We start from the raw sequence: 527,030 nt of genomic DNA on the forward strand, positions 1-527,030 counted from the left end.
TGGCAAAGTACGGCAAAGTAGTGGGAAAGTACGGCAAACTAGTAGCAAAGTACAGCAAAGTAGTGGCAAAGTAGTACAAAGTAGTGGCAAAGTACGGTAAAGTAGTGGCTAAATACATCAAAGTAGTGGCAAAGTACGGCAAAGTAGTGCAAAGTACTGCAATGTAGTGGCAAAGTACTGCAAAGTAGTGGCAAAGTACGGCAAAGTAGTGGCAATGTACATCAAAGTAGTGGCTAAATGCGGCAAATTAGTGGCAAAGTACGGCAAAGTAGTGGCAAAATACGGAAAAGTAGTGGCAAAGTATTGCAAAATAGTGACTAAATACATCAAAGCCCTAGGCTTCGGTTATTTTTTTTTTTTATTTTTTTTTTATTTATTTTTTTTTTTTATTTTTTTTTTATTTATTTTTTTTTTTTGGCCACACACAGTGTATTTGTGTTCTAACCCACTCCAGCACCCACAGGCAACTTTTAGACCGGAATGTACGTCCCGGGAGGCCCCGGGAGGCCGCGGGAGGCCCCGGGCTGTGTTTAGTGGGTCCGGCGTGGGGTTTTTAATTTCGCAGTAAGTCCATAAAAACGAAATTAAAACAATGCGAAAATGTTCTGTTTCAAATGCGCTGTTGTCACAGTAAACAGTGTTAAATTATTCTTTAAATGCTCAGTTTACTTTCCAAAAATAACTAATTTCTTGATTTTAAAAAAAAATCATGCCGTTTTTCCCACCAAAATCAAAGCCAAAATATCGCAAACATCGGCAAATCACTTCCGCATTGCGTTCATACATTATTTAAATGAGCTATGGTAATTTGATCACGTTGGCATCATCCAGCATTTTGATTGGTTAATTAACGACTTGACCTATCAGGTCAAAAAACGCGTTCCAGGTCAAGTCCTAGACAGGAAGCATGGCAGATATCGAATCGCGCCGAGCGTGTACATGCGACCAGAATCATTCGCTTACGATGAAATTAAGTTGAATTTTACTTGCATTTTATTTTTTGTACGTTATTATAACTACTACTGAGTAATAATCGTAACCGTGGAATGCAGCATGACCGGATTTTGCTACCGTGATCATTGACTACTAAGCGTTGAATTTGTGTTTGTTTTATTTTTCTGTTGATTGTACGGCAAACTGTGAATGTTTTCTAAAGAATGATAATTTTTGTATAACTTTCTAAACTGTCTGAAAATGGGTCATTTACTCAGTATTTAAAATAAAGGCTACAGTGACTAAGCGTCAGACTGTAATGTAAAATATTGTCAATAATCTATCACCAGAATGGAGCAAAAACAATGGCTTGTAACACAGTTACCGGTACTAGAACTTGAAGTGCTTGAAATAAGCGCCATTTGAAACAAAGTTGCTCAAATTTAACCACAAATAAGCGCCACCATGACATGAAAGTGTAACAAAGTGGCGCCTAACTGAAGACAAATACGGTATAAAAAGTACAATTACAAAAATACTGGTATGCATATTGTGTTCCTGAAAAAAGCACAGAACCCTCAATTCAAATTCATTGTTTATTTTGGGTCAGAAAAATGTTCAATTTGTGATAAAGAAATACAAAATAAAATATTGTCAATGCAGTCTTCTGTGAGATATGTTATTCATAGGATTTGAGTATTGGACCTGTAATACAAAAAAGAATTTGTTTCAAATGTTTTTCGCTTGCAATTATTTTTTCTAGTTTTTCTATATTTCACACTCACTCATCAAAAATCAGTGAAAATAAAGTATTTTACAGTCGAAAAAAACAACTACCATTTACTTTATATACACTATTAGATGCGTATTCCCAATGGAAGTGCATATACACCCACCAAACATCGCATAGGCTGTACATGTATATTAAATTATTTTTTTTTACAATAGAAAGAATTCTGTATTATTTATAAGCACATTCATTACTAATTGAGCAAAATATGCTAAAACAGTAAAATTTGAAGGCACATGTGTGTATTTTTTTAAATACTACATGAATTGGCTTTCACAAATTGAATAAAAAAAATAATATGAAACAATGGTACTTTAAATGTAAAATTAGCTTTTAATTATAACACCCCAAAAATAGAAGTTGTTAAAGAAATCAAATTGGTTCAACAGAGTAAATATTAGGATATTATATTGAAATTTACTAATGTTATGGGTGAATTTCCCCCAGAAAAAGCCATGCACTGGGTGACTATTTAGCATAATTATATATTCAAATCCCCCCCCTTCCCCCATCACCACCACATACACACACAAATAACTACTTTGAAACCACAAAAGTTGAATTATGAAAAATGATTAGCAATCATGATATATTTGTAATTACAAATGGTTATGTACATCGTGATCCCCATCAATATCACAACTGTCTTTAAACTTGAAGGATAAATGGTATACTTTTAGGTCAACAGTCAACAATTTAGCTCCATGAGTCAAGTCAGCTTTATTAAGGAAGCCTTCCTACTCAACAAGACTGTAAAAAGTAAGTGGTACACTGAACTTAACTCAGACAGTACTGAAATCTACAAATACAACACTATCAGATATTGACAATAATGAGCTACAATCGTCACAAATGTCTAGGATATATGATAAAATAAAAAATGTATTTATAAAGCATTGGATTAACTCAATTAATGATGATAACAGACAAAACACTAATACAAAAAACAAACTGAGGACTTACAAAAAATTTAAAACAAACTTCATTTTGGAAAACTACTTAATTAAGCTAAAAAATAAAGAATTGAAAAGTACCCTAACTAAATTCAGACTGAGCAATCACAGTTTAGAAATTGAAAAAGGAAGACACAACAGAATCAAAAGTAGCGACAGAACCTGCAAATTGTGTAATAAAAAAGATATTGAAGATGAACATCACTTCCTCATAATATGCCCAGTATATAGAGAGGGTCATTTTATACAATGAAGCTGAAAATATTAGTCCTGACATTACTAATCTCACACCTAAAAATAAATTCATAAAAATAATGTCAAATAATAACTTAACAATTCCTCCGGCACAATATCTGAAACACAGCTTTGTTATTAGACAGCAGCACCTACTTAGTCATTGACTTTTTTTTCAGCTTATAGTTTTTTGTTGGTGCTTCATTTTACTTTATTATATATTTCCTTTACAAACTTCAATTTAGTCTGTTTCTGGTTGTCTTTAAACTATTAGCCATTGTAATTTGATTAATTTTTATCTGTAATTGTTTTGTTGTTGTTGTAACCTTTAACCTCCTTCAGTAGGTTGTTATGAGTTAATAAATTATTATGGAAACCGCTTGTTAATTAATTCAGTGTTACCGGTACTAATCCTTAAATATACAGTAACAGAACCTGTTTGTGTTTTCTGAAGTAAAAAACACAATAAAAACACCAAGATATATCATAATTATGTTACTCATATGTTCTCTATAAGTTTATGGTTTTCTTGGTCCAACAATTGGGTAAAATGACATCAGTTTTTCAATATTACCAGGTCATTGTGAGAGCTTGATCCACAGTCCCTAGCACAAACAATGTGTGACTTGTAGTGCATGATGGGTAAACCACTCAGTAAATTATCTCCCAATAATTTAAAAGTTATACAATTTCCCATAACGCTTTAATTATGTTATTCTTCTAATCTGCCAATCACGAATTAAAATAGAGCTGATCCCAAGAATATTAAAATCATGGTTATTTGTTTGTTCTAAAATTACTCAAATCTTTTTATGAAGTTTTAACAATTCAATAAAAACTACAGACTTTCGGTTTCGTGTGAAAAAAATATAGACATTTGGAAAGTTGAAAGGAAAATTTAAACTAAACATGGATATTTTAAATTTTTTACATCACTATTTGTTAATATTTTTTCAAAATGTGCTGGCAAATCTTTTAACAGTCTATAGAAATAATGTATACCAATCAGGAAATACAGCAATATTCGTTAGATAAACCCACTAACACATATATGCATTGATGTATGCACCAACAAACTTAACACACATGCATATAAAAGAATTTCATTGTTTTATCAAACGAATATTCTGATGTTTTATCAAACGATACTGTACAAGAACAGTGATTCAGTTCATCATAAATCACAGTCTAATGTATCTGTTAATATAGAATATCAAACAAAAACACTGAAAAATACATGTTCTATTTCACATTGCATCTTTAAAGTTTTCAGCTAAAAGAATACAATATAAGATGTAAGAAAAACATGCAATAAAAAATACAATAAAAAACATGCAGTACAATTCTCAACTGATTGTAATGAGTTTGACTAAAGTTCAATTTAAAAAAAACGTTGACATTTTATGATAGTATGTCATATTTTAACATTTTTAACTTACTCTACATATGCAAATATGTAGCAATATGCAGTCCTATATAGGACTGGCAGTTTTTAAAAAGTCCTATAGGAATTGTATAGTCCAATAGGACTGATGATCTCACACACCAGTCCTATAGGACTGGCAGTTTAAAGTCCTATAGGAATTGTATAGTCCTATAGGACTTATAAATACTATTTGATTTCTATAGTAGTCCTAAAAGAATACTATTGGATTGCTTTAGTATTCCTATAGGAATACTTTTGGATTTCTTTAGTAGTCCTATAAGAATACTGTTGGATTTTGATAGTAGTCCTATAGGAATACTTTTGGATTGCTTTAGTATTCCAATATGAATAATATTGGATTCCTTTAGTAGTCATATAAGAATACTATTGGATATCTTTAGTAGTCATATAAAAATACTGTTGGATTTCTTTAGTAGTCATATAAGAATACTATAGGATTGCTTTAGTATTCATATAAGAATACTATTGGATTCTTTTATTAGTCCTATGAGAACATAATTGTTTTTTTGGCATTCCTATATAATTTGCATTTCATAATATTATAGAATTTATTTCATTAATATATAATTCATAGCATCAAATAGAGTTATTCAGTGTGCCATTACAGTACATTTTTTTCTTGGAAGTTTTTGTAAATACAAAAAAATACCAAGCTAAATTTCTTTGGAATGATATGGGCAATATTATTATTATGTATTCATGCGAAAAATAATGTAATACATGTATATGATGAATACTATAGGTTTAAACCATCCTTCACAACTTCTAAAGGACAGTCCTATAGGATAGCAGAATGTGTTTTTATAGAACAGTCCTATGACCGGACTGTCCTATAAGACAACTAAAGGAATACTATAGGTCTAATAGAAATCCTATAGGACATTTCCGTAAGGGAAAGAGGGCGCCCTTTTTTGTGAACCAGAATGCGCTCATTGATGTGACATGATTGATTGTTGTGGTGGAAAGTGAGGCTCAGATTGACACGCCCTGTTTGCTTTTGTTATTATGACTTTCACTCAAATGCACTTTGACCTATCACCGCACAATGATGCTTGGTACAACATTCTAGTATTAGTTTTAAATAAACGATTGCCGTCTTGTCAAGAAAGCGTTTCTTACCAATTCTACGCTATGGTCAATTATATTGTACATAGTGCAGTATTGGTGCACGGCAAATGTGATATCCCAGAGTTCAATGCGTTTTGTACCATCCAATATACACTTTATCTCCGCACGAGGGCGCAATTTCAAATTGAAAGAAAAACTAGCATACACGCTATTACCATTCTATGACCTCAATTGACCCACCAGCCTCATTCCCAACTTGATACTGGAATTCTCATTTTTTTGATGTATTTAAAGTTTTTTACCCGGATCGTTTAACCATTTCAATAAATAGTTATAGACTATAATTGATTATGCGAAATTACTGCATTTTTGGTGGTTTTTGGCCTACTCCTCTCACTGTTATGTTAGAATTACCGCGAGAGTGCCTCCTATGGATTGTCAACATGGCGGCTCACAAAGTTACGTTCGGTAAGTCCTTTTTTTTACGTTTTACACAAGAAAAAAGCAATTTTTAGAAAATAACGTTCGATTTCTTCAATTGTTGGCGCCTTTTTTGTTGCAAAAATTCTGGTCGTGAAAATGAAAAACGTAATTTTGTTGGGGATTTCGAGAGCTTTACAACGATATGTAGATCGACCATATACACGTTATGTCCCTCATAGGAGTAGTGAATAAAGTGTCATAATGTATTTTGTCATTAATTTGCATACCATATATTCACTATTGAGATAATATATACACTTTTGAGATACTATGGGTATAGGGATAAAATGAACATTTTCCATGTATCTGTTTTTGATACCAATGCATTTCATTCGTTTCTCTCAATATTATTTTCTGACATATTATTCATAATAAATTATGTAATATTAAAGTGAGAATATACTAAATATAGTTAATAACAAATGATTTTCAAAAAAAATGTGCCACGCCCCCTCCACTTGCCCCATTTCTCCAGTAAACGTGACACACATTGATGTGTTTGAAGTTGAAGAATTAATACCTAGAAAATAGTGTCATTACAAATTTGACAATTTAGGCTGACTTTAGAATAGTTTTACCAAGTGTAAATAATAATTTATTATTATGACAGATTTTTTATATTAAATATTGAGATTAGTTTAATAACAAATGATTTTCAAAGAAAATGTGCCAGGCCCCCTCCACATGCCCCATTTTTTACAGTCAAAGACTTCATAGAAAATAGTGTCATTACAAATTTGACAATTTAGGCTGACTTTGGAATAGTTTTACCAAGTGTAAATAATAATTTATTATTATGACAGATTTTTGATATTAAATATTGAGATTAGTAATGCATCTTGTGTTTTGTTTCAGATCTTTTGTGCTGAACTTACCATGGACAGTTTGCATGTGACGAGTGATACCTGGCTTGATTTTATATACAACATGGAGATGTGATGCACATAGTGTGCATTTGTATTCCTTGTGTGTGCCAAATAAAATTTCAAAATGTGATTCAGCAGAATCCAACAAATTCACTTCAATGTGTTCAGTGTATTTAATTTCAAATGCTAGTGAAGCTGCTTCAAGTTTCTTATCAAGTTTGTTAAGATCATCCTTTTTAGTAACTTGAAGTAACTTTGCTGAATGATTTGCTTCATTAATTTCAACCTTGGTATCAAATTGGTCGACCAGTTTTGTTTCATATTGCTTCACATCATGTTTTTGATCTTCAGATAACTTTGCAAACTTTTGTATAAATTCCAGTTGTTGGTCGATCTTTTGAGCCTCGTTGAAGAGCTTGTCAATTAGTTTACCCACGTTTCTCAATTTAGCATGAAGGTGATCCATAGTGTATTCATTTATGGGGTCATACTTTATAAGAGGATGATTACTCTGACCATTACTTTTTCCTTCTGCCCATGAATTCATATCCGCAAGAGTGATAGACATATCCCATTCATGATTTGGATTGTGACATTTATGAACTGTAGCCAAACATAAATTGCAGAAAAAAATGGTATTCTTTCCCTGCAAGACCAAACTTTTATACTTTTCATCTCGTTCCAGTTTTCTACAGTATTTCATCCCCTTTATACCATGTTGGGCAAATTTTTCAGTGCATGCCAGAACAGGAAGAATATCAACTTCTATCAGTGCATCACTCTCTGGGGCATTTATAATGGCAAATGGAATGCGGCTTGCATCAGAAGACTGGATTTGGATTTCTCCATACTTCATTACCATTATATTTTATCAGACGTATAGCACCACTGATGGCAAATACTTTGAAATTTTGGGACACTCCCTTGAAATCTTGGAAAGTGTGGCCACCCTCACCTACAACTATTTCTAACTTCTGTCTCTCATTTTCATCATCAAGGTCATAATCCAATTTCTTTTCAGTCAATATGTTGAGGACACTTCTCCAAACCAGGCCTTCAATATCATGAACAAACCAGCCCTTTTTATCTTGAGAGGCAGTTTCTGACACCATAGTGTGGAACCGTTTCAAATTATTTGAGAATTCTTGAAACATTTTCTTGTGTTCTCAGAGATTTCTCTAAACCATCATTGTCAGATTCAGATAGACCGCCCCCTAGATGGATAAATATGTGTTCTGCTTCAGAATCATTCCATAATTTCTGGGAAGATGGTGCTGCTAATAAAGCCAATTTAACAGAAGGAGGCAGAATATCTGATGTAATGGCTTCCTTGAAAAATGATACAGATAATACTGATTTGGCAAATGTTTTATCTTTATTTAATCGTAATTGCCAAAGGGCACTCTCATCAAATCCAGACAACTTTTCACCTACTGCCTGGTGCTGATTTAAGATTTTACTGATGTAGGCTCGACTCCCAGTGGCTTTCTTAGAAATTGCTGATCTTTTCGTGCTAAATAGAACTGCAAGAGAGACTTCCAAATATTTCTTTGAATCATCCCATTCGTGACCCTTTAAATTTTCCAGCAAATTTCTCACCACTTGTCTTACTTGAGATGGCCCTTTTTGAATGATCAAATCGGAAAGTTGCCCTATTTCATTAGCAACGAGCGATCTCGCCTTCATCAGCTTAAATCTGTGAAAAGCACGGCTGGCAATAGAGCTTGCCGTTATTCCCATAACGAACAAATCATTCGACGCGATAGCATAAAATCGCCTACAAACCATTCGAAGTGAGCACATCGTTTTAACTTTCTCGAACTGTGAACTATAGTCATCACTGTCATTAAAAAAGCAACAAAACCCGAATATTCGAGTCAAAATCTCGGAAGAAAGATCAGAAAGCGAACGACCTTGTGTGCCGACGGACAACATCGGCGATCGAGTGAGCAGTTGAAGCCAATTTCCCACGTAATTTTGCGGCTAAACTTGCCTGCTTGACTCTTTTGGATACTCTTAGCATGATTGTGTAGGAATACGTCCAGAAAATGTGATATTGGTACAATAAATCGCACGATAAGCACATGGAAGTCTAACCCGGAAACAACTCAAGCGCTAAAAACGATTTTTGCGCAGAACGATGCCAGAATTTCAGTTCTGCGCATAGCAATATGCGTTGGTACAGAACGTGTTGAATTCTGGGTAAAACCTCGTACCGTGCGATGGCGATTCCGTTCACCCCGACCAGTCGTATCATGGGATGGTGTCTTCATAGCTGCGGTTCCGTAGCTCTTTGGTGCGACCTACAATTGAATTTCGCCCTAACAATTTCATTTGGACGTCTTTTTTTTAATTTTGTTGTTGTACGTCGAACATAGAGCTACGGGATCTATCACCGTTTAAAAACAGAAATCTGGCATGCGTAAATTAAATCGCGTTTGCTTTCGATTACGATGGTGTGACATACCTTTATTGTGAATTGATAGCTGGATGAATAACATACAAACTTTTGTTTGCAATTTGTGTTTATAAATAAGCAATAATTTGTGATATTTTACAATTACCGCGGAAACCAAGCAAATTACGAGAAAACGACAGCCATTGACATCCCACACTCCCTAGCGCAGAATAAATGTAATCTCGTTTGGCGGTCATGTGATACAGTGGTGTAAGAATAAAACTCATTCTTCCCGTTATTCTAATTGTTCCAACAAAGCAATCACATACAGTATTTATAATTGTATGATTTTTGTTTAATAATAGAAACTAGTTGCATAAACGCAATTTATCTACTGATTTCGGTCACGTGGTACAAAATTATAGGTCTCGCGTAATTTGCTATAGGTCTCGCGTAACTCTGTAGTCCAAAATGGCGTCTTTCGTCTTGTTATTTTTCTGCGACTCGGTGTACGGTAAATAAAGTCATTTTTTTATGACCACCGTCATCATTTCACAGCGCAAATAGGTTCTGGTCATTGTTTGAAAGTAAATAAACATAGTGAGTACTTTCGAAGGTCTTAAAATGTGATTTTCGCGACGACCAAATTTGGCATGTGGATTTTAACCTGTATTCAGTCGCACAAGGCCCCATAGCCCTATGGGCCGGCCAAAGTCAGTCACGTAAATAATGCGGTCGGCAACAAAGGGCTATGATTCCACAGCTAGTGTCTTCAATGCAACGCAATTCGGAGCTATCTGTCCACAGCCACATAACACGATACTATCCGCACCTCTTACACACAGACTTCGATGAAGACTGTTTAACTCTAAACATTTATGTGCCAGCCGACGTGGCTGATCGATCACTTGCTGTTATGTTGTGGATACCTCCCGGTCATACTTCCATGACGTATGACGGCAATGTTTTATCAGCCACCCAAACGGTTATAGTCATCACAACCAATTATCGGTTAGGGGCCCTTGGTTTCCTCAGTACAATGGACCGGTATGCATTGGGTAATTACGGACTTCTGGATCAACAACTCGCAATTCGCTGGGTGAAAGACAACATCGCTAATTTCGGCGGCGACCCTTCGAAAATAACGATATTTGGTGGAGGAGTTAGTGTCGGTTTTCACATGTTATCACCGACAAACAAGGGGTTATTCCAGCGGGGTATATCAGAAAGCGGCGTGCCAACGTCTTCACAATTGGCGGGTAAGCCGGCAACATGGGCTCGAAAACTTGGGAAAAATCTGAATTGCTCGGATGTAAGTGATCATGGCCGTCTTCTTACGTGTTTACGTTCCTCATCGTGGCAGGATATAGTAAATAACAACCCCGCCCAAAACACACTTACTACCTTGGAAGGACAGTTTGCTCCAGTCGTAGACGGCGAGTTCATAACAGACACGCCGGAAAATATGATATACAAATCTAACTTTAGTAACTATGATTATTTATTGGGCTTTAATAGTCATGAAGGAGCCATGCTTTATAATCTGTTCGGTCAGACCTTGTACCCGGAAATATTAAATTCACCAGGTTTGAGCAGCACGCAGTTTAACCAGTTACTTGAAGATGATATTCAAGGTTCCTACGATGATGAGTTAGATTTGGTTGCTGACGCTTGTATTTATAAGTATACTGACTGGCAAAATACTTTTAGTGAATTCGACAGACTGACTAATTTCATGAACTTCAAAGAAGACAAACTATTAATTGCCCCTACTATAGATACGGCAAGAAAACACGAGCGAGCGCCCGGAACTGGAAGGTTGTATCTCTACCAGTTTTCATATCGAAGTTCAGTAACCACAAGCCCACCGTGGATAGAAGGCGCCATCCACGGCGACGAGATCAGCTACGTATTCGGTGTTCCCAAACTGACACCATCAACCTATAGCAGTGCAGAGCAGGCGTTGAGTGATGATATGATGACATATTGGGGCAACTTTGCAAAGAATGGGTAAGTATTCTACATAATTAAATTCCCTTTTTATGGGAATGATAAACAACTTGTCCAACATCAGTGTTTTAAACTTGAACATTACGTTATTTTCCCCATTGTTGAATCGTGCATTTAAATGAGTTACGGTTACTCGTCAAAAAACTGCCCGTATCCTTTTAAATTACAGCGAGCTCATTTGAACCAGACTCACTTGATAAGACACAATGGGCAAATGTAACAGTCTAACATCGCCGAGTCGTTAATTAGCCGCAGTTCCATGACCCTCTATAGTATCATTTCAGAAGGCTCACAGAGTTGGCTCATCGCGTCAAGATACTTACATGTTGTTTTTTTCGCAGAAACCCCAATTTCGGCGATGCCACTGATGTCACATGGCCTGAGTTCACCAATGAGGAAGAATTATACATTGATCTTGGTATTGACGTCACAGTAAAAGATCACGTGAGGGCTAACGATGTTGCTTTCTGGGTAGAATATATTCCTAATTTACTTTCAAAAACTTGTCAACCGTTGCCAAGTAACTGTATAAACGTTGTGGGGTCTGATCTTGGTTTGTCCTTAACTCTTAAAGGGACATCAACTCTCATCCAGTCACTTGTAATAGTTGTCTTTTTCTTGATTATCGTCATAGCAATGATGATGGCTGTCCTGTGTGGCTATGTACAGAAAGTGAAGTCGGCGAGAGTACAATGTCTTAAATTGAACGCAGTTACCAAGAAACTAGAAAATATTTGCGACTCACTTGACAGAAACAATGACAATTCTGATAACATGACCAAACTATAGCATGTTAGAAATAAATACATAGTTTGATGTTTAGAAAAGTTTGAACCAATTAAGAAGTTATAAATATGAAATGATTTTTTATTATATTTTGGGTTGGTTTATTCAGTGCATTTACATTTTGAGGTGTGTTCGAAATATTTTTTTATATATATCGATGCCACCTTCTGTACCATAATTTGTATCACCTATAAATATATATATGAATATTAGTAACTTTGTGTTGTTTGATTCTCTCAGTGTTTTGCATGTCTCTTTCTGTAGTTCAGACCTATTCATATACTTCTGGATTCATTTTGTTGCAATGCAGTAGCAACAAGTGATGTCCATTACCCATAATAACAGTGAGACGTCAACCTGTATGTCACAAATATGTGAATTAACAACAAACACAATGCTGTACATATTAAATAATGATATGAACATATGTAAATTCTATGGTTGGAAATAATGAATCATCAGTTCTGTACAATAGTATATAGGTAGTAGAATTCAGTGATGATTGGCATCTAGCCCTTGTTTCCATGTATCTGCATGGTTGCAAGGAATGCACGCAAAAATAAGTCTACCAAAAGAATATATGTTTTAAGTATGTGAAATTGCTATTTCACAGGATGCAAAAAATATGTAAAGAGAAAAAAAAGCCTTAGCACAAGAATTGTACGAATAATTTAAATAAGATAAATTCGTTCGAAAAAACTAGCGTTGTGTAAAGTGGTGGGTATGTTACATCAAGGCTGGATACGTAGAATGAAAATGTCTGAAAATTAGCCTAGGAAGCTGACTAACTTGTCTCGCACCCTTTCTAAGACGTGTGGCAACCAGAATAAAGTGCTCTAATAAAGGCCATTAAAATTGCACAAAATGACAGAAAAAATGCATGAGAAAGTTGTCTTTGAGAGTTTAAAAGCTGTAAGGAGCTACACAAATGTAAGAGGTCGGCTTGGGAAGACTAAAATAATAAAAATGTAACCTGTGTATGCGAAAATGTTGTCTTGTAGAAAGTAGGCAAAGGCAATATTTAAAATGCCGGAAAAGTAGATTGTAAATGCATAACTATTGACTTGGACGAAATAGAGTCTATATGTACAAGTCAATTCAATGCAAGACGCAAGTCTAGTTTGTCATTGCAATTTGAGTGAGTAAGAGAAAACCCTAGTCCAAGGGGAGTTGGGAACATTAGCGAATGAAGTTGTAAACTTTTCCTTCGACGGTAAAACATTTGTTTTGAGTGAAAGTAGTTTACTTTAGAGATATACTAAAATCAAAGAAAGCTTAGAAAGAACTCCCGTGTGCTGAGAGTATTGAAGACACATTAAAAATTAATTCAAAATTACTAGTACATGAGATATTGATGGAAAAGCTGAAAACTAATTATGTAAATTAGGTAACTAATATGAACAGAACAGAACAAAAAAATTATGAATTATTATGCTAATTAGAGAATTAATATGAACAAATTTTAACCCAAAATTAATCAGGCCTGTCTATTGTCCTAGAGCATTTATGTACCAAATTTTATTCAAATGTGATGATCAGTAATTGAGATATCAGTGTTAATTAATTATGTTAATTAGGTGATTAATAAGCATAAATATTCTCTTTAAAAGTTTCCTTAAAATCCAATTTGTGGTTCTTTATATATCAGTGGAACATTATGCAAATTAGGTAATTAATATCCAATTAAAACTAATCAGATGTCTGCATAATCCTAGAAGATCTATGTAGCAAGTCTCATTGAAATATGATGATTACTACTTGATATACCAAAAGCTGAAAATTTATTAATTATGCAAATTAGGTAATTAATATGTACTCATATTACCCTAAAAACTATCAGGTCTGTGCAGTGTCCTATGACATCTATGTACCAAATTTCATTGAAATGTGATGATTACTACTTGAAATATCAAAAGCTGAAAATTAGTTAATTATGCAAATTAGATAATTAATATATACTGATATTACCCTAAAAACTATGAGGTTTGTGCAGTGTCCTATGACATCTATGTACCAAGTTTTATTGAAATGTGATGATTAGTACTTGAGATATCAGTGGAAAAGCAGAAAATTGATTAATCATTATGCAAATTAGGTAATTAACATTGCACAGATTTTTACCCAAAACTAATCAAATCTGCGCATTAGTTTGGAGCATCTGTGTGCCAAGTTTCACCAAAATCCAATGAGTGGTTCTTTAGATATCAGTGGAACAGCTAAAAATCAGCTAATTATCATGCAAATTAGGTAATTAATATGCATGGATAAATACCAAAACCTAATCAAATCTGCGCATTGGCCCAGAGCATCTATGCACCAAGTTTCATCAAAAACTGATGTATGGTTCTTGAGATATCAGTGGAACAGATGGACACACACACACACATACAGACACACTAACTGCAAAGACTCCCTTTTTGTGCTTCGCACACGGGAGTCAATAAATTGTAGCCATGATGTTTCGCGCAGTTTGTGTTTGTGTGGAACGGAGAAATTACTTTAAAGGCCAATAAATGAATGAAAAGTTGACCATGCATGGGAAAATGTTATTATAGAAGGTTTAAAAGTTGTGTGAAAAGAAAAGGTGGTCCCAGCGTCATAAAAAATGTCTGAGAAAATTAAAAGATTTGAGTTGTGAAGAAGCATTACAATTAATGTAAAGCACGTCAAGGGATTGTATATTGGGACATTATACCTAATGAAAAACTACTACATGAAGCCTACACTCATTTACATACCAATATATAGTAAATTGGGATGATTTCATTCTTTAAAAGCTGGTATCAAAACTACAAGCTATAGCCCACACTCATTCATATACCGAGGAATAGTGAATAATAATAGTATCAATCATAGAACACATTGTATGAAAGCTACATATTGCTTGTTGGCTGAAATGAACGCTCCAGGTTTTCTGTACAGCATTTTGGATAGCGATCTGTGATTGATATCAATCAAGGAAAATATAAAATGGTCAAAAGAGTCCAAGTGCTTCCATATACTATTGTTAATATTGTTAAGTGCTTCCATTCTCATAACATATACATGTGTACCATGGCACACTCCCTCTATAGACGTTTATAGAGGGACGGTAGCTATGGTCAATATAAGCAGGGGGGATTGTTCGCTGGTTCCCGGCGTCCTTTGCGAATGGCAGGTAGGACGCAGGTAACTAGTAATCGCCATATTGTTCCATTTGGGCCGGTTTTCCGGCCGGAAGGAACGCGACTGGGTGACGTAATTTGAAAACATTCCAAGTTGCGTTTTGCGTAAACGTGTCTGTAATGCTACAATAAAGCCATGCTCATACATACTGCCTGCTTAGATTTACAGATTTGATATGTTCTGTGCTAATTTATAACAAAAGAAACAATTCTTTTTATTCGCCCAACTTTCGAAAGCAAAAGGAAACCCCTGAACGGCCACGAGCGTAAGCGCTGACGTCAGGTAACTAAGGGAAATGGAACAAGCAACGAGAAAGTGACGTACCAATCAGAATGCCGGAACCGTTGCTAGTTACCGGCCTCTTGTGGCTTGGTACGCCATTTGGCTGGTTCCCGCCTCAAGTGTCATGGCGTACCAAGCCACAAGAGGCCGGTAACTAGTAATGAATCCGGCATTCTGATTGGTCCGTCACTTTCTCGTTGCTTGTTCTATTTCCCTTGGTTACCTGACGGCAGCGCTTACGCTCGTGGCCGTTCAGGGGTTTCCTTTTACTTTCGAAAGTTGGGTGAATAAAAAACTGTTTCTTTTGTTATAAATTTTCACAGAAACAGCGAGGAATGTCAGAAACATCTCAAATGTGTAATTCTAAGCAGGCAGTATGTTTGAGCATGGCTTTATTGTAGTATTATAGACATGTTTACGCAGAACGGAACTTGGAATGTTTTCAAATTACGTCACTCAGTCACGTGCCTTCCGGCCGGAAAACCGGCCCAAATGGAACAATATGGCGATTACTAGTTACCTGCGTCCTACCTACCATTCGCAAAGGACGCCGGGAACCAGCGAAGGTACGCCATGACACTTGAGGCGGGAACCAGCCAAGGGGGATTGGCACGAGAGGGCGTTATTCGATCTGAATGGAACGTTTCGACGTCAGTCGTCCGTAGCCATCGCCAAAGCAACAACGTCCCGTTTACGAACAGATGAAATAATTTCAGCAATTTCTTTACAGAATAATCCTCAACAAAATTTAGAAACATTTCATAGACAACTACAGGCTCCAAAATTATTGTCTATTGCAAAACAATTCAACCGACAACCAGTTTGACGCCACAGTTTCTTGCTGGAGCCAGAGTTCTACGTGTGATTTTATTGCGTTCAAAACTGTTCCATTTCAAACTGCGCATGCACACACACTGTGGTTTCTCGAAATGCATACTAATTAGGTAACTTGTCACAGATAAAAGTCACCGAAAACATTTTGAGCAATTTTGAGCAATAGTACTAGAGTGAAATTTAAACGTGCCTCTGCATTCTCCATGAATTTCGTAACTTGCTATGATCATGGTAAAGAGAAAACCTATGCTTACTTTCAACAGTTAGCTGGAGTCTGATCGAAAACGTGTCTCAAAAAATACCTTTACATCATTTTTCCCGATTATTTTTTCAGCTCGTAACGATAGAATCAGTCAATTTAGAACTAACATGTATGCTATCAGAAAGCATTTTGGCACAATATTACTGAAGTTTTTCATTGCTCATGAATATTAATTGATGCAAATGAGACAATTCTTTCAACCAATCGTGTCATACAACTCCCCCCCCCCTGGATATAAGCAAATATTCAATTCTCATAACATATACTATGTTCAATATTAGCAAGTATTCAATTCTCATAACATATACTATGTTCAATCAGAGGTACATTACTTGGGGTTTGTAACTACGGTGACATGATACCAAGATCCCGTCACAATCTCGCTCTCGCATAAGCGTTCCAACTCAGAAAAAATGCGAATGCGCATGCCCGAGGTAACTAGGATACTGAGATGTCCAGGTGGATCAAAATAGCTGCCCACGATATGACGGATTACGAGAACTATATTTTCTGTACATTTTCGATGTATTACATTTTTCACTATGATGGTGACAAGAAAAGTTTATTTTTTTCATTACAAACCTTGAACATTGATATGCGTCATGTCAGAAGGTCGTAGCCTCAGTCTCGCTATCTACGAGAAGAGACTTGAATGGGATCTTGACATGATGTCACCATACAGTACTATGCGAGTTGCAAACCCCAAGTAATGTACCTCTGGTTCAATATAAGCAAGTATTCAATTCTAATAACATATACTATGGTCAATATAAGCAAGTATTCAATTCTCATAACATATACTATGGTCAATATAAGCAAGTATTCAATTCTCATAACATATACTATGGTCAATATAAGCAAGTATTCAATTCTCATAACATATACTATGGTCAATATAAGCAAGTATTCAATTCTCATAACATATACTATGGTCAATATAAGCAAGTATTCAATTCTCATAACATATACTATGGTCAATATAAGCAAGTATTCAATTCTCATAACATATACTATGGTCAATATAAGCAAGTATTCAATTCTCATAACATATACTATGGTCAATATAAGCAAGTATTCAATTCTCATAACATATACTACGGTCAATATAAGCAAGTATTCAATTCTCATAACATATACTATGGTCAATATAAGCAAGTATTCAATTCTCATAACATATACTATGGTCAATATAAGCAAGTATTCAATTCTAATAACATATACTATGGTCAATATAAGCAAGTATTCAATTCTCATAACATATACTATGGTCAATATAAGCAAGTATTCAATTCTCATAACATATACTATGGTCAATATAAGCAAGTATTCAATTCTCATAACATATACTATGGTCAATATAAGCAAGTATTCAATTCTCATAACATATACTATGGTCAATATAAGCAAGTATTCAATTCTCATAACATATACTATGGTCAATATAAGCAAGTATTCAATTCTCATAACATATACTATGGTCAATATAAGCAAGTATTCAATTCTCATAACATATACTACGGTCAATATAAGCAAGTATTCAATTCTCATAACATATACTACGGTCAATATAAGCAAGTATTCAATTCTCATAACATATACTATGGTCAATATAAGCAAGTATTCAATTCTCATAACATATACTATGGTCAATATAAGCAAGTATTTAATTCTCATAACATATACTATGTTCAATATAAGCAAGTATTCAATTCTCATAACATATACTATGGCCAATATAAGCAAGTATTCAATTCTCATAACATATACTATGGTCAATATAAGCAAGTATTCAATTCTCATAACATATACTATAGTCAATATAAGCAAGTATTCAATTCTCATAACATATACTATGGTCAATATAAGCAAGTATTCAATTCTCATAACATATACTATGGTCAATATAAGCAAGTATTCAATTCTCATAACATATACTATGGTCAATATAAGCAAGTATTCAATTCTCATAACATATACTATGGTCAATATAAGCAAGTATTCAATTCTCATAACATATACTATGGTCAATATAAGCAAGTATTCAATTCTCATAACATATACTATGGTCAATATAAGCAAGTATTCAATTCTCATAACATATACTATGGTCAATATAAGCAAGTATTCAATTCTCATAACATATACTATGTTCAATATAAGCAAGTTAACAGCTACATTTATTTATTGACATAAAAGCAAATGTTTATATAAAATTCCGAGGGCTCTATGAACATAAAGAACATGTACAAGTAGGATTGCTGTTCTATGTCTACATGCATGACTTTATTAACATAGCGCCAAAGTGACAAATGATATATATTCTGTGAAAGCAGAATTCAAGTCATTACTGCATTAGAATTGATAGTGAAAATATAAACAGTATGTAAACACAAGTCTTGACTTCACCCATACCAATGATGCTCACTAATTACATACATTATATACACAACCTTTTATTGTGAAAGAATAGTGACATCACTTACACAGAAACACAAAAAATTATGACATCATTCACAGAGAAACACAAAGAATGATGACATCACTTACTGATTTTACTCAGATGGCCATGAAATGTGAAGAAACTGGAATAAGACCTGCATGGAATTCAAATACATTCTGTGCAGAAAAGTATTTCATGAATTGTTATAATTTATAATTCAATATTTATGTGACCACGACTAGTAATGTGATTGGGCGATGTCTGAGAAAAACTGTAAAACGTCATTGATTGTGAATTCCAATACAATGTTTGCACCGGGATAACAGCGAGCTATCATGCTTTCAAAATACTTATACTGACAAATAAATTCATCTTGCATTGAATGCCATACAACCTGGAAAATATGAGATAGTGAGAAGAGTTAATCTTATGTTAATGCTCTCATAACATAATATTGCACAGCGTCTATGTTAGTAAGTTTCATATGACTGACATTTATCAGTTATATAAGTTTAGAAATAACGACATATGAATCACATAAATACCTGTAATAAGTTCTCCTCTTCACACAAATTCTTTTCAACTTTTTTGTACAAACTATCAATTCCTTTCTTTACCTAATGGGTGACAAGATGCAAATGCAATCATCATTTGCTATATACAGATTTGAAATGCTAATAATTAATTGATTCCATGTACAACATCTGATAAATTTAGTTGTTTTAATCAAGATAAACCTTAATCTGCTCAAAATGCTTTGCTTAACGCTCTACAGAATGCCTGTGCTATTTATATAAGTAGATGGAATGTTAACATATTTAGTGCTATTCAGAATATGGAAACATCATCACTAAATACAGGTTATAAGACAATCTCTGAATAACACAATATATGCATTCATATAACACAAGTATATACCAATTCTCGGTATGTGTGTGTTAAGCTGTCAGTTCAAAGACCTTGGTAATTGCAAATTCACAGAAGTAGATTATTAGTGACTGTGAGTTAGCAGATAATAGATGAATGCGAGTTCACATGACCAAATAATGCCAATATACTGCCTCCCTAAGATTGCAGCTTTATCGAGATCTCGCGTACTGAATACTGCCACATTTATATTCTTCCAAAATAACATAAATCTTTCTCTGCAGTGCATTCATCATATCCATAAACACTCTACGGTTTGAGTCATATACATCTGCTTACGTTCCACCAGCATTGCCACAAATAAGGTAAATGCCGCATAACATACCTCTTTGGCGGTGTATTCCTTGATAACTTTTCTTAATTCTTGTTTACTAAATGCTAACTGGTATCCGACTTCCTCTTCTTTAACACCCTGTGCGACACGAGCCTCGATGCCTTCAAAAAAATTCTAAAGACAATAACATAGCATATCAAGTTTACAAAGAAAACTTGTTCTACTACAAAATAAGTTTTCAAAATAAGTATAATGCATCCAGAATTTGAATAGTGTTCCTCTGTAATTCTGCCAATGGCGCTCCACAACGACCTTTAACCTTTTCACCACCAGTTCCATCTTTTCATCACAAATTCACAAAAGAGTCCTGTTTATAGTCTGCACTTCCCTTCAGAAGATTGGGACAAATACAACCAAATTTTTTTAGCAAAAACTGAAAATTATCCATTGACAAATTTTGTCTGTTGGCTTCAAAATTAGGGTTCATTTTCTAGTAATATTTAAGGATATAAGAAAAAAGTGCAGACAAATTTGGGCTGGTGGTATAAAGGTCAACTCTTCTTCACCACGCTATCATTTGATATGCTGCATAACATACATAATAATGAGGTATACATACTGCCTGGTGGTGAAAAGGTAATACCGTAAAATCTCTCAAATAGGCACAATTTTAAAATCTAAATCAGGTTTTCCAGTCATTGATGCCTATTCAAAAGTACAACGTTTATTGGGGGTTGTGTGAATGGGTAAACTGCATTTCGACAATGAGCTGTTATCACCGAAAAAAGTGTTAAATTTGTTTTTCAATGCTCAGTTTATCTTTTGAAGCAACTAATTTCTTGATTTAACAAGCAGCCTATCGGCTGAGATAGCTACGCTGTTAGCAATGCACATTTCAATTAAAAAACTGAAGGCATCATTAGAAAATGAACAATATGAATAGTATCAAAGCAATCGGACTTACAGTTTTTAACAAGAAGTCGAAAATATCACTTTTTACCAAAAATTACAAAAATATTCACCAAAATAAATTAATTAGAGAATTGAAGATATCATCACAAAATGGACAAATCTGAGAGAGGTCCACATGTAGTACCTATATATGTAATATCAAAGCAATCGGACTTGCAGTTTTTAACAAGAAGTCGAAAATATCACTTTTTACCAAAAATATTCACCAAAATTAGAGAACTGAAGATATCATCACAAAATGAGCAAATCTGAGAAAGGTCTACATGTAGTATCTATATATGTAATATCAAAGCAATTGAACTATTGGTTTTTAACAAGAAGTCGAAAATATCACTTTTTACCAAAAATTACAAAAATATTCACCAAAATTAGAGAATTGAAGATATCATCACAAAATGAACAAATCTGAGAGAGGTCCACATGTAGTACCTATATATGTAATATCAAAGCAATCGGACTTGCGGTTTTTAACAAGAAGTCGAAAATATCACTTTTTACCAAAAATTACAAAAATATTCACCAAAATTAGAGAATTGAAGATATCATCACGAAATGAACAAATCTGAGAGAGGTTCACATGTAGTACCTATATATGTAGTATCAAAGCAATTGCACTTGCGGTTTTTAACAAGAAGTCGAAAATATCACTTTTTACCAAAAATGACCAAAATATTCACCAAAATTAGAGAATTAAAGATATCATTACAAAATGAACAAATCTGAGAGAGGTCCACATGTAGTACCTATATATGTAATATCAAAGCAATTGCACTTGCGGTTTTTAACAAGAAGTCGAAAATATCACTTTTTACCAAAAATTACAAAAATATTCACCAAAATTAGAGAATTGAAGATATCAACATGAAATGAACAAACCTAAGAGAAGTCTACCCAAGGTACATATACACCAAGTATCAAAGCATTCAGGCTTGTAGTTTTCAAGAAGAAGTCGAAAAAGTAAAACATTGACACGGACGAAGACGACGACGGACAATCACTCATATGATAAGCTCCGCTCGACAAAGTCGACAGCGGAGCTAAAAAAATATCATGCCATTTTCCCATTGAAATTAAAGCCAAAAGATTGCACTACAACATGTTGTGTTCATCATGAAGTCGCTGAACTGTCATTAACATATTTAAATGAGCTATGGTAACCCATCGGCACTATCCAGCATTTTGATTGGTTAATTAGTGACTTGACCTATCAGGTCAAAGAACACTGTTTCAGGTCACTCATATGCATGGCAAACATGGCGAATCGCATTGAGCGTTTACATGTGACCAAAATCATTCACTTATGGGGTAACAAAATTGAATTCTACATGCACTTCATAACAATTCAACGACTTTATTATTTTGTACATCATTAATTATCATCATTACTGAGTAATTTCAACAACTGTGAAATGCAGATGACAAGATTGCTACCGTACCATGATCTACTAAGCAATGCATTTGTGTTTGTTTTTATTTGAAACTTCTTTTAGAATATACTTTTCGTTACTAACAAAAGTAAAAAAATAAATGCATATTACATTAAAAATAGTATTATTTTGTTATCATGGAACAGATGGTTTGATTGAATGTAATTTTTCAACATTTAGTGATGCCTATTCTAGAACCAAATTAAGCCTTAATTCACTCTTCCCTGACGCCTAAATTTAAGAGATTATACAGTAAACAAGCCATGCATGGCACAGTCCCCGTTAGTTATCAAATTTAAGATATATAGTTTTGTTTATAGTAATATAGCTGGAATATAACCATGTCAGAAATATGATTTTTTAAGATTAAAATGATTAACATTTGTATCTGATCGTCAAACAAGTACTTGTCCATATTGAGAGATATTGCTCTGGAACAGCATTCAAAATCAATCATTTTGAATACATGTATATATATAACATGATGTATAACGAATATATAAAATTTGAACATAATCGGTCAAAGCATTTAAGAGACATGGCTCGAGAAGCCCAGTCATTAAAACAAAATGGCTGTCAGTCAGCCATTTTGAATCCAATCTGAAAAATAAAATGACGTGCATCAGGAACCAGTAATGTCTAATGTATGTACCAAGTTTGACTGAAATCCATCCATAAATGCCAGAAATGCTTGATATTTGATGATTTTTTAGCACAAAAATGACCACCATTCGGCCATTTTGAATATGATCGTCGAACCGATATATCTGTTTATCTATGACATGATGTATAATGAATATTTAAAATTTGAACATAATCAGTCAAAACAAGTCAGAGATATGGCACGAGAACCACATTCATTAAAACAAAATGGCCGCCAGCCGGCGATTTTGAATCTTATCTGAAAAACAAAATTATTTCCATGAAGGGCCCATAATTTCTAATGTATATACAAAGTTTGAACAAAATCTATCTGTAAACAGCAGAGAAATGCTTGGTTTTTAGGATTTTTCAGCACAAAAATGGACGCCATTCGGCCATCTTAAATCAGATCGTACAATGTAAAACAAAATGTTGTGCATCAAGGTCCTATAATGTCCAACGTATATACAAGGTTTGAACAAAATCCATCTGTAAACAGCTGGGAAATGCTTGATTTTTAACATTTTTTAGCACAAAAATGGCCGCCATTCGACCATCTGGAATCAGATCGTAAAACAAAATGATGTGCATCAAGGTCCTATAATGTCTAATGTATATACCAAGTTTGAACAAAATCCATCTGTAAACAGCTGGGAAATGCTTGATTTTGATGATTTTTAGCACAAAAATGGCCGCCATTCGGCCATCTTGAATCAGATCGTGAAACAAATTGACGTGCATATGTATATGTATAATATCATGTGTGATGTATGTGTGAAGTTTTATTGTAATTGGTACAGGCTTTTCTAAGATATAGGTCCGGATGCACGCACAGACACACGGAGGTCAAAACATAAGTCCCCGTTTTCGGACTGCGTCCGAACGAGGACTAATAAAGGCAGAGCACTGATACACTATGAAGGGTGATGTATCCTTGAGTATGGATGTTTGTTTACTTACACTTAGTTTCTCCAGTGGTTTACCAAGAAATGCAGTCACATATGCCTGTAAATGGTCTTGATATTTTTGCTTGGCTTCTCTCTTTTCATTTTCCAGGTGTGTAATTTTCAGTCTAGACAAAGTGGCTTTTTAAATAAACATATTACTGAGATGTGATATTAGAAGCAGAAAAATTAGTTCACACACCAGAAATGAAGTGAACATTGTGGTAGCCATATCGAGCAATGCACAAAAGACAAAACATGTTAACCCACAATAAGGTAGTTTGCTTCTGGCTGTTGAGAACATGTCATATTAATTTCACCAAATAATATAAATAGTTCACAAAAATAATGTACACTGCAAATATCAAAGGAATAGGGTTGGTAATTCTCAAGAAGTAGTTGAAGTTACCTACATACCAACAATAAAAAAAATTGAGCTGGCAGTTTTTAAGAAGGAGTTGAAAATAAAATTTTTTACAAAGACCACAAAAATAATCACCAAAAATAAAAAATTGAAGTTATCATGAGGAAATGAATCAATCTGACAGAGGTCCACACAAGGTATCTATATACTAAGTATCAAAGCAATTGAGCTGAGAGTTTTCATGAAGACAAAAGTGCAATTTGTTGGCATATGTTAGACCGTCGGACAACATACATTCACCTATATAAACATATATACTGACCAATCTATTTCTTTCCATTATAATGGTAATTTCAATAAAAAGCCATTATTTGAAACAATAATGGCTTTTTATGCTGACTGTTCATTTTTCCAGAACTTTCTAGAATACATTACAAACTCCTAGGCTGAATTGATATTAATCAGACTGACACATACTGAATATGGCATCATTAAAACTGCAATGTCAAAGACAGAAAATTTAATTTTTAAAGCAAATACTTACCAAACATGTGATGGAAATTTTCTGTAAGAAAATAAAGATATTACAGGTATTGAAAGCACTGCAGTCTGTAAAATATACTGAATGGACTATAATGTATTACATACATGTACTATATATATATATATATATATATGCATTCTATATACTTACCAAACATAACTACATCTCTAGGTGTTTTTTGGTGTTCTATTGCAACCCTTTCTATGGTGTCATTCACAGCTTTTATCAGTTTACTGTAAGCTTTGTCCAAGTCTGCTCTTCTCTCTGAGCCTTTGAAAATGGTCTCAGCCTGATCAGCAAATTCCTAAAAAAAAGAAGAGGAATATGCATGTACATTATTTAAAGAGCAGTAGTCATCACGCTGTGCATGTGAAACATTTTAGTTTATTTTCCCACAATCCAATGCGCTTTTCTAAGGAAATCACAAGTATCCTGCTTTCACCTATAACAGATATCATAAATGAATCACTTCGCACTGGAAGTGTTCCTGAGAAAATGAAATGTGCGCTGATTAAACCTCTGCTCAAGAAAGCATCGTTGGATTCAAACATGCTGAAAAATTATCGACCGATTTCTAATTTGTCTTTCATATCTAAAGTCCTTGAACGTGTCGTTGCATCCAGAGTGAAACAACATTTAGAGAATTATTCATTGTATGAAGAGTTTCAATCAGCGTATCGGACCGCACATAGCACTGAAACGGCTCTTTTGCGGGTCGCCAACGATGTACTATGCAGTATTGATAATTCTAAGAATTCAGTTGCTCTCGTACTTTTGGATCTTTCAGCCGCTTTTGATACTGTGAATCACAGGATTCTCATCGATAGGTTGAGATCAAATTTTGGTTTAAATGGTCTCATCATCAAATGGTTTGAGTCGTATTTGAGTAACCGCATTCAAAAAGTGAAAATTGGAAATGTATTTTCTGATATGACGTCTATATTAGTAACCGGTGTTCCACAGGGCTCCGTCTTAGGGCCATTATTGTTCTCAATGTACATGCGTCCATTGGGCGAGTTATTGCGACGTCACGGCGTAAAATATCATTTTTACGCCGATGACACACAGATTTATTTATCGGTTTCTGAAGATGATCAAATTCGCGCCCGGGTGATACTTCAGACATGTATTCAAGATGTTAGCGATTGGATGTCTTGTAATTTCCTACTTTTGAATGTGTCGAAAACTGAATTTGTGTGCATGTCGTCTCGGAGATTCTCACAAGACTCGTGTCCTTTGTCTAGTATCGCAATTGGTGAAGAATTGGTTAGTGCTTCGTCAAGTGCTAGAAACTTAGGTGTCTTGTTTGATTCGCAGCTATCTATGGAAACACACATTTCTACTATTTGTAGATCTGGATATTCCCATCTAAGAAATATTAATCGTATTCGTAAATCATTATCCCAATCTGATACTGAAAAGTTGGTACATGCTTTCACATCTTCTCGCTTAGACAGCTGTAATTCATTATTGTCTGGTCTCCATGTAACTAAGATAAAACCTCTTATTCGTGTACAAAATGCAGCAGCCCGCCTTGTCACTCGTGCTCGAAAATATGACCACATTACAGACATTTTTATTAAACTTCATTGGTTACCAGTTGTACAAAGAATCAATTTCAAATTACTTTTACTAGTGTATAAATCTTTGTATGGTTTTGCCCCAAATTATCTATGTGAATTAATCGAATTTTATGTACCGAGTCGTAGTTTAAGATCTGAATCGAAGTTTCTTATTAAAACTCGTCAGATGTGTAGTAAAAAGTCCAAGGTGTTATACAAAGACCGTGCTTTTGAAAATTTAGGTCCTAAACTTTTTAATGAATTACCTCAGTCTGTTCGTTCTAGTCCTTCAGTAGACATTTTTAAATCCAGACTGAAAACGCACTTATTTAAATGTGCTTTTAATATTTGACTGATTGTTTATTGTATCAGCGCCTTTGATCTTCATATGTTGGAATTGTTGCGCTTAATTAAATAGAGTTATTATTATTATTATTATTATGAGTTCTGCCTTGGACATCACTTGCACTAATTACCATTGATACCTTTTAATCACCAAAACATATCTAATTAAAGCTTGGTAAACTCTCATTTGTATTCGTTGATCTGCGCAACTGTCAAAATCGCCATCTTTGTGTACCGTTAAAGTCCTAATATAAACGGCATATGTAATAGTAACTGCACCCCCCATTCCGGCTTTGGGGTTAAAGAGTTCTTAACAAAAATTGAAAACTTGAAAAGTATCTATTACTAACCGCACCCCCAATTCAACAAGACCATGACTGACTTCATTGTTTCAACCAGCTGTTCTAAAACGACATTGTTCCTAATCCTATTCATTTGTTTTGACGACGTGCCTAAAATATTCACACATATTTATTGTTCAGCGGTGATAAGATGTCAGACACGCAATGAAACTGCTTTTGTTCTGGCGGTAACCTCCGTCAATACTCCTTCTGAATACGTCTGTATGTGTTTTGTCAGTTTTCGACAATGAGCTGCTATCACCAGAAAAGTGTTAAATTCTTCTCCAATGCTAAGTTTATCTTTCGAAAACAAATAATTTCTTGATTTAAAAAAAAATCATGCTGTTTTCTCATGGAAATCAAAGCGAAAAGATTTCAATATATTATCGGTAAATCTCTTCCGTGTTGCATTGATCATGAAGTCGCTGAACTGTCATTAACATATTTAAATGATCTATGGTAATTCAGAGACGTGGGCACCATCCAGCATTTTGATTGGTTAATTAGCGACTTGACCTATTCGGTCAATAAACACGTCTCATTCGCCTATTCAAGAGATTGTATGGTGTTTTGATTTGTTTTGTGCATGTGTTGTGGCAAAACATGACCACGCCCATTTATTGATTGCATTATGTACATAATAGAAACCGCACCTCGAACTTGAGCCTTTGACCCCAATTTTTAATTTGATACATTGCAATATAAACCGTGGTTTATATTAGGACTTTAACGTATATGAACCCATATCTCATACATGCGTGGCGCGACGACTACTGCCCTTCAAGCTAGCAACAATATTTAAATATGTTAAAAAGTTGATCTGTGATTTAGACATTCTATTAAAATTACTAAGGATGCTAATATAACAACATATATATCATCTGAAAGTTTAGCTATATGCATACACGGTAGTATGATTTATTTATTAACACACAACATCCCCCCCCCCTGGGGGGGGGTAAAAAGGGTTACAAATCATATATTAGTAATAGAAAAATAACTACATAAAAAGTAAAGAAACAAAAAGCATAAAGAAAAAAAATGATAAAAATTTGTATGTGTTACTGGCTTAGTTTATGTAAGTGCTGCTGTCTTGTATTAAAACAGTTTTTTAAATATTGTGCTAATGATAATGATATGAATTTATTTTCATTACTAAATTTGTCAAAATTTGGTATACATTTATCAGCTACAATGTAACGTTTTAATCTTATTTCATTGTAATGAGGACAATTTTTGACAACATGTTGTTCATCTTCAACATGGTCATTGTCGCACATATTGCAGATTGTATGTCGGCCTGTTTCAATTTTCAGACAGTGGTTGCCAAGTCTAAATTTTGGATTTGCGAAGTTCACCGTTTTTCATAATTGTTAAGTAGTTTTTTTGTTCTATTTTGGTTTTAAAAAGTTTGTAGGTTCTTAGTTTATTTTTAGAATTTGATTTTTTCCTATTGTCATTATTTATTTCATTTTTCCACTCAGTTGTAAACTTTTCTTTTAATTTCTCATCAATTGTTTTTAATATATGTCGTATATATGTACATGTATATATGATGTGTATATATATATATGTCATACTAATGTTTGCCTGAAAGATTACTTGACTGCAAATTTTGATACTGTGGTTTTTAGATCTCACAAATTGACAGACATATGTATGTGTTATGCTGTGTTTCTTTACAGATTTAGAACCTGAACAGTCCAGGCAGTTATGTCAGATTGAGTGATTGACAGAACACATCCCATAAACGTCTGGTTTAAGACAATACAAAATTCCTGCTTACAACTCTTCAAGGAGAATTTTGGATTATAACACGAACTAAACCCTACTTTAAGCCAATAAACTTTCCTTTGCGTTTAGTGCTCAGCACCTTTGTTAAGTACAACAACAAATACTATCTCTGGTGTCTAGAGAAGGAAACAGCCAATACGCCTTTATGAGGAAAACCATGAAAACTTATTGGTTCATTTAGTATGTTCTTACACGTAAAAAAGTTCACTATCAAAGTGCTGAGCAGAAATTTTCATATTCAAAAATTTGCAAAATTAAGCATCAAATATTCAAATGCTCAGTAGTGAAGTTACTATCAGTTCAATTACAATATATTTTTACATCTTCAAAATTTTATTAAAAATTATGCAGTACCATCAGATCTGTATTTTTATTTCCCATTTCCAATCATTAGAAAATTACACTCACCTCAAACTTGGATACAAATGTGATAATACCACATTTACTTTTCTTAGAAACTTTAAATTCTTCGATCACTCTAATTTGATTTTGCTACAAAACACAATAAATATTCAGTTGTAGAGGTTAAAAATACGACATACAATATACATGCACCAGGTTGTATGCAAATAACTTTCCACGTCAGAGAGATAGAGGGCGCATTTGGTTTGACATACAAGTATATCAATGAATGGTTTTATTTATTTCAAAGGCAACCATCACGTGTTGTAACTCTAAGTTTAAAACTAAATAGCATGGAGAATATATGCACTGTCAATGCAATCTTACACAACCAATCTGCTGCCTATATCAATATTAACCGTGTTTTACTAATAACCCATCCTTTATATACAGTAAGCACAGAATGTGCTTAGAAATAAACACACACAAAATAATTAAAATTTAACATTTTCACCACCAGTTTCCCTTTTTCATTACAAATTCACAAAATAGTCCTGTATATAGTCAGCACTTTCCTTCATAATATTGGGACATAAATAACCAAATTTTTTGAGTAAAAACCAAAAAATTGATTCAAATTTTGTCTGTTGGTCTCAAAACTAGGGTTCATTTCCAAAAATATTGAATAATACAATAATACAAATATTGAATGTCACAGTCCCCGTTATTTTATTATAAAGTAGTACAAGGAACATCTGCAAACAGGTGAATGAATATGTACTCTATGTGGGTACAACTCATCATAAAGTGATTTCCCATAATCTAGTTTTGTACTGACAACTAAAAACTTCCACTGACCCATGTTCCGAATCTCAGAGTACACAAGTGCAACAAAACTATTTGTCATACATGTATACTTGCTCAAGAAACTGCATTCATAAATCTGAGTGAACCTTGATGTACATGACTTCTTTGTTAATTCAGGTCTTAGTATAATAATAATCTTTATTGCATAATCATATCCTTATTTGGATATTGACTCAGAAAAAGTAAATTGCAATAAAGATGAAAAACTGATGAAGTACAAAATGGAAGCGCTAACATTTTTTTTTTATCTTGGGGCAGCTGGTTGGTTTTTGAAATGATTTTCTCTGGCACTGAAACAGTTATAGATGTAGCTTGCTAGTTTTGTTAATTTTTGGCTGTTGTTGCTTGTTAGCATTGTAATCAATTTATTGGTATTTGTGTTGTTACAATGTATTGAATTTATTTCCTTCAACATTTCAGTTCTCTCATTTTCATACAGCTTCATGCACTCAAGTAAGAAATGCATTTCGTCTTCAATCTCATTTTGGTTGCAAGCAGTGCACTTTCTACCACTGCAAGGAATTTGTTAGTATCGTCCTTTCTCTATTTCTAAATTATGGGCACTAATTCTCAATTTTGTCAATGCTGCTCTATGTTTACATTTGTTACTATTGTATTACTGGGTTTGTTTCAACATCACCACTGGGCATCAGAATCATTCTCATGTTGTCAAATACAATTTGAAGTCTTTTTAGTGCAGTGATATTATTGAATTTCAATCATTATTAATGGGTATAAAATACTGTAAACCATTTAATTTTCACTGCTAGATATATTCAGGATTTTATGGAATTTGTGTACAACATATTTCAATAAAGTCCCTGACACTTCATGTTGTAGGAACCCAGAAAAAAATGCCTTGCGAAATGGCACAGCAACACTGTAAAAAAAAAAAAAAGGTAGTTTAAAATGAGTATAGTCAAAGATATTTTTGAAAGAACACATGTGGGTTCATAAGACATTATGTATACCAATCTGAGTAGTTCTAGAGATTAGTATCACAAGATTTTACTCTCTGTCATTCAATATCAGCACTATGTATATAACGCTGTGTTGATCAGGTGAATTGATGGACAATGCAATCACAGTAGTTTTGTATTCTTCTAGCATTTCGACCATGAAAAAATAGGCCAGTGGCCTGTTGCTCAACGGCGATTGTACAAAAAATTAGTACTGTATATGCCACAACTTTTCGCTTAAATTTGTACTTTTAAATGAAATATCGCCAAACAACCACACAAAGTTGTCAATGGAATAATAAACACATGTATGCCTAACACCAAAGCATTAAAAATAGTGGTTAGTTGAAATTCCATTTCAACCAAAAATGACAAAAATATTTGCCAAAATTAGAGAATTAAAGATATGGCCATGGGATGAACAAATCTAGTAGATGTCAACACAAGGTACATACACACCAAAGTATCAAAGTATTCAGGCTACCTGTTTTGAAGAAGAAGTCGAAAATAGAATTTTTGACCAAAAATGACCATTTTAAAATATTCGCCAAAATTAGGAAATTGAAAATTTCCTTACCAAATTAACAAAACTGATAGAGGACAACCCAAGGCACATGTACTATCAATATCAGGACTGTAGACCACTTAGTGTCATAGTAGTGTAAGCTACACACACAGTAACAGTAGGATACAAGTAATATATATCGGGCTGTGAGCTAAATGCGGTCGTGGGGACTCGGGTTCGATAACAATATACCCAGCTCAGTGTTGCATGTAAAGTTAGAATGTTGTATTAAAACATAACAAACAGAAACACAATCTTAATGAATGCTACATGGATACAGTAATACACAGTAATGTGTCATGTAACATAGTTATTTCTCAATAAAAGTCTCAATAAAAAGTAGAAAATACAATTACAAGTTCTGTAATGTGCTATCAAAATGTATTACAAGATACTACTCATTACGTGGTTACTATAATGACTAACAGAAATATCTATGCACAGTACTGTATAGTGCCACTAACTGCTACAACCATATAGGCCAACACATCAGTACAGAGTACTGAAGAGAATGTATGGCATATGCAGTAATCCTAACTTTAATACTCAATACAAATGGCTACCACATACACAATACAGTATTTACTAAGTAGAAACACTAAGTGCTGATAGATACTATGTAATAGGTACTAAGGCTGCGAATGCCCGAGTATTCACTAGATACATAGAAGTATATGCTAAGGCTGCGAATGCCTGAGTATTCACTAGATACATAGAAGTATATGCTAAGGCTGCGAATGCCTGAGTATTCACTAGATACATAGAAGTATATGCTAGTAACAACAGAGATTAGCACTCTGATATTAAATACAGGTACTTGGTAAAATAAAAGGAAAATACTTTAAAGTTACTATAATTGAAAAGATTACTTATCTAGTCTTACAGTAACAAAGGCGTACTAAATACAACAGTATACATTAGCTTAACTGTAAAATACTAAGACTATCATAATGCAACTTTTGTGCTCAAATAATACACAACCAATGCAGTCATCTACAATGCCGTAACAATAAGGAAGTACAAATAATTCCTACACGATTACTGAAATAGTAATAGTTATGTATTCAATAATAAAATAACGCTTGAGTTCAACTACTGAATACTAAAGACATCCAAAATACAAAATGTTTTAAACATGCAAAGCAGGCTGAAGTTCCAAATTATGCATGTAACACTACAAGTATCAACAATAACAATAGGATACCTCAGAAATAGTTTGGTTTAAGTGAATACCAAAATGACACAATTTAAGGTATTCAGTAATATCACTCACCAGAATGGTAGTCACAATATGTATGTATGTATGTATAGTAAAATACACAATCCAGGTAAAGTACTCTGGACTAAATAAATGTATACGACACAAAATAATTATCGGTAAGGAAATATCATGCAAAATGCAAACTACACACTGGCTTGATAAGGTTACGCAATGCCAGTGCAGGCGAATTACACTAAATGCAGACTTTATAATAATAAGAAAATAATAAGTTTGATCACAATGTAGATTCGGGAAATGCACAACAGTGTCACAGTCAATTTATGCACTTTCTACTTAATGCTGAATGTCACACGAATCAAAGTTTGGTAGATATCTGAGACGGTAAACAAGTCAGTCCGACTGGATGTCGACAACAGAAAGTCACGTGATACCAATGGCGGGACTTTCCACAATGAAGAACAGTCTTTACTTTAGTTGAAATCTCGACAGGACAACATAATTGGTTGAGTTGATCTACTGGAAACAGTTAATACTGGCGTACAGAACTCAAAATGTCAACAATTGTACTCACAGGAACCTGGATACTTGGTTCAACCACGGTTTCGTTCAACACAATGGCAACAGCAGACTGCAACCTCTGCGGTCGATCAACACAACCACAAATTTTGGAAAAGACTTCTGCCAATCACTAAATTCCACGTAAACACGATTTCGTCTGTCCCAAGAGTTCCACAACATCCATAACCACTATAGTCAGTCTTTGGAAGGAATTCAGTCGATTTAACAGGAGAATCTACCTGCCCACACAGATGGAAACAATTCGAACATGACACACTAAACCGCCAGCTGACCGACACAGGGACGCACAGACTTATTCATAAAGAAAGTTATTCCAACACCATACTATAGATGGAGCTCTCACTATAGACTGCCACAGTAGAGTTTTGGGGGGCTAATTTGCATAATTTTTGACAGATCTACTTCTCATGAACAAATTACCATCTACACTCATCAAGGTTTTTGAGAAGAAGCTGTGCACAGACAGATAGATAGATAGATAGACGGACGACAGACACAGGACAGAAACCCATCCCATAGGCTCATTGAGCAAAAAATAATTGTTTTTGGGAGTGGCGGAATTATTAGAGGAAAAATAGAATTAGTTTTTTTTTTTGAGTGGCCGAATTTTAGGAGTATAAATTTTAGTAACTGATTGAAAAAGAACAAAGACAATAAGCTAGATTGATAAACCTTCAGCTTGCACTCCTGAAATTTCAGATCATTGGTACAATTGAAAATAATTGATGAAATAGTTTCTGATCAACAGTAGAAAGGTAGAAACTTGAGGCGAAAATAATGAAAAATAAACGGCTGTTACAGCCCGACCTGATTTCAGTTTGGTAAAATAGGGTAACTCGCATAAGATGGAACTGTAGCTCCATGGTTTCGCGTTAACACCACGACGAACGAAATAACCGACAGCGAAACAAATTGAGCTACAGAACTGCAGCTAACTTATGAATAGGTGTCAATGACTACGGTAAAATATAAATTAGACTATTCTAGGCGTCAGGAGTGAATGAAATATCCAAAATATTAAAAAAATAACTAAAAAACAATGGATGTACATGTTGAATCGCACAAGATCTGCAAAATCTTCATTTAATACAACTAACAGTTTAATGCTCACAACATAAAAAATACGAATATAATCATAGGCAACCTGCTATTATATAATGAATAAATTGATCGACACAGGGACATTCTTTTCCCCTGAGTTGTGGATATTTCGTAAATCGTGACACAAGCAAAAGACCGGAAAACAATTTACTTGAAAACTATGTCCCCATGAATTAATCGTTCGTGTACAATAATTTGACAGGGTATACAATTTACAAACTAGTTTCGTAGATTGGAGACAATTGTTTGCTTTTTTGGCTTTGCACAAGAATATAAAGCTGGCAATCATCATAATATTCAAGGCCGTACGTCACAGAATGTACACCAATCGTACCCCAATACATTCAATTTTACTGAAACGGGGGAACTTACCTTTGCAAACACGTCTCTTATGCCGCCTTCTTGAAGTTCTTGAAATCAAATAAGGTTACTTGTTCTTCTAGTAACTAGTGAATCAGACCACTGAGCCGAACAGAATACATGTATAAACAGTACTATAATAAATTACACGCAATGGAGAATTCACGTGCCTGCCGTAATAACAGCAGCGTTACTCACATATCTAATCTACTGTAAAATACTTTAATTCAGCTGGAATTATCATTCGCTGAAAAAGACTTTTTTGTATTGAATTTATTTTCATTGATTTTTGACAAGTTGAATGTAAAATATAGAAAAAAGGGTATATTCTCTGGATTTGATTTTATCTGAAACATTCCTTCAGCGAAAATAGCGAAGAAAAGTTGCAAGCAAAAATAAAGTATTTTATAGTAATTAATTTATTCTGAGCATGCACAGTCGTTCTGTCAATGTTGCTGGGAGAGGTAATTTTTGATGAAAATCGTGAAAAAGACCCACTTGGGACATTTGACAAAACCTGAATTATAAAGTCCCCTTTTCAGGCTGCGCCTGAAGGGGGACTAATAAGAAAAAAGTGCAGAAATATTAGGGCAAGTCTGGTGGTGTAAAGGTTAATGTCTCCACCATGCTATTATTTGTTATGCTGTATAACATACATAATAAAGAGGTATAAATACAATACAAAAGTGATAATAACTTACAATGTATTTATCAAATAATCTTTTGACTTGTACCAATGAGTTAGCAAGTACAACACTCAGAAAGAGGCTGGTTTCCTTATCACGTACAATCATAACTTCGTGTCCAATACGTACTAGCATATACATGGAATAACTGAAAGAAAGAATAAAATAAGCTGCCTTCAATCTACAGGGTGAATACACTGGACTTTATTCAATATTTCATAGATATGAATCATAATTCAAATTAAATATGCGATACTTACAAATTATCAATTTTATCTGCATATGCTATGAATGTTTGAAGTTCTCCTTCTAGATTTTGAAACATTTCACCCATCATACGCCTGGCAAGAAAACAAAAGAACATCCATATCAGGCGACATTTCACCCATCATACGCCTGGCAGAAAACAAAAGAGCATCTATATTTTGAAACATTTCACCCATCATACACCTGGCAAGAAAACAAAAGAGCAGCAAGAGAAAGACTTTTGGTTTCCCTAACAGAATGTTACAATGTATTAAAAATTTTGTAGTGTGGGTTTGATTTCTTGTTATTTCAAAACATCTGCTACAGTACATGTATGTGGCAGATTGCAAGAAATTCCTAGAAACAAAACAGCAATGATTTATTTAGTAATGTATATTGATGTCACAATCAAAAAATGTAATAATCTCACCTGACTTCATCATTGGCTTTTTTGCTGAAAGAAGAAAAACAAGCCATGCATGGCACAGTTATCGAATTATAGTTTTGTTTATAGTAATATAGCTGGAATATAACCATGTCAGGAATAGGATTATGATGATTGTTTAACATTAAAATGATTGACATTTGTATCTGATTGGCAAACGAGTACTTGTCCACATTGAGAGATATTGCTCTGGTACAGCATTAATTAAAACACAATCAAGCCATTTTGAATACATGTACATGAGTATATATCTATAAACATAATGTATAATAAATATATATAATTTGAACATAATCAGTCAAAGCATGTCAGAGATGCATAAAGGTCCTATAATGTCCAATGTATATACAAGGTTTGAACAAATCCATCTGTAAACAGCCAGGAAATGCTTGATTTTGATGATTTTTTAGCACAAAAATGGCCACCATTTGGCCATTTTTAATAGGATCGTCAAACTAATATATCTGTATATCTATGATATGATCTATAATGAATATTTTGAATTTGAACATAATCAGTCAAAGCAAATCAGAGATATAGCACTAGAACCACATTCATTAAAACAAAATGACCGCCAGTCAACCACTTTGAATCTTATATGAAAAACAAAATGATGTGCATCAAGGTCCTATAATGTCCAATGTATATACCAAGTTTGAACAAAATCCATCTGTAAACAGTCGAGAAATGCTTAATTTTGATGATTTTCAGTTAAAAAATGGCTGCTATTCGGCCATATTGAATCAGATCGTGAAACAAAATGATGTGCATATGTATAATATCATGTATGATGTATGTGTGAAGTTAGATTATGATTGGTCCAGGCATTTCTAAGATACAGGTCCGGATGCACAGAGGTCAAAACACAAGTCCCTGTTTTCAGACTGCGTTCGAACGGGGACTAAGAACATTTATTATCAGCCGTGATTTTGTCTACATCTGATTCCACAAGCTATGTTCTCTATTAGCTATATATATATATATATACAAATGTATATATATATATATATATATATATATATATACATACGTGGACAGAGAAATTAAGACACGACTACATGAGTAAAGTTCACTCTACAGTACTGTTTCGTAAGGTACATGGAGTACCTCACTCATCAGGAGTTAAGACTTTATATAAAGTCTTAACTCCTGATGAGTGAGGTACTCCATGTACCTTACGAAACAGTACTGTAGAGTGAACTTTACTCATGTAGTCGTGTCTTAATTTCTCTGTCCACGTATGTAAATCTGCTCTACAAACTCATCGTTTAGTATCGAGCACTCTCACCTGGAATAATCGACTACCTTCCTATATATATATATATATGTGTAAAATGTTCAGTGAAGATGGTCTCATAGAAATGAAATACTGTGTATGAATATAGTATAACACAACAATAGTGTAAAGAGAAATTAATACAATTGATAACTTACTCTGCCACAGGACTATTTTTAGGTTTACTTAGCCGGATGCCATCAGTAAATTCTGTTGGGTTTTCAGGTTCCTATAGGAAAATAATGACAGCAACACATATAAATATTATATAACATTACAGTATAAGAATAGTTACAGTCAGTCATATCTTAATTATTCAGTTTACATCAAATTTGTTATGGGTTACATGTATGTGCACTTCTGTTTGAGATGTACTTCTAACAAAGCAAATACTAAAGGTGAAACATCCATTCACAAGAAATTTACAATAAAATTCCATGATTTTTTCACATTCTGCCACTGATGGAATTTCAAACAGTACATCATCCATCAGATAGAGAAGTGAGCATGTCAAGTCTAATAATTGAGACATAAAATACATCTCTGAAATTTACAAAATGATAACTGATCAATTATTTACCAGCATTTGGTTATAATACAGCATGGAGATAATTCAGCTTACCGTTGGTGAATCATTAGAACCATCAATACCAAGATGAAACACTTTGACGATGAATTCATATTCTGCTTGTACTACTGGTTCTATTTCTGCCAATAACTTCTGAAATATCTGAAATTATACACAGTCCAATTGATGTCAGTGGGTCAGTAAGTGAGGTCAAACATTTATGAAGTCCTAGACCCCAAAACTGAGGGAATGTCACATTATGAGTCTTCAGACCCACATATACTGAAGGAAGGTCACATTTTGAGTCTCCAAGCCCACATATACTGAGGGAATGTCACATTTTGAGTCTTCAGGCCTACATATACATTTTGTACTGAGAGAATGTCACATTTTAAGTCTTCAGGCCCACATATACTGAGGGAATGTAATATTTTGAGTCTCCAGGCCCACATATACTGAGGGAATGTCACATTTTGAGTCTGCAAGCCCACATATACTGAGGGAATGTCACATTTTGAGTCTTCAGGCTGCCATATACTGAGGGAATGTCACATTTTGAGTCTTCAGGCTCCCATATACTGAGGGAACGTCACATTTTGAGTCTCCAAGCCCACATACACTGAGGGAATGTCACATTTTGAGTCTTCAGGCCCACATATACTGAGGGAATGTCACATTTTGAGTCTTCAAGCCCACATATACTGAAGGAATGTCACATTTTGAGTCTTCAAGCCCACATATACTGAAGGAATGTCACATTTTGAGTCTCCAAGCCAACATATACTGAGGGAATGTCCCACTTTGAGTTATTGGGCTCACATATATTGAGGGAATGTCACATTTTGAGTCTTCAGGCCCACATATACTGAGGGAATGTCACATTTTGAGTTTTCAGGCCCACATACATGTATACTGAGGGAATGTCACATTTTGAGTCTTCAGGCCCACATATACTGAGGGAATGTCACATTTTGAGTTTTCAGGCCCACATACATGTATACTGAGGGAATGTCACACTTTGAGTCTTCAGGCCCACATATACTGAGGGAATGTCACATCTTGAGTCTTCAGGCCCACATATACTGAGGGAATGTCACATTTTGAGTCTTCAGGCCCACATATACTGAGGGAATGTCACATTTTGAGTCTCCAAGCCCACATATACTGAGGGAATGTCACATTTTGAGTCTTCAGGCCCACACATACTGAGAGAATGTCACATTATGAGTCTTCAGGCACACATATACTGAGGGAATGTCACATTTTGAGTCTTCAGGCCCACATATACTGAGGGAATGTCACATTTTGAGTCTTCAGGCTCACATATACTGAGGGAATGTCACATTTTGAGCCTTCAGGCCCACATATACTGAGGGAATGTCATATTTTGAGTCTCCAGGCCCACATATAGTGAGGCAATGTCACATTTTGAGTCACCAAGCCCACATATACTGAGGCAATGTCACATTTTGAGTCTCCAAACCCACATATACTCAGGGAATGTCACATTTTGAGTCTTCGGGCCCACATATACTGAGGGAATGTCACATTTTGAGTCTTCAAGCCCACATATACTGAGGGATGTAATATTTTGAGTCTCCAGGCCCACATACATGTATAGTGAGGGAATGTCACATTTTGAGTCTCTCAGCCCACATATACTGAGGGAATGTCACATTTTGAGTTATAGGCTCACATATACTGAGGGAATGTCACATTTTGAGTCACCAAGCCCACATATACTGAGGGAATGTCACATTTTGAGTCTTCAGGCCCACATATACTGAAGGAATGTCACATTTTGAGTCTTCAGGCCCACATATACCGAGGGAATGTCACATCTTGAGTCTCCAAGCCCACATATACTGAGGGAATGTCATATTTTGAGTTTCCAGGCCCACATATACAGAGGGAATGTCACAATTTGAGTCTTCAGGCCCACATATACTGAGGGAATGTCACACTTTGAGTCTCCAGGCCCACATATAGTGAGGCAATGTCACATTTTGAGTCACCAAGCCCACATATACTGAGGCAATGTCACATTTTGAGTCTCCAAACCCACATATACTCAGGGAATGTCACATTTTGAGTCTTCGGGCCCACATATACTGAGGGAATGTCACATTTTGAGTCTTCAAGCCCACATATACTGAGGGATGTAATATTTTGAGTCTCCAGGCCCACATACATGTATAGTGAGGGAATGTCACATTTTGAGTCTCTCAGCCCACATATACTGAGGGAATGTCACATTTTGAGTTATAGGCTCACATATACTGAGGGAATGTCACATTTTGAGTCACCAAGCCCACATATACTGAGGGAATGTCACATTTTGAGTCTTCAGGCCCACATATACTGAAGGAATGTCACATTTTGAGTCTTCAGGCCCACATATACCGAGGGAATGTCACATCTTGAGTCTCCAAGCCCACATATACTGAGGGAATGTCATATTTTGAGTTTCCAGGCCCACATATACAGAGGGAATGTCACAATTTGAGTCTTCAGGCCCACATATACTGAGGGAATGTCACACTTTGAGTCTTCAGGCCCCGATATATACTGAGGGAATGTCACATTTTGAGTTTCCAAGCCCACATATACTGAGGGAATGTCACATTTTAAGTCTTCAGGCCCACATATACTGAGGGATTGTCACATTTTGAGTCTCCACAATCCCACATATACTGAGGGAATGTCACATTTTGAGTCTTCAGACCCACATATATTGAGGGAATGTCACATTTTGAGTCTCTAAGTCCACATATACTGAGGGAATGTCACATTTTGAATTTTCAGGCCCACATATACTGAGGGAATGTCACATTTTGAGTCTTCAGGCCCACATATACTGAGGGAATGTCACATTTTGAGTCTTCAGGCCCACATACATTCATACTGAAGGAATATGTCACATCTTGAGTCTCCAAGCCCACATATACTGAGGGAATGTCACATTTAGAGTCTTCAGGCTCGCATATACTGAGGGAATGTCACATTTTGAGTCTTCAGGCTCCCATATACTGAGGGAATGCCACATTTTGAGTCTTCAGGCTCCCATATACTGAGGGAATGCCAAATTTTGAGTCTTCAGGCTCCCATATACTGAGGGAATGCCACATTTTGAGTCTTCAGGCTCACATATACTGAGGGAATGTCACATGTTGAATTTTCATGCCAACATATACTGAGGGAATGTGGCATATTTAAGTCTTTCAGTATGAGCTTCCCATAATAATAATAATAATAATATTTTATTAGCCTTTGGAGCGGCAAACAAAGAGAAGAATACAACCAAATCATACATATTTGAAAAAGGAAAGAAGAAAAATCACATTAAATTCAAACTTTCTTTTCTATACTTATACAATTGAGTAATAAATACTCTAACTTCCTTGGATACAATATTCCCCAAATTATTGTTGACTTTCCACAATATGTCGCTAAAAAGTACATTAAACTTAAAATTAATTCCTCCAGAAAGAAAGTTATTAATAAGTGTTGGGTCTACTTCAAGGTTTTGAACTTTGTACATGAAATCTCCATAAAATTTGTGTCTTAAATGATAAGTTGCTTTGCATAAAAATAGAAAATGATAAATATCTTCTTTGTCGTCATTACATAGCTTGCACATTCCATTCCCTTTATATTTGTCCCATGTTATTTTATTACCCTCTAAATCCAGTGAGTTAGATCTGACTTTAAAATACAGTGATATGCCATGATGATCAAGGGGATCATTTATATAGTTTTCTTTTTCCTTATTTCTTTTAACCCAACTGTAATGTTCCAGTGATTTCATATTAGATATTTGATCTGCAAACGTTTTTACTTCATTTTGTTCACTTATTTTATAAAAGCTTTTGAGCCAGTTTATATTGTTAGGTATGTTTAACCCATAGACATGGTCTAATTCGTTAGTTTCAAGTACTTTGTGCACATATGTTGGCCAATTCCAAGTAAGCTTACGGTTGTTTACATATGACTTGTGCAATTCTGTGAAAACAATTTTGGTCCATCTGGTGTTATTCATTTCTTGTAATCTGTTCAAATATTTAATTCGAAAAGTATCAAGGGTGTAGCTCAAATCAGCCCATCCTAAATCCCCTAATACAGCAGAGCAAGCAACATTTCTGTTGACTTTAAAAAGGAATTTGCCAAACTGATATTGCAGACTTTTTAACTTTTTCCTATCATCGTTATTTTCTAAAAACCATACACCACATCCATAGCTAATAGATGGTAAAATTATACTCTTCCACAATACATCACCATACTCAAACCTATTGTAACTATTGTGTTGATTGATGATGGCTTTACAATATGCTATTAATTTCATCCCCTTCTTGTAAATTTCAGTAAATTGTGCATGGTCCTTTATAGTTTTAGAAATAACTATTCCCAAGTATTTATATGTGTTAGTCTCTTCTAGTAACAGATTTCCTAATTTCCAGAGTGTGCCTTTTCTATGCAATTTTTTGCCAAAATACATTACTTGGGATTTGTTGCTGTTGTAACTTAATTTCCAATTGTCTGCAAATTTTGCTGCTATGTCTAACATATTTTGTAATTCATCTGCATTATTTGCGATGAGGACAACATCATCTGCCCAAAATAGTCCAGGAATTATCTTTTTACCTATTTCTACCCCTAATTTTGAATCCTGCAGCATTTTTGCAAATTCATTTATGTCAATTGAAAATAGTAAAGGACTTAACACACATCCTTGTTTGACCCCTTCTGTAGTTTCAAAATAATCCGTTTCTATGTCGTTAAAGTTAACTTTGTTAAAAACATTTTCATACATATCATTAATTATATTCCACAATGTTCCTCTAATTCCTGCATTCCACAGTGAAACCCGAAGTCCATCTCTCCAAACTCGATCAAAAGCTTTAGAAAAATCTAGGAAAGCAACATATGTAGAATTGTTTTGAGATTTTCGCTGAGACACAATACCTTTGAGTGTAAAGATATTGTCTTCACAGCGTCTGTCCTTTCTAAATCCACCCTGAATCTCACCTAATATGTTATTATCTTCCACAAATTGTTTTAATTTAGTTTCAATTATTTTAGCATAAACTTTTGATACTGTTGAGTTCAGAGTAATGCCTCTATAATTATTTAGATCTTTTTATCACCTTTTTTATGGATTGGTTTTACAACTCCTTGTTTCCATTCGTCTGGGATTTTCTTATTATTCAAACATGATTGAAATAGAATTGTCAAAGACTGAACAAGCGATTCACCACCATTCATGATAAATTCATTGACTATGTCATCCGGGCCACACGCTTTTCCAGATTTGCAAAATTTTATCGCATTTCTGACATCATCTTGGTTTATTGTAATTGTGTGAATTTGTCTGATATTATTATTATCATCATTATTGCTGTTTATTTCATTTCTCCTAATTAATTTCAATTTCTCTAATATTTCCTTATGGAAATCTTTTTCATTTTCTTCTTCATGTAATGCTTTATTCATTTGTCCTATAGTATTCCAGTAATGTTTTAGATTACTTTTTATCACTTCTTGGTTTGTTGTTATACGTTTACTATTACTTAGAATGTCATAAATACATGTTTGATTGGTAGTATTTTTTGGCCCCTTTAGATCTTGCCAAAACAGTTTTGAATTCCTACCACCATTCTTAGCTATATTTACACTCCGTTTAACTTTGAATTCCATCATTTTAGTATTTATCAAATTGTGTGCTTTTCTTTTATAGTCAATGTAGGTGGACCAAAGTTGGTCTCCATCAGAGACATTTTTAACACCTACAGATGATTTTGCCCAGTGTCTGTACTTTCTACAGGCATCCCTTCTCTCATTAATGGCATCTTTAATTTCCTTGTCCCACCACCCTTTACCCCCATTCCCCACAACTTTTTTACCCACATATTTGTGTGCATCTTCAAGTAACCTAGTTTTCCATTCCCTCCACAGTTCATTAGTGTCCTCCCCCATTTCCTTATCCCCCCACTTCTTGAAAGAATTCAAAAGTTCTTGTTGATATGGTTCCCAATCATGAGCATAATTCAGTTTCCATTTTTCTTTTTTCCTGTTGATCATTAAATCTCCTGAACCCATGTCTAGATGTAAAATCATAACATTGTGGTCACTCCCTAAGTGATAGGTTGAGTTATCATCTATTATGAATTTTAGTGAAATATCTTTTATGCTTTCAGAAATCAAAAAGTAATCAATAATAGAATGTTGATTATTCTTAAACCAGGTAAATTTCCCTTCTGCACACTGTAGTGTATTAGCTAAAATTAAGCCAGAATCATCACAGAAGTCAATTAATTTACTACCATTGTAATTCCTAGTTACATCACCATTTGGAATAATATTTCCTATTCTACCATTATAATCCCCCATCAACATAATATTATCATTGCCTTGATTTTCAAGGGTCAAAACATCTACTAATAATTGATGATATAGTTCATCAACCATGTTCTTATTTTTACCTTCAACTGGGAAATACACTATACAAATACATACACATTCACTTGTTCCCTTGAACCTTACTTTAACCCATAACCTTTCCCATTCATCAGTATGTGAGTTAAGACATTCCTCATCTTGAATAATAACAGAATTATGGATTAGCAAGCCAATACCCCCTCCCTTAGCAGAACGAGTCTTATGTACAAAGTTATAGTCTGGAATTTGCAATACATCATCCTTTTTCAAAAAGGATTCACAAATCCCAAAAATCAAGAAATTCTCATTGTGCAATAGACTGGACACTTCATGTTTCTTTGATTTGAGACCCCTAATATTATTATACCCAATTTTGGTAATGGTATTTTTGTTTCTTATAGGTTGTTTAAAATTTGTGGTAATATTTTTTTGAGGTTTAGTATTCTTATGTGCATTCAATTGTTTTCCTGACCCATATACCGGTAAATGTTTTCTGACAATATGTACAGTGTTCATTGTTTCACTAGTAGTGGTTAATATACATGACTTAGCTTCATTCATTTCCACAGTCTGTTTATGAAATGAACAGTCGGCGCTATCTTCTTGGCCAAAACATCAATCTCCTCTTCTTGGGCAGAACTTCTTCTTGTGTCCTTCATCCCCACAGGAGTTGCATCTTATCCTCATACCATGTCTACACACTCGTTCAACATGGCCATTTTCTCCACAGTTGTAACAGCCAAGGGGTCTTGTGAAGTTAGCTGCAATTTGTTTCTTGAAGATTGGCAGATGTTCAGCAAAATTACGAAGTAGATTAGCTGTACCTCTGAAATTAAGGTGAACTTTGTCATAATATAGTGACCTATTTATCGATCCATTATCCAGTTTGAGAAATCGATCATGGTTGATAAACACTGCATTTGTCTTCTCGGCAATCCTTTGGAACTTGAGATTCATAGATCTAACTTCTGAATTGAATCTATCATTTCTTGGGCAAATTCCAGATATGTATACATTAATGTTAGGTGCTATGTCCTTTACTTGTTTAACAGCTTCTGTGTATTCTTCAGCTACAGCAAACTCATCAATTCGGTTCTTTATGTCATTTGTACCCACATGTAAGATTATATCTTCAGAATCCTTGATGATATGCCTGTGATTGTTAATTTCTTCTCTGATATTAGGAATCATCGCACCACTGTGAGACAGTACAAATGTATTTTTTAGACGTTCAGAGTCAATGTCCCGTAGAATAGAATCTCCTATAATGGCAACTTTCCTGGTAGATGATTTCTTTGGAGTTCTCTTGGATATGTTGGAATCCGGATGTTTTCCATTATTAGTAGGGTGCATGTGTGATTTTCTTATCTCTGGCTGTGATGGATGTGTCCGATGTACAAACGATGATACTTGTGATGGATTATTCCATGCATGCGGCATTTGTTTAGCTGTAGTAGATGATGGGTGCTTTCGTGCATTAGGTACATGTTGCTGTGGTGTAGATGGCACTTGCTGTGATGTAGGACTCGATGTCCCAGTAAGATGATGTGATGGAGATGGGGATAGTGGTTGTGGTTTTGATTGACCTGTGTGCACCTGATAATGATGGTGTTGTTCTGGCTCTTCTACTGGAAGTAAATTGTAAATATTTCTGGTCTGAAATGATGATGTATACACTTGATGTTCTTGTGCATACTTTTCTTCATTAATGGCTGGATTCTTGTGTTGTTTACTGTTGGAGTTTTCAATATTAACTTTCAAATTGCCCACTGACTTCTTGATGTCCTCCTGATTCTTCTTGATATCTGCCATAGCAATGTTCATTGACCCTAATTTGCCTTCTAAAGAGCCAAGTTTCACTGCAAGGTCAGCGACACATTTAATCACAGAACCTATATCTTGGTTTTGCTTTGACATCATTTCTTCCATCTTGGATGCATGATTAGCCAGAGAGGATTGGTGTGCAATGCCTATGGCCTGAAGATCACTTTTTCTACTTGTACATATAAAGTGGTTAGGTCGAAGTATTTGGGGCATTGAGGGTCTTCTACTAGCATTTACCCATGAAAATTGTCTCTCTATCCTGACCAAGCATGGCAGACGCTTCTTTGTTTCAATTTGTTTCAATTCAAATTTGATCCAGGTTGCCTGTAAATACATTCCATGTGTGAGGGACGTCTCGTAAACATGCGGACTTATCACTCAACATGCACTTTATTTCTTTATTATATACTATGTATTATGGAATTGTGTGCTAGTTAACACTTGGGTTGTGGCAAATTTAACACCTCTCCGAGGTGTGACTACTTTTGAAACCTGCCATTGTCTTCATTTAAACGGCAGCGCGTGACACAAGAATTCTGTGACCCTTCGGTGAACATGCACCCGTTACTAACTACAATTTTACGACACAAACACTCAAGTTTCAGTATAAAATATTTTATTGGCATAAGGGACGCTCACCGTGTCCCACCTAAGCTGCACTACACTAGAAAAAACAGCGAACATAACAATAGGCGATACACACTGCATGGTGACACGGTGAGCACCCAGACATGAAACATAACAATAGGCGATACACACTGCATGGTGACACCGTGAGCACCCAGACATGAAACATAACAATAGGCGATACACACTGCATGGTGACACGGTGAGCACCCAGACATGAAACATAACAATAGGCGATACACACTGCCTGGTGACACGGTGAGCACCCAGACATGAAACATAACAATAGGCGATACACACTGCATGGTGACACCGTGAGCACCCAGACATGAAACATAACACTAGGCGATACACACTGCATGGTGACACGGTGAGCACCCAGACATGAAACATAACACTAGGCGATACACACTGCATGGTGACACGGTGAGCACCCAGACATGAAACATAACAATAGGCGATACACACTGCCTAGTGACACGGTGAGCACCCAGACATGAAACATAACACTAGGCGATACACACTGCCTGGTGACACGGTGAGCACCCAGACATGAAACATAACAATAGGCGATACACACTGCCTGGTGACACGGTGAGCACCCAGACATGAAACATAACAATAGGCGATACACACTGCATGGTGACACCGTGAGCACCCAGACATGAAACATAACACTAGGCGATACACACTGCATGGTGACACGGTGAGCACCCAGACATGAAACATAACAATAGGCGATACACACTGCATGGTGACACGGTGAGCACCCAGACATGAAACATAACACTAGGCGATACACACTGCATGGTGACACGGTGAGCACCCAGACATGAAACATAACACTAGGCGATACACACTGCATGGTGACACGGTGAGCACCCAGACATGAAAACAGTAGAATAAACACAAAGAGAAATAAATATTTAACTGAAATAAAAGCATGTAAAACGACATTGTTCAAAAAACTATACTAGCCCTCAAATGATATTGTTAGAATTAGTAAATGTAGGTAGAAGCAGTGTGACTGCAACTACAGGTAGAAACAGCATGACTGCAACTACAAGGTAGAAAAACAGCGTGACTGTAGCTCTACAAGAACAAGGATTAGTAGGTAGAGGTAGCTCTACAGGTAGAAACAGCGTGACTGCAACTACAAAGAAATCAGTTAGCTATGAGGTAGAAACAGCGAGCACTGTAACTACAATGATATGAACAATGAGATATGAACCAGTATTGAGGATTACAATGTTTATCTTGGGGGGGAAAATTGCCCACCTAAAAGCAAAGCCCCCAAACGATGCAGTTGACCAACTGCAGAGAGACCCCCCAAGATGAAATAGTAATGTAGAACGCAAATAAAAGAAAGCACTTAAATATACCTGAACATACTACAGGTAATCTAATAAATAAACATGCACATGTAAAAACATAAATAAAACTACACTACTCAAAGTAAACTCCTCCCCTCCACTAAAAGTACATTACTAAATGTTACACTACTCCATATCCAAAACTAAATTGTTTCTAACAATCATGGACTAGTTGATTGGGCATCACTTAATGATTCACCTGAGACACGAATGTACCTAGTATAGCAGTCTGAGGTCCAACGCCCAAGTGTTTTAATCATGTGATCAGGAATGCCCACTTTGGCTGCCGTTGATGCTGCACCGATACGAAATGAGTGCCCTGTATACAGAGAAGCATCCAACCCGATTAAGCTTAATAGCTGACGTAAATACTGCAAGAAAACTGTTCGCGTCAAAGAGCGATTACCAGGTAAAATAAACAAAGGACCACTTGGCTTAACATTAGGTGAAATTTCGTAACGCTGTGTTAAGTAACTCCGCAAGGCCGAAACTGGGCACAAGTGATCATTAGAGTACAGAGTAATGATGGTGCCTTTATGGTAATGATCTGTCTTAGACGCTTTAAGTCTAAGGAAGACACAAACGTTGCCACTAAACGTAACGTCGTCAACACATAAATTCAGTCTCGAATCGAAAAAAGAATTAGAAACAGTAAATTCCCCGCAACGTAAGAAGCCGAAAAAAGCTGACAAAATAACAGCTTCTAAAAGGCAGTCTGTGTAAGGTGTGAATACTCCTATTCTTAGTGTTTCCACACAACTTGCTGCAATATCTGCTGTAAAAGGTAATCTTATCCTGCCTACAGGACGTTGTTCACGTTTAATTGCCTTTAGCAATAAGTTTAACCTCAAAAGTTCACCACCTTTACATTTCCAGGGATTCGGTACATCAGACTCAATATAAGCAAACCGAACTCCAGCAATATACAATAGTATAGTAGACGCACTTAAGTGTAAACGTCTGAAACAATGCGTTACAAAAAGCAAAAGCACATTCTCAGAAATCGTAGGAAGACAAGTCACTGAGCATTGAACATTATGCATCAAATTAAATCTGATAAAATGTGATAAACCAGTCTTATAAACTTGTCTAGTCTTCTCCGTCACTGAGGAATTCCACAATTGTTTAACTTCCTGACCTAAACATGGATCACTTCTGAGTATGGTGGACAAAGTGTTTTCTGCAGCTGAGCTGTAGGAGCCAGGCAGCGGAACTTCTGTAATTGCGAACGGGAAAGTGAATCAGCAATGTCATTTCGAACTCCGGGTAGGTGTTGTGCAGTGATAACAAAATTATTTTCCATAGCTGTCAAAGTGAGACGACGCATAAGTTTATTGATATCATGGCACTGTGAAGTTGCCTTTCCCTTCTTAATAATATACACCGTAGCCTGGTTATCACAGTTAAACCTAATGCGCCTCTGTGACCAATAGCTACCCCATAACAAGGCAGCTATGACAATGAGATATAATTCTAAGAATGCCATGGAAAATGCATCAACTTTCAAACCGATCATCTCTGCTGGCCACAACTCGCTGAACCAGCGCCCCTGGAAGAATCCTCCGTAACCCACTGTGGATGCAGCATCTGTATAAATTTGCAAATCAGATGCATTGACCAGCTCAGCATCAAGAAACATATGTATACCATTCCAATTCTGCAGAAATACTTTCCACATAGTCAATTCCATGCGGCAATCTTTGTTTAAAGTCACATGATGATGAAGTTTACGCACAGATGATGCCAGCTGCAGCATATAGGATATAAATGACCGCCCCGGCGGAACTACTCTAGCTGCAAAGTTTAAATGCCCTAGCAATGATAATAACTCACGCTTGGTCACTGTAGTTCTTGTTGTCAGTGATGCTATAATATTAGTTATTCTGCCCATCTTAATGCCTGGTAGAAAGGCAACCATATCTGCAGAATTTAACATTATCCCTAAATACTCTAGCTCAAGTAAAGGACCCACTGTTTTGTGAGGTGCTAGGGGAATATTCAAAGACGAAGAGTCATGATAGCCATAGTACGCATGGCATCCTCCTCAAGAGCGTCAATTGTTAAAAAATCATCAAGTAAGTGGATGATAAAATTTACGTTATACTTATGTTTAGCAATCCAGCATATTGCCTGCGAAAGCCGGTCAAAAATCTTTGGACTTGATCTGCTGCCAAACACAAGCCTGACGAAAAAGTAGTACTTCCCCTCCCACTTAACACCATGTAAGTGCCAAATGGAGGGATGCAAAGGAATCTGCTTGAAAGCATCCGTAATATCGTATTTTGACATATAGGCATGTGTACCTAAAAGTTGTAGTTGTGCTATGGCATCGTCTACTCTAATATATGACAGAGAATAAAGCTCCTTGTCAATCAACTCATTTAAACTCGGCACCCCTGACAGATCATGTGGGGCTGATAGATCCACAATTAGCCTTTTCTTCTTAGAGTACTTGCCTTCTGCTATTCCCAGTGGACTAACTCTATAAATAGGAAATGGCGGAGTGTCATATGGGCCTATTAGGTAGCACTTATCTAATTCTACTTGCAACAGTCTAGATACAGTGGACTAACTCTATAAATAGGAAATGGCGGAGTGTCATATGGGCCTATTAGGTAGCACTTATCTAATTCTACTTGCAACAGTCTAGATACAGTGGACTAACTCTATAAATAGGAAATGGCGGAGTGTCATATGGGCCTATTAGGTAGCACTTATCTAATTCTACTTGCAACAGTCTAGATACAGTGGACTAACTCTATAAATAGGAAATGGCGGAGTGTCATATGGGCCTATTAGGTAGCACTTATCTAATTCTACTTGCAACAGTCTAGATACAGTATGTGGATATCCTTCTGGGCAGAAAGATTATTCCGGCACTCATAACTAGCAGAAGGAGCATCCTCAATTCCAGTCAAAAAACCATGTCGAAGGCCTGTACATAAGTGTGAAACAAAATCCCTATCCGGATGTAAACGAAGATCATGTTCCAATTTATCCACCTTAATTGGTGCTCTAGCTGTTGTGGGTAGTCATTGCTTAGATTGTTGGGGCTTGCTTGTGGGTTGTGCTTTTGAACATTTACTTGCTGAATGGTTTTCCCTGCATGAACTACACACATGCAATAGAGGACACTGAGAACGGAAGCAACCCCTCTCAAAGTTGTAATTATTGCAAATTTCTCGTCCCCCTTGAAACAAACGAAGTCTACCTCTGACATCCATAGAGCCACAAGCTGAAAAATCTTGATTGTCACGCACAGAGTGTTTACGTGGACAAAAATGTTGCGAATGCAATGAACTTTGGCAAAGTGAACATGCCGCTGCTTTACGCCCAGCTGTAAGCCTCATAAAAATATCTGTATCTCGGACTGACCAATCAATCTTAATATTCTGCTGCTGCCACCATGTAGCTGCTCTGGTGGCAAACTCCACATGGTAATCATAAAAAAGACCACCTCCAAAACTGTTGACCATGGAAATGATATCTGTAGTGTAGAGTTCTAACTCCTCCCGTCTCCCAGGGTAAGCTTCACACATTACAGCTTTGTATTTCCCAAAGGCCATGAGAAACTCACTAAGTGTCAAAGACTTGTTCAAACGTGGGTCCGGGTTCCCTTTAATCTTAATTTCATTTCCCATCGAGTCAGTAATCAATCTGTTCTCTGAAAGTTCATGAGCAGGTATCAATAAGGCAGCGAGATTAACATAATTACCTTCGATTATTTTCTTCTTGAGTGTTGTTGAAATGGACACTATTTTAGGCAGATCGTTCGAAGAAACACCAAACTTATTCTTTTCAATTGAATGACTACTAGTTGACCCGATGTTGGTCGGAGATGTCTCTCTTACTAGGCTCATTGACAAATTTGCAAGACCAGTGCCGTTGTTGTTGCCAAGGCTGGTGGAAGCCGCCATATTGGTTTCTTGGAGCTGACGTATAGCATCGACTGACTCACGCAAACCTTGCAAATTTTGACGTAATTCAGTTATATCGCGGCGAACCTCGTCATCCGGAACGGTCACTTGTCGATCCCCAGACAAAGCCTGTGAAAGAACCTGGTCAGAAGAGTCTATGAATGAAGGAATGTCCGCCATCACTCGCTGAGGCGGTGTACGACTTGAAGATATGACGTCATCGGTATTGTTAACAGCATTGCATTGAATCGGTTCAACAACGCGGTCCTTATTTAACTCAAATGTCCGTAAAAGTGCTTTCCTGGACGTGTTTGGGGGCAACCGAATGCCCAAGCACGCAATCTTCTCCCTCAAATCAGCGGCAGACCAATTTGAAGGATTGGAGAGATCGAGACCTTGACTTCTAAGTTGCCGAGTTGTAGCAGGCAAGCGTCTTGAACTTGCGTCAGCTGATGTGGACGGAGTTGGATCTACATCGTTAAGTAGCGGAACCTCCGTTGCGCGGCGTTTCCGACCCCGGCGACGTATAGTGTTGCTCTCCATGGTGTTCGAAATAGTCGTGCGGAGTAAATTCAAGTAAATTTAAACTCTGAGATAATCAAAACACTGGAGTAAAAAACTGAACTGTTCAAGATGGCTACAAACTAAAGACTGCGTCACACGAAGTCACGTGATAAACATGCGAGATTCATGTCATAAACACTGTTTAATGCATACACAATAAACATGTATATAATTCTATGATTCTTTAATCGCTGACCACGGGTTCATACTAATTTTACCAAAAGAAAAAACAATTTTCACATGTTATGCGGAGTGTGCTGGCTGGTCATGGCCGTTTATTAAATTATTAATAATAATAATAACTTTATTACACTACTATGCCATCAGAGGGCGCAGTATGGTAAATAAAATACAAATCATAAGAAAAAATACAGTAGCTAGACTATAAGATAAAATTAAAAGTAAAAGATGTTAAAAGCTTAATAGGAAAAACAAATTAAGGATAGTTACAGGATTCTCCCAATGTAGAGGTGATAGCTATCATATACCTGATTTCTGTTTTGCCTTATTTAGAAACTTTGCCAGGGGTGTGAAGCACGTCATTATTTTAATGAAATTATCTGTTTTATTTAGTTTATTTTTAATTCCTATTTCCTGAAACAGCTCCCCTCTTTCTTTATTGAGAAATTCACAATCTAGGATAAAATGTTGTTCGTCCTCAACTGAATTTGTATTACATTTTTTACAAAATCGCTCATCCGCAGGAATTTTTGGTCGTTGTTGTCTGCCTCTTTCAATTTCTAAATTATGATCACTAAGCCTAAATTTACTCACAATTCTCCGAAGGCTGAAGTTTGTTATTTCGGTCAGGTAAGTTTCTATTTTCAAAAACGATTTAAACAATTTATATGTTCTCATTTTATTGCCATGTTTACCATTTTTACTGTGAGGAGAATTTAAGCTTTCTTTCCATAATTTTTCATAATCTTTTGTGAGTTTTATTTTAACAACATTTGAGATTTGATCAATGTTATTTACTTTATGGTTTAATTTTATTGTTTCAAAGTCATTGTGGCCCATTATATTTTCAATATGTTTTATCCAACTAGAATTATTCTTAACTGCTTCATCGAGAGCACATTTAAGTATATGGTTATCAGGTAGGGTATTTAGCCTGAACCAATATTTAGTTGCCAATGTTGACGCCTTAATTCTTATTGGCGTTCTGCCAAGTTCTCCTTTAATACCGATTACTGATGTAGTTTTACTTACACCAAGTATGAAACGATAAAATTGATTACAGGTGTGTTCAAGATCATTGTCATCTTTTAATAAATCACATGCCCAGATTTCTGCCCCGTACATTAAAATTGGTGAGATTAGTTGGTCAAATAACTTTAAACACAGTGAAGGGGACACCATTTTGTGATTTAATATGGTTTGTCGTATAAAGAATAAAGCTTTCATTGCTTTGTTTTTTAACATTAATAAATTTGATTTAAATTTTCCATTTGGTGTGAATATAGTGCCTAAATAACAGAATTCACCCACTGCTGTAATATTTTGGTATTGTGATTTCATGTTTCCTGTGCAATTTCGTGAAGAGCAAACATCGATTCTATGCAAACGACTGAACAAACTTTTTTGATACAGCATCATGCCAATCTTAACCAACCATGTACACATCATTTCATAACCATGCTAAATATTTGATTTTACTGTGATAAAACACAATTGAACGTACGTTGTTATATTATAAGCAAACGTTACAAGCCTTTGTATTACCCCTCGCATAGGGCTTTTTTGCTACTAGCAAACGATACATTTTACCACTCGCATATGCCGTTTTTACCACTAGCATATGGCATATTTTGCTACTTGCGACTCGCAACTTGGTACTCGCATACGGCACTAGTTCTAGGTCGTACATACCTCAGTCATAGCCTCGTTGGAATCAAGAAATTGTTATGCATTGACGCAACCCGAATCCATTTCTTTATTCTGATTTTGTCACCTAATATATACCATCTCAATGTCATAGTTTTCATATCGATAGAATGGGCTTAGCAAGTAAATGTTTCCAATGCAGAATTTCTTAAATCTTGATTAATAACGCTTTGCTTCAAGGCTCCTTACATAATATGTCTATTTTAAACAACTCACATAATTTACGAAAATGTCACAAATGTCATGGACCATATTATCTATGAGCGGGATAGCTGACAAATAGGATGGATGCTACAACTGTGGCAACGTTCTGAAAAATATACTAGATTGTACCTTTTTTTAAAGATATGCCAGCACTTTCACTCGTGCTTGATAAATGTTAGTATTATTATCACTAATTCTCTAATAAATCACAGAGAATAGAACCGTGCAATGCCGCGCCTTCATAGAGGATGCTGATTTAACCAATAGGCCAGAAATGCTGAAATGCCGCTGTCTACAAAGATAAAAATGGTAAAAACGATCCAGGATTGGTACAAATCGCTGTAATTTCGGTCATTCTTTGAGTTACAAAATGCTGCCAATCCGTGGACGGGATCGCATATACCATAGTGGTGAAACCTTCATGCACGGACTTGGGTTGCCTGAAGTTACGGGAATGACATGGTATGATGTAATACTGTTTTGATGGTTTTAGCATAGACGGGCTCGATTCTATGGTTATAGATACAACTCTACCATGTTACTAATAATTCGGACAACTAATTTATTTAAATTTATTAGTGATCTATTGGCCCAAGTTTTATACCATGAGTGATATAATATTAGACCGCAGTTCTCTATACACTGCGAAACAACACAGGCCATCAGTGTTCTGGATTGTGACAAGATTGTCACCGCCAAAAAGAGGGTGCGGTAGCAGTATGGTGATGCATAGCGATATTTGAAGCTGCCATTACAGCTTCCTGTGTGGTATAACAATCTATAACCACGTCCAGATCAGCTCATACGATGTCATACCTCATTCAGGCATGTATTTTACGACTCGTATTTTGTGTGTACATTAAACTTTCAAACAGAAAAATAACCCTGTCAGTGACTAAAAGCGTGTTACAGAAGTTTGTGAAAAACGTTAGGTTTGTGCGATACCCGTTATGTGCAATCTCAGACCACTACTACAATATCCGATTAGTAGCAATATCGGATACCAAACATTTTATTGAAATAAAAACAGCGTTTTTTCAGAATGAAACTTGTGTGCCAAGTTGTATAGTAATACGTTGTTTATGTTCTAACCACTCACTGATATCCCGATGCTGTGACACGTTACTATGAGTAAGCAAGAACAAGAATATCTCCCTTCTGTTTTTCCGTGCCGACCAATTATGTAAAATCAAAAGATTGGCAAGTATTTCGTTCATGATTAAACCTTGTAATATTTGAATTGCCTGCAAAAATAATGAAACAATCTCAAAATATATTTCATTGGAAACTTAGAGCACACAACGCTGGGATGGACTAAAGTTACGTAACTTAATAAAGTCCCTGAACTATGCTATCAGTGATTATTTGTTCAGTGCCCAACCCAACGCAACTTTTTCACACCTATGGTGGGGATTAACAGATAAACGCACCCCAAAATTGTGGGGTAAGTACCGAGTAGTATATCGTCGACGTAGTTATATTGGTTATATGGTGTGATGACAATGTCAGTGTTGATATACCGTAGTGCACCACATCTATTTATAAATATATGCTACACAGTTGTGGTATAGTGTAGGTATCATCAATAAATATTGACACTACAGTATGATATTAAAGACCAGTAGATATCTAACAAAATCCATTGTCATTGGTCAATGTTAAACCTCTATTTCAATAAAAATTACAAGTTAAAATATACAAATTAAAATCTTACCTTATCAAACTTCTGTCTCTCATTGAGATCAGGATCAGATCCTCGTACGTCTGTTAAAGATGATGATCGACTACTACTTTTACCGATTTCACCGGATGAACCGCTGTTCAATAACTTTTCTTTGGAATCTTTGTAATGTCCTAATCGCTTATCTTTACCATGCAATCTTAAGCGTGCACTCTCAAAAAATTCACGGATTTCTCGGTCGTATAATTTACTCAAAGAAGTAGTATAAACCTGTAAAAGAAACCGATATAAGTAAAGCATGCTATGTGAAATACATTGCCATGGGTCCCACGTCAAACACAAACACTGCCTTTTAATATGAAAGTTAACAGAGAACAAAGAACCAAATAAGACATATAGAAAATCTAGGTTCTATAAAGTCTATTATAACAATACATTCTGTTATTACTTTTATGTTGAGCACTGAACTGAAATATGCTCCAGAGACAACAGTGTTCAACATGTACGGGCTTCGTGTATTAATTATTTTGAAGGACAATGGTCGTCTCACCTCATTGTGTTAGACATGTGTCCCATACAAATTATACGTGGTCATGTGTAAAAATACATAGCTTAATTACATGAAATGTGAGTGCCAACCACTATCGTTTAATTAATTATACCTCTGTCAATGTGGGTCAGGAAAAGGTTATTATCATTGAAACTTGAATGACCATTCAATAATGGGATAAATATGATGGAAGTTGATTATTTTGCATATAGATGACCCTTCACAGATTTCAAAATAATTAAGGCCACACTGGCACTATTTACACGGTAGTTTGGCAGATGAACTCTAATGATAATACCATTGTCTGGTGAATAATCAGCTACCCATAGAAATTGAATCAGATGCTTGTACTTTAGATTCAGTTGACTATGGACTTATAAACCCTGGTCCATGGTTACAGCAGCAGGCTTTAAAATAAGCTATATGACATGTTATGAATTGGCTGAATAAATGAATTGGCAACTCATAAAGTTAGCTAAGGGGTAATGACAGAACCCCACACCCTCCTCATGGCTTTCGTTGCATATGGAAGTTATTTCCATGAGTGATGCGATGTATCCTGCGGCCATACGTGAAAGTACAGCAGAATACACTGCATCTCGAAAGCCAGGGTGTGGGATTTTGTTATTATTACATATGTTCCATATTTGATTATTTCATATTAAAGAAAGAACGTGCAACAAACCGGGATGGAATTTAGGTCGGGAACCCCATTGCCAATTAATATGTTTCAAGATAATGTTACGCCCTAGCAACGAATGTCAGTGTAGAATGCGTCACAGTGTCACTGTCTGTGTGAAAATAAAATAATCAAACGCCTAATATAAATAACTCGTGGATTTTTAGTTGGGGACACGACAGAACCAGAACTTGAACTATGATACACAGTTTAAGTTAAAGTTCAACCACAGAATCGTGCATTGGCAAACATGCCGTGCAACTGCGATACTCCACTGACGGGATGACTTTCGTCGAAAGCGGCCCTCGTTGAGCATGCACGCTGCAACTTTGTTTGTGATGTTGCTTGCTGGTCGTGCATTGATAAGCCTTGATTACCTTGGCATTGGTAATCTTTATTTGGAACTGAGTAATGCTGCAACGTCATCGTAGAAACCTCCTGGTATCTTGATGTTGATGGTTGTGGCTCCATAGTAATCGCTGATTTTACTGCGGGTGGATCGTCCGAGAGCCCTTCAAGGTTTATAAAACTCAGTTTCCAGGTGGTCAACATACATTAAGTTATCCCAATCATAGTATTCCATGTAATACATCTAATATGCCAAAAATGGTGATGAACGATTGGAACGGATAAAATGTGTTTACAAAATAAAAATAGTTTGGTAGCCGATAGAAATACCATGTTCATTTGCATATCGATCGTGAAAATACCAAAAACATTATTGCATGGGTGATATGCAAATTAGTTTTAGTCAAAGTAAGCGACTGCCTAAAAGTATACCATTACTGTTGTTCAAATTTCTTTTCCCTCGGCAAGTGTATTCATGTACCAGAAGGGAAAAATATTGTACTTCTAAATATCGTTTATTTTTGCTATGTTTCAAAAAAAGGTACTCCTAAAGGAACTACTTTGTTTGCTCTCAGGCCTCATTTGCACATGGTGTGTGGAAATACCGATTTTGATTTCAGGGACGAATCAAAATAAACTGCAGTACATATGTAATAATTTTGCAGTATTACACTGGGTATTTCATTCTACCATATTAGGAGACATGAATTCCAAATGTAGAATGATTACGCTCATAAACGTCCTCTAATAATAAAAAAAAACATGGCTGCCCTCAGGGTTTGACCAGACACCACACTAAGACGTTTGCTAAATATATTCTAAATGTTTTGGATTTCGGCAGTTTCATGATGTATTCCTGGGGGGGGGGGGGGGGGAGTTACTGCAAGGATACTACAAAGTATGCACTCAGACAGTACGCAGTCACATCAACGCTGCAAAACAGTCGATACTCCCACTGTACTGTCTTTGTGCATACCTTGCAGTATCCTTGTAATAACCTCATATTATTATATGATGTTTTGCTGAATATAATTAACTACATCTTGAATTGACTAAAATTGAAAAATTTGGTAGCTAAATTAGCTAGACTAACATTCTAGCAAATGTTACCTGTAGATGGATTGCATTCATGTCCTATATCTCATAAACATTTGGACATTATTTAAATATCAATAGAGAATCTTTATATTGTTCCAATATATACCTTGTATTCAATTCTGAAGTGATTTGATTTTCTCACAACTTGTAGGAGCAACTTTATAGCATAGTACTATGAAATGTTTTATGTATACATATTACAGTTGTGTCACAGGAGCTCAGAGGCACAAGAATTAATGGTTGCTAGGAGATGAAAGCGTGGTAACACATAAGGGGGAATCAACACGAGGACCAAATTGGAGATGTGGTTAAGGGGTCAACTGCTCTTAGGACATTCCATACCGCCCATTAATTTTTAATGATCAAGCTAATCAATAATTGGCATAATTATCCAATGTTTCACTAAACAACAAGTAAGTAAGTATACAAGTATGTCATTCTGTCATACTGTCTTTTAAGTTTTATAATTTGATTTGAGATAAAAATATTTTGATCACATCAAGGATTCATAGACAGTAAGATCATAAATACTTGAAACATTGTGTCATTGATATTTTTACAATTAATTGTCAATACATATATTATTGAAACACTAGTAGCTTCGCAGTGAGTGACTTTCGCGGTAAGTGGGTTTCGTATCTGGTGGGTTTTGCGGGCAGAAGGGCTTTGTCCCAGTAACTGGTCCTTTCATCCTTGTTGAGAAATTAAGTTTTGTGTTTCTTCAACAACTGGTGCTATTCTGAGAATATCATCCTGGAAGGAGTTCCAAAATACTGCTTTGATAATGCCTCTAGTTTTAAAGACCAATTAACATTATCATTGTGATTTTATTGGTGTTGCAAAGGATAGTTAAATATTGTTTATTGAAATTAATAATCCCCATAACAGTTTTCCAATATAGATAAATTGTACTACGTAACAAAATGTATCTCCTACAAATTTGGGATAAAACACCTCAGACATAGCTCATTCTACTCAGCTTGAGTGTGGGCACAAAGTTACTATTTGAATTTTTTTTCATTACCGAGAAATTTGACCCCCCAAAGTTGGGGTAACTGTTCACCAGGAATGGCTTTTTAACTCTTCTGTGATTTTTTTGGCTGGGTCAACAGCGGAGATAAAAAACTTATTTTTGAATAGCTTTGCACCAAATGTATCTCCTCCTATAAATTTGGGATAAAACACCCCTAACATAGCTCATTCTACTCAGCTTGAGTGTGGGCACAAAGTTACTATTTGAATTTTTGATATCTTTTTTCATTACCGAGAAATTTGACCCCAAAGTTCACTGTTCACCAAGAATTGCTTTTTAACTCTTCTGTGATTTTTTTGGCTTGGCTGATTTTGTTCATACTTGACAGGCAGGTCGTACCGCCACTAATTGAAATACTTTCGCCCCAAATTTATTACCTCTTACCAGCCTTGTAATAGCAGTGTTTAAATGATCATGCTTTTTATTTTGGCTACGTTGCCTGCACATCGGTAAGAGATCACCGGCACCGACATTGTTACACTGTTTCAACGTAATCCCAACGCAACTTTGAACTTGGAATGAACTGTAAATGCTGCCTTCAATCTAGAAAATACTATTGCAAAACGGTTGGAAATAATTGATTTAACAGCAGAATACGTCCTCGCAATGAAACAAGTCATTGAAAATGACACAGTCCCCGTTAAGTTCTCTTTGTGCTCGTCATATTAAAGCGGAGGGGTTGTCGCGAGCGTGTCCTTGAAACTTGAGTTCCAAGTGGCGTATAGGTACAACAGATTGTTTATTTACATCAAAACACGTGCTTCGTGTCATAGTAATATGGCCAAAATAAAAACAGCCGTTATTCTTATCTTTGATCTGATTATGAAACACACTGATATGTATGATGTATGTGCCAAATACGAATGAAAATGGTACATAAATTGTGGAAATATAGTAGTAAGGCCAAAAAGTCAATCGGCCATCCTTGACCAGATTTTGAAACAAATTGTCATGGATTTGCATCCTAACATGTATAAAGTACATGTATGTGCCAAATTTGAATGAAAACTGACAGAGCACGTCCAAGATACCGCATAAAAAAACAAAAACAAAATGCCTGCCAGTCGACCATCTTTGATCCATCATGGACATGTATCCTAACATGTATAATCTATGTACCAAGTTTGAATGAAAACTGACAAAGCATGTCCAAAATACAACATTTTCAAAAAACAAGATGGCTGCCAGTCGGCCATTTTGAATCGAATCGCTAAACCACTGCATGTGCATATGTCCCACATAAAGTACTAGGCACATGCAAAGAATGAACGGAATCGGTCCAAGGGACTCTGAGATATGACTCCGGACGGACGCACGAACGCACGGACACACGGACGGACGGACGGACGGACGGAGACCGAATTATAAGTCCCCATTTTCGGACTTCGTCCGAACGGGGACTAATAAAGTGACTTCTAAAGACTGAGTGTTTTTTTGGCGAACTTTGTATTTTTATTTATTTATTTATTTATTAACACACAACATCACCCGGAGGGGATGAAAAGGGTTACAAATCAAATATTAGTAAAAGAAAAATAACTACATAAAAAGTAAGGGAACAAAAAAGCATTAAAAAAAAAGAAAGATAAATTTGTATACAAGGAATGTGTTACTGGCTTAGTTTATGTAGGTGCTGCTGTCTTGTATTAAAACAGTTTTTTAAATATTGCGCTAAAGGAATTGACATTTTCTCATTACTTAGTAATGATATGAATTTATTTTCATTACTAAATTTGTCAAAATTTGGTATACATTTATTAGCTACAATGTAAAGTTTTGATCTTATTTCATTGTAATGAGGACAATTTATGACAAAATGTTGTTCATCTTCAACATGGTCATTGTCGCACATATTGCAGATTGTATGCCGGCCTGTTTCTATTTTCAGACAGTGGTTGCCAAGTCTAAATTTTGTTAAGGATTTGCGAAGTTCATTGTTTTTCATAATTGTTAAGTAGTTTTCTTGTTCAATTTTGGTTTTAAAAAGTTTGTAGGTTCTTAGTTTATTTTTAGAATTTGATTTTTTCCTATTGTCATTATTTATTTCATTTTTCCACTCAGTTGTAAACTCTTCTTTTAATTTCTCATCAATTGTTTTTAGTTTTGAAAATGAGATAATATTTGTTTCATTTAAAAGATAAGAATGGTTTATATTTTTTAATATCAAATCAAGTCTTTTAAACCATTTACTTTTAATAATTTTATTGACATAGTATGCTTCTTGAAGTAGAGTATTTGTGGAATTTGCAATACGATTGACATATTTTATCATTTGTTTCTTAATAAAAAAGTCAAGAGGTAATTTTCCCAATTCACTATATATTGCCATGATTGGTGTATTTTTTGAGATACCAAGAATGTACCGATAGTACGTAAGCTGAACATCCTCTACAATTGATTTTGTAGAACTTTCTTCTCCCCAAATGTCACTCCCATACACAATAACTGGTCTGATAAGTTTATCAAATAGTGACAGTAGTATGGACACGTCCAGATTACCAGATCCAATTTTGGTCTTTAATGAGAATAAGGCTTTTATTCCTTTTCTTTTCAGGTTTTCATGGCATCTTTAAATTTACCATTTGGGCTCATAGTTAAGCCAAGATAATTGAAATCTTTAACTATATTGATTTCTTTTCCTTCATAAAAGAATATTTCCTTGTTAAGGAGTCTGATTTTTGTTTTATCTGTGTTGACGGACAACTGCCATTTTGATGTGTAGGCTGATAATTTATCCAAACAGTTTTGTAATCCCTTTTTGGATTTTGAAAGAATCACAATATCATCTGCATAGAGAAGGCAATTAATGGGTGTGTTGTGTAGCAGTGTAGGGTCACAATGATCATTATGAAAATATCAGGCAGGTCATTAATAAATAAATTAAACAGACTTAGGCTAAGGTTGCATCCTTGTTTTACTCCGATATTTGAACAAAATGATTCTGTTAAACCATTTCTTGTTTTTACCTTATATTTCACATCACCATACATATCTTTTATAATTTTATACATATTACCGTTTACACCATTTTTCAACAATTTATAAAAAAGACCTTCATGCCAAACACTATCAAAGGCTTTTTTGAGGTCTACAAAGCAGGCATAAATTTTATTTGATGTTTTCGATTTATTTTTATCATTTGCTTGATGGATGATCTCCTTGTCCTGATGGAGGTATTTATTAATAATAGTTTTCAGGATAAACAGATTGTCTGTTGTCCGACAGTCTTTCCTGAATCCAAATTGTTTATTCGAGAGGATATTATTTTTTTCTAGATATGAAACTAGTATTGTGTTTAAAATACTATTAAATAATTTACCTAAACAACTTGAAATTGCTATTCCCCTGTAATTAGAAGGGTTCAATTTTGACCCAGATTTGTGCAAGGGTACGATAAGACTAGTATTCCAAGAATCAGGGAATTTGCCAGACATGAACACTATGTTAAAAAGTTTCTGTAGTGCATCTGACAGGTAATAACCACCACATTTAAAAACCTCATTACTGATTTTGTCTTCTGCTGATGACTTATTATTTTTTAATTGGCTAATTGCTTTTTTAATTTCATTTTTTTGAAGTAGGACCATTTAAAGATTCTGTATTGACTGCGTCCACATTTTTCTCTAAAGTTTCTAGATGTGTTTTCATATTAGAGTGAACAGTGTTGTTTTTATTTAACACTTTTTTAAAGTAAATTAACCAGTCCTCAGGTGAAATAGGTTCATTATCTGAATGTGTTATACTGTCATTGTTTAAATCATTCAGTATTTTCCAAAATTTAGATGTACATGTATCACTTTTTGACTTTTCAAGCTCATTCAGTTTTAACTGTTTTAGGGCATGTTTCTTTTTCCTGATTACATTTTTGAATTGCTTTTTTGTTTTGAAGTATCTACCACGAATAATCGGGTCTAGTGTGTGTTTCTGTAGTAATTTTGAAATATTTTTTAATTCTACGCGAAGCAACCAGCAATCATTATCAAACCATTTTTTTCTTTTTTAGTATTGTTTTGTTTTTCTTTTTAAAACCCTTTGGAGTGATTTTTTTAACATTTTGGTCTGTAAGAGATAATATTATTTTTTCAAAATCTGAAGTAGCTGTTTCATTGTTATGTTGTTTTAGGAGAAATTCCGTAATTTCATTTTTTTCACTGTAATGCAGAGAGGTCAAGAATTTATTTTTGTATCCACATCCCAGATATATTTTGCAGGTAATGGATCCAATTTATTTTTGTTATTATTTTTTTTCAGGGCATTATAGATGATTCGGTTTATGGCTAAAGACAAAGAGATAGGGCAGTGATCCGAAATATTAGATAGCTCGTGAACTTTGAAGTATTGTACAGAGTTATAAAAATGTTTTGAAATAATCCCAAAGTCAATAGCGCTGCAACCATTCGGTGTGTAACATGTATATTTGCCAACAGAGTTTACAATTGTGCGACCATTGAGTATGATTAAATTACACTCCATGCACATATCAGTTGTGTTCACGTTACACGAAGTACGGGCTAAGATTTAAGCTGATTTAGGCTTATCTAGCATATTTGCATTTCGGCTAGACCCAATTGCGTCCATGCACAGGGAGGGCCAGTCGTTAGCACGGGCTAAGGGGTGCCATTAGTCGGTGACTTTTGGTAAGCCGCTATTTACGAACAAAAAATGGATGACACACGCGAGGTTCTATTTCTGCTGCTGGCATGTTTCGTTCTAATTTTGAAGTGACGTGCACAGGAACGCGAGAGAAGACGGACCCAACTTATTTGGATGCACAGAAACAGTATACAACGGGCGTAACAGAATATAGAGTTTTATTAATGCATGTCGTAGACATCGAACCAAATTTATCTTGTCTACAATTGGAGCTGCTGTACGCTCTAACACAGCGACCCGATCTGTGTGGAAGTGAGCGCGGAGTAATGACTGGTGGAATAGAGTCGTTATACGAACATGGGACAATTTTCACACCCAAAGGTCGCCGCAGAGGCCGCTTAGCCCTGGGCTAAGCGTTCGCGCATACTTCGTTAGCTCGTGCTAAGGGTCTAGACCGCGTCTTAAATTCGGATCAGATTTAACCCGTACTTAGCATTCCTTAGCCCGTGCTAAGCGTTCACGCACGTTTTCTTAGCACGGGCTAAGGAATTTGACCTCTTAGCCCGTGCTAAGGAGCTGTGCATGAACGCAATTATTGATTAATTTTCTGCCAAATTTATTTACACTAGATTTAGAGTTTATATCCATATTTTTCCTTGTTTTAAAATGATCATTAATGTAGTCGTTTGGCATTGGTAAATGTTTATTATTATTGTCATTGATTAGATCATCAGTTTTGCCAATATTGGAATTAAAATCTCCCATTAAAATTACATCACCTTTGGACAAAAAATTAGTGATGTCCTTTTCCAGCAGCTGAAAAATATCATTATCAATCTTTTTATAAATGGGGGAATTTTCAGGCTATATACAAGTCATTGTTTTTGTTCAATAGTTTTTGTCAATTTACACCAAATAACTTCATTATTACTGCTATTTACTTCAGTAACATACTGTTTGTATTTGCTTTTGTACAAGACCGCAACACCTCCTCTATGAACTTTTGAGCCATTTTTACTAGTTAAATTTCTATCTTTTCTAATTAATTCAAAAGCATCTAAACTACATGTACTAAGTAAATTCTTACTACTAATACTGCTATTCAGCCACATTTCCTGTAGACAAATAAGGTCTAAGGATGATGTAAGGTTATAAAATTCATTATTGGATAGCTTGTTGTAAAGCCCATTAATATTCCAACTGCCAGGCTTGAAAGAAGATATTTGCATGCCATTGGCAGAGTTTCTCTTTTTTGCAACCATGACCGACAGCAGAATATTAATTAAACAGGAAAAAACAAAATACAATGGAAATAGAAATAGTAAAAAAACAAGCAGCCTGTCGGCTGAGATAGCTCCGCTGTTAGCAATGCACATGGCAATTAAAGAACAGAAGATATCATTAGAAAATGAACAAATCTGAGAGAGGTCCACATGTAGTACCTATATGTATAATATATCAAAGCAATTGGACTTGCGGTTTTCAACAAGAAGTCGAAAATATCACTTTTTACCAAAAATTACAAAAATATTCACCAAAATTAGAGAATTAAAGATATCATTACAAAATAAACAAATCTGAGAGAGGTCCACATGTAGTACCTTTATATGTAATATCAAAGCAATTGGACATGCGGTTTTCAACAAGAAGTCGAAAATATCACTTTTTACCAAAAATGACAAAAATATTCACCAAAATTATAGAATTAAAGATATCATTACAAAATGAACAAATCTCAGAGAGGTCCACATGTAGTACCTATATATAATATCAAAGCAATTGGACTTGCGGTTTTTAACAAGAAGTTGAAAATATCACTTTTTACTAAAAATGACAAAAATATTCACCAAAATTAGAGAATTGAAGATATCATCATGAAATGAACAAATCTGAGAGAGGTCTACCCAAGGTACATATACACCAAGTATCAAAGCATTCAGGCTTGTAGTTTTCAAGAAGAAGTCGAAAAAGTAAAATATTGACACGGACGACGACGGACAATCACTCATATGATAAGCTCCGCTCGACAAAGTCGACAGCGGAGCTAAAAAAGAGTAAAACTAAATGTACTACGATAAACAAATATGGTAACAAACTGTATTGGTAACTTTGGTAAGCAATTAAAGAAGTCATTAATATGACTATCCATACAATAAGCTTATAGGTTTATTTAACTCACAATCTTTTTTTTTGAATTATTTATCATTAGCTGTGAGTGGAATGGTAATAATTATAATGCATGTTTAAGATTTTGAATTGTATAATATGTAGGCCACAAATCAATTATAAGTGGTCTGACATTAAAAAGGACAGACTAGAGAATACCTGACCTTAATCCATGGAAAGATGTCGAATGCACTGTACTTCAAAATGAGTTAATAAGGTTCATGAAATTCATAAATTTATTGAACATATCTGGCATTTCTTCCTCTGCAAAGGTTCTTTTAGTCTTGAAGTCATTTCTTGAGTACTTTCTTGAACCAGAAGACTGAGGGCGTTCTCTACAATGATCTTTCGTGACGCGTCGTTCGTTATCGAAGAATACTTGAAAACTCCGCTTTCTGTGGTGTTTATTCTTGTTATACTCATTGTAGGTACCGGTGTAAGATTGATTAAAGTTGCGGTTTTGCAAATTATTTCTCTTACGTAAATCCTGCTTGATATCCTTGATGAGCCTTGCGACACCACTGTTGTTTATAAGTAAGCCATCATTGTTGTAACAATCACATGATGAGGAAAGACCGTCATGATTTACAACTATAACATTCTGCTTCTCTGTTTCTATATTACGCAATAAACAATTAAACTTTGCTATTTTATCATTTAGCTCAGTATTATTATGGCGATATAGAATTTCAGAAAAAACAACTTGAGCGTTTGGCATGTTCGTCTTCGTGGTATCGATCAAATCACATACTTCATTGTAGCAGTAATTCGGTGAAAAGCCATTCTTCAAATCATTTGTTACAAGATGGAATACTACAACATCAACTGTAGTTGAACGAATTCCTTTCATTTGAAAGCAAGCTTCTTCTAATGTAGGAATTTTTAGGTGCTCTACTTTGGTACGGGGAAACATTCGACTGGCGGAAATGCGATGTGTGATTGAAATGCGATGTGTGATTGAATCCGCAACCAAGAGTTTGTTTGTTTCTGTGTTATATTTGCGTAAAACACGTTCTCCGGTGTCAACGTGTACTGATGAAGGGATATCGGGTGCTGGTTGTTCTGAAAGCGTCTCGTTAGTAGTGCGTTTGTATTGAACTCTGGTGTCGGCGGGCACCGATGTAGGGATAGTGGGTGCTGGTTGTGTTGAATGCGTCTCGTTGGTAGAATCTTTGTCGTCATGTGGCGTCATGCAAACAGTTTTATCACTAGTGAGATCAGATGTTCCATTACTAGAAAAGCTTTGTAGATTATTATCTGGTTGACTATTCTTCTGCACATCAGTGGCCTCGCCTGATTTGTCGAGTAAAGAAGCGTATTTCTGGTTTAATTCATGCAGTTGATTATTAATTGCTTGTATTTCCCGGTTGTATTTCTTCTTGCTTTTCCAATTGTATACGGTGCCCGGTGCCTACCGTGGCAACAGCCGAAAACATGTTGCTTGTTTTTTTTAGCGGAGCCGATCGCCAACCAACTTACCGGCTTGTTTTAGTATATGCTAGTAACAACTTGTCAATAATTATGGGATGATTTGTAGGCATAAGATTGTTTTGTGAACTCCGTTCATTAATGGAATACTGTGCGATGACGCTTTTATCTAACTGATTCAGACTCCTATATTGACTATATGTCCCGGGCTGTTTACTAGTACCAACCTACTTACTTGTCAGTGTCTAACTGTTATATACAGCCAAGAACACGTCAGAATAGTGAAAAAAAAAGTCAACTAATGTCAGTTGCCAATGCCATGAAAGTCGGCCACAGAACCAAAACAATCTGTCAGCCTTTGCTGCCCACAGCATCAATATGATTTCAAAGTTTATACTGCATAGAAATGAACACTAAATGCAACTATCCCGGTCAGCAATCAAATCATCAATCTTAGTGGTCCGTAAGTGCATGTTGTCAAGTTCGAGAGTGTGTTTTAACGTACAGTGACGTGAACATTATTGCTACAATTTTGGGTTTGAACATGTTCTATATTCACCCAAAACAACAACGAACCTGAAACAAAAGTAACCGTCTTATCTCTCTTGCATTTCCGATCGACAGAAAGTCGGGGCCAATCTACGATGATTGTTTGTTATCATCAATTCACAAAGGTCAAAAAACGTTTTTAAACGTGAATTTAACGACGAACGTTTTTGAAACGAATCAATGTTCTGGTTATCTCTGGTGCGGCTGTAGTCTTTGGAACAAACTTGAGGGACAGTAAAATGCAATTTATGGTATGCGACTTGTTTGATTACCTAACGTTTTTAGGTTCATGTGCTGTAAGTTACAGAGCACATACCTAAGCGGCCGCCCCTCAGCAAATAATGAAGCAAAGGCATTTTTGATGTCAAAATCGTGAAACTCTCCCTTTTTACACAAACTGGGAAGTTTGAATTACAGGACGACAAAGCTTAGATATCCAAGAACCAACACATACAGAAAATTATATTCTCAAAAGTGAATATTCGTGGTGTATTTTAAGTCTAACCGGGACATAAGTGAGAATTTGTTAGTACTTTACATATCCAAATATATTTTAGTATAAGGTAGTAATCAGAGTAACTAAGTTGAAATAAAATAAAACTTTTACTATTCAGTGTTATGGAATTATCTGTGTGGATGTTTACTCAGCGAAACGAGTATTCTATACAACATCTGTTTACTATTCATAACACTATGTATGGAATCAGTGTGTGTGAATCAGATACCAACAGTTAACTCTTAAAATAATATATAACTATTTACATATACATGTACAGTATTGTTAAATAATAAACACTGTTTCTCTGACTTCATCCCATTAAAGGCAGACACAGTCAATAAATGGTAATGGGTCTTACGATAAACAGATAAATACTAATACTGCTATCATTAAAAGATTAACATGGTACAATGTATTGATTGAAAACACTTCAAATTTAATCCCTATTTTGTGATATCTACCTTGAAGAAACAGAGTACAATGGGGCATATTGTCCCACTTGACTGTCAGCCTTCCTATACAATAGGGTATTGTTAGTCCCCCTTGACTAGCTGGCCACTCTATCTTAAATCACTAAAGGTTAAAAAGAAGGACTTTTCATTTATCTTTTTTGACTTTATAACTGTCAATTTCAAAGTGGGTAATTGTTGTATCGTGGGAAATCTATGATGATAAGATAGGTATCTCACAGTGATTCACCTCTACCACAAATTTATTTGTATCAATCAAGTATAAATAAACAAATAAACATTGCAGTGATGGCAATTATAAACAAAATGTCAGCAAAACAAATTGAAAGTCTCATTTATTAGTTATCATTCATTTATTTTTTGTGTGAGAAACACTCATTTGTTTTGTATTTATTATAATGTTAATTTGTTTCTTTTGCCAGTGCCATGAATGTTCTTTTTTTTTACTCCTTGTGTGCGAAGCATACAATAGAGTCTTAGCAGTAAGTGTGTCTTTATTTGTGTATGTCTGTTTGTTCCACTGATGTCTCAAGAACCACATGTTGGTTTTTGATGAAACTTGATGCATAGATGTTCTGAGCTAATGCACAGATTTGATTATATTTTGGTTTAAACCATGTAGTATAATATAGTATAGTATATTTTATTTGACTCAAATTAATGAATTGGAAATACATTAACCATGGTCAATAATCATACACAAAAAAAACACAATAACAAGAAAGACAGATATAAAAAAGAAAAGAAAGAAAATGTTAAAACAGAAAACACTAACAACTATTAGGTATTACATTGTTAAATTATGTTGATAAACTTTCCTTGACTATTGGCAATGAAACTGTCTTTTATTCCCATAATATGCACAAACATATCTTCTTTTTAAAATATTATCATTGTACAAACATGTATAATATGATAAAGTATTCCAAAAGTAGCTACATGTCTTTACAATTTCATCCAGTTTGCAGTCAAAAAGAGCATGCATCACCAACAGACTGATCAGAACACAGTGTGCAAAATCTTTGCTCTGAAGGTATTTTTTGGTATCTTAATTTTTCAATTGGTAATTTATGTGCTGAAATTCTAAATTTGGTTACACTTACTCTGTGATTTAAATTATTAATTTTATTCAGATATGGTTCAAATTCATATTATGATTTGTATTTATTGTAAATACGTAGTTTATTATGTTCCATTTTGGATAGAGTTGGCAACCACATTTTTTCATAGTAAATTCTTTTAGGATTGTTTCTAAAATGTTAGCATTATGATCCGTTTCATTTAATCAAGTTATTTCAAGTAGTTTGCTAACAAAGTTTGCCCATGAATTACTATTGATTGTACACTCTGACTGATAAGCACAGTGCACTATATTACTGCATTCTTTATTTTTTAAAACTTGTACATTTGGGTACAAATTTCAGTAATTAGGGGATAACTACCAAGCTCTGCTCTAACAGCAATATTACTTGCCCTTTTGTGAACACCAAATAGTTGTTTGCAGAATTTGATGTGGATTGATTAAATTTTTGAGCTATCACTAAATAATTTCTGAATAAATAATTCAGGGGTGATACGAGGCTCAACATTAAAAGCTGCCCAAATGTCCGAGCCGTATAGTAGAAAAGGTATAACAGAACTACGAAATAATTTAATTGCATTAATTGGTGAGGCAATAATGTTGTTTAATAGCAGAGTTTGTTTTAGGACCCCTAGTGCTCGCTGTGCTTTCTTTATAAGGTTATTAACAGTGACTGTAAAATTGCCACTATTCTGAAAGGTGATCCCTAAGTATGTATATGAAGATACTACTTCAATTTGTTCATCACCTAGAAAAAAGATATCATTAATTTTTCTCCCCCTTTTGCTGAAAATAATAACTTTGATTTTTTTTGGTGCTGACAGTCAATTTCCACTTTTTGCAGTAGAACCTGAATTTGACAGTATGACAATGTCATCCGCAAAGAGTAGACAGTTACATGTAAATGACATGTCATGCAGCCTGACAGGTTCAGTTTGTACTAGACTTTCAGATAGGTCATTGATATAGATATTAAACAACAGGAGACTTAGATTGCACCCTTGTTTAACACCACTAGAAGACATGAAAGGTTTACAATAACCTTGGTTAGTCTTGATGGCGTATTTAGTATTACTATACATTGATTTTATCAAGTGCATTATTTTTCCTGTCACTCCTGCATTAGCCAATTTAAAAAGAAGTCCTTCTCTCCAAACACTATCAAAGGCTTTGCGTAAATCCACAAAGCAAGCATATAGATAATGTTTGCCCACTTTATTTGTATATTTGTTAATTAACGATTTCAGAATATAGACATTGTCTGTAGTTCAATATTTTTTCTAAAACCGAATTGAGTATCTTGAAAGAAATTGTTTTTGTCAAGAAAATGCTGTATTCTGATATGAATAATTGTATTAAAGATTTTTGAGGTGGCGCTAGAAAGCGCAATTCCTCTGTAGTTATTTACATCCCAAATATGGCCTGATTTATGAATTGGTACTAAATAACTTGTACTTCAGTGTACAGGAAACATATACTTGATAAAATATGGTTGAAAAGTTTGCTTATACAAGCTAATAATAGTGGACTATAGCATTTGAACATCTCATTGAGAATTGAATCTGGGCCTGATGATGTATTCACTTTTGTTTTCTTGATAGCCTTGATTATTTTAGCGATAATAATTTCTTTGTCTAGATCCGGATTACTTGTAGCATTACGATCCATGTTATCAACAAAATTAGTTTCCTCAGAATCCAACACTGAATTGGAATCTGTTTTACTAATGTTATATAATTTTGAAAAATAATTAGTCCATTCTGTTGATGCAATGGATGGAGGATGTTTACTAGTATCCAAATCATTGTACTCTTTAATTTGTTTGATGATATCCCAGAATTCTGATGGATTTTTTGTTTCCAAATTCATTAAGTCATGCAGTAATTTTTCTTTAAACTTATTTTTCTTCAATTTGACTAATTTTTTGTATCGCTTATTGATACTCATCCTTTGCATTCTCAAGTTTTGATCAAAAGGAAACTTGTCAACAAGTCTGGAAATATCTTTTAGGCATTTTCGGACATACGCTAAATCATTATCAAACCATTTTTATTTATTTTTTCTTTTGTTTTTTCTACTAAATTTTCTTGATTTAATTGTAGTGAATTTTAAAACTTTGTCAGCTGTGAAATGCATAATATCATTAAAGTCTGATATCGCTTTTTCACTCTCTTCTAAATTAAAATGGTTATCAAGTAAAGTATTAATTTTGTCTACTGAATCCTTAGAGTTTAGCTGAGTTTCAAAGTTTTCCTTTGAGGAGTTATTCCAATTATATTTTTTGTATGGAGTCAATGAGATGTCAATGCTGTGTTCATTAACATAGTTGGTATTTATAGCTAAAGATAGTGAACAGTGATCAGATATATGACTTAATTCATTGATTTTTAAGTAGTTGATCTTTGGCAAAAATGATTTTTGAACCACACAGCAATCAACTTGGCTGACACCATTATATCGGAAGCAAGTTATTTTTCCCATTAGATCACCTACAATACAACCATTAGCAATTATCATATCAGTAGTCAGGCATAAATCACACAAATACTGCCCATATTTGTTATTCATTGTATCCATAGATTGTCTGTTATTGTCAGATATATTACAGCCATTCTGAGAATTATTCGGACAGTCAGTTAGCAATATATGTTGGAACTTTGCAAAACACTTGGGTCTTTTCCAATCTAGACTTGATGGCGCCATTGTATTGGCACGCCCACAATTGGAATCATTCCATTATCTTGCAAGATGCGGGTAAAACGCTGTTTTCAAAACGACACGTGTTGGTTACCATATATTAACAGGTTATATGTTGTATATGCATTCAAAGTGTTATTTTAAATTGTTATAACCATCTAAGTCCACCTGACATAGCGTAATTTACAAAACAACTCCTGAGTGTTGAGTAACCCCAGTATTAATGAACTCGTCGTTGGCGGAAAGGCTCAAAGTAAAGTTTCTTAGCGGGACACGCTGCAGTTTCGCAACAGTTTTGGGCCAAACTAAAAGTTGTTTTTACATTACGGGTGCATTATGTATCAAATTCAGATTTTATACCGAGGTGGGAGAGTACGTCAGGGATACAGACGGAAAACTCTATTATAACGGTTTGATGGATTTTGTCAAATCGAAAGTGCCTTCCTTGAATGAATCACTTTTTCAACTGCAGTTTGAAAATGACGGGTATAACGACCGTTATTATGTCTAGTCCATTTTTGTAACAGGTACAACTGACTAAAATGAGCGAGGGGTTGACATTTTTTGACAGATTTAAGCAACACCCAACTTGTGATTTTCAAAATTACTGAAAATAATTACAATATAATTATAAAAAATAAAGAATGGTTGCTGTGGACGCACACTAGATAATACTTAAAATTCACCCAGCCGACAACCCCTATGAAATAGTAATCCCAAACCACGCGCCCATCACTCAAGTGGCGCCGAGAAGTCTAGATTGGGCAAAGACCAAATAGTCCAGTCATTAAACAATTTGTAATCATGAAGATTCAACAAAATTGTTGGAAAAGGTTTCTTGGCGGTTTTCAGCTCTTCAGTACCTCTACTTTAAAGAAAAAAATAGTTTACCAAAATCGGACTTGGGGAACTACCTGAAAATAGGTCAATTCCAAAATGGCCACTGTTAAGAAAATAAAAGTTGAAAATAGGTCATAAATATTAAACAAGCTGAGATAAAAACTTCATATCTATATATCCTATTCATATCAGATTGACAAGACAAACACAATAATATGTATTTTCAATTTTAAATTTACTAGCAATGTCAAAATGGACACCAAAAGTACCAAAATATACGTAAAATCCAAGATGGCCGCCATAAGAAATAACAAAGCTGAAAATATGTCATAAATATGGAACCAACTAAGATAAAAACGTGCATGATGTGCCTATTCATATTAGCTTGGCAAAATAATCACAATAGTATATATTTTTCAGTATTAAATTTACTAAAAATTTCAAAATGTCATTAAAAGTAGCTAAAGATAGATAAAATCCAAGATGGCGACTGTGAAAAAATAACAAAGCTGAAAATGTGTCACATACATGGACCCAAGATAAAAACATAATTATTGGATCTTCCTAAACAGCTTGGCAAAATAAATGCAACAGAATGTATTTTTCAGGTTTAGATTTATTACAAATTTCAGAATCTGCAAAAAACTACTCAAAAAACAACTCTATTGTACTGAATATATTCAAAACCCAGGTACAGTCAAATATATAATGATAACATTACTCAATATTCAAGATGACTCAATACATACACTTTAGTTGTTAGATAGCATTTAATATGACAGACATTGAAATTTTGAGAAATTTAACTAATATTTTCACATTAACTTGGGTGTCATTAATCTATAGGGTTACTAGAATTGGTGTTGGTCTGTTGCTTCATGTTATCCCTTTACATTGCCCACATGCCAAGTTACATGGAAGTCCATTTTTCTTAGAAGAACAAATGTGTTTTTGTCACACTTCCCAATGCAGTTGCATTTAATGATCTTAATAAGTAGTGATTCTGGTGCAGCCACTTGATCCTGTATGGCTTCAAGATAGACTCATGCTGGGTCTTACAGATTACCCAGCCCCATTTTGTTGCCTCCAAGTTGTTACCTACCCACGCCTCCACTTGAATGTAGACTCGATGGCTGTGAAATCTGGTGGCATCTGATGTGGTGGAAGTCATTCTGGCAGGAGATAACTTGCACTGGAAGCCATTTTCTCGATGAATTTGGATGCTCATTCAAAATTCATATCTGAACCATGTTTACAACCATAAATGTTTGCAAGAACCTCCTTACCAGCTACCTCAATATCAACATGAGTTGTATTGAAAGAAGGACCACTGCTGTAGCCATCGAATATGATCATAGCATCCTGGTAATGGGTGCATACACATTTCACACATAGTTGGCAGAGATTGGTATATGATGTTGACTTGGGCCAGGGCAGCTGCTGTAATAGTGCACCTCCATCTATGACATAAGTCAGACGGATGGGCAACTCAGTGATGACACATCCTGGTACCTTCTTGATTAGCCAATTCAGTAAATCAGCTTTATCTGCAAGTCGCATGAACAATTTCTTGTCAAATAAAGATGTGGGATAAGCACAGTTGGATGGAGTTCAATAGTGCCAATGCCAGCAACAACGAGGCGCTGGCATAGCTGTTGAGGACCAATCTGGATCTTTTCAACACCAACTGACACATACACCGAGGATGCTAAAGTATTCACTTGTTGTATTTTAGAGAATTTGTACTTTGAAACTGACTGTCCCACCATTGATTCCAGAATCGTAGCACCAACAGTTTCAGCAGAGTCAACATTTACCGACCCATCTGCTATGATTCCTGATGACAAACTCAAGAGCTCCTTAATATACTTGGAAAATGGCTTTCTCTCTTGAAAATAATCATCAATAACGGACTGCAGATCTTTGGCATCACGCTTGATCTTTGTTGGTACAAGATCTTTGTGTACCCCTGTACTGGTGTTTGATAGATATGTCACCTCCTGCATGGTATTGTGCACTTCACAACATGTGGGCATTGATAAAAAAACAGATAAGACTTGTTGATTCCTGAAAACCACGCCCTCTAGTCAGCCCGCCAACAGATTTTATACTACCCATTAGAACTTGCTCAATGTACAGATCACTAAATATTCCTACCCAATAACTGTCACTGCGCCGAAGTACAAACAGCCCTTCTACAAATTTTATATATACAGCAGGGTGTGTTTCTTCCAACTTATCCATTTTCTCTAGGTAAAGCATAAGTGACTTTGTATAATTATTGTGACCTGATGCTGCTAGATATGGAAGCATTTCATGTAGTGTCTGAAGATAAAGTTTCCAATTGCCAGTACGAGCTGATCGAATAAGTGATCGTAGGATGCCCACCAGGTGCATATACATAATCCACAGCTTTGCTGTGCGGTAAGGTGCCATGGATGTGGTCCACTCCTTTATGGATGACTGTAGCTGAGAAATGATATCTGATGTGAGGGCATCTTTCAGACTAATATTCCCCTTATTGAATTTGGACACCAACTCACTAGCACTCCCCAGAAGGACACAGGTCTCTGCATTTGATACTGAAAATAAAAGAATATGCATTGGATACCTTGTTCCCATAGTGACTCAGTAGTTCCCTTTTTAAGTGTGCTGTAGTGTAGAGTTCATCATCAGTTAGTCCACTCTTCACTTCCATAACAGAATGCAAATTATCCAGTGTAGTAGTTTCATTGTTATTCTTTTCTAAGTATTCAAAGGCACTCTCAAAGGCAACCATCTTAGACATACTCTTTGGTCGTCCAAGTTAGCATATGCTGCAGGTATACTCTTTCCTGCCTGAAACAGCTATTAAATCGTTGAAAAATATTTTCTAAAATACAATGTAATATGACTAAGTGAGCGACAGATGCAAACACAACGGATTCATATGCATGCAGTGGAACGTAGCTGCGCGCGTAGCTGCATTAACGTAATTTGCATATGAATATCACGCGTTAATCTACTGTCAAAGAGAGAGAAAAAATATTGTCGGACTATATATAATTATCATGTTAAGCTGATATGAATAGGCAGATCATACATGTTTTTATCTTAGATGGTTTTATAGTTTTGACATATTTTCATCTTCGTCCTGTTTTATGGTAGCCATCTTGGATTTGACCTACTTTATGAGATTATTTTGAAATAGTTAGTAAATTTAATTTGTTCAGCTGATATAAAGAGGTATATCATACATCTTTTTATCTCGGGTCCATTTGTATGACATATTTACATCCTTTTTTTTCTGTATGGCGGCCATCTTGGATTTGACCTAGTTCCCCCAAGTCCAATTTTGGTAAACTTTTTTTTTCCTTCAAAGTAGGGGTAATGAAGAGCTGAAATTCATTGAGAAACTTTTTCCAACAATTTTGTTGAACCTTTGCTATTTAATGCCTGGACTAAAAGTGTTTTGCAAAGTTGCAAGTCATTTTGCTAACTGACTGTCCGAATAATTCTCAGAACGGCTGAAATATCATCAAGTGTATCATTTAAATTAACTGTCCTAGAGTTTAAGTCTCCCAGTATACAGACATTTCCATGGTTTGAATAATGCAGTGATTCCTCCGCTATAATGTTAAAAATTTCTTCACCAGTAAGGTCACGAGAATTATAGTAGGATGATCCTATTGGTGGAATGTATGTACTGTTTATGTACAAGTCATTTTCCAAACCAAAGAAATGCTTATCAAGTTTTAACCATAGTGACTCTTTATACTTACTGATGAATTTGTTTATCCCTTTTCAAAATTTTGATTTATAAAATATAATCATACCCCCAGAGGCTTTTCGTGCATTTTTATGTTTCTTTCTATCTACTCTAAAATATAAGTAACCATTGGGCACACTAACACTGTCAGTATAATCTAGCCAAGTTTCTAATAAACAAACTATGTCATGCTTACTAACAAAAGTTTTTTAATAGACTATCATTAATACAGGTTTTCAGCCCATGAATGTTCCACAAGGCTATTTTTAGCTGTTCTTTGTGTCTGTTAAGTACTATAACCCCATGAAGGATTAGAGTAAGGTGAGGAAGGAATGGCTCTGTTAAATAGATGTACTGGCATCCATGGCAGTGGTCTTTCCATTATTGGCTGCATGTTGTATTGATACCAGTTAGGCATTGGCTGCGGCATATTGAATGCTGGTGGTAAATCAGATTTGTTGATATTGTTGCTGTTGACATCATTACTATTATTATTTTCATTTATTAAGTTATTATTATTGTTAATTAGCGGCTACTGAAGCATAATTGATTTGTGGTGATGTACTGTTGTAGTTTACATTATTTGAATTATCAAAGCTCTTTGTCTTTTGACTTCTTTGTCGTGTAGAGTGGCGATAAGGCTGGTGTGTTATTTTCTTTTGTAGTTACATGTACTTGTATTTTCTTTCATACCACGTCCACTTCTAATCTGGTTGTTTAGAACTTTAATGAAGTTGGATGTCAGGATTTTTGGTCCTATATCATTTAAGTGAATACTATCCTGATAGTATTTTTGGCACTGCACAGCTTTCTTTTATGTGTAGTAATTACTAATTTGCATGATATTTAGTTATTTAGCTGTTCCATGACTGTTCCTGGAACAATGCACAGATTTGTGAATATTAATTTTCCAATTATAATATTCATAATGTTTCGGCTTTTCCATCGATATTTTAAGTTCTAATCACATTTCAATAAAACTTGGTATATAGATATTATTAAGTACTTATCATATTATTTCAATGAATCTTGGTACAAAAATGCAACGATCTAATTATTTTTGGGTTTATATAAATTCATAATGATTACATAATTTTCTTATTAATTTACTTTTCTGCCTTCCACCTATTTTTTTCAATAATTAATCACATTATAATGAAACTTGGTACATATTATTCTTTAACAATAAACAGACCTAATTAGTGTTGGGTTGAAATCAATGAATGATAAATGCTTAATTTGCATAATAATTGCCCATTTAAAAAAAAAAAAAAGCCATGCATGGCACAGTCCCCGTTAGTTATCAAATTTAAGATATATGCATGTAGTTTTATTTATAGTAATATAGCTGGAATATAACCATGTCAGGAATATGATTATGATGATTGTTTAACATTACAATGATTGACATTTGTATCTGATCGTCAAACAAGTAATTGTCCATATTGGGAGATATTGCTCTGGAACAGCATTAATTAAAATAAAATCAGGAATTTTGAATACATGTATATATCTATAACATGATGTATAACGAATATATAAAATTTGAACATAATCAGTCAAAGCATGTCAGAGATATGGCTCTAGAAGCCCGATCATTAAAATAAAATGCCCACCCGTCAGCCATTTTGAATCTGATCTGAAAAATAAAATGATGTGCAACAGGAACCCATAATGTCTAATGTATGTACTAAGTTTGAACGAAATCCATCCATAAATGTCAGAAATGCTTGATATTTGATGATTTTTTAGCACAAAAATGGCCACCATTCGGCCATTTTGAATAGGATCATCAAACCAATATATCTGTATATCTATGACATGATATATAATGAATATTTAAAATTTGAACATAATCAGTCAAAGCAAGTCAGAGATATGGGTCTAGAAGCCCATTCATTAAAACAAAATGGCCGCCAATCAGCCATTTTGAATCCGATGCGAAAAATAAAATTGTTTGCATCAAGGTCCCATGATGTCTAATGTATATACTAAGTTTGAACAAGTTTGAAATGCTTGATTTTGATGATTTTTTAGCACAAAAATGGCTGCCATTTGGCCATCTTAAATCAGATAATGGAACAAATTGATGTGCATATGTATATATCATGTATGATGTATGTGTGAAGTTTGATTATGATTCGTCCAGGCATTTCTAAGATACAGGTCCGGACGCAAGCACGCACAGACGGACGAAAACACGGACGCACAAGGATCAAAACATAACCTTGGTATTAAAGTTCCTGGGAACAAGAACAATGTATTAGTTTAGGATTGAAATTTGAGGATATTTATTGCCCTATCTACACAGTGTGCATAATAATCGTATCATTTAAATTTGGTTCATAGATGCTCTGATGTGATCAGTTTAATAATGAAAAACATGAATATTGATTATTTAATTATTATTAGGTAACTTCTTATCCCCCAAAAAATTTATTTTAATTTAACTTATGGCAGAGACGCTCTGGAATAAACAGACTGAACACCATGTATGTAAAATCAAACTATTGTGAACGTAACAAATGTGAATCACATTTGTTACGTTCACATGACAGCATTTTAATGGAGCCCTACGGCTCGAGCCAGCAAAAATGACTGTGTATACGCCTTTGGCTCAAGCCAATTTCGGCTCTAACAAACCTTGGGGTTGAACTCCGATAGGGCTGAGCCCCGACATGGCCCCGATCATGTACATGTGTATATGCCCAACTATATCAGAGCCCAAATCACACCTCAATCGTCTTCTTCAAGTAATCTCTCATTTCAATTAGGGCAGAGACAACATCGTTTGTAATTTCACGCAATTTCCGGCTTGATGAAGAGGTACGTATGCACCCTAATATCTATTTGACAGAGTAAAGAAATACTGCAATAGATTGATAGCTCAACGGGAAACAGAAAAATGGCATACGAAAGTATGTGACAAAAAATCACGAAAGAACGACTGAACAGATCCACCGGAAATTAAAACTTTTTAAAGACACCAAAGATAAAAATCATAGAAGTGATCACGATACGGTGACGTACGTGTTCTTAGTAATTTAGATATCACAACAGTTGGACAATTACAAAATGGTAATTTTGCATGACAATAACTTGAGCGAATAGGCTGTACACATTTTTGCTGCTGTGTTTCCTGTTTATTCGTGATACTAGTACCTAAATCATAACACCAGTACAGAGGTATGTATGGGGTCTAAAAACTAACTCTGCGGCGCGATTGGGCGACTCGCCGAATGTTGATTATTGCACTCTGCGACAGGATCGCAGTGTCACTCTGCGAAGAGCACAATTTCCATTAGTTGGTTGGTCGAAAAGCGCGAATCTCAATGGTCGATCGATGTAAGAGTACACCGCATGCCTTATAGAAATGTTCAGTTTTAAATGGTTATTTCTAATTTCGCCGACTGCTCACGAACTACGGTAAACAAGTATTTACCAACGACATGCCGCACGGTTCGGTAAACAGCAATTATTACATATGTACTGCAGTTTATTTTGATTCGTTTCTGAAATCAAAATCGGTATTTCCACACCTCATATGCAAATGGTCTAAGAGCAAACAAAGTAGTCCCTTCAGGAGTACCATTTTTCGAAACATATCAGAAATGAACAATATTTAAGAAATACTAAATTTTTCTCTTTGGGTACAAGAATATACTTGCCGAGTGAAATGAAATTTGAACAACAGTAATAGCACTCTTTGGCAGTCACTTATTTTGACAGAAACTAATTTGCATATCACCTACACTGTATGCAGAGGTATGTACAGTACCCTCTAGAAGGCATTTGAGACCAGTTTTGAGACTCTCCCACAGAGAAAGATGCCATTTGAGACCGTGTTTGAGACCGATTTAAAGACTCTTGAATACCACATAGACCGTGTTTGAGACCAGCTTTAGTGACCATCAATTCGTGCAGTCTGATTGGACAACTCTCTGACATTCGAAATTGTATTCTACAATTCTTTTCACCATGAATTTAGGAACAAAAAAAATTGATGACAGATTTGTTAGCGTACGAGAAAATTAAGACGCTAAAAAAGAGAAAAGAAAACGTGACAACAACATAAATACCTCATTTTGAGAATAGTTTGACGACATACAAGACTGTTTTATGATGTAGTGTATCCTGAAACATGAAGCTCAGAATATTTAGTAACTGTGTTGTTTATGGCAGTTGACGTAATCGTTAACAAACCCGATATCATCCAGAAAAACAGGCGCAAAATTCACCCAATTAGCCAGTTAACGGATAGTAACAATGATATGTGGCCATCCATGACGATCATATTTGAGTTGCAAGTGTTTCTTTATTTGTCAATGTTAGGTTGGGGTGAGTCATGGAGCTAAAAAAAAAAGATTTTTAGTTCCATGGGTGAGTGGGAATATGTCATAGTTTAGAGAAAAGTTCCGCGATTTGCATTCCTTAGTACTAAGTATCAACAGAGGTGCGTGATACGACAGCTACCATTGTCTGGCAGTGCCCAAAAAAGTCAGCGTCCTGGTAACCAGGAAGATGGCTGTTCATTTCCCTTTAGCTCTATCTAGTTCTTGGTGCCACTGAGCAATGAACGTCGAACGTTGAATGTTGGGTCGCACAAGTTTCTGTTTAGCGAGTTAACATGTTTTTCCCGATGATAACTACACTTCTGTGATTATTTCAACGCTGATATGCCCATTCTCATTTTAACGAAACATATTACTACTGGTTTATATTTTGTGTCCATCTCAAATTTTATTTTATATACAGGTTAGGTCGAAGTGCTCTGGCTCGTACTTCTATTTACCCCTAAACCTCAGACAACTAAAACACAGCCCTTCTATCCCGGTCAAGCAACGCCAGACATTTTTTTTTTCAATCCGGGTTGCGGTTAAACAACTTGTCACACAACATGTACTTCATTTCTTCACATATGCTATCAATTCGTGTTTATGGTTTATCTTGGAAATGTGTGCTAATTAACTCTGTGTCCGAACTACAACAGTAACAACCATCGTAGTTTTCATGTCCATTGTGGCAAATTTAACACCTCTGCAAGGTGGGACTATTTTTTTACCCTTCCATTCTTTTCACAGGCGTGACGACATATTTTTACTGACGTAATATAAAATATTTACCATGGCTGTCTGAAATTATAACAGGAAATTATTCACACGTGCAGGAGTTAACAATGTGTGAATGTTAGTGAACAAGAGACAGACTCCACCATTAAAAAATTAAGCAAACAATTGTCATCAAACTGTTATTGGCGAATACACAATTTACGACCCATGGGCTGGGCGGAGCTTAGTATTCTAATTTGACTGATTATTCAATGACAGCAACTGTCAATCGTTCATTAAATGTAGATAGTCCTAATCTTTTGTTTATGTGTATAGTTACTGATTTGAGCAGTGTAAAGTGAAATAAACAATTAATTTCTGGTGAAGAGGCAGCTTGCTGGAATCTGAATTCAAGTAGGGTATACTAGTACGCACAGTTCATTCTAAAGTGACACGGTCTATGCTGCAATATTCAATAAATATATTCACAGACATAAATTACGTTGCGTAGAGTAAATCTCTTGTATCTGAGCGATCACTTTTTACCCCAGACAACTAAGTGAACTGTATATTCAAATAATATTTATGTTGATTGTCCTTACATCATCTCAGACCCAGGTGAAATGAAACGCATTCGTTCTCGGATTTGACCTACATGTATTATCATAGTTCAGCTGCTGTATTTTTTTATGATTTGTATTTTATTTTATTTACCATACTGCGACATCTGATGGCATAGTAGTGTAAATAAAGTTATTACTATTAATATTATCTTCCATAACCTCACAAGCAAGAGCATCTTGGATCGATCACCGGGTCGTAATATTTATTTATCGAATTGGAAATGGTTAGTTTCGCATCACATACATGTATTCAAGTGTTCGTGCCCATGCCAGTGATCAAGTTTTTTTTTTGTTTTTATTATTTTGGCTAGGCTGCACAATGCCGAAAGAACATCAGCAGCGACATTGTTTACATTTATACTGGAACTTACTACAAAGTATCATCTACATGTAGGTTTCCACGCAATTTTGAATTTAGGTGAGGGTTCTCCGCCTATTCACATAGGCCGCCTATTCACATAGTTCATACCCACCATAGACTCCGGTCAGTCAAAATGACTATTTTGAACTGTAGGCATTAATCAGCGATTCTGCCGGTGACGGAGAGATAGAATCTAGGTCAGGGGAAGCCCCATGACATCAAGATTGTTTTACCCCTTACGTCACAACCCACGTGAACGAGGCCACATGGCAACGTCCATCATGTCCATCAACGTCCATCACTCTTGTTCCTTTCTCTCCGCCTCAAGGACTTAGACCAACGCGACGGAAAGAGTGGGGAGGTTGGGGAGGGGAGTCTATGGTGGGTATGAACTATGTGAATAGGCGGGTTCGGAGAACCCTCGCCTAAATTCACTACGTTCAATTACCCACCATAGACTCCGGTCAGTCAAAATTTCTATTTTGAACTGTAGGCAGAGTCAGACACCGATAGGTGGCGGGTTTTTCCGAGCAAACAGAAAAAAAACTATGATGAAAGTCTTTTCCCAGTCCGAGATGAAAACAAACTAAAAAAACCTAAGTTAAGACCCAAGAAGGGTGGTGTCTTACCTTGTCTGTGCTGTCCCCGAAGCAAGAAACCAATGGTGCTGTGGTGACAGGGTTCGGTGCACCCGAGAAAGCTAGACCCAAGCCGAATTCGGGGGTGATAAGCTAGAAGTAGGACCAAAACAGTTCGCATGAGGGTGTAGGTCGAAAGAAGCGAAACCTGGGAGCTTCCAGGGAGTGCTAGTGGTACAGACAATTTGCCCTCAAGAATGCCGAGACTGACTTATCGCCTATGTGCGGGGGCCTCTGCGGTCGTACGGGCTGGGTCAGTAAACAAAGCCTAACCCGTTACGACGGGGCCAAACCTGAAGAGACCCTGCTAAATAGATTGGGTGTCTCTCAGGTAGTAGTTGATGAAGACGTTCTGCATTCTCCAGAACCTGCCCTCAGAATGTGTTCGAGGTGGGCGCCTGACGCTAGCGCTAGTGAGTTAGCAATCGCACGGACCTCATGCGCTCGTACTTGGTGTCTTTGCAAGTGTTGTGTTGAGGAGGATAGTGTATTATAGACCTCCAGTACAGTCGCAGTAATCCACCTAGAGATGGAAGTCGGGGAAGCCGGCTTATCCTGTTTGCCAGGGCTGTAACACAAAAACATGTGTTTGGTTCCCCGTCTGGAAAACCTGGTACGGTTCTCGTAGCAACTCAGCGCTCGGACCGGGCAGAGAAGCAATTCCTCCTGATCCTCCGGGCCGACAATATTTGACAGCCGGGGGATGACGATCGGTTGAGGATCGTGTCCTGGGATTTGGTTCTTGGCGAGAAACCCGATTCATGTCTTTAGAACAACTTGATCGTCCATGAAGGCAGCCTCTGATTATGGAAAGCAGTAACAGTCTCCTAATAATGGGACAATTGGCTAAACTTGACCCCAAAGAGTTTTCTATGGCAGGGGACAAGGCTGACCTGTAGCTAACGATCGCTGCGTAGGACAGACCCACTTCGTCAAACAAGTGGACAAAGAAGTCTGCTACCTGGCCGATAGAGGGATGGCATGGATCAATCTCCCTTCCACTACACCAACCAGTGTATGCTCGCCACTTCGAGTCATAGGCAGCATTGGTGGAATCCCTGTTCGCCCTGGCCAGGACGTTGGCAGCCCGCTTAGATAGACCTTTCGTCTGCGCGAGTCTACTGAGAGCCTCCATGTGTGTAAGTGGTACACTGCTGGGCTTGTTGGTAGTGTGCCGTCCGGTTGGGACAGCAAGTCCGGTATGTCCGGCAGTACAATCGGTGTTTCGACTATTATTTCCAGCACGAGCGGAAACCAGGCCTTGGTCGGCTAATTGGGCGACACCAGAGTTAATATGCAGGTGGGCTCTTGTCGAAGTTTCTCCAGTACCCGGTGAATTAGCAGGAAGGGAGGAAAGGCGTACGCATCCATGTGGGACCAGGGGATCGATAAGGCATCCACGGCCCATGCTCCTGGTGTCGGCAGGAGTGTTACGTACGTCGGGAGCTTGGCGTTCCAGTGTGCGGCGAACAGGTCTATCTTTGGACCGTTCCACAGCCGAAACAGCCTGGAGGCTGCCCACTGGGGTATCAGCCACTCCGTGTTCTGAAGACGAAGTCGCCCTGAAAGGGCGTCGCCAGACTGTTCCTCACCCCTGGAAGGTGGTGTGCGGTTAGCTCCACATTGTATTCCAGGCACCATAGGAGAATTTGCTCTGCTAGGGCCGACAACGATGGGGAACGTGTCCCCCCCCTCCTTGTTGATGTAGGAGACCACCGCTGTGTTGTCTGTGTGGAGCAGGACTCTGTGGTCTCGAACTTCGGGTCGAAAATGTGAAAGTGCTAAGTGCACTTTCAGCTCGAGCCAGTTGATATGGTGGTCCCGAACCCATTGCGGGAGCCATATTCCTTGGGCTTGTTTGTCCAATAGGTGCGCTCCCCACCCTTGGAGGGAGGTGTCTGTTACCAGAGTCATGGTCGTGACGAGTGGGTCCAAGGGGACCCCCTGTCTGAGGTTTGTCAGTGACGACCACCAGGACAGGGTTTCCTTTAGTTGGTCCGGGATCAATACCTGTCTGTTTAGTTCCCGTAGGTGAGCTTGGTATTCCAATAACAAGCGCTGGACCGGGCGGCTGCATAGTGCGGCCTGGGGAACTACCCTTCGAACGGAGGTCATCATTCCGATGAGCCGCATGAGTTCTTAGAGAGACGCTGACTAGGCGTTCTGCTAGGTTGCTTAGCGCTAGGCAACGCGCTTGAGATGGGCGAACCAGGCCTACTTCGGTGTCGAACTCCATGCCCAGAAACACCAACTGTTGAGTCGGGTCGGGATGGGACTTCTTGTGATTTACTAAAAAGCCCAACTGGTGAAGTAAATCCTGTGTAAGCCTTACATGTCTGGCTAATAACCCCTTGCCTGGGTTGTGTATCAACCAGTCGTCTAGGTACGGATTGATGTGTACCGACATTTGGTGGAGCAGCAGCACTACCTGATTCATCACTCTAGTGAATATGTAGGGCGCTGTGGATAACCCGAAAGGGAGCACCCGAAATTTGAATACTTGGCCCAGATGAGCGAATCGAAGGAGAGGGCAACTCGCTAGGTGCATCGGTATGTGCAGGTAAGCGTCGCATAAGTCTAAAGAGGCTAGCCAGTCGAGCCGGTGGATGGAGAGTAGGACACTGGATGGTGTCTCCATGCGGAACCGATCGAGAAGCACATACTGGTTTAGTCTGCTTAGGTCCAGAACCGGACGCCAGCTGCCTGTAGATTTTGGTACTACGAATACATTTGAGTAGAAGCCAGGACTTAGTGCCGGCTGAACTATTCTGTGTATGGCGCCCTTTCTTAGCAAACTGTCTACTTCCTGTCTGATTGCTTCCGCTATGCGGGAGTCCCCTGGCAGTGCCTCCAACGGAGAGGACACTGACAGGGGCGGAGGAGATGTCAGTGGTATTCTGTAACCGCGTGTGACCACCTGGAGCGTCCAGGGATCAGTTACCCGCTGCCTCCAAGCCGGAATGCACCGGCGCAATCTGTGTGCGACAGGGATCTGTGGCCATGGGTTCGGCGGTTGCAAGAGGGGGGGTTCTCCTCTACCGTGAGGTGAGCCTCCCCGTAGATCACTGGGGTTACTAAGCTGTAGCCTGATCTCTTGCCGAACGCAGGCCCATCTGAGGTCTCAGAGTCCTGGGCGCGCACAAGAAATTGATGGGTCGCAACTCCGCTCTCAGGGCATGTTGGATAGTCTCAGAATGGGTCGATGAGAATGACCATGGAACGCGGCCATGCCCCGTCACCCAGTTGGCAAAACAGAAGTTTGTGGTACCGGGGTCCGGGGAAGGAGCCTTGGGGTCCAGTCGGGGACTTCTGGTTTCGTCCCACGAATTGGGGTTCGAATCCGAGATTGCCCCAATGGGGTAGCGTTTAGTCCAGCGAAAGGAGTTATGCAAAAGTTTACCCCAGCCCGGGGCTTTCGGCATTACCTCCCCTGCGGCTGACCAACGACTGCCCCTCAACACCGTCTGCGCGCCGTCCGCCAAGCTCAGCGCTCGGCTGGACCAGGGGAGACGTGCGGATGGGGTTGATCTGGATACCGGCGCCTGTGATCCTATCAGCGTAGAAGCGACCATAAGTGGCTGCTTTAGGATCGAGGGTGGGGGAATATACATAGCATCACCTGGACTGATAATATTCCGCATCACCCCAACGGCGTGGCATCATTACGCAATGTGGACCACTGTATCCGACGCGAGTGAACTGCCACCTCTCAGCCTAAATATGTGGACGAGAGCGTGTTCAAGAGTGTGTCTCATGACAGGGTCGGTTGCGTCTGGGAACGCCTGTGGGTCGGCGAGAAGGGAGTCGAAACCCACAGTGGAGGGTAAATTAACCCGTCCGGTACCGCGCGGTGAACCCTGGCTGGTTGAAAGGGGGGGCTACATTGTATGTCCTGACCCGAATGCCCTGCCTCGAAAACAGAGTCCTGGCTACCAGCGTCCCCGTTGGTGTTACGTGTCTGAGGTTCCCGAGGAGACCTGCTGCCACTAGCCTGAGCCTCGGCCTCCCCTGAATGAGCCGGGGGGGGGGGGGGGGATGGGTTGTTGAACACACGGCTGGGAATGAGGGGTTCCCCGGAAGAGACATGCTTAGAATGCGAACGGTGCTTTCTGTGTTTCTTCCTACTTGCCGGCTGAGAGGCCGCAGTAGAGACAGCTCGCTCCGCCTGCAGGTGATCTACTCTGCCTGCCTGGGACGCAATTTGCCCTGACAGACCTTCGACCAATGCCCTCATTTCAGCGGCAAAACTGGCGCCGTGCGAGGATGGGTCCACAACGGGACCCAGCGCGGGCCCCATGGTAGGAAAGACCTCCAGGGGCACAGCCTCGCTGTTGCCGGTAAAGTTGGGAAACCCACTGTCTGAAAAAACAGACTGTGTAGATGCCCTCCGATCAGCGGGGGGAGACCGAAAAAAATTGACACACCCACTATCGGGCCCTTTGCTTGGTATCCCGATATGAGAACCGGTAGCCGAGCACGAGGACTTGTCATTCATGTCAACGCACAACTCACTCATACCCATGCCGGTAGCATTTGCCGCACGACCTTTTCGCGAACGAGCGACGCGGTCAGTCTCAGCTATTTTGACATGCTTATCCTACCAGCTAGAATGTTGGATGCCGCGGCTGCGGCGATGACCCACGCTAGAAACCCGGACAGGAAAAAGCAACAGAGCCAGGCAGAGCCGCTCAGAATCATTCCCCAACGAGGCGGAGCGAATTGAAGAGTGATGGACGGCTACCTATGGCGTTGCCATGTGCCCTCGGTCACGTGGGTTCGTGACGTAAGGGGTAAAAGAATCTTGAGGTCATGGGTCTTCCCCTGACCTAGATTCTATCTCTCCGTCACCGGCAGAATCGCTGATTAATGCCTACAGTTCAAAATAGTCATTTTGACTGACCGGAGTCTATGGTGGGTAGTTGAACGTAGTGAATTTGATTGATAGGTTGTTCACAGACATCAGGCAGAGAAATACGAATTGTGAAACTGCTCAAGATTTCTTTCGCAAACCTGTGGAGGTTATCGTCTATTTTTTGACAAACTAAAAAGAATTCCAAACTATGCCGGTCTAGTCAAACGCAAATGTGCATTTTCATCGAATATATCAATTTGGCCTGAAACGCAGTCACGGCAAAACTTGGACGAGCAATATCATGAGAAAATGTACTCTGTCCTTACCCATTTTGCAAACAAAATTGTATGTGAAGTCATATTGTGGTGCTTCGAGGGTCACTATAAAAATAATCATCCTCGCTACGAGCCGGAAATAATGAGATAAAACATTACCAACCAGCACAGTGCAGCGAATCTCTTTTGCTTATTTATTCAGAATTATGTATATCATAACTACAGGCAAAATTGTTTGGAATGGCTTCTGAATGCTGTTTATCATTGATTTCAACCGCCGGCTGTGTTTTCAGACAGACACTTTATATTCTGTCTGGTTTTGACAACCTCATGCCCCACGTTGCAAAGAAGTTCGTCTGTGTTTTCTTTCCTGTAATTTATTTCATTGTATTGTCTAACATAAACAACACACTATTGGCGTTTACTTTGATCACCTCATATGCAAAGTACGCATTTCAAAAACAATGTGGGTGGAGCTTACAGTGCCGGCAAATTCGAAACTCAACGCTTTTGAAACCCAGTAACAAATTTAACACATTACATTTTACTTTTATACTTAATATTATAATATCTTTTCTTTCTTTATTATTTCAATATTATTATTATTCTTGGTTATACTTTTATTGCTACTGTACTGATAGAAATACTGTATTTCTAAAGATTCAATAAATATTATTATTATTATTATTATTATTATTATTAATTTATTTATTAACACATAATCACTCTTCGGTGGGAATGGTTACAGATAATAGTAAAAGTATACAGTATTAATACATTAAAAGCAAGGAATAAAAATAAACTAGAGTTTAGTATACTAGTAGTACTCCATAACTGGACAGTACAGGCATTTTGCACTGAATTTAGTACCCAAACAGTAGTACCCTGACTTTTTTGGGCACCGCCAGCCAATGGTAGCTGTGGTTTCACACACCTCTGTTGATACTTAGTACTAAGGAACGCAAATCACGGAACTTTTTTCTGAACTATGACGTACTCCCACTCACCCATGGAGCTAAAAATCTTTTTTTTCAGCTCCATGACTCGCCCCAACCTAACATTGACAAATAAAGAAACACTTGCAACTCAAATTCGATCGTTATGGATGGCTACAGATCATTGTTACTATCTGTCCTCTACCTCCCAAGTCTAACTTGTTATGGTGCTTCTGGGTGCCTGCAGGCTGACACTCTTTCTGCACCAAGTACAAGTTGCTATGTTTACCAAGAACCTATTGTGTTTTCTACCAAGTTCAAATCAGTATGCAAAGGTCATCTGCCCCTCCCTAAGAGGTGACTCAATATCTCGACTAATTTTACCAGGGAGTCCAGAAAGTAAACATACTTAGCATACTTTTGCAGTGTACAGCATTATTAGCCTATTGCGACTGAAGGATATGCACAGCTTTTTGTTGCTCCTACCGGTACTAGAGATTTTTCCAGACTGTGCAGACTGAGTATATTGTACTTGGACCATGGGCAAACATAGTAAGTACTACTTGAGTTGTCTGCACTACAAATAAGTTGAACTTGGGTTGTCTGCACTACAAATAAGTTGAACTTGGGTTGTCTGCACTACAAATAAGTTGAACTTGGGTTGTCTGCACTACAAATAAGTTGAACTTGGGTTGTCTGCACTACAAATAAGTTGAACTTGAGTTGTCTTCAGTACAAATAAGTTGAACTTGAGTTGTCTTCAGTACAAATAAGTTGAACTTGAGTTGTCTTCAGTACAAATAAGTTGAACTTGAGTTGTCTTCAGTACAAATAAGTTGAACTTGAGTTGTCTTCAGTACAAATAAGTTGAACTTGGGTTGTCTCCACTACAAATAAGTTGAACTTGAACGATTGTATTACACTTGATTTGTCTACACTACAAATACATTCAACATGGATGTTCAAAAAAACTGATTGAGTTTGACTTGGGTGATTCTATACTACAAGTAAATTGAATGTAGACAATCAAGTAAGTTAGCAAGTTGCACTTGGGCTTGTGCAAATAGAAATGAAGCACCCTTTGTTTTCATGAAAGGAGGCAGTTGAGCTTGGTTGTTTGCTTTGCAAATAAACAATCATATTATATAACTTGAGTGACCATGAAAGCTAACTACATGTACTAGGCTATTCATAATTTACATATGAATGCTGTATATGACTTGCCTCCACAACATTTCCTGTAAATCAGATTATCATACTACATTTGATAAAATCAATGAGTAAATGAATTGATTTCATACTTTGGAATTATGGGCTAATAGTCTTCATTTGTTACTGTCATTGCAGTGCATGGTCCTACAGATTGTTACTCTTGCATGAAACATAGCTTCATTGAATACAACTGAACAAGAACATGATCTCATTACAGAATCGTCTAAGAATAGATCTGGCAAAGTGAGAGTGAAGAAGCATCATTTGCCAACTGAATCGAAGGAGAGGGTACAAAATGATCAGGTAAGAGATAACCAAGTTTTTCCTATGGACACTACTAGTGATACCTATGTCCCCAGTCATGTAGGTTCTCATTCTCGTAAGCGCAGACATCGCTCAAGATCATAAGATCAGCTATGCAGACAGTGATAGTGATACATGTGATCCCCATTCTGCCCAAACCACTAAACGCCGAAAACGGCCAAGACATCATAAAAAGAGACAGAGTACTAGTAACGTGACTGGTGAAAGGGACATAGAGATTGAGGATAACCAGGGTGGTAATGGAATTGAGAACCTAGTTGGTGATCACAATAAGGACCAGGGTGATGGCAATGATGAGCAGGGTGATGGCAATAAAAATCAGCATGGTGATGGCAATAAGGATCATGGTGATGGCAATGAAGATCAGGGTGGTGGCAATGAAAACCAGGATATTGATGGCAATGAGGAACAGGATGATGGCAATGAAAACCAGGATGGTGATGGCAATGATCAGAGTGATGGCAATGAAGATCAGGATGATGGCAATGAAGATCAAGATGGTGATGGCAATGAAGATAAGGATGATGGCAATGAAAACCAGGATGGTGATGGCAATGAAGATCAGGATGGTGATGGCAATGAAGATCAGGATGGTGATGGCAATGAAGATCAGGATGGTGATGGCAATGAAGATCAGGGTGATGGCAATGAAGATCAAGGTGATGGCAATGAAGATCAGGATGATGGCAATGAAAACAGGATGGTGTTGGCAATGAAAACCAGGATGGTGTTGGCAATGAAAACCAGGATGGTGATGGCAATGAAAATGAGGTTGGTGATGGCAATGATCAGGGTGATGGCAATGACGATCAGGATGATGGAAATGATGATGGCAGAGAGAATCAGGGTGATGATGAAAGTGACCTTTATAGTAGTGATGATGATGGTGAAAAAGGGGTAGTACCTCCTGATCTTGACAGTGGCATGGCCAGGTGAAGACATGGACTCTGATGATGATGACAGGAACAGCACACGTCATCGCATTCATGCTCACACACAAATAGAAACAACCTGGCCAAGTGACTCAGAGTATATTGAACCTACATGTATTTCTAATGATGAAGATGATGACAATGTTGCTGATAGTGATGGTTGGACTCTGACACTCCGAAGACATGTTGTTGAAGAGTTCACAGGTGAACATCCTGGTCCCAATGTGAACAAAGCAGACATACCTACACCAATAAGTGCTTTTGAAAAAATATTTCCTAAATCGCTTGTGACAAAACTCAGAAGAGAGACTAATGCTTATGCAAAATATATAACAAGCAGCCTCTCGGCTGAGATAGCTCCGCTGTTAGCAATGCACATTTCAATTAAAGAACAGAAGATATCATTAGAAAATGAACAATATGCATAGTATCAATGCAATGGGACTTGCTGTTTTCAACAAGAATTCAAAAATATAATTTTTAACCATAAATGATTGTGGTTTTTAACAAGAAGAAAATATCACTTTTTACCAAAAATGACAAAAATATTCATCAAAATTAGAGAATTGAAGATATCATCATGAAATGAACAAATCTGAGAGAGGTCTACCCAAGGTACATATACACCAAGTATCAAAGCATTCAGGCTTGTAGTTTTCAAGAAGAATTCGAAAAAGTAAAACATTGACACGGACACCGGACGACGACGGACAATCACTCATATGATAAGCTCCACTCGACAAAGTCGACAGCGGAGCTAAAAAGAAACAAAGGAGCGGACAAGCACTGGGCTAAGATCAAAGATGATGATGAGATGGCAGCATTTCTAGGCATCATGATAATTATGGGAGTTGATCCAAAAGGGGAACTGAATGACTATTGGTCAACAAATACTGCTTTAAGAAATGAAAAAATTGCAGGTGTAATAAGCCGTAATAGGTTTCAAAAAATATTGCAATATTTTCATGCCAATGATGCAAGAAATGATCCAGCTACACATGTAATATAAGTAATCCTGCTGAGAGAGCTACAGAGAGAAGACATAGACCAATGTATAAAGTTGCACCAATACTGAAAACTATAATACATCAATCACAACAGATGTATAATCTTCATTGTGAGGTGGCAATAGACGAAGCCATCATTGGGTATAAAGGGAGATATAATGGAATTCCAACTGTGTTCATTCAAGGAAAACCCAGAGCCAATAGGTTCAAAGTATATGTTTTGGCAGATAGTCATTCAAATTACGTGGCTAATCTCAAATTTATGACTAGTACTGGAAGTCACGAAGAGGATATGCGAAACGTTTCCAAAACTGCGAGAATTTAATCCAGCCATTCACTGGATTACATCATGTTCTCTACACAGACAGTTATTATACCAACATTGAGATGGCCAGTAGGCTCCTGGACTATCACCATACCTATGTTGTTGGAAGTATGCGCCAAGATAGAAGGGGATTCCCAAATGCCCTTCGCACAAATCCCAGAAGAAACCCAGCAAGTCAAGTCACCCACAACCCATCGAAAGTCTGTCTACAGCCTTCCAGCTCCTGATATTGTAGGTGATTACAATAAATACATGGGTGGAGTGGATCGTGCTAATCAAATACGATCTTATTTCACTTCCCAACGCCAGGCCCACAAATGGTGGAAGTATGTCTTCTTCTACTTATTAGATACTGCCATTTGCAACAGCTACATTATCTACAAAGAAAACGCATAAAGCATTCCAAGTAGAAGTTGGTTGTGCTATGATTGGTGGCTTTTGCTCAAGAAAACAGAGAGTGACAACTGCTGAACCAGTTCTCAATACATACCAAAATCACCACCTGGTTAAAGGAGAGGGCAGAGGTGCTAGTTGTAGAATGTGCATTAAGATAGGAAGGAAAACTCAGAAGAGCCACTACGTGTACAGCGTCTACAAATGCAATGAATGTGGAATTGCTTTGTGTCGTGATTGCTTCCTTCCATATCACCATGAAATAACATGTAATGCAGGCAAAGGGCAGAAGGTGACACAAACAGAAGCAACTGATCAAGCAGAAGCAAGGTGGCTGTGGGAACACAGAAGAGATGCAGGACAACAAAGCAGAAGAACCCTTGCAATTGCAAGAGGTGGGTCAAGAGGAAGACAAAGAAGTGAACAAAGAGGTGGACAAAGAGGAAGAGGAAATCGTGGAAAATAAAGACTAGTCGTTATACATGTATAGTGTGGGCCGGTTTATGTAGTGGTATAGAATAGTATAAGTATATAACTGTTCAATGTATAGATGTTCATGTAAGTGACATATATATTGTATTTCACAGGATTAGTACAAAGAAGACAAAAGATTTATAATAAGCTTTGTTGTCAACTGAAGTTCTTCTTTGCACTCCAGGTAATCATACTTTCCATAGTCTGATTGCTGGAAATAATGTGGAGCCAAGTATAATTTAGTTGTAGTCAATAGACCCCCAAGTTCAATTTAGTTGTAGTTACTGTCAGCCAAGTGTAATTTATTTGTAGTTATCAGAACCCTAACTTGAATTTATTTGTAGTGACCAAATCCCAAGTTGAATTTATCTGTAGTGACCAACTCTCAAGTTGAATTTATTTGTAGTGACCAATACCCAAGTTCAATTTATTTGTATTGACCAACACCCAAGTTCAATTTATTTGTATTGACCAACACCCAAGTTCAATTTATTTGTAGTGACCAACACCCAAGTTCAATTTATTTGTAGTGACCAACACCCAAGTTCAATTTATTTGTAGTGACCAACACCCAAGTTCAATTTATTTGTAGTGACCAACACCCAAGTTCAATTCATTTGTAGTGACCAACACCCAAGTTCAATTTATTTGTAGTGACCAACACCAAAGTTCAATTTATTTGTAGTGACCAACACCCAAGTTCAATTTATTTGTAGTGACCAACACCCAAGTTCAATTCATTTGTAGTGACCAACACCCAAGTTCAATTTATTTGTAGTGACCAACACCCAAGTTCAATTTATTTGTAGTGACCAACACCCAAGTTCAATTTATTTGTAGTGACCAACTCTCAAGTTCAATTTATTTGTAGTGACCAACACCCAAGTTCAATTTATATGTAGTGACCAACACCCAAGTTCAATTTATTTGTAGTGACCAACACCCAAGTTCAATTTATTTGTAGTGACCAACACCCAAGTTCAATTCATTTGTAGTGACCAACACCCAAGTTCAACTTACTATGCACATATATGTATCACGTTACACCAGATTTGATCTTTGCAACTGATTAACTTAGACTTGGTACATATTGGGTATTGCCTTGTGGGAGAAAGAGGATACTGGCTAATTGGGTGAATTTTGCGCCTGTTTTTCTGGATGATAACGGGTTTGTTAACGATTATGTCAACTGCCATAAACAACACAGTTACTAAATATTCCGAGCTTCATGTTTCAGAATACACTACATCATAAAACAATCTTGTATGTCTTCAAACTATTCTTTAAATGAGGTATTTATGTTGTTGTTACGTTTTCTTTTCTCGTTTTCAGCGTCTTAATTTTCTCGTACGCTAACAAATCTGTCAACAATTTCTCCGTTCCTAAATTCATGGTGAAAAGAGTAGAATACAATTTCGAATGTCAGAGGGTTGTCCAATCAGACTGCACGAATTGACTGGTCTCAGACACGGTCTCATTTCCAGTCTGCGTGGCAACCGAGAGTCTCTAAAGCTGGTCTCAAACATGGTCTCATTCCCGGTCTATATGGCATTTGAGAGTCATTAAATCGGTCTCAAAACTGGTCTAAAATGCCTTCTAGAGGGTACCGTACATACCTCTACAGTCTGAGTTCACATACATGGTGTATTTCAATGGAATATACTTATCCAAAAGTTTTGAATGAAATAACCAATTAGATGTGTACATTTCTTGGAGCAATGTGTAAATGGCAGAAATTGATTGAATGCATGAACATTCTGCATTATAACTACTGGTTGTGAAGGTTCAGTACTTACCTTGAATAACTGAGTATAGCTGACATTCTTAGCTTTTTTCAACCATAACATTAAATCAGTGTAAGGTAATAAATCCCGATGACTAGAGTAATGTTTTGGTAGTGTCAATTCTGAGGAGTGTCTCCCTAAGGTTTCACCAAGTTCATTACCCTAAAAAAGAAATGGATAAAATGTTTATGTTTGCTGTCTGATATGGTGCTATAAATGTACAAAGTAGTAAAACTATAGTCATATAGTCTTGAAGCGATGGTCAAAATGGCTCACTGATTCTATTTATCAGTATTTCTATTTAACAATTTTTTCCGACCAAACCAATACTTGAGCAGGAACTAATGTCAGTGTATGAAATGAAGATCAGATAGAACAAGCCATGCATGGCACAGTCCCCGTTAGTTATAAAATTTAAGATATATAGTTTTGTTTATAGTAATATAGCTATGTCAGGAATATGATTTTTTAACATTAAAATGATTGACATTTGTATCTGATCGTCAAACAAGTACTTGACCATATTGAGAGATATTGCTCTGGAACAGCATTCAAAATCAGCCATTTTGAATACATGTATATATATAACATGATGTATAATGAATATATAAAATTTAAATATCATAAGTGAAAGCATTTAAGAGATATGGCTTTAGAAGCCCAATCATTAAAACAAAATGGCTGCCAGTCAGCCATTTTGAATCCAATCTGAAAAATAAAATGACGAGCATCAGAAACCCGTAATGTCTAATGTATGTACCAAGTTTGAAAGAAAATCCACCCATAAATGCTTGATATTTGATTTTTTAGCACAAAAATGACCAACATTTGGAATAGAATCGTCAAACCAATATATCTGTTTATCTATGACATGATGTATAATGAATAATTAAAATTTGAAAATATTGTCAGTCAAAACAAGTCAGAGATATGGGTCTAGAAGCCCATTCATTAAAACAAAATGACCACCAGACAGCCATTTTGAATCCGATCTGAAAAATAAATGATGTGCATCAGGGAACCTGTAATGTCTAATATATGTAACAAGTTTGAATGAAATCCATCCATAAATGCCAGAAATGCTTGATTGTTTAGCACAAACAAGTCATTGTCAATGACACGTCCCCGTTCCGTTCATATTTGAGTGACATATACATTCAAAGCAGATCATGACCGAAATGCACCTGCATATGTACAACACATTGTACTAAATCTGAACAAAATCCATCCATGCATGACTGAGATCTGGTTCCGGAATTGTGAAAATACGTGATTTTAATGCATTTTCGGTCTTAAAATGGCCATCATTCAGCTATTGTTAAGCGGATCATGAAACAAATGCACATATCTATTTGTGACATGATGCACCATGTGTGTGTGAAGTTTGAACTTGATCAATCCAGACATGTCTTGGATACGGATCCAGAACTGAATTCTTTAAGAAAATGGCCGCCAGTCGGCCATTTCGAAATTGATCTGGAAAAAAAATGACGTGCATCAAGGTCCTATTATGTTTAATGTAAGTACCAAATTTGAACGAAATCCGTCCATGCATAACTGAGATCCGGGTTCGGAATGGTGAAAATGTGCGATTTCAATGCATTTTCGGCCTTAAAGCGGCCGCCATTTGGCTATCGTTAATGGAATCATGAAACAAATGCACATACATATTTGTGACATGATGTACCTTGTGTGTGTGAAGTTTGAACTTGATCAATCCAGACATGTCTCGGATACGGATCCAGAACTGAATTCTTTAAAACAAAATGGCCGCCAGTCGGCCATTTCGAACTTGATCTGAAAAAAAAAATGACGTGCATCAAGGTCCTATTATGTTTAATGTATGTACCAAATTTGAATGAAATCCGTCCATGCATAACTGAGATCTGGGTCCGGAATGGTGAAAATGTGCGATTTCAATGCATTTTCGGCCTTAAAGCGGCCGCCATTTGGCTATCGTTAATGGGATCATGAAACAAATGCACATACATATTTGTGACATGATGTACCTTGTGTGTGTGAAGTTTGAACTTGATCAATCCAGACATGTCTCGGATACGGATCCAGAACTGAATTCTTTAAAACAAAATGGCCGCCAGTCGGCCATTTCAAACTTGATCCGAAAAAAAAAACGACGTGCATCAAGGTCCTATTATGTTTAATGTATGTACCAAATTTGAACGAAATCCGTCCATGCATAACTGAGATCCGGGTCCAGAATGGTGAAAATGTGCGATTTTGATGCATTTTCGGCCTTAAAATGGCCGCTATTCGGCTATCGTTAATCGGATTATGAAAAAAATGCATGTGCATATGTCCCATATAATGTGTGATGTATGAGTGAAGTTTGAACATAATCGGTCCATGCATGTTCGAAATACAGGTGATCACGGACGGACGCATGGACGGACGCATGGACGCACACAGGGCAAAACATAAGTCCCCGTTTTCGGACTCCGTCCGAACGGGGACTAAAAAGGCCACCATTTGGCCATTTTGAATAGGATCATCAAACCAATATATCTGTCTATCTATGACATTATGTATAATAAATATTTAAAATTTGAACATAATCAGTGAAAGCAAGTCAGAGATATGGCACGAGAACCACATTCATTAATACAAAATGGCCGCCAGTCGGCCATTTTGAATCTTATCTGAAAAACAAAATAATTTGCATCAAGGTCCTATAATGTCTAATGTATATACCAAGTTTGAACAAAATCCATCTGTAAACAACCGAGAAATGCTTGATTTTGATGACTTTTAGCACAAAAATGGCCACCATTCGGCCATCTTGAATCAGATCGTGAAACAAATTGACGTGCATATGTATAATATCATGTATGATGTATGTGTGAAGTTTGATTGTGATTGGTCCAGGCATTTCTAAGATACAGGTCCGGACGCACGCACAGACGCACGCACAGACACACGGAGGTCAAAACAGAAGTCCCCGTTTTCGGACTGCGTTCGAACGGGGACTAATAAGCAAGTAGATTCTATTCTGAATACTGCCTGAAAATAAACAAATAATCCAACTTCAATTTTGTTTATGTTTAACCTTCTAATCTCGGAACACATCTATTTGAATACAAATTATCTAAAGTTATCAGAAGCCAATGTGGTTGTTGTCACACCAATAAATGTGCAACATTTATTGATAAATAAATTGACTTTTCCAACCCATAAATTCCACTCGTAGAGATTCAGGAGGAACATAATAAGAGAAAGCTTATCTTCAATCTCTGTACATCTGTTAGTGCAACACTATAAATTTAGTGTGCAATATCAAATTGGATATCTGCACATTATCCCTTATCAATAAAATCAAATTCCTATGTGAGAATACTGCAAAGTACTCATGACAGGTAGTATGGGAATACATCAACCTCGGTCATGCGTCAGTCATACTGCCTTTGTGCATACTTTGCAGTATTCTCAGTATAACATCACAGTACCCTCACATATCAATAGTCTTTATATTACCTGCTGTATAAACAAACTATTAAGATGTTTGGATAACCTTGTAGCAAATGATTTTGTCAAATTGGAAAATAAGTTTAGCTGATCTGTAACTGCAGACATCTTGGTAAATGCTATAAAAAATATAAAAAATAACAGCAAGTCAGTTATTTTTACAATGTTCCACTGACCATGAGAAAGAAAAGAAGCAAATACTCAATAAATGAGATCAGAATATGAACAAATTTTGTTACACATCAAAGCAATGATCCCAGCTAAGTACCAGCTTTCATTCTGTGTACGAATAGACCTTAGGTACATTTGACCACTGAGATTATGAAACATGTGAAACCAGATTTTTTTCTGAAAGGCAGCGTGACTAAATAAATCTTGGAAATATAGTAGTAAGACCAAAAAGTCAGATGGCTGTCTATCGGCCATCCTTGATCCGATTTTGAAACAAATTGTCATGGACATGTATCCTAACATGTATAAAGTATGTGCCAAATTTGAATGAAAACTGACAAAGCACGTCCAAAATACATCATTTTTAAAAAACAAGATGGCTGCAAGTCGGCCATTTTGAATCGAATCGCTAAACCACTGCATGTGCATATGTCCGACATAAAGTACTAGGCACATGCAAAGAATGAAAGAAATTGGTCCAAAAGATTCTGAAATATGACTTCGCACGGATGCACACACAGACTGACAGACAGACAGACGCACGCACGCACGCATGCACGGATGGATGGACGCACACACAGACAGTCGGAGAACATGTATCCTAACATGTATAATCTATGTATCAAATTTGAATGAAAACTGACAAAGCATGTCCAAAATATGACATTTTTAAAAAGCAAGATGGCTGCGAGTCGGCCATTTTGAATTGAATCACTAAACTACTGCATGTGCATATGTCCCACATAAAGTACTAGGCACATGCAAAGAATAATAAATAAAATCGGTCCAACGGATTCTGAAATATGACTCCGGACGGACGCACGGACACACGGACGGAGACAGAATTATAAGTTATACTAATAAACATAAAAGCCAACAAAAAGTGTCAAAATTGGTTTCAGTTTATCAAAGTTTTCGCAACAACGCTTCATGGAATGGCAATTTCAACTAGTTAGTAAGATAAGATCCAAAGTATTGTAAATGTATTAATTATTCACTGGGTTTTAATTTCACTATTTTCGCTGATAAGAAAACTCTGCTAGTTAAATCTACATGAACATGTAAAATAACAATAAAATTGTTTTCCTGGAAAAATTTGTGAAATTAAAACACGGTGAATATGTTAAAAACATCAAAATAGTAAAATTAAATGTCAGTGAAAATAAGTGCTTTTACAGTAAAAATTAAAACCTGCCTATTTTTAAATCTGGTACTCACCAGGATGTAGCTTGACATTGCGTTTGTCTAATAACACATGTGCAGCTGCAGTACAATCCAGTATACCATTAGGGCTACTGAGATTACCATCTAATAATGACTTGACGTGTTGATGAGATAAATCTAATTGACTGATCAATGTATTTAATTCATCAAGAAGTTTATGTCTGTTTCTATTCTGTATTTGAATAACGCTGTCTTTTTGCTGCATTAACTCCATATGTGTTTTCACTCCCTGTAAGTATAAACAAATCTAACTTACAGTATTATTGTTATTTTAAAAATAAAACCAGCAGCCTCTCCGCTGAGATACATATAGTATCAAAGCAAACAGACTTGCTGTTTTCAACAAGAAGTTGAAAATATCACATTTACCAAAAATATTCATCAAAATTAGAAATTTGAAGATACATGTATCATCATGAAATGAACAAATCTGAGAGAGGCCTATCTGAGGTACCTACATGTACAAGAATTTGAAAAGATCACTTTTTACCAAAAATGACAAAAATATTCATCAAAATTAGAGAATTGAAGATATCACAAGGAAATGAATAAATCTGAGCAAGTTCTACCTATAGTACCTATATGTATATCAAAGCAATCCGGTTTTCAACAAGAAGTCAATAATATAACTTTTTACCAAAAATGACAAAAATAATCATAAAAATTAGAGAATTGAAAATATCATCACGAAATGAACAAATCTGAGAAAGGTCTACCTAATTCGGGTGAAAACTTTACATATGTGAGTGAAGCACATCACACGATGTCATGGCTAGATGACTGCATTGCTTCTAATACTGCATATTGTGCAATAATTGATATTAACATTATGTATGACTATGTTGCATCAGATCATATGCCTATGACCATTGCCTTCCAGTGCAGTAGCATGAAATCATGCGACTTAATAATTGGGAATTGTAAAGAGCGATCAATACGTCTTGACTGGTCTAACATGACAACCAAACAAATGAACTATTACGTTCACAACACGGATATTGGCCTGCATAACATTGTTATACCAGTGGATGCCTTGGGTTGTAGGCATGTTAACTGTCAAAATACTGTCCATAAAAGAAATATTCATGATTATTACAAGAATATTGTCAACTCTCTTAAAAAAGCGATGGACTTAACTTTTGTGCGCAATAAGGCTTCTGCATCTTACAAACCTGTCCCCGGATGGAATGACATTGTTAAGGATGTGTATAGTTTTTGGTTGTGGCGTCTTGCTGGCAAACCAAAGGAGGGCACTGTTTATGACACGATGAGGTCAGCGAGGGCCAAATTCAAGCGTACACTGCGCAACTGCAAATCTGCACATTCTCGTATGATTGCAGACAAACTAACCACTCACCTTTTAAATAAAGATAAACGCTCGTTCTGGAAAGAAGTCACGAAATCATACGCCACTTTCATTCCATCTTTTGTTGGGAATGTGTCATAAGGTGTGACGGACATTACAAAAATAAAACTGGAGATATTACCAGCACAGACAATTATCGTCCTATTGCAATAATATTTGTTTTGTCAAAAGTTTTTGAACATATATTACTCAAGAGGTGTGATAAGTTTTTTGAAACTACAGACAACCAGTTTGTTTTTAAAAGAAATATTCCACAGATCTTTGTATTCTGCTCTTAAAAGAAACCATTCGCTATGGTATCAGTGTATTTATGTGTTTTCTTGACACGTCAAAGGCTTTCGACAGAGTTAACCATTGGATGTTATTTAACAAGTGTATTGAACGTAATGTTCCAGTGTATATCATTCGTGTTCTTGTAAATTGGTATTGCAACCAGTTGTACTGCGTTAGATGGGGAAGTACCATCTCACAATTTTTTAATGTTTCCAATGGAGTTCGACAGGGAGGAGTAATATCTCCAGCACTGTTTAGTATTTATATGAATAATCTCAGTGCAACACGCAATAACATGCCGTGCAGCTGTCTTGTTGGCGATAAAGTTATTTGAGCTATGCAGATGATATGTGTGTAATTGCGCCCTCTATTAAAGGTTTGTGCAAAATGTTGCATATTTGTGAGTTATACGCTGAAGAGTATGACATTACCTACAACTCAAATAAGTCTATGCATTTTTATGATCTAAATTGCATGAACATTTGCCCACCATTGTATTTATATACATGTAATAATAATGTTGACTTTTTTGATCAGTTTAACTATCTAGAACATAAAATAACTCATGACCTGAAAGACGATGCGGATATTGATTGTCAGAAACGTTTATTCTGTGTGCGGGCAAACATCATGCTACGTAAATTTAAGAACTGCAACGAAGTCAAACTTTTGCTATTTAAAGCATTCTGTTCCAGCTTGTATTGCTGCCAGTTATGGTGTATGTATAGAAAATCTACTGTTAATGCCCTTCAGGTCAGTTATAATAATGCTTTCAGTAAACTGTTTGGTGACTGTAGTGCAAGCACTATGTTCGTTGAAAATCGTACAAACACATTTACTGGTTTATATAGAAAGCTAATTTATGCTTTTATGGATTGACTTATGAACATCAAGCAATACGCTTGTGTGTGCCTTGCTCAATAGTGATGTGAAATGGAAGTCTACCTTAGTGCAGCATTGGACAAAGGTAGTCTACTGAGTTTACCTACTATAGTTTTCAAACCTGTATGGTTTGTCATTTTATCTGATTACATATTTTTTGTATATTTTTCTTTATATATGGACTATGTCTGAAATAAAACCATAATAATAATAATAAGGCAGCATAATGCTGATATTGTCAATAATGGATATATAAAGTAACATTTGGCATCAACAAAATGCAAGCTTTGCAAGATATCCAGATCAGAACCAACTTGACAATAACCAAAACCTACCAGACATTTTTATGGATGCTTTTGTGAAAATATCACAAGATTTTCTTTTTTGGCCTCTAAGATTTTGTAGCCAACTATCCCTTTTAAATCCATCCACAGAAATCTTAAGTTTTGTTTTTTACTCACGCTGATGTTCTCTCGATTTCAGTATCTCCTACTTGTGTTATTTATTTTCAGTTAGGCCAGCCGAAAATAGAGATTCAAATTAAGGCCAACTCTGGAACCCCCATCCAGGCATGACTTATTTAGACTGGTCTAAATATTTAGTTTGCTGATGGGAAACAACTTTTAGTTGTTGTGCGGTCAACTCAATCAAAATCTGACAAAAATATCTTGTGAATTCAGTTCAAGGTGGTTAGGTAACAATGGATACCTCTAACATCTCATCATAGCTCTGTAATCGTTGTTCTAGTCTATCAACTTCCAGCAGTGAATCATCAAGTGACTTCATCAGTTTTATAACTTGGTCTTCTGATCCCATTATTGAGTGGATATTAGCCTGACATAATAAAGATCAAAGAAAGCTTAGAAAAAACTCCTGTGTGCTGAGAGTATTAGAGACACAGTAAAAATTAATTCAAAATTACTTGTACTTGGGATATTGATGGAAAAGCTGAAAACTAATTATGCAAATCAGAAAATTAAAATGAACAGAGTGTAAAACTAATAAGGTCTGCACAATGTAACAGACCATCTATGTACCAAGTTTCATTGAAATGTGATCAGAACCCAAGAATTATGAATTATTATGCTAATTAGGGTATTTATATGAACACATTTTAACCCAAAACTGATCATATTTGTACATTGTCCTAGAGCATCTATGTACAAAGTTTCATTGAAATGTGATGATCAGTACTTGAGATATCAGTGTGAAAATTAAAAATGTATTAATTATGCAAATTAGGTAATTAATATGCACAATTATTTACCCCAAAACTAATCAGATCTCTGCATAGTCCCAGAGGATCTATGTACCAATTTTCATTAAAATGTGTTGATTAGCACTTGAGATACAATGTATACGTGAAAATCCGAAATTAATTAATTATGCAAATTAGGTAATTAATATGTACTGATATCACCCTAAAAACTACGAGGTCTGTGCAGTGTGCCATGATATCTAGGTACCAAGTTTCATTGAAATGTGATGATTAGTAGTTGAGATTTCAGTGGAAAAGCCGAAAATTTACTTATCATTATGCAAATTAGGTAATTAATATGCACAGATTTTCACCCAAAACTAATCAAAATCTGGCATTAGTTCAGAGCATCTATGAATGAGTGGTATCAGTGGAACAGTCCTATTACAGCTAACAATTAGCTAAGTATCATGCAAATTAGGTAATTAATATGTACAGATTTGTACTAAAAACTAATCAAATCTGCACATAAGTTCAGAGCATCTATGTACAAAGTTTCATAAAAATTCAATGTGTGGTTCTTTAGATATCAGTGGAACAGTCATGGAACAGCTAAATATGAGCTAATTATCATGCAAATTAGGTAATTAACATGCATGGATTTCTACCAAAACCTAATCAAATTTGCGCATTGGCCCAGAGCATCTATGCACCAAGTTTCATCAAAAACCAATGTATGGTTCTTGAGATATCAGCGGAACAGACGGACACACATACACACATACAGACAGGGTAACTGCAAAGACCATTGAGTACTTCGCACACGGGAGTCAAAAATTAAATTTTAGAATAATTATTAAAATAATATATCATTTGATAACTCATACATACAACACTGCATTATTTTTTGTCAGTTAAATGGAGGTATGTGGGTGGTCAGTACAAAATTTTAAAGAAAGTATGATAGTTATATTGGTTGAAAGGTTCACCAAAATGTGTCATGTTGTAAATGAAACTCAGCTTCAGTTCACAAATTAAAATTATAATACACTGTAAAATAGAATAACAAGAACACATTAGTTAAATTCATGCCACCAATATTGAGTAATATGAGCAATATTTCTTTTGGTATGCATGTCAGAAATGTGTCATGTGTTGATCATGTGACTGTTGAATCACATGTCTGTATACTTACACCATCCAGCATAGAGAGATCCTTTGATAGCTGCTCTGTGAAAGCCTCAGCATTACTAACAGCAAACTCACACTGTGACATCATCTTTTCAAGATCAGTTTCCTCTCTAGCAGACAAAGCTTGATAATCTTCCTCTTCAGCCCCATCTTCATCCTTTATTTTGGATTGTTCATCAATGGGGATGGTTTCTAGAAATGGATAAAAAATGTGAGTCATATGTGAGGTATCTACACAGATGCAATGTACAAATTCAATGCAAATCTAGTGTGATTTAATCATTTATCCACACTGATGCAATGTACCAATTCAATGCAAATCTTATGTGTGGTTTAATCATTTATCCACACTGATGCAATGTACCAATTCAATGCAAATCTTATGTGTGGTTTAATCATTTATCTACACTGATGCAATGTGCAAATTCAATGAAATCTTATGTGTGATTTGATCATTTATCTACACGGATGCAATGTGCAAATTCAATGAAATCTTATGTGTGATTTGATCATTTATCTACACTGATGCAATATGCAAATACAATGAAAATCTTATGTGTGCTTTGATCATTTACCTACACTGATGCAATGTACCAATTCAATGAAATCTTATGTGTGATTTGATCATTTATCCACACTGATGCAATGTACCAATTCAATGAAATCTTATATGTGGTTTGATCATTTATCTACACCTGTGCAATGTACTAATTCAATGCAAATTGTATTTGTGGTGTGATCATTTATCTACATATTCAATATAAATCTTAACATTTGACAACACTGATTTACACAAAAACTGAAAACTATTTTTTTTAATAAATATTAATGACTTTTATAAGTCAGTGCAGCATTTTTTATATGTTGAATTCAATAGCTGTAATCAGTGCTAGGACATGTATATACTATATATTGAAATAGAAATGCATAAATAGAGAGATAATGACTCATACATATATTACATATCAGTGCACTCATACATAAATTACACATGTTGACATGTATATTATAAATAACTTGATAGTATGATTGATAAATTAATACATGATTGCACCCATGCATGATGAGTTGCGCAGTCTTCAGTATATGGTGATGTTGGATGCATGTATAAAGAATGATGTCTTGCAATATCCTCCAATGTATGAGTAATATTCAACAATGTTTTTGCGGAGAGCATCACAGGTATCACCTCTGGTGGAATGTGAAATTATTCATTACAGACAGCACTATACAATAAATACCAGTAAATTTATGTGAACAACAATGTGAGATGATATTTTCCTGCTTATCACCCTTAAGAAAAACACTGTTCAGTAATATTACAGAAAGAAGGTAAGAAACCACATAGCACAGACTTAACTAAGTAGTATGGTTAGTCAGCTAGTGAAAATGAATCAACATTCTATGGACATAGATGATGAACAAAAATAATGTTATAACAATCAGTAAAACTCCTGATGTGACATGCCCACAATGCCCCCATTTCCTCATTTCCTTGCCATCACAAATATTTTAAAATCTACAGGAAACATCTCTATATATTGATGAAAAAAATGTATCTATGAATATATTAAAATATTAATGATGTAAGTTCTACATTATTGTCTAGCATGATGCAAAGTGAAATAAGATGAGAATAAACATTACAACAAACAAACAAACTCTAACCTATGAACTCTCCGTATCCTGAGAAATGTAAAGAGAATATTAGGTAGTTAAATGCAGAGTTTCACAAAATTATTTATTTTAGCATGATTAATATTAAATATTATTTATACAGCATTAAAAGTTTTAACAGAGGATAAGTGCCCTCTACTTTCATGGAGCCCCCTCTAGTGGTGAGACTTAGGCAGACGGTTCTCCGAACCCGCCTATTCACTACGTTCAATTACCCACCATAGACTCCAGTCAGTCAAAATGACTATTTTGAACTGTAGGAATTAATCAGCGATTCTGCTAATGACGGAGAGATAGAATCTAGGTCAGGGTAAGCCCCATGACTCCAAGATTCTTTTCCCTTACGTCACGAACCACGTGACCAAGGCCATATGGCGGCGCCATTACGGCTGGATAATCACTCTGGTTCTTTTCTCTCCGCATCGAGGACTTAGACCAACGCTACGGAAAGAGTGGGGTGGTTGGGGAGGGGGGACCCGGAGTCTATGGTGGGTATGAACTATGTGAAATAAATTCACTACGTTCAATTACCCACCATAGACTCTAATCAGTCAAAATGACTATTTTGAACTGTAGGCAGAGTCAGACGCCTATAGGTGGCGGGCTTTCCGAGCAAGCAGAAAATGATGAAGTCTTTTCCCAGTCCGGGATGATACACTTACAACAATCACTCAACACCTTAGTTAAGACCCAGAAAGGGTGGTGTCTTACCTTGCCTGTGCTGTCTCGGGAGCAAGAAACCAAATGGCTTCTGCGGTGACAGGGTTCGGTGTGCCTGAGAAAGCTAGCCCAAAACCCAATTCCAGGGGTAGTATGCTTTCAAAATGAAGAACAAAACAGTGCATGAGGACACAGGTCGAAAAGCGAATCCTGGGAGCTTCCAGGAAGTGCTGATGGTATAGAAATCTGTCTGCAAAAAAAAGCTGAGACTGACTTATTGCCTATGCGCAGGGACCCTTGTGGTCGTTTGGGCTGGGTCAGTAATCAAAGTCTGACTCACTACGACGAGACCCAACTCGAAGAGACCCTGCTTAATAGATTGGGTGTCTCTTAGGTAGTAGTTGATAAAGATATTCTGTGTTCTCCAGAAGCCTGCCCTCAGAATGTGTTCGAGGGGACGCTAGTGAGTTAGCAATTGCACAGACCTCATGCCTTCATACTTGCTGGGTCTGCAAGCTTTGCATAACCCAAAAGGGAGCACCCGATATTCAAATACTTGGGCTGGGTGGGAGAATCGAAGGAGATGGCAACTCGCTGGGTGCATCGGTATGTGCAGGTACGCACCTCTTAAGTCAAAAGAGGCTAGCAAGTCGAACGGGTGGATGTAGAAACCGATCGAGAAGCACATACTGATTTACCCGGAAAGGACCCCATAGGGTGCACAGCCTCGCTGTTGCCGGTAAAGTCGGGTAACACACCACCTGCAAAAACAGACTGTGAGAATGTGCTCCGATCAGCGGGGGGAAAGACCGAAAAACGTTGGTACCTCCGTCGTCGGGCCTCTTGCTTGGCGTCTCTGTACAAGTACCGGTAGCCGAGTGCGAGGACTTCCCACTCATGCCAACACACAACTCACTCTTATCAGTTATACTAGACGTACGACCTTTATGTGAGCGAGCGATGCAGTCAGTCTCAGCGTTTTTTTTTGCAGTGCTGGAAAGTATCCCAGGCTCCAGAACTCCAATGATTGCATATGCCCTCCGAGCAAAAACCCAAACCCTGCACGCAACTGACACACAAGTATCATTTAGCATGTGGGTTCAAATCTGGTATGTTCTGTGCACAACCGCTACAAACCCGCCTCATAAGGGACAAAACCGGCGGCGAGCCTCTGGCGCTGTCAGTGCATCTATCCATTTCTAAATACATTGGTAAATAAAATGACGACATGCATGAGGGAAGCGAAATACAGTTGTAAAAGGTGTCGCCACGAAACCAAAAAGTGGTTATGTGGCGGCACCGGGTTTTATTCCTTTGTTGTGAAAAAATACTACACACAAAGGGACAAGAAAAACATATCCTACCAGCTAGAATGTGTGATGCCGCGGCAGCGGCAATAACCCAAGCTATAAACCTGGACAGGAAAAAGCGATCCAGGCAGAGCCGCCAAACTTCATCCCCTTCGATGCGGAGAAGAATGATTATCCAGCCGTAATGGCACCACCATATGGCCTTGGTCACATGGTTCGTAACGCAAGGGAAAAGAATCTTGGGGTCATGAGGCTTCCCCTGACCTAGATTCTACATGTATCTCTCCGTCATTGGCAGAATCGCTGATTAATGCCTACAGTTCAAAATAGTCATTTTGACTGACTGGAGTCTATAGTGGGTAATTGAATGTAGTGAATTGTTCTCCACTGAAGATGATAGAAGTAAATGTTTTGTATGTAACAGCTCTGACAAGACAAATTCAAGGAAAGTAAAGAAAGGATAAAGAACACAGTTTGTGCAAACCTAACAAACACACAGTCTTTCAGTATTAAATCTGCACAGAAAATAATACCTAATTGTAAACATACCTTCCAACAACTGAGTATTCACATTCACAAAGTTGGGTATTTTCCTAGTTAAATATCGTTTACTCAGCTAAAATGAAATAAAGTGTGGTAAAAACTTGTTAGGCTGCATAGCATTATAATTACATGAGAAAATGTAATCTTATATATGAAGAAAGTACCACATGTGTGATTCAAATCGCCTACCTGCACGCCTCAGTGGGGCTTCCACACAGCCACCGAGAATCCCTAAAAAAGATTGCTGAGGAAACTGAGCTGATTTCACACTGAGAACATGCAACAAAGCCAATTGAATGCACACAGCAAACCGGATGGTGCATAAAGATTGGTTGCAATCTGAATGTTGAAAAATGAAAAATCATTGTACAAAGGACACCAACAAACATAGGTCAAATGATAATTTAATGTTTCATGCTATGCATAAACAGGGGCTTAACTTTGCCAAAATTTGTTTGCACTTTTTTCTTGTATTCTTCAATATTTCTGGAAATGAACCCTAATTTTGGAACCAACAGGCAAAATTTGATTCAATTTACAGTTTTTAATCACAAAATTTGGCTATTTTGGTCTCAATCTTCTGAAGGAAAGAGGGAACTGGTGGTGAAAAGTTTAAAAGCAGCAACACTCAATCTTCAATTAGTCACAGCATACATACAGTAAAGTCCAGCCTAACCCAGGCATGGTCATCAATAATTTTATTTTTTGTGTGTATGGTAGTTTTGAAAGCAGGATGAGTGAGCTTTAATTTAAGCTTGCTGAAAATTAAGTTATACATGAACTAATATTGTAACTATTCCGAACCCATTTAAAAGTCGGTCATAGTCTTGCTGTGTAGACTTGATTCAGACGACATACAACATATATACATATGGAGGTATGTAAATGTGTCGAAATGGACATAGTGTGAGTGGTTAGTGCTAGTAGCACTAATCCGAAAAACTACTAGATCTAGTGCTAAAATGGCACTAGATCTAGTGCAAAAACGGCACTAGATCTAGTGCTAAAATGTACATAGTGCGAGTGGCATTGATATTGCGTTGTCAACGACGTCAAGACATCCCGTAATTCTCTAAAAATAAATTAATATTTATGTAAAATTGTTGTATCTTTCATTCATTGGAAATGTGCTACAGTGGGAATATTGAGAATGTCATTGTCCACGTTTGTCGTAATACTAATAGACCTTTGGAACAACGCGATCGGCCGGGAAACTAGCTGAAACAGTGAAACTGCAGGTCGAACTGCGCAATTTTTACAAATTGTGAATAGATATACTGTTTGAAATGGTATTGTGGGGGAAGTCCCGGGTCCCTGTAAAGCTCAGTGGATTGTGTGTGTACTGCGATTTTCACGCAATCCTGTTGTTACATTGTATCATGGAGGAACTAACGGAATATGATGTAACCTCGCCGATTTTTTAATTTTTTAACGTGATCATATTATATATGTCTAGACACTTTCTCTGCAATAATTTTTTTTAGAAGCCCTTAGGATTTTTTGTTGTAGACTCTCGAAATCTTGTTCTTGTTACAGTTGCTAATAATTAAAACATGTGAAGTAACAAGTTCGTCTGTTGAATTTCCGGTTGTGAAATACGTATTTTAACCCTCACAGCTAAACAAACCCAGTGTATGGTCGCGTTAAAAAAATGAGACCAAGAAATCGTCCAGGGCGATTTTTCGGCAGTTTTTAAATTTATTTTTTTAAATATTTTGTCGTAATTTATCGGACATTTCAATCGTTCCTGACGCCTAAATCAGTATATTTAAGTTTTTATTCAAGAGTGTGTTTATTTTGACGAGCGTAAGCTCCGTTTGGACAAAGAGCTGTTATCACTGTAAACAATGTTAAATTATTCTTCTTATGCTAAGTTCATCTTTGAAAACAACTATTTTTTTATTTAAAAAAAAATCATGCCATTTTCCCATCAAAATCCAAGCCAAAAGAGCGTACTACAACATCGTCAAATCTCTTCCGCGTTGCGTTCAATAACATTAACATATTTAAATGAGCTATGGTGATTTGAACGCGTTGGCATCATCCAGCATTTTGATTGGTTAATTAGCGATTTGACCTACTAGTATTAGCTCAACTCATGCAGCCGAAGCGCATGGCGGATACCCTACCGCATCAAGCGTTTATATGCGATCGGAATCATTTGCTTACGATGAAACTAAGTTGAATTTTATTTGAATTTCATAAAAATTAATGAATTTATTTTTTTGTGCGTTATTATAATCACTACTGACTAATAATCAACGTTTGTGAAATGTAGCATGTCCGGATTGAGCATCTGTGATCGCTTGCCGGGATCGCTTAATGCAGTTGTGTTCGTTTTTATTAGAAACGTCGTTTAAAATATACTTTTGTTACCAATAAAATAAAAACAAATATATTTGAAAAATGACACTGGGCGACACTTTAATGACATTTCAGGTGGTCTACTTTTTAATTCAGCAAGAATTATTAATTATTGTTAATTCTGCAATAGTTTCTTTCGTCTTGGGTGGCCCAACTGACGGCAAGAAAGTCTGTGTAGTTGGATACAATGAAAATGTCCCCCAAAAATATTTGATAATAATTTTTTGAAATTTTGAACCCCAAATAAGCGCCCATCAGCCGTGAAATCCCCAGGGCAATTTTTCGGATGGGCGAATTTACGGCAGAATCCGGTATTATATAAAGAAAGTATTATTATAGACATCTCGCGCATATTGCCAATGTTTTATACTGTTTGCAGTTTGCATATGAAAGTGGTTGTTGACGCCCATCCTATTATTCGACGTCGTTGACAATGCGATAACAATGCCACTCGCACTGTGCACATTTTAGCACTAGATCTAGTGCCATTTTAGCGCTAGATCTAGTGCCATTTTAGCACTAGATCTAGTACTTTTTCGGATTAGTGCTACTAGCACTAACCACTCGCACTACGCCCATTTGGACACATTTACATACATGACATATGATAATATGTGAAGATATTTTGCTTATTACACATAGCAAAGCCTGCACTGCACATGATAGCAATCACTCATTATGTAAGGCATTATGCATACCTTCCACAGACTTGTTATAAACGCATTCTTTTCTGCTTCGTTACTGGCAATCCACTTGAATATCTTTTCAAACTGTAAATCAAACTCTGCTACATCCTGAAAGACGTATATCATTCAATACAGTCATGTGATCTTTAATTTGAATTGAGCTTTAATTTAGAAAAAATACCCAAATGCAATGGTGTCGATCTGCTCATCATTCCTTGCACCCCATTAGCTCAATGGGCGTACCATTTTTTTTGGGGGGGGGGGGTGTATGAAACAAACACACAATTCTGTTCTCTACACTATATTTCACAAAGTACAGTTTATGTTGGATTCTTATTAAAAAGAAATGACTAAGATTTTTTTCACTTATTAATACTTTGTGGCGAGAACAAAAAGAAAAGCTAAATTTCAGGGGATTTTCAATTAACAGAAACACACATTTCAGAAAGCAATGAATGTTTTTACATAAAAAATATTCATAAATTTTTAGGAATTTCAAATGACAGTTGAGAACTGCTTGAACAATCACAATTCCTCAGCACATAAATACTGCAACCCACATAGAATTTTATAATAGTCAGTGTGAACTTTGACCAATTACGAATACATCCATGCTGCCAGAAAATGAAGGTTTCACATTTTAAATATTCTGTGCCTAATTGTAGTGATGAAACTAAAATACATATTTGCAAATGATTAATTTAAAGCACTTTTTAAAAATGTCTTCATTTTTTAATTTAAAAAATTATAAAAAAGGGATGTTTCTATAAATGTCAATAATTAAGAGGTATTAACTTCATTATAGTATCCACAAGAAATATATACCAGGATCCCCCCAAGTTGCTGATCTTTAACTAGATATACAAATGAAGTCAGTCACATAAACATGACATGTTTTAATTGCCATCTTCATCATCTATTTGCTAATTTAAAAATTGTACTTCTCTACCACAAGAAATAGACAGCAGAACCATTGTAGTTGTTGTTATGGTCACCCCATTTTTGTGGTTCAGAGATCACGATATTCACTCTTCGCATCTAAAATTGATAAGAGCAATTTTTACCTTTGTAGTATCTTTCCCGTCTACAACTTTCAAATCTGATAATAACCAAGATTCTCTTTTTTTGTAAGTATCTTTTTCAGATTTTTTTACTTTGTACAGAGAGACTTGTGCTGGCTGGTCAGTAGTAACTAGAAACAAATCATATCATATCATATCATATCATACATTAAATCATAACAAATATATTATATATTAGATCACATTGTAAATCATAATCATATCTTATTGATTATTAGAGTTTATTTTAGTAATACCCATCAACTTTTTTGCGTGGAGCAAGCAAATAGGCAAATTTGTATTTGGAGTGCCTTTGTGCAAAGTTGTGTTGTGCACCTGTCCAGGTGATGGTTTATTGATATTATAATCCATTATAATCTAGAATACCAAAAGTACTTTTTTGGAATAAAAACAATACAAACCATGGAACTGGATATTTTAGATTTTTTAGACATTAACATTTTAAACCCACTTCATTGTACAAACATGGAAAAAGTGTCGCAGTTGTACCGCTCATTTGTGTATTATGACTAGACGTTGATAAACTGTCATTGTTTCAAAATGTGACTTTCCATTTTCACCTAAAACTATATGAATATTATGTCTGCAAAACCAAACTCATTTCTTGTTACTGCTTTTTAGTATCCAAATTTTCTATTCATATTTGGGGCCGTAATAAGAATGCGCTCACCATTGAATGTACAAGTTGGTATTGGTCATAAACATTTTCAAATCTGAAAATTTAGTATCCAAATTTTCTATTCATATTTGAGGCCGTAATAAGAATGCGCTCACCATTGAATGTACAGTTGGTATTGGTCCAATCTGATTAAAATCTGATGTAGTGTACGGGCTTTAATTATTTTGGCTATAAACTTATTTTAATTTTATTTTTTATCACTTTTGTTATTAATGCCCTTTTATTTTATTATTTTACTTTGATTTTGATTTTGTGATTTTTTTTTTAATTCCGCCCTACCTACATCTGAGCCGATGCCTATGTAACGAGATTTCAACGAGACCCACTATCGACGATTTTAGTCAACGAATCACATACCTCCTTCTATAGCGCACATGATGACGTCACCGGGCGGAGTCGGGTGGCAAACACACTCAAATAAAATGGCGGATTATACCGACGTTAGCAACGGAGAATAACACTGCTTTTCGGTAAGTTTATCATTGTCAAATGCAACGAAAGTCATTTTTATGTTAATATTGTGGTTCGAATGGTTCGACTTTAGATCGTTATTTTGCATAGTTATTCTGGGAGTGACGATTTTGTTTCCGCCGTTTCGACCAAACACCAGTGTCTTTTTCCAGTCACCTGCCCTGGTGACGGGTGATGTTTTGTTGAAATTGTATCATCATTTTGTACATTATACAATAACTCTTTATTAAAGTAATTGAGCTGATTTGGACTGGAATAAAATATTGTTTTATTGGAACACATCGCAATTGATCAGGAAATATTTTTTTGCTCCAATTTTCTGCGTTGATGCCGTGGGCCGGTGACCGTTATACAATGTAAAATCAGTTTGCATTGTTTACTATAGCTGTTTACAGTGTTCTAATCATTACGATTTACTTATTTTTTTGCTTCCATTCTAGATAATTATGCTCAGTGATGTAAAATTGAAGCGATGACTGAATGAACGAACCTTGGTTGGCGAAGATGTATCTGGAAGTGTACACATTTGTTGGAAGTGAAAAAAATATTCAATGTAATGACAAAAATTGTAAAATGCTGTGGAATTTCTTTTGCAAATAAAAATATACTAGCAATTTTCTATTAATGGTTTATTCAAGTGGGCAAAATATAATGTACAGAAAGATTGCCCGTAGAGTATCGCTACACTGAAAAGTAAGCAACCGACAGTCTGTATAAAGGGGGGCTGTGATTGGCTGTTACTTATGCGAGATTTGAACGGGACTTACATAGGCGTCGGATCAGATGTAGGGCAGAATTAAAAAAAAATCACAAAATCAAAATCAAAGTAAAATAATAAAATAAAAGGGCATTAATAACAAAAGTAATCAAAGAAAGCTTAGAAAGAACTCCCATGTGCTGAGAGTATTGGAGACACATTAAATATAATTCGAAATTACTTAGCTGAAAACTAATTATGCAAATCAGAAAATTAATATGACCAGATTTGAGTGTAAAACTAATGAGGTCTGCGCAAACAGAAAATCTATGTCTCCAAGTTTAATTGAAATGTGATTAGAACCAAAAAATTATGAATTATTATGCTTATTAGGGAATTAATATGAACAGATTTTTACCCAAAACTAATTAGGTTTGTACATTGTCCTAGAGCATCTTTATACTAAGTTTCATTGAAATGGAATAATTAGTACCGTGAAAACTCCAAAATTTCGACCCCTCTAAAAATTCGAACGCCTATTTATTTGCCGGTTTCTGTGTTTTATTTACCTACAAATTTTCGACTCCACTAAAAATTGCCGACTCATTCTTATTCGAAAATTGCGACCAGTTTTAGTTTTCCCCCAAACGAAAAAAAAAAAAACGATGTGAGCGTTCAAACGGGACCTTCCTCGAAGGCATGAATCCGGGTTTCTGATTGACTGAGAGATTTTTATTTTATTGGTAACGAAAATATATTCTAAATAAACGAAGTTTCAAATAAAAACGAACACAAAAATCTCGGCATGCTGCGTTTCTGAATTGTTGATTATTACTGTACTCAGTAGTGATTATAATAATGTACACAAAATAAATTTGTTGAATGGTTATGAAATAGAAATAAAAGTCAACTTAGTTTCATCGTAAGCGAATGATTCCGGTCTCGTATAAACGTTTGATGCTGTAGGATATCCGCCATGTTCTCTTAGGTCAAATAGGTCAAATCGCTAATTAACCAATCAAAAAGCTGGATGATGCCAACGTGTTCAAATTACCATAGCTTATTTAAATATGTTAATGTTATTGAACGCAATGCGGAAGAAATCAGTGGAACAGTCATAGAACAGCTAAAAATTAGCTAATTATCATGCAAATTAGGTAATTAACGAGCATGGATTTTTACCAAAACCTAATCAAATCTGCGCATTGGCCCAGAGCATCTATGCACCAAGTTTCATCAAAAACCGATGTATGGTTCTTGAGATAGCAGTGGAACAGTCGGACACACATACACACACACACACACACACACACACACACACATACACACATACACACATACACACATACACACATACACACATACACACACACATACAGACACACTAACTGCAAAGACTCCCATTTTGTGCTTCGCACATGGGAGTCAATAAAAAATAAAATTAAAATAAGTTTATAGAAATTGGTGTTGTAGTACGATATTTTGGCTTGGATTTTGATGCGAAAACGGCATGATTTTTTTTAAATAAAAAAATTAGTTGTTTTTAAAAAATAAACTGGTCATCTGAAGAATAATTTAACATTGTTCACAGTGATAACAGCTCATTCTCGAAAGGAAGCTTACCCGCTCACGCTAGTCACGATAAAAATCATACACGTGTACTCTTGAATAGACAAACGTCAATGACTACAGTAAAACTTAGACTCTATTTTAGCCGGCAGGATTGATTGAAATGTCCGAAAAATGATGCCAAAATACACCTTAAAAGTCCCATTTTATTTTCTTAAATCCCATTTTATTTTTTAATCCAAGGGCGAATTTACGGCAGAATTTGGTCCCTCAAATAAGGGACACGTGAGCTTTGATTCTAACCGGATACATTGCACTGGGTCGGGGAGATAGTTTGCTAAACTTCCATGCATCTTTTGTCCAATGGGTACCTGTACTTCGAACATTCGCAAGTTTTTCTAGGTAGTGCGAGACAGCTTTGTCTTTTGACCTATTAGTTTTGTGCTGACCTCTTCTCCGCGTCTTGATGTTTTGTTTTGCTTGTCATAATACTCACTGATTGATGACTTTGTTTAGATTTTGAGTTACAACTCGGCCACGACCTTTGCTTTTACCGTGAAACATGAAGAAGTTTACGTCAATTGACGGACATTGCATTTTTTAAAAACTAATGAAGCACACTGTCTATCATCCCCATTTTTTCATTTGCTGATTTCTATTCTGAAAAATTCGACCGTCCGAAAATGCACCTTAATTTTGACTATAAAAACACGTCACATATCGAACACCAATTATTTAAAACCGGTCAAAATTTTGGAGTTTTTACGGTACTTTAGATATCAGTGTGAAAGCTTAAAATTGGTTAATTATGCAAATTAGGTAATTAATATGTACAGATTTTAACCCACAATTATTCAGGTCTGTCTATTGTCCTACAGCATCCATGTACATTCATTGATATGTGATGTATAGTACCTGAGATATCAGTGTGAAAGTTGGTTAATTATGCAAATTAGGTGATTAATATGCACAAATATTTACCGGAAACTAATTGGGTCTGCATAATTCTAGATTCATTGAAATGTGATGATTAGTACTTTAGATATCAGTAGAAAAGCTGAAAATTAATTATGCAAATTAGGTAATTAATATGCACAATTATTTACCCTAAAACTAATCAGGTCTCTGCATAGTCCTAAAGGATCTATGTACCAAGTTTCATTGAAATGCGATGATTAGTACTTGAGATACCTGTGGAAAAGCTGAAAATTAACTAATTATGCAAATTAGGTGATTAATATGCACAAATATTTATCGAAAACAATCAATCTCTGCATAGTCCTTAAGTATGTAAGTACCAAGTTTCATTGAAATGTAATGCTAACTACTTATATCAAATGCTGAAAATTAATTAATTATGCAAATTAGGTAATTAATATGTACTGATATTACCTTAAAAACTATCAGGTCTGTGCAGTGTCGTATGACATCTATGTACCAAGTTTCATTGAAATGTGATGATTAGTACTTGAGATATCAGTGGAAAAACCGAAAATTGACTAATCATTATGCAAATTAGGTAATTAGTATCCACGGATTATTACCAAAAACTAATCAAAACCTAGCATTAGTTCAGAGCATCTATGTACCAAGTTTCATCAAAATCCAATGAGTGGTTGTTTAGATATCAGTGGAACAGTCATGGAACCACTAAAAAATAGCTAATTATCATGCAAATTAGGTAATTAATATGCACGGATTTTTACCAAAAATTAATCAAATCTGCGCATATGTTCAGAGCATCTATGTACCAAGTTTCATCAAAATCCAATGAGTGGTTCTTTAGATATCAGTGGAACAGTCATAGAACAGCTAAAAATTAGCTAATTATCATGCAAATTAGGTAATTAACGAGCATGGATTTTTACCAAAACCTAATCAAATCTGCGCATTGGCCCAGAGCATCTATGCGCCAAGTTTCATCAAAAACCGATGTATGGTTCTTGAGATAGCAGTGGAACAGTCGGACACACATACACACACACACACACACACACATACACACATACACACATACACACATACACACATACACACACATACAGACACACTAACTGCAAAGACTCCCATTTTGTGCTTCGCACATGGGAGTCAATAAAAAATAAAATTAAAATAAGTTTATAGCCACAATAATTAAAGCCCGTACACTACATCAGATTTTAATCAGATTGGTATTGGTCATAAACATTTTCAAGATATGTTGGTATAATACAAAGCTAAAATGAAGTAAAATGGTATCAGTTGTATTCTCTGCAATTCCTCTTGGTCAGAATGTCGTAGAAAACTACATTGTTGATGAGGGGAACCATGATACTGAATTTCTGAAAAGGCAATGGTTGTCGGGATGCATCCTGTTTTCTATGGGTTCCGTGCAACGTATAGAACATGCATAAAAGGCATTGTTTGTTTCAGGAAAATTTGAACACATGCTGCATGGTAACCACCACTCTTTACGATGCAACTTTGTTGATTTAAGAAGACTGATTAGAGTGTTTATGAAATGATTCAGTAACAAATTTGGAAAGCAGTAAATTGATCTCATATGAATTAACACATCTTCTATTTTACTGGGACAATCACTGTCTGGGTTAATACAGATTTAAAGTTATAAGCAAATATTCCAAATGGTATGCAGTATGGTAGTTTGCAATTTTCAACTTCAACAACTATCTGTTTTCTGTTTGACTACATATTCTCAGTTAATCGTGGATCTCACAAAATACACAGCTGTGAATCAGTCATAAGCAATTGAATAAACATAATAAATAAAAGTTAAGGCCACTTATATATCATGTTATTGCTTTTGTCAGCTTTTGCTAAGCTTAGATTATACAGCATTAGTTTTTAGGTGAATTAAAATATTATTGTTCTGTACACATGTATAAATTAATGTTAAGATGTCACATGAAAAATTATAATTATGCACATTATACTATATAAAATATCCAAACTTGCATACGCTGTCAGCTCATTATTGATGCTGTATGAATACTGTAAAACACCCTGAAAAAGCTACATTTCATTTTAGCAAATCTGGCTCAATGTATGAACTAACAGAATCTTAGTTTAGATAATGTGGCAACAATCTCACTGTCAGAATATATTTTATTCTTATATTAAAGATTTTAAAGTTTGGTCCAGTATTACTAGCTGAGGTGAAAATCAGCAAAACCTTGAAAATTACATAAAAACACAAAACAAAGGTCAACCATGGACTCTAGAGAAAGGGTCTATAGATTAGCAATGTTTAAATAAAAGAGATGTAAAATGTAGAACTAGAAAGCATAACAAATAAATACGACAGAAGTATTTGTAATTACTAGTATTTACGATTCAATACACACAAGAAAATGAAACATGTTGAGCTATCAATGTGAGCAATGACCCATCACATAAACACACATGGCCTATTCCTTATTTCAAAAACCACCTTAGGGGATTATAACTTTAAAATAATATCATACAATACAATAAAAATGAACAAATATTTACCACATGCAAATGAGTGTTAGTGTGAGTGATTCGGTTGAATTGTATGTGCCATATTACTGTCAATTACGTAATGTTGATGCCTTGACAAATGTGTGAAAATTTAATCTATTTAATACCTGCTGCACATAGGAAACTGTTTTTCTTCTTTTTGCCAGCTTTAGTGACATGAACAACACTGATTAGACGTTCTTCATTGGGTAGAAAAACCTCTCGCTGTAACGTATGCCGAATGGCAGTCATGGTTCAAAGGTGAATTATTGTTAAAACCTGCGGGGGAAACAGAAATGGCTGATAAAACAACTATTACCGGTATAACAACATGGAGTAGACATCTGGAACATGGTAGGGGTTCATTCATCTGTTCAGATCAAAACATTACACGTCTTGAAATCACTTCGAATACAGTAAAATTGTTATTGTACAGACTATTCTTACTATATTGTAATTAAGAGTCGATGGTAAATACATGTCCGCATTTTAGTAGTGAAATCATGTAATTGTATAAAGTCGATTTATTCAAATGACACTTACAATAACAGTACAAGGGTTGAAGTTATTAACTTTAATAGCCTTTATTATGTAAGTGTAATACAGGTAGGTTGTCTAAGTTTGGGTTTATCATCATACTAGTTTAATGTGAAGCAGGTCATTTTATCTAATTTAGCTAATTTAAGATGTCACTAATTCTCACAATAAGAGTGACGGCTGTTTAGCTAAATTACGATTTTGGTCTGAGTTAAATCATAGACAGTATAGTAGGTAACTATATCTACTATCCTACTATACTGTCTATGGTTAAATTTGCTAAAATAGAATGTAGCTATTTCAATGTGTATAATAACAATTGATACACATGCGTATTAGTGTTTATTGATTTTTCATTAAATTTTTATTTCACAATTAATCATAATCCATTTTGCTCTACAGTATAGAGTATCTATCAAACAACAATATTACAAAAATATATGTTTTCATAATACTCTCAGCGCAACAAAGGCATTTCCTTCATGAATCATCTGTATAAATATTTAGAGTTTTCTATTGGCAAACATTTTCAAATATTGTTGATTTTCACTATGCTCATTAATTGGATTCAACTGCCATTCATTATCATTGAATAATAATAATATAATTTTGAGTATTTCTTGATATTGTTGCTGTGTGGAGTGAGATTTGTTATTACTATGACAACACAAAATGATATGTAAACTACTGCATATTGTAACAAATTCTAAGATTTGATGATTTTAGGACCGTCACAGCGATGACATTGCTTGGAATTTGCTGTGTCTCCTTAAAGCAATCTCAGTAAGATAAACATATGGTACAGTTAGAAATACGTCCTAGTCACTGATACAGGGGTCAGAAATAGAAAATGACGACCTTTTCACCACTATATACTGTTATTACGTAATTGTCTGAATTTTAAAAACCGTACATTATAAGAAGATATGACATACATGTAAGATCACTCTATTCTATCGATCACATAATCACAATTATAAAATAATTTGAAAAGTAGTTTTGGCAAAAAATAAATTCGACATTTTATTAATAGAACAACTAGTGGGCGGGGCAAGACATAATCATCATGATCACGATGTCGATAAATGAAACATTTGTGATTTATAACGTTACGGCGTTAGCCGAAGACACACAAATATCATATTGCCTTACGGTACTTGATTGTATCAGCTCATCTCCTCAAGAACTGAAGCTACTAACCCAGGTGAATCCATTCAGAACGGTGGCGATATAACAGTCCGTCTATTCGCTTTTCATTATAAATCTGTCAATTTACGTCCATTGTAGAGGAGAAAATAAACAACAACAACCGAACCAAACCCGGAAATCACGCACATTATCGCGAGACTTTGCCACCCACCTGTTAGCGACTCATGAATATTTGCCATCATTTGCATACGTAATGTGTTGCCATAGTCAGCATAGCGTACTTTTCATAAAGATATTTCAAACCAGAGTTCGTTGTTTTTGACATTCGTGTTGCTTTCCACTGTCACTTAGAAGATTACCATGGCCACGGGTCATATCTTACCAGGGTATAAAGACCCTGTGAGTCGATTTCGTTCTAAATCCGCAGATCCAACAATGACGGGTTACCGATACCGTAATGTGTTTCACAGTGGTATAGCCAGGAATTTAGATCCTCATATTTTAGAAGAAATAAAAGACGATGCTTATAGGACTTGGAATGAAGAATTGAAAGACTGGTCGAGAAAGCCAAGTATACGACCAACAACGTACTCACACACGTTTTATAAAAAGACCTTGGATGAACCAACACAGTCTCGACCCACAGAAGTTACCAGACGTAATAAACCCCATCCACCACTGTAAGTATTAAACGCTTCTGTGCAGTATACATAAAGTGAATATACATACCCGCCAATGTGACAATTTCTTAAAGTTTAAACATTTACATTTTGTCTTAGTTTCTCTCAGTATGCTGTCATCACTAAACTGTGTGTAAACAATCTTTATGAATGTTGTATTTTCCAGATTATCAAATTATTATCTTCATCTTTCTATGAAAAAAATTTAATAATTATTATGTAAAAACAACACCAAAGTGGTATATCATTTCTAAAAAATATTAAAATTATCCATTTTCGTTTCGCCAAATGTTTTATGAATGACAACAAACTACAATTGTAGTTTTCACTTCTTATTTTTATGACTGTATTGTTACCTTACAGCTACTTGTGAAAAAAGATATGAATGGAATTAAAATTTGACAGCCATTACTTAAAAGGTTGCAGACTTGCATGCATTTCTTAAAGTTTACTTAAAACAACCATAGCGTCTGTACTTCTATGAAACAACAACTAGTGACAGAATAAAATATTTAAACTATGAAAGATTGTCTATCACTATGGTAACCAGCATTCAAGAGTAAGATTAAGATTCTGATGTTTTCCACTGCATAGGATTTAGTTACTTAGTTTGAGTAATTATTCACTAGACGTTGTCAGGTGAATTGACCATGAACAATACAATGTACTACAGTGCAATAGAGCTGCTTTTTTACTAGTACATGATTATATTACATGCACTTACTTTAAATAAAATCGTGAAAACTTCTGAAGTAATGACCAAAATTTCTTAGTGATAGTATTATTAACTAATTACTTTATTCAAGTACTTTTACATAATGAGAAGTGGAATGTTGTCGGAGAATATGATTTGTCTTTTGACATAAAAATCACTGGAAATTAAAGCATAAATAAAAAAAATGATTTTTTTGGGCACATGACATCCACAAATTCTTAGTTTTTGTAAAATAAATTTTACCAGGCTGTTGTACATGTATATGTTCCAACGTTACAGTTGTCCGATTGTCCAGCTTCTTGATTCATGGTAAATCCAGAATACTGGTTTGATAATGTTGTCATAGTGATATTTATCATATTAATTATTTTACCAAGTGTCGCTCAATGCCAGGTAACAGTGTTTGTTAGGTGTTTACATGTTGTGTACAAAACAGTTCTAAACCAAGTGTTATTTCATCCCAGAGTCAAATATCAATTGTATACAGTCTAGATTCAAGTTCAGCTTTCATGCGCGACTAGATTTGGTTTGTTAAAAAAAAACTGTCAAAAACAAGCTTGGCTTGACTGTTAGGTATATGAGTTGTGTAGCCAATCAGATACAAGTATGTTTTGAAGCCACTGAAAAGCTATGGTAGAAAAGCTATGCAAATTAGTTTTCTTTTAGTTTTGAGCTCAATTGTTTATTTTATTCATGATGATGTTCCTGTGTAAGCTTATTCCAGAAATGTACAATTATTATTCTCTGCAGAGTTTTTTTTTTTTCAAAATTTTCTCTCTGTAATTTAATTTGAAGCTTCTCCAGCTTTTATATTGATGATATTGATGCATTTTCCATGGCATGTGAACAAGGCTAGTGTCTTTGACATTTCTTGAATGTGGCTTACCTGTTGTGATTTATAGCGAGTACTTGTCAATGGGCAACAATTGGTGTACAGTAAACTATAAATAATTACATTGTTACTGTAAATACAATGTATTCTATGTTGCTAACACTGACAATTGTTTGAGAAATACCCAGAAGCTGGTCTACCTTGACCACATTTACTCTTGCATTAATAGAATAAATTCACTTAAAACATTATTAAAATTGGAAATGTGAAATAATTTCCCTCAATCATTTTTTTCTGTTTAGTCACTGTCACTATTTTGTATATGCCATTGAATAGTTTGTATATATACCTGGAATGTCTCAATGCTGTGACTGATATTGTATATATACCTGGAATGTCTCAATGCTGTGACTGATATTGACAACAATTTACTTTCACTAATCACTATATCAAGAAATTTCATTGCTGATGGCTTTTGAAACTATGTATGTATTGGTTGAAAGAACACTTGAAAGCCTTGAATGTAAATAGCACTGTGAATACAGGGCAAAGTAATATGTATAATCATAGTGAACATGTACTGAATGTGTGGCTTGAACCAATGTTTATATGTATGGCACCCAATCACCTAGCTATATGTTACACTGTGTCCTTGGCTACCGAGCATCCCTGAAAAAGGATGCTTAAATGAAAATCTAAATTCCTTGAAGAACTTCCATTGGAAATATCAATATTATAAAGTAAAAGTAAATATATTTAGGGAAAACGAGGAATTGAATCAGTCATTTTTTGTAGTTTAATTATGAAATTACTGTTGTATTGGTATTTTCCCTCCATTCATAATACATTGATCATTACCATAATGAATGCAGAGTCACACACTGATAACAATTGTGTGTTGTATATAGCCTTACAGCAACTATAACTGCTATATATTATGTTAGGATTTACTGGCTATTAATGGAGTATTCCAGCTAATCTAGAAAATTAACTAAATCACTTGATAATTTTTCATTCATGTATTTATTATTTCTCCCATCTTTAGGAACATAATATAATGCACATTTTCTATATTTTGCGAGGAAACATTAATTATAACACATACAAAAGTACAAAATAAAGTACTAGGAGTACTTGCATGCAAGACATTAAAATGTAGACGATGTAACAATGTTGCATTGAATTGAGACCTGGAAACCAACTGTTTCCAGCTGATTACACTTCCTTGCTTCTTTAGATACCATTGATACAGTTGATGCAGCTATCAAATGCTGTAATATATCAATCTTGCTTTTACCCAGGGGTGACTGTTTGGAAATGTTTTTAAAGTTAATGTTTTGTGGCATTGTTTCAGACTGGCATGCGAGGACATTGCTGTGTGACCTTTCTAATTCCTGAAAACCTTTGTTGTCATGTTTGCACCACTACAGTACAGTCCTTGGATACCAGATACAAGAAGTAAAATAAACTTATCAAAAGATTCTTTGTTCTTATTATGTATTTTATAGGGAGATTAATTAAAGACACTATTTAATATTTAAAGTAGTTATTGATTGACAATAGTCCTACAATTCTGTCAATAAATTCTTTATTTGTTCCTTGTGATGTTATTTTGTTTTAATAAGAATGAAAACATAGCATGTATGCTTTCGTTCATCAAAAAAAGTAATATTGTAAAATAACAACTATGCTTTGTAACAATGTCACCTTGTATGTGGTAATTGTATATCCAAATTGTGGTAGAATTAAATGTTTTTTACAGAAATTGAAATAGGAAAATAACTGAAGGATGAAGTCCTTCATTAAAAAAATGGCATAATTGAATTGCTGTATTGCTGGACAATATTGCTGTTTTGTTGTCAGGACAATAGATTTTGATTAAATCAGACTGGTGTATAGAGGAGATTAATTACCAATAACTTAAGGAGACATACATATACTGTCATTGAACAACTGTCATTGAATTTCAACAAGATAATGGATTCCCCTGCATTGAATAAACAACAACTCGATGCAAAGGTTGCAGAGACAACATGTGATGAAATAAATAAATGTAAGCCTCCAGAACTGAAAAACAAATTTGAGGTGTTAGCCTACTAAATGATTCAGAAAGTCTTGAGGCTGTGGATGACAAAGTCAAGGAAGAACCAAATGCTGTAGAGCAGCTACCTATTCAAGATCAAGTCTAAACTCAAATCCAGCAACAGAGCAATCAAGTCAAAGAAGTCAACTGTCAATCATATTTTGATAGGAGACTCAATCATAAAAGGTGTGACCAGTATATGGCTTACACAGTGCGTGAAGCACGTGATCAGTTGCAGAAAGTGTCAGCTGACACACAAGTGGCATCTATTGTATATCATGTTGGTACTAATGATCTAGCCAACCACAATCGTGATCTTATCATCTCACAAAAAATTAATAGATGTTTGGAAAAACAAATTTCCCCAAGCAAAATTTGGAATATCAGCAATTCTTCCAAGACAAGGATGTGTTGATATAAACAAAGATATAAAACACATAAATGAGGAAGTAAAAGAATTCTGTCACAAAGAAGGCTGCGTATTCATTGCCCATCATAAACTATCAGTCAGCAAACAGTTGTTTGCTGAAGATGGGATACATATTAATGCTGATGGAGTCAAATTGCTAGTAGAAGATATAAAGAGATCAATGAATAATGGAAAACCCGGATTGATGAGAGAGAATGATGCACGGAACAGACCCATCTACCGACACACACGCAGTCAACGTTCTTACAGAGATGACAACAGAGGGAATCAACACAATGACCAACAATACAGACGACCAGAGAATTGAACAGCAGCCCACATACAAAAAACCTAATTATGGCACTGTAAAAAACTATGATGATCAGTTAGCGCATAAATTAATTGACTTTTTAAGGAGTTATATTTAGAGTTATTTTAGAGAAAAGGCAGCAAATGTAACGTTACAGGTAGAGCTAAATCATAGCAAGAAATGCATAGCAAGAAATAATATGAGAAAAAATCCGAACAATGTCTTGTCATTTACCGGTATGACATGGAACATTCAAGGTATTAAACAAAAGTTTCACCATAGTGATTTTATGAACACTATTAATCCCTATGATTTTGTAGCATTAGAAGAAACATGGTTAGATTCAGTAAATGACTTTTCTTTAGCAGAGTTTAGTTATATTCGTAGTGATAAAAATAGAAGTAAAGCAGCAAGGCGAAATTCTGCTGGTGTTGCACTGTTTTTCAAACATAGGTTTAAAAGTGGAATTTCAAAGCTGCATACCATCATTAATGATGTTATAAGGGTTAAGTTAGATAACAAGTTCTTCAATTTGGAAAATTATATTTATATCTATGTGGCATATTTACCACCAGAAAACTAGTCTATTTTCAAAAACAAAAACAAAATAATATCATTGAAGAATTGGAGAAAGAAATAACAATTCATTCAATTAATGGAGATGCAATTCTTATGGAAGATTTGAATGCATGAACAGGAAAACTGGAGGATTTTATTGTGAATGACACAGTGGAGCATATATCCAAATTATTATGAAATTGATAATACGAGGAACAGACTGAACAAAGATACAAATATAAATTTCTATGGACATAAATTAATTGACCTTTGTTTATCAACAGATATGAAAATAATAATGCGCGAAAAATTGGTGACTTGTATGGTAATTTTACATTTCACTCCTATAATGGTTCAAGTTTAGTTGACTATCTAATTGTAACAACAAGACTATTTAACAAAGTTCAGTTTCTAAAAGTGCTTTCAATAACCCAGTTATCGGACCATTATCCACTATCATTTTCAATTTCTATACAACAAGAGTTTGAAAGTGATAGCACTGATACAGAGTTAGATCCAATGCCTGAAAGATATCTGTGGGAGTCATCCTCAACAGAAAAATATCAGGAAGCCATACAGAGTGCAAAAGTAATGTCAAAAGTAACCCAATATTTACATATGAATTATAAGGCAGGGACTTTAAATGATGCTGCAATGCTGCAGATATGTCACTTAAGACTTGCTCGAATAAATTAAAAATCAGTAAAAAATCAACAAAGTAAAAAGAAAGCGAGAAATGGTTTGATAAGCCATGCTATATTATGAAAAGAGAATTTAAAGGAATGACTAATATGTTATGTAAATACCCAAAAGACCCATATGTTAGAACCAGATTTTTTCAACTGAAAAAAGATTATAAAAAAATAATTAGACTGAAAAAAAAATTATATAAGGAGAACCTTTTAAACGAGTTGGATCAGGTAGAAAAAACAGATCCATCAGCATTTTGGAAAACAATAACAGAGTTAAAAAATACTAACACATTACCAACAAATAATAGCATTAGTGATAATATTAGTGTAGAGGAATGGATTAGACATTTATCAGATTTGAACAAGAAATACAGATATTCATAATTTGGAAAAAGGAGAGGTCAATATTAATCTGAACAAAGAAATTACAATGGTAGAAATAATTAAAACAATTAAACAAGCCATGCATGGCACAGTCCCCGTTAGTTATCAAATTTAAGATATATAGTTTTGTTTATAGTAATATACATGTAGCGAGAATATAACCATGTCAGGAATATGATTTTTTAATATTAAAATGATTGACATTTGTATCTGATCGTCAAACAAGTACTTGTCTATATTGAGAGATATTGCTCTGGAACAGCATTTAAAATCAACCATTTTGAATACATGTATATATATATAACATGATGTATAATGAATATATAAAATTTTAATATAATCAGTCAAAGCATTTAAGAGATATGGCTCTAGAAGCTCAATCATTAAAACAAAATGGCTGCCAGTCAGCCATTTTGAATCCAATCTGAAAAATAAAATGACGTACATCAAGAACTCGTTATGTCTAATGTATGTACCAACTTTGAACAAAATCCATCCATAAATACCAGAAATATGCTTGATATTTGATGATTTTTTTAGCACAAAAATGACCACCATTCGGCCATTTTGAATAGGATCGTCAAACCAATATATTTGTCTCTCTATGATATGATCTATAATGAATATTTTAAATTTGAACATAATCAGTCAAAGCAAGTCAGAGATATGGCACTAGAACCACATTCATTAAAACAAAATGGCCGCCAGTTGGCCATTTTGAATCTTATCTGAAAAACAAAATTATTTGCATCAAGGTTCTATAGTGTCTGATGTATACTGTATACCAAGTTTGAACAAAATTCATCTGTAAACAGCCGAGAAATGCTTGATTTTTAGGATTTTTTAGCACAGAAATGGCCGCCATTCAGCCATCTTGAATCAGATCGTGAAACAAATTGACGTGCATATGTATAATATCATGTATGATGTATGTGTGAAGTTTGATTGTGATTGTGTCTTTTTCCCCTTTGTGAGTAGTATTTCACAACAAAGGAATTAAATGCAAATCGTATTATAGGGATGTGCCGCCCTTTGGGATCTTAATTTTTTGCTGTTTGGGTCTAGAATGGGGGTATAGATTTGCTTGCCTTTTGGTCCAATATCAGTTTGCCTGGTCTAGAATGGGGTATGTTTTTCCACTTTCTATGTATTTACTCAAGTTTTAGTATTTTTATTGGTTTTTTATTGGCATATTTTCACATAGCGGATCGTCTTAACCGGGCGCAGAAGTCTGCAACTTTAGGCCACCATTTATCCCGTTAATGAGCCCCACAATTCAATGTGTTCAGTGTGTACGAAATCAGCGCATGCGTAGTGAATTGGCGGGAATTGACGGTGTAGACATATTTTTACAGCGAGTTTTTGGATCAAGTAAGAGAATCTCAGAAATTATTGACAAGTTTAAATGTAATTTTACAAATGTTTACTTGAATTGCGTATTGTATATTCATTTTTATTGCTGTGGTGTTTGACATGACCCATCGGATTTGTAATTTCTTTTGGGGGCCTGGATCAGGGGACTGGATATTCGTCTGGTTTAAAGTTTGGATGAAAACTACCCGGAGAAAACTGTTATTGATTTTTTCAATCGCAAATAATAATGATGTATAGACCGAGGGTATAGAGCCAATTTTGGCGCTTTTCTGTGACTTTTTTCGGATGGTTATACATTATGTCAATAAAATGAGCGGCAATTCTAACAAAATTCAGATTGGAGAACCCCAGGGGGGAAACCATTGTCTCGAGTCAAAGAACAGCTGACATAGTGGTAAAGTGGAAAAGAAAATTTGCAATTTGTGTTCCAATAGCGATATTGAAAATGAATATCATTTCATAATAACCGGTTCCAGATACCAGATGCAAAGGAATGACTTATTTGAAGCAGTAGAGAAAAAAAATATTGGGAATGAAAAGAAATTCATATAATAATAATTCACAAACTAAGTATGGAAATAAAACATAATAAGTGTTATTATGATTAATTCTTTTTTACTTATATTATTTTTTATTACTAGTATACTTATTTTTTGTTACTATATAGTAGTACATGTTTTTTTGTCTTATAATAATAATAATAATAATAATATATTATTATTATATTATTATTATTATTGTAATTATTATTATTTAATTTTATTTACTTTGCTTAGTTCTAAGACATTTTATAGATTATTTTTCTTGCCGTTTATATGTAACCCTGCTCAGACTAGCAAAGGAACTGACTGGTCACTTGACCTGTCTGCATAAAAACTTGCTTTTCTCCAGTGTAATTGTTTTTCACTTCCTTCCTTCTATCTTTTACTTCATGCTTTAAAGATATTTGATGTGTATTTATAATATTATAAATTTATAATATTAGCATATCTACTACTGTATTTTAGACATATAAGCAAATTGAAATGTTAAATTCTAAAAATATTGTTTGTGAGGAAGTCTAATACTGATCATCTGCTGTTGGCTGAACTAATGACACTATCATACAGCCATGCTGACTTCTATGTGCAGCAAACTAAATTGGCTGCTATAATATCCCAATTTTTTTGATTTGATGAATACCATGCTGGTGACTTGTCTGATATCAAAATTACTGAAAAATAAAATACTATTTTTAAAATATTTCAATTCTGTTTATGATACCTGGTATGCTATATGGGCATTAAATTTAGTTCATCAAATTATCAAAGCTGTAGTTATGATTCTAGCATGGCATTATGACAGTGGTACATTAAAGCTTTCTGCAGTGTACTACTTGATGTTGGGCCATAATAATAAACATAATCAGTAAACAACAAAAAAATATACTATGAATGTCCACCAAATAGTTGTTGACCTTGAGTTTACTGATCATTTCCTAGTCCTCATTTCCTAGTTGTCAAACAACTTTTTTGTGAATCAAATACTATTAAAATGCTGTGTGTTAAAAAGTAAGTGCACTCTATTTGTTCTTATTTCCCTTGGATTGATCATTCATTCAGATTGATGAGTCTGGATGATGAGAAAATTCAACCTATAACTGAATAAATTTAATGACAATTTGGTCTCTGATGGGATATACAAAATCACTATTTGGTCTATAATGGGGTATGGTTTTTAAGTGAAAATGGTCTATGATGGGGTCTGGGGTTTTATTTCCCGGCCGCACACCCCTATCAAAGTGAAAGGCCAGTGCAGCAGCCCCCCCCCCCCCGAGGCCGAGGCTCAGGCTAATTGCACCAGGACTCCTCTGGAGCCTCGGGCACTGGATGTCATCGGGGTGCTGGCAGCCAAGCCACCGATCTGGGCTTTCAGGGCAGGGCACACGTTGACCCCCCCTACTTTCAGCCAGCTAGGGTTTGTCACGCGGTAACGGTACAACGGTAACAAATTTATCCTTGTGTCCGGTCTCCGCTGTGGGTTTTGACTCCCTTCTTACTGACCCATGGGCATCCCCAGAGGGAACCGACCCTGTCATGAGATGCACAGTCAAACACGCTCCCTCTCACATATTTAAAGTGAAAAAAGACACGGTACTCCGGGCGGTCCCTCAGAGTTTTCCATCCGTAATGTCTTTTGGGGTAATGCGTAGTATCATTGATCCCAGTGATACGATGTAAATACCCCCACCCTTGATCCTAAGGCGACCACCTAAGGTTGCTTCAACGCTTATGGGATCACGGGCGTCGGAATCCAAAGCAACCCCATCGGCACGTCTCTCCCTGTTCGTCCGAGTGCGGAGTGGGGCGCAGAGCACGCAAACGGTTCTAAGGTCACAACTGAGTGACTACTTCAGGCCTTGGGGAAATCACCTCGTGGGGGAAGGGAACTCACACACACACACACACACACACACGCCATACACAGGGTACATCAGCCGGAACTAAGTCCAGGCTTCTACCCAAATGTGTTTGTCGTACCAAATCTACAAGTGGCGGGCGTCCAGTTCTGGACCTAGGCAGACTGAATCTGTACGTGCTCCTTAATCGGCTCCACATGGAGACACCATTCAGGGTTCTTCTTTCCATCCACCGTTTCGACTGGCTAGCCCCACTAGACTTAAGCGGGGCCTACCTACACATACCGATGCACCCAGCGAGTTGCCATCTCTTTTGAATTGCCCAGCTGGGCCAAGTATTCAAATTTTGGGTGCTACACCCCCCCCCCCCCCCCCCGTTCGGGTTAGGCACAGCGCCCTACGTGTTCACCCGAGTGATGAAACAGGTAGTGCTGCTGCTTCACCAGATGTTGGTACACCTCAATCTGTACCCAGACTACTGGTTACTAAAAACCCAGGCAAGGGGTTAATAGACAAACGCGTCAGGCTAACACAGGACTTACTTCACCAGCTGGGCTCGTTAGTAAATCGACAAGTCCCACCTCGACCCAATGCGCAGTTGGTGTCCCTGGGCATGGAGTTTGGACATAGAGGTAAGCTTAGCTTAGCTACATCAAGCGTGTTGCTTAGCGCTAAGCAGCCTAGCTGAATGCCTAGTCAGCGTTCTCTCAGTGTCCTTCCGAGAACTAATATGGATCATCGGAATGATGACCTCAGTTCAAAGGGTCGTTTCCAAGGCCGCAATGCTTGTTATAACGCTGGGCCCTCCTATGGGAACTAGATAGGCAGGTTTCAATCTCGGACCAAGTGAAGGAAGCCCTGCCCTGGTGGTCGTCACTGGCCAACCTCGGACAGGAGGGCAACTTGGACCCACTCGCCGCAAGTATGACTCTAGACCGGTTTGCCACACCCCGGAACACCAAGCTCCCGATGTACGTAACACTCCAGGAGCCTTGGCCAGGGTCGCTTTGCTAACCCCGTAGACTAACTTAGTTGTGTATGCCTTTCCTCCCTTTCCGCTAGTTCACCGGGCACCGGAGAAAACTTCGACAGGTGCACAACTGCATATTATCAATGATCGCACCCAATTGGCCAAGCAAGGCCTAATTTCCACTTCTGTCGGAAATGCTAGTCGAAACACCAGCAATGCTTCTGGACTTACCGGACATGCCGTCCCAACCAGACGGCGCACTACCAATGAGCTCAACAGGTATCACTTACACGCATAGAGGCTCTCAGTGGACCCGCACATACGAAAGCCTTATCTGAGCAGGCTGCCAACGTCCTGGCCAGGGCGAACAGGAATTCCACCAACGCGGCCTACATTTCTAGGCTGCGAGCATACTCTGATCGGTGTAGCGAGAGGAAGATTGATTCGAACCATCCCTCTATTGGCGAGGTAGCAGACTTCTTCGTCCATCTGTTTGACAAAGTGGGTTTGTCCTACACAGCGATCGTTGGCTACAGGTCGGCCTTGTCCCCCACCACTCAGAACGTATGGGAACAAGACTAGCCGATTGTCCTATTATCAGGAGACTATTTACTGCTTTCCAGACGCCAAGACCCCATATAAGAGAGACGCCCAACTGGGACTTGTCGGCTGTATTGTCTGCTCTAAGCAGACCGCCCTTTGAGCCTCTCCGATCAGCACCACTCAAATTTTTTACATGGAAAGTAGTCTTCCTACTGGCCCTCTCCTCATGTAGGCGTTGGCCAGAGCTGGGGGCATTGTCCTTCTCGGATGATGTACCGCCGTTATGGACAACCAAGTTGTGCAAAAGACATGAATCATGTTTGGAGCGGGGTGCCAGACACATATCTTTGTGTTATGGCCCAGGCAGGCAGGATAGGCCGGCCTCCCCAACTGCGACTGTATTAGAGGTCTATAATACTTTAACTTCTTCAACACAGAGCTTGCAGAGACACCAAGTACGAGCGCATGAGGTCTGTGCGATTGCTAACTCGTTAGTGCTAGCGTCAGGCGCCCCCCCCCCCCCCCCCCCCGAGCACACATGGAGGGCAGGCTTCTGGAGAATGCAGAACGTCGTTATCAACTACTACCTGTAAGAGACACCGAATCCAATAAAAAGGGTTCCGTCGTAGCGAGTCAGTCTTGGTTTGCTGACCCAGCCCGAATGACCGCTAGGATCCCTGCGCATAGACAATAAGTCAGTCTCTGCACTTTATGCGGACAGATTTCTCTACCATTAGCACTCCCCTGGAAGCTCCCAGGTCCCGCTTTGCGACCTATGCCCTCATGCAGAACTGTTTCAGTCTTTACTTCGAAAGCTTACTACCCCACCAGAATTGGGTTGGGGTCTAGCTTTCTCGAGTACACCGAACCCTGTCACCGTAGCAGCATTTTGGCTTCTTGCTCGGGGGACAGCACAAGCAAGGTAAGACACCACCCTTTTTAGGGTTTTAACTAGGGTGTTGAGTGTTTCATCCCGGACTGGGAAAAGAATTTTCATCACTTTTCTGTTTGCTCGGAAAACCCGCCACCTATCGGCGTCTGACTCTGTCTACAGTTCAAAATAGTCATTTTGACTGACCGGAGTCTATGATGGGTAATTGAACGTAGTGAATTTAGGCGAGGGTTCTCCGAACCCGCCTATTCACATAGTTCATACCCACCATAGACTCCGGGTCCCTCCCAACACCCCACTCTTTTTCGTAGCGTTGGTCTAAGTCCTCGATGCAGAGAGAAAGAAACCAGCGTGATTGTACAGCCGTCTATGGCGCTGCCATATGGGATCGGTCACGTGGTTCATGACGTGAAGGAAAGAGAATCTTTGGGTCATGGGACTTCCCCTGACCTCAGTCACCGGCAGAATCGCTGTTTAAAGACTACAGTTCAAAGTAGTCATTTTGACTGACCGGAGTCTATGGTGGGTATGAACTATGTGAATAGGTAGGTTCGAAGAACCCTCGCCTATTTTCCTGTAATATTATTGATCAATCACAATGGACAAAATCAATACATGAAATAATAGGCGAAAGTGAAATTAATAATTATTGGAAAGAGACCAAGAAAAGCATACATCACATAACTGATCAAATCGAAGCCAGTTATGTAGATTTGTGAAGAAAAGCAATTAATTCATAAAAATCTAAATCTGAGGAAAATGATAAATTAAGAACTTACAGTAAATTCAAGAAAGAATTTAAAACAGAGCAGTACTTGACAAAAATTAAAAATTCAATAATAAGAATGTAGTACGGTATAAACCAACAGAGTTGTAAGTAATTCACTATAGTATTTTGGAAGAAGTCCAGAGCATATTACATTTTCTGTATTTAACAGGTTTATTGTTTGAAGGTGAACAAACTTGTCAACATTTTTGTCATAGTGTTCAAACATAGTGACTATAGTAGCAGATTATATGCTCTGCTCTATATTTTTTCTGACCCCCGATCTGTGCCTGATTTGTTGTGACAGACGGTAACCTAGTAACCACCCAACTTGTATGTTCTTCTAATAAATTAGATTATGAGATCTTTAAATTGGTTTGAGATTGCTGAATAACATAGTGTTATAGTTTTCAAGGATTCAGTGTATTTATTAAAGCATTTAAAAGACATGCAGTCACTAATTTATGCAGATTAAAATCTCCAATTATATTGTTATATAATTAATTATTAATTGTTAATGCAGCCATAATCAGTACAGTTTCTTACCTATATTTTCATGTTAGTATGCACCAAGCATATTTTTCACTCTCATTCTCTAGGCTTCTATAACCTTTGCACCAATCAATTATTTAAAGAAAATGTATCATTGGCACCCACATGAAAGTGAATCAATTAAGCATCAAGAAATCATTTTTTCATTTTGCACAAGAATTTAAAGACAATGTACTCTTTCATCATTTTTATCTTTTTCCAAGTGGCTAGACAAGTAGATAGTTGGTTAAGAAACATGATATTAGCCAGAATTTGGCTAAATAAGTAGAAAGTCAGCTAAGAAACATGGTACTTGCCAGCAGTTAGCTAAACTAGTAGATACATGTAGTTGGCTAAGAAATATGCCAGCAGTTGGCTAAACTAGTAGATACATGTAGTTGGCTAAGAAATATGGTACTTGCCAGCAGTTAGCTAAACTAGTAGATACATGTAGTTGGCTAAGATATATGCCAGCAGTTGGCTAAACTAGTAGATACATGTAGTTGGCTAAGAAATATGGTACTTACCAGCAGTAAGTTAAACTAGTAGATACATGTAGTTGGCTAAGAAATATGCCAGCAGTTGGCTAAACTAGTAGATACATGTAGTTGGCTAAGAAATATGGTACTTGCCAGCAGTTAGCTAAACTAGTAGATACATGTAGTTGGCTAAGAAACATGTGTGTATATTTTTTACCATTAGCAGAAGCGCAGAATTCGATTGGTTCATCATCTTTTGACAGACAATTATACTATGTTAAACAATACTATATTTGTAATGTAATTTGTTTTTCCTTGCAGTGTATTTCTTTCATGTCGACTCAAGACAGTTCCGGGCTTCCATGATCCAGATGCAGTTACTGGTAAAGAAGTTTACCGAAGTAAGTAAACAAAAAGATAATTCTTTATATCCTTGCCTAGGATTGATAATACTACTGCCACTGCCTCCTTTATTAATAAAGTGACTGAGGGATCTAATAAATAGTTTTTGAAATATGAAAATTGTTTAGATTGAAAGTAAATGCTGAACCTGTTATATGTAGTTGATTTATTTTATTTTTAAAAATTGATTTGTGCATAACTTTTTTTAATTGTCTATTTTTTCATTTTTAACAGAATATTTTGTTCGTTTTTACATTAACATTTCTTTAGAATGCATAAATTTAACAGAAGTCACTGACCAGGTATTGTTCATGTATACTACATCTACAATCTCTGAAAAAAATGAAAAAATCTGATGAGCATACCTACTGCAGTTACAAGGATTTAGTCACAACAATACTGGTTGATAGTTTTAATCCCTGTTTTAAGTATGATCAGTAATCTGCCTAACTTTTAGGTCAACACTATGAAGAATAAGTTAAAATTATGGATGTCAATGATACATGATCACTTGAAACATGTAATTTTTTATAAAAAAGCAAAATTAAGCTATATAGATATATATCTGATAGCCGGCTTGGAAGTTAAGTTTCACTAGCTAGAACTGTACTTCTGTAATCATGAGATGTAAATATTATCTGTATGTGTATACATGATGTACATTTATTACTTTCTGTTTTTAATTTTTTAAAACTAACACAACTTCTGGCAACTTATTTTCTATACTGACTTGATCTGCATACAAACATAGAATCTATATTTGAAATACAAAAGCACTCTACAATCTGTCTTTAATCACATGAACTAAAAAGTCTGCAATCAATTTAAGAATAAGTTGATGCAGTTAAATTATCAGCTTTTCAATTCTAAGAATTTGTGTCCTGGTGGTGGAATTCATTTATTCAAATTCTTGTTTCTATTAGATTTAAAGTAGGCAGGTATTGAGAATAGAGAATGTGGTTAAACTGAAATTAAATTATCCATATTTTCATTAAAAACAATTCAATAAAAATGAAAGATTAATTGAATAAATTGATGTATCAATTAATTACCAACATTCATATGTATGTGATAGTTGGACTGAAATTCCCCACAACTGATATCCCCAAATTGTGTTATGACTCAGTAATGTGTATCCATGGCAATACATATATGGTGTTATTTTGTAATTAATATCAATGTTAATGATGTTTGGTGGGGTTTTAAATATGATTGAGGAACTAAGTGGTCATTATGTACAAGTACATCTATATTTATTTTCTTTATAATGTACATCATGTAATAGATAGATAAATAAATTATCCAAATCTTGAATTAACGTACCCACAAGATAGATAAATTAGCTACATCTTAAATTAACATTTCCACAAGATAGATAAATTATCCATATCTTAAATTAACATACCCACAAGATAGATAAATTAGCTACATCTTGAATTAACATTTCCACAAGATAAATTGTCTACATCTTAAATTAGCATACCCATAAGATAGATAAATTATTCATATCTTAAATTAACATACCCACAAGATAGATAAATTATCTACATCTTAAATTAACATACCCACAAGATAGATAAATTATCTACATCTTAAATTAACATACCCACAAGATAGATAAATTATCTACATCTTAAATTAACATACCCACAAGATAGATAAATTATCTACATCTTAAATTAACATACCCACAAGATAGATAAATTATCCATATCTTAAATTAACATTTCCACAAGATAGATAAATTATCCATATCTTAAATTAACATACCCACAAGATAGATAAATTATCCATATCTTAAATTAACATACCCACAAGATAGATAAATTATCCATATCTTAAATTAACATACAACAATATTTGCTTCATCTTGAATTAACATAACCACAAAGTATATAAAATAGCTAAAAAATGAAAAAGATATGTAGTGCGGTAACTGGTTAGCGGACCAGTTCACAATGGTAGATTTCAATTTATTTCTATGTTGGCTTGTATTGACCCTAGTAAACACCTGTTGAGTTTACATTTATTTATTATTCACAATTCATATTTAAGTTTGTCATAATTATCAACATCTACAACCACATAATAATTGAAATATATCATAATTTGATAAGTAAGATAGCCATGTTTTTTTTCAGTTGATGCCAAATGTCAAGAAGCAGAACAAAAACAAAGACAAATGTTACGACGCAAGTATATTGGAAGGCCCGCCACAGCTGGAGTTGTACCATATAGAAATAATGAGGTCAGTTTACAAGTGCTGAATGAATTCCTTTTCTAAATTAGAATAATTTAAATGAATAATGATTTATTTTTCTTAATTTGTTTTATAATTAATTAACTTTTATAATTGTGTTCAAATTTGTCAAACTGGTAATTTTATCGCTGTCTGGAATGATTCTATTTATTTTAGCTAATACAAATGTAGTAAAATTAAATTACTAAATTTTTTTGAAAATGTTGAACATAAAAAAATGACATTTTATTTATCACTGTTCACGCTTGTAGAAATTATCAAGTGTCTGTGATAAACAAATTATGAGAATTTGTTTTATGGAGAATTAATTTTCACTCTAAAGTTCATAAATTCTTTTTAAATTGATTATTAACTAATAAAGATAAATTACAATGTGAGTTAGTCATGACATGATTACTGTGGCATTGCAGTATGCACCAAAATAATAATTTTTTTTTTTTTTTCAAAACAACTTTTTATTCATAAAAATTATACATGTATACATGTACTCTTACTTCTCTTTTTCTTTTTTTCCAATTAATCTTAAAACAATCATCAATTAGTAGTTGGTTGTATAGAAATATATGGTTCTATCAACTTGCTTTTTTTAAAGGAATACTGGTAAATACATTTTTTTAATATTAAAATTAGAATCTATTTTCTTTCTTTCTAATCATGGGATGATTGTAAAGTAATTCTACTAAAACTACAGTTTTGACATTTCATGTGGATTAATTGTAAAAACATTTTGTGGTGGTATATCTACCCGGCAATTCTGAAAACGTCATTCCTGATTGCAATTGAGCCAAGTCTATAGTAGTAATGTAATGGTTTATTCTCCTGTTAGACTTGACTGACACTCCATTGGATTCCACTGTTACATTCATGGCATGTGTGTAATAATGACTGTTCGCTGGCACATTAATTATATATCATCCAGAGATCTCAGTTTCAGGCATTTATATTAAACCTTCTAAATATCTAATAAATACATGTTCAGCAAGAGGGCATCCACTGTGTATGATTTTAAACATGAACAATATAATTACAGTAATGTTTTGTATAATTAGCATATTAATACCCACCTGAACACCTAGCTGGGATATTACATGACACCACAAGGTAATTACCCTTATTAACTAAATGAATCTGTGTTTGGCAGCCAATTAAGGATTTTGAATATAATTTTGAATTAATCGATCGTTCTGCATGAGAAGCATTATAAAACCTGTTGGACAGAGACAGGCATGAAATCTCAAACATGAAATGGTTCTCATTGTTGGAATACTGCAGGCTATTGATGCTTATCACGTCTCTGCATTGTGAACTATATAATACATACTTTGAGTATGTTTTATAAGTATGCAAATCCTTTCTCCTCTGAGCTATCCTTAGTTATAAATGACACGCCTTAACCTCTAAACTCTTTCATCTTTCTATAGATTAATGCATTTTCTGACCTTGCTTTGAAATTCACAAAGTGACTGTGATTAGGTTGTCGTATTCAATTAATTCAATTAAAATATTTGGTTTGTGAATCATGGTGTGTGCAGTTTATGGAATGGTAGTAGTCTATTGAATTCTTTATATATGTAGATAGTGACTAGTAAAGATTCAAAAATGTATTTTTTTTTTTTTTTATTATTTTTTTATTTTTATTTTTTTTTACTTTCGTATCTACCATATATATATATATATAGTGTAGATACGAAAGTCGATTATTCCCAAACAAAAGTGCTCAATACAAAGTATATGTAGAGCGGGTAGAATACCGTGATAGAGGAATTAATATGCAACTACATGAATATTGAAACTCGACAGCACTGTTTGGTAAGGTACAAGTACCTCACTCATCAGGAGCTTTATGTTTAATAATTCACTGCACCAAAGAGCATACATTACAAGCTTCGCAAATTAACATATTAATTAAAATTAAATAAAAAGTTTAATTGTTACATATTAGAGCTTTTGATCTGTAAACGTTCTTCCTTAACTGTGCTTTGAGTTGTGAAAGCAGGAAGCAACCCACAAGCTCGCAGGTCTCTGCGCCATCTGGTCACTCAAAGAAAAGATATTGAATATAAAATACAATGGAAAATTCTTGCTCATGATAGCCCGTATAATAGCTCCAGCAAACAATGCATTTTATGTTTGAAGGAAAAATTTATCATAATTTTTAGACCCCTCCACACGAAACAAAAGAAATGAACTCGTGTCATCATGCCGACACAGATTAATAGCTCTAATATGTAACACTTAAACTTTCTATTTAATTTTAATTGATATGTTAATTTGCCAAGCTTATAATGTATGCTCTTTGGTGCAGTGAATTATTAAACATAAAGCTCCTGATGAGTGAGGTACTTGTACCTTACGAAACAGTGCTGTCGAGTTTCAATATTCATGTAGTTGTGTATTAATTCCTCTATCACCGTATTCACCCACTCTACATAAACTTTGTATTGAGCACTTTTGTTTTGGAATAATCGACTTTCGTATCTACACTATATATATATATATATATATATATATATATATATATATATATATATATATATATATATATATATATATATATATATATATATATATATATATATTATGATTATCTATTTCTATTTCTATCAATAAGGTTGGTCTGCTATTGATGTGAATAGGTGTTGTTTATATTCACTGATTGTTTGATATGCAATGATACACGCACAATCACAGTCACTTGTAAATTACAATTTCCGTATTACTGTTTTTTATTTTCATCGAATGTATAATTAATATGCTGCAAAATCAGAATTTTTAATTTATGGTAAATCAAAACTCTAGTCTTCAAGTATTAAAAAAAAAAAAAAAAAACTGTTAAGATTTAAAGTCACACATCTAAAGAAATCACTAAATCATAAGTCCATCTCTTAAGTCTTGACAGTGATGGAGCGGCATTTAATTAACCTTTTCACCACCAGACTTTCTCGCTCAAATTTTTCAGCCCTTTTTTCTTATATTCTTCAATATTTCTGGAAATGAAACCTAATTTTTGAGCCAACAGAATTTGAGTCAGTTTTGACTCATTAAATAATAAATCATAGTAATCATTAAATCTAAAGACCATCACCTGAGTCTTGACAGTGATGGAATAGTCCTTAACTCTCTTTAACGCTGCTTGATATGTATCATTTAGATGATCTTAGCACAAGAAGCCATGACGCATTTTAATACCACTTTAATCGTTCTCTAGGTAATAAGATTCAAGGGCATTATTTTACAGTTAAGGAGGATGTTCATATGTAATGAATGAGTTCATATAGTATAAATTACTAATTGCATATTATCCAGAGAATCTCAGATGCACACACTATGAATATACAAGTATACTGTTACTATGGCAATTGCCATGGCAATGTTTCCACAAAAAAATGAAATAAACGTATCACAGAAAATGTATTAAAACAAACTTATTGGTCTGCTGTGATTCAAAACGGGATATTATGAGGATTTGGTTATAATGGTAGAGATTTTCAAGCTGCCACATAATAACACTGTGCAAATCTTACACAATGCACACGGAAATTAACATGTAATGATTAAGTGGCATAAAAGATAATCATTGTTTACTGTGTTCAATTTGTTGTCAATGGTTATCATCACCATCACAACTATTTCTCAATGCAGAATTTTATTTCATTAGAATCAGAATACCATAGAATGATACTCTAAAAATTTATTTACGATTGTTAAATATATTTCTTTCCTGTCATTTTGTAGAACTTTTAGAATATTACCTTGAATTTTATTAACTCTTCACATATTATATTCCGTGTAATTTCAAATTAAACATATTCAATATGTAATTTATGTCCAATAATTAAAATAATAATATTTCTTCAATGAATGACAACTGTTTGTTTTTACACAAAACCAGTTTATATAATTGCTTCCTTGGCAAAGTATTAGTATGATAAAATGAAATCAATATTTAAAGCTTGTGTTTTATGCACATAAGATTATATCGAAGGACTATGTTTTCTTGAAAATTTAATTTGATCCTCGACTATATAGGTACTGTGTTATATTTGATGACGTGTGTATTTCAGTTCAGATTGAAAATGAACTTGACCCTACTTATAATATAATAAAAACTGTATTGATTTGACTAATGCTTTTATTATGTTGCGCTAATCCTGTTGAAATGAAGTTAATTAATTAACATTGACTTTACTTGTCAGTTGACACGCTAAACACACACGATATTCAACAGGTGGTTTTTAAATAGATGTCTAATTTGCATAGCACTTCAATTTATTGAATACCTGATATCAACAACAAAGCTAGGACAAATGGAGAAAAATATAGATGGCATAGTAATATTGTAGCCATGATGGCAACTCAACTCTTACCGGTAATTGTCAACCATTTTAAAAGTAAAATTGATCACCTAGTGAATAGAATAAAAGTTAAAAGCTTTTATGAAATAAAGATGGCTGTAGGGATGATGGTTGTTTTTAAAGTGTTTTAGGAACATGAAAACTGCATTAAAGCAATTATAGTTGATAATAGTCATGTTTTGTAACTACTTTGACTGTTTAATTATACTCTTTCATTGCATCGATTTTTGTGGTTTGATTTTGAATGAAGGGAATATACCGGTAGGTCTTTATTACATATAATGAGTTATTGATTGGTTGCTGTGATGGAGTACTATCAAACCATATGCTGTCTTCAATGAAATTGATCACACATTAAAAGTATTTCGATGTAACTAGTACCATAATAGACAGTTTCTGTTCTATTCCCTGTTAGTGGGTATGTGCAAAAAATAAAAATGTATTGCAGAGAGCCCTGATTGGTTGATCAGTAGATGTACTTTTCTGTTGATTCTGTTGTACATGCCATCAATTCTTTGCCTGAGGCTTGTACAATTTTTTTTAGAAGATGTGTTATACTGACTTTAAAAAAATTCTTGTTTAGTTGATTTGATTTCATATCATATAATCTGTCAACGAGAAGCCAATTCCTGTTATGGAAGCATATTAATCAACAATATATATATATATATTACATGCTGGATTATTAAAATATAGCATTAATGTAGTTTTGCCATGTATAGACGAAGATATATAATTTACATATGCCCTACTAATAGAGCAAAAATACAGTGGTATGATATTTATGAAACTGACTGTTTTTACTATTTACTATCAAGTGACAGTTTATTCATGGTTTGCTGTGATATAGCATTGAAATGAATTGATTAAAATTGTTACTTTACGTCAAAGAAATATCTTCTTTCAGGAAGGAATATGAATACTGCATGTGTCATCAGCATTTTTGTACATATAGAGAGATTTGGCTGTCCCTGGTATAAAATCGTTACAAATAAAAGATAAATATGTATAGTTTCTAACGTATAGTTTGAAACCCTTTGCAGTGAGTGCTGATATACACATACTGGTACAGCCCAATATTTTCTGTTGAGTTTCTCAAAGTATATCTCATGAATATTCTGCATGTCTTTAATTGTTCTTTTTGTTACAGGCTGCAAGGAATATCATGAGTCCCAAGTCAGCACAAACTGCAGAGGCTTGGTTGAAAGTTGCAAGTAAACCAGGTAGAACTTATATTCACCATTGAGGGTGCTATATTATTACAAATATATGTGCCTCCCGGTATACAATATTTGAGTAGCGCAGTAAATACATGCACACTTGACTTGAAATTTTGAGTAGCATGGCAATATGATAGAAAACAATAACAGATAATTAATATAATATATTATTTTTCTTGATTAACATGAACAATATATGTATATATATTCAATAGTTAGTGTTGAGTTCTCTCAGATGTTTCAAATCAAGAGTTACTACTGCAGGCCATCACAAATTAATACACAAGTCATTTTCAGCTTTAGTTCTGTATCAAAAATAATATACTGAGAAGGTGTATAAAATTGTTGTGAAACACAAGAAACAATTTTTCTTTGTACACATTAATAATTCGGAACAATTATTTGAAAGATATCTGTTAAAATTACAAAAACTACAGCAGAGATACTTATGTGTGCATGATTATGAATCTGCCTTCACGCACTTCTGTCATGCAATTGATACTAGTATTTGCTCAGTGCTTTAACTCCAGAGAAGTGAAAACTATATTCTACTATTTCATTGCAGAACATTTCTTGGAAAAGCACTGAAACTATTAAAGGTAAAGTTTTGAACTACAACATCTTTATTTTTAATTTTGTAGATCGAGAAAATGCCACTCAGATAATATTGGATGCTAGTAACAAGAAATATGCTGATGATGCAGTAACAGAACATGTGAAGCCACAGTTCCAACCTTCCATTAGAAGGTATCTAAAAGGTGCTGGAGCTGAAGGCAAGTCGCATAACAAGTCAACATTTATTTCTCTCAGAAAAGTGTTTAATTTGATTGAATCCATATACATACCTTTGAAAACCACTGCTGGAAAAGGAAGTGTTGCTGTATTTATGTGTATTTTTCATTATCAGGAAATTTAAACCGATCAGCGGGGAAATAAAAAAGCACTAATATGGAGAATAAAAACAGAACGTTTCGGGTTTCCACCCACTTTCTTTTTGTACACCGCCCCATGATGGTGTCTCTGATATGACTGTTACTGGCATTTTACATATCAATCATTAATATTCAAAATTGGCACACTCAGTCCAGCTCACTGGCATCAATTCACCTCATTTCCTTTGCCTTGATTGGCTCTTTATTGTGTTTGTATGCTTTATAGTGAGGTGTTTTTCTGTCTTGTGTCCCCTTGTTGAGGAAGGGTTGAACCCGAAACGTCCTGTTTATATTCTCCTTATTAGTGCTTTTTTATTTCTATGCTGGTCGGTTTTATTGTCCTGTTGTTTCAGTACTATAGCAGATTTTACTGACTCTTGTATATTGTTCTATGATAATAATATTGTCTTGTTTCTGTACCTACATAAAAATTTCCTCCTTTTGGCCATTTTTAATCAAATCACTAAACAAACTGACATGAACTTGTAACTTATCATGAGTGATTGTCACACGCAACGTAATATTACCGTAATTGGTATAGTACAGGTGTGATGGTTCAAATACCAAAATGGCAACAGTAACAGAAAGACTTCCCTGGCGACGATGATAAAATACGAACACGGAGCCAACAGATGAGGTTTCAACTGGTACTGGTATTATTATACTCTGCAAACATCAAGTACAATTACGCGGTAAAACTCCACTACTCCAATAACTAGATACTTAAACTCCAATACAATTCAACGAGATCTCCGATCTGATCTCAGTGCTGAACAACTCCCCTATATATACCCACACTCTCTATAAATAGATCATTAAATCAGCATACATAATGAGTCTGGAATTTACTATAAATTTCTAGAATGTTCCATTACCTTCTATTGCCTCCTACAGTGTTCTATTACCTATTCAACCAGTTTCTAAAAAAATCTAGAATATTCCACCCAGACACAGTACGGTTCTAGAACATTTTCAGTGACACGGAAGTAGTAAATAAGTCGTATGCGACAGTGATGAAAATACCAAGTTTGAATACAAATCAGCCATGGTATGCTTGAGAATCAGTTGACATGTTAAAATGTTAATATTTGCTGTTTTGGGGAAAAAAATGGTCGCCAGATGGTCAAAGAAGAAGCCCATTTCAGACTGTATTCGTTGGGAACTAATACATTTTTTTCGCTATCTGGTATTACCAGTATGTAGTTCTCATAAAAGAAATATGATATGTGAACAAAACATCAGCATTGTTTTGTCATTCTCAAATTTAATATCACAATGTTAATTTGACATATATTGTCTTTTCTTGATTGCAGAAGCAAGAGCATTAGCAAGACTGTTCCATACAATAGAACACCGACCAATACCAGCGCCACCGTCGAGTGGACCTCATTACCACATCACTGACTACAGTAAAATGAATAAAGTGACTAGACATAGACCATTTAAACGGGAGTTCATTCTACATCCAGAATTTATTGACAGATATCCAAGAGTCAATAGTATTAGTGCCACTAAACTTGTGTCATAATATTGTGCTTGTATATTTTACCTAAAAGAGATTGCAGACTTGGAATTCAGAAATTATAGCTTTTGTAAAACTCCTTACTCCTAAACCTGTTATTTTTTTTAATTTATCTCTTTCTATATTTGAAAACTTGTTACTTTCAAATCTACTATAAAACAGCACAGAAACAAGGATCCTAGTTTGAGTGTAAATTTTTGTTTTTAAACTTTTACCATTAAGTAAATAGGCACTTTGTTTATATTTTCTAATTCACTATTCCTGGACCTTGTTGCCAATGCAGAAATGCTCAAATTTTTGTAAAACACTGGTTTCAGTTGAGTTGAGTGAACATAGCCACTATAAATATTCTATTGCAAGTGAAAAGGTGGCTTTCAATGGCGCTATTTGTTGACTGAACTGCAGTGTTGCTTTGATACTAAACAACAAAACCTGTTAGTTTTAATAATAGAAGCTAGTATTAGTGGTAATTAACTTTAAAAACCTTGTTCTGTGAGTCATAACTAAAATGGCTGTACTTTAGCACAATGCTAGAAAGTTAATTGAATAATCATGTTAAAATTTGTTATAAATGAATGAAATATTTTGTATATTGTCTCATAATGAGGTCTTATGAAAATGCATCATGTCTATTGTATTACATAAATTCACTACGTTCAATTACCACCATAGACTCCGGTCAGTCAAAATGACTATTTTGAACTGTAGGCATTAATCAGCGATTCTGCCGGTGACAGAGAGATACAATCTAGGTCAGGAGATGAAATCTAGTGAGCTCTGCTGGATCGCCTGCTTTTTTTTCCTGTCCGGGTTTCTAGCTTGGGTTTTTGCCGCTGCATGGCATCGGACATTGTAGCTGGTAGGATAAGTTTTTCTTGTCATTTTTACCCTCGTGTCATTTTCCCCTTTGTGTGAGGTATTTTTCACAACAAAGAAATTAAAACCCGGCACCTCTACATAACCACTTGTTGGTTTCGCGGCGGAACCTTTTACAACTGTATTTTTTTTCCCTCATGCATGTCGTCTTTTATTTACAATGTATTTAGCAGTGTATAGATGTAATGACAGCACCAGGGCTTGCTGCCATTTTCTTTTTGGTCTCCTCGTGTTCCGAGTCGACTGTCCAGTGGTTATATTCAGACTTTACCAGCATAGAACCCGCATCCGAGATACTTTGTCGTAGCTGCGTGCAGGGTTCAGGGTTTCTGCGTGAAGGTGTGTGTTTTTCACTGGAGTTCTGAGGCCTGAGATTTTCTTTCAGACCCATCAAAATCGCTGAGACTGACCACGTCACAGCAAGGTTGCGCGTCCAGTAAACAAATCGGTTAGAGTGAGTTGCGTGTTTGGCATGAGTGGGAAGTCCTCACACTCGGCTACCAGTGCTTCGTGTACCGGGACCTTGAGTAGGAGGCCTGATGGTGGAGGTACCGATATTTTCTCGGTATCCCCCCGCTGATTGGAGGGCATTCTCACAGTCTGTTTTTTTTAGGCGGTGGTTTACGCGATTTTTACCGGCTGCAGCGAGGCTGTGCCCCTGGAGGCTTTCCTCCTATGGGGCCCGTTGCAGGTCCCTTTTGTGGACCCTTCCTCGCACGGCGCCGGGTTTGCATTAGAGTTGAGGGCTTTGGTCAAAGGACTGTCGGGGCAATTGCGTCCCTGGCAGGCCGGGTAGATCAGACGCAGTCGGAGCGAGCTGTCTCCACTGCGACCCCTAGGTGGGCAAGCAGGAAGAAACTTGAAAGCATATTCAAACACGTCTCTTCCGGGGAACCCCCGTTCCCAGTTGCGGCTCTCCCACTAATTTTGGGCGTCCCCAGAGGGAACCGACCCTGTCATGAGACGCACTGTTGAACACGCTCCCTCTCACATATTTAAAGTGAAAGGAAACGCAGTTTGCTCGTGTCGGATACAGCCGGTACTCCGGGCAGTCCCTCAGAGTCTTCCATCCGTAATGACTCGGTGAGCCACGCTTTTGGGGTTATACGGAGTATCATCGATCCTAGTGATACAATGTAAATACCCCCACCCATGATCCTAAGGCGACCACCTAAGGTTGCTTCAACGCTTATGGGATCACAGGCATCAGGATCCAAAGCAACCCCATCGGCACGTCTCTCCCTGTCCGTCCGAGTGCGGAGTGGGGCGCAGAGCACACAAACGGTGTTGATGGGCGGACGTTGGTCAGCCGCGGAGGACGTAACGCTTAAGGCCCCCGGGTGGGGAAGACATTAGGCAATACTTCCCGCTGGACCAAACGCTACCCGGTCGGTGTGGTTTCGGGATCAGACCCCATAGTGTGGGATGAGACCAAAACGCCACCAACCGGATCCTAAGGCTCCTTCCTCAGACTCCGGTACCACGAATTTCCGTTTGGCAAACCGGGCAAAAGGGGACAGCCGCGTTCCATGGGCGTTCTTGCCAATCTGAAGACGACCCATCCAGCCCTGAGGGCAGAGTTGCTTGAGCGCATTATTGTGCGCGCCCAGGACTCTGAAGACCTCAGAGGCAGAACGCACCAGACTCCTAGAGCCTCCTTACTGGTGGGCCGCCGCACATCTACGTGCGACACCCCCTAGTGTCACCTGGCTCTCTTGGCCAGGGCCACTACTGTGCTACGAGATGCGGCCTTAGACGCACATGTTTTCACCGACAACCTGAGTCGAGGGGAGGTACGTCTCCACCTCAGTGACGCAGACTGGACATCTTCCACCCTCTTTGTTCAGGGAATGGTGGGTACAGTCTCGGAGCTTCGGAGTGCAATGAACCAGAGGGTTCAGATCGAATCCGCTAGCCAGTTGACCCGGCCAAGGGCAAGCGGAGGGCACCCAAAGCACAGAAAACACAACTCCCTAGGGTGTCGTCCGCTAGCCAGAGTCAGCCAGGAGGCAAGCGCTCATACCCTTCCATGGGAGGGAAGAGTAGTGGCACACCCCCAGGGAGGAAAGAGCTAGGTGGTGGCTCCTCACCCTCCCTGGGCGGACGTCTACCCCGGCAAAGGGGAAGTGTGTTTGACGCTCACCTCTGCAACCGGGGGACAGGCATGTGTTCGTCAAGTGGCCAGGTCACAACTTAGTGACTACTTCAGGCCTTGGGGAACTCACCTCATGGGAGAAGAGAGCACCCCCCTCGCAACTGCCGAACCCATGGCCGCATATCCCTGTCGTACACAGATTGTGCCGGTGCAGTCCGGTTTGGAGACAGCGGGTGACTGATCCCTGGACCTTTCCAGGTGGTGACATCCTGTTACGGGATACCGCTGAAATCTCCATTTCCCCCGTCAGTGTCTCCCCTGTTGGGCATTGCCAGGGGACTCTCGCAAGGTGGAAGCAATCAGACAGGAAGTAGCAGTTTGCTGGGAAAAGACTCCATACACAGGGTACATCAGCCGGAACTAAGTCCAGGCTTCTACCCAAATGTGTTCATAGTACCAAATCTACAAGTGGCGGGCGTCCAGTTCTGGACCTTGGCAGACTGAATCAGTATGTGCTCCTCGATCGGTTCCACATGGAGACACCATTCAGGGTTCTTCTCTCCATCCATCGTTTCGACTGGTTCGCCCCACTAGACTTAAGCGGGGCCTACCTGCACATACCGATGCACCCAGCGAGATGCCGTCTCCTTCGAATCGCCCAGCTGGGCCAAGTATTCGAATTTCGGGTGCTCCCCCCGTTCGGGTTAGGCACAGCGCTCTACGTGTTCACCAGATGTCGGTACACCTCAATCCGTACCCAGACTACTGGTTACCAACAACCCGGGCAAGGGGTTAATAGCCAAACGCGTCAGGATAACACAGGATTTACTTCCTACCTCGACCCAACACGCAGTTGGTGTCCCTGGGCATGGAGTTTTTGACACAGAGGTAACTTGGCTTAGCTATTTCAAGGTGTTGCTTAGCGCTAAGCAGCCTAGCCGAATGCCTAGTCAGTGTTCCCTCAGTGTCCCTCTGTGAACTATTGCGGATCATCCGTATGATGACCTCGGTTCGAAAGGTCGTTCCCCAGGCCGCACTACACAGCCGCCCGGTATAATGCTTGTTATAACGCTGAGCTCTCCTATGGGAACTAGATAGGCGGGTTTCAATCTCGGGCCAAGTGAAGGAAGCCCTGCCCTGGTGGTCGTCACTGGCCAACCTTGGGCAGAGGGGCCCCCTTGGACCCGCTCGCTGCAGGTATGACTCTGGTAACAGATGCCTTCCCCAGGGTTGGGGAGCGCATCTATTGGACAAACAAGCCCAAGGATATGGCTTCCGCATTAGTTTCGGGACTACCATATCAACCGGCTCAAACTGAGAGCAGTGTACTTAGCACTACCACGCTTTCTACTCGTAGTTCGAGACCACAGAGTCCTGCTCCGCACAAGCAAAGCAGCGTCGGTCTCCTTCAAGAAAGGGGGGGACACATTCCCCATCATTGTCAGTCCTAGCAGAGCAAATCCTCCTTTGGTGCCTGGAATACAATGTGGAGCTAACCGCACACCACCTTCCAGGGGTAAGGAACAGTCTGGCGACGCCCTTTCAGGGCGACTCCGTCTTCAGAACACGGAGTGGCTCATACCCCAGTGGGTAGCCTCCAGGCTGTTTCGGCTGTGGACGGTCCAAGGTTAGACCGGTTGCCGCACCCCGTAACACCAAGCTCCCGACGTACGTAACACTCCTGCTGACTCCAGGAGCCTGGGCCAGGGTCGCTTTGCTACCCTGCGAACCCACTTAGTTGTGTACGCCTTTCATCCCTTCCCGCTAGTTCACCGGGCACCGGAGAAAACTTCGGCAGGTGCACACCTGCATATTATCATTGGTCGCACCCAATTAGCCAAGCAGGGCCTAGTTTCCACTTTTATCGGAAATGATAGTCGAAAGACCTGCCGTCCCAACCAGACGGCGCACTACCAACGAGCCCAGCAGGTATCACTTACACGCATAGAGGCACTCAGTAGACCCGCACATACAAAAGCCTTATCTGAGCGGGCTGCCAACGTCCTGGCCAGGGCGAACAGGGATTCCACCAATGCGGCCTACATTTCTAGGCTGCGAGCATACACTGGTTAGTGCAGCGGAAGGGAGATTGATCGATACCATTCCTCTATTGGCCAGGTAGCAGGCTCCTTTGTCCACCTGTTTGACGAAGTGGGTTTGTCCTACGCAGCGATCGTTGGCTACAGGTTGGCCTCGTCCCCCACCATTCAAACGTACGGGAACAAGACTAACCGATTGTCCTATTATTAGAAGACTATTTACTGCTTTCCAGATGCTGAGACCCCATACAAGGGAGCCGCCCAACTGGGACTTTGTTGTCGGCTGTGTTGTCCGCTCTAAGCAGACCGCCCTTTGAGCCTCTCCGATCAGCACCACTCAAATTTTTTACGTGGAAAATAGTCTTTCTACTGGCCCTCGCCTCAGGTAGGCGTAGACCAGAGCTAGGGGCATTGTCCTTCTCTGATGATGTACCGCCGTTATGGACAATCAAGTTGTGCTAAAGACACGAATCGGGTTTCTCGCCTAGAACCAAATCCCAGGACACTATCCTCACTTGATCGTCATCCCCCGGCTATCAAATTTTGTCTGCCCGGAGGGTCAGGAGGAATTGCTTCTCTACCCGGTTCGAGCACGGAGTTGCCACCAAACCGGACTAGGATTTGTTATTGCCCAGGCAGGCAGGATAGCCCCCCCCCCCCAACTTCCATAACCAGGTGGTTTACTGCGACTGTATTAGAGGTCTAATACTTTATATTCCTTGACACAGAGCTCGCAGAGACACAAAGTATGAGCGCATGAGTTCTGTGCGATGACTAACTCGCTAGTACTAGTGTCAGCCCCCCCTCCCTCAAGCACACATGGAGGGCAGGCTTCTGGAGAACGCAGAACGTCTTTATCAACTACCATCTAAGAAACACCGAATCCATTGATAAGGGTCTCTCTAGGTTGGGTCCCGTCGTAGCGGGTCAGTCTTGGTTTGCTGACCCAGCCCGAACGACCGCGAGGGTCCCTGCGCATAGGCAATAAGTCAGTCCGGCATTTTATGCGGACAGATTTCTCTACCATCAGCACTCCCCTGGGAGCTCCCAGGTCCCACTTTGCGGCCTATGCCCTCATGCAGAACTGTTTCAGTCTTTACCTCGAAAGCTTACTACCCCCCAGAACTTGGTTGGGGGTCTAGCTTTCTCGGGCACACCGAACCCTGTCACCTTAGCAGCATTTTGGCTCCTTGCTCCGGGGACAGCACAGGCAAGGTAAGACACCACCCTTTTTTGGGTCTTAACTAGGGTGTTGTTTGTTTTCATCCCGGACTTGGAAAAGACTTTCATCATTTTTTCTGTTTGCTTGGAAAAACCTGCCACCTATTGGTGTCTGACTCTGCCTACAGTTCAAAATAGTCATTTTGACTGGCCGGAGTTTATGGTGGGTATGAACTATGTGAATAGGCGGGTTTGGAGAACCCTCGCCTAAATCTTATATTTGAATGTATAGCTTTAATTGCAAGATTTATTTAATCGTATGTAGTAAAATTTGTAGTGAATACATATGCAAACTAATTTTATTGTGCAAAATGCACAACCAATCATAAGCCACTTTGATTACCCTGTGGAAGATCGGCCTCTTTAGCTGTTGAAAACAATGCTTCAAAGGCTTCGAGCACTGACATGCTTTCATAGATGAAATATAAAAAAAATGCTATTAGCTTTTATACAGAAACCATGTTTGAAATATGATGAAATTTCCATAGATTTTGGTTTTGATTAGCAACATTTTTTAATTATCGTAGAGTACAACTTTTAATATATAAATATTTAACTTTTTTTTTTCTTAAGCGATATGTCTCAAGTATTTTTGATAATACATAGTAAACATGTAAAACAATGAACCAACAGTTTTTGAGTTTAAGTAACGAAATATTCAGCGTAGTCAACTCTTCAAGAATGAACATACACCAATAGCAATTTTCAAAGTTTACTTTAATAAAGGGTCGTAGGCTGTATTGGGATAGAAGATACAGTTTACCCAAAAACTGTCACAAAATCTTCTCGTAATACTAAAATTACAGACCTTATTTTCTAATACCTAGAAGAGACTTTGTATCGCTCTCCTAACCCATACTTTTTTGAAGAAATTCTAATAACATAGCTTGTGTTACTGTTTCCAGGAGAGCCATTTTTAGTTTGCAGGTCATTTTCACAAATGGCCTGGATATACAGATTTAAAACTTATGTAGTGTGCTTATTAAGATATAGCCTTCCCTTGGAGGTAATTTACTTATCTAACTAGTTTTCTTAGCCAGTTTGTTTGAGATGTACCTGCTACTGTTTGTACTATTTTCACAATTTGATTTGCACGACAAGGCTCCCAAGGAACAACTCAACTTTCAAAATAGGGCCCTGGAGTCACAAAACTATAGCTAACTATAGAACTATAGAAAAACAATCAACATGAATTGGCAAGGGCAATATTTGATATGGATCCTATGCAATGCATGCAAATACCTCTGCTCCTTTGATTACCATTGTAAATCCTTGTCAAATGTTTTGTACTATTTTATCACATAGTATCTTTATTTTTAAATGTATTTTTCCTTCACCTAATAATCATTACAGATAACATTGTAAACCTGTAAAATTGTCACCAAATTCAATCCTACAGTACTGTATTATAATTTATATGTACATCAATAATCTTTAATTCGGTTCCTCAGAAAATTATTTGCAATTCCACCATTGAAAGCATTGTCTGTTAGTCTATGATAGTTGAGCCACATTGAACTGTTTTAAGTTTCAGACAAACTGACAAAAGTTTTACAAACTTATTTACAACTCTGTATAAATGTGTATTTTAAAGAATGAAAATTTGCTAGCATTTTTCAATGTATATTAAAACTTGACCAATAAATGCGAAAAAAACAATCTGATTCTTGTAACTTGTGTACTTTTAGTTGAATAGACCAACTTTACATCTCACTGACAGATTATTTCTGCTTCAAGACTTTGTAGACCATGGTTCTACAATGATAAACTTTACTAATTGAAAAAAAATATATGTGATGTTCAGCTTGGATGAAATCTGCCTAGTCGTGCCTAAGAAACAGCTGACATGTTGTTGCATGCATGCATTGTCTTTGTACCAGTGAAAAATAATGCAGGCACACATCACTATTTGGAACAATGTTACGTTCAACAAGAACTAAAACTGGACTCAAATGTTTTGTCTTGTAGGTCAGTTTTAACGGTTGACGTTTCATCTAACAGATGTGCAATTTATAATATTGGTCACAGATTGCGCTATGATGTTAACATGCACAAGGAGTGGATTCAGAACAGAATAAAAAACACAGCTTCAAATAATGCAATTGTTTTTAATAGAATGTTATTACAGTACATTCAAATTTTTTAAGATAAATCTGAGAAAATATGAATATATTAATAAACACTTCTAATCATTTCAAACTTACATATACAATATTGTATTTACAATTAATTTTGAGCCAATCCATGAGAACAAATTGGAACATGCTTGAATAGCATATGTACTACCGGGTACTACTAGTTACGGCACATAAAAAAAACATGCGCTCATGGTTCATATATCATACCCATCACTTGGCCATGATTTACCTACTGTACAAAACAAATTGAACTGTTGTGAATACATGTAGTAGTTATTTTTTTTACTAATTCTAAGTTGTCTGTACTTTGATCTCATAAACCTTGATATAACCCATTTAAATTGTAGAACACCCATGGTCGTGGTAAATGACATTCTCATTGTTTCACACTGGACACCCAGACATCAATATGACATCATAATTTGAAATGTACTGTATTTACTCTATTGGAAGTGCATCGATCTCCAATAGAAGCTTAAAACATTACTGGTGCTTATTTTGACCATTGCCACTCTATCATGTATGTAAATGTATGCACTACAATAAAATGTGGTTATTACGAGGATACTGCAAAGTATGCACAAAGTATGCACTCAGACAGTACCGCATCGACCATAGATGCGCATCGATCGATACTCCCGCTCTACTGTCTGAGTGTATACTTTGCAGTATCCTTGTAATTACATTATTATTATACATCTTTTCCTCCAAAGAATACATTATGGAAATGCCGAAATCCAAATGTTTAGAACAGATTTAGAGAACTTCTTTGTGTGGAGTCCTGTCAAAACTCAGGGGCAGCTATGTTTGTTTTTATTATTAGAGGATGCTTGCAGGCATAACTTTTCTATATTTGGAATTCACGTTTTCTAATATGGTAAAATGAAAATACCCAATGCAAAACTGCAAAATTACGGCACACTGTAACTTATGGCCTTACAAATGTGTAGTACTATAAAATACTTTATTTTAGCTGGAATTAATTTTTGCTGAAAAGACTTTTTGGGTGTTTTGTATAGAATTTATTTTCACTGATTCTTGATTTAAATGTAAAATATAGGAAAAAATGTATATTTGCTTGATTTGATTTTCACAGAATTATCTCTTCAGCGAAAATAAATTCCAAGTGAAAAAGTATTTTACAGTAATAGCAAATACAGTACATCATTGAATGATCACAGGTGCACAATTAGAATATGATAAAACATGCACTATTAGCATGTTATAAATAATTATAATACTATCGATAAACTACAGTACGGTCCGAATATAACATAGCTTTAAGCTGACTTAAAGCTGGTTAAGCTTGCTTTCAAAAACCTATATATGCATATGTAAATCTGCCTGACACAGGCAAATACCACAAGAAATAATTACGAATGACACTCAGTCTCAAAATTAAAGGTTTCAATGAACAATCAAAGCCAGGCTGAAGTTTAGTAAGGCCCAAACTGTACTGAAAAATTATGTTTAATAGTCATTTTCTTTTGTTCTAGCTATGTGAAAGTTTATTGTGTTGAACATTAAATGAACTGCTATGATACTATCTTGTTTCATGCAAAAACATTGAGCTAGAATTTACCAGAGTGCCTCAATTTCATGTGTATATGTAAATTATCTTTTTTAGCACATCGGTAGCTACAGTAGCTACAACAAAATGGTTTTTCACCAGTATGACATCGTATGTGATCCACTAACTTGCTTACGGACACAGATCGAAAATGACACAATTCACATTTGTACAGCTTGCCATCTTTGTGTAGTTTGACATGATCAAGTTTTGCTGCCTTTGTTGGAAACTCTATTCTACACAACTTACAACTTAAATGTCTTGATAATGCTATTTTGGGAACACCCGATCCAGAATAGACATCATAAATAGCAGACTTGCTTGAAGACATAGGAATGTCACTGGCTACATTCAATGTGCTCTTCTCTTCTGTATTGTTTCTTTTCTTATTGCATTTACTAATTTTAGTATGTTCCAAAGGAATACTAACAATCAGAGATTTTACTTTTTTCACAGGATCTATTTTATGTATGCGCTTGATATGCAGTCTTAAGTTGTCGCTTCTATTGCAATTATATTTGCAGTATTCACATTTAAATGGTTTCTCATTGGTATGAGTTCTTCTATGTTGTATGACTTTCTGTGTAGTGAAGAACTCAGCACCACATATGTCACACATGTAACCGCCATTCTCTACCTTATGTGTAAGCATGTGCATTGACAATGCCTCAGTATTTTTGAAATCTTTTCCACAGATTTTACAACTTAACATGGTATCTGTATTTTCACACAAATCACTTTTCTTATGTGCAACCAGTGCCTTCTCAACAGTACATGTATAACTACACTTATCACAAGTATAGATTTTTTTGCTGATCCTCTCACAGCGCTCCATGAAATGACTATTCTGGTGAAGGCTAAAAGCTTCACTATCTGAGGCAGTGAAATTACAAAGTCTACAAGTAAAATTACCAATTTCCTTTACTTTGTCAGGAATTCCCTGACCACAGCTAAGAACATGTCTTTCCAGCATTTGTTCAGTCAGTAGAATTTTATCACACTTTCTGCATCGAAAGTTAGGCCGAGCACATTTACCCTCATGAGTGTCTTCACAATACTGTTTCTCAAATAATTTGAGACAAACTTTACATCGTGTCATTTTTTCGTCACATAAAGTTTCCTCATCAGTTTTGTGACTTTCATCATGGAGATCATGTTCATCTTTCTTTGTTGAACCATTCAGTAAATTTTTAAACTGGTTCTTTATTTTATGTTTCATAACATGGCCAGGTGAAGATAATTTGATTTTCAATGGCTTTCCCTTTGTAGGTTTTCTCTTTCGCCGTACTGATGACAACTTAATTTCCTTTTTTTTCAGTTCAGATGAAGATAGAATTGAATCATCATTATTAATGACCTTAGAGCTATCAGGAACGGTGGTTGACATTGAAAGCACAGGGTCAACATGATCACTACTTTTAGTACTTGTTTTTAGACATCGAGTCTCATTGCCAGGTGGCTGCAGTGTTTCTGTAGTCTTGTCTTCTCCACTAACATTCACATTAGTATTGCACTGGACGTCGCAACGATTGTTTTTAATTGTTCGTTTCCTTCTACCTCTCTTTCTCCGCCTTGAATTATCCATCCTTTCAGATGTATTTTGTGCATCTGATACACTTTTCACAGAATTTGCATCAGTGTTGCATTTATCTTGCGCACTGTTAGTAGTTTCCGGGTAAATTGAAAATTGTGGAATAACCACAACTTTAGCATCAACAGTCTCCATTGTTGGATCTTCCTCAACATCTTTTGATAATTCTGTATCAATTATGTTTATGTTTTTTAGCTTTGGTGACACCTGTTCATCATAATTCAAACTTGCACCATGTTGTGTAGTCTGACTACTCAGCATGGTTGTTTCAATTTTTGTCTCATTCAGTCCATTTTCAGTTTTAGATGACAGATCCAGTAAGACACTTGTGACTGCAGATATCTCGTCTTCAGTTGACTGGCAACCTCCAGTTTCAATATGTTGAGGGTCTACATCAGTGTTGTCAATGGTTTCTGTATGATCAATAACAACCTCAGATTCACACACATAAAGGTGATACATGGACATATCATCCACTAGTATGTAATCATGGCCATTTACAAACTCATGTACTTCATCTGGTGTAGCGCAGTCATTCACTGCAACCATAGCTTCACCAACATCCACAAAACCAGGAACATTTAGCTTACAATTGCCACTTCTCAAATCATCCTCCAGAGGGCTCACTTTCACCAGACTCTCATTTTCCATGTTATCAGTTTTCACATTGCGGTCAAAGTTGTCGCTAATATCGGTTTGTGAACATTCTTCCATACTGACCAGTACACCTTCTAAGGTTCAAACACTGGATAATTAATACTACTTACAAAGTATGGTTCTCACGACCTATGATTATAAAGCTGTAAAATAAAAGACACATTGTTTGATGATTAAATGTATAAGGCCATGTTTTTTAAAACAAGCAGTCTCTCGACTGAGATAGCTCCACTGTTTGCAATACACATTTCAATTAAAGAACTATTAGACAAATGAACAAATCTGAAAGAGGTCTATCTGAGGTACCTACATGTATAACATCAAAGCAATCAGACTTGTGGTTTTTAACAAGAAGTCGAAAATATCACTTTTTACTGTAAGATTTCCTTAGCCCCCCCCCCCCCCCATCATATAAATCCTTGATTGTACGAAAAAATAGTGCCTGACCCGGAAGCATAATACAGACGGTAAGTAACCTTTGACCTAAAAACATGGCGTCCGACCTATTGCTATATGTGTTTTGTATAGTCAACGGATATAAATGATTTTTATTATTGCGTGTATTATTAAACAAGAGTTACATCAAATAGACAATATGATCTAAAATTAATAATACAAATCAAATAAGTCACAATTGTTACCAAAGCTGGAACTTCGACTTAAATTTGTACTCATGTATGCTAAATAATATTTGTGTTTATCCACATAACACTATAAGTGGAATAAAATCACTACATAATTTACTCACCAGTAATATAAGTCATAGTTGACGGCCGGTCGGTAAAAGGGTAAAATTTTATCTTATTTTAGAAGCTAGTCCTGGTATATAATCGATCGCACTCACAAACGCATCGACTATGGCAGCTTGGTTCTACCATTATAAAACAGAGGTTTGGGGTACACCATGGAACTAAATGGTTGTAGTTTCATGGATACACATAGCTCAAGCTAAATTATTGAAGATATTAATAATCTATAAAAACACACAGAATGACAATGTATGACTCATATATAAATGTTTCATTACAATCATTAAAACATGTATAACACGATTGTTTAAACCGATTACTCCTAATGCGAAAAAATGGTTCAACCGGGCTGTTTAAAAAAAGTTCTCCCCTGACAAAATTACATTCTCTCTGTTTAGGGTAGCAATGAATATCGCTTGTTGCGTTCAACACACCTTTGTGATAATAAATAGTGCACATTCTGTGAAAGTTTAAAATAATAATAATAATGTTAACTTCATTTACACATAATTCGCAATCTGTTGGCAGTCTGCTATAAAATATAGCCGACTGGGTGATGATTGTAAAAGCAACAGCCGTAAAGAAATACAAGGAAATCCCTGCATCGGCTGGAATTGTGTGTTTGATCGGGTTATTCTGTTTAACTTATTGCGGTAAGAAACGAGTTTTAAGCTGTGTATAACTTTTTTCAGGAATCTTATGTTAAATTTGACAATGTGATGTGCGGTTTGCCGACAATAATTGTCAAGTTTGAAGTATATTAAATTGAATGTAAGCATGTCCCATTTCCGCCTAACAAACTTTGTTTCGAAGAACTGGGTTGACACTTAAATCATCAGTTATAGGCATAATATATGTCCCAGCCCAAAGAATGTTTTTATTACCGTGATATAGTTTGTTGTTGTTCGTATGTGTGCACATATTTTCGCAAATTTTGTATATGTTTCGGGTTTGTATCGTTGTCCCGTCAGGAGGTCAAAATGGTGGACCAATCACTCAACTTTGGTAGTTACTTTACTTCCTGTTCAGCGACCCAGTGTTGTTCTTTGGTATCGTATGTAGCAATATTTCTTATATGGATTCAGTAACATGGAGTAACTGGTCCTAACAACGTTTTGTATGGGACTTTTTGTATAAACCAAGAGTGCTTTACGTTTGTCACGCCATGGAGCTAGAAAGGGAAGGAGAGAGGACGCTATTATTTCTGCCTGTTCTATGATAGTTATAGTTTATTTGCTCATTAGATATTAATCTTATAACAAGATTAATAGGGTTTAATCTTCTGTTGGTTAACTTGGTGAATAGCCATTTACGTGCGGAAACTTGGTATCAACCCTTTTAATCCATAATCTGAAACTATAAAATAAAATAAAAATTTAATTACACAATGAAACAGGAAAACAAAGTAAAGCGGCTATCATATCACTTTCCAGTCTGAAAACAATATCAACAAGTTTATTATCCTTATTAATACTAACCATCCTAAACTAATTAGACGTGTGACACGGTATCTGAAAGTGTGTTTTGAAAAACACAAACTACATTAATTTTGTTACTACCTAATCTTATGTTATTTTAACGTTCTGTTTTTACCTTTTACCTTTTTACCTTACCTTTTATTACTTTCAGCCAAAAATGAATTTGTAATTTCATTACGGTGTAATAAAACTGTATTATTATTATATAATGTAATTACTGTGAAATGAAATATTCATGGTGTTTTGCCTTGTTGCTCACAAAAGTAATAAATTTCCTCTAAAACATAGTTGGTCATCAAAAAGACTATGGTGAAAATAGATATCCATGTTGAAATCAACTGTAACGATGTTGAAATTAATAAAATTGGTCATGGATGGCAACAACTTGTGTTTAAAAAATAAACAATTTAAAAAATAAGGTTCCTAGAATATCGTCATGAATTGTACATGTTCTTGCTCTGCACTCAATGACCTGGAAAATAATCCATCTACACCCTCCAATCATAAGTAAAAATCAAAGCCAAGTTTGACATCGTCTAAACAAACAATGGAAACGTAAAAATGGTAACGCTATCGCGATTTAAAACATGATTTTTCACGAATGCACATCGGTGCACAATAAAAAGCAATATCTCACCTTAACTGTCTGTTTTCAAGCAACCCATACAAACTTTAAAATCTTTTAGAGGAATCGTCGGGAGAAAAAATATTTAGCTTTGAATATCAAGTTCTTTTTCATGCACAAGACAAGTAATCAACTGTGACTTCGCTGAGAATGTATCCAGGACTGTGTTGTTTCCAGTGCCAAAGGTCACTCAATGACCTCTGACGTTACTTGGACGAAAATACGTACATGTATTGTTTGTTATTTCTTTCTGCATATTCGTTTTTATGGACGCAAAATATTTTCCCGTTCAGCAATATCTTGAAATGCAGCAATTAGCATAAGTAAATGTGCAGTCTCAATCATCATGTAAAAGTCTTATTTTAATATGATTAATTCTGTCTAAAACAAAGCTATGTAAACAGCTTAAAATAGGCTTAAATAGTGTCCTCTTGTTACATTTGGACATATGGGAGGGGAAGGTGGACAATCTTGCTTTTCTGTATAACTTGTGTGGTCAAGTAACAAACAATACCTTCAACTTGATTTTTGTTTTAGCAACTATACATGCCTATGTGATAGATCTGTAAAAACTAGTCTTTCATAAACAACGATAAAAATAGTGGCATTGTTTCCTGCTAATATAATAAACTATCGGTACTTATGGCCAATGGATTTTGAAGTGCTGATCAGTGAGAAAAATTTGGTTGGCAAAATTACACACACACTTGAGGGCTAAAAATGAAACAAATTTGATCAGTATTGCTATTTAATAGTAATTTTTCAAGTTTTGTTGATATACTGTTTATTTTTTAGTGTTTTGAACAGTATACAGTTTAGTTGTGCATGATATTTGTAGTCCTGTAATACTGATGCCATTTAATTGCACTAGAAACAAGTGCAATACTTTAAATGTACTGTAAGACCGTTTATTTTCTCTGACATTTAATATCGCTATTTTGATGTTTTGAGCATATTCACTGTTTGTTTTTTCACAAATTTGTCAAGGAAATAATGAGTTTTATTGTTATTTAGCAGATTTTACTTATCAGTGAAAATAGCAAAATGTAAACACAGTGAATACTTAATGCATTTACAAGTACATTTGTATACAGTTTTGGGTGAAAAAATAGAGTTATGATTAGGGGTTTGTATACTTCATAGGTTTGGGTTAATTTTTGACATTGTTTGGGATTTGAAACATTGTTGAAATAATAATTATTTACCGGAGTAATATGCCGACGAAAATCTGCACCCCTCACATTCACAACAATATTGATCAGTATTCCCACTAAGCTAATTTGTCACTGAAAAAATGTTTTGATTTCATATAGAACTGACATTTATCATAAATCAAAGTGTGTGAAAAGGACAATGTCTAAACCTAACCTTTGTTTTTTTGCTTTGTTTTTAAGTTAATCTGTTTAAGTTACGCCCTGTTACCGGTATTCCACATAATTGAATCTGTCTTTTACCTCTATGATTAAATGATTGCAGTGGGGGACTACAAGTACATGTATTAACTCTTAAAATGTTGTTAACCGATAAAGCTATGTTGTTTGTAGTCAAATGTACTTCTTGTACTGAATATGATTTTAGGGTGATCTTTTTTCATTATTTGTCATTTGTTAGATATTGTTATCCCTTATATAGTTCTACTCACAGGGCTTAACCATAATGTTTAAACCCACTTGTTCCAAAAGTATGTTGCCTATTTAATTACCATACGTTGTTGAGGAAAGTGAGTTACAATTTTAATAGTTTTCCTGGACTTACCGACTACCTTTAGTGTCTAGACCTAGCCTGATAAACTCATTGAGAGTTTGTACGTCAAATTTTAAAGTGGTTACCCAGTCAAAATATGTTGTGTATTTCTAATGTACAGTTAGTTGTTGGTTATATGAATTTAAAAAATGAGTTTATTTTGCCCTGGTTATAATCTGGACTCGATAAACATATTGTAAAATACTTTATTTTTAGCAGGAATTAATAATTTAATGATGAAACTATGTGTATGTGTCAAGAACTTCTTCTTAAAAAAATAAAAAGACAGGTCATATATTTTGCATAATTCTCAGTTGATAAGTTTACACAGCAGTTTGTTCTTATAACTTTTTACAGAACATTGATCCACTAATACTGTTGTTTTTATTGCCATTTGAACACTCTTATGTAAACAGATTAGTTATGCAAATTGACATGTTCTCATCTCTAAAAAACATCAACAAAATTAGTCAGCATCACTTTAACACATGTTCTTATAAATATAGGCTAATAATGCATTTCTCAGGTAGTTGATAAAGTTATTACCGTATTTATCCGCGTATAAGCCCAGGGTCTTGAACATGGAAAATCACCAAAAGGAAGGGGTGGGCGTTTGTCCGGATATCCCTGGCAAAAAAAACGAAAAATCATGAAAATTGGCAACACGCAGATCGAACTGCGACAGGGAGTAAAACGGCAAACAAAAACATGCAACAAAACTAAATGAACAATATGCAGCATTAGAAGTGTAACAAGAAATAATTTATTGCTTAGAATGTGACAAATATTAAAACCAGAAATAATAAAAATCAACAGTGAAGATTCATTTGAATTAGAATATCCCCGTCGACAAACACGTCGCCCCATACACGTGAATTATTCCGGTTTTGACAAATATCGGATCAACAGCCATACAAGATCAATATTAATTTACGCAGCAAAATTACGAAAGTTCATAGTTGTTAGAAAAAAAATCCATCTAAGATCTCTATTTGCACGTTCATTGCTATCTTCGTAAAAGTCAAAACCCTGAAATTCCAAGTCAGCGCCACTGTCGCGATTGCACAAAATCCCTATAGCTTCGTCTTGAAGTTTGTCGTTCCACACCATTTGGACTTAGCATATTTAATCCATGGATTTCGCTGTCTGGTAGCTTGGCACTTTTAATTCACGTCTAATCAGAATAAAGAGACAAGAAAAATGAGGTCGCGGCAAACGACTCGCACGATGCTTGTGTTTACCGTCTGGCAATCATCTTTGACCTTTAAGCATCCGCCTTACCGATTGGCTAAGAATGACATCACTACTAGTGTTTCATCATAGAGGTAAATTCAGCATTGCTTTTTTATCAGACTAGGCGTTCATTCATCAATCATGGTGAAAGTTACCATTCAGCAAGTTATATGGATATTGCGGTGGGCTTGAAATGGGAAGATTTTTTTTCCAACGACAGAAGAATAATTTCCATGAAATGCAATATCTGTGGTGAAAGATGGTAAAAAAGTTGGCAGTCTTCAGCATGACATTGCAAAATCGCTGGCCCCAGTTATGGATTCGCAAATATTTTATAAAGCCAAAACAATGTGCTTTAAACCACTCTCCCAGGTACGGGTTGCTACAATATTTCAACATTGGTTTCATTGTCGGCGACGCTAAAGCCGAACGAGTGCGACACTTGCTTTGCGGCTCTCTATATACTGTAAGATTTGCTTAAATAGTTTCTATATGGAAACACAAACCTAACGGCCCTTTTCAGGGCCACGACATATTTAAAAAAAAAGAACCTTTACATGTAATATACATTTTTTTGACTCGCTGGCTGTTATGTTTCTGATAAAAAAATCTTGAAAAAATAAATGTAAACTACGTAAACAGTGGTGAACGCGCTGCTCTATTTATGTCACAGCTATTTTGCGTTCACTCCTCGTTTTACGCAATTGACATTTATTTTTTCAAATTTTGTTATCAGAATCATAACAGACTGCTGTTAATAGAACGAACAAAAATAGGTTTTTGTTTTTTTATTTTATTACAGGTGTAGAAAAAACACCCCTGGGCGTTTGCTAGGATATGACCTCAACTCCTTTATTTTATCAAAAGTGGGGGGTGGGCGTTTGTCCGGGCATGGGCTCTTAGCCGGATAAATAATGTAGATTGAAAGAAATTGAACTTTCCATGACAAAATAAGTATTAACAAATTTTAAAATCAGTACTTTGGATGATTATTGCTAAAAAACAAAGACAAATATAAAAAGACACATGTGTATGTTATTTGGACAGTACTACATATTCTTTTAGGTGTAACTAAATAATTATTTTACAAGAAAACATCCCCAAAAGAAGATTTTTGGAGACAAAACACAATTTTATTATAATTTTTTTTTCCAGAAATTTCAATGATAGATCTAACAGACAACAACTACTTGTATGAACTATGTACATGTAACTTTAATGAGTCTGTATATGTCAACAAGCCAAGTCAACCCTAGATCTTTTTGACCTAATAATAAACAGTATGATGTGTGTGCAAATCAATGGGTTCAGTGATTGACAATTATATTCCAGGTTTTAGGGTTAAGGATTAGGGGTTATGCACCAATGATCAACCTTCTGAAGAACTATAGATTAGCTTTTAAGCAATAGGGTTAGTTTTAAGTTTGTGATTCCCAATCAATGACATTAACACCTCAGGGAGCAATATGTCAGGTTAGCTTTTGTACAATGATGGTACAGTACTTGATAGTAACATTTGCAGGTTGGTATGGTCCATGGAGAACGAGCATTTAAAATTTGCCCAATGTGGTAGGACATAATCAACTTTGACCATTATACAGTGTATGTCCCCACCTGGCCTGAGGTTTGGGGTCAGAGTTCACATTGACTGGCACATTTTCATAGATATTTCAGTTATGCTACTAATTAGCAACATTGCAGGAAATAAATTCTTGACATTCTATTGAGAAAACTGGTGTCCATAGAAACCTTCATTTCTGATCCCCCAATAACATAATTAAAAATAAAAGTGTGGTTTGACAATAAATCAACAATAGTTTCAACACTATGTATAAAAACATTTACTTTAGTTCAGTTAGGAATGTTCACACTAATTATTCTCATAGAAAAATTGTTTTAAACTATTTCAAACTATATATTTTATATACATGTAATTCGCACTAATTAAAAATCAGTGTTATTTTGGATGAAAACTTCACATGGTCATGTATAAATCCTTTATTGAAGATTCAAATGGGTATAACTGTGAAGAAATTAGAAAGGATACCTCAATTTGTTTTAATACATGTAGAATACCCGGTAACACATATGAAACAAAAAAGTTACAGCATTTTGCATATCTATTTATGTATTTACACCAGAATATTTTGTTCAATTTTGCATTCAGATAGTGAAAGTGAATGGTTAAATTTAACAAAATTGCTGACCAGGTTCAGATATACAATCTGAATGAATTAGTGCCTACTGAATAGTACTCATTTGTTTAATCATTTTGATACCAGAATTAAAACAAAAGATGTATACTAATTTGCATATCAATAGTGAAATTGCTGCATTGAATCATAAAATGGTCATAAAATCTTCAGTGATCAAACATCCCCAAGTCCAGTAAATTGTAGATAATTTGTTAAGCATCTAAGATGTTCTAAAATTAATTGTCAGTATTCAATTTTTATAAATTACATGTGCCACCACCGCCAACTCTCTTCCAATTTTATTTTTTTAGCTCCGCTGTCGACTTTGTCGAGCGGAGCTTATCATATGAGTGATTGTCCGTCGTCGTCCGTCGTCCGTCGTCGTCGTCCGTGTCAATGTTTTACTTTTTCGACTTCTTCTTGAAAACTACAAGCCTAAATCCTTTGATACTTGGTGTATATGTACCTTGGGTAGACCTCTCTTAGGTTTGTTCATTTCATGTTGATATCTTTAATTCTCTAATTTTGATGAATATTTTTGTCATTTTTGGTAAAAACTTATATTTTCGACTTCTTGTTAAAAACCGCAAGTGCAATTGCTTTGATAATACATATATAGGTACTACATGTGGACCTCTCTCAGATTTGTTCATTTTGTAATGATATCTTTAATTCTCTAATTTTGGTGAATATTTTTGTCATTTTTGGTAAAAACTGATATTTTCGACTTCTTGTTAAAAACCGCAAGTGCAATTGCTTTGATATTACATATATAGGTACTACATGTGGACCTCTCTCAGATTTGTTCATTTTGTAATGATATCTTTAATTCTCTAATTTTGGTGAATATTTTTGTCATTTTTGGTAAAAAGTGATATTTTTGACTTCTTGTTAAAAACCGCAAGTCCGAATGCTTTGATATTACATATATAGGTACTACATGTGGACCTCTCTCAGATTTGTTCATTTTGTGATGATATCTTCAATTCTCTAATTTTGGTGAATATTTTTGTCATTTTTGGTAAAAAGTGATATTTTCGACTTCTTGTTGAAAACTGTAAGTCCGATTGCTTTGATATTACATATATAGGTACTACATGTGGACCTCTCTCAGATTTGTTCGTTTTGTGATGATATCTTCAATTCTCTAATTAATTTATTTTGGTGAATATTTTTGTAATTTTTGGTAAAAAGTGATATTTTCGACTTCTTGTTAAAAACTGTAAGTCTGATTGCTTTGATACTATTCATATTGTTCATTTTCTAATGATGTCTTCAGTTGTTTAATTGAAATGTGCATTGCTAACAGCGGAGCTATCTCAGCCGATAGGCTGCTTGTTTAATACGTGTCATGGCAAACAAAATAATTACACAATCTTTAATACCAATATCATAAGAGGGTAGAAAGTGTTTCACCCTCATTGTCCTTATTTGGCGTTCAACGCAACCGCATCTAAAGTTTTTTTATTTATCAAGAAAGTATTTTGTACAGTACGTGCCCCCCCCCCCCAGCCCGTACTGATTTTATTGCCAAGGTCGTATTTTCAAGAGATAACTATGTACCTCTTTTCTACTCTAAAGCTGAAAACGATAACTATGACCATATACATGTAGTATAAAATAACTTGGTTGTCAATAGTTACTGTTACAGTTCACTTGTACCAACAAAATGCATAATGCCCTATTTAGTGAATATACTACAGAATTATAAGCTTGTAGTTATCACATGCACATTTATGGACAAATGTATACTTACAAAAATATTTTTTTGACTCCCATGTGCGAAGCACATAATGGGAGTCTTTGCAGTTAGTGTGTCTGTATGTGTGTGTATGTGTGTCCGACTGTTCCAATGCTATCTGAAGAACCATACATAAAATAAAACTTGGTGCATAGATGCTCTGGGCCAATACGCAGATTTGATTAGGTTTTGGTAAAAATCCATGCTCGTTAATTACCTAATTTGCATGATAATTAGCTAATTTTTAGCTGTTCTATGACTGTTCCACTGATATCTAAAGAACCACTCATTGGATTTTGATGAAACTTGGTACATAGATGCTCTGAACATATGCACAGATTTGATTAGGTTTTGGAAAAATCCATGCTCGTTAATTACCTAATTTGCATGATAATTAGCTAATTTTTAGCTGTTCTATGACTGTTCCACTGATATCTAAAGAACCACTCATTGGATTTTGATGAAACTTAGTACATACCGTAGATGCTCTGAACTAATGCTAGGTTTGGATTAGTTTTTGGTAATAATCCGTGGATACTTATTACCTAATTTGCATAATGATTAGTCAATTTTCCGTTTTTCCACTGATATCTCAAGTTCTAATCATCACATTTCAATGAAACTTGGTACATAGATGTCATATGACACTGCACAGACCTGATAGTTTTTTATGGTAATATCAGTACATATAATTACCTAATTTGCATAATTAATTAATTTTCAGCTTTTGATATAAGTAGTGAGCATTACATTTCAATGAAACTTGGTACTTACATACTCAAGGACTATGCAGAGATTGATTTGTTTTGAATAAATATTTGTGCATAATAATTACCTAATTTGCATAATTAGTTTTCAGCTTTTCTACTGATATCTAAAGTACTAATCATGACATTTCAATGAATCTAGAATTATGCAGAGACCCAATTAGTTTTCGGTAAATATTTGTGCATATTAATCACCTAATTTGCATAATTAACCAATTTCCAACTTTCACACTGATATCCCAGGTACTAATCATCACATATCAATGAATGTTTGTACATGGATCCTGTAGGACAATAGACAGACCTGGATAATTGTGGGTTAAAATATGTACATATTAATTACCTAATTTGCATAATTAGCCAATTTTAAGCTTTCACACTGATATCTAAAGTACTAATTATTCCATTTCAATGAAACTTAGTACAAAGATGCTCTAGGACAATGTACAAACCTAATTAGTTTGGGGTAAAAATCTGTTCATATTAATTCCCTAATTAGCATAATAATTCATAATTTTTTGGTTCTAATCACATTTCAATTAAACTTGGTACATAGATTTTCTGTTACATTGCGCAGACCTCACTAGTTTTACACTCAAATCTGTTCATATTAATTTTCTGATTTGCATAATTAGTTTTCATCTAAGTAATTTCGAATTATATTTAATGTGTCTTCAATACTCTCAGCACATGGGAGTTCTTTCTAAGCTTTCTTTGATTTTAAATTGTTAGGTGAGCCATAGCTCTGATTAAATTTTTGATTAAATCTAATCGTTCAATAATCCCTATTCTCAGGGCAGACTACTGGACATTTTCATTGCCTGGCAATAACAGTAAAATCAAAGGGCCAAAACTCTCAGAAAACTGTACTTTGGGATAGTTGTTGAGACTACTGTGAAAAGTGTAACATGATTACCCCTACATATGCAACATATGTAAATTTATTTACTCAGGATTACTTCAAAGTTGAATTTGTGCTGTTTCCTTGACTGTTTTCACTAGATTTTCGACACGTTCCACAGGAGCTTGCACAGAGCCAGTGAAGTGAAGTAGCCCCACCTCCAAGAATAAATACAATGTACCCATTTTAGAGTAAATCACTTTATTTTCACTTGGAATTTATTTTCACTGAAGGGATGAATCAGTGAAAATAATATCCATGTTTCTATGTTACATTCACCTTATCGAAATTCACACAAAACAGCCAAAAATGCCTTTTCAGCAAAAATCAAGCTAAAATAAAAAATTTCACAGTAGCAACTAGGAAGTTGTCATAATTTCCCTAATAAAACATTAATTTAAAAGTATATATATCATCTTAATCTACTGTTGGTTTCAATTTTCAATTTCTGCTTTTTACCTTGCCCGTGCCATCAAAGATGGAAGGGAAAGGTATATTAAGGGAAAAATTTTGTCCGGCGTTGTCGTCGTCGTTGTCGTTGTTGTTGTCGTTGTCGTTAATAATTGTTATTGTGTGCATGATAACTTTACTAATTCTATTCCAAACTTCATCAAACTTGGTCACCTTGTTCATCAGTATAAAGTCTTCCCTGAGTTTGAACAACAGATGTCCTGTATGAAAATATCATGCAAAAATTGTGAAAAACTGATAAAATATTTTGACTGTTTCTACTTGACTGATCACTGGTGATACACATCAAAGGTCACTGATCTCAGTGGAAATATGCATTGTTGTATGTGTTCAATGAAGCAAATGATTTATCTTGTAATAATATCCTTGGTAATGTATCTCAGAATCCCTTACTGGGTTTCAAAACCAACTCATGGAGAGATTGCACAGTCTGATACACATTTGCAAACCTACCAATAAATCTTTACAGAAAACAAGATGTCAGAAAATCAATATAAGCACTCCTATGAACTGGGTGCCAAACTTTGATCAAGATCTGAAGCTAATAGAAAATCTGTTTAGTTCAAAGTTATCAAATCAAAAACAATACATAAAAAATACATAAAAAGCAAAACATTTCATCCACATTTTAAAAAGAAAATTGTTCTAAAATATATGTACAGTCAAACCTGTGTTAACGGCCACCTGGATATAGCGGCCACCTGCCTATAGCGGTCACAACCGAACAGTCCCTACGAATTTTACATGTAAAGTACCCTGTTTACAGCGGCCATCTGCCTAACGCGGCCAACGGCCACGCTTCAGCGGCCGCAGTGATCAGTTGAACTGCATATAACGGACATAGTTCTCAGATGTCTTGCAGACTACTGCCTTCCACCTCAGACAACTAATAAGCTCACAAAGGACAAAGTTAGCACGTTTTCACACCTTTCAACCGATGGCTTCGGCAATTATGTTTTATTCTTGTTTATAATTTAGTTTACCACGGCAAGCACACCGTACCGATGGCTATGGAACGCCAAAAACATAATTACGAATTTGAAAGTGTCTTGATAAAAAAACATGCTGTCATTAATGTTTTGTTGAAATATGTATACATTGGAATAACTTACAATTTTGTTCAATTAATGAATCGAGCAATCACAACGACGACGACCCGCAAAAGTTGTGTGAGTCGCCGGGACACAGTCACGGTCCCTATGCATGTGGCTGGGATGAATCGGAATGCCGACGGTAAATCCCCGATCGAATTGATTACCAACAAAAAAAACATAACAGCTCACTTGTTATTTAGTATCAATATTTATTCACTTTGAACTCCTATAAATACCGATAAATACGCATGTAACTGGAACTGATAGCAAAAGTAAAAAAATCAACGCAACGGCCATGCCTGTTTATCCATCCAAATAAATTATGCTAATTTCCCTTGCGCATGTGCGTTCTTGTTCTTCCGGGGTTATGATAACTCGGGTCAAAAAGTAGAGTCGTTTCCGTTAGCCCTGCGTTAGTGTGTATCGATCACTGCGAGGGAATGTGTGTGCAGTATCGTCTCGTTGTCTAAACTAAATTCGTTCAACAATTTTTTTTCGGTCGCTACTGCCTCGGTACATGTTACTAACAATAGATGCTTTTAACAATGATGTTAAATTAACCCCAGTTCGCCGGCCTATTATTACCTCCATGGCCGGCCAAAGCCGCCAGGCATATTTCACATGTTTCTATTGTTGCACCAGTACAATAACATGGAAGTCGTACAGATTTCGATTGCGCAAAGTAATGTTTTGATTAGGGATCAACCATTTCGTAAATGAGGTAGGTCGAGAAGATTTTTGAAAAAAAATGAACGAAATGTTAAGGGAATTGTGATTTGGGAGGAAACTTTCAAGTTGTCACGTACATGTAACTGGAAGGATACAATAGATAAGTGTTCTTTCCGTATACGTAACGTTGTAGGGATCAATAAAGCACTGCTAACTGTCCCTCTTCCTTCTCCTTGAAAGAATTTGCTATAACCCAGAAACATTCCGATTTATTAGAACAGTTACCAGACACAATAGATATTTAAAGAAACAAAGAAATTCAGAATAGCTAAGCAAAGCAAGCTGAGTGATTTCTTTAGTAGGAAATGAGACTCAAACTGCTGCTGAACATGAACTTTACTGTACAAATCTTCAAATAATTTTCATACTACTCATTATTGTGCAATGATCGATTTTAGTTTACATAATACAATTTAAAATTAACATTTTTATTTGTAATAAAGTGTTAGGATACTGTGTACAGTAGTGTAATAGTGTGTCAAATGGGGTTGCGAGATCCGTTTTAATACATTCAGTGCCTAATTAATATTCATGAATAAATTAGTGAACCTGTCTAGAAAGGCCAAAATTTCAAAGTCCCTTGGGTGGCCGCTATAGACAGGTTTGACTGTATTCTGTATTTGACAAACAGTTCATTTGACAAATGAAAACTCACAGGAATATGTTTCAGGTATTAGAACAGAATGATAGAGTTTTTATAATACTAGTTTAAAAACTCACTTCAAACAAAGATTACTTTTAAGTAGTCAGTTAACAAGGCGTTTCATTGTAGCATTTCTATAGGATTGACGTACTAGCATGAATACCGGTAGGTTAAATTATCAGTGTTCACTGATGACATCATCTGACTGGCCCTCTAGAGGCGAAATGACGCCAGGAAAAGCGGACGTTTGTCACCTGCTTCACAGCCAGTTTTATACCCGATATTTAGGGCATTTCGCAGCACATAAAAGTTGTTTTTATCGACAGATTTCATTCATAGATCTCAAATTTCATGTACAGAGTGTCAAAAGCCTCACCTCTGCTCCCCTTTAAATAGGGGATGTAAAGTTGTTCACATACAGTATTTAAATAGATCGCCAGGTAAGTTCCAGATAAGGGAGTTACTTCTGTATTTATGTGTTTTGAGTACATTATCATTATTTTGGTCTGACAGTCTCAGAGAATGATCATGGTTGCACTTAATAGTGTTATTGTGTCTAATTATCATTAGTCAAAGAGTAACTGTACTTCAATAAAATGTATTTGGTCAGGTTTCATTTCCACTAGCGCTATTCTCTTCTTTTGAATCTCATGTGTTCTGTTGTTTTCTAAAAAAGGTTTTTTTCAGTTCACTGCAATATCTTGTGTATTGTGTAAAAAGTGTGGACTGAATGTCTGCCATAAAAATAAAATTATTTTTTCATAGCTCAGTGTAAAAAAATTTGATCTTTTATTGTTGTTATTTAAAGATCAATATGGGCATTGATATCCTTACATGATAATAACTGTCAACCAATTTCATGATAACTGAGTATCAACATCACTAATGGACTGATCATTTTGTGTCATGATTTGTTCGAAATTGAGCGACTGGTGGCCATTTTTTTCAGATACATGTACCCTTTCCTGTTTAAATTGAGTACAGAGGCAACTACTGTATCATAGTTTTTATATTGTCTTCAGTTGTTTAGGGGTTTTGATGAAATTTAAGCGAGGTTCAGATTCAGGAGATTTGCATATCTTTGGATGGAGACGTAAAAGCTGTTTGTACCATGTATTGTTTCTGTTTTCAGTGTACATAAACAAATCAGATTGTAGTATGGATGACTTTATCCTTCTCTAATGGAGCTGTAAATATGACTACATATACCGGTAGTTCCTATCGGACTTCCAAATAAATAAATAAACTCTCAAGGACCTGAGTTACAACTGCTGCCTCTAGTACATAGAAAATTTTAAATTGTTTTTCTTCAGTAAATGTAACTTATACTCTGAGTAAAAATGGTGTTACGTGCTTCTAGTATCTTGAAACAGTAGTGCCATGATGTTTATTTTATTTATAATTGTAGGAGCTACTTGCCTAGCACCTGTCTGTTGTTGTTTTTTTTAGGCAAATGGGGTTTCTCTCTTTATTTTATACATTGTACTAGTAGATTCGTGGTGAGTGGCTTTCGCGCTACAATGTAAATGGGTTTCGTATCTGGTGGGTTTTGCGGGGAGTAGGGTTTTGTCTCAGTAACTGGTATTTTCATCGCTGTTGAGAAATAAAGTTTTATGTTTCTTTAACAACTGACGCTATTCTGGGAATACCAACCTGTCAGTTCCAAAATAAGACCCATGCTCTGATAATGCCTCTAGTTTCAAAGAGCAATAAACATAACCATTATGATCTTATTGGTGTTGCAAAGGATAGTTGAATATTGTTTATTGAAATTAATAATTCCCATAACCGTTTTCCAACATAGATAAATTGAAGTACATAACAAACTCAGTTTCAACAATGAAATAAAGGAATGTATACATTGGTTTGTATGTACATGTATATTTACATTATTACTAATGCATTGCAATACAACAAATTCAAATTGAAAGAAATTCCAATATAAAATATTCCATCTGTAATACTTCTCAAAGGCGTATTTCGAGGTCAGTGTTATTTACTACAATATTTGTTTATAATTTTAAAAACTTGCTTGGCAATACCCACACCAATTAGATATGATGTGTACATATTAAATAAATAAAGATTTTCTAACAAGAATGAAATATTAATTATTTCATATTTTATTAAATAACCTGCACAAAAGTACGGTAATCAATATTTTTTTTTTTGCTAGAATGATATGTAACTTCATACTTGAATCCTGATAAAGTTTACAACTGGCGATTTAGCAATATTAGAAATTGTCAACTTCCTGTGAATTGATTACCTAACGTTTCTAGGTTCATGCGCTGCAAGTTACATAGCACGTACCTAAGCGGCCATCCCCCAGCAAATAATTAAGCCAAGGCGGTTTCGATATCGAAATCGAGAAACTATGTTTTTACACATTCTGGGATTTTTAGTATAAGGTATTTAGTATAAGGTAGTTCCTACTATTATTTGTAAGCATAAGATTGTTATGTGAACGATGACGCTATTTCAGGGCCTAACTGACTCACACTCCTATATTGACCCGGGCTGTTTACTAGTACCAACCTACTTACTTGTCAGTGTCTGACTGTTATATACAGCCCAGAACACATCAGAATAGTAAAATTAAAGTCAGCAAATGTCAGTTGCTCGTGCCACAGAACCAAACCAATCTGTCAGCCTTCGCCGGCCACAGCATCGATATGATTTTACATATGCAATCGAATCATCAGTCTTCATGAGTGATATAACTGGTATTCCCACCTATTTGCTTAGTGGTCCGTAAGTGACTGTTGTCAAGTTCGAGAGTGTGTTTTGAGGTACAGTGACGTGAACACTATTGCTACAATTTCGGGCTTGAACATGTTCTATATTCACCCAAAACAACAACGAATCTGAAACAAAAGTAACCGTTCGATCTAAACGACCTGCGTCTATGAAAATCGAGTCTTATCTCCCTTGCGTTTCCGATCGAGAGAAGATCAGGACCAATCTACCATGATTGTTTGCTTATCATCAATTCAACCAAGCTGTTAGATAGGTTGTTTATTAGAGGTGACCGGGAACCAACATTTGGGACGTGAATCTCTCCGGCGACGAAAACGGTAATAATAACCAAGGGGTGACTTTTTACATCAGCAATAGCGATCCAATAGATTCCGGGATAGATTCCCAATAGTTACCTAATGAGACCGATATTATTGTCTAATAAAGTCTAAGTTAGACACCTATGTCTAGGCAACTATTTGGAAGATCTTTTTTCCCCGATATTATAGGATAATTATCGTCTAATAAAATCTAATGAAATGTTGGCATCACTAACTCGTGTTACGGTTTTTCTCCGATATTATCGTCTAATAAAATCCAAGTTAGACAACCATGTGTGGGCAACTATTGAGGAAAAACATTTTTATCCGTTATTATCGATAATGTCGAATATTGGAGAAAAACGAACTGTCCCAATAGTTGCCCAGACAGACCTGTCTAACTTAGACATTATTAGACGATATTAACGATAATATCGGAGAAAAACAAACTGTCCCAATAGTTGCCCAGACAGAACTGTCTAACTTAGACATTATTAGACGATATTATCGATAATATAAGAGAAAAACGAACTGTCCTAATAGTTGCCCAGACAGGCCTGTCTAACTTAGGCATTTTTAGACATTATTAGACGATATTATCGATAATATCGGGGAAAATCAAACTGTCCCAACTTAGGCATTTTTAGACATTATTAGACGATATTATCGATAATATCGGGGAAAATCAAACTGTCCCAACTTAGGCATTTTTAGACGATAATATCAGATAACGTTAAAAAGTGTCACGCCTTCCTCAAATATGTTGTATTTTTTACCTGCTTATTGAATTCTTTCGTTGAAAACATGTTTAGGCAGAAAATTGGGAAACTTTCTTATGGGACATACTTAAATGTTACACCAAAAATATTGCATAGTGACACCATTTGTATTACTTGATTATAGATTCCCGGGGAACAAATACCGGATTCTGCCATAAATTCGCCCATCCAAAAAATCGCCCTGGGCGGTTTCACGGCTGGTGGGCCCTTATTTGGTGTTCAGATTTTCAAAAAATGATCATAAAATATTTTTAGGGGGGGGGGCTTATATTTTCATTGAAAAGTCCACCTACGCCAATTTTCAATCCGGTCATGCAGCATTTCACCACCTGAAAAAATAAATTCGTTGAATTGTTATGAAATGCAAATAAATTTTAACTTATTTCATGGTAAGCGAATGATTCCGATCGCATTTTCAACACTTGATGGACGGTGTTCCTTGACCTGATAGGTCAAATTGATAATTAACCAATGAAAACAACGGATGATGCCAACATGTTCAAATTACCATAGCTCATTTACTGCCATCGCCATATTTTTCCGAATACCAAAACAGTAACATTGTCAGCTAAGTTGATGCTTTGGTGTGCGTGTCTGAAGATTGTTATCTTACTTGACCCCCTTGGATCAAACTAACAATAATCAATGTATTTAAATATTCCGTGTACGTTGCCATATATTACAATGTATGAGATATCAAAATATAAGACACACAGTATGTACAGTATCGAACTAAAAGCGGCAACCCCCAAATTATAATGGAACGTTCTATCTGTTGAAGTTTTGCGCGCAAGTTTGTGTTTATTATTACATTTAGTACATTGCGTTGTCCAATAAAGTGTTATCGGTAAAACGTACATAATTTGTTTTCACGACTATTTTAATAATTTCACAATGCAAAATTCCAGATTCGTTGATCCTACAACCTGGTCATATATAGTACGTAAGAGGCTGAATGGATTTTTGCTCGATCAGTACTATACATGCGCCTCTAAGTCGACCGGTCAACACATACAAAGGCGACCCCCGAAGTAGCCCACAATTTAATACCTGCAAGCGTTGTTCTCGGCATCAAAAACTAGAATTGCAAAGAAATGACGTATTTGCTAATCGGTTTACTGAACTCGCTCTTCTGGACATGAGCACGGCAGAATTTTCTAGAGGTTTCTTCCGACATTGCAGTCCACTGTATACTAAAGTGTCCCTTTTCAGGGCCACTACATCCTCCAAGAAATTAATATACCGTCTATAGTATAATATTTATATAACGTATATACAAGATGGGCTTCTTTCGCGGTCAGTAATATTCCCGAAAATTTGTGTTCACTATTTTATACACTGGCTTGGCAATTCCCATCACCAATTAGACAATGTCACAGCATTTCGGCTATTTTTTTAACAAATCCAAAATTACTAGTAGTTGTTTTGAAAAGATAAACTGAGCATTTGAAGAATAAATTAACATTGGTCTCATTTTATTTTTTTTAAAACCCGAACTGCCATTTAACGGCCCTGGGCCAATTTAGCAGAATCCGGTATTAGTGCTGTAATTCACGCTGGTGGGGGAATAGGTGACAAAGGTTACAAACATTTTTAAACGTGAATTTCACGACGAACGTTTTTGAAACGAGTCAATGTTCTTGTTATCTCTGATGCGACTGCAGTCTTTGAACAAACTTGGGGGACTCTAAAACGCAATATATGGTACGTGACTTTAATGCACGTCAATTTCCCAACAAAGGTTTAAATGTTTTAGTTGTCTGTGGTGTGGCACTGGTGTGGAAGTTGTTGAATAAAACGGCGACAACCTTCAAATGCATTGTTATGCTAATTTGATTTGTGTCATGTTAGAAAGAAATAAAAGATTTCTTGAATTTTCTCTGTGAATTTGAACCAAAATGTTATCGGCAAGACTCAGAGTATGACAGCGACAGCCACTGAAACGTTATTGAAGTCAAATGAACACATCAGGCAAAAAAGACAAGTTTCGAGTCGTAGCATAAAATGGAGGCACGTACCATTTTGAGGAGAATGGAAATCAGTTGATTTGAGGGTGTCACAATAAGCGAGGGAGTAAATCCTTTTTATGCTATGAAAAAATGCAGACCTTGAACATACTTTTTGGACTTTAGTACTATGTCATTTTAGTTTGATTACCTAAGGGGTTTAGGTTCATGTGCTGCAAGTTACAAAGCACATACCAAAGCGGCCATCCCTTTGCAAATAATGAAGCAAAGGGATTTTCGGTGCCGAAATCGCAAAACTCGCCCTGTTTACGCAAACTGGAAGTACAGGACGACAAAGATAAAATATCCAAAAATCAACACATACCAACAATTTTATCTCAAAAGTGAATATTCGTTGTGTATTTTAGGTCTAATCAGACCGGAAGTTGAAATTTGTTAGTACTCCAAATATCCAAACATATTTTAGTATAAGGTAGTAAATATAGTAATTATTACATATGTACTGCAGTTTATTTTGATTCGTCCCTGAAAACAAAATCGGTATTTCCACACCTCATATGCAAATGAGTATGCGAGCAAACAAAGTAGTCCCTTCAGGAGTACCGTTTTTCGAAACATAGCAGAAATAAACAATATAAGAAGTATGATATTTTTCTCTTGGGGTACATTAGTATACTTGCCGAGTGAAATGAAATTTGAACAACAGTAATAGTATTTTTTGGCAGTCACTTATTTCGACAAAAACTAATTTACATATCACCCATGCAATAATGTTTTTGGTATTTTCACGGTCGATATGCAAATGAACATGGTATTTTCATTGACTACCGAACTATTTTTATTTTGTAAACACATTTTCGTCTGCTATTTTTGTCTGCTTCAAATTGTTCAGCAGTGTACATTTCATGGAATACTACGATTGGAAGAACTTAATGTATGTTGACCACCTGGAAACTGAGTTTTATAAACCTTGAAGGGCTCTCAGAAGATCCACCGCCGTAAAATCAGCGATTACTATGGAGCCGCAATCATCAACATCGAGATACCAGGAGGTTTCTGCTGGCGCGTTCTACACTGACATGCGATGCTAGGGCGTAACACTATATTGTAACATATTAATGGGCAATGGGGTTTCCGACCTAAATTCCACCCCGGTTGGTTGCACTTTCATTCTTTAATATGAAATAATCAAATATGGAACATATGTAATAATAACAGAACCCCACACCCTCCCTGTGGCTTGCGTTGCATATGGAAGTTACTTTCACTCGCTCGTGAAAGTACGGTCACAGGATACACCGCATCACTTGTGAAAATAACTTCCATACACAACGAAAGCCACGGGGAGGGTGTGGGGTTCTGTCATAGAGTGACTGCCACTCTGTTTATGGAAATATTCATATCAATGTATACATGGATCAATACATGCTGTGTGTATATTTCTATTTTATATTTGTATGATATTTGCATTCACAAATATAAGTCACAATTTACAGACTAGACATTACTTGCATGAAAAGTAATATTCATCAAAGTTGCATTCCCACTCCCATTCCCATTCTATTTTATGGTGAACTGTAGTATATTGGTCTTATTAGCATATTTCCCGCGCTTGTAGTTCACGCATGCGCATTGTACCTGTCGGTTGGTGAAGCCATGTTTTTTAAATAAAGTAAAGTCTATCGTTGGTTCCTGCAAACTTTGGTTTGTTTCATCTCTGCCTTACCACAGGCCACGACATATTTGGCGACGAGGATGAAACTGTGTATTTGGAGAACCGGCACGACTGTTTTTGACATTCTGCAAGTCCGTAAAGTGGTAAAACTTGTCGATAGAAAACTCAGCCAGAACTGAACTGTTGGCGCTGTACGTCTATTTTGCACGTCCGTACGTTAATTACTAGTATTTGAAATGGCGGGTTCACTGATAGGAACGGTGAGTCAATTTAACCCACAGGAACAGTCTTGGGAAGACTACTGTGAAGTGATGGACCAGTTCTTTCACGCAAATTCTATTGATGACAATGATCGAAAACGTGCTGTGTTGTTGTCTTCCGTGGGTCCCAAAATGTACGCGTTGATTAAAAATTTGTGCCAACCAGACGGACCAACCAAAAGCAGCTATGCAGATTTAGTAAAGCTTGTGAAAGCTCACTATACGCCGAAACCAAGTGAAATTGTTGAACGTTATAAGTTTAACTCGCGTGTCATTAAACCTGGTGAAAGTGTACAGTCATACATGGCTGAATTACGTAGACTTTCAGAACACTGCAATTTTGGTACGACCCTTGAAACTATGTTACGCGATCGCTTAGTTTGTGGTATTAATGATCAGACTACACAACGTAAATTACTGATGGAAACAACTTTGTCTTTGGAAAATGCACTGAAGATTGCTGTTGCAGTTGAAACCACAACACGAAATTTGAAAGACATGAACTCTGTAGACTCTACTCCGCCTGTTAGTGTGAATGCGTTCAAGACGTCAAAATGGAAGGGAAAGCCTGGCAAACCAGCACCAAGTCGGAAAACACAGTCTGTGGGCACTAATCAAGGGCAAGTAGCAGAACAATGTTATCGTTGTCTAGGAAATCACCTACCACGTGTTTGCAAATTTCGAAATGAAATTTGTCACTATTGTAAAAAAGGTGGACACATTAAAGTCGCATGTAAAAAGCTAAAGCGAGTTAAGGCTGCCAATCACATGACTGAATCAGATGGGGAAAGCAGTGATACCCAAACATACCCATATGACAATGTTCTTGGTCACTGTCAGTCCGATGAACTACTTGGGAAGTGTAGCAATTCCAAGTCTGGTGGATATACAGTTAATTTAGGGATTGATGGAGTGAACACTAATTTTGAAGTGGATACTGGTTGTCCATTTACCTTGCTGAATCAGTCATCGTTTTACAAGTTACAAGATTCACAGTTACAGGACAGTCCTATTCGTCTGAAAACCTACACTGGTGAACGTGTGAACATTATAGGTCGTAAATATGTGACTGTTCAGTTTGACAATAAGAGTGTTAAGAATTTACCTCTTGATGTAGTTGATGGAAATGGTCCCAACCTTGTTGGCAGAAATTGGATTGAACAAGTGCCAATTAATTTAACAAAGGTGTGTACTTCAAGCTTAAGTTCTAATGATAGTGATACTACCACATGTAATTATTTGCGAGTAGTTCTAGATAAGCATGAAAATTTGTTTGATGATTCTCTGGGAAAGTTGCGTGGTTTTGAAGCCAAAATTCATGTTGACAAAACTGTCCAACCTAAATTCTGTAAACCTAGATCCGTAGCCTTTGTACAAAAACAAAAGATTGACATTGAATTAGACAGATTACTTAGTGAAGGTATTATTGAACCAGTCACACATTCTGATTGGGCTACTCCAGTTGTACCTGTACCCAAAACTGATGGTACTGTGAGGCTTTGTGGTGATTACAAGTTAACTGTCAACAAAGCATCACCTGTTGAACAATATCCTATTCCACCTTTTGATGATTTGATGGCACAACTGGCTGGTGGACAAAAGTTCACAAAACTTGATCTGTCCCATGCTTACAATCAATTAGTTTTGGATGAAGATTCTAAAACACTTCTTACAATAACTACACACAGGGGTCTATTTAGGTATAACCGCTTACCTTTTGGTGTAAGTTCAGCTCCAGCAATTTTTCAGAGAACTATAGAGGGCGTCCTGCGTGACATACCTGGTGTTGTTGTGTATTTTGATGATATAATTGTAACTGGGAAAAATGATTCTGAGCATCTTGCAAACTTAGATAAAGTGTTATGTCGTTTAGACAATGCTGGTTTGAAACTCAAGAAAACTAAATCTGAGTTCATGAAAGATAAAATTGTGTATTTAGGTCACATGCTAGATTCTGAAGGTATTCATCCTTTGACTGGAAAACTTGACGCAATACAAAAAAATTGATAAACCTAAATCTGTGACTCAGCTTAAAGCTTTTTTAGGTCTTTTGAATTATTATCATAGGTTTTTACCTAACCTTTCAACAGTGTTAGGACCATTACATTTGTTGTTAAAAAAAAATGTAAAGTGGCACTGGGGTCCAAGTCAGGACAAATCTTTTGAACGAGCAAAACAACTAATTCAGTCACATCAGTTGTTAGTACATTTTAACCCTCAGGAAGATTTAGTACTGAGTTGTGATGCATCTCCGTTTGGTCTTGGTGTTGTTCTGTCTCACAAATACAAAGATGGTAGTGAGAAACCAATTTCATTTGCATACAGAACTTTAAATAATGCTGAACGTAATTATGCTCATATTGAAAAAGAGGCATGTGCTATTCTATTTGGTGTACGTAAATTTCACAAATATTTGCTGGGCAAGAAATTTACTATTGTCACAGATCATAAACCATTGTTGGGTCTTTTCAGTGAACTGAAAGCTATGCCAACTACCTTGTCTGCCCGAATGACTACCGGTAGATGGTCTTTAATATTAAAAGCATACGAGTATACTATTGAGTACAAGCCTGGGAAATCCCATGGTAATGCTGATTCGTTAAGTAGAGTACCTATTTCTAACATAAAGTGTAATTATGAGGAACACATGTATTTGATGTTGGACGAGTTAGACTCGTCACCATTTACTTCTGATGATGTAAAGTTTTGGACAAGTCGTGATCCTTTGTTAGCTCATGTCCGTGAAATTGTATTACGTGGTTGGCCAGAAAAACCTCCAGATGAGAGCTACAGGCCATTTTTCAGAATTCGTAATGAGCTTACTGTAGTTGATGGATGTATTGTTTGGGGTACACGTGTGGTAATTCCACCGCAAGGTAGAACAGAACTTCTCAGGGAGCTACATGTAGCACATTCTAGAATGAACCGTATGAAAGGTTTAGCCCGTAGTTATGTTTGGTGGCCATCCATGGATGCGGAAATTGAAAATAAAGTTAGATGTTGTGATGTTTGTCAACAAAATCAGAAATCTCCAGCAAAAGCTCCATTACATCCTTGGGAAGTTCCTAATAAACCTTGGACTCGTGTTCATATTGATTATGCTGAGTATGAAAAATATAATCTTTTAATAATAGTTGATGCGTATTCTAATTGGATCGAGGCTCACAAAATGACCTCCATCACTTCAGCTGCCACAATTTTGAAATTGAAACAAGTGTTTGCTACTTTAGGCATTCCTGAAATTTTAGCATCAGATAATGGGAGTAATTTTACTAGTGATGAATTTTCACATTTTCTTAATGTAAATGGTATTACACAAATTTTAGTAGCACCATACCATCCTTCATCCAATGGTTTGGCTGAAAGAGCCGTTGAAATTGTTAAAGACGGTCTTAATAGAGTTAAAGACGGTACTATTGATGAGAGGTTAGCTAAGATTTTATTTTGCTATAGAATCATTCCACAATCGAGAACCCAAGTTTCACCCGCTGAACTTTTAATGAAACGTAAGCTTAGGTCTCGTCTTGATTCTGTACACCCACAGTTTAATAAAAAAATTGTTGAATCTCAAAGGAAAATGAAAGTTTTCCATGATCAAAATGTTAAAGTGAGACAATTTTCTATTGGTGATACAGTTTGGACTCGAAGTTATGGTTATGGTAGTCCTTGGGTTAAGGGGAAAATAGAATCCAAGTCAGGTCCTGTATCTTACACAGTGAAATTGTCTGATGGTCGATGGGTTTGTCGACATATTGATCATATTGGTTCTAAACATTTTGAGTCAACTTCAATTGAATTACCAAATACTAATAGTTCAAATCCTGTAATATCAGTGGAAGATCATTAAAGTTTCACCGAGTGATATTACTAGTACAAGTGCTATTTCTACTAGTCATAAACCAGTTATTGAAAACAATACTGTAGAAAAATCTAATCCTGTTTCTGTAAATGTTACACCCAGTAGTGAAAAGGGTATCGTTGAGAAAGATAGTATTGCAGTGAGTAGACCAAGAAGAGAGATAAAAATACATGTACCAGAAAGATTTAAAGATTTTGTATTAACAGATACTAAAAGTAGTTGCATTTAAACAAATGTTGATGTACTTGTTTTGTATGTGCTTGTTATACATACAGTCTTGTTAAAATTTAGCATTAAGCATTTACTTCTGTATGGTGTTATAAAAATTAGTTTTGTGAAACAAAATGTAATTTTTAGCTAAGGGTAGAGGAATGTAGTATATTGGTCTTATTAGCATATTTCCCGCGCTTGTAGTTCACGCATGCGCATTGTACCTGTCGGTTGGTGAAGCCATGTTTTTTGAATAAAGTAAAGTCTATCGTTGGTTCCTGCAAACTTTGGTTTGTTTCATCTCTGCCTTACCACAGGCCACGACATGAACATCTAGCAGTAATAATAAATAATAAAATCCATTTTTGACTCCCATGTGCGAAGCACAAAATGGGAGTCTTTGCAGTTAGTGTGTGTGTATGTGTGTGTGTGTATGTGTGTATGTGTGTCCGACTGTTCCACTGCTATCTCAAGAACCATACATCGGTTTTTGATGAAACTTGGTGCATAGATGCTCTGGGCCAATGCGCAGATTTGATTAGGTTTTGGTAAAAATCCATGCTCGTTAATTACCTAATTTGCATGATAATTAGCTAATTTTTAGCTGTTCTATGACTGTTCCACTGATATCTAAAGAACCACTCATTGGATTTTGATGAAACTTGGTACATAGATGCTCTGAACATATACGCAGATTTGATTAATTTTTGGTAAAAATCCGTGCATATTAATTACCTAATTTGCATGATAATTAGCTATTTTTTAGTGGTTCCATGACTGTTCCACTGATATCTAAACAACCACTCATTGGATTTTGATGAAACTTGGTACATAGATGCTCTGAACTAATGCTAGGTTTTGATTAGTTTTTGGTAATAATCCGTGGATACTAATTACCTAATTTGCATAATGATTAGTCAATTTTCGGTTTTTCCACTGATATCTCAAGTACTAATCATCACATTTCAATGAAACTTGGTACATAGATGTCATACGACACTGCACAGACCTGATAGTTTTTATGGTAATATCAGTACATATTAATTACCTAATTTGCATAATTAATTAATTTTCAGCATTTGATATAAGTAGTTAGCATTACATTTCAATGAAACTTGGTACTTACATACTCAAGGACTATGCAGAGATTGATTGTTTTCGATAAATATTTGTGCATATTAATCACCTAATTTGCATAATTAGTTAATTTTCAGCTTTTCCATGGGTATCTCAAGTACTAAATCATCGCATTTCAATGAAACTTGGTACATAGATCCTTTAGGACTATGCAGAGACCTGATTAGTCTTAGGGTAAATAATTGTGCATATTAATTACTTAATTTGCATAATTAATTTTCAGCTTTTCTACTGATATCTAAAGTACTAATCATCACATTTCAATGAATCTAGAATTATGCAGACCCAATTAGTTTTCGGTAAATATTTGTGCATATTAATCACCTAATTTGCATAATTAACCAACTTTCACACTGATATCTCAGGTACTATACATCACATATCAATGAATGTACATGGATGCTGTAGGACAATAGACAGACCTGAATAATTGTGGGTTACAATCTGTACATATTAATTACCTAATTTGCATAATTAACCAATTTTAAGCTTTCACACTGATATCTAAAGTACCGTAAAAACTCCAAAATTTCGACCGGTTTTAAATAATTGGTGTTAGAAATGTGACGTGTTTTTAGAGTCAAAATTAAGGTGCATTTTCGGACGGTCAAATTTTTCAGAATAGAAATCAGCAAATGAAAAAATGGGGATGATAGACAGTGTGCTTCATTAGTTTTTAAAAAATGCAATGTCCGTCAATTGACGTAAACTTCCTCATGTTTCACGGTAAAAGCAAAGGTCGTGGCCGAGTTGTAACTCAAAATCTAAACAAAGTCATCAATCAGTGAGTATTATGACAAGCAAAACAAAACATCAAGACGCGGAGAAGAGGTCAGCACAAAACTAATAGGTCAAAAGACAAAGCTGTCTCGCACTACCTAGGAAAACTTGTGAATGTTCGAAGTACAGGTACCCATTGGACAAAAGATACATGGAAGTTTAGCAAACTATCTCCCCGACCCAGTACAATGTATCCGGTTAGAATCAAAGCTCACGTGTCCCTTATTTGAGGGACCAAATTCTGCCGTAAATTCGCCCTTGGAATAAAAAATAAAATGGGATTTAAGAAAATAAAATGGGACTTTTAAGGTGTATTTTGGCGTCATTTTTCGGACATTTCAATCAATCCTGCCGGCTAAAATTGAGTAAGTTTTACCGTAGTCATTGACGTCTGTCTATTCAAGAGTACACGTGTATGATTTTTATCGTGACTAGCGTGAGCGGGTAAGCTTTCTTTCGAGAATGAGCTGTTATCACTGTGAACAATGTTAAATTATTCTTCAGATGACCAGTTTATTTTTTAAAAACAACTAATTTTTTTATTTAAAAAAAATCATGCCGTTTTCGCATCAAAATCCAAGCCAAAATATCGTACTACAACATCAATCTCTTCCGCATTGCGTTCAATAACATTAACATATTTAAATAAGCTATGGTAATTTGAACACGTTGGCATCATCCAGCTTTTTGATTGGTTAATTAGCAATTTGACCTATTTGACCTAAGAGAACATGGCGGATATCCTACAGCATCAAACGTTTATACGAGACCGGAATCATTCGCTTACGATGAAACTAAGTTGACTTTTATTTGTATTTCATAACCATTCAACAAATTTATTTTGTGTACATTATTATAATCACTACTGAGTACAGTAATAATCAACAATTCAGAAACGCAGCATGCCGAGATTTTTGTGTTCGTTTTTATTTGAAACTTCGTTTATTTAGAATATATTTTCGTTACCAATAAAATAAAAATCTCTCAGTCAATCAGAAACCCGGAATCAAGCCTTCGAGGAAGGTCCCGTTTGAACGCTCACATCGGGTTTTTTTTCGTTTGGGGGAAAACTAAAACTGGTCGCAATTTTCGAATAAGAATGAGTCGGCAAGTTTTAGTGGAGTCGAAAATTTGGAGGTAAATAAAACACCGAAACCCGGCAAATAAATAGGCGAACGAATTTTTAGAGGGGTCGAAATTTTGGAGTTTTCACGGTACTAATTATTCCATTTCAATGAAACTTAGTACAAAGATGCTCTAGGACAATGTACAAACCTAATTAGTTTGGGGTAAAAATCTGTTCATATTAATTCCCTAATAAGCATAATAATTCATAATTTTTTGGTTCTAATCACATTTCAATTAAACTTGGAGACATAGATTTTCTGTTACATTGCGCAGACCTCATTAGTTTTACACTCAAATCTGGTCATATTAATTTTCTGATTTGCATAATTAGTTTTCAGCTAAGTAATTTCGAATTATATTTAATGTGTCTCCAATACTCTCAGCACATGGGAGTTCTTTCTAAGCTTTCTTTGATTTGTAGTTTGGAATACTGGATTACTGTGCTTGAAAGTCATACATGTAGTATAACATACATGTAGTGTAGTAATCACCAAATCAGGCAGTTTTCATTTTCTGAATCACTTTAGACCATTTTTATCTTGAAAAGGGAGTCAGTGAAGGGTTTTCTAGATATCACAAAAAGTGGAAATGGAACTTTTATTTGCTTTTTATTTGACTTACAGTTCGTCACAGTCTCTTCTGCCAATGCAATTGAATCTTTGGTCATGCTCAATAGGAGAAGCTAATTGAGCATTCAGGTATCGTATACCATATGCTCTAATTTTACGATCTTTTCATTAGCTCAAGTTTACTTTTTTGAATGTGAGCTATTTATAATCATTGCAGGTTTTAAATACTTATTCAAAACTCTTTTCATGTGATCAAAATCAGTTACAACAGTTGATACTTCAGCTACTACATGTAGCTTACAAGCTAGCTTTGCTTGCTTTCAAAATCACCATATATCTACATTGGGCAGAATAAGCTGCCTAAATATTCTCATATTTGTACATTTGTAATATTTTGGTTGACGATGACACTCGCTTTCAATGAAAAAGAAAAGCCAAGTGATAGCCAGGTGATAGCCAGTTCAGACTGTTTTTTAAATTTTTCATATGCTCCTTACTAAGAGAAACATACTTAGACCAAAAAATACTTTTTTGAAGTTGTCACGAAATTTCAAAATATGTACTGAACAATTGCAGTATGTTGACCGATGTGTTATAATCTTATCACTAAATGTTGTATTGATTCAATGCAAGATTATAGTGTGAATTGGCATCAAAAAACATTCTGTGATGTGTCAACGTTTGGTGACAGGGTTCTATTTCTGTCACACGCTGTAGTACTTCTGCCTCTGATGTAACTAAAGGACAGTGTTTGAATGTGTCAATGATGATATTACCCCAAATTATTCACTTCCAATCAGCAGAAAAACAAAATATTAGATTGATATTTTACTATACCAGCTTCATTTTAGTTAATTCATGTTAAACATGTTAATTCTTGTAGACATCTACATTACATGGACTTTTGAAAGTTCACAAGTTCACAAAGTTTGATGACATTTATCCTAAGAATTGTTAACATTTTTGCTGCCCGTACAAATGTACATACATGTATGTGTAAGGTCTTTCTAGGGGAACACAAGCATGTCTATTAAAATAGTGAAAAAACTGAGGTAAGCAAAATCAGTTGTAAAAATAATCCTTTCCTTTCATTAAGAGCATGCTTAGTAATGTGGCAACCAGGGTATATACATGCCCAGTAACTCAAGCTCCACTATTACGGTACTGGATTCTGCCGTAAATTCGCCCATTTCAAAAATCACCCATATTTGGGGTTAAAAATTTTTAAAAATTCATAAAATATGGGGGGGGGGGGGCTTATATTTTCATCCACCATCCTCCGATTGTCATCGCCGGCAGTTGGACCACCCAAAACGAAAGAAACTATTGCAGAAGCTAATCTAAAATTTTATACATTTTTTTTCTTGCTGGATTAAAAAGTATCTTTTCCCCAAAAAATCACATTAACAAAACTTGTGCGCCTCATGCTGCATTTCACAATTGTTGATTATTTGAACAATAATGAACAACCATCAACCCATAATGGGTGAAAGTCGGAGCACAAAGTGTGCTTGAGTCCATTATGGGTTGTCGAGGAGTTCATTATATTATTTTGTTGCGATGTCATTACCAGTGGATTTGCTGCCTCTAAAAAGCGGAAAAATTTGGAGATAAACCTACAGTGAAAGGAACTGGCCTGTGAATCTGAGTAATTTAAAATGTCTTTCTGGAAATTGTTTCCACAATCTCTCATAAGGCAAACTAAGAAACAAACTAGTTTTAATCCATCAAATATTATTGTATTGAACTCATTTACATTGCGAGTGAATTAGTGACTGATGTGTGGTGTGGAGTAGCATTGCAGTGATCTCCTGAGCAAACGGCACACCATAGCTGGTACGCCGTATTGGCCAACCACAGCCTTAACGTAGATTGCCGCCGTGGTCCAGCTGGATCGACTGTGCGTAGGGGTACGTACCCGGGGTACATGTACGTTTTTGCATCGTTACCCCATCCCACTAGTGTTTTCAAACAATCAAGGTAGATATTATTTGCAAATGTCCTGTCTGTGTAATAGTTATTTCAAATTCCATGGGAGAGCGGGATTTGACAGATACTTTGAAGTCAAACGAAACTTACAGGCGTAGCAGGCGAACGAACATGACAGGAAAGCTTGTGGGTGTTAGTCATTCTAGAAAGAGAACCAACAATGATTTTAATCTCACTGTATAAATGGACAGATACACACCTGAGAATACGGATACTTTCATTTATTTATGCAAACTTTGCCCGGACTGTTACATTTCCCGGGAGTCGACCCTGAGGATGTCACGATGATCTTTCGTTGACCTCGTTTCGCAAATTTTGTAGTACTACTCACTACAAAAACAGAAAAAATTCATCTCTCTGTACTTGTAGACATACAATGTACCCCCATTTTGTTTATCGCATTTGCTTCAATGGATAAATCATCTTCGGCTTACCTCACTTCATCAACACGATAGGCGAACTAATCAAGAGGCCACCAGGACAGTCGCATCAGTCATGGAATCTAGAAGCGTGCATACTAGATGGAATGCTTCGGCCGAACACGCGTTTAATAGCGTACAGAGCAGACAACTATGCCCTCACAATATTGTCGGATTTCGATATTGAAATCCGCTGTTATTGGTTATGGACTGTTTTATTTGATGCCGATTTTGGTATTAAATACTTGTTATCTAACAACTTCTCTTCTTTTTTTTCTTTATTCGTTTTCAAAAACAACATTGTATTCATATCCATGAGACAGGGCCTTGATGCGAATAATCTGCTGCAATGACATCATAAAATCCACTGGTATTGATAATGCTATAATATAATACCTAATAATGATTATAGTAACGTGCAAAAAATAAATTCATTGAATTGTTATGAAATGCAAACAAATTTCAACTTATTTCATGGCAAGCGAATGATTCCGATTGCATTTCTAGCAATCGATGCTGTAGAAATGAATATCCGCCATGTTTTGACCTGGGACGGTGTTCTTTGACCTTTGACCAATGTGCTCAAATTACCATAGCTCATTTAAATAAGTAAGTACAGTAAAACCTGTCAAAACCGACCATGACTGGGACTGGGATCTATGGTCGGTTTTCAGAGGGAGTCGGTTTATTCAGGGTGGGCTTAACTTCGATTGAAACAACAATTACATGTGCTGTAAACACGGGACAAATGAAAGACACCGGAGTTTGCCTCCGGTGATTGTACATGTATTTACATTTATTGTATTGTTTCAATAAAATAATTTACCAAACAAGACAAGAATATTATGGTATGTACATGAAATCAATAAACATTAAAATAACTGTTGGAACAGACCGGGTAAGTATCGCGTATCGTAACTGAAGGCGTCCATTTTGAATGACATCACAACGTAAGTTCACGTGAGCTACATGTAAGTTAAGTCAATGAATCAAATTACGATGTAAAAAAATCATTAAGTTTTCACCGCTTTAAAGAACATCTTTTTTCAACGATTTTGTTCGTTCGAATTATGAAATTTTGGATATCTGTCAAGTAGCTGGAGTCTTTGTTTATTGCGAAGTTTTGTAATCTTGTCAACATGTCTAGCACATCGCCATGCGTCAAGTCACGGTCATCGTGGGGGTCAATAATTTGACTGTCGTTGTCATCGTTGTCTGTAGATTCATGGTTTTCTTTGTCTGCAATAAAATTCTCAACAATCTGTTGCTCCCACTCGCCGTCATACATTGCTTCAGTCAGTATACGTTCATCAAAGTGGAGGTATTCTACAACGCTACACTGTGTTTGCGGCTCTGCAACATGCTAAATAAGGTTTCCGAATTCTTTGTCATCGTCTGCTTCTTCGTCATCATAAATTTCAATCTTGAAGCCCCCTTTACGGAAACATTCGAAAGCACAAAATTGTCGATCAGAATCGTTATGGAAAGAAGAAAACTCAATGTTTTGATCGTTGAAGAAGTGATAATGCAGTGTTTATATCCGGGGTCATTACACTGTCCAGACATCACGCGATGCGATGGCGTGTGGTGTGAAAAACTTAATCAGTTGCTATTGTTTTACACGGGACGTTACTTGTAGTGTGAGATTTGATATTGTTTCTGTGACGTTCACGGTAAATTCAACACAATGCACACTTTTTAGGTCGGGCAGACCGGATTACTAGACAGCGGACGTGGTGCAACTGGTCGGATGGTCGATGTATTCAGTGTGAATATTGGACTTGGGGCCGATCAATGCGGTCGGTGTTCGGAGTAGACAGTGGTCGGATTTCACAGGTTGTTTTAACATAGGCGTCTATGGAGAAATTTCGGGACTACATAAATCGGTCGGTTCTGACAGTAGGTCGGTTTATCCAGGGGTCGGTTTTGACAGGTTTTACTGTAATGCCTTTATTGAAATCATATCCTGTTCAGGATCTGGATTTTTAAAATACAATAAAGTTTCAAATACATATAGAATGGCAAGACGAAAAATACAAATGAAGACAAAGTGAAAACATAATAAAATCAAATAAAAACGAAGAACAAGAAATGGTTAGAAAAAAACAAAACAGAAAAGGTATTTTAATAAGTTATATTAATTATAAAGCAGCTGGTATTTTTTGTTTATGAGTGTCATTTCTTAAATTGAAGCACTCAAAGATATATTTTGCCAAATGAATTAGTGATTGTTTATCTTTTGTTTTTAGAATGTCTACAGTGTTTTCAATATCAGATTTGTCAATTGTTGTAATGACCTTTGTGGTATGGAGGAACTTGTTTCTTAAATCAGCATAAAGAGAACATTTTAATAGAAAATGGCTTTCATCTTCTATTTGTTTTTCCTGACAGTAGTGGCATTTTCTCTCTTCTACTGTTTGGTTGATGTATCTTCCTGCCTCAATCTGCAATGTGTGCGCACTGATCCTTAGCTTAGTTAGAGCAGATCTGTGCGATGGGTTTTTAACATCTTCCAGATATTTTTCAAAATCGAAATTATGTTTTATCATCATTATCATATTTAACATTAAATATGTTAATGTTATTGAACGCAGCACGGAAGAGATTTACCGATGCTGCTGTATGATCTTTTGGCATGATTTGTTTTTAAATAAAAAAAATTTGTTGTTTTCAAAATATTAACTGAACATTTGAAGAATAATTTAACATTGTTTACAGCGATAACAGCTTATTGTCAAAACGAAGCTTACCCATTCATGCTAGTCGCAATGAACATCAATCGTCTTGAATAGGTGTCAATGACTATAGTGAAACTTTTAGGCATCAGAAAAGATTAAAATAACACCTTAAAAAAACACCCTGAATCCAGGCTGAATCCAGTAATTATTTGGATTTTATAGTAAACTAGTTTGCTGAACCTGCCTTTCCATGGTCTGTCAAAATTCATCTCTCTACTAGTATACTTGTCAGCCAATATGTTGGCGCTTGTTTATGTAAATTTGTGTACCTCATTCTTTTGAAGTTTGTTTTGCAAAGAAGAATGTTCGTGTGATTTGCATAAACTGGGGGTGGGGGAGTATTGTGATTTTAAAATAGCTGCCTGGTGCGATAACAAAACCAGAATTCATGGTCCTCATTTTTTGACTCAAAAAATGCTGTATTACATCAAGTTTTATTTTCAAGTGTTCAACCAATTTATCTGGCATAAAGACAATAAAGACATAATGCTATGTATATTACAGTCAAAACTGTGTTAGTGACCACCTCTTATAGATAGGCACCTGCCTATAGTGTCTATAACTATGAGCAACCTGTGTATAAAGACCACCATTTTGGCAGATTCTTCTTTGTTTCGAGACTAAAATAATTAATATTCTGTTTATTAAACAATTGTCTCAAGCCAAACTTATTTAATTTTGATTAACTCAAATAAATGTGTTTTTCTTTCATTGTTATCCTATCTTTATTTTCAGGCCAAATATTATGCCAACTGTTTGAGTTAAGGATCTTACAATAAAATAATTCAACCTATAGTATATACATACCATCTTGGGTGGTTGGCTTTGTTTTCAAGTGTTTTGGGGTTTGTTTTGTTAACATTTTCTTTATATCATTCTTTCCTTTATGTTCTCAAATGTTCATTGACATTGATTTAATTTATAAAGTTTATTTTTCTTTCAGGTAAATTCACTATGTAGTTGTGTAACACAGACATGTGTGTAGCTTACCCCAAATTCACTTCTGCTATGTAGTTACCTAATTTCAGTCTGTAAAGTCAATTTTCATGTACAGTTTTGTTTTTAGTCCCCGTTCAGGCGCAGCCTGAAAAGGGGACATTATAATTCAGGTTTTGTCAAAAGTTTATTTTCCATATTCCATTTTTTTTTTGACACAGCATTCAGATTGGTTAATAAAAGACATGACCTGTTAGGTCATAGGACGTTATTTCATGTCAAATCGTGCTAAGAAGCATCATGGCGGAAATTGCTTTTCACCGAGAGATTGTGTACGATCAAAAACACCCTACAACAACGATAAAGATCTTGCTTTTATACCATAAATTCAGACTGTATGACAGTGTTGACTCGTTCCGCATTTTATAGACGTAATGTTTCCCTGAGCCTGGCGTGATGGATGAAAAATGTAATTAAAAAAATGTTGTGGGTGGTAAGATGGTTACAATTGCTATGTTCACACGGCAGCATTCTATCGGAGCCGAACTACTGCTCCTCCCACTGATTAACAGGAGATTATCTCCAATGCGTTCATACGGTAGGGAGCCGAACGAGAGCCGAGATCTGCTAGAGTTTGATTCAGTTCGATCAGAGCCAAACGGAACGGTGCCCTCGAATAATGAGTATGTTAAAAACTGTACTGAAATCGATTTTGGTGTTGTGTTTGTGTTGTTTATTTACATGGCACGATGCTGATGGGCTGGGAGAAAAAAAAAGTCGCAGGTCTGAGCATGGAGGTAGAAAAGACAATGCACTAGTGTTATTATTTAGGTACATATACTAGTACCTCGAATAAACAGGAAACACGGCAGCTAAAATGTGTTACAACCTATTATTTATTGTCATGCAAAATTACCATTTTGTAATTATTCAACTGTTAGTGATATCTAAACTACTAGTATTATGAACAATCACAGGGCCTCTATCCTCTCTATATATCATAGAAGGACTTCGGAAGAATCTGAACCTACTAGATCGCTTCTACAATTTTTTCTTTGGTGTCTTTAAAAAGTTTCTGTTCAGTCGTTCTTTCAAGTTTTTGTTGCATGATTTCCCGTTGAGCTATCAATCTATCGCAGTGGCAGTAATTCTTTGCTTTGCCAAGTGTATATTAGGGCGCGTACCTCTTCTTCAAGCCAGAAATTGCGTGAAATTACAAAATATGTTATCTCCACCATAATTGAAATGATAGGTTACTTGAAGACGACGATTGTGGGCGTGATTTCGGCTCCGATACTCAACCCTATCGGAGTTCAGCCCCGACGGTTTAGTGAAGCCGAACTTGGCTCGAGCCGAACGCGTTCACACGGCCATTTTTGCTGGCTCGAGCCGTAGGGCTCCGATAAAATGCTGTCGTGTGAACGTAGCAAATGTAAACCCCCCCCCCCCCCAATCATCTTTTCTGAGGTGGTCTTCGAGCCCACCCCTTACTTTTTTCAGATATTTCATGGTCCAGCCCCTGGGCTTATGATCAGGGAAGTGCGGTATGTTTATTAGTCCCCGTTCAGGTGCAGCCTGAAAAGGGGACTTTATAATTCAGGTTTTGTCAAATGTCCGTTTTCCATATTCCATATTCTATTTTGCGCTTTCCGTCTGCAACATTTTCTCAGAAATTCTGCAGCAGATATTAGTGAAACATGGCAGGTTGATGAACAAGTCTCTGCCGAGTATGCACATAATTTTGTTTCCAGATCTGAAAATCACAAGTGGGTCTTTTTCACGATTTTCATCAAAAATTACCTCTCCCGGCAACATTGACAGAACGTCTGCACATGCTCAGAATAAATTAATTACTGTAAAATACTTTATTTTCACTTGCAACTTTTTTTGCTATTTTCGCTGAAAAATCAGTTAAAATAAAATCCAGCGACTATACCCTTTTTCCTATATTTTACAGTCAACTTGTCAAAAATCAATGAAAATAAATTCAATACAAAACACCCAGAAAAAGTCTTTTCAGCGAATGATAATTCCAGCTGAAATAAAATATTTTACAGTAGATTAGATCTATGAGTAATGCTGTTATTACGGCACGTGATTTCTCCATTGCGTGCAATTTATTATAGTTCTGTTTATACATGTATTCTGTTTGGCTCAGTGGTCTCATTCACTAGTTACTAGAAGAACTAGTAACCTTATTTGATTTCAAGAACTTCAAGAAGGCGGCATAAGAGATGTGTTTGCAAAGGTAAGTTCTTCAGTTTCAGTAAAATTGAATGTATTGGGGTACGATTGGTGTACATTCTGTGACGTACGGACATGAATATTATGATGATTGCCAGCTTTATATTCTTGTGAAAAGCCAAAAAAGCAAACAATTGTCTCCAATCTACGAAACTATTTTTTAATTGTATACCCTTTCAAATTATAGTAAATTGTTTTTCGGTCTTTTGCTTGTGTCGCGATTTCCGAATATCCACAACTCGGGGGGGGGGGGGGGGGGGTGCCTAATAGCAGGTTGCCTATGATTATATTCATATTTTTTATGTTGTGAGCATTAAACTGTTAGTTGTAATGAAGATTTTGCCAATCTCATGCGATTCAACATGGCGCATGTACAGTGACAACACGTGTGTGGACGGCCGGTCGAGTACAGTCTGCAACGGGCAATGAAATCGGCCAGCGTTTTTTCAGCATTTTTGACTCCCATGTGCGAAGCACAAAATGGGAGTCTTTGCAGTTAGTGTGTCTGTATGTGTGTATGTGTGTATGTGTGTGTGTATGTGTGTCCGACTGTTCCACTGCTATGTCAAGAACCATACATCGGTTTTTGATGAAACTTGGTGCATAGATGCTCTGGGCCAATGCGTAGATTTGATTAGGTTTTGGTAAAAATCCATGCTCGTTAATTACCTAATTTGCATGATAATTAGCTAATTTTTAGCTGTTCTATGACTGTTCCACTGATATCTAAAGAACCACTCATTGGATTTTGATGAAACTTGGTACATAGATGCTCTGAACATATGCGCAGATTTGATTAATTTTTGGTAAAAATCTGTGCATAATAATTACCTAATTTGCATGATAATTAGCTATTTTTTAGTGGTTCCATGACTGTTCCACTGATATCTAAACAACCACTCATTGGATTTTGATGAAACTTGGTACATAGATGCTCTGAACTAATGCTAGGTTTTGATTAGTTTTTGGTAATAATCCGTGGATACTAATTACCTAATTTGCATAATGATTAGTCAATTTTCAGTTTTTCCACTGATATCTCAAGTACTAATCATCACATTTCAATGAAACTTGGTACATAGATGTCATACGACACTGCACAGACCTGATAGTTTTTATGGTAATATCAGTACATATTAATTACCTAATTTGCATAATTAATTAATTTTCAGCATTTGATATAAGTAGTTAGCATTACATTTCAATGAAACTTGGTACTTACATACTCAAGGACTATGCAGAGATTGATTGTTTTCGATAAATATTTGTGCATATTAATCACCTAATTTGCATAATTAGTTAATTTTCAGCTTTTCCATGGGTATCTCAAGTACTAATCATCGCATTTCAATGAAACTTGGTACATAGATCCTTTAGGACTATGCAGAGACCTGATTAGTTTTAGGGTAAATAATTGTGCATATTAATTACCTAATTTGCATAATTAATTTTCAGCTTTTCTACTGATATCTAAAGTACTAATCATCACATTTCAATGAATCTAGAATTATGCAGACCCAATTAGTTTCCGGTATATATTTGTGCATATTAATCACCTAATTTGCATAATTAACCAACTTTCACACTGATATCTCAGGTACTATACATCACATATCAATGAATGTACATGGATGCTGTAGGACAATAGACAGACCTGAATAATTGTGGGTTACAATCTGTACATATTAATTACCTAATTTGCATAATTAACCAATTTTAAGCTTTCACACTGATATCTAAAGTACCGTAAAAACTCCAAAATTTCGACCGGTTTTAAATAATTGGTGTTAGGAATGTGACGTGTTTTTAGAGTCAAAATTAAGGTGCATTTTCGGACGGTCGAATTTTTCAGAATAGAAATCAGCAAATGAAAAAATGGGGATGATAGACAGTGTGCTTCATTAGTTTTTGAAAAATGCAATGTCCGTCAATTGACGTAAACTTCCTCATGTTTCACGGTAAAAGCAAAGGTCGTGGCCGAGTTGTAACTCAAAATCTAAACAAAGTCATCAATCAGTGAGTATTATGACAAGCAAAACAAAACATCAAGACGCGGAGAAGAGGTCAGCACAAAACTAATAGGTCAAAAGACAAAGCTGTCTCGCACTACCTAGGAAAACTTGCGAATGTTCGAAGTACAGGTACCCATTGGACAAAAGATACATGGAAGTTTAGCAAACTATCTCCCCGACCCAGTGCAATGTATCCGGTTAGAATCAAAGCTCACGTGTCCCTTATTTGAGGGACCAAATTCTGCCGTAAATTCGCCCTTGGATTAAAAAATAAAATGGGATTTAAGAAAATAAAATGGGACTTTTAAGGTGTATTTTGGCGTCATTTTTCGGACATTTCAATCAATCCTGCCGGCTAAAATAGAGTAAGTTTTACCGTAGTCATTGACGTCTGTCTATTCAAGAGTACACGTGTATGATTTTTATCGTGACTAGCGTGAGCGGGTAAGCTTCCTTTCGAGAATGAGCTGTTATCACTGTGAACAATGTTAAATTATTCTTCAGATGACCAGTTTATTTTTTAAAAACAACTAATTTTTTTATTTAAAAAAAATCATGCCGTTTTCGCATCAAAATCCAAGCCAAAATATCGTACTACAACATCAATCTCTTCCGCATTGCGTTCAATAACATTAACATATTTAAATAAGCTATGGTAATTTGAACACGTTGGCATCATCCAGCTTTTTGATTGGTTAATTAGCGATTTGACCTATTTGACCAAAGAGAACATGGCGGATATCCTACAGCATCAAACGTGGCAGAGCTCCAGAAGGAGTACCTACACTTTATGCAATTTTTTTTTTAAATTATGCTAATTTATTCATGACGTAGCAGTTTCTGTGCTCATGAATATTCATTAATTTGTGGGTCATTACATTTTAAAAGGGGCGATATATTATTTTTGGGGGAAGAGTTAGAAAGGGGGATTAGCAATCCTTAGGGGGTCAATACTAAAGAAGGGACCCATTTGGAGAGCAGCCATGCTCCTCGTGTCTGTTGTTGCACGTGACCTACAGCTGTCAACTGTGTTCGTTCCTCGACTGTGTTCGTTCTTTGACGACTTCGACTGGCTTCCATGTGAGGTAGTATTCTTGTGTTCTGTTTTCCTGACTTGAGTTTTTGAATCCGCTGTTTATGATTTTAACGTCTTTCATGTCTTTTGTAGGAGTGTCCAATCCATGATTCGAACTTGCGATCTTTGAGTTCCCAGCGCACTGTCTTGTCCACTGTACCACGAGTGTCTTCACACAGGAGTTAGGATTTAAGTCCTATTCATAGGACACTGTCTTCACTAGCATTCAAAAATCTAACTAAACATACTGGATTCGAACCAGCGATCGCTCACATTGCTGACATAGTACAAATCAACTGAGCTATGTGGGTAGTCATGCAAATTAAATAATTTGTTGTCATATTTAGCTTTATTGCCAAATGGTGTTTGCGAAAAAAAGATGGGCAGGCAAGGGAATTGAACCCAGGTCCTCCTGGTCACTATGTAGAGAACTGACCCACAAGACCACAATGGATTGACTGGATGTGTTTGCATTTGATAAGACTATATAGTGTGTATATATACAGAAATACAACATATTTCTATTATTGAGTTACAATTGTCCAAAAAATTGCCAATTTTGTGTTTTTACTTGTGTAAACTATATGCATGCCATAACCCGTTAGTGTACATCTTGCCAATTGAGTGTTTGCCATTTGCGTTGCCCATACCTGACCCGACCCTAACCCTAATGCCAAGACACGTTCCTGTTAATAATTCCGTTGCCCATACCTGACCCGACCCTTACCCTAATGCCAAGACACGTTCCTGTTTATAATTGCTCAACAATGATACTCTGTTGTGCACTGTCTGCGGGTAAGTTGCATTGATGTCAACTGATTAAACAAGTCGCGTTTAAGTAATTTCCACTATTAACAAGTGGTTAAATTGTGACAATAAATGTGTGGACAAATATTTGAGATTAATTTTGGTGTAGACAACTCTCGTTTAATTATTTTACACCATTACAAGTTGTTAAATTGAGAGAATAAATGTCTCAACAAATATTTAATACTTAGTTTGATGTAAACAACTCACGTTTGATTAATTCCCACAATTACAGGTTGTTAAATTGAAAGAATAAATGTGCGGACAAATATTTTAGACTTATTTTGGTGTAGACAGCTCTCGTTTAATTATTTTACACCATTACAAGTTGTTAAATTGAGAGAATAAATGTGTGGACAAATATTTTAGACTTATTTTGGTGTAGACAGCTCTCGTTTAATTGTTTTACACCATTACAAGTTGTTAAATTGAGAGAATAAGTGTGCAGACAAATATTTTAGACTTATTTTGGTGTAGACAGCTCTCGTTTGATTAATTCCCACAATTAAAAGTTGTTAAATTGAGAGAATAAATGTGCGGACAAATATTTTAGACTTATTTTTGTGTAGACATCTCTCGTTTGATTAATTCCCACAATTACATGTTGTTAAATTGAGAGACTAAATGTGCGGACAAATATTTTAGACTTATTTTGGTGTAGACAGCTCTCGTTTAATTATTTTACACCATTACAAGTTGTTAAATTGAGAGAATAAATGTATGGACAAATATTTTAGACTTATTTTGGTGTAGACAGCTCTCGTTTAATTATTTTACACCATTACAAGTTGTTAAATTGAGAGAATAAGTGTGCGGACAAATATTGTAGACTTATTTTGGTGTAGACAACTCTCGTTTAATTATTTTACACCATTACAAGTTGTTAAATTGAGAGAATAAATGTATGGACTAATATTTGAGACTTATTTTGGTGTAAACAACTCGCGTTTGATTAATTCCCACAATTACAGGTTGTTAAATTGAAAGAATAAATGTGCGGACAAATATTTTAGACTTATTTTGGTGTAGACAGCTCTCGTTTAATTATTTTACACCATTACAAGTTGTTAAATTGAGAGAATAAATGTGTGGACAAATATTTTAGACTTATTTTGGTGTAGACAGCTCTCGTTTAATTGTTTTACACCATTACAAGTTGTTAAATTGAGAGAATAAGTGTGCAGACAAATATTTTAGACTTATTTTGGTGTAGACAGCTCTCGTTTGATTAATTCCCACAATTAAAAGTTGTTAAATTGAGAGAATAAATGTGCGGACAAATATTTTAGACTTATTTTTGTGTAGACATCTCTCGTTTGATTAATTCCCACAATTACATGTTGTTAAATTGAGAGACTAAATGTGCGGACAAATATTTTAGACTTATTTTGGTGTAGACAGCTCTCGTTTAATTATTTTACACCATTACAAGTTGTTAAATTGAGAGAATAAATGTATGGACAAATATTTTAGACTTATTTTGGTGTAGACAGCTCTCGTTTAATTATTTTACACCATTACAAGTTGTTAAATTGAGAGAATAAGTGTGCGGACAAATATTGTAGACTTATTTTGGTGTAGACAACTCTCGTTTAATTATTTTACACCATTACAAGTTGTTAAATTGAGAGAATAAATGTATGGACTAATATTTGAGACTTATTTTGGTGTAAACAACTCGCGTTTGATTAATTCCCACAATTACAAGTTGTTAAATTGAGAGACTAAATGTGTGGACAAATATTTTAGACTTATTTTGGTGTAGAAAAGTCGCATTTAATTTACTTCCACAAATTACAAATTGTTAAATTGAGAGAATAAATGTGTGGACAAATATTTTAGACTGATTTTGGTGTAGACAACTCTCATTTAATAATTTTACACCATTACAAGTTGTTAAATTGAGAGAATAAATGTATGGACAAGTATTTGAAACTTATTTTGGTGTAGACAACTCTCATTTGATTAATTCCAACAATTACAAGTTCTTAAATTGACAGAATGAATGTATGGACAAATATTGACCATTATATTTGTGAGTAAATACCTGTTGTTTAATTAATTTCCACCTCTACAAGGTTGAGAGAATAAATGTGTCGACAAATATTTGATACTTATTTAGGTGTAAGAACTCGTGTTTGACCAACTTCCACCATTGCAAGTTGTTAAAATAATGAAATAAATATACTGGTATCATTGGATATTTGATTTAATTGTGAAACTTTCTAACAAAATGTTAACTGCTGGCTTCGAACCCTCAATCAACAATTCCGCAGACACAGTATAAATTCCACAACACCACAGAAGATATTCGTCTGTTGCCTGAATTGTTTTCGTAATATAGGGAACGCCATCGACACTTTAACAAAACTTACCTTGACTTGGGTCTTGTTTATCTCTTGTCACAATCTGGAAACTGTTGAACAAATTGCGCGTTATTTTATTATTTATTTATTCAGTTTTGTATGGTGGAGTTTTGTGAGGTTTATTATTTTTTTGCGACGTTCTTTGTTTACTTGTTTACGGTTTGAGAGATTTCAGTTTATTTGATTTACGTTTTTACGGTAGCTCTGAGCGGGACTCGAACCCACTGTCTTTTCAAGCTAATTTTGTTTTATTTTGGTGGCACGCTTGTGTACCACGCCACGACGTTGGTCGTTAAGTGGTGTTCATTTTTCTAACTACTACAGTGTTCCAATGAGTTGAACGGAAAAGCCAAAACGATTGCTGGTTTCTGATTGCTTCGGTTCTGGTGAGTGTGTATCTAGTGTGATTCGAACCCATGTCGTTTGTATTGGGCGTTTTTTTTATTTCCCATGTTGGTTACGCCGTAATATGCAACCACTTCCCCGTTTTATTGTGATTTTGAGTGTTTAATGATGTCTTCCTCACCCGTCACGCCATGACCCAGTTTCAACCACACGGCCATTTTGCAACGCAGTTCGTGACCCTCGGCGTCACCCGACTGACTATATGAGCGTTCTGTTCAACTGTTAAGCTAGGATTTATTACCGTTATTATCATTATATTGTCACGTGATTTGTTTTACCTTATGTGTAATGTCTTAAGTATTTTTATTGTAATTTGTATATACCAATTCGTATATACCGAGGAAACGACCCCGATTGAAGGTCATGTATTTTATGACGTCACCAATTCGTGTGTAGGTACTGCTTCTAGATCTGTGCCTCAAACGTTTATACGAGACCGGAATCATTCGCTTACGATGAAACTAAGTTGACTTTTATTTGTATTTCATAACCATTCAACAAATTTATTTTGTGTACATTATTATAATCACTACTGAGTACAGTAATAATCAACAATTCAGAAACGCAGCATGCCGAGATTTTTGTGTTCGTTTTTATTTGAAACTTCGTTTATTTAGAATATATTTTCGTTACCAATAAAATAAAAATCTCTCAGTCAATCAGAAACCCGGATTCATGCCTTCGAGGAAGGTCCCGTTTGAACGCTCACATCGGTTTTTTTTCGTTTGGGTGAAAACTAAAACTGGTCGCAATTTTCGAATAAGAATGAGTCGGCAATTTTTAGTGGAGTCGAAAATTTGGAGGTTAATAAAACACCGAAACCCAGCCAATAAATAGGCGGTCGAATTTTTTAGAGGGGTCGAAATTTTGGAGTTTTCACGGTACTAATTATTCCATTTCAATGAAACTTAGTACAAAGATGCTCTAGGACAATGTACAAACCTAATTAGTTTGGGGTAAAAATCTGTTCATATTAATTCCCTAATAAGCATAATAATTCATAATTTTTTGGTTCTAATCACATTTCAATTAAACTTGGAGACATAGATTTTCTGTTACATTGCGCAGACCTCATTAGTTTTACACTCAAATCTGGTCATATTAATTTTCTGATTTGCATAATTAGTTTTCAGCTAAGTAATTTCGAATTATATTTAATGTGTCTCCAATACTCTCAGCACATGGGAGTTCTTTCTAAGCTTTCTTTGATTTTTAGTTTTTTAGCCCCGCTGTCGACTTCAATGTTTTACTTTTTCGACTTCTTCTTGAAAACTACAAGCCTGAATGCTTTGATACTTGGTGTATATGAACCTTGGGTAGACCTCTTTTAGGTTTGTTCATTTCATGATGATATCTTCAATTCTCTAATTTTGGTGAATATTTTTGCCATCTTTGGTAAAAAGTGATATTTTTGACTTCTTGTTGAAAACCACAAGTCTAATTGCTTTGATATTACATATATAGGTACTACATGTGGACCTCTCTCAGATTTGTTCATTTCATGATGATATCTTCAATTATCTAATTTTGATGAATATTTTTGTCATTTATGGTGAAAGGTGATATTTGACTCCTATGTGCGAAGCACATAATGGGAGTCTTTGCAGTTAGTGTGTATGTGTGTGTGTGTGTGTGTGTGTGTGTGTGTGTGTGTATGTGTGTATGTGTGTCCGACTGTTCCACTGCTATCTCAAGAACCATACATCGGTTTTTGATGAAACTTGGTGCATAGATGCTCTGGGCCAATGCACAGATTTGATTAGGTTTTGGGTAAAAATCCATGCTTGTTAATTACCTAATTTGCATAATAATTAGCTAATTTTTAGCTGTTCTATGACTGTTCCACTGATATCTAAAAAAACACTCATTGGATTTTGATGAACTTGGTGCATAGATGCTCTGAACATATGCGCAGATTTGATTAGTTTTTGGTAAAAATCTGTGCATATTAATTACCTAATTTGCATGATAATTAGCTATTTTTTAGTTGTTCCATGACTGTTCCACTGATATCTAAAAAAACACTCATTGGATTTTGATGAAACTTGGTACATAGATGCTCTGAACTAATGCTAGGTTATGCTTAGTTTTTGGTAATAATCCGTGGAGTAATCATCACATTTCAATGAAACTTGGTACATACATGTAGATGTCGTACGACACTGCACAGACCTGATAGTTTTTATGGTAATATCAGTACGTATAATTACCTAATTTGCATAATTAATTAATTTTCAGCTTTTGATATAAGTAGTGAGCATTACATTTCAATGAAACTTGGTACTTACATACTCAAGAACTATGCTGAGATTGTTTCGGATAAATATTTGTGCATATTAATCACCTAATTTGCATAATTAGTTAATTTTCAGCTTTTCCACAGTATCTCAAGTACTAATCATCGCATTTCAATGAAACTTGGTACATACCAGTAGATCCTTTAGGACTATGCAGAGACCTGATTAGTTTTAGGCTAAATAATTGTGCATATTAATTACCTAATTTGCATAATTAATTTTCAGCTTTTCTACTGATATGTAAAGTACTAATAATCACATTTCAATGAATCTAGAGTTATACAGAGACCCAATTAGTTTTCGGTAAATATTTGTGCATATTAATCACCTAATTTGCATAATTAACCAATTTCCAACTTTCACACTGATATCTCAGGTACTAATCATCACATATCAATGAATGTTTGTACATGGATGCTGTAGGACAATAGACAGACCTGGATAATTGTGGGTTAAAATCTGTACATATTAATTTCCTAATTTGCATAATTAACCAATTTTAAGCTTTCACACTGATATCTAAAGTACTAATTATTCCATTTCAATAAAACTTAGTACAAAGATGCTCTAGGACAATGTACAAACCTAATTAGTTTGGGATAAAAATCTGTTCATATTAATTCCCTAATTAGCGTAATAATTCATAATTTTTTGGTTCTAATCACATTTCAATTAAACTTGGTACATAGATTTTCTGTTACATTGCGCAGACCTCATTAGTTTTACACTAAAGTTTGTTCATATTAATTTTCTGATTTGCCTAATTAGTTTTCAGCTAAGTAATTCCGAATTATATTTAATGTACTCTCAGCACATGGGAGTTCTTTCTAAGCTTTCTTTGATTTTGAATTCTTGTTGAAAACAGCAAGTCCCATTACATTGATACTATGCATATTGTTCATTTTCTAATGATGCCGTATCTTCTGTTCTTTAATTGAAATGTGCATTGCTAACAGCGGAGCTATCCCAGCCGACAGGCTGCTTGTTTTTAAATTTTTGGATATTTCATTCATTCCTGACACCTAAAAAAGTCTAATTTATATTTGACCGTAGTCATTGACACCTATTCAAGAGTATGATGTTTATTGTGACTGGGTAAGCGACGTTTCGACAATGAGCTGTTATTTCTGTGAACATGCAATGTTAAATTATTCTTTGAATGTTCAATATATTTTTTGAAAACAACAAATTTTTTGATTTAAAAAAACATCATGCTGTTTTCCCCGTCAAAATCAAAGCATAAAGATCTTGCTACAACATCGGTGAATCTCTACTACCGTGTTGCGTTCACCACAAGATCACTGAACCGTCATTAACATATTTAAATGAGCCACACGTGTAATGAAAAAACATGGCGGATATCGTATCACATCGAGCATTTACATTCGACCGAAATCATTTGTTTATGATGAAACTAACTTGAATATTACTTCCAATTCATAAGAATTCAACGAATTAATTTTTTGTCCGTTATTATCAACAATTGCAATACCTCGAAAACAAGTAAGTTATTCACTTGCGAAACACAGAATGCTACCCGTACTAACCACTAAGCAATGTATTCGTGTTTGTATTTAATCAAAACTACTTTTAGAACATACTTTTCGTTATCAACAAAATTATATAAAAATAATGCATATTAATTATGTGAATTTTTTGGGGGGGATTCAATTCCAACATTTCACGATGCCTATTTTAGAACCAAATTAAGGCCTTTCACTCTTCTCTGAGGGTGACACCTAAACCAGAGGTTTTATGGTGTATAAACTGGCACTAAATGAAAAGGCCATTGAACCTTATTCAAATTTATAAGTACATGTTATTATGTATTTCATTATGAAAACTGACTAAATTTAATGTGATCTTATTTTTAATTGTTTGAACAGAATTATGATTTATATCGGTAATGACGTTTTCATCCAATATTAATTGTGCAATTGTTAAAATGCCTACCTACACATTTATTGTTTTTGTTTCTGTTGCCCTGAAATAGACATTTGTGAAAAAAAAATTAAAAGATCATGCTTGATTAAAATTCAAAAAAAAAAGATTTAGCCATGTAGCCCCTTCCTGTTATCTGTTTCCAACTTTTTCTAAAGTAAAACTAGCGAAGCCATGTAAGTGCCATACAATCATCAACTGTGGGAAAACTTGTATGTTACTAGTATTGAAAATCTTTATTTTGTTGTCTGTGAATTAATATAATAATTGAAATGGCGTAATGGTGCAAAATATTCTCAAGCAATTAGACTTCTGGTGGCACTACACTGCACATTTATGCACAGTCAGTATCCCAATGCGCAATCTCAGCTTACTAAGTGATGATGGTGGTTGAAATGGAAAACTGAATACAAAAATCCAGTAACATCTCAAACGAATTTCCGTCTGCTGTGAATGCATGTTTCGTTGCATCAAATAAATAACCCAATTTTATGATAGAAGATTGCGATCTTGTGCCATACAGGGTCAAGTGATTGAGCAATAAAAAATGTGGTTTTATGTATCACGTCATTGAATGTATCCAAAAACATGGTACCAATGATCTGAAATTTCAGGAGTGCTCGATGAAGGTTTATCAATCTTGCGTATTGTCTTGTTTTTCAATCCTGTATTTCAGTTACTAGAATTTATACTAAAAAAAAATAGTTTCTGTTTTTCTTCTAATAATTCGGCCACTCCCAAAAACAATTATTTTTTCATGGTCGAAATGCTAGAAGAATACAAAACTACTGTGATTGCATAGCGATGCCTGTTGGGCCATTGTCAATTAGTTCGCCTGATCAATACAGCGTTATACATAGAGCTGATATTGAATCACAGAGAGTAAAATCTTGTGATACTAATCTCTAGAACCACTCACATTGGTACATATGTCTTATGAACCCACATGTGCATATCTTTGACTATACTCATTTTAAACTTTTTTTTTTTTTTTTTTTTTACAGTGAACTTTAATGAAATGTTGTAAACAAATTTCATAAAATCCTGAATATATCTAGAAGTGAAAATTAAATGGTTTACAGTATTTTATACCCATTAATAATGATTGAAATGCAATAATATCACTGCACTAAAAAGACTTCAAACAATTATTGTTACCGGTACTTCTCCATTGAAGGTTATGAGCAGACCAACCTTTACTGGCTTTCTTAATTATTACATGTACTTGCTCTGATAACATAGCTTTTAAAATTGCTTAAATTAACAGATGTTGTTCTATGTACAATGAATACATTTTAAATAATAAACCTTACTGTGTTAATAACAAATTGTATTTGACAACATGAGAATGATTCTGATGCCCAGTGGTGATGTTGAAACAAACCCAGGTCCTGGTAATATACTAAGACCAGAATTAACTAAGAAGTCATGTACATCAAGGTTCACTCAAATTTATGAATGCAGTTTCTTGAGCAAGTATACATGTATGACAAATAGTTTTGTTGCACTTGTGTACTCTGAGATTCTGAACATGGGTCAGTGGAAGTTTTTGGTTGTCAGTACAAAACTAGATTATGGGAAATCATTTTATGATGAGTTGTACCCACAAAGAGTACATATTTATTCACCTGTTTGCAGATGTTCCTTGTACTACTTTATAATCAAATAACAGGGACTGTGACACTGTGACAATGGGTGTTTTGAGATGGTTACAAGTGCTTCCGAAATACCTTCTGATTTTAAATTAGATCTAGCTCCAACATCTGTTTCCTTGAAAATTATGAATTTAAAATAAAAATTTACAAAAATATTCGCTCAGGAAACTGAAATTTGTCTTGCTTCTTGTCCACACCCTGTTATGTTTTAGCTGAGCAAAGATTAGTAAAGTTATATAATTGTATACACAAAGGACATTTATTGTTTTTATTGTATACATGGTCAGGCAGTGTCTAGTGAGAAATTGTAGCAATGCAGCACAAAATACAATGATGTTATATTCATTTCCAACTGGTCCAAAACTACTGTATGTATGGACTAAGGCCATGAAAATTGTACTGTGTATAATAAGACACTTTCTCCTGGTCAGCCAAACAAACAATGAAAGTTTTACAAAATGTGCTTCAAAAACAAATGAACTCAATCAGAACATGAAAATTTCAGTTTATTGTATTTACCAGCTTGACAGGCACTTCATACAAATTGTCTTTGGCTAAATTATATTTTGGTTCACAGCAAGCTTGATTATATTTCATTTATTTATGGATGCCTCGAAAACTTGTCTGAGGGCGAATTGTAGGTACACAGATGCCATATTGTGTGAGCAGGTACATTCTGAGGGCACATAGATGCCACGCAAGTCAAGTCTGCATATTATGCTAATTCTTTTGTATGTTTACAAATATATTAGAGAATTAGAGAACTATATTAGAGAATGTGGTGCATTTTAAATATATATATCAATATTTCATAATTTTAAATATGTATTTATTTAAACTACATAATAATTTCTTCCTTTTTTTTTAATTTTAATTATTAGTTTAGCACTTGACTGTATGTTCTCTTCAAACAGAATGATGTCAATAAAGTATATATATATGTTTACAATTTCAAGTAAACCAAGGACAAAAAAATGCACCAAAATAAAACAAAACAATAAGTTGTATTCTGCTTATTTCAAACTGTTCATGAATTATTTGAGGTCTGATTTGTGAATTTAAAATTTCATTACTTTATTTCCAAGACTCTGGTCACTACTTAAAATTATTATTTCAGTTTCACTGGCAGTCAAAAATTGCCTCTTGATTTTACATTTAAATCTGTATGGTTCAATCTGTCTAATCATTCAAGTACGATAAGTAAAATCCTCTGTATCATAGTAATTTGAAGAGACAAGAAGATATCATGTCTAATCCAGCAATCAAGCCCGAGTATTCCATTAAATTGCCTGGAATGTAAGTTGAATTGGCGAACTGTTTTCTCGCATCTGCATTTTGGATTGTTCACGTGGGTGGCAAAAAACTTTCAAGAAAAAAAATGTCATTAAAATACCTTTTGTGGTAAATAGGTATTTATTTCAGAAGCATTTTGATGTTTACATACATGTACCTTCTTGTTTTTTGTGTGTATTGTCTTCATTATCATCCATTCCAATGGATGTTAAGTGATTAAATAAATAAATATGGATCTCATTCTGAAGGACCAACTGCCATTTGTTTGTTTTTTTAGCTCCGCTGTCGACTGTGTTGAGCGGGGCTTATCATACGAGTGATTGTTCGTCATCGTCCGTGTCAATGTTTTACTTTTTTGACTTCTTCTCTTCTTGAAAACTATAAGCCTGAATGTCTTGATACTAGGTGTGTATGTACTTGGGGTAGACCTCTCTTAGATTTGTTCATTTCATGATGATATCTTCAATTCTCTAATTTTGGTGAATATTTTTTTCATTTTTAGTAAAAAGTGATATTTTCGACTTCTTGTTAAAAACCGCAAGTCCAATTGCTTTGATATTATATATATAGGTACTACATGTGGACCTCTCTCAGATTTGTTCATTTTGTGATGATATCTTCAATTCTCTAATTTTGGTGAATATTTTTGTCATTTTTGGTAAAAAGTGATATTTTTGACTTCTTGTTGAAAATCGCAAATCTGATTGTTTTTATATTACATATATAGGTACTACATGTGGACCTCTTACAGATTTGTTAATTTCGTGGTGATATCTTCAATTATGTAATTTTTAGTCCCCATTCGGACGAAGTCCAAAAACGGGGACTTATAATTCAGTCTCCGTCCGTCCGTATGTCCGTGCGTCCGTCCGGAGTCATATCTCAGAATCCCTTGGACCGATTCTGTTCATTCTTTGCATGTGCCTAGTACTTTATGTGGGACATATGCACATGCAGTGATTTAGCGATTCAATTCAAAATGGCCGACTGGCAGCCATCTTTTTTTTTGAAAATGTTGTATTTTGGACATGCTTTGTCAGTTGTCATTCAAACTTGGTACATAGATTATACATGTTAGGATACATGTCCATGGCGATTTATTTTGCAATTGGATCAAAGATGGTCGACTGGCAGGCATCTTGTTTTTGTTTTTTTATGCAGTATCTTGGACGTGCTCTGTCAGTTTTCATTCAAATTTGGCACATACATGTACTTTGTACATGTTAGGATGCATGTCCATGACAATTCATTTCAAAATCTGGTCAAGGATGGCCGATTGACAGCCATCTGACTTTTTGGCCTTACTACTATATTTCCACAATTTATGTACCATTTTCATTCGTATTTGGCACATACATCATACATATCAGTGTGTTTCATAATCAGATCAAAGTTGGCTGAATAACGACTATTTTTATTTTGGCCATATTACTATGACATGAAACATGTGTTTTGATGTAAATAAACAATCTGTCGTATACGCCACTTGGAACTCAAGTTTCAAGGACATGCTCGCGACAACCCCTCCGCTTTAATATGACGAACACAAAGAGAACTTAATGGGGACTGTGTCATTTTCAATGACTTGTGATGATTGTTTTTGTCATTTTTGGTGAAAAGTGATATTTTTAAATCCCAAAGTCCCATTGCTTTGATACTATACATATTGTTCATTTTCTAATGATATCTTCTGTTCTTTAATTGAAATGTGCATTGCTAACAGCGGAGCTATCTCAGCCGACAGGCTGCTTGTTTAAAAACGCTGTAGGTATTACTGCACTGAACTGATCAATTTAATTTCAATTTTGAAAACATCATAGAACACTTATGCCTGTGTCTTTGTTTAAGTCACCTTGTGTACAATCTTTTGAGGGCACTCAGAATTTTTTTATTTTTTTATCTATATTCCCAGGTTTTATTCGACATATATATTTGCAATGGCCAGTGAAGTGGATACGTTTCTAGAAGGCCTTGAATTGAAAGAATATGCAGATGCATTTAAACAGAATGGCTTCACTAATTTACAAAGTTGCTGTACTTTGAATGAAGACAAGCTACAAGAACTTGGTGTGATTAAGCGAGGTCATCAAAAGAGGATATTACGTAATTTGCCTGTGGATGCTTTGCAGAGTATACAACAAGATATGTCTGATATGATTGACGAGAGTGGTTCTCGTCAATCATATCCTCAAGGATCTGGTGATACAACATCAATAATCCAGATGCCTGAATTTGATGAAAAAAAATATTTTCTAATACCACCTGTAAAACATGATATTTCGGCAAAGCCCCACCCTGTTCCTCAACCAAGAATGCGCAAAATAAAACCAGACCTTGATTATCCTGCCCCAATGTCTAGCTGTGAGCCCAGTTTGAAAACGCTAAAACAAAAACCGGATGTGCCTCCTAGACCTCCAAGTATTGGTATGAGACCTGTAGAGACACCTGTAACACAATCTATTTCAAATGGACAAATTAGTAACAAAGAGTCAGTAATTCAGATTCCAAGTGAAAAGACACCAGACCTACCAGCTAAGACAAAACCTAAACCTCCTGTTAGAACAACGCCCATCATGGATAATAATTCAACTTCAAGTCCTGCAGTACTTCCAGATACTTTGAAATCCTGTGAAGATACTACAAAAATTATTGATATCATCCCATCACAACCAATTTCTAGACCTCCACCAATAAACCTGAGAGTCTCTGAGCCATCACCAGGTACTACAGCATCCTCTCGACGAACACCTGACAACATGACAGCCTCTGGGCCATCACCAGGTACGACAACAACCTCTGGACCATTAGCAGGCAACATGACAGCCTCTGGGCCATCACCAGGTACGATAACAACCTCTGGACCATTAGCAGGCAACATGACAGCCTCTGGGCCATCACCAGGTACGACAACAACCTCTGGACCATTAGCAGGCAACATGACAGACACTGGGCCATCACCAGGTACGACAACAACCTCTGGACCATTAGCAGGCAACATGGCAGCCTCTGGGCCATCACCAGGTACGACAACAACCTCTGAACCATTAGCAGGCAACATGACAGACACTGGGCCATCACCAGGTACGACAACAACCTCTGGACCATTAGCAGGCAACATGACAGCCACTGGGCCATCACCAGGTACTACAACAACCTCTGGACCATTAGCAGGCAACATGACAGCCTCTGGGCCATCACCCGGTACCACAACAACCTCTGGACCATTAGTAGGCAACATGACTAAATTTCTTGATATCATCCCACCACGACCAATATCTGGACCTCCACCAATAAACATGAGAGCCTCTGGGCCATCACAAGGCACCACAACAATCTCTGGAATAATACCAGACAACATGACAACCTCTAGACAATCAACTGGCAACATGACAGACTCTGGCCCACCACCAGTTAATATAACAGACTCTGGGCTTTCACCTGGCAACATGCAAGCCTCTAGACCCTCACCCATCGAGATGACAGCTATTGGGCATCCATCAATGGCCTTTGGACCATCACCAGGCAACAGTACATCCTTGTCAGCATTAAAGAATAAAAGTGACTCTGATGGTGAAGATTATGTTTCAATGGGAAAATCTCATATAGAGGACACTAATCCAGAATTTGATGTTGATGGAACTGCCTATGACATTTTGGTTAATAAAACAAGAAACAGGGCACAGCCTGTAACACCAAGGAAAACATCAGACCTAATAAATCTGAGAAATTCTATTGCTGTAGAGTTGCCCTCACCGCAAGAGCCGTACAATACAATTAATTTGTTGGATAGTATTGAGCCTATACACATGGAAGATTCATGCAGGAGTAGTAAACCACCACCTGATTGTCCTCCTCCCCCTCCACCATTTGCTTGTAAAGATCCAACACCACTGCAAACATTTGTGAAAGAGGTAATAGATATTGATAATTTACCACCTCCTCCCCCTCCAAGAGTTGATTCTATATATCTTGAAGAACCACGACCAGTTTCTATTCCTCAAGCATCCCCAGCTAGACCAGCTCCACCTCCACCAGTCCCTCCTACAATGATTCCACTCAGAATTGGTAATGAATTTGATGGTAGTGTCAGTGGAGATATTGATGACTACGAAGTTCTCAAGCCACCACACAAGCCTCCCCAGCTTCCTTCACTGCCAGCCCTTCCAAACAGACGGCGACCAAGAGAACCACTACCAGTTCCTATTCCCCAAGCACCCCCAGCCAGACTAGCTCCACCTCCACCAGACAATCCTACGATAATCCCACTCATTGATGGTAGCGAATTTGATGGTAGTGCCAGTGGAGGTATCGATGACTACGAAGTACTCAAGCCACCACATTATTCTTCTCAACTTCCTTCACTGCCAGCTCATCCAAACATAAGACACAGAGAACAACAACCAGTTCCTATTTCGCAAGCACCCCCAGTCAGATCAGCTCCACCCCCACCAGACACTCCTATGAAGATCCCACTCGTTGATGATGATGATGAATTTGATGATGGTGCCAGTAGAGACTGCCAGAGTGAGGATAGTGATACAAGCGATGAAATGCTAGATTATGACTCTAGAATGAATGAAATTTCACCCAAGGTTTGTATTTCTTTATTTTGTTATTTATCATAACATTTTCTATTCACTGTAATTGTGTGTGAACACGACAACGGTCAAAGTGTTGTAGTGATGTCAAAACTATTTTCTGGGCATTTCCACATTTAATAATGTGTAAGTGTATCTCAAAGCAAAATTCACGTCTGGAAGCTTGGCATTTTGACATAGAACTATAAAAAAAGAAATTATTTTTCACATATGTTGTTGAGATCTCACAGTGAACTGACAATCACCAACTAATGTGTTATTGATACATGTATTGTCTCATTGATTTATTCCGTGCACATATGTTGTATATATTTATGATTTATGCAGTGTTTTTATATGGGTACATCAGTACAACAATTTATTCCTAGAGAATTCAGTTGGCATGTAATTTATTCACAGATATCACAGACATCAGAATATCCTGAAAGGGTAAACCTGTTTTGTACATTAAGGATTAGGGTTTAATAGTGAATGCATTGGTAGAAGGGTGCAATATTGGCTGCCCTGGTAGCATTTTATGACAGATAAATTCCACCTTAGCTTCAGAAAAAGAATATACCGTAATCCTTTGTACCATCAAAAAATAATTATTTTTGGATATTTCTGAATTGTTTGAAAAAAATGCAAACTATTTTTCATAAGTGATTAAATAAAAGTGTTCAATTAAAAAATGTATGTATATAATTTCAAACAAAGAAAATGGAAGCTAAACTTAGAAAAAAGTGTAACTAGTTTTATTTCTTGCTAGAGAAAACTACTTTAGAAACAATTCAGGTGTTCCAAAGAGTGTACTGATAGAAGGATTACGGTAGATATAAAAAAGGCTCTTAAAGATATGGAATTAATGAGAAACATTATATTAATCCTATTTTATTAACATTATAATAACTTACCCATCATTTTATCATCTAACATATTGTAGCTGGATATGTTCTAAATAGCATCTGTCCATCTGTAAATAGATTTACTAAACAGAAATAACCATAATTGATAAGATAGCAACACCCAACAACTCAAATGAATGGCCATGTAGCATTGGATTGTGTAACTGCAAAATCTTTGGATATCATTGGATAAATTATTACCATATCAGTTGAATATAAATATACATTTAATAAATCAACATTTCTCCATCATCTCTCTCTCTGCATTTGCACATCCATTGTGTTTCTTACCATGACAGAACAAATTAGGCAATTAACTGGCTCTTGTGACCTAACATAAAACACAAAGAATGGATAATGATGGCCATGGTTACAGGACATGGATTTAGATTTAGATTTGTGTGATTCTCAACGAAATGTAAGTGAGATCATTGATCGGAGAGAAGAAATGAAATACAATTTTATTCCATGTATAACCATGTTTCTCATCTGCGCGAGACTTCGGTACTTTGATCATGATACTCCCTCGAAAATGCAACTTGGATTTGTTGTGCGGCGGGCGGTAACAAAATTAAGATAAAAATAATATTTTTTAGCAATTTTTTGCGCTTACAAGTCGGCAGCGCAAGAAATTACGCTGAAATAAAATTTTATTTTTATTCCTGTTCATTCGGCGGGTTCGCGAAACAAGGAATAATAAAAGTCTGGCCTAATTGGAACTAATCCACTATCCTAGAAAGGAAACCGAACAGTTTAAAAGTTACACAATAATTGGACTCTTACAAATTTGAAACATTGATCAAGTGGTTTGAGAAATGCCCCATTATGACCATTCTTATAATTGTTATAAAATAATAATAAATAAGATTTTTTTTTTTATTTCGAGAATCAGCTCATAACATAAAGTTGAAAATTACTAAAAACACAACAGCAAAACAGACATTAGAAATATGGTGCCTTATAAATATCAGAAAAGACCCTTTTCCAGTAGTTGCTGTCCTTCAACATGTCAGTAGACATGGCTGCCACAATTAAACAATTCTCACTAGAAGTCAATCTTGTGTAAAAGCCAGCTCTGGACTTGCGCAGAACACTTAAAAAAGTGGGTACACCATTTAAAATCTGAGTTTCAGAAATACTCAAGTTACGACTGACATGAAAAATAGCGCGAAAAACGTTGTTATAAGCAACCCGCACAGCATTCAGATTAGCTTTGGAAAATACAGCCCATAAATGAAAACAATACATCGTTGTACAAAAAGTTTTAAATAGAGTCAACTTCACCAGAACAGAACACTTATTAAAATTACGTACCAAATAGTTGGCTCTTGCATAAAAAGACTTCATTTGACGCGTCATGTCACAACTATCATTGGTTAATGTGTTCACAATAACTCCTAGGTATAAATAATTACTAACGAAATCCAGCCTAGTACCATTTAGATAAACATGAGGAATACATGTAATACTACTACGAGGAGGCAGTATATACATACACTTCGTTTTATCAGTATTGAATTTGATGTTATGAGTGTTGGCAAAATAAGTACAGGTAGTCAGCAAACGATTCAAGCACTTCACGAACGGGCATATTAAAACTATGTCGTCTGCATACATTAAATGATGAAGACATTTTCCAGATAAATGGCAATCAATACCCGTATTGCCGAGTTCGTTGCTGAGTCCATCTATGTAAACAGTAAACAGGTGTGGTGATAGAATACCATTTAAAGTATGAAAACTTTGGAGAAAGTAGATCCCCATCGTACTTTATCAGTACGGTCAGTGTGTGACCATCAATTAGGCTTCAAAAAAGGTCGTTCCACTGATATGTGTGACCACAGCGCTCCAAAATCAAATTCTCATACAGCTTCGAGATTGCAGTAGCAGTAGCAATGGGACGATAATTTCCAGTGCTAGTAATATCACCATTTTTAGTCCCCGTTCGGACGTAGTCCGAAAACGAGGACTTATGTTTTGACCTCTGTGTGTCCGTGCATGCGTGCGTGCGTGCATGCGTCTGTGCGTGCGTCCGGACCTGTATCTTAGAAATGCCTGAATCAATCGCAATCAAACTTCACACATACATCATATATGATATCATACATAAGCACGTCAATTTGTTTCACGATCTGATTCAAGATGGCGGCCATTTTTGTACTATAAATCATCAAAATCAAGCATTTCTCTGCTATTTACAGATGGATTTTGTTCAAACTTGGTATATACATTAGACATTATAGGACCTTGATGCACATCATTTTGTTTTACGATCTGATTCAAGATGGTCGAATGGCGGCCATTTTTGTGCTAAAACATCCTAAAAATTAAGCATTTCTCGGCTGTTTACAGATGGATTTTGTTCAAACTTGGTATATACATTAGACATTATAGGACCTTGATGCACATCATTTTGTTTTACGATCTGATTCCAGATGGTCGAATGGCGTCCATTTTTGTGCTAAAAAATGCTAAAAATCAAGCATTTCTCGGCTGTTTACAGATGGATTTTGTTCAAACTTGGTATATACCATAGACATTATGGGACCTTGATGCAAGTAATTTTGTTTTTCAGATAAGATTCAAAATGGCCGACTGGTGGCCATTTTGTATTAATGAATGTGGTTCTCGTGCCATATCTCTGACTTGCTTTCACTGATTATGTTCAAATTTGTAATATTCATTATACATCATTTCATAGATAAACAGATATATTGGTTTGACGATTCTATTCAAAATGGCCAAATGGTGGCCATTTTTATGCTAAAAAACATCAAATATCAAGCATTTCTGGCATTTCTGGATGGATTTCGTTCAAACTTGGTACATATATTAGACATTACAGGTTCCTGATGCACATTATTTATTTTTCAGATCGAATTCAAAATGGCTGTCTGGCGGCCATTTTGTTTTAATGAATGGGCTTCTAGAGCCATATCTCTTAAATGCTTTGACTGATTATATTCAAATTTTATATATTCATTATACATCATGTTATATATATATTCATGTATTCAAAATGGCTGATTTTGAATGCTGTTCCAGAGCAATATCTCTCAATATGGACAAGTACTTGTTTGACGATCAGATACATTTTAATGTTAAAAAATCATATTCCTGACATGGTTATATTCCAGCTATATTACTATAAACAAAACTATATATCTTAAATTTGATAACTAACGGGGACTGTGCCATGCATGGCTTGTTATTTTTCACAATTGGCACCAACGTTTTTTCTAACATATTTGGCGGTAAATAGCCGTGAAAATGCACCGCGGTGAATAATAATGAAAACAAAATTAGAACACGGTCATGTGCATGCTTAATATGCTCAGCAGAAATGCCATCAGGACCAGTCGATTTTCCAACCACAAGTTTGTGTATGCTACATTGAATCTCCGTTGGACGTACGATCATGTCCTGTGATGAGTTTCCATTCTGAAGTTTGCTTCTTACATATTGTTCGTCCTTGTTGTTCGATACACAGGATAGTAGATTTGCGTAATGATTTCCCCACATATTAGCAATATTCTTGTAGCCATTACATCCATCAATTGATAGTGAATGTTGTGAAGACTTCTTTTTCTTACCCACGTTTTTCCAAAACAAGTTAACATTCTTATCAAGGTGACTATTAGCAAGAGCATCAGCTCTCATATTGCTTTTTTTATTTCTACAGAGTCTCAAAACATATTTAAATTTAGCTCGGGTTTTACGCATTAAATCAGACAATGGACCTTGCCGAGGTCCTCCATTGTTACGCCATAACAGAAAAGCATCGCGAGCAATTGTGTTATGATCTTTTAGATAATCATTACATCCTGGTACACACTTGGATTTAATAGGTGCCTTTGATTGTATACAATTAATAGGCGCCTGTTTCAAAACATTAACAATTTCATCATAGAGTTTATCAATTGCCAATTGATGTCTTGCATCAAGGCAAGCAGAATCACGACAGGATAACACATCATGAGGTATAGAAATGCAGGACAGCATAGCTTCTGTCTGTTGTACATATTTGTGAATAGCAGACTTATTTGCATAGACCAGTCTACACGAGGCCTCAACGGTGTATCAATTAAATATTCATAATTTGGCAGATAATCACAGTTGCATGTAATACTCAGTGGGAGATGATCCGATCCAATGTATTCGTTCAGTATTTTTACGTTACTAATAGATTTATGAGCAGAAGACGTTGATACACAGTGATCCAACCACGACGTGGTATGATGAGCCTCACTGTAATACGTGAAATTATTTTCAATGCCCAAAAAGACAACGTCAGGATATGTGAGGCTGTTTTCTGTGCAGAAAGAATCCAATTCTTTACCGAACTTTGAATTAACTTTGGCATTCCAATCACCAATGACGAGTACACAATTAGAAACTGTGTCATCAATACAACCACCTACTTTGTGTAGATATTCAAGGTTTTCATGGTAATTGTCCCCACTGTCAGTAGTCCAATTGCGTTGATATTACATATATAGGTACTACATGTGGACCTCTCTCAGAGTTGTTCATTTTGTAGTGATATCTTTAATTCTCTAATTTTGATGAATATTTTTGTCATTTTTGGCAAAAAGTGATATTTTCGACTTCTTGTTGAAAACCGCAAGTCCAATTGCTTTGATATTACATATATAGGTACCGGTACTACATGTGGACCTCTCTCAGATTTGTTCATTTCATAATGATATCTTCAATTCTCTAATTTTGGTGAATATTTTTGTAATTTTTTTGTAAAAAGTGATATTTTCAACTTCTTGTTAAAAACTGCAAGTTCAATTGCTTTGATATTACATATATAGGTACTACATGTGGACCTCTCTCAGATTTGTTCATTTTGTAGTGATATCTTTAATTCTCTAATTTTGGTGAATCTTTTTGTCATTTTTGGCAAAAAGTGATATTTTCGACTTCTTGTTGAAAACAGCAAGTTCGATTTCTTTAATAATACATATTTAGGTACTACATGTGGACTTTTTTCAGAATTGTTAATTTCGTTGTGATATCTTCAATTATCTAATTTTGATGATTATTTTTGTCATTTTTGGTAAAAAGTGATATTTTCGACTTCTTGTTAAAAAACGCAAGTCCAATTGCTTTGATATTACATATATAGGTACTACATGTGGTCCTCACTCAGACTTATTCATTTCATGTTGATATTTTCAATTCTCTAATTTTGATGATTATTTTTGTCATTTTTGGTGAAAAGTGATATTTTCGACTTCTTGATGAAAACAGCAAGTTTGATTGCTTTAATAATACATTTATAGGTACTACATGTGGACTTCTTTCAGATTTGTCCCGTTGCTTTTTTTATATATATTGTTAATTTTCTAATGATATCTTCAGTTCTTTAATTGTAATGTGCATTGCTAACAGCGGACAGGATGCTTGTCTTATATCCCACAATGCATGCGTCATTACAGTGAGGTCAATTTCAGTTTACGTTTTATGCAAGCACGGTTACTATTAATCGTGATGCAAGGTAATGTTTAGCACAATCAATGAGGTTTGTCAATCGAACCTCTTTGATGGTGCTAAACATTGTGTTTGTATTTGAAGCCCACACATACATGTAAGCGACTCTACCAAATATATACTCCAGCTAACAAGCCACACCAACCCAGCGACTGCTCAGATTGCAAAGGATTTGTACACACTCCCACCATGTATACGCTGTAATATGCAATTACAATTCAAGTTACCCCATAACTCTGGATAGACATGTCGGAGAATGCAGCCACTTAACAAGGATTACATGACTTGATCACATGACCAGTGTGCCCTCTAAGCTATTAAGGCACACCACTGACACAAAGATTTCCTATGCCTAGTTATACATCGATATTAATAGTGATTTTGAAAAATATCTTACTATAGTAATGGAATTTGTTAAAATTAAATTCACATTTTATAAACAAAATAATTGTAGAACAATGGAAATCAGGGCCACAACATTTTTGTTACATACAGTCACATACATTTTATTATTTTCTTAAAAACCCACCAATCAACAAACTGACAATTTGATTTTTTGAATTTCGTTTTAACTCAGAATCCTAACAAAATCAGTTCTGTTAGGCACCTCAATAGAGTAGTATACTATATAGTTGCTATCTTAATGCCTGTTTTGTAGTTGGTCATGAATGTGCATGCTGAATTATTGTTACATTAGCTATGCTTGACAGACTCTATTTACTAACACCTGCCCAATGTCTTACAGATTCAGACTTTGAGAGAAACATCAAAATTCAAGTTTGATAGTGTCCCTGAAGTTTTCTCACCAACTGTGAGTATCTCCAACTTATTTACATTCTTTTACCCTACTCCTATCATTGAATCATTATTTTGTAGAAATTTAACCTTTTCAACATCAGATTTTCTCGCCCAAATTATTTTGCACTTTTTTTCATATTCTTCAATATTTCTGGAAATAAACCTTAATTTTGGAGCCAACAGACAAAATTTAAGTCAATTTTCAGTTCTTACTAAAAAAAATTGGCTATTCTGAAGGAAAGTGCAGACTATAAACACGACTATTTTGTGAATTTGCGATGAAAAGAGGGAACTGGTGGTGAAAAGGTTAATAATCAAATGAGTATTTCATAATATGCATTTCTTATGAAGTCATCAGTATATAGCTACATATACATGCAGTTAGTAAATAAATATTTTTTTTTTGAACTGCCCATCAAAGTTTGAATGAATTATATTAGAAACATCTGTTGATATTTAGCAAAGCTTTAAATCAGGATAGTAAGATTGATATATTACTTTAAAATACTTTATTTTAGCTAGAATTCATTTTCACTGAAAAGATTGTTTGGGTGTTTTGTTTGGAATTTATTTCACTGATTTTTGACGAGTTGAATGTAAAATATAGGAAAAAAAAGTATATTGGCTGGATTTTATTTTCACTGAATCATTCCTTCAGCGAAAATTCCAAACGAAAATATTTTACAGTAGCACTAATTTTTTGGCAGGGTGAGCAATTTCTAAATTTCCCAACTAAGCAATTTTACATTTTAAGGCAAATTGTTTTTGACTCCCGTGTGCGAAGCACAAAAAGGGAGTCTTTGCAGTTAGTGTGTCTGTATGTGTGTGTGTGTGTGTGTGTGTGTGTGTGTGTGTATGCATGTCCGACTGTTCCACTGATATCTCAAGAACCATACATCAGTTTTTGATGAAACTTGGTGCATAGATGCTCTGGGCCAATGCGCAGATTTGATTAGGTTTTGGTAAAAATCAATGCATATTAATTACCTAATTTGCATGATAATTAGCTGATTTTTAGCTGTTCCATGACTCTTCCACTGATATCTAAAGAACTACTCATTGGATTTAGATGAAATTTGGCACACAGATGCTCCAAACTAATGCGCAGATTTGATTAGTTTTGGGTAAAAATCTGTGCAATATTAATTACCTAATTTGCATAATGATTAATCAATTTTCGGCTTTTCCACTGATCGCTCAAGTACTGTAAAATCTGTATTAGAAGCCGCGGCTTCTATTAAAATGGTACAAAGCAACAGAGGGGATGCGGCTTATATTAGAGCATCTACACATATGAAAAATGATGAATTTTTGGTTCTCAATTGTACAAAAAGATTGGATGCGACTTCTATTAGGAATGCGGCTTCTAATACAGATTTTATGGTACTAATCATCACATTTCAATAAAACTTGGTACATAGATGTCATAGAACACTGCACAAACCTGATAGTTTTTAGGGTAATATCAGTACATGTATATATTAATTAGCTAATTTGCATAATTAATTAATTTTCAGCTTTTGATATTTCAAGTAGTAATCATCACATTTCAATGACACTTGGTACATAGATATAGGACACTGCACAGACCTGATAGTTTTTAGAGTAATATGAGTACATATTAATTAGCTAATTTGCATAATTAATTAATTTTCAGCTTTTGATATTTCAAGTAGTAATCATCACATTTCAATGAAATTTGGTATATAGATGTCATAGGACACTGCACAGACCTGATAGTTTTTAGGGTAATATCAGTATATATTAATTAGCTAATTTGCATAATTAATATATTGCATAATTTTTGATTTGTCTTCAATACTCTCAGCACACGGGAGTTCTTTCTAAGCTTTCTTTGATTCCTGCTAATTTATGTCAATGTATTTTCATGTACCAATGGAAATTAAACCTTTTGAACTCAAATTATTTTCAAATAGCAAAATTTTGATGCAATGACATTCTGCCATTTTTATGTATTTTTCTGTAATTTTTTTGATAATTTTGAATCCTATGGACATAAGTTTCTATTGGCTAAAATTCTTGATCAAAGTTTTAGTAAAATTATGAAAAAAAATTAAGTGGGTTTTACTTAATTTTGTGGATCAGTGAATTTCTGATCAGATATTTGTATGCAAATTAGAGAGACAATAGTGAGAATCTAATCAGAATCTCCGTTAGTTACTAGCAAGAATATAATCAGATCCTTGTGTTTTCTTTATTATTTGAATAAATTGACCATTTACTAACTTTATGTATGCATAATTTCCCATTCCTAATTTTCACGCAGCAGCTTACATGTACCTTATGCTTAGCACACAAGAACTATTGCAATACATAATTTAGTATTCAACTGACTAGGTACTGTGATGGCCTATTTCGACTATTACCGGTATTAACGATTTATTCATGCCAGTTTGTCACCACCAATAAACTTTGATGATTTTAATGATTTCATTTATCATTTGTGATTCTTTTCCAGGCAAAATCACTTGAAAAAAGTGGTTTCCTCTATAAACAAGGCGGGTGAGTTCCATACACACAAAGTTGTTAATTTTGCCTTGGAATAGATGTGGGATTGTATTAACTAGGTTGGCAAGATTTTTCTTTGTAGTTCGGTCACATGTGAAAAGTATACTCTTCACATTTCAATGTAACTTGGTACATTCTAGATGCCCAAAGTGTTTATTAATTGGCTAATTTGCATAAATTAAACAATTTTTGATATCTCTGTAACCATGCATCAGATTTAGATTATATAGTTAATGGATGAACCACAGAAGTAAAATCTATTATTATCAAATTATTTTTTTTATTATTATTTCTGTTACTATTACCAGGTACTATGGACCAGATTAATTTCACAATGTGTAGTTTGAATAACAGAGCTACATGTATATTAGCCAACAGGCATCTGGTTTAGGGCTAATCTTAAATTTGTAATTTATTTTAAACTCCCTATTTCTACACCTGGTAGTTCATTGTTAGGATTTATTTTGACTGCTCATCAGTCTTTCACTTGCACATACTGGTACTGTAGAACTGGAAATTATTCACAGTTTCATGTACTTATTAAAAAAACAAATTGTCCGAATAACTTTTTTGAATAACATTTTGGGGAGTGCTGCATTTACTACTACTGTGAAATAATTTATTTTCACTGGAATTAATTTTCGCTGAAAATACATTTTGGGTATTATGTATGAAATTTATTAGTCCCCGTTTGTATGAAATCCGAAAACGGGGACTTATAATTCGGCCTCCGTCTGTGTGTCCGTCCGGAGTCATATTTCAGAATCCTTTAAACCGATTCTGTTCATTCTTTGCGTGTGCCTAGTACTTAATGTGGGACATATGCACATGCAGTGGTTTAGCAATTCGATTCAAAATGGCCGACTAGCAGCCATCTTCATGTACCATTTTCATTCGTATTTGGAACATACATGATACATGTAACTTTGCTTCATAATCAGATCAAAGATGCCCGAATAATGGCCGTTTTTATTTTTGACCATATTACTGTCACCCATGTATCATTTTCATTAATATTTAGTATGTCATAAATAGATACATGTACATGTCAATTCAATTTGCAATTTGATCAAAAATGGCTGACTGGCAGCCATCTTGTTTGTTTAAAATATGATAACTTTGACATGCTTTCACTTGTGTTTTTCTTTGCTATGTCTTAAAATGTTCGAATTTGCTGCAAATAAACAATCTGTTGTATATGCCAGCTGGGACTCAAGTATCAAGGACACAACCCCTCCACTTTAATATGACAAGCACAAAGAGAACTTTCATAAATTTAACGGGGACTGTGTTATTTTCAATGACTTTTTTCACTGATTTTTGGTGAGTTGAATGTAAAATGAAGGAAAAAAGGTAAATTCGCTGGATTTTATTTTTACTGAATCACTCCTTCGGCGAAAATAGCGAAAATTAATTCCAAGCGAAAATAAAGTATTTTACAGTACATGTGCTTTGTGTTGGCCACTGTTGTGATAGTGGGAAATCATTTTGATCATAGCAGATATTGTTGTGAAACAGTGCACTCAAAAACTAGTACTCTTTAAACATGCATGTGAATTAAACTCATTCTCATTGTTTTCAAAAGTGTCCATTTCTAATTATAAATATATACATATGCATGCAAATGAATGGGAAATTTTTTTCTGTGGATTACTTATTATTACTTACAACATGTATGTCTTGTCTGTGAAAATAACACAAGATAATTTTCAGTTATTGTACTTTTTCTTGTTTACATTTAGAAAACAAAACACAAAAGGTTGGCGCAAACGTTGGGTTGTATTTAATGGAAAAGATCTAAGATATTACATTTCTAAAGAGGTGGGTATATTTGAGTTTGATGATTTGTTTTCACATGTACTCTCAAAGTAAATAGGGAGGGGACCTCATTAATATGCATAAGCACAATTTTACCCAAGCTATTGCTGTATTTACTACCAAGTGGATATCAAAGTGTTTTATTAATGTCCAACAGTGACCCCACTCATAGCAACCAGTTCAAAATGTGATAATTTTTTAACCTTATGACTTTGATTTTGCTCATACTTGAATGTCTTTCCATTTTTTGAATGCTGTAAACAGCACATCCATAGCAACTTCACTGAAAATAACATTTCCACAGAACTTCAATTTGATTGTTGATACCAGCTCAAGTATTTCTTGAGCCACTTGACCAATATAGCGCATACTTACATATATCTTTTTATTAGCTCCGCTGTCGACTTTGTCGAGCTGAGCTTATCATATGAGTGATTGTCCGTCGTCGTTCGTGTCAATGTTTTACTTTTTTGACTTCTTTTTGAAAACTACAAGCCTGAATGCTTTGATACTTGGTGTATATGTACCTTAGGTAGACCTCTCTTAGGTTTGTTCATTTCATGTTGATATCTTCAATTCTCTAATTTTGGTGAATATTTTTGTCATTTTTAGTAAAAAGTGGTATTTTCAACTTCTTGTTAAAAACCACAAGTCCAATTGCTTTGATATTACATATATAGGTACTACATGTGGACCTCTCTCAGATTTGTTCATCTTGTAATGATATCTTTAATTCTCTGATTTTGGTGAATATTTTTGTCATTTTTGGTAAAAAGTGATATTTTCGACTTCTTGTTGAAAACCGCAAGTCCAATTGCTTTGATATTTACATATATAGGTACTACATGTGGACCTCTCTCAGATTTGTTCATTTTGTAATGATATCTTTAATTCTCTAATTTTGGTGAATATTTTTGTAATTTTTGGTAAAAAGTGATATTTTCGACTTCTTGTTGAAAACCGCAAGTCCAATTGCTTTGATATTACATACATGTATATAGGTACTACATGTGAACCTCTCTCAGATTTGTTAATTTTCTAATGATATTTTCTGTTCTTTAATTGCCATGTGCATTGCTAACAGCGGAGCTATCTCAGCTGACAGACTGCTTGTTTATATCATTTTCACTAGGTACAATTTGTTAACCAAATATATATTTTCATGGGTGCATTAATTTTAAGAGGTGGTTGCCCGCTTTTGGATTGTTTCAGCTAGTTACTTTTTTGTCTCCATTCAGGCACATTCTAAAAAGATTGACCTTTGTATATCCAATCGTATCCAGCCATATCTCACTTATGCTTAGACAGATCAAGTTCAAACTTCACAAATACATCAGACAGTATATGTCATGTGTTCACCATTCTGGAACAAGATCTAAGTCATGCATTGACAGGTTTTCATAATGGGTCAATAGTGCACTTTATTCTAATTTTCAGATTGTTATTATTTTCAAAACTCGCAACTAAAGTAAAACATTTTGGCCTTCTACATTCTAAATCTAGCCGCCTACTCCAGAAGTTTGCAAAACCCCTGTCTTTCATATTCTTTGAACAATCATTGATCATTCATGTATTATTCACTTCAATTTTCATACTGACTTCTTAGATTCCCAGAAATTGTAATAACTATATTTCTACTTTACCTCTTTAGTCAAAAGTTTCTCAAAGAATCATACCTGTGGGTACCATGTGTGATGTTTGTGTTGAAACAGCAAAGGTGGGTAATTCTGTTTATCAGAGTCAAAGCAACTTGAAAATAAATGTATGTACTTACGTAATACCGGTAGTATAATTTTGACTTTTCTGTTAAAGATGCACACTATTCACTGTTGGTCTTAGCAAGAAACTATCGCTGAGATGTTCATGGAACTTTGCACGAAAGCAAAATATCTTGTTGTATTATATCTTGATTATATGTTTAATATGTACATGGTTGAATTGAATGAGCCCTGGATTTTAATCAGACAAGTTTAATGCCAGTATGTCTATAATATGTGCATGGTTGAATTGAGTGAGCCCTGGATTTTAATAAGACATGTTTAATGCCAGTTTGTCTATAATATGTGCATGGTTGAATTAAATGAGCCCTGGATTATAATCAGACATGTTTAATGCCAGTATGTCTATAATATGTGCATGGTTGAGTCAAATGAGCCTTGGATTTTAATCAGACATGTTTAATGCCAATATGTCTATAATATGTGCATGGTTGAATAAAATGAGCTCTGGATTTTAATCAGACATGTTTAATGCCAGTATGTCTATAATATGTGCATGGTTGAATAAATGAGCCCGGAATTTTAATCAGACATGTTTAATGCCAGTATGTCTATAATATGTGCATGGTTGAGTCAAATGAGCCCTGGATTTTAATCAGACATGTTTAATGCCAGTATGTCTATAATATGTGCATGGTTGAGTCAAATGAGCCCTGGATTTTAATCAGACATGTTTAATGCCAGTATGTCTATAATATATGCATGGTTGAATAAATGAGCCCTGGATTTTAATCAGACATGTTTAATGCCAGTATGTCTATAATATGTGCATGGTTGAGTCAAATGAGCCTTGGATTTTAATCAGACATGTTTAATGCCAATATGTCTATAATATGTGCATGGTTGAGTCAAATGAGCCTTGGATTTTAATCAGACATGTTTAATGCCAGTATGTCTATAATATGTGCATGGTTGAATAAATGAGCCCTGGATTATAATCAGACATGTTTAATGCCAGTATGTCTATAATATGTGCATGGTTGAGTCAAATGAGCCCTGGATTTTAATCAGACATGTTTAATCCCAGTATGTCTATAATATGTGCATGGTTGAGTCAAATGAGCCTTGGATTTTAATCAGACATGTTTAATGCCAGTATGTCTATAATATGTGCATGGTTGAATAAATGAGCCCTGGATTATAATCAGACATGTTTAATGCCAGTATGTCTATAATATGTGCATGGTTGAGTCAAATGAGCCTTGGATTTTAATCAGACATGTTTAATGCCAGTATGTCTATAATATGTGCATGGTTGAATAAATGAGCCCTGGATTTTAATCAGACATGTTTAATGCCAGTATGTCTATAATATGTGCATGGTTGAATAAATGAGCCCTGGATTTTAATCAGACATGTTTAATGCCAGTATGTCTATAATATGTGCATGGTTGAATAAATGAGCCCTGGATTTTAATCAGACATGTTTAATGCCAGTATGTCTATAATATGTGCATGGTTGAGTCAAATGAGCCTTGGATTTTAATCAGACATGTTTAATGCCAGTATGTCTATAATATCTAAATATCATATTCTCTCTCATTTTAAATTTCATTTTCCTGGCACTCAACAGATATTGAGGAAACTGCATTTGTGACCTGGAATGATTGACAGACTTGATTAGTTTTTGGTTGAAATTCATGCATAGTAATTACCTAATTTGCATAATAAAACTTGCATTAGTAGACTTTCAGGCTTGGTTAATGATCTGATTATAATGTGTGATGGAATGTTGTATGCACACTATCTTGTTGCTACCTAATTACTCTTGAGTTCCACAACGTTACAGCAAAATACTGTACTGTCAAGATAAAAATAAATTTATTTCAAACTCGGTTATGTACCAGGAACCTAGCTGGAAAAAGGAGTTATGTTTGTTGAAATACACTCTAGGAACTGTATGGAAGTTGTTGCATGGCTTGCTGATGTGTTTTTTTTATAGTGTTGTAAGGCCAGGCAATACAAGGTATATGATAACCCTACTTGTTGTAGTTATAATTCAAGAACCACTTTAGGAAATACCATTTGGCAAAATATGATTCAATGCTCAAACTAATAACTGACCTCTTAACTGAAGAATGCTAACATTTTTGTGATAAGCTAAATTAAATTTAAACTTCTACCGGTAATTTATTTAAAATATATTCTATTTCATGACTTTTTTTTCTATTAAGCTTTCTTTAATTCTATTTACCAGTAATATTTCTCACTCAAGTTGCTAGCGCATGTCTAATAAAATAAGGTATGATATGCAGCGTCATTAATAATTCTGCTTTGTACATCACTTTTCTCTTCATTTCATTATCTTCATAGGGTCACTCATATCTGGATGACGTTATACACCCTTCAATTTTATATTCTCTGGTATGTTCAAATTAACTGGTATTAAGATAGAATGTGGCACAAAGTAAAATTATTGTCATTTTCTTGTCACTTTTTACATATTTGATATGTATTTCAAGGATTAAGAAAATGAAATATAAATATTGGGTCACCTTTACTCAGATAAAATTGTTCAATAAAGTACAGTGAAAATAACCGCTGGCAAAATGGCAAAAATCAGATAGACAGTGAACCCAAAAAAATTTACATACTGTTGACTAATACTAAAACGAATAATTGTAGACAGATTTGGACACAAAATATTGCTAGTACCATATGTGCTAATATATGTGCACATGTGAAAAAAACTCTAAAAGTACATTCCACCTTAAAGGTTGTAGTTGGGTATAGCAGTGTACTGTGTAGTATTAAATATACAAGTCGCTCAAAGTTAGTGATTGTTTTTCGGCTTTACCATTATAAAATTGAAACATTCCTTGATTGGTCATGTTGCCAGTGCACAGCACTGAACATATTTTAATTTACAAAAATATTAAAGAAGTTTTGTCATTTGCTCTTGCATTAACTTAGTTGTTAGAGTCTCTACTAGATATGGTGCATGTTGTGGGTTCAAACCTTCAACTTGGAAAACTTTTTCAAAAATTGAATAAGAACTCTATTTCTTACAATAGCGATGTTTCAAGTTATGTTACAGTCACATAACTAAGGCAGTGCTGGTTTACAAGTTATGTTACAGTCACGTAACTAAGGCAGTGCTGGTTTATAAGTTATGTTACAGTCACGTAACTAAGGCAGTGCTGGTTTATAAGTTATGCTTAGTTGTCTGTAGCAATTATACTTAGTATATGAATACAACTGTAGAAGTGTGACTGGTTTACAATTATGGGACCTATAACAGTAAAATTGTGTATTATTAATGTATAATTTGTGGTCATCAAGGCTATAGTACTGTATGGTACCACAAAAAACATACTGCTCAAACGAGAAATAGACATATGCATGTATTATTTGGAAAAAACCTAACACTCATACTGCAACATAAGGTACTACATTTAATTCATAACTAATACGTTAATATTCAGTAGTTTTACATTTGAATAAAACATCATGCAATGACATATATACCTAAGAAACAATCTCAGATTTTCTGCTTCTTTGAGCCTTTGTCAATGTTTGTCGTTTCAGTAGTTACTGTGTGCTTATGACAGAGAGGTTTGGGTTTTATACCACCTGGCATTGGTTCAGTAGTTAGTATGTCCATCTCACAGAGAGGTTTGGGTTTTATACCACCTGGCATGGGTTCAGTAGTTAGTATGTCCATCTCACAGAGAGGTTTGGGTTTTATACCACCTGGCATGGGTTCAGTAGTTAGTATGTCCATCTCACAGAGAGGTTTGGGTTTTATACCACCTGGCATGGTTTCAATAGTTAGTGTGTCCATCTCACAGAGAGGTTTGGGTTTTATACCACCTGGCATGGGTTCAGTAGTTAGTGTGTCCATCTCACAGAGAGATTTGGGTTTTATACCACCTGGCATGGGTTCAATAGTTAGTGTGTCCATCTCACAAAGAGGTTTGGGTTTTATAACTCCTGGCATGGGTTCAGTAGTTAGTGTGTCCATCTCACAGAGAGATTTGGGTTTTATACCACCTGGCATGGTTTCAATAGTTAGTGTGTCCATCTCACAGAGAGGTTTGGGTTTTATAACTCCTGGCATGGGTTCAATAGTTAGTGTGTCCATCTCAAAAAGAGGTTTGGGTTTTATACCACCTGGCATGGGTTCAGTAGTTAGTGTGTCCTTCTCACAGAGAGGTTTGGGTTTTATAACTCCTGGCATGGGTTCAGTAGTTAGTGTGTCCATCTCACAAAGAGGTTTAGGTTTTATACCACCTGGCATGGGTTCAGTAGTTAGTATGTCCATCTCACAGAGAGGTTTGGGTTTTATACCACCTGGCATGGGTTCAGTAGTTAGTGTGTCCATCTCACAGAGAGGTTTGGGTTTTATACCACCTGGCATGGGTTCAGTAGTTAGTGTGTCCATCTCACAAAGAGATTTAGGTTTTATACCACCTGGCATGGGTTCAGTAGTTAGTGTGTCCTTCTCACAGAGAGGTTTGGGTTTTATAACTCCTGGCATGGGTTCAGTAGTTAGTGTGTCCATCTCACAGAGAGATTTGGGTTTTATAACTCCTGGCATGGGTTCAGTAGTTAGTATGTCCATCTCACAAAGAGGTTTGGGTTTTATACCACCTGGCATGGGTTCAATAGTTAGTGTGTCCATCTCACAAAGAGGTTTGGGTTTTATACCACCTGGCATGGGTTCAGTAGTTAGTATGTCCATCTCACAGAGAGATTTGGGTTTTATACCACTTGGCATGGGTTCAGTAGTTAGTATGTCCATCTTACAGAGAGGTTTGGGTTTTATAATTCCTGGCATGGTTTCAATAGTTAGTGTGTCCATCTCACAAAGAGGTTTGGGTTTTATACCACCTGGCATGGGTTCAGTAGTTAGTGTGTCCATCTCACAGAGAGGTTTGGGTTTTATACCACCTGGCATGGGTTCAGTAGTTAGTGTGTCCATCTCACAGAGAGGTTTGGGTTTTATACCACCTGGCATGGGTTCAGTAGTTAGTATGTCCATCTCACAGAGAGGTTTGGGTTTTATACCACCTGGCATGGGTTCAGTAATTAGTGTGTCCATCTCACAGAGAGGTTTGGGTTTTATACCACCTGGCATGGGTTCAGTAGTTAGTATGTCCATCTCACAGAGAGGTTTGGGTTTTATACCACCTGGCATGGGTTCAGTAATTAGTGTGTCTATCTCACAGAGAGGTTTGGGTTTTATACCACCTGGCATGGGTTCAGTAGTTAGTGTGTCCATCTCACAAAGAGATTTGGGTTTTATACCACCTGGCATGGGTTCAGAAGTTAGTATGTCCATCTTACAGAGAGGTTTGGGTTTTATAACTCCTGGCATGGTTTCAATAGTTAGTGTGTCCATCTCACAAAGAGGTTTGGGTTTTATAACTCCTGGCATGGGTTCAGTAGTTAGTATGTCCATCTCACAGAGAGATTTGGGTTTTATACCACTTGGCATGGGTTCAGTAGTTAGTGTGTCCATCTCACAAAGAGGTTTGGGTTTTATAACTCCTGGCATGGGTTCAGTAATTAGTGTGTCCATGTCACAGAGAGGTTTGGGTTTTATACCACCTGGCATGGGTTCAGTAGTTAGTATGTCCATCTCACAAAGAGGTTTGGGTTTTATACCACCTGGCATGGGTTCAATAGTTAGTGTGTCCATCTCACAGAGAGGTTTGGGTTTTATACCACCTGGCATGGGTTCAGTAGTTAGTGTGTCCATCTCACAGAGAGATTTGGGTTTTATAACTCCTGGCATGGGTTCAGTAGTTAGTATGTCCATCTCACAGAGAGATTTGGGTTTTATACCACTTGGCATGGGTTCAGTAGTTAGTGTGTCCATCTCACAAAGAGGTTTGAGTTTTATACCACCTGGCATGGGTTCAGTAGTTAGTGTGTCCATCTTACAGAGAGGTTTGGGTTTTATACCACCTGGCATGGGTTCAGTAGTTAGTGTGTCCATCTCACAGAGAGATTTGGGTTTTATACCACCTGGCATGGGTTCAGTAGTTAGTGTGTCCATCTCACAAAGAGGTTTGGGTTTTATACCACCTGGCATGGTTTCAATAGTTAGTGTGTCCTTCTCACAGAGAGATTTGGGTTTTATACCACCTTGCATAGGTTCAGTAGTTAGTGTGTCCATCTCACAGAGAGGTTTGGTTTTTATACCACCTGGCATGGGTTCAGTAGTAAGTGTGTCCATCTCACAGAGAAATTTGGGATTTATATCAGTAGTTAGTGCCCATGTCACTGAGAGATTTGTGTTTTATACCACCTAGCATGAGTTCAATAGTAAAGGTGTTGATCTCACAGAGAATTTTAGGTTTTATACCACCTAGCATGGATGTTTTTTTTGACATGGATGATGAATTTTTCTATGGTACTTTTTCATTGTAGCATGACTGTTAAGAAGTGATTTCATTAGTACACAGCTAGATAATAATTGATAAGCAGGGTTCATATAGCTCCTTAGTTTAGAATTCAGGATCATGTATTGTCTAACTAAGTCATGCTGAACTTGTCTTGTTTTTCAGAGCGGTGACAGACCTTACAGATTTCATTTAACAACAAAAAGAAGAGTATATCTGTTCTCATCCGATATAAGTGGTAACTGTTCATATAATAATATACTTAGTCTGTTTGACACTCAACAGGGGCAAATTTACAAGTGTTCGTTGGGTTTGAACAAAACCCTACAATTTTTATTCTCATCAAAGTCCTATGTTTTGAGTTTCTTCCATGCGTCCCTACTATGTGTGATTCCATCTGAGGTTCAAAGACAAGTCAATAGTTAATGTGCATGCACATAGATTTATTTTTATAACTTCACTGCATGACTATTGGCTATTTTGTAAAAAGCACATCATCAACCTGTTCTCTGGCATTCACAAACTTGGTATGAACATAACACATGACAGATTACTTATGCATGTTAGTTTGTTTTGTGATTTGATTCAAAATGGCTGACCGGTGACCATGTTAATTTTGTTTTCAGTTGTCCTTTTTTGACATGCTTGAATCAATTATTCAAGGAGTTACTTAGTGGGTAACATGCAGAATACTCATCCATGGCACGAGTACAATTTATATCTTTCATTGCTAAAAATGTCACTAAAAACTAAATTGTTCCATTTTTCTTTCTTATTTATTTTACTTTTCATATAGGATCACATTCTAGATTTCATAATTGTATAACATTGTATTTTCATAAAACATTTAGTATATAAAAAGTTTTTTAAACAACAGTAAATTTAATCAATAAACCTGATTACATTCAAAGTACATTTTATTTTCTAGATGAAGTACAAGTGTGGTCTAGTATAATAATGTCTGCTATAATACAGTATCAGGTATGTCAACTTACAGATTAAAGTGCCTGTGAAATGGCTGCTATTTTCACAGCTAAAATTATCCATTTATACCTAAATATTATTATTATACATCTGTCACCGTAACGCCATAGGTTACAGCGTGCCATAATTTTGCGGTATTTTACAGGGTATTTTCATCCTACCATATATGGGAATGCGTATTATGCGCGTAAGCGTACTCTAATAATAAAAACAAACATGGCTGCCACCAGGGTTTGACCGGACTCCATACAAAGAAGTTTGCTGATTCTGTTCTAAACTTTTAAGATTTCGGCATTCCCATGATGTATCCTTGGTAGGAAAAGATGTATAATAATAAGGTTATTACGAAGATACCTCAAAGTTCACAAAGACAGTACAGCGGCAGTATCGACTGACGCGCACCGAACAATTCAGACACTTTTAGCCTGCAAAAATGAAAACAGCCTGAGGGCTACCTAATTTTCTGTTTGTCCGACGCTTTGTTTCCGTGGCATTATCAAAATTACTACTACCTTTTACATAACACGGGTGGTCTCTATAAAGCGATAATCAGGATCGCAAAAAAAATCAAATCGTTTGAAACACTTACTCGACGTCTCTCTCTCTTCTGAAATCCGCCTCAGTGATCATGGGCTGGTCCGGAATCTATTTTTTCGAAAACGTTGTCTTGCGCCAGGTTTAAGTTATCGACGCTTCTCGTTAAAACCTAGTTGTTTTGTCATGGACAAGGACAGTTTTTTGAAAAAAAGAATCTGAGGTGAAGTAGACACTACATATGATGCTGTAAGGAGGAAGTCCACCCCAACCTTTTCTTGTTATTTTCACGGCTTTCGTCCACCGATTTCACACCTTTGGATCGATTGGAAACGTGTAAATACCTACACTATGACTATACGCATTACTGCAACCGCCCACAACACAACGTTTAACCATAAATGTTTGTTGTGGAAACAACTTCTAAAAATTGCTCTCTCAAAAATAAAAAAGAAATGGTGATCAAAAAATGTTCATCGTTTCAGGATAGGCGGGCATGGCTACAGCACAGGAAATATCTCAAATTTACTTGGATACGAGTAATCATTTTCAGCAAAAAAATCGATAATTGCCCATTTCAGTGGGGCACAGATCTAAAATGGGAAGTGTGTGGGTGGGCATATTGCCCATTTCAGTGGGGCACAGATCTAAAATGGGAAGTGTGTGGGTGGGCATATTGCCCATTTCAGTGGGGCACAGATCTAAAATGGGAAGTGTGTGGGTGGGCATTGCACAGGCACTTTAAATGTGTATTAATATCAAATTGTCAGTGGCAGTTTGTTTAAAGGACAGTGCAGTTCATTTGAAATTTCATGCAAAATATATTTTACACTTGTTGTTTGTGTATACTATGTGGTACTCTTATCCAACATGGCACAAAGTTTCAACCAGCACCCTTGTATACTGGTTTATTTTAGTTACCATAGAGAAAAGTATACTTGCAAAGATATCGCAGTATACTTGCAAAGATATAATTGTTTATTTGTTTAATTTGTAATTTTAGCCGCCTCAAGGTGGATTTCCAAAAGGTGGGGACATGTGTAATGCGGATAAAGAGGTTAGTATGGGATAAGTTATATATGATGTATACTGCAGGTTTTAATATTATAATTTTTTCTTTTATTTAAATTATGCTATTCTAGGCGATAATTAAAAAATTCAAACAAACATTTACTGGTATTGTTGCGTAGATTTTGTCTTAGAAGTCGCTTAGACATTACGTATTTATAGTTATTTATAGTTATTTATTACGAATTTATCATGAAAATACTATTAAGTATGCACAAAGACAGTACGGTGATGCATAGTGGTGAAAAATACAATCTTTTGAGAAATTTTTATGATAACCTTATTATTATACATATTTTTGTTGTAATAAATAATTAATAATGCTATTAGTATGTTACTATATTTCTTACTTTGTTGGGTATACTAATTGTCATGAATTCTTTCTAAACTATTTACAGGGACCAGTCAAGATTGATGGCAACAAAAGCAAAAAGTAAGTCTTAAAGTCAGGTTCTCCAATTAATTCAGTATTGTTGGAATAGTATTTGCTTTATGAAATATACATTGACTGACCACTTGAAAAAATGATTTTGTTATTAATTTTGTTTTTCAAAAATTTATCATTTATTGGATAGTCCTTATTTTAATTGTGTTCAAACTCCTCATACTAAAGTTGCACTTGCCAATCACATGTTAATGACTCATCATATTCGAACATTATGCTAATCATGAACACTTTCGGTATGTCAAAAAATTTCATCAAATCGAGCAGGTATTATGCATAACTATCAAAATATCTATCACAACACCTTAATCTGAAACCAAAGTATATTTCCTGATGATCACAGGCTTCATACATTATACTCAAGCGTATTGATGTGGGGGTTATTATAATATCAGCCTTGGAATAAAGTACTTACATTTTTGCTAAAATCGGACTCAATGAATTTAATAAATTTTGTACATAGATGTCCCACAAAATTGGTGTATATCATGCATAGTTTTAAGTGCCTTTGATTCCATATGTTTTTGGTATGATACATATATGTATGTTACCGGTATGTAATGTTTGATATGCAAGGGATTATAACATTTTGCTCCTAATAGGAGCAAATATGCAAATGCTTATTAGTATGCATATCCCATTAATCCTATCAATATGCAAATGCTTATTAGTATGCATATCCCATTAATCCTATCAATATGCAAATGCTTATTAGTATGCATATCCCATTAATCCTATCAATATGCAAATGCTTATTAGTATGCATATCCCATTAATCCTATCAATATGCAAATGCTTATTAGTATGCATATCCCATTAATCCTATCAATATGCAAATGCTTATTAGTATGCATATCCCATTAATCCTATCAATATGCAAATGCTTATTAGTATGCATATCCCATTAATCCTATCAATATGCAAATGCTTATTAGTATGCATATCCCATTAATCCTATCAATATGCAAATGCTTATTAGTATGCATATCCATTAATCCTATCAATATGCAAATGCAACAGATAAGTTGATTAGTTAAGTGTATATATCTAATTGAGTAATAACAAACATTTTGATTTCATCTAGGTATATGGCAGTGAAAAATGGGCGTCTCTGTTATTATGCCAATCTCCAGGTAAGAACACAAGAACATTGCTGAGTTGCTCTTTATTTTAGTCCAAGGCTTGTGGTCCTAAATTAACAGCTTGCCTAAAGAAATAAGTAAAACATGTAGTAAAATCACACAAGGGGTTTAGCTTCACTGTCGACTTTGACAAGTAGATCTTATCATATTCGTGATTGTTGATCATCTACATCAACTTTTGACTTTTTGGACTTGAAAAGTATCTTATTGCCTTGATACTTGATGTATATGTACCTTGGGTAGACCTTTCTCAGATATGTTCATTTTGTGATATCTTTAATTTTTTAATTTTGATGAATACAGTTTTTTTGACTCCTGTGTTCCATCAAAATCTGGTACCAGATCTTAGTATGAATGGGTTTCTTTCTTTGGTACATACATTTGACATTATAGAATCTTAATGCATTTATTTTGTTTTTCACATCATTTTTCAAAATGGCCGACTTGTATGAAGTATGGTAGTTGAAAACAAAATGTACATAATAAAAAACAATCAAAAATTCCCAATAGCTAAAAACAAATTGAAATAAAAAATTCTTGCCATAAAATACATCAGATTATCTATTGTTTGTTGATAAATTTCAAAATAACAACACATTTGAGTGTGGATTTTTATTTTCAGGATCATGATGCTGCTTGTCCTATAAGTGAAATTCAGTTGAATATATCCTCAGTGAAGGAACATCGGGGTAATAAACTGGAAGTAGTGACACCAAATCAGAGATGTATGTAAGTAACATCTACATGTATTACTGTGATGAGCTTACATGTTCAGTTAGGCTAACTATATTTCTATGCAACATGAGTTGTGATGTAAATTATTTTTTTATTTTTAGGCTATTATTTGAAAACGCAGATGAAACAAAGGCATGGGCTGAGGCACTGGAAGTGGCAATAAAAGAAGCACTTTCTGATCCAACAGTGAGTACCTGATTGATTATTCTTCTGTATTTGGTCTATTAGAAGCGTTTCTCTATTCAACTGCACATAAATTGAAAATGGTATCTTCTGTATACTGGATCATTGAAATATGTCTTATTTTGACCATAAACATGTCTTTGTCATTTACAGAACTACATGTGCTTATAACAAAGCAAATATTGTATTCTTTATTCATGGTGTGGCATTCCCGCACAGTATCTGCATGTGTCTGTCCTAATCTGTGATTGTCAGTTGTGTATCTTGTTTCAAGTATAAATACAAAATAATTCTCAAGAACATTTGCAAAGTTTGCATTATGCTGTTGTCTGTTTTGTTGTAGGCATTACTATTTAATCATCAGAATCCTGCAAACAAAAAATGTGCTGATTGTGGTGATGATTGTAAGTCTTGTTTTTATTCTGAATCACTTTCTTTTGTTACTTTCAGATGCAGTAGCACTATTAGCATGTAATGGACATAAAATTCCATCACTCAATGCAAATATTCACAAAGCATGAAATGTTCTTCGTTTAGTCTGTTATCTCTCATTCAATTATTAATTCAAGCAGCCAAAATGTGTATAATAATAAGGTTATCATAAGAATACTGCAAATAATGAATTCAGGCAGTATGGTAACACATCAACCTCCGATATGTGTCAGTCGATACAGTCACCGAACTGCCTTTGTGCATACTTACTCACAATAACCTCATTTAATATGCACATTAATTGTTGTCTAATTAGTGATGCATCAAAAACGAATAGTAGCAAATAAGATAATATATCTTTTGATGCCAAATACCAATAAGTTTTTTTGTGTGTGATACCCGAATGTTGATTTATCATCCATGGTTTTGATTGATTCAAAACTGGCAGTAATCTCATGCCTTTTTGTGGCCGAAACAACAAAAAAACACAACAGTCTAAACAGCCTTCTTATAGTGTTGGCTCAGATCTGTTTAAGACACCAATTTACAATAGCAAATCAAACACTGCTCTGCCTGCAGTCAGCTATTTCAACTTACAGAGATATGATGGTCAGAACTTTATTTTGCTGTTGTTAGAACAAACATTTCGCTGATTTATATATGAAGAATTTTTGGCAGTGGTTATCAAATAGTTCTGCCAAGGTTTCAGTACTCTGGCCGGGCTGGAGTATTTTATACAGAGTGACAACGAGAGTCTTTCTAGCTTTTATGAAAGCATAAAAGGGGAATTGCAAATCAAATATTAAACAAAGCTCTGTATTTGCATCATTATAGTTGCTGCTATGTGGCATGTTTGGGGATGCAAATTTTGATCATGTCACTGACAGGGTTGGTGGCAAACTTTCAAAGTTAAAATGATTGTTTAGCCCAACGTATATTAACAAATGACTGTGATTTATGTCTTTGTACATAATGGAAATTATTGATTAGAAGTTCTCAGCCCCATGGGTTAAAGAGCTATAGGCATATAATAAATAAAATTATGCTCAGTCAAAAGCCATATATGGCTTTTCCTCAGACAACCATTAAACTTTATACTTGTATAATTTTTTTTCAAATAATATTTAATGTTTTCATTTTCAGCTCCAGATTGGACATCTATCAATTTACTTGTGGTTATATGCAAAGAATGCTCAGGTAAAGAAATGTAACGTACAATCTCTCATGGTAGTCTTGTGATGAGGTGTGATATCCATCCCAAACTTAATAATACACTACACTACCTGATGCTAAGATTATTATTAATGGCAGTTAATATCTTCCTTAGCACTTTTGCTGCTAAAGTACCTGAAACCAATAGATAGAAACTCTCATTGGGTGCCATCATTTTTCTGGACAAAATTTTGGTGCGATATATTGCCTTCATGTTTTTTTTGTTTTTTTTCTAAAACTGTTTTGATAATTTTGAACCAAATGTAAATTTTTCAAAATAATGTAATTTATGACCACTGCAAAAATAGGTAATTTTCCATTCACCTCAAGATCTTGCATATTGCGTAAAAGGCGTGGTTCGAACGTCTGTCACAAGAATCAACGAGTTGATTTTGAATTTATGTTTCTTTTTTATAGCTCAATGTCGTAATGGCGATCCTTGAGAGGGGAATATTACTTTGAGATACCATTACTTCATGAAAATTAATCATCATTAAATGTGTATAGCACATTATTAGGTGTGGAAATACCCAAAAATATTTTTGTGTTTGACTAACCCCATGGAATGTTCGAAAGCCACTATGTCAGAATGATCATTGTTTGTCTTGTTTTTTCATTCGATTTCATGCATAACACAGTCAATGGAAAATGCTCTATTATGAGTAGGCTTGAATCTATTCTTTGTTAATCTATCTATTATATGTAACCGTCATGGATTTTTACACTCCAAAAGGTGTGTTAATGAGTATGTTTCTTTTTTTCTATGACCAGGCTGTCATCGTTCTTTGGGTGTTGATGTTTCCAAAGTCAGATCATTGAGGATGGATAAGTTAGCACCACTTACCCAACAGGTATGTAAGTCGTATGAGTCACTTTTGGTGTCAGATTTAATAAATGATGGAGGAATAGATGCTTACCATACTTAAATCTAGTATCTTTGAGTCACATATTGGATTCGGATAAGAGTCTAGATGCAATAATGTGTTTAGCTTCACCTCACAACTTATTTCTCTTCTCTGAATCCAATGTGGCACTGAGGGGATTCATTATTGTTTAAATAGCTGGCCAAGGAAGGGAATGTATGTAATAATTAGTGAGACACAATTGAGCCAAATATTTAAAAGAGCCCGGATATTACCTATTAGTGGGCTGTGTGTAGCCTGTTATTTCAATTATACTTCTTTCAGGTGACCATGGAATACAGATTCAATGAATAAAGTGAAATATACATGTAAGCTGTTGATGATCAGTGGTCATAAACTGTTATATGGATAACATTGACCCTCAACCTTTTCACCACCAGACTTTCTCAGCCCAATTTTGTTTTCACTTTTTTCTTATATTCTTCAATATTTTTTTTAATTTTGGAGCCGACAGACAAAATTTTAGTCAATTTTTGGTTTTTATTCAAAAAATTTGGTTATTTTTATTCCAATCTTTGGAAGGAAAGTGCAGACTATAAACTAGACTATTTTGTGAATTTGTTATGAAAACAGGGAACTGGTGGTAAAAGGGTTAACCCACCAGCCCCATGTAATTTGACATTGACCTGACCAGATAAAAATTAATCCACAGTTTAAATGTATGTAGTGATAAAATATAAATCTGTGAGGAGTAGTCAAAAAACAAGATTTGATTTTTCAGTGTGAGTTTTTTGAATGATTTGTGTACCACCTTGATAGTTTAACTTGACATTTGTTTCATTTTTAGCTATTGTTAAAAGTGGGTAATGACACTGCCAATGCATTCTGGGAAGACAATCTTGATTCTCAAGACAAGATAACACCAGTTTGTGAAATGTAAGTCATGCAATTTTTTTTTTGTCCCTTGTCTGACAGTATAAATCACGGACCATCATTTTATCTGAGATTCCCTGGACTTATTTGGTTCAAAGCTGGTACAAAGGCACATTGATTGTTGTTTGTTAGTACCCGTTCGGACGCAGTCCGAAAACGAGACTTATGTTTTGACCCCCGTGCGTGCATGCATCCGGACCTGTATCTTAGACACGCCTGGACCAATTACATGTACAATCAAACTTCACACATACATGATACATGATATTATACATATGCACGTCAATTTGTTTCACGATCTGATTCAAGATGGCCAAATGACGGCCAATTTTGTGCTGCAAATCATCAAAATCAAACATTTTTCGGCTGTTTACAGATGGATTTTGTTCAAAATTGGTATATACATTAGACAATATATGACCTTGATGCACATCATTTTGTTTTTCAGATAAGATTAAAAATGGCCAACTGGCGGCCATTTTGTTTTAATGAATGTGGTTCTAGTGCCATATCTCTGACTTGCTTTGACTGATTATGTTCAAATTTAAAATATTCATTATAGATCATATCATAGAGAGACAGATATATTGATTTGATGATCCTATTAAAAATGGACGAATGGTGGCCATTTTTGTGCTAAAAAATCATCAAATATCAAGCATTTATGGATGGTTTTCGTTCAACTTGGTACATACATTAGACATTACGGTATCCTGATGCACGTCATTTTATTTTTCAGATTGGATTCAAAATGGCTGACTGGCGGCCATTTTGTTTTAATGAATAAGCTTCTAGAATCATATCTCCGACTTGTTTTGACAGATTATGTTCAAATTTTATATATTCGTTATACATCATGTTATATACAGACCCGCCAGAAAGTATTTACGCACTTGTCATTTGATCGTTTTCGTAACTAAAAATAACAATTCCGGGTAACATGATGTGTTGACTTTAAAATATACTAAATTTAAGAAGAACTAGTGCATTTTAGTCAAAATAAAATGATTGATTTGTGTTTAGTTTTTTTGTATGTAGATGTTATGGGAGCGCGCTCATTTGCATATCATTTGCATCTCATTAAAACTTCGCGCCATAAAACATGTGCGATAGTCGTGTCCTTTCTCATGCAAATTTGAACCAAATGGGAAGCTGAAATTATTTCAACACGCGCTTCTGGTCGGGAATACCTGTCAGTTGTAGTTCATGAATATTCCTATCGAGGTCATAGTGTTAGATACGTAATTTTTATTTACAAACATTGAGCCATGCCAAAAGTTAGGGAATTGTCAGAATTTACTAAAGGGAACATTGAAGCACTGTATACAGAAGGAGGGAAATTGCAAGAAGACTAAGAATTTCTGGAGGCTCCATACGTTTCAACCTGCGAAAACTTCGTCTGCGAGGTAGTATGGACAATCATCGTCAATCAGGTCGACCAAGGCGTACAACGCAACGCGAAGACCGGCTACTCATCAGGTCTAGTTTAGCGAATCGGTTTCACACCACCCGTGATTTGTGTGCCAATTTTAATCAACTCACTGGGAAAAGATTGAGTTTGAGCACTAGAAAATCAAGACTATATAAGGATGGTAATCTTCGCGGCTGTGTTGCAAAAAAGAAACCTAAACTACAACCTCGACACATCGCAGCGCGATTGCAATTTGCCAGACAACACATCGACTGGACTCCGGTGCAGTGGGCTCAAGTTATCTGGTTGGACGAATCAAAGTTTACGGTGTTTCGTAGCCGTGGAAGATTATTTGTACGTCAGAGACCAGGTGAAGAGTACGAGCTGAAATGCATTAAACCTACAATAACATTTGGTGGTGGTAGCGTCATGGTGTGGGGATGTTTTTCGGCTACCGGCCTACGGTCGCTGGTCCGTGTACCGACGACCATGAACCGATGGAAATATTTGGATATCCTGCAAAATGAAATGATACCGTCGGCACTAAGACTCGTTGAACCCAATTTTCATTTCCAACAGGATAATGCCTCCGTTCACACAGCATTGGCAGTGAGGGATTTTCTAAATAATGCACAAGAGTACGGATATTTTTTCGACAATTTTACCACTTTGAATTGGCCTGCACAGTCTCCAGATTTGAATCCCATTGAGAACCTTTTGGAGTTGATCGATTTAGAGGTGCATTCCCGACCAGTTGCTAACATCGAGGATTTATACGCGAGTATAATGGAAGCTTGGGGACAGTTCCAAGTGAACATGTGTCGGAAACTCGTCGATACCATGCCAAAACGGCTCAGAGAAGTCATCCAGCGAAGAGGTGGACACACGCATTATTGACAATCGCTGCGTTCTATGTCTTCATGAATATTCATGAGCTTGCGTTTACACGGTATTCTCCATAGAGAATTCGAACGTTTTTTCATTGTTTCGTTCAGACTGCCGTTTTTATTCAATCCTGCATGACAATGACAATTTTGTTGTTTTTATTGTGTGTAAAAACGCATATTTTATTAGATATATAAATATATTTATTCAAACCGTTATTGAGTTTATTTTATTGTATGATATCGTAGATAGTAGCTGCCTGTAGTGTGGTGCGTAAATACTTTCTGGCGGGTCTGTATATACATGTATTCAAAATGGCTGATTTTGAATGCTGTTCCAGAGCAATATCTCTCAATGTGGACAAGTACTTGTTTGACGATCAGATACAAATGTCAATCATTTTAATGTTAAAAAATCATATTCCTGACATGGTTATATTCCAGCTATATTACTATAAACAAAACTATGTACCGTATCTTAAATTTGATAACTAACGGGGACTGTGCCATGCATGGCTTGTTGTTTTTCATATCGTTGACTTTTTCTCTGTCATGCTTGTGCCGATTTCATTTAAAATGGCATTGATATCACTCATGGTGGGTTACTTCATCTGGCATTATCTATAACCGGGGAATTATCTTTTGGGTGCAAATTTGAATGTTGATACTTATAGTCCAGAAATGACTTTTTCTGTTAGTATTTCTTTTAAATTTTTTCCGGTGCACTAGACTGACATTTACTTCATCTGCTATCATCTAAAACTGGGGAATTACGTTTGTGTGCAAATTTGAATGTTGATACTTGTAGTCCAAAAATGACTTTTTCTGTTAATATTTTTTTCAGGCGCACTAGACTGACATTTATAGATAATAAGTACAGACATCACAGATACAGTAAACATGTAGAGCTGACAGATCAGGTATTGCATTATTTATTGTTTTTTCAACTCAATGAATGGAATAAGACTAAAATGACTACTAAGATCTTGTTGAGAGCAAGAGAACTGCACCACTTTTTAGTCCCCGTTCGAACGAAGTCCGAAAACGGGGACTTATGTTTTGACCTCCGTGTGTCCATGCGTGCGTGTGTGCTTGCGTCTGTGCGTGCGTCCGAACCTGTATCTTAGAAATGCCTGGACCAATCACAATCAAACTTCACACATACATCATATATGATATCATACATACGCACGTAAATTTGTTTCACGATCTGTGATTCAAGATGGCGGCCATTTTTGTCCTAAAAATCATCAAAATCAAGCATTTCCCGACTGTTTACAGATGGATTTTGTTCATACCTTGTATATATGTTGGACATTATAGGACCTTGATGAACATCATTTTGTTTTACGATCTGATTCAAGATGGCCGAATGGCGGCTATTTTTGTGCTAAAAAATCATAAAAATCAAGCATTTCTCAGCTGTTTACAGATGGATTTTGTTCAAACTTGATATATACATTAGACATGGGACTTTGATGCAAATAATTTTGTTTTTCAGATAACATTCAAAATGGCCAACTGGCGGCCATTTTGTTTTAATGAATGGGCTTCTAGACCCATATTTCCAACTTGTTTTGATTGATTATGTTCAAATTTTAAATATTCATTATACATCATGTCATAGATAGACAGATATATTGGTTTGACGATCCTATTCAAAATGGCCGAATGGTGGTCATTTTTGTGCTAAAAAATCATCAAATATCAAGCATTTCTGGCATTTATGGATGGATTTCGTTCAAACTTGGTACATACATTAGACATTACGGGTTCCTGATGCACGTCATTTTATTTTTCAGATCAGGCTCAAAATGGCTGTCCGGTGGCCATTTTGTTTTAATGAATGGGTTTCCAGACCCATATGTCTGACTTGTTTTGACTGATTATGTTCAAATTTTTAATATTCATTATACATCATGTCACAGATATACGGATATATTGGTTTGACGATCCTTTTCAAAGTGGCCTAATGGTGGCTATTTTTGTGCTAAAAAACTTGTTATATTGTTTAGATCGGGTTCTGAATGGCTGACTAGTGGCCATTTTGTTTTAATGAATGGGCTTCTAGAGCCATATCTCTGACATGCTTTGACTGACTATGTTCATATTTTATATATTCATTATACATATATTCATAATGGCTGATTTTGTTTTAATTAATGCTGTTCCAGACGATCAGATACAAATGTCAATCATTTAAATGTTAAACAATCATCATATTCCTGACATGTTTATATTCCAGCTATATTACTATAAACAAAACATTATATCTTAAATTTGATAACTAACAGGAACTGTGCCATGCATGGCTTGTTTTCTTCTCAAATAGTGTTCAGTTCTTTTCCATTGATTGATCTATTCTATGAGGTAGAGCTATGTTTTTTGTTTGCAGCATTCTATGTTGCTAAGATTTGCACAACTGTAGCATGTATTTCTATGGGCTCTGCGTGAGCTGTTGTGGAATGCCTGTCGAGAAATCAGCTATAAGGGTGATCTTGTTCAGGAGTCCATCATCGAGAGTCTCAACAATGAGCCAAAAATACAGTTTTTTAAGACCGTCGTTTTCACTGATTGTGGTTGCCCCGGATGCTCGCTCCGGAGAATATATATACTGGTATAATAGATGGAACAGTAGATACATTGATGGGAGAGACTGGAACACTATTTGATGGCAAAAACAAGTTGTGTTACAAGTTTTATGTTTTAATTTGTTGCTTGAATATTCACTATGTTAGTTAGTTTATCAAGATACTAAAACAAGGTATTTATTGGCTATAGTAAAAAAAAAACATCCATCTGTCACAGCATGCCATAATTTTGCGATATTGCACTGGGTATTTTTATGCTACCATATTAGAAAATGTGAAATCCAAATATGGAATGATTATACGCGTAAGCATCCTCTAATAATAAAAACAAACATGGCACCCTCCAGGGTTTGACTGGCCCCCCCACTCAAAGAAGTTTGCTAAAAATCTGTCATAAATTTGTTGGATCTCGGCATTCTCATGATATAACATTGGGAGGAAAAGATGTATAATGATAAGGTTATAATGAGGATACCGCAAAGTATGCACTCAGGCAGTACATGGTCGCATCAACCTCCACTGTGCGTCAGTCAATACTCCAGGTGTACTGTCTTCAGGAATACTTTGCGATATCTTCGTATATCATATTAGCTGATGTAGCTAAAACTATTTTACCATGATAATATTTAGCAATTTTTAGAAGTCCAGCTACATGTGTACTGGATGACAGATTCAGCCACAATAGAACTCAAATCATCAAACACAGGATGTCTGATTACACCACTCTTTACAACTTTTACCATTGGTAACTTGTTTAAATGTGGTCACTACTTTCTTGGAAATGACAGGTTAACACTCTTGCTAATTTCTATTTCAGTCATTATTATCTATTGGTAATTTTGATGACAATTTATCTGATGTGATGAATGTTGTTTTTGCAGGAGTTAATGTAAGTACATGATTATTGTCAATTTTACTTTGTGATTATGTTAATTTATTACCGCTGTATGTTAGAGCTATTTTTATGCCATATACCGGATTCTGCCGTAAATTCGCCCAGGGCAGTTCGGGTTTTTTAAAAAAAAAATTGGGACCAAGAAACCGCCCAGGGCGATTTTTCGGCAGTTTTTTTAAGGTGTTATTTCAATCTTTTCTGATGCCTAAAAGTTTCGCCGTAGTCATTGACAAGAGTATTGATGTTTATTGCGACAAGCGTGAATGTTAAATTATTCTTCAAATGTTCAGTTTATCTTTTGAAAACAACTAATTTTTTTATTTAAAATCAAATCATGCCATTTTTCCGTCAAAATCCAAGCCAAAAGATCGTACAACAACATTGACAAATCTCTTTCATGCTGCGTTCAATAACATTAACATATTTAAATGAGCTATGGTATTTTGAACACGTTGGCATCATCCATCGTTTTCATTGGTTAATTATCGATTAATTGACCTGTCAGGTCAAAGAACACAGTCTCAGGTCAAACATGCGATCGGAATCATTCGCTTACGATGAAATAATTAAGTTGAAATTTATTTGCATTTCATAACAATTCAATGAATTTATTTTTTGCACGTTATTATAATCATTACTAGGTATTATATTATAGCATTATCAATACCAGTGGATTTTATGATGTCATTGCAGCAGATTATTCGCAATAATGTATTACATTATTGAGCATCAAGGCCCTGTCCCATGGATATGAATACAATGTTGATTTCGAAAACAATAAAGAAGAAACTATTGAAAATGAAGAAATATTGTTAGATAACAAATATTTAATACCACAATCGACATCAAATAAAATGGTCCATAACCAATAACAGCAGATTTCAATATCGAAATCAGTCAATATTCTGAAGGCATCGTCGTCGCCTTATCGTGTTGATGAAGTGAGGTTAACTGAGGATAATTTATCCAAGCAAATGCGATAAACGAAATGGGGGTACAATGTATGTCTACGAGTACAGAGAGATGAATTTGTTCTGTTTTTGTACTACAAAATTTGCGAAACGAGATTGACGAAAGACCGTCGTGACTCTTATTTCCTCGGTGTCGACTCCCGGTAAATGTAACAGTTCGGGCACAGTTTGTATAAATAAATGAAAGTATCCGTGTTCCCAGGTGTGTATCTGTTTATTTATACAGTGAGATTAAAATCACTGTTGGTTCTCCTTCTAGGATGGCTAACACCCACTGGCCCTCCGGTCATGTTCATTCGCCCGCTACGCTATGTTTGGCTTCATAGTATTCGTCAAATCCCCGCCCTCCCGTGAAATTTAAAATAATTATTACACAGAAAGAACAGTTGCCAATAATATCTACCTTGATTGTTTGAAAAAACTCGTGGGATGGTGTAATGATGCAACTATGTACATGTGCCCGGGTACGCGTCCCTACGCACAGTCGATCCAGCTGGACCACGGCGGCGATCTAGCGTAGTGTAGTGCAAGCAGCGGTGGACACCGATACGGCGTACCAGTCCCCGGTACCAGTCACGGTGTGTCGTTCGCTCGGGCTATCACTGTAATGCTACTCCACATCACACATCAGTCACTCATTCACTCGCAATGTAAATGAGTTCAATACAATTATATTTGATGGATTAAAACTAGTTTCTTCCTTAGTTTGCCATATGAGATTGTGGAAACAATTTCCAGAAAGACATTTTAAATTATTCAGATTCACGGGGCAGTGACTTTGAAACTATTCCGTTCACTGTAGATTTTTCTCCAAATTTTTTCGCTTTTTAGAGGCAGCAAATCCACTGGTAATGCCAACGCTACAAAATAATAACAATAATGAACTTCCTGACAACCCATAATGGACTCAAGCACACTTTGTGCTCCATATATGTACTCGGCTAACGCCTCGTACATATATGTCGCACAAAGTGAGCTTTCGCCCATTATGGGTTGGCAGGTCGTTCATTATTGTTTAAATAATCCACAATTGTAAAACGCAGCATGACCGGATTGCGATACCGCGATCATTTGCTACTAAGCAATGCAGTTGCAGTCTGTTTTTATTTGAAACGTCTTTTACTAATAAAATGAAACAATATAATTGTATTTGGTGCACGAGGTTCGAATGATTCAGTGAAAATGAAATCCAATGAATATACCTTTTTAGCTCCGCTGTCGACTTTGTCGAGTGGAGCTTATCATATGAGTGATTGTCCGTCGTCGTCGTTTACTTTTTCGCCTTCTTCTTGAAAACTACAAGCCTGAATGCTTTGATACTTGGTGTATATGTACTTTGGGTAGACCTCTCTCAGATTTGTTCATTTCATGATCATATCTTCAATTCTCTAATTTTGGTGAATATTTTTTGTCATTTTTGGTAAAAAGTGATATTTTCGACTTCTTGTTAAAAAACGCAAGTCCAATTGCTTTGATATTACATATATAGGTACTACATGTGGACCACTCTCAAATTTGTTTATTTCATGATGATATCTTCAATTCTCTAATTTTGATGAATATTTTTGTCATTTTTGGTAAAAAGTGATATTTTCGTCTTCTTGTTAAAAACCACAATCATTTATGGTGAAAAATGATATTTTTGAATTCTAGTTGAAAACAGCAAGTCCCATAGCATTGATACTATACATATTGTTCATTTTCTAATGATATCTTCTGTTCTTTAATTGAAATGTGCATTGCTTACAGCGGAGCTATCTCAGCCGAGAGGCTGCTTGTTTCCTATAATTTTACCTTCAACTCGTCAAAAATCAGTGAAAATAAATTCCATACAAAACACCCAAAAGTCTTTTTAGCAAAAATAATGTATTTTACAGTTATCAAAATGTAGCCAAATGTGACTACCCCTGTACATTTATTACTATGAGCTTATATCAGAAATTTTCTTCTAAAAGGAGAAATCAAGCTAATAAGTGTGTATGTATGTATCTACAGGTGGGGGGGGGGGGGGTATATTTGTGTATGACAGTTACATGTAAATAAGATATAATAATAAGAAATGCTTACACATGTATTACCATTTCTTTTATTGGTTTGTTGAACTTTGTTATTACAGTTAAATGTCACTAATGCAAGTGGAAAAACTGGTAAGTGGAATAACTCTGTTTTCATTGATAATCTCATTTTGTACAGTCTCTTATTAGCACTAGAAATAATATTTGTTTAGGTGATAAATCATAGACTTCCTCTCTCTAGAGTCTATAGTTGAATAGATGATTTTCCATTCACTTGAAGAGCTTGTCTAATATGTGAAAGAAATGAACATCTGCTGCGAAAATCGATTGATTTGATTTTGAAATTGAATTGAATGTCAAAATAGCATGCTTTCAGATTGGTCATCACTGAGATACATTTACTCTTACTTGATTTACACGTATACTTGACTGTTTGTGCATAAAAAAAACATATTGCAAATATAGCAAAATGACTTGCAACTTTGCAAAACACTTTGGTCTTTGCCCAATCTAGACTTGTCGGTGCCACTTGAGTGACGGACGCGGGGTTGTCGGTTTGGTGAATTGCAAGTATTACCTAGCGTGCTTTACAGCAACCATTCTTTATTTTTTTATAATTATATTGTAATTATTTTCAGTAATTTTTAAAATCACAAGTTGGGTGTTGCTAGATCTGTCATAAAATGTCAACCCCTCGCTCATTTTAGTCAGTTACAAAAATGGACTAGACATAATAATAATACCCCGTCATTTTCAAACTGCAGTTGAAAAAGTGATTCGATCAAGGAAGGCACTTCTGATTTGACAAAGTCCATCAAACCGTTATAATCAAGTATTCCACCTTGGTATAAAATCTGAATTTGATACATAATGCACCAGTAATGTAAAAACAACTTTTAGTTTGGCCCAAAACTGTCGTGAAACTGCAGAGGCTCCCGCTAAGAATCTTTAATTTGAGCCTTCTCGCCAACGACGAGTTCATTAATACCTGGGGTTACTCAACACTCTGGAGTTGTTTTGTAAATTACGCTATGTCAGGTGGACTCAGATGGTTATCAAAATTTAAAATAACACTTTGAATGCATATACAACATATAACCTGTTAATATATGGTAACCAACGCGTGTCGTTTTGAAAACAGCGTTTTACCCGCATCTTGCAAGATAATGGAATGATTCCAATTGTGGGCGTGCCAATACAACATCGCCATCAAGTCTAGATTAGAAAAGACCCAAGTGTTTTGCAAAGTTCCAAGATATATTGCTAACTGACTGTCCGAATAATTCTTAGAACGGCTGTAACTGATATTTGAGTGCATATATTGTATTCACTGACCTTTATTTTGTACTCACATTTTTTGCCAATTTCAGCAATAAGAATCAAATGGAGTGAGGATTTGCATTTCAAAAGCAAATTTCAGATACAGTATATATAATTATCATAAATGAGGGCTTTTATTTTTATTTTTGATGGAAACCTAAATTTTATAAAAAAAAATAACCACATTTTTACTTGATCTGTTCGATAAAAAAAAGCATTAATATTTTTTCTTGGTCTTAAAGAATAAATATGGATGATTTAATTTTAATTTTTAATATCTTTGTTTGATACTGCATGTTTTTTTAATTTATCACAAACTAAAAACATAGTTTTTGATGCTCATACACTTGAGAATTCATGCAATGAAAAAATTAAACTATGAGATCCCGCAAGTTGCGTGAAAGACATATGCCAAACATCTGCCGCAAAAATCAAAATATTTGATTTTGAACTCAATTAACTTTTATTTGTAGCTAAATCGAAGGGCCGATCTTTGACAGGGGAATATTGCGTTTGAATACCATTACTTCATCAAAATTGACCACCATCAAATGTGTATTACTGGTAGGCACGTTATTAAGCATGGAAATATCCCCCAAAATACTTTTGCATTTGTCGAATCCCATGCAATGTTTGTCACCACTACGACGCTATGACCTTGTTTGTCCTGTTTTCACGTTTGATTTCATGCATAACGCGGTATCTCGCAGTGAACAGAAAATAGCCCATTGTTTTGGTATAATAATCACGCACACATAATAGTTGTTTTTATTTGTCATCCAATCAATACTATACAGTGTACTTCAAAGGCAAAATAAATATCAAACAACAACAACAACAAATTAAAAAAGAGAATTAAAAAATACATGCATTACGCATTACATATTATTGATGGCTTTTTAATTTTATAGTGATAGTTTCTCTTCTTTATGAATCAAGTGCAACCTTCAATAGTAGTTAAAATGCTGTGAGTCAGGTTGTTTGTTCTTTTACTGTCAGTTGGTTTTATCATTGACTATCCTGTAAAATAGTTACATTGGAATTGATGTGTGGTTAACCCTATGAACATCATTATTTTTCCTGCCATCCTTTTGAAGCCAAAAATTGCAGAGTTGTATTTTGGTCTGTAATTTCACTACAAGGTAAAAACATATTTTGTATTTTGTCAAACCAACTGTACATGTCAAGTGTTTGTGGTAAACATGTGCAATGGCTTGGTACACAGTGGGATTGGCACTCATAGAATTTCTTTGTTTAGTAGATTTCCAACTTGTCTATTCTCAAAGTAATCTTAACACATTGTCATGAGATTGTCCTCATGCTACAATTATTCTGGAGTAGGAATGTTTGCAAAATAGAACACACATTTGCATTTTCTAAAAAACAATTCTGGTAATGAACTGAAGACTAAATTTGAAGAAAAGAAAATGTACACTTGCTCTACCTGTTTACTTAAACTCGGCACTTTGATGGTGAGTTTATTCTGTAAAATACCTAGGGTGAAATTGTTTTTATATGTTAAAGCTGTTTGAAGGGAAAAGTTATTGGTATAGTTTTTCAACCCCCGCCACCCGCCCCCGCCCGCCAAGTTTCTCTTTGTAAACCCTTTAGTCATCAAAACTTGTTTTGCTAATTTTTTGTAATTTACTTTAATTATTTGCATCTGCAAAATTATTACCTTTATAATCATAATCATTTGGGAATTAAAATCATGGGATTGATAAAAAATTGACAATAATTTTGGATGCAAAGGTTTTTATTAAATTTTTATCAAACTTGGACATGTTAGTGCTCCAATTTAGCATCAGAGTTCAATTTCAATGTATTTGTTGCTTTAATACCTCTGCATCTGTTATGAGGTCATGTCTGTACTTTGGACTTTGTGATAGATGAGCTGTCTACACTGTGGTCTAAAATTTCAACCTTTGCAAATACGTGGGTTGTGAATTGTACTACATCTTACTATGCAGGACAATATTGACATAACACTGTCTGCTGACACCATTTTGTCCCATTCATTTTTGCTATCCATAGAGACCTTCAGGAGCTGGTGAATTTCAGAATTTTTTATTCACATGGTCAGGACAATGGGTCAGATGACCAAAAGTAAACATACATTGTGATATATAAAACCCTTGAACTCGTATTATTTTTTTTATTTCTATAGCCTATGAAGTTGCTAAGGAAACAAATCAACCATTGACAATGGTGAGTAAAACTTGTTACTTTCACTGTCAATTATGGTGACATGACTTTCATGTTTATTAAGTTTTAAAAACATCAAAGTTCATATAAAATTTTAAAAATCATTAATGCCTGTGATTGTTTTTTGCATACAAACAAGTCTATCAACTACAGAAAGGCATTTTATATAAGGTAGACAAACATTTTGGACCCAGACATATTGGACTGTACACTTAAGCCACTGCTTTTTTCAAATACAGATGTTTGAGCCATTGGTGTTTAGTGTGTTTTTAAAATATGTTTTAATTAATTTAATTCACCATATGAGACGTTTTTTAAACATTATGCATATGTGTTCGTCTAATTAATTTCACGATTGTTAACTTTATAGTTATTTATTATAACTATGTTTGTGGCTGTCAAGGATGTGATGCACTTTCAGACATGTACATTGTATTTAGTATTTAGTATTTTTTACATACAGTTTCAAAACATATTACAACCAAAATATGAGAATATGTGTTTTAATAGGTGTCTTTCTATTATTTGTGAGATCTCGTGTATTTCATGAAAGGTGAAAACTGAACGTCTGCCAGAAAATCAAACATTTCAATTTCTGTTTTTATAGTTCAACGTTGAAATACTACTCTTTGAGAGGGAAATATAGCATTGATATACCCTTACCCTCCAAAATGATGTTGTTTTCTATATGAAGTGTTAGTCTTGCTGATATTCTTGTTCCGATCAGTAAATCCAGGTTGAATTAATAAATTGTTGTCATAGCAATGCATATAAATGCGGTTTTTTTTGTGTGTTTTTTTCAGGAATTTCTGTCACTGAACATTGGTTGTGAGTATATATTAAATAAAGTGAAATATATTCTAATTATTGTTAATAACAGTGGAGGGGCATCAGATTCTATGCAAAGTTAAAGGACGGTGGTCGTCACACAGCACATGTTCAATGTTCATGTGAAAAAAACATGTATTTTACTGCATTGCATATGTCACTATGAGTCTCATATCAAGCAGGATGTTGTGCGACGACCACCACCCTTTAATATTAATAATGGCTATGTGATGTCATTCATTCAACTTAGCAAGTTATCCAATGATATGGTACTTTGCATATTGCAGGTAACCAACCAGCAAGCATTACTGATAGAAGACAATTACCATCTTTGCCACCAATTCAGATACCCAATGTATCACCTCAGAATACACAAGACGATTACAAAGGGTACTTGTATAAGACCAGTACAAATAGAAAAGGTGAGATGTCCTGCCTCCTACATGTATGTCTGTTGTCTATATGTATATACCATACTCAACCGTGTTAGCTTCCAGTGACCTCAACTCAAAAAATGGTGACATTTTTATATGGTGTTCTTTGACCTATTGGGTCAAGTCGGTTATTAACTAATCAGAATGCTGTGTTGTACCAACTCAATTCTTGGGAAATTCCCCAAGACTTTCTGGTATCGCAATGCGGAAATGAATTATCAAATGAATGTCGAAGTATGATCTAATAGAATTAATTTCTGTGAATAAATGGCATGATTTTTTTCAAAAACTGGTAACTAACAATTTTTGATAAGTAAACTGCTTATGGCATGAAGTATTTACTACATTTCCTTTTTATTAGCAGGTCATTGTCGTAGCATTGTCTATGCATCCACAACATATTCATGCCAGTGAATATCCACACTGTATCATGTAAAAATGATTACCAGTATTTCAAAAAGCTAAATAATGATCTAAGACCTATGATTAGAAAGTCAAATTAGGGTCATTTTTAAGGGAATGGGTGCTTATCTAAATGTGAACCCGAGAATAGAAATGTCTCAAAAGTGGGTGGGGGGTGGGTGCTAATCGGTCGAGTATGGTATGTCTGTGTGTCTGTATAACCATTTGTTCCCTTTTATGTATAACTGTTTTTCTTGTGAACATATGTCTGTTTAACTTACATATGCCTGTATTCTGCCTTTCTCAAATCCAGGTTTTTTGTGGTTACTAAAATGTTTCACATGTATGATGTAAGCACCGGGGAACACATTCCTATCAACTGATACTGTGATATACTCTTGTTTTCAGATTTTCAGAAAAGATGGTGTACCTTTAGTAATTCTGTATTTACATATCATGTAGATGATAAGGTAGGCCAGAAAAGAATGCCTTGTAGGCTTGTTACAATGTATATATTGTATTGCGAAGAACTTCTGGTTTCAGATGTCACCCTGTCTGTGAATTACTGTAAAATACTTTATTTTAGCTGGAATTTATTTTCTTGAAAAATACTTTTTCACTGGATTTTGATAAGTTAAATATAAAATATAGGAAAAAAGGTATATTCGCTGGATTTTATTTTCACTGAATCATACCTTAAGCGAAAATAGTGAAAATTAATTCCAAGTGAAAATAATGTATTTTACAGTATGACAAATCAGATATTTTTTAATCAAAAACATGATATTGTATACATGTCAATTTGAAATTGCTGTTTCTGAACAATACTCCCAAAATAAGAGTGCTGGAACAAGTGCAAATACGTTTCAAATGAACAGCTTTTTATGGAATGCTATGATACGGTATGAGGTATGATATGGATACCAAGTGCAATACGGCAAAATTATAGCATGCCAAGACTTGTAATGCTACAGTAACACTGGTTGAATAATATGAGGTTATTATGAAGATACATGTACCTCAAAGTATGCACAAAGAGGGTACAGCGGGAGTATCGACCAAGGCACATCAGAGGTTGACACAACGGCATACTGTCTGAGTGCATACTTAGCATTATCCTCGTAATAACCTTATTATTCTACATCTTTTCCTCTTAATGATACATCATCGGTATGCCAAAATCGAAAATGTTTAGAACAGAATCAGCAAACTTCTTTGTGTGGAGTCCGGTCAAACCCTGGTGGCAGCCATGTTTGTTTTTATTATTGAGAACGTTTACAATATAATATGGTACGATGAAAATACCCGATATATGTGTGTTTAATATATTATGTTAAACAGTAGTATTTATGACACAAATCTCGCCAGATTCTCCCGCGACTTTTTGTTCACGTGACTTCGTAGTTCATTGTTGTTTTCTTCCTGGTGCCATTTTAAAGTCAATTTCTTCGTTGTTGTTACCTAAATAAGTATTTTATTCTTTGATATTTCACTACAAACTCTTCCTCATGAACTCACCATGCAACGTAACATCGTAACTACTCGAAGCAGAGGCAGGAAACGTAAGGCATTCATCGTCTCAACTGCAAGTTTGCCTACGGAGGCAGTTGATAACGGTACAAGCAGTCAGCCTTCTACAAGTACGCGATCTCAAGGACTTGATTCAGACAACCCTGCAAATTGGACTGCGTTTCCCCTGCGTGACAAGCTTTCGCAACATGGGAAATTGCAGATTTACGACAAACTGTGGTTAATTTAAGTAAAAATATCCCAAGTCAACACGTTGTAAACAACATCGAAGAAAACAACATGGTGTAAGTAAATTCCTCTTGTACCATATCGCACGACAAGCCTACAGCCAGTGAATCGTCAGCAGTGCATCAAACCATATATGGACATGAAACTGGCCTTTCGAATGAGAGAGCACGTTTTGGGGTGGCATGACACAATCTGCCAAAAATAGTTACCGTGGCACCTTCAGTACGAAAGAACATATTAGAAACATATAAACCTGGCTACCTTGTTAATTCCAGCTCACGAAATTGCAGAGAGTCGCTCCATCATGGACTTATCTGGCAATGAGATTAGAATCAAGGGTAATTCTGATGCTCGTTTGAATAAATCGTTGACTCTGAGTGAATTTTTAATTGCTTTTGGAAAATACAAATCCATCATCTGTGAAGTTTATCCAGGTAGACAAGAGGAATTGGACTTGTATGAGACAGACGTAATTGATATATCCAATAGTTTTGGTGGTGGGTTGTTTTATGACTACCACATTCAATTTGCTACCAAAGCAGCTGCTTACCTCCAGTATAGAAATATTAAAGTGGATTGGTCTGTCAGAGATAATGACATTTTTATTAGCATTACTGCAGGTCGCAAAGCCATATCGTGTACTATCTGCAATAGTACACTACATTTTTCTGATTTCTGTCCACGTAAACAGTTCAGCCCACCCCAACAACGTAGCAGTATGTAAACAGACAACAATGATGTGAGAGGGAGGCCTCGGATATTTGTGTATGGAAAAGAGATATGCAATAACTTTAATGTAGAGAAGGGATGTACCCGGGTTTCCTGTCCTTTCCTTCATGTGTGCTCCTCTTGCAAAACCAATCATCCTCTTGGTAAATGCTCCAAATTGCAACCGACACCAGTGACTACCAGAGACTGCAAGTACACCCCGTAATGTGGACATTTTAGAACAGGATTTAGCTAATCATCCAGACAAATCATTTATTTTCCAGTTGTGTACTGGGCTTAGGGAAGGTTTCTTTACAGGCATAGACATTGTACCTAGCATTTCTTATGAGTGTAATAACTATTTGTGAGCCAGACAGAATCCTGATATTGTTAGTAAGCTTATACAAGTAGAATTAGATCGGGGTTACATCATAGGTCCCTTTTCTACCCCACCTTTTCCTGTGTATCGTATTAGCCCACTGGGCATAGCAATAGGCAAATATTCAGGGATAAAGAGACTAATAGTTGACTTGTCTGCACCTCACAACAATCAAAATGTTACCAGTTTCAATGAGCTTATTGACAAAGACTTGTATTCTTTATCCTATATAACTGTGGATAATGCTATCAAGGAACTCAAACAAGCAGGCAACAGTTCTTTTATGTGCAAATTTGACATCATGGATGCGTTTAAACAAATCCCTTTGCACCTTTCCATCTGGTGTCTGCATGGTATCAAGTGGCAAGGGTTGTATTATTTCTTTGTCAGATTAGTTTTTGGCAGCAGGTTAAGCCCAAAAATGTTTGACCCACTGTCAAGAGCGATATGTTGGGTTGCTCAATTTAAGTATGGGGTTAAATTTATTTTGCATTTGTTAGATGATTTCTTAACAATTGACAGCTCAGATCTGTGACTAAACGTGAATTGCTGTCATTATTAGGACACCTCAATTTTGCAGCTAGAGTAGTCTTGCCAGGCAGGTCATTCATTTCCTATTTGTTACAGCTAGCAGCTTCTGTGTCAAAACTTCATCACCATGTTTCCTTGAATGCAGATTGCTGTATGGAACTTGCCATGTGGAGAGATTTCCTTGACAATTGGAATGGTTTGCATTTCTTTCTCCACAGCAACATTATCAAGTCTTCTGACTTGGACCTTTATACTAATTCTTCACCAGTGTTTGGTTTTGGGGGTTATTTTCAAGGCCAATGGTTCAGTGAGCCATGGCCAACAGATTGTGATTTTGGTGCAGATCTGTATTCTACAGCACTAATTGAGTTACACCCTATTGTTGTGGCAGCTATGCTTTGGGGTAGCCAGTGGTTGTAACGTCGTATTATTTTTAACTGCGACAACCTAGCAACTGTTCACATCATTCAGAAGGGCAGAGCTTCATCTAAGTGTTGGGTTATTAATAAGTTGATGCGGCGTTTAACTTCCACAGCTATGTATTTTAACTTTGTTTCTCTCGCACAGCATGTCCCAGGTGTTCACAATGGCATTGCCGACTCATTCTTACATTTTCAATTTCAGAGATTTCGCACCCTGGCACCAGCAGCTCATTAATCCAAGACTCAGTGTCCATCATTCAGCACTGTAACCAACATCTAGCTAATAGTTTTCAGACTATTTGGACTTAGGCTATGTCAAGCAAAACTAGACAAGTCTATAACAGTGGTTACTCACAGTTTTGTAGATATTTGACTATACACAATGTACCCATTTCAGGAACTAGACTGCCACCAGTATCAGAAGAATTGCTTCTTCTGTTTGACACTTTCTGCTCTCATAATTTACAGCTCAGTGGTGCTACTATTCAATTGTATTTAGCAGGGATTTGATTCCACTTCATAGAGTCAGGGCTTCCAAACCCACTGTAAGCACCCAATGGTAGTCTTTTGGAAAGTTTAAACTTATTACTGCAAGCAATAAAGCGGTTTCAGGGCCAGAATTGTAGGATTAGACTTTCTATCACTGCAGACATTTTAGCCCAATTAACCTCAGCCTTACATGGTAGGATTTTCACTCCATACACTGATGCTCTTTTAATGGCTGTCGTGTTAGTTGCCTTCTTTGGTTTTTTGAGGTGTGGGGAATTTGCCATAGACTCCACACACTTTGATCACAATATTCATTTATGCACGGGGGATATAACTTTTCAAAATTCAGACCAGGTTCTTGTGCATTTGAAAGCCTCAAAGACCCCTTTCGAAAGGGAACAATTCTCACTCTCTGTAGCAATAACAGGTTCTGTCCAGTAACAGCACTAAAGCGTAATCTTAAGATACGTAAGCTTAGAAATCCCCAGGTCAAACCATGGGATGCATTGTTCGTCTTCGAGGACGGCCAGTCACTGAGTCGATCACACTTTCTGTCATGTTTCAGGTCTTTACTTACAGCTATTGGTGCTGACGCCAGCACATTTTCAGGTCACTCTTTTAGGATTGACACTGCAACTACAGCAGCACGAGTGGGGGTACAGGATCAATTAATCTGAAATTTGGGTCGGTGGAATTCCGACTGTTACAGTCGTTACATTCATGTAGCAGGACACTACGTGCTGCCCAGACAGCCATGACCACTGACACATACAGGTCAGGCACAGTTTAGGTTATCCTAGTTGCCTAGCTGTTATTTGTTTTCTCTTCAGATTTCATTTACATGGTTCTCATACACCCACCTCAACTATCTTGGGGGGTTATTCTGTAATTATCATTACATCATCATTCTGGGGACTTCGCCATAGTTTCATGGGGCTCATATCTCCCCAAGATAATATTTTTACTTAGTTATACTGTTATCTATAGTTGTACTTTTATCTAGATAGAGATTTATGTATTTTATTAATACCTCATTAACCATCCATTTGCAGCCATGCTGCTTCAAACAGCTAACCTCGGTAGTTCACAGCCACGCTGCATCTACCATACCTACTAACTTCTTGCAGCCAACGCTGCTCCTCCACTGTATAGCCGCAGTCTTCGCTGCCTATACCTCAAATTGCAGTCACGCTGCAATCTCTCATTACACTACAGACTCAGTGGCTTAAGCTTCAATACAGACACAGTTTTTTGAGTTGTGTATTATTTCAGATTTCTTGCGTTCACATGCCGGGGGCTCATGACATGTCCATTCTGATATATTTCTTGTAAGCCAATGGATTTCGTTGTGTGCCCCCCTGTTTTGCGTTTGTGTCATAAAGTCCACAAAGTTATGGCATGCTGTAACTTATGGTGTTACAGTGACATATGTATAATAATATGAGATATTACGAAAATACCACAAAGCACATGCAGAGGCAGTACAGTGATTGTATCTGTGTGAGTGATTACTTTGCGATATTCTCATGATACTCTTAATATTAACTAGTCACTGCATAGCATAGTAGACACAAATTTAAATCCTACCTGGGGTTGAACAGATATTAAAGTATGCCACAGACTCAATGGGAAGGCTAAATCTACTGGTCAAGATTCATTCACTAATGGATGTGACTTTAGGCAATCTTGGTCAAACTCTGCAGGTGCTTGTGGCCTACTTGATGCCAGGATATTGCATTACATTGTCATAATAGCATTATGATAGGAAGATGGTCGCACAGCCCTGTCATATTGCTCAAACATATATATGGTCTATGTGGAAGAATAGGCACTTGCACTTGCAATTTGAACGTAAAAAAAAGTCAGGAGAGACAACAAAGACATTCAATGTCCAAAACTATTGCCTCACGCAAAAATAATTTTAAAAAATGATAAAAAAACTTTTTTTTTCTTGCTTGTAATATTAATTTAATGAGAGAACATTTCATGCTGTGTGAATGTTTTGTTTTTTTAATTCTATTTTCATCCTGTGCTAATAGCGCTTCTACATCTGAAGTAAACAAAAGAAAATTTCCAAACAAGGAAGACATTCAAACACACGTCCATAGCACTTTTGTATGCCATTTTATGGATTGGTAAATTCTATTATTTACGGTGACAGATGTATAATAATATGCTATATATGTTACATGGTGTATTCTTTGTATATATGTAGGTAACATCATCTCCAAAAAATAATATAGAAGCTCGGGATATTCTCAGTATATCAAATATTACTCCAGAGGATGCAATAAAACAGTCGTGAGTATCTACAAATTTTCTACAATTTTATTCATAAGAAAATTACTGTTCACACATACTGTAAAATCTGTATTAATAGAAGCCATGGTTTCTATTGAAATGGTACAGTGCAACAGAGGGGATGCTGTTTCTGTACAATGGTGATTTTTTGGGACTCAGTTGTTCAAAATGAATTTGTGCGACTTCTATTAAGAATGCGACTTCCAATACAGATTTAATGGTTCTATTATTTCTTTACAGCGTATTGTATTTGCTGTATTAGTAGCACATACACTTAGAGTTATTTCTATGATTTACAAAATTGTTTGTATGCACTGCTGTTTGAGATGCACTCTCATATATCAAGTTTTGTATCTACTGAGCATTTAATGCAAATTGAATATCATTTCATTGAAAACTCGAAAAAATTAAATACCATACTTACTAGGAACCTTAAAAAGTAACAGATCCTATTCACATCATCTTGATTTGTCTGTTCATAATTTTTCAACTGATTATATATTATTTGTTTAAAGGCATACTTATTGTTTTGAGATTGGGACAGTTACTGGTAGAACTTACCTCTTCAGTGCTAACAAACAGAGTGATAAGAGACAATGGGTAAAGACAATAACTAAGGTAAATATATAACTATTTTACCACTGTGCCATGTTACATGAAGGACACCTTTCAAATTGCCCACTGTGCCATGTTAGATGAGGCACACCTTTCAAATTGCCCACAGTGCAATGTTAGATGAGGTACACTTTTCAAATTGCCCACTGTGCCATGTTACATGAAGGACACCTTTCAAATTGCCCACTGCACCATGTTAGATGAGGCACACCTTTCAAATTGCCCACTGTGCCATGTTACATGAGGTACACTTTTCAAATTGCCCACAGTGCAATGTTAGATGAGGTACACTTTTCAAATTGCCCACAGTGCAATGTTAGATGAGGTACACTTTTCAAATTGCCCACTGCGCCATGTTACATGAAGGACACCTTTCAAATTGCCCACTGCACCATGTTAGATGAGGCACACCTTTCAAATTGCCCACTGTGCCATGTTACATGAGGTACACTTTTCAAATTGCCCACTGCGCCATGTTAGATGAGGTACACTTTTCAAATTGCCCACTGCGCCATGTTAGATGAGGTACACTTTTCAAATTGCCCACTGCGCCATGTTAGATGAGGTACACTTTTCACATTGCCCACTGTGCCATGTTACATGAGAGACACCTTTCAAATTGCCCACTGTGCCATGTTACATGAAGGACACCTTTCAAATTGCCCACTGTGCCATGTTAGATGAGGCACACCTTTCAAATTGCCCACTGTGCCATGTTACATGAGGTACACTTTGAAGATTGCCCACTGCGTCATGTTAGATGAGGTACACTTTTCAAATTGCCCACTGCGCCATGTTAGATGCGGTACACTTTTCAAATTGCCCACTGTGCAATGTTAGATGAGGTACACTTTTCAAATTGCCCACTGCGCCATGTTAGATGAGGTACACTTTTCAAATTGCCCACTGTGCCATGTTAGTTGAGGCACTTCTTTCAAATTGCCCACTGCGCCATGTTAGATGAGGTACACTTTTCAAATTGCCCACTGTGCCATGTTAGTTGAGGCACACCTTTCAAATTGCCCACTGCGCCATGTTAGATGAGGTACACTTTTCAAATTGCCCATAGTGCAATGTTACATGAAGGACACCTTTCAAATTGCCCACTGTGCCATGTTAGATGAGGCACAACTTTCAAATTGCCCACTGTGCCATGTTAGTTGAGGCACACTTTTCAAATTGCCCACTGTGCCATGTTAGTTGAGGCACACTTTTCAAATTGCCCACTGCGCCATGTTAGATGAGGTACACTTTTCAAATTGCCCACAGTGCAATGTTAGATGAGGTACACTTTTCAAATTGCCCACTGTGCCATGTTAGTTGAGGCACACCTTTCAAATTGCCCACTGCGCCATGTTAGATGAGGTACACTTTTCAAATTGCCCACAGTGCAATGTTACATGAAGGACACTTTTCAAATTGCCCACTGTGCCATGTTACATGAAGGACACCTTTCAAATTGCCCACAGTGCAATGTTAGATGAGGTACACTTTTCAAATTGCCCACTGCGCCATGTTAGATGAGGTACACTTTTCAAATTGCCCACTGTGCAATGTTAGATGAAGTACACTTTTCAAATTGCCCACTGTGCCATGTTACATGAAGGACACCTTTCAAATTGCCCACTGTGCAATGTTAGATGAGGTACACCCTTTAAATTTCACACTGTGCCATGTTAGTTGAAGCACACTTTTCAAATTGCTCACTGTGCCATGTTAGATGAGAGACAGCTTTCAAATTGCCCACTGTGCCATGTTAGATGAGACACCTTTCAAAATGCAAAATGCCATGTATGTAAATGTGTCGAAATGGGCGTAGTGCGAGTAGTTAGTGCTAGTTAGCACTAATCCGAAAAAGTACTAGATCTAGTGCTAAAATGGCACTAGATCTAGCGCTAAAATTGCACTAGATCTAGTGCTAAAATGGCACTAGATCTAGTGCTAAAATGTGCACAGTGCGAGTGGCATTGTTATCGCATTGTCAACGACGTCGAATAATAGGAGGGGCATCAAAAAACACTTTCAAACTACAAACAGTACAAAAAATCGGCAATATGCGCGAGATGTCCATAATAATACTTTTTTTTTTATATAATACCAGATTCTGTCGTAAATTCGCCCATCCGAAAAATCGCCCTTGGGATTTCACGGCTGGTGGGCGCTTATTTGGGGTTCAAAATTTCAAAAAATAATTATCAAATATTTTGGGGGGACTTCCATTTTCATTGTACAACTACACAGACTTTCTACGCCGTCAGTTGGGCCACCCAAGACAAAAGAAACTATTGCAGAATTAACAATAATTAATAATTCTTGCTGAATTAAAAAGTAGACCACCTGAAATGTCATTACAGTGTCGCCCAGTGTAATTTTTCAAATACATTTGTTTTTATTTAATTGGTAACAACAGTATATTTTAAACAATTCTAATAAAAACGATTACAACTGCATTGCGTAGCAGCAAGCGATCCCGGCAAGCGATCACAGATGCTCAATCCAGACATGCTACGTTTCACAAACGTTGATTATTACTCAGTAGTAATTATAATAACGCACAAAAAATAAATTCGTTGATTGTTATGAAATTCATATAAAATTCATCTTAGTTTCATCGTAAGCAAATGATTCTGATCGCATATAAACGCTCGATGCAGTAGGGTATCCGCCATGTTTCTCTTGCATGAGTTGAGCTAATAGGTCAAATCGCTAATTAACCAATCAAAATGCTGTATGATGCCAACGCGTTCAAATCACCATAGCTCATTTAAATACGTTAATGTTATTGAACGCAACGCGGAAAAGATTTGCCGATGGTGTAGTACGCTTTTTTGGCTTGGATTTTGATGGGGAAATGGCATGATTTTTTTTTTAAAAAAAAAATAGTTGTTTTCAAAGATGAACTTAGCATAAGAAGAATAATTTAACATTGTTTACAGTGATAACAGCTCTTTTGTCCAAACGAAGCTAACGCTAGTCACAATAAACACGCTCTTGAATAAAAACTTATAAAGGGGCACCTTCCAGTTAAGCCTAATCTCACAACAAATTTATTTTCTGGATTAAAATAACAATGGTTAACAAAAGATAGAATAACATTGTAAACAACATAAACAATAGTGTCCCATGATTCTTTGGTGCAATCCATGGGATTGAGCGGTTCTCCTTTAAATAGACTGATTTAGGCGTCAGGAACGATTGCAATGTCCGATAAATTATGCCAAAATATTTTTAAAAATAAATTTAAAAACTGCCGAAAAATCGCCCTGGACGATTTTTTGGTCCCATTTTTTTAACGCAACCATACACTGGGTTTGTTTATCTGTGAAGGGTTAAAATACGTATTTCACAACCGGAAATTCAACAGACGAACTTGCTACTTCACATGTTTTAATTGTTAGCAACTGTAACAAGAACAAGATTTCGAGAGTCTACAAAAAAAAATCCTAAGGGCTCCTAAAAAATATTATTGCAGAGAAAGTGTCTAGACATATATAATACATTGTATGGTCACGTTAAAAAATCAAATAATCGGCGAGGTTCCTCCATGATACAATGTAACAACAGGATTGCGTGAATATGTATATGACCATTCACAGGTAGCAGTACACACAAAATCCACCAAGCTTTACAGGCACCCGGGACTTAGACTAGGAGTATACCAATTTTTTATTTAGTTCACATATGGCATCATAATTTCATTTTCAAAGATCTATTTTCATTAAGTGTGGCGCCGACCAGAAATAAAACGGCACATCAGCGATTTAAAAAAAAAATCAACGCTGAATTCCACCATTTACATAAAGTTTTCCATTCGCCAAAGTTGAAAACACAAACTTCCACACAATACCATTTCATACAGTATATTTATTCACAATTTGTAAAAATTGCGAAGTTCAACCTGCAGTTTCACTGTTTCTGCTAGTTTCCCGGCCGATCGCGTTGTTCCAAAGGTCTATTACGACAAACGTGGACAATGACATTCTTAATTTTCCCACTGTAGCACATTTCCAATGAATGAAAGATACAACAATTTTACGTAAATATCAATTTATTTTCAGAGAATTAGGGGATATCTTGACGTCGTTGACAACGCGATATCAATGCCACTCGCACTATGTACATTTAGCACTAGATCTAGTGCCGTTTTCGCACTAGATCTAGTGCCATTTTAGCACTAGATCTAGTAGTTTTTCGGATTAGTGCTACCGGTACTAGCACTAACCACTCGCACTATGTCCATTTCGACACATTTACATACCTCAAAATACTGTTCAAATTGTCAACTTTGTCATGTTGGATGTGATGAACCTTTGCTATGTGTTTGCTGAAGTGCACAGTTGATTCAAAACAGTATGTGAAATCTACAGGTGTCAATAACATTAAAATTTGATTTCTTTCTTTTTTTTGTTTGTTGCAGTGTATTGTACCAGCTTGTATTCTGGAACATATGGAGGTATTTTTGTTATTTCCATGTTTTTTTTTATAATATACTAATAACTTTCACAGTATAAATTTTGATCAAATTTCCATGTTTTATTTTTGGTATCATCCCAATGTAGCTATGTATTTACAAGTAATAATTGTTTGATTAGGTTTTTGATAGGGCTGGTTATCTATACAAGAAAGAAAGCACAACCAGCTTAAGTGTAAGTACTGAATCTTGTATTCTCGGGGCAGAGCTATGTCACAGAACGTTCTATGCACCACTATATTTTTATGGACTCTGCTCTACCTGCTATGGAACGCCGGTCGAAGAGCAGAGAAAACAGTTTAAAGTCAAGGAAACAGCACAAACTCAGTGACCTAATCCAACTGGCAACAATTTTGCTTGTAAAAATGTGCTAAAATGTCCAGAATATTTAGTCCTTATGTTTTGACCCTTGTGCATCTGTGCATGCATCGGACATGTATCTTAGACATGCCTGGATCAATCACAATCAAACTTCACACATACATCATACATTATATTATACATATGCAAATCAATTTGTTTCACGATCTGATTCAATATGGCCATTTTTGTACTGAAAAATCATCAAAATCAAGCATTTCTTGGCTGTTCACAGAATGGATTTTGTTCAAACTTGGTATATACATTAGACATTATGGGACCTTGATGCAAATCATTTAGTTTTTCAGATAAGATTCAAAATGGCCGACTGGCAGCCTTTAAAATTAAACTCACCTATATGATGACATTTGCTTAATTTTTATCATCTACCATTGCACCTCGTAATATTTTATATAAAATGCTATAATTCTAATTTTTTTCATATTCTAGTCTTGGCAAAGAAGTTGGTTTATTTTAGTTGGGAAGAATTTCTGTTTTTTCTCGGTGGAAAAAAATGGTTTAGAAATCTTGGATTTGAGGAAACTAATCAGTCTCAGTGAGTATTGTCTTTTCAAGTGGGAATGATCTCGACACCTCGTATTAATCCATTCATTTCCCTGTTCAGGTGTGGGGGTGTATAAATGAAGATCTAGTACAAAGCTTAAAGTTGTATTGTTGGTAAAACTTAGTTGAAAGCCCTTTCAATTTAAAAAAACATGTCAAAAAATTTAAAAATACAGCGTTCACAAGTTATACAACGTCAAAACTTATTGCATTTATATAATTATATCTTAAGTATGATAATTAACGGGGACTGTCTCATGGCTTGTTTATATTTGGTCTTTTGCTGTCTATGGATCCTCAAATATTTCGCATTAACCTCATTTTGCTATAGCAGGATGCATGGCAGTGTTGAGTAGGCAGTCATCCACCAAATATAAATAATGCCCATGCTGACAACATCGTTGATCCAGGGCTATAACTCACATTTTCTTCAACATGTAACATCTTATTTGCATTGTGATTATTTTTCAGATTACTTACCTGTAATATCAAGTAACTGTCCAAGTGAAGTCAAACAAATGATCTCTGTTGTGTTTCCAAAGAGGTAACTAAATTGTATTTTGTTTGGCACTATATTAAATAATTATATTCTTGCATTGCTTAGTAGAAAACATACACCTAACATCTACCGTATTTGTCTGATATTTGTCTGATATACCATATTTTTGGGCTTGTGGTTTCTCCAAAACATCATCCAAGGTTATCTTTCAGCACAATTTTTTTTATCGCTATTCATTACAGCTTAAATACAATGAAAGTAAAGAACAAGTTTCAAATATAATTGCATTGATTTAGTAGCAAACAATTCACTACGTTCAATTGCCCACCATAAACTATTTTGAACTGTAGGCATTAATCAGCGATTCTGCCAATGACAGAGAGATAGAATCTAGGTCAGGGGAAGCCCCATGACCCCAAGATTCTTTTCCCTTACATCACATACCACGTGACCGTGACCATATGGCGGCCCCATTACGGCTGGGTATTCTCTTCTTTTTCTCCGCATCAATGGGGATGAAGTTTAGCGGCTCTGCCTGGATCGCCTGCTTTTTCCTGTCCGGGTTTCTAGCTTGGGTTTTTGCCGCTACCACGGCATCCAACATTGTAGCTGGTAGGATAAGTTTCCCTTGTCATTTTTACCCTTGTGTTGTTTTCCCCTTTGTGTGTAGCATTTTTCACTACAAAGAAATAAAACCCAGCGTCGTAGCTTCATCACTTGTTGATTTCGTTGCGTCACCTTTTCCAACTGTAATTCGCTTCCCTCATGCATGTCATCTTCATTTTATGCTTGATCAATGTGTTTAGAAATGGATAGATGTAATGACAGCACCAGAGGCTCGCTGACATTTTTTGTCCACTGTGCAGTGGTTATATTCAGAATTTACCAGCATAGAACCTGCATCCGAAATGCTTTTTGCCGTGGCTGCATGCGGGGTTCGGGGTTTTTGCCTTGAAGGCGTGTGTTTTTCACTGCAGTTCTGAGACCTGAGATATTTTTTCAGAGCCATCTGAGGCTGTGCCCCTGAAGGTCTTTCCTCCTATGGGGCCTGTTGCGGGTCCCTTTGTGGATCTGTCCTCGCACACCGCTGGATTTGTCTCCAAGATGAGGGCTTTGGTCGAAGGACTCTCGGGGCGAATTGCATCCCTGGCAGGTCGAGGTAGATCAGACGCAGTTGGAGCGAGCTGTCTCCACTGCGGCTCCTCGGTGGGCAAGCAGGAAGAAACACAAAAGCATTACTCACATTCAAAACATGTCTCTTCCGGGGAACCCCCCGTTCCCAGACGCTACTCTCCCACTGATTTGGGGGAAGCCGAGGCTCAGACTAGTTGCACCGGGTCTACTCTGGGGCCTCGGGCACTGAATGCCAACGAAGATGCTGGCAGCCAAGCCTCCGACTACGGGGCAGGGCACACGTTGCACCTCCCTCCTACTTTCAGCCAGCCAGGGTTTGTCGCACGGTAATGGTACAAGGATTTTACCCTTGAGTCCGGTTTCCGCTGTGGGTTTTGACTCCCTTCTTACCGACCCACGGGCGTCCCCAGAAGGAACCGACCCTGTCAGGAGACGCACAGTCGAACATGTTCTCTCTCTCACATACTTAAGTTGAAAGGAGACAGTTTGCGCACGCCGGATACAGCCGATACCTCGAGCAGTCTCTCAGAGTCTTCCATCCGTAACGACTTGGTGAGCCTCGCCATTGGGGTGATGCAGAGTATCATCGCTCCTAGTGATACAATGTAAATACACCCACCCTTGATCCTAAGGCGACCACTTACCGTTACTTCAGCGCTTATGGGATCACGGGCATCGGGATCCAAAGCAACACGTCTCTCCCTGTCAGGTCGAGTGGGGCGCAGGGCGCACAAACGGTGTTGATGGGTGGACGTTGGTCAGCCGCAGAGGAGGTAACGCTTAAGGCCCCCGGGTGGGGTAAAATCTTATACAACACTTTCCACCGAACCAAACGCTACCCGGTCGGTGTGGTTTCGGGATCAGACCTCAAAGTGTGGGATGAGACCAAAACGCCCCCAACCGGATCCCAAGGCTTCTTCCCCAGACCACGGTACCACGAATTTTCATTTGGCAAACCAGGTAAAGGGGGACGGCCACATTCTCGCTAGCTCAGTCTGAGGGCAGAGTTGCTTGAGCGCATTATTGTGCGCGCCCAGAACGCACCAGCCTCCTAGACCAGGCGACACATTTACTGGTGGGCCATCGCACATCTACATGTGACATCCCCTAGTGTCACCTGGCTCTCTTGGCCAGGGATACTACTTTGCAACAAGGCGTGGTATTAGACGCGTGTGTTTTCGCCGGCAAACTGAGTCAGGGGGTATGTCTCCCTACGTGACGCAGACTGGACATCTTCCACCATCTTTGTTCGGGAAATGGCGGGTGCAGTCTCGGAGCTTCGGAGTGCAATGAACCAGGTAGTTCAGATCGAATCCGCTAGCCAGTTGGCCCTGCCAAGGGTAAACAAAGAGCACCCCAAGCACAGAAAACAATGCCCTAAGGCATTGTTCGCTAGCCAGAGTCAGCCAGGAGGCAAGCACTCATACCCTTCCACGGGAGGGAAGAGTAGCGACATGCCCCCAGGGAGGAAGGGACCTGCTGGTGGCTTCTCACCCTCCTTGGGGGGTTTGAGCATGGAGTTGCTACCAAAACGGTACTAAGATTCAAGATGGGGTGCCAGGCACATACATCCTGTATCTTTGTGTTGCGGCTCAGACAGGCAGGATAGGCCGGCCTTCCCGACTCCCATCACCAGGTGGATTACTGCGAATGTATTAGAGGTCTATAATACTTTAACTGCCTCGACACAGATCTTGCAGAGACACCAAGTACAAGCGTATGAGGTCTGTGTGATTGCTAACTCACTAGTGCTAGCGTCAGGCACCCCCCCCCCCTCGAGCACACACTGAGGGCAGGCTTCTGGAGCCTCCCAACCTATTGAGGAGGGTCTCTTTAGGTTGGGTCCCGTCATAGCAGGTCAGACATGGATTGCTGAGCCAGCCCGAACGACCACAAGGGTCCCTGCACATAGGCGATAAGTCAGTCTCAGCATTTTTGCGGACAGATTTCTCTACCATCAGCACTTCCTTGAAGCTCCCAGGTCCTGCTTTTCGACCTATACCCTCATGCAGAACTGTTTCGGTCTTTACTTCAAAAGCATACTACCCCCTGAATAGGGGTTGGGTCTACCTTTCTCGGGCACACCGAACCCTGTCACTGTAGCAGCATTTTTGGCTTCTTGCTCCGGGGACAGCACAGGCAAGGTAAGAAACCACCCTCTTGGAGTCTTAACTAAAGTTTTGAGTGATTGTTGTAGAGTGTATCATCAAAGACTGGGAAAAGGCTTTTATCATTTTTCTGTTTGCTCGGAAAACCTGTCACCTATCGCCATCTGCCTGCAGTTCAAAATAGTCATTTTGACTGACTGGAGTCCATGGTGGGAACGTAGTGAATTTTGGCAGAGGGTTCTCCGAACCCACCTATTCACATAGTTCATACCCACCATAGACTCTGCACCCCAACCACCCCACTCTTTCTGTAGCATTGGTCTAAGTCCTCGATGCGGACAGAAAGGAACCAGAGTGAATACCAAGCCGTAATGGCACCGCCATATGGTCTCGGTCACATGGTTCGTGACGTAAAGGAAAAGAATCTTACCATCTACCCTGACCTAGATTCTATCTCTCCGTCCTTGGCAGAATTGCTGAATAATGCCCACAGTTCAAAATAGTCATTTTGACTGACCGGAGTCTATGGTGGGTATGAACTCTGAGAATGGGCGGGTTCAGAGAACCCTCTGCCTAATTACAGTTTTGTGAACCAGTCACGTTATTTCACAGGTGAATACCATATTTGTTTTTGAGTTGGTAAAGCATTGATCACTCAGTCGGGTGGCAAGAAAAATTCAGAATTTTTGGTGCATGCTTTTTCACACAATATGCAAGATTTCACGATGAACAGAAAATTTTTGACTAATGTATTCTCTGATATTAAATGTTTTGTGTATGTAACAGGACACTGTACATAATTGCTGATAACAAAGAGGAGAATGAAGCATGGTTTAATACTATTAAAAGTACATCCTCTGTAAGTAACAAACTTCATTCTACATCATTGTCAGCTTCTGTCAATATGAAATTCACTTGTTTCTATAATGAATTGATAATAAAAAAGGGTTATGATTCAAAATTAGTATGTTGTTGGACTGTATTGTATGTGGTGGGCAAATAAAGTTATCTTGTACATATGTTGCTTGTCATTGTCTAATATCTCCTGTTGTATCTAAGGTGAGTGGACGGAATCTCCATGAGCAGCAGCTAACTGAAGACAACATTCCTGTTCCTGTAGATAGGTGTATAGAATATGTAGCAAACCATGGTAAGGATATTTGCATATTAAGCTGAACAAAAAGAAATTGTTCATCTGAGCTGCTTGCCCCTGCCAGGTAAATCTTTTGGGGATTTGCGCCAACAAATTGTTTGACCGTTGGTTGTGATGCAAAATTTTAGAAGACTTCAAAACCCCAGAATTGTCTGTACATTTTTCCAGTCACATTCATAGCCATTGTTCATCACCCATGTTTGTCTGCTTCAATGTTTGCAAAGTTTCTGCAGTTTGTACCTCGCTTAAAAGAAATTCAAGATGACTATAAATGTTTAAACGCTTTGGCACACACAAAAAATTTCAGGTGTTTTGACACAAAAAAATCTGTTAAACAAATTTTTTTCATGATGAAAAGTATTTTTCACAGTATGATTGGACTCTTGTCTTTTGCAATAGTAATATTATTTGCTGCCTATCTTTGTGAAATGTCTAAACAAAGATATTGTCAATGTAACTGCAATTATGTCTCAAACACACATACTATTGGCTTGGTGACAACAAGGTCACAACTAGATATTCAGCTACACATAAACCACAAATAATTGAAAGGGAATATGTAGTTGTGTTGATCACTCACAATTGAATCTTGTCAAAAATGCTTGAGGTCCATTTCTGTGATATAAAAGTAATAGTCCCTTGCAGTTGTTGTTTATATGTTAAAAATCTAAGTGTCACTAGATTTTGTGTGATTTTTAACAAATATGAAATATGTTCATTGTTATCCTTGTCCAATTTTTTGCAAATTTAAATATTATATTAACCAGTTTGGGATCTCATCAATTTAATTTTGGTTTGTGTTCTGTGGGTATAGTACATGAATAGTGTAGTTTTTCCACCTTTTTTTCAAATCTGGCTAGAGCTCAATTTTGTTTAGATATGTTGCTGTACTATTATTTTTTTAAGAACTTTTTCATTGAGATAAACACTGAGTGTCAAAGTCACCTTCAAGCCACATCCACAAAATAGTTCCATTTGTAGTCTGTTTTTTTCTACAGAAAATGTTGAATAAAAAGTAGAAGCAATGTCGCATTTTATCCGTGAAAATTACAGAAAATTGATTGATAGAGGAACTTTTTGTTTGTATTTATTTTTCTATTTTGCTTAGATATGCTGAGACACATGCTTATGTATTCCACTCTTCAGATACAGGCATTTCTATAAATGTTCATGCCTTTTGTATTTGTAGTGCTATGGTCAGCACATTTAACCTTCCATGGTAAAGAAAATGTAAAAGTAAATGGAGCGTGCAGAATATGGGTTAACTTTATTAAGTTATGTAATAAAATGTCCAGGCCCAACATGTTACCCGAGTCTCCTTGCATCTTTTTGTAACTTAACTCGCATCATGCGCTGCACACACATTCATCTTACTCCATCTCATTTCACAATTGATCAGAAATCTTTACTCTGTTACTACAAAGTGAGGGACAAATTTGAAATTGGTCAATTTAAGTTTCGACTACACTATCAATTGGTGGCGCAACACTGATGCATTACTATATTCTTATTGTATAATTTTCATGAATGTACAATTTTGTAGATATAAAATATCCATATACTTTATAGTAATTAATGATTTAATTGACGAACTGGTAAAAAAAAAATGTTGGTGAGTGCAAGGTTCCAATAAATAATTGGCAATGAACATATGAAAATGCAGGGGTAACCAAACTTGTCTCTATGGTAACAATGACTACAATTTAACTATAGCTTTGAACCCTATTTTGGCTGCTGTTTTGAATTTGAAAATAATCAAAAACAACAAGTCACAAAGAATGACTTTGCAAAGTGTCAAACAATGGATACTGTGTTTTTTATAATAACAATAATAAAATGTTTATTCACCCAATAATTTACATGGTATTGATAACATCATGAAAATAAAAAAAAAAAAATAATGACACCATCAAGAATAATAATGAGAAATAAAGTTTAAAATACGGTATGTTGGGTGAAAAGGAAATACAAAAATAGCTTAGATTTAGTCAAGTCTGATTTCCCAGAAACAGTTAACAAAATTTGATTTTTTTGATAAAAATTTGCTTCATTCATAAAAACAAGATAACATTTAACACCAAGGCATTTGGGTAATAAATACTAATAACAAACAAAATAGGTTAATACAGTGGCCCCTCGCTAACTTGCGCCTCAATAACTTGCTGTACGGCTAAGTCGCGGGTATCACCATGGCTCCCAAAATCATAGTACACATGTACATGTATTGTTTTTGATGTACATTTTTTTTCTTTGTGCATGAGTCTGTTTGTTTTTATTCATAAATATGCGAAGTTTTAAACAGCTGTAAAATCGGCAATGAAAAAAGCATGCCGACTGGCAGACTATGATTACAAACAGTGCTATCAATTAGCACCGTATTTCAAATGTATGCCGGTAATAGGCAAATTTCGGCAGTAATAAATGTTTATTAGATGTTTTGAATGACCTGCGACAGAAAATTTATCTTTTTTTGTTTCATAATTTGGAACCATTGTACTATATTGAGAACTGTCTGACTGCATTACAGAACTTCTCAATGCAGAGGTTTTGCCTTTGTTGCTGTTGAGTATTATAAAAATGGTTAACAGGTTTAAATTAATCTTTTACGCAGTGTGCTGAATTATTGTGAATAAAAGTGCAGGTTACCTGAACTGACCTTCTTTTAGATAATATGAAAGATCTATATTGTGATTCATTGCAGGAATGGCTGAGGTTGGAATATACAGACAGGCTGCCACAGAGCATCTTGTGAAGGACCTTTTAGATGACTTCAGCTGTGATGCAAGAGCTGTCAGGCTTGATCACATCCCAGTTCATGTTGTAGCTAATGCACTGAAAAGATTCTTTAGAAATTTACCAGAACCATTGCTGACAAAGATATTTCATGACAAGTGGATTGAAGCCTCAGGTGAGTTATTCATTATTGAATCTCTATATCTGGCTTTTTATTGTGAAACTATTCCATTCTTTTCTACCTGTCATATCCTGTTCTATGAATGCAGAGCATTATGCATGATTTATTGACTCAATTATTTGCATACTTTCCTCACCATATTTGAGTAAGCTAGTCATTATTCAGTCTTTCTATACTCATTTTCACTACCTTTAAGTTATCTCCTTTATCTTTCACCCCACTCAATCTCATCACTTCCTCAAATACTCATTCTAATCCACTTTTAGGCCTTGCTCTCTATCCAACCCAATCCTATCCCATCTTTTAATACTCATTCTAATCCACCATAAGATTTTTCTCTCCACCTAAACCAACTCAATCCTATCCCATTTTTCAATACTCATTCCAATCCACCATACAACATGTAAGACCTTCCTTTCCACCCAACCAAATCCTATCCTATCTTTTATACCCAATTTAATCTGCTTTAACCTTTTCACCTTCCATCCCAGCCAATCCTATCACATCTTTCAATACTCATTCCAATCCACCATACAACATGTAAGACCTTCCTTTCCACCCAACCAAATCCTATCCTATCTTTTATACCCATTTTAATCTGCTTTAACCTTTTCACCTTCCATCCCAGCCAATCCTATCACATCTTTCAATACTCATTCCAATCCACCATACAACATGTAAGACCTTCCTTTCCACCCAACCAAATCCTATCCTATCTTTTATACCCAATTTAATCTGCTTTAACCTTTTCACCTTCCATCCCAGCCAATCCTATCCCATTTTTCAATACTCATTCCAATCCACCATACAACATGTAAGACCTTCCTCTCCACCCAACCAAATCCTATCCTATCTTTTATACCCATTTTAATCTGCTTTAACCTTTTCACCTTCCATCCCAGCCAATCCTATCACATCTTTCAATACGCATTCCAATCCACCATACAACATGTAAGACCTTCCTCTCCACCCAACCAAATCCTATCCTATCTTTTATACCCATTTTAATCTGCTTTAACCTTTTCACCTTCCATTCCAGCCAATCCTATCACATCTTTCAATACTCATTCCAATCCACCATACAACATGTAAGACCTTCCTCTCCACCCAACCAAATCCTATCCTATCTTTTATACCCATTTTAATCTGCTTTAACCTTTTCACCTTCCATCCCAGCCAATCCTATCCCATTTTTCAATACTCATTCCAATCCACCATACAACATGTAAGACCTTCCTTTCCACCCAACCAAATCCTATCCTATCTTTTATACCCAATTTAATCTGCTTTAACCTTTTCACCTTCCATCCCAGCCAATCCTATCCCATTTTTCAATACTCATTCCAATCCACCATACAACATGTAAGACCTTCCTCTCCACCCAACCAAATCCTATCCTATCTTTTATACCCATTTTAATCTGCTTTAACCTTTTCACCTTCCATCCCAGCCAATCCTATCACATCTTTCAATCCTCATTCCAATCCACCATACAACATGTAAGACCTTCCTTTCCACCCAACCAAATCCTATCCTATCTTTTATACCCATTTTAATCTGCTTTAACCTTTTCACCTTCCATCCTAGCCAATCCTATCCCATCTTTCAATACTCATTCCAATCCACCATACAACATGTAAGACCTTCCTTTCCACCCAACCAAATCCTATCCTATCTTTTATACCCATTTTAATCTGCTTTAACCTTTTCACCTTCCATCCCAGCCAATCCTATCACATCTTTCAATACTCATTCCAATCCACCATACAACATGTAAGACCTTCCTCTCCACCCAACCAAATCCTATCCTATCTTTTATACCCAATTTAATCTGTTTTAACCTTTTCACCTTCCAACCCAGTCAATCCTATCACATCTTTCAATACTCATTCCAATCCACCATACAACATGTAAGACCTTCCTCTCCACCCAACCAAATCCTATCCTATCTTTTATACCCAATTTAATCTGTTTTAACCTTTTCACCTTCCATCCCAGCCAATCCTATCCCATTTTTCAATACTCATTCCAATCCACCATACAACATGTAAGACCTTCCTTTCCACCCAACCAAATCCTATCCTATCTTTTATACCCATTTTAATCTGCTTTAACCTTTTCACCTTCCATCCCAGCCAATCCTATCCCATCTTTCAATACTCATTCCAATCCACAATACAACATGTAAGACCTTCCTCTCCACCCAACCAAATCTTATCCTATCTTTTATACCCATTTTAATCTGCTTTAACCTTTTCACCTTCCATCCCAGCCAATCCTATCACATCTTTCAATACTCATTCCAATCCACCATACAACATGTAAGACCTTCCTTTCCACCCAACCAAATCCTATCCTATCTTTTATACCCATTTTAATCTGTTTTAACCTTTTCACCTTCCATCCCAGCCAATCCTATCACATCTTTCAATACTCATTCCAATCCACCATACAACATGTAAGACCTTCCTTTCCACCCAACCAAATCCTATCCTATCTTTTATACCCATTTTAATCTGCTTTAACCTTTTCACCTTCCATCCCACCCAATCCTATCACATCTTTCAATACTCATTCCAATCCACCATACAACATGTAAGACCTTCCTTTCCACCCAACCAAATCCTATCCTATCTTTTATACCCATTTTAATCTGCTTTAACCTTTTCACCTTCCATCCAAGCCAATCCTATCCCATCTTTCAATACTCATTCCAATCCACCATACAACATGTAAGACCTTCCTCTCCACCCAACCAAATCCTATCCTATCTTTTATACCCAATTTAATCTGCCTTAACCTTTTCACCTTCCATCCCAGCCAATCCTATCCCATTTTTCAATACTCATTCCAATCCACCATACAACATGTAAGACCTTCCTCTCTACCCAACCAAATCCTATCCTATCTTTTATACCCATTTTAATCTGCTTTAACCTTTTCACCTTCCATCCCAGCCAATCCTATTACATCTTTCAATACTCATTCCAATCTACCATACAACATGTAAGACCTTCCTTTCCACCCAACCAAATCCTATCCTATCTTTTATACCCATTTTAATCTGCTTTAACCTTTTCACCTTCCATCCCAGCCAATCCTATCACATCTTTCAATACTCATTCCAATCCACCATACAACATGTAAGACCTTCCTCTCTACCCAACCAAATCCTATCCTATCTTTTATACCCATTTTAATCTGCTTTAACCCTTTCACCTTCCATCCCAGCCAATCCTATCACACCCTTCTAATCCTCCATGTGACCTTCCTCTCCATCATTTAATACTCATTCTAATTCACCATAAGGCATTCCCCTCCCCTCCACTCCACCCAACCAAACCCAGTCCTATCACATCCTTCCCATTGCTTTCAATAGTTATGGTTGCCAAGAATTACAAATACCTAGATCCTGAGAATACTATTACATCCCTCCTATCACAATCCATCTTATCCCATAAACCAACCCTACTTCCTCATAGTACTTTTCAGTTTACTCTATATTACCCAATCCCTCAGTATTCTCTATGTTGCTAAGATACACTGTACTATGTCTTTCTATGGGCTCTGCGTGAGCTGCTGTACAACACAGGTCGAACAGCAGCTAAAGTTTAGGAAACTTTGAAGTAATCCTGAGCAATCAAATCTGTATATGTTACACATGCAGGGGTAATCTGTTTAGGGGACTCTCAACAAGTATCCCAAATTAAAGTTTTCTGAAAGAGTTTCCAGTCGATGAAAGTGCCTGGATGTCCACTCCTGAGAATATACAATTCATTTATCTGACTATTTTATCATTAGGTTACACTGACCATAATAACAAACTTAGGTGGTACAAATACTATTTAGAGGAGCTACCTCCAATAAATAGGGATACTATGAAGAAACTTATTGGACATTTAAAAAGGTAATTTTATGCAAAGCTGAGCATATTGATTATCTGCTTTGCATATCATTTGCATATGTTGTACCTTGACAAATCAGATCTCAATATTTTCAATACTGCAAGTTTTTCATGTAAGTTGTGCCTTCTGATAACAAAGGCTCTGACATATAAATGATGAGGATGAGTGAAAACATTGTCATTCACATTAACAACAGACTGACTTAGAAATATTGTAAATCTTTCAAATGAAATGTTTTTGTTAATGGACAAGCAGTGTGCCCTCTAACATTCAGTAGTTAGTGATAAAAGACATTTGAGAGAGTCTATTTGGACTTTAACAAGGCATAGCAGCATATTACACATTGGGTATGTAGCAACATTCCTCATTCCATTTTGGGGAGTCATAGTTGCCCCCCCTTCAATTTGGTGGTTGGAAATTTTGAGAGGATTCTAAGTGACATCTGGTGCCATCTATATACAATTAAAAAATAATAAATTAAATTTTGACTAGTCACTTAGTATTAGTATGTGTTTGGGCTTTATTGACGTTTATGCTATAAATATTTTTTTTAATCATTACAGTGTATCTGAATGTAGTAAAGAAAATCGGATGGTAATAGAAAACTTAGCTGCTGTATGGGGTCCAACTCTGTTATCAAGTGTAAGTAGTCAGTGATGTGTTATGGGATGTATTTGTTTTTCAGATTCAGGACTTTTATTTTTTAAATGCTTTTTCTAAGCCACAATTCTGAGCATGAGCTGATTGAACACAGTTTGCGATACATGCTTGTTCAATTGTTTAGTAATGCGATTCAATCCGTTCCATCATTTTGGAACTGGATTTTGAGGGTGGCCAACTGGCAGCAATGTTGATTGTTTTGGGGTTTCAATGAAATTGACCAACTGCCAGCCATTTTGCTGAATTTGTTATACATGATCTCCCCTTTTCTAACATACTTAACCAATTTTGTTCAAATTTGCTAGACATAATAGGATATATTCCCCTCTTTTTTGTGTTCTCAAATCAAACTTTTCCCAAATACATTCAAATTTATGATTATTAATTACCCGGTAATTAAAAATGACAAAATGTCTGAATTTTTTACATTCAATAAAAACTTGGTATAAATATGTATTGTTACTACATTGTACATGTAGCACAATCCTGCCATAACACAACTGCATAAAATGTAACTTCTATACACATCATTTATCAAATTTGTTTACTATTTCATGCAAAAATTTCTCTGACTGCTTAAACATGTGTCTGACTTCATAAACATGTCTCTGACTGCCTAATTCACTACGTTCAATTACCCACCATAGACTCTGGTCAGTCAAAATGACTATTTTGAACTGTAGGCATTAATCAGCGATTCTGCCGGTGACGGAGAGATAGAATCTAGGTCAGGGGGAGCCCCATGACCCCAAGATTCCCTTTCCCTTATGTCACGAACCATGTGACCGAGGCCATATGGCAGCGCCATAGACGACTGTACAAATCACTCTTTTTTTTCTCCGCATCTGCGGAGATGAAGTTTTAGCGGCTCTGCTGGATCGCCTGCCTTTTTTCCTGCCTGGGTTTCCAGCTTGGGTTGTTGCCGCTGCACGGCATCCAACATTGTAGCTGGTAAGATAAGTTTTCCTTGTCATTTTACCCTCGGGTCGTTTTTCCTTTTTGTGTGTAGTATTTTTCACAACAAAGAAATTAAAACCCGGCACCACTACGTAACCACTTGTTGGTTTCGTGGCGGCACCTTTTACAACTGTATTTCGTTTTTTCCCTCATGCATGCCGTTTTTTATTTGCAATGTATTTAGCAATGTATGGATGTAATGACAGCACCAGGGCTCGCTGCCGTTTTCCTTTTGGGCTCCTCGCGTTTCGAGTCGACTGTGCAGTGGTTATATATTAAGAATTTACCAGCATAGAACCCGCATCCGAGATACTTTGTCGTAGCTGTGTGCGGGGTTCAGCGTTTTTGCATGAAGGTGTGTGTTTTTCACTGGAGTTCTGAGGCCTGAGATTTTCTTTCAGAGCCATCAAAATCGCTGAGACTGACCACGTCACAGCAAGGTCGCACGTCCAGTAAACAAATTGGTTAAAGTGAGTTGCATGTTTGGCATGAGTGGAAAGTCCTCACACTCGGCTACCAGTTGTACCGGGACGTCAAGTAGGAGGCCCGTTGGTGGACGTACCGATTTTTTTCTCGGTCTCCCCCGCTGATTGGAGGGCATCTTCACAGTCTGTTTTTTCAGGCGGTGGTTTACCCGATTTTACCAGGTGTAGCAAGGCTGTGCCCCTGGAGGCTTTCCTCCTGTGGGGCCCGTTGCGGGTCCCTTTGTGGACCCTTCCTCGCACGGCGCTGGGTTTGCCTCCGAGATGAGGGCTTTGGTCGAAGGACTGTCGGGGCAGTTGCGTCTCTGGCAGGCCGGGTAGATCAGACGCAGTGCCCTCGGTGGGCAAGCAGGAAGAAACACAAAACCATGTTTGCATTCAAACTTGTCTCTTCCGGGGAACCCTCGTTCCCAGCCGTGGCTCTCCCACTATGTTTGGGGGAGGCCGAGGCTCAGGCTGATTGCACTGGGCCTCCTCTGGAGCCTCGGGCACTGAATGCCAACGGGGTGCTGGCAGCCAAGCCTCAGATCTTGGAGCAGGGCTTTCAGGGCAGGGCACACGTTGACCCCCCCTATTTTCAGCCAGCTAGGGTTTGTCACGCGGTAACAGTACAACGGTAACGAATTTATCCTTGTGTCCGGTCTCTGCTGTGGGTTTTGACTCCCTTCTTAACGACCCATGGGCATCCCCAGAGGGAACCGACACTGTCATGAGACGCACAGTCGAACACGCTCCTTCTCACATATTTAAAGTGAAAGGAGACGCAGTTCACTCGTGTCGGATACAGCCGGTACTCTGGGCGGTCCCTCAGAGTCTTCCATTCGTATGACTCGGTGAGCCACGCTTTTTTGGGTGATGCGTATTATCATCGATCCCAATGATACGATGTAAATACCCCCACCCTTGATTCTAAGGCGCCCACCTAAGGTTGCTTCAATGCTTATGGGATCACGGGCGTCGGGATCCAAAGCAACCCCGTCGGCACGTCTCTCCCTGTTCGTCCAAGTGCAGAGCATGCAAACGGTGTTGATGGTCAGTCGCGGAGGATGTAACGCTTAAGGCCCCCCAGGTGTGGGAAAACATTAGGCACCGCTGGACCGATGTGGTTTCTGGATCAGACCCCATAGCGTGGGATGAGACCAAAACGCTCCCAACCGGATCCCAAGGCTCCTTCCCCAGACCCCGGTACCATGAATTTGGCAAAATGGGCAAAGGGGGACAGCCGCGTTCCATGGGCGTTCTTGCCAATCGAAGACGACTCATCCAGCCCTGAGGGCAGATTTTCCCAGGACCCTGGAGACCTTGCAGGCAGAGCGCACCAGCCTCCTAGACCAGGTGACATTTTTACTGGTGGGCCACTGCACATCTACGTGCGACACCCCCTAGTGTCACCTGGCTCTTTTGGCCAGGGCCACTACTGTGCTACGAGACGTGGCCTTAGACGCACATGTTTTCGCCGACAAGCTGAGTCGGTGTACGTCCCCACCTCAGTGACGCAGACTGAACATCCTCCACCCTCTTTATTCATTGAATGGTGCGTACAGTCTGGGAGCTTCGGAATGCAATGAACCAGAGGGTTCAGATCAAATCCGCTAGCCAGTTGGCCCTGCCAAGGGCATGCGGAGGGCACCCCAAGCACAGAAACACAACGCCGTAGGGCGTCGTCCGCTAGCCAGAGTCAGCCAGGAGGCAAGCGCTCATACCCTTCCATGGGAGGGAAGAGTAGTGGCGCGCCCTCAGGGAGGAAAGAGCCAGGTGGTGGCTCCTCACCCTCCCTGGGCGGACGTCTACCCGGCACCTTTCCAGGTGGTGACATCCTGTTACGGGATACCAGTGAAATCTTCATTTTCCCCTTTCAGTGTCTTCCCTGTTGGTCACTGCCAGGGGACTCAATCAGACAGGAAGTCGCAGTTTGCTGGAAAAAGACGCCATACACAGGGTACATCAGCCGGAACTAAGTCCTGGCTTCTACCCAAATGTGTTCGTAGTACCAAATCTACAAGTGGCGGGCGTCCAGTTCTGGACCTAGGCAGACTGAGTCAGTACGTGCTCCTCGATTGGTTCCACTTGGAGACACCATTTACAAATGTTGGGTTCTCCTCTCCATCCACTGTTTTGACTGGCTAGCCCCACTAGACTTAAGCAGGGGCCTACCTGCACATACCGATGCACCCAGCGAGTTGCCATCTCCTTCGAATTGCCCGGCTGGGCCAAGTATTCGAATTTTGGGGGCCCCCTGTTCGGGTTCGGGACAGCGCCCTACGTGTTCACCTGAGTGATGAAACAGGTAGTGCTGCTGCTTCACCAGATGTCGGTACACCTCAATCCGTACCCAGACTACTGGTTACTAACAACCTTGGCAAAGGGTTAATAGTCAAACGTGTCAGGCTAACACAGAATTTACTTCACCAGTTGGGCTCGTTAGTAAATCGACAAGTCCAGTTGGTGTCCCTGGGCATGGAGTTTGGACACAGAGGTAAGCTTCGCTTAGCTATTTCAAGCGTGTTGCTTAGCCCTAAGCAGTCTAGCCAAACGCCTAGTCAGCGCTTCCTCAGCGCTCCTTCAGTGTCCATCCGAGAACTAATGCGGATCATTGGAATGATGACCTCAGTTCAAAGGGTCGTTCCCAAGGCTGCACTACGCAGCCGCCTGTTATAACGCTTGTTATAATGCCGAGCTCTCCTATGGGAACTAGATAGGCGAGTTTCGATCTCGGACCAAGTGAAGGAAGCCCTGCCCTGGTGGTCGTCACTGGCCAACCTCGGACAGGGGGGCCCCTTGGGGAGCGCATCTATTGGACCAACAAGCCCAAGGATATGGCTTCCGCATTAGTTTCGGGACTACCATATTAACCAGCTCGAACTGAGAGCAGTGCACTTAGCACTACCACGCTTTCTACTTGTAGTTCGAGACTACAGAGTCCTGCTCCGCACAGGCATTGCAGCGGTGGTCTCCTTCAAGAAGGAGGGGGGACGCATTCCTCATCGTTGTCAGTCCTAGCGAAGCAAATCCTCCTTTGGTGCCTGGAGTACAATGTGGAGCTAACCGCACACCACCTTCCAGGGGTGAGGACGGCTCCGTCTCCCGAACACTGAGTGGCTGATACCCCAGTGGGTATCCTCCAGGTTGTTTCGACTGTGGGACGGTCCAAGGTTGGATCGGTTTGCCGCACTCTGCAACGCCAAGCTCCTGATGTACGTAACACTCCTGCTGACCCCAGGACCCTGGCCCAGGGTCGCTTTGCTAACCCCGTGGACCCACTTAGTTATGTACGCCTTTCCTCCCATCCCGCTAATTCACCGGGCACCGGAAAAACCTCGACAGGTGCACACCTGCATATTATCATTGGTCGCACCCAATTGGCCAAGCAAGGCCTAGTTTCCACTTCTGTTGGAAATGCTAGTCGAAATACCAGCAGTGCTTCCGGACTTACCGGACCTGCCGTTCAGACGACGCACTACCAACAAGCCCAGCAGGTATCACTTACACATATAGAGGCCTCAGTAGACCCACACATACGAAAGCCTTATCTGAGCAGACTGCCAACGTCCTGGCCAGGGCATACAGGGATTTCCACCAAGACGGCCTACATTTTTAGGCTGCGAGCATACACTGATTGGTGTAGTGGAAGGGAGATTGGTCCATACCCATCCCTCTATTGGCCAGATAGCAGGCTCCTTCATCCACCTGTTTGACAAAGTAGGTTTGTCCTATGCAGCGATCATTGGCTACAGGTCGGCCTTGTCCCCCACCACTCAAAACGTACGGAAACAAGACTAGCCGATTGTCCAATTATTAGAAGACTATTTACTGCTTTCCAGACGCCAAGACCCCATACAAGGGAGCCACCCAACTGGGACTTGTCGGCTGTGTTGTCTGCTCTAAGCAGACTGCCTTTGAGCCTCTCCGATCAGCACCACTCCAATTTTTGACGTGGAAAATAGTCTTCCTACTGGCCCTCGCCTCAGGTAGGCATCGGCCAGAGCTGGGGGCATTGTCCTTCTCGGATAATGTACTGCCGCTATGGACAATCAAGTTGTGCTGAAGACACGAATCGGGTTTCTCGCCTAGAACCAGATCCCAGGACACAATCCTCACCAGATCGTCATCCCCCGACTGTCAAATTTTGTCTGCCCGGAGGGTCAGGAGGAATTACTTCTCTACCTGGTTCGGGCACGGAGTTGCTACCAAACCGTACTAAGGATTCAGGACGGGGTGCCAGGCACATGTCTTTGTGTTACGGCCCAGGCAGGCAGGATAGGCCGGCCTCCCCAACTTCCATAACCAGACGGTTTACTGCGACTGTATTAGAGGTCTATAATCCTTTAACTTCCTCGACACAGAGCCTGCAGAGACACCAAATACAAGCGCATGAGGTCTGTGCAATTGCTAACTCGCTAGTGCTAGCGTCAGGTACCCCCTCGAGCACACATGGAGGACAGGCTTCTGGAGAATGCAGAACTTCGTTATCATCTACCACCTAAGAGACACCAAATCCATTGAAAAGGGTCTCTCTAGGTTGGGTCCCGTCGTAGTGGGTCAGTCTTGGTTTGCTGACCCAGCCCGAACGACCGCTAGGGACCCTGCGCATAGGCGATAAGTCAGTCCGGCATTTTATGCGGACAGATTTCTCTACCATCAGCAGCTCCCAGGTCCCGCTTTGCTGCCTATGCCCTCATGCAGAACTGTTTCAGTCTTTACTTCGAAAGCTTACTACCCCCCAGAATTGGGTTAGGGTCTGGCTTTCTCGGGCACATCGAACCCTGTCACCGTAGCAGCTTTTTAGCTTCTTGCTCCGAGGACAGCACAGGCTTAACTAGGGTGTTGAAAGATTTTTGTAGAGGGTTTCATCCAGGACTGGGAAAAGACTTTTCATCACTTTTCTGTTTGCTCAGAAAACCTGCCACCTATCGGCGTCTGACTCTGCCTACAGTTCAAAATAGTCATTTTGACTGACCGGAGTCTATGGTGGGTAATTAAACGTAGTGAATTTAGGCGAGGGTTCTCCGAACCCGCCTATTCACATAGTTCATACCCACCATAGACTCCGGATCCCCCCCCAACCACCCCATTCTTCCCATAGCGTTGGTCTAAGTCCTTGATGCAGAGCAAAAGCAACCAGAGTGATTTGTACAGCCGTCTATGGCGCTGCCATATGGCCTAGGTCACGTGGTTCGTGATGTAAGGGAAAGAGAATCTTGGGGTCATGGGGCTTCCCCGGACCTAGATTCTATCTCTCCATCACCAGCAGAATCGCTGATTAATGCCTACAGTTCAAAATAGTCATTTTGACTGACCGGAGTCTATGGTGGGTATGAACTATGTGAATAGGCGGGTTTGGAGAACCCTCGCCTAAATTTCATTCAAACTAGAGGTTGTACATACCTTTCATGAAGTTTACTAAATAGAAGATGTTTAGGCTGGTTGATGCTTTTTTGGAATAATTGGGACGTATCAAGATAGTGTTGCATTCAGCCAAACTATTGTTGTGAAGAATTCTGGGTATTTTTCCATGCAAAGTCACACTAGCAATACCCATAAGTCTTATTGAAAGCTCGCTTGTGGACTAACGCTTATATGCCATGAATATAATTCAGTGTTATAGTATCTTTTCATTGTTGTTTGTATGTTATTATGCAAATTGACAAAATTTCTGACTTACAGGGTGACACTTTTAAAGATACAAACCATGAGATAGTTGTCATTGGTGACATCATTAGGTACTATGACTGGTTATTTGGAATTAGTGATGAAGAAAAGAAGAAGAAACTTGCAATTGAAGAAGCCAGGAAGAAGATGGAAGAATTGCATATGAATCGGCAGGTGGGTTTTTAGCTCTATTGTAATTCTACTGCTGTATCTGCTCACTATCTGTATTGCTTTATGAATAATATATTATTTTATTTTTAATAGCAAATTCCAGATATGATGTTCAGTGTAAATCTTTATGAGTTTGATGGAACTTCAGTGAATGTGAAGGTAAACTACCTATATATATATATATTCTAAATAGACCATTGTACATTCATTGCAAAATCCTTTATGTCTGAAATTAATTGTAGAAATAGAACAAAGTCATAGTGTCATCAAAACATCACATTAAATTGACAAATGCAAATGTAATTTTAGTGATTTCTGTACTTAATAATGTGCTATACAATTTTGCTGAGGTAAGACTTACTCAACACCATACTCCCCTCCATATTACAACATTGAACTATAAAGAGAATTCAAGTTCAAATTCAAGTCATTTGATTTTTGCATCTGATTTTTTGATCTGCACCCTTCACACATTATGCAAGATCTCGCATTGAACAGAAAATCACCTATTATTTTTAAACTGACACAAAAAATTGAATTGGTTCATTATATAATTTGTTTGTTTAATATAGTCAATCATGGTTGCTTTTGTGGTGAAGCTCAGTTTACACAGTTACATTCTATGTACCTCAATATTAAATATTAGGTCAGATTAAGTTAAAACGAATGTACACAGGACAGCTAAAAGGAGTAAAGCTCTCTTGAATCTTTTCTCTGATTGAATTTTGCAATCAAGTCTGCCAGTCTATAAAAAGCTGCCAGTAGCATGAATTTTGAATGGCTGCATATCAAACAATAATAAATACTCATTTAGTCAGAATTAATTGTAAAAAGGTGTTCATGATTCAAAACATTGCAGCCTTAACCTGCATCAGAGTGTAATGTACTGATAGGAGAAAAATTACTTGTGTGCAAGACTTACTTATTCTTAATACAAAAATAAGAACTATACAAACATTGTATACATTACTGTATCTAAGATATGTCTTGAACATTTGGATTGAAAAAAAAAAGACATGATTTTTACCTTGCCGTATCATCGAAAATGGAAAAGAATATTAATAATTGTTAATTTTATTTGAAGCTATTGATTGATTTGATGTTATCGATGTTAGCTGATTCTTGCCAAAAAGAGTTATATAGATAAATATTACCTGTCTTATATTCATAGTGTGATGACTGATTATGTTAAAAAAAAAACGCCCTCTAGTGGTAACTATTCTGTTGCAACTTCTGCTTTCTATGCAAATCAACTTCAGCTTTGAAGTATCTGAAATAATTACATTTAGTTGGTACTCCATTGGAGCTAGAAGTTTACAGTATTGTCTTTTCCTAAGAATCTTAATCTTGAAACTGATCTTTTCCTAAGAATCTTAATCTTGAAACTGATCTTTTCCTAAGAATCTTAATCTTGAAACTGATTGCATATTCATGTCATGTTTCAGTATACTCCTTACTGATTCTTTCAGAGTATATTATAGGATTGTTATGTCATTATAGGTTAATGGAACTACTACATCTGATATGTGCATAAAGCAATTGTTGAATAATACGAAACTCGGGATTGAACCTTGCACGAATTATGCTTTATTCGAACTACTATTTAAAGGCAGTGTTGGTGAGTATAGGGTTTGTAGAATAGAGGTAATTGACTTGTTTCTTTCATACAAGCTTAATCTGATTTGCACAGTTTTGGTGAAGGCTAGCATCAATGGTCATTCCTACCAATTAACCCATATTGATCGTATTAGGAAAAGCTATATATAACTTTAGTTGAATAGAACATTTTGATTGGCTGTGCCAAGAACCTGGATCCATCAACCTTTCTGTAACAAAGACTTGCATTGAATTAAAACTAATTTTTTTGTCTTGTATATTACAAATGTACATCACGTTTGATTTCCCATGACTTTGTGTTCCATTTACCGTGGTAACGCAACAAAGTATGCACTGATTTTGTGAATAAGGTGTTTAAATTGAATTTAAATACATGTTTAAATTCAGGTGGGAATTCTTCCAAGATGAGGCAACAGCCAAATAAATGAACCATGGCTGGCAAAAATGCTTTACAAGTAATGTCTTGATTATGTTTGGTCCAGTGTCTGACACTGAGATATAAATGATTTTTCGGAACGAGGACTTATAATTCGATCTCCGTCTGTCCGTGCATCCGTGTGTCCGTCCAGAGTCATATCTCAGAATCCCTTGGACTGATTCCGTTCATTCTTTGCATATGCCTAGTACTTTATGTGGGACATATGCACATGCAGTGGTTTAGCGATTCGATTCAAAATGGCCGACTGGCAGCTATCTAGTTTTTAGCTCCGCTGTCGACTTTGTCGAGCGTAGCTTATCATATGAGTGATTGTTCGTCGTCGTCGTCGTCCGTGTCAATGTTTTACTTTTTCGACTTCTTCTTGAAAACTACAAACCTGAATGCTTTGATACTTGGTGTATATGTACCTTGGGTAGACCTCTCTTAGGTTTGTTCATTTCATGTTGATATCTTCAATTCTCTAATTTTGGTGAATATTTTTGTCATTTTTGGTAAAAAGTGATATTTTCGACTTGTTAAAAACCGCAAGTGCAAATGCTTTGATATTACATATATAGGTACTACATGTGGACCTCTCTCAGATTTGTTCATTTTGTAATGATATCTTTAATTCTCTAATTTTGGTGAATATTTTTGTCATTTTTGGTAAAAAGTGATATTTTCGACTTCTTGTTAAAAACCGCAAGTCCAATTGCTTTGATACTACATATATAGGTACTACATGTGGACCTCTCTCAGATTTGTTCATTTCGTGATGATATCTTCAATTCTCTAATTTTGGTGAATATTTTTGTAATTTTTGGTAAAAAGTGATATTTTTGACTTCTTGTTAAAAACCAATAGTTCAATTGCTTTGATATTACATATATAGATACTACATGTAGACCTTTCTCAGATTTGTTCGTTTTGTGATGATATCTTCAATTCTCTAATTAATTTATTTTGGTGAATATTTTTGTAATTTTTTGGTAAAAGTGATATTTTCGACTTCTTGTTAAAAACTGTAAGTCCGATTGCTTTGATACTATTCATATTGTTCATTTTCTAATGATGTCTTCAGTTCTTTAATTGAAATGTGCATTGCTAACAGCGGAGCTATCTCAGCCGATAGGCTGCTTGTTTGAAAATGTTGTATTTTGGACATGCTTTGTCAGTTGTCATTCAAACTTGGTACATAAATTATACATGTTAGGATACATGTCCATGGCGATTTATTTCGCAATTGGACAAAAGATGGTCGACTGGTAGGCATCTTGTTTTGGTTTTTTTATGCGGTATCTTGGACGTGCTCTGTCAGTTTTCATTCAAATTTGGCACATACATGTACTTTATACATGTTAGGATGCATGTCCATGACAATTTGTTTCAAAATCTGGTCAAGGATGGCCAATTGACAGCCATCTGACTTTTTGGCCTTACAACTATATTTCCACAATTTATGTACCATTTTCATTCGTATTTGGCACATACATCATTCATATCAGTGTGTTTCGTAATCAGATCAAAGATGGCCGAATAACGGCTGTTTTTATTTTTGACCATATTACTACTACACGGAACACATGTTTTGATGTAAATAAACAATCTGTTGTATACGTCACTTGGAACTCAAGTTTCAAGGACACGCTCACGTTAAAAACTTAACGGGGACTGTGTCATTTTCAATGACTTGTTTTCATAATTATGCAAATTTATTATGGAATTGCAACTCAAGTCGAATTGTTTGGTCTTACAGTGAGACCTATACATGGAAGTGAGAAAATCCTTGATATTTATACCAAGTGGGGAGAGAAGGGAAAGAACAACCAGGTTTGTCTCAAAGAAAACCACGTAGTGGACATGGTAAGTATGATAACAGTCAAACTTAATAATGAATATTATTATAAATCTGTCACCGTCACGCCATAAGTTACAGCGTGCCGTAATTTTGCGGTATTTTACGGGGGTATTTTCATCCTATCATATTAAGAAACATGAATTCCAAATATGGAATGATGGCTTTTCTGCTAATATTTCAAGTACTAATAATTATATTTCAATGAAACATGGTACATAGATGCCCTGGGATATTGCACAGACCTGATTAGTGTTTGGTTGAAATTCATTAATTACCTAATTTGTATATTAATTAGCCAACTTTAAGCATTTTCACTTGTTTCTCATGTACTCTTCAACAGTTTTTTAATGAAACCAAGCGAAAATATAGTATTTTACAGTATAGTAAATGAAGTACTTTTTATTTGTACTTCATGCCATCAATACCTCCAACACACTTTTTCTCAGTTCTAAATTAAGCTCTTTGTTGAATCTTTCACAAATACTCACAATATAGACTGTATTATTACTGGAATATCTATAAAGTGGGAAAATGTATTTGATGAAATGCATGTAGATGTTGTAGACAATGAATTATTATGGCAGCAAAATAAGAAATAATTATTTTTATTTCAGTGCAAAGCATCTTCATCAACGGCATATGGTATGGTTAGAATTTCTGACAAGAGAGCTTTCAAGAAGTTATACTTAGAGCTTACTGGTAGATTATTAAGGCTATACAAGGACAGTAAGGTTATTGTCACTCTTTGATCTTGTTTCTGTTATTATATGATCAAATCTATCTTTTGTTTGTTGTCTTCTATTATGTCATTGAAGGCTTCATCTTTTCTTCTTTTTTGTTATTGTAGTCTAGTAGTAGGCATGAATCTGAGTTATCATTGGACCAACTATTTATATATATTGGTATTGATCCAAACAAAGCAACACCAACTAAGTGAGTATATGCCATTCATTGATTACCAAGTCAATGCTTTACAATTTACAAGCTTCAATTTATATTTTTTAGTGCTCATTTGGATTCACCTCTGTGTGTCATGCGTCCATTCACTCATCTGTTTATCCATCTGCACCTATATCATCATACATGGCTGATACATCATACATCTTTGGATACATATGGCACATCCATTCGATTTATGATTCAATAGCCTGATGGCTAGTGCTAAAATAGCATAAAAATTATTTCCTTCGATTTTGAAACTAAATCTCAGTTGCGTATGGATGTATTTCATTCAAACTTGGTGCAATTATTAAAAATTATGGACTTTGATGCACATCATTTTGTCAACTATTAGAGAGACATACATTTTGTATTTCTGACATGCATGGGCAGATCAAGTTCAAACTTTACATGTACATCACACATCATTTCAGGCACATGCATTTGCTTTCCCATTTATTTCAAGACTGCAGTCATTATAGCAATTACAGAACCAATCCTTATTTAGTTCAAACTTTTCATACATACATGTACATTGAATATAATGAGAGCTTGATGCACATTGTTTTTGTTATTCAGATTGAATGAAATCAAAATGGTCGATTTGCAGCAAATTTTGTTTCAACAAATATTGTTGTAGAGCCATATAGTGCTTTGATGTTCAAATTTTGCATATATGTATCTATTTCTACGCTGTCATCACTTGGGTGATACCGGGTAATATCTATATCAAGATCACTGACAGTATGGGGTTTTGTTCATATGTTATACTTACCAATAGGTATATGCAATAGGAATCAAATTTATCTTTTCCACCCAGGTCAGTTTTTTTCTGTAAGTTTGTCATTGGGCAATAACAATCTGCTCATCATTCAGACTGATTGCCACATTGCTATTCTTTGCCATAGAGGGCAGGCTACACTTTGATAAGTTTATTTAACTTTAATTACCTTAGTACGGTATCCTTTGATGAAAATCCAAGTTGAATGTCAGTAGATATCAACCTGATGTAAGGGGTGGTCTATTTATTAACACACTAGCACTAACAGTTTTCAGAAATTGTTTTTTTTTATTTCAGTTATGGATTGACTTTTAGAGACAAAAATGATGTTAAAGCTAAGTAAGTATCTTATCATAGTTCTGTAAATTCACGAGTCACTCCAATTTCATGCTGGTTTCTATCATCTTGCACTCAAATAAACCGACCTCTGAAATATATACAATTTTTGATATATCTTATCCTTCCAAACTATATCTGGTATTTATAAACAAGGGCAAAGTTATAATTGTTGTGGTATATTTAGTTTTAGGTATATATGTTGTGAAAGTGAATATGATTACAGAAGATGGATTGGAGGACTTTTTAATGCCAAGGTAAATTTCAGATCATTCCTTATTTTTCTGCTCTGTGTCATTACCAACAACTTAACATAACCAGATGACTCTTACTGTGATTGTTTTCTACTAAGCAATGTGTTAATTAAAATCCCTTAGAATTTTTTAAATATCAAATTAAGGTCTTTCAAGGTCGATACAATGCCTAAATTAGAGCGATACGATGCCTAAATTAGACTGTTGCCTAAATTAAAGCAATGCCTAAATTAGAATACTGACAAAGTAGACATCCCACCCTGGAATTCCTCATCAACCAGGGACTATGCATTGCAATGCTGATACTATTTTGTATTCCTTTGTGCTACCCTATTGTTTTTAAGTAACTATGATATATATCACCAATACATGTAACACAAAGTCCTGGTGGCACATTATGTTAATCTGGTTTCTCTAACTATGTTACACTTGTATTCTTTTGCAGTATCCTGATGGTTTCTCATGTAATCGTGATATATCAACAGCAACACAATCTCCTGTTGATGGCATGTATGAGTATGTTAGCTCAGGAGCATGTAAGCCTGCAGTAATAGTAAGCATTTATTTGCATAATTGACACCCACCCATGTTTTACTTGCCTTTACCTTAATAACCTTTATCATACCTTCTTTTGGTACTTTTGTTGGAGATTTACTGCTAATAGAGCATGTGCTTTAGTGGTTATGCACATTTAGTACGTCAATCATTGTAGATAAGGTATATCAGAATCATCATTATACAAAAATGAACTACATTCTTGTACTATCTATATGCAATGACCAAATGAGACATGCAGATTCATGAACACATGCACTTCGCTGCTGCACATGGTGTTTTTCAGAGACCCATGATCATATGTTCTTTTACTTTTGTACTTCAGAATCAACCTAAGTGCATAATCTTGTAACAGAGCTTCAACTGGGATGAAGTCAATATTTTGTTTTAATTAATTGGTTCTTGTTCTCACAAAACTTGCACATACATTATGTATTTATACCTCTCTGTACATATGCAAAGTTGGTATGTGTACAGATGCAAAGTTGGTATGTGTACAGATGCAAAGTTGGTATGTGTACAGATGCAAAGTTGGTATGTGCACAGATGCAAAGTTGGTATGTGCACAGATGCAAAGTTGGTATGTGCACATATGTAAAATTGGTATATGCACAGATGCAAAGCTGGTATGTGCACAGATGTAAAGTTGGTATGTGCACAGATGCAAGATTTGTATGTGCACATATGTAAAATTGGTATATGCACAGATGCAAAGTTGGTATGTGCACAGATGCAAGATTTGTATGTGCACATATGTAAAATTGGTATATGTACAGATACAAAGTTTGTATGTGCACATATGTAAAATTGGTATATGCACAGATGCAAAGTTGGTATATGCACAGATGCAAGATTTGTATGTGCACATATGTAAAATTGGTATATGCACAGATGCAAAGTTGGTATGTGCACAGATGCAAGATTTGTATGTGCACATATGTAAAATTGGTATATGCACAGATGCAAAGTTGGTATGTGCACAGATGCAAGATTTGTATGTGCACATATGTAAAGTTGGTATATGCACAGATGCAAAGTTGGTATGTGCACAGATGCAAGATTTGTATGTGCACATATGTAAAATTGGTATATGTACAGATACAAAGTTTGTATGTGCACAGATGCAAGATTTGTATGTGCACATATGTAAAGTTGGTATATGCACAGATACAAAGTTTGTATGTGCACAGATGCAAGATTTGTATGTGCACATATGTAAAGTTGGTATATGCACAGATGCAAAGTTGGTATGTGCACAGATGCAAGATTTGTATGTGCACATATGTAAAGTTGGTATATGCACAGATGCAAAGTTGGTATGTGCACAGATGCAAGATTTGTATGTGCACATATGTAAAATTGGTATATGCACAGATGCAAAGTTGGTATGTGCACAGATGCAAGATTTGTATGTGCACATATGTAAAATTGGTATATGCACAGATGCAAAGTTGGTATGTGCACAGATGCAAGATTTGTATGTGCACATATGTAAAATTGGTATATGCACAGATGCAAAGTTGGTATGTGCACAGATGCAAGATTTGTATGTGCACATATGTAAAGTTGGTATATGCACAGATGCAAAGTTGGTATGTGCACAGATGCAAGATTTGTATGTGCACATATGTAAAATTGGTATATGCACAGATGCAAAGTTGGTATGTGCACAGATGCAAGATTTGTATGTGCACATATGTAAAGTTGGTATATGCACAGATGCAAAGTTGGTATGTGCACAGATGCAAGATTTGTATGTGCACATATGTAAAATTGGTATATGTACAGATACAAAGTTTGTATGTGCACAGATGCAAGATTTGTATGTGCACATATGTAAAGTTGGTATATGCACAGATGCAAAGTTGGTATGTGCACAGATGCAAGATTTGTATGTGCACATATGTAAAATTGGTATATGCACAGATGTAAAGTTTGTATGTGCACATATGTAAAATTGGTATATGCACAGATGCAAAGTTGGTATGTGCACAGATACAAAGTTGGTATGTACACATATGTAAAATTGGTATATGCACAGATGTAAAGTTGGTATGTGCACATATGTAAAATTGGTATATGCACATATGCAAAGTTGGTATGTGCACAGATACAAAGTTGGTATGTGCACAGATGTAAAGTTTGTATGTGCACAGATGTAAAATTGGTATATGCACAGATGCAAAGTTGGTATGTGCACAGATACAAAGTTGGTATGTGCACAGATGTAAAGTTTGTATGTGCACATATGTAAAATTGGTATATGCACAGATGCAAAGTTGGTATGTGCACAGATGCAAAGTTTGTATGTGCACATATGTAAAATTGGTATATGCACAGATGCAAAGTTGGTATGTGCACAGATGCAAGATTTGTATGTGCACATATGTAAAATTGGTATATGCACAGATGCAAAGTTGGTATGTGCACAGATGCAAAGTTTGTATGTGCACAGATGCAAAGTTTGTATGTGCACATATGTAAAATTGGTATATGCACAGATGCAAAGTTGGTATGTGCACAGATGTAAAGTTTGTATGTGCACATATGTAAAATTGGTATATGCACAGATGCAAAGTTGGTATGTGCACAGATGCAAAGTTTGTATGTGCACAGATGCAAAGTTGGTATGTGCACAGATGCAAAGTTTGTATGTGCACATATGTAAAATTGGTATATGCACAGATGCAAAGTTGGTATGTGCACAGATGTAAAGTTTGTATGTGCACATATGTAAAATTGGTATATGCACATATGTAAAGTTGGTATATGCACAGATGCAAAGTTGGTATGTGCACAGATGCAAGATTTGTATGTGCACATATGTAAAGTTGGTATATGCACAGATGCAAAGTTGGTATGTGCACAGATGCAAAGTTTGTATGTGCACAGATGCAAAGTTTGTATGTGCACATATGTAAAATTGGTATATGCACAGATGCAAAGTTGGTATGTGCACAGATGTAAAGTTTGTATGTGCACATATGTAAAATTGGTATATGCACATATGCAAAGTTGGTATATGCACAGATGCAAAGTTGGTATGTGCACATATGTAAAATTGGTATATGCACAGATGCAAAGTTGGTATGTGCACAGATGCAAAGTTTGTATGTGCACATATGTAAAATTGGTATATGCACAGATGCAAAGTTGGTATGTGCACAGATGCAAAGTTTGTATGTGCACAGATGCAAAGTTGGTATATGCACAGATGCAAAGTTGGTATGTGCACATATGTAAAATTGGTATATGCACAGATGCAAAGTTGGTATGTGCACAGATGCAAAGTTTGTATGTGCACATATGTAAAATTGGTATATGCACAGATGCAAAGTTGGTATGTGCACAGATGCAAAGTTTGTATGTGCACAGATGCAAAGTTGGTATATGCACAGATGCAAAGTTGGTATGTGAACAGATGCAAAGTTTGTATGTGCACATATGTAAAATTGGTATGTGCACAGATGCAAGATTTGTATGTGCACAGATGCAAAGTTGGTATGTGCACAGATGCAAAGTTTGTATGTGCACAGATGCAAAGTTTGTATGTGCACATATGTAAAATTGGTATATGCACAGATGCAAAGTTGGTATGTGCACAGATGCAAAGTTTGTATGTGCACAGATGCAAAGTTGGTATGTGCACAGATGCAAAGTTTGTATGTGCACAGATGTAAAGTTGGTATGTGCACAGATGCAAAGTTGGTATGTGCACAGATGCAAAGTTTGTATGTGCACAGATGTAAAATTGGTATATGCACAGATGCAAAGTTGGTATGTGCACAGATGCAAAGTTGGTATGTGCACAGATGCAAGATTTGTATGTGCACATATGTAAAATTGGTATATGCACAGATGCAAAGTTGGTATGTGCACAGATGCAAGATTTGTATGTGCACATATATAAAGTTGGTATGTGCACAGATGCAAAGTTGGTATGTGCATAGATGCAAAGTTTGTATGTGCACATATGTAAAGTTGGTATGTGCACAGATGCAAAGTTGGTATGTGCACAGATGCAAGATTTGTATGTGCACATATGTAAAATTGGTATATGCACAGATGCAAAGTTGGTATGTGCACAGATGCAAGATTTGTATGTGTACATATGTAAAATTGGTATATGCACAGATGCAAAGTTGGTATGTGCACAGATGCAAAGTTTGTATGTGCACATATGTAAAGTTGGTATGTGCACAGATGCAAAGTTGGTATGTGCACAGATGCAAGATTTGTATGTGCACATATGTAAAATTGGTATATGCACAGATGCAAAGTGGGTATGTGTACAGATACAAAGTTTGTATGTGCACATATGTAAAATTGGTATATGCACAGATGCAAAGTAGGTATGTGCACAGATGCAAGATTTGTATGTGCACATATGTAAAGTTTGTATGTGCACATATGTAAAATTGGTATATGCACAGATGCAAAGTTGGTATGTGCACAGATGCAAAGTTTGTATGTGCACATATGTAAAATTGGTATATGCACAGATGCAAAGTTGGTATGTGCACAGATGCAAAGTTTGTATGTGCACATATGTAAAATTGGTATATGCACAGATGCAAAGTTGGTATGTGCACAGATGCAAAGTTTGTATGTGCACATATGTAGAATTGGTATATGCACAGATGCAAAGTTGGTATGTGCACAGATGCAAAGTTGGTATGTGCACAGATGCAAGATTTGTATGTGCACATATGTAAAATTGGTATATGCACAGATGCAAAGTTGGTATGTGCACAGATGCAAGATTTGTATGTGCACATATGTAAAGTTGGTATGTGCACAGATGCAAAGTTGGTATGTGCACAGATGCAAAGTTTGTATGTGCACATATGTAAAGTTGGTATGTGCACAGATGCAAAGTTGGTATGTGCACAGATGCAAGATTTGTATGTGCACATATGTAAAATTGGTATATGCACAGATGCAAAGTTGGTATGTGCACAGATGCAAGATTTGTATGTGCACATATGTAAAATTGGTATATGCACAGATGCAAAGTTGGTATGTGCACAGATGCAAAGTTTGTATGTGCACATATATAAAATTGGTGTATGCACAGATGCAAAGCTGGTATGTGCACAGATGCAAGGTTTGTATGTACACAGATGGAAAGTTGGTATATGCACAGATGCAAAGTTGGTATGTACACAGATGCAAAGTTTGTATGTGCACAGATGCAAAGTTTGTATGTGCACAGATGCAAAGTTTGTATGTGCACAGATGCAAAGTTTGTATGTACACAGATACAAAGTTGGTATGTGCACAGATGCAGAATTGGTTATGTGCACAGATGCAAAGTTTGTATGTGCACAGATACAAAGTTTGTATGTGCACATATGCAAAGTTTGTATGTGCACAGATGCAAAGTTGGTATGTGCACAGATGCAAAGTTGGTTATGTGTACAGATGTAAAATTGGTATATGCACAGATGCAGAATTGGTTATGTGCACAGATGCAAAGTTGGTATGTGCACATATGCAAGATTTGTATGTGCACATATGTAAAATTGGTATATGCACAGATGCAAAGTTGGTATGTGCACAGATGCAAGATTTGTATGTGCATATATGTAAAGTTGGTATATGCACAGATGCAAAGTTAGTATGTGCACAGATGCAAAGTTGGTATGTGCACAGATGCAAGATTTGTATGTGCACATATGTAAAATTGGTATATGTACAGATACAAAGTTGGTATGTGCACATATGCAAGATTTGTATGTGCACATATGTAAAGTTGGTATGTGCACAGATGCAAAGTTGGTATGTGCACATATGCAAGATTTGTATGTGCACATATGTAAAGTTGGTATATGTACAGATACAAAGTTGGTATGTGCACATATGCAAGATTTGTATGTGCACATATGTAAAATTGGTATATGCACAGATGCAAAGTTGGTATGTGCACAGATGCAAGATTTGTATGTGCACATATGTAAAGTTGGTATGTGCACAGATGCAAGATTTGTATGTGCACATATGTAAAATTGGTATATGCACAGATGCAAAGTTGGTATGTGCACAGATGCAAGATTTGTATGTGCACATATGTAAAGTTGGTATGTGCACAGATGCAAAGTTGGTATGTGCACAGATGCAAGATTTGTATGTGCACATATGTAAAATTGGTATATGCACAGATGCAAAGTTGGTATGTGCACAGATGCAAGATTTGTATGTGCACATATGTAAAATTGGTATATGCACAGATGCAAAGTTGGTATATGCACAGATGCAAAGTTTGTATGTGCACAGATGCAAAGTTTGTATGTGCACATATGTAAAATTGGTATATGCACAGATGCAAAGTTTGTATGTGCACAGATGTAAAGTTTGTATGTGCACATATGTAAAATTGGTATATGCACAGATGCAAAGTTGGTATGTGCACAGATGCAAAGTTTGTATGTGCACATATGTAAAGTTGGTATGTGCACAGATGCAAAGTTGGTATGTGCACAGATGCAAGATTTGTATGTGCACATATGTAAAATTGGTATATGCACAGATGCAAAGTTGGTATGTGCACAGATGCAAGATTTGTATGTGCACAGATGTAAAATTGGTATATGCACAGATGCAAAGTTGGTATATGCACAGATGCAAAGTTTGTATGTGCACAGATGCAAAGTTTGTATGTGCACATATGTAAAATTGGTATATGCACAGATGCAAAGTTTGTATGTGCACAGATGTAAAGTTTGTATGTGCACATATGTAAAATTGGTATATGCACAGATGCAAAGTTGGTATGTGCACAGATGCAAAGTTTGTATGTGCACATATGTAAAGTTGGTATGTGCACAGATGCAAAGTTGGTATGTGCACAGATGCAAGATTTGTATGTGCACATATGTAAAATTGGTATATGCACAGATGCAAAGTTGGTATGTGCACAGATGCAAGATTTGTATGTGCACATATGTAAAATTGGTATATGCACAGATGCAAAGTTGGTATATGCACAGATGCAAAGTTTGTATGTGCACAGATGCAAAGTTTGTATGTGCACATATGTAAAATTGGTATATGCACAGATGCAAAGTTGGTATGTGCACAGATGCAAGATTTGTATGTGCACAGATGCAAAGTTTGTATGTGCACAGATGTAAATTTTGTATGTGCACATATGTAAAATTGGTATATGCACAGATGCAAAGTTGGTATGTGCACAGATGCAAAGTTTGTATGTGCACATATGTAAAGTTGGTATGTGCACAGATGCAAAGTTGGTATGTGCACAGATGCAAGATTTGTATGTGCACATATGTAAAATTGGTATATGCACAGATGCAAAGTTGGTATGTGCACAGATGCAAGATTTGTATGTGCACATATGTAAAGTTGGTATGTGCACAGATGCAAGATTTGTATGTGCACATATGTAAAATTGGTATATGCACAGATACAAAGTTGGTATGTGCACAGATGTAAAGTTTGTATGTGCACATATGTAAAATTGGTATATGCACAGATGCAAAGTTGGTATGTGCACATATGTAAAATTGGTATATGCACAGATGCAAAGTTTGTATGTGCACAGATGCAAAGTTGGTATGTGCACATATGTAAAATTGGTATATGCACAGATGCAAAGTTGGTATGTGCACAGATGCAAGATTTGTATGTGCACATATGTAAAGTTGGTATGTGCACAGATGCAAGATTTGTATGTGCACATATGTAAAATTGGTATATGCACAGATACAAAGTTGGTATGTGCACAGATGTAAAGTTTGTATGTGCACATATGTAAAATTGGTATATGCACAGATGCAAAGTTTGTATGTGCACATATGTAAAATTGGTATATGCACAGATGCAAAGTTGGTATGTGCACAGATGCAAGATTTGTATGTGCACATATGTAAAATTGGTATATGCACAGATGCAAAGTTGGTATGTGCACAGATGCAAAGTTTGTATGTGCACAGATGCAAAGTTTGTATGTGCACATATGTAAAATTGGTATATGCACAGGAGCAAAGTTGGTATGTGCACAGATGCAAAGTTTGTATGTGCACATATGTAAAATTGGTATATGCACAGATGCAAAGTTGGTATGTGCACAGATGCAAAGTTTGTATGTGCACAGATGCAAAGTTTGTATGTGCACAGATGCAAAGTTTGTATGTGCACATATGTAAAATTGGTATATGCACAGATGCAAAGTTGGTATGTGCACAGATGCAAAGTTTGTATGTGCACATATGTAAAATTGGTATATGCACAGATGCAAAGTTGGTATGTGCACAGATGCAAAGTTGGTATGTGCACAGATGCAAGATTTGTATGTGCACATATGTAAAATTGGTATATGCACAGATGCAAAGTTGGTATGTGCACAGATGCAAGATTTGTATGTGCACATATGTAAAGTTGGTATGTGCACAGATGCAAAGTTGGTATGTGCATAGATGCAAAGTTTGTATGTGCACATATGTAAAGTTGGTATGTGCACAGATGCAAAGTTGGTATGTGCACAGATGCAAGATTTGTATGTGCACATATGTAAAATTGGTATATGCACAGATGCAAAGTTGGTACGTGCACAGATGCAAAGTTTGTATGTGCACATATGTAAAGTTGGTATGTGCACAGATGCAAAGTTGGTATGTGCACAGATGCAAAGTTGGTATGTGCACAGATGCAAGATTTGTATGTGCACATATGTAAAATTGGTATATGCACAGATGCAAAGTGGGTATGTGTACAGATACAAAGTTTGTATGTGCACATATGTAAAATTGGTATATGCACAGATGCAAAGTTGGTATGTGCACAGATGCAAAGTTTGTATGTGCACATATGTAAAATTGGTATATGCACAGATGCAAAGTTGGTATGTGCACAGATGCAAAGTTGGTATGTGCACAGATGCAAGATTTGTATGTGCACATATGTAAAATTGGTATATGCACAGATGCAAAGTTGGTATGTGCACAGATGCAAGATTTGTATGTGCACATATGTAAAGTTGGTATGTGCACAGATGCAAAGTTGGTATGTGCACAGATGCAAAGTTTGTATGTGCACATATGTAAAGTTGGTATGTGCACAGATGCAAAGTTGGTATGTGCACAGATGCAAGATTTGTATGTGCACATATGTAAAATTGGTATATGCACAGATGCAAAGTTGGTATGTGCACAGATGCAAGATTTGTATGTGCACATATGTAAAATTGGTATATGCACAGATGCAAAGTTGGTATGTGCACAGATGCAAAGTTTGTATGTGCACATATATAAAATTGGTATATGCACAGATGCAAAATTGGTATGTGCACAGATGCAAGGTTTGTATGTACACAGATGGAAAGTTGGTATATGCACAGATGCAAAGTTGGTATGTACACAGATGCAAAGTTTGTATGTGCACAGATGCAAAGTTTGTATGTGCACAGATGCAAAGTTTGTATGTGCACAGATACAAAGTTGGTATGTGCACAGATGCAGAATTGGTTATGTGCACAGATGCAAAGTTTGTATGTGCACAGATGCAAAGTTGGTATGTGCACAGATGCAAAGTTGGTTATGTGTACAGATGTAAAATTGGTATATGCACAGATGCAGAATTGGTTATGTGCACAGATGCAAAGTTGGTATGTGCACATATGCAAGATTTGTATGTGCACATATGTAAAATTGGTATATGCACAGATGGTATGTGCACAGATGCAAGATTTGTATGTGCACATATGTAAAGTTGGTATATGCACAGATGCAAAGTTGGTATGTGCACAGATGCAAAGTTGGTATGTGCACAGGTGCAAGATTTGTATGTGCACATATGTAAAATTGGTATATGTACAGATACAAAGTTGGTATGTGCACATATGCAAGATTTGTATGTGCACATATGTAAAGTTGGTATGTGCACAGATGCAAGATTTGTATGTGCACATATGTAAAATTGGTATATGCACAGATGCAAAGTTGGTATGTGCACAGATGCAAGATTTGTATGTGCACATATGTAAAGTTGGTATGTGCACAGATGCAAAGTTGGTATGTGCACAGATGCAAGATTTGTATGTGCACATATGTAAAATTGGTATATGCACAGATGCAAAGTTGGTATGTGCACAGATGCAAAGTTTGTATGTGCACAGATGTAAAGTTGGTATGTGCACAGATGCAAAGTTGGTATGTGCACAGATGCAAGATTTGTATGTGCACATATGTAAAATTGGTATATGCACAGATGCAAAGTTGGTATGTGCACAGATGCAAGATTTGTATGTGCACATATGTAAAGTTGGTATGTGCACAGATGCAAAGTTGGTATGTGCACAGATGCAAGATTTGTATGTGCACATATGTAAAATTGGTATATGCACAGATGCAAAGTTGGTATGTGCACAGATGCAAGATTTGTATGTGCACATATGTAAAATTGGTATATGCACAGATGCAAAGTTGGTATGTGCACAGATGCAAAGTTGGTATATGCACAGATGTAAAGTTTGTATGTGCACAGATGCAAAGTTGGTATATGCACAGATGCAAAGTTGGTATATGCACAGATGTAAAGTTTGTATGTGCACATATGTAAAATTGGTATATGCACAGATGCAAAGTTGGTATGTGCACAGATGCAAGATTTGTGTGTGCACATATGTAAAATTGGTATATGCACAGATGCAAAGTTGGTATATGCACAGATGCAAAGTTTGTATGTGCACAGATGTAAAGTTTGTATGTGCACATATGTAAAATTGGTATATGCACAGATGCAAAGTTGGTATGTGCACAGATGCAAGATTTGTGTGTGCACATATGTAAAATTGGTATATGCACAGATGCAAAGTTGGTATATGCACAGATGCAAAGTTTGTATGTGCACAGATGTAAAGTTTGTATGTGCACATATGTAAAATTGGTATATGCACAGATGCAAAGTTGGTATGTGCACAGATGCAAGATTTGTGTGTGCACATATGTAAAATTGGTATATGCACAGATGCAAAGTTGGTATATGCACAGATGCAAAGTTGGTATATGCACAGATGTAAAGTTTGTATGTGCACATATGTAAAATTGGTATATGCACAGATGCAAAGTTGGTATGTGCACAGATGCAAGATTTGTGTGTGCACATATGTAAAATTGGTATATGCACAGATGCAAAGTTGGTATATGCACAGATGCAAAGTTTGTATGTGCACAGATGTAAAGTTTGTATGTGCACATATGTAAAATTGGTATATGCACAGATGCAAAGTTGGTATGTGCACAGATGCAAAGTTTGTATGTGCACATATGTAAAGTTGGTATGTGCACAGATGCAAAGTTGGTATGTGCACAGATGCAAGATTTGTATGTGCACATAAGTAAAATTGGTATATGCACAGATGCAAAGTTGGTATGTGCACAGATGCAAGGTTTGTATGTACACAGATGGAAAGTTGGTATATGCACAGATGCAAAGTTGGTATGTACACAGATGCAAAGTTTGTATGTGCACAGATGCAAAGTTTGTATGTGCACAGATGCAAAGTTTGTATGTGCACAGATACAAAGTTGGTATGTGCACAGATGCAGAATTGGTTATGTGCACAGATGCAAAGTTTGTATGTGCACAGATGCAAAGTTGGTATGTGCACAGATGCAAAGTTGGTTATGTGTACAGATGTAAAATTGGTATATGCACAGATGCAGAATTGGTTATGTGCACAGATGCAAAGTTGGTATGTGCACATATGCAAGATTTGTATGTGCACATATGTAAAATTGGTATATGCACAGATGGTATGTGCACAGATGCAAGATTTGTATGTGCACATATGTAAAGTTGGTATATGCACAGATGCAAAGTTGGTATGTGCACAGATGCAAAGTTGGTATGTGCACAGGTGCAAGATTTGTATGTGCACATATGTAAAATTGGTATATGTACAGATACAAAGTTGGTATGTGCACATATGCAAGATTTGTATGTGCACATATGTAAAGTTGGTATGTGCACAGATGCAAGATTTGTATGTGCACATATGTAAAATTGGTATATGCACAGATGCAAAGTTGGTATGTGCACAGATGCAAGATTTGTATGTGCACATATGTAAAGTTGGTATGTGCACAGATGCAAAGTTGGTATGTGCACAGATGCAAGATTTGTATGTGCACATATGTAAAATTGGTATATGCACAGATGCAAAGTTGGTATGTGCACAGATGCAAAGTTTGTATGTGCACAGATGTAAAGTTGGTATGTGCACAGATGCAAAGTTGGTATGTGCACAGATGCAAGATTTGTATGTGCACATATGTAAAATTGGTATATGCACAGATGCAAAGTTGGTATGTGCACAGATGCAAGATTTGTATGTGCACATATGTAAAGTTGGTATGTGCACAGATGCAAAGTTGGTATGTGCACAGATGCAAGATTTGTATGTGCACATATGTAAAATTGGTATATGCACAGATGCAAAGTTGGTATGTGCACAGATGCAAGATTTGTATGTGCACATATGTAAAATTGGTATATGCACAGATGCAAAGTTGGTATGTGCACAGATGCAAAGTTGGTATATGCACAGATGTAAAGTTTGTATGTGCACAGATGCAAAGTTGGTATATGCACAGATGCAAAGTTGGTATATGCACAGATGTAAAGTTTGTATGTGCACATATGTAAAATTGGTATATGCACAGATGCAAAGTTGGTATGTGCACAGATGCAAGATTTGTGTGTGCACATATATAAAATTGGTATATGCACAGATGCAAAGTTGGTATATGCACAGATGCAAAGTTTGTATGTGCACAGATGTAAAGTTTGTATGTGCACATATGTAAAATTGGTATATGCACAGATGCAAAGTTGGTATGTGCACAGATGCAAGATTTGTGTGTGCACATATGTAAAATTGGTATATGCACAGATGCAAAGTTGGTATATGCACAGATGCAAAGTTTGTATGTGCACAGATGTAAAGTTTGTATGTGCACATATGTAAAATTGGTATATGCACAGATGCAAAGTTGGTATGTGCACAGATGCAAGATTTGTGTGTGCACATATGTAAAATTGGTATATGCACAGATGCAAAGTTGGTATATGCACAGATGCAAAGTTGGTATATGCACAGATGTAAAGTTTGTATGTGCACATATGTAAAATTGGTATATGCACAGATGCAAAGTTGGTATGTGCACAGATGCAAGATTTGTGTGTGCACATATGTAAAATTGGTATATGCACAGATGCAAAGTTGGTATATGCACAGATGCAAAGTTTGTATGTGCACAGATGTAAAGTTTGTATGTGCACATATGTAAAATTGGTATATGCACAGATGCAAAGTTGGTATGTGCACAGATGCAAAGTTTGTATGTGCACATATGTAAAGTTGGTATGTGCACAGATGCAAAGTTGGTATGTGCACAGATGCAAGATTTGTATGTGCACATAAGTAAAATTGGTATATGCACAGATGCAAAGTTGGTATGTGCACAGATGCAAGATTTGTGTGTGCACATATGTAAAATTGGTATATGCACAGATGCAAAGTTGGTATATGCACAGATGCAAAGTTTGTATGTGCACAGATGTAAAGTTTGTATGTGCACATATGTAAAATTGGTATATGCACAGATGCAAAGTTGGTATGTGCACAGATGCAAAGTTTGTATGTGCACATATGTAAAGTTGGTATGTGCACAGATGCAAAGTTGGTATGTGCACAGATGCAAGATTTGTATGTGCACATAAGTAAAATTGGTATATGCACAGATGCAAAGTTGGTATGTGCACAGATGCAAGATTTGTATGTGCACAGATGCAAAGTTGGTATGTGCACAGATGCAAAGTTTGTATGTGCACATATGTAAAGTTTGTATGTGCACATATGTAAAATTGGTATATGCACAGATGCAAAGTTTGTATGTGCACAGATGCAAAGTTGGTTATGTGCACATATGCAAAGTTTGTATGTGCACATATGCAAAGTTTGTATGTGCACAGATGCAAAGTTGGTATGTACACAGATGCAAAGTTGGTATATGCACAGATGCAAAGTTGGTATGTGTACAGATGCAAAGTTGGTATGTGCACAGATGCAAAGTTTCTATGTACACAGATGCAAAGTTGGTATGTGCACAGATGCAAGATTTGTATGTGCACAGATGCAAAGTTGGTATGTACACAGATGCAAAGTTGGTATATGCACAGATGCAAAGTTGGTATGTGCACAGATGCAAAGTTTGTATGTGCACAGATGTAAAGTTTCTATGTACACAGATAAAAAGTTGGTATGTGCACAGATGCAAAGTTTCTATGTACACAGATGCAAAGTTGGTATGTGCACAGATGCAAAGTTGGTATGTGCACAGATGCAAAGTTGGTATGTGCACAGATGCAAAGTTGGTATGTGCACAGATGCAAAGTTGGTATGTGCACAGATGCAAAGTTGGTATGTGCACAGATGCAAAGTTGGTATGTACACAGATGCAAAGTTGGTATATGCACAGATGCAAAGTTGGTATGTGCACAGATGCAAAGTTTGTATGTGCACAGATGTAAAGTTTCTATGTACACAGATGCAAAGTTGGTATGTGCACAGATGCAAAGTTTCTATGTACACAGATGCAAAGTTGGTATGTGCACAGATGCAAAGTTGGTATGTGCACAGATGCAAAGTTTGTATGTGCACAGATGCAAAGTTTCTATGTACACAGATGCAAAGTTGGTATGTGCACAGATGCAAAGTTGGTATGTGCACAGATGCAAAGTTTCTATGTACACAGATGCAAAGTTGGTATGTGCACAGATGCAAAGTTTCTATGTACACAGATGCAAAGTTGGTATGTGCACAGATGCAAAGTTGGTATGTGCACAGATGCAAAGTTTCTATGTACACAGATGCAAAGTTGGTATGTGCACAGATGCAAAGTTTCTATGTACACAGATGCAAAGTTGGTATGTGCACAGATGCAAAGTTGGTATGTACACAGATGCAAAGTTGGTTATGTGTACAGATGTAAAATTGGTATATGCACAGATGCAGAATTGGTTATGTGCACAGATGCAAAGTTGGTATGTGCACAGATACAAAGTTTGTATGTGCACATATGTAAAATTGGTATATGCACAGATGCAGAGTTGGTTATGTGTATAGATGCAAAGTTGGTATGTGCACAGATGCAGAGTTGGTATATGCACAGATGCAGAATTGGTTATGTGCACAGATGCAAAGTTTGTATGTGCACAGATGCAAAGTTTGTATGTGCACAGATGTAAAGTTGGTATGCACAGATGCAAAGTTGGTATGTGCACAGATGCAGAATTGATTATGTGCACAGATGCAAAATTGGGATGTGCACAGATGCAGAATTGATTATGTGCACAGATGCAAAGTTGGTATGTGTACAGATGCAAAGTTGGTGTGTACACAAATGCAAAGTGCACTCTTGTTAATATAAATTTTTACGCGCCCTCTCTGTCTGCACAAATAGTATTAGGAGATACTCATTGACATTTATTTACTTACCAGAGAAGTTCAGTGCTGTATAGGTCATTCATATTGTGTACATTGACATTTATTTACTTACCAGAAAAAAAATGAAAGTTTACCATATGCTGTCGAGAAGTTTTGGAAAAAAAGTAATTAGTCTGATTGTGCTGGTGACTAACAACCTGTTTTACAGTTTGTGCTGTGTCCATCATATCTACGATTTCAAAGTAATATTTGTTCTGTGAATAGGGTTTTATTACAACCTATTCAACCATGCATTATGTGCTGAGATGAATAATACTGTAATGACATTGTGACGACTACGCCCATTCACTGTCGGATCATCAACTCAGAACATTAACTGATGGATCATCTATTAAATATATTTAATACCAGGCTATCCTTGTTCACACATTATCTGTCAGTAAACCCAGTTACTACATTAGCTGTCAGCTAACCCAGTTACCACATTAGCTGTCCAGTAACCCAGTTAACACATTAGCTGTCACGTAACCCAGTTACCACATTAGCTGTCAGGTAACCCAGTTACTACATTAGTTGTCAGGTTGTTCAGTTACCACATTAGTTGTCAGGTTATTCAGTTACTACATTAGTTGTCAGATTATTCAGTTACCACATTAGTTGTCAGGTTATTCAGTTAGCACATTAGTTGTCAGGTTATTCAGTTAGCACATTAGTTGTCAGGTTGTTCAGTTAGCACATTAGTTGTCAGATTATTCAGTTACCACATTAGTTGTCAGGTTATTCAGTTACCACATTAGTTGTCAGGTTATTCAGTTACCACATTAGTTGTCAGGTTATTCAGTTACCACATTAGTTGTCAGGTTATTCAGTTACCACATTAGTTGTCAGATTATTCAGTTACCACATTAGTTGTCAGGTTATTCAGTTACCACATTAGTTGTCAGGTTATTCAGTTACTACATTAGTTGTCAGGTTATTCAGTTACCACATTAGTTGTCAGGTTATTCAGTTACCACATTAGTTGTCAGGTTATTCATTTACCACATTAGTTGTCAGATTATTCAGTTAGCACATTAGTTGTCAGATTATTCAGTTAGCACATTAGTTGTCAGATTATTCAGTTAGCACATTAGTTGTCAGGTTATTCAGTTAGCACATTAGTTGTCAGATTATCCAGTTACCACATTAGTTGTCAGGTTATTCAGTTAGCACATTAGTTGTCAGATTATTCAGTTAGCACATTAGTTGTCAGGTTATTCAGTTAGCACATTAGTTGTCAGATTATCCAGTTACCACATTAGTTGTCAGGTTATTCAGTTAGCACATTAGTTGTCAGATTATTCAGTTAGCACATTAGTTGTCAGGTTATTCAGTAAGCACATTAGTTGTCAGGTTATTCAGTTAGCACATTAGTTGTCAGATTATTCAGTTAGCACATTAGTTGTCAGGTTATTCAGTTAGCACATTAGTTGTCAGGTTATTCAGTTAGCACATTAGTTGTCAGATTATTCAGTTAGCACATTAGTTGTCAGATTATCCAGTTACCACCTTAGTTGTCAGGTTATTCAGTTACCACATTAGTTGTCAGATTATTCAGTTAGCACATTAGTTGTCAGGTTATTCAGTTAGCACATTAGTTGTCAGGTTATTCAGTTAGCACATTAGTTGTCAGATTATTCAGTTAGCACATTAGTTGTCAGGTTATTCAGTTACCACATTAGTTGTCAGGTTATTCAGTTACCACATTAGTTGTCAGATTATTCAGTTACCACATTAGTTGTCAGATTATTCAGTTAGCACATTAGTTGTCAGGTTATTCAGTTACTACATTAGTTGTCAGGTTATTCAGTTACCACATTAGTTGTCAGATTATTCAGTTACCACATTAGTTGTCAGGTTATCCAGTTTATTCAGTTAGCACATTAGTTGTCAGATTATTCAGTTACCACATTAGTTGTCAGGTTATCCAGTTACCACATTAGTTGTCAGGTTATTCAGTTACCACATTAGTTGTCAGGTTATTCAGTTAGCACATTAGTTGTCAGATTATTCAGTTTGCACATTATTTGTCAGGTTATTCAGTTACCACATTAGTTGTCAGGTTATTCAGTTACCACCTTAGTTGTCAGGTTATTCAATTAGCACATTAGTTGTCAGGTTATTCAGTTAGCACATTAGTTGTCAGGTTATTCAGTTACCACATTAGTTGTCAGGTTATTCAGTTAGCACATTAGTTGTCAGGTTATTCAGTTACCACATTAGTTGTCAGGTTATTCAGTTACCACATTAGTTGTCAGGTTATTCAGTTACCACATTAGTTGTCAGGTTATTCAGTTACCACATTAGTTGTCAGGTTATTCAGTTACCACATTAGTTGTCAGGTTATTCAGTTACCACATTAGTTGTCAGGTTATTCAGTTACCACATTAGTTGTCAGATTATTCAGTTAGCACATTAGTTGTCAGGTTATTCAGTTAGCACATTAGTTGTCAGGTTATTCAGTTAGCACATTAGTTGTCAGGTTATTCAGTTACCACATTAGTTGTCAGATTATTCAGTTACCACATTAGTTGTCAGATTATTCAGTTACCACATTAGTTGTCAGGTTATTCAGTTAGCACATTAGTTGTCAGGTTATTCAGTTACCACATTAGTTGTCAGGTTATTCAGTTACCACATTAGTTGTCAGGTTATTCAGTTACCACATTAGTTGTCAGGTTATTCAATTAGCACATTAGTTGTCAGGTTATTCAGTTAGCACATTAGTTGTCAGGTTATTCAGTTACCACATTAGTTGTCAGGTTATTCAGTTACCACATTAGTTGTCAGGTTATTCAGTTACCACATTAGTTGTCAGGTTATTCAGTTAGCACATTAGTTGTCAGATTATTCAGTTACCACATTAGTTGTCAGGTTATTCAGTTACCACATTAGTTGTCAGGTTGTTCAGTTACCACATTAGTTGTCAGGTTATTCAGTTACTACATTAGTTGTCAGGTTATTCAGTTACCACATTAGTTGTCAGGTTATTCAGTTACCACATTAGTTGTCAGGTTATTCAGTTACCACATTAGTTGTCAGGTTATTCAGTTACCACATTAGTTGTCAGGTTATTCAGTTACCACATTAGTTGTCAGGTTATTCAGTTACCACATTAGTTGTCAGGTTATTCAGTTACCACATTGGTTGTCAGGTTATTCTGTTACCACATTAGTTGTCAGGTTATTCAGTTACCACATTAGTTGTCAGATTATTCAGTTACTACATTAGTTGTCAGATTATTCAGTTACCACATTAGTTGTCAGGTTATTCAGTTACCACATTAGTTGTCAGGTTATTCAGTTACCACATTAGTTGTCAGGTTATTCAGTTACCACATTAGTTGTCAGGTTATTCAGTTACCACATTGGTTGTCAGGTTATTCAGTTACCACATTAGTTGTCAGGTTATTCAGTTACCACATTAGTTGTCAGATTATTCAGTTACCACATTAGTTGTCAGGTTATTCAGTTACCACATTAGTTGTCAGGTTATTCAGTTAGCACATTAGTTGTCAGGTTATTCAGTTAGCACATTAGTTGTCAGGTTATTCAGTTACCACATTAGTTGTCAGATTATTCAGTTACCACATTAGTTGTCAGGTTATTCAGTTACCACATTAGTTGTCAGGTTATTCAGTTACCACATTAGTTGTCAGCTTATTCAGTTACCACATTAGTTGTCAGGTTATTCAGTTACCACATTAGTTGTCAGGTTATTCAGTTACCACATTAGTTGTCAGGTTATTCAGTTAGCACATTGGTTGTCAGGTTATTCAGTTACCACATTAGTTGTCAGGTTATTCAGTTACTACATTACTTGCCAGGTTGTTTAGTTACCACATTAGTAGTCTGGTTGAATACTGTTGTAAAAACAACTATATCACAGAACAATTATTTTGCCAAATTTTGATTATGTCATGGTATATGTAATTGGGATATTCTACATTTCATTTCATTTACAGCAATGTGCTAATTATGATGGACAAATCAAATCCCGATCAGTGAGTAATATCAGATTCATCAATCATGCTTCTTCTTCTCTTATAGCTTCTCAAACAAATTCATTTCTCCCGTCAAAATTTTGATGCAATACTTTGCCTATTTTTCTGTATTTTTCCATAATTTATTGTGTAATTTTGAATAGAATGAACAAAATGTCCTGTTGGTTACATCTTGATCAAAATTTTGGGGAAAATTTTGTGCATTTAATTTTTTAAAAAGTTACAAAAGTTGACTTCTGAATGAACAATGGTCATGTAGACTTTCACTTCAGTGTCTAATGTCTTACTCATTCTGTTGAAATTAATAAATAGTGCAGAAAATATTTTAATATGCTATAGTATTCAATGTAATTTCAAATCTGTGCAAAAAATTTGTGGTTTCAGCTTGTATTGCATATGACCCAGTACTGACCTATCAAGCTGTGAATTGCAAGGGAAGCCATCTAAAAGTGTTATGATGTGTGATCACTTTTGACTGTTTAGATACTGATTTAATGTAATAAATACAGCTGTACTAACTGTATTACATGTATTCAACCAATGTTAAGACTAAAATGTCCCAAATAATCACAGCGTATTGTTTTAAAATAAAAATTTGCACATATTTGATAACTTAGATATCTACCATTATTTTAACTTCTCATTTAGTGGGGACACTAGTGTTTCTCTTAATTATTCAAATATATGTATTGAGTGGTTCGCCAATCATGTACATATCAAGTCACAAATAATAATCAGTTATACTTTATTCAGTATGTAAACTGGAAGATCTGTGAATATTATATTCATCACCAACTTTCTTGCCCAAATTTGTCTGCACTTTTTTCTTAATATATTCTTCAATATTTCGGTAAATGAACCCTAATTTTGGAGCCAACAGACACAATTTCAGTCAGTTTTTACTCGAACAATTTTGCTGTTTTTGTCTAAATCTTCTGAGGGAAAGTGCAGACTATAAACAGGATAAAAAAAAAGAGAACTGGTGTGAAAAGGTTAAGCAAAGCAAATCTAATTGACTGCACAACCCTCATATTTTAATAGACATCCAAAACGAGGGTGGCAAAATTGGCATTTATTTTGTTGTCCTAACATTCTGATGAATTTCTTAGTTATCAAGAAAAGTAAATGTCATATCTAAATACTAAGTAAGATTTAATTAGAAATGATATATATTAATTTCAGCAAGCACAAGTATGTGTATATTGAATTCTAAACAAGCAATGATATGTGTTCATCATGTTACAATCCAGTGTCACATAGCTTTTGTATGTAAATAATTTTCATCTTTTATTTTTCATTAGCCGTTGAGAGAAACCCTTGGGAGCAGATTTGATGCATTTGCAATAGAACTAACATCTAAAGCAAGGAAAATGAAAAAGAAGAAGAATTAATACTTTGATTTGTAAATTTTCATGAAATAGTTTATTTATAGCATAAAAGTACAATAATTGGTCTTTTTTAAGTGTGTGGCTTGGTGGCTGAGAATATTAGCATTGATCTCCATGCGTATTTGAATCTGAATACTAAGCAGCAACAAGAATATTAATGTACATGTCTGTACTGCCATGCTTATTTCAATCTGAATACTAAGCAGCAACACAAATACTAATGTACATGTCTGTATTGCCATGCTTATTTCAATCTGAATACTAAGCAGCAACAAGAATATTAATGTACATGTCTGTATTGCCATGCTTATTTCAATCTGAATACTAAGCAGCAACACAAATACTAATGTACCTTTTTAGATTGCCGTGCTTATTTCAATCTGAATACTAAGCAACAAGAATACAAAATGTACTTGTGATTGCAAATTAACAAATGAACCAAGTAGCATAGACAAAGAATTGATGATTATAGTCACATCAGTAACAAGGCATGAATATAACATCTAGACTCTGACTTCCTTAGTTGAATTACCTAAGATTCAGGACAAATTTACCAAATATCAACATACAAATGTTGAAAAAGTACTCAGCGAGAAGGGAAGTCAAATTAAAGATTTTGCTTTAAAAAATTATCTTGTTATTCGCCTTTTTTTGCACAGTCCTAAAATGAAGTATTATTATGGTACAGCATTTTAAAAATAGTTGCATTTTACCTCTAATAAACAATTTAGAACTTAGACTGATCATAAATGTGTAAACTATACTCAAGTCTGGATTGATTAACTGTTGGTAATGTTTTTTTTTTCATGTTATTAAAGTATATTAGTAGTTCCAGTGCTTCCACTTAATGCTCTGTTACCGTAGGAACATGTTTAATTTTTACCAAAATAGCACATTTAGTGCAGTTGTCATGGCAATAATTTATGTCATTTAACCTCCACCAATATTCAGTTTTACACTGTGTAGTGTATGTTATCTTATCAGTAGGCAGTTGTAGCTACAATACTTGTTGCATTTTAACCCAGTGTATTTACTTGGAAAAGGTCAGTTTTTGCAGGTTTGTGAATCACAAAAAAGTAACAAAAGTGCATGCATTTATAATTTCAAAAAATGATATTGATAAACTTGTTACATTTATTTTATTGGATAATAAGTTTAATATTATTCAATCTCAAATATCCCCAAACTATGCAGTGTTCAGTTATTTGTATATTTTAATAACAAATACAAGTATTTTAAAGGTAAATATGGATTTAATACTGACATACCAGTGTATTTACATATGATATGACATTTTTAAGTTGATAATGTTAAGAGTTGATTAAAATTTGTATAATGCAACTGAACAAATTTCTCACTTGAATATGCAGTTTGGCATTTTTGTTGCACTTATTTCTACCCATTGAATGACATGTATGAATTTTATGATGCTTTGTTCTGTTATGAATCATAACTTTACTGTATACTCCTTTGTGTCAGTCCTTATTTGAAAGGTGGTACTAACATGAATAAATGAAGGGGATGTGATAACAGAACCTCCAAACAACTAACTCTTTCAAGGCAGCCAAATGCGAAAACTGATATACCCCTTTGAACAACTTCAAAATGTATACCTCTTCTCATACTACGCTTATTTTTCATCCAAGGCTGTTTTTTTCTCTGAAAATGTCATGAATAACTATGCAATTTTTGAGAATTATACTTATAATAAATTCTGAAATTGTAAGCACTAATCCAGAAACTGTGGAAAACGGGGACTTATGGATTGACTTATGGGCTCTGCTCTACCTGCTATGGAATGCCGGTCGAAGAGCAGAGAAAACAGCACAAACTCAGCTTTGAAGTAACAATCCAACTGGCAAAAATCTTGGGCATGTGATTGCATATTTAGTCCTTGTTTTTGACCCTTGTGCATCTGTGCGTGCATCCCGACATGTATCTTAGACACGCCTGGACCAATTACATTCAAACTTCACACATAGATCATACATAATATTATACATATGCACATCAATTTGTTTCACGATATGATTCAAGATGGACGAATGGCAGCCATTTTTTTACTGATAAATCATCAAAATCAAGTATTTCTCGGCTGTTTACAGATGGATTTTGTTCAAACTTGGTATGGTGGCCATTTTTGTGCTAACAAATCTTTAAATATCAAGCATTTCTGGCATTTATGGATGGCTTTCGTTCAAACTTATACTATACATTAGACATTACAGGTTCCTGATGCACGTCACTTTATTTTTCAGATTGTATTCAAAATGGCTGACTGGTTGCCATTTTGTTTTAATGAATGGGCTTCTAGACCCATGTCTCTGACATGCTTTGACTGATTATGATCAAATATTATGTTATATATTCATTATATATCATGTTATAGATGTATACATGTATTCAAAATGGCTGATTTTGTTTTAATTAATCTTGATTTATTTGTCTTGTGTCTAATGCATTTCTGATTCTTTAAAATATCTCTTGTTGTAAATCACTGGTCAACTATTCTAAACTGGTTGTTATATTGATTATGCAACTACACTGTTTGTAATTATGCTAAAACCACTACAGTTGTTGCATATAAAGCAAATTGCATGTAAATAATTTTTATCTTGTGATCATGGTACATATTCACAATGTGTAATATCACTGATATGTCTTATTTTGAAAATTGCAAATGTGTGTGTGTGTTGACATCATTAGAATATAATTTGTGAGGCAAGTTCAATCATGAATGACTGAGAAAAAAATTTATCTCATGATATAACATAAATTGAAACTTTTACATTTCAAAATAAATTATATAAGTGAATTAATTTCTATTGAAAGTGTTGTGATTCATGAATGTAACTAATCGAATGTCCATTATCCCAGAATGTTATCTATTCATTAGAAATAACACATACAGTTAATATGGCTAATCAAAAATCAACGCTGTAATCCAGAAAAGAAACTTGTCCAAGGCAACTAAGCAATACACAACTGAACATTAAAATACATTTACATGGTCAACTCAGTGAGAGAAGAATGTCTTGAGCTCAAGGAATACAGAATGATTTTGACAACAGTGAAAACATTATCATCTGGACAGGATAATTATGTTAATATAATACAGTGTGTTTATTTTGTACATTAGTGGTTATCCTCACGAAGATGTAGTTATTTGTGACTTTGATTTGAAACTTGGTTCTCTTAAAGCTAAATTTGTATTAATTATTTGAGTACTCTTGGCAGGGTTTTTATCATCTCATTACACATGTAGTGTATAGTTCAGAATGTGCTCTAGAGGTGTCATAATCTTGTCCTTTGCTGTGAATGGTATAGAGTGTAGTGCCAATGTATTGGAGCTATTACATAGTATTTGTTTTGATACCTGGTCAAAGTAAGCAATATTTGTTGTAGCTGTGGGTCCATAGCTCTTCTTGCTATGGTCTTTGTGATGGCATTTTAGTCATTTCTGATATTTTTGTGTCATTAATTTTTTATTGACACAGAAGAGCTATGGTTCCTCCCATAGACTTGTGCAACACAAACATGTAATGCCAAATGTCCAAAAAAAGAAAATTTAATGATGCAAAATGTATCAAAAATTAATTAAGACCAACACAAGAGCTATTGACCCACAGCTATATTTGTTATAACAACTACCAAATCATTCACAGTTATAGGAGTATGTTGTGAATTGGAGAAACTAATTTTACATGTGTATTTTTAATTATTCAGATTTAAAGATCATGTATATTTACATCATGTATGTTTCTAATAAATCAATTACTCTTGAAAGATAAACGTTTTTTTTATCTCTCAAATAGTTGGATGGAGTGGTAGTCATCTCACAGAGAGATGTCTCGTTGAAAATTAAAATTTCTTTTTGCAGCTTCCTACAAATTAAGTGAATCAAAACGATGTTTAGTCCTAATATTTCGTTAACAATTTAGTCTTCAATGACGTATTTTTCTTTGGCGACAATGTGCTACCCTTGCTACAAACACTTACGTATCCATGTTACCATGCTCAAAAACACAGCAATCTGCCAAGGTTTGCTCCAAATGTTGCCAGTGTATCATTCCAACTCTACAAAATGATAAAGAAATGGGCAGGTTAAAGACAAATATATTGAAAATTCCAAAACCAAAAACAAGTTAAATAAACCAAAATTCCGAACATCAGCATTTGGCTTAACGAAGAATCGGTCTAGACCATCTACAACAAAACTAAATTTAAATTTGCTACTAAAAAGTCTTCTTTTGCATGAATATTTTTGTGTCGCCATTAACAGTCAGAAAATTAACATGAAGAGGATTTAAATCATTTAATTTTGTTAGAATATTTAACAACTATTTTTAAAAAATTCTATGCCATTACTAGATGGCAAACTATCATAAATGACTGAATACTGCAAAGAAACATAAATAGCACAGAGGGGAACATCTTATTCAAAGCTCAAAGAATTTCTATCAAACAAGAGAAAAATGCAATCATGTAAATCAGAATTACGAATATAGAGAACGAATTTTGCGCGCTACAGTACAAACGCCTACCTACCCGAGTAGTCGTTCTTTATCGGGGTAAAATGAAATCTGTGAACCCTAGAAAAAATTGGTTAAACTAAATATCATATATCAATATTTAATGTTTTAGTGAACCTATTTTTTTCAAATCTTGTACATTTTGTTTAGGCTGTAGCCATCACTCTAATTCGTAACGTTTGATTAAGAATTGATACTAGCGCTTTTCTGAAGTCGTGTTTCTGGACCTTGTAACTTGGATCTAATTGATTTTATTTATTTTGTTAGTGGGACTTGTGTTTTTTCTCAGCACATCCTTCAAGACTAATTTTGCACTTTTATATTACGTGGTATAACTTTGATTCTTGTATTCTGCAACAACTAGCAGAAAATAACTACACACCCCATATATGTATATATGCACCAACCCTGGCAGATTTGACTGATTATAATGTCCTACAGATACGTCCATTAGGCACTATGAAAACGATTCCATTGAAGCTGTGTTGTCGGTAAAACATAGTTGAAAACATTTTCAAGTTCGAATAATTTGTTATAATTGTAATTTGTTATAATTGATTGAAATCAGACGCATCGCGCGTTGAAAATGCAACACATCGAATATTAATTTTTAATATAGTTTATCTTAGGTCGACGAACAGATAATTAGAATTAGGCGTACGATTAAGCAACTTGATAAGATGCTGAAAACTCAATCACTACTAAATCTACAGAACTGTTCGGTCATTAGCAAGGCCGATATCATGCATTTATTACATTCGCCATATTAATTAACATGTCAAAAGCTTTAAAACACAGTGTTAAGTTGCTGATGATGCAACTTTTAAATCAAAAGTTTTTGATCATTGTCAAAAAAAAAATATTAGCAAATTATAATTTTGTCATTTTATATTGAAAATGAGTTCATATAATTTCAATCACAGATATAAATACCGTTGTGTTAGAATTAATGTACCTGCATATTGACACAAATTCGTAATTGTTTTGTAAAGCAAATATTGCACAATATGAACCGTGGAAACGAGACTTTAATTAAAAATGCTTAAGCGATATAAAATCCTGCAATCAAGACGTGTACATCAGTCGTGTCAGACCTTAATCCAATACGCATTGTCATGATTTTCCCCGTACTGTTACTTCTGTATGTACCTTATGGTACGGTATCTCGAGGTTAGTCTCCGTCATTACAATTATATTATTATTCGTGCTAGTATATTGCGTAGTTGGCACGGATATACATTATTATTATTATTTCAAGTTAAAGTAGTGAAAAAATAAGGTTGCCTATTTGTTAAGCGCAATCATCGCAGAGATTTGAAATTTCCAGTTCCAATTGCACTGGCTTAAAATTGAAGCAAACTGAAGTGAGGGAGGAAAAAGAGGAGAGCTGTCAATCCCCCATGTGCCATTACCGGGTATATCTATGACATGAAAAATAAAATGATCATTATAATACCCATTAAAAAAATAGATTGTCACCCACTCCATCATTAAATACAAAATTACTATTATTCTGACCAGTGTAAAAATAGTGGTCATTATAACTACCAGTTTGAAAATACTGGTCAATATTTTGACCATTAAAAAAGTTCTGGTTGATATTCTGGCCATTAAAAAAATAGTGGCCATTACAATGGCCAGAAGTGACTTTTTAAAGGGGTCTGAGGGGTGAAAAAAACAGAGTTAAAGTAAAATGAAAAATTATTATAACCTCCTCACTAACCTAAAAGTATGAATAAATATTCAAAAGTTGTGAAAATTAAAACATTCCGAAACGCGACGGAATTTCCGAAAGTAATCCGGACGCTGTTATGAATAAAAACGTGTAACACCAGTAATGTAAAGCTAAATACGTATTATGGCAATCAACGTACGTGATAGCTAAACTAGCAGAAATATTATGCATGTGTTTTACCCATTGTGACACAGCTAATATTTCCGCTGGCAGATATAGATTTAAAATCAACATAGCTGTAGTCCAAAAGGCTTCTGTTGAGTATCACGTATACTATCTTTTTATATCAGTGGTAAAATGTGGTGATGGGTATGCCCAGGAAATAACGATATCTTTACCTCCAACTGTGCCTGAACCCGAGGTGGCAAGACGAGCCGCTGATACGAAGACTCCCAATAGATTGAATGACAAGGATAAAAAGGCCATCTTGACGAAACATAATGAGCTACGTGCCAAAGAGGCTATTGAAGACTAAATTGGTAGGCATACACTCGAACGGGGGTACTCACATAAATTTCGTGTGGGAGTAAGTACTCCTTAGCCAGTTCAGAACTGGACCCGAAAACATGGACGTTGATGTTTTGACTTGAATAACGGCAAATCATTCATTCAGCATATTGCAAACAAATGAAAATATATTGGAACGAAGAAAAAATGGTTAATTTTTCATCAATTCAACCTGTCTTGGTTGTAGCTTGGAATTTCCAATGTTTTTGTCTTTAACCTACCCATTTTCTTTATCTTTCGTAGAGTTGGAATGATACACTGGCAGATTTGGCGCAAACCTTGGCAGATAGCTGTGTTTTTTAGCATGGTAGCATGGATACGTAAGTGTTTGTAGCAAGGGTTGTACATTGTCGCCAGCAAGAGTAGTTTGTTTCCACCACACTCCAAACATACTCTGGCAAAATATAGGCAATTTACTTAAAGTCAGGCCTATCAGAGAGCAGCTTGTTTTTTTGACGTGTCAAATGCTGCCTTCTATATATGCTTCGAGTCGACTAACAAAATACACTGAAAAGCCTGTATTTGGAAACTACCGCCGGTATATTGCATATTCATGAGTAAACGAACTAATCAGCGAGTGTTTTAGAATGATGATACAATCGTTTGATTCCACGAGTCACGGTAGATTGATATAATGAAAGAGACCCGCTCACGGCATGTAGTCTTATATTACCATACCATTCTTGTGGTAATCAGCATGTGCTACAAAGAGTACAGGGTTTACGAAGACGGGGAAGCATCAGTAGACTTACCGGGAGCTGTTACTGTCAGTATTATTAATTACAAATTATTATTAATTATAAATTCCTGTGTTGTGAATACCACTTTAGAGGGACTGTGGGGTAATATACCATATTCGAAAATTTGCAAATGAATGCAATATCTCATTAAGGGCGAGAACAACGCGACTTCGTTCTGAAATTGGGTAATTTATTGCAATCAAAGGCCTGTGTCCAAAATACATAAACTATAAATAAAATATAAAGTAACAAAAACCGTAATGTCACACACTGTGTTTATAAATTTCATAACGTAATTTAAGGGAATGGAAAGGAAAGGCTGCAAGAGATTTCAATTCATTTCTGTCTTCAGTCAATAACAACGTTAAAAACTTCTCATACATAGGGATGTATGTTTTCCTAAATTCATCAAAGAAGGGACACATCAATAAAAAGTGTAATTTATCTTCAATTTCTACGTTTTCGCAAATTGGGCAAAGGCTTCATCTCTTGGGATATCATTTCTCCTGTCGGTTTCTATCCTAAGACAATGAGAAGAACAACGAAAACGATAACATAAACCTATGATAGGGACTAGAAATAACAAACAAACGATCGGGCACAAGCCGTGATTTAAAATTACAATACCAATTAAGTTTGTCCAAAGTTGTGACTTCTCCTTGCCAATATAAGTATAAATGACATTTTAGTCCAGAAATAAAAATGTTAACAAAATTACTGGTGTTCGATACTTCTTGTGACTCCCATACCTCATGCATATTATAGGAAAATAATACATGTTTAACATTGGGCACCCAATTTGGATTGTATCTCGTCTGGGAAATACTAGATGAAGTAACATCACATAATATTTCCGGGGATATCTATGTGCTGGCATACTCAGTAACTTGGCCCAATATTCAACGCATCTTTTTGCCGTACTAAGGAAAATTTTGTAACGCCCACATTCCCCTAATACTGCACAATTTGGTGCATTTTGAGAAACACCCAAGAACATATTACATGCAAGGTGCTGGGCACGTTCAAGCGTTTCGTAACCCTGGTGACCCCAAATTTCAGACCCGTAAGTTAGAATAGGGGAAATCATAGTATCAACAATGTTAAAGAAATGTTCATAGGGCAAGGGTCCTAATTTACTGACGCGTTTGCGTAAACACATTAACGACTTTTTAGCCTGTTGGGCGAGTATTTTAGTAGCACTGGACTAGGAAAACAACACTCCCAAATACTTATAATATGAAACAACATCTAGTCTTTTGTTACAGTCAAACCTGTGTTAACGACCACCTGTGCAGAGCGGCCACCTGCTCATAGCGACCACCTCAGTACAGTCCCTTCGCAATTTACACGTTAAAGACACTGGATATAGCGACCACCTGTCCAACGCGACCAGCGACCACCCTATTGTAGACCTATTCACACTTTAACCTTTGTATAACGACCACCAACATGTCCATCAGACGGTCTCAGCAAAAAGACAATAGCTACTTGCGAATCGCTAACAGGAAAGTGGGCATATGTTACGTTCAGATTACCGAGTACGCAATCTGTAGACAGGGGTGACAATCGCAACTTGGATTGTGAAGTTGCGAAAAAGTAAAAAAAAAAAAAAAAACAGTTGAATATCATCTGAATGTAACGTCTGGAGACTGGAAAGATTTTAACAACAAATTAAAACAGTTTCATTCAAAGTTGGAAATGAAAAACTAGCTTGTTTCCGATCGGTACTACCCCGGTATGTACTATCGATCCCCAGCCGGCCAGCGGCACTTCTGTGGACTGTCTCGCACATGAAGAGCACATTCCTCCCGTCCCGAAAACAAGAAAAATGAACCAGTTTAATTAAATGAGAGATGTTTTATTTACCCTGTCGACATGAAATACCCGAACAAAATAATAAAACATTCGCTATTTCGTTCTCATCGCGGGATTGCAAAATCCGACCTATTTTGGCCGCCATGTTGTTTGTTGTTGATCGTTATAAATTATGCTAATGAAGCTAGCGCATGGGCAAAACTGAGGGGTCATCTCGGGGTTATTGATTCTCAACGAAAAATGATTTCTATTTTGATCCTCTTTTTTTATAAACGGTAATATCAATAATTCGAGAAAAAATCATTTCGTTTGGGCAGTTTTGATGCGTCGATGCTTGCAACAAATAACTGTAAAATTGCGTGTACGATCATCGTGTTTCATTTCCGGTTCGTTTGACTTTCTGATTCAACGCCGAGAGTTGGAGCAATCGTTACGAGTTTGGTAAATTTTGTTTATTACCAATGCTTCTTCATTTTTAATGCTTGTTTGTTTGTTTTTTCAAACACGGCAACTTTGCCTGTGCATTTTGTCACAGTGTACAATCGACAATACTAACGATGGGACTGATTACCGCCTGTGATGGGCTGGGGAATAAGACTGCATGGCGAGAGTGTGAAAGTCCGAGCTGAAACACCAATGCGGCCGATCGTTGACAATCGTTCTTATGCATTAAATACACCAATGAATCCATGGGCAGAATCACTTGGTTTCAGTGAATTTACATGATATAATTCGTAGTAAAAAAGTAAAGCTGTGTAATTATCCAGATGAAAATGAGTGACTTATTAAAAAGACCAATTCATTGTAGGTTTGTTTTGCTGATGATCTCCCTTAAAATTCCCACCCTAATTAATATTCATGAATAAATTAGGCCACCTCCATATAAAGACCACCTGTCTATAAAGTATAAAGGACAGTTTGGCTCAGTCCACTGACTGTCCTTTATAGACAGGTTTGACTTGTATTATAAAACCACTTTTCAGTACTTGAAATCCTACCTCCCCCTTTAGGGATTGGTCAGTTACTTCGGCCTAGGGGGGTCGGTGGATCAGTAGGGGGGTTACCCTGTTTTTGATTGTGCGAATAGGGGGGGGGGTCACCCTGTTTTTGATATTATGAATAGGGGGGCACCATATTTTCCAGAATTCACACACGCGCTCATGCATATATTTTTTAACATTTAATTTCAGAACAAACGATAAAAAAGTTAATCGTACAAAGATGTTCTTAATAATAACTATTACCTATATTGCCTATAAATTTGTTGATGCAAAAAATGTTATAGGCTAAATATTTTGAGGTTAAAGTTGCCAAATAACTAACAGATTATGCAATGCGGCTAGAACCCCAATTATACAGTTACGTTTTAAACACATCCCAAGTCCATGTGCTGCTGATATCAGATTATTTTATTTAAAGTCTGAAGTCACCATTGTATAAGATATTTACTGGATTTATCCAATTATAACAGGAGATGGAAAGACAACACAGCAATTAGTACAAAGAGCAGTGACAGTTTTTGTTCAGCAAATCAAAAAGTTAAATTTGTGAAAATGCTGATATATAAATTAAAATAAATGATGAAAAAATGAATAGTTTTTTTTTAACTTTTCAATATGCATATTTTGCTCTGTAAAATACCAAAATCCAACACAAATTTAGGTAAAAATCAAAGTTTCCTTTGTTTTCATAAGCACAGACTGTGCTTCGGGTGTAAAGCATTCCTGGTCTATAAGTTGTGAAAGATATTTTAATCCAAATTAGTTTTCAAAGAGTTCAAACCGTCTAGATTCAAATCCTCTTTTCCTATCTTATGAGGGCGTTTATCGAGTGAGTACTCCACAGCTTTGTTTTTATTTACTATCTTTAGCAGCATAGATTTCCCTCCTTCTTGCAGCTTTTTCTGTAGTAATTTTTTGGCTTTTTTTTATGCTTCCCCTCCCCTCCTAAGGTCTATTAAATGCAAACACTAAAAATTATGTCAAAATTATGGAAAACCATGATATTTTCGATGCACATATAATACATTTTGTAATTATGTCAGAGCCAAAACTGTTAATGTTTCTTTTTTTTTTGGGGGGGGGGGTCACAATGTTTTAAAATATAATGTCTGGGGGGGGGGGTCACCCACTTTTTTTTATTTGATAGGGGGTGGGTCAACTGAGATTTACAGCTGGCAAAATGGAATCTGCCGACCCCCCCCCCCTAGGCCGAAGTAACTGACCAATCCCTTAAAACAACAACTTTAAACTTGGACAGATTGACAGACATTTTCCAAACATTACAGTATGCCCCCTAGACTTGCTTGCAGCCTGTTGCGATTCCGATGAAAAATTCTTGAAAAATAAATATAAATTGCGTAAATGAGGGGTGAACGCGAAAGTCATGTGACCGCGAAATCCCAACAGACTTGCCATCAGTGTAAAATAAAATAAATAAAACATTACCGGCCAGATTCGGGCTTGTAATGATTGACATGTCTAATATGTTTCAACCAATCAGAAGACAGGCTAATTAACATATCAACTGTGACCCCGGAAACCATACACACTTTCTTGAATAAACTTAGATCCTGAAAATTGTACTTACTTTCTCATATCCGAATCGCATATGCCATTTTATTTTAGATTCAATTTCAAAAAAAACGTGCAATGTTATCAGGAGAATGTTTGGAGCGAGCCTAAACAGTATTATGATACCAAAGCCTTCGTCGATATCAGCGAGAGGTTGTGGAGGCCGACTCAGCTGGCCGAGACGTTTTCGTGTCTGCGCCTTCAGGCAGTGGAGAATCACTGACTTTCGAAATGGCTCCGTTTTATTTCGACTGCAGGTGATGTGATGAGTTCACAGTCCCTCTATCCCTGTGATGTGATGTGATGAGTTTAAAGAAAACATAGCGCGAGACAAGTAAACACGGGCACATGCGACGTCCGGCTTATTGTTATGATCCGTGGCTCGGCTGCTCCACCCATCATATGACGTATATGCAAATTTACAAGCCCGAATCTGGCCGGTAATGTGAGGGCGCTTACACTGAAGGCAAGTCTGTTGGAAGCTTATATGCCCCCCTTAAGACTGGCTATACCTAGCCTAATTTCCTCCGTGCTAATTGGGTAATTAATCAAATCAAGCTCAAAATCAATATCTGGCAAAATATCACCCACCTCGGCCAGCATAGTTTCTAAGTCGGCAGCTAAGTGAAAATCGTAAGCAGCGCCACTACAGTCAAATAAACCACTAATTAATGGATAATTAATTATTTACTGATTGTTATTTCCAGTGGAGAATTTAAAATTGGAAAATGTAGCCAAAATATCGGCGCTGTTGAACAGTTAGCAGGTGATTATTCACACGTGATTAATTATTGGTACAATGAAAAAAATGGTTATGATATTATAACCGACACATGTGAAGATGGGAAAAAATGTGGACATTATACCCAGGTTAGTTTGATATGTCAGTGTGGGCATTAAACCCAGGTTAGTATTTTGCTTCAGTGTGGGTATTATATCCAGTTTAGTATATTATATCAGTGTGGGTATTATACCCAGGTTAGTATTTTGCTTCAGTGCGGGTATTATATCCAGTTTAGTATATTATATCAGTGTGGGTATTATACCCAGGTTAGTATTTTGTATCAGTGTGGGTATTATATCCAGTTTAGTATATTATATCAGTGTGGGTATTATACCCAGGTTAGTATTTTGTATCAGTGTGGGTATTATATCCAGTTTAGTATATTATATCAGTGTGGGTATTATACCCAGGTTAGTATTTTGTATCAGTGTGGGTATTATATCCAGTTTAGTATATTATATCAGTGTGGGTTTTATACCCAGGTTAGTATTTTGTATCAGTGAGGGCATTATATTCAGTTTAGTATATTATATCAGTGTGGGTATTATACCCAGGTTAGTATTTTGTATCAGTGTGGGTATTATATCCAGTTTAGTATATTATATCAGTGGGGGTATTATACCCAGGTTAGTATTTTGTATCAGTGTGGGTATTATATCCAGTTTAGTATATTATATCAGTGTGGGTATTATACCCAGGTTAGTATTTTGTATCAGTGTGGGTATTATATCCAGTTTAGTATATTATATCAGTGTGGGTTTTATACCCAGGTTAGTATTTTGTATCAGTGAGGGCATTATATTCAGTTTAGTATATTATATCAGTGTGGGCATTAAACCCACGTTAGTATTTTGTATCAGTGAGGGCACAATATCCAGTTTAGTATATTATATCAGTGTAGGCATTATACCCAGGTTAGTATTTTGTATTAGTGAGGGCATTATACCTAGTTTAGTATGATATATATCAGTGTGGGTATTATACCCAGGTTAGTATTTTGTATCAGTGCGGGTAGTATATCCAGTTTATTATATTATATCAGTGTGGGTATTATACCCAGGTTAGTATTTTGTATTAGTGAGGGCATTATATCTAGTTTAGTATATTATATCAGTGTGGGTATTATACCCAGGTTAGAAGTTTGTATCAGTGCGGGTATTATACCTAGTTTAGTATGATATATATCAGTGTGGGTATTATACCCAGGTTAGTATTTTGTATCAGTGCGGGTATTATATCTAGTTAAGTATATTATATCAGTGTGGGTATTATACCCAGGTTAGTATTTTGTATCAGTGAGGGCATTATATTCAGTTTAGTATATTATATCAGTGTGAGTATTATACCCAGGTTAGTATTTTGTATCAGTGAGGGCATTATATCCAGTTTAGTATATTATATCAGTGTTGGTATTATACCCTATTTAGTATTTTGCATCAGTGAGGGTATTATATCCAGTTCAGTATATTATATCAGTGTGGGCATTATACCATGTATTGTATCTGTTTAGTTATATGTTGTATTTTATGTCATAACTATTCATACTTGGTAAATCCCTTATGAATGATCCTTAACTGCAACGTCCTGATATTATTTATTATAGATTGTGAAAGACAGTACATTGTACCTAGGCTGTGCAATCGCCGAATGTCAACCATTGACATTTCCCGCATCAAATACGGAATGGTCTGATGCTACATATCTGGTATGCAATTACGATGTGTAAGTAATAATAACATAAATACACGATCATATAAATGGTATGACGATGGATAGTGAATATGACACATACATGTGCTACCATAATTGACATCCATGTGTTCCCAGAATAAAATAAACGGTACACCCAATGATTATACAAATTGCAAACCACGTGCTCCCATCGTGAAATAAACTGTGTACCCACGGGCTTTCTTCATGATATACATTGTAAACCAATATGCTACAACCGTATATAAATGAATATATAGATTTAGGTCAATATGTTCAGGGACTATCTAAGCTGACTGCAAGTTTGTATTCATTATAATTTTTTGAATTGTACTTGCCAATTGTACTGAATTTACTTGCCAACCTTGCTTTCCTTTTATATATATTGCAGCTCGAATATAATGAACGAACCCCCATATGTTGCCTACAGTACGTGTGATATTCCATGTTACTTCAGATATGACGAAGCAACCAGTCTGTGTGGTATGTGTAAACGTTGGACAGTATATTTAAAGGACGGTGGTCGTCGCGCCACGCATGTGCGACATTTGTGTTGATAAACAATCTAATGCACCTTTCTAATGAAATCACGGGTACGAGTTTTGATCTGTGCTCAGTTTGTACTCGTTGGTTTACACAACACTGACAACAGTCAGAGTCGCCATCTTTGTTTATATGAGAACCATATTTCGCGCATGCGTAGCGCGATGACTACCGCTCTTTCATAATACGTTCGTCTAGAAATCGTTTGTATTACCACGCCATCGCTCATTTAGATGAGTTGTATTTCAAGTCAATGTACTGACTGTTCATATGTATGTTCTATGTACACACACGGTATAACGTAGTATTCACGGCTGACAGCTGACATAAACAATATGTAAAAGTCTCGTATTACATAGCCTGAAATCAGCTTGTATGCACTGGTAATTTATTGGCTGGTTAACAACAAAACAACATTTTCTATTCAATGATAGATATAACATATTGTTCTCTTATTATTATGATTATTGTAGAACGTTGCATGGCAGGGGATCCAGGCTGCCGTAAGTATACTATTGTAACACTATTACTGTCAACGGTTGATGCCATATATCTGCAGTTATATTGCTTTTATACGTGTATATAATTACTATTATATACGTATAGAAAGATAGTACTTTTTAAAATTACATATACTTGACAATAATTGGTACTCGTTGTCATAAGTAAAGTCTTCAAAATAAATACACGTTTCAGGCAATGGTCTATCTCCCTAGTAACCGGACAAGCCCAACATAACATTTTTTGCAAAATGTCGATGTGGCGGATGGTACATCTTGGACAGAAGAACTATGTCCTAGTAACTATAATCACACTCAGGCTCAAACCTTTATAATGTTCAATCATTTGGACACTTGTCGGGGAAAATGTGATGTTTGAAATGGCAACTTAGGGGCTGTGCAAAGCTTGTATATTCACGCGTCATACATTGCTTTGTTTGTAGATCCAGGGCATTGCGAGAATTCTAAGAATTACTCAACGAGACACTGCAACTACTGGGCGAGTACAGGGATGTGTTCTGATGAAACATACTTTTATTTCATGAAAAAAGAATGCCGTGGTTCTTGTCAGTGAGTGCATAATCATTTTCTTTACTTTCGCAACATAACTTGATAGAATGTGGAAACATTTTTGTTAAGATGATTCGTATTTTTCTTGATCCCCGTGCGTTTTTCATATTTCATGGCTTCCACTTATGGTGTTGAAATTTATACTTATGTATTCGATCATTTATCAAATTGAATTCTCATTCATTCAACAGACCATATGGGATGTGTGACGAGTGTTGATGGATGAATCAATAAGACATAAATGATGCGGAACATACGAGAGAAACAAAATATACAGCCATTTTGTATCAACTTTTATTTTATTTCAGTATATAATAGAGTCGACTTCGACTATAACTACATTTTAGGTAAAAATGGAAACTGTGTCGTATGAGTATGTTGCAAGATGTATTATGATACAGTGAAAACGCTAATGATATATCCAAAAAAACAACTCCCATATTAGTTAGAATCATTATAATGTGAGTGGATTGATCGCATGAGGGCGTTGTGACTATTTACCTAGTCAGTATATATACAAGGATTTGACCAGACCCCACACACAAAGAAGTTTGCTGATTCTGTTCTAAACTTTTTGAATTTCGGCATTCCCATGATGTATCCCTGGTAGGAAAAGATGTATAATAATAAGGTTATTACGAGGATACTGCAAAGTATGCAATCTGACAGTACGCGGTCGCATCGACCTCCGCTTTGTAGTATCCTCGTAATAACCTCATATTATGTATCTAGCGCCAATATTGTAAATATTATCGGCAAGTTACCAACTCAAAGGTCACGTGGCTCTGGTGGTCTCTGCGCTGAGAATCTTAAGTATGCTAACTAGTGTATGAATGTGCAGTTGTCTATGTGTATCTCATATATGTTTGTTCACGGATACTTCCCTCCTGACTGAGGTGCCAAATGTTATCTTTCTCCCTCTATTAAAAAATAAAAATGGAGATGTAACCAGCAAGAACAACTACCGTCCTATTGCCATTACAACAGTAACATCAAAACTAGTGGAACACTTGTTTCTTGAGAGATGTGAACTATACCTCTTGACTGGTTTTAAAAAGTATAATTCTACGTATGTCTGTGTTTTCGTTTCAAAAGAGCTTATTCGTCATTATAACTCTCTTGATAGTAAAGATATTTTACTTCGTCTATCAATTATATACACATCATCGGTATACAGCCGGACTCTTAATGCTGTATACCGATGATGTGTATATAATTGAAAGACGAAGCAAAGTACTAATACCAAAACGCTGCGAAACCACATTTATTGCGATACTGTTTGGCGTCGCACGTTTGTGTTACACAAGTCTATGTGAGGAATAATAGATCTTCATTGCCGATAAAATCGATGTACAAATAAATGTCTTTCCATGCATGTGGAATGCAGTGAAGATAAACAACAAGAGTAAATATCACGAAGTTCATGGCAAAATACAAATAGACGACCGTTTCTTCCATATTCCAAGTTCTAATACAGTGACGTCATTCACAAAAGAAAATGTTGTCCTCGTTCGAGCTCCAGAGTTACGTACGGTTTAGCGCGCTAAATCCCGGGAAAACAACTTCAAACAGATAATTGTTGTCATGGTTTTCGCACTGGTTTCAGTGTTTAATAAACATTGCGTATAGGAGCGTAGAAACAACTCGGATTTTTTTTTTCAATTTTACTCGAAGATGAATTATTATTTATTTTAAACATAAATGTGTGGCTGGGCATTTCACAGGCAATGTTTGGACCTAGGTACTAGAAAAGGCGCGAATACATTTCCCAGATCAGAGACCCCAAACAGGCAGTTGACTAACGTTAGCGTCCGAGTAGCCGTACACTTTAACGAAGTTATAAACAGTGAATTTGACGTGTGTAACGTAGTTTTCTGCAGCCCTGTTGCGAGTTGTCACAGCATACGTACGAGTATCGAATAACTCCTTTTGTATAGGACGATGGACCAATGACCTGAGTCATGTACGTATCATAACACTACATTTGCATTCAACCACCTGCCGTGCTCTTTCAGTGGAGTGACCATGCATCCACACACATGTCGATCTGGAAATCGTTGGATCAAATCCAGGATGTTGCTTTCTTAAAATGACCAGTTTTAAATAGTGTGAAGAAAGTTTTGATCTCCGCCTCGATCATGCGAGCAAAACTCCCATTTAAAAAAATCATCGTTTCCTCGTAAACGGGTATTGTTGTGAACAAAGAAACTAGTAAACGAAGACGACTCAAAAAGTAGTATTACATATTGTATTACACAGCAAACAATGTAATAAAAATGCCTGCGTATATTGCTAAGCAAACACGGAACCTAATACTTGTCTATAATAGTCACTTGAATTCGACTAACCTCTGCAGTCACGCCCTTTAACGACGAACAATAATGTGGGGTAAATAGATGTAAGAAAGGTCGTTCATATTGTAGAAATCGTTTTCAGCTGAAGTCGTCCGTGAAAAAAAAAATACTTGAGAGATTTTATATGCTTAATGCTCAATAACTTAACTAATACAGCTGTCACTTTGACACTCCTGTCATACATTTACGTCATTATGACGCCTTGTCGCGTGATCCTTGCAAAAAGGCGTAATCGGATCATTTATGACCATAAAAAGTTCAAATGAAAATTACGTGCTCCAAGAAAGATTATTATTTTGATGTATTGTTTTTCAGCATAACTAATGATTTATTATTACTACATGTTATTCATGTTCTGGGCCCAAGTCAATCACATGGCGAATTTAAGCCATTGCCAGATATATTTTTAAATTCACATTGACGTTGAAAAGTCTTGTTCGTTAATACTGGGTAACCTGGTGTGTTTATTACCAAGACGGGAGTGACGTTTTAACTTGTGTACATATCCGCACATTAAAGAAACGGTTACTATAAATACAACACACACAGCACATACAACAACAATCAGTGCTTCCATTAGGCTCACAGCCTGCTGGTGCGTTAGCCCACTAATATAAACTGGTGTGTCGTCTTCTTGCTCTTCCAGTTCTTCTTTCTTGGTAGCTTCGATGATTTGTGGTACTAAGTTACTCCAGAATTCCACCTCAAGAGGTTTCAAATTCTTCTCAACTGTAGGACATATGTCGATGTCTAAATAATACGGGTAACTTACGTTATATTTAGGCCATTCGATTGGTATCGCTTTGTCGATGTTTGGATTCCTGTGTGAACAAACCAAATCACATGATACTTTTAATGTTAATATAAATATATAGCTAATAAAAGCTCAAACGCTACTACTACTATATATTATTATACAATTTGAAGACGATTTACGAGGACTCACCCAAATTTCACAAAATTCGTTACATAAGACATCAGATTTAGGGACACCGTCCTTTCCTGGTCATTAAAATAAGTCGGTCTCCGAGGTCCTACATAAAAAGGTTCCCCGAACACTAGACTGACGTCATCACCATGAGCTGAACCAATCCATGAAGGCAGCTTGGCATGTGATAGCCTCTGTGTATAGTAGTATATATACACGTTTGCACCCGCAGTGCTGTGAAGATTGGCTCGTTGTATATTTGGAACATACACTGCGTAATCATTTAAGATATTCAGGGCTGTTTGAGAGGTCCTCACTTCGTCTGTGTCTTTCGAAATACGAGTGTATTTTTGCATGATAGAATTAACCAGTAAACGGTTCTCTTTTGCGTCATTTAATAGAACAGTATTCTCAATAAAAGTCGATAGTGTCTCAAGCTCCATCGTCATGTCAGACCCACGTGTATATGGTAATAACAGTTTAACCAACTCAGAATCAGTCATACCTATTAATACATCACGTGCAATATAGTTAGGTGATTTAAGTGTTTGCAGAGCACTTCCCACCAAAACAGTGCCATCAACGACAGGATGAAACGAAAGCTTTCCCAAATCGGGGGAAACAATCAGATCGGATACATTAACTCGACGTAAACACCTTAGTAGTTGGTTGGTGTTCTCGTTTTCACAATCAAGGCGCCTGATAAGTCGTTGGGATTCTGCCCGATTTACGTCCATATTCATTGGATCAATGCCAGGGGCGCTAAAAAGTATCGCACGATGAAAAAGATTTGCAGAGAGAGATGACGTCATCAAATAATGGAGACTGATTCCACCAGCGCCCAAACCGGCCAATGTTATAGCATCTGGGTCACCGCCAAAATATTGAATATCTCCTTTGACCCATTCCAGTGCAGTCAGAATATCTTGAAGTGCATAGTTACCGGGCAAGTTATTTTCTTCACTTTCAAGAAATCCTAGTGCACCTAGACGGTGGTTGAAAGTTACCACAGTGATATCACCGTAAGCTGCAATGACGTCACCAGACTGGTCAGATCCAGTACCTTGTATAAAGTTACCGCCATGAATGAATACCATTACTGGTGATAATTCTTCAGTATCGCGTTGTGGCGTGAAAATATTGAGATAGAGACAGTCTTCACTGTAATCAGACCTCCCAGGCTGAGGGCAAGTCGGAGCATATTCCGTGGCGTTAAGTTCACTCCAAGGGTAGGGAAGTTGTGGTGAAGAAAAACGCCTTGATCCTGTGGGTGGTTTAGCGTATGGAATACCAAGGAATACGTCAACTATGTTTCCACCAGTGGCAGCGTGTGACTGAATACTGAACCCTACCACATTCCCAAATGTGGTGTTTACACTGGGTTTGATATCTGAGTGATCCCGGGCCGTGGGCCCATCAGGTGAATATATAGGTGGCACTATAGCATTACAAGTATCTTCACCAATGGTACTCACGTATTTCAACCAGAAATTCATTTCTTCTTTCTTAGGGTTCGACTCTATCGATAAATTGTGTTTAATTTCCAAATATTTCTGATCTTCTGTTGTGTACTCGGGCCACTCTACGCTCATCTCAGTGGTTCCGTTGTTAGGGTTACTGTGGAAAATATTCAAAAAGTTACTTTTAATATCATATACCATTTCGTCGTCGCATGTTCTAAAATAACTAAATACTAGTACACCTATAGGATACAAACCAGGCGGAAAATATACAAAAAAGCAGGAGCCGATATATTTATATTCCGTCCTGGTTTCAAGGTTATTTGGAGCCGACAAGTGACCAACTGTTGTTTCTGTTCTATATTTAAGTTTCAGGACAAGTTTGAGAGTGTCTGATATTTTGGCAAGCTGTAGTTAACTTTGAATTTCATGACATAAGTTATCAAACAAATAAAAACAAGGGCGATAATTTTGTAACACAACTCCAATGTCATAATCCGCACGAACATTAACAAAATATATATAAAAAGATAAATAGAAAAATAATAGAATACACTTTGTTAATAGAAATGAAATATTAGAAAAAGTAGAAAACAAATAATTAAATCAAAATATAATTGTGAAGACAAATTAATCACCAACAAAATAAAACTTTAACACATACGACTTAAAATAAACTCAGGCAATAAATCAAAGTTAGTTCAAATTTAGTTCTAAAGATATGTTGACAATTATCACGGCGCCTTGTATTATGTTGTGGAAGGATAAAGTCCAGCACAGGTCCTTTCCCTTATTAACACACAGCAAGACAATCTCAGTATGCGAAGTCAGTCAAAATGAAGGACTATTAAGAAACTGGATGAACGTTGTGTACAAGACAAAACTAACAAGACTAACAAGTGAAACGTGCTTTCGGTCGGACACGTGTTTTTGCGTGTATAGCGCGTGATCGTTGAGATTACTTCTCCTACGTTCGCAATGGGTCCGACTTTTAAAATGGTCAATCTGGTAAGATTGTGTTTGTTTCTAAACTTGTAATGCTTATAACTCAGCAACTAAAGGCCGGATCGCAATCAGAGAAACATGTATAAGTAACTATAAACACGAACTAGAACATGAAAACATTTGTATAAACATCGATCAATAATTGCACAATAAATGGAAATTTTCGATCTCCGCGCGACATATTACGTGAAATTGAGACAATGTTATATCCAATCTATGCATATTTATCAACATGTCTATAATATCCATAATCCACAAATTTAGTCTCTCTCTTTTTTAAACCATACCGCAAAAGTGAAATGTCGTCTTCACATTCAGAATTGCTGCTAAATTGCATTGATATTTTCAATGCATCAGCTGTATTCACATTAATCATACCAGTTAATTCATGTAGTTAATGATTTACAGGTAACAAGGTGCCATTGTCCTTTAATTGATCTCATTCGCAAATAGCCGACGAGATCTCGTTCAAATACACGTGATCTTTTTCGTCCTCAAAATATAGTTCCATTCTTTAACGCCATCGCGCTCGGCCATTCGCGAATAAGGAATATTCACAATATCTGAATAATTATGTAAATATCTTACCCAGTTTTTACAAAGTTTGCCCAGTAATCTATCATAGTACGGCTTAGTTGAATATCTCGATATGGCGTAGATTGATACAACTGACTATCTTCGTCATAGAACAAATATCCCAATTCATCGCCATGTCCCGCAGTAGTAGCTATATCTCCATAAAAAGACATCGGTACAGACGTTTTGAAATCATAATAGTATGTCGATTTGGTTCCATCACTGTCGGTGGCATGGCGATTAGCAAAGTAGATACTCGGGAGGCAAAATGCGATGTCACCCGCTGCATTAATATATCCGTTCAATCGATTCATATTTTTGTCATCAACATTGTCCCAGTCTGTGTACTGTTGGGTTATCGATGAAGCAGCTTCAGGTACACCAGATGTGTATGAAGCTGATAAATCTTGTAACAATACCTTATATGTCTCCAGTGACAATCCTTCAGCAATAGACGGACCAATGTTAATAGCAAACACTAACCCTTCCTGGTCCACAGTGCCTATCATCAAATCATATTTATTTAGATCAGAATACTCAATCATTGTTCGCACGGAATGTGGAAAATACTCGTCATCGATAACTACCCCATATGGAACTTTTGAGAGAAGCAGTGGTATGGACAATGCAGCGGAGATCAGATCATCGGCCGACACAGCCCTCAAACACTGCAGAATAGCTTCACTGTTTGGAGGTGGGGGAGGCTGTGCACCGACATCTCCCACGGTACTGTTGTAACAACCCACAATTGATGCGACCCTGATGTAAAATTCTGCTGCTTGTGGAGGGTGGTGTGGTCGTGATTGTGGTGTGAAATACGTACTCATCGCTATCCCTCGTTGAAATAGACCCTCATTTGAAGGAGACAACATTTGGTACATAACACTGGTCGCTCCAGCGGATTCACCAGCGATAGTAATCTGATTGGGATTCCCGTGAAAGTTACCAATATTATCCTTTATCCATCGCAAGGCTAACTGTTGGTCTTTGAAGGCGTAGTTTCCCTTGGCAAGTTCATCGCCAGTTGTCAGTGACCCCAAAATACCAAGCCTGTAATTTATGGTAACAACGATAATATTACCATAAACAGTCAATGGCACAGCATTGTAAATCTTTCCTTGACCGACTACAAAACCACCGCCATGTATCCAAACCATTACAGCCAAGGAATTGTTGACTGTGGCTGTTTCTGGCACGTAAACATTAAGCAGCAAACAGTCCTCTTCTGTGCGATCGTTAGGTAAATCATACAAGAAGTCTCGTGGTTGTGGACATGATGGTCCAAACTGTGTCGCGTTGTACACACCTTGTCGATATGCATATGGCTGTGGAGAACTAAATCGCAACTCATTGATAGGTGCCTCGGCGTAGTGTATTCCTTTATAAATACTCACGGACGTATTGTGAAATTGTACCGTAGTTCCCTGTACTAGACCACTTGTAGTGTTGACTTGCTGTGCATCGGAATGTCGGGTGGTGGCCATGATTAATACAACAAGATATAGCAGTCCATACGTTTTCTGCTCCATGTTAACTCACACTAAGTCTCGTCAAAGTATTGGTCGGCACCTGATTGTACGAATGATTGGTGCAATCACATTAAAAAAATAAGAGTGGCCGTGAAAAGCGGTTAAAGAGATGACAAACTTCGAGTGGGCTACCTAAAAACGGAAACAAACAAACCAGCGTCGAATAAGTGAAACTAATTTGAATAACAAAGATATGGTCCTGCTTTCAAGTGTGCAAATCAACCTAACCTTATTTGAATATTGGATGGCGTTATGAAAATGGAGGGTCATTGTTACCCGATCCTATACAAAGGAGCTAAGGGCACGTGTTGTAGCCAAACATCTGTTGAGTCGTCTTTGTGAAGGACTTATTACTTCCTTATCTTTCATTCATAATATAAGTTTCATATCCCACCCTAAGTGTCGTTCGGGCGCCTACATTAAATAACATGAATGAGCCATGACACGAAACACATTCAACAAGTTTATACCTGTATCAAAAGCGAGAAGGGCGGGGCGTTGGTGCGTAATTTATTTCAGCCTTGACATTCAGTAGACAGTGTAGTATACGAACAAGGCTCGTTAGTAGCCATGCGTCACACTACTACAGCAACCGCGGAAGGTCATGACCATACCTTTTGAAAAGTGTCACGTTTACTGAATTTTATTTTTTCCGTATTTTATGCATATATAATTAACATTTTGATTTTGTTGATTTCGCAATTAAAATCATATCATATAATTAAAATGGATTTGACTTCCTGCGTCACGCACAGACTAATTTGAAGAGTTATTTCACCACTTTCGCCCCGCCAACCATTTATTAACAGGAGCGTGTATACCATTCAAGCAAGGGTACTTCATTTTTTTTAGTGTACTCCATTATACTCCATAGTGTAGTCCATTTTACGTTTTCAAACTATTCCTCAATAGTACTTCATTGTACGTTTCCAAGCAGTTCTCACAGTGTACTGCATTTTACGTTTCAAAGCTATTCCTATAGTGTACTTCATTTTACGTGTCTAAGCTATTCCTATAGTGTACTCCATTTTACGTGTCTAAGCTGTTCCTATAGTGTACTTCATTTTCCGTGTCTAAGCTATTCCTATAGTGTACTTCATTTTACGTTTCTAAGCTATTCCTTTAGTGTACTTCATTTTACGTTTCTAAACTATTCCTATAGTGTACTTCATTTTACGTGTCTAAGCTGTTCCTATAGTGTACTTCATTTTCCGTGTCTAAGCTATTCCTATAGTGTACTTCATTTTACGTGTCTAAGCTATTCCTATAGTGTACTTCATTTTACGTGTCTAAGCTATTCCTATAGTGTACTGCATTTTACGTTTCCAAGCTATTTCCGTATTGTACTCCATTTTACGTTTAAAAGCTATTCCTTTTTTGTACTCCATTTTACGTTTCTAAGCTATTCCTAGTGTACTTCATTTTACGTTTCTAAACTATTCATATATAGGAATAGCTTAGACACGTAAAATGAAGTACACTATAGGAACAGCTTAGACACGGAAAATGAAGTACACTAGAGGAATAGCATGGATACGTGAAATGAAGTACACTACAGGAATAGCGGCGTGGAAACGTAAAATGAAATAACTATAGGAACAGCTTAGACACGTAAAATGAAGTACAGTAAAGGAATAGCTTGAAAACGTAAAATGAAGTACACTATAGGAATAGCGTGGAAACGTAAAATGAAGTACACTATAGGGACAGCTTAGAAACGTAAAATTGAGTACACTATAGGAATAGTGTGGAAACGTAAAATGAAGTACACTATAGGAATAGCTTAGACACGTAAAATGAAGTACACTATAGGAATAGCTTAGACATGTAAAATGAAGTACACTATAGGGACAGTTTAGACACGTAAAATGAAGTACACTATAGAAACAGCTTAGACACGTAAAATGGAGCACACTATATGAATAGTTTAGAAACGTAAAATGAAGTACACTATAGGAACAGCTTAGACACGTAAAATGAAGTACACTATAGGAACAGCTTAGACACGTAAAATGAAGTACACTATAGGAACAGCATAGACACGTAAAATGGAGTACACTAGGAATAGCTTAGACACGTAAAATGGAGTACACTAGGAATAGCTTAGAAACGTAAAAAGAAGTACACTATAGGAATAGCTTAGAAACGTAAAATGAAGTACACTATAGGAATAGCTTAGAAACGTAAAATGGAGTACACTAGGAATAGCTTAGAAACGTAAAAAGAAGTACACTATAGGAATAGCTTGAAAACGTAAAATGAAGTACACTATATGAACAGCTTAGAAACGTAAAATGGAGTACACTAGGAATAGCTTAGAAACGTAAAAAGAAGTACACTATAGGAATAGCTTAGACACGTAAAATGAAGTACACTATAGGAATAGCTTAGACACGTAAAATGAAGTACACTATAGGAATAGCTTAGACACGTAAAATGAAGTACACTATAGGAATAGCTTAGACACGTAAAATGAAGTACACTATAGGAATAGCTTAGACACGTAAAATGAAGTACACTATAGGAATAGCTTAGACACGTAAAATGAAGTACACTATAGGAATAGCTTAGACACGTAAAATGAAGTACACTATAGGAATAGCTTAGACACGTAAAATGAAGTACACTATAGGAATAGCTTAGACACGTAAAATGAAGTACACTATAGGAATAGCTTAGACACGTAAAATGAAGTACACTATAGGAATAGCTTAGACACGTAAAATGAAGTACACTATAGGAATAGCTTAGACACGTAAAATGAAGTACACTATAGGAATAGCTTAGACACGTAAAATGAAGTACACTATAGGAATAGCTTAGACACGTAAAATGAAGTACACTATAGGAATAGCTTAGACACGTAAAATGGAGTACACTATAGGAATAGCTTAGACACGTAAAATGAAGTACACTATAGGAACAGCTCAGACACGTAAAATGAAGTACACTATAGGAACAGCTTAGACACGTAAAATGAAGTACACTATAGGAATAGCTTAGACACGTAAAATGAAGTACACTATAGAAACAGCTTAGACACGTAAAATGAAGTACACTATAGGAACAGCTCAGACACGTAAAATGAAGTACACTATAGGAACAGCTTAGACACGTAAAATGAAGTACACTATAGGAACAGCTTAGACACGTAAAATGAAGTACACTATAGGAATAGCTTAGACACGTAAAATGAAGTACACTATAGAAACAGCTTAGACACGTAAAATGAAGTACACTATAGGAACAGCTTAGACACGTAAAATGAAGTACACTATAGGAATAGCATGGATACGTAAAATGAAGTACACTATAGAAACAGCTTAGACACGTAAAATGAAGTACACTATAGGAATAGCTTAGACACGTAAAATGAAGTACACTATAGAAACAGCTTAGACACGTAAAATGGGGTACACTATAGGAACAGCTCAGACACGTAAAATGAAGTACACTATAGGAACAGCTTAGACACGTAAAATGAAGTACACTATAGGAATAGCTTAGACACGTAAAATGAAGTACACTATAGGAACAGCGTGAACACGTAAAATGAAGTACACTATAGAAACAGCTCAGACACGTAAAATGAAGTACACTATAGGAACAGCTTAGACACGTAAAATGAAGTACACTATAGGAATAGCTTAGACACGTAAAATGAAGTACACTATAGAAACAGCTTAGACACGTAAAATGAAGTACACTATAGGAACAGCTTAGACACGTAAAATGAAGTATACTATAGGAATAGCTTAGACACGTAAAATGAAGTACACTATAGGAATAGCTTAGACACGTAAAATGAAGTACACTATAGGAACAGCTTAGACACGTAAAATGAAGTACACTATAGGAATAGCTTGAAACGTAAAATGAAGTACACTATAGGAACAGCTTAGACACGTAAAATGAAGTACACTATAGGAATAGCATGGATACGTGAAATGAAGTACACTATAGGAATAGCGGCGTGGAAACGTAAAATGAAGTACACTGTAGGAATTGCGGCGTGGAAACGTAAAATGAAGTACACTATAGGAATAGCGGCGTGGAAACGTAAAATGAAGTACACTATGGGAACAGCTTAGACATGTAAAATGAAGTACACTATATGAATAGTTTAGAAACGTAAAATGAAGTACACTATAGGAACAGCTTAGACACGTAAAATGAAGTACACTATAGGAACAGCTTAGACACGTAAAATGGAGTACACTATAGGAATAGCTTGGACGTAAAATAGAGTACACTATAGGAATAGGGTGGAAACGTAAAATAGAGTACACTATAGGAATAGCTTGAAAACGTACTAGTAAAATGGAGTACACTATAGGAATAGCGCGGAAACGCAAAATGGGGTACACTATAGGAATTGCGTGGAAACGTAAAATGGAGTACACTATAGGAATAGCTTGAACACGTAAAATGGAGTACACTATAGGAATAGCGTGAAAACGTAAAATGAAGTACACTATAGAAACAGCTTAGACACGTAAAATGAAGTACACTATAGGAACAGCTTAGACACGTAAAATGAAGTACACTATAGGAATAGCTTAGTCACGTAAAATGAAGTACACTATAGGAACAGCTTGAAAACGTAAAATGAAGTACACTATAGGAACAGCTTAGACACGTAAAATGAAGTACACTATAGGAATAGCTTAGACACGTAAAATGAAGTACACTATAGGAACAGCTTAGACACGTAAAATGAAGTACACTATAGGAATAGCATGGATACGTGAAATGAAGTACACTATAGGAATAGCGGCGTGGAAACGTAAAATGAAGTACACTATAGGAATTGCGGCGTGGAAACGTAAAATGAAGTACACTATAGGAATAGCTTAGACACGTAAAATGAAGTACACTATAGGAATAGCGGCGTGGAAACGTAAAATGAAGTACACTATGGGAACAGCTTAGACATGTAAAATGAAGTACACTATATGAATAGTTTAGAAACATAAAATGAAGTACACTATAGGAACAGCTTAGACACGTAAAATGAAGTACACTATAGGAACAGCTTAGACACGTAAAATGGAGTACACTATAGGAATAGCTTGGACGTAAAATAGAGTACACTATAGGAAGAGGGTGGAAACGTAAAATAGAGTACACTATAGGAATAGCTTGAAAACGTACTAGTAAAATGGAGTACACTATAGGAATAGCGCGGAAACGCAAAATGGGGTACACTATAGGAATTGCGTGGAAACGTAAAATGGAGTACACTATAGGAATAGCTTGAACACGTAAAATGGGGTACACTATAGGAATAGCTTAGACACGTAAAATAGAGTACACTATAGGAATAGCTTGAAAACGTACTAGTAAAATGAAGCACACTATAGGAATAGCGTCGAAACGTAAAATGGAGTAAACTATAGGAACAGCTTGAAAACGTAAAATGGAGTACACTATAGGAACAGCTTGAAAACGTAAAATTGAGTACACTATAGGAATAGCTTTGAAACGTAAAATGCAGTACACTGTGAGAACTGCTTGGAAACGTACAATGAAGTACACTTTAGGAATAGCTTGAAAACGTAAAATGGAATACACTATAGGAATTGCTTGAAAACGTAAAATGGAGTACACTATAGGAATAGCTTGAAAACGTAAAATGGAGTATACTACAGGAACAGCTTGAAAATGTAAAATGGAGTACACTATATGAATAGCTTGAAAACGTAAAATGGAGTATACTACAGGAACAGCTTGAAAACGTAAAATGGAGTACACTATTATAGGAATAGCTTAGACTCGTCAAATAGAATACACTGTAGAAATAGCTTGAAAACGTAAATGGAGTACACTATAGGAATAGCTCAGACACGTAAAATGAAGTTTACTATATGAATAGCGTGGAAACGCAAAATGAAGTACACTATAGGAAGAGCTTATACACGTAAAATGAAGTACACTATATATAGTGTACTTCATTTTACGTGTCTAAGCTATTGCTATAGTGTACTTCATTTTACGTGTCTAAGCTATTCCTATAGTGTACTTCATTTTACGTGTCTAAGCTATTCCTATAGTGTACTTCATTTTACGTGTCTAAGCTATTTCTATAGTGTACTTCATTTTACGTTTCCACACTATTCCTATAGTGTACTCCATTTTACGTTTCCACGCTATTCCTATAGTGTACTCCATTTTACGTCAAAGCTATTCCTATAGTGTACTTCATTTTACGTGTCTAAGCTGTTCCTATAGTGTACTTCATTTTACGTTTCTAAGCTATTCCTAGTGTACTCCATTTTACGTGTCTAAGCTATTCATATAGTGTACTTCATTTTACGTGTCTAAGCTATTCCTATAGTGTACTTCATTTTACGTGTCTAAGCTATTCCTATAGTGTACTTCATTTTACGTGTCTAAGCTATTTCTATAGTGTACTTCATTTTACGTTTCCACACTATTCCTATAGTGTACTCCATTTTACGTTTCCACGCTATTCCTATAGTGTACTTCATTTTACGTGTCTAAGCTGTTCCTATAGTGTACTTCATTTTACGTTTCTAAGCTATTCCTAGTGTACTCCATTTTACGTGTCTAAGCTATTCATATAGTGTACTTCATTTTACGTGTCTAAGCTATTCCTATAGTGTACTTCATTTTACGTGTCTAAGCTATTCCTATAGTGTACTTCATTTTACGTGTCTAAGCTATTTCTATAGTGTACTTCATTTTACGTTTCCACACTATTCCTATAGTGTACTCCATTTTACGTTTCCACGCTATTCCTATAGTGTACTCCATTTTACGTCAAAGCTATTCCTATAGTGTACTTCATTTTACGTGTCTAAGCTGTCCCTATAGTGTACTTCATTTTACGTGTCTAAGCTGTTCCTATAGTGTACTTCATTTTACGTGTCTAAGCTGTTCCTATATTGTACTTCATTTTACGTTTCTAAACTATTCATATAGTGTACTCCATTTTACGTGTCTAAGCTGTTCCTATAGTGTACTTCATTTTACGTGTCTAAGCTATTCCTATAGTGTACTTCATTTTACGTGTCTAAGCTATTCCTATAGTGTACTTCATTTTACGTGTCTAAGCTATTTCTATAGTGTACTTCATTTTACGTTTCCACACTATTCCTATAGTGTACTCCATTTTACGTTTCCACGCTATTCCTATAGTGTACTCCATTTTACGTCAAAGCTATTCCTATAGTGTACTTCATTTTACGTGTCTAAGCTGTTCCTATAGTGTACTTCATTTTACGTGTCTAAGCTGTTCCTATAGTGTACTTCATTTTACGTTTCTAAGCTATTCCTAGTGTACTCCATTTTACGTGTCTAAGCTGTTCCTATATTGTACTTCATTTTACGTTTCTAAACTATTCATATAGTGTACTCCATTTTACGTGTCTAAGCTGTTCCTATAGTGTACTTCATTTCACGTGTCTAAGCTGTTCCTATAGTGTACTTCATTTTACGTGTCTAAGCTGTTCATATAGTGTACTTCATTTTACGTTTCTAAACTATTCATATAGTGTACTCCATTTTACGTGTCTAAGCTGTCCCTATAGTGTACTTCATTTTACGTTTCTAAACTATTCATATAGTGTACTCCATTTTACGTGTCTAAGCTGTCCCTATAGTGTACTTCATTTTACGTGTCTAAGCTATTCCTATAGTGTACTTCATTTTACGTGTCTAAGCTATTCCTATAGTGTACTTCATTTTACGTTTCCACGCTATTCCTATAGTGTACTTCATTTTACGTGTCTAAGCTGTCCCTATAGTGTACTTCATTTTACGTGTCTAAGCTATTCCTATAGTGTACTTCATTTTACGTGTCTAAGCTATTCCTATAGTGTACTTCATTTTACGTGTCTAAGCTATTTCTATAGTGTACTTCATTTTACGTTTCCACACTATTCCTATAGTGTACTCCATTTTACGTTTCCACGCTATTCCTATAGTGTACTCCATTTTACGTCAAAGCTATTCCTATAGTGTACTTCATTTTACGTGTCTAAGCTGTTCCTATAGTGTACTTCATTTTACGTGTTTAAGCTGTTCCTATAGTGTACTTCATTTTACGTGTCTAAGCTGTTCCTATATTGTACTTCATTTTACCTTTCTAAACTATTCATATAGTGTACTCCATTTTACGTGTCTAAGCTGTTCCTATAGTGTACTTCATTTTACGTGTCTAAGCTGTCCCTATAGTGTACTTCATTTTACGTGTCTAAGCTATTCCTATAGTGTACTTTATTTTACGTTTCTAAGCTATTCCTAGTGTACTCCATTTTACGTGTCTAAGCTGTCCCTATAGTGTACTTCATTTTACGTGTCTAAGCTATTCCTATAGTGTACTTTATTTTACGTTTCTAAGCTATTCCTAGTGTACTCCATTTTACGTGTCTAAGCTGTCCCTATAGTGTACTTCATTTTACGTTTCTAAACTATTCATATAGTGTACTTCATTTTACGTGTCTAAGCTGTTCCTATAGTGTACTTCATTTTACGTGTCTAAGCTGTTCCTATATTGTACTTCATTTTACCTTTCTAAACTATTCATATAGTGTACTCCATTTTACGTGTCTAAGCTGTTCCTATAGTGTACTTCATTTTACGTGTCTAAGCTGTCCCTATAGTGTACTTCATTTTACGTGTCTAAGCTATTCCTATAGTGTACTTCATTTTACGTGTCTAAGCTATTCCTATAGTGTACTTCATTTTACGTTTCCACGCTATTCCTATAGTGTACTTCATTTTACGTGTCTAAGCTGTCCCTATAGTGTACTTCATTTTAAGTGTCTAAGCTATTCCTATAGTGTACTTCATTTTACGTGTCTAAGCTATTCCTATAGTGGACTTCATTTTACGTTTCCACGCTATTCCTATAGTGTACTTCATGTTACGTTTCTCAGCAGTCCCTATAGTGTATGTACTCCATTTTACGTTTCTAAACTATTCATATAGTGTACTTCAATTTACGTGTATAAGCTGTTCCTATAGTGTACTTCATTTTACGTTTCCACGCTATTCCTATAGTGAACTTAATTTTACGTGTCTAAGCTATTCCCATAGTGTACTTCATTTTACGTTTCCACGCTATTCCTATAGTGTACTTCATGTTACGTTTCTCAGCAGTCCCTATAGTGTATGTACTCCATTTTACGTTTCTAAACTATTCATATAGTGTACTTCATTTTACGTGTCTAAGCTATTCCTATAGTGTACTTCATTTTACTTGTCTAAGCTATTCCTATAGTGTACTTCATTTTACGTGTCTAAGCTATTCCTATAGTGTACTTCATTTTACGTTTCCACACTATTCCTATAGTGTACTCAATTTTACGTTTCTAAGCTGTCCCTATAGTGTACTTCATTTTACGTTTCTAAGCTATTCCTATAGTATACTTCATTTTACGTGTCTAAGCTATTCCTATAGTGTACTTCATTTTACGTTTCCACGCTGTTCCTATAGTGTACTTCATTTTACGTTTCTCAGCTGTCTCTATAGTATATGTACTCCATTTAACGTGTCTAAGCTATTCCTATAGTGTACTCCATTTTACGTTTCTAAGCTGTTCCTATAGTGTACTTCATTTTACGTGTCTAAGCTGTTCCTATAGTGTACTTCATTTTACGTTTCTAAGCTATTCCTATATTGTACCCCATTTTACGTTTCTAAGCTGTTCCTATAGTGTACTTCATTTTACGTTTCTAAGCTATTCCTATATTGTACCCCATTTTACGTGTCTAAGCTATTCCTATAGTGTACTCCATTTTACGTTTCTAAGCTGTTCCTATAGTGTACTTCATTTTACGTGTCTAAGCTGTTCCTATAGTGTACTTCATTTTACGTTTCTAAGCTATTCCTATATTGTACCCCATTTTACGTTTCTAAGCTATTCCTATAGTGTACTTCATTTTACGTTTCCACGCTGTTCCTATAGTGTACTTCATTTTACGTTTCTCAGCTGTCTCTATAGTATATGTACTCCATTTAACGTGTCTAAGCTATTCCTATAGTGTACTCCATTTTACGTTTCTAAGCTGTTCCTATAGTGTACTTCATTTTACGTGTCTAAGCTGTTCCTATAGTGTACTTCATTTTACGTTTCTAAGCTATTCCTATATTGTACCCCATTTTACGTTTCTAAGCTGTCCCTATAGTGTACTTCATTTTACGTGTCCAAGCTATTCCTATAGTGTACTTCATTTTACGTGTCTACGCTGTTCCTATAGTGTACTTCATTTTACGTGTCTAAGCTATTCCTATAGTGTACTTCATTTTACGTTTCTAAGCTATTCGTAGTGTACTTCATTTTACGTGTCTAAGCTGTTCCTATAGTGTACTTCATTTTACGTTTCTAAACTATTCATATAGTGTACTCCATTTTACGTGTCTAAGCTGTCCCTATAGTGTACATCATTTTACGTGTCTAAGCTGTCCCTATAGTGTACTTCATTTTACGTGTCTAAGCTACTCCTATAGTGTACTTCATTTGACGTGTCTAAGCTATTCCTATAGTGTACTTCATTTTACGTTTCCTCGCTATTCCTATAGTGTACTCAATGTTACGTTTCTAAGCTGTCCCTATAGTGTACTTCATTTTACGTTTCTAAGCTATTCCTATAGTATACTTCATTTTACGTGTCTAAGCTATTCCTATAGTGTACTTCATTTTACGTTTCCACGCTGTTCCTATAGTGTACTTCATTTTACGTTTCTCAGCTGTCTCTATAGTATATGTACTCCATTTAACGTGTCTAAGCTATTCCTATAATGTACTCCATTTTACGTTTCTAAGCTGTTCCTATAGTGTACTTCATTTTACGTGTCTAAGCTGTTCCTATAGTGTACTTCATTTTACGTTTCTAAGCTATTCCTATATTGTACTTCATTTTACGTGTCTAAGCTGTTCCTATAGTGTACTTCATTTTACGTTTCTAAGCTATTCCTTTATTGTACTTCATTTTACGTTTCTAAGCTATTCGTAGTGTACTTCATTTTACGTGTCTAAGCTGTTCCTATATTGTACTTCATTTTACGTGTCTAAGCTGTCCCTATAGTGTACTTCATTTTACGTGTCTAAGCTATTCCTATAGTGTACTTCATTTTACGTGTCTAAGCTATTCCTATAGTGTACTTCATTTTACGTTTCCACGCTATTCCTATAGTGTACTTCATTTTACGTGTCTAAGCTGTCCCTATAGTGTACTTCATTTTAAGTGTCTAAGCTATTCCTATAGTGTACTTCATTTTACGTGTCTAAGCTATTCCTATAGTGGACTTCATTTTACGTTTCCACGCTATTCCTATAGTGTACTTCATGTTACGTTTCTCAGCAGTCCCTATAGTGTATGTACTCCATTTTACGTTTCTAAACTATTCATATAGTGTACTTCAATTTACGTGTATAAGCTGTTCCTATAGTGTACTTCATTTTACGTTTCCACGCTATTCCTATAGTGAACTTAATTTTACGTGTCTAAGCTATTCCCATAGTGTACTTCATTTTACGTTTCCACGCTATTCCTATAGTGTACTTCATGTTACGTTTCTCAGCAGTCCCTATAGTGTATGTACTCCATTTTACGTTTCTAAACTATTCATATAGTGTACTTCATTTTACGTGTCTAAGCTATTCCTATAGTGTACTTCATTTTACTTGTCTAAGCTATTCCTATAGTGTACTTCATTTTACGTGTCTAAGCTATTCCTATAGTGTACTTCATTTTACGTTTCCACACTATTCCTATAGTGTACTCAATTTTACGTTTCTAAGCTGTCCCTATAGTGTACTTCATTTTACGTTTCTAAGCTATTCCTATAGTATACTTCATTTTACGTGTCTAAGCTATTCCTATAGTGTACTTCATTTTACGTTTCCACGCTGTTCCTATAGTGTACTTCATTTTACGTTTCTCAGCTGTCTCTATAGTATATGTACTCCATTTAACGTGTCTAAGCTATTCCTATAGTGTACTCCATTTTACGTTTCTAAGCTGTTCCTATAGTGTACTTCATTTTACGTGTCTAAGCTGTTCCTATAGTGTACTTCATTTTACGTTTCTAAGCTATTCCTATATTGTACCCCATTTTACGTTTCTAAGCTGTTCCTATAGTGTACTTCATTTTACGTGTCTACGCTGTTCCTATAGTGTACTTCATTTTACGTGTCTAAGCTATTCCTATAGTGTACTTCATTTTACGTTTCTAAGCTATTCGTAGTGTACTTCATTTTACGTGTCTAAGCTGTTCCTATAGTGTACTTCATTTTACGTTTCTAAACTATTCATATAGTGTACTCCATTTTACGTGTCTAAGCTGTCCCTATAGTGTACATCATTTTACGTGTCTAAGCTGACCCTATAGTGTACTTCATTTTACGTGTCTAAGCTACTCCTATAGTGTACTTCATTTGACGTGTCTAAGCTATTCCTATAGTGTACTTCATTTTACGTTTCCACGCTATTCCTATAGTGTACTCAATTTTACGTTTCTAAGCTGTCCCTATAGTGTACTTCATTTTACGTTTCTAAGCTATTCCTATAGTATACTTCATTTTACGTGTCTAAGCTATTCCTATAGTGTACTTCATTTTACGTTTCCACGCTGTTCCTATAGTGTACTTCATTTTACGTTTCTCAGCTGTCTCTATAGTATATGTACTCCATTTAACGTGTCTAAGCTATTCCTATAATGTACTCCATTTTACGTTTCTAAGCTGTTCCCATAGTGTACTTCATTTTACGTGTCTAAGCTGTTCCTATAGTGTACTTCATTTTACGTTTCTAAGCTATTCCTATATTGTACTTCATTTTACGTTTCTAAGCTATTCGTACTATACTTCATTTTACGTGTCTAAGCTGTTCCTATAGTGTACTTCATTTTACGTTTCTAAACTATTCATATAGTGTACTCCATTTTACGTGTCTAAGCTGTCCCTATAGTGTACATCATTTTACGTGTCTAAGCTGTCCCTGTAGTGTACTTCATTTTACGTGTCTAAGCTACTCCTATAGTGTACTTCATTTTACGTGTCTAAGCTATTCCTATAGTGTATTTCATTTTACGTTTCCACGCTATTCCTATAGTGTACTTCATGTTACGTTTCTCAGCAGTCCCTATAGTGTATGTACTCCATTTTACGTTTCTAAACTATTCATATAGTGTACTTCATTTTACGTTTCCACGCTATTCCTATAGTGTACTTCATTTTACGTTTCCACGCTATTCCTATAGTGTACTTCATTTTACGTGTCCAAGCTATTCCCATAGTGTACTTCATTTTACGTTTCAACGCCGCTATTCCTATAGTGTACTTCATTTTACGTGTCTAAGCTATTCCTATAGTGTACTTCATTTTACGTGTCTAAGCTATTCCTATAGTGTACTTCATTTTACGTTTCCACGCTATTCCTATAGTGTACTTCATTTTACGTTTCTCAGTTGTCCCTACAGTGTATGTACTCAATTTTACGTTTCTAAACTATTCATATAGTGTACTTCATTTTACGTGTATAAGCTGTTCCTATAGTGTACTTCATTTTACGTTTCTAAACTATTCATATAGTGTACTCCATTTTACGTGTCTAAGCTGTCCCTATAGTGTACATCATTTTACGTGTCTAAGCTGTCCCTATAGTCAATCTGATTAAAATCTGATGTAGTGTACGGGCTTTAATTATTTTGGCTATAAACTTATTTTAATTTTATGTTTTATTACTTTTGTTATTAATGCCTTTTTATTTTATTATTTTACTTTGATTTTAATTTTGTGATTTTTTTTAAATTCCGCCCTACATACATCTGAGCCGATGCCTATGTAACGGGATTTCAACGAGACCCACTGTCGACGATTTTAGTCAACGAATCACAGACCTTCTTCTATAGCGCACATGATGACGTCACTGGGCAAAGTCAGGTGGCAAACACACTCAAATAAAATGGCGGATAATACCGAGGTTAGCGACCGAGAAGAACACGGCTTTTCGGTAAGTTTATCATTGTCAAATGCAACGAAAGTCATTTTTTTATGTTTATATTGTGGCTCGAATGGTTCGAGTTTAGATCGTTATTTTGCGTAGTTATTCTGGGAGTGACGATTTTGTTTCCACCGGTTCGACCGAACACCGGTGTCTTTTTCCAGTTGCTTGCCCTGGAGACGGGTGATGTTTTGTTGACGATCGGGTCAAAACCGTCTACGGTATTGAAGCCGTAGCTGTAAATATTCATCAAAATGTATCAACATTTTGTACATTATACAATAACTCTTTATTAAAGTAATTGAGCTGATTTGGACTGGAATAAAATATTTTTTATTTGGAACACATCGCAATTGATCAGGAAATATTTTTTTGCTCCAATTTTCTGTGTCGATGCCGTGGGCCGGTGACCGTTATACAATTTAAAATTTGCATTGTTTACTATAGCTGTTTACAGTGTTCTAATCATTACGATTTACTTATTTTTTTGCTTCCATTCTAGATAATTATGCTCAGTGTTTGATGTAAAATTGAAGCGATGACTGAATAAACGAACCTTGGCTGGCGAAGATGTATCAGGAAGTGTACACATTTGTTGGAAGTGAACAAAATATTCAATGTAATGACAAAAATTGTAAAATGCTGTGGAATTTCTTTTGTAAATAAAAATATACTAGCAATTTTCTATTAATGGTTTATTCAAGTGGGTAAAATATAATTTACAGAAAGATTGCCCGTGGAGTATCGCTACCCTGAAAAGTAAGCAACCGACAGCCTATATAAAAGGGGGCCTGTGATTGGCTGTTACTTACGCGAGATTTGAACGGGACTTACGTAGGCGTCGGATCAGATGTATGTAGGGCGGAATTAAAAAAATCAAAATCAAAGTAAAATAATAAAATAAAAGGGCATTAATAATAAAAGTAATAAAAAATAAAATTAAAATAAGTTTATAGCCAAAATAATTAAAGCCTGTACACTACATCAGATTTTAATCAGATTGTCCCTATAGTGTACTTCATTTTACGTGTCTAAGCTACTCCTATAGTGTACTTCATTTTACGTGTCTAAGCTATTCCTATAGTGTACTTCATTTTGCGTTTCCACGCTATTCCTATAGTGTATTTCATGTTACGTTTCTCAGCAGTCCCTATAGTGTATGTACTCCATTTTACGTTTCTAAACTATTCATATAGTGTACTTCATTTTACGTTTCCACGCTATTCCTATAGTGTACTTCATTTTACGTTTCCACGCTATTCCTATAGTGTACTTCATTTTACGTGTCCAAGCTATTCCCATAGTGTACTTCATTTTACGTTTCAACGCCGCTATTCCTATAGTGTACTTCATTTTACGTGTCTAAGCTGTTCCTATAGTGTACTTCATTTTACGTTTTCAAGCTATTCCTATAGTGTACTCCATTTTACGTTTCTAAGCTGTTCCTATAGTGTACTTCATTTTACGTGTCTAAGCTGTTCCTATAGTGTACTTCATTTTACGTTTCTAAACTATTCATATAGTGTACTCCATTTTACGTGTCTAAGCTGTCCCTATAGTGTAATTCATTTTACGTTTTCAAGCTATTCCTATAGTGTACTTCATTTTACGTGTCTAAGCTGTTTCTAAAGTGTACTTCATTTTACGTGTTCACGCTGTTCCTATAGTGTACTTCATTTTACGTGTCTAAGCTATTCCTATAGTGTACTTCATTTTACGTTTCTAAGCTATTCCTAGTGTACTCCATTTTACGTGTCTAAGCTGTTCCTATAGTGTACTTCATTTTACATGTCTAAGCTGTTCTTATAGTGTACTTCATTTTACGTTTCTAAACTATTCATATAGTGTACTCCATTTTACGTGTCTAAGCTGTTCCTATAGTGTACTTCATTTTACGTGTCTAAGCTGTCCCTATAGTGTACTTCATTTTACGTGTCTAAGCTATTCCTATAGTGTACTTCATTTTACGTGTCTAAGCTATTCCTATAGTGTACTTCATTTTACGTTTCCACGCTATTCCTATAGTGTACTTCATTTTACGTTTCTCAGTTGTCCCTATAGTGTATGTACTCCATTTTTGCGTTTCTAAACTATTCATATAGTGTACTCCATTTTACGTGTATAAGCTGTCCCTATAGTGTACTTCATTTTACGTTTTCAAGCTATTCCTATAGTGTACTTCATTTTACGTGTCTAAGCTGTTCCTATAGTGTACTTCATTTTACGTGTATAAGCTGTCCCTATAGTGTACTTCATTTTACGTTTCCACGCTATTCATATAGTGTACTTCATTTTACGTGTCTAAGCTGTCCCTATAGTGTACTTCATTTTACGTTTCCACGCTATTCATATAGTGTACTTCATTTTACGTGTCTAAGCTGTTCCTATAGTGTACTCCATTTTACGTTTCTAAGCTGTTCCTATAGTGTACTTCATTTTACGTTTCTAAGCTATTCCTATAGTGTACTTCATTTTACGTGTCTAAGCTATTCCTATAGTGTACTTCATTTTACGTGTCTAAGATTTCTATAGTGTACTTCATTTTACGTGTCTAAGCTATTCCTATTGTGTACTTCATTTTACGTGTCTAAGCTATTCCTATAGTGTACTTCATTTTACGTGTCTAAGCTATTCCTATAGTGTACTCCATTTTACGTTTCTAAGCTGTTCCTATAGTGTACTTCATTTTACGTGTCTAAGCTGTTCCTATAGTGTACTTCATTTTACGTTTCTAAACTATTCATATAGTGTACTCCATTTTACGTGTCTAAGCTGTCCCTATAGTGTACTTCATTTTACGTGTCTAAGCTGTCCCTATAGTGTACTTCATTTTACGTTTCTAAGCTATTCCTATAGTGTACTTCATTTTACGTGTCTAAGATATTTCTATAGTGTACTTCATTTTACGTGTCTAAGCTATTCCTATTGTGTACTTCATTTTACGTGTCTAAGCTATTCCTATAGTGTACTTCATTTTACGTGTCTAAGCTATTCCTATAGTGTACTCCATTTTACGTTTCTAAGCTGTTCCTATAGTGTACTTCATTTTACGTGTCTAAGCTGTTCCTATAGTGTTCTTCATTTTACGTTTCTAAACTATTCATATAGTGTACTCCATTTTACGTGTCTAAGCTGTCCCTATAGTGTACTTCATTTTACGTGTCTAAGCTGTCCCTATAGTGTACTTCATTTTACGTGTCTAAGCTATTCCTATAGTGTACTTCATTTTACGTGTCTAAGCTATTCCTATAGTGTACTTCATTTTACGTGTCTAAGCTATTCCTATAGTGTACTTCATTTTACGTGTCTAAGCTATTCCTATAGTGTACTTCATTTTAGGTTTCCACGCTATTCCTATAGTGTACTTCATGTTACGTTTCTCAGCAGTCCCTATAGTGTATGTACTCCATTTTACGTTTCTAAAATATTCATATAGTGTACTTTATTTTACGTTTCCACGCTATTCCTATAGTGTACTTCATTTTACGTTTCCACGCTATTCCTATAGTGTACTTCATTTTACGTTTCAACGCCGCTATTCCTATAGTGTACTTCATTTTATGTGTCTAAGCTGTTCCTATAGTGTACTTCATTTTACGTTTTCAAGCTGTTCCTATAGTGTATGTACTCCATTTTACGTTTCTAAAATATTCATATAGTGTACTTTATTTTACGTTTCCACGCTATTCCTATAGTGTACTTCATTTTACGTTTCCACGCTATTCCTATAGTGTACTTCATTTTACGTTTCAACGCCGCTATTCCTATAGTGTACTTCATTTTATGTGTCTAAGCTGTTCCTATAGTGTACTCCATTTTACGTTTCTAAGCTGTTCCTATAGTGTACTTCATTTTACGTGTCTAAGCTGTTCCTATAGTGTACTTCATTTTACGTTTCTAAACTATTCATATAGTGTACTCCATTTTACGTGTCTAAGCTGTCCCTATAGTGTACTTCATTTTACGTGTCTAAGCTGTCCCTATAGTGTACTTCATTTTACGTGTCTAAGCTATTCCTATAGTGTACTTCATTTTACGTGTCGAAGCTATTCCTATAGTGTACTTCATTTTACGTTTCCACGCTATTCCTATAGTGTACTTCATTTTACGTGTCCAAGCTATTCCCATAGTGTACTTCATTTTACGTTTCAACGCCGCTATTCCTATAGTGTACTTCATTTTACGTATCCATGCTATTCCTATAGTGTACTTCATTTTACGTGTCTAAGCCTGTACTTCATTTTACGTATCCATGCTATTCCTATAGTGTACTTCATTTTACGTGTCTAAGTTATTCCCATAGTGTACTTCATTTTGCGTTTCCACGCCGCTATTCCTATAGTATAGTGTACTTTATTTCACGTATCCATGCTTTTCCTATAGTGTACTTCATTTTACGTGTCTAAGCTGTTTCTATAGTGTAATTCATTTTACGTTTTCAAGCTATTCCTATAGTATAGTGTACTTCATTTTACGTGTCTAAGCTGTTCCTATAGTGTACTTCATTTTACGTGTCTAAGCTGTTTCTATAGTGTACTTCATTTTACGTGTTCACGCTGTTCCTATAGTGTACTTCATTTTACGTGTCTAAGCTATTCCTATAGTGTACTTCAATTTACGTTTCTAAGCTATTCCTAGTGTACTCCATTTTACGCGTCTAAGCTGTTCCTATAGTGTACTTCATTTTACGTGTCTAAGCTGTTCCTATAGTGTACTTCATTTTACGTTTCTAAACTATTCATATAGTGTACTCCATTTTACGTGTCTAAGCTGTTCCTATAGTGTACTTCATTTTACGTGTCTAAGCTGTCCCTATAGTGTACTTCATTTTACGTGTCTAAGCTATTCCTATAGTGTACTTCATTTTACGTGTCTAAGCTATTCCTATAGTGTACTTCATTTTACGTTTCCACGCTATTCCTATAGTGTACTTCATTTTACGTTTCTCAGTTGTCCCTACAGTGTATGTACTCAATTTTACGTTTCTAAACTATTCATATAGTGTACTTCATTTTACGTGTATAAGCTGTTCCTATAGTGTACTTCATTTTACGTTTCCACGCTATTCATATAGTGTACTTCATTTTACGTGTCTAAGCTGTTCCTATAGTGTACTTCATTTTACGTTTTCAAGCTATTCCTATAGTGTACTCAATTTTACGTTTCTAAGCTGTCCCTATAGTGTACTTCATTTTACGTTTCTAAGCTATTCCTATAGTATACTTCATTTTACGTGTCTAAGCTATTCCTATAGTGTACTTCATTTTACGTGTCTAAGCTATTCCTATAGTGTACTTCATTTTACGTGTCTAAGCTATTCCTATAGTGTACTTCATTTTACGTGTCTAAGCTATTCCTATAGTGTACTTCATTTTTCGTGTCTAAGCTATTCCTATAGTGTACTCCATTTTACGTTTCTAAGCTGTTACTATAGTGTACTTCATTTTACGTTTCTAAACTATTCATATAGTGTACTCCATTTTACGTGTCTAAGCTGTCCCTATAGTTTACTTCATTTTACGTGTCTAAGCTGTCCCTATAGTGTACTTCATTTTACGTGTCTAAGCTATTCCTATAGTGTACTTCATTTTACGTTTCTAAGCTATACCTAGTGTACTCCATTTTACGTTTCTAAGTTATTCCTATAGTGTACTTCATTTTACGTGTCTAAGCTATACCTATAGTGTACTTCATTTTACATGTCCACGCTATTCCTATAGTGTACTTCATGTTACGATTCTCAGCAGTCCCTATAGTGTATGTACTCCATTTTACGTTTCTAAACTATTCATATAGTGTACTTCATTTTACGTGTATAAGCTGTTCCTATAGTGTATTTCATTTTACGTTTCCACGCTATTCCTATAGTGTACTTAATTTTACGTGTCCAAGCTATTCCCATAGTGTACTTCATTTCACGTGTCTAAGCTGTCCCTATAGTGTACTTCATTTTACGTGTCTAAGCTATTCCTATAGTGTACTTCATTTTACGTGTCTAAGCTATTCCTATAGTGTACTTCATTTTACGTTTCTAAGCTGTTCCTATAGTGTACTTCATTTTACGTGTCTAAGCTATTCCTATAGTGTACTTCATTTTACGTGTCTAAGCTATTCCTATAGTGTACTTCATTTTACGTATCCATGCTATTCCTCTAGTGTACTTCATTTTACGTGTCTAAGCTATTCCTATAGTGTACTTCATTTTACGTTTCCACGCTATTCCTATAGTGTACTTCATATTACGTTTCTCAGCAGTCCCTATAGTGGATGTACTCCATTTTACGTTTCTAAACTATTCATATAGTGTACTTCATTTTACGTGTCTAAGCTATTCCTATAGTGTACTTCATTTTACGTGTCTAAGCTATTCCTGTAGTGTACTTCATTTTACGTGTCTAAGCTATTCCTGTAGTGTACTTCATTTTACGTTTCCACGCTATTCCTATAGTGTACTTCATTTTACGTGTCCAAGCTATTCCCATAGTGTACTTCATTTTACGTTTCAACGCCGCTATTCCTATAGTGTACTTCATTTTACGTATCCATGCTATTCCTATAGTGTACTTCATTTTACGTGTCTAAGCTATTCCCATAGTGTACTTCATTTTGCGTTTCCACACCGCTATTCCTATAGTATAGTGTACTTTATTTCACGTATCCATGCTATTCCTATAGTGTACTTCATTTTACGTGTCTAAGCTGTTTCTATAGTGTAATTCATTTTACGTTTTCGAGCTATTCTTATAGTGTACTTCATTTTACGTGTCTAAGCTGTTCCTATAGTGTACTTCATTTTACGTGTCTAAGCTGTTTCTATAGTGTACTTCATTTTACGTGTTCACGCTGTTCCTATAGTGTACTTCATTTTACGTGTCTAAGCTATTCCTATAGTGTACTTCATTTTACGTTTCTAAGCTATTCCTAGTGTACTCCATTTTACGTGTCTAAGCTGTTCCTATAGTGTACTTCATTTTACGTGTCTAAGCTGTTCCTATAGTGTACTTCATTTTACGTTTCTAAACTATTCATACAGTGTACTCCATTTTACGTGTCTAAGCTGTTCCTATAGTGTACTTCATTTTACGTGTGTAAGCTGTCCCTATAGTGTACTTCATTTTACGTGTCTAAGCTATTCCTATAGTGTACTTCATTTTACGTGTCTAAGCTATTCCTATAGTGTACTTCATTTTACGTTTCCACGCTATTCCTATAGTGTACTTCATTTTACGTTTCTCAGTTGTCCCTATAGTGTATGTACTCCATTTTACGTTTCTAAACTATTCATATAGTGTACTTCATTTTATGTGTATAAGCTGTTCCTATAGTGTACTTCATTTTACGTTTCCACGCTATTCATATAGTGTACTTCATTTTACGTGTCCAAGCTGTTGCTATAGTGTACTTCATTTTACGTTTTCAAGCTATTCCTATAGTGTACTCAATTTTACGTTTCTAAGCTGTCGTTATAGTGTACTTCATTTTACGTTTCTAAGCTATTCCTATAGTATACTTCATTTTACGTGTCTAAGCTATTCCTATAGTGTACTTCATTTTACCTTTCTAAACTATTCATATAGTGTACTCCATTTTACGTGTCTAAGCTGTCCCTATAGTTTACTTCATTTTACGTGTCGAAGCTGTCCCTATAGTGTACTTCATTTTACGTGTCTAAGCTATTCCTATAGTATACTTCATTTTACGTGTCTAAGCTATACCTATAGTGTACTTCATTTTACGTGTCCACGCTATTCCTATAGTGTACTTCATTTTACGTGTCCACGCTATTCCCATATTGTACTTCATTTTACGTGTCCACGCTATTCCTATAGTGTACTTCATGTTACGTTTCTCAGCAGTCTCTATAGTGTATGTACTCCATTTTTCGTTTCTAAACTATTCATATAGTGTACTTCATTTTAGGTGTATAAGCTGTTCCTATAGTGTACTTCATTTTACGTTTCCACGCTATTCCTATAGTGTACTTAATTTTACGTGTCTAAGCTATTCCTATAGTGTACTTCATTTTACGTGTCTAAGCTATTCCTATAGTGTACTTCATTTTACGTTTCTAAACTATTCATATAGTGTACTCCATTTTACGTGTCTAAGCTATTCCTATAGTGTACTTCATTTTACGTGTCTAAGCTGTTCCTATAGTGTACTTCATTTTACGTGTCTAAGCTGTTCCTATAGTGTACTTCATTTTACGTTTCTAAACTATTCATATAGTGTACTCCATTTTACGTGTCTAAGCTATTCCTATAGTGTACTTCATTTTACGTGTCTAAGCTGTCCCTATAGTTTACTTCATTTTACGTGTCTAAGCTGTTCCTATAGTGTACTTCATTTTACGTGTCTAAGCTGTTCCTATAGTGTACTTCATTTTACGTTTCTAAACTATTCATATAGTGTACTCCATTTTACGTTTCTAAGCTGTTCCTATAGTGTACTTCATTTTACGTGTCTAAGCTGTTCCTATAGTGTACTTCATTTTACGTTTCTAAACTATTCATATAGTGTACTCCATTTTACGTGTCTAAGCTGTCCCTATAGTGTACTTCATTTTACGTGTCTAAGCTATTCCTATAGTATACTTCATTTTACGTGTCTAAGCTATACCTATAGTGTACTTCATTTTACGTGTCCACGCTATTCCTATAGTGTACTTCATTTTACGTTTCCACGCTATTCCTATAGTGTACTTCATGTTACGTTTCTCAGCAGTCTCTATAGTGTATGTACTCCATTTTACGTTTCTAAACTATTCATATAGTGTACTTCATTTTACGTGTATAAGCTGTTCCTATAGTGTACTTCATTTTACGTTTCCACGCTATTCCTATAGTGTACTTAATTTTACGTGTCCAAGCTATTCCCATAGTGTACTTCATTTTACGTTTCAACGCCGCTATTCCTATAGTGTACTTCATTTTACGTGTGTAAGCTGTCCCTATAGTGTACTTCATTTTACGTGTCTAAGCTGTTCCTATAGTGTACTTCATTTTACGTTTCCACGCTATTCCTATAGTGTACTTAATTTTACGTGTCTAAGCTATACCTATAGTGTACTTCATTTTACATGTCCACGCTATTCCTATAGTGTACTTCATGTTACGATTCTCAGCAGTCCCTATAGTGTATGTACTCCATTTTACGTTTCTAAACTATTCATATAGTGTACTTCATTTTACGTGTATAAGCTGTTCCTATAGTGTATTTCATTTTACGTTTCCACGCTATTCCTATAGTGTACTTAATTTTACGTGTCCAAGCTATTCCCATAGTGTACTTCATTTCACGTGTCTAAGCTGTCCCTATAGTGTACTTCATTTTACGTTTCTAAGCTGTTCCTATAGTGTACTTCATTTTACGTGTCTAAGCTATTCCTATAGTGTACTTCATTTTACGTTTCTAAGCTATTCGTAGTGTACTCCATTTTACGTTTCTAAGCTGTTCCTATAGTGTACTTCATTTTACGTGTCTAAGCTGTTCCTATAGTGTACTTCATTTTACGTGTCTAAGCTATTCCTATAGTGTACTTCATTTTACGTATCCATGCTATTCCTCTAGTGTACTTCATTTTACGTGTCTAAGCTATTCCTATAGTGTACTTCATTTTACGTGTCTAAGCTATTCCTATAGTGTACTTCATTTTACGTTTCTAAGCTATTCGTAGTGTACTCCATTTTACGTTTCTAAGCTGTTCCTATAGTGTACTTCATTTTACGTATCCATGCTATTCCTCTAGTGTACTTCATTTTACGTGTCTAAGCTATTCCTATAGTGTACTTCATTTTACGTTTCCACGCTATTCCTATAGTGTACTTCATGTTACGTTTCTCAGCAGTCCCTATAGTGGATGTACTCCATTTTACGTTTCTAAACTATTCATATAGTGTACTTCATTTTACGTGTCTAAGCTATTCCTATAGTGTACTTCATTTTACGTGTCTAAGCTATTCCTGTAGTGTACTTCATTTTACGTGTCTAAGCTATTCCTGTAGTGTACTTCATTTTACGTTTCCACGCTATTCCTATAGTGTACTTCATTTTACGTGTCCAAGCTATTCCCATAGTGTACTTCATTTTACGTTTCAACGCCGCTATTCCTATAGTGTACTTCATTTTACGTATCCATGCTATTCCTATAGTGTACTTCATTTTACGTGTCTAAGCTATTCCCATAGTGTACTTCATTTTGCGTTTCCACACCGCTATTCCTATAGTATAGTGTACTTTATTTCACGTATCCATGCTATTCCTATAGTGTACTTCATTTTACGTGTCTAAGCTGTTTCTATAGTGTACTTCATTTTACGTGTTCACGCTGTTCCTATAGTGTACTTCATTTTACGTATCCATGCTATTCCTATAGTGTACTTCATTTTACGTGTCTAAGCTATTCCCATAGTGTACTTCATTTTGCGTTTCCACACCGCTATTCCTATAGTATAGTGTACTTTATTTCACGTATCCATGCTATTCCTATAGTGTACTTCATTTTACGTTTCTAAGCTATTCCTATAGTGTACTTCATTTTACGTGTCTAAGCTGTTCCTATAGTGTACTTCATTTTACGTTTCTAAGCTATTCCTAGTGTACTCCATTTTACGTGTCTAAGCTGTTCCTATAGTGTACTTCATTTTACGTGTCTAAGCTGTTCCTATAGTGTACTTCATTTTACGTTTCCACGCTATTCATACAGTGTACTCCATTTTACGTGTCTAAGCTGTTCCTATAGTGTACTTCATTTTACGTGTGTAAGCTGTCCCTATAGTGTACTTCATTTTACGTGTCTAAGCTATTCCTATAGTGTACTTCATTTTACGTGTCTAAGCTATTCCTATAGTGTACTTCATTTTACGTTTCCACGCTATTCCTATAGTGTACTTCATTTTACGTTTCTCAGTTGTCCCTATAGTGTATGTACTCCATTTTACGTTTCTAAACTATTCATATAGTGTACTTCATTTTATGTGTATAAGCTGTTCCTATAGTGTACTTCATTTTACGTTTCCACGCTATTCATATAGTGTACTTCATTTTACGTGTCCAAGCTGTTGCTATAGTGTACTTCATTTTACGTTTTCAAGCTATTCCTATAGTGTACTCAATTTTACGTTTCTAAGCTGTCGTTATAGTGTACTTCATTTTACGTTTCTAAGCTATTCCTATAGTATACTTCATTTTACGTGTCTAAGCTATTCCTATAGTGTACTTCATTTTACGTGTCTAAGCTATTCTTATAGTGCACTTCATTTTACGTGTCTAAGCTATTCCTATAGTGTACTTCATTTTACGTGTCTAAGCTATTCCTATAGTGTACTTCATTTTACGTGTCTAAGCTATTCCTATAGTGTACTCCATTTTACGTTTCTAAGCTGTTCCTATAGTGTACTTCATTTTACGTGTCTAAGCTGTTCCTATAGTGTACTTCATTTTACGTTTCTAAACTATTCATATAGTGTACTCCATTTTACGTGTCTAAGCTGTCCCTATAGTTTACTTCATTTTACGTGTCTAAGCTGTCCCTATAGTGTACTTCATTTTACGTGTCTAAGCTATTCCTATAGTATACTTCATTTTACGTGTCTAAGCTATTCCTATAGTGTACTTCATTTTACGTGTCTAAGCTATACCTATAGTGTACTTCATTTTACGTGTCCACGCTATTCCTATAGTGTACTTCATGTTACGTTTCTCAGCAGTCTCTATAGTGTATGTACTCCATTTTACGTTTCTAAACTATTCATATAGTGTACTTCATTTTACGTGTATAAGCTGTTCCTATAGTGTACTTCATTTTACGTTTCCACGCTATTCCTATAGTGTACTTAATTTTACGTGTCCAAGCTATTCCCATAGTGTACTTCATTTTACGTTTCAACGCCGCTATTCCTATAGTGTACTTCATTTTACGTATCCATGCTATTCCTCTAGTGTACTTCATTTTACGTGTCTAAGCTGTTCCTACAGTGTACTTCATTTTACGTTTTCAAGCTGTTCCTATAGTGTACTTCATTTTACGTGTCTAAGCTGTTCCTATAGTGTACTTCATTTTACGTGTCTAAGCTATTCCTATAGTGTACTTCATTTTACGTTTTCAAGCTATTCCTATAGTGTACTCAATTTTACGTTTCTAAGCTGTCGTTATAGTGTACTTCATTTTACGTGTCTAAGCTGTTCCTACAGTGTACTTCATTTTACGTGTCTAAGCTATTCCTATAGTGTACTTCATTTTACGTGTCTAAGCTATTCTTATAGTGCACTTCATTTTACGTGTCTAAGCTATTCCTATAGTGTACTTCATTTTACGTGTCTAAGCTATTCCTATAGTGTACTTCATTTTACGTGTCTAAGCTATTCCTATAGTGTACTCCATTTTACGTTTCTAAGCTGTTCCTATAGTGTACTTCATTTTACGTGTCTAAGCTGTTCCTATAGTGTACTTCATTTTACGTTTCTAAACTATTCATATAGTGTACTCCATTTTACGTGTCTAAGCTGTCCCTATAGTTTACTTCATTTTACGTGTCTAAGCTGTCCCTATAGTGTACTTCATTTTACGTGTCTAAGCTATTCCTATAGTATACTTCATTTTACGTGTCTAAGCTATACCTATAGTGTACTTCATTTTACGTGTCCACGCTATTCCTATAGTGTACTTCATGTTACGTTTCTCAGCAGTCTCTATAGTGTATGTACTCCATTTTACGTTTCTAAACTATTCATATAGTGTACTTCATTTTACGTGTCTAAGCTGTTCACATAGTGTACTTCATTTTACGTTTCCACGCTATTCCTATAGTGTACTTCATGTTACGTTTCTCAGCAGTCTCTATAGTGTATGTACTCCATTTTACGTTTCTAAACTATTCATATAGTGTACTTCATTTTACGTTTCTAAGCTGTCCCTATAGTGTACTTCATTTTACGTTTCCACGCTATTCCTATAGTGTACTTAATTTTACGTGTCCAAGCTATTCCCATAGTGTACTTCATTTTACGTTTCAACGCCGCTATTCCTATAGTGTACTTCATTTTACGTATCCATGCTATTCCTCTAGTGTACTTCATTTTACGTGTCTAAGCTGTTCCTACAGTGTACTTCATTTTACGTTTTCAAGCTGTTCCTATAGTGTACTTCATTTTACGTGTCTAAGCTGTTCCTATAGTGTACTTCATTTTACGTGTCTAAGCTATTCCTATAGTGTACTTCATTTTACGTTTCCAAGCTATTCCTATAGTGTACTTCATGTTACGTTTCTCAGCAGTCCCTATAGTGTATGTACTCCATTTTACGTTTCTAAACTATTCATATAGTGTACTTCATTTTACGTGTCTAAGCTATTCCTATAGTGTACTTCATTTTACTTGTCTAAGCTATTCCTATAGTGTACTTCATTTTACGTGTCTAAGCTATTCCTATAGTGTACTTCATTTTCCGTTTCCACACTATTCCTATAGTGTACTCAATTTTACGTTTCTAAGCTGTCCCTATAGTGTACTTCATTTAACGTTTCTAAGCTATTCCTATACTATACTTCATTTTACGCGTCTAAGCTGTCCCTATAGTGTACTTCATTTTACGTTTCTCAGCTGTCCCTATAGTGTATGTTCTCCATTTTACGTATCTAAGCTATTCCTATAGTGTACTCCATTTTACTTTTCTAAGCTGTTCCTATAGTGTACTTCATTTCACGTGTCTAAGCTGTTCCTATATTGTACTTCATTTTACGTGTCTAAGCTGTTCCTATAGTGTACTCCATTTTACGTTTCTCAGCTGTCCCTATAGTGTATGTTCTCCATTTTACGTGTCTAAGCTGTCCCTATAGTGTACTTCATTTTACGTTTCTCAGCTGTCCCTATAGTGTATGTTCTCCATTTTACGTATCTAAGCTATTCCTATAGTGTACTCCATTTTACTTTTCTAAGCTGTTCCTATAGTGTACTCCATTTTACGTATCTAAGCTATTCCTAAAGTGTGCTTCATTTTACGTTTCTAAGCTGTTCCTATAGTGTACTTCATTTCACGTGTCTAAACTATTCATATAGTGTACTCCATTTTACGTGTCTAAGCTGTCCCTATAGTGTACATCATTTTACGTGTCTAAGCTGTCCCTATAGTGTACTTCATTTTACGTGTCTAAGCTATTCCTATAGTGTACTTCATTTTACGTGTCTAAGCTATTCCTATAGTGTACTTCATTTTACGTTTCCACGCTATTCCTATAGTGTACTTCATTTTACGTTTCTCAGCAGTCCCTATAGTGTATGTACTCCATTTTACGTTTCTAAACTATTCATATAGTGTACTTCATTTTACGTTTCCACGCTATTCCTATAGTGTACTTCATTTTACGTTTCCACGCTATTCCTATAGTGTACTTCATTTTACGTGTCCAAGCTATTCCCATAGTGTACTTCATTTTACGTTTCAACGCCGCTATTCCTATAGTGTACTTCATTTTACGTGTCTAAGCTGTTCCTATGGTGTACTTCATTTTACGTTTTCAAGCTGTTCCTATAGTGTACTCCATTTTACGTTTCTAAGCTGTTCCTATAGTGTACTTCATTTTACGTGTCTAAGCTGTTCCTATAGTGTACTTCATTTTACGTTTCTAAACTATTCATATAGTGTACTCCATTTTACGTGTCTAAGCTGTCCCTATAATGTACTTCATTTTACGTGTCTAAGCTGTCCCTATAGTGTACTTCATTTTACGTGTCTAAGCTATTCCTATAGTGTACTTCATTTTACGTGTCTAAGCTATTCCTATAGTGTACTTCATTTTACGTTTCCACGCTATTCCTATAGTGTACTTCATGTTACGTTTCTCAGCAGTCCCTATAGTGTACTTCATTTTACGTTTTCAAGCTGTTCCTATAGTGTACTTCATTTTACGTGTCTAAGCTAATCCTATAGTGTACTCCATTGCACGTTTCCACGCTATTCCTATAGTGTACTCCATTTTACGTTTCTAAGCTGTTCCTATAGTGTACTTCATTTTACGTTTCTAAGCTATTCCTATAGTGTATTTCATTTTACGTGTTTAAGCTATTCCTATAGTGTACTCCATTTTACGTGTCTAAGCTATTCCTATAGTGTACTTCATTTTACGTGTCTAAGCTATTCCTATAGTGTACTTCATTTTACTTGTCTTAGCTATTCCTATAGTGTGCTTCATTTTACGTGTCTAAGCTATTCCTATAGTGTACTTCATTTTACGTTTCCACACTATTCCTATAGTGTACTCAATTTTACGTTTCTAAGCTGTCCCTATAGTGTACTTCATTTTACGTTTCTAAGCTATTCCTATAGTATACTTCATTTTACGTGTCTAAGCTATTCCTATAGTGTACTTCATTTTACGTGTCCAAGCTATTCCCATAGTGTACTTCATTTTACGTTTCAACGCCGCTATTCCTATAGTGTACTTCATTTTACGTATCCATGCTATTCCTCTAGTGTACTTCATTTTACGTGTCTAAGCTGTTCCTATAGTGTACTTCATTTTACGTTTTCAAGCTGTTCCTATAGTGTACTTCATTTTACGTGTCTAAGCTATTCCTATAGTGTACTCCATTTCACGTTTCCACGCTATTCCTATAGTGTACTTCATTTTACGTGTATAAGCTGTTCCTAAAGTGTGCTTCTTTTTACGTGTCTAAGCTGTTTCTATCGTGTACTTCATTTCACGTATCCACGCTATTCCTATAGTGTACTTCATTTTACCTGTCTAAGCTATTCCTGTAGTGTACTCAATTTTACGTTTCCACGCTATTCCTATAGTGTACTTCATTTTACGTGTCTAAGTTGTTCCTATAGTGTACTTCATTTTACGTTTCCACGCTATTCATATAGTGTACTTCATTTTACGTGTCTAAGCTGTTCCTATAGTGTACTTCATTTTACGTTTTCAAGCTATTCCTATAGTGTACTCAATTTTACGTTTCTAAGCTGTCCCTATAGTGTACTTCATTTTACGTGTCTAAGCTATTCCTATAGTATACTTCATTTTACGTGTCTAAGCTATTCCTATAGTATACTTCATTTTACGTTTCTAAGCTGTCCCTATAGTGTACTTCAATTTACGTTTCTAAGCTATTCCTATAGTATACTTCATTTTACGTGTCTAAGCTATTCCTGTAGTGTACTTCATTTTACGTGTCTGAGCTATTGCTGTAGTGTACTTCATTTTACGTGTCTAAGCTATTTCTATAGTGTACTTCATTTTACGTTTCCACACTATTCCTATAGTGTACTCCATTTTACGTTTCCACGCTATTCCTATAGTGTACTCCATTTTACGTCCAAGCTATTCCTATCGTGTACTTCATTTTACGTGTCTAAGCTGTTCCTATAGTGTACTTCATTTTACGTGTCTAAGCTATTCCTATAGTGTACTTCATTTTACGTTTCCAAGCTATTCCTATAGTGTACTTCATGTTACGTTTCTCAGCAGTCCCTATAGTGTATGTACTCCATTTTACGTTTCTAAACTATTCATATAGTGTACTTCATTTTACGTGTCTAAGCTATTCCTATAGTGTACTTCATTTTACTTGTCTAAGCTATTCCTATAGTGTACTTCATTTTACGTGTCTAAGCTATTCCTATAGTGTACTTCATTTTCCGTTTCCACACTATTCCTATAGTGTACTCAATTTTACGTTTCTAAGCTGTTTCTATAGTGTACTTCATTTTACGTGTCTAAGCTGTTCCTATAGTGTGCTTCATTTTTCGTTTCTAAACTATTCATATAGTGTACTTCATTTTACGTGTCTAAGCTATTCCTATAGTGTACTTCATTTTACGTGTCTAAGCTATTCCTATAGTGTACTTCATTTTACGTTTCTAAACTATTCATATAGTGTACTCCATTTTACGTGTCTAAGCTGTCCCTATAGTGTACATCATTTTACGTGTCTAAGCTGTCCCTATAGTGTACTTCATTTTACGTGTCTAAGCTATTCCTATAGTGTACTTCATTTTACGTGTCTAAGCTATTCATATAGTGTACTCCATTTTACGTGTCTAAGCTATTCCTATAGTGTACTTCATTTTACGTGTCTAAGCTATTCCTATAGTGTACTTCATTTTACGTTTCTAAACTATTCATATAGTGTACTCCATTTTACGTGTCTAAGCTGTCCCTATAGTGTACATCATTTTACGTGTCTAAGCTGTCCCTATAGTGTACTTCATTTTACGTGTCTAAGCTATTCCTATAGTGTACTTCATTTTACGTGTCTAAGCTATTCATATAGTGTACTTCATTTTACGTTTCTAAACTATTCATATAGTGTACTCCATTTTACGTGTCTAAGCTGTCCCTATAGTGTACATCATTTTACGTGTCTAAGCTATTCCTATAGTGTACTTCATTTTACGTGTCTAAGCTATTCATATAGTGTACTCCATTTTACGTGTCTAAGCTGTCCCTATAGTGTACATCATTTTACGTGTCTAAGCTGTCCCTATAGTGTACTTCATTTTACGTGTCTAAGCTATTCCTATAGTGTACTTCATTTTACGTGTCTAAGCTATTCCTATAGTGTACTTCATTTTACGTTTCTAAACTATTCATATAGTGTACTCCATTTTACGTGTCTAAGCTGTCCCTATAGTGTACATCATTTTACGTGTCTAAGCTGTCCCTATAGTGTACTTCATTTTACGTGTCTAAGCTATTCCTATAGTGTACTTCATTTTACGTGTCTAAGCTATTCATATAGTGTACATCATTTTACGTGTCTAAGCTGTCCCTATAGTGTACTTCATTTTACGTGTCTAAGCTATTCCTATAGTGTACTTCATGTTACGTTTCTAAGCTGTTCCTATAGTGTACTTCATTTTACGTTTCTAAACTATTCATATAGTGTACTCCATTTTACGTGTCTAAGCTGTTCCTATAGTGTACTTCATTTTACGTTTCTAAACTATTCCTATAGTGTACCCCATTTAACGTTTCTAAGCTGTTCCTATAGTGTACTTCATTTTACGTGTCTAAGCTGTCCCTATAGTGTACTTCATTTTACGTGTCTAAGCTATTCCTATAGTGTACTTCATTTTACGTGTCTAAGCTATTCCTATAGTGTACTTCATTTTACGTTTCCACGCTATTCCTATAGTGTACTTCATTTTACGTTTCTCAGCAGTCCCTATAGTGTATGTACTCCATTTTACGTTTCTAAACTATTCATATAGTGTACTTCATTTTACGTTTCCACGCTATTCCTATAGTGTACTTTATTTTACGTTTCAACGCCGCTATTCCTATAGTGTACTTCATTTTACGTGTCTAAGCTATTCCTATAGTGTACTTCATTTTACGTGTCTAAGCTATTCCTATAGTATACTTCATTTTACGTTTCTAAGCTGTTCCTATAGTGTACTCCATTTTACGTTTCTAAGCTGTTCCTATAGTGTACTTCATTTTACGTGTCTAAGCTATTCCTATAGTGTACTTCATTTTACGTTTCTAAACTATTCATATAGTGTACTCCATTTTACGTGTCTAAGCTGTCCCTATAGTGTACTTCATTTTACGTGTCTAAGCTATTCCTATAGTGTACTTCATTTTACGTGTCTAAGCTATTCCTATAGTGTACTTCATTTTACGTTTCCACGCTATTCCTATAGTGTACTTCATGTTACGTTTCTCAGCAGTCCCTATAGTGTATGTACTCCATTTTATGTTTCTAAACTATTCAATAGTGTACTTCATTTTACGTGTATAAGCTGTTCCTATAGTGTACTTCATTTTACGTTTCCACGCTATTCCTATAGTGTACTTCATTTTACGTGTCCAAGCTATTCCTATAGTGTACTTCATTTTACGTTTCAACGCCGCTATTCCTATAGTGTACTTCATTTTACGTATCCATGCTATTCCTCTAGTGTACTTCATTTTACGTGTCTAAGCTGTTCCTATAGTGTACTTCATTTTACGTTTTCAAGCTGTTCCTATAGCGTACTTCATTTTACGTGTCTAAGCTATTCCTATAGTGTACTCCATTGCACGTTTCCACGCTATTCCTATAGTGTACTCCATTTTACGTTTCTAAGCTGTTCCTATAGTGTACTTCATTTTACGTTTCTAAGCTATTCCTATAGTGTACTTCATTTTACGTGTTTAAGCTATTCCTATAGTGTACTTCATTTTACGTGTCTAAGCTATTCCTATAGTGTACTTCATTTTACTTGTCTAAGCTATTCCTATAGTGTACTTCATTTTACGTGTCTAAGCTATTCCTATAGTGTACTTCATTTTACGTTTCCACACTATTCCTATAGTGTACTCAATTTTACGTTTCTAAGCTGTCCCTATAGTGTACTTCATTTTACGTTTCTAAGCTATTCCTATAGTATACTTCATTTTACGTGTCTAAGCTATTCCTATAGTGTACTTCATTTTACGTGTCCAAGCTATTCCCATAGTGTACTTCATTTTACGTTTCAACGCCGCTATTCCTATAGTGTACTTCATTTTACGTATCCATGCTATTCCTCTAGTGTACTTCATTTTACGTGTTTAAGCTGTTCCTATAGTGTACTTCATTTTACGTTTTCAAGCTGTTCCTATAGTGTACTTCATTTTACGTGTCTAAGCTATTCCTATAGTGTACTCCATTTCACGTTTCCACGCTATTCCTATAGTGTACTTCATTTTACCTGTCTAAGCTATTCCTGTAGTGTACTCAATTTTACGTTTCCACGCTATTCCTATAGTGTACTTCATTTTACGTGTCTAAGCTGTTCCTATAGTGTACTTCATTTTACGTTTCCACGCTATTCATATAGTGTACTTCATTTTACGTGTCTAAGCTGTTCCTATAGTGTACTTCATTTTACGTTTTCAAGCTATTCCTATAGTGTACTCAATTTTACGTTTCTAAGCTGTCCCTATAGTGTACTTCATTTTACGTTTCTAAGCTATTCCTATAGTATACTTCATTTTACGTGTCTAAGCTATTCCTATAGTGTACTTCATTTTACGTGTCTAAGCTATTCCTATAGTGTACTTCATTTTACGTGTCTAAGCTATTCCTATAGTGTACTTCATTTTACTTGTCTAAGCTATTCCTATAGTGTACTTCATTTTACGTGTCTAAGCTATTCCTATAGTGTACTTCATTTTACGTTTCCACACTATTCCTATAGTGTACTCAATTTTACGTTTCTAAGCTGTCCCTATAGTGTACTTCAATTTACGTTTCTAAGCTGTTCCTATAGTGTACTTCATTTTACGTGTCTAAGCTGTTCCTATAGTGTACTTCATTTTACGTTTTTAAACTATTCATATAGTGTACTCCATTTTACGTGTCTAAGCTGTCCCTATAGTGTACTTCATTTTAGGTGTCTAAGCTGTCCCTATAGTGTACTTCATTTTAGGTGTCTAAGCTGTCCCTATAGTGTACTTCATTTTACGTGTCTAAGCTATTCCTATAGTGTACTTCATTTTACGTGTCTAAGCTATTCCTATAGTGTACTTCATTTTACGTTTCCACGCTATTCCTATAGTGTACTTCATGTTACGTTTCTCAGCAGTCCCTATAGTGTATGTACTCCATTTTACGTTTATAAACTATTCATATAGTGTACTTCATTTTACGTGCATAAGCTGTTCCTATAGTGTACTTCATTTTACGTTACCACGCTATTCCTATAGTGTACTTCATTTTACGTGTCCAAGCTATTCCCATAGTGTACTTCATTTTACGTTTCAACGCCGCTATTCCTATAGTGTACTTCATTTTACGTATCCATGCTATTCCTTTAGTGTACTTCATTTTAAGTGTCTAAGCTGTTCCTATAGTGAACTTCATTTTACGTTTTCAAGCTGTTCCTATAGTGTACTTCATTTTACGTGTCTAAGCTATTCCTATAGTGTACTCCATTTCACGTTTCCACGCTATTCCTATAGTGTACTTCATTTTACGTTTCCAAGCTATTCCTAGTGTACTCCATTTTACGTGTCTAAGCTGTTCCTATAGTGTGCTTCATTTTACGTGTCTAAGCTGTTTCTATCGTGTACTTCTTTTCACGTATCCACGCTATTCCTCTAGTGTACTTCATTTTACGTGTCTAAGCTATTCCTGTAGTGTACTCAAATTTACGTTTCTACGCTATTCCTATAGTGTACTTCATTTTACGTGTCTAAGCAGTTCCTATAGTGTACTCCATTTTACGTGTCTAAGCTGTTCATATAGTGTACTTCATTTTACGTGTCTAAGCTATTCCTATAGTGTACTTCATTTTACGTGTCTGAGCTATTGCTGTAGTGTACTTCATTTTACGTGTCTAAGCTATTCCTATAGTGTACTTCATTTTACGTGTCTAAGCTATTTCTATAGTGTACTTCATTTTACGTTTCCACACTATTCCTATAGTGTACTCCATTTTACGTTTCCACGCTATTCCTATAGTGTACTCCATTTTACGTCCAAGCTATTCCTATAGTGTACTTCATTTTACGTGTCTAAGCTGTTCCTATAGTGTGCTTCATTTTACGTGTCTAAGCTGTTTCTATCGTGTACTTCATTCCACGTATCCACGCTATTCCTCTAGTGTACTTCATTTTACGTGTCTAAGCTATTCCTATAGTGTACTTCATTTTACGTGTCTAAGCTGTTCCTGTAGTGTACTTCATTTTACGTTTCTAAGCTATTCCTATAGTGTACTTCATTTCACGTATCCATAATATTCCTCTAGTGTACTTCATTTTACGTGTCTAAGCTGTTCCTATAGTGTACTTCCTTTTACGTTTTCAAGCTATTCCTATAGTGTACTCAATTTTACGTTTCTAAGCTGTCCCTATAGTGTACTTCATTTTACGTTTCTAAGCTATTCCTATAGTATACTTCATTTTACGTGTCTAAGCTATTCCTATAGTGTACTCCATTTTACGTTCCCACGCTATTCCTATAGTGTACTTCATTTTACGTTTCCAAGCTATTCCTAGTGTACTTCATTTTACGTGTCTAAACTGTTCATATAGTGTGCTTCATCTTACGTGTCTAGGCTGTTTCTATCGTGTACTTCATTTCACGTATCCACGCTATTCCTATAGTGTACTTCATTTTACGTGTCTAAGCTATTCCTGTAGTGTACTCAATTTTACGTTTCCACGCTATTCCTATAGTGTACTTCATTTTACGTGTCTAAACTGTTCCTATAGTGTACTTCATTTTACGTTTTCAAGCTATTCCTATAGTGTACTTCATTTTACGTGTCTAAGCTGTTCCTAAAGTGTACTTCATTTTACGTGTCTAAGCTATTCCTATAGTGTACTTCATTTTACGTTTCCACACTATTCCTATAGTGTACTCAATTTTACGTTTCTAAGCTGTCCCTATAGTGTAGTTCATTTTACGTTTCTAAGCTATTCCTATAGTATACTTCATTTTACGTGTCTAAGCTTTTCCTATAGTGTTCTTAATTTTACGTGTCTAAGCTATTCCTATAGTGAACTTCATTTTACGTGTCTAAGCTATTCCTATAGTGTACTTCATTTTACGTGTCTAAGCTGTTCCTATAGTGTACTTCATTTTACGTTTCTAAACTATTCATATAGTGTACTCCATTTTACGTGTCTAAGCTGTTCCTATAGTGTACTTCATTTTACGTGTCTAAGCTATTTCTATAGTGTACTTCATTTTACGTTTCCACACTATTCCTATAGCGTACTCAATTTTACGTTTCTAAGCTGTCCCTATAGTGTACTTCATTTTACGTTTCTAAGCTATTCTTATAGTATACTTCATTTTACGTGTCTAAGCTATTCCTATAGTGTACTTCATTTTACGTGTCTAAGCTATTCCTATAGTGTACTTCATTTTACGTGTCTAAGCTATTCCTATAGTGTACTCCATTTTACGTGTCTAAGCTGTTCCTATAGTGTACTTCATTTTACGTGTCTAAGGAATTCCTATAGTGTACTTCATTTTACGTTTCCACACTATTCCTATAGTGTACTCAATTTTACGTTTCTAAGCTGTCCCTATAGTGTACTTCATTTTACGTTTCTAAGCTATTCCTATAGTATACTTCATTTTACGTTTCTAAGCTATTCCTATAGTGTACTTCATTTTACGTGTCTAAGCTATTCGTATAGTGTACTTCATTTTACGTGTCTAAGCTATTCGTATAGTGTACTTCATTTTACGTTTCTAAGCTATTCCTATAGTGTACTTCATTTTACGTTTCCACGCTATTCCTATAGTGTACTCAATTTTACGTTTCTAAGCTGTCCCTATAGTGTACTTCATTTTACGTTTCTAAGCTATTCCTATAGTATACTTCATTTTACGTGTCTAAGCTATTCCTATAGTGTACTTCATTTTACGTGTCTAAGCTATTCCTATAGTGTACTTCATTTTACGTGTCTAAGCTATTCCTATAGTGTACTTCATTTTACGTGTCTAAGCTATTCCTATAGTGTACTTCATTTTACGTTTCCACGCTGTTCCTATAGTGTACTTCATTTTACGTTTCTAAGCTATTCCTATAGTGTACTTCATTTTACGTTTCCACACTATTCCTATAGTGTACTCAATTTTACGTTTCTAAGCTATTCCTATAGTGTACTTCATTTTACGTTTCCACACTATTCCTATAGTGTACTCAATTTTACGTTTCTAAGCTGTCCCTATAGTGTACTTCATTTTACGTTTCTAAGCTATTCCTATAGTATACTTCATTTTACGTGTCTAAGCTATTCCTATAGTGTACTTCATTTTACGTGTCTAAACTATTCCTATAGTGTACTTCATTTTACGTGTCTGAGCTATTCCTATAGTGTACTTCATTTTACGTGTCTAAGCTATTCCTATAGTGTACTTCATTTTACGTGTCTAAGCTATTCCTATAGTGTACTTCATTTTACGTGTCTAAGCTATTTCTATAGTGTACTCCATTTTACGTTTCCACGCTATTCCTATAGTGTACTCCATTTTACGTCCAAGCTATTCCTATAGTGTACTTCATTTTACGTGTCTAAGCTATTCCTATAGTGTACTTCATTTCACGTTTCTAAGCTGTTCCTATAGTGTACTTCATTTTACGTTTCTAAACTATTCATATAGTGTACTCCATTTTACGTGTCTCAGCTGTTCCTATAGTGTACTTCATTTTACGTTTCTCAGTTGTCCCTATAGTGTATGTACTCCATTTTACGTTTCTAAACTATTCATATAGTGTACTTCATTTTACGAGTCTAAGCTATTCCTATAGTGTACTTCATTTTACGTGTCTAAGCTATTCCTATAGTGTACTCTATTTTACGTGTCTAAGCTATTCCTATAGTGTACTCCATTTTACGTGTCTAAGCTGTTCCTATAGTGTACTTCACTTTACGTGTCTAAGCTATTTCTATAGTGTACTTCATTTTACGTTTCCACACTATTCCTATAGCGTACTCAATTTTACGTTTCTAAGCTGTCCCTATAGTGTACTTCATTTTACGTTTCTAAGCTATTCTTATAGTATACTTCATTTTACGTGTCTAAGCTATTCCTATAGTGTACTTCATTTTACGTGTCTAAGCTATTCCTATAGTGTACTTCATTTTACGTGTCTAAGCTATTCCTATAGTGTACTTCATTTTACGTTTCCACACTATTCCTATAGTGTACTCAATTTTACGTTTCTAAGCTGTCCCTATAGTGTACTTCATTTTACGTGTCTAAGCTATTCCTATAGTGTACTTCATTTTACGTTTCCACGCTATTCCTATAGTGTACTTCATTTTACGTTTCTCAGCTGTCCCTATAGTGTATGTACTCCATTTTACGTGTCTAAGCTATTCCTATAGTGTACCCCATTTTACGTTTCCACGCTATTCCTATAGTGTACTTCATTTTACGTTTCTCAGCTGTCCCTATAGTGTATGTACTCCATTTTACGTGTCTAAGCTATTCCTATAGTGTACCCCATTTTACGTTTCTAAGCTGTTCCTATAGTGTACTTCATTTTACGTGTCTAAGCTATTCCTATAGTGTACTTCATTTTACGTGTCTAAGCTATTCCTATAGTGTACTTCATTTTACGTGTCTAAGCTATTCCTATAGTGTACTTCATTTTACGTTTCCACACTATTCCTATAGTGTACTCAATTTTACGTTTCTAAGCTGTCCCTATAGTGTACTTCATTTTACGTGTCTAAGCTATTCCTATAGTGTACTTCATTTTACGTTTCCACGCTGTTCCTATAGTGTACTTCATTTTACGTTTCTAAGCTATTCCTATAGTGTACTTCATTTTACGTTTCCACACTATTCCTATAGTGTACTCAATTTTACGTTTCTAAGCTATTCCTATAGTGTACTTCATTTTACGTTTCCACACTATTCCTATAGTGTACTCAATTTTACGTTTCTAAGCTGTCCCTATAGTGTACTTCATTTTACGTTTCTAAGCTATTCCTATAGTATACTTCATTTTACGTGTCTAAGCTATTCCTATAGTGTACTTCATTTTACGTGTCTAAACTATTCCTATAGTGTACTTCATTTTACGTGTCTGAGCTATTCCTATAGTGTACTTCATTTTACGTGTCTAAGCTATTCCTATAGTGTACTTCATTTTACGTGTCTAAGCTATTCCTATAGTGTACTTCATTTTACGTGTCTAAGCTATTTCTATAGTGTACTCCATTTTACGTTTCCACGCTATTCCTATAGTGTACTCCATTTTACGTCCAAGCTATTCCTATAGTGTACTTCATTTTACGTGTCTAAGCTATTCCTATAGTGTACTTCATTTCACGTTTCTAAGCTATTCCTAGTGTACTCCATTTTACGTTTCTAAGCTGTTCCTATAGTGTACTTCATTTTACGTGTCTAAGCTGTTCCTATAGTGTACTTCATTTTACGTTTCTAAACTATTCATATAGTGTACTCCATTTTACGTGTCTCAGCTGTTCCTATAGTGTACTTCATTTTACGTTTCTCAGTTGTCCCTATAGTGTATGTACTCCATTTTACGTTTCTAAACTATTCATATAGTGTACTTCATTTTACGAGTCTAAGCTATTCCTATAGTGTACTCTATTTTACGTGTCTAAGCTATTCCTATAGTGTACTCCATTTTACGTGTCTAAGCTGTTCCTATAGTGTACTTCACTTTACGTGTCTAAGCTATTTCTATAGTGTACTTCATTTTACGTTTCCACACTATTCCTATAGCGTACTCAATTTTACGTTTCTAAGCTGTCCCTATAGTGTACTTCATTTTACGTTTCTAAGCTATTCCTATAGTGTACTTCATTTTACGTGTCTAAGCTATTCCTATAGTGTACTTCATTTTACGTGTCTAAGCTATTCCTATAGTGTACTTCATTTTACGTGTCTAAGCTATTCCTATAGTGTACTTCATTTTACGTTTCCACACTATTCCTATAGTGTACTCAATTTTACGTTTCTAAGCTGTCCCTATAGTGTACTTCATTTTACGTGTCTAAGCTATTCCTATAGTGTACTTCATTTTACGTTTCCACGCTATTCCTATAGTGTACTTCATTTTACGTTTCTCAGCTGTCCCTATAGTGTATGTACTCCATTTTACGTGTCTAAGCTATTCCTATAGTGTACCCCATTTTACGTTTCTAAGCTGTTCCTATAGTGTACTTCATTTTACGTGTCTACGCTATTCCTATAGTGTACTTCATTTTACGTTTCTAAGCTATTCGTAGTGTACTCCATTTTACTTTTCTAAGCTGTTCCTATAGTGTACTTCATTATACGTGTCTAAGCTATTCCTATAGTGTACTTCATTTTACGTGTCTAAGCTGTCCCTATAGTGTACTTCATTTTACGTGTCTGAGCTATTCCTATAGTGTACTTCATTTTACGTGTCTAAGCTTTTCCTATAGTGTACTTCATTTTACGTGTCTAAGCTATTCCTATAGTGTACTTCATTTTACGTTTCCACGCTATTCCTATAGTGTACTTCATGTTACGTGTCCAAGCTATTCCCATAGTGTACTTCATTTTACGTTTCCACGCCGCTATTCCTATAGTGTAGTTCATTTCACGTATCCATGCTATTCCTCTAGTGTACTTCATTTTACGTGTCTAAGCTATTCCTATAGTGTACTTCATTTTACGTTTTCAAGCTATTCCTATAGTGTACCTCATTTTACGTGTCTAAGCTGTTCCTATAGTGTACTTCATTTTACGTGTCTATGCTATTCCTATAGTGTACTCCATTTTACGTTTCCACGCTATTCCTATAGTGTACTTCATTCCACGTATCCACGCTATTCCTAAAGTGTACTTCATTTTACGTGTCTAAGCTATTCCTGTAGTGTACTTCATTTTACGTTTCTAAGCTCTTCCTATAGTGTACTTCATTTCACGTATCCATAATATTCCTCTAGTGTACTTCATTTTACGTGTCTAAGCTGTTCCTATAGTGTACTTCCTTTTACGTTTTCAAGCTATTCCTATAGTGTACTCAATTTTACGTTTCTAAGCTGTCCCTATAGTGTACTTCATTTTACGTTTCTAAGCTATTCCTATAGTATACTTCATTTTGCGTGTCTAAGCTATTCCTATAGTGTACTTCATTTTACGTGTCTAAGCTATTCCTATAGTGTACTTCATTTTACGTGTCTAAGCTGTTCCTATAGTGTGCTTCATTTTACGTTTCTAAACTATTCATATAGTGTACTCCATTTTACGTGTCTAAGCTGTTCCTATAGTGTACTTCATTTTACGTGTCTAAGCTATTCCTATAGTGTACTTCATTTTACGTTTCTAAGCTATTCGTAGTGTACTCCATTTTACTTTTCTAAGCTGTTCCTATAGTGTACTTCATTATACGTGTCTAAGCTATTCCTATAGTGTACTTCATTTTACGTGTCTAAGCTGTCCCTATAGTGTACTTCATTTTACGTGTCTAAGCTATTCCTATAGTGTACTTCATTTTACGTGTCTAAGCTATTCCTATAGTGTACTTCATTTTACGTTTCTAAGCTATTCGTAGTGTACTCCATTTTACTTTTCTAAGCTGTTCCTATAGTGTACTTCATTATACGTGTCTAAGCTATTCCTATAGTGTACTTCATTTTACGTGTCTAAGCTATTCCTATAGTGTACTTCATTTTACGTTTCTAAGCTATTCGTAGTGTACTCCATTTTACTTTTCTAAGCTGTTCCTATAGTGTACTTCATTATACGTGTCTAAGCTATTCCTATAGTGTACTTCATTTTACGTGTCTAAGCTATTCCTATAGTGTACTTCATTTTACGTTTCTAAGCTATTCGTAGTGTACTCCATTTTACTTTTCTAAGCTGTTCCTATAGTGTACTTCATTATACGTGTCTAAGCTATTCCTATAGTGTACTTAATTTTACGTTTCTAAGCTATTCGTAGTGTACTCCATTTTACTTTTCTAAGCTGTTCCTATAGTGTACTTCATTATACGTGTCTAAGCTATTCCTATAGTGTACTTCATTTTACGTGTCTAAGCTGTCCCTATAGTGTACTTCATTTTACGTTTCCACGCTATTCCTATAGTGTACTTCATGTTACGTTTGTCAGCTGTCCCTATAGTGTATGCACTCCATTTTACGTTTCTAAACTATTCATATAGTGTACTTCATTTTACGTGTATAAGCTGTTCCTATAGTGTACTTCATTTTACGTTTCCACGCTATTCCTATAGTGTACTTCATTTTACGTGTCCAAGCTATTCCCATAGTGTACTTCATTTTACGTTTCCACGCCGCTATTCCTATAGTGTAGTTCATTTCACGTATCCATGCTATTCCTCTAGTGTACTTCATTTTACGTGTCTAAGCTGTTCCTATAGTGTACCTCATTTTACGTGTCTAAGCTGTTCCTATAGTGTACTTCATTTTACGTGTTCACGCTGTTCCTATAGTGTACTTCATTTTACGTGTCTATGCTATTCCTATAGTGTACTCCATTTTACGTTTCCACGCTATTCCTATAGTGTACTTCATTTTACGTGTCTAAGCTGTTCCTATAGTGTGCTTCATTTTACGTGTCTAAGCTGTTTCTATCGTGTATTTCATTCCACGTATCCACGCTATTCCTAAAGTGTACTTCATTTTACGTGTCTAAGCTATTCCTGTAGTGTACTTCATTTTACGTTTCTAAGCTCTTCCTATAGTGTACTTCATTTCACGTATCCATAATATTCCTCTAGTGTACTTCATTTTACGTGTCTAAGCTGTTCCTATAGTGTACTTCCTTTTACGTTTTCAAGCTATTCCTATAGTGTACTCAATTTTACGTTTCTAAGCTGTCCCTATAGTGTACTTCATTTTACGTTTCTAAGCTATTCCTATAGTATACTTCATTTTGCGTGTCTAAGCTATTCCTATAGTGTACTTCATTTTACGTGTCTAAGCTATTCCTATAGTGTACTTCATTTTACGTTTCCACGCTATTTCTATAGTGTACTTCATTTTACGTTTCTCAGCTGTCCCTATAGTGTATGTACTCCATTTTACGTGTCTAAGCTATTCCTATAGTGTACCCCATTTTACGTTTCTAAGCTGTTCCTATAGTGTACTTCATTTTACGTGTCTACGCTGTTCCTATAGTGTACTTCATTTTACGTGTCTAAGCTATTCCTATAGTGTACTTCATTTTACGTTTCTAAGCTATTCGTAGTGTACTCCATTTTACTTTTCTAAGCTGTTCCTATAGTGTACTTCATTATACGTGTCTAAGCTATTCCTATAGTGTACTTCATTTTACGTGTCTAAGCTTTTCCTATAGTGTACTTCATTTTACGTTTCCACGCTATTCCTATAGTGTACTTCATGTTACGTTTGTCAGCTGTCCCTATAGTGTATGCACTCCATTTTACGTTTCTAAACTATTCATATAGTGTACTTCATTTTACGTGTATAAGCTGTTCCTATAGTGTACTTCATTTTACGTTTCCACGCTATTCCTATAGTGTACTTCATTTTACGTGTCCAAGCTATTCCCATAGTGTACTTCATTTTACGTTTCCACGCCGCTATTCCTATAGTGTAGTTCATTTCACGTATCCATGCTATTCCTCTAGTGTACTTCATTTTACGTGTCTAAGCTGTTCCTTTAGTGTACTTCATTTTACGTTTTCAAGCTATTCCTATAGTGTACCTCATTTTACGTGTCTAAGCTGTTCCTATAGTGTACTTCATTTTACGTGTCTATGCTATTCCTATAGTGTACTCCATTTTACGTTTCCACGCTATTCCTATAGTGTACTTCCTTTTACGTTTCCAAGCTATTCCTAGTGTACTTCATTTTACGTGTCTAAGCTGTTCCTATAGTGTGCTTCATTTTACGTGTCTAAGCTGTTTCTATAGTGTACTTCATTCCACGTATCCACGCTATTCCTAAAGTGTACTTCATTTTACGTGTCTAAGCTATTCCTGTAGTGTACTTCATTTTACGTTTCTAAGCTCTTCCTATAGTGTACTTCATTTCACGTATCCATAATATTCCTCTAGTGTACTTCATTTTACGTGTCTAAGCTGTTCCTATAGTGTACTTCCTTTTACGTTTTCAAGCTATTCCTATAGTGTACTCAATTTTACGTTTCTAAGCTGTCCCTATAGTGTACTTCATTTTACGTTTCTAAGCTATTCCTATAGTATACTTCATTTTGCGTGTCTAAGCTATTCCTATAGTGTACTTCATTTTACGTGTCTAAGCTATTCCTATAGTGTACTTCATTTTACGTGTCTAAGCTGTTCCTATAGTGTACTTCATTTTACGTTTCTAAACTATTCATATAGTGTACTCCATTTTACGTGTCTAAGCTGTTCCTATAGTGTACTTCATTTTACGTGTCTAAGCTATTCCTATGGTGTACTTCATTTTACGTTTCCACACTATTCCTATAGTGTACTCAATTTTACGTTTCTAAGCTGTCCCTATGGTGTACTTCATTTTACGTTTCTAAGCTATTCCTATAGTATATTTCATTTTACGTGTCTAAGCTATTCCTATAGTGTACTTCATTTTACGTTTCAAAGCTATTCCTATAGTGTACTTCATTTTACGTTTCTCAGCTGTATCTATAGTGTATGTACTCCATTTTACGTGTCTAAGTTGTTCCTATAGTGTACTTCATTTTACGTGTCTAAGCAATTCCTATAGTGTACTTCATTTTACGTTTCCACACTATTCCTATAGTGTACTCAATGTTACGTTTCTAAGCTGTCCCTATAGTGTACTTCATTTTACGTTTCTAAGCTATTCCTATAGTATACTTCATTTTACGTTTCTAAGCTATTCCTATAGTGTACTTCATTTTACGTTTCCACACTATTCCTATAGTGTACTCAATGTTACGTGTCTAAGCTGTCCCTATAGTGTACTTCATTTCACGTTTCTAAGCTATTCCTAGTGTACTCCATTTTACGTTTCTAAGCTGTTCCTATAGTGTACTTCATTTTACGTGTCTAAGCTATTCATATAGTGTACTTCATTTTACGTGTCTAAGCTGTTCCTATAGTGTACTTCATTTTACGTGTCTAAGCTATTCATCTAGTGTACTCCATTTTACGTGTCTAAGCTGTTCCTATAGTGTACTTCATTTTACGTGTCTAAGCTGTTCCTATAGTGTACTTCATTTTACGTTTCTAAACTATTCATATAGTGTACTCCATTTTACGTGTCTCAGCTGTTCCTATAGCGTACTCAATTTTACGTTTCTAAGCTGTCTCTATAGTGTACTTCATTTTACGTTTCTAAGCTATTCTTATAGTATACTTCATTTTACGTGTCTAAGCTATTCCTATAGTGTACTTCATTTTACGTGTCTAAGCTATTCCTATAGTGTACTTCATTTTACGTGTCTAAGCTATTCCTATAGTGTACATCATTTTACGTTTCCACACTATTCCTATAGTGTACTCAATTTAACGTTTCTAAGCTGTCCCTATAGTGTACTTCATTTTACGTGTCTAAGCTATTCCTATAGTGTACTTCATTTTACGTTTCCACGCTATTCCTATAGTGTACTTCATTTTACGTTTCTCAGCTGTCCCTATAGTGTATGTACTCCATTTTACGTGTCTAAGCTATTCCTATAGTGTACCCCATTTTACGTTTCTAAGCTGTTCCTATAGTGTACTTCATTTTACGTGTCTACGCTGTTCCTATAGTGTACTTCATTTTACGTGTCTAAGCTATTCCTATAGTGTACTTCATTTTACGTTTCTAACCTATTCGTAGTGTACTCCATTTTACTTTTCTAAGCTGTTCCTATAGTGTACTTCATTATACGTGTCTAAGCTATTCCTATAGTGTACTTCATTTTACGTGTCTAAGCTGTCCCTATAGTGTACTTCATTTTACGTGTCTGAGCTATTCCTATAGTGTACTTCATTTTACGTGTCTAAGCTTTTCCTATAGTGTACTTCATTTTACGTTTCCACGCTATTCCTATAGTGTACTTCATGTTACGTTTGTCAGCTGTTCCTATAGTGTATGCACTCCATTTTACGTTTCTAAACTATTCATATAGTGTACTTCATTTTACGTGTATAAGCTGTTCCTATAGTGTACTTCATTTTACGTTTCCACGCTATTCCTATAGTGTACTTCATTTTACGTGTCCAAGCTATTCCCATAGTGTACTTCATTTTACGTTTCAACGCCGCTATTCCTATAGTGTACTTCATTTTACGTTTCCACGCCGCTATTCCTATAGTGTAGTTCATTTCACGTATCCATGCTATTCCTCTAGTGTACTTCATTTTACGTGTCTAAGCTGTTCCTTTAGTGTACTTCATTTTACGTTTTCAAGCTATTCCTATAGTGTACCTCATTTTACGTGTCTAAGCTGTTCCTATAGTGTACTTCATTTTACGTGTCTATGCTATTCCTATAGTGTACTCCATTTTACGTTTCCACGCTATTCCTATAGTGTACTTCCTTTTACGTTTCCAAGCTATTCCTAGTGTACTTCATTTTACGTGTCTAAGCTGTTCCTATAGTGTGCTTCATTTTACGTGTCTAAGCTGTTTCTATCGTGTACTTCATTCCACGTATCCACGCTATTCCTATAGTGTACTTCATTTTACGTGTCTAAGCTATTCCTGTAGTGTACTTCATTTTACGTTTCTAAGCTCTTCCTATAGTGTACTTCATTTCACGTATCCATAATATTCCTCTAGTGTACTTCATTTTACGTGTCTAAGCTGTTCCTATAGTGTACTTCCTTTTACGTTTTCAAGCTATTCCTATAGTATACTTCATTTTACGTGTCTAAGCTGTTCCTATAGTGTACTCAATTTTACGTTTCTAAGCTGTCCCTATAGTGTACTTCATTTTACGTTTCTAAGCTATTCCTATAGTATACTTCATTTTGCGTGTCTAAGCTATTCCTATAGTGTACTCCATTTTGCGTTCCCACGCTATTCCTATAGTGTACTTCATTTTACGTGTCTAAACTGTTCATATAGTGTGCTTCATCTTACGTGTCTAGGCTGTTTCTATCGTGTACTTCATTTCACGTATCCACGCTATTCCTATAGTGTACTTCATTTTACGTGTCTAAGCTATTCCTGTAGTGTACTCAATTTTACGTTTCCACGCTATTCCTATAGTGTACTTCATTTTACGTGTCTAAGCTGTTCCTATAGTGTACTTCATTTTACGTTTTCAAGCTATTCCTATAGTGTACTTCATTTTACGTGTCTAAGCTGTTCCTAAAGTGTACTTCATTTTACGTGTCTAAGCTATTCCTATAGTGTACTTCATTTTACGTGTCTAAGCTATTCCTATAGTGTACTTCATTTTACGTGTCTAAGCTGTTCCTATAGTGTACTTCATTTTACGTTTCTAAACTATTCATATAGTGTACTCCATTTTACGTGTCTAAGCTGTTCCTATAGTGTACTTCATTTTACGTGTCTAAGCTATTCCTATGGTGTACTTCATTTTACGTTTCCACACTGTTCCTATAGTGTACTCAATTTTACGTTTCTAAGCTGTCCCTATAGTGTACTTCATTTTACGTTTCTAAGCTATTCCTATAGTATACTTCATTTTACGTGTCTAAGATATTCCTATAGTGTACTTCATTTTACGTGTCTAAGCTATTCCTATAGTGTACTTCATTTTACGTGTCTAAGCTATTCCTATAGTGTACTTCATTTTACGTGTCTAAGCTATTCCTATAGTGTACTTCATTTTACGTTTCCACGCTGTTCCTATAGTGTACTTCATTTTACGTTTCTAAGCTATTCCTATAGTGTACTTCATTTTACGTTTCCACACTATTCCTATAGTGTACTCAATTTTACGTTTCTAAGCTATTCCTATAGTGTACTTCATTTTACGTGTCTAAGCTATTCCTATAGTGTACTTCATTTTACGTTTCCACGCTATTCCTATAGTGTACTCAATTTTACGTTTCTAAGCTGTCCCTATAGTGTACTTCATTTTACGTTTCTAAGCTATTCCTATAGTATACTTCATTTTACGTGTCTAAGCTATTCCTATAGTGTACTTCATTTTACGTGTCTAAGCTATTCCTATAGTGTACTTCATTTTACGTGTCTAAGCTATTTCTATAGTGTACTTCATTTTACGTTTCCACACTATTCCTATAGTGTACTCCATTTTACGTTTCCACGCTATTCCTATAGTGTATTCCGTTTTACGTCCAAGCTATTCCTATAGTGTACTTCATTTTACGTGTCTAAGCTGTTCCTATAGTGTACTTCATTTTACGTGTCTAGGCTGTTCCTATAGTGTACTCCATTTTACGTGTCTAAGCTGTCCCTATAGTGTACTTCATTTTACGTGTCTAAGCTATTCCTATAGTGTACTTCATTTTACGTGTCTAAACTGTTTCTATAGTGTACTTCATTTTACGTTTTCACGCTGTTCCTATAGTGTACTTCATTTCACGTGTCTAAGCTATTCCTATAGTGTACTTCATTTTACGTTTCTAAGCTATTCGTAGTGTACTCCATTTTACGTTTCTAAGCTGTTCCTATAGTGTACTTCATTTTACGTGTCTAAGCTATTCCTATAGTGTACTTCATTTTACGTTTCTAAACTATTCATATAGTGTACTCCATTTTACGTGTCTAAGCTGTTCCTATAGTGTACTTCATTTTACGTTTCTCAGTTGTCCCTATAGTGTATGTACTTCATTTTACGTGTCTAAGCTATTCCTATAGTGTACTTCATTTTACGTGTCTAAGCTATTCCTATAGTGTACTTCATTTTACGTGTCTAAGCTATTCCTATAGTGTACTTCATTTTACGTTTCCACGCTGTTCCTATAGTGTACTTCATTTTACGTTTCTAAGCTATTCCTATAGTGTACTTCATTTTACGTTTCCACACTATTCCTATAGTGTACTCAATTTTACGTGTCTAAGCTATTCCTATAGTGTACTTCATTTTACGTGTCTAAACTGTTTCTATAGTGTACTTCATTTTACGTTTTCACGCTGTTCCTATAGTGTACTTCATTTTACGTGTCTAAGCTATTCCTATAGTGTACTCTATTTTACGTGTCTAAGCTATTCCTATAGTGTACTCCATTTTACGTGTCTAAGGTGTTCCTATAGTGTACTTCATTTTACGTGTCTAAGCTATTCCTATAGTGTACTTCATTTTACGTTTCCACACTATTCCTATAGTGTACTCAATTTTACGTTTCTAAGCTGTCCCTATAGTGTACTTCATTTTACGTTTCTAAGCTATTCTTATAGTATACTTCATTTTACGTGTCTAAGCTATTCCTATAGTGTACTTCATTTTACGTTTCCACACTATTCCTATAGTGTACTCAATTTTACGTTTCTAAGCTGTCCCTATAGTGTACTTCATTTTACGTGTCTAAGCTATTGCTATAGTGTACTTCATTTTACGTTTCCACGCTATTCCTATAGTGTACTTCATTTTACGTTTCTCAGCTGTCCCTATAGTGTATGTACTCCATTTTACGTGTCTAAGCTGTTCCTATAGTGTACCCCATTTTACGTTTCTAAGCTGTTCCTATAGTGTACTTCATTTTACGTGTCTACGCTGTTCCTATAATTTACTTCATTTTACGTGTCTAAGCTCTTCCTATAGTGTACTTCATTTTACGTTTCTAAGCTATTCGTAGTGTACTCCATTTTACTTTTCTAAGCTGTTCCTATAGTGTACTTCATTATACGTGTCTAAGCTGTTCCTATAGTGTACTTCATTTTACGTTTCTAAACTATTCATATAGTGTACTCCATTTTACGTGTCTAAGCTCTCCCTATAGTGTACTTCATTTTACGTGTCTAAACTATTCATATAGTGTACTCCATTTTACGTGTCTAAGCTGTTCCTATAGTGTACTTCATTTTACGTTTCTCAGTTGTCCCTATAGTGTATGTACTTCATTTTACGTGTCTAAGCTATTCCTATAGTGTACTTCATTTTACGTGTCTAAGCTATTCCTATAGTGTACTTCATTTTACGTGTCTAAGCTATTCCTATAGTGTACTTCATTTTACGTTTCCACGCTGTTCCTATAGTGTACTTCATTTTACGTTTCTAAGCTATTCCTATAGTGTACTTCATTTTACGTTTCCACACTATTCCTATAGTGTACTCAATTTTACGTGTCTAAGCTATTCCTATAGTGTACTTCATTTTACGTGTCTAAACTGTTTCTATAGTGTACTTCATTTTACGTTTTCACGCTGTTCCTATAGTGTACTTCATTTTACGTGTCTAAGCTATTCCTATAGTGTACTCTATTTTACGTGTCTTAGCTATTCCTATAGTGTACTCCATTTTACGTGTCTAAGGTGTTCCTATAGTGTACTTCATTTTACGTGTCTAAGCTATTCCTATAGTGTACTTCATTTTACGTTTCCACACTATTCCTATAGTGTACTCAATTTTACGTTTCTAAGCTGTCTCTATAGTGTACTTCATTTTACGTTTCTAAGCTATTCCTATAGTATACTTCATTTTACCTGTCTAAGCTATTCCTATAGTGTACTTCATTTTACGTGTCTAAGCTATTCCTATAGTGTACTTCATTTTACGTGTCTAAGCTGTTCCTATAGTGTACTTCATTTTACGTGTCTAAGCTGTTCCTATAGTGTACTTCATTTTACGTGTCTAAGCTGTTCCTATAGTGTACTTCATTTTACGTGTCTAAGCTGTTCCTATAGTGTACTTCATTTTACGTGTCTAAGCTATTCCTATAGTGTACTTCATTTTACGTGTATAAGCTATTCCTAGTGTACTCCATTTTACGTTTCTAAACTGTTCCTATAGTGTACTTCATTTTACGTGTCTAAGCTGTTCCTATAGTGTACTTCATTTTACGTTTCTAAACTATTCATATAGTGTACTCCCTTTTACGTTTCTAAGCTCTTCCTATAGTGTACTTCGTTTTACGTTTCTAATCTGTTCCTATAGTGTACTTCATTTTACGTTTTCAAGCTATTCCTATAGTGTACTTCATTTTACGTTTCTAAGCTGTCCCTATAGTGTACTCAATTTTACGTTTCCACGCTATTCCTATAATGTACTTCATTTTATGTGTCTAAGCTGTTCATATAGTATACTTCATTTTACGTTTTCAAGCTATTCCTATAGTATACTTCATTTTACGTTTCCACGCTATTCCTATAGTGTACTTCATTTTACGTGTCTAAGCTGTCCCTATAGTGTACTTCATTTTACGTGTCTAAGCTATTCCTATAGTGTACTCCATTTTACGTGTCTAAGCTGTTCCTATAGTGTACTTCATTTTACGTGTCTAAGCTATTCCTATAGTGTACTTCATTTTACGTTTCCACACTATTCCTATAGTGTACTCACTTTTACGTTTCTAAGCTGTCCCTATAGTGTACTTCATTTTACGTTTCTAAGCTATTCCTATAGTATACTTCATTTTACGTGTCTAAGCTGTTCCTATAGTGTACTTCATTTTACGTGTCTAAGCTGTTTCTATAGTGTACTTCATTTTACGTTTTCAAGCTACTCCTATAGTGTACCTCATTTTACGTGTCTAAGCTGTTCCTATAGTGTACTTCATTTTACGTGTCTAAGCTATTCCTATAGTGTACTCCATTTTACGTTTCCACGCTAATCCTATAGTGTACTTCATTTTACGTGTCTAAGCTATTCCTATAGTGTACTCCATTTTACGTGTCTAAGCTGTTCCTATAGTGTACTTCATTTTACGTGTCTAAGCTATTCCTATAGTGTACTTCATTTTACGTTTCCACACTATTCCTATAGTGTACTCACTTTTATGTTTCTAAGCTGTCCCTATAGTGTACTTCATTTTACGTTTCTAAGCTATTCCTATAGTATACTTCATTTTACGTGTCTAAGCTGTTCCTATAGTGTACTTCATTTTACGTGTCTAAGCTGTTTCTATAGTGTACTTCATTTTACGTTTTCACGCTGTTCCTATAGTGTACTTCATTTTACGTGTCTAAGCTATTCCTATAGTGTACTTCATTTTACGTTTCTAAGCTATTCCTAGTGTACTCCATTTTACGTTTCTAAACTGTTCCCATAGTGTACTTTATTTTACGTGTCTAAGCTGTTCCTATAGTGTACTTCATTTTACGTTTCTAAACTATTCATATAGTGTACTCCCTTTTACGTGTCTAAGCTGTTCCTATAGTTTCCTTCGTTTTACGTTTCTAAGCTGTTCCTATAGTGTACTTCATTTTACGTTTTCAAGCTATTCCTATAGTGTACCTCATTTTACGTGTCTAAGCTGTTCCTATAGTGTACTTCATTTTACGTGTCTAAGCTATTCCTATAGTGTACTCCATTTTACGTTTCCACGCTATTCCTATAGTGTACTTCATTTTACGTTTCCAAGCTATTCCTAGTGTACTTCATTTTACGTGTCTAAGCTGTTTCTATCGTGTACTTCATTTCACGTATCCACGCTATTCCTATAGTGTACTTCATTTTACGTGTCTAAGCTATTCCTATAGTGTACTTAATTTTGCGTGTCTAAGCTGTTCCTATAGTGTACTTCATTTTACGTGTCTAAGCTGTTCATATAGTGTACTTCATTTTACGTTTTCAAGCTATTCCTATAGTGTACTTCATTTTACGTGTCTAAGCTGTTCCTAAAGTGTACTTCATTTTACGTGTCTAAGCTATTCCTATAGTGTACTCCATTTTACGTGTCTAAGCTGTTCCTATAGTGTACTTCATTTTACGTGTATAAGCTATTCCTATAGTGTACTTCATTTTACGTTTCCACACTATTCCTATAGTGTACTCAATTTTACGTTTCTAAGCTGTCCCTATAGTGTACTTCATTTTACGTTTCTAAGCTATTCCTATAGTGTACTTCATTTTACGTTTCTAAGCTATTCCTATAGTGTACTTCATTTTACGTTTCCACGCTATTCCTATAGTGTACTTCATTTTACGTTTCTCAGCTGTCCCTATAGTGTATGTACTCCATTTTACGTGTCTAAGCTATTTCAATAGTGTACTCCATTTTACGTTTACACGCTATTCCTATAGTGTACTCCATTTTACGTGTCTATGCTGTTCCTATAGTGTACTTCATTTTACGTGTCTAAGCTATTCCTATAGTGTACCTCATTTTACGTGTCTAAGCTGTTCCTATAGTGTACTTCATTTTACGTGTCTAAGCTGTTTCTATCGTGTACTTCATTTTACGTATCCAAGCTATTCCTATAGTGTACTTCATTTTACGTTTTCAAGCTGTTCCTATAGTGTACTTCATTTTACGTGTCTAAGCTGTTCCTATAGTGTACTTCATTTCACGTATCCAAGCTATTCCTTTTGTGTACTTCATTTTACGTGTCTAAGCTATTCCTGTAGTGCACTCAATTTTACGTTTCCACGCTATTACTATAATGTACTTCATTTTACGTGTCTAAGCTATTCCTACAGTGTACTTCATTTTACGTTTTCAAGCTATTCCTATAGTGTACTTCATTTTACGTGTCTAAGCTGTTCCTAAAGTGTACTTCATTTTACGTGTCTAAGCTATTCCTATAGTGTACTCCATTTTACGTGTCTAAGCTGTTCCTATAGTGTACTTCATTTTACGTGTATAAGCTATTCATATAGTGTACTCCCTTTTACGTTTCTAAGCTCTTCCTACAGTGTACTTCGTTTTACGTTTCTAAACTGTTCCTATAGTGTACTCCATTTTACGTGTCTAAGCTATTTCTATAGTGTACTTCATTTCACGTATCCAAGCTATTCCTTTTGTGTACTTCATTTTACGTGTCTAAGCTATTCCTGTAGTGCACTCAATTTTACGTTTCCACGCTATTACTATAATGTACTTCATTTTATGTGTCTAAGCTGTTCATATAGTGTACTTCATTTTACGTTTTCAAGCTATTCCTATAGTGTACTTCATTTTACGTGTCTAAGCTGTTCCTAAAGTGTACTTCATTTTACGTGTCTAAGCTATTCCTATAGTGTACTCCATTTTACGTGTCTAAGCTGTTCATATAGTGTACTTCATTTTACGTTTCCACGCTATTCCTATAGTGTACTTCATTTTATGTGTCTAAGCTGTTCATATAGTGTACTTCATTTTACGTTTTCAAGCTATTCCTATAGTGTACTTCATTTTACGTGTCTAAGCTATTCATATAGTGTACTCCATTTTACGTGTCTAAGCTATTCCTATAGTGTACTTCATTTTACGTTTCTAAGCTATTCCTATAGTGTACTCCATTTTACGTGTCTAAGCTGTTCCTATAGTGTACTTCATTTTACGTTTCCACACTATTCCTATAGTCTACTTCATTTTACGTGTCTAAGCTGTTCCTATAGTGTACTTCATTTTACGTTTCTAAGCTGTCCCTATAGTGTACTTCATTTTACGTGTCTAAGCTATTCCTATAGTGTACTTCATTTTACGTTTCCACACTATTCCTATAGTGTACTCAATTTTACGTTTCTAAGCTGTCTCTATAGTGTACTTCATTTTACGTGTCTAAGCTATTCCTATAGTGTACTTCATTTTACGTTTCCACGCTATTCCTATAGTGTACTCAATTTTACGTTTCTAAGCTGTCCTATAGTGTACTTCATTTTACGTGTCTAAGCTATTCCTATAGTGTACTTCATTTTACGTTTCCACGCTATTCCTATAGTGTACTCAATTTTACGTTTCTAAGCTGTCCTATAGTGTACTTCATTTTACGTGTCTAAGCTATTCCTATAGTGTACTTTATTTTACGTTTCCACGCTATTCCTATAGTGTACTCAATTTTACGTTTCTAAGCTATCCCTATAGTGTACTTCATTTTACGTGTCTAAGCTATTCATTCCTATAGTGTACTTCATTTTACGTGTCTAAGCTATTCCTATAGTGTACTTTATTTTACGTTTCCACGCAATTCCTATAGTGTACTTCATTTTACGTTTCTAAGCTATTCCTATAGTGTACTTCATTTTACGTTTCCACACTATTCCTATAGTGTACTCAATTTTACGTTTCTAAGCTGTCCCTATAGTGTACTTCATTTTACGTTTCTAAGCTCTTCCTATAGTATACTTCATTTTACGTGTCTAAGCTGTTCCTATAGTGTACTTCATTTTACGTATCTAAGCTATTCCTATAGTGTACTTCATTTTACGTGTCTAAGCTATTCCTATAGTGTACTTCATTTTACGTTTCTAAACTGTTCCTATAGTGTACTTCATTTTACGTGTCTAAGCTATTCCTATAGTGTACTCCATTTTACGTTTCTAAACTGTTCCTATAGTGTACTTCATTTTACGTGTCTAAGCTGTTCCTATAGTGTACTTCATTTTACGTTTCTAAACTATTCATATAGTGTACTCCCTTTTACGTTTCTAAGCTCTTCCTATAGTGTACTTCGTTTTACGTTTCTAAGCTGTTCCTATAGTGTACTTCATTTTACGTGTCTAAGCTATTCCTATAGTGTACTTAATTTTGCGTGTCTAAGCTGTTCCTATAGTGTACTTCATTTTACGTGTCTAAGCTGTTCATATAGTGTACTTCATTTTACGTTTTCAAGCTATTCCTATAGTGTACTTCATTTTACGTGTCTAAGCTGTTCCTAAAGTGTACTTCATTTTACGTGTCTAAGCTATTCCTATAGTGTACTCCATTTTACGTGTCTAAGCTGTTCCTATAGTGTACTTCATTTTACGTGTATAAGCTATTCCTATAGTGTACTTCATTTTACGTTTCCACACTATTCCTATAGTGTACTCAATTTTACGTTTCTAAGCTGTCCCTATAGTGTACTTCATTTTACGTTTCTAAGCTATTCCTATAGTGTACTTCATTTTACGTTTCTAAGCTATTCCTATAGTGTACTTCATTTTACGTTTCCACGCTATTCCTATAGTGTACTTCATTTTACGTTTCTCAGCTGTCCCTATAGTGTATGTACTCCATTTTACGTGTCTAAGCTATTTCTATAGTGTACTCCATTTTACGTTTACACGCTATTCCTATAGTGTACTCCATTTTACGTACAAGCTATTCCTATAGTGTACTCCATTTTACGTGTCTATGCTGTTCCTATAGTGTACTTCATTTTACGTGTCTAAGCTGTTCCTATAGTCTACTTCATTTTACGTGTCTAAGCTGTTCCTATAGTCTACTTCATTTTACGTGTCTAAGCTGTTCCTATAGTGTACTTCATTTTACGTTTCTAAGCTATTCCTATAGTGTACTTCATTTTACGTTTCCACACTATTCCTATAGTGTACTCAATTTTACGTTTCTAAGCTGTCTCTATAGTGTACTTCATTTTACGTGTCTAAGCTATTCCTATAGTGTACTTCATTTTACGTTTCCACACTATTCCTATAGTGTACTCAATTTTACGTTTCTAAGCTGTCTCTATAGTGTACTTCATTTTACGTGTCTAAGCTATTCCTATAGTGTACTTCATTTACGTGTCTAAGCTATTCCTATAGTGTACTTCATTTTACGTTTCCACGCTATTCCTATAGTGTACTCAATTTTACGTTTCTAAGCTGTCCCTATAGTGTACTTCATTTTACGTGTCTAAGCTATTCCTATAGTGTACTTTATTTTACGTTTCCACGCTATTCCTATAGTGTACTCAATTTTACGTTTCTAAGCTATCCCTATAGTGTAATTCATTTTACGTTTCTAAGGTATTCCTATAGTATACTTCATTTTACGTGTCTAAGCTATTCCTATAGTGTACTTCATTTTACGTGTCTAAGCTATTCATTCCTATAGTGTACTTCATTTTACGTGTCTAAGCTATTCCTATAGTGTACTTTATTTTACGTTTCCACGCAATTCCTATAGTGTACTTCATTTTACGTTTCTAAGCTATTCCTATAGTGTACTTCATTTTACGTTTCCACACTATTCCTATAGTGTACTCAATTTTACGTTTCTAAGCTGTCCCTATAGTGTACTTCATTTTACGTTTCTAAGCTATTCCTATAGTATATTTAATTTTACGTGTCTAAGCTAATCCTATAGTGTACTTCATTTTACGTTTCCACGCTATTCCTATAGTGTACTTCATTTTACGTTTCCACGCTATTCCTATAGTGTACTCAATTATACGTTTCTAAGCTGTCCCTATAGTGTACTTCATTTTACGTTTCTAAGCTATTCCTATAGTATACTTCATTTTACGTGTCTAAGCTGTTCCTATAGTGTACTTCATTTTACGTGTCTAAGCTATTCCTATAGTGTACTTCATTTTACATTTCTAAGCTGTCCCTATAGTGTACTTCATTTTACGTGTCTAAGCTGTTCCTATAGTGTACTTCATTTTACGTTTCCACACTATTCCTATAGTGTACTCAATTTTACGTTTCTAAGCTGTCTCTATAGTGTACTTCATTTTACGTTTCCACGCTATTCCTATAGTGTACTCAATTTTACGTTTCTAAGCTGTCCTATAGTGTACTTCATTTTACGTGTCTAAGCTATTCCTATAGTGTACTTTATTTTACGTTTCCACGCTATTCCTATAGTGTACTCAATTTTACGTTTCTAAGCTATCCCTATAGTGTAATTCATTTTACGTTTCTAAGGTATTCCTATAGTATACTTCATTTTACGTGTCTAAGCTATTCCTATAGTGTACTTCATTTTACGTGTCTAAGCTATTCATTCCTATAGTGTACTTCATTTTACGTGTCTAAGCTATTCCTATAGTGTACTTTATTTTACGTTTCCACGCAATTCCTATTGTGTACTTCATTTTACGTTTCTAAGCTATTCCTATAGTGTACTTCATTTTACGTTTCCACACTATTCCTATAGTGTACTCAATTTTACGTTTCTAAGCTGTCCCTATAGTGTACTTCATTTTACGTTTCTAAGCTATTCCTATAGTATATTTAATTTTACGTGTCTAAGCTAATCCTATAGTGTACTTCATTTTACGTTTCCACGCTATTCCTATAGTGTACTTCATTTTACGTTTCCACGCTATTCCTATAGTGTACTCAATTATACGTTACTAAGCTGTCCCTATAGTGTACTTCATTTTACGTTTCTAAGCTATTCCTATAGTATACTTCATTTTACGTGTCTAAGCTATTCCTATAGTGTACTTCATTTTACGTATCTAAGCTATTCCTATAGTGTACTTCATTTTACGTGTCTAAGCTATTCCTAGTGTACTCCATTTTACGTTTCTAAACTGTTCCTATAGTGTACTTCATTTTACGTGTCTAAGCTGTTCCTATAGTGTATTTCATTTTACGTTTCTAAACTATTCATATAGTGTACTCCCTTTTACGTTTCTAAGCTCTTCCTATAGTGTACTTCGTTTTACGTTTCTAAGCTGTTCCTATAGTGTACTTCATTTTACGTTTTCAAGCTATTCCTATAGTGTACCTCATTTTACGTGTCTAAGCTATTCCTGTAGTGCACTCAATTTTACGTTTCCACGCTATTACTATAATGTACTTCATTTTATGTGTCTAAGCTGTTCATATAGTGTACTTCATTTTACGTTTTCAAGCTATTCCTATAGTGTACTTCATTTTACGTGTCTAAGCTGTTCCTATAGTGTGCTTCATTTTACGTGTCTAAGCTGTTTCTATCGTGTACTTCATTTCACGTATCCACGCTATTCCTATAGTGTACTTCATTTTACGTGTCTAAGCTATTCCTATAGTGTACTTAATTTTGCGTGTCTAAGCTGTTCCTATAGTGTACTTCATTTTACGTGTCTAAGCTGTTCATATAGTGTACTTCATTTTACGTTTTCAAGCTATTCCTATAGTGTACTTCATTTTACGTGTCTAAGCTGTTCCTAAAGTGTACTTCATTTTACGTGTCTAAGCTATTCCTATAGTGTACTCCATTTTACGTGTCTAAGCTGTTCCTATAGTGTACTTCATTTTACGTGTATAAGCTATTCCTATAGTGTACTTCATTTTACGTTTCCACACTATTCCTATAGTGTACTCAATTTTACGTTTCTAAGCTGTCCCTATAGTGTACTTCATTTTACGTTTCTAAGCTATTCCTATAGTGTACTTCATTTTACGTTTCTAAGCTATTCCTATAGTGTACTTCATTTTACGTTTCCACGCTATTCCTATAGTGTACTTCATTTTACGTTTCTCAGCTGTCCCTATAGTGTATGTACTCCATTTTACGTGTCTAAGCTATTTCTATAGTGTACTCCATTTTACGTTTACACGCTATTCCTATAGTGTACTCCATTTTACGTCCAAGCTATTCCTATAGTGTACTCCATTTTACGTGTCTATGCTGTTCCTATAGTGTACTTCATTTTACGTGTCTAAGCTGTTCCTATAGTCTACTTCATTTTACGTGTCTAAGCTATTCCTATAGTGTACTTCATTTTACGTTTCTAAGCTGTCCCTATAGTGTACTTCATTTTACGTGTCTAAGCTATTCCTATAGTGTACTTCATTTTACGTTTCCACACTATTCCTATAGTGTACTTCATTTACGTGTCTAAGCTATTCCTATAGTGTACTTCATTTTACGTTTCCACACTATTCCTATAGTGTACTTCATTTACGTGTCTAAGCTATTCCTATAGTGTACTTCATTTTACGTTTCCACGCCATTCCTATAGTGTACTCAATTTTACGTTTCTAAGCTGTCCCTATAGTGTACTTCATTTTACGTGTCTAAGCTATTCCTATAGTGTACTTTATTTTACGTTTCCACGCTATTCCTATAGTGTACTCAATTTTACGTTTCTAAGCTATCCCTATAGTGTAATTCATTTTACGTTTCTAAGGTATTCCTATAGTATACTTCATTTTACGTGTCTAAGCTATTCCTATAGTGTACTTCATTTTACGTGTCTAAGCTATTCATTCCTATAGTGTACTTCATTTTACGTGTCTAAGCTATTCCTATAGTGTACTTTATTTTACGTTTCCACGCAATTCCTATAGTGTACTTCATTTTACGTTTCTAAGCTATTCCTATAGTGTACTTCATTTTACGTTTCCACACTATTCCTATAGTGTACTCAATTTTACGTTTCTAAGCTGTCCCTATAGTGTACTTCATTTTACGTTTCTAAGCTATTCCTATAGTATATTTAATTTTACGTGTCTAAGCTAATCCTATAGTGTACTTCATTTTACGTTTCCACGCTATTCCTATAGTGTACTTCATTTTACGTTTCCACGCTATTCCTATAGTGTACTCAATTATACGTTTCTAAGCTGTCCCTATAGTGTACTTCATTTTACGTTTCTAAGCTATTCCTATAGTATACTTCATTTTACGTGTCTAAGCTATTCCTATAGTGTACTTCATTTTACGTATCTAAGCTATTCCTATAGTGTACTTCATTTTACGTGTCTAAGCTATTCCTAGTGTACTCCATTTTACGTTTCTAAACTGTTCCTATAGTGTACTTCATTTTACGTGTCTAAGCTGTTCCTATAGTGTACTTCATTTTACGTTTCTAAACTATTCATATAGTGTACTCCCTTTTACGTTTCTAAGCTCTTCCTATAGTGTACTTCGTTTTACGTTTCTAAGCTGTTCCTATAGTGTACTTCATTTTACGTTTTCAAGCTATTCCTATAGTGTACCTCATTTTACGTGTCTAAGCTGTTCCTATAGTGTACTTCATTTTACGTGTCTAAGCTATTCATATAGTGTACTTCATTTTAGGTGTCTAAGCTATTCCTATAGTGTACTTCATTTTACGTGTCTAAGCTGTTTCTATCGTGTACTTCATTTCACGTATCCAAGCTATTCCTTTTGTGTACTTCATTTTACGTGTCTAAGCTATTCCTATAGTGTACTCCATTTTACGTATCCAAGCTATTCCTTTTGTGTACTTCATTTTACGTGTCTAAGCTATTCCTGTAGTGCACTCAATTTTACGTTTCCACGCTATTACTATAATGTACTTCATTTTATGTGTCTAAGCTGTTCATATAGTGTACTTCATTTTACGTTTTCAAGCTATTCCTATAGTGTACTTTATTTTACGTGTCTAAGCTGTTCCTAAAGTGTACTTCATTTTACGTGTCTAAGCTATTCCTATAGTGTACTTCATTTTACGTGTCTAAGCTATTCCTGTAGTGCACTCAATTTTACGTTTCCACGCTATTACTATAATGTACTTCATTTTATGTGTCTAAGCTGTTCATATAGTGTACTTCATTTTACGTTTTCAAGCTATTCCTATAGTGTACTTCATTTTACGTGTCTAAGCTGTTCCTAAAGTGTACTTCATTTTACGTGTCTAAGCTATTCCTATAGTGTACTCCATTTTACGTGTCTAAGCTGTTCCTATAGTGTACTTCATTTTACGTGTCTAAGCTATTCCTATAGTGTACTTCATTTTACGTGTCTAAGCTATTCCTATAGTGTACTCCATTTTACGTGTCTAAGCTGTTCCTATAGTGTACTTCATTTTACGTGTCTAAGCTATTCCTATAGTGTACTTCATTTTACGTTTCCACACTATTCCTATAGTGTACTCACTTTTACGTTTCTAAGCTGTCCCTATAGTGTACTTCATTTTACGTTTCTAAGCTATTCCTATAGTATACTTCATTTTACGTGTCTAAGCTGTTCCTATAGTGTACTTCATTTTACGTGTCTAAGCTATTCCTATAGTGTACTTCATTTTACGTTTCTAAGCTATTCCTATAGTGTACTTCATTTTACGTTTCTAAGCTATTCCTATAGTGTACTTCATTTTACGTGTCTAAGCTATTCCTATAGTGTACTTCATTTTACGTTTCTAAGCTATTCCTATAGTATACTTCATTTTACGTTTCTAAGCTATTCCTATAGTGTACTTCATTTTACGTGTCTAAGCTATTCCTATAGTGTACTTCATTTTACGTTTCTAAGCTATTCCTAGTGTACTCCATATTACGTTTCTAAACTGTTCCCATAGTGTACTTTATTTTACGTGTCTTAGCTGTTCCTATAGTGTACTTCATTTTACGTTTCTAAACTATTCATATAGTGTACTTCATTTTACGTGTCTAAGCTATTCCTATAGTGTACTTTATTTTACGTTTCCACGCAATTCCTATAGTGTACTTCATTTTACGTTTCTAAGCTATTCCTATAGTGTACTTCTTTTTACGTTTCCACACTATTCCTATAGTGTACTCAATTTTACGTTTCTAAGCTGTCCCTATAGTGTACTTCATTTTACGTTTCTAAGCTATTCCTATAGTATATTTAATTTTACGTGTCTAAGCTAATCCTATAGTGTACTTCATTTTACGTTTCCACGCTATTCCTATAGTGTACTTCATTTTACGTTTCCACGCTATTCCTATAGTGTACTCAATTATACGTTTCTAAGCTGTCCCTATAGTGTACTTCATTTTACGTTTCTAAGCTATTCCTATAGTATACTTCATTTTACGTGTCTAAGCTATTCCTATAGTGTACTTCATTTTACGTGTCTAAGCTATTCCTATAGTGTACTTCATTTTACGTGTCTAAGCTATTCCTAGTGTACTCCATTTTACGTTTCTAAACTGTTCCTATAGTGTACTTCATTTTACGTGTCTAAGCTGTACCTATAGTGTACTTCATTTTACGTTTCTAAACTATTCCTATAGTATACTTCATTTTACGTGTCTAAGCTATTCCTATAGTGTACTTCGTTTTACGTTTCTAAGCTGTTCCTATAGTGTACTTCATTTTACGTTTTCAAGCTATTCCTATAGTGTACTTCATTTTACGTGTCTAAGCTGTACCTATAGTGTACTTCATTTTACGTTTCTAAACTATTCATATAGTGTACTCCCTTTTACGTTTCTAAGCTCTTCCTATAGTGTACTTCATTTTACGTTTTCAAGCTGTTCCTATAGTGTACTTCATTTTACGTGTCTAAGCTGTTTCTATCGTGTACTTCATTTCACGTATCCAAGCTATTCCTTTTGTGTACTTCATTTTACGTGTCTAAGCTATTCCTGTAGTGCACTCAATTTTACGTTTCCACGCTATTACTATAATGTACTTCATTTTATGTGTCTAAGCTGTTCATATAGTGTACTTCATTTTACGTTTTCAAGCTATTCCTATAGTGCACTTCATCTTACGTGTCTAAGCTGTTCCTAAAGTGTACTTCATTTTACGTGTCTAAGCTATTCCTATAGTGTACTCCATTTTACGTGTCTAAGCTGTTCCTATAGTGTACTTCATTTTACGTGTCTAAGCTATTCCTATAGTGTACTTCATTTTACGTTTCCACACTATTCCTATAGTGTACTCACTTTTACGTTTCTAAGCTGTCCCTATAGTGTACTTCATTTTACGTTTCTAAGCTATTCCTATAGTATACTTCATTTTACGTTTCTAAGCTGTTCCTATAGTGTACTTCATTTTACGTTTTCAAGCTATTCCTATAGTGTACCTCATTTTACGTGTCTAAGCTGTTCCTATAGTGTACTTCATTTTACGTGTCTAAGCTATTCCTATAGTGTACTTCATTTTACGTTTCTAAGCTATTCCTAGTGTACTCCATATTACGTTTCTAAACTGTTCCCATAGTGTACTTTATTTTACGTGTCTTAGCTGTTCCTATAGTGTACTTCATTTTACGTTTCTAAACTATTCATTCCTATAGTGTACTTCATTTTACGTGTCTAAGCTATTCCTATAGTGTACTTTATTTTACGTTTCCACGCAATTCCTATAGTGTACTTCATTTTACGTTTCTAAGCTATTCCTATAGTGTACTTCTTTTTACGTTTCCACACTATTCCTATAGTGTACTCAATTTTACGTTTCTAAGCTGTCCCTATAGTGTACTTCATTTTACGTTTCTAAGCTATTCCTATAGTATATTTAATTTTACGTGTCTAAGCTAATCCTATAGTGTACTTCATTTTACGTTTCCACGCTATTCCTATAGTGTACTTCATTTTACGTTTCCACGCTATTCCTATAGTGTACTCAATTATACGTTTCTAAGCTGTCCCTATAGTGTACTTCATTTTACGTTTCTAAGCTATTCCTATAGTATACTTCATTTTACGTGTCTAAGCTATTCCTATAGTGTACTTCATTTTACGTATCTAAGCTATTCCTATAGTGTACTTCATTTTACGTGTCTAAGCTATTCCTAGTGTACTCCATTTTACGTTTCTAAACTGTTCCTATAGTGTACTTCATTTTACGTGTCTAAGCTGTACCTATAGTGTACTTCATTTTACGTTTCTAAGCTCTTCCTATAGTGTACTTCGTTTTACGTTTCTAAGCTTTTCCTATAGTGTACTTCATTTTACGTGTCTAAGCTATTCCTGTAGTGCACTCAATTTTACGTTTCCACGCTATTACTATAATGTACTTCATTTTATGTGTCTAAGCTGTTTCTAAAGTGTACTTCATTTTACGTTTTCAAGCTATTCCTATAGTGCACTTCATCTTACGTGTCTAAGCTGTTCCTAAAGTGTACTTCATTTTACGTGTCTAAGCTATTCCTATAGTGTACTCCATTTTACGTGTCTAAGCTGTTCCTATAGTGTACTTCATTTTACGTGTCTAAGCTATTCCTATAGTGTACTTCATTTTACGTTTCCACACTATTCCTATAGTGTACTCACTTTTACGTTTCTAAGCTGTCCCTATAGTGTACTTCATTTTACGTTTCTAAGCTATTCCTATAGTATACTTCATTTTACGTGTCTAAGCTGTTCCTATAGTGTACTTCATTTTACGTGTCTAAGCTGTTTCTATAGTGTACTTCATTTTACGTTTCTAAACTGTTCCCATAGTGTACTTTATTTTACGTGTCTAAGCTGTTCCTATAGTGTACTTCATTTTACGTTTCTAAGCTATTCCTATAGTGTACTTCATTTTACGTGTCTAAGCTATTCCTATAGTATACTTCATTTTACGTGTCTAAGCTGTTCCTATAGTGTACTTCATTTTACGTGTCTAAGCTGTTTCTATAGTGTACTTCATTTTACGTTTTCACGCTGTTCCTATAGTGTACTTCATTTTACGTTTCTAAACTGTTCCCATAGTGTACTTTATTTTACGTGTCTAAGCTGTTCCTATAGTGTACTTCATTTTACGTTTCTTAACTATTCATATAGTGTACTCCCTTTTACGTTTCTAAGCTGTTCCTATAGTTTCCTTCGTTTTACGTTTCTAAGCTGTTCCTATAGTGTACTTCATTTTACGTTTTCAAGCTATTCCTATAGTGTACCTCATTTTACGTGTCTAAGCTGTTCCTATAGTGTACTTCATTTTACGTGTCTAAGCTGTTCCTATAGTGTACTCCATTTTACGTGTCTAAGCTGTTCCTATAGTGTACTTCATTTTACGTGTCTAAGCTGTTTCTATAGTGTACTTCATTTTACGTTTTCACGCTGTTCCTATAGTGTACTTCATTTTACGTGTCTAAGCTGTTCCTATAGTGTACTTCATTTTACGTGTCTAAGCTGTTTCTATAGTGTACTTCATTTTACGTTTTCACGCTGTTCCTATAGTGTACTTCATTTTACGTTTCTAAACTGTTCCCATAGTGTACTTTATTTTACGTGTCTAAGCTGTTCCTATAGTGTACTTCATTTTACGTTTCTTAACTATTCATATAGTGTACTCCCTTTTACGTTTCTAAGCTGTTCCTATAGTTTCCTTCGTTTTACGTTTCTAAGCTGTTCCTATAGTGTACTTCATTTTACGTTTTCAAGCTATTCCTATAGTGTACCTCATTTTACGTGTCTAAGCTGTTCCTATAGTGTACTTCATTTTACGTGTCTAAGCTGTTCCTATAGTGTACTTCATTTTACGTGTCTAAGCTGTTCCTATAGTGTACTCCATTTTACGTGTCTAAGCTGTTTATATAGTGTACTTCATTTTACGTGTCTAAGCTATTCCTATAGTGTACTTCATTTTACGTTTTCAAGCTATTCCTATAGTGTACCTCATTTTACGTGTCTAAGCTGTTCCTATAGTGTACTTCATTTTACGTGTCTAAGCTGTTCCTATAGTGTACTCCATTTTACGTGTCTAAGCTATTCCTTTAGTGTACTCCATTTTACGTGTCTAAGCTGTTTATATAGTGTACTTCATTTTACGTGTCTAAGCTATTCCTATAGTGTACTTCATTTTACGTTTTCAAGCTATTCCTATAGTGTACTTCATTTTACGTGTCTAAGCTGTTCCTATAGTGTACTTCATTTTACGTGTCTAAGCTGTTCCTATAGTGTACTTCATTTTACGTGTCTAAGCTATTCCTTTAGTGTACTCCATTTTACGTGTCTAAGCTGTTTATATAGTGTACTTCATTTTACGTGTCTAAGCTATTCCTATAGTGTACTTCATTTTACGTTTTCAAGCTATTCCTATAGTGTACCTCATTTTACGTGTCTAAGCTGTTCCTATAGTGTACTTCATTTTACGTGTCTAAGCTGTTCCTATAGTGTACTTCATTTTACGTGTCTAAGCTGTTCCTATAGTGTACTTCATTTTACGTGTCTAAGCTATTCCTTTAGTGTACTCCATTTTACGTGTCTAAGCTGTTTATATAGTGTACTTCATTTTACGTTTTCAAGCTATTCCTATAGTGTACCTCATTTTACGTGTCTAAGCTGTTCCTATAGTGTACTTCATTTTACGTGTCTAAGCTGTTCCTATAGTGTACTTCATTTTACGTGTCTAAGCTGTTCCTATAGTGTACTTCATTTTACGTGTCTAAGCTATTCCTATAGTGTACTCCATTTTACGTTTCCACGCTATTCCTATAGTGTACTTCATTTTACGTTTCCAAGCTATTCCTAGTGTACTTCATTTTACGTTTCTAAGCTGTCCCTATAGTGTACTTCATTTTACGTTTCTAAGCTGTTTATATAGTGTACTTCATTTTACGTTTTTACGCTATTCCTATAGTGTACTTCATTTTACGTTTCCAAGCTATTCCTAGTGTACTTCATTTTACGTTTCTAAGCTGTCCCTATAGTGTACTTCATTTTACGTTTCTAAGCTGTTTATATAGTGTACTTCATTTTACGTTTTTACGCTATTCCTATAGTGTACTTCATTTTACGTTTCTAGGCTGTCTCTATAGTGTACTTCATTTTACGTGTCTAAGCTGTTCCTATAGTGTACTTCATTTTACGTGTCTAAGCTATTCCTTTAGTGTACTCCATTTTACGTGTCTAAGCTGTTTATATAGTGTACTTCATTTTACGTTTCTAGGCTGTTCCTATAGTGTACTTCATTTTACGTGTCTAAGCTGTTCCTATAGTGTACTTCATTTTACGTGTCTAAGCTATTCCTTTAGTGTACTCCATTTTACGTGTCTAAGCTGTTTATATAGTGTACTTCATTTTACGTTTCTAGGCTGTCTCTATAGTGTACTTCATTTTACGTGTCTAAGCTATTCCTATAGTGTACTTCATTTTACGTTTCTAGGCTGTCTCTATAGTGTACTTCATTTTACGTGTCTAAGCTATTCCTATAGTGTACTTCATTTTACGTTTCTAGGCTGTCTCTATAGTGTACTTCATTTTACGTGTCTAAGCTATTCCTATAGTGTACTTCATTTTACGTTTCTAGGCTGTCTCTATAGTGTACTTCATTTTACGTGTCTAAGCTGTTCCTATAGTGTACTTCATTTTACGTGTCTAAGCTGTCTCTATAGTGTACTTCATTTTACGTTTCTAAGCTATTCGTAGTGTACTTCATTTTACGTGTCTAAGCTATTCCTATAGTGTACTTCATTTTACGTGTCTAAGCTGTTCCTATAGTGTACTTCATTTTACGTGTCTAAGCTATTCCTATAGTGTACTTCATTTTACGTGTCTAAGCTATTCCTATAGTGTACTTCATTTTACGTGTCTAAGCTATTCCTATAGTGTACTTCATTTTACGTGTCTAAGCTATTCCTATAGTGTACTTCATTTTCGTTTCCACACTATTCCTATAGTGTACTTAATTTTACGTGTCTAAGCTGTCTCTATAGTGTACTTCATTTTACGTTTCTAAGCTATTCCTATAGTGTACTCTATTTTACGTTTCTAAGCTGTTCCTATAGTGTACTTCATTTTACGTTTCTAAACTATTCCTATAGTGTACTCTATTTTACGTTTCTAAGCTATTCCTATAGTGTATTTCATTTTACGTGTCTAAGCTGTCTCTACAGTGTACTTCATTTTACGTGTCTAAGCTATTCCTATAGTGTACTTCATTTTACGTGTCTAAGCTATTCCTATAGTGTACTCCATTTTACGTGTCTAAGCTATTCCTATAGTGTATTTCATTTTACGTGTCTAAGCTGTCTCTACAGTGTACTTCATTTTACGTGTCTAAGCTATTCCTATAGTGTACTTCATTTTACGTGTCTAAGCTGTCCCTATAGTGTACTTCATTTTACGTGTCTAAGCTATTCATATAGTGTACTTCATTTTACGTGTCTAAGCTATTCCTATAATGTACTTCATTTTACGTGTCTAAGCTGTCCCTATAGTGTACTTCATTTTACGTGTCCAAGCATTCCTATAGTGTACTTCATTTTACGTGCAAGCAGTATGGGTTGTGAGTTTATTATTACTGCACATATTTGACAACGAGCCTGAGTAACAATTGGTTTAGATGACATAAACAATTATTATTAACATTAAAACTTACCTGTCTCGTTTCTGAATTCAAAATATACAAACATTAATAAGCGTATTGACGTCGTACTTCTAATGAGGTATGTACATTTTCTTATATTAGGATATGCTCTGTAAGGGTGAGGTATATATTTTCGTCTTAAATTGTAAGGTAATGTATATGATTCAAGACAGATAATATTTGTCTTTGATTGTGTTAACATTACAGAAAGGTGGTACTCAGTATGCCCAGCAATTCCAATGCACCGACCAAGCTCACCACTAACAGCATAATTCCATGCATTATACGGGAGTTTCGAAACATAGTTACAAAATTTGAACAATAGTTTCAATATTTTTGCTTTATTAATCTCCAAATTTCGGACCCATACATAGGAGTATGTATATCCTTTCGTGCCGTGACAGATAATTTATTGTTTAACTTTGTACCATGACACAAAACTTGACAAAAAATAGGAAGTTACAATATGATTGATGACATTTATAAAACAATTTCTCTGAATACCGCAGTTTTCTGTCTCTCCTAAACACCCCGGGGGTTCTCCCATAGTTAAGGTATACGGATATGCGCCGATCTTTCTACCCCCCCCCCAACCTAAATTAGCTTTTCAGCCAATTTGGGACATTTCTATTGGCGGAAACGACATTTTTTGGCCAAAAGCGCCCAACGTCAACGATTTTGAGTTCAGTTTTCAACTGGCTGCTCAGCACTCGCACCCAAAATCAAAGTGAGTCACAGTATCTCCCGGGTAAACACCATGCCTTTTATCTTTACTAGTATTACGTTACTATATAAGTGCGATAAGCGAAGAATAGGTAGAACAATGTCAACAAACCAAGGTAAACTCTTGATAATTTATCTTGCGAATTGCAACCTAAATCAATAACAAATAAAGAGAACAGCAGTTAAGGTAAGATATTTATTCATTTAAACCTTTTCTGGTTAATCGTTTTTTGCTATTTTATAAAATAATAGATGGTCATTATCGATCCGATCAAAATCTTTTTTTGTCAAGTCCATGTAATCACAAAATAAGTGACCACTCATTTCTAATTTTGCAAAAAGTGACTCGAGTTGATTCTTTTAAAAAGTGCTAATAACATTAATTTGATCTCATAGAGTAAATTTTTTGATATGCCTGTCAAATCCTGGTAATTTGGTGGATTTGTTTAACCTGGCATTGTATTTCTGATTAACAATATTCTTTCAGAAAATGTGACTGACATTAAATTACCCAAGGCATTGTCGATATTATTGTGGCAGAAAATAGCATAGAAATCAACCGATAGAAACATAGCTGTTAAATATCCAAAAATGTGTATAACACTTTGTACTGAGGATTTACATACTAGGTATATATAACAATGTTAATATGTTGTAGATATGTATACTAGGTGTAAGTGCAGAGTACACTGTAATTGTGTTGCATTGATTTGCATACAGGGTGTATATAACGCTGCTACTGTGTTGTAAATAGCACACTGATAATGTACAGTTGATAAGCATACTACGTAAATAACACACTGGTAATATACAGTTGATATGCATACTACGTAAATAACACACTGATAATGTACAGTTGATATGCATACTACGTAAATAACACACTGATAATGTACAGTTAATATGCATACTCCGTAAATAACACACTGATAATGTACAGTTGATATGCATACTACGTAAATAACACACTGATAATGTACAGTTGATATGCATACTACGTAAATAACACTCTGATAATGTACAGTTGATATGCATACTACGTAAATAACACACTGATAATGTACAGTTGATATACATACTACGTAAATAACACACTGATAATGTACAGTTGATATGCATACTTCGCAAATAACACACTGATAATGTACAGTTGATATGCATACTACGTAAATACCGCACTGATAATGTACAGTTGATATACATACTACGTAAATAACACACTGATAATGTACAGTTGATATGCATACTACGTAAATAACACAATGATAATGTACAGTTGATATACATACTACGTAAATAACACACTGATAATGTACAGTTGATATGCATACTACGTAAATAACACTCTGATAATGTACAGTTGATATGCATACTACGTAAATATCACACTGATAATGTACAGTTCAATGCATACTACGTAAATAACACACTGATAATGTACAGTTGATATGCATACTACGTAAATACCGCACTGATAATGTACAGTTGATATTCATACTACGTAAAAAACACACTGATAATGTACAGTTCAATGCATACTACGTAAATAACACACTGATAATGTACAGTTGATATGCATACTACGTCAATAACACACTGATAATGTACAGTTGATATACATACTACGTAAATAACACTGATAATGTACAGTTGATATACATACTACGTAAATAACACTGATAATGTACAGTTGATATGCATACTACGTAAATACCACACTGATAATGTACAGTTGATATGCATACTACGTAAATAACACACTGATAATGTACAGTTGATATGCATACTACGTAATTAACACTCTGATAATGTACAGTTGATATGTATACTACGTAAATACCGCACTGGTAATGTACAGTTCAATGCATACTACGTAAATAACACACTGATAATGTACAGTTGATATACATACTACGTAAATAACACACTGATAATGTACAGTTGATATGCATACTACGTAAATACCGCACAGATAATGTACAGTTGATATGCATACTACGTAAATAACACACTGATAATGTACAGTTGATATGCACACTACGTAAATAACACACTCATAATGTACAGTTGATATGCATACTACGTAAATAACACACTGATAATGTACAGTTGATATACATTCTACGTAAATAACACACTGATAATGTACAGTTGATATGCATACTACGTAAATAACACACTGATAATGTACAGTTGATATACATACTACGTAAATAACAAACTGATAATGTACAGTTGATATGCATACTACGTAATTAACACACTGATAATGTACAGTTGATATGCATACTACGTAAATACCGCACTGATAATGTACAGTTCAATGCATACTACGTAAATAACACACTGATAATGTACAGTTGATATACATACTACGTAAATAACACACTGATAATGTACAGTTGATATGCATACTACGTAAATACCGCACAGATAATGTACAGTTGATATGCATACTACGTAAATAACACACTGATAATGTACAGTTGATATGCACACTACGTAAATAACACACTCATAATGTACAGTTGATATGCATACTACGTAAATAACACACTGATAATGTACAGTTGATATACATTCTACGTAAATAACACACTGATAATGTACAGTTGATATGCATACTACGTAAATAACACACTGATAATGTACAGTTGATATACATACTACGTAAATAACACACTGATAATGTACAGTTGATATACATACTACGTAAATAACACACTGATAATGTACAGTTGATATGCATACTACGTAAATAACACTCTGATAATGTACAGTTGATATGCATACTACGTAAATATCACACTGATAATGTACAGTTCAATGCATACTACGTAAATAACACACTGATAATGTACAGTTGATATGCATACTACGTAAATACCGCACTGATAATGTACAGTTGATATTCATACTACGTAAAAAACACACTGATAATGTACAGTTCAATGCATACTACGTAAATAACACACTGATAATGTACAGTTGATATGCATACTACGTAAATAACACACTGATAATGTACAGTTGATATACATACTACGTAAATAACACTGATAATGTACAGTTGATATACATACTACGTAAATAACACTGATAATGTACAGTTGATATGCATACTACGTAAATACCGCACTGATAATGTACAGTTGATATGCATACTACGTAAATAACACACTGATAATGTACAGTTGATATGCATACTACGTAATTAACACTCTGATAATGTACAGTTGATATGCATACTACGTAAATACCGCACTGGTAATGTACAGTTCAATGCATACTACGTAAATAACACACTGATAATGTACAGTTGATATACATACTACGTAAATAACACACTGATAATGTACAGTTGATATGCATACTACGTAAATACCGCACAGATAATGTACAGTTGATATGCATACTACGTAAATAACACACTGATAATGTACAGTTGATATGCACACTACGTAAATAACACACTCATAATGTACAGTTGATATGCATACTACGTAAATAACACACTGATAATGTACAGTTGATATACATTCTACGTAAATAACACACTGATAATGTACAGTTGATATGCATACTACGTAAATAACACTGATAATGTACAGTTGATATACATACTACGTAAATAACACTGATAATGTACAGTTGATATGCATACTACGTAAATACCACACTGATAATGTACAGTTGATATGCATACTACGTAAATAACACACTAAAAATGTACAGTTGATATGCATACTACGTAAATAACACACTGATAATGTACAGTTGATATGCATACTACGTAAATAACACTCTGATAATGTACAGTTGATATGCATACTACGTAAATATCACACTGATAATGTACAGTTCAATGCATACTACGTAAATAAGACACTGATAATGTACAGTTGATATGCATACTACGTAAATAACACACTGATAATGTACAGTTGATATACATACTACGTAAATAACACTGATAATGTACAGTTGATATACATACTACGTAAATAACACTGATAATGTACAGTTGATATGCATACTACGTAAATACCACACTGATAATGTACAGTTGATATGCATACTACGTAAATAACACACTGATAATGTACAGTTGATATGCATACTACGTAATTAACACTCTGATAATGTACAGTTGATATACATACTACGTAAATAACACACTGATAATGTACAGTTGATATGTATACTACGTAAATAACACTCTGATAATGTACAGTTGATATGCATACTACGTAAATATCACACTGATAATGTACAGTTCAATGCATACTACGTAAATAACACACTGATAATGTACAGTTGATATGCATACTACGTAAATACCGCACTGATAATGTACAGTTGATATTCATACTACGTAAAAAACACACTGATAATGTACAGTTCAATGCATACTACGTAAATAACACACTGATAATGTACAGTTGATATGCATACTACGTAAATAACACACTGATAATGTACAGTTGATATACATACTACGTAAATAACACTGATAATGTACAGTTGATATACATACTACGTAAATAACACTGATAATGTACAGTTGATATGCATACTACGTAAATACCACACTGATAATGTACAGTTGATATGCATACTACGTAAATAACACACTGATAATGTACAGTTGATATGCATACTACGTAATTAACACTCTGATAATGTACAGTTGATATGCATACTACGTAAATATCACACTGATAATGTACAGTTCAATGCATACTACGTAAATAACACACTGATAATGTACAGTTGATATGCATACTACGTAAATACCGCACTGATAATGTACAGTTGATATTCATACTACGTAAAAAACACACTGATAATGTACAGTTCAATGCATACTACGTAAATAACACACTGATAATGTACAGTTGATATGCATACTACGTAAATAACACACTGATAATGTACAGTTGATATACATACTACGTAAATAACACTGATAATGTACAGTTGATATACATACTACGTAAATAACACTGATAATGTACAGTTGATATGCATACTACGTAAATACCACACTGATAATGTACAGTTGATATGCACACTACGTAAATAACACACTCATAATGTACAGTTGATATGCATACTACGTAAATAACACACTGACGTAAATAACACACTGATAATGTACAGTTGATATGCATACTACGTAAATAACACTGATAATGTACAGTTGATATACATACTACGTAAATAACACTGATAATGTACAGTTGATATGCATACTACGTAAATACCACACTGATAATGTACAGTTGATATGCATACTACGTAAATAACACACTAATAATGTACAGTTGATATGCATACTACGTAAATAACACACTGATAATGTACAGTTGATATGCATACTACGTAAATAACACTCTGATAATGTACAGTTGATATGCATACTACGTAAATATCACACTGATAATGTACAGTTCAATGCATACTACGTAAATAACACACTGATAATGTACAGTTGATATGCATACTACGTAAATACCGCACTGATAATGTACAGTTGATATTCATACTACGTAAAAAACACACTGATAATGTACAGTTCAATGCATACTACGTAAATAACACACTGATAATGTACAGTTGATATGCATACTACGTAAATAACACACTGATAATGTACAGTTGATATACATACTACGTAAATAACACTGATAATGTACAGTTGATATACATACTACGTAAATAACACTGATAATGTACAGTTGATATGCATACTACGTAAATACCACACTGATAATGTACAGTTGATATGCATACTACGTAAATAACACACTGATAATGTACAGTTGATATGCATACTACGTAATTAACACTCTGATAATGTACAGTTGATATACATACTACGTAAATAACACACTGATAATGTACAGTTGATATGCATACTACGTAAATAACACTCTGATAATGTACAGTTGATATGCATACTACGTAAATATCACACTGATAATGTACAGTTCAATGCATACTACGTAAATAACACACTGATAATGTACAGTTGATATGCATACTACGTAAATACCGCACTGATAATGTACAGTTGATATTCATACTACGTAAAAAACACACTGATAATGTACAGTTCAATGCATACTACGTAAATAACACACTGATAATGTACAGTTGATATGCATACTACGTAAATAACACACTGATAATGTACAGTTGATATACATACTACGTAAATAACACTGATAATATACATTTGATATACATACTACGTAAATAACACTGATAATGTACAGTTGATATGCATACTACGTAAATACCACACTGATAATGTACAGTTGATATGCATACTACGTAAATAACACACTGATAATGTACAGTTGATATGCATACTACGTAATTAACACTCTGATAATGTACAGTTGATATGCATACTACGTAAATACCGCACTGGTAATGTACAGTTCAATGCATACTACGTAAATAACACACTGATAATGTACAGTTGATATACATACTACGTAAATAACACACTGATAATGTACAGTTGATATGCATACTACGTAAATACCGCACAGATAATGTACAGTTGATATACATACTACGTAAATAACACACTGATAATGTACAGTTGATATGCACACTACGTAAATAACACACTCATAATGTACAGTTGATATGCATACTACGTAAATAACACACTGATAATGTACAGTTGATATACATTCTACGTAAATAACACACTGATAATGTACAGTTGATATGCATACTACGTAAATAACACTGATAATGTACAGTTGATATACATACTACGTAAATAACACTGATAATGTACAGTTGATATGCATACTACGTAAATACCACACTGATAATGTACAGTTGATATGCATACTACGTAAATAACACACTAATAATGTACAGTTGATATGCATACTACGTAAATAACACACTGATAATGTACAGTTGATATGCATACTACGTAAATAACACTCTGATAATGTACAGTTGATATGCATACTACGTAAATATCACACTGATAATGTACAGTTCAATGCATACTACGTAAATAACACACTGATAATGTACAGTTGATATGCATACTACGTAAATACCGCACTGATAATGTACAGTTGATATTCATACTACGTAAAAAACACACTGATAATGTACAGTTCAATGCATACTACGTAAATAACACACTGATAATGTACAGTTGATATGCATACTACGTAAATAACACACTGATAATGTACAGTTGATATACATACTACGTAAATAACACTGATAATGTACAGTTGATATACATACTACGTAAATAACACTGATAATGTACAGTTGATATGCATACTACGTAAATACCACACTGATAATGTACAGTTGATATGCATACTACGTAAATAACACACTGATAATGTACAGTTGATATGCATACTACGTAATTAACACTCTGATAATGTACAGTTGATATGCATACTACGTAAATACCGCACTGGTAATGTACAGTTCAATGCATACTACGTAAATAACACACTGATAATGTACAGTTGATATACATACTACGTAAATAACACACTGATAATGTACAGTTGATATGCATACTACGTAAATACCGCACAGATAATGTACAGTTGATATGCATACTACGTAAATAACACACTGATAATGTACAGTTGATATGCACACTACGTAAATAACACACTCATAATGTACAGTTGATATGCATACTACGTAAATAACACACTGATAATGTACAGTTGATATACATTCTACGTAAATAACACACTGATAATGTACAGTTGATATGCATACTACGTAAATAACACACTGATAATGTACAGTTGATATACATACTACGTAAATAACAAACTGATAATGTACAGTTGATATGCATACTACGTAATTAACACACTGATAATGTACAGTTGATATGCATACTACGTAAATACCGCACTGATAATGTACAGTTCAATGCATACTACGTAAATAACACACTGATAATGTACAGTTGATATACATACTACGTAAATAACACACTGATAATGTACAGTTGATATGCATACTACGTAAATACCGCACTGATAATGTACAGTTGATACGCATAATACGTAAATAACACACTGATAATGTACAGTTGACATGCATACTACGTAAATAACACACTGATAATGTACAGTTGATATGCATACTACGTAAATAACACACTGATAATGTACAGTTGATATGCATACTACGTAAATACCGCACTGATAATGTACAGTTGATATGCATACTACGTAAATAACACACTGATAATGTACAGTTGATATGCATACTACGTAAATACCGCACTGATAATGTACAGTTGATATGCATACAACGTAAATAACACACTGATAATGTACAGTTGATATAAATACTACGTAAATAACACACTGATAATGTACAGTTGATATGCATACTACGTAAATAACACTCTGATAATGTACAGTTGATATGCATACTACGTAAATAACACACTGATAATGTACAGTTCAATGCATACTACGTAAATAACACACTGATAATGTACAGTTGATATGCATACTACGTAAATACCGCACTGATAATGTACAGTTGATATGCATACTATGTAAATAACACACTGATAATGTACAGTTCAATGCATACTACGTAAATAACACACTGATAATGTACAGTTGATATGCATACTGCGTAAATAACACACTGATAATGTACAGTTGATATACATACTACGTCAATAACACTGATAATGTACAGTTGATATACATACTACGTAAATAACACTGATAATGTACAGTTGATATGCATACTACGTAAATACCACACTGATAATGTACAGTTGATACGCATACTACGTAAATAACACACTGATAATGTACAGTTGATATGCATACTACGTAAATAACACACTGATAATGTACAGTTGATATACATACTACGTAAATAACACACTGATAATGTACAGTTGATATGCATACTACGTAATTAACACACTGATAATGTACAGTTGATATGCATACTACGTAAATACCGCACTGATAATGTACAGTTCAATGCATACTACGTAAATAACACACTGATAATGTACAGTTGATATACATACTACGTAAATAACACACTGATAATGTACAGTTGATATGCATACTACGTAAATACCGCACTGATAATGTACAGTTCATATGCATACTACGTAAATAACACACTGATAATGTACAGTTGATATGCATACTACGTAAATAACACACTGATAATGTACAGTTGATATGCATACTACGTAAATAACACACTGATAATGTACAGTTGATATACATGCTACGTAAATAACACACTGATAATGTACAGTTGATATGCATACTACGTAAATAACACTGATAATGTACAGTTGATATACATACTACGTAAATAACACTGATAATGTACAGTTGATATGCATACTACGTAAATACCACACTGATAATGTACAGTTGATATGCATACTACGTAAATAACACACTGATAATGTACAGTTGATATGCATACTACGTAAATAACACACTGATAATGTACAGTTGATATACATACTACGTAAATAACAAACTGATAATGTACAGTTGATATGCATAGTACGTAATTAACACACTGATAATGTACAGTTGATATGCATACTACGTAAATACCGCACTGATAATGTACAGTTCAATGCATACTACGTAAATAACACACTGATAATGTACAGTTGATATACATACTACGTAAATAACACACTGATAATGTACAGTTGATATGCATACTACGTAAATACCGCACTGATAATGTACAGTTGATATGCATACTACGTAAATAACACACTGATAATGTACAGTTGATATGCATACTACGTAAATAACACACTGATAATGTACAGTTGATATGCATACTACGTAAATACCGCACTGATAATGTAGTTGATATGCATACTACGTAAATAACACACTGATAATGTACAGTTGATATGCATACTACGTAAATAACACACTGATAATGTACAGTTGATATGCATACTACGTAAATAACACACTGATAATGTACAGTTGATATACATACTACGTAAATAACACACTGATAATGTACAGTTGATATGCATACTACGTAAATAACACACTGATAATGTACAGTTGATATGCATACTACGTAAATAACACACTGATAATGTACAGTTGATATGCATACTACGTAAATAACACACTGATAATGTACAGTTGATATACATACTACGTAAATAACACACTGATAATGTACAGTTGATATACATACTAAGTAAATAATACACTGATAATGTACAGTTGATATGCATACTACGTAAATAACACACTGATAATGTACAGTTGATATGCATACTACGTAAATACCGCACTGATAATGTACAGTTGATATGCATACTACGTAAATAACACACTGATAATGTACAGTTGATATACATACTACGTAAATAACACACTGACAATGTACAGTTGATATGCATACTACGTAAATAACACTCTGATAATGTACAGTTGATATGCATACTACGTAAATAACACACTGATAATGTACAGTTCAATCCATACTACGTAAATAACACACTGATAATGTACAGTTGATATGCATACTACGTAAATACCGCACTGATCATGTAGAGTTGATATGCATACTACGTAAATAACACACTGATAATGTACAGTTCAATGCATACTACGTAAATAACACACTGATAATGTACAGTTGATATGCATACTACGTAAATAACACACTGATAATGTACAGGTGATATACATACTACGTAAATAACACTGATAATGTACAGTTGATAAACATACTACGTAAATAACACTGATAATGTACAGTTGATATGTATACTACGTAAATACCACACTGATAATGTACAGTTGATATGCATACCACGTAAATAACACACTGATAATGAACAGTTGATATGCATACTACGTAAATAACACACTGATAATGTACAGTTGATATACATACTACGTAAATAACACACTGATAATGTACAGTTGATATGCATACTACGTAATTAACACACTGATAATGTACAGTTGATATGCATACTACGTAAATACCGCACTGATAATGTACAGTTCAATGCATACTCCGTAAATAACACACTGATAATGTACAGTTCATATACATACTACGTAAATAACACACTGATAATGTACAGTTGATATGCATACTACGTAAATACCGCACTGATAATGTACAGTTGATATGCATACTACGTAAATAACACACTGATAATGTACAGTTGATATGCATACTACGTAAATAACACACTCATAATGTACAGTTGATATAGATACTACGTAAATAACACTGATAATGTACAGTTGATATACATGCTACGTAAATAACACTGATAATGTACAGTTGATATGTATACTACGTAAATACCACACTGATAATGTACAGTTGATATGCATACCACGTAAATAACACACTGATAATGAACAGTTGATATGCATACTACGTAAATAACACACTGATAATGTACAGTTGATATACATACTACGTAAATAACACACTGATAATGTACAGTTGATATGCATACTACGTAATTAACACACTGATAATGTACAGTTGATATGCATACTACGTAAATACCGCACTGATAATGTACAGTTCAATGCATACTACGTAAATAACACACTGATAATGTACAGTTCATATACATACTACGTAAATAACACACTGATAATGTACAGTTGATATGCATACTACGTAAATACCGCACTGATAATGTACAGTTGATATGCATACTACGTAAATAACACACTGATAATGTACAGTTGATATGCATACTACGTAAATAACACACTCATAATGTACAGTTGATATAGATACTACGTAAATAACACACTGATAATGTACAGTTGATATGCATACTACGTAAATACCGCACTGATAATGTACAGTTGATATGCATACTACGTAAATAACACACTGATAATGTACAGTTGATATGCATACTACGTAAATAGCACACTGATAATGTACAGTTGATATACATACTACGTAAATAACACACTGATAATGTACAGTTGATATGCATACTACGTAATTAACACACTGATAATGTACAGTTGATATGCATACTACGTAAATAACACACTGATAATGTACAGTTGATATGCATACTACGTAAATAACACACTGATAATGTATAGTTGATATACATACTACGTAAATAACACACTGATAATGTACAGTTGATATACATACTACGTAAATAATACTCTGATAATCACGAAAATGCAAATTTATTGAATGGCAAATTTTAAAGTAATGTTTAAAAATAAAATAATGACATGTTTCAGTTAAAAAACAATACAATTAACGCCAGCAGTAATGACGTCGTCCAAACGGAAGTACATGTCTTTAATGGTAACGTCGAACCAGTTTCCTTCAAGTCTTCGATCTTCTGCGCGTAATGTTCGCACACCTGGAGTACAAAATAAATATAAGAAATACATGCGCTGTTCCTCGAAAATACTAAAATGTCATAAATGAAATTGGAATTTATTTGTAATGTGTAACTGAATTCGCCGTATTGGTGCCACAGCAATCTTCGTCATCTAAAGGTTCATTGATGTAACCGTCGCCTCACCACCGAATCGAAAGATGGCCCACCGTCCCAACAATCTGTGAGATTTGACAAATTGATGATGCATGCATTCGCATGGACATGAACGGCAGTGGGTGTGCAATCATAAGTACACTGTGCCAGTATTCAGGAATGTGATACATACTTCATCGTTTGGGTTTTCGCCTTCAAAATACAGAACCATACACATTTCGTCGTCCAATTTGTATGAACCGCCCCATATGTCAACACAAAACGACTCTTCGTCAACAAAGTACTCTTCGATTGTTTTGCACTCTTGCACACAAGTGTTTTTCCCTTAAAACAAAAACATTATACGTTTGGCTGTGAGTTTATATTTTGATTTCTAGTGGAGAGTGTGCCGCTGTACCCACTTGTAAACCTCGCTTCTACATGTGAGTGCAAACAGTAGCGGTAGACCTGAAAAAAAACGTCCGATACAAGTGATAGAGTTATCGAGTTATTTAAATAATAACACATGTTTGTGAGGGTAATATCACGATTTGTTGCCTGTCCAAGGGATGGTCATGGGGGCAGACAACAAATCGTGATATTGCTCGAATCACCATGTGTTACTTATTTTATCACATCGACTAGTAGCTTCGCGGTGAGTGGCTTTCGCGGTAATTGGGTTTCGTATCTGTAGGGTTTCGCGGGGAGTAGGGCTTTGTCCCAGTAACTGGTCCTTTCATCCTTGTTGAGAATTAAAGTTTTATGTTTCTTTAACAACTGGCACTATTCTGGGAATACCATCCTAGCAGGAGTTCCAAAATAAGACCCATGCTGTGATAATGCCTCTAGTTTCAAAGACCAATAAACATTACCATTATGATCTTATTGATGTTGCAAAGGATAGTTGAATAATGTTTATTGAAATTAATATTCCCCATAACCGTTTTCCAATATAGATAAATTGTAGTACGTAACAAACTGTATAACTCAGTCTCAACAATGAAATAAAGGAATGTATACATTTACACTATTTATACTTATTTATTATACTTTTATTGCTACTGCACTGATAAAAAAACTGTATTTCTAAAGATGCAATAAATATTATTATTATTATTATTATTATTATTATTATTATTATTATTATTATTATTATTATTATTATTATTATTATTATTATTATTATTATTAGTATTATTATTATTATTATTATTATTATTACTACTACTACTAATGCATTGCAATACAACTAATTCAAATTGAAAGAAATTACAATATAAAGTATTCATCTGTAATACTTCTCAAAGGCGTATTTCGAGGTCAGTGTTATTTACTACAATATTTGTTTATAATTTTATAAACTTGCTTGGCAATACCCACCCCAAGTAGATATAATGTGTACATATTTTAATAAATAAAGATATACTAACAAAAATGAAATATAAATTATTTCATATTTTATTATATAACCTGCACAACAGTAATCCATATTTTCCTTGCTAGAATGATGTGTAACTTCATACGGGAATCCTGATAAAGTTCACAACTGGCGATTTAGCAGTATTAGGGATTGTCAACTTCCCGTGAATTTGATTACTTAACATGTTTAGGTCCATGCACTGCAAGTTGCAGAGCGCGTACCTAAGCGGCCCCAGCAAATAATTAAGCCAAGGCGGTTTTGATATCGAAATCAAGAAACTCTCCGATTTGACACAATCTGGGAAGTTCGAATTACTAAATGAAGTACAGGACGACGAAGCTGAAATATCCAAGAACCAACACATACGAAAAAATCTCAAAAGTGAATATTCGTGGTGTATTTTAATTCTAATCGGACCGGAAGCGGGAATTTGTTAGTACTCTGAATAAGATATTGGCGATCCGCTCTGCTAGGATTGCCCTTAAAATTTGTGTGTGTGTGTGATTTCCAGTGTTTTCACGTATTATTTCTTCTGTGATTTTTTTGGCTTGGCCGATTTCGCTCAAAATTGGCAGGTAGGTCACACCTTCACCCTAGTTATTGGAAAAAAATCTTTTAAAACAATTTGGCCCACCGTTGCCATAGCAACAGCCAAAAAAATGATTTTTGATTAGCTTCGCCCCAAATGTATCTCCTCCTACAAATTCAGGATAAAACACCTCAGACATAGCTCATTCTACTCAGCTTGAGTGTGGGCACAAAATTACTATTTGAATTTTTGGTATCTTTTTTCATTACCGAGAAATTTGACCCCAAAGTTGTGGTTACAGTTCACCAAGAATTGCTTTTTAACTCTTCTGTGATTTTTTTGGCTTGGCTGATTTTGTTCATACATTTTGTACTTGGGAAGTTCGAATTACTAAATGAAGTACAGGACGACGAAGCTGAAATATCCAAGAACCAACACATACCAAAAATCTCAAAAGTGAATATTCGTGGTGTATTTTAATTCTAATCGGACCTGAAGCGGGAATTTGTTAGTACTCTGTATATTGAATATTGGCGATCTGAATATTGGCGATCTGAATACTCTTTTTTTGGCTTGGCTGATTTTGTTCATACTTGACAGGCAGGTCGTACCGCCACTAATATGAATACTTTCGCCCCAAATGTATTACCTATTATCAGTCTTGTAATAGCAGTGTTTAAATGGTCATGCTTTTTATTTTTGCTACGTTGCCTGCACACTGGTAAGAGATCACCGGCGCCGACATTGTTACACTGTATCAACGTAATCCCAACGCAACTTTGAACTTTGAATGAACTGTTAATGGTGCCTTAATTGATCTGAAGTGATACTCTGAATATTGGCGATCCGCTCTGCTAGGATTGCCCTTAACATTTGTGTGTGTGTGTGATTTCCAGTGTTTTCACGTATTATTTCTTCTGTGATTTTTTTGGCTTGGCCGATTTCGCTCAAAATTGGCAGGAAGGTCACACCTTCACCCTAGTTATTGGAAAAAAATCTTTAAAAAAAATTTGGCCCACCGTTGCCATAGCAACAGCCAAAAAAAATGATTTTTGATTAGCTTCTCCCCAAATGTATCTCCTCCTACAAATTCAGGATAAAACACCTCAGACATAGCTCATTCTACTCAGCTTGAGTGTGGGCACAAAATTACTATTTGAATTTTTGGTATCTTTTTCATTACCGAGAAATTTGACCCCAAAGTTGGGGTTACAGTTCACCAAGAATTGCTTTTTAACTCTTCTGTGATTTTTTTGGCTTGGCTGATTTTGTTCATACTTGACAGGCAGGTCGTACCGCCACTAATAGGAATACTTTCGCCCCAAATGTATTACCTATTATCAGTCTTGTAATAGCAGTGTTTAAATGGTCATGCTTTTTATTTTGGCTACGTTGCCTGCACACCGGTAAGAGATCACCGGCGCCGATAATGTTACACTGTATCAACGTAATCCCAACGCAACTTTGAACTTTGAATGAACTGTTAATGGTGCCTTAAATCTAGAAAATACTATTGCAAAACGGTTGGAAATAACACATTTAACAGCAGAATACGTCCTAGCAATAAAATAAAGTGACTTCTAAAGACTGAGTGTTTTGTTTGGCGAACTTCGTATACGGTGCCCGGTGCCTACCGTGGCAACAGCCGAAAACATGTTGCTTGTTTTTTTTAGCGGAGCCGATCGCCAACCAGCCTACCGGCTTGTCTTAGTATAAGCTAGTAACAACGTGTCAATAATTATGGGATGATTTGTAGGCATAAGATTGTTATGTGAACTTCGTTCATTAGTGGAATACTGTGCGATGACGCTATTTTCAGGGCCTAACTGATTCAGACTCCTATATTGACTATGTCCCGGGCTGTTTACTAGTACCAACCTACTTACTTGTCAGTGTCTAACTATTATATACAGCCATGGAGCTAATGCTCCATGATACTGTCATGAATTTGTTTTTGCGTATCTGTTGGTCGACTTAATTAACTGATTATTAGCGAATTGCTGTGTTATGTCTGTCATCGTTTAGGTCTATTTGAAGTTTTGGACGGAACTTGGCTCAGTGATTTGGAACTAATTACCAGATAACCGTCGCGATTCTGACAGTTTATATCCGTAGTTATTAATGTAGTGAACGATTAATCAAAAGATATGACGTATTCAGTACTTAGTGTGATTGGCTTTATGATTGAAGGTTACGCCTTAGAGTCTTTTTACTGCTTTGTAATTGGTTAGAGTTGTGAAAATGAATAAAGAGAGTTTGAGTTGGTCTTGAAGAGCACAGCACGATAGACGAGGTAGAGAGAGTGCAGTCGAGAGTCCAGTCCAGGGGCGAGCCTTGAGGCAGTCCAGTCTTGGGCGAGTCTTGGTTCAGCCTTAAGAGAGTCTTGGGGACTTTTTTCCCAGGGCGCTGTGTCTTATAGAGTGCTCGATTGACCGACTAAGACGAGAGTTGAAACGTATTTCGTTGTGTGTGCCTTATTTGACTGTAAAGTTAAAGTGACTTTCCCGATCCCGTACCTCAAGGGGACGAGATAGAGAGACGAGACGAGTTTCCCCCCTGACAAGTGTGGAGAACCCGAGAGTACAGAATTTATCCCCGTGATAATACAGCCCAGAACACGTCAGAATAGTAAACAAAAGTCAGCTAATGTCAGTTGCCCGTGCCATGAGAGCCGGCCACAGAACCAAAACAATCTGTCAGCCTTCGCCGCCCACAGCATCAATATGATTTTATATTGCATAGAAATGAACACTAAATGCTATCGAACCTGAAACAAAAGTAACCGTCCGATCTAAACGACCTGAGTCTATGAAAATCGAGTCTTATCTCCTTTGCGTTTCCGATCGACAGAAAGTCGGGGCCAATCTACCATGATTGTTTGCTTGTCATCAATTCACAAAGGTCAAAAACGTTTTTAAACGTGAATTTAACGACGAACGTTTTTGAAACGAATCAATGTTCTGGTTATCTCTGGTAGGACTGCAGTCTTTGGAACAAACTTGAGGGACTGTAAAACGCAATTTATGGTACGCGACTTAAAAACGCAATTTACACGTGTATTTTCCAACAAAGTTTTAGTTGTATGTGGTGTGGCACTAGTGTGGAAAGCTGTTGAATAAAATGGCAACAACCTTCGAACGCATTGTTATGCTAATTTGATTTCCGGCATGTTAGTTGACAAACAAATGAAAGATTTGAATGAATGAATTTTCGGCGATAGCTACGTGGATTTGAACCAAAATGTTATCGGCAAGACTCAGAATGCGACAGTGACAGCCACTGAAACGTAATTGAAGGTAAATGAACACGTCAAGCAAAAAAGACTTTTTCCAGTCGTAGCGTAAAATGGAGGCACATACTATTTTGACTCTTGAGGAGAATGGAAATCAGTTGATTTGAGGGTGTCACAATAAGCGAGGGAGTAAATCGTTTTTATGCTACGAAAAAAATGAAGACCTTGAACGTACTTTTTCGACTTCAGTACAACGTCATTTTAGTTTGATTACCTAACGTTTTTAGGTTCATGTGCTGTAAGTTACAGAGCACATACCTAAGCGGCCGTCCCTCAGCAAATAATGAAGCAAAGGCATTTTCGATGTCAAAATCGCGAAACTCTCCCTTTTTACGCAAACTGGGAAGTTCGAATTACTAAAGGAAGTACAGGACGACGAAGCTTAGATATCCAGGAACCAACACATACCAAAAATTATATCTCAAAAGTGAATATTCGTGGTGTATTTTAAGTCTAACCGGACCATAAGTTGGAATTCGTTAGTACTCTAAATATCCAAATATATTTTAGTATAAGGTAGTAAACATACATCCACCATGCTACTATCGGAAACATAAATCCTAAAAATTATGTGCTAGAGCTAGACTTCACATACGGATTCTGATAGTGATTTCTTTAGCCAATCACAATTAGTTAATTCGGACCAATCATGTCCAAGGCTACTGATAGTTACTGACCAATCCCACATGGGATTAATTTTCGCGCCTTTTACCGAAGGTCAAATATAAGTCTATTTAAAGACAAAGCAAATGTATGTTTTTCTGTAGTCTTTGTTTCCGTCATCAATAAACGTTGCTGCTATGTTCTACGTAATTGGTTGTGTCTTTGCTTAGTCGTCTGTTGCCGAACCGTCCCCTAAAATACAGTTTTTCTCGTACGCTGCAGCTACATGGTGCCGAAACCAGGATTCCAAGATGACATCTCCACAGCCAACTCCTTCGCCATCGCTATCCAAGCTACGCACGACCCGTTCAGCACATCGTGGGCAGATGACCAAACTACTCAAACGTGTCGATGAAACCGTCACAGCGTTTCCCTCAGACCCAAGCGTCGACGACCTAGACTCGCTCAGTGTCCTACAAGAGTTACTCTCCACGAAATACGCTACACTTGTCGACATCGATAAAGAAATCATTGACAAAACTGAAGAAGAAGACTTAGAAGCAGTCATTATCGACTCTGATGACTACCTCAATGAAGTTCATGTTAAAAAACACAAGTTTGGTATTTTCATCGAACGGAATTCGCAACCAGAAAACCAACAGAGGGCCCCACGAGAACCAGAAACAACTGCAGAAGCCAGTTCCATCTCAACCCCGGCTCCAATGCAACATAACCAGTCTATCAACTTGCCGAAACTGTCGTTGCCATACTTTGGAGGCGACTTACTAACGTGGGTGAGTTTTAAAGATTCTTTCTACTCGGCTGTACATGAAAACTCGAATCTACAAAATGTACAGAAATTCCAGTATCTCCGTGCACAATTAACAGATGAGGCAGCCCGCACAATTGAAGGGTTAACACTGACCAATACAAACTACACCCAAGCTATGGACTTACTAGAGCACCGATATGGACAGCCTCACAAAATCATAAGCGCCTTCATGAGATCGCTTTGGGACTTGCCCGAACCCTCAGAAGATTACCACAGTCTACGCAACTTCTACGATAAATTAGAAAGTCACATCTGTGGACTCAAGTCACTCGGAAAAAAAGAAGACTCGTATGGTGATCTTTTAGTGCCAATCGTTATGGATAAATTGCCTGGCCAAATTCACAAACAAATCGCGCGCGACCACGGTAATAACGAGATCTACGCAAGGCAATACAGAAAGAGAGGTTATACACGCTGGAGACGCCACTGATGTACAATCCAATTCCAACCCCGCCGTCACCGCAGCATTCCACACTAGAAGTGAAACCACGCGAAAACAGTTTATCCGTAAACCAAAGATTTGTACTTTCTGTAAAGGATCTCATCCGTCTAACGAATGTAAAGCTGTTACAGACGTCGATGAACGCCGCGAGATCGTACAACACCGCGGACTTTGTTACAATTGCTTTGGAAATCACCAAGTCAATGTTTGCAAATCCAAATACAGCTGTCGTAATTGTAAACAGAGACATCACACCTCGTTATGTAACAAATCAATATCAAACCATGGCAACACTAAAGGTTCCAATACGTCCGAAACTCACGTGAACTTCGCTAAAACCATGGCTCCAACCCTCTTAAAGACGACCGTAACTCAAGTTTCTGTTGGTTCAGAAATCGTCACAGCCACTATTCTCTTCGATGAAGGTGCCACGCGATCATTTGTCACTACCGACCTTGCTGAGAAACTGAACTGTAAACCCAAAAAATCAGAACAGATCAACTTAGCGACGTTTGGTGACAATAATTCCCGTACTCGTCGGTTCAACATCTCAGACTTCTCAATACATACCCTCACCGGATCAAAGATTCCAGCTCTTGTAATTCCACAAATATCGACACCGACTAAAAACTTCGTTAATCGCTCATTGCTGGAATTACCCTATCTACGTGACCTGCAATTCGCACATCCCATTTCTACAGTTGACTCTTTCGAAATTTCGGTACTCATCGGCGCGACTGCTATGCACTTGCATGATCGGTAAACGACCAGCGCAGCCGACGTACCATCACAGACATTGCTGATCACCAAGAAGTCCACACGAATGCTTGCTTGAACATGTAAATGTGTATATTTAAATGTCACTATTTAAAGTTGAATTTTCTTTAAATCACGATTTAAAAACCCCGGTAAAACGGCCATGCTTTCAACTCGCGTCATAAGTGGAGGAAATAAATTTACTTGTGTTCTTCTTGGAACAAATATTCTGATTGGTTGTTTTTCGCGTCAATGCGTGGCTTTGGCCAATCAAAAGCATCGTTACATAGTATCAGGGTGCACACAGTAAAATGAACTGTTTCCGGGTCATAGCTGTTTTCGACGAAGCAGACATCAACAAACTTTCGATTCGAATGAAAATTATTCTTTTAAGTATGTATTTTGTTTTTTTATACCTAATTCTATTATTTTTGATAGTAACTGTTAACTGCAGATCGAAAATCTTCTATTGTGTACATTTTATTTCGTTTGATCATCTTGCTTTTTGGTGCCATTCATGCAAGTTTTTTAATGAACCAATTACGAACGTGTGTGCGACATCATACATTTTATTTTGCTTCGTCCAAATAAATATAAATCATAAATATAAATTTTTGCTAAAAATTAAATAAAGCATGTATGTATCTATTTGGGAAAATAAATTAACAAACTTGTTACGTCTTTTTCTGGACGTGATCATTACTGGTAAACAACCGATATCGCCGCGTGATGAATCGTGCAGCTAAAATCAGCTGATTGTACGTGCTGACGTTTACTTAATAATAGCTCTTCAAAATTCTCATTCATTTTGTAATAATAAATATATATTATGCATATGTAATAATATGTAGATTAATAGATTTTTTGGTTTCCATTTTTCAACATCCATGCCAATGATGCACGTTACAAATGTGCCACGCCCACTTCACATTGGCGCGCCCTGTTTAATTTTCAAACCGTGGAGAACCCTGAAGTGGTATTGTTCGGAGCAGTGTGTTCTCCATTTATTTTAAACGCGGTCGTCAAATCGCATTTAGAAGCTAACTCATCAATTCCAACATCATTTGACTTAAAGAATAATATATATGTTGATAACGTTGTGAGTGGAACAAACACCGAGACGGAAGCACTGTCATACTACAACGAAGCCAATCAACTGATGCAATCCGCGGGTTTCAAATTACGCTCATGGTCGTCAAATTGTGACTCTGTACGCTCTCTTTCGGACACTGACGATAGTCTAAACCCGGATAGTAATGTAAATGTTCTTGGAATTCGCTGGATAACCGACTCAGACGAACTAACTTATCCTGAGAAAACTATCAGCCTTCAGGACAATATCATCACCAAACGCACAGTTGTACGAACTGCCGCATGCTTATACGACCCGATTGGCTATCTTTCGCCAGTTCATATTAGAGCGAAATTGTTCATCCAAGAATTATGGAAAGAGAAAGTAAATTGGGACGACACACTTAGTGAAGATATGAATCGGAAATGGAGTGGCATTGTCAGTGATCTCAACGCAGCCACCAACACCAAGCTAAAGCGTTTATATTTTCCCAAATCCGATGAACAGTGTACAAATAATGAATATCAACTGCACGTATTCGCGGACGCCAGCGACAAAGCATATGGAGCTGCCGTATATTTACGCCGTAACGACCAAACAGCGCTAGTGATAGCCAAGACACGCGTCGCGCCACTGAAACCAGAAGTATCGCTTCCCCGCTTAGAATTAATGGCTTCACTAATCGGAGCCCGTCTTATGAATTTTGTGTTAGAAGCATTCAAATCCCGGCTTTCATTCGCCAAGTGTGTATTATGGTCAGACAGCCAGATTGTTATCCACTGGCTAAATAGCAACAAGAGATTGCCTGTCTTTATTGCTAATCGTGTTAAAGAAATTAAGGAACTACTACGTTGTGCTACCATAAAGTATTGCCCAATCCGTGACAACCCAGCCGATCTACTAACGCGTGGCATATCTACCCATAAGTTACAGACTTCTGATATTTGGTGGAACGGACCTCACTGGCTTCAACAAGGTGACTGGCCTGTATGTGATTTATTTGACAACGCAATGAATCACGTGTCAGTTACCAATAACGCACATACCGGTAACGAAAACACGGAAACCACGCCTGAAAACGCCCAAACAGCCCCAACTATAGGCATTCAACACATTGTCGATGCAGGCAGGTTTGGATCTCTCGATAAGCTGTTATGTGTCACTGCGCTAGTACTTCGTTTCATTACTCGGCTAAAACGACAAAATCCACGCAACGCCGGAACACCCGACGCAGATGAAATAAAAGAAGCCGAGAAACTATGGATCCACGACATCCAACTTGAGAAATACTACACTGAGATTCAATCATTTCAACCATGTTTCAACGAGAAGGAAGAAAACTGGGCCCTTTGGTGAAACAACTGAGACTTTTCGTCGACTTACACACCACACTATGTTGCGGTGGGAGGCTACACAACGCCCCTCTGGAATTTACTACGAAATTCCCTATATTATTGCCGTCAAACCATCCCTTCACCGATCTCGTCGTTTTGAAAGCGCAATCTGATGTGTCACATGCGGGCCCACAATATACCATAACGCATATTAGACAACGCTTTTGGATCACCAACATTCGACAAGTAGTGAATAAATTACTGTGAAAATGCGTCACATGCCGTAAAGTTATTGGTGGACACTACAGAGCTCCGATTTCCGCGCCTCTCCAATCTTGTCGAGTAAACGTCACACCCCCATTCGCCATAACTGGAGTCGACTTTACAGGCGCATTGAATATCAAACCACCACAAGGCAGTAAGGAAAGTAAAGCTTATGTATGTCTATTTACATGCGCTGTCACTCGCGCTGTGCATCTTGAACTTGTACCGGATTTATCGACTAAATCGTTTCTATATGCATTCCGCCGATTCACATCTAGACGCTCGTTGCCTTGCAAAATGATATCCGACAAAGCGTCAACGTACCTCTCAGCCGCCAATGAAATACATAATCTATTCAACTCACGTGATATACAAACATATCTAGCAAATAAACGAGTTCAATGGACGTTTATTCCAAAGCGAGCTCCCTGGTTTGGAGGTTTTTGGGAGAGGTTAATTGGACTGACAAAGACAGCAATTAAGAAGGTGTTAGGCCGCGCCTACGTGACATACCACGAACTTAACACAATTGTCATCGAAATCGAAAGCGTGTTAAACGACCGTCCTATTACGTACACGTCGTCCGATAATGAAGACGCTACCCCACTCACTCCATCTCATCTGTTAAATGGACGTCTACTGACACCACTACCTTATCTCACCATCGATGACACTGAGCTAAATGATCCAAATTTTGGAAATCAACATTCATTTTACTTCTGATACAGTTGTAGGCGCCCTAAGTTTGTTACGGTTTATGAATCAAAATAGAAAATTGTCGAACGAAAAAAACAAACAGAATTCTGCATGTAAAATATATTTCACGAATGAAATAATTTTGATTCAGAACTGAAACATATATTTACCCTAAACACAATTCGGTGTATCAGAAGTAAAATGAATGACACAAAATAACAACCTTTTTTTAAACATATAAATTTGTGTACTGAATGGAATATAAATTGTACACAACAAAATGGCGTCTGAATAATTAAATAGGAATTCTTTGAACAGAAATACGTTTGATGAAATCAAATACGAATTTTAGAAAATAAAATAATATTTATGAAATGTAAAATAGAATTTACAAACATAAATTGCGTTTTATGGAATGAAATATGGATTTTACAAATGTAAATCGCGTTTTGTGGAATAAAATATGGATTTAAAAAAAACAAATTTGTTTTTAATAGTATTGCAACACTTGGCTTGCCATACTAATGAATTCTAGCATTTTGGATCTATTTATATAACGAATACTTACACAAGCTGTAGTTCGTGGACGAACGGAGTTAACTCCATGGTGGAGGCCATTGAAGAGTGCAAAGCATTGTGGGTCCATACTTTAAAATAAATCGCTGAAATTGGTCATTGGTCGTCGCAATGCGTTATTGATTGCTGAAGTTGGTTATTGATCGTCGCAATGCGTTATTGATCGCCGCAATGCGTTACTGATCGTCGCAAGCGTTATTGATCGTCGCAATGCGTCATTGATCGCCGCAGTGCGTTATTGATCGTCGCAATGCGTCATTGCTCGCCGCAATTTGGTTATTGATCGCCGCAATGCGTTATTGATCGTCGTAATTGGTTATTGATCGTCGCAATGTGTTATTGGTCGCCGAAATTTGGTCATTCTTCGCCGATTGTATATATGGGCCACCGTAATACCGGCAACACGGAAAATACAATTAAGAAAGGCGACGTAGTACTCGTGCACAGTGACACTGAGCGCCGAATAAATTGGCGTTTGGGTTTAGTTGAAAGATTGAATTTCGGTAATGACGGAATCGTTAGATCGGCGGAAATTAGAACCAGTTCCGGTTATACCAACAGACCGATAGTGAAACTATATCCGCTCGAAATTTGCAGTAACGACGTCACACCCATCGACGCTACACGTGACCTTCCTCCTAACGCGCCAGTGTGTCAACAAATAAGTAATCGCCGGACTCCGAGAACTGCCGCCGCCATCGCCCGTCTTCGGATTCAAGACCTGAATGACTTTTGAACCATGAACAATGAACCCTTGTATGTTTGACTTTAACTTCTAACTTATATTCAATATTTAGGACTGATCGTATTTTCATAGTTTTAATTTTCCTTGTGTAAGTTAGTATTTTATGTGCAAGTTAATTTCTCGTAACTTTCTTTCGTATTATTCAGATTTTATGTCTTCGATTCGTTTCAGTATTTTTTTCATTACATTTGTATATTGTTACATTCGTTGTTGCCTTTACTTTCGCGCCCGGGAGAAATATCGGAAACATAAATCCTAAAATGTATGTGCTAGAGCTAGACTTCACATACGGATTCTGATAGTGATTTCTTTAGCCAATCACAATTAGTTAATTCGGACCAATCATGTCCAAGGCTACTGATAGTTACTGACCAATCCCACATGGGATTAATTTTCGCGCCTTTTACCGAAGGTCAAATATAAGTCTATTTAAAGACAAAGCAAATGTATGTTTTTCTGTAGTCTTTGTTTCCGTCATCAATAAACGTTGTTGCTCTGTTCTACGTAATTGGTTGGGTCTTTGCTTAGTCGTCTGTTGCCGAACCGTCCCCTAAAATACAGTTGTTCTCGTACGCTGCAGCTACATCTACCATACATCACTCACACCCACTCTCCCACAAAATAACAACACTTATATTTGAAGGATGCAATAGTTTATGTTATGTATTATAACAAGTTTCACATTACTCAATAGTATACATACATTATTTGCTGAAAAAAACTGCGAATTACACACAGAAAATGTTATTTTCAGCCACATTTTTGAAATGAATTGAGAAAATCTCAAACGCAAGCTATTTGATCAGATAAAAATGTCGTGCCTGGAAGTGACTGAAATTACTTTCTCACGAACGTACCACCCCTTCTATTCAAACTCATTCAGCCTATGGTACACAGCTTTAGAGCGCTTTCGGTGAGCATCGGCGTGGCACGCGTAGAAATGCTCACAGCGTAACATGAATATGAAGATGATATGGAAAGCCGTACGTATGGAAAGCCGTACGGGACCCTGCTGCGTCAATATAAATTGCATGGTAAAACATACAGCTTCAAAATTATGCTGCTTCTTCAACAAAAGTGCGATTTCCGATGTCTACGTTTACAAATTGGAGTAGTAGCAATCAGCGCAAAACTTATTCACAGTCGTCGCTAATTAATTAGTAGTTGTCGCAAAGCGAGTTGTAGTAGTCGCGATTTAACGGGAGATGATTTGTAGAAGTCACTAACACACTACAGCGTATTTGTCGCTGACGCAGTTCCTTAATTTATAGACGACGACACTTCATTTTCCAAGTTGTCGAAGCAAACAAGTCCCCCTAGTAGACGACGCAACTTGCACTTTTCAAGTTGTCGACGCAAAACGAGTCCCCCTAGTAGACTTTGCATTTTTCATTCCAAGTTGACGCAGACACACTTTTTTTCTAGTAGACGACGATGCATATAGCATTCTCAAGTTGACGAAGACGCATTTTTTCTAGTAGACGACGACGCACATTGCATTTTCAAGTTGACGCAGACCGTTTTTCTGGTAGACGACGACACAAAATGTACAGTGCATTTTCAAGTTCGACATCACGAGAATAGGTCTGTCGAGAATAAGTAAATGACAAAAACCTGGAAGTATAGTCATCGATTGACCTGATCTGAGTTGGTCATGTTCAATACTGTATGTTATTAATCGGTTTTAGTATTGCTCCCAGGCAAACGAGCACAATCAAGTATTGACTGGTATTCTGTTCATAGTTCCACCAAATATCGCTGAAATATCCATTGTACACACTAAAATATCTCGTCACCCGTTAGTCCCCCCCCCCCCAAAAAAAAAAAAAACCTATGTTGCCCACAAGTCGGAAAATTGAAAAATTGGGTCGGTCGGTCGGATTTTTTTTTTAAACTTAATTCTGTCAACGGGGGGGGGGGTTTATCCCCGACACCCCCCCCCCCCAGATCCGCCACTGGTACGTACACACGATGGCATTACTGTGATACTGACAGCGCTAAAACGTGCAAAAGCCGTCGTTTTGTTTGTGATGTAAGCGGGTGAGAGTTTTAATATAAAATGTCAAGTTTTGTAAATTCAATTAAAAATTTGTGCATTTCATTTATTAAAAATAATATTTACTACAACAAACGTATTGTTTTTGTCAATAATGTTTTTATTTAATTAAGAGAATACTTGGTGTGGCGATATTTTTAATATTGTGCACCAACTATCCTTCGAATCGCAAATGTCAAAATGGCCTGAAATGCAAAAGACGTGTTTGCTCTTCAGACTTCATAGTTCATAGTATTCGGAACATGTCAGAGAAATACAGATCAACCCGAGGTTCAAAGTCGCCACTTATCCCCCTGGGAACCCTGGGGATCAAACAACGGTCCGGTGTCATGATATGTAATCGACAAAGCACGTTAATTATGAACATATGGCAATTGACCCTGTACACACAGGAAGTCCTCATTATGCAAATTATGTGACCTTGTTTACTTATAGTTATTTGGGGTTGAATAAATCAGTTCTTAGAAGTAGTAGCTAGAGACAGTGTTTTTGTCAATTACTAAACATAACATCCGGGATCGTTAATTTTTAGAGGAAACACTTTTACTGCTTAAAATGGTGAGTTTTTACTTACTCACTTTTGGGCCTATTAAAAAAAAAAAAAAAAAAAAAAAAAAACGCGACCCGATATTTTATTATTTCATATTTTTCGTTCGGTCGCTGAGGGCAACAAAACAATTTTTGTTGCCTTATGTGTTTTCGTGTAGACCACGCAAAATGGGACAATGTTTATCGCTACTGGTTATTTGTGTTGCCTTTTTCTTATAACTTAAGGGGTTGGTAATTTTAAATCATGGGTGGTTGCTGAACATTTTCATGAAACAAATAATTTACAAGTTAGACACAGGGAAAGAAAATGCATGAAAGAAGGAAATTCAAGGTAAATAAAAATGTACATATAAAACAATATGAAAAGAGTATTGCATTGGTCACACGCTTCCATCTCCCTATATTGTTCTGCTATTTAATATACACCTGAGCTGAAAACTGGTGTTTCATAATTTTTTGCTATAGTTTTCAGCTCACCTGGGTCTGACTATTCTATTTATTCATTGTTTTAATGTCTATCAAATGATATTATTGAGAATCTAGCGGGCTATTTTATTATGGTGAATCCACATGAAAAAATGCACAATGATCTCTTAACCATGTATATTAACTACCCTGCCATCGGCAGTTCCTGGCCGCTAGTACGACGTCAAACTACTAGGACCTGAACAAATTAAACTAATAATGACTTTATGTCTTTTTATATGGCGAACATGTAAATAAACACATATGTTCCAGGCGCCCTACCCCCTTCAGCCCGCAAACAAAAAATTGACAAACCCAGCCCACGTCAACAGTAGCGCCCCTTACCGAATTTCTGGATCCGCCAGTGTATATACGTAAGTGATCTCAAATTGTAGTGCAGCCATATTCATAAAAATAATTATTTTTATATTGATGCCATTTACTATTGGTAACTTTTCATTATAATTGAGAAGATAAGTATGATAGAAACTTGAGAAGGGGAAATAGTAAATTATATTCTCACTCATTTGTGTGCTAAATTTCTGTTTTAATGCAGTTTTTTATATAGTTTAAAACTGTGTTAGTGAACATCTCTATACTATATAAAGCCTAACTAGTTATAGCGAAACCTTTAGGCAGTTTCAAGACATAACGTGTGATCATGGAGGTGGTGGTATGATCAACTTATAAAAAACCTATCTTACGTGGTTACTCACGAATATTTTTGCAGATTCTTATTTGCTCAGTGACCTAAATAATTAGCATGCCACTGACAAAACAACCTTTAAATTTCCTCAAGTCACATTTCTTTGATTTATGACAAATATACGAGTTGGAGATCCATATACAAATATCAACCTCCAATAGTCTTCCATATCAAGACTGTTTCATTGGGCGGTTGCTACTATACACAGGTTTTATTTTATATAAATATTATTTCTGACTTGGTTTTTCTTAAAATTTTCTCTGCGAAGATTATCATCCGCACCCTAACTCAAATGTTGCGTTGGTGTCAATTTGAAAAATACACTGTGCGTTGTCGTTTACCAGGAAACGCGTCTGCGTCAACTTGAAAATGCAATTTGCGTCGTCGTCTACTTGGAAATGCAATGTGCGTCAACTTGAGAATGTGTAGTGCGTCTGCGTCAACTTGAAAATGCTAATGTGCGTCGTCGACTACTAGCAAAAAATGCGTCTGCGTCAACTTGAAATGAAAAAAGGAAAGTCACCTAGGGGGACTCGTTTTGCGTCGACAACTTGAAAAGTGCAAGTTGCGTCGTCTACTAGGGGGACTTGTTTGCTTCGACAACTTGGAAAATGAAGTGTCGTCGTCTATAAATTAAGGAACTGCGTCAGCGACAAATACGCTGTATAGTGTTAGTGGCTTCTACAAATCATCACCCGTTAAATCGCGACTACTACAACTCGCTTTGCGACAACTACTAATTAATTAGCGACGACTGTGAATAAGTTTTGTGCTGATTGCTACTACTACAATTGGTAAACGTAGACATCGAAAATCGCACTTTTGTTGAAGAAGCAGCATAATTTTGAAGCTATATGTTTTACCATGCAATTTATATTGACGCAGCAGGGTCCCGTACGGCTTTCCATATTTTGAAGCTATATGTTTTACCATGCAATTTATATTGACGCAGCAGGGTCCCGTACGGCTTTCCATACATTCTAAAGTTGACGCAGACGCATTTCCAAGTAGACGACGACGCACAGTGCATTTTTAAGTTGACGCAAACGCGTTTTCCTGGTAAACGACAACGCACAGTGTATTTTCAAATTGACACCAACGCAACATTTAAGTTAAAAACTTAACTTAACTTTTAAGAAAAACCAAGTCAGAAATAATATATATATATATAATGAAACCTGTGTATAGTAGCAACCGCCCCAATGAAACAATCTTGATATAGAGGACTAATGGAGATTGATATTTGTATATGGATCTCCAACTCGTATATTTGTCATAAATCAAAGAAATTTGACTTGAGGAAATTTAAAGGTTGTTTTATCAATGGCATGAAAGAGTGACCACGTAAAATAAATGTTTTTACATACGGTATGTCTTTAAACTGCCTAAAGATTTCACTATTACTAGTTATGCTTTATATAATATAGAGATAGTCAATAACACAGTTTTAAACTATATAAAAACTGCATTAAAATAGACATTTCGCACACAAATGAGTGAGAGAATTTAATTTACTATTTCCCCTTCTCGGGTTTCTATCATAATTATCTTCTCAATCCTAATGACAAGTTACCAATAATATATGCCATCAATATAAAAATATTAATTTTTATGAATAAAGCTGCACTACAATTTGAGATCACTTACATGCATTGGCGGATCCAGAAATTCTGGTCTCCTATTGACGTTGCCTGGGTTTGTAATTGATTTGTCTTTTTTTTGCGGGATGAGGGGGGGGGGGGCACTATAGCAAGTAATTATGAAACACCAGTTTTCATCTCAGGTGCACATTAAATAGCACAACATAAAGGGTTGAGCATTTAAAATATAGGGAGATGGAAGCGTATGGCCAGTGCAATACTTTTTTCACAGTGTCTTATCTGTACGTTTTTATTTATCTTGAATGTCCTCCTTTCATGCATTTTCTTTCTCTGTGTCTAACTTTTCCAGCCACTTCCTATGATTTAAAATTACCAACCCATAAGGCTACAAGAAAAAGGCAACACAAATACTCGGTAGCAACAAACAGTGTCCCATTTTACGTAGTCTACACGAAAACACATAACGGGGGGCGAGATATTTTACCGTGTACACTGGATATTTCAGCGATATTTTGTGGAACTATGAACAGAATACCAGTCAATACTTGATTTTGCTCGTTTGCCTGGGAGCAATACTAAAACCGATTAATAACATACATTATTGAACATGACCAACTCAGATATGGTAAATCGATGACCATACTTCCGGGTTGTTGCATTTACATATTCTCGACAGACGCGAGATCTAGAAATGCGTCTGCGTCAACTTGAAAATGTACTGTACATTTTGCGTCGTCGTCTACTAGAAAAAATGCGTCTGCGTCAACTTGAAATAAAAAGTGCAAAGTCTCCTAGGGGGACTCATTTTGCGTCGACAACTTAAAAAGTGCAAGTTGCATCGTCTACTAGGGAACCCGTTTGCGTCGACATCTTTGAAAATGAAAAGTCGTCGTCATCTAGAAATTAAGTGTTAGTGGCGACTACTACAACTCGTTTTGCGACAACTGCTAATTATTTAGCGACGACTGTGAATAAGTTTTGCGCTGATTGTTACTACTACAATTGGTAAACGTAGACATCGGAAATCGCACTTTTGTTGAAGAAGTAGCATAATTTTGAAGCTATATGTTTTACCATGCAATTTATATTGACGCAGCAGGGTCCCGTACGGCTTTCCATAATATGAAGATACGCGGTTTTGATGTTTCATATGCTTTATATTTTAGATCGCTGCAGCGCGTTCTACGCGTGACACGCCGATGCTCGCCGAGAACGCTCTGTGTGAATTAGGTTGAAGGTGTGATACGTTCGTGAGAAAGCCGCATTACAGTCATTTCAACGGCGTGCTGACATTGACATCTCGCGAGTGGTAAAATAACTCATTCCAATAATTTTATATTCGATAAATTGAGTGTTTCACACTACTTAAAGTAACATTTACTGTGTATTTCGCAGTTTTTTGTACATAAACGCATGCTGTTGAATTTTGTGCCACTTCTTATAATACATAAACTAAAATATTGTATTCTTCAAATATAAGTGTTGGTTTTGTGAGGTGGCCGGTGTGAGAGATGTATGTTAGGTGTAGTTGTGTATCGTCTGTTCGATGTGATATATAATGACACACGGTCCTTCAGGAAATATCACGATTTGTCGTCTGCCCTCGGGCTTTTGGTCATGAGCATATTATTGGGCAGGCAACGAATCGTGATTGCCATCACAATCTGTTGTTATTTCAATAACGTAATGAACGGCTTACCAGACGACCAATCCCAAGGGCCGGCATGCCAGTTATTCGAACACGTTAAGTCGTTTTTACACGCAGCCCACCAATCGGAACATTCACTGCGACAAATAGGTACATTTATAAATCTCTCTTCCCGAATCGACTTGTCTTCCTGGAAGTGAAAAACAAAATTTGACTGTGACGAAAATACTTCTTTGGTGGCGCTATACTAGACTACTTTGTTATTTGTTTGACGATTTTTTTAAATTTATGTTATAATCTTCACGAATCAACCGTAAATAGTGTTGCTGTATTGGACTGTTGATATTCCCCGAGGCGCTACTCAATACAATGTTTGTTTTCCCTGGACATATTATTCGATATAACGAAATATATATTTTGTCACGCAGTATAGCAGCTCTACCTGTCCCAATACTCACATGTACAAGCCATGGTCCCAAATTTGGTGAGCATTCATAATGACATAGATCTTTCATCATAAAGTCCCAACACTGTGTTGAAATGTTAGCACAATGGTTCCAATCAAATCCATGCCATATATCGGCGTAGTGCATGGCGGCCGTTGTCTCTGCTTCGCAACACGATCTTTCTTTCCAAGAGTCGCACTGTTAAACCAAGTAATACAACACTGTAGCAATCATAGTAATAAATAAATAAATAAATAAATAAATAAATAAATAAATAAATAAATAAATAAATAAATAAATAAATAAATAAATAAATAAATAAATAAATAAATAAATAAAATATTTAGTTTTCGTCTACTATCATGGACGAAATGATCATCATATCGATGGCAATAAATCCTTCACATCAAGATAACTTACATGACCCGCAAGTTTCTCCTCCACACTGGGTACGTCTTTGTGATATTTCCCCAGTAAACATGTATTGATATTTTCTTCGTAGGTTCGATGAATTGCTACACTCTCCCAACACTCAATCTGTACAAATATAGTCGTCAGTACCAGCAGCGTCAGCAGCGGTAGGTAGGTCATTTTGTTTGAGAATTATTGATGAGCTGGTGGAATGAGAATGACACATAATCATAGTAAGTAGTAATTGATGTACCCCCCCCCCACACGCACACAGTAAACAAATACTCAAATGCGCCGAACAAAACACGTAGAAATTTCTCAATGTCAAGAAACCTGTTAAAGAACTTAGGTTTTCAATTTACGTTAAAACTGTCAAAAGTGCTCTTCTTCCATAAACTTGGAGAAGCATAATAAAAAGCACGCTGTACAAATGTTTTTTTGTGGTAGCAAACGACGAAGTGCTTAATACAGTGTCATGGGTTACATGAAAAGAGGGCGTTGATTTAACTACGAGTACTTGTTCACATGCGTCTCATTGCGGGATTAAGCACGAAACTCGGGGTCGAGTCCAAGCCTTTGACTCCGAGCTAAAACCGGGTCGATACGGGGTTAATCTGTTCACACGTGTGTCATCAGTGGGTTTAAATCAATTCGGGGTCGAGCTCCGTGTTTTGCTACGTGTGAGCATAGAAGACTGCCTGCATAGTATATTTGGGTGATGATTTGCAGATTAACATGTTCAAGTGCCAAACTAAACACCCTGATTACGAGTTTAGATGTTGTAGGAATACTAAAGCATCCATTTATCTATAGAAGGTATGTCGAATTTGCAAATGACGTGGTCAAAAAAAGTTAAAGTTCAGTTTTGTCAGAGTTCAACTTTAAGAATTTTGCCGTTTACCAACAAACTAGTAAACAAGGTAATACGGTATAAGATCACGGATGTGTTAGAACTAATGTGTGGCTATAAAACCATAAAAAAACACGCCATCACCGACTCACAATCAATGACGACCAGGTAACTTTTCACGCAAGAGGGTCATCTATACAAGTATTAATAGACTATTATGCATATTCAAAGTTTCTCTAAACGAGACAATAAGATATTATTACTGAATTAATTGATTTATAAATTACTATTATGTTGACCTGCAGCTGCCCAGGGAAATGACTGATAAAGTTGCCAACTATTGTTGTGTATATTATTGAAAGATTAGGCCGCGATCAGGTAGATATCAGGGGTTCGACCTTGAAACAAGAGTCGCGAAACTTCGTTACTGATGCGCAGTATTAAATACATTGGGATGGTCAATACGGCGACACCATGTCGTCAATTTTATCTGATGCAGATTACTCATGTTGCCAAACACATGACCTGTAGTTACCAACTATCGACCTCCGGATACCTCATACATTTAGCACAACAGAGGTAGATATGGAATTTTGATCAAGCATCGCAATGTATCGAACTATATATGTGATCATACATTAACTGTAACATAGTACTGTCATGCTTATATTATTTGATTTAGTTATGATTAACATATATTTTTTTGAGTAAAGTGATCGTCACGTTATTATTTTAGACACAAATCTATTAATAATTACTAATAATTCTTATAAAAAGCATGCAAAACATGGCAATAATAACGGACTTTTCTCAAAAGTTACTTACCGAAACAGTGATATTGTTTGCAACACAGCTTACGGCAGCAGTGTAAGTGCGACAAACAATAGTAGGGGTCAAGACCCATATGCATATCAGGGTCACATGACTAACGTATCTACAGGACAAAGAATACCATAGGTCATATCCCAGGGTCTATCAGGGTCACGTGACCAACAACAGATACGGCAACGATACCTGTAATAATCACGGGTAGTGCCTGATTAATAATTGATCTAGATTGAGTTTAAAGTTCAAATCATTTTTTTAATATTACAATAAAACAATTAATGCCTGATATATACCGATAAATTCACTACTCCATCAGCGTTTTTTAGTTGTTATGTGACGACATTGAAGTTGTTACTACCTCAAACCGGTCATATAACCTAAGAGTAAAAACACAGCACCATAGTCTTTTGTTTGTTTTATACATAGTGTTGGTTTTACACTGTTAAAAAGAACAAGTGTAACTTATTGATTAAGCGATTTAAAAATATCAAAACACTAATGTATGTATTATCTCCGTCTTGGTTCTTCAGCTTGTTGGGACAGTTTTTATCTTAATGAATAACTCTAGGGTTCTGTGTCCATTGAATTCAAAAATTTCCACTATAAGTGGTATTTTTTCTGTAAAATGAGCGTCCAGGTAATTTTATATTGTGTCTTGTTTTCATTTAATGATGCCATCAGTGTTAATACTTGATATCGTTGATAACGATAGCTACAAGAAATGAGAACACAATAACACCAAGTTGCAGACGCATGTTTGTAGATAAACAAGCCACCAACTCAGTGGGATAGTTTCACAGAAAACCAAACTAAAACGTAAAAGCTATTCAAGTTTGAACTTTTCTGACCAACTGTAAAAGTCCTGCTCGGAAAAGAATTGATTTGTATAATCTTCCTTGTACAAATTTCACAGATAATTATGATGAAGTGTCTGTAACTGCTACAGGTCGAGTACCGTTTTGTAAAGACAAAAATACAAAAAAAAAATTATAGTAAATTGTACAGAGATTCTAGTGTTACCTTTTATAACTAAATAATACTTCATAGTGCATTATTTATGTACAAACATTTTAGCACGTTTTACGGTAAATTGTGTGTTTTTATTTACGTTACAATTGTGGTAGACTTTCGAAATTGTTATCAGTATAACGCCCAAGACTGTATATCTATAACAATGCAAACACATTTCTTTAGGACTGCGTGTGTCACGAATCCAACCTGCATATATACCATAAACGAATGAAAGATTTGTGCTGGATGATGGTGGCATGATTTGACATCGATTTGGAATGAGGATGTGTCTATTGGTATAGAAACATCATGGCGTGTAAATGTGATTTAAACTGGTGACGATAACACTTGAAGTTCGAAATTTTGAAATGATCGTCAGATTAAACAAGACATTGTAACCTTCCTAACGCTGGATTCTGTCAAAATTACTTAACAGGTTTGTTTTTAAATTGCATTGTACAGTTAGTGCATGTCTGGGGATTGGGATTTATATAGTATTCTCTTCTATTGTATAAGGATGTTTAGTTAGCTGAATATCTGCTTTATTCGTGAGTTATTATTTTTATTGTTTTACAGTTGTTGTAGTAAATATGTCAGGATGCCTTCACGTGTATTACAACTTTTCATATTATTTGCTACCTTGGAAACAACTAACGACATGGGAGTGATCTCTAGCTGCTATCGTGTCTACTGTAATACATTTCTTAAATTATGGACAAATAAACACACACACACACACACACACACACACATACATACATACACACACATATATTATATATTAAGACAAACTTAAGAAATCTGGTACAAAACTTAGATCCATTATCATATCAGTTGGGAGGAGGGGAAAGTAGTTCAGCTCACCTTGAAATCTTTTTGCAGAAATTCAGAATGGTTGTCACATATTGTCACAAATCTTGAAAAAAAGGGGAATAAGTTGGTGTTTCTCGACAAATTGGCAGAGAACACCACATATTAGTGAATTATTTTAGAATGCAAACACATTAGGAAGATTCACAACACCATCGGCGAAATAGTAACACTATTACTATTATGAACTTGAAACAACTTTGACGTTGGTTACTAAATAGTGTCTAGTGTTACCAGCTTAGGATACTATGGAGCAAGGACGCTTTTTATGGAGTGACGTCACTCCATATTGGCAAATATTAGCACGTTACCAGCCTTAAATACATTCAAATGATAATAAACCATATATCAGGCCACCGTGAATGTCCCAGTCATCCTCGTTTATTTTGAAAATGTTACCAAGCGTTATCTAAAATTCATTTGTCTTGGTGTTTTATTACTAACGTCGAGCGCGAACCCTCACCAACTCCACAATAAACAACATCTCAGGGTCCTAACTGCACGGCATATTATGCAAACACGCATACTAGTGTTGTCACCGCTTAGCAGTTAGGTAAATGCCAAATTGTCTAGTCGGAACAACTACGTCATTACTCAGCACTATATACATTCTCACTTAAGGTAGAGATGCAGTTTACCTAACAGGTATTTTAATTAGTTAATTAGGAAACCAAGTTGACGCTCCTTGTCCACAAAACTATATATTTTCGGAAAGCTTATTGTACGAATTTTAAAATTTTGTTAATATTTTTGTTATGGACACTGTAGTTTGAAATATGCACAAAAATGTGCTTTTTTGGTCAAAAGTGATTTAAAAAAAAAGCTCCTAAACCATGTTCTTGTTTCCTGTCAAAATTAGTTTATGGGTACATCTGTTTACTATGAAGAAAGTGCCGCCCTGAAAACTGTCTACCAGTTGTCAATTTTCCTGGGCAGCAGCTCAAATTTCACTACTTCAAGTTTATGCATAAATTAACACCCGGGCTAGTTGTCTGTACGATTGCTGTAACACGGTTCAACCAAAAACAATGCCCCGACGGCGTTTTGAAGATAAACACATTGTCAATCATTTGTGAACATTTCAAAACAAAAAGTCAAAGCGTCTAGGAGCTATTTTTTTAAAGTTCTGGAATGTGCACTAAAAAGAAGCTGAGATATTTGCTAATTTGCATAACAATTCACTCAGTGAGAAGATTGCTAATGCTCATAATTAAAATGGCTGTAACAGTTACAAATTTAAATGTATTATTGTTTTGTTAAAAGTTAAATATAGTGCATAATATGGAGAACCCGTCATTTCTTTTTTTCACCATGTTTCTTTTTTTATTATTTATGTACAGCCTTGCTATATCTTGCCAAGCATTCAAAAGAGATAATGTTTGCACCTGTTATCTACATTTTAAAATCGTCTTTTGAGTATGTTCCACTATTCATAATTCTACAAAATTTAATCAGTCTATAGCCAAGACTGTTTAGATAATAAAAAGCAAAAAAAAATTCACTCCAAAGTGTCCACGAACCTGCATCTCTACTTTAACTGCCGAACAAAAAGAGGTTTTGCGACACACTTACAACACACGAACAAACTTTTTTTGGCACAGACAATAAAAACCTCGCATGTTATCAGCAATAAGAGAATTTCCCACCCCTAAAACGTCAAACAAGTTTCTACTTCAGAAAATTACATGCGCAATTTGTTCACATAGCTACGCCATTATACGGAGTTGACCAAAAAGGACAAGAAATTTGTTTTGACGAACGACAGCAATGACATCTGTCTCGCACATGTGCAAATCATTGAAAACACGCCTTTATCTATAACATTTTTTACGCATAAATCAATTAATTTCATGTTTTCCCATTCAGGTGATGCTAAACAACAGAATAGGCGAAAGTTTAAAATATAGCTGGTATCAACAAACAACTTAATGCAAAGACGTTACGATATAAATTTCAATATTTCAGGTTACGAGGCCGGTGATGAATACGAAGAAAAACAGACGCAGCATGTCACAAATTACGCACTAAGCCTACAAATGTGCACGATATTCGATTTTTAGGAAGATATGTCATGAATTTGTTTTCGCGTATCTATTGACCGACTTAATTAGCTGATTATTAGCCGAATTGCTGTGTTATGTCTGTCATCGTTCAGGTCTATTTGAAGTTTTGGACGGAACTTGGCTCAGTGGTTTGGAACTAATTACAAGATACCGTCGCTATTCTGACATCCGTAGTTATTAATGGAGTGAACGATTAATCAAAAGATATGACGTATTCAGTACTTAGTGTGATTGGCTTTATGATTGAAGTTTACGCCTTAGAGTCTTTTTTCTGCTTTGTAATTGGTTAGAGTTTTGAAAATGAATAAAGAGAGTTTGAGTTGGTCTTGGCGAATACTCCACGACAGACGCAGTCCTGGGCAGTCGAGAGTGCAGTCCAGGGGCGAGCCTTGAGGCAGTCCAGTCTTGGGCGAGTCTTGGTTCAGCCTTGTGAGAGTCTTGGGGACTTTTCCCCAGGGCGCTGTGTCTTATAGAGTGCTCCAAAAGATCGACTTGGACGAGAGCTGAAACGTATTTCGTTGTGTGTGTCTTATTTGACTGTAAAGTATAAGTGACTTTCCCGATCCCGTACCTCAAGGGGGCGCGATAGAGAGACGAGACGAGATTCCCCCCTGACAAGTGTGGAGAACCCAGAGAGAAGAGAATTTACCCCTGATAGATACCTGGACACGAAAAATAAACTAAAAGTAGAATAATTCTAAACGCATTTGTTGAAATTTCTTAAATTTCAGAATTAACCGTAATTAAAACGCATTTTTTACATTAAAAACCAATTATAGTAGAATTATTTCTGCGTAAACAGTCGTATTTTAACGTGTTTGAAATTTAGAGAACATGGTTTACACTATACATATTTAAAACGTATAATAAATGTATTAGAAATATATTTCTTGTTAGTAAGCTTATAATTAAGTTTATTTAATGTCATTAAATCTAGTATTGTGTAATACCCACAATTATGAATCTTTGCTAACCATATCTTTTGTTCTAGCATGGTACAAATTATAATGGAGAAGCGATTTTCACTGAAATGGATTTCTAGCAATGGATGAAATTTAATTGTCTTCGAAATAAAATTGCAGCAAATAAAATATATCAACAGTATTTTTGATATAATATTTCCTACTGTGAATTATTTTGTTATTTTTAGATACATGTTATTCTGAATATGATTATTTAAAGCATGTGACGTCAAAGGGGTTATATTTATTTATAACTCCATGATATTGCATACAGTATATACGACTGTTTAGCGAGTGTTCATCCACAGGTCAACAAGTGGCCTTATATAGTCATAGTATCTCTGGACATGTAAGACACTGATATATTTACATAAATTTATGTGTTCATTATTTTATAAATTGCTAGCTTTTCACTGTAAATTTATCGTAAGCCTTAAGGACACGCTGACGATATTACACAGTCCATACTAGGTTGTTATGAACTACTGACCTTGCCAGTGTCATGAATGCAATTTTATTCTCTATCATATATTGATACAAGAAAATAAAACGTTTAATCAGGCACTGTTCTCAGTATAAATTATAACGATTTTCTGGATTGTACTACCTCACTCTATCAGAATACAGAACGGCACCACTCCTTCGCATTGTATTTCTCAATTCTATCAAAAATTATGTACATAAAATATATGTTTGTAATATCTACATGCAGACAACAAATATTTTGCTTGTATACCCGATCTTGGAGTGTTATTGGACAACCACAAAAACATACCGACATAGCATCATCAGATATTTCCCATCATGCCATGCATCTACAATACAACTATATCATGCCATACATCTACAATTTAACTATATATCTTTATTACTTCAAAACAGAAAATAAATAACAATATTATCATGGCCACGTGCAAAATTAACAGATCGTTACTTCCAACCAAGGCACTGATATTCTTCTTTTATTCAGGTTAGTAGGAGTATATGTAAGGTTATGTGCGTTATATTTACGTGAAAAGTGAAGCTTTTCCATTGCAGACACTCGTATAAGTGAACCCTGCCATACAGTGGAAGCAAATCCAAGTACTTTAAAGAATCAGTCATCCATGTTACAATTGAGAGATTCGGTCCATGCTTACATTATGTTAACATTGAGAGACTTAGGCCATACTTACAATATGTTACAATTGAGAGATTCAGTCTATACTTACACTATGTTACAATTGAGAGATTCAGTCTATACTTACACAATGTTATAATTGAAAGATTCAGTCTATGCTTACACTATGTTACAATTGAGAGATTCAGTCTATGCTTACCCTTTCTTATAATTGAGAGATTCAGTCTATTCTTACACTATATCATAATTGAGTCCATGCTTACACTATGTTACAATTGAGAGATTCAGTCCATGCTTACACTATGTTACAATTAAGAGATTCAGTCCATGTTTACACTGCATTAAAATTGAGAGATTCAGTCCATGCTTACACTATGTTAAAATTGAGAGATGCAGTTCATGCTAACAATATGTTAAAATTGAGAGATTCGGTCCATGCTTACACTGTTTTAAAATTGAGAGATTCATTCGATGCTCACACTGTGTTACAATTGAGAAATTCAGTCCATATATACACTTACTGACAATAGTTTGTATGTTTCTTTTTGCAGCTTTTGCAGTTCTTCCTCCCTATCTACCAGTATTTTTTGAGCAACTAAATCTCACAACTTTTCATATTGGTATTATCTTTGGTTTGTATCCAGTCATCGGATTCGTGGTCAACCCCATATGGGGGATTGTGTCAGACAAATTCGGGAGACACAAAGTTATCCTGATTCTAGGCATGTTGTTTATGGCAGTATTTTCATTTGCATGCAGATTTGTTCCCCCATCGCAACAGAACTACTTGAGCACCGTGACGGAATCAGGAAATATAACTGTATGGAATATCAGTGAATCAACGTTCATTTTTAAGTCGTCAGAAATTGACTCTCCTCTGTGCAATGAAAACACCATTTGTATCAAGAAACATGACGATAAACGTCGTCTGGACGCTGCACCAAATAAAAATCAGAAAACTACCACTGAGAAATCCACTAATGAGAAGTTCATGTTAAAATGTTTTACTTGTGGTCAGCGACTGAGCAACGCGACCAGTAAACAGGATGATGCAGGTGATAATGACTGTACAAACAGGTTTACAATACAACCCTATAGTCCAGTGCCTCTTAACATCAATGCTACTGAAACCCTATCTCCAGACAAATGTAATTCGAAGAATTATAGCCAATGTGTGCTCTGCAATTTTAAAGTACAAATTAAAAATCGTGTTATATTGTCCAGGAAAGATGACTGCTCATTAACATTTCGGCTATGTTTAGTCCTTGTTCAATTTTCATCTGCCTTCGGTTGCTCTGTGACTCCACTTATTGATATGATTGCACATGAAGGTGACACTGATTATGGACAACAGCGATTTTGGGGTGCCGTGGGATATGGATTGTTTGGATTGATTTCTGGACTTCTCATGGATGCTTTCAGTGATGACTTCACATCGGCTTTTGACAAGAACTACGACCCTGCATTTTTCCTCTTCATCGCGCTGATTATTATATCAGCTCTTATCGCCACTCAACTGAATGTCCCGCCTCCCAGTAAGAGTAAAAAACTTCTTGCTAAATTGTGTGTGCTGTTGAGACAAAAAGATCTCATTGCTACTTTAGTGACCTTTGTTATATTTGGCATTAATCATGGGGTTGTCATAACATATGTATTATTTTTTCTAAAAGAACTTGGGGCTTCCCAGACACTGATGGGTACAAGTTTGTTGGTCGGATGCACTTCTGATGCAATATTATTTTACTTTTCTGGCAATATCATTAAATATCTTGGTTGTAAAAGGGTATTTTATTTTGGACTTATTAATTATAGCGTTCGCTTTCTTGGTTATTCTTTTGTCACCAATCCATCATGATGGTACATTGTAGTATTGGAGTTGATGCACGGTATTACATTCAGTGTGATGTATGCCGCAATGACAGAATACGTCAGCGCCGTGCCACTACCAGGGATGGCTGTCACAATGCAGTCATTGGCTCAACAATGTTACTTGGGATTAGGTAAGATGTATTTTAACATGTATTTTTACATTTCAACTGGGTGTAGTAATTTCTAATATGAAATTTAGATGAATGTAGTTACACGGAAGTATGTTTAGAGTCAGAAGAAACAGCGCAAGGTGCTATATGGGTTTGAGCTATGACCTCGACTATACACATTGCATTGCTACGTAAATCATATACTGTTTAATAATAATGAACGCCCCAAATGTATCATTTATATTGAACGAGGAGCCAATTCTATGTGGTGAGCACACTACCAAGCGTGGAATCGACGCACAAGTAAATATGGGCATTATTAGGGTTTTGTATCTTTATTACTATTTTCACGTTATACTGTTGGTTTCACATTCCGTGCTTGTTTTACGTCCACATATTGGCTGTCGCGTGGCGTAGGTTGTCATGGCCCTGGGTCAGGAATACACATATCACTCTAAGCTAAACACACACATACAACACTGAGTCGATTGTGAACGCTGATTTTTTTTAAGTTGACACATATTTATATTAATACGGTTTTATGTTTACCTTTCAAGCCCATGAACACTGGAATAGTTCCATGGTTCATCATTGCCTAATACAAGTGTCCATTCTAGATTCGAAGCAGATAGTTTACAACAACATCATATTTTTAATTAGATATTATTGTATCGCAATGTCCAAATAGTAGCTAGCTGTAATGATGGTTTGTTTTATAATTTGCAAGAGCAAGTAAAATTATATATTGTAGCCATCTTCCATTAGATGATATTGTTATACTACATTATGTCTAGTAGCGCCCTCTAAGTCGATATGACGCGCCACTGACGCACACATATTTACTGTGACGTAACCAATAATGGCTATTCACTGGCATATCATTGACACAACAGACAATAATACATTTATATATTTTAAAGAAGATCTTATGATAGTTACGAAATTAGTAATTTGGTGAAATGAAATTCACATTTTAGAAACAAAGGAAATCAGGGGCCTCGGTATTTTTGTTTTTTCTCGTGAAACATATACAGTTACACACAATTTTATTTATCCCCTTGGAAGACTGGTTACTCAAGCATTCAACACGCTTACTCATTTTGGAGTTTTCCCTGTTGACTCATGATTTACAAAAATCTGTCCTGTTAGAGGACACACTAATGCTTAGTCAGAATTTAGCTAACGGAGTGCTTGAAGCAAGATCTGAATCGCAAATAATGCATAAATGTTATAGTTTAATCATCTTTATTAAATCTTACGTTTCATTATAGGTAAATGTCTTGGAGGACTTCTGGGTGGTTTGTTTTATAACGCGTACGGGGGACGTACAATGTTCAGATGTTCTGCTGGTATGTCATTTTTTGCAGCAATCTTATATTGGATTGTGAATATTCTAATTAAAAACCACGAACCACTTTACCAAGGTGAGAGTTTGCACAATTGAACAATAGGGTGGGCTCTGTAGCACCTTTTGGTGAAAAAACAGTTATGAGCTACACAATTATTTAAACAAAAAATTGTGGGATATTGCGAATTGCGTATTGAGTGTCAGGTAGTGCGCTTGAATGCAGTGGCGAGGTGATAGCCATGATCGTCAGTTCGAATCGTCAGTTTCATGTTGTAATAAGTGTCTGTCTGTTTGTTTGTTTTTTGCATGTACAATTTATTAAAGATCAAGAAAGGTCCTACAAAACACAATAATAACAGTCTAAACAAAGAATACACAAACTTTATTATACTCTTTGAAACGGAACGCTTTCAAGGCTATGTGCTACAAAATATGCACACATGTTAGAAACGCGTGAATAACATTAAAAAACTGCTAAATGAAATGTAAATTGAACTACATTAGCATATATGTTCACATACTTGTATAAGGGGAGAATAAAACAATAGATAATTGTTTTAGCAATGTGCAAATTAGCTAATTTACTTATGTAACATTATGTAAATAATGTTAGCTCTATTGTATAGTTTATGTGTGTTATCACAAGAAATGTGTATTCTGTTTTCTCTGCAAAACCCACCAGGTTCTGCTAAATGTGGGGTTTGTTGTGGTAAATGAATTCCGTTGAAACTCTCTATCATCTCGTTTAAGCTAATAATCATTGACGATTAAATATATTAAAAATCACATCATACTTCTAAATTATCAATAAAATACGTATATACGTATATGTTTTTTGTGTATTTTGGTAAATAATGAAACAGAATATCTAACTCGAATAATTATGCAAGTAGTGCTCTGAAACTATTGTGTCACGATGACATAATTTCTAAATCTATTAAATACATTGGTTTGTCTGGTATTTCATATATCATCAATTCTTCCAGACATCCCCTGCAATTTTCAGATAGTCAAATCCTAATCTACGTTCATAGAAATACACACCACTCGCCCACAGGTAATGACAAGGCAGATTATCGTGTTCCCGGTTTAAATATCTTTCTGTTTTACCATGATTAAAAGTATTATGTGTGTTTAACACCGAATTTGTCCTGCCATTTTAGCCAACTAGCATAACAATTACAGTAAACAATTTTCGCAATAAGTTTACCAATATCGCCATCTAAAGCAAAGAAGTTGTTTATTGTGCCTGGCAAAATGGGAACTAGCACAAACATTTACGTTTGTATATTTTGTCTGGCAACACAGCCTTCTAGCACAAGCTTTAAAGCGAAACATTTAGGTTGTCAATTAAATTACTTTGAATAATTTGTTGTGTTTTGTCTGCAATAAAGAGCCTAGCATCAGCATTACCATTTGTGTATTCTATCTTAAAGTAAAGCAACATAGTGTAAAGAACTAAAGTAATTAAAAATATCATACACAACGCTACGATAAAGACGTTTCGACGTTGTGAAATTATTTCGTTTTTGGGGGGTAAAAACCCTCAAAACAACTGATTTTGACAAGTGAATTCAGAAATATATTAAGAGTATTTCATAACAAAATGTATGCCATATGCATAAAACAATTGTCATGGTTACCTATTACGCAAGTATGTTAAAAACAAAACATAATATATTCTTGCATTTCATTTGTATTGAATTATAACTGAAACCACCTGCATTTCATTGCAAAATATGTAGCTTGTTCAAAAAATCGTGTATGAACAATCACGTTAATTAATAGAATATGGGAAATAAATATATTGTAAAAACGAAAGATTTTTTACAATGTCGAGAACGGAAAGTTTTAATCATGAGAAGTTAATGATTAGATTCACTGTTACGTTCTTATAAAAATGACCATGAAACGTGTATGACATGTGTACGATGATGTCATACACTATACACCTTTATATGTACTTTTACTTATCTTAGTGACTCGGGTTTAGCGCACAGTTAGATTGACCATGTTATTTGTTTTAAATTGGTCCATAGTATTATTAATAATATTACTGTTAATACTATGTCATCTGACCACTTTCCTATAATGTTTTTGTTTCAGTCTGAGTTGTTGCCAAAACTGAGTACATCCATGCACAATACTGCCTATAAACCTTGTTGGAATCGAGCATCAAATGCTCACATAGCCAAGTATTATTAATTACAATTATTATGTGACAGACTGTTGTCTGTCATTGAAGTACCAAGTGAAGTACTTGTTTGTACTGATCCTCACTGTTATACTCATGCCGAGATGATTGATGTATTCTATAATGACATAATATCTGCATTATTGCATGCTGCAGAAAAGTCTATTCCATGTGCTCATTATTCCAAAAGGAATGTTGTACCAGGTTGGAACAGATTAGTCAAAGAACTTCACGACAAATCACAAACTGACTTCCGGATTTGGAAAGAAAAGGGTTCTCCGAAATCTGTTTCTTTCTTTGCGATAATTCGTTGATCTAGAGCATAGTTCAAGAGACAGCTTGCTAATTGTAAGAAAGCACTGAGTGTCTATCTACTACAAATAAGCAGTTTGGTTTTAAACCTAGTCTCGGTACTGATATGTATTTTTTTTTTTTTGGAAGGAATTTTACACCATTATAAACATCGAAATATTCCGGTTTTTGTTACTATTATGGATACATCGAAAGCTTTTGATTACGCTCGCCATGATATTATGTTTGAAAAAGTATTGGCCAGGGGTGCTGAAGCCTTTCTTAATTAAAGTATTGGCTTATTGGTATAAGTGTCAATAATTGGTGGTTCTTTTGAATTGCCATTTATCAGATTCGTTTGGTGCTCAAAAGGGTGTGAAACAAGGAGGCATTATGTCCCCTGTCTTATTTACAGTGTATTTAGATGATCTTAGTAAGGATTTATCAGCTCTTCCATATGGTTATTTACTCGGTGGCTACAAGGTCAACCACCTGATATATGCTGATGACTTAGTCCTAATTTAAGCAGAGTTCATTCACAAGTTTTTCGGAAATTGTATGGTTTCAAACACTCTTATGTTCAAAGCAATAGTTTGATGTTGGTTGGTTTACTCTTTTTTAACGTTTGACGAAATGGTTAGGAGGAAGTGTTATAGTTTTCTTTAACGTTTGCCCTCGTCTGACAACCCACTTGTTACAGCTGTATTATCTATTTCTATTTTGCTGGATAGTGTTTACGGAAACTGTGGTGCAAGAGAAGTTGTTGATGTGTACACCTTTTTTTTAACTTCTATGCATTATTCTTGTTTAATCTTAAATAAACCTCAATAAAATTATTAATATGGTATAGATATGCTGATTTCATGCTGAATATTTTTATGCTTATCAATAGTGTATTAATTTATTTCAGATTTAGAGATGCCTGAATGGGAGAAAGTTAACTCCGATGACATTGATTCCAATATTGAGGAAACATCATTAATGAAATGAGTTAATATCAAATTGTTTGTATATATGACTGTATGACCAACCACTATGTTTACAGTTACACACAGTGACGTATTTATTATAAGCAAATAGTTTCCATTTTTCTATCCCCCCCCCTACCAGATATTTATGGCGTCTATTGTTAAATTATTTATTTATTTATTTGTTCGATAATCGCAGTTCATGTACATTGTTTCATATTATATGAGTAAATAATAAATAATAACATAAATTATTTGAAAGACAAATACACTACTTAAAGTAGTAGGGGAAGTTTTTCAGTTTATTAAAAAAATCGACTGTTCCAAATATATTCCGTAAACATGGCCTGTATTTTGTTTGCTTCATTTACGGCCAGGCAGAGAGGGGGGTGCAGGAATTGCAAAATGCCAGATAAACGAAATGTTTGTGTAATTTAAAATGATACAAGTGGAGTAAGGCGGTACGTGACGAGCGCCAACTGTGGTGAATCGTGGCATAAACACGTGCACGTTATGTCTAGAACTTGTATACGTTAGTCTTGGAAAGTACCCGCAAATTCTTTCTGTATTTATCCTTTATTACTTTATATTGTATGATATTGTTTTCATAGATTGGGTCAGTGTTCTACTGTAATAAAATGTTCATTGTTATGAAAAATAAGATTGTTTGTCAATTGCGTTATGCTGAAAATTACAAATTGTATTACGAGAAGCTTAATTTATAAGAACAAAAGAACATCTGTTGATGTAGTCGCTACATGGTGTCGCTATTCATTTAGATAGTCCTTTGCTGTTCATGTAGTCGTATACTCTGTGTGAATTTCAGTTTCCAGTCAGCAGCTTTTCCATTCAATATTGGTTGTCGATTAGCATCATATTTAAAAAAACAGAAGAAAACAGCGTTCCTGTCAAACATCTTGGTCTACTGAATTTACATCATTGTACACTCCCGGTCAATAGATTATGTTAGAGTTTAAGTCATGTCAGACTTCTGTTAAAACATTTATACATGAAAATTATTTGTATTTCTTATACATGTAATTGTTGTTTTTCTTAAAATAACTCGTGTTCATTTTGATCTGGCAAAGAATGCTAATATTTGGCAATTGATGAGGCGTTTCTGAAAACACGATTAAACTTACAAGTGAGAATGATCGGCATATGAAACATTCTAGACTTCGAATTCTATAAAATATTTCCAACTCTATCATAGCATAACAATATTTATGTTTACGTGACTGCACGTATGCACAGAACTCACACTGGACAGAATTATTTCACTGTTAGAATAGAGTACACAAGACAAAGAAAGTCTGAAAATGCATCGCAGATCGAATTATACCATCATTTCCGCGATTGAGCTTGACTACTGTAGCTAATTTCTAATTAACGCGTTTATCAGTGTCGTGATGCATAAGCACGACATCGCCAACTTTGATAACATTTTCCGTTTTTCCCGATATCTTCTGGTTTTCGCGTAACACGGTTATGTATTCAGAGGCCCATCATCACCAGAATTGCGCGTGTAGTCTCGACAGATAAGCGTATCTTTTGTTGAGATCGTTGGGATTACCGAAAGTCGGGTCCAGAGGAACATTATGCAATCTCCCACCACAACGCAGCATATTATCCTCATCTAGAAAGAGACCAAGCTGCCTACAAAGCACACTCTTCCTTCTATCGGACTTAAGCGTGTTTATATCGTCTTGATATACCTGCATTTGAATGTCCGTTATCCATTGATTTTCAGCGTGTTTTATTTCGCCCATGGAAATAGATCCAATTTCTCGCGATTCACCCTTTGTTTCAAATTTGAGATGAACCTTATCACAAGAGCAAAAATATGTCGTAATTTAGTAAGCGTACTAAACTTTTCTGCGTCAATTACGTAATGTATTCAAAGTTTACGGTCGATGAGTTTCGTTTTGGTAACCGGAATTCCTAATTTTCGAGTTGTTAGTTTTCTACGGAATTCCGCTAGAGGGCGCATCCAAAATACCCGGATGACGAGCCTGAGTGGGGTTGTTTTTATTGAAGTTCTGTATTCTTACATGCGTAAATCAATAGATTGGAAAAGCAAAAAAAGTCCCAGAACTCCGCAAATTTCTTCAGGATCGTGGTATAACTTGCAGCAATGTTCGTAAAGCTAAACTGTTTGAACTTGTTGAGTTAGCAAACGAGTTAAATGTTCGCCAAGAGTCAAACAATCGTCGTCGTACTGTAAAACACGAGTCGACGATAACTCTGGTAGATCCGTGTAACGTAAAAACTTGGCAAAAAAAACTTCATACTTTGCCTTTGTTTGAAATAGCTGATATGTTCGCATATTTGTTGCATCGAAGTGACTGGACAACAGCCAGACTGAAAGAATATCGACTTAATAATGGTTACTTACTTCATAATTTCCGTAAAGCTTCATCATGTGCAGAATACAGAATTTAATTTCTTTATGGCAGAGTGTATTCGGCAATGATCCATGAAGGAAAATCCTTACAAGCCATGGTTTATTATTAAATCAAACTCTAAAATAGTTTCTGGTGTTTGTAACTGTGTAGTGTAAGTTTGATTTAATATTTTATTCACCAGGCGATCAGCAGAAGCAGTTATCATAAATGGACACACGTTTTTTTCCTTCCGTAGTTATTTTAACTTCAACTTCGCAAAAAATGCCATCATAAGGATTCTGAACAAGAAGATCGATGTGGGAATCGGCAACGAGCGAATTTTTCATCAAATCCAGCTCAATGTTTTCGTTTGCGCTCGTCTCGGGAAGCTGACAGCGTCTTCGTTTTTCAATCGATGTATAACTGCGGTTGAAAGACGGCTGTCTTCAGTTATTGAACTAAAAAAATACTGGCGCAGGATGGAAAATGCCGTGAACAAACCCAGGAATATAGTTTGGCGTCCACTCAGATTCCCGACGACGCATTCGAATCCACTGGCGTTGAAGTGTTGATTTCTTGGACGAAAGAAATGTATGAAAAGTTACGCCTTTCTTCGCAGGATATTTCGCTGTTTTTTTCTTTTTAATCGAACCCAAGGAATAGTCTGAGGCATTACAATGCCAGTTAACCATTTTGACCAATTCTTGCAAAACGTTTGTAAAAAATAAGACTTCGGCAACAGTAACTACTAGTATATTGCTTACAGCAGACGCCGCTCAAATTTCAACCCCACCACGAACGTTGAACGGACTGTCATCCGGGTACTTTGAGAACGCCCTCTATCGAATTTCGTGAGAAAAATAGTAACTCGGAAATTAGGAATTTGAGGTTTATCATGTCCGATTTCAGGGTCAGGGATTGCGGCGGCCACATGATACGCGGTACTATCAAATAATTTGCAGATAATTTGCAAATAATCACCGAGTTTTAACCAAGCCGGCCCAAGCCACCAAATGTCAGACTTCATCAAACTTTCAGCTGAGATGCCACGTGTGATAAGATCAGCGGGGTTTTCGGGCAATACTATACATCGCAAGGAAATTCATTGATTTCTTTAATTTGATTAGCCACGAATATTGGTAGCCTTTTCCCGCTTCTTATCCAATGAATAACTATCTGGCTGTCAAACCATAAGACGTGTTTCGTGATGTTAATCTTATCCTTCAAAGCATGAAAGACGAATCGAAAAAGCTTGGAACCTATTAATGCTGCCATAAGTTCAAGGCTCGGTAGTGTCATTTCTTTGAGTGGCGCAACACGTTTCTTTGAAATAACTAACGAGGTCTGTCGATCTTGACGTAGATACACGGCAGCACCGCAGCACCGTATGCTTTAGGGCTAGCGTCAACAAACACGTGGAGTTCGTGGACACCGGTAGAGATCAGTGAAGTATTTCCTGTTTATCGCAATGTCCGTACTGGCCACAACATCTGTTATTATCTCTTCCCATTTGCTTGTTTGTATATCGTCAAGCGGTTTATCCCACTCATGGTTTTCCTTCCAGAGATGTTGAATAAATATCTTAGCTTTTATGAGCACTGGTGTCAGGTGACTCGGTTGTCCGGAATATGTCCAGTGAGTTTCTTAAAAGAAAGTACATCGGAGTCAGTTTGCCATCGAATACCGAGGATACCAACGTTTGTGTTCATTTCTAGGGCGTTGTCTTTCTCAGCAAGTGCGAGTATTTCTTTACAGTTTGATGACCAAGATTAGGGCGTTAGCATCATGATAGTATTTCTCCGCTTCTGTTACGTTTTCAGTCCCAGAAACAACGTTATCTACGTAGATATTATCTTTCAAATCAGCGGAAGTAGGAGTCGTATTGTTAGCTTCTAAGTGAGTTTTCAATAACGCATTCAAAATAAATGGTGAACAAACAGCCCCAAAAAGTACCGATTTAAAATGAAACACCCGGAATGTACTTTCAGGGTTGGTAGGATTTGAATTGTGAATTCATGATCCTCTTCGTGTAGGAGCACATTAAGAAAGGCCTTCTCGATATCGCTGGAGATCACAAAGTCATTAACCCGGAATCGGATCAGAATGGATGTTAAACTGTTCAATAGCGCAGGCCCAGTTTGTAGACAATCATTTAAGCTAGTGTCATGAATTAGTTTTCGCGTATTTGTTGACCGACATGTTTAGCTGATTACTCGTGAATGGCTGTGTTATATCTGTCATCATTTAGGATCATGCGAGGTCCTGGAGGGAACTTGGCTCAGTGATTTGGAACTAATTACGATATAACCGTTGCCATCCGGATCGCTATTTCTGACAGTTGAGTATTCGCAGTTAGTAATATAATGAACGATTAATCAAAAGATATGACGTGCCCAGTACTTAGTTTGATTGGCTATGTGCAAGTTGAATGTGTGAAGGTCACGCCTTAGAGTCTTTAAACTGCTTTGTAATTGGTTAAGTTTTGATATGTAATAAATAGTCTAAGTCCTTTGTCCAGGTAGAGACCCCGAGAGGCAAGTTCGCCTCGGGGCGTTCTCGATGTGGCTAATGGCTAGCTATTGAAACATATTTCGTTGTGTGCATCTATTTGACTGTAAGGCTTAAGCAACTTTCCCGGTCCGGTACCTCAAGCAGACGAGATATAGAGACCAGACGATATTTCCCCCTGACACATGTTGGAGAAACCCCTAAAGGAAAAAAATTACCCCGTGATACTAGGATAATCATTTGACTGTCTACAGCTACAGTCATAAAATACACGTATCGGCATTGTAGGTGAATTATTTTTTATCGGGCGATGAGGTAGATAATGACCACGATTAGCATCAACATCCACCACTTCTTCAATTAAATCACGTGCTAATTGATCAACGATTATTTTGTCGTATGTTTGCAGTAAATCCAGTGTTAATCTAGGTACCATGGAGCGGGTACGATTATCGCTAATTCGATAAGTTGTTGGTAATGGTCCGATTTCCACGGTAGTTTGGCGATATATTTCCCATTCTCACTTCGTAAATGCGGTACAATTCAAAATCATTTTCTTTAAGGCTTTTCCCACTTGCGTCATCCTTAATACCGATTGTCTCCAGTTCCCAATAATTCTGAAGTTTCGTTTCTTCCTCTCGTGTAGTTGTAGCAATATGCAAAATAGTAGTATTGATATTTGAACTTTTCTTACCAGATGGTCCCGAAAGCAAATATCCAAACTTAGACCAAACAGCTGTAGGTCCCGGTCCCCTGATGATGTGGTCTTCGATAAAATCCCAATAATAATCAGCTCCAATTAACACAGAAATTTGGAATGAATCAGCTTTAGAGACCGGGTGTGCCAGTTTACGAGTGAGTGTGTTATAAAATTCGACAGAGGCGCACATATTTCAGGAACAATTAGAGCGCTAATGGTGCGAACTCCAAAAAGAGTTTGGATTTTAAAAGTTCCCACATCAAATGATCTGAAATTTGAGTCAGTGTCTCCAAACGTTGCAAGTTGTTCATATTTAGTTTCTCTCCAGTTTCTCCGGTGACAAATGACCGGGTCATCAAATAATATAGTCGTGTTTAATATAGTATCGATATTCACGGAAATAGGTGCTACGGCAGTTTTTAATAAGACTGGCTCAGCGCGTGGAACATCTTTCGTCTTTGCAAAGTTCACGTGAGTCGGAGTAGGAGGTTGATTTTCTACAGCAGCGGGTTGGGTTTTGACTGGTGTCCAATTGTTGGTAGTGCAAAGCGAAGTATGGTGTTTACGTAAACATATTAAACATCTACCTCTCGATCGACATTCAGAAACGCGATGTTTCCCGAGGCAATTGAAACAAAGTCATCACGTTTGACTGTTTCAAGTCTTTTGTTTTTATCTGTAACATTGGGCACAATTTCTCGGCTTACTCGGGCGCTGTGATTGATGAATGCGGCGGCAGTGCTCACAAGTGGAATTTCGTCTTGGCTTTCGTCGATCGCGTACCCGCCTTGTATTGCTACGATTTCTTTTAACAAAGCATTGCCTAGGTCGGGAAGTGTCCATTCATTATCACCATGGTCCTGTGCCATTTGTTTCCGAACGTTCACAGGAAGTTTCTCCATAATGAGAGACATGAGCAAATCACCATAGGAGTTCTCTGTTTTCTAAATTTCTGTTTTTATTGTTTATAATTATTTACAGTAATAACACATTTTCCCGTTCAGAAACCATTTCCAGTTATTATGATTACAGCTTTGTCCAACACACAATAAGACAGGATGATATGTACGGATATGTGTGAGTATGTTTCATGGATTAATAGGCCACTCCTTTGCTTCAATACCAATTATATCTGTGGAAATATCACTTGCTGTTTGTTATCCATATTTCGATATCCCACAATGTTTCGATTGCGTGTCTGGTAATTCTAACTAACTACTATTTCGCAAAATTTCACCAGCCTTGCTTCTACCAGTCATTTAAGTAAACTCCCATATTGTCTTTCACAGTGAAGGTTAATTCAGATATAGTGTAAATTACACAGAGGTAACACTACATTACATTTCCCTTTACATTCCTTTGCATTACACAACAGTCTTTGTGCTGAGGCAGTGATGGTTTACATCCATCACCAGTTCTCTTGTTACTTAACTGTAAAATTTCAATTGTCAGTGTGGCGTCACCGGACAGTTTGGCGCGAAGATATTGGAACTTCTGAACCGCACCAAGATGTATATTGTTGTCCACAGCGGCGATAAAAGCAGGGGGGATTGGCACGAGAGGGCGCCATCCGATATGAATGGAACGTTTCGACGTCAGTCGTCCGTAGCCCACCGTCAAAGCAACAACGTCCCGTTTACGAACAGATGAAATAATTTCAGCAATTTCTTTACAGAAAAATCCTCAACAAAACTTAGAAACATTTTATAGACAAATACAGGCTCCAAAATTATGTCTATCGCAAAACAATTCAACCGACAACCAGTTTGACGCCACAATTTCTTGCTGGAGCCCGAGTTCTACGCGTGATTTTATTGCGTTCAAAACTGTTCCATTTCAAACTGCGCATGCACACACACTGTGGTTTCTCGAAATGCATACTAATTAGGTAACTTGTCACTGATAAAAGTCACCGAAAACATTTTGAGCAATTTTGAGCAATAGTACTAGAGTGAAATATAAACGAGCCTCTACATTCTCCATTAATTTCGTAACTTACTATGATCATGGTAAAGAGAAAACCTGTGCTTACTTTCAACAGTTAGCTGGAGTCCGATCGAAAACGTGTCTCAAAAAATACCTTTACAACATTTTTCCGATTACTTTTTCAGCTCGTAACGATAGAATCAGTCAATTTAGAACTAACATGTATGCTATCGGAAAGCATTTTGGCACAATTTTACTGAAAAGACGAGTTTTTCATTGCTCATGAATATTAATTTATGCAAATAAGACGATTATTTCAACCAATCGTGTCATGCAACTCCCCCCTGGATAAAAGCGTCTTCAAAACTCTTCCATTTCATAACATCGCCGCTGAACATTGGAAGTTCGAGTTTCGGTAGGTTAACGGATGAAGAATTTGTTGTCACGGCAACATGTTCTCGAGTATTTCGTTGGTGGGCGATATCTGGCGTATTTCTCTCGATGAATCTGAAATTTTGAAATTTTGTTGCATATATATCGTCGGTATAATTTTCAGTTTCAGCTATGACTGCATTTATTTCGCTTCTATCTGCTTTATCGGCAAAAAGGGCGTCGAGTTCATTCATCGTGTCAAACTTTTCAAGAATTTGTTCTTTTAGCACGATGAGTTCTTCGAACTGATTTGGGTCTTCGGCGTTGACCGCAGTCATAATATTTTGAGCTCGGGCGAGCAGTGTCGTCATCCTTCCGCGATGAGCAGTCCGCGCATCCATCGTAATTGTCTGCTGAATAACTTGTTCTTTTGAATCGGTCATCCTGGTCTAGGCACCAAAAAATGTGGGGTATAGGATCTTTTACAGAATCAGATAACAAGTCAGTTACTTCGTGTTGAAAAGGACGACTACTTTATTGCGTAATAGTAGTTTATAAATAAATAAACGCTGCTCGGACTGATAAATATGATATTTGGTAATCGTAGTCCTAAATAACCATTAAAAATAGCTAGACGTTTCGAGCAATGGTTTCGAGCAAAGAACCCCATGGAATTAACAAACAGTTCAACTCATTTGTTGAGCTCACTACCTAAGGCGCGTTATTTGTTCTATTGTGGAATTGTTTGTGATTCTAATTTATAGTTCATGGGCGTTCTTACGTTCCTATGTTCTACCTGTACGTTTTAACATTTTCTTCTATGCTATCGATAAAGAGCCATTGCTCGAAACGTCTAGCTATTTTTAATAGTTATTTAGGACTAAGATTACCAAATATTATCTGCCATTTTGGGTATTTGGCTACCACTTGAGACGACGCCTCCACAGGCGTGAATAGGTTAATGCACGCGATTTTGTTAACACACAAACAAAATAAATCTCTCAAATAGCGCCCCCGCAGGGGTAAAAAGGTTAACGCACGCGTTTTTTTGCACACACACTTCTTCTAGTATACACAAAATAATAAATTTACATTCCGCGCCTGGTATGTGTAAAAAGAAAAAAAAAACGCGTGCATTAACTTATTTACGCCTGTGGGGGCGCTGTTTTGAATGACTTTTTTTCGTGTGTGTGTGTGCAAAAAAAACGCGTGCGTTAACCTTTTTACGCATCGTTTTTACACACACGTTATGTTTTTAAACACACATTATTTTTAAAATACACATGTCCTTTTAAACACACACGTTTTTTTAAATACACATAACTGTAAAACACACACGTCATTTTAAGACACACATCATTGTTAATTCACACGTCATTTTTAAAACACACGTTTTTTAAAACACCCACGACATTTAATATACACACATGATTTTTAAAGCACATACCATTAAAACGCACAGTCACGCCGTTTTTTTTAAAATGCACACATCATTTTAAAACACACACGCCACGGCCTCCGATACGTACGTAATTTTGAATTATTAGTACGTTTTCTTTTAGTATACACAAAATAATAAATTTACATTCCGCGCCTCGTATACACACACGAAATTTTCATTCGACCTCACACACACCATTTTTAAAAACACACACGTCGTTTTTAACACACACGTCATTTTTAAATACACACACGTCATTTTTAAAAACAAACACGTCATTTTTTAACACGCACGTCGTTTTAAACACACGTCATTTTTAAAAACAAACACGTCATTTTTTAACACACACGTCGTTTTTAACACACACGTCATTTTTAAATACACACACGTCATTTTTAAACACACACGTCATTTTTAAACACGCACGTCGTTTTTAAACACATGCCATTTTTAAAAACACACACGTCATTTTTCAACACACACGTCGTTTTTTAACACACGTCGTTTTTAACACACACGTCATTTTTAAATACACACACGTCATTTTTAAAAACAAACACGTCATTTTTTTAACACGCACGTCGTTTTTAAACACACGCCATTTTTAAAAACACACACGTCATTTTTTAACACACACGTCATTTTTAACACACACGTCATTTTTAAATACACACACGTCATTTTTAAACACACACGTCATTTTTAAACACGCACGTCGTTTTTAAACACACGCCATTTTTAAAAACACACACGTCATTTTTTAACACACACGTCGTTTTTTAACACACACGTCGTTTTTTAACACACACGTCGTTTTTAACACACACGTCATTTTTAAATACACACACGTCATTTTTAAAAACAAACACGTCATTTTTTTAACACGCACGTCGTTTTTAATCACACGCCATTTTTAAAAACACATACGTCATTTTTTAACACACACGTCGTTTTTAACACACACGTCATTTTTAAATACACACAAGTCATTTTTAAACACACACGTCATTTTTAAACACGCACGTCGTTTTTAAACACGCCATTTTAAAAACACACACGTCATTTTTTAACACACACGTCGTTTTTAACACACACGTCATTTTTAAATACATGCACGTCGTTTTTAAACACACGTCATTTTTAAAAACACACACGTCGTTTTTAAACACATGCATCGTTTTTACACACACGTTATGTTTTTAAACACACATTATTTTTAAAATACACATGTCCTTTCAAACACACACTTTTTTTAAATACACATAATTGTAAAACACACACGTCATTTTAAGACACACATCATTTTTACTTCACACGTCATTTTTAAAACACACGTTTTTTAAAACACCCACGCCATTTAATATACACACATGATTTGTTTAAAGCACATACCATTAAAACGCACAGTCACGCCGTTTTTTTAAAATGCACACATCATTTTAAAACACACACGCCACGGCCTCCAATACGTACGTAATTTTGAATTATTAGCACGTTTTCTTCTAGTATACACAAAATAATAAATTTACATTCCGCGCCTCGTACACTATACACCTTTTATGGTATAGATATGCTGATGTCTTTCTGACTATTTTTATGCTTATCAATAGTGTATTAATTTATTTCAGATTTAGAGATGCCTGAATGGGAGAAAGTTAACTCCGATGACATTGATTCCAATATTGAGGAAACATCATTAATGAAATGAGTTAATAGTAAATGGTTTTTATATATGACTGTAGGATCAACCACTATGTTTATAGTTACACGCAGTGACGTATTTAAGCAAATAGTTTTGTGTGTTCAAAACTACCATGTTTGAATCCCCCCACCAGATATGTATGGCGTCTATTGTTAATTATTATTTATTTATTTATTTATTTATTTATTTATTTATTTATTTATTTATTTATTTATTTATTTATTTATTTATTTATTTATTTATTTATTTATTTATTTATTTATTTATTTATTTATTTATTTATTTATTTATTTGTTCGTTAATCGCAGTTCATGTACTTTGTTTCATATTATATGGGTAAATAATAAATAATGACATCAATTATGCACAAACGGCATCACATACGGGTGTTTTATTGCAGAACAATAATAATAAAATAAAAATAATAAAAAAGCACTAATATATTGAGAATAAAAAACAGAACGTTTCGGGTTCAACTCTTCCTCAGCAAGTGAACACAAGATAGAAAAACACCTCACTATAAAGTATACAAACATAATAAAGAAATGAGGTAAGTTGGCAATTAATGCCAGCTGGGCTGAGTGTGAATTTTGAATATTAATGATTTCTCACATCTGAGCCGAGAGGAATCCCCGACATTTATATGTAAAATATGTAAAATACCAGTAGCTTTTTCAGCACTATAGCAGATTTTACTGACTCTTGGCATATTGCTCATATTGCCATATTGTTCCATGGGTGTTTTATTTGCGTGAAAAATAAAATACTACTTAAATAAGTAGTAGAAGTTTTTCCACATATCAAAATTAATCTTGCGATACTGAAACAACACATGCTATTTAACATTTGTACATCTGTTTCTCATTCGTTCAATATATGTCGTGAATTGTGTGATATGATTGTGCAATTTTGAGAAGAAATCAAAAAGTTTTAATTATGCGAGCGAAATGCGCGTTTGTATTTATTTACAATTAAACACTACGCATGTGTACATTTTTCTCAAATTGTGTCGCTGTGTCAAATGCACGGGACTTGTTGATTGTAAATTTTGAGCGTGGTTTTTTGTGTATCTATTTTTACGAGGCGCATTTAACTAAATACTTACGCTTTGAACACCGAAACTGTTTTATGTTTGGTTATTGAATAATATAGAATAACTGTGACTGAATTGATTAGAACGTTTCAAGAGTGTTTTAAATGTTTGATATATTGATAACTAATCGCAAATCGTACACTTTGAGAGGGCGCTGCACGTTTAAGGAAAGACAAATACACAAAGATGATCAGCTTTAATTTGTTTAAACGAATAGATATAATTTCAGATCTTTCTATAAGCATGACTTTATCTATGGTATTATTATTGGTTGAGTATTTTTTGACTGAGAAGATGAGAGACGTACGAAATTATACGAAAATGGGTAATGAAGTTCGTGAAGAGCGCCATCTGTGCTAAAACGTGGAAACGTTGTACTTGGTAACATTCACGCTACCCATTCTATATGTTTCCGCTTTTGATATTACCTCCTATAAGAAGAAACGTCAAAGAACTATAATGATTTATTGATTAATTATTTCTATTCTAGTCTAGTCTAGTCTAGTCTAGTCTAGTCTAGTCTAGTCTAGTCTAGTCTATTAAAATAAGCTTACGAAAAGTTTAAACTGAGTTATAGATGTATGTTTGATTTACTCGCGACAACAGTTCCGCTGATATTAAACTAAAACAGTTTGGGTTAACTTCGCAATGGGTGATATGTCGCCACCCGTCACATGTGACGTGCAGGGATAGCCATCCGGCTGTTTATGTAATCGTATATTCAGTGTAGTTTATTAACAAGGATTCTATTCTATTCTATTCTATTCTATTCTATTCTATTCTATTCTATTCTATTCTATTCTATTCTATTCTATTCTATTAAATTCTGCTACAATTTATTACGCTTTATTTAATTACATTCTATTTCTTTTACTATATGTGTATGACAAGTTTAGACTGGGTTCTAAATGTATGTTTGATCTACTCGGGACAACAGTGTCTCTGACATATGACACAAAACAGTCCGGGTAAACTTTTCAATTGATGGGTGATATGTCAGCACCCGTCATGTGCAACGTGTTGAGATAGTCATCTGGCTGTTCATACTGTGTGTTTTATTACCCGGGATTCTAATTTCCTATGCACCAGCTTTCCCAGTGGCCATTGGTTGTAAAACTACTATCAATAGAATATGCACTGGTGGCTTAAATGGGGTCATTGCCAGACAAATGAACACATAAATTATAATTTGAACACATTTATGCTAATTAGTACTTAATGAGCGTATATTATAATTTGTCGCTGTTTTACCGATGACATGAAAATGTACGTTGTTTCGTATCTGCTGCCGTTGTTGTTATTTATCCCACACATTTCACTACATGAATTGTTTACTTCCATCCAAGATCTCAAAAGTTCAGTATATATTGAAAGTGACATGGTCAAAGCATTGAAAACATACTTAAGTGGGGAGGCAGTTAGAATTGACAAACTGAAAAGGTAAGTGAAAAAACTTAATTTAACTCAATTTAACGTTATCTGCCAATAAAAACATTGAACTTATCATGTAAAATCCAATTACTTTTTACCAAATAACTATTCGTATATAGTAAACAGTAGAATGTTATCATAGTTCTAGATAGTTATTCAATATAAACAGAAGTTTGGGGAATAAAATATTCTTCCTCAAAGATAAATATGAATAGACTGTATCACCATTTATGTGGCCATGTGTGTGTCTTTTTGTCAGATTTCTAAACGAAGTCGACTCAATTCGTCATTCTGACAGATTAGACGATTCAACGGAAGACTATTTAGATAATCCGATAAACGCTTTTTATATGATAAGAAGACTGCATATCACGTGGGAGGGCATCATAGCAAGTACATTGACCTTGGAGAACTATAAAGGTAAACAGTGAAAAAATACGCCTTTAATATTGCATCTCATTGTCAGTGCTGGAGTGTGCTTACGTTACCGCATCGGGTGCCTTGGGTCGCCTCGGCATGCTCTGTTTTTAACATCCCTGCAAATCCAGGGGAAACTTGGGGAACGATGGTTAATGACGAAATAGATAGATGAAAAGTCGTTCAGCTATTTTCACAAATATAAAATAGCTAAAGGGTGTGTTTTTGAAAATAAATTCAAGAGTTTTGCTTCCATGGCAACGTAACAATACAATCACGTGTTTCTGCTTCCAAGATTACTTTCCTTGTCACAGGTCACTGCGACAAATGTAACTTGGGGCACCCCGAGGCAGCAAAGCGAACGCACTCCTGTGTGTTAGTGTTGACCTATTTAGGACAAGTCCGTTCCGTTCTCCATAACAACCGATATAATCCTACCCTCGAAGAATGGATTTAGTAGACTGCAGCCAATAACATTTATATCTTTGCTTTATAGATTTTCTCTCTAGAATAAGAACGCCTATAATTTCTAAAAAGGAAGATTTTGAAGGTGCGTTAGACGCTATTCTGAGACTTCAGCGAGTATATAACCTGACAATAGAAGATATAGTGGTTGGCAATATATGGGGAAATATCGCCTATCAGCCTCTCTGTCCTCAGAATTGCAGAGTTATTGGTGAAAGGGCTTTACAGATCGGATATTTTAACCAAGCACAGAAGTGGTTACAATATGTAGTTAATCTGAATGCAAGAAACAATGACAATGACACGTATGATATGGATCTTGATGAATCATTGGCGTACTCATATTTCTTCGTAAGTTCGTATATATGTATTGCCAACAGCTGTAATAATATGAAATGGACACATGATGGTAAAGGAATTCAGGATTCACAGGATTCGATGAGTTCAGCGTACTAGTACTAGATAATTTTAACAGAAAAATGTTGTATTAAATAGTTGTACACCAATTGCACAATTGTATAATTATTTAGTTTGTAAACACAACTTAATGTATAGTAATATCTTAGGCACTAGTGGGCTTGATTATAGCCGTATTTAAATATATGACAGGTAATAACAACTTTAACTTTATTTTACTTGACTCTAGAATGGAAATTGGGTAGCAGCTCTTGAAAAGATACAATCAATTTTAAATGAAGGTAGGACATTAAATTGGTTGATTCACTTTGGGCGCCATTTTGTTTTCCGGCAATAATTTGGTACAGTTATTGTTCACATCTTCATGATTGTTTCTTCAATTCGTTTGTTAATTTTAAAATGTGTGTTTTCGTGACCATGTTCAGTCATATTTGTTGTGAATAGCTAACTAACATTTGGAGTTTGTATCAAAATTAATTATTCAAATAGTTCAATCTGTGTATTAATGCACCTTGTAGACCTGTATACAAGTATATGATTATGACATCATTTGTCAGGTGACCCATTACGTTTTACAAGAATGAACCAATTAAAACACCAGGCGTTGATGAATCACCAAGAGGGTAAAGAAGGTATAGTTATGAACAGACCATGGGATGACCCAGTATATCACAAGTTGTGTCGAGGCCAACAGGAAATACAGGTATCATTTGTCTGCATTGCTCTTTTCCTCTGAGTTAGCAATACTTTTCAGACTTAACCTCGCAACGAGAGCGAAATTGTGGTAGAATTCGATTGTTGTCTTTGTGCCTGTATACGCATCATAGTTTGTTTGATCCAGGAGTCAACGTTGATGTTGCCAGGCTACATTGTATATATTTATTATAGCAACCATCCTCAGATTCAAGTAGCATGTACTGTAAGTACACACACGGTGGGTCATTCGTTTTGCTGTTGCAACCATACAAAATGGAGGTGCTACGTATGGATCCATTGATTGCGTTATACTATGATGTCATTTCCGATAAAGAAATTGGAGTTATTAAAACTCTCGCCGTACCTAAGGTTAGTTTTAATATTTCATTTATTACTTCTTGAATGTTTGCATTGTCGATGTACTATGTAAGCTCGATGTGTATGCTGTATGACTTGATGCTGGTTAGCGGGGAAATATATCCAATTACCCATCACCAATCCATCATCTAGTTACGAACTCACCACTTAGGTACAAACCCACCACAAACTCGCTACTACCGATGTACATTCCTATAACATAAGTACGAGCCCATCACCGATGTACGATCATGCTTTGAATTGAACTCGATTGAGTTAAAACATTTTCAAAATTCAGGGATGCTTGTATTTTCCCATATCGATAAATTTTCTTCTACGATCATCTAGATGGCAACGTCAGTGACTATTGGCAAAGATGGGATTCAGACGCCATCAACAGATATACGAGTCAGTAAGGGGTAAATATTAACAATTCAGTTTTCTACACTGACTTATAGCATAAAATAGTTGATATTCAAAATATTAATACAGGTTACGTTTGATAGTGATACGTTAATATATCTGTGGTACTTTTCCCAGTGCTTGGTTGAAAGATGAAGAAAATGTCGTGGTTAGAAGAGTGGATAAAAGAATTGAATACCTTACAGGATTAAGTACATTGGAACCAGACCATGCTGAACAGTTACAGGCATGTGACGTCATCAAAACACTGTTATATCAACCTTTATGACCTTTAGGTAGAATACTACATAACCACCAACAATTATGGCAATTATTTATATGCATCAAATGAGTGACCGAATGTCTTAACATGTTTATCGCCAACATTATTGAATGCACATATTGAAAAACCCTCAGAACAGAATGTTGATTACATATTTCGGTAGCTACCCATTCGATTCTGACACCCTCTCTCCGACTGAATTAATCACACATATATGCAAATATTTGTTTTCTACCGTAGGTGGTGAACTACGGAATAGGGGGTCAGTATGATCCACATTATGACTTTAAAAAGGTAACCTTCATATATTACATTACTTCAAATAAAACAACATACAATATGCTCATTACTTGTTGTTTAGTTATATTTCGTCCTGGGGTTGGTTATTTTCAATAAAATAGCCATGTAATTATCACTTGTCCGGTAGTCTTGTGTGAACCATTCCACCAGTGTTAGAGAAATAGTAGTTTTTTTTTTATTTTCAGCTGAAATAACAATATGTTCATTAGTTGATAGCAGTTTGTTATAAAATATCAAGTTCGTATATCTAGTTCGTTCGTTCGGGATTGCTGTGTGTTCACTAGGAATCATCTACATATCAAGGTTGTAGACACCATAAACATTAGTCACTTACTAATTGAACCGTATAGCAGAGTTCAGTACACATATACGCATGGGTGATTGTTTTAACTGTACATTACTTTCCTTCATTTTACAATTTATTGCGTAGCAAATTAACCCACCAACTCATAAATAATGTCAATTGTATAGCTACTACGAAGCAATAGGGATATATTCACTAATGATTATAAATATAATTAATTAAATTCACGTAGTTGAAGTAAATGAGACTGTGTATGTAATATGTAAAGAAATAGAAAGATGAGACTTATAACTGAGGGACCCGCGAAAAAATGTAAAAGACAAATTTGAATTCAATATTATACATATGCATTATTAGCTACAAGAGTGCCTGTGAACTTGCTTAAACAATTTAAACACACTTTCAAACATTTACTTTTTAAATTCTGTGCAATTTTCATATAGGACGTTGGTGAAGACAAAAACATGGTCGACTATATACACGCATCGCAGAATAGAATTGCCACATGGATGTTTTATGTGAGTGTTTATTGATGACGTGAAAAAGTAAACTTACAACTTAATTTATTTATACAATTTTCATCCTGCCTGAAAGAAGAAATAATTGACTGTATATTAAGGTAACCAATTAAAAATGAAACACTAAAATGTTACCTAGCAGCACTATAAGTATATTTGCATAATATGGTTTGGAACGAACAAAATACACATGTAAAGATGTCATATCTGTTGCCGTGATAATTTAACTTCATCGTCATAATAGGTGATAATAATTGTATCACCGAAAAAAAAGCAATTCATATTATTTTTCAAATGTAGTTTCATAACACAGCAGACTTTAGACGAACATTTATATGTTAAGATAGAGATGCAGGTTGGGAGACTATATTTCTAATTGCCTCTAATTACTGTAATTACATGAGTAAAATATACTTTTTACCAATCAAGTTATATATCATTTGAAAGAGTTTTATTTAAACTTTTGAGTTTTATGGTTTACAATAATGTACTATGATACCATATTAAGTGGTGTTGATTTTGGGTTAAAATCATGCATTTTAGGTGAAAGTGCACTTAAAACTATTTAACTTTTGAATGCATACCCTGATTTTAATTTAAGAACACTTATTTAAAACTTCTGTTTACTAGGAACATAATGGCTTATTTATTAGTGCTTCCATTGAAAAGTTTTTACGCAGTGCTCTTTAAAACATTCACATTTTATAAATCGTTCACAGTTAACAGAGCCGCTAATTGGCAGCTCTATTGTTTCTGTTCCAGTAAAGACAGTGAAACCATACAAAGCCATTTACTTAGGATAGAGCTGAATAATGACCCCTGAAAATTTCATCGAAAACAAATGAACCGTCTTGAAGTTAAATAGTTTTAAAGTTGAAATTTGGAGTAAAAAATGAAACTGAGATAATCGCCATTTTGTAAAAAAAAGTTTTAAAACGAATCATTCGCTTCATATGTGTAACAGAAACTCCTAGAAATACACCATACACCGTAATTTGACGATGTTAAATCGTCAGGTAAAAAAAATAAAATAAAAACATTTACAATTCGAGGGAAACGGACAAAAAATCGTCCGTGAAGTCTCAACCTAGCGTGAAAACTGTCATGGCGTCGTGTTATCAATTCCACTGAGGGAGGGACACAATGAATTACGTAAAGCCGATGACTTATTCATACAGTTATATAAACATAGCGATCGCCATTGGGTGGGTTGAGTCTAAATTTACCTTCCCTCAAACCTTTAAAAAATACTTTGTATGACGCAGTTTCCGTGGACCGTGCGAAGTTAGACGACCAGGTTGAAAAGGGCCCTAATATTTTACTACACAACGGCTATTCGCAAACGCCGGTGAAACAAATTCGAAATAAAGTCACATTGGAAAGGGAACTATTGTAAATCGATGCAGGTTTCATTCAACTACAGACGAGACAGGTCGATGCAAATTAAACGAACTCTGACCTCTGGAAATACCTCATTCATAGAGTTCCTTAGTACCAGAGGTCGCCGATCACGACCATACAACATAGTTTGCGACATCGCTACCGGTGCATGCTAGCTGACAAGGGGGTTTTCGATTAAGGTAACCAAGATGGCATCGCAGAGTGCATGATTTTTCCGCGGTGTTTAAAAACAGCATCTCATTGCCAATTTTTCGGTAATTTCCAGGGTATTTTTTTATTTTTAATTAACCGAGCATTTTATGTTTGTGTATTTTGGCACTGAAAAGTTAGTTATCGATGACAGCAACAGCAGTGTTGTTGTTTGTCAATTGCATCACAATTCTATCAGCACGATAATCATTACATCGAAACGAAAAATGTTTACTTCAGTTTTAAAATGCCGTTGGAGTAAAAATTTGTAAAAACATTTTTTAGTTTCGCCCACAATGCGAAAAAGCTTGAAATCTATGCACCAAGAAAACAACAAAATGTGTGGCCTTGTCTTGCGCGAAAATTAAATCGCCCTATCGACGCTACCTCCTACATGAAAATAAATGAAAAACCAATTTATTTAAGGGTGAAAAAGTTTACTTATCAGTTACAAGTGTATGTTTTGTTTCATTCCGCTTGCATGCTGGAAGCGTCTACGTCTTGTCTGTTTTTTGTAGTTTGCTAGTTGATCGCGCTTGAGGTAAGTAAACAGAGAGCCAGGACAGGAAGTCGCACACCGGCTGCTCCGTAACTGGGGCCAGCAATCATTTGCATATAACGTCAACAGTGACTTGTCAATCAAAGAGCAACCCAAACAAACTTTCGGGACTTTTAATCACATACGCGTGCCTCGGTTTCCTATATTTTAAAATTGATTTTTGAGTATGTTCCAACAATGACAATGCTCCGAAATTTTAACACTATCTAGCCAAGACTGTCTGGGTGAGAAAAAGCAAAAAAAAAAAAAAATCACGAAAAATGCCCACGAACCTGCATCTCTACCTTAATTAGGTTACATGCATGTTTTTATGCGTTTTGGTGGTAATATCGCCATGAAGTATGTGTGAACTTTGGAACATTGTTTATAACGGTTATTTTTACAGTTGAGTGATGTAGATGCAGGAGGCTATACAGCTTTTACGGCGATAAAAACGATCGTCAAACCAATTAAGGTAACTAAATATTGTATCATTATTCACCCAAGTAGTGTATATTCAAGGCATGGTTCAATTATATCTGTATGTTTTGCTCATTTACAAATGAGTCACAATATGCTTATTATATGCTTATTATGCGATAATTTTGTGCGCTATTGTTAGCAGTGATACCAATAATAACAGATAATTCACAGAGTATTTCCGAAACCCTACACACATAATACTTTCTTTCATTGATTTCATTATTTTATTTCAAGAACGCAGCTGTATTTTGGTGGAATTTGCTTCCATCTGGTGAGCGTGATTACAGAACTTTACATGCAGCGTGTCCTGTACTGTTAGGCTCTAAATGGGGTAAGACTTTCAACAATTCAATATGTTCAAATAATATATATTTATATACAACTCGTTTATCACAACACTGTATTCATATTTTATTTATATTTAATTTTAGTGGCAAATAAATGGATACACAATGGTGGACAAGAATTTAGAAGACCATGTAATCTAGCGCCAGACAAAGGAGATACTTAGGTTTAGTACATGTATGTCTGCGAATAGATATTTGAAAATGATGTAATGCTATTGTGCAAAGCAGTTATTCAGGCATGTTTAGCAAGTTCTGTATTTACACAAGGTGTGTGCAATAATGCAATAAAGAAAGTCATTTCGTTTTGCAGATAATATTCATGTTATGTTTTTCCGAAGCAACCTGTTCTGGGGGTATTATTTGTGATGCAGAGACCGTGCATCTAGTTCGTCTATACCACGTTCACATGTGCGCCACAGAGCCGGCTTGAATAACCTTGTAACAATCGTTACCAGTGGTATTAATTGGCCATGTGTTCATACTCAGACCACTTGTTATCGGTTGCCATGTTTCTTTAAAATACTTACAATGAATCGAATTCCAGAGCTAGGCTTACATGAGGGCGTGCTTTTTGTTCACATGTGCTATTAAAAGCCGTATCTGTAAGAACGGGATGCCGGTCGAGACTTCAAATTTTAGGGCGGATAAACTAAATCGGCGTGGCGCCGGCTTATCTTGTTTACTAGTGTTTCAACGAAGGCTTCGCTATAAACCTGGCCCCCCAAACCGTTTTTTGGCACACGTGTGAACACGGCACTCTTTATTCAGTAAACTGACAACCCATACTCGATTATATCAACATGACACTATTTATATTGAGCTGCCTTTAAATGTAATAAGGAAAGTTATCTTTTATACCACGTGTTATATACGTGTTTTATAAATTTGTTATAGAAGCTATTTATTTGGGTTTTTGCTATAATAATTAAAATTAAGTTTTTTGAATTTTAAATCGATATCGGAAATTTTATTAGTTGTATAAAATTGTTATTTAGAATAAGCAATGTTCTTTGTATTTAAATTATATTTTCATAGCATGTAGGCATGAGAAGTAGATATTTAATTGATGTCTATTAAGTATCAAATGTGTGCCTGGACGTTAATATTTTATTCACCGAGCAATTCCGACGACAATGGTATGCACATAAGAGGTTATACATTATTCACCATAGTGATAACATACATGAGTTTAATACTCGCATAAAAAAAACAAGTATGAACCGGTTGTTGATGATAGTACACTATCATCAAGGATTTACTGAACGGTTCTCAGTCTGAAAAGGGATTCGTATTAGGGGGAGTATTATACACTCGACGCACATTTAATTCAACCTTTTGGTATAATATAACAGATGCATTTTTCATTCTATGTGCTGAATGTTCTAGCAACGATTCACTATCCGCAATATTGAGGACTGGTATACAATGTATTGCGTATATAAATCCCCTACAACACACTCAGAAACCGAAGAAATTTAAACAACCAACTTGACCCAGATTAATTGAGATATAGTAGATACGATAAATACAAAACAATAGTTACACGCTATAATAGCAACAGAAAAACTTGCTACAAGCACTGGCATATTACGAACACGCTTACAATGGGAAAATAATCATGTCATGTTATATTATCGGCTATATTAACACATATACCAGGGTCGGTGACAAAATACATGCACATGGATCGCTGCAAGCGTTGCTTACCACTGCTATACACGTGTCTATTGAGGAAAAGATTGCAAATGCATTCCGTATGCTGTACGGGAATACTACTTTGCATTGGTGTTGTGTTTAACGTTCATGCCAGATTACTGTAGTTAGTGTTATTGTATTTTAGTTTTAAACATATCATTACATCTCACGGGAGCTTTGATGCTCGCTACCAGGCTTCAATTAATCAACGCACTGCGCTGTTCCCGTTTCACGTGCCGCATTTTCCTGTAATTCGAGAAGAAACCCCTCAAAGATCAGCATAATATACAGCAACGAGGTCAGCCGTCAGATGTCAATATTTCGGTTTCGAGTCGCAGTATGATTTTGCTGACTGATTTATTTGAGCTAATACTGCATAGTATGCAGTTACATTGTGGTCAGACGATCGGGTAAGTATTAACATCGTAATTTACCGCGACATGATGGTCAACTAAACATTCCTAATTTAAGGAGCTATCAATCAATGTGTATGGGCGCCAAGTTTGAAATTTACTACTTGTATCGTCGTTATCTTGTATCATACAATATTGTTCTATCCCTGAATATATGCCAAGTGAAAGCGGCGCCTTCTGTACTAACCTTATGGTATGTTTGTTGGCATATAGAGCAATTGGAAGCACGTCAAGGTGTCAAATTACTGAACACGATTATCAATTATCTAAATTCTTGTTCTCTTCTAAAATATACCATATAATATATAAATACATACTGGTAAAACAGGGCTGATATACCGTGTAGTATATCGATACATACTGGTAAAACAAGGCTGATATACCGTGTAGTATATTCATAAATACTGGTGAAACATGACTGATATACCGTGTAGTATATTAATAAATACGGGTAAAACATGGCTAATATACCATATAATATATAAATACTGGTAAAACAAGGCTGATATAGCGTGTAGTATATCGATACATACTGGTAAAACAAGGCTGATATACCGTGTAGTATATTCATAAATACTGGTGAAACATGACTGATATACCGTGTAGTATATTAATAAATACGGGTAAAACATGGCTAATATACCATATAATACATAAATACTGGTAAAACAAGGCTGATATAGCGTGTAGTATATTAATAAATACTGGTGAAACATGACTGATATACCGTGTAGTATATTAATAAATACCGGTAAAACATGGCTAATATACCATATAATAAATAAATACTGGTAAAACAAGGCTGATATAGCGTGTAGTATATCAATAAATACTGGTAAAACAAGGCTGATATACCATGTAGTATATTAATAAATACTGGTAAAACAAGGCTGATATAGCGTGTAGTGTATTAATAAATACTGGTAAAACAAGGCTGATATAGCGTGTAGTATATTAATAAATACTGGTAAAACAAGGCTGATATACCATGTAGTATATTAATAAATACTGGTAAAACAAGGCTGATATAGCGTGTAGTGTATTAATAAATACTGGTAAAACAAGGCTGATATAGCGTGTAGTATATTAATAAATACTGGTAAAACAAGGCTGATATACCATGTAGTATATTAATAAATACTGGTAAAACAAGGCTGATATACCGTGTAGCATATCTTAATAAATACTGATAAAACAAGACTGATATACCGTGTAGTATATCTTTATAAATACTGGTAAAACAGGGCTGATATACCGTGTAGTATATTAATAAGTACTGGTAAAACATGGCTGATATACCGTGTAGTATATTTATTAATACTGGTACAACAAGGCTGATATACAGTGTAGTATATTAATAAGTACTGGTAAAACAAGGCTGATATACGTGTAGTATATTAATAAATACTGGTAAAACAAGTAACCTGTAGAATACTGTGTGGGTAATATTTTTTATATTGATTTTTGTTGCATTTGCAGCAAATAGTTACCAAACAATGAGAAATCCATAGGATTGAATATACCCCACAGCTGGCTTCACATGCATTGTTCATAGTTCATATGGTGCTTACACCAGGATTTAATTACAGCACCTAGGCGGTATGTGGTTACAGCTTAATGTTCGAGTAATCGCAAGAAATTGACATGACAATATAAATTCATTAAAGACTGCCACTCCCATACAATTAACAGCGAGTGAAATTCCTGGGATTGAAACATATATTTTGAAGTCACTGGTGTAGGCAACGAATAACTGCAAGTTGACATAAAGACGAGGTAGTTTATTTAATCAGTGGTCAACTAGAGGCTGAAATTATAATTAATTTGTTTATTTCAATTTCTCCTGACGTCAAATAGAATACACTGGTGAAACATGGTAGTAACTGTGGGTGAAAGAATGTTTTGGGGTGTAGTTTACATTGTATATAGAGTGGTAGGGTCGGGTGTAATGTGTTCATTTCCAACTATTATGAAGTCACGTAGAATTTCACTTAATTTATTTTTTCTGACATGTTTTCAAGCATTACATGTGAATCCAATTTTCACTGCGCTGTGTCTCAATAGAGTATGAGGGAAATGACATATTCCCTGGAATTTATTTCAGGGGAAAAATGTTTTCAGTGATAATGAAGTATTATGACAGATACCCTCCCCGTGGCTTTCATTGCGTATGGAAGTTATTTTCACGAGTGATGCGGTGTATCCTGCTGCCGTACTTTCACGAGCGAAGCCACGGGGAGGGTGTGGGGTTCTGTTATTATACACATGTCCCATATTTGATTATTTCATATTAAAAAAAGAACGTGCAACAAACCGGGATAGAAATTTAGATCGGGGAACCCAATTGCCCATTAATATGCTCCAAGACAGTGCTGCGACCTAGCAACGCTTGTCAGTGTAGAACGCGTGTCGCTGTACGTGTGAAAATAAAATAATCAGACGTCTAATTTAAGTCATTGTCCGAATAAATAACTCGTGGATGTTTAAGCGCGGTGGTCGTAGCGCAGCGCGTGTTCGAATTTCATGTAAATAAACAATGTATTTTACACGCGTTGTATACGTCGCTATGAGTCCCATATCGAACAGGACGCGACACGACGACTGTCGCCCTTTAGTTGGGACCACGACAGAACCAGAACTTAAACTGGGCGACTACGATACACGGTTGATGTTGAAGTTAAAAGTTCCTCCACAGATCTGTGCATTGGCAAACATGCCGTGCAACTGCAATACTCCACTGACGGAATGACTTTCGTTGAAATCGGTCGTCGCTGACTCGTGAGCTGCACACTACAACCTCGTTTGTGATGTTGCTTGCTTGTCGTGGATGGACTGAGTCTTGGTTACCGGTTAAATTTTGCTAATTTGGCGTTGGTAATCTTTATTTGGAACTGAGTAACGCCGCAACGTCGCCAACAGAAACCTCATGGTATATCGATGTTGATGGTTGCGGCTCCATATTAATCGGAGATTTTACTGCGGGTCCAGGCAGCGGGTGGATCTTCCGAGAGCCCTTCAAGATTTATAAAACTCAGATTCCAGGTGGTCAACAAACATTAAGTTCTTCCAATCCTAGCATTCTATGTGATGTACATCTAACATGCCAAAAATGATGGTGAACGATTTGAACCTGACAAAAATACTTGAAATAGATACCAGGAAGGGGAGGGGGGTAAAAGAAAAGTTATATAACATTTTATTATTCAATAATTTATTAAAATACATAAGTTTGTCCAACTCCCTGTGATACAACACCTCAGACATAGCTCATTGTACTCGGCTTGAGTGTGGGCAAAAAGTTACTATTTGAATTTTTGATATCTGTTTTCATTAATGAGAAAGTTGACCCCGAAGTTAGAGTAACTGTTCAGCAGGAATGGCTTTTTAACTCTTCTGTGATTTTTTTTTGGCTTGGCTGATTTTGTCACGGTTCATACTTGACAGGCAGGTCGTACCATCACTAATTGGAAAAACAATCCTGACCCACCGCTACCATGGCAACAGCCAAAGTCTTGTAATAGCAGTGCCCAAATGATCATGCCTTTTATTGTGGCTACGTTGCGCACTGGTAAGAGATCACCGGCGCCGACATTGTTACCACTGTCAACGGAATCCCAACGCAGCTTTGAACTTTGAATAAAATGTAAATGCTGCCTCCAATCTAGAAAATACTATCGCAAAACGGTTGGAAATAATACATTTAACGGCTGAATACGTCCTAACAATAAAATAAAGTGACTTCTAATGACTGCCATGTTATTTTGCGAACCTCGTATAAGGTGCCCGGTTTTAGTTATAAACAGACGTTAGCTTCACGTTCATGTCCCTTCCATGATAACAGCCGAAAACATATTGCTTGTTTTTTACCGGTTTTCATTGGCAACCGAAGTATTTTTATTTTGTAAACAAATTTTCGTCTGCTATTTTTATTCAGTTCAAATCGTTCAGCAACATTTTTGGCATATTAGGTGTACATCACATGGAATACTACGATTGAGAGAACTTGATGTATGTTGACTGATTTTTATCATAGTACGAAGTACCAGGAAGTTACTCAGTTCCAAATAAAGATTACCAACGTCAAATGAGCAACATTTGACTGGTAATCAAGATTCATGTAATCCATGGCTAACAAGCAACATCACAAGCGAAGTTGTAGCATGCAGTACCAGTAAGTCATCCCGTCAGTGCAGTACTGCAGTAACACGGCATGTTTGCCATCAGCATTGTATTCAAACGAATCACGTGGTGTGCCGTTCTCGTTCAAACCCGGGATTCGATCAATAGGGGAGTCCCATTAAAAAAACACATTGCAAATCATGCAAGTTCAACATTTTCAAACCAATATACTAAAACAGAAATGCTCAGAGATGCAAATGAAGGATAGATATTACTTTTCACTATACACATCTCTGTTGATACTATCCCTCACATATTCTACTCCCAATTACTCCTGCGTAAAATGGACTAGCCTCTTCATGTTGACATTCAGACTAAAATCACGTGACAGGCTGTTAAAATTGGCTGTTGTATATTCTTTCGCCGGTCTGGAAAATGTGTTTAATTAGCTCACATTCAAGCAACAATGCAGATTTCCCAGTGGGAGTGAGACTATTCGACTCTGCCACTAAAAAAATAGGGGTGTTTTCAGCAAAAAACGAATAACCCTGGAATACACACAATATACTGAATTTCGGAACAAATCGTGCATTACTTACAGCAGCAGAATACCACAGAAATATCAGACGAAACATGAAAACACTATATATTGTATTTCAGCTTGAACCCTCTATATTGCAATTCTAGGAATTAACCCCATAAGTGCATCCATTTCCCACCTTGGTATCACCCACCCCTGAAAACAAACTCTTAATACCACGCTGAAGCGTTTGGTAATAAGGCTGATATATTCCGTGTAGTATATCGATATGTACTGGTAAAACAGGGCTGATATACGTGTAGTATAACGATAAATACTGGTAAAACAAGACTGATATACCGTGTAGTGTATTAATAAATACTGGTAAAACAAGACTGATATACCATGTGTGACATATTGCTACTTAATGAAGTATTAAGTATCGTCATTATCATAATATATTAATGACTAAGGAGTCACTAATAGAAGAGTTCAGCGACCTCTTCACTGGGCTTGGTCAACTGCCTGGAGAATATCACATTGAGTTAAATGATGATATACAGCCAGTGATTCACCCTGTAAGGAAAGTCCCTTTCAGCATACAAAATAAACTGAAGGAGGAATTGTTGACAATGGAAGCTAGTGGAGTAATTGCGAAAGTAGACAAACCAACAGATTGGGTAAACAGTCTTGTAATTGTGGAGAAGCCAGATGGGTCTCTGAGAGTTTGTCTTGATCCAAGAAATCTAAACAAGGCGATAAAAGGGGAACATTTTCGGATTCCAACGCCAGAAGATATAGCAACCAAATTGCATGGGAAGAAAGTTTTTTCTATACTTGATATGAAGGATGGGTACTGGCATGTTAAACTTCATGAAGACAGTTCATATCTCTGCACATTCAACACACCATTTGGTCGATATCACTTCAAAAGACTACCATTTGGAATATGCTCAGCCAGCGAAGTATTTCAGAAAAGAAATGAACAAGTGTTTGGAGACATTCACGGTGTTCAAGTCATCGTAGATGATATAATAATCGCAGGCAAAGATGAGACAGAGGCAGATGAGATTCTGAGGAAAGTGATGCAGAGAGCTAGAGAAAACAACGTCAAATTAAATAAGAAGAAAATAACTTTACGCGTTACTGAGGTTAAATACGTGGGAAATATCGTCACAGCTGATGGTCTGAAACCGGATGACGATAAAGTTAAAGCGATAGTTGAGATACCACGACCTGAATGTAAAGAAGACCTCAGACGTCTACTTGGTATGGTCAACTATTTGTCTCAGTTCGTCCCAAATAAGTCTGAAATGACAGCACCATTACGAGAGCTTCTTACTGAAAAATTTCAGTGGAGTTGGGGACATGAACAAGACAAAGCATTACAGCGCATTAAAGAAAGTCTAACCAGCAAGCCAGTGTTAAAATTCTTCGATGTAAACAAACCAGTGAGAATACAGATGCATCACAGAGAGGACTTGGCGCATGTTTGTTTCAGGATGACCACCCAATAGCATATGCATCACGTTCGCTAACCCAAGCAGAGCAAAACTATGCACAGATAGAAAAAGAAAGGCTTGCTATTGTGTTCTCGTGTGAACGATTCAACCAGTACGTGTATGGAAAAATGATTGATGTACAATCAGATCATAAGCCACTGGAAACAATACTGAAGAAACCATTATGCAAGGCATCACCTAGACTACAACGCATGTTGATGAGACTGCAGAAATATCAACTCAATGTCAGATATGTGGCTGGTAAAGAAATGTATGTTGCCGACACTCGAGAGCATACCTTAATCACAATAAAGATGATGAAAAGCTAGATGCAGAAATGAATGTGGTAATTCATTCATTAGTGGACAATTTTCCCGCCACACCCAACAGGTTAGATGAGTTGAGAGCAGCGACTGCAGAAGATGAAACCCTTCAAGCATTAAACAAAGTTATGAAGGAAGGATGGCCACTACACAAATACCATTTACGTGGTCCTGTAATGGCATATTGGTCACTGAGAGATGAAATACATGAAGCAGATGGTCTCATGTTTGTTGGAGAAAGAATGATAATACCAACATCATGGAGAAAGCGAATGTTAGAGATCATTCATGAAAGCCATCTAGGCATTGAAAAATGCAAGTCAAGAGCAAGATCTGTATTATATTGGCCAGGAATGTCAACAGACATTGAGGACATTGTATCTCGATGTGGAACATGTACCAAACATAGAAGAGCGAATCAGAGAGAGCCAATGATACCACACCCAATACCATGGAAGCATGGCAAAAGATTGGAAGTGACATATTTTATCTGAATGGCAAGGATTACTTATTAATCACTGATTATTTCTCTAAATTTCCAGAGATAAGCTTGCTGACAGCTAAGACAGCAGACGCAGTGATCACGCGAATGTCTTCAATCTTTTCTCGTCATGGAATACCTGATGAAGTATTTGCTGACAATGTATCATTCGCAAGTCAACGAATCCGCAAGTTTGCGGATTTAAGCTAACTACATCAAGTCCGACCTATGCTCAATCAAACGGAATGAGTGAAAGAGCAATACAAACCGTTAAACGGCTGATGAAGAAAGCTAAGGAAGACGGGAAAGATCCATATTTAGCATTGCTGGACTACCGAAACACACCTGTGTCAGGTATGACTGCATCACCAGCACAATTACTAATGAGCAAAATGTTGAAATCTAAACTACCAGTTTCACCTGAGATGCTAAAACCAAAGATTGTTCATGACGCCAGAGCTCAACTAATCAAGCGCCAAGAAAAGCAAAAGAAATAATATGATAGACACACCAAACAACTACCTGAGATCAAAGTAAACGACACTGTAGGAATAAGATCTGACAAGATTTGTAAGCCAGCAATCATGACAAGACAGCATGAAAGTCCAAGATCCTACATAGTAACAACACCAGAAGGTCAACAATACAGGCGTAATAGAAAACATCTGTTAAAAGCACATATGCCAAAATCGAGTATGATACCATCATACCAGGATGAAATTCAACCAACTGAAAAAGAGTCTGTAGAAGAACCAGAATCAGTAACATCCCCAATTAAAGATGTTACCTTGACAACACCACCAGACCAGAAACGCACAGCAAGTGGGCGAGTAATCAAATTACCACTGAGATATAGGAATGATTATGAGGTTAATGGGTAGTCAGTGAACTTCTACTCCAACGGCAGGTCAAGTACTAGCGACCTATGACCTCATAATTAGTGATTGTTTTATGATGAGTGGATGGTAAAGATCCTCTCCACCAGAAAGTCAAGTGCTGGAACCTCTGACTTCAATAATTAATTGCATGTTTAAAAAATTATTTTTAGTACAATTCGCATAATCACATTTTTATTGGATTTTATTATTTTGTTGTTTTGTTTGTTTCTATGATGAAACCGGACTCTTATGTGAACATGATACAATGACATCAGAAGTTTTAGTTTTGTAATACAATTTAAAAAAACAATCATGAATGGACAGTGAACATTCAGTTATGTTAGACCTATTGAAATATTATTCAGATTTAATACCTTCCAGTAGCAAGAACTACTTTGAAAGGGGAGATGTGACATATTGCTACATAAAGAAGTATTAAGTATCGTCATTACCATAATATATTAATGTATGTATCACATGACTGTATGTATCACATGATTGTAGAGTTCAAGTACAATAAAAGTTGTTAGTTGTAAGCTAGGCACTGAATACTATAAAGCCTCCTGTTTTATGTTCATTGGAATATAAACATTACACCATGTAGTGTATTAATTAATACAGGTAAAACAAGGCTGATATACCGTGTAGTATATTAATAAATACTGATAAAACAAGGCTGATATACCATGTAGTATATAAATAAATACTGGTGAAACAAAACTGATATACCGTGTAGTATATCTTCATAAATACTGGTACAACAAGGCTGATATACAGTGTAGTATATTAATAAATACTAGTAAAACAAGGCTGATATACGTGTAGTATATTAATAAATACTGGTAAAATAAGGCTGATATATTCCGTGTAGTATATCGATATATACTATACTGGTAAAACAGGGCTGATATACCGTGTAGTATATCGATAAATACTGGTAAAACATAGCTCATATACCATATAGTTTATCAATAAATACTGGTAAAACAAGGCTGATATACCATGCAGTATATTAATAAATGCTGGTAAAACATGGCTGATATACCGTGTAGTATATTAATAAATACTGGTGAAACAAGACTGATATACCGTGTAGTATATCTTCATAAATACTGGTAAAACAAGGCCGATATACCGTGTAGCATATCTTAGTAAATACTGATAAAACAAGACTGATATACCGTGTAGTATATCTTTATAAATACTGGTAAAACAAGGCTGATATACCATGTAGTATATTAATAAATACTGGTAAAACAAGGCTGATATACCGCGTAGTACATCTTAATAAATACTGATAAAACAAGACTGATATACCGTGTAGTGTATTAATAAATACTGGTAAAACAAGACTGATATACCATGTAGTATATAAATAAATACTGGTGAAACAAGACTGATATACCATGTAGTATATCATTATAAATACTAGTAAAATAAGTATGATATACCATGCAGTATATTTATAAATACTGGTAAAACATGGCTGATATACCGTGTAGTATATCTTCATAAATACTGGTAAAACAAGGCTGATATACCATGTACTGTATTAATAAATACTGGTAAAACAAGGCTGATATATTCCGTGTAGTATATCGATATATACTGGTAAAACAATGCTGATATACCATGTAGTATATTAATAAATACTGGTGAAACAAGACTGATATACCGTGTAGTATATCTTCATAAATACTGGTAAAACAAGGCTGATATACCATGTACTGTATTAATAAATACTGGTAGAACAAGGCTGATATACCGTGTAGTATATCTTAACAAATACTGATAAAACAAGACTGATATACCGTGTAGTATATCTCTATAAATACTGGTAAAAAGGGCTGATATACCGTGTAGTATATCTTAACAAATACTGATAAAACAAGACTGATATACCGTGTAGTATATCTTTATAAATACTGGTAAAAAGGGCTGATATACCGTGTAGTATATTATTAAATACTGGTAAAACAAGGCTGATATACCGTGTAGTATATTAATAAATACTGGTAAAACAAGGCTGATATACAGTGTAGTATATTAATAAATACTGGTAAAACAAGGCTGATATACCGTGTAATATATTAATAAATACTGGTATAACAAGGCTGATATACCGTGTTGTATATTAATAAATACTGGCACAACAAGGCTGATATACCATGTAGTATATTGATAAATACTGGTAAAACATGGCTGATACACCGTGTAGTATATTAATAAATTCTGGTAAAACAAGACTGATATACCGTGTAGTATATCTTTATAAATACTGGAAAAACAGGGCTGATATACCGTGTAGTATATTAATAAGTACTGGTAAAACATGGCTGATATACCGTGTAGTATATTAATAAATACTGGTAAAACAAGGTTTATATACCGTGTAGTATATTAATAAATACTGGTATAACAAGGCTGATATTCCGTGTAGTATGTCGATATATACTGGTAAAACAGGGCTGATATACCGTGTAGTATAACGATAAATACTGGTAAAACAGGGCTGATATACCGTGTAGTATAATGATAAATACTGGTAAAACAAGGCTGATATACCATGCAGTATATAAATAAATACTGGTGAAACAAGACTGATATACCTTGTTGTATATCTTTATCAATACTGGTAAAATAAGTATGATATACCATGCAGTATATTTATAAATACTGGTAAAACATGGCTGATATACCGTGTAGTATATTAATAAATACTGGTGAAACAAGACTGATATACCGTGTAGTATATTAATAAATACTGGTAAAACAAGGCTGATATATCGTGTAGTATATTAATAAATACTGGTAAAATAAGGCTGATATACAGTGTAGTGTATTAATAAAAACTGTTAAAACAAGACTGATATACCGTGTAGTATATCGATAAATACTGGTAAAACAAGACTGATATACCGTGTAGTATATTAATAATTACTGGTAAAACAAGGCTGATATACAGTGTAGTATATTAATAAATACTGGTAAAACAAGACTGATATACCATGTAGTATATAAATAAATACTGGTAAAACAATGCTGATATACCGTGTAGTATATTAATAAATACTGGTAAAACAAGGCTGATATATCGTGTAGTATATTAATAAATACTGGTAAAATAAGGCTGATATACAGTGTAGTGTATTAATAAAAACTGGTAAAACAAGACTGATATACCGTGTAGTATATCTTCATAAATACTGGTAAAACAAGGCTGATATACCGTGTAGTGTATTAATAAATACTGGTAAAACAAGACTGATATACCGTGTAGTATATTAATAAATACTGGTAAAACAAGGCTGATATACCGTGTAGTATATTAATAAATACTGGTAAAACAAGGCTGATATACCGTGTAGTATATTAATAAATACTGGTAAAATAAGGCTGATATACAGTGTAGTGTATTAATAAAAACTGGTAAAACAAGACTGATATACCGTGTAGTATATCTTCATAAATACTGGTAAAACAAGGCTGATATACCGTGTAGTGTATTAATAAATACTGGTAAAACAAGACTGATATAGCGTGTAGTATATTAATAAATACTGGTAAAACAAGGCTGATATACCGTGTAGTATATTAATAAATACTGGTGAAACAAGACTGATATACCGTGTAGTATATTAATAAATACTGGTAAAACAAGGCTGATATATCGTGTAGTATATTAATAAATACTGGTAAAACAAGACTGATATACCGTGTAGTATATCTTCATAAATACTGGTAAAATAAGGCTGATATACAGTGTAGTGTATTAATAAAAACTGGTAAAACAAGACTGATATACCGTGTAGTATATCGATAAATACTGGTAAAACAAGACTGATATACCGTGTAGTATATCGATAAATACTGGTGAAACAAGACTGATATACCGTGTAGTATATTAATAATTACTGGTAAAACAAGGCTGATATACCGTGTAGTATATTAATAAATACTGGTACAACAAGGCTGATATACCGTGTAGTATATTAATAAATACTGGTAAAACAGGGCTGATATACCGTGTAGTATATCGATAAATACTGGTAAAACAAGGCTGATATACCATGCAGTATATTAATAAAAGCTGGTAAAACATGGCTGATATACCGTGTAGTATAATAATAAATACTGGTGAAGCAAGACTGATATACTGTGTAGTATATCTTAGTAAATACTGATAAAACAAGACTGATATACCGTGTAGTATATCGTTATAAATACTGGTAAAACAAGGCTGATATACGATGTAGTATATACATAAATACTGGTAAAACAATGCTGATATACCATGTAGTATATAAATAAATACTGGTGAAACAAGACTGATATACCGTGTAGTATATCTTCATAAATACTGGTAAAACAAGGCTGATATACAGTGTAGTATATTAATAAATACTGGTAAAACAAGACTGATATACCATGTAGTATATAAATAAATACTGGTAAAACAATGCTGATATACCGTGTAGTATATTAATAAATACTGGTAAAACAAGGCTGATATATCGTGTAGTATATTAATAAATACTGGTAAAATAAGGCTGATATACAGTGTAGTGTATTAATAAAAACTGGTAAAACAAGACTGATATACCGTGTAGTATATCGATAAATACTGGTAAAACAAGACTGATATACCGTGTAGTATATTAATAATTACTGGTAAAACAAGGCTGATATACCGTGTAGTATATTAATAAATACTGGTACAACAAGGCTGCTATACCGTGTAGTATATTAATAAATACTGGTAAAACAAGGCTGATATACGTGTAGTATATTAATAAATACTGGTAAAATAAGGCTGATATATTCCGTGTAGTATGTCGATATATACTGGTAAAACAGGGCTGATATACCGTGTAGCATATCGATAAATACTGGTAAAACATAGCTGATATACCATATAGTTTATCAATAAATACTGGTACAACAAGGCTGATATACCATGTAGTATATTAATAAATACAGGTAAAACAAGGCTGATATACCGTGTAGTATATTAATAAATACTGGTGAAACAAGACTGATATACCGTGTAGTATATCTTCATAAATACTGGTAAAATAAGGCTGATATACCGTGTAGCATATCTTAGTAAATACTGGTAAAACAAGACTGATATACCGTGTAGTATATCTTTATAAATACTGGTAAAACAAGGCTGATATACCATGTAGTATATTAATAAATACTGGTAAAACAAGGCTGATATACCGCGTATTATATCTTAATAAATACTGATAAAACAAGACTGATATACCGTGTAGTGTATTAATAAATACTGGTAAAATAAGTATGATATACCATGTAGTGTATTAATTAATACTGGTAAAACAAGGCTGATATACCGTGTAGTATATAAATAAATACTGGTGAAACAAGACTGATATACCGTGTAGTATATCATTATAAAAACTAGTAAAATAAGTATGATATACCATGCAGTATATTTATAAATACTGGTAAAACATGGCTGATATACCGTGTAGTATATTGATAAATACTGGTGAAACAAGACTGATATACCGTGTAGTATATCTTCATAAATACTGGTAAAACAAGACAGATATTCCGTGTAGTATATCGATATATACTGGTAAAACAAGGCTGATATACCATGCAGTATATTAATAAATGCTGTTAAAACATGGCTGATATACCGTGTAGTATATTAATAAATACTGGTAAAACAAGGCTGATATACCATGTAGTATATTTATAAATACTTGTGAAACAAGACTGATATACCGTGTAGTATATCTTCATAAATACTGGTAAAACAAGACAGATATTCCGTGTAGTGTATCTTTATAAATACTTGTAAAACAAAGATGATATTCCGTGTACTGTATTAATAAATACTGGTAAAACAAGACTGATATACCATGTAGTATATTAATAAATGCTGTTAAAACATGGCTGATATACCGTGTAGTATATTAATAAATACTGGTAAAACAAGGCTGATATACCATGTAGTATATTTATAAATACTGGTGAAACAAGACTGATATACCGTGTAGTATATCTTCATAAATACTGGTAAAACAAGACAGATATTCCGTGTAGTGTATCTTTATAAATACTTGTAAAACAAAGATGATATTCCGTGTACTGTATTAATAAATACTGGTAAAACAAGGCTGATATACCGTGTAGTATATCTTAACAAATACTGATAAAACAAGACTGATATACCGTGTAGTGTATCTTTATAAATACTTGTAAAACAAGGCTGATATACCATGTAGTATATTAATAAATACGGGTAAAACAAGGCTGATATACAGTGTAGTATATCTTAATAAATACTGATAAAACAAGACTGATATACCATGTAGTGTATCAATAAATACTGGTAAAACAAGACTGATATACCATTATAGTGTATTAATAAATACTGGTAAAACAAGGCTGATATACCGTTTAGTATATCGATAAATACTGGTAAAACTAGGCTTATATACCGCGTAGTATATTAATGAATACTGGTAAAACAATACTGATATACCGTGTGGTATATCTTTATAAGTACTGGTAAAACAAGGCTGATATACCGTGTAGTATATTAATAAATACTGGTAAAACAATGCTGATATACCGTGTAGTATATTAATAAATACTGGTAAAACAATACTGATATACCGTGTGGTATATCTTTATAAGTACTGGTAAAACAAGGCTGATATACCGTGTAGTATATTAATAAATACTGGTAAAACAATGCTGATATACCGTGTAGTATATTAATAAATACTGGTATAACAAGGCTGATATACCGTGTAGTATATCTTAACAAATACTGATAAAACAAGACTGATATACCGTGTAGTATATCTTTATAAATACTGGTAAAAAGGGCTGATATACCGAGTAGTATATTATTAAATACTGGTAAAACAAGGCTGATATACCGTGTAGTATATTAATAAATACTGGTAAAACAAGGCTGATATACAGTGTAGTATATTAATAAATACTGGTAAAACAAGGCTGATATACCGTGTAATATATTAATAAATACTGGTATAACAAGGCTGATATACCGTGTTGTATATTAATAAATACTGGTACAACAAGGCTGATATACCATGTAGTATATTAATAAGTACTGGTAAAACATGGCTGATATACCGTGTAGTATATTAATAAATATTGTTAAAACAAGGTTTATATACCGTGTAGTATATTAATAAATACTGGTATAACAAGGCTGATATTCCGTGTAGTATGTCGATATATACTGGTAAAACAGGGCTGATATACCGTGTAGTATAACGATAAATACTGGTAAAACAGGGCTGATATACCGTGTAGTATAACGATAAATACTGGTAAAACAAGGCTGATATACCATGCAGTATATAAATAAATACTGGTGAAACAAGACTGATATACCTTGTTGTATATCTTTATAAATACTGGTAAAATAAGTATGATATACCATGCAGTATATTTATAAATACTGGTAAAACATGGCTGATATACCGTGTAGTATATTAATAAATACTGGTGAAACAAGACTGATATACCGTGTAGTATATTAATAAATACTGGTAAAACTAGGCTGATATATCGTGTAGTATATTAATAAATACTGGTAAAATAAGGCTGATATACAGTGTAGTGTATTAATAAAAACTGGTAAAACAAGACTGATATACCATGTAGTATATTAATAATTACTGGTAAAACAAGGCTGATATACCGTGTAGTATATTAATAAATACTGGTACAACAAGGCTGATATACCGTGTAGTATATTAATAAATACTGGTAAAACAGGGCTGATATACCGTGTAGTATATCGATAAATACTGGTAAAACATAGCTGATATACCATATAGTTTATCAATAAATACTGGTAAAACAAGGCTGATATACCATGCAGTATATTAATAAATGCTGGTAAAACATGGCTGATATACCGTGTAGTATAATAATAAATACTGGTGAAACAAGACTGATATACCGTGTAGTATATCTTAGTAAATACTGATAAAACAAGACTGATATACCGTGTAGTATATCGTTATAAATACTGGTAAAACAATGCTGATATACCGTGTAGTATATAAATAAATACTGGTAAAACAATGCTGATATACCGTGTAGTATATTAATAAATACTGGTAAAACAAGGCTGATATATCGTGTCGTATATTAATAAATACTGGTAAAATAAGGCTGATATACAGTGTAGTGTATTAATAAAAACTGGTAAAACAAGACTGATATACCGTGTAGTATATCGATAAATACTGGTAAAACAAGACTGATATACCGTGTAGTATATTAATAATTACTGGTAAAACAAGGCTGATATACCGTGTAGTATATTAATAAATACTGGTACAACAAGGCTGATATACCGTGTAGTATATTAATAAATACTGGTAAAACAAGGCTGATATACGTGTAGTATATTAATAAATACTGGTAAAATAAGGCTGATATATTCCGTGTAGTATGTCGATATATACTGGTAAAACAGGGCTGATATACCGTGTAGCATATCGATAAATACTGGTAAAACATAGCTGATATACCATATAGTTTATCAATAAATACTGGTACAACAAGGCTGATATACCATGTAGTATATTAATAAATACTGGTAAAACAAGGCTGATATACCGTGTAGTATATTAATAAATACTGGTGAAACAAGACTGATATACCGTGTAGTATATCTTCATGAATACTGGTAAAATAAGGTTGATATACCGTGTAGCATATCTTAGTAAATACTGGTAAAACAAGACTGATATACCGTGTAGTATATCTTTATAAATACTGGTAAAACAAGGCTGATATACCATGTAGTATATTAATAAATACTGGTAAAACAAGGCTGATATACCGCGTATTATATCTTAATAAATACTGATAAAACAAGACTGATATACCGTGTAGTGTATTAATAAATACTGGTAAAATAAGTATGATATACCATGTAGTGTATTAATTAATACTGGTAAAACAAGGCTGATATACCGTGTAGTATATAAATAAATACTGGTGAAACAAGACTGATATACCGTGTAGTATATCATTATAAAAACTAGTAAAATAAGTATGATATACCATGCAGTATATTTATAAATACTGGTAAAACATGGCTGATATACCGTGTAGTATATTGATAAATGCTGGTGAAACAAGACTGATATACCGTGTAGTATATCTTCATAAATACTGGTAAAACAAGACAGATATTCCGTGTAGTATATCGATATATACTGGTAAAACAAGGCTGATATACCATGCAGTATATTAATAAATGCTGTTAAAACATGGCTGATATACCGTGTAGTATATTAATAAATACTGGTAAAACAAGGCTGATATACCATGTAGTATATTTATAAATACTGGTGAAACAAGACTGATATACCGTGTAGTATATCTTCATAAATACTGGTAAAACAAGACAGATATTCCGTGTAGTGTATCTTTATAAATACTTGTAAAACAAAGATGATATTCCGTGTACTGTATTAATAAATACTGGTAAAACAAGGCTGATATACCGTGTAGTATATCTTAACAAATACTGATAAAACAAGACTGATATACCGTGTAGTGTATTAATAAATACTGGTAAAACAATACTGATATACCGTGTGGTATATTTATAAATACTGGTGAAACAAGACTGATATACCGTGTAGTATATCTTCATAAATACTGGTAAAACAAGACAGATATTCCGTGTAGTGTATCTTTATAAATACTTGTAAAACAAAGATGATATTCCGTGTACTGTATTAATAAATACTGGTAAAACAAGGCTGATATACCGTGTCGTATATCTTAACAAATACTGATAAAACAAGACTGATATACCGTGTAGTGTATCTTTATAAATACTTGTAAAACAAAGCTGATATACCATGTAGTATATTAATAAATACTGGTAAAACAAGGCTGATATACCGTGTAGTATATCTTAATAAATACTGATAAAACAAGACTGATATACCGTGTAGTGTATCAATAAATACTGGTAAAACAAGACTGATATACCATTATAGTGTATTAATAAATACTGGTAAAACAAGGCTGATATACCGTTTAGTATATCGATAAATACTGGTAAAACTAGGCTTATATACCGCGTAGTATATTAATGAATACTGGTATAATAAGGCTGATATAGCGTGTAGTATATTAATAAATACTGGTAAAACAAGGCTGATATATCGTGTAGTATATTAATAAATACTGGTAAAACAATACTGATATACCGTGTGGTATATCTTTATAAGTACTGGTAAAACAAGGCTGATATACCGTGTAGTATATTAATAAATACTGGTAAAACAAAGCTGATATACCGTGTAGTATATTAATAAATACTGGTATAACAAGGCTGATATACCGTGTAGTATATCTTAACAAATACTGATAAAACAAGACTGATATACCGTGTAGTATATCTTTATAAATACTGGTAAAAAGGGCTGATATACCGTGTAGTATATTATTAAATACTGGTAAAACAAGGCTGATATACCGTGTAGTATATTAATAAATACTGGTAAAACAAGGCTGATATACAGTGTAGTATATTAATAAATACTGGTAAAACAAGGCTGATATACCGTGTAATATATTAATAAATACTGGTATAACAAGGCTGATATACCGTGTTGTATATTAATAAATACTGGTACAACAAGGCTGATATACCATGTAGTATATTGATAAATACTGGTAAAACATGGCTGATATACCGTGTAGTATATTAATAAATTCTGGTAAACAAGACTGATATACCGTGTAGTATATCTTTATAAATACTGGAAAAACAGGGCTGATATACCGTGTAGTATATTAATAAGTACTGGTAAAACATGGCTGATATACCGTGTAGTATATTAATAAATATTGTTAAAACAAGGTTTATATACCGTGTAGTATATTAATAAATACTGGTATAACAAGGCTGATATTCCGTGTAGTATGTCGATATATACTGGTAAAACAGGGCTGATATACCGTGTAGTATAACGATAAATACTGGTAAAACAGGGCTGATATACCGTGTAGTATAACGATAAATACTGGTAAAACAAGGCTGATATACCATGCAGTATATAAATAAATACTGGTGAAACAAGACTGATATACCTTGTTGTATATCTTTATAAATACTGGTAAAATAAGTATGATATACCATGCAGTATATTTATAAATACTGGTAAAACATGGCTGATATACCGTGTAGTATATTAATAAATACTGGTGAAACAAGACTGATATACCGTGTAGTATATTAATAAATACTGGTAAAACTAGGCTGATATATCGTGTAGTATATTAATAAATACTGGTAAAATAAGGCTGATATACAGTGTAGTGTATTAATAAAAACTGGTAAAACAAGACTGATATACCATGTAGTATATTAATAATTACTGGTAAAACAAGGCTGATATACCGTGTAGTATATTAATAAATACTGGTACAACAAGGCTGATATACCGTGTAGTATATTAATAAATACTGGTAAAACAGGGCTGATATACCGTGTAGTATGTCGATAAATACTGGTAAAACATAGCTGATATACAATATAGTTTATCAATAAATACTGGTAAAACAAGGCTGATATACCATGCAGTATATTAATAAATGCTGGTAAAACATGGCTGATATACCGTGTAGTATAATAATAAATACTGGTGAAACAAGACTGATATACCGTGTAGTATATCTTAGTAAATACTGATAAAACAAGACTGATATACCGTGTAGTATATCGTTATAAATACTGGTAAAACAATGCTGATATACCGTGTAGTATATAAATAAATACTGGTAAAACAATGCTGATATACCGTGTAGTATATTAATACATACTGGTAAAACAAGGCTGATATATCGTGTCGTATATTAATAAATACTGGTAAAATAAGGCTGATATACAGTGTAGTGTATTAATAAAAACTGGTAAAACAAGACTGATATACCGTGTAGTATATCGATAAATACTGGTAAAACAAGACTGATATACCGTGTAGTATATTAATAATTACTGGTAAAACAAGGCTGATATACCGTGTAGTATATTAATAAATACTGGTACAACAAGGCTGATATACCGTGTAGTATATTAATAAATACTGGTAAAACAAGGCTGATATACGTGTAGTATATTAATAAATACTGGTAAAATAAGGCTGATATATTCCGTGTAGTATGTCGATATATACTGGTAAAACAGGGCTGATATACCGTGTAGCATATCGATAAATACTGGTAAAACATAGCTGATATACCATATAGTTTATCAATAAATACTGGTACAACAAGGCTGATATACCATGTAGTATATTAATAAATACTGGTAAAACAAGGCTGATATACCGTGTAGTATATTAATAAATACTGGTGAAACAAGACTGATATACCGTGTAGTATATCTTCATGAATACTGGTAAAATAAGGTTGATATACCGTGTAGCATATCTTAGTAAATACTGGTAAAACAAGACTGATATACCGTGTAGTATATCTTTATAAATACTGGTAAACCAAGGCTGATATACCATGTAGTATATTAATAAATACTGGTAAAACAAGGCTGATATACCGCGTATTATATCTTAATAAATACTGATAAAACAAGACTGATATACCGTGTAGTGTATTAATAAATACTGGTAAAATAAGTATGATATACCATGTAGTGTATTAATTAATACTGGTAAAACAAGGCTGATATACCGTGTAGTATATAAATAAATACTGGTGAAACAAGACTGATATACCGTGTAGTATATCATTATAAAAACTAGTAAAATAAGTATGATATACCATGCAGTATATTTATAAATACTGGTAAAACATGGCTGATATACCGTGTAGTATATTGATAAATGCTGGTGAAACAAGACTGATATACCGTGTAGTATATCTTCATAAATACTGGTAAAACAAGACAGATATTCCGTGTAGTATATCGATATATACTGGTAAAACAAGGCTGATATACCATGCAGTATATTAATAAATGCTGTTAAAACATGGCTGATATACCGTGTAGTATATTAATAAATACTGGTAAAACAAGGCTGATATACCATGTAGTATATTTATAAATACTGGTGAAACAAGACTGATATACCGTGTAGTATATCTTCATAAATACTGGTAAAACAAGACAGATATTCCGTGTAGTGTATCTTTATAAATACTTGTAAAACAAAGATGATATTCCGTGTACTGTATTAATAAATACTGGTAAAACAAGGCTGATATACCGTGTAGTATATCTTAACAAATACTGATAAAACAAGACTGATATACCGTGTAGTGTATTAATAAATACTGGTAAAACAATACTGATATACCGTGTGGTATATTTATAAATACTGGTGAAACAAGACTGATATACCGTGTAGTATATCTTCATAAATACTGGTAAAACAGGACAGATATTCCGTGTAGTGTATCTTTATAAATACTTGTAAAACAAAGATGATATTCCGTGTACTGTATTAATAAATACTGGTAAAACAAGGCTGATATACCGTGTCGTATATCTTAACAAATACTGATAAAACAAGACTGATATACCGTGTAGTGTATCTTTATAAATACTTGTAAAACAAAGCTGATATACCATGTAGTATATTAATAAATACTGGTGAAACAAGGCTGATATACCGTGTAGTATATCTTAATAAATACTGATAAAACAAGACTGATATACCGTGTAGTGTATCAATAAATACTGGTAAAACAAGACTGATATACCATTATAGTGTATTAATAAATATTGGTAAAACAAGGCTGATATACCGTTTAGTATATCGATAAATACTGGTAAAACTAGGCTTATATACCGCGTAGTATATTAATGAATACTGGTATAATAAGGCTGATATAGCGTGTAGTATATTAATAAATACTGGTAAAACAAGGCTGATATATCGTGTAGTATATTAATAAATACTGGTAAAACAATACTGATATACCGTGTGGTATATCTTTATAAGTACTGGTAAAACAAGGCTGATATACCGTGTAGTATATTAATAAATACAGGTAAAACAAAGCTGATATACCGTGTAGTATATTAATAAATACTGGTATAACAAGGCTGATATACCGTGTAGTATATCTTAACAAATACTGATAAAACAAGACTGATATACCGTGTAGTATATCTTTATAAATACTGGTAAAAAGGGCTGATATACCGTGTAGTATATTATTAAATACTGGTAAAACAAGGCTGATATACCGTGTAGTATATTAATAAATACTGGTAAAACAAGGCTGATATACAGTGTAGTATATTAATAAATACTGGTAAAACAAGCCTGATATACCGTGTAATATATTAATAAATACTGGTATAACAAGGCTGATATACCGTGTTGTATATTAATAAATACTGGTACAACAAGGCTGATATACCATGTAGTATATTGATAAATACTGGTAAAACATGGCTGATATACCGTGTAGTATATTAATAAATTCTGGTAAAACAAGACTGATATACCGTGTAGTATATCTTTATAAATACTGGAAAAACAGGGCTGATATACCGTGTAGTATATTAATAAGTACTGGTAAAACATGGCTGATATAACGTGTAGTATATTAGTAAATACTGGTAAAACAAGGTTTATATACCGTGTAGTATATTAATAAATACTGGTATAACAAGGCTGATATTCCGTGTAGTATGTCGATATATACTGGTAAAACAGGGCTGATATACCGTGTAGTATAACGATAAATACTGGTAAAACAGGGCTGATATACCGTGTAGTATAACAATAAATACTGGTAAAACAAGGCTGATATACCATGCAGTATATAAATAAATACTGGTGAAACAAGACTGATATACCTTGTTGTATATCTTTATAAATACTGGTAAAATAAGTATGATATACCATGCAGTAAATTTATAAATACTGGTAAAACATGGCTGATATACCGTGTAGTATATTAATAAATACTGGTAAAACAAGACTGATATACCGTGTAGTATATTAATAAATACTGGTAAAACTAGGCTGATATATCGTGTAGTATATTAATAAATACTGGTAAAATAAGGCTGATATACAGTGTAGTGTATTAATAAAAACTGGTAAAACAAGACTGATATACCGTGTAGTATATCGATAAATACTGGTAAAACAAGACTGATATACCGTGTAGTACATTAATAATTACTGGTAAAACAGGGCTGATATACAGTGTAGTATATTAATAAATACTGGTAAAACAAGACTGATATACCATGTAGTATATAAATAAATACTGGTAAAACAATGCTGATATACCGTGTAGTATATCTTCATAAATACTGGTAAAACGAGGCTGATATACCGTGTAATATTAATAAATACTGGTAACACATGGCTGATATACCGTGTAGAATATTAATAAGTACTGATTAAACAAGGCTGATATACCATGTAGTATATTACTAAATACTGGTAAAACAAGGCTGATATACCGTGTAGTATATTAATAAATACTGGTTAAACAAGGCTGATATACCGTGTAGTATATTAATAAATACTGGTAAAACAAGGCTGATATACCATGTAGTATATTAATAAATGCTGTTAAAACATGGCTGATATACCGTGTAGTATATTAATAAATACTGGTAAAACAAGGCTGATATACCATGTAGTATATTTATAAATACTGGTGAAACAAGACTGATATACCGTGTAGTATATCATCATAAATACTGGTAAAACAAGACAGATATTCCGTGTAGTGTATCTTTATAAATACTTGTAAAACAAAGATGATATTCCGTGTACTGTATTAATAAATACTGGTAAATCAAAGCTGATATTCCGTGTACTGTATTAATAAATACTGCTAAAACAAGGCTGATATACCGTGTAGTATATTAATAAATTCTGGTAAAACAAGGCTGATATACCATGTAGTATATTTATAAATACTGGTGAAACAAGACTGATATACCGTGTAGTATATCTTCATAAATACTGGTAAAACAAGACAGATATTCCGTGTAGTGTATCTTTATAAATACTTGTAAAACAAAGATGATATTCCGTGTACTGTATTAATAAATACTGGTAAAACAAGGCTGATATACCGTGTAGTATATCTTAACAAATACTGATAAAACAAGACTGATATACCGTGTAGTGTATCTTTATAAATACTTGTAAAACAAGGCTGATATACCATGTAGTATATTAATAAATACTGGTAAAACAAGGCTGATATACCGTGTAGTATATCTTAATAAATACTTGTAAAACAAAGATGATATTCCGTGTACTGTATTAATAAATACTGGTAAAACAAGGCTGATATACCGTTTAGTATATCGATAAATACTGGTAAAAAAACAATACTGATATACCGTGTGGTATATCTTTATAAGTACTGGTAAAACAAGGCTGATATACCGTGTAGTATATTAATAAATACTGGTAAAACAATGCTGATATACCGTGTAGTATATTAATAAATACTGGTATAACAAGGCTGATATACCGTGTAGTATATTAATAGATACTGGTACAACAAGGCTGATATACCATGTAGTATTTTGATAAATACTGGTAAAACAGGACTTATATACCGTGTAGTATATTAATAAATACTGGTACAACAAGGCTGATATACCGTGTAGTATATCTTTATAAATACTGGTAAAACGAGGCTGATATACCATGTAGTATATTACTAAATACTGGTAAAACAAGGCTGATATACCGTGTAGTATATTAATAAATACTGGTTAAACAAGGCTGATATACCGTGTAGTATATTAATAAATACTGGTAAAACAAGGCTGATATACCATGTAGTATATTAATAAATGCTGTTAAAACATGGCTGATATACCGTGTAGTATATTAATAAATACTGGTAAAACAAGGCTGATATACCATGTAGTATATTTATAAATACTGGTGAAACAAGACTGATATACCGTGTAGTATATCTTCATAAATACTGGTAAAACAAGACAGATATTCCGTGTAGTGTATCTTTATAAATACTTGTAAAACAAAGATGATATTCCGTGTACTGTATTAATAAATACTGGTAAATCAAAGCTGATATTCCGTGTGCTGTATTAATAAATACTGCTAAAACAAGGCTGATATACCGTGTAGTATATCTTTATAAATACTGGAAAAACAGGGCTGATATACCGTGTAGTATATTAATAAGTACTGGTAAAACATGGCTGATATACCGTGTAGTATATTAATAAATACTGGTAAAACAAGGTTTATATACCGTGTAGTATATTAATAAATACTGGTATAACAAGGCTGATATTCCGTGTAGTATGTCGATATATACTGGTAAAACAGGGCTGATATACCGTGTAGTATAACGATAAATACTGGTAAAACAGGGCTGATATACCGTGTAGTATAACGATAAATACTGGTAAAACAAGGCTGATATACCATGCAGTATATAAATAAATACTGGTGAAACAAGACTGATATACCTTGTTGTATATCTTTATAAATACTGGTAAAATAAGTATGATATACCATGCAGTATATTTATAAATACTGGTAAAACATGGCTGATATACCGTGTAGTATATTAATAAATACTGGTGAAACAAGACTGATATACCGTGTAGTATATTAATAAATACTGGTAAAACTAGGCTGATATATCGTGTAGTATATTAATAAATACTGGTAAAATAAGGCTGATATACAGTGTAGTGTATTAATAAAAACTGGTAAAACAAGACTGATATACCGTGTAGTATATCGATAAATACTGGTAAAACAAGACTGATATACCGTGTAGTACATTAATAATTACTGGTAAAACAAGGCTGATATACAGTGTAGTATATTAATAAATACTGGTAAAACAAGACTGATATAACATGTAGTATATAAATAAATACTGGTAAAACAATGCTGATATACCGTGTAGTATATTAATAAATACTGGTAAAACAAGGCTGATATATCGTGTAGTATATTAATAAATACTGGTAAAATAAGGCTGATATACAGTGTAGTGTATTAATAAAAACTGGTAAAACAAGACTGATATACCGTGTAGTATATCTTCATAAATACTGGTAAAACAAGGCTGATATACAGTGTAGTATATTAATAAATACTGGTAAAACAAGGCTGATATACCGTGTAGTATATTAATAAATACTGGTGAAACAAGACTGATATACCGTGTAGTATATCTTTATAAATACTGGTAAAACGAGGCTGATATACCGTGTAATATATTAATAAATACTGGAAAAATAAGGCTGATATACAGTGTAGTATATTAATAAATACTGGTAAAACAATGCTGATATACCGTGTAGTATATTAATAAATACTGGTATAACAAGGCTGATATACCGTGTAGTATATCTTAACAAATACTGATAAAACAAGACTGATATACCGTGTAATATATCTTTATAAATACTGGTAAAAAGGGCTGATATACCGTGTAGTATATTATTAAATACTGGTAAAACAAGGCTGATATACCGTGTAGTATATTAATAAATACTGGTAAAACAAGGCTGATATACAGTGTAGTATATTAATAAATACTGGTAAAACAAAGCTGATATACCGTGTAATATATTAATAAATACTGGTATAACAAGGCTGATATACCGTGTTGTATATTAATAAATACTGGTACAACAAGGCTGATATACCATGTAGTATATTGATAAATACTGGTAAAACAAGGCTGATATACAGTGTAGTATATTAATAAATACTGGTAAAACAAGGCTGATATACCGTGTAGTATATTAATAAATACTGGTGAAACAAGACTGATATACCGTGTAGTATATCTTTATAAATACTGGTAAAACGAGGCTGATATACCGTGTAATATATTAATAAATACTGGTAAAATAAGGCTGATATACAGTGTAGTATATTAATAAATACTGGTAAAACAATGCTGATATACCGTGTAGTATATTAATAAATACTGGTATAACAAGGCTGATATACCGTGTAGTATATCTTAACAAATACTGATAAAACAAGACTGATATACCGTGTAATATATCTTTATAAATACTGGTAAAAAGGGCTGATATACCGTGTAGTATATTATTAAATACTGGTAAAACAAGGCTGATATACCGTGTAGTATATTAATAAATACTGGTAAAACAAGGCTGATATACAGTGTAGTATATTAATAAATACTGGTAAAACAAAGCTGATATACCGTGTAATATATTAATAAATACTGGTATAACAAGGCTGATATACCGTGTTGTATATTAATAAATACTGGTACAACAAGGCTGATATACCATGTAGTATATTGATAAATACTGGTAAAACATGGCTGATATACCGTGTAGTATATTAATAAATTCTGGTAAAACAAGACTGATATACCGTGTAGTATATCTTTATAAATACTGGAAAAACAGGGCTGATATACCGTGTAGTATATTAATATGTACTGGTAAAACATGGCTGATATAACGTGTAGTATATTAGTAAATACTGGTAAAACAAGGTTTATATACCGTGTAGTATATTAATAAATACTGGTATAACAAGGCTGATATTCCGTGTAGTATGTCGATATATACTGGTAAAACAGGGCTGATATACCGTGTAGTATAACGATAAATACTGGTAAAACAGGGCTGATATACCGTGTATTATAACGATAAATACTGGTAAAACAAGGCTGATATACCATGCAGTATATAAATAAATACTGGTGAAACAAGACTGATATACCTTGTTGTATATCTTTATAAATACTGGTAAAATAAGTATGATATACCATGCAGTAAATTTATAAATACTGGTAAAACATGGCTGATATACCGTGTAGTATATTAATAAATACTGGTAAAACAAGACTGATATACCGTGTAGTATATTAATAAATACTGGTAAAACTAGGCTGATATATCGTGTAGTATATTAATAAATACTGGTAAAATAAGGCTGATATACAGTGTAGTGTATTAATAAAAACTGGTAAAACAAGACTGATATACCGTGTAGTATATCGATAAATACTGGTAAAACAAGACTGATATACCGTGTAGTATATTAATAAATACTGGTAAAACTAGGCTGATATATCGTGTAGTATATTAATAAATACTGGTAAAATAAGGCTGATATACAGTGTAGTGTATTAATAAAAACTGGTAAAACAAGACTGATATACCGTGTAGTATATCGATAAATACTGGTAAAACAAGACTGATATACCGTGTAGTACATTAATAAATACTGGTAAAACAAGGCTGATATACAGTGTAGTATATTAATAAATACTGGTAAAACAAGACTGATATACCATGTAGTATATAAATAAATACTGGTAAAACAATGCTGATATACCGTGTAGTATATTAATAAATACTGGTAAAACAAGGCTGATATATCGTGTAGTATATTAATAAATACTGGTAAAATAAGGCTGATATACAGTGTAGTGTATTAATAAAAACTGGTAAAACAAGACTGATATACCGTGTAGTATATCGATAAATACTGGTAAAACAAGACTGATATACCGTGTAGTATATTAATAATTACTGGTAAAACAAGGCTGATATACCGTGTAGTATATTAATAAATACTGGTACAACAAGGCTGATATACAGTGTAGTATATTAATAAATACTGGTAAAACAAGGCTGATATACGTGTAGTATATTAATAAATACTGGTAAAATAAGGCTGATATATTCCGTGTAGTATGTCGATATATACTGGTAAAACAGGGCTGATATACCGTGTAGCATATCGATAAATACTGGTAAAACATAGCTGATATACCATATAGTTTATCAATAAATACTGGTACAACAAGGCTGATATACCATGTAGTATATTAATAAACACTGGTAAAACAAGGCTGATATACCGTGTAGTATATTAATAAATACTGGTGAAACGAGACTGATATACCGTGTAGTATATCTTCATAAATACTGGTAAAATAAGGCTGATATACCGTGTAGCATATCTTAGTAAATACTGGTAAAACAAGACTGATATACCGTGTAGTATATCTTTATAAATACTGGTAAAACAAGGCTGATATACCGCGTATTATATCTTAATAAATACTGATAAAACAAGACTGATATACCGTGTAGTGTATTAATAAATACTGGTAAAATAAGTATGATATACCATGTAGTGTATTAATTAATACTGGTAAAACAAGGCTGATATACCGTGTAGTATATAAATAAATACTGGTGAAACAAGACTGATATACCGTGTAGTATATCATTATAAAAACTAGTAAAATAAGTATGATATACCATGCAGTATATTAATAAATGCTGTTAAAACATGGCTGATATACCGTGTAGTATATTAATAAATACTGGTAAAACAAGGCTGATATACCATGTAGTATATTTATAAATACTTGTGAAACAAGACTGATATACCGTGTAGTATATCTTCATAAATACTGGTAAAACAAGACAGATATTCCGTGTAGTGTATCTTTATAAATACTTGTAAAACAAAGATGATATTCCGTGTACTGTATTAATAAATACTGGTAAAACAAGACTGATATACCATGTAGTATATTAATAAATGCTGTTAAAACATGGCTGATATACCGTGTAGTATATTAATAAATACTGGTAAAACAAGGCTGATATACCATGTAGTATATTTATAAATACTGGTGAAACAAGACTGATATACCGTGTAGTATATCTTCATAAATACTGGTAAAACAAGACAGATATTCCGTGTAGTGTATCTTTATAAATACTTGTAAAACAAAGATGATATTCCGTGTACTGTATTAATAAATACTGGTAAAACAAGACTGATATACCATGTAGTATATTAATAAATGCTGTTAAAACATGGCTGATATACCGTGTAGTATATTAATAAATACTGGTAAAACAAGGCTGATATACCATGTAGTATATTTATAAATACTGGTGAAACAAGACTGATATACCGTGTAGTATATCTTCATAAATACTGGTAAAACAAGACAGATATTCCGTGTAGTGTATCTTTATAAATACTTGTAAAACAAAGATGATATTCCGTGTACTGTATTAATAAATACTGGTAAAACAAGGCTGATATACCGTGTAGTATATCTTAACAAATACTGATAAAACAAGACTGATATACCGTGTAGTGTATCTTTATAAATACTTGTAAAACAAGGCTGATATACCATGTAGTATATTAATAAATACTGGTAAAACAAGGCTGATATACCGTGTAGTATATCTTAATAAATACTGATAAAACAAGACTGATATACCGTGTAGTGTATCAATAAATACTGGTAAAACAAGACTGATATACCATTATAGTGTATTAATAAATACTGGTAAAACAAGGCTGATATACCGTTTAGTATATCGATAAATACTGGTAAAACTAGGCTTATATACCGCGTAGTATATTAATGAATACTGGTATAATAAGGCTGATATAGTGTGTAGTATATTTAAGCAATAACCCCCGCCGAAGGCAGGTATACCACGAGATATTGCACAATTCACGACATATATGCACGAGCCGCAGGCGAGTGCATATATGGAGTGAATTGTGCAATATCAAGTGGTATACCCAACTTCGGCGGGGGTTATTGCTATTATATTATACCAGTATATTGACAATTCGATAAATCTTTATTTACTTTCATCTACTAAAAGATCATGATTATGGCCCTTGAACATGAATATTTATAAGGATAGTATGTAGTTGTACGCTGAATGCATACAAAAATTACATGCGCAACACAGTTCAAATTGAATACAAACTAATTTTTATTCCACATGAAAAAAAACACATCCACGTTGAATAGAGCAGCGTAAACACACAAATTAGCATAACAAAGGATGACCTTTCTGACCTTTTACTGACGCACAACGCGATTTGAAATGGGTCGAGTACAGTTTGGATCATTTAAACAACGGATTTTCCACGTTTTCATTCCGGTTTTTGTACAATTTGGACTGTAATTTGCCCATTGAAAGAACAGTTGTGAAATAAACCGGTTTTGTGACTCATCATACTACTTGTAACTGTGTATATTTGACGTTCAGCGGTACGCGGCGGGACGAGGTGTATCATGTACGGCGACCGGCACAGCGACCTCAGTTCAAACATCTGACCTGGATACCTTTGCAGCTTTGGTATAACCAAAGTTTTGTGACAGTATGACTGACAAGTTTTGTCGTTGTTCTGGGGTAAGTTTGATGGTGTAAGATCGGATTTTCACATCGTTTTTGTGACACGTACATGATATGCCTTGTCTCAACCAAGGCCGAAAGACTTTGCACGCCGTCGCTCCAATACAGTGGTTGGTGTACACTCGGCACAAATCTGTAGATTTCGAAATTACCTTCATCATCTCCTGTAATTTATTCACCCATAGTGAAGAATTGCAATACCATATATCGTCGTCGAATCCTGCGTTGTCCCGTGCTTTTTGAAACAGATGACAATTACCCGGGTGCACTGCAATTTTGTCAGCTGCCGCTACCGGACACCGGTTGTTATTAGTGGCAAACTGGCATACATTTTCGCCTGTGACTCATAGTTTTTTTGCATTTTTATGTCATTAAATCCCTCAATTATATCTTGTACTTAAAGATCATGTTTTCTTTGTTGGAAGTTCGCAATCCATCTCAAAGTAACAGCACTGAGAACATAGCGTTCTGGCGTTCGTGTCGGCACCTCACGGTGTTAAGGAACGGTGGTTTAGGTTTGCGTGGCGAACGACAATCACCCAACGACCGACGCTCACAACTTGGATCCCACCATTAACAAAAAGCAATATTATAGTTATATAACTTTTCAGATGTTTTTAATTCAGTTTTTTTTTCAATATTCTTCTAAAATTCAACCACTATATTTACCTAAAAATCAAATAATACCGGTTTTATGCATTTTCGTATTAAACCTGTAGTCAATTCATGTTCCAGGGCCACTTGGTTTAGCTGTGCATTATCAGCCAATATACCATGGATTGCATATGCAAATTTTTTGTTTGGACCAATCAAATCAATGGATTAACACCATCAATATACTGGTATAATATAATAATAAATACTGGTAAAACAAGGCTGATATATCGTGTAGTATATTAATAAATACTGGTAAAACAATACTGATATACCGTGTGGTATATCTTTATAAGTACTGGTAAAACAAGGCTGATATACCGTGTAGTATATTAATAAATACTGGTAAAACAATGCTGATATACCGTGTAGTATATTAATAAATACTGGTATAACAAGGCTGATATACCGTGTAGTATATTAATAGATACTGGTACAACAAGGCTGATATACCATGTAGTATTTTGATAAATACTGGTAAAACATGGCTGATATACCGAGTGGTATATTAATAAATACTGGTAAAACAAGACTGATATACCGTGTAGTATATTAATAAATACTGGTACAACAAGGCTGATATACCGTGTAGTATATCTTTATAAATACTGGTAAAACGAGGCTGATATACCGTGTAATATTAATAAATACTGGTAACACATGGCTGATATACCGTGTAGTATATTAATAAGTACTGATTAAACAAGGCTGATATACCATGTAGTATATTACTAAATACTGGTAAAACAAGGCTGATATACCGTGTAGTATATTAATAAATACTGGTTAAACAAGGCTGATATACCGTGTAGTATATTAATAAATACTGGTAAAACAAGGCTGATATACCATGTAGTATATTAATAAATGCTGTTAAAACATGGCTGATATACCGTGTAGTATATTAATAAATACTGGTAAAACAAGGCTGATATACCATGTAGTATATTTATAAATACTGGTGAAACAAGACTGATATACCGTGTAGTATATCTTCATAAATACTGGTAAAACAAGACAGATATTCCGTGTAGTGTATCTTTATAAATACTTGTAAAACAAAGATGATATTCCGTGTACTGTATTAATAAATACTGGTAAATCAAAGCTGATATTCCGTGTACTGTATTAATAAATACTGCTAAAACAAGGCTGATATACCGTGTAGTATATTAATAAATTCTGGTAAAACAAGACTGATATACCGTGTAGTATATCTTTATAAATACTGGAAAAACAGGGCTGATATACCGTGTAGTATATTAATAAGTACTGGTAAAACATGGCTGATATACCGTGTAGTATAACGATAAATACTGGTAAAACAAGGCTGATATACCATGCAGTATATAAATAAATACTGGTGAAACAAGACTGATATACCTTGTTGTATATCTTTATAAATACTGGTAAAATAAGTATGATATACCATGCAGTATATTTATAAATACTGGTAAAACATGGCTGATATACCGTGTAGTATATTAATAAATACTGGTGAAACAAGACTGATATACCGTGTAGTATATTAATAAATACTGGTAAAACTAGGCTGATATATCGTGTAGTATATTAATAAATACTGGTAAAATAAGGCTGATATACAGTGTAGTGTATTAATAAAAACTGGTAAAACAAGACTGATATACCGTGTAGTATATCGATAAATACTGGTAAAACAAGACTGATATACCGTGTAGTACATTAATAATTACTGGTAAAACAAGGCTGATATACAGTGTAGTATATTAATAAATACTGGTAAAACAAGACTGATATACCATGTAGTATATTAATAAATACTGGTATAACAAGGCTGATATACCGTGTAGTATATCTTAACAAATACTGATAAAACAAGACTGATATACCGTGTAATATATCTTTATAAATACTGGTAAAAAGGGCTGATATACCGTGTAGTATATTATTAAATACTGGTAAAACAAGGCTGATATACCGTGTAGTATATTAATAAATACTGGTAAAACAAGGCTGATATACAGTGTAGTATATTAATAAATACTGGTAAAACAAAGCTGATATACCGTGTAATATATTAATAAATACTGGTATAACAAGGCTGATATACCGTGTTGTATATTAATAAATACTGGTACAACAAGGCTGATATACCATGTAGTATATTGATAAATACTGGTAAAACAAGGCTGATATACAGTGTAGTATATTAATAAATACTGGTAAAACAAGGCTGATATACCGTGTAGTATATTAATAAATACTGGTGAAACAAGACTGATATACCGTGTAGTATATCTTTATAAATACTGGTAAAACGAGGCTGATATACCGTGTAATATATTAATAAATACTGGTAAAATAAGGCTGATATACAGTGTAGTATATTAATAAATACTGGTAAAACAATGCTGATATACCGTGTAGTATATTAATAAATACTGGTATAACAAGGCTGATATACCGTGTAGTATATCTTAACAAATACTGATAAAACAAGACTGATATACCGTGTAATATATCTTTATAAATACTGGTAAAAAGGGCTGATATACCGTGTAGTATATTATTAAATACTGGTAAAACAAGGCTGATATACCGTGTAGTATATTAATAAATACTGGTAAAACAAGGCTGATATACAGTGTAGTATATTAATAAATACTGGTAAAACAAAGCTGATATACCGTGTAATATATTAATAAATACTGGTATAACAAGGCTGATATACCGTGTTGTATATTAATAAATACTGGTACAACAAGGCTGATATACCATGTAGTATATTGATAAATACTGGTAAAACATGGCTGATATACCGTGTAGTATATTAATAAATTCTGGTAAAACAAGACTGATATACCGTGTAGTATATCTTTATAAATACTGGAAAAACAGGGCTGATATACCGTGTAGTATATTAATAAGTACTGGTAAAACATGGCTGATATAACGTGTAGTATATTAGTAAATACTGGTAAAACAAGGTTTATATACCGTGTAGTATATTAATAAATACCGGTATAACAAGGCTGATATTCCGTGTAGTATGTCGATATATACTGGTAAAACAGGGCTGATATACCGTGTAGTATAACGATAAATACTGGTAAAACAGGGCTGATATACCGTGTAGTATAACGATAAATACTGGTAAAACAAGGCTGATATACCATGCAGTATATAATTAAATACTGGTGAAACAAGACTGATATACCTTGTTGTATATCTTTATAAATACTGGTAAAATAAGTATGATATACCATGCAGTAAATTTATAAATACTGGTAAAACATGGCTGATATACCGTGTAGTATATTATAAATACTGGTAAAACAAGACTGATATACCGTGTAGTATATTAATAAATACTGGTAAAACTAGGCTGATATATCGTGTAGTATATTAATAAATACTGGTAAAATAAGGCTGATATACAGTGTAGTGTATTAATAAAAACTGGTAAAACAAGACTGATATACCGTGTAGTATATCGATAAATACTGGTAAAACAAGACTGATATACCGTGTAGTACATTAATAATTACTGGTAAAACAAGGCTGATATACAGTGTAGTATATTAATAAATACTGGTAAAACAAGACCGATATACCATGTAGTATATAAATAAATACTGGTAAAACAATGCTGATATACCGTGTAGTATATTAATAAATACTGGTAAAACTAGGCTGATATATCGTGTAGTATATTAATAAATACTGGTAAAATAAGGCTGATATACAGTGTAGTGTATTAATAAAAACTGGTAAAACAAGACTGATATACCGTGTAGTATATCGATAAATACTGGTAAAACAAGACTGATATACCGTGTAGTACATTAATAAATACTGGTAAAACAAGGCTGATATACAGTGTAGTATATTAATAAATACTGGTAAAACAAGACTGATATACCATGTAGTATATAAATAAATACTGGTAAAACAATGCTGATATACCGTGTAGTATATTAATAAATACTGGTAAAACAAGGCTGATATATCGTGTAGTATATTAATAAATACTGGTAAAATAAGGCTGATATACAGTGTAGTGTATTAATAAAAACTGGTAAAACAAGACTGATATACCGTGTAGTATATCGATAAATACTGGTAAAACAAGACTGATATACCGTGTAGTATATTAATAATTACTGGTAAAACAAGGCTGATATACCGTGTAGTATATTAATAAATACTGGTACAACAAGGCTGATATACAGTGTAGTATATTAATAAATACTGGTAAAACAAGGCTGATATACGTGTAGTATATTAATAAATACTGGTAAAATAAGGCTGATATATTCCGTGTAGTATGTCGATATATACTGGTAAAACAGGGCTGATATACCGTGTAGCATATCGATAAATACTGGTAAAACATAGCTGATATACCATATAGTTTATCAATAAATACTGGTACAACAAGGCTGATATACCATGTAGTATATTAATAAACACTGGTAAAACAAGGCTGATATACCGTGTAGTATATTAATAAATACTGGTGAAACGAGACTGATATACCGTGTAGTATATCTTCATAAATACTGGTAAAATAAGGCTGATATACCGTGTAGCATATCTTAGTAAATACTGGTAAAACAAGACTGATATACCGTGTAGTATATCTTTATAAATACTGGTAAAACAAGGCTGATATACCGCGTATTATATCTTAATAAATACTGATAAAACAAGACTGATATACCGTGTAGTGTATTAATAAATACTGGTAAAATAAGTATGATATACCATGTAGTGTATTAATTAATACTGGTAAAACAAGGCTGATATACCGTGTAGTATATAAATAAATACTGGTGAAACAAGACTGATATACCGTGTAGTATATCATTATAAAAACTAGTAAAATAAGTATGATATACCATGCAGTATATTAATAAATGCTGTTAAAACATGGCTGATATACCGTGTAGTATATTAATAAATACTGGTAAAACAAGGCTGATATACCATGTAGTATATTTATAAATACTTGTGAAACAAGACTGATATACCGTGTAGTATATCTTCATAAATACTGGTAAAACAAGACAGATATTCCGTGTAGTGTATCTTTATAAATACTTGTAAAACAAAGATGATATTCCGTGTACTGTATTAATAAATACTGGTAAAACAAGACTGATATACCATGTAGTATATTAATAAATGCTGTTAAAACATGGCTGATATACCGTGTAGTATATTAATAAATACTGGTAAAACAAGGCTGATATACCATGTAGTATATTTATAAATACTGGTGAAACAAGACTGATATACCGTGTAGTATATCTTCATAAATACTGGTAAAACAAGACAGATATTCCGTGTAGTGTATCTTTATAAATACTTGTAAAACAAAGATGATATTCCGTGTACTGTATTAATAAATACTGGTAAAACAAGACTGATATACCATGTAGTATATTAATAAATGCTGTTAAAACATGGCTGATATACCGTGTAGTATATTAATAAATACTGGTAAAACAAGGCTGATATACCATGTAGTATATTTATAAATACTGGTGAAACAAGACTGATATACCGTGTAGTATATCTTCATAAATACTGGTAAAACAAGACAGATATTCCGTGTAGTGTATCTTTATAAATACTTGTAAAACAAAGATGATATTCCGTGTACTGTATTAATAAATACTGGTAAAACAAGGCTGATATACCGTGTAGTATATCTTAACAAATACTGATAAAACAAGACTGATATACCGTGTAGTGTATCTTTATAAATACTTGTAAAACAAGGCTGATATACCATGTAGTATATTAATAAATACTGGTAAAACAAGGCTGATATACCGTGTAGTATATCTTAATAAATACTGATAAAACAAGACTGATATACCGTGTAGTGTATCAATAAATACTGGTAAAACAAGACTGATATACCATTATAGTGTATTAATAAATACTGGTAAAACAAGGCTGATATACCGTTTAGTATATCGATAAATACTGGTAAAACTAGGCTTATATACCGCGTAGTATATTAATGAATACTGGTATAATAAGGCTGATATAGTGTGTAGTATATTAATAAATACTGGTAAAACAAGGCTGATATATCGTGTAGTATATCTTCATAAATACTGGTAAAACAAGGCTGATATACAGTGTAGTATATTAATAAATACTGGTAAAACAAGGCTGATATACCGTGTAGTATATTAATAAATACTGGTGAAACAAGACTGATATACCGTGTAGTATATCTTTATAAATACTGGTAAAACGAGGTTGATATACCGTGTAATATATTAATAAATACTGGTAAAATAAGGCTGATATACAGTGTAGTGTATTAATAAAAACTGGTAAAACAAAACTGATATACCGTGTAGTATATCGATAAATACTGGTAAAACAAGACTGATATACCCTGTAGTATATTAATAAATACTGGTATAACAAGGCTGATATACCGTGTAGTATATTAATAAATACTGGTACAACAAGGCTGATATACCATGTAGTATTTTGATAAATACTGGTAAAACATGGCTGATATACCGAGTGGTATATTAATAAATACTGGTAAAACAAGACTGATATACCGTGTAGTATATTAATAAATACTGGTACAACAAGGCTGATATACCGTGTAGTATATCTTTATAAATACTGGTAAAACGAGGCTGATATACCGTGTAATATATTAATAAATACTGGTAACACATGGCTGATATACCGTGTAGTATATTAATAAGTACTGATTAAACAAGGCTGATATACCATGTAGTATATTACTAAATACTGGTAAAACAAGGCTGATATACCGTGTAGTATATTAATAAATACTGGTTAAACAAGGCTGATATACCGTGTAGTATATTAATAAATACTGGTAAAACAAGGCTGATATACCATGTAGTATATTAATAAATGCTGTTAAAACATGGCTGATATACCGTGTAGTATATTAATAAATACTGGTAAAACAAGGCTGATATACCATGTAGTATATTTATAAATACTGGTGAAACAAGACTGCTATACCGTGTAGTATATCTTCATAAATACTGGTAAAACAAGACAGATATTCCGTGTAGTGTATCTTTATAAATACTTGTAAAACAAAGATGATATTCCGTGTACTGTATTAATAAATACTGGTAAATCATAGCTGATATTCCGTGTACTGTATTAATAAATACTGCTAAAACAAGGCTGATATACCGTGTAGTATATCTTAACAAATACTGATAAAACAAGACTGATATACCGTGTAGTGTATCTTTATAAATACTTGTAAAACAAGGCTGATATACCATGTAGTATATTAATAAATACTGGTAAAACAAGGCTGATATACCGTGTAGTATATCTTAATAAATACTGATAAAACAAGACTGATATACCGTGTAGTGTATCAATAAATACTGGTAAAACAAGACTGATATACCATTATAGTGTATTAATAAATACTGGTAAAACAAGGCTGATATACCGTTTAGTATATCGATAAATACTGGTAAAACTAGGCTTATATACCGCGTAGTATATTAATGAATACTGGTATAATAAGGCTGATATAGCGTGTAGTATATTAATAAATACTGGTAAAACAAGGCTGATATACCGTGTGGTATATCTTTATAAGTACTGGTAAAACTAGGCTGATATACCGTGTAGTATATTAGTAAATACTGGTAAAACAATGCTGATATACCGTGTAGTATATTAATAAATACTGGTATAACAAGGCTGATATACCGTGTAGTATATTAATAAATACTGGTACAACAAGGCTGATATACCATGTAGTATTTTGATAAATACTGGTAAAACATGGCTGATATACCGAGTGGTATATTAATAAATACTCGTAAAACAAGACTGATATACCGTGTAGTATATTAATAAATACTGGTACAACAAGGCTGATATACCGTGTAGTATATCTTTATAAATACTGGTAAAACGAGGCTGATATACCGTGTAATATATTAATAAATACTGGTAACACATGGCTGATATACCGTGTAGTATATTAATAAGTACTGATTAAACAAGGCTGATATACCATGTAGTATATTACTAAATACTGGTAAAACAAGGCTGATATACCGTGTAGTATATTAATAAATACTGGTTAAACAAGGCTGATATACCGTGTAGTATATTAATAAATACTGGTAAAACAAGGCTGATATACCGTGTAGTATATTAATAAATACTGGTAAAACAAGGCTGATATACCGTGTAGTATATCTTTATAAATACTGGTAAAACAAGGCTGATATACCGTGTAGTATATTAAGAAATACTGGTACAACAAGGCTGATATACCGTGTAGTATATTAATAAATACTGGTATAACAAGGCTGATATACCGTGTAGTATATTAATAAATACTGGTACAACAAGGCTGATATACCATGTAGTATTTTGATAAATACTGGTAAAACATGGCTGATATACCGAGTGGTATATTAATAAATACTCGTAAAACAAGACTGATATACCGTGTAGTATATTAATAAATACTGGTACAACAAGGCTGATATACCGTGTAGTATATCTTTATAAATACTGGTAAAACGAGGCTGATATACCGTGTAATATATTAATAAATACTGGTAACACATGGCTGATATACCGTGTAGTATATTAATAAGTACTGATTAAACAAGGCTGATATACCATGTAGTATATTACTAAATACTGGTAAAACAAGGCTGATATACCGTGTAGTATATTAATAAATACTGGTTAAACAAGGCTGATATACCGTGTAGTATATTAATAAATACTGGTAAAACAAGGCTGATATACCGTGTAGTATATTAATAAATACTGGTAAAACAAGGCTGATATACCGTGTAGTATATCTTTATAAATACTGGTAAAACAAGGCTGATATACCGTGTAGTATATTAAGAAATACTGGTACAACAAGGCTGATATACCGTGTAGTATATTATTAAATACTGGTAAAACAAGGCTGATATACCGTGTAGTATATCAATAAATACTGGTAAAACAAGGCTGATATATCGTGTAGTATGTTTAGAAGTACGATATTTTACCCTTGGGTACATGAATATACTTGCCGAATGAAATGAAATTTGAACAACAGTAATGGAACTTCAAGGCAATCACGTATTTTGACTAAAACTAATTTTCATATCACCAATGCAATAATGTTTTTGGTATTTTCACGGTCAATATGCAAATGAACATGGTATTGACGATTGGCCTTAAAATCACTTTTGTGTGTGATTTCCAGTGTTTTCACGTATAAATTCTTCTGTGAGTTTTGCCTTGGCCGATTTCGCTCAAACTTAGCAGAAAGGTCACACCTTCAACCTAGTTATTAGGAAACATCTGGAAAAAAATTAGCCCACCGTTGCCATAGCAACAGCAATAAAATGATTTTTGGATAGCTTCGCGCTAAATGTATCTCCTGCTACAGATTGAGGACCTCAAACATAGCTCATTCTACTCACCTTGAGTGTGGGCACAAAGTTACTATATGTAAAATCTGAAAACAAATTCTGACCACCATTTCCATGGCAACAGCCTAAAACTGATTTTTCGAATAACTTCACGCCAAATGTATTTCTATGATAAAAAAGCACGGACGTAGCTCATTCTCAGCTTGAGTGTGTGTGTGCAACAATTTATTGTTTTTTTGTCTATTTTCATTACCGAGAAAATTTACCCCAACGTTTGGGTAACTTTTCACCAGCCACGGCTTTTAACTCCTCTGGGATTTTTTGGGCTTGGCTAATTTTGTTCATACTTGACAGGCAGGTCGTACCGTCACTAATTGGAACAACAATCCTGGCCCACAGCTACCTTGGCAAGAGCCAAAATCTGTTTTTTGAATACTTTCGTTCCAAATTTATTACCTCCTACCAGTCTTGTAATGTTCAAATGATCATGCCTTTTATTTTGGCTACGTTGCACGCCGGTAACAGATCACCGGCGCCGACATTGTTACACTGTATCAAAGTAATCTCAACGCAACTTTGAACTTTGAAAGAAATGTAAATGCTGTCTCCAATCTACAAAATACTATCGCAAAACGGTTGGAAATAATAAATTTAACGGCAGGATACGTGCTAGCAATAATATAAAGTGACTTCTAAAGACTGAATGTTCTTTTTGCGAACTTCATATACGGTGCCCGGTTTTAGCTATAAACCAACGTTAGCTTCACGTTCATGTCCTACATTGGGAACAGCAGATAACATATTGCGTGTTTTTTGAGCTGAGCGGATCGCCAACCAGTCTACCGGCTTGTTTTCATTGGCAGCGAATACCATTGAGGCGCGACCATCAACATCAAAGTATCAGGAGGTTTCTGCTGGCGACGTTGCGACGTTACTCATTTCCGAATAAAGATTACCAATGCTAAATGAGCAACATTTTAACCGGTAATCAAGATTCATTTAATCCACGACTATCAAGCAACATCACAAGCGAAGTTGTAGCGTGCAGCTCAGCGACGACTGCTATCGACGCAAGTCATCCCGTCAGTGGAGTACCCAGTAGCACGGCAAGTTTCCCTTCACCATTGTATTCAAACGAATCACGTGGTGTGCCGTTCTCATTCAAACCCGGGATTTGATCAATAGGGGAGTTTCAGTAAAAAAAAACATCGCAATGAAATCATGCAAGTTCAACATTTTCAAACCAGGATACTAAAACAGAAATGCTCAGCGATGTAAAAAAAAAAGATACTACTTTTCACTATACACATCTCTGTTGATACTATCCCTCACATATTCTACTCCCAATTACTCCTGCGTAAAATGGACTAGTCTCTTTTCATGTTGACATTCAGAGTAAAATTAAACTATTCGACTCTGCCGTTAAAAAATAGGGATGTTTTCAGCAA

The 527,030-nt window shown here is 35.5% G+C and overlaps 9 protein-coding genes and 3 long non-coding RNA genes across 16 annotated transcripts; 8 read left to right on the forward strand and 4 right to left on the reverse strand.

The window, feature by feature from the left end:
• Window positions 1–5,598: 5,598 nt before the first annotated feature.
• Window positions 5,599–6,927, forward strand: LOC146746165 (uncharacterized). The gene is made up of 2 exons (XR_014929121.1): window positions 5,599–5,893; window positions 6,764–6,927. It is a non-coding gene; the product is annotated as an uncharacterized LOC146746165 (long non-coding RNA).
• A 2,996-nt stretch (window positions 6,928–9,923) lies between these two features.
• LOC100378389 (acetylcholinesterase-like) lies at window positions 9,924–12,184 on the forward strand. Its single transcript, XM_085498183.1, has 2 exons — window positions 9,924–11,182; window positions 11,524–12,184. The coding sequence occupies exons 1-2, from the start codon at window positions 9,924–9,926 to the stop codon at window positions 11,969–11,971; spliced, it is 1,707 nt and encodes a 568-aa protein (XP_085354309.1). The 3' UTR covers window positions 11,972–12,184.
• A 6,476-nt stretch (window positions 12,185–18,660) lies between these two features.
• Window positions 18,661–124,673, reverse strand: LOC102807982 (exocyst complex component 1-like). 3 transcript variants are annotated; one of them, XM_085497606.1, is made up of 24 exons: window positions 124,521–124,673; window positions 122,912–123,062; window positions 115,870–115,997; window positions 114,818–114,913; window positions 111,762–111,828; window positions 109,234–109,251; window positions 107,570–107,757; window positions 105,885–106,010; window positions 102,650–102,884; window positions 101,270–101,379; window positions 97,793–97,942; window positions 56,852–57,088; window positions 38,358–38,465; window positions 37,894–37,964; window positions 36,445–36,468; window positions 36,029–36,109; window positions 35,784–35,916; window positions 29,496–29,579; window positions 25,196–25,349; window positions 25,046–25,066; window positions 24,154–24,278; window positions 20,204–20,326; window positions 19,497–19,568; window positions 18,661–19,345 (listed from the first exon to the last, which is right to left on the reverse strand). In XM_085497606.1, exons 2-24 carry the CDS (start codon window positions 123,033–123,035, stop codon window positions 19,190–19,192), a joined length of 2,631 nt encoding a protein of 876 aa, XP_085353732.1. In that variant the 5' UTR covers window positions 123,036–123,062; window positions 124,521–124,673; the 3' UTR covers window positions 18,661–19,189. The 3 variants fall into 3 exon arrangements, with proteins under 3 accessions (XP_085353732.1, XP_085353733.1, XP_085353734.1); XM_085497607.1 differs by having other exon boundaries at window positions 124,473–124,673; XM_085497608.1 differs by lacking the exon at window positions 109,234–109,251.
• LOC102807959 (uncharacterized) lies at window positions 123,073–157,666 on the forward strand. 2 transcript variants are annotated; one of them, XM_085497610.1, is made up of 7 exons: window positions 123,073–123,137; window positions 124,897–125,149; window positions 139,407–139,486; window positions 141,629–141,735; window positions 147,253–147,325; window positions 147,964–148,095; window positions 149,568–157,666. In XM_085497610.1, exons 1-7 carry the CDS (start codon window positions 123,080–123,082, stop codon window positions 149,780–149,782), a joined length of 918 nt encoding a protein of 305 aa, XP_085353736.1. In that variant the 5' UTR covers window positions 123,073–123,079; the 3' UTR covers window positions 149,783–157,666. The 2 variants fall into 2 exon arrangements, with proteins under 2 accessions (XP_085353736.1, XP_085353735.1); XM_085497609.1 differs by lacking the exon at window positions 123,073–123,137 and having other exon boundaries at window positions 124,684–125,149.
• Window positions 157,667–158,101: 435 nt separating this feature from the next.
• On the reverse strand, window positions 158,102–162,743 carry LOC102808205 (uncharacterized). Its single transcript, XM_006814146.3, has 2 exons — window positions 162,712–162,743; window positions 158,102–162,106 (listed from the first exon to the last, which is right to left on the reverse strand). Exon 2 carries the CDS (start codon window positions 162,018–162,020, stop codon window positions 159,717–159,719), a length of 2,304 nt encoding a protein of 767 aa, XP_006814209.1. The 5' UTR covers window positions 162,021–162,106; window positions 162,712–162,743; the 3' UTR covers window positions 158,102–159,716.
• A 546-nt stretch (window positions 162,744–163,289) lies between these two features.
• LOC102808881 (uncharacterized) lies at window positions 163,290–324,352 on the forward strand. The gene is made up of 46 exons (XM_085498188.1): window positions 163,290–163,365; window positions 215,845–218,524; window positions 225,659–225,724; window positions 228,191–228,234; window positions 229,983–230,061; window positions 231,710–231,775; window positions 238,352–238,424; window positions 239,115–239,167; window positions 240,708–240,761; window positions 241,171–241,205; window positions 242,302–242,350; window positions 242,982–243,088; window positions 243,196–243,280; window positions 243,621–243,681; window positions 244,853–244,906; window positions 245,693–245,772; window positions 246,632–246,720; window positions 249,857–249,932; window positions 252,421–252,492; window positions 255,586–255,616; window positions 258,972–259,012; window positions 259,813–259,837; window positions 260,125–260,259; window positions 261,082–261,143; window positions 267,176–267,261; window positions 267,777–267,879; window positions 272,294–272,329; window positions 272,469–272,522; window positions 273,158–273,263; window positions 273,743–273,815; window positions 277,799–277,871; window positions 278,072–278,162; window positions 280,867–281,073; window positions 284,881–284,986; window positions 285,548–285,626; window positions 292,748–292,906; window positions 292,997–293,062; window positions 294,404–294,521; window positions 296,695–296,801; window positions 297,411–297,527; window positions 297,644–297,729; window positions 298,814–298,855; window positions 299,040–299,109; window positions 299,552–299,659; window positions 319,134–319,172; window positions 320,474–324,352. Exons 2-46 carry the CDS (start codon window positions 215,870–215,872, stop codon window positions 320,561–320,563), a joined length of 6,108 nt encoding a protein of 2,035 aa, XP_085354314.1. The 5' UTR covers window positions 163,290–163,365; window positions 215,845–215,869; the 3' UTR covers window positions 320,564–324,352.
• An 11,336-nt stretch (window positions 324,353–335,688) lies between these two features.
• On the forward strand, window positions 335,689–337,002 carry LOC144342972 (uncharacterized). 2 transcript variants are annotated; one of them, XR_013418869.1, is made up of 4 exons: window positions 335,689–335,771; window positions 335,973–336,002; window positions 336,443–336,569; window positions 336,761–337,002. It is a non-coding gene; the product is annotated as an uncharacterized LOC144342972 (long non-coding RNA). The 2 variants fall into 2 exon arrangements; XR_013418868.1 differs by lacking the exon at window positions 335,689–335,771 and having other exon boundaries at window positions 335,895–336,002.
• Window positions 337,003–339,206: 2,204 nt separating this feature from the next.
• On the reverse strand, window positions 339,207–344,584 carry LOC100375895 (uncharacterized). Its single transcript, XM_006825003.3, has 3 exons — window positions 342,905–344,584; window positions 339,870–341,468; window positions 339,207–339,744 (listed from the first exon to the last, which is right to left on the reverse strand). The coding sequence occupies exons 1-3, from the start codon at window positions 344,419–344,421 to the stop codon at window positions 339,336–339,338; spliced, it is 3,525 nt and encodes a 1,174-aa protein (XP_006825066.1). The 5' UTR covers window positions 344,422–344,584; the 3' UTR covers window positions 339,207–339,335.
• Window positions 344,585–358,007: 13,423 nt separating this feature from the next.
• Window positions 358,008–359,075, forward strand: LOC146746166 (uncharacterized). The gene is made up of 2 exons (XR_014929122.1): window positions 358,008–358,404; window positions 358,898–359,075. It is a non-coding gene; the product is annotated as an uncharacterized LOC146746166 (long non-coding RNA).
• Window positions 359,076–426,414: 67,339 nt separating this feature from the next.
• Window positions 426,415–447,349, reverse strand: LOC102809975 (folate receptor beta-like). Its single transcript, XM_085498189.1, has 5 exons — window positions 447,179–447,349; window positions 446,771–446,956; window positions 446,364–446,502; window positions 426,920–427,071; window positions 426,415–426,612 (listed from the first exon to the last, which is right to left on the reverse strand). Exons 1-5 carry the CDS (start codon window positions 447,347–447,349, stop codon window positions 426,484–426,486), a joined length of 777 nt encoding a protein of 258 aa, XP_085354315.1. The 3' UTR covers window positions 426,415–426,483.
• Window positions 447,350–454,656: 7,307 nt separating this feature from the next.
• LOC146746167 (major facilitator superfamily domain-containing protein 6-like) lies at window positions 454,657–461,210 on the forward strand. Its single transcript, XM_085498190.1, has 5 exons — window positions 454,657–454,723; window positions 455,425–456,576; window positions 456,742–456,873; window positions 458,124–458,276; window positions 461,038–461,210. The coding sequence occupies exons 1-5, from the start codon at window positions 454,657–454,659 to the stop codon at window positions 461,208–461,210; spliced, it is 1,677 nt and encodes a 558-aa protein (XP_085354316.1).
• Window positions 461,211–475,043: 13,833 nt separating this feature from the next.
• Window positions 475,044–482,641, forward strand: LOC100374432 (prolyl 4-hydroxylase subunit alpha-2). The gene is made up of 13 exons (XM_085498434.1): window positions 475,044–475,219; window positions 475,470–475,630; window positions 476,124–476,443; window positions 476,739–476,790; window positions 477,067–477,212; window positions 477,398–477,574; window positions 477,911–477,981; window positions 478,103–478,211; window positions 478,488–478,541; window positions 479,295–479,369; window positions 481,904–481,972; window positions 482,215–482,311; window positions 482,412–482,641. The coding sequence occupies exons 1-13, from the start codon at window positions 475,044–475,046 to the stop codon at window positions 482,489–482,491; spliced, it is 1,587 nt and encodes a 528-aa protein (XP_085354560.1). The 3' UTR covers window positions 482,492–482,641.
• Window positions 482,642–527,030: the final 44,389 nt, after the last annotated feature.

The sequence above is a fragment of the Saccoglossus kowalevskii genome, chromosome 4 (assembly GCF_978046115.1).
Source record: "Saccoglossus kowalevskii chromosome 4, keSacKowa6.1, whole genome shotgun sequence".
In the NCBI taxonomy this organism is placed as follows: domain Eukaryota; kingdom Metazoa; phylum Hemichordata; class Enteropneusta; family Harrimaniidae; genus Saccoglossus; species Saccoglossus kowalevskii.

What these genes read in the sequence shown, in the direction of transcription:
- LOC100378389 (XM_085498183.1), top strand. Translation starts at nt 9,924, where the DNA reads ATGATTCCACAGCTAGTGTCTTCAATGCAACGCAATTCGGAGCTATCT. An exon ending in GGCAACTTTGCAAAGAATGG is followed by an intron (nt 11,183 to 11,523) that starts GTAAGTATTCTA and finishes TTTTTTTCGCAG; the next exon opens with AAACCCCAATTTCGGCGATG.
- LOC100374432 (XM_085498434.1), top strand. Translation starts at nt 475,044, where the DNA reads ATGTACGTTGTTTCGTATCTGCTGCCGTTGTTGTTATTTATCCCACAC. An exon ending in AAACTCTCGCCGTACCTAAG is followed by an intron (nt 477,575 to 477,910) that starts GTTAGTTTTAAT and finishes ACGATCATCTAG; the next exon opens with ATGGCAACGTCAGTGACTAT. An exon ending in ACTGTTAGGCTCTAAATGGG is followed by an intron (nt 482,312 to 482,411) that starts GTAAGACTTTCA and finishes ATTTAATTTTAG; the next exon opens with TGGCAAATAAATGGATACAC.
- LOC102807982 (XM_085497606.1), bottom strand. Translation starts at nt 123,035, where the DNA reads ATGACTGCCATTCGGCATACGTTACAGCGAGAGGTTTTTCTACCCAAT. An exon ending in ATAGTTTGTTTATACAGCAG is followed by an intron (nt 97,943 to 101,269) that starts GTAATATAAAGA and finishes TTTCTTTTTTAG; the next exon opens with GGTAATGAACTTGGTGAAAC. An exon ending in GCAGATAAAATTGATAATTT is followed by an intron (nt 35,917 to 36,028) that starts GTAAGTATCGCA and finishes TCTTTCTTTCAG; the next exon opens with TTATTCCATGTATATGCTAG.
- LOC100375895 (XM_006825003.3), bottom strand. Translation starts at nt 344,421, where the DNA reads ATGGAGCAGAAAACGTATGGACTGCTATATCTTGTTGTATTAATCATG. An exon ending in GCAAACTTTGTAAAAACTGG is followed by an intron (nt 341,469 to 342,904) that starts GTAAGATATTTA and finishes TATTTTCCACAG; the next exon opens with TAACCCTAACAACGGAACCA. An exon ending in ACGAATTTTGTGAAATTTGG is followed by an intron (nt 339,745 to 339,869) that starts GTGAGTCCTCGT and finishes TTGTTCACACAG; the next exon opens with GAATCCAAACATCGACAAAG.
- LOC102807959 (XM_085497609.1), top strand. Translation starts at nt 124,830, where the DNA reads ATGGCCACGGGTCATATCTTACCAGGGTATAAAGACCCTGTGAGTCGA. An exon ending in AATAAACCCCATCCACCACT is followed by an intron (nt 125,150 to 139,406) that starts GTAAGTATTAAA and finishes TTTTCCTTGCAG; the next exon opens with TGTATTTCTTTCATGTCGAC. An exon ending in AAAAGGTGCTGGAGCTGAAG is followed by an intron (nt 148,096 to 149,567) that starts GCAAGTCGCATA and finishes TCTTGATTGCAG; the next exon opens with AAGCAAGAGCATTAGCAAGA.
- LOC102809975 (XM_085498189.1), bottom strand. Translation starts at nt 447,349, where the DNA reads ATGACCTACCTACCGCTGCTGACGCTGCTGGTACTGACGACTATATTT. An exon ending in AGGAGAAACTTGCGGGTCAT is followed by an intron (nt 446,957 to 447,178) that starts GTAAGTTATCTT and finishes TTGGTTTAACAG; the next exon opens with TGCGACTCTTGGAAAGAAAG. An exon ending in CCCTTGGGATTGGTCGTCTG is followed by an intron (nt 427,072 to 446,363) that starts GTAAGCCGTTCA and finishes TTTTGTTTTAAG; the next exon opens with GGAAAAACACTTGTGTGCAA.
- LOC102808205 (XM_006814146.3), bottom strand. Translation starts at nt 162,020, where the DNA reads ATGGAAGAATGTTCACAAACCGATATTAGCGACAACTTTGACCGCAAT.
- LOC102808881 (XM_085498188.1), top strand. Translation starts at nt 215,870, where the DNA reads ATGGCCAGTGAAGTGGATACGTTTCTAGAAGGCCTTGAATTGAAAGAA. An exon ending in TTTGTGTTGAAACAGCAAAG is followed by an intron (nt 231,776 to 238,351) that starts GTGGGTAATTCT and finishes CTTGTTTTTCAG; the next exon opens with AGCGGTGACAGACCTTACAG. An exon ending in CTGCTATAATACAGTATCAG is followed by an intron (nt 239,168 to 240,707) that starts GTATGTCAACTT and finishes TTGTAATTTTAG; the next exon opens with CCGCCTCAAGGTGGATTTCC.
- LOC146746167 (XM_085498190.1), top strand. Translation starts at nt 454,657, where the DNA reads ATGGCCACGTGCAAAATTAACAGATCGTTACTTCCAACCAAGGCACTG. An exon ending in GATATTCTTCTTTTATTCAG is followed by an intron (nt 454,724 to 455,424) that starts GTTAGTAGGAGT and finishes TTCTTTTTGCAG; the next exon opens with CTTTTGCAGTTCTTCCTCCC. An exon ending in CCAGACACTGATGGGTACAA is followed by an intron (nt 456,577 to 456,741) that starts GTTTGTTGGTCG and finishes GGTACATTGTAG; the next exon opens with TATTGGAGTTGATGCACGGT.